This window comes from Bos javanicus, chromosome 2, assembly GCF_032452875.1.
Source record: "Bos javanicus breed banteng chromosome 2, ARS-OSU_banteng_1.0, whole genome shotgun sequence".
Taxonomy (NCBI): Eukaryota; Metazoa; Chordata; class Mammalia; order Artiodactyla; family Bovidae; genus Bos; species Bos javanicus.
Genome location: NC_083869.1, coordinates 5804802 through 6381517, shown reverse-complemented (window position 1 = coordinate 6381517; position 576716 = coordinate 5804802). Strand labels below are relative to the sequence as shown.

At 40.4% G+C, this 576716-nt stretch overlaps 7 protein-coding genes and 1 non-coding gene across 32 annotated transcripts; 5 read left to right on the top strand and 3 right to left on the bottom strand.

Annotated features, from left to right (window-relative positions):
• Positions 1-63525: 63525 nt before the first annotated feature.
• Positions 63526-70219, bottom strand: MSTN (myostatin). The gene is made up of 3 exons (XM_061432883.1): positions 69653-70219; positions 67437-67810; positions 63526-65416 (listed from the first exon to the last, which is right to left on the bottom strand). The coding sequence occupies exons 1-3, from the start codon at positions 70023-70025 to the stop codon at positions 65036-65038; spliced, it is 1128 nt and encodes a 375-aa protein (XP_061288867.1). The 5' UTR covers positions 70026-70219; the 3' UTR covers positions 63526-65035.
• A 99349-nt stretch (positions 70220-169568) lies between these two features.
• On the top strand, positions 169569-249014 carry C2H2orf88 (chromosome 2 C2orf88 homolog). Of its 7 annotated transcripts, XR_009739471.1 has the most exons (3): positions 173848-174107; positions 241502-241560; positions 245249-245815. XR_009739471.1 is itself a non-coding variant. In XM_061432834.1 (2 exons), the coding sequence occupies exon 2, from the start codon at positions 245419-245421 to the stop codon at positions 245704-245706; it is 288 nt and encodes a 95-aa protein (XP_061288818.1). In that variant the 5' UTR covers positions 169569-169637; positions 245249-245418; the 3' UTR covers positions 245707-249014. The 7 variants fall into 7 exon arrangements, 3 of the variants coding, with proteins under 3 accessions (XP_061288818.1, XP_061288827.1, XP_061288837.1); XM_061432834.1 differs by lacking the exons at positions 173848-174107; positions 241502-241560 and adding an exon at positions 169569-169637 and having other exon boundaries at positions 245249-249014; XR_009739468.1 differs by lacking the exon at positions 241502-241560 and having other exon boundaries at positions 173838-174107.
• On the top strand, positions 180830-181502 carry LOC133235356 (protein kish-A-like). The gene has a single exon (XM_061396807.1). The coding sequence runs from the start codon at positions 180889-180891 to the stop codon at positions 181069-181071; it is 183 nt and encodes a 60-aa protein (XP_061252791.1). The 5' UTR covers positions 180830-180888; the 3' UTR covers positions 181072-181502.
• Positions 214921-366830, bottom strand: HIBCH (3-hydroxyisobutyryl-CoA hydrolase). 7 transcript variants are annotated; one of them, XR_009739448.1, is made up of 15 exons: positions 366622-366772; positions 354598-354640; positions 337861-338001; positions 335980-336064; positions 332131-332211; positions 320735-320787; positions 293201-293279; positions 281095-281240; positions 275411-275497; positions 270646-270704; positions 269857-269938; positions 259403-259522; positions 254846-254879; positions 219304-219423; positions 214921-215237 (listed from the first exon to the last, which is right to left on the bottom strand). XR_009739448.1 is itself a non-coding variant. In XM_061432790.1 (14 exons), exons 1-14 carry the CDS (start codon positions 366654-366656, stop codon positions 225372-225374), a joined length of 1125 nt encoding a protein of 374 aa, XP_061288774.1. In that variant the 5' UTR covers positions 366657-366776; the 3' UTR covers positions 224163-225371. The 7 variants fall into 7 exon arrangements, 6 of the variants coding, with proteins under 6 accessions (XP_061288774.1, XP_061288795.1, XP_061288765.1 ...); XM_061432790.1 differs by lacking the exons at positions 214921-215237; positions 219304-219423 and adding an exon at positions 224163-225451 and having other exon boundaries at positions 366622-366776; XM_061432811.1 differs by lacking the exons at positions 214921-215237; positions 219304-219423 and adding an exon at positions 241317-241688 and having other exon boundaries at positions 366622-366769.
• TRNAW-CCA (transfer RNA tryptophan (anticodon CCA)) lies at positions 359809-359880 on the top strand. The gene has a single exon. It is a non-coding gene; the product is annotated as a tRNA-Trp (tRNA).
• A 9961-nt stretch (positions 366831-376791) lies between the features above and the next one.
• Positions 376792-412882, top strand: INPP1 (inositol polyphosphate-1-phosphatase). Of its 7 annotated transcripts, none has more exons than XM_061432730.1 (6): positions 376792-377025; positions 402470-402733; positions 404932-404992; positions 407867-408067; positions 410588-410762; positions 412148-412882. In XM_061432730.1, the coding sequence occupies exons 2-6, from the start codon at positions 402530-402532 to the stop codon at positions 412707-412709; spliced, it is 1203 nt and encodes a 400-aa protein (XP_061288714.1). In that variant the 5' UTR covers positions 376792-377025; positions 402470-402529; the 3' UTR covers positions 412710-412882. The 7 variants fall into 7 exon arrangements, with proteins under 7 accessions (XP_061288714.1, XP_061288708.1, XP_061288752.1 ...); XM_061432724.1 differs by lacking the exon at positions 376792-377025 and adding an exon at positions 385891-386358; XM_061432745.1 differs by lacking the exon at positions 376792-377025 and adding an exon at positions 386177-386354.
• Positions 412883-457580: 44698 nt separating this feature from the next.
• MFSD6 (major facilitator superfamily domain containing 6) lies at positions 457581-528457 on the top strand. Of its 3 annotated transcripts, XM_061432642.1 has the most exons (8): positions 457584-457804; positions 465799-467407; positions 498074-498171; positions 521687-521848; positions 522687-522785; positions 524154-524434; positions 526161-526185; positions 526335-528457. In XM_061432642.1, exons 2-8 carry the CDS (start codon positions 465852-465854, stop codon positions 526343-526345), a joined length of 2232 nt encoding a protein of 743 aa, XP_061288626.1. In that variant the 5' UTR covers positions 457584-457804; positions 465799-465851; the 3' UTR covers positions 526346-528457. The 3 variants fall into 3 exon arrangements, with proteins under 3 accessions (XP_061288607.1, XP_061288626.1, XP_061288616.1); XM_061432623.1 differs by having other exon boundaries at positions 457581-457804; positions 526161-528457; XM_061432632.1 differs by lacking the exon at positions 526161-526185 and having other exon boundaries at positions 457588-457804.
• NEMP2 (nuclear envelope integral membrane protein 2) lies at positions 522686-560917 on the bottom strand. Of its 5 annotated transcripts, none has more exons than XM_061432689.1 (12): positions 560647-560917; positions 552215-552330; positions 546737-546968; positions 546513-546585; positions 545080-545173; positions 544149-544263; positions 542085-542313; positions 537135-537311; positions 535848-536434; positions 529417-530579; positions 527928-528062; positions 522686-526271 (listed from the first exon to the last, which is right to left on the bottom strand). In XM_061432689.1, exons 1-9 carry the CDS (start codon positions 560750-560752, stop codon positions 536293-536295), a joined length of 1284 nt encoding a protein of 427 aa, XP_061288673.1. In that variant the 5' UTR covers positions 560753-560917; the 3' UTR covers positions 522686-526271; positions 527928-528062; positions 529417-530579; positions 535848-536292. The 5 variants fall into 5 exon arrangements, with proteins under 5 accessions (XP_061288673.1, XP_061288665.1, XP_061288682.1 ...); XM_061432681.1 differs by having other exon boundaries at positions 529417-529540; XM_061432715.1 differs by lacking the exon at positions 522686-526271 and having other exon boundaries at positions 527063-528062; positions 529417-529540; positions 530426-530579.
• Positions 560918-576716: the final 15799 nt, after the last annotated feature.

Here is a 576716-nt window from a genome sequence, read left to right as displayed (position 1 = left end):
ACATGCTAGTAAAGTAATGCTCAAAATTTTCTAAGCCAGGCTTCAGCAATATGTGAACTGTGAACTTCCTGATGTTCAAGCTGGTTTTAGAAAAGGCAGAGGAACCAGAGATCAAATTTCCAACATCCACTGGATCATCGAAAAAGCAAGAGATTTCCAGAAAAACATCTATTTCTGCTTTATTGATATGCCAAAGACTTTGAGTGTGTGGATCACAATAAACTGTGAAAAATTCTGAAAGAGATGGGAATACCAGACCACCTGATCTGCCTCTTGAGAAATTTGTATGCAGGTCAGGAAGCAACAGTTAGAACTGGTTCCTAATAGGAACAGACTGGTTCCTAATAGGAAAAGGAGTACGTCAAGGCTGTATACTGTCACCCTGTTTATTTGCCTTATATTCAGAGTACATCATGAGAAACGCTAGACTGGAAGAAGCACAAGCTGGAACCAAGATTGCCGGGAGAAATATCAATAACCTCAGATATGCAGATGACACCACCCTAATGGCAGAAAGTGAAGAGGAACTAAAAAGCCTCTTGATGAAGGTGAAAGAGGACAGTGAAAAAGTTGGCTTAAAGCCCAACATTCAGAAAACGAAGATCATGGCATCCGGTCCCATCACTTCATGGGAAATAGATGGGGAAACAGTGGAAACAGTGTCAGACTTTATTTTTCTGGGCTCCAAAATCAATGCAGATGGTGACTGCAGCCATGAAATTAAAAGATGCTTGCTCCTTGGAAGGAAAGTTATGACCAACCTAGATAGCACATTCAAAAGCAGAGACATTACTTTGCCAACAAAGGTCCGTCTAGTCAAGGCTATGGTTTTTCCAGTGGTCATGTATGGATGTGAGAGTTGGGCTGTGAAGAAGGCTGAGCACCGAAGAATTGATGCTTTTGAACTGTGGTGTTGGAGAAGACTCTTGAGAGTCCCCTGGACTTGCAAGGAGATCCAACCACTCCATTCTGAAGGAGATCAGTCCTGGGATTTCTTTGGAAGGAATGATGCTAAAGCTGAAACTCCAGTACTTTGGCCACCTCACGCAAAGAGTTGACTCATTGGAAAAGACTCTGATCCTGGGAGGGATTGGGGGCAAGAGGAGAAGGGGACGACAGAGGATGAGATGGCTGGATGGCATCACTGACTCGATGGACATAAGTCTGCTTGAACTCCCATAGTTGGTGATGGACAGGGAGGCCTGGCGTGCTGCGATTCATGGGGTCGCAAAGAGTCGGACACGACTCAGCAACTGATCTGATCTGATACATTTTGGTCATTTTATAAGACTTTCATATATATATATATTGATTCATTCATTCTTCACAACAATCTATGGGATAGATTTGTTAATACTCTTTTACAGTTGAGGAAATTGATGCCCAAAAGCTGAATGACTTTCCCAGGGTCTAATTACTAATAAATAACTGGCAGAACTAAGATATATATAAGGTATCTGGATTCAGAACCTAACTCTTAACTACTTAGCTACACCATTTGTTTATTGGTTATGATGTTGAATGAATGAAGCCCACATGTGCATTGACATTATGAAAACATCGTCAGAGGTTTGATTGCATTATATAAAACAACTTAAATTACTTTAGAACATAAATTTTTATATCTTCTAAAAATCTGAGCAAAAGAGACACTGATGTATAGAACAGTCTTATGGACTCTGTGGGAGAGGGAGAGGGTGGGAAGATATAGGAGAATGGCATTGAAACATGTAAAATATCATGTAAGAAACGAGTTGCCAGTCCAGGTTCGATGCACGATACTGGATGCTTGGGGCTAGTGCACTGGGATGACCCAGAGGGATGGTATGGGGAGGGAGGAGGGAGGAGGGTTCAGGATGGGGAACACATGTATACCCGTGGCGGATTCATTTTGATATTTGGCAAAACTAATACAATTATGTAAAGTTTAAAAATAAAATAAAATAAATAAATAAATAAATAAAAATCTGAGAATTACTTTTTTATAAAATAATTATTTTCCCTCCTCTGGAATACTAACTGCATGTCATCTAGAAATGATCTCTACAGAATGAATTTTATAGGTAACCTTCATTATACTTTGAGGGTGTGGCTATTTCCACTGTAAGAATATTCTAAATAGTTAGACTTTAGCAGATAAACTTTTTCTTTGACAGTATTCTTAAATGCTCTTTTATTTGCTGAAATTTGTTTGACATAGAGAGATTTTGCAAATTTCTTATTAGCAGAGCCAAGCATGCTTCAAATAATTTAAAGAAAATAGAAATTGCCATTCTTAGAAACTGATGGTTTCAAAAGTAAATACTGTTATTGATACATTATTAGATTTTGCTGAGTAAAGCTGTTCCTGCACACAAACATCTTGGCCACCTGCAACTGTTTGTCAGTGGACTTTGAGAACACTAGTCGTAACTGTACACTTAGGAATGTGTGACAAGCTCACAGCCAGCTGTGCACATCCTGACTTCTTCCAGGTGTTAAAATAAATAGGACCATTTGGTTCACTTGTAACTCAACAAAAATATTTCATGATTCATTAACTTAAAAATCCATTTATAATTTTTTATTGGAGGGAGTAGATAATGTTATATTCATTTCAAATGAGAAAATACATCCCCAGAAATATTTGTGGTATCATTACTTGTATATTCAATGTTCTCTTCATAAAATGAAAAGAATCTTAATGTAACATTTGTGTAGTTTTTTTTCACATTCTTTTCACAGGAAGACACTACTGAGCCACTTCTGCCTACAGGCATCAAAAAGAATTTTTAAAAATGAAAGAAAATATGTTTTTGTATTCAGTCCGAGTTCACTTGCCTTGGCAGGACCCAGTTCAAGTTAGTCTCATATTAATTTTTATCTTTGATACATATAATATGTTTGATCATTACCTGATAATAACTACTCTTTATTGAATACCTGCTATTTGATGTTAGCTCAAGAGAACCACATGCCTAAATCTTTCTTGACTAAGACTACCCATTTTCATACGATTCCCGAGGGAAAATATACACATGAGAGTCAACTGCAAAGTGGAAAAATCCAAATCCATCTGTTATTAGATTATCTTGTATCTGTATATTATTAGATTATCTTGTATCTGATACTCCAAACCTGAGGCTAGGGTACTCAGATAAACTGGAGTAGAAGATACGGCCCCTCTACCTCGAGGAAATAAACAAACTCGGGAAGAACAAAGAGGTGGGGTGAGCAAAAAGCAGAAAGAGCTGATAGAGCTCCTGTACCCCTGCCTCCCTCCCAGCACACACACTTTTATTTCCAGTCTGTTAACCCAGTCATTGCTAGTTTTCAGTCTTAAAATAAAGCAAAAGAGGGACTCTACCCCTTGGAAGGGAAGAATCTTCCCTGCTTTTTTCTGGAGAGGAGTATAAATTAACATAATTGGTCAGATTCCTGAACACTAATTAAGCCTTAACCTCTGGCAGACTTTCACTATGTTTTTAAAAAGAAATGTGCTGATGCAGACAGCTTTTGAATTTTATTCAGTGAGACCTGTCATATGGCTAGCCAGAGGATATCAAGGTCAGGATAGTGAGGTTCCTGACCCCCCTTCTGTGGCTGATTCTTTGATATTTATTACTACTTTTAATAGAAGTATAGCAGGCCTACAGAGATGCCTTTTTTGATATCAGCCATAAGAAGTTATTAACTCCAACTCCTGACTAGATAAAAAATGTATGCCTTTTCTATTTTCTGTTCCAAATAATGCCCAGGTTTGCACTTCAGCCTATGTTAGATTTTAGAATACGACCCTGGTGTGTGGCCCAATCTTTGACCATTATTGTCTGGCCAGTGCTTTGAAATGCCCAAATTCTACCTCATGGGATTCAGAGGGAATAAAAAGCCAGGGAACAAATATGAATTCCTTCTCCTTCTAATCAGGTCCTCATACCAGTTGCAGCCTTATAAAGAAGAAGACAAGGGAGGGAGGGCCATACCCATGATCTTTGCACACACACATGCCCCAGTATTTGTTCTGGAATATGACTAATCAGGTTAACAGTTATTCCCTGGCTAGGAAACATATACCAACTCCCTCTCTTTCTCCTGGCCCTCCACACCTCATATAATCAATAGGTCAAAATCCTGATTTCACCTACCTCCTGGTGGATGGCATCATTACATCTTGTCAAGGTTCTTACATTTTAAAATGCTTTGTAACAAAGTATCATGCTCGAGTAGGCCATATTTAAAACTCTTTTGATACATACACAATGAAGTCTCATACAAATGGTTTGAACATTAATATTTTCATAGAAAATGTTACCAATCTAATGTAAACAATGAAAATTGCTGAAAACAGAATTAGAATACATGAATATGTAAATGTTACAAATATTAAATGTAGCAATTAAAGACACTACCTATTTTTTTCACTTTCAACATTTTTATAAAGGCAGAAGTGTAAGCAGGATTAATATTGGGGAAGAAACAGACTACTACAAGCAGGTAACATGATTTCTCACAAATGAAAAGTAATCAACTGAAAAACGTTTAGATCTGACCAGATCCAAGACACACATGTACTTTAAACTATTAATAGTAGTCACTTATGGGAAGAGAAAAGAGATGTTAGTGTTGAGGCATAAGGGTGGACATTTACTTTTTATAATGTACTGTACATTGTTATGCACTTTGATACCGTTTGAACTTTTACAGTAAGCATGTATATGCAATTTTAAAACTAAACTGAATTCTTTACAGGAAAATCTATTTTTAAAGATTTAACACTGTATCATGTAAGATGCTTCACTGTAAATCCTGGATATTTTTTACAGCATATAAGTTGGATCATTATAATACAGTGGTAGCAACCACATTTTACACTGCTTGGAAATAACCCAGATATGTTTCAGTGGGTGAATGGTTAAACAAACTTAACAGATCCATACCATACTATACTACTCAGCAATAAAAAGGAACTGTTGATACATACAACAACTTGGATAAATATCCAGGAAATTATACTGTGTGGCAAAAGAAATAGTTCCCAAAGGTTAAATACTGTATAATTGCATTTATATAACATTTAGGGCTCCCCAGGTGGCTCAGGGGTAAAGAAACCACCTGCAATACAGGAGATGCGGGTTTGATCCCTGGGTTGGGAGGGTCCCCTGGAGGAGGGCATGGCAGCCCACTCTAGTATCTTGCCTGGAGAATCCCATGAACACAGGAGCCTAGCAAACTATAGTCCATAGAGTCACAAAGGGTCAGGAACACCTGAAGCAACTGAGCACAAGCATATAACATTTTTAAATGACATTTTAGAAGTAGGGAACGAATTAGTGGTTGCCAGGAGTTAGGGGAAAAGGAGTACGTCAAGGCTATATATTGTCACCCTGCTTATTTAACTTATATGCAGAGTACATCATGAGAAACGCTGGACTGGAAGAAACACAAGCTGGAATCAAGATTGCTGGGAGAAATATCAATAACCTCAGATATGCAGATGACACCACCCTTATGGCAGAAAGTGAAGAGGCACTAAAAAGCCTCTTGATGAAAGTGAAAGTGGAGAATGAAAAAGTTGGCTTAAAGCTCAACATTCAGAAAACGAAGATCATGGCATCCGGTCCCATCACTTCATGGCAAATAGATGGGGAAACAGTGGAAACAGTGTCAGACTTTATTTTGGGGGGCTCCAAAATCACTGCAGATGGTGACTGCAGCCATGAAATTAAAAGGCGCTTACTCCTTGGAAGGAAAGTTATGACCAACCTAGATAGCATATTCAAAAGCAGAGACATTACTTTGCCAACAAAGGTCTGGCTAGTCAAGGCTGTGGTTTTTCCTGTGGTCATGTATGGATGTGAGAATTGGACTGTGAAGAAGGCTGAGCACCGAAGAATTGGGCTAGTCAAGGCTGTGGTTTTTCCTGTGGTCATGTATGGATGTGAGAGTTGGACTGTGAAGAAGGCTGAGCACCGAAGAATTGATGCTTTTGAACTGTGGTGTTGGAGAAGACTCTTGAGAGTCCCTTGGACTGAAAGGAGATCCAACCAGTCCATTCTGAAGGAGATCAGTCCTGGGATTTCTTTAGAAGGAATGATGCTAAAGCTGAAACTCCAGTACTTTGGCCACTTCATGTGAAGAGTTGACTCATTGGAAAAGACTCTGATGCTGGGAGGGATTGGGGGCAGGAAGAGAAGGGTATGACAGAGGATGAGATGGCTACATGGTATCATTGACTCCATGGACGTGAGTCTGAGTGAACTCCGGGAGTTGGTGATGGACAGGGAGGCCTGGCGTGCTGTAATTCATGGGGTCGCAAAGAGTCAGACACAACTGAGTGACTGAACTGAACTGAACTGAGGAGTTAGGGATGAGAGGGGGAAGGAGGAGGAAGATGAGAGTAGTTATAAAAGGGCAGCACTAAGAATTCTTGTGATAAAGGAACAGTTGTGTAGCTTGACTGTGGTGGTATATACACAGACCTACACACAAGTGATATACTGGGGAAATCTGTATAGATTAGTGGTTATATGTCTATATTTTGTTTTTGATATTGAATTATGGTTTTGTAAGATGTCACGTTTTTCCAGTGGTCATGTATGGATGTGAGAGTTGGACTGTGAAGAAAGCTGAGTGCCGAAGAATTGATGATTTTGAACTGTGGTGTTGGAGAAGACTCTTGAGAGTCCCTTGGACTGCAAGGAGATCCAACCAGTCCATCCTAAAGGAGATCGGTCCTGGGTGTTCTTTGGAAGGAATGATGCTAAAGCTGAAACTCCAGTACTTTGGCCACGTCATGCGAAGAGTTGACTCATTGGAAAAGACTCTGATGCTGGGAGGGATTGGGGGCAGGAGGAGAAGGGGACGACAGAGGATGAGATGGCTGGTTGGCATCACTGACTCGATGGACATGAGTCTGAGTGAACTCCGGGAGTTGGTGATGGACAGGGAGGCCTGGAGTGCTGCAATTCATTGGGTCGCAAAGAGTAGGACATAACTGAGTAACTGAACTGAACTGAACCATTAGTGGAAATTGGGTAGACATAGGGGATCTGGCTGTGTTATTTCTTACATTTTCATGTGAATTATCTCAAAAATTTCACATAAAATGAAGGATAGCTAAAAATCCCCAGAAATTATGAAAAATACTACAGTTCAACTAGCTCAGATAAGCCCAAGCAAAGTAAGTAAAGGAAATCTGTAAGTAGAGTGGTAAAGGACAACTTTACAAACTTGCAAATTCATTAATTTGCAGTTTCCCTCTCTTGCTTAGTAGTCAAGTACCAAGGACATGACTTTTCAACTACTCTATATTTTCCAATCTCCTGTATGGTCTGGTGTGACTTAATGCCTAATTTCTTGCGTGTATAATGTTTTCAGCTGGGAACCATAAGGAATAAACGGGCTACCTCTGTTTTCTTTCCCTTTTGTGTAAACCAAAGCAAGAATATGCCTGAGACCTGGTTTTGACTGTTGGAATGTCATTGAAACAAGGTGGAAGGAAGCTGGGTTCCTGAGTAACACTGTGGATGAGAGCCCACGGATCAGCCTGGGGTAGGCAGTCTAGATAGTCCCTGTCATTTTGAATGATTTTTTTTGGGGGGGAGGGGGAGAGGTTGGTTGACTTTATTAATGAACCATAAGATGTCATTGAACAATTTCACAGAAGTGTTATTATCTAATGTATGTCTTAAAATGTCCCTTGACTGCTATTCATTCTTTTTTTAAAAATTTTTTTATTATTATAATTTTTTTTACTTTACAATATTGAACGATTTTGTTTTTAGTTTTCCTCATTACACATCTTGTGCTTCCCTAAACTGATAACACACTTAGACATTATCACAGTGTAACTGCAGAACACCAAAAAGAAAAGACAAAGCACTTTTTTTAAAGGAGCTACTGTCATTAACAGAAACCAACTTTTCTCCAAAGGTTACCACTATATTGAATTTTATATTTATCATCCCCATATTTCTCTGAATACTTTTATTAAATATGTATCCTTAGCAGTATGGTATCTTGTTGCTTGTTTTTAACAATGGAGAAGGAAATGGCAACCCACTCTAGTATTCTTGCCTGGAGAATCCCGTGGACAATGGAGCCTGGTGGGCTCCAGTCCATGGAGTCGCAAAGAGTCGGACACAACTGAAGTGACTTTAGCACATAAACGGTATCACTATGAATTTTTCTGCAACTTGCCTTTCTTGCTCAATGTTGTGTTTTATCACTATATTTAAGTTGAAACAACTGTTTCATTCACTTTCACTGCTGAGTAATATTCCATTGTGTTGATATACTGCTTCAATTTATTAATCTATTCTTTGTTGATAGTCATTTAGGTTATCCACATGTTGCTATTTCAAACAATAGTTCTATGAATATTTTTCTACATATCTCTTATGTGAGAGTTTCTTTGAGTTTTGTGCTTATGAGTGGAAATACTGGTCATAAAATCTGCACATTTTCATAGGATACTGTCAAGTTACTTACCAAAATATTTATACCAATTTATACTCAGAGTGCCTGATGAACTACGGACGAAGGTTTGTGACATTGTACAGGAGACAGGGATCAAGACCATCCCCATGGAAAAGAAATGCAAAAAAGCAAAATGGCTGTCTGGGGAGGCCTTACAAATAGCTGTGAAAAGAAGAGAAGCCAAAAGCAAAGGAGAAAAGGAAAGATATAAGCATCTGAATGCAGAGTTCCAAAGAATAGCAAGAACAGGTAAGAAAGCCTTCTTCAGCGATCAGTGCAAAGAAATAGAGGAAAACAACAGAATGGGAAAGACTAGAGATCTCTTTAAGAAAACTAGAGATACCAAGGGCACATTTCATGCAAAAATGGGCTCAATAAAGGACAGAAATAGTATGGATAGTATGGACCTAACAGAACCAGAGTGGCAAGAATACACAGAAGAACTGTACAAAAAAATCTTCATGACCCAGATAATCATGATGGTGTGATCACTCACCTAGAGCCAGACATCCTGGACTGTGAAGTCAAGTGGGCCTTAGAAAGCATCACTACAAACAAAGCTAGTGGAGGTGATGGAATTCCACTTGAGCTATTTCAAATCCTGAAAGATGATGCTGTGAAAGTGCTGCACTCAATATGTCAGCAAATTTGGAAAACTCAGCAGTGGCCACAGGACTGGAAAAGGTCAGTTTTCATTCCAATCCCAAAGAAAGGCAATGCCAAAGAATGCTCAAACTACCACACAATTGCACTCATCTCACATGCTAGTAAAGTAATGCTCAAAATTCTCTAAGCCAGGCTTCAGCAATACATGAACTGTGAACTTCCAGATGTTCAAACTGGTTTTAGAAAAGGCAGAGGAATCAGAGATCAAATTGCCAACATCCGCTGGATCATGGAAAAAGCAAGAGAGTTCCAGGAAAGCATCTATTTCTGCTTTATTGACTATGCCAAAGCCTTTGACTGTGCGGATCACAATAAACTGTCGAAAATTCTTCAAGATATGGGAATACCAGGCCATCTGACCTGCCTCTTGAGAAACCTATATGCAGGTCAGGAAGCAACAGTTAGAACTGGACAGGGAACAACAGACTGGTTCCTAATAGGAAAAGGAGTACGTCAAGGCTGTATATTGTCACCCTGCTTATTTAACTTATATGCAGAGTACATCATGAGAAACTCTGGGCTGGAAGAAGCACAAGCTGGAATCAAGATTGCCAGGAGAAATATCAATAACCTCAGATACGCAGATGACAGCACCTCTATGGCAGAAAGTGAAGAGGCACTAAAAAGCCTCTTGATCAAAGTGAAAGAGGAGAGTGAAAAAGTTGGCTTAAAGCTTAACATTCAGAAAACGAAGATCATGGCATCCGGTCCCATCACTTCATGGCAAATAGATGGGGAAACAGTGGAAACAGTGTCAGACTTTATTTTTGGGGGCTCCAAAATCACTGCAGATGGTGATGGCAGCCATGAAATTAAAAGACACTTGCTCCTTGGAAGGAAAGTTATGACCAACCTAGATAACATATTGAAAAGCAGAGACATTACTTTGCCAACAAAGGTCCGTCTAGTCAAGGCTATAGTTTTTCCAGTGGTCAGGTATGGATGTGAGAATTGGACTGTGAAGAAGGCTGAGTGCCGAAGAATTGATGCTTTTGAACTGTGGTGTTGGAGAAGAATCCTGAGGGTCCCCTGGACTGCAAGGAGATCCAACCAGTCCATCCTAAAGGAGATCAGTCCTGGGTGTTCTTTGGAAGGAATGATGCTAAAGCTGAAACTCCAGTACTTTGGCCATCTCATGGGAAGAGTTGACTCATTGGAAAAGACTCTGATGCTGGGAGGAATTGTGGGCAGGTGGAGAAGGGGACAACAGAGGATGAGATTTGGGATGGCATCACCGACTCGATGGACATGAGTTTGAGTGAACTCTGGGAGTTGGTGATGGACAGGGAGGCTTGGCATGCTGCAATTCATGGGGTCGCAAAGAGTCGGACACAACTGAGCAACTGAACTGAACTGAACTGATACTCATTAGCATATAAAAGTTTGTTTCTACACATCCTCAGTATTGTCAAATATTTAAAAATTTGTAATAAAAAAATGAAATTATATCTCCCTATGGCTCTAACTCTGAGAGTCCCTTGGACTGCAAGAAGATCCACCAGTCCATTCTGAAGGAGACCAGCCCTGGGATTTCTTTGGAAGGAATGATGCTAAAGCTGAAACTCCAGTACTTTGGCCAGGTCTTGTGAAGAGTCAACTTTTTGGAAAAGGCTCTGATGCTGGGAATGATTATGGACAGGAGGAGAAGGGGACGACAGAGGATGAGATTTGGGATGGCATCACCTACTCAATGGACATGAGTTTGAGTGGACTCTGGGAGTTAGTGATGGACAGGGAGGCCTGACGTGCTGTGATTCATGGGGTCACAAAGAGTCGGACACGACTGAGTGACTGAACTGAACTGATGACTCTAACTTGCATTTTCTTAATGAGGTTGATCACTTTTCATATATTTATTGGCCATTTAGTTTTCTCCCTTCATGAATTGCCTTTCATTCTCCATTAGTTTTTACTACTCAAAAAATAGCCTGAGAGGCTAGTTCAGTTCAGTTCAGTCACTCAGTCGTGTCCAACCCTTTGCAACCCCATGATCCAAAGCACACCAGGCTTCCTTGTCCATCACCAACTCCAAGAGTCCACCCAAACCCATGTCCATTGAGTCAGTAATGTCATCTAACCATCTCATCCTCTGTCATCCCCCTCTCCTCCTGCCCTCAAACCTTCCTAGCATCAGGGTCTTTTCAAATGAGTCAGCTCTTCACATCAGGTGGCCAAAATATTGGAATTTCAGCTTCAACATCAGTTCTTCCAACGAACACCCCAGACTGATCTCCTTTAGGATGGACTGGTTGGATCTCCTTGAAGTCCAAAGGACTCTCAAGAGTCTTCTCCAACACCACAGTTCAAAAGCATCAATTCTTCGGTGCTCAGCTTTTTTTATGGTCCAACTCTCACATCCATACATGACCACTGGAAAAACCATAGCCTTGACTAGACAGACCTTTGTTGGCAAAGTAATGTCTCTGCTTTTCAATATGCTATCTAGGTTGGTCATAACTTTCCTTCCAAGGAGCAAGCGTCTTTTAATTTCATTTCTGCAATCACCATCTGCAGTGATTTTGGAGCCCACAAAATAAAGTCTGCCACTGTTTCCACTGTTTCCCCATCTATTTGCCATGAAGTGATGGGACCAGATGCCATGACCTTCGTTTTCTGAATGTTGAGCTTTAAGCCAAATTTTTCACTCTCTTCTTTCACTTTGATCAAGAGGCTTTTTAGTTCCTCTTCACTTTCTGCCATAAGGGTAGTGTCATCTGCGTATCTGAGGTTATTGATATTTCTCCCAGCAATCTTGATTCCAGCTTGTGCTTCCTCCAGCCCAGCATGTCTCATGATGTATTCTCCATATAAGTTAAATAAGCATGGTGACAATATACAGCCTTGACGTACTCCTTTTCCTATTTGGAACCAGTCTGTTGTTCCATGTCCAGTTCTAACCGTTGCTTCCTGACCTGCATACAGGTTTCTCAAGAGGCAAGTCAGGTGGTCTGGTATTCCCATCTCTTTCAGAATGTTCCACAGTTTATTGTGATCCACACAGTCAAAGGCTTTGGCATAGCCAATAAAGCAGAAATAGATGTTTTTCTGGAACTCTCTAGTACAAGTTTGCTTATTGAATATTTATCGAGAGTCTTCTATCATTGTGCTTGCTGCTGAATGTATAATAGTAAATAAGGTAGACCACTATCCTTGCCCTAATGGAGCTTACAAAGTGATTTTTTCCCCTTTTTCTGCTGATAGTGTATAATTCAGTGCTTTCCTTTGGACTCAGTTTGATAACTCTCATGTAAATATCTACTTTGAACTGAAGAAATCCAGAGATATTTCATGATTAAAGTTATCTCAGAAGGATGTTATAATTTCCAATATTGAATGCTGTTATTGAAAATGATGTTTGTCTAGAAAAATGGGTTATGCCTGTTAGCCATCTAAGTAGATAAGCATTAAGACACTCAAGTCTGGAGCTCCAAAGAGAAATCCAGGCTATAAATTTAACTTTTGTAGTCACCTATCATCATTTCATGGGAAATAGATGGGGAAACAGTGAAAACAGTATCAGACTTTATTTTTGGGGGCTCCAAAATCACTGCAGATGGTGATGGCAGCCATGAAATTAAAAGACGCTTACTCCTTGGAAGGAAAGTTATGACCAACCTAGATGCATATTGAAAAGCAGAGACATCACTTTGCCAACAAAGGTCCGTCTAGTCAAGGCTATGGTTTTTCCAGTGGTCACGTATGGATGTGAGAGTTGGACTGTGAAGAAAGCTGAGTGTCGAAGAATTGATGCTTTTGATCTGTGGTGTTGGAGAAGACTCCTGAGAGTCCCTTGGACTGCAAGGAGATCCAACCAGTCTATTCTGAAGGAGATCAGCCCTGGGATTTCTTTGGAAGGAATGATGCTAAAGCTGAAACTCCAGTACTTTGGCCACCTCATGCGAAGAGCTGACTCATTGGAAAAGACTCTGATGCTGAGAGGGATTGGGGGCAGGAGAGAAAGGGGATGACAGAGGATGAGACGGCTGGATGGCATCACCGACTCAATGGATGTGAGTCTGAGTGAACTCCGGGAGCTGTTGATGGACAGGGAGGCCTGGCATGCTGCGATTCATGGGGTCACAAAGAGTTGGACACGACTGAGTGACTGAACTGAACTGAACTGATCAATGATATTTAAAGCCATGAGAAAGGATAAATTATTGAAATGTGCTGTTGTGGTGGTGGTGTTGTTCAGTCACTTAGTCGAGTCCAACACTTTGCAAACCCATGGACTGCAGCAAACCAGGCTTCCCAGTCCTTCACTATCTCCCAGAGTTTGCTCAAACTCAAGTCCATTGAGTCAGCAATGCCATGCACTCATGCCAGAATGATTAGCATATAATCACCCCCTTCTTCTCTTGCCCTAAGTCTTTCCCAGCATCAGGGTCTTTTCCAATTAGTCAGCTCTTCACATCAGGTGACCAAAGTACTGGAGCTTCAGCTTCAGCTTCCAGTGAATATCGAGGGTTGATATCCTCTAGGGTGGACTGGTTGGATCTCCTTGCAGTCCAAGGGACTCTCAAGAGTCTTCTCCACCACCACAGTTCAAAATCATCAATTATTCAGCGCTCAGCCTTCTTTATGGTCCAACTGTCACATCCATACATAACTACTGGAAAAACCATAGCTTTCACTAGACGGACCTTTGGCAATGAAGTAATGTCTCCGCTTATTAATATGCTGTCTAAGTTGGTCATAGCTTTTCTTCCAAGGAGCAAGCATCTTTTAATTTCCTGACTACAGTCACCATCTGCACTGATTTTGGAGCCCAAGAAAATAAAGTCTGACACTGTTTCCATTTTTTCTTCATCTATTTGTCATGAAGTGATGGGACTGGATACCATGATCTTAGTTTTTTGAATGTTGAGTTTTAAGCCAACTTTTTTACTCTCCTCTTTCACCTTCATCAGGAGGCTCTATAGTTCTTCTTTACTTTCTACCATAAGGGTGGTGTCATCTGCATATCTGAGATTGTTGATATTTCTCCTAGCAGTCTAGATTCCAACTTGCGCTTCATCCAGCCCAGCATTTTGCATGATGTACTCTGCATATAAGTTAGATAAGCAGTTAAATTCATATGGGTGTCGATGGTAAATAAAAGAGGCTTTGGATGGAACCTTGGGACATTCTAGCATATTGAAGTTGTTGGAGATGTGAAAGAATCTCAGAGGAAAATGAGTAGTATTCAGTTAGGGAAAAAAAGGAGTTGCAGGGTCCTGGAAGCCTAACAAAGGCAATATTTCAAGGAGGGAGTGATAAGCTATCAATTACTGCTGTTATTTCAAATAAGATGATGTTTGAGAATTAATAAAATTGTACTAAAAATATCATGTCTGAGATAAGTATTATGAAGGGGTAGCCATAATACTATATAGTCATGTAGTGGAAAAATTTGAGTTAAAGACTTCCCCTAAAAGTCATAATTGTACTGAAAAGTGAAACAAGGATAATTGAACTGAGATGTCAAGAGTAGATGGAATAAACTAGCTGATATGAGAAGAAAAGAATCTTCCACTTAAGGATGAGGAAAAGGACCAATGCATCTGAATTAAACGGAGATGAAAGGAGAAAAAGTCAGAGACCTGAGAGGTGGACAGGAGCTAGATATACACAGCCTGAAGGTCATGTAATGGGCTTTTGTTCTGAAATTATCCTAGTGTTAATGGGAAACCAATGTTTTTGATGAGAAGTTCGATGATATTATCACTGTGGATGGTGACTGCAGCCATGAAGTCAGAAGACAGTTGCTTTTTGGCAGGAAAGCTATGACAAACCTAAACAGTGTATTAACATAAGTGAAGTCACTCAGTCGTGTCTGACTCTTTGCAACCCCATGGACTGTTGCCTACCAGGCTCCTCTGTCTATGGGATTTTCCAGGCAATAGTACTGGAGTGAATTGCCATTTCCTTCTCCAGCGGATCTTCCCGACCCAGGGATTGAACCTGGGTCTCCCACTTTGTAGACAGATGCTTTACCATCTGAGCCACCAGGGAAGTCAACCAGAGACAATACCCTGCTGACAGAGGTCTGTATAGTCAAGGCTATGATCTTCTCGTTGGTCACTCATGGTCATGGGAGCTGAACCATAAAGAAGGCAGAGTGCCAAAGAATTTGTTGCCTTCAAACTGTGGTGCTGGAGAAGACTCCTGGGAGTTCCTTGGACAGCAGGAAGATCAAACCTGTCAAGTTTGAAGGAAATCAACCCTGAATACTCATTGGGTGGACTGATGCTGAAACTGAAGCTCCAGTATTTTGGTCATCTGATGCAAACAGACAACTCATTGGAAAAGTCCCTGATGCTGGGAACGATTGAAGGCAGAAGGAAAGAGGGCATCAGAGGATGAGATGGCTGGATGGCATCACCAATGCAATGGACATGAACTTGGGTGAACTTTGGGAAATGGTGAGGGACAGGGAGGCCTGGCGTGCTGCAGTCCTTGGGGCTATAGAGTTGGACACGACTGGGCAACTGAACAACAACTGAAGACATTTTTATTATTGGTCCTTTTTGTGTTACTTGTTTCTCTCGGGGAGCTTCTGAGTCTGTCTTTGTGTTCCCAGTTTTCTAAAATTTTATGATGTTCCTTTTTCTAGATCTCCTGTCTTTAATTTTCATGGATATTCATTGTATACTTTCAGGCTTAAGACCTATATTCTTCAGTGCTTGGAAGTTTTAAAAGCTATTTCTTTGATGCTTTCCCCTCAATTTAATTTCTCTTCTTTTTCTGGAACCTCTTTAAAATGATGAAAAGATTCTCTTATTGTCTTTTTTTTCCCCACTCTTACAGTTTATATGTGATTTGCATATATTTTCTAACAGTCTCTGTCTTGTGTTATCATTCCCTGACAAATATTTTTCACTGAGCAGTTTTTAATTTTGACAAAATCTAATTAACTTATTTTTTATGGATTGTGCTTTTGGTATCATGTCTAAGAACTCTTTGCTTAATGTTAGGTCATGATTAGGTAAGATTTTCTCTTAGGTTTTCTTTTGAAAGTTTTATTGTTACACATTTGACATTTACATCCATGATCCATATTGTATTACTTTTTGTATAAGGTATGAGACTCAGGCTGAGTTCGTGAATATCTCTCTGTCTCTCTCTGCTTTGTTTGTCCCACAGGTAGTTGTCAAATTGTTCCAATATTATCTTTTCCCCATTGAATCACTTTTGCAGCTTTTTTGACGTGTTCAATTCTGTATGACAGTTTTTTTCCTTTCGGCGCTTTAAAAATATTGTGTCACTTTTTGTTTTCAGTTATGAAAAAAACATATAATGTGAGATTTATCCTCTGAAATGTTAAAGAATACAGTATTGTTTACAATTAGCACAGTGTTGGGCAGAGACCTCTAGAAGTTTTTCATCTTGCATATCAGAAACTTTACACACATTGAACAGCAGCTCCTCATTTGCCCTTCGTTCCAGTTTCTGCCAACTACCCCATTCTGTTTTGCACTTTGATGAATTTGACTACTTTAGATAACTCAAGTGAATTAAGTAAGTGGAATTGTTTACTATTTGTCTTTCTGTGACTGGCTTACTCCATTCAACATAATATCCTCAAATTTCATCCATGTTGTAACATATTACAGAATTCCTTTCTTTTTCATGACTAAAGATATTCTGTTATATGTATATGCCGTGTTGTCTTTATCATTCATCTTTTATGGACATTTAGCTTGTTTCTGCTTCTTGGCTATTGTGAGCAATGCTGCCGTAAATATGGGAGTACAGATATCTCCTTGATATCCTGATTTCAGTTTTTCTGGTAATACTTTGAAGTAAGCCACTGGGTCATATGGTAGTTCTGTGTTTTATGTTTTGTTTTATTTTATGGCACTTCTACATCATTCTCCATAGCAGTTGCACATGTTATATTCCCACCAACTGTTAAAAAGAATTCCAGTTTCTTCACATCCTTACCAATCATTATTTTCTGTGTGTGTGTGTGTGTGTTTTTAATGGCTGTCCTCACAGGTATGAAGTAATCACATTGTGGTTTTGATTTCCATTTCTCTGATGATTAGTGACTTTGAGCATCTTTTCCTATACCTGTCAGTCAGTTGTATATAACTCCTTGGAAGTCCGCTTTTTAATACAGTTATTAATTTTTCCTGCTGTTGGGTTGTAGAAGTTCCTTATATATTTTCAAAATTTGCCCTTTATCAGTTATATGCTTTGCAGGTATTTTCTCTCATTCCATAGGTTGTCTTTTCACTCTCTTGATTTCTTTCCTTTGCTGTACAAGAGCTTTTTAGTTTCATGTAGTCTTATTTTTTATTTCGCCTTTTTTTTTTTTTTTTTTCCTGTGCTTGTGGTAATCATTGTCAGGGTAATCACTGTCAAGACCAATGCCATGAAGCCTTACCCGCACCTGCCACCTCCTTCTAGCCTCTTGATTTCTTATGCAGAATCCACTCTTACTGGGCCCCTTCAGGTACTGTATTCTTTATCAATGGCTACTTTCAAGAGTTTTTCTTTGTTTTTACTTTGTCAGAAATGTGCGTATGGTATCTGAGCATCAGTTTCTTTGGGCTTATCCTACTTACTGATTTCTTTAGTGAGCTCACTAAGCTTCCTGAACCTATAAGTATATGTCTTCTGTCTTTCATCAGATTGGAGAAGTTTTCAACCATTACTTCTTCAAAAAGTTTTTCACCCCTGCATCCTTTTCCTTCTTGTAAAACTGCAGTAACATGGATAAGAGAGCTTTTGTTATTGTCCTAACTAGTCCCTGAGGTGCAGATCTTTTTAAAAATCTATTTTCTCACTTGCTTATGTTTGTTAGTTACTGTTGACTTTTCTAGTTTACTGACTCTTTTCCTGTCATCTCCATTCTTTCACTGAGTCCATCTAGTGATTTGTTTCAGCTTGGTTATTGTATTTTTCAGTTCTAAAATTTTCCTTTGGTTCTTCTTTATATCTTCCATTTCTTTTCTGAGATTTTCAGTTTTCCCACTTGTCTCAAGAGTGTTTGTAATTACGTCTTGGAGCATTTTTATGATAGCTCTTTAAAATCAATGTTTGAGAGGGAATTCCCTGCTGGTCCAGTGATTAGAACTTTGCATTTTCACTGCCAGGGGCCCAGGTTCAATCCCTTATTTAGGGAATTAAGATTCCACAAGCTGAACAATGCAACTGAAAAAAAAAGTCATTGTTTGATAATTCCAACAGCTCATATTATCTCATATGTATTGATTATTTTTCTCATTCAAGTTTAAATTTCCCTGTTTCTTGATGTGATATGTACTTTTGAATTGTATCTTGGATATTTTGAGTATTATGTTGTGAGAATATAGTTCTTATTTAAGTCCTCTCTTCTAGCAGACAGTCATCCTTTTTAGGTTCAGAACACACATCCCGACCCATTTTTTTGTTGACTGTGGCTTGAATGACAGTTTAGTTTCCAAAGCAATTGTAGTGCAAATCTGGCATGTGTCTTTACTGTCCGGAGGTCGGTTTGAAACCTGGTAATAGTCTGCATTATAGTTCAGTTTTTACAACTTTTACAGTGTTGATTCTTTTCTGTTTCATGCCAGGGCCACTTGGGGTTGTGCCCAGGGCTTTGTGGACATATTCGGGAGTCCCTTTCTCTACCTCTTCTCTCTTTGATCCTCCCTCCACCCCAGGTCTAGTTTGGGAGGAGATGGGATGCTGCTCTTTGCTCTTATGCTTAGTGCAAGACGGAAATGGTCAGCGGAGCTCCCTTCCCACAGTGCCTGGTATGGAGGAAGCGGGGCGCTGTTCCTTTCATGATGCTTGTCTGGAGTTGGGAGGATGTAATTAGATGGCATTCTACAAAACCATCCTTTTCCTAGTCCTTTGACACTAGAGAAAATGGGTTTTCCTTGGGGCTTTTGTTTTTGTTTTGTCTTGGTCTGTGCCCATTGCACATATAGGAGACAAGCAACAAACAGGAAAAAAAATCAGCATCTCACACAGGCGATTTCTCAGATTCCTTGGTACCTGGTCTGCCTTCTTTTCTCTCTTTCTCACCATCTTCTGATAATTGCCTTGTGTATTTCATCCATAGGTTTTTCACTATAATCAGCAAAAGAGGCAGGGTTGAATGTGCTGACTCCATCTTATCCAGAAGTGGGAGTTTCTCTGAGAATTTAAATATCATTTCTTATAAGTTTTCTTCTGCTCCTAACATTCTCTCAGTCTATTCTTGATTTGATTGCTTCTTTTTGCTATATTTTCACACTGCAGGCTAAATGTAAATTCATTTTTCATATTTAATAGTGAGGCACCAAAAATCAGATTTCAGGCTCCTATTTATCTGTGGGGCTTGATGACCAGCAGTTGTTATTATAAGGCAATCTGTAGCAAGCTGGCTTTTTTTACTGGATGCCACTCTTAAAGTACAACTTTCAAGAAGATTAAAAAACACAAGTCATATACATAAAAATGACAAGTACCAAAGAATTTATTTTATTCAGTAAGCTGTTATGACTGATTCAAAGAGCAGTTGAGAGTCTAGTATAACACACACATGCAGGTATTATATAGGTATACACACACAGGCGTATCTTCAGCGTATTGCAAAAGAGGAAGTCAAAGTGACACTATCTGTGTGATCTCAAAAACATGCATCCGTTCTGAGAACCGCCTGTGGGGCCATGTGGAAAAGAGCTGACAGTTGCCTATGTAAGAAAATGGGGACCTCAGTTGTACAACCCCAAGAAACTGAATTCTAGCAACAAAAGCGTGATCTTGGCAACGCAGTGCTCTGTGACAGCCCAGAGGGGTGGGGTGGGGTGGGGGTGGGAGGAAGATTCAAGAAGGAGGGGACATATGTATACTTATAGCTGATTCACACTGTGGTATGGCAGAAACCAACAGAACATTGTAAAGCAGTTATCCTCCAATTTTAAAAAAGTGAACTTGGAAGCCTTGGGCTCCAGCAATGAGCCCCAAAGCCTCCTTATGAGAACTGAGTCTAGCTGACAACCTCATATCAGCCTTGTGATATTTACAGCAAAGAACCCTCCTTGCCTTGTCAGACATCTGACTTACAGAACTGTGAGCTAATGAGTGAATGTTGTTTTAAGCCGCTAAGCTTCTGGTAATTCATTTTACAATAATAAGAAAACTGATACAATGCCAAAAAAAAAAGTGCAAATAAATTGGTAAACTTGTAAGTAAATCTAAACATATATGTGAAAAATAACAGTATTATCTCTTTGGGAGGGTCTTCAAGGATGACAAAAACAAAACTCTTAAGTGAAAGCATATCAACTGAAAGAGAGCTGGCTGTAGTTAAAATATTTTCAGAGCTGTATTTGAGAAGCAGAGATTTGTAGGTGTGGTATCCCTCCTAAGGGCTTCCCTGGTGGCTCAGAGGTTAAAGTGTCTGCCTGCAATGTGGGAGACCTGGGTTCGATCCCTGGGTTGGGAAGATCCCCTGAAGTAGGAAATGGCAACCCACTCCAGTATTCTTGCCTGGAGAATCCCATGGATGAAGGAGCCTGGTGGACTACAGTCCACAGGGTCGAAAAGAGTTGGACATGACTGAGCGACTTCACTTCACTTATCCCTCCTAAAAGGGGATCAGATTCTAAATCTCATCTCCTCTCCTTCTTTGGCACATGGCCATTTAATCAGACACCATACTTCCCTGACCCCCATACAGCCAGGTGGTCGTATGTTGAGTTCTCACCAATCTTATGTGAGTTGGAGTCAGGTATGCCCCTTTCATCTTGTTTTCTGAAAAGAATTTGTTATCCTTGAATTCTCTTCCTCCTTTCTGATGTTTGGACATGGAAAACATAGAGACCTAGCTTTGAACATACAAATACAGACACAAGGGACAGTGGAACAACAGAATGGAATCATCTGGGTCCCTGAATGACTGAGTAGAGCAGAGTCATACAGCTAACCTGACTCTTGTGACCATCACATGAGACAGAGATTTACATTACTTAACTCTTCATATTTTTAGATTTATTTCTTAGAGCAGCTTAAGCTTAACATTAACTAAATTGGTCCCTGCAGCTGGAGTGCAACAATCATAGGAACCTAAAATATGGGGCATTTGGCTTAGCAAAATTTAGGGCTTAGCAGTGAGGCAGTAGATCTTATGTTGTGTGGGGTACAGAAGCAGTTGGCTTTTCCAGCTTGTAAGGCTCAAATTTCTGGATTCTGTATCCCCTTCCTTCTCTGCTTGCAAATTGGCATATTCTTGCCTTAGCTCATCTTTTTCTTATAATACCTCGCTAAAAGCAACAAGAGTAGTGAACACATATTCCTTATTGCTTTTAGTAATGTATTATAAGAAATAGCATGAGATAAAACTGTAACTTGCAGCTTTTCCCTAAATCCTCATCAAAGAAAGACAGTCTTTTGACAGAGATCAGACTGCGGGTGTTGCCTTCCAACCTAAACCTATTGTTGAGATAGCTTCAAAGTAGCCATCACCAAAATGAGAAAGAGGGAGAGAGGGCAGCAAGACAAGCAAGAGCTGGCTTAGAAACTTTGCCTAGAAAAAGAACAAAACCCAAATTTTGATGGGATTTCTGGCATATAAACAAATAGGAAAAAAATAAAACCAAAGCCAAATAAGGTGTTTTGCAAATTACATTTCCAGCAAGTCTATAAGTAAGATCTTGTGAAAGACTGTGGTTGTTCAATCCTTGATGCAACCCTCAGGCTTCCAAACCTGCTCTAGCAATGAAGTGGGCTATAAAAACAGCACACTCCTGCATTCCTAATCCACCCTGCTACAGTCTCTCCAAAATCACATAGGACCACAGAAGATTACGAACAATGAAGCATGACTAGAACGCAAAGGCAGAGCCCATAGTTAATAGGGGAATTTTTCTAATAGATTAGAACCTGTATGTAACCAAGAAACCTTCTTTGCTACTAGGCCAAGGGGTTCTTTGTAATTCCAGCTCGGCATGATTTTTCTGCCTTCTGTGGGCAGGTGACTACTCTGTAGTTCTAGTTTTTCCTTTATCCAAAGGGTCTTCCATCATAGTGTAGTAGGGTTAAGGTTTGTATAATTTCTATTAGCATATTGTTCATAGGACTAAAAGGCACCTCATATGAGCTGAATGGAGACAATTTTGCAGCACCTGGATGTTTGCACTTTGGATTAGGTGGGATCTTGGATTGTGTTTCATAAAGAGGCAACAGACCTTTTCTATGTGTGGAAGAAAAGTAGGCATAGGCATTTAAATGGCCAGACTTCTGGTTGTCTCCAAAAGGTCTATTCTCCCTTTCTTCCTAGGTACTTGGTCTTAGCAGCAAGAGACTACATTCCCAGTCTGACTCGCAGATGGATATTGCCATGTGACTGACTACTTGCTTTTAGACAGGAACGCTGGGTAACTGCTGCCTCATTGGCTTGAAAGAAAATTGCTTGCACTGGATTTTTCCTCCGTTTCTCCTTCCTGTGTAACATAGATGTGGCAGCAGTCCAGTGTTGACCATGCAGACGAGGACAGCATCCCAGCAGATGATGGTGCAATGACATGGAAGAAGGCCAGAGCCCTGAGTGATATGGAACAGAGGTCCATATATCCTGGACTGCTTTTAACCTGGACTGCTCATGTCGAGATCAAATGGAGAAATTCTTTTTTGTTAAGGATCTGTATCTTTGAGTAGCTTATTAATTCAGAAAGTTAGGACAATGTCTTAAGATAGAATTTGTTAAGCACATATGACAAAATCTTAAGGGTAACCACAAATAAAAATATAATGCATAACTTCTAGTCTGCTACTGCTGCTGCTGCTAAGTCACTTCAGTCATGTCCAACTCTGTGCGACCCCATAGACGGCAGCCCACCAGGCTCCCCCGTCCCTGGGATTCTCCAGGCAAGAACACTGGAGTGGGTTGCGATTTCCTTCTCCAATGCATGAAAGTGAAAAGTGAAAGTGAAGTCGCTCAGTCATGTCCAACTCTTCGTGACCCCGTGGACTGCAGCCAACAGGCTCCTCCATCCATGGGATTTTCCAGGCACAAGTACTGGAGTGGAGTGCCATAGCCTTCTCCGAACTTCTAGTCTAAAAGTATTAATTCTCCTTCCTACTCAAAAGACAAGAAAGTAATAGCAGCAAAGGAGAAAAGCAGGACAAATAGCACAAAATAAGATTATAGTAACAAGCCCAGAAGTATAAATAATTGGAATAATGTACTGAACTAATAAATTCATCAATTAAAAGTCATCATAATATAGAAAGGTAAAAGTAAAAAGAATAGCAAAACTATATGAGGCAATACAGTAAGTCCCCTACTTACAAACATTCAAGTTGGAAGCTTTCAAAGATGCAAATGTGTGTTTGGATGAGGAGTCCAAAGAGGTCTTCAGCAACTCAGTGGCCTTCAGCGAGAAGCTAGGAAGAGATCTGCAAGAGAACGACTTCACTGAACTCCTTGCCAGGCAACACGAGGAGCTTACTAATGAAACCTGATGGAATTGGAGGCCCAGAGAAAGGACAAAGAGAGACCAGAGGAAGAAGTAACTGAAGAACCAGCGAGACCCAGGACGCAGGAGATGGCAGGGGAATATTCTTCATTGGAAGAGGCACTGTTAGCTTTTGAGGCACAGGACCCAAATGTAGAACGCTGCAGGAAGGTTGCAGCAGCTGTTCAGAACGCAGTCCAGTGCTACAGTGTCATCCATGATGAGAAAAAAAAGAGCCACCACACAGACATCACTGGATCTTTTTTCAGGAGGGTAGATAGAATTGAGTCCAGCAAGGAACCAGAACCATCAGGCGTGAGTGAAATTGCAGCTTGCCCTCTGTCTTCTATTGCTGACAATCCTTCAGCTCTGCCATCTCTCACCTCCTCTCCCCCCTGCAGTCAGTAACTCTTCTTCCCTGTCCACTCGATGCCAACTCTTATACTGTACTACTGTGCTTTTCAAGGTACTGTACTATAAGATTAAAAATGTTTATTTTTGAGTGTTTGTTTTGTATGTATCATTTGTGTGAAAAGAATTATAAACCTATTACAGTACAGTGCTATATAGGTGATTGTGTTACTTTGGTACCTGGGCTAACTTTGTTGGACTTACAGATGAAATTGGATTTATGAATGTGCCCTCAGAGCAAAACTTGTCTGTATGTAGAGGACTTACTATAATCAGAATAATATTGAGTTAGTCGGGAAGAGAAAAATACCATATATTAACGCATATGTATGAAATTTAGAAAAATGGTGCTGATGAACCTATTTACAGGGCAGGAATAGAGATGTGGAAGAGAACAGGCTTGTGGACACAGCAGGGTGAAGGAGAGGTGGGGGTGAATTGAGGAAGTAGCCATGACATATACCAATTACCTTGTGTGAAATAGATAGCTAGTGAGAAGCAGCTGTATAGCACAGAGAACTCTGCTCAGTGCTTCGTGATGACCTGAAGGGGTGGGATGGGGAGTGAGCTGGGAGGCAGTTCCAAGAAGGAAGTAATATATGCATGCTTACAGCTGATTCACAGAGTTGTACGGCAGAAACTAGCACAAATTGTAAACAGAGCTGTGGTATATATGGATATTGTTTTTAAAGATGTTGAAACTTATCTAGGAATGTCTCCTTGATTCTGGGTATAGAAAAATCTCAAGGCATTCTCAAAAAATTACTATAACTTCTAAATATGTAGAGCAGGGTAGCTCAGATAAATTTCAGAAAAGAGTAGCAATGCTTGTATACTAAACACTTCAAAACAATGCTGGGAGAAGTTAAAGATCTGCATTAGTAGAGAGAGATTTCATATTCATATATTGGAAAACTCAATATTGTCAAGATGACCTTCTGTCTAAATTGATCTACAAATTCAATTCAATTCTTATCAAAATCCTAGCAGATATTTTTTTTTGGGGGGTAGAAATGAACAAGCTGATCCTAAAAATTTATATAGAAATGCAGAAGGCCTAGAATAAACAAAAGAATTTGAAAAAGAAGACAATTTTACTTTTTTTTTTTTAAGAATTTGGATGCCCTTAACCTATTTTTGTTTCTCATGGCACTAACTTTCAGGACCTGTATTACAAAGGTGATATAAATGATAAAAGTAGACCTTTTTGCCTTTTTTTTTAGTTTTAGGGTAAAAGTATAAGTTTTTCACCGATACTTGTGATGTCAGCTATGAATTTTTTGCATATATTCTTTGAAGGATTAAGAATACTTTTTTTATTTTATTTTATTTTTAAACTTTACATAATTGTATTAGTTTTGCCAAATATCAAAATGAATCCACCACAGGTATACATGTGTTCCCCATCCTGAACCTTCCCCCCTCCTCCCTCCCCATACCATCCCTCTGGGTCGTCCCAGTGCACCAGCCCCAAGCATCCAGTATTGTGCATCGAACCTGGACTGGCGACTCGTTTCATACATGATATTATACATGTTTCAATGCCATTCTCCCAAATCTTCCCACCCTCTCCCTCTCCCACAGAGTCCATAAGACTGTTATATACATCAGTGTCTCTTTTGCTGTCTCGTACACAGGGTTATTGTTACCATCTTTCTAAATTTCATACATATGCGTTAGTATACTGTATTGGTGTTTTTCCTTCTGGCTTACTTCACTCTGTATAATAGGCTCCAGTTTCTGCACATCAAAGGAAACTATTAGCAAGGTGAAAAGACAGCCTTCAGAATGGGAGAAAATAATAGCAAATGAAGCAACTGACAAACAACTAATCTCAAAAATATACAAGCAACTCCTACAGCTCAACTCCAGAAAAATAAATGACCCAATCAAAAAATGGGCCAAAGAACTAAATAGACATTTCTCCAAAGAAGACATACAGATGGCTAACAAACACATGAAAAGATGCTCAACATCACTCATTATCAGAAAAATGCAAATCAAAACCACTATGAGGTACCATTTCACGCCAGTCAGAATGGCTGCGATCCAAAAGTCTACAAATAATAAATGCTGGAGAGGGTGTGGAGAAAAGGGAACCCTCTTACACTGTTGGTGGGAATGCAAACTAGTACAGCCACTATGGAGAACAGTGTGGAGATTCCTTAAAAAACTGGAAAGAGAACTGCCTTATGATCCAGCAATCCCACTGCTGGGCATACACACTGAGGAAACCAGAAGGGAAAGAGACGCGTGTACCCCAATGTTCATCGCAGCACTGTTTATTATAGCCAGGACATGGAAGCAACCTAGATGTCCATCAGCAGATGAATGGATAAGAAAGCTGTGGTACATATACACAATGGAGTATTACTCGGCCATTAAAAAGAATACATTTGAACCAGTTCTAATGAGATAGAAGAATACTTTCTTTATTCCTTAGTTGTTTAGAGTTTTTTGTTTTTGTCATTAATATTTGACTTTGTCAAATGTTTTTGGTGCATCAATTGAGATGATCATGTGGTTTTTGTCTTTTATTCTATAAATATAGTGTATGGTGCTAATTTATCTTCAAATGTTAAACCAAGCTTGCTTCCTCAGATAAATCTTAATGGGTCCTGGTGTTATAATCCTTTTTATGTGCTGGATTCCATTTGCTAATATTTTTAAGGATGTTTGTGGAGAAGGAAATAGCAACCCACTCCAGTACTCTTGCCTGGAGAATCCCAGGGATGGGGGAGCCTGGTGGGCTGCTGTCTATGGGGTCGAACAGAGTCGGACATGACTGAAGAGACTTAGCAGCAGCAGACTGAAGTGACTTAGCAGTAGCAGCTGCTGCTGCTGCTAAGTCTCTTCAGTCGTGTCCGACTCTGTGCGACCCCATGGACTGCAGCCTACCAGGCTCCTCCGTCCATGGGATTTTCCAGACAAGAGTACTGGAGTGGGGTAGTGTCTTATTTATGAAGAATATTTGTCTCTACCTTTCTTTTCTTTTCTTGTGATGTCTTAGTCTATCTTTGAAATCAGGATAATATTGATCTCATAGAATAAGTGGAAAATTATTTCTTCCCTTCTCTTTACTGAAAGAGTTTTTAAAGAAATAGGATTTGATTACTTCTTCTTTGTTTGATAGATTTCACCAGAGAAACCATCTGGACATGAGCTTTTCTTTATGAGAAAATTTGTAACTAACTCAGTCTCTTTTTTTGTTTTCAAATCTGATAGTGTTTTCAGAGTGATTTAAGGACAATCCATAAGAATACAGGTTGTCAGAGTAACTTCTTCAAACTCTGTGGGCCAATTGTCATCTTCCACTCAACTCTCTTCAAGTCTTATTTTCTGCATATCTTGACCTGCAAGCAACAAAAAATCTTTGCCCACTATGAAGCTTGTAAATGGTATCATACTGTTTATTTTCAGTTACCTTTCCTCACAAGTGTATTTGTCATTTATGAGGCTGCATTTACTTAGGAGTGTAGCTGAGGCTGGAACATCGAATATAAATCTTGGCTGAAACAAGAATAACCATCATCCTCATCCTCCAGGTCTTCTTTCCCCAAAGGCCTCAAATCTCTCGTTAGTGCAAGCTTGAATTTGTAGAGCATAAAAGCTGAATTTTAGGAGGGCTGAAAGAAAAGATGCTAGTCCTTTCAGTACCCGAGAACAGAAGACCTAAAACATCACTTCTGTCCCACATCGTTGTGAGAGTGACATCTGACATGACTTCATGAAGCAAGTCACAAAGCTAGTGCAGATTCAAGGGAAGGAAGAACAGACCCCATCTTTTCTTGATGTGAGGGCTGTGTGTGAGATAGATTTGGAAACTCTTAGACATGTAGATTTGTTCCTCAATTTTATATTCATATCAATTTTTCCATTCAGATTCTGCATTGTCTTGTTCTAACAATATTTGAGTTCTTGCTATATCAGACATCAGTCCATTATGTCAGCTGCAGTGAAAAAAATTTTTTTGCCTAAATGTCATATCTTTTAAGTTTGTTTATAATTTTTTATGCCATACATGTTTGTTTTTTTTAATTGTTATTTATTTTAATTGGAGGTTAATTACTTTACAATATTGTACTGGTTTTTGCCATACATTGACATGAATCAGCCATGGGTGTACATGTGTCTCCCATCCTGAACCCCCCCTCCCACCTCCCTCCCCATCACATCCCTCTGGGTCATCCCAGTGCACCAGCCCTGAGCACCCTGTCTCATGCATCGAACCTGGACTGGTGATCTGTTTCACATATGATAATACACACGTTTCAATGCTATTCTCTCAAATCATCCCACCCTCACCTTCTTCCACAGAGTCCAAAAGTCTTTTCTTTATATCTGTGTCTCTTTTGCTGTCTCACATATAGGGTCATCATTACCATCGTTTTAACTTAGTCAAACATGTTTTATGTATCATTTTTTACCTTTAACATTTTTACTTTTAGTTTTAAGTGTTTAATCAATCTAGAATTTAAGTTTGTATATGCTATGAGATCAGGGTCCAGGGTCCTGGCAGATGACTGGCTAACTGAGTCAGTATCATATATTACATATAGCATCTTTTCCCCAGTGAATTGAAATACTGCATTTGTCACATATACGCTCAGATTGGTTTCTGGATTACCTATTCTGTTTAACTAAATTGGGTGTTTTTTTAAAACCATTAAAAAAAAAAACCAATTTGGCCGTATTAAGTACATTTATATTATTGTGCGATCATCACCACCCATCTATCTCCAGAATCTTTTCATCTTTCCCAGTGAAGTTATGTACACATTAATCAGTCCCCACCCACCCACCCCCTTCTGGAAGCTACCATTCTATTTTCTGTCTCTGTGAATTTGACTATTCTAGGTACCAGACTTCACTGGTGGCTCAGATGGTAAACAATCCGCCTGCAATAAGAGAGACCTCAGTTTGATCCATGAGTTGGGAAGATCCCCTGGAGGAGGGCATGGCAACCCACTTCAGTATTCCTGCCTGGAGAATCCCCATGGACAGAGGAGCCTGGCAGGCTACAGTCCGTGGGGTTGCAAATAGTTGGATACGACTGAGCAACTAAGCACAGCACTTTCTAGATACCTCATATGAATGAAATCATGTAGGTTTATCTCTTATGACTGGCTTATTTCACTTAGGTTTATGTCCTCAAGGTTTATCCATGTTGTTGATGTCAAAATTTCCTTTCTTTTTAAGTCTGAATAATATTCTGTTGTGTGTATACTATATTTTGTTTATCCATTCATCCATCAGTGGACATTAAGCTTGCTTATACCATTGAGCTATGAACATGGATGTACAAATATCTCAAGTCCCTGCTTTCAATCACTGGGGTATGTGTCTAATAACTGATCTGTTTTATCTATTTCTATGCCATGCAGCTTCCCCAGGTGGTGGAAGAATCTGCTTGCAGGAGATGCAAGAGACCCAGGTTTGATCCCTTCCCTCCAGGAAGATTCCCTGGAGTTGTTGTTGTTGTTCTGTCACTCAGTTGTGTGCCAATCTTTGCAACCCACATGAACTGCAGCACACTGGGTTTCCCTGTCCTTCACCATCTCCCGAAGTTTGCTCAAACTCACGTCCATTGAGTCAGTGATGCCATCCAACCGTCTCATCCTCTGTCATCCCCTTCTCCTCCTGCCTTCAATCTTTCCCAGCATCAGGGTCTTTTCCAATGAGTCCCCTCTTCACATCAGGTGACCAAAGTATTGGAGCTTCAGCTTCGGCATCAGACCTTCCAATGAATATTCAGGGTTGATATCATTTAGTATTGACTGGTTTGATCTCCTTGCATCCAAGGGACTCTCAGATGTCTTCTCCAACTCCACAGTTCAAATGCATCAATTCTTCGGCACTCAACCTTCTTTATGGTCCAACACTCACATCCGTACATGACTACTAGAAAAACCATAGCTTTGACTAGACGGACCTTTGTTGGCAAAGTAATGTCTCTGCTCTTTAATACACTGTCTAGCTTTGTCATAGCTTTTCTTCCAAGGAACAAATGTCTTTTAATTTCATGGCTGAAGCCACCATCCGCAGTGATTTTGGAGCCCAAGAAAATAAAGTCTGTCACTGTTCCCATTGTTTCCCCATCTATTTTCCATGAAGTGATGGGACCAGATGCCATAATCTTAATTTTTTGAATGTTGAATTTTAAGCCAGCTTTTTCACGCTCCTCTTTCATGTTCACCAAAGGGCTGTTTAGTTCTTATTCACTTTTTGCCAGAAGGGTGGTATCATTTGCATATCTGAGGTTATTGATATTTCTCCGGGCAATCTTGATTTAAGCTTGAGCTTCCTCCAGCCCAGCGTTTATCATGATGTACTCTGCATATACGTTAAATAAGAAGGGTGACAACATGCAGCCTTGACATGCTCCTTTCCCAGTTGTGAACCAGTCTGCTGTTCCATGTTTGGTTCTAACTGTTGCTTCTTTACCTCCATACAGATTTCTCAGGAGGAAGGTAAGATGTTTTAGTATTCCCATCTCTTTAAAAAATTTCCACAATTTGTTGTGATCCACACAGTCAAAGACTTTAGAGTAGTCAATGAAGCAGAAGTAGATGTTTTTCTGGAATTCTCTCACTTTTTCTATGATCCAACAGATGTTGGCAATTTGATCCTCTGCCTTTTCTAAATCTAGCTTGAACACCTGGAAGTTCTCAGTTCACGTACTGTTGAAGCCTTGTTGTACAGTCACTCAGTTGTGTCCGACTCTTTTTGGCCCTATGGACTGCAGCACGCTAGGCTTCCCTGTGCCTCACTATCTCCCAGAGTTTGCTCAAACTCATGTCCATTGAATCAATGATGCCTTCCAAACATCTCATCCTCTGCCATCCCCTTCTCCTCCTGCCTGCAATCTTTCCCAACGTCAGGGTCTATTCCAATGATTTGTCTCTTCGAATCAGGTGGTCAAAGTATTGAAGCTTCAGTTTCAGCATCAGTTTTTCTAATGATTACTCAGGGCTGTTTTCTTTTGGGATTGACTGCTTTGATTTCCTTGCTATCCAAGGGACTGTCAAGAGTCTTCTCTAGTGCCACAGTTCGAAAGTGTCAATTCTTTGGTGCTCAGCCTTCTTTATGGTCCTACTCTCACATCCGTATGTGATTACTGGAACAACCATAGCTTTAACTATATGGATCTTTGTCAGCAAAGTGATGTCTGGATTATCACCCATACCTATAAATCTATACTGTTTTTGCCTTATAAAATCTATAATATCCTCCAGGGAGGTACTAGATACAATAATGAATGTATTTGATGTCATACTGTGTAAATGGCAGGTATGTGGAAGTCAAGAGATGGGAGAGAATCATCCTGTCGCCCATGGTGTTTTGCCTGGAGATGCTGTGATGGGACAACATCCTGGTAGATGCGGGCTTCCTAAAGGTGTGAGCCTCCATCAGGCAGTCAGTTGGCTGATACGCACTTGGAATCTGCAAAGTCTTTTTGAATGAGAAACCAAGATAAGATTTATGAGACTGGTTTTTATTAGTTTTTTAAGTTGCCCAGTTCTTTCTAATACTGTGTACAGGGGCACAAATAAAGCCATATTTATACATACCTTGTGTAACTGTAGACTGGGCACAAGTCTTACGCAATTCTGAACTGTACTAAGTATATCTATAGTGTTAAGAAAAAGTATGTTGAAGCATATTTAAAATTATGCCATTGAAGACCAGTGCACATGTGTAATTTGTTTAGGTCTTAATTTAGGCTTGAGAAACCTTCAGTGTGCACTCAAATTCACTCATACTGATTCTAGTGAAGTGAAGTCACTCAGTCGTGTCCAACTCTTAGTGACCCCATGGACTGCAGCCTACCAGGCTCCTCCATCCATGGGATTTTCCAGGCAAGAGTACTGGAGTGGGATGCCATTGCCTTCTCTGAAAGGAAATCTCTAAATACATTTATAATCAATTCAAAATTATTAATGTCTAGAGGAATTACAGTTATGTCTCCAAATCATGTATTAGCATTTGCAGTTGTGAAGAGTACATCAAGGCTGTATATTGTCACCCTGCTTATTTAACTTATATTCAGAGTACATCATGAGAAATTCTGGGCTGGAAGAAGCACAAGCTGGAATCAATATTGCTGTGAGAAATATCAATAACCTCAGATACATAGATGACCCCACCCTTATGGCAGAAAGTGAAGAGGAACTAAAAAGCCTCTTGATGAAAGTGAAAGAGGAGAGTGAAAAAGTTGGCTTAAAGCTCAACATTCAGAAAACTAAGATCATGGCATCCGGTCCCACCACTTCATGGCAAATAGATGGGGAAACAGTGTCAGACTTTATTTTGGAGGGCTCCAAAATCACTGCAGATGGTGACTGCAGCCATGAAATTAAAAGACGCTTACTCCTTGAAAGGAAAGTTATGACCAACACCTGGGTGTTCATTGGAAGGACTGATGCTGAAGCTGAAACTCCAATACTTTGGCCATCTCATGCAAAGGGTTGACTCATTGGAAAAGACCGTGATTCTGGGAGGGATTGGGGGCAGGAGGAGAAGGGGACGCCAGAGGATGAGATGGCTGGATGGCATCACCAACTCAATGGACATGAGTTTGAGTAAGCTCCAGGCATTGGTGATGGAAAGGGAGGCCTGGCATGCTGCAATCCAAGGGGTCACAAAGATTCGGACTGAGCGACTGAACTGAATTGAACTGATGGCAGAAAATGAAGGGGAACTAAAGAACCTCTTGATGAAGGTGAAAGAGGATATTGAAAAAGCTGGCTTAAAACTCAACATTTAAAAAACAAAGATCATGGCATCCGGTCCCATCTCTTCAGGCAAATAGATGGTAAAAACAGAAACCGTGAAAGACTTTATTTTCTTGGACTCCAAAATCACTGTGGAAGGTGACTGCAGCCATGAAATGAAAAGCTTGCTCCTTGGAAGAAAAGCTATGACAAACCTGGACAGCATATTAAAAAGCAAAGGCACCACTTGGCGGACAAAAGTCCATACAGTCAAAGCTATGGTTTTTCCACTGGTCATGTATGAATGTGAGAATTGGACCATAAAGAAGCCTGGGCACTGAAGAATTGATGCTTTTAAATTGTGGTGTTGGAGAAGACTCTTGAGACAGCAAGGAGATAGTTGAATGGCATCACTGATTCAATGGACATGAGTTTGAGCCAACTCTGGGAGATAGCGAAGGACAGAGGATCCTGGTATGCTGCAGTCCATGAGATTGCAAAGATTTGGACATGACTGAGCAACTGAACAACAACGTTTCTAATGGCCTTATTATACCTGGCTTTGTAACTGCTGGAAACAAAAAAATGGCTACTATCGAATTCCTACCTTCTGATTGTATGTGAGTGCCTCCAAATGGCAGAATCTAACTAGAATTCACTTGGCTATGGACTTTGGAAAATGTCATTTTCAAGCAACTAGTCCCAGTGATTCAAGCGATAATACAGAAGTGTGAATGTGTAGGAGATGAGTGTCAATGAAAAGTTCCTAGGACACTGGCCTGCTGTCTTGCGTAAAACATGTTCTTAGTAAAGGTTTATTGAATTAAATTGAAGGAACATTTTGGTCACTTAGTGTGCTAGGCACTTCACAGAATGCTTAAGTAATAAAACCATTTCTTGCTTTCAAGTAGTTTACAATCTACTACTTGTAAGCCAAGCCAGCAAGAAAGGCTGAAGTGTAGCAACTAACAATGCCTTGAGGTATAATGTAATAGTTGGTGAATAAAGATTACAGGTGAAGTCCTGAAAGAAATCAGGGCAAAGAATAAATTCAGCTTGGAGGACAGAAAGAAGATGGCTTCTTGGAGGAAATGGTTGATACTTTAGATATCGAAAAGGCTTTTGAAACTGAGTGGAGAAATTAAATTTAAAGGAAAAAGCAGGAGTCATAGCAACAAGATGTGAAAGCAAATGGCATTTTTTGGGGAGTCAGTACAGTGTAGCTATAACTTAATGAATTTTTTCATGTTAAAGTAATTACTTAAGTTTCTAAAAATAAGAGAAATTTTATTTTTCAACCAAACATATTAATTTACTTAAGTCTTTTATACATATATATTTCAACTATGAACTTAAGTGTAACCCAGGTCCAAAATTCCATGATTAGAATTTGGGAACAACTTTACTGCATGCACTGAAATATAAGTATTTAAATTGGCCCTTGGAAAGATTATACACCTTAGCATTAACTTTATACCCAACACCATTTGTTAAAAGAGTAATATTTCTTGCCCCCTAACCCTTGCCCTCACCCCACATGCCACATTATGTTCCAAATCCAAGCCTGGGACATGCGTGCACAATGCTGTACTCTTCGTAGAGTCAGTGGGGATCACGTGGTACTACGTACTCGAGATCAAACTTGGCTTGAGGTTTCAGCTAACTAATTTCTCTATCAGGTTTCACATGCTGCATATACCAATCTCTTTTTTCATAGCGGGGGGCGGGGGGCTACATATAAACACAGCCTCTTGGTAAATTTTGTTTTCATTTCCATTTAAGCAGGAGGAAATAGATTAGAATGAAGATTTAAACAACACTCTTTATTTTTAAATAAAGTGATGTTCATACGTCTGCCACAATTAGCACCCAAAATTCAGTGTGACCTTTATGGCAGCTGGTGATACTCTAATATTTCTGAGTAGTACATAAAAGGTGAAAGGGCATATCTCTTTACAGTGTGCATATGTAACTGCAATACGTATTAATAGGAGTTCATACTTGTGGATAATCTTGGAATGTATATTTATAATTAGGAATAGTTATGTGAATTTGATATAAATATCTGTCATCAGCGGTGTTTGATTATCAATTTCCCTTGTACATTTTGTAAGAACTATAAGGAGATGGTAGCCCACTCTTCGGTTTTATAAGAGGTAATGAAAGAATGTTCAGAATTCTTTAAATTCTTTCATGTGTAACAAGACTTGTTCAAAATCCTTAAATTTAAATGTGAGGATTTTTTTTGTTTTTTTGTTTTTTTGTTTTTTGTTTGCAAACCTATAGCAAATGATCAGACCAGGTATTGTCGAATTTCAATATGTAATTTTGTGTATAAAATTCAATTCTTAACTGTCTGTTTTCTGTAACCCCAGAAGAAACCTCAGGAGCAGAGGATGGTTGTTCTATTATATTCTGCTACTCTCTGCTCAGACTTGCCTTATTTTCTGGTTTCCCTTAGATTCCCTTTCTTTGCCTAGCTTTTTGATTACCCTCATTACCTGCCATATGCTTCAGACATGTACAGTAATTAGTGAAAAGTGGAAAGAAACATAAAAGTACTTTTGTGTAGAGTATTTCAGGTGGTTTTACTTTCTCCTTTATATTTTTTTCTGTGTTGTTTGGGGTATATAAGAATTAGAAAAATTAAAAAATTATTCTGACGGCAAAAAACTAGCACTGGACATTCTCAGAATTTTAAGAACTTAATCAGTAGGATTCTTAATGTGTAGGCTTTAGAGACAAGCCTAGTTTCCCATGATTAAGATTAATTTTCAAGTGAATTGATTTTACTTGTTCAGGATGTTGCTTTTCCTAGGAGATGTTTATGAAACAATTCACTGAATTTTAGGAATGGCTTTGCATTATATGTCAAACAAAATGATAACTCCTCTCTTTTATAAGACTGTGAAGGCAGGGACCATACCTCCTTTCCTTTTTATATGGAATATAGCTATAGGTCTTATGTCTTTAATGTTCAGTAGATATTTGTTAAGTTATGTAGCACATAGTACACTTACAAATCAGTTTAAGAAATGGTTCAACAGAAAAACTGGCAAGGTAAATAAATGAAGTACATTTTTATGTAAATATAAAGTAATGCAATCCATAATTCACAAAGAGGCATAAATGTCCAATAATCATAAAAGATATTTTCCCTTATAAGAATCAAACAAGACAAATGGTAACAGCTGATGTATCTTTTTTTTCAAAGACTCAAAATACTTGCTTATTCTCAGGATTGGCAAGGAAATAGAAAAAATGTACACTTTCGTTCTCTCCTGATAAGAATGAAAGTTATTTTGGTTCATTCTGGAAAGCATGTTGGAAAAAGTATATCAAATGTAAAATATAGAGAGCTTTTGACCCCACAATCCTATCTCCAGGAATTTATCTTAAGATAGTCACGTGTGCTAAGACGTCTGTGAAGGTTTTTGTGGCAGCATAGATTATAATATAGAAGAATTAGAACTCTAAATAGCCATCAACAGAAATTTATTATAGCTCCTTTATATAATGGAATTCCATGCAGCCATTAAAGTGATAATGTATATTGATTGATCAGTTAAAATATTAATGGTATGTTGAGTGAAAAACTAAGTTATAATACAATATATGTGTTATGATTCTGCATATCAAGGTTGTCAGAGTTTTCCTGTAAAAAGCCAGGTAGTAAGTAAGTTCTGTAGGTCATATAGTTTTTGTCATACTATTCAACTTTCCTTTTGTTGTACAGAAGTAGCCATGGATAATGTGTAGACTATGACCATGTCCAGCAAGTGACTATGGCTGTGTTCCAGTAAATCTTCATTTACAGAAACAGATGATCACCTTAGCTGCTGACCCCTACGACATATGTAAAAGAGTGTGTGTTGTTGGGAGAGGAAGAATATACATTTCTAGAAGCATGTGCACCCAAATGTTAACAGTATGGCTCTGTAGAGGGGATTCTAGATGATTTTTACTTGCTATTTTTTAGTTTTTATATTATTTGATTTTTATAGGCATCAGAAAAAGTTGTAAAAAATTATCTATTTCATTAAGAGACTTTTTGTTCTTGAGAAAAACAGGTTTGTAGGCTAATGTGCCTGAGAGTTCTAAGATCTTCTGTGTTACATATGTACATACCAAAACCAGTAATATTTAAATATAGTTCACCATTTTATTTGGTACAGAATCACCTCAAGCCAGCATTACTGTATTTGCTTCTTTAATGGTACCTTTGCCCCTAATTTTTACAGCCCTTTCTGTTCCCAGTATATGCACAAATGCCAGATTTACCTGAATATATATATTTAATCTAGAATTCTATTATCCTGGCCTTCTAGAATCTATCAGAATTAATCCAAGTTTGTAATAAAAATAAATACAAGCACACACACACTACTTTCTTGGCTCCACTCTTTCTCTTACTGCCAACTTTCTGGTTTCTCTTCCTATCCCCTTAATATAGGAGTTCCCCAAGTTTCTCCTAGTTCTCTTCTCTCAGTACGTTGTTTCCTGTGGCATCCTCGTGAGTTCAGATGCCACCTCCAGGGAGGTATCATTTGGACTTTTGTGAAAGTGACGGATAGCCAATTCTGTCTTGGGAACTTATTCAAACTCACACCCACTTAAAATAATCAGTCCCCCATAACTACTTTCAGCTCCTCATGTAGACTTAGGCTTTACATCAAACTCCTCCGATAGATGTGCTAAAATTTAGATTTACTATTAATAGCTCAACTTTAACATTTGACTCATCACAAAGTGCATAGATTGTGAACCTGGATTCCCAATATCAGTGTTAGAAGTGTACTCAGAGACTGAGAAGTGAACAAGCAGAAAGTCGTTCAGTCGTGTCCGACTCTTTGAGACCCCATGGACTATAGCCTACCGAGCTCCTCAGTCCATGGAATTTTCCAGGCAAGAGTACTGGAGTAGGTTGCCATTTCCTTCTCCAGGGGATCTTCCCAACCCAGGGATCAAACCCAGGTCTCCCACACTGCAGGCAGATGCTTTACCATCTGAGCCACCAGGGAACAAGCAGAGAAGCCAGCTAATCTTACCTGTAGTTGTCTAGGCAAGATATGATGGTGACTTTCACTAGTTAGATTGCAGAGGAAATGAAAAGAGGTAAATTGATTCTGGGATTTTAAAAATAGTAACAAGATTTAGTAATGGACTAGATTTGGAGCGGTAAAGGAGAATGTTATCAAGGATAACTCAGTTGTCTAACATGTACAAAAGGGGGACACTGAGTGCCCTTTTTCTCATGATGTATAAGGCTGTCATCATCTGCTAAAAAACAAAAGAAGTGAGGGATAAGAAGTTTGAGGATTTTCCAGGCAGAATGGGGATGGGTTTTTCAGGCAGAAGGAGTAATATTAACAAAGATTTGAAGGTATAGAAGTGATCAGTAATTCCTGGAAATTATGTACTCAAATATTCATTCAGTTGTATAAGGTGTGCATTAGGGAAGGTCACTAAAGAGAAGTAAAGTCTGGGAAAACAGCCAAAATCCTGATCGTGAAGGGTCTTGAATCCATGATAATTAGTCTTTACGGTATCCTTGTAAACCATCAGTCTTCAGATGTTTAAATTCAGACTATTAAAATTTCATATCTAATTTAAGAGACCAACAAGAATTGCCTGCTTTTGTTTTGCACAATAAAGCATTAAACCAATGATTAAAAAAAAAAACATTTTTCCTTTATGTTCTATGGCTTATAGTTTTCTGCGAAGGAGTTTTAAAAAACTGAACACTGGGTATTTTCTCACATTTCAAGAATAGTACTAGAACTGACATAACGCTAAATTACATTATAAAGGAAGCTAAAGAACATATAAATCATGCCAGAAATACTTAGGTTTGGGAGGACTGAATGCCTCAGGGAATTGGTAATTTGATCCAAAGCCTGTCACCTGTTAAAATTTATCCTGGGTCAGTAGTGACTGAAAATCATCACGACCTGACAGGTGTTCAGGATCGTGTGTAAAATGAAGTGGCAGACTCAGGATAGTTCCTATCTGACACGTGTATGCATTACTGAAACCACTGCAATATTAATTGATAACTATGCTGGCAATCTTGATTGAGGTGCCAAGGACTTACTGGCCTGAACTCTCTTCACCCCTACTAATGTGCGTTTTTAAATAGGCTCAAGTGTGCTTGTGTAATAGAAAAGTCTTTGGGTCTGCTCCTTTGACTAGATTAATTTACTCCTAAAATTGACCATATGCGTTTTTTCACAGTGGACTCCTTTATTATTGTATCTAAGTGTTTTTCCTTGGTGAAATGTTTTGTCTATCTTTTGAACCGTCAAATAATATAAAGCATTAAGTTCCTTCTTCTTATCACCCACAGGGATTAGTAGACTCATTCCTCTAATTTATTCCCTCCTTAGAATTTAATGTAGAGGTATCGATATGCTCTTAATTGTTTAAGAACTTGCATCACTAATAATTAAATATTACTGAAAGAATTGTCTTTCAGCGTCATTAATACTTGTCATTCAAAGACTGTGGCTTTATATACTATACAGTTGGAAACAAAAGCAGCCCACTCCGTATTCCCTAGCTGGTAGTGGGTGAAGAGGAGAAAGAAAAATGTCCATCTTCACTGGTATCATGTAGTAAAAATAATTCTTTTTCCTCAGTAAAGGAGCATAATGGTATGCAAGTCTATATACATGAATTTAATCTCAACCATGCCAACAACAGGATTTTAGTTAGGTGGAACAAAGAAGCTGATAAATATTTCAACACTAATCTGATAATTTTGTTAATTGCAAGTTTCTACTCTTACAATTATCTGCTTAAGAAGTGACTCAGTAGTGATCCTTGGTTATTGGTTACATAGTCTCTTAAATTTATTAATAACTAGCAAACTATTCTCTCCTACAACTTCTTCCAGAATGCTCAGGATAGGCTAAAAAGAACATATCTTAAATACATGTATTTGCAGACAAAAAACAATGACAGTATGAAGTTTACATTGGTTTTCCAATAGAGGCAATAAAAGCATATCCAGAGTCTGGCCTCAGGGTTAGTAACATACTTTATAGACTAGCTGACAAGAGTTGTTGACATATCTTAAGACCATCGGACAAAACCACTTTAGCTATTTGTGAAATAAATTCATGAATTCATTAGCAATATGCATTAGCAAATTGCACAGCTCATGGACCTGGCAGTAACAGATTGGGCTGATTATAAATGAATTATTCAGTTTTGCTTTACTGCTTCTCTGTTATTACTCCAGGCAGTCCCCAAATGTGCTTTGTGCGTCCGCCTGCATATCTCACTAGAATCTGCTCTTTTTCTTTCTTCCTTCTTCCCTTCCCTCACATCCACACCACTCTCCTGGCCCAGTAAACTTCCAACTCAAATTTCTAGGTTTAAAGAGTCTATAGATTCTTTTCTAGTCCTCTCACATCTCTCACCAACCACACCCACTCTGCATAGCAGGTACTGTTGATTTTTTTCCTCGTATGCAGCAGCTGTGTTGTAGCTGGTTTAATTTGTATTTGTGAGCTCCTTGACGCAGATATTATTATGTGTTTACATGTAGAAACTTGAGAGCTGTTTATTGAAGAATGATTGCATAAATAATTTTGCTTTATTCATTTTTGTTACACTTAAATAAATGTTTTGTGGGAATTCCCTGGTGGTCCAGCGATTAGGACTCAGTGCTTTCACTACCAAGGCCAGAATTCAATTCAGTTCACAGCCAGGGAACTAAGATCCTGCTAGCCATGTGGCTTGGCTAATAAATAAATAAATATTTTGTCTCATACTTAGATGAATCCTAAAAAAACACGTGGATAGGTTTAGATAGGCTTAAACCTACCTAGGGATGCAAAAGACCTGTACTCTGAAAACTAAGACACAGATGAGAGAAATTAAAGACCACACAAACAGATGGAAAGATATACTGTGTTCTTGGATTGGAAAAATCAATATTGTTAAAATGAACGTATACCCCAAGGGAAACTAAGATTCAGTAAAATCCCTATCAAATTACCAATGACATTTTCCACAGAGCTGGAGCAAAACATTTTTTAAATTTGTATTTTAACACAAAAGATCCCAAAGAGCCAAAGTATTGTTAAGAAAGAAGAACAGAGCTGGAGGAATCAGGCCCTGACTTCAGATATGCTAAAAATCTATACTAATCAAGAACAGTGTGGTGCTGACACAAAATCAGACATATAGATCAATGAAAAAGGATAGAGAACCCAGATAAAAACCCATGCACAATTAATTGAGAAGAAAGGAAGTACAAATATACAATGGAGAAAAGACAGTCTCTTTAATAAGTGATACTGGGAAAACCGCACAGCTTTATGTAAAAGAATGAAATTAGAACATTCTCTAATACCATATAAGAAACACATTAAACACGATTAAAAACCTAAATGTAAGACTGGATACTATAAAACTCCTGAGGAAAGCACAGGCAGGACACTCAACATTATAAATCACAACAATATTTTTTTGGACTCATCTCTTTGAGTAATGGAAACAAAAGCAAAAACAAATGGGACCTAATTAAACTTAAAAAGCTTTTGCACAGCAAAGGAAATGATTAACAAAACAGCCTATGGGATGGGAGAAAATATTTGAAAATGACGTGACTTTCCAAAATATGCAAACAGCTCATATAGCTCATTATCAAAACAAACAACCAACCCAATCAAAAAATGGACAGAAGACCTAAATGGTTACTTCTCCAAAGAAGACATCCAGATAGTCAACAGGCACAAGAAAAGATGTTCAACATCACTATTATTAGAGAAATGCAAATTAAAATCACAATGAGGTATCATTTCACATTGGCTAGAATAGCCATCATCAAAAAGTCTGCAGTTAATACATGCTGGAGAGGGTGTGGAGTAAAAGAAAACTCGTACACTGGTGGTGGGAATGTAAATTGGTGAAGCCACTGTGGATAACATTGTGGAGGTTCTTGAAAAAATCTAAAAGTAGAGCTACCATATGATACAGCAGTCCCACTCCTGGGCATATATCCAAAGAAAACTCTAACTCAAAAAGATATATGTACCCCAGTGTTCATAGCAGCAGTATTTAAAATAGCCCAGACTTGGAAATAACCTAAGTGTCCAATAGGTGAGTGAGTAAAGAAAGTGTGGTATATATACATACAATGGAGTATTACTCAGCCATCAAAATGATGTGATGCCATTTACAGCAACATGAATAGACCTAGAGATTACTATACTAAGTAAGGTACAGTAAATCAGAGAAAGACAAAAATCATATATCATTTATATGTGAAATCTAAAATAAATACAAATGTACTTATTTAAAATGATACAAATAAATTTATTCACAAAACAGAAATAGACTCACAGACATAGAAAACAAACTTATGGTTACCAAAAGGGAAAAGGAGGAGGGATAAATTTGAATTTTGAGATTAACAGATACTACTGTATACAAAATAGATAAGCAGGGACCTACTGTACAGCACAGGGAACTATTTTCAATATCTTATAATAACAGATAACAGAGAAGAATCTGAAAGAGAATACATATATGTATAACTGAATCGCTTTGCTGTATGCCTGAAACATTGTAAATCAACTACAATAAAATATAAAAATTAAAAAAAGAAATTGTCATTGTTGTTCAGTCACTAAGTCATATCTGAATGCTTGCCACCCCATGGACTGCAGCATACCAGACTCATCTGTCCTTCTCTGTCTTCCGGAGTTTGCTCAAATTCATGTTGAGTTGGTAATGCTATCTATCCATCTCATCCTCTGCCACCCCCTTCTCCTTTTGCCTTTGTCTAGAATGTCATATACCCTGGAGGAGGGCATGGCAACCCACTCCAGTATTCTTGCCTGGAGAATCCCAATGGACAGAGGAGCCTGACGGGCTACAGTCCACAGATTCGCAAAGAGTTGGACATGACTGAGCGACTAAGCACAGCACAGCACAGAATGTCATATGTTTATATATATTATATATGTTTTTATATTATATATATATGTGTGTTTATATATACATATATATATCATTCCTTCAGCACAGCATCACATATTGCATTGTGACTCTTTGTGACCCCATGGACTGTAGCCCTCCAGGCTCCTCTGTCCACGGAATTTTCCTGGCAAGAATACTGGAGTGGGTTGCCATTTCCTTCTCCAAGGGATCTCCCCAACCCAGGGACTGAACCCACACCTCTGGCACATCTCCTGCACTGGTAGGCAAATTCTTTACCACTAGCACCCCTGGGAAGCCCCATTTTATGGACATACCTAGGTTATCAGCAGGTGATAGACCTTGAGGTTGTTTCCTGTTTTAGGCTATTATGAGCAAAACAATTTTGAACATTCGCATTTGGGCGTTTCCATAGATATATGTATTTATTTCTCTTGGGTAAATACCTAACTGTGGAATTTCTAGGTCATACGATGACTATGTCAACTCTTATAAGAAATAGCCAAACTGCTTTCCAAAGCGGGCACACCATTGCAGTGAAAAATTCAGTGTATTTTGGTACAAAATTTTAAGTTAAGAAAACTATACAATTTTTTTTTGAGTTCTAATTTCTGTTACTAACAAATCTTCGATCTAAAGTGCTTGGTTATTTTTATTACTCCAAGCAGTAAGACTCACTGAAGCAACTATCAGGACTGCTTGATATTGCTGCTTACTGCTGGCAAGAGCCTGGCTAGAGTTGTCTTGGACAGAGCATGGTACCGCCTGGCCAACTATGTGCTCCCCAAATCGCAGTGTGGCTACGGGCCACGGTGCAGTACAGCTGACTTGATCTTTGTAACGTGTTTGGATTTAGGAAAGTCGGGGCTTAAATCAGCCTGTACCTTACAAGACTGCAGACGAGAAGATTCATTTTTGTGGTTAAATGAAGCTGCCACTAAAGAAATAAACCTTATTTGTAGAGTTAAAATAGGATCTTTTTATGTTAAGTATCATTTCCATTGGGTATTTTGCAAATAAAGTATAAATAGTGGCATCCTAGTATTAAAGCATTATCCTTTGCCCTGGTGAAATAATTTCATTGTCAAGCATTCCAGATTCTTGACAGAATTGCTTTTTTGTCATCAGAGTTTTGAAAGGTGTTGGAGTTAAAACTATGACCTATTTTCAATTTTATTAGAAAATTAAAAGTGCTTTATTAGTTATTGCTTTAGTATGGTATAGAATTGGAGAAGGCAATGACACCCCACTCCAGTACTCTTGCCTGGAAAATCCCATGGACAGAGGAGCCTGATAGGCTGCAGTCCATGGGGTCGCTAAGAGTCGGACATGACTGAGCGACTTCACTTTCACTTTTCACTTTCATGCATTGGAGAAGGAAGTGGCAACCCACTCCAGTGTTCTTGCCTGGAGAATCCCAGGGACGGGGGAACCTGGTGGGCTGCCATCTATGGGGTCGCACTGAGTTGGACACAACTAAAGTGACTTAGCAGCAGCATGGTATAGAATAGATTCAGATATATTATTATTGTTAACATTTTATTTTTAACTACCATTAATTGAGGAACCAGAGATCAAACTGCCAACATCCGCTGGATCATTGAAAAAGCAAGAGAGTTCCAGAAAAACATCTATTTCTGCCTTATTGACTGTGCCAAAGCCTTTGACTGTGTGGATCACAAGAAACTGTGGAAAATTCTGAAAGAGATGGGAATACCAGACCACCTGACCTGCCTCTTGAGAAACCTATATGCAGGTCAGGAAGCAACAGTTAGAACTCGACATGGAACAACAGACTGGTTCCAAATAGGAAAAGGACTACATCAAGGCTGTATATTGTCACCCTGCTTATTTAACTTATATGCAGAGTACATCATGAGAAACACTGGGCTGGAAGAAACACAAGCTGGAATCAAGATTGCCGGGAGAAATATCAATAACCTCAGATATGCAGATGACACCATCCTTATGGCAGAAAGTGAAGAGGAACTAAAGAGCCTCTTGATGAAAGTGAAAGTGGAGAGTGAAAAAGTTGGCTTAAAGCTCAACATTCAGAAAACGAAGATCATGGCATCTGGTCCCATCACTTCATGGCAAATAGATGGGGAAACAGTGGAAACAGTGTCAGACTTTATTTTGTGGGCTCCAAAATCACTGCAGACGATGACTGCAGCCGTGAAATTAAAAGACGCTTACTCCTTAGAAGGAAAGTTATGACCAACCTAGATAGCATATTGAAAAGCAGAGACACTACTTTGCCAACAAAGGTCCATCTAGTCAAGGCTATGGTTTTTCCTGTGGTCACGTATGGCTGTGAGAGTTGGACTGTGAAGAAGGCTGAACGCCAAAGAATTGATGCTTTTGAACTGTGGTGTTGGAGAAGACTCTTGAGAGTCCCTTGGACTGCAAGGAGATCCAACCAGTCCATTCTGATGGAGATCAGCCCTGGGATTTCTTTGGAAGGAATGATGCTAAAGCTGAAACTCCAGTACTTTTGGCCACCTCATGCGAAGAGTTGACTCACTGGAAAAGACTCTGATGCTGGGAGGGATTGGGGGCAGGAGGAGAAGGGGACGACAGAGGATGAGATGGCTGGTTGGCATCACTGACTCAATGGACATGAGTCTGAGTGAACTCTGGGAGTTGGTGATGGACAGGGAGGCCTGGCATGCTGCGATTCATGGGGTCACAAAGAGTCGGACACGACTGAGCAACTGAACTGAACTGACCTGAACTGAATTGAGTATTACCAACAGTAAAGCCCTATGCTAGATCTGTATCTAGTGTACCTTCTAAACATACCAGATAAAATTAAAACTGCTAGAACCACAAGGTGCAACCATTATTTAGTATGCAATATCAATGCACAGGAGTTACTCTATGTTATTAAATAAATTTGGGCAATTTATACAAGAATCATTTATATATTGTATCTATCTTTGAAATCCGTAGCACAACACAGCAGATGAACTGTCAACCAAGAAGGTATGAGGTCTCACTTTATTTTCAGGGAAGGCCAAATACCTTCTTGATAATGATATTGTTGATGATTCCTTGAACTGGGAGAAAGTTCCAGTGAGACCTGAAATAACTCAATCCCCAGGGAACAGACATCCCTTTTGAAGTCTACCCGCAGAGTAATCAGACTTGATTTCTTTTGGCTTTCTAAGACTTGATCTGATACTTTGCCATAGCTACCCAGACTGGAAGATGGACACGGTCCCACAATAATATTTATTTGCACCAAGTGCTGCAGTCATTCAGAACCTGTCTAGGATGCCCAAGATTTTAGACGCAGCCTACATCTGCAACACAGAATGATTGTAAATCCTAGAAATCCAAGCCAGCCTGAGGCCAGAGCCAGACACTTGAAGGGAAAAATGCTATGCGGAACTTGGACTTTTGCTTGGACTTTGAATTTTCAAAGCATTGAGATTTTTCAGGGGAGGTTTGGGGTAGTGGGTAGAGACAACTAAAGTCTTAAATGCTGGAGAATGAACTCCGAAGCCAGGGCAGAAGAAAAACCTACTGCTAGTACTGTGGGAGTTAAGTTTAAAAGGACTAAGAAAACCCTAGTGGAGCTATGTTAGCTTCACAAGAGGCATGACTCAGAGCTGACACTCACGCTGCTCCTGAGTGTGAGACTCTAGCTCCACAGTCTGATGAATCACTTTTCTTTCTTAGGTCCTGTGATGTGACTGGAGTTGTAATGGTCACAAACTGGGGTTGAAGAGATCTAGTTTTCTTTAACTGCTCTCACCTTGTTTTTAAACCCCCTCTCCTTCTAATGATGGAAAATGCTTGAGTTTGCCAATCAATGTTTCCAGTTTTCCAGGGAAATTTTTAGGCTTTTTCAAGGTAAGTACTGTATGATTCCACTTATATTCTGCTTATAGAAGGTACTCAAACTCATAGAAACAGAAAATAGTGTTGACCAAAGGCTGCAGGAGGGAGTGGTGAGGAGGGGGATCTGTTGCATAACATGTGAATATAGTTCAGATCAGTCGTTCACTCGTGTCCGGCTCTTTGCAACCCCATGAATCGCAGCACGGCAGGTCTCCCTGTCCATCAGCCACTCCCGGAGTTCACTCAGACTCACGTCCATCGAGTCAGCGATGCCATCCAGCCATCTCATCCTCTGTCGTCCCGTTCTCCTCTTGCCCCCAATCCCTCCCAGCATCAGAGTCTTTTCCAATGAGTCAACTCTTCGCATGAGGTGGCCAAAGTACTGGAGTTTCAGCTTTAGCATCATTCCTTCCAAAGAAATCCCAGGGCTGATCTCCTTCAGAATGGACTGGTTGGATCTCCTTGCAAGTCCAGGGGACTCTCAAGAGTCTTCTCCAACACCACAGTTCAAAAGCATCAATTCTTCGGTGCTCAGCCTTCTTCACAGTCCAACTCTCACATCCATACATGACCACTGGAAAAACCATAGCCTTGACTAGATGGACCTTTCTTGGCAAAGTAACGTCTCTGCTTTTCAATATGCTATCTAGGTTGGACATAACTTTCCTTTCAAGGAGTAAGCGTCTTTTAATTTTATGGCTGCAGTCTCCATCTGCAGTGATTTTGGAGCCCCCAAAAATAAAGTCTGACACTGTTTCCACTGTTTCCCCATCTATTTGCCATGAAGTGATGGGACCAGATGCCATGATCTTCGTTTTCTGAATGTTGAGCTTTAAGCCAACTTTTTCACTCTCCACTTTCACTTTCATCAAGAGGCTTTTTAGTTCCTCTTCACTTTCTGCCATAAGGGTGGTGTCATCTGCATATCTGAGGTTATTGATATTTCTCCCAGCAATCTTGATCCCAGCTTGTGTTTCTTCCAGTCCAGTGTTTCTCATGATGTACTCTGCATATAAGTTAAATAAGCAGGGTGACAATATACAGCCTTGACATACTCCTTTTCCTATTTGGAACCAGTCTGTTGTTCCATGTCCGGTTCTAACTGTTGCTTCCTGACCTGCATACAGGTTTCTCAAGAGGCAGGTCAGGTGGTCTGGTATTCCCATCTCTTTCAGAATTTTCCACAGTTTCTTGTGATCCACACAGTCAAAAGCTTTGGCATACATAGTCAATAAAGCATAAATAGATGTTTTTCTGGAAATCTCTTGCTTTTTCGATGATCCAGCGGATGTTGGCAATTTGATCTCTGGTTCCTCTGCCTTAACCTTAGCAAAATTCACATTTGAAAATGCTAAAACAGTAAATTTTATGTACAGGTTTCTTTTACCACAATTTAAAAAATAGAACTAAATTAAATATCAAAAACATTTAGAGTTTTTAGGGGGGGCCACTTTTTCAATATTTCTCACTGCAGGAAGGTTCTCCCCCTCCTCCTATTCTGCTTTTCTAAGTGAATCTGAGCAGCAAGGCTCACCCAGCTTCCTGTCTCTGCAGAAGGGTTTTCTAGTCCTCTTCCCAGCCTTCTTGACATGGTCTGTATTGCCTGGCCTCAAGGCCTTATCATCCCCTCTTGATGGGTCTGCAAGGCTCCCTGCTGACTGAGCATCCTCCCCTCTTGATGGGTCTGCAAGGCTCCCTGCTGACTGAGCACCCTGTGTGTAAGGCCGCTGATGTGCCGCTGATCTCACCTGGGTTTCGGAGCATTGTGCGGACAGGTGCTGCTGATGGCAACGCTACTGCCTTCAGTTAAGAGGTCTTTGTCATCCTCACCCATACCCAGCAGCCAATCCAGCAACACATTCAACTAACTGTCCTCTTTTGGAGACTGGGTGGCTCCTAGATACTCTCTCAGAAACAATCCGGAGAGTTCAGATCCATTGTGGATGCTCTTAGCTTAGGTACCTTCTTGGTCATTGCAGCTCAACTCCTGTAACATCACATCAGATACAGGACCATATCAAGCAGAACAATTCTCTTGAAGTTTTCTGACCTTCCATGCTACATAGGAGTCCGGGCACCAGCACCAGTATTCTTGGATTCACTCAGATTTGTCCGAATTTTTCTACTTTACTTACCTCTTACAGCCATGTTTGGACTTTCAAAATGGAGAAAGATTATTTGGATGTGATTTATCCTTTCTCACTCCCTTTCTGTCTCTTTCTTGGTCCAGAAAAAGTATCATATCTCAATTTCCTAGTTAGTATTTTCTTTACTTTTCTGGGGACAATAATTCTCACCCTCATGATTTACCCTTAATGACTAAATGAGGACAGGGAGGGAGGAATTGCCAAGAAGGACAGAACAGTGAGTGGCAAGTATTTTTACAGTATTGCCCCTTGACCTGCACTTCTCTGTAGATGCCCCTCTCTCCTGCTTCTCCATGTCCTGTCCACCCTATTCCCCACATGCATCTAGTATGTTTTTTACCACTGTTCCTACTGCCCCAGTAGTGGATAAGAGTGAGGTTCTGGAGTCACGCTATCCCAATTCAAAACCTAGTTCTGCTACTCACCAGCTGTGCAAACTGAATAAAGTTCCTTAACTCTCTGTGCTTCAGTCTCTTTGCTTGTAAAAATATAGGTTAATAACGGCCCTAATTCCGCAGATGAGATACCATATAAAGCACTTTGAACAGTACCCAGAATATAGTAATTGCTTGATTTTATTAGTATATTAGCTATTACTAGTCATACCATCATCACTTCTCCTCTAGACTAGTAAAACAGATTCCTAATTGAATTCATTGTCCCTATTTCCACCTTTAATTAATACAATTGTGTAGAATTCAGAAGATCTGAGAATTGGATTGGAAAAATCATGTTTATTTTTTTCTCACAAAATTAAAAATTGGCATTTCTTTCCATTTTGAATATAGGCTTGAAGGCACAAAACTATTCATAATATGTTACCACATCACCAACAAAAATCATGAATGTTTCATACCAAGTTGTAGCTTTTGCAATTATCTCATATATGCTCATGACTACTTTTGTTTATTTAACTTATTTTTGTTAAACTATAGTTGATTAATAATATATTAGCTTTAGGTGCACAGCATAGTGATTCAGTATTTTTGTAACTTATACTCTATTTATTATGAAATATTGGCTATATTCCCTGTCTGTGTAATATATCCTTGTAACATTTCTTTTACACGTAGTAGTTTGTACCTCTTAATCCCCTCCTTCTGTCTTTCCTGTCCACCCCACTACCACTGGTTCGTTCTCTATATCTGTGAGTCAATTTCTATTTTGTTATATTCATCTGTTTGTTTTGTTTTGTTTTTTAGACTCCACATTGTTGTTGCTGTTCAGTCATTAAGTTGTGTCCAAGTCTTTGAGATACCAAGCACTATAGCATGCCACACTCCTCTGTCCTTCACTATCTCCCAGAAGTTGCTCAAATTCATGTCCATTGAGTTGGTGATACCATCCAACCATCTCATTCTCTGCCTCCTCCTTCTCCTTTTGCCTTCCATCTTTCCCAGCATCGGGGTCTTTTCCAATGAGTCAGCTCTTTGCATCAGGTGGGCGAAGTTTTAGAGCTTCAGCTTCAGCATCACTCTTTCCAATGAATATTCAGGCTTGATTTTCTTTAGGAATGACTGGTTTGATCTGCTTGCAGTCCTCGAGACTCTCTCAAGATTCTTCTCTAGCACCACACTTCGAAAGCATCAATTCTTCGGTGCTCAGCCTTCTTTATGGTACAACTCTCAAATCTATACACAACCACTGGAAAAACCACATACGGACTTTTGTTGGCCAAGTGATGTCTCTGCTTTTTAATACACTGTCTAGGTTTGTCATTGAAGAAGGAAATGGCAACCCACTCTAGTATCCCTGCCTGGAAAATGCCATGGACAGAGGAACGTGGCAGGCCATGGTCCATGGGGTGGCAGAGAGTTGGCCACAACTGAGCACATCAGCACTAGGTTTGTCATAGCTTTTCTTCCAAGGAGTAATCGTCTTTTTATTTCATGATTGCAGTCACCATCCGCAGTGATTTGGAGCCCAAGGAAATAAAATCTGTCACCATTTCCTCTTTTTTGCCATCTATTTGCCACAAAGTGATGGAACCGGATGCCATGATCTTAGTTTTCTGAATGTTGAATTTTAACCCAGCTTTTTCACTCCCCTCTTTCACCCTCATCAGGAAGCTGTTTAGTTCCTCTTCTCTTTCTGCCATTAGAGTGGTATCATCTGCATATCTGGGGTTGTTGACATTTCTGCCAGCAATCTTAATTCCAGCTTGTGATTCATCCAGGCCTGCATTTTCTCATGATGTATTTTCCATGTAATTTAAAAAACCAGGGTGACACTATCCAGCCTTGTACTCTTTTCCCAGTTTTGAACCAGTCATTCCATGTCCAGTTCTAACTGTTGCTTCTTGACCCGCTTACAGGTTTCTGTAGACATGTGAGGTGGTCTGGTATTCCCATCTCTTTAAGAATTTTCCGTACTTTGTTGTGATCTACACAGTCAAAGGCTTTAGCCTTTAATAGTCAATGAAGCAGAAGTAGATATTTTTTCTGAAATTCCCTTGCTTTCTCTATGATCCAGTGAATGTTGGCAATTTGATCTATGGTTCCTCTGCATACAAGTGATAACAGACAGTATTTGTCTTTCTCTGTCTAACTTATTTCACTAAGCACAGTGCCCTCCAGATCCATTCATTCTGTTGCAAATAGCAACATTTTATTTTTTAAATAATTGAGCAATATTCCATTGTATCTATATATATTACATCGTCTTCATCCATTTATCGATCAGTGGACACTTAGGTTTCTTCCATATCTTCAGTTCAGTTCAGTTCAGTCACTCAGTCGTGTCCGACTCTTTGCGACCCCATGAATCAAAGCACGCCAGGCCTCCCTGTCCATCACCAACTCCCGGAGTTCACTCAAACTCATGTCTATCGAGTCGGTGATGCCATCCAGCCATCTCATCCTCTGTCATCCCCTTCTCCTCCTGCCCCCAATCCCTTCCAGCATCAGAGTCTTTTCCAATGAGTCAACTCTTCACATGAGGTGGCCAAAGTACTGGAGTTTCAGCTTTAGCATCACTCCTTCCAAAGAAATCCCAGGACTGATCTCCTTCAGAATGGACTGGTTGGATCTCCTTGCAGTCCAAGGGACTCTCAAGAGTCTTTTCCAACACCACAGTTCAAAAGCATCAATTCTTTGGTGCTCAGCTTTCTTCACAGTCCAACTCTCACATCCATACATGACCACAGGAAAAACCATAGCCTTGACTAGACGGACCTTTGTTGGCAAAGTAATGTCTCTGCTTTTGAATATGCTATCTAGGTTGGTCATAACTTTCCTTCCAAGGAGTAAGCGTCTTAGCAACTGTTAATAATGCTGCTATGAATTTTGGGGGTGCATGTATCTTCAAATTAGTGTTTTTATTTTCTCCACATATATACCCAGGAGTGGAATTGCTGTATCATTTGATAGATCCCTTTTTAGGTTCATAAGGAACCTCCATTCTGTTTTCCATAGTGACTGAACCAACGTGCACTTCCAACCAACAGTGTGGAAGGGTTCCCTTTTCTCCACATCCTCATTAGCATGTGTTGCTCATGGTCTTTTTTTTTTTTTTTTTGCTCATGGTCTTTTTGATGATAGCCATTCTGACAGGTGTGAGGTGATATCTCATTGTGGTTTAGATTTGCATTTCTCTGATGATTAGTGATATTGAGCATCTTTTCATGTACCTGTTCATCATCTGTGTATCTTCTTCACAAAATGTCTATTCAGGTCTTCTGCCCATTTTAAAAAATCAAGTTGTTTGTTTTTTTGGTAATGAAATACATGATCTGCTTATGTATTTTGGATATCAGCCCCTTTTGGTTATGTCACCACTTGTAAATTATGATGGATGCTCTACTACATCTACTTCTACTACTAGATGTTACTCATTTTAGTAAGTTTCTGAGCTATCAGATTTTATTATATGACACATTTAAATATTTTATAATTATGTATTTTAAACCATTTATTTAAACAAAAAAAAAATCTGAGAAGGGATAAAGAGGCTTGATCAGATATCAAAAGGGAGGTACTTGGCACAATAAAATTTTAAGTACATTGTTTAAAATGTTTTTTCTTTTCTCTCGCTATTGTTTTCCATGTTCTCAGAGTCCGTGAGTAGACAGACAAAGCTTCATAATTTTGGAGCAGATATGGGTCAAAAAATCATGGCATAGAGTGTGCTGAGTCCAGACAAGTGATATTGATACGCACATCCAAATTTGAAGAAAAAATGTATTTCTTTAGGTTTCGAACACCGTAATAGATTATAAAGCAAAAATAAAAACCTGTTGGAAAGTTCAAAAAAAGGTTGTTTTTTTTTTTTTTTTTTAACTTAACCTCTAACCATGTTGCTCCCTACTTAAAATGTTTCACTAGCTTTCATCACTGACAGCATCAAGTACAAGCTCCATAGAAAGACATACAAAGCACGTCCTGGTTCAGTCTTGTCTCTCTACCCCCAGAGCCTCATGGCTTGTCACTCACTGTCCAAGGCCCTCCCCCTCCAGCCGTTCTGAAATACTCGCAGGACCTGGCAGCCGTCATGTTCTCTCATGCCTGCATTCCCGTGTATATGTGTTGTGGGTGGGGACTTTGTTCTGGAATGCCCTTCCTTCTTTTTTCTCCTCATTTGTCTTTTTTCTCCTTACTCATCCGTCAAACTTTTATTCATTATTAAAGACATCTAACATCAACTTCTCCTTGTAAGTCTTCAGTGAACTCCCAGCATGGTGAGATGACGTTCCTCTTCTCTCCCCCGGCACCCTGGGTAAACCGTTTGTCACATTTTATTAAAGTTGACGGCGTGCTTTTCCGCTGTCACTCGCCTGTGCATTCCTGGAGAAAGAACCATGATTTACGCCTCTCCTCCTTCTACAGTTCCTGCAGTGGTATCTAGGATTCGGTGGATGGGTAAAACCTGATAGGCTATCACACAGATATGAACAGAATTAATATGTTATTTCAGAGAGAAAATACCAGAGACAATCATTTTCCTGCCCTCCTCTTCTGATGACACTGGAGGGACAATACTGCTCCTTCAGGAGGCTGAATGATTGAGAATATTTTTTTGTGACTGAAAGAGGAGGGAAGTGTCATTTTTTTCCTCTGGAGTTGTGGGAGAAAGGGATTTTGGCTTCAGTAGAGGTAAGGGACTTTGTCCTGGATGGATTTGGTTGTTATGGACTAGGTATGCCATACCTAAGGTGAAGCAGGAATTAAAATATGACAATAGTAGACTTAAATTTTTGACAGAATAAATGAAGTAATATGAATGTGCATAAATATATCTGGTCATTTCTGATTGGACAGAAACCGTGTTATCATCAATCATGCTACTGTTTTCACATTCATCTGAACTTGCTTGTAGTTTGATTTCAAGAAGGTGGCTGATTTGACAGTAGCATCGTGTATTATTGCTAAACTCTCTAAAGATGACTTTTTGGATCTATGGATCCATGTGGTCAGAACAAGTGTCCACTAAGCACCATTCCACATTCCAAATCACTAGGGGAAAGATAGTGTTATAAATGGTGACAAATGGATAGTCATCTGAAGAAAAATAAAGTGGATTCCTACCTCAGACTATGATGATAGCATTGAGCTGGATCAAAGATTTCAAAAGTAATTAGCAAGCCAAAAATGTGTTAGAAGAAATTATGACATTAAAAACTACAAATATACTGTAGAAGTCTCTGTATTACCAAGAGTTGGAAACCAGGGAATTCCCTGACAGTCCAGTGGTTAAGACTCGGCACTTTCATTGCCATGGCCCAAGTTCAATCCCTGGGTCAGGAAACTAACTAACATCCTGTTAGTTGCATAGAATGACCAAAAAGAAAATTAATGGAAATCAAAAAAAGACTAAAATATGTAGCATCATGCAAATATTTTGAATTCTATATTTAAAAAAACATGGAACCACAAGTCAAAAGACAAATGGCAATCTGTCTGAAAATCTATAGCTAATTTTTTTTTGACTGTACCCCATGGTCTTAACTACTGGACCACCAGGTAATTCCCCAGTTACGGCTAATTTCTTAAGTATGCAGGTTTTGTTTTAATACTCACAACCTAATAGAAAAAATAAGCAAAGGGTAAAAGCAAATAATTAACAGAAAAACAAAGTACAAATAATCCTTAAATATAAAAAGATTATTAACCAAACTCAAAATAAGAAAAAAATGCAATTAAAACCTTTTTTTACCTCTCATTTCAGAAATAAGAATGATGAGGGTGCAGGAAAATAGTAACATCATGCATTATTAATGGAAATATAAATTGGTTCAATCTCTGCTGCTGCTGCTGTTCAATCTCTACAGAGTAAAAAACTGGCAACATCTATTAAAATTAAAGATACCCACACATGCTATATATACATATTTATTTATTTGGAATCCTTTCAACTGTAAATAACAGAAACCCCAATTCAAATATGGCTTTAACAGTAGAAAAATCAGTTATATAAGTCCAGATGTAAGGCAGCTCTAGGTACAGTAAGATCAGTATCTCGGTAATATCGTGAAGACTTAGATTCTTTTTGTATCTCATTTTCATCCTCATGGTATTTGCTGTGTCCTCAGATTGTCTTTAAATTTTAATATACTAGTGTTACAAGCTTTCCAGGTGGTGCTAGTGATAAAGAAACTGTCTGCCAATTTGGGAGACAGAAGAGATGCGGGTTCAATTCCTGAGTCAGGAAGATCCACTCCAGTATTCTTGCCGGGAGAATCCCATAAACAGAGGAACCTGAGGGACTACGGTCCATGGGATCGCAAAGAGCTGGACATGACTGAAACGACTTACCATGCATACATGCTGTTGTCATCTATCATAATCAATGTAACCATTTCTTATTGTTGGAGACATAACTTCCAATTTTAAAAACAGTAAATAGCACTGTGATTTCATGTAAGTATTTTTATCTTTGTTTTCCTTGGATAAAATTTTACCAACTGAACCACTGGGGAAGCCCTGGATAAAATTTTAGAATTAGAATTATTCTGTAGAAACTTTAAGGATTTTATTAAATATTGGAAGGCAGCTGGCCAGGGCCTTTCTATGGGCAATGTTTAGAGTGTTTATTGCTGATCATCTTACTAATAACACTATATTTTAATATAAAAATTTAGTAGATTTGTAGGTGAAAGGATAGTATATAATTTTAATTTACATTTTTTATCATTAGAATGAATAGTATAATTTATTAAAAGGTTAAATTTTTATAGAAGGTACTTTTCAGATCAGAATCAAGAAAAAAAGTATTTAGAAAAATTTTAAGTTCAAGGGTCTAGGGTTCAGGTATGAAATATAAAGTACTAGTAAATAGATTCAAATAGCTAGAACCTATTCCTATATCCTCTCACATAAAGATCTCAAGAGCTTATGACGGAAATGAATTTGATGGAAAGAGAGAAGTTTTAGACAGTGATCTTTTTTGATGCCCTACTTCATAGGCTGAGCTAGACGTAGAGAAGAGAAACATGTTATAGTCATCCTCTAAATTTGGAGACTTGAGAGTAGGGGAGTATTGTTCATCATTTTCTGGGTGAGGTCTGTGGAGGTGAGAAGCATTATTAGAGCAGGTCCCATTGATATCACAGGGCCTCTATAGAGCAGAAATGGTGATATAGCACAGGAAGCTTGAGATAAAAGCTGATGTCAGTTTCACAATTAAAAAATTCTATTTTTTTACGTCTGAACTAATAGCTTTACATTTGAACTAATAGTTTCACATCTGAACTAATAACTTTACTTCTACATTTGGGAGGTTTTGGCTGTTTTACCTTTTTAACTGAAGTATAGTTGAATTACAGTATTGTGTTAGTTTCAGGTATAGGCACAGTGATTCAATTTATATATGTGTGTGTGTGTGTGTGTGTGTGCTCTTATAGCCAGAACCTATTCCTATATCCTCTCACATAAAGATCTCATGAGCTTATGATGGAAATGAATTTGATGGAAAGAGAGAGGTTTTAGACAGTGATCTTTTTTGATGCCCTACTTCATAGGCTGAGTTCTTTTATATATATATATATATATATTCCTTTTTTGGGGAAGGAAATAGCAGCCCGCTTCAGTATTCTTGCCTGGAGAAGAATGGACAGAGGAGCCTAGCAGGCTACAGTCCATGGGGTCACAGAGTCAAAGTGACTGAGTGACTGAGCACACATATTCCTTTTCATATTCTTTTGCTTAGATTATTGCAAGATATTGAATATAGTTCCTTGTGCTATTAATATGTGTCTTTTTACATTTATTTGCATAATAAGGAGAGTAGGTCCTTTTTTTTTAGTAGGTCCCTTTGTAATTTTTTTATTTAAGTATAGTTGATTTACAGTGTTGTATTAGTTCTGTATTTGTGTTTCTCTCATCATGTTTGCACCTGTCGTAGTCACTTGGTCACAAACATCTCTAAACCTCAACTTCCTCATTTTAAAAGTGGAGATACTAATATCTGTATAATGTACTTCTCCCTTGTAAATAAATGTGCATGCTTCCTGTCCAAGATTCCATGAGTAGTTTATTTCTTGCCAATCTGAACAGGATATATGAGGCCCAAGAATACTAACCAGGTAATGTACCTGGTTACCAGATACAGTGTGTCAACACAATACATGTTGTATCAACAGATATAAAGCCATATTCCAGCCTTTGGCACAAATTCTGCCTGAAATCACACTGCTGTCTTTGGCCAGTACCAGGACTGCTTGTTCAAACATCTGGTAAAAACAAGGTGGGGCTCACTAGTCACAGTCTACCCTCCCCTATCAGCAAAGGAGAGAGCTCTGCTGGCACTGCAGTGTAAGGTCTTCCCCCAGGAGAGTCCCAGTTGGTGCAAGTTATTTCAGTCATAGAGATGCATCCTGACCTGTGGGTAGATGGGAGCCCAGCTAGCTTCCCGTCAGTCCTATGCAACTTCCTTGGAATTTTGTATGACTCTGGAACTGTAAGGAACTATAATTCACTAATTCATAAGTTATAGGTCCTGATAGATTCTAGATTTTGGGACAGTTTTACTTGCTGCCAGGGAACATCTACAAGTAGGAACCAATACTCTAATTTGGTCTCTTTTGCGCTATCCCAGAGCACCTGGCCTGGTTCCAGAGCCCAAGATGGCCTCAGTAGATCCTTTACTCAGGGTGCAGGCAGCTACATAACTCAGGCCATTTCTTGAGCTGCTGAGAAGTATGCAGCTTTTCAGGAAGATATTCTTGGAGCTCAAGCCAAGCAGTTGCCTCAATGACTGCCCTATTGTTTCCATTTAACAGTTTGGGTTTTCTCCCACAGTCACTTCAGTCTGCTCAGTAAATTGTTTTATGCTTGATTTTCACTTTCAGAATCCTATCTCAGCATTTTGAAGATCTGATGTCGTGATGTAGGCGAACGTTCCTGTATTGACATGTTTTGTTTTTGGCTAGAGGAGAGGCGATGCCAACATTCTGAGTTCCATGGGAACAGAGCCAAGAGACGTTTGGCTTCTTCGAGTTAGTGTCCGTGGGAGCGGATATGGGAAAGTCCTCTGGAGGATCCATGGCCAAAACCGCATAATCAGATTTTGTTCTGAATAGGGTCCTTCATAAGATGTTAGGGGAAGTAAAAGAACATAACATTATAGGAAAAAAATTTTCTTAGTAGAATGGTCTTGAATGGTTAGGAAAACAAATTAAAGATAAGAATTAGTAGGTTAATCTCTTTATTATTTTGGTTTACCTAAAGCTTACCTTTAAGACTAATGGAATCAAATTTATCTGTTGGCCCTTCTTGGAAGAATGCTCCACAGATCTCCTTAAGATCAGAATCAGAAATATGTTTTAGATAAGTTAATTCCAGTGAATAGTGTTTTATCATAGTGATATGCAGAACTAATAAAAGAAAATATTAAAGTCAGTTTTTCAAGAAAGTCAATATATGTGTGTTTAATAAAAAATTACCTTTATTATACAACCTAAATAATAGCATTGTACTATTTAAAAAACTTTTCTATCTTGAAGTAATGCAAAATTGGAATCAGTGAAAAGACTAAGCATGTATTTTTTTTGTTGTTTCAGTGACAAAACTATGTATTTCTGTATCAGGAACATTTAGTGTAATGTTAAACAGTAGCTGAAGTGAACTGTTCAACCATTGTAATATTATTAGAGAGTTGTCTATCATTATTACATGTATATGTTATGCCTGTCAGATAAATTAGACAGCTTCATATATAAAGTCTTACATTCAAGAGCATTCTGTGTTGTTGACAGGATGTGACATTCATTGAGGTCTTTTGACAGGTAAGCTAGTAAAGTATTTGTAAATAATCTATCTAGTGTTTTAAATGGTAGCAAAGATAATCTTGCTGTAAATGAATGCTCTCTAATGAACATATATTAATTTTTAAAGACTATAAAATTCCATCTGGGCATGAATGAACTAAATTTACTACCACTTTGCATTGCTTGACACTGTACTCAGCAAGGACCAGAATCAGTATAGTTTACTTTGATGTGTTTTGCAATGTGTAAACTGGAACTGAATGGCCATGCAAATGACATTTCAACACTATATGTCATGTGCCAGGCAAGTCATGACTTGCATATCATATTTTAGCCTAAGGCTTAATTTCTTAGTTATATTACTGGGTAGTATTCGTGTGTCTTATTTTTTAAAGTGATCATGTGATATTTTAAATGGAATTTTGTTTGCGTGATTTTTTTAAATGTATTTATTTTTAATTGAAGGGTAATTACTTTACAATATTGGTTTCATGTCTGCCATACATCAACATGAATTAGCCATAGGTGTACATATGTCCCCTCCCTTTTGAACCTCCCTCTCACCTCCCACCCTTTCCCACCCCTCTAGGTTGTTACAGAGCCCAGGTTTGAGTTCCGTGAGTCATACAGCAAATTTCCTTAAATGAAATTTTTTATCAAGCTACATTTTTAATAAGTACTATTGGAATGAATGATCAAACAAATTTAACCCTTAGATTTCTGTTTCTTGTATAATTAATATACAAATATAAATGCTATATTTCCTTGGGCGGTTTGATTAATTTATTTGAACCTCAGTTCCCTCTATGAAATGGGCATAATAATAATACTTTAAGCATTATGAAGATGAAATTACATCATTAATGTGAGGGTACTTTGAAAGATATTGTTCATTTGTATTACTATGGAGAGTAAAGTAGTGGTTTTAATGACATACTGCCATAGATTTTGGCACCCCACTTCAGTGTTCTTGCCTGGAAAATTGCATGGATGGAGGAGCCTGGAAGGCTGCAGTCCACGGGGTTGCTGAGGGTCGGACACGACCGAGTGACTTCACTTTCACTTTTCACTTTCGTGCATTGGAGAAGGAAATGGCAACCCACTCCAGTGTTCTTGCCTGGAGAATCCCAGGGACGGGGGAGCCTGGTGGGCTGCCTTCCATGGGGTCGCACAGAGTCGGACACGACTGAAGCGACTTAGCAGCAGCAGCCATAGATTTCCTTCTGGAGTCTATTTGTCCAAGAAAATCTCCAGTTGATAAGAGATTTATTTAGATACATGTAAATCGTTTTCATCTTATGGATATTTAGTTAGTGCCCGGTATGGACATTACTCAGCCAGCATACGAAGACTCAGAGCCTGTTTTCATTGATAGCTCTCCTGCATTTTGCCTCTTGGAATCTTTCTTCTCACTCTGACCCACAACCCACTCTCCTCCAGCATTGCAGAACTCCTGTTTCAGTTTGTGAACCAGTTCAATTTATGACTTTGGGCATCTCTCTCTTTAGAGGGTTCTGTCATATTCTGTCATATTTAATTAGATGGTCTCTAAGGTCTCTTGCAGCTCTCACATCCTCTGACACTGATCCACTTCTGTCTCTGTATGTTGTTTCTTGGCTTTGCTAGTCACCTGCTCTTCTTCTACCTTCTCCTGATACTTATTAAAATACAGCCATACAACATGTGCAGAAACCAATGCTGAATATAGATAAGGATATATTACAAATTATAAACATTAAAAAATATAGCTTCACTTTGTCATTAGGAATTGGTGAAGAATTGTTGTAACTAGAGCAATGAATCATTATGTCAGATTTCTCTGAGTTCAAATCCAGACCAGCCACTGCGGCGCCTCCTGGTGTCTCACTTCCTCAGAGCTCTCTTTTGTGACGTGAGGACGGTAATGTCTCCTATACTGACCATGTGAGGAAGGTTCTGAGCACAGATGTGCAAAGGTGCTCAGCAAATATTGTCTCCTCATACCTGCCTAATTCTGATACTCAGACATCAAAACCTTGATGATTTATTTATTTTGTTTTTGACACAAATAAATAGTTTGGGTTCATAATTTGAAGTGCTTTTTATTCAGCTGTCTAGTTAAATCTGCCACAGACTTGCCAAATGATGATTGGATAATCTTTAAGAAACAGAATGTTTTTATAATTATCAAAGGTTTTAGTCAGGTTATAAAACATTCTGTGTTTCTTAAAGATCATCCAATCATTAATTGGCAATTAGAAAGGGTTTTAGTCATGTTGAGCCTTCCCTGATAGCTCAGCTGGTAAAGAATCCATCCGCAATGCAGGAGACCCCAGTTCGATTCCTGGGTTGGGAAGATGCTCTGGAGAAGGGATAGGCTACCCACTCCAGTATTCTTGGGCTTCCCTTCTGGCTCAGCTGGTAAAGAATCCTCCTGCAATGCGGGAGACCTGGGTTTGATTCCTGGATCGGGATGATCCCCTGGAGAAGGAAAAGGCTACCCACTCCAGTATTCTGGCCTGGAGAATTCCATGGACTGTATAGTCCACCGGGTCTCAAAGAGTCAGACACGACTGAGTGACTTTTACTTAGTCATGTTAAGACATCTAGGATGATTTGATATTCATTTTCCTCTTCAAACATTCAAATTAGTTAAGAATTAAAACTAATTAATTGGGAACTAGGTCCTTATAAATATGTTTTAATACTTCATAAACAATTTTTTACCTTAAGAAGGAAAACTTGATATCCCTCCTAAGGGTTTGTAAATTAGATTCTATGAATAAACTCTGCTGCTGCTGCTGCTGCTGCTGCTGCTAAGTCACTTCAGTCGTGTCCGATTCTGTGTGACCCCATAGACAGCAGCCTACCAGGCTCCCAAGTCCCTGGGATTCTCCATGCAAGAACACTGGAGTGGGTTGCCATTTCCTTCTCCGATACATTAAAGTGAAAAGTGAAAGTGAAGTCACTCAGTTGTGTCCGACTCTTAGAGACCCCATGGACTGCAGCCTACCAGGCTCCTCCATTCATGGGATTTTCCAGGCAAAGTACTGGAGTGGGGTGCCATTGCCTTCTCCATGAATAAACTCTAGGAAGACCCTAAACTTCCTGATATTATATGCAAAATTATGAGTTTTCTTTTTCCTGGTGAGTGTGTCCCTAGTTCTCAACAGACCCAACAGGGTCATAGATATTCTTCAATAAGTATATGGTATCTTAAAGTGAAGTAGATCTGTTTTTGTTTGGGGGAATAGGGTAACTGAGTTATAATTTATCTGCTGTCAGTGTCAAAATATTGCCTTTTTAGTTTAAGAAATTAAAGTTCTATACAAAAGTGCAAAAATAAATTTAAATACAAAGAGAACCATAGAGTTTGTAAGGGTTTTCTGTTTGTTTTTAATTTGTATTGTGCTTTTAAACCAATATAGATTTGTGGGAAGCATGAGAAGTATTACAAAACATTCAGAATATTAAAACAGATACATTACAGTGAACTTTACATGATATTTTCTGAAAATTTCAGGGATTAGTGTCACATGTCACAAGTGAATACTCTTGGGGTCCTGAAAATGAAAGTGATGTGCTCATAAACAGACTACCAAAGCACATTTGCCATTCCTATGACTTTGGCAAAATAGGGGGGGAAAATGCCTAGGTCTTGTCACAGAAGAAATTGGTCCTGATGCTTTCTTTCATGGTCTTATGGGTTTTGAAAAGGACTACCAAATGGAGAGATTGGTGATGTGATCCTGGGGACCCATGGGTAAGGCTGAGTATGAAGATTGAGGAGTCCTGTGACTGGGCCCTTGGAAACTGAGAGGGATACTTCCTCACATTTCTCACTGTAGAGGTCAAGGGCCCCAGTTATTTGTACTCCAGAGCCTAAGGTGCGTGGATGCACCTGCTGACCCAGACTTTTAGGTCATGTATACTCATGGCCCAGATAAAAGTAGGTTCTGATATGTGCAACCAAAAAGTGGCCTTAGCCCGTCACCACAGTTGGCTCCTTCCTGCCCCCGCACCCCCCCAGGAGCAACTCACGTATAGCTCCAGCCTTGTCAGTGTTAAATATTACCACAATTAGAAGAAGTAGTACATTTTGTTTGTATGAGTGTAAATTGCTGTAATATAGTTTAAAATTGTATTTATCATACTTATAAATTATTTATTTAAGACTCAGAACACCAGAGAGAATTAGTCACTGCTAATTAAACATAGTCACTTCTTTAGAGCTAAGTTATTAAACTGGCCAGGAGTGGAGAAGAGAGCTCACTTCAAAAACATGTATAAATAGTGTTGCACGTAAGGATTCTAGGCACTTCCTAATTATTTCTCAGTTCAATTTGAAAATGTATGCCCCCAAACTCAGATAAGCGTGTCAGTCTCATTAAGTGCTAGGGAAAAGATGCAGCCTCCCTGTGTCCCTGTGGCTTCAGTAGAACTTGTAACTCTAGGACCATATACCCTTGCCAACTGCAATGCATTTGGAAATTGAACCTAAGAAAACATATAAATAGTTTTCAGGTCAAGATAAAGAGAAATGAAACAGATGTAACTAGTCCTTGCTTTTGTATGTTTAAAGCAACTTGACCAGAACCAATTTAACAGGAATTTCACTCATGAGAAACTAGAGTAGCAGACCTAAAATTTCTAAACCAAACTTTTGTGCTCAGTCATTAAACTTTTATAATAAAGTTGGGAACCAGAAATCTAGAGTTAATCATTATAACATGAAACTGTTGTCTTTCAAAAGAGGTGAAAACACTTTAATATAACTTAAATTGTTTCTACACATTGGATGTAAGAAATAATTTCACTTAATCATAAGTACAATTTATTTGATTAACAAAATCCTGATTTACAAAATAGTAGTAAATATATGCAGAAATATATTCATTATCAAATTATAAAATAAAATTAACAATTTGTAAGATATCATCAGTTTATTATTCTGATTTCAGATAATAGAGTTAAATCATTTTGGTATGCTTAATATTTATAAGTATTAAAATAATGGAACGTTGAGATTTGAATACAATGACAGTAAACCATTGAAATTTCACATTCACATTATACAGCCATCATGAATCCATAAGTGAATGCTAATAATGTAAAAAAATATAAAATGATTGTAATATAACCATCTAACCATTAGCATATGGAGTTTTAAGACCACTATTTAATCAACTAATTTGCTCCGAAATATAAGCATTTGCTTTTATGTCCTACATGACATATCTTTGTGCCTTAATACTTAATTTGAAATGTCCTTACTGTAAAAATATACCAAAGTAAATAAAAAAGGAGACATTTATTTACAAAACAATATTGTATACATATTATATAAATGCAACTATTTCAAAATCTTTTTATACAATATTGATAGAATCAGTCATTTCCATTATTTCATCCTAAAAGCTGCAGTATTGCAAAGGCAGGCTATAATTTTGAAATTTTGACCAAAATGAATACTTTTTGACTGCCTTTTCAATGCAGCTTCTCCAAGTATGCTACAGAATTGAATGTAGACCTCTAGGAAAATGAGTTTTCTTTCTTTATAGAACATCCATTGCCCATAGGGAGGAGTGTGAAAATGCACCTGAAGAAAGGAGAAACTTATTACTTTCCTGAATGTTTTTTGCTTGATAAACCTGATAACATCAGCCATTCAGCCTATTGTATTAGCACCATTGGCAAACACTGTTAATGTACTGTATCAATCAGTATAGGAATGGTAACTTGTGTATGGTGTGCCATCCCTATTTTGTGGAATCTCATCTTACCAAGTATGCTATCATACAATATAAATTCAAGTGTTTAAGGATGTTTCAAATAATGGTATATAACAATACTGCATTTTACCAACACTGCATATAGATTTTTCTGTAAATATTAAGTGAAACTGTAAAGAAATAGATTTTAAAGCATACTCCTTTAATTCACCAGAAGACAAGGAGAATTGCTTTCATTCACCTGCATGTGTTGTAATATATTTGAACATAAATGGAATTTGATCTCCTAGTTCAAAAACTCTGGAAATCATAAAACTTTTTATTATACGATTTGTTTGGATGGTTAAATGCCAACCATTGCATATAGTCTCTCTTTTTAGCTCATATACTGTAGCTTGTGCTTAAGTGACTGTAGCATACTCGAGGCTTATAGCCTGTGGTACATAATTTCACAGTTTCAAAATTGTTGAGGGGAAGACCTTCCATGTTTGAGGAAGCTATGAACCAAATATAGACCTCATGAACACCCACAGCGATCTACTACCATGGCTGGAATCTTCCCGTATATTATTTGTCCTTCGCCATTAAAATATAGCATATTAATTGGAGACATCTTTGTAGGAGTACAGCAGGGGCCGGCTGAACCTCTGGGGTTTGCTTGGTGCACAAGATGGGTATGAGGATACTTTTGCAAAAATACAAATTCACATTCTCCAGAGCAGTAATTGGCCTTATATCTTTTAGGTGCAATAATCCAATCCCATCCAAAAGCTTCAAAATCCACAGTTAGAGGGTAACGACAGCATCGAGATTCTGTGGAGTGTTCATCACAATCAAGCCCAAAATCTCTCCTAGATCTTTTTGGTGTGTCTGTTACCTTGACTTCTAAAAAAGGAGTCTGTATGGAAAGGAAAGAAGAGTTAATAATAGATCCCAAAACACTCTCCTACCTCAAGGACTCATTATTAAAGAAAGAAACTAATCATTTTGCTTATGTCACATTTCTTTTTAAAAGGCACAGCATTAAGGAATTTTCATTTACACTAGGCTTGATTCTTCCTTTATGGCTCAAAAGTCTACAGTAGCCATAGGGATTCCCCTGTGGTCAGATCTTTGTCTTGTTTATTCTTGTTTTCCTCCGTTTGAGTATCTGAATGCCTGACACATAATAGATGCTCTGAAAATACTGATGGATGACAGTAAAGGGAGAGGGGGAAGAGAAGAGAAAGGAGCAGGGAGGAAAGAAGAGGGCAAGGCTAGCTTATGTCTTCCTGCTTATTGATTAAATATGGTGGCTAAATATGTCTGATGACTCCTGGAGGGATAGGTATACTCATTCATCCCCCATTCACTTGGTCTTATTCAGGGAAACTTGGATGTTAACACCGAAACACAATAGTTGCCACCCAGTACTGCACAGATGTAATGGGAAAAAGGAAGGTAGAGGGATGAAGATAGTGGTAAGTATATAGGGTTGGAAAGACTAACTCCAAGAGAGAGAGGCACAGATTCAGAAGAAGATACAATGATATTCCCTTTATTCTTTCACTAAAAAATGTTTCCATTCAGATATTTAAACTACAATTTGCTAATCCTCCTCCTGTACCAATCTTTTCATGAATTTGAGACATTTTTCCTTTTATATGGAAAAGTCTGAGGAATACATCTTATTAATCATCTGTTTAATAATACTTAAGACCTCTGTCACATCACCAACTTTGATCATTAAAATGCTACCTAGAAAAAAGAACACATTCTTTTTTATCCTACACTAAAACCAAAATAGACCTGGTAATTATTGGTATTTAAGATTATACAAAATAACATCATTTTGGGAGTCAATAACATTTTATGTAGTATATTTAAAGAAAAATTGATCACCTGGAAAATTTTATAATGTCTTAAAGAATATGTTTTCATTTAGGTATGATTTACTTTACATTTAGATATGATATTCACTACAAATAAGACCATTTAAAAACTATAAAGCTTGCAAGTATAATCTTTTGTTGTAAATTATATCAATAAATGGAAATAAAAGGTATGGTCACATTAAAAATTTTTTTGAAAACAGAAGTAAATACAAGCATAGATAAGCCAGAAGAGTGAGTAGCTCTAAACTTATACTAGATTTTAAAATGGTTTTTTATTAATTTTTATAATATATAAGGCATTATTTTCTGTTTGACTTTATATTAAATTAGTTGACATTACCTAAGTTAACTCCTGTTAAAGAACAGTAAGACAGTTCAGAAAATAGCTAAGTAGTACAAATTAACTAGCCTGAAATTTTTAATTTTACCAGGGGTAATTCACAAAGTAATCCACATATACATCAGTGCATCAATAGTCTATAAAACAAGGAACATATTTATCATGAGAGATCTTAAATATAGTATATTTAATAGTATATAAACCTGAACATATATCTAGTTAATTTCTATAAGTAAAAGCATTTTATTTTAATTATAACTTGTAGAGTTCATTTTTCTGCTTTATTAAGCAAAAGAATTTTAACAAATTGGTCACTCTTCTGCGGGAAAAAATGTGTTGTTGGGTGTGTACTAGAATCCACTGTGAAGACTTCATGTTTTTATTTATATAATCATGTAGCACATCAATGGAAAGCATTTTATATTTCATTCTCAATTCCAAAGAATTCCCTAAAAACTTAAGGACCATGGTATAACTTTTTTTCTTTTAAATCCTCATGCAAAGTCAAAGTATCAAGAGAGTGTTTCATAGGATGTGAAATGGGACACCTACTTTTATTGGATACAGGGCTACCACTGGGGTAAGGCACCTTTGTCTGGCTTATAAGCACAGGAAACTGGTAGTTATTTTTCACTACTATTCATTCACATTATGAATAAACACATAACAAGGTTTTTAGCATGTTATTTTCAGTAATCACTTACCAGTCCATCTTCTCCTGGTTCTGGGAAGGTTACAGCAAGATCATGGCCATTCTCATCTAAAGCTTTGATTTCAATGCCTAAGTTGGATTCAGGTTGTTTGAGCCAGTTCTGCAACACTGTCTTCACATCAATGCTCTGCCAAATACCAGTGCCTGGGTTCATGTCAAGTTTCAGAGATCGGATTCCAGTATACCTTGTACCGTCTTTCATGGGTTTGATGAGTCTCAGGATTTGCACAAACACTGTCGCAGGAGTCTTGACAGGCCTCAGATATATCCACAGTTGGGCCTTTACTAGTTTATTGTATTGTATCTTAGAGCTAAATTTAAAGAAGCAACATTTGGGTTTTCCTTCCACTTGCGTTAGAAGATCAGCTATAAATGAATAAGAAAAAAAGTTACTAAGATCATTTTTTGAAAAATGAACGAACACCTCCATATCAATCTATGAACATTTTTTAATTGGAATAATGTGTGCATATTTAGTCTTTTAAAATGGAAAAATATGTAGCATTTCATTCATAACAGCAAAATATCAAGTATAACAGTTATTACAGCTTTTCAGAATCTTTTAGGTATATGTTTTTTCAGCTGTTATGAGCAGCCTACTTCCTTTCCAGAGAACTGTGGACTAAGGAAAATTCTATTAAGGAATGAAAAGTGGATGAAATTTTAAAATGATGATGATTAGAGAGAACAAGAGACACTGTGGAAGAACATCCACTTAGAATTCTTTGGGAATCTGAGTAGTTACACTTACTGAGCAGCTGTACCAATCAGTCTGGAGGAAGGAACCCTTCCCCCAGGCCTGAATTACCTGGGGACAAGACACAGTGAGCAACTAACTGAGCCTCGGGAATTAGCAGAAAATATAGTGCATCTGTTATGTTAGGACGCTGGGACAGCCTTTTAAAGGAAAAAAATTAAAAAACTAGCAGGTAATTAGCACCAAAACTTAGATGTTGTATTCAAGCTGTTTCAAAACTTAGAAAACATTGTCTTTAGGGCCAGGCTGTCATTGTAAGCAGAAGCACTTAGCAATTTCTTGCCTTTTTGTTTTCTCAAGATTGTTTATAAGTAAGGCAAATCTATTCCAGGATTATCTGATAGCACAGTCTTAAAGGAAATTTATTTGTTGCCTTATAAACTAGTTACTTAATAAGAAAAAGCAGTATTTTGAAACTGTTTTGAGTCCAGTTTAAAGTGGGTAGAGCCCTGTATAAAGCAAGATCGCAGACACATGGCACAAAACTCTTTCTGGTCATGCCTTCTCTGTTGAGATGCCTGTCTCCCTTTCCTTGAGTATAGGTTTGAACTGACTGCAACAGAAATATATGAAACATATTATCTTTCAGAAACAACATAGGTACTACATATAGGTAATAGTTCTCCCTCCTATGAGGAATAAAATAATATTTTAGAAGGTTATTAAGCATGTGCCTCCTAGATATGTGCAGACCAGGTACTCTCAACAATAGTACCATGGTCAGGGTATAAGTGGAACTTTGTAAGCCATAACCTACTCAATTAAAATGTTTATTTCTTAGAATTTTCTGCTGATTAGCTCATGATTTTTCATTATGCTGTGTTTACTTCCTTATTGCTCTTACTAATACATTAAGTTTATTAAGAATATTCTTTTATCCTTTCCACTCTAATAGCTTTCAAAATTAGATAGTCTGTGAAGAACATAAAAACCCTATGAGAAATAGTTTTGAATAACAGAAGTCATTCTAAGTGTTCAGCAAATGCCCAAATAGGCTTCAACCTCTACAGATTTCTTCCTTTCTCTTTTATTAATGAAAAAAAAAAAAACCTGTTATTATAAATGCATATTTCAGGCAACCAAATGCAATTAGGAAATTTGATGTAAATTTTTCACATTGCTGATACTGTCTCCCAATCCTTTACCTTGGTAGCATTAAGCTGTGAAAACATAAACATGTTATAGTTGTCATACTAAACTATATAACATGAATGCTATGCAAGCATTTCATTTTTGATTTTTAGCTTTTTAGCTCTCTAAGGAAACAAATAAAGTAGCAGCTTTCAGTCTCATTGGTCTATTTCTCATGAAATCTTGAAAAAAGCTCTTTCCCCTCCTCCTTACATACAAGCCAGCAGCTTGTTAAAAGAGCCTGAAAATAGATCGGTTTCTCATGAACACTAGAACAGCAGTCAGCAGAGTCGTTGCTCTGCACCAGCAGGACTACTCACACTCCGTGGGCATGGTAATGACCGTTTCCGTCCTGGCGTGGTAGTCATCGTCTTCCAAGGAGCCGTCACTGCTGGCATCTCTCTGGACATCGAACTGATCAATCAGTTCCAGGAGTGGAGGAGCCTTGGGCAAAAGTTGTCTGATAGCATCTTTGCTGATGTTAGGAGCTGTTTCCAGGCGAAGTTTACTGAGTATTTGGATTTTTATGGCTTCTAGTCTTGAGGATGTAGTGTTTTCCCTCCACAAACATGCATTACACAGCCCCTCTTTTTCCACATTTTCCTTCTGCTCGCTGTTCTCATTCAGATCCACTGGGCCAGCAACAATCAGCATAAATAGGTAAATATAAACAGAGATTTGCAGTTTTTGCATGGTTTTAAAATCAATACAATCTTTTCCCTTGTTCTTACTTCTTCCTTTTACTTTTCTTTTGCTTTTGAGTAACGCCAAGCCAAACGTTAATGCCTGCCCAGTCTGAGAGACAACTTGCCACACCAGTGAATCTTTTATACTGTATTCCAAGTGGCTTTTTATATTCCAACTTTGATGAGACAAGTGTCGTCGGGATCTGTGATTGGCTCTTGCTCCACAATGAATCTCGCTGTCAGAGGTTAAAACCCTGTCTGTCACAAGTCACCAAACAGTATTTTGTTACAGTCAAGGGTGAGCTGATTCATTTGACTACTTCTTAAAAGGAATAAATCTATGAATAATAAAGGCTGTATGTGACATTCGAAAAATTAAAAACTTTATTAACAATAACATATACACTTAGATCTTATTCATCTTTATATGTGAAACTTTAAAAATTATAATTTAAGTGAATAAATCTTAATTTACACTTCATACTTAAAAAGTTGATATGCTTTTCCCTCAGAAAATAAAATGATTTTATACTATTTAAGTAAGCATTTGAAGTAAAAATAATTTTATTTGTTATATTAAATTATTTTTAGTCTTGTATAATTAGAAAATACAGATTTATTCAGGAAGACTTAAATGAAAAGACTGTGATACTAGTAAAAGATTTTCTGCTATAATTTGAGAAACTTGTTTCCCTGAATAAATTCTTAACACATAATGAAAATCCTACTTTAATATTAAATTGCTCATGGAATTACTTTTAAATAATATCTTTTATTCATATGAAAATTGTATTTCAGTTTCGATTGACTACTATTAAGTTACTTCCTATCCTAAAGTTGCAGATTAATATTGCTCAGAGGATGTGTTTTTTCATTGTTTATTACAAAGAGGACATTGTCAGCTATTTGATCTTAGAATAACATAGAATGACTTAGAAGATAGTGAATTTTATGATGGGTAACAAAGTTTTCCTCAGCTTTCCAGTGGTAAAAGAAAAAATGTAGTTATCTACCCTCTGTAAATTATATCGGAGCATTGTGAACACAGAAAAGGAAAGGAGCACCGTCACGAAGGGTGCCCATTTTTCTGCTTCTCAGTACTGCGCTAGTCCATTTTTCTACTTCCTAGTACTGTGCGACCTCCTAGTACTTCCTTTGCCAGTTTCTCATTTGACCGGAGGGCAGACACCTGGCAGGGATTTGGGGTAAGGTCTGGGAGCAGAGAATGGGGCTTTTTGTTCTCTAAATTGAAGTGGCCTCTGTAGGGATCAAACTCTCAACCTTAGCTTTGGGAGCTACAAGGTCTAATCAAATGAACTATTAAAAACCTAAACAAATATAGCCAGCAAGAAACAGAAGCTGTTTCCAGGCCACAGGAGATTTATTTTTCCTACTACTTTTGGGGAAGCTAAGGACTCCTAAGAGAGTTAATCCATTACTTTTTTCCCCAAGAGAGTGCAGTGGTTCATATCAAATATTTATTTTTTAGGTCACTACTTTCGCACATTGTACACTAATTTACTGCCTCAGTGCACTAAAATGCAACTCAGTAGCCTGAAAAGTTAATGCATTTTCATCAAATTCTTAAGAGGTATCTACATCTCTTGAGAAAAAATGGCCTTACATAATGCATTAGATTTGCCCATCATTAAAGATTAAGGAAAACCAGACACAAACCAGATGCCCTGAAGGATTTCAGATAGTCTTTGTTGCGGAGCAGTATTAGATCAGGCTTATAAAGTTTTATTTGTTTGGTAAATTTATTTTTCAACATATAAATCTTTGTAATGTTATAATTGTAACATATGCCCCTATACACTTCTGAGCAAATCAAATCCTTTTTCCCTTTTAACTTGATTAGAATTGTGTAGCAATTGGGATCTCAGGTCCTGGAGTTGGATAGACCTGAGTTCAGATCTCAGTTTGCCACTGTGTAATAATGAATGAGATACTTCTCTAACCTTCAGCTTCCTCATAGAGTGTTGGGGGCATGTAATTCAATAATACATGTAAATTGTTGAGTACAGTGCCTGTCATATAGTAAGTGACTGATAACTGGTACTTGAGTACTTAGTCTCTGTTTCATGCAGAGGGGGTTGAGATTATGGTTAAATTCATCCTCCACATGAACTAGAACTGCTTCAGTTTGTAATTGCCAGCTACCGACTGACATAGGCTAGCTCTCTAGTAAAATGGTGTAAGGCAGCCCTGTGAGCGCTTTCTCCTTACTGCCTGGAATAAAGGAAACAAAGATTATCATTTCCACATGGTCAGTGCTCGTTATTCATGGATCCCGTGTTTGCACATTTATGTCTTACTGAGATTTATCTTAACTTCATAATCAATCCTTACAGTGCTTTTATAAGCATTTGTGCGTATGCACAGAACAATGGAAAATTTGAGGCTTCCAACACACAGGATCCCAGCTGAGGTCAACCGAGTCAATTCTCTGCCTTGTTTCAGCCCTCATACTTAGTAAGCGCCCTTTTTGCAATCAATATGCCACCATGCTTTTTATATTTTTGTGTGCATTTGGTGGCGGTAGGGAGTGATCCTGTTGCTTACAGTGCCCCCCAAGCGTAGTGTTGAAGGGCTGTGTTCCTAGGCACAGGATGACTGTCATGGAAAGAAGGATGGTGGTGCCGGGGGGCTGGAGGAAGTGTGCGGTGTGATGGGGGAAAGCTACTGTGCAATAGATGCAGAGTTTTCAATTCGAGAAGATCAAAAAGTTCTGGAGATGGATGTTGATCATAGTTGCACAGCAAGGTAAGTGTACTTAATGCCACTGAATTGTACAGTTAAAATCAGTTAAATAATAGTCAGTTTCATGTTATGTATATTTTGCCCACAATTTTAAACAAGAAGCCTGTGGCAGGACTGAAGGAAAAATTTTTCCTCATAGAAAAACAATGTGTGTTATGTAAGCTTCATTCAGGCTTCAGTTATAGGGCTTTTGGTTGTGAACCAATGTTGAAGAATTAGCAGTACGTATTAAATAAGATATTTTAAAACAGAAATGCACACAAAACAAGGTTATTTATTGATTGGTTAACAAAAACGTGACCAGAGGCTGACGGGAATCTAACCTTGTAGTTCCCCTAGGGGCAGTGGTTCAGGAATCACTTATTCATGTTGGCAGTGATTGGGTAGAACATAACCACTGTAAATAATGAGAGTCAGCTCTATCCAATCTCCGGAGGTCAGCATTGAATGAATTAAGAGGTACTCAAGAAATTTCAAGAACGTGTTTTCCTTCTCCAGTGCCGGGATTTGCAACCTTCCTATGGCTTCGGAGCAGCAACTTCACCAGCAGTAGGAACCTTCACTGCCGTGTGGGTGCTGCGGGCCTAACTTCGGACAGGACTTTGTTGCTAGGATGAGGGCATAGAGAATTCCTCCCAGGTGACTGGGAGGGCGTGCCAACCACCGTGTTGGCCTTGTCTTAGCCTTCCCATCTTTGAAAGCAGTTTCTTCTCACAGGAGTCCAGTGCCCCTCCTCACAGGGCCTGAAGTTTGCGTTCCCCCTGTTCTTCTTTGTACTCAGGAGGCCTTACGTTTGTGTAACCATAAGTAAGGTAGCAAGCAAACTTCTCTCAACTGTCTTACAAACACCAGGCGGCGGGGGAGGGGGTGTGCGTTTCAAAACAACATTGAGAGTATAAAGCATATTTCCCAAAAAACATTAATGGTTTTACTGTTTGCATTCTGGAAGCTCCCAAATGTTATTAATGTAAAGTTTGCCAGGAGTTTGATGATGTGGCAAAAAAAGGAGGAGACACATGCTAGTAAGAGAGAGAGAGATCAGTCGCTCAGTCATGTCCGACTCTTTGCGACCCCATGAATCGCAGCACGCCAGGCCTCCCTGTCCATCACCAACTCCCAGAGTTCACACAGACTCACGTCCATCGAGTCAGTGATGCCATCCAGCCATCTCATCCTCTGTCGCCCCCTTCTCCTCCTGCCCCCAATCCCTCCCAGCATCAGAGTCTTTTCCAATGAGTCAGCTCTTCACATGAGGTGGCCAAAGTACTGGAGTTTCAGCTTTAGCATCATTCCTTCCAAAGAAATCCCAGGGCTGATCTTCAGAATGGACTGGTTGGATCTACTTGCAGTCCAAGGGACTCTCAAGAGTCTTCTCCAACACCACAGTTCAAAAGCATCAATTCTTCGGCGCTCAGCCTTCTTCACAGTCCAACTCTCACATCCATACATGACCACAGGAAAAACCATAGCCTTGACTAGACGGACCTTTGTTGGCAAAGTAATGTCTCTGCTTTTCAATATGCTATCTAGGTTGGTCATAACTTTCCTTCCAAGGAGTAAGCATCTTTTAATTTCATGGCTGCAGTCACCATCTGCAGTGATTTTGGAGCCCAGAAAAATAAATCCTGACACTGTTTCCACTGTTTCCCCATCTATTTCCCATGAAGTGATGGGACCGGATGCCATGATCTTTGTTTTCTGAATGTTGAGATTTAAGCCAACTTTTTCACTCTCCACTTTCACTTTCATCAAGAGGCTTTTTAGTTCCTCTTCACTTTCTGCCATAAGGGTGGTGTCATCTGCATATCTGAGGTGATTGATATTTCTCCCGGCAATCTTGATTCCAGCTTGTGTTTCTTCCAGTCCAGCGTTTCTCATGATGTACTCTGCATAGAAGTTAAATAAGCAGGGTGACAATATACAGCCTTGATGAACACCTTTTCCTATTTGGAACCAGTCTGTTGTTCCATGTCCACTTTTAATTGTTGCTTCCTGACCTGCATGCAAATTTCTCAAGAGGCAGATCAGGTGGTCTGGTATTCCCATCTCTTTCAGAATTTTCCACAGTTTATTGTGAAAAGTAATGCTAGTAAAGTAATGCTCTAAATTCTCCAAGCCAGGCTTCAGCAATACGTGAACCATGAACTTCCTGATGTTCAAGCTGGTTTTAGAAAAGGCAGAGGAACCAGAGATCAAATTGCCAACATCTGCTGGATCATCGAAAAAGCAAGAGAGTTCCAGAAAAACATCTATTTCTGCTTTATTGACTATGCCAAAGCCTTTGACTGTGTGGATCACAAGAAACTGTGGAAAATTCTGAAAGAGATGGGAATACCAGACCACCTGACCTGCCTCTTGAGAAACCTGTATGCAGGTCAGGAAGCAACAGTTAGAACCGGACATGGAACAACAGACTGGTTCCAAATAGGAAAAGGAGTATGTCAAGACTGTATATTGTCACCCTGCTTATTTAACTTCTATGCAGAGTACATCATGAGAAACGCTGGGCTGGAAGAAGCACAAGCTGGAATCAAGATTTCCGGGAGAAATATCAATAACCTCAGATATGCAGATGACACCACCCTTATGGCAGAAAGTGAAGAGGAACTCAAAAGCCTCTAAAGTGGAGAGTGAAAAAGTTGGCTTAAAGCTCAACATTCAGAAAACGAAGATCATGACATTCGGTCCCATCACTTCATAGAAAATAGATGGGGAAACAGTGGAAACAGTGTCAAACTTTATTTTGGGGGGCTTCAAAATCACTGCAGATGGTGACTGCAGCCATGAAATTAAAAGACGCTTACTCCTTGGAAGGAAAGTTAGGACCAACCTAGATAGCATATTGAAAAGCAGAGACATTACTTTGCCAACAAAGGTCCGTCTAGTCAAGGCTATGGTTTTTCCTGTGGTCATGTATGGATGTGAGAGTTGGACTGTGAAGAAGGCTGAGCGCCGAAGAATTGATGCTTTTGAACTGTGGTGTTGGAGAAGACTCTTGAGAGTCCCTTGGACTGCAAGTAGATCCAACCAGTCCATTCTGAAGGAGATCAGCCCTGGGATTTCTTTGGAAGGAATGATGCTAAAGCTGAAACTCCAGTACTTTGGCCACCTCATGTGAAATGTTGACTCATTGGAAAAGACTCTGATGCTGGGAGGGATTGGGGGCAGGAAGAGAAGGGGACGACAGAGGATGAGATGGCTGGATGGCATCACTGACTCGATGGACGTGAGTCTGTGTGAACTCTGGGAGTTGGTGATGGACAGGGAGGCCTGGCTTGCTGAGATTCATGGGGTGGCAAAGAGTCGGACATGACTGAAGGACTGAACTGAACTGAACTGAAGAATTCGAATAAAGATGAATCATGAAAAATTCGAGTCTGTTGTGGGAAAAGAGAGAAAGAGGCATTTTATCTGATCACTCTTGCCATTTCCTTGTGATGATAGCCCTTTGGTATAACACTGTTCTGATTACACTTAAAGCCAGAAACAAACTGGATAGTGCTCAATTCACATAACAGCACAAGAGGCTGTCATCCTACAGTGGCAACATCTGATTATCCGTGCTCTCAATAGATTACAGAACAAAAATGAACAAAAACAAAAGTACCCTTGACTCAGGGAGTAACAGTATAGGAACAGAGATCTGGAATATAGTTCTGGGTTTCTCGCTGATGTTTTATGTGACCTTGAGCAAGTCAGATGGCAAAGCTTTCATTTAGAGATGCATGTATGCATGTGTGTGTGTACTGTGGACCCTTGGAAAACGCAGGTTTGACCTGCATGGGTCCACTTACATGCACATTTTTCACTAAATGTGTACTGCAGTACTACACCATCTGAGGTTGGTTGAATCCTCAGATGCGGAACCTTGGATATGCATGTATCCAAGGCTGACCTTAGGATTATACGTGGATTTTCAACTTGGACGCGAGTTGGTACTTGTAACCCCTGTGCTGTTTGAGTTTCAGCTGTATTAATTCACTTATTATTTTATGAAATATTCTAATGTCTATAATGTGTCTTATAGAGGATGAGATCATTGGATGGTATCAGTGACTCAATGGACATGAGTTGGAGCAAACTCCAGGAGATAGTGAAAGACAGAGAAACCTGGCATGTTGCATGCAGTTCATGGGGTTGCAAAAAGTCAGAGATGACTTAGCAGCTGAACAACAACAAATTATGTGCCTGGCATCATGCTAAATTCTGAGGAGAAAGCAGACAGAAACAGTCACTGTCTTCATAAAGCCTGCACTCTTCAATTGTAGGTTCAGTCTTCTAGATTCTTCTGTATAGAGTGGAAATGTGATGAGGCGTGCTCTTTCACTTGAGGTGTATCCCCTAAAACAGTAATTCTCAAACCTGTCGGTCTCAAGATTCCTTTACTCTGAAAAGTTATTTAGGATCCTGAAAAGCTTTTGTTTATGTGGGTCATATCTATCAATATTTAATGAATTATAAATTAAAAATGAGAAATGTTAGAATATAGACATATGCAAACATGTATTCTATTTGCTGACAGAGTAATGATGATGTTACATAACATGGAACCTCTGGAAAACTCGACTATATACGTAAGAGAAAATGAGAATAGCTTGGAAATCTTAGCTTTGTTATGAAAACAGTTCTTACTCCACAGATTGTCTAAAAGGGTCTTCACTCCAGGGATCTCCAGACCACACTTTGCCCCAGAGTAATGCATTTTATACTGCTTCAATTGAATATTTTCCCATCTAACTTTAAGCCCTCTCATCTTAACATTTGTAACTTTCTTTTAACGAGACATCAAATATGGTGATTTTTTAGACAATGTATACTTTTTAACTGATACATAATTATTGCCAGGAGCAGAAATATACACTTTATTGTTTTATAATTACCGACTACTAACTTACAGGTTCTGTAGAGGACATTTGGCCAGTGTTTGTCAGCTCAAGGGGTAGACTGAAATCTGGTCTGGAGGGTTTTCTTTTTTTTTTCTCTCTCTCTCTCTTTTTCTTTTTTTTATTATTTTGGTTTTCAGGTCAGTCTTGAGATGATGACATTCATATTATGGCAACGTGTCATAATAATATCCCAGTTAACAAAACTTCTGCATTTCTCTGTATTAGTTCAGGAAAGCTGCAAAATGTGATTTCTCTTCTTCCTTTCTGAAATGGAAACTCCAGTGTATTAATTATACACTTGTAATACAAAGAATAAAAATTAAGTTATAATTTGGTTTCCTCTTCTTCTCCATTGAAAAAAGAGACTAGACTCAAAGACTTGGTACTTTGGCCACCTTGTGAGAAGAGTTGACTCATTGGGAAAGACTCTGATGCTGGGAGGGATTGGGGGCAGGAGGAGAAGGGGACAACAGAGGATGAGATGGCTGGATGGCATCACTGACTCGATGGACGTAAGTCTGAGTGAACGCCGGGAGTTGGTGACAGACAGGGAGGCCTGGCGTGCTGCGATTCATGGAGTCGCAAAGAGACACGACTGAGCGACTGAACTGAACTGAACTGATTCGATTTTTACAGTTCCCAAATGTGTTTACTGATAACTGAACCGATAAATGAATGACTGTCCCCTTGAATACAAAAAAGTTCAACTTTCTGATTTTTTGGTAGGTATATTTATACTTATATATTCATAATGTGTTGTTATGTTTATATTTACAGGCTTTCTGAGTGGCTCTGTGGCTCGCAGCATTTCTATCGGGTTCCCTCTTGCTCACCCCAGTAGAGAGTCCCAGCACTGGAGGGTCCTGTGTCCTTGCCTCCTCTCTCAGTTCTGTGAGAGCATGCATGGGACTCAAACATTGCACTGGACTTTTGCACTCAGTGATCTATGACTGCACAGAGAGACTCTGTAGCTAGTAATAAGACCTTGCTAGGGAGTGACTGTGCTTGCTCTGACACTACTTAAGACTGCCAAAGCCCTTACCCAGCACAGGTCCTATCTAGGTCAAACTGAGTCAAAAGTAGCCAAAGAGGAGGAAAGAAATCTCAAAATGGATGTGTCTGTGTGTGTCTGTGTGTGTTTAGGCAAGGCAAGGGGTGTGAATCAGTTTATACATATACACATATCTGCTCTTTTTGGATTCTATTCCCATAAATGTCATTACAGAGTATTGGGTAGAGTTCTGTGCGCTATACAGTAGGTTCGTATTAGTTACCTAGTGTATATATAGTAGAGTGTATGTGTCAATTCCTATCTCCCATTTTACCCTCCCCCCGTCCCCCTAGGTAACCGTATGTTTTCTACATCTGTGACTCTATTTCCCTTTTGTAAGTAAGTTCATTTGTATCATTTAAAAAACTTAGTTTTTGGTGCATATTGCATATTCTGGATCATCCAGGTCACCACTTTACATCTTCAGTGTCATTTATACAGTGTATAAAAATACAGTGTCTACAGTGTTATAAAAAATGTTTACAGCTGAATTTGTTTACTATAATCAAGTTGGCTTCAAGTGACATCTAAAGTGATAGATTTGACTTTTATCTATGAGTTCTCAAAAAAATTGTTTTTCCCTGAAAAGGAATCTTATTATTCAAGCATTGAGAACCAGGCTCAAACATTTCTTTATTCTACTAATAGCAAATAAGCATAGCTACTTAAGTCCTTTGCCCGAATCATTGACTGTTGTTTGGCAAAAGTCTGTGATTCACTATTTTAGCGCTTTTTACTGGACTTGAATTTTCTTTTTGTTCATGTTGAATGCACATATAGCAAGATAGCCTGTAGGGAGTTTCAGATTCTCTGATATAAGTTATAGCAGTCTCTAGTTGGGCTGTCATGGAGAAGGCAATGGCACCCCACTCCAGTACTCTTGACTCGAAAATCCCGTGGACGGAGAAGCCTGGAAGGCTGCAGTCCATGGGGTCGCTGAGGGTCAGACACGACTGAGCGACTTCACTTTCACTCTTCACTTTCATGCATTGGAGAAGGAAATGGCAACCCACTCCAGTGTTCTTGCCTGGAGAATCCCAGGGACGGGGGAGCCTGGTGGGCTGCCGTCTCTGGGGTCACACAGAGTCGGACACGACTGAAGTGACTTAGCAGCAGCAGCAGCAGTTGGGCTGTCATATTTGCTGCACCCACATCCTTACTTCTGGTCTAAACCCACACCATTGCCCACCTCTTTGGATTAAGAAGGCATAAAATTCCTGCTTGCAGCTATACATTGGTCCCCAGACTTAATGAAGTTAAATTTTTTAAGTTTACAAATGAGAAAAAACTGAGTGTAAGAGGTTCGTTTTCATTATTTTGATGGCTGATTTTCTTCATGATAGTTCAGTTTACTTTAGAACAAGCTCAGGGTTTCCAGAGCAGATGACAATATAGATTGAACTGACAAAAATAGATCTTTAGTTTTGAAGTCTTTACTCTTCCTTATTATTGAGTTAATAAGCCTTCCAGTAAACAAACACTTCCCAAGAGAAAATCTTGCAATTCTTGGGGTTTTGTTCTGGGGGGATCTTTGGTAACCATAGACTCAATACAGAGTATGTTTCTGCAGATTAAAAAATTTTTTTCTTAAAATTTTTTTAGATTTCAATTTTAAATTTAATTAAAAAATTTTTTAAACCCTTTAAAAAAAAATGACTCCTTCTTTACTCAGGTAGTGTTTTGGACGTGGTGATAGCCATAGAAGAATTCAGTTTTTTTCAAGAGTATTCAGAAAATGTTTTCTCATTTCCTTGAAATTGCCTAAAGCATTGTTTTTCATAATTCACGGAAGATTGGCTTTCAGAGGCATTCTGTTTCCAAATTCTTCTGTAAATTCCTAAAGAGGAACTCTCTAAAAATTATTTATTAATTTATTTGTTCATTTAACATTTCCTGAGCACCTGGTTTGTGCTAGAGACCATGCCAAGAACTAGAGACAGGAAAAAAAAATGATGCCTATTGTCTAAGAGAAAAAATTAACTTTTAGGAACATCAGAATTTTAAGATTATCATATCTGATCTACTCTTGAACAGATGGAGAAACTGAGGCCCTGAGAGAGGTTACATGACTTAAATTAGAATTAAATTTTAAAAGTTCATTTGATTTGCAAAGGCAATTTGCATTGAAATACATTTGAAGCACCAGGACTTTTTTATATTGAGTTAAGAATTTTTTTTTAATATTCTAAAATTAACAAATAAGGTCAGTGCTCAATTTCCTGGGTCAGTGCCACAGTGGTGCCCTTTATTCTTGGACTCGGTCCATGGCCTGGCTTGGCAACCAAAAGACCTAGTGACCTGAGTTTGGCAATTAGTGTAGGGGTTTTAGTGTCTACTGACTAAAACTACTTAGGCTTCCCATTTCCTCAGATACTGGGGGTTAGCCTTTTGTTACAGAACGTTACTACTTCTGTCAAACTCATTTTTTTTGATATTTATATATTTACATTCTTAAAATTTTTAATGAATAAGTCAGAAGTTTCTAGTAATTTTAAGTATAAAAAGTTCTATTGGTTTAAAAACAGATACAATCTTGAATTACAGTAAAAAACATTGTCATTTAACGTGAATGTTCATTAATATGAACATTCTGGCCCCTGCTGGGAACTCTAAGAACTACATCACCTGTACTGTTAATTTTTCTAAGGTCATAGGGACTTCAGGTTAAACTTTGAATTCAGTTTTATGTATCTACTCTCTTTTTTGTAACATATAGAAATGTATTGAATAAAACCCATAAATAAGGCACTACTATTAAGACTCAAAATCTGTGTTAAATAATGGACATTTTAACATGTCCATTATTGAGACAATGAATTTAAATCCACCGTAATACAATAAAATATTCTACCTAAATTTAAAATTAATAAATCATTCAGTTCAGTTCAGTCGCTCAGTCGTGTCCGACTCTTTGCAACCCCATGAATCGCAGCACGCCAGGCCTCCCTGTCCATCACCAACTCCCAGAGTTCACTCAGACTCACGTCCATCGAGTCAGTGATGCCATCCAGCCATCTCATCCTCTGTCGTCTCCTTCTCCTCCTGCCCCCAATCCCTCCCAGCATCAGAGTCTTTTCCAATGAGTCAACTCTTCACATGAGGTGGCCAAAGTACTGGAGTTTCAGCTTTAGCATCATTCCTTCCAAAGAAATCCCAGGGCTGATCTCCTTCAGAATGGACTGCTTGGATCTCCTTGCAGTCCAAGGGACTCTCAAGAGTCTTCTCCAACACCACAGTTCAAAGCATCAATTCTTTGGCGCTCAGCCTTCTTCACAGTCCAACTCTCACATCCATACATGACCACTGGAAAAACCATAGCCTTGACCAGACGGACCTTTGTTGGCAAAGTAATGTCTCTGCTTTTCAATATGCTATGAATAAATCTGACATTTTTCATCTTCACTCAGACTCAGAGGACAAAATCTGATGAGATAACAAGTGAAATTTAAATACTTGATGAAATGTGGTAAAGACCCTAGTTAGAATTTCATCTCGACAAATTTATTTAACACTCACTGGTTGTGGTTGGCATTGAGTATACTTATGTACAACATTGCCCTACACCTAAAGAGAAGTGGGTCATAGTTATAAAACAGTACTTGAGCAAGTGCAAGGTTATGGAATGGAGTATGGCCTATGGGACAGACCAACAGCTTCTTGGTGAAATGGTAGGTACCTGGGATACTCACAATACTGAGTAGAGTATCAATAGGTGACTAAAAACAAGATTATGGAACCTCCCCTCTCCAAAACCTGTGAATAAAGAAACACATTTGCCAGTTAGTGCCTATGAGCTCTCAGACTTTGGATAAATTAGGAAACCTTCATTTCCTCATCTGTAAAATGGAAATGTTAGTCAAGTTGTGAGGACTACATGAGATAATAATGTTTAAGTACCAAGAACAATGCCTGTTGTCAAGTAAGTGCTTAATAAATATTAAATATTAAAGTCACTATCACTATCTAATAAAAATATCAGTAATACCTAACAGTAATACCTAAATATTAATAGGTAATACCTAATAGTAATACCTAAATAAAATACCTAAATATTAATAGGTAATACCTAATAGTAATACCTAAATAAAATACCTAAATATTAATAGGTAATACCTAATAGTAATACCTAAATAAAAATATCAGTAATACCTAAATATTAATAGGTAATACCTAATAGTAATACCTAAATATTAATAGGTAATACCTAATAGTAATACCTAAATAAAATACCTAAATATTAATAGGTAATACCTAATAGTAATACCTAAATAAAATACCTAAATATTAATAGGTAATACCTAATAGTAATACCTAAATAAAATACCTAAATATTAATAGGTAATACCTAACAGTAATACCTAAAAATTAATAGGTAATACCTAACAGTAATACCTAAATATTAATAGGTAATACCTAATAGTAATACCTAAATAAAATACCTAAATATTAATAGGTAATCCCTAATAGTAATACCTAAATAAAAATATCAGTAATACCTAAATACCTAAATAAAATACCTAAATATTAATAGGTAATACCTAATAGTAATACCTAAATAAAATACCTAAATATTAATAGGTAATACCTAATAGTAATACCTAAATAAAAATATCAGTAATACCTAACACCCACACAAGTAAGTGCTTAATAAATATTAAATATTAAAGTCACTATCACTATCTAATAAAAATATCAGTAATACCTAACAGTAATACCTAACTAATACCTAACAGTAATACCTAATAACAGTAATACCTAATAATTAGTATTAGGTATTACTAATACTAATTTGTGCTAGAAATATTTTTTAAATTGAAAATATATAAATTTAATTTTTGTAACAATTGCACTCATCGCACACACTAGTAAAGTAATGCTTAAAATTCTCCAAGCCAGGCTTCAGCAGTACGTGAACCGTGAACTTCCAGATGTTCAAGCTGGTTTTAGAAAAGGCAGAGGGACCAGAAATCAAATTGCCAACATCTGCTGGATCATCGAAAAAGCAAGAGAGTTCCAGAAAAACATCTATTTCTGCTTTATTGACTATGCCAAAGCCTTTGACTGTGTGGATCACAAGAAACTGTGGAAAATTCTGAAAGAGATGGGAATACCAGACCACCTGACCTGCCTCTTGAGAAACCTGTATGCAGGTCAGGAAGCAACAATTAGAACTGGACATGGAACAACAGACTGGTTCCAAATAGGAAAAGGAGTACGTCAAGGCTGTATATTGTCACCCTGTTTATTTAACTTATATGCAGAGTACATCATGAGAAATGCTGGGCTGGAGGAAGCACAAGCTGGAATCAAGATTGCTGGGAGAAATATCAATAACCTCAGATATGCAGATGACACCACCCTTATGGCAGAAAGTGAAGAGGAACTCAAAAGCCTCTTGATGAAAGTGAAAGTGGAGAGTGAAAAAGTTGGCTTAAAGCTCAACATTCAGAAAACGAAGATCATGGCATCTGGTCCCATCACTTCATGGGAAATAGATGGGGAAACAGTGGAAACAGTGTCAGACTTTATTTTGGGGGGCTCCAAAATCACTGCAGATGATGATTGCAGCCAAAATTAAAAGACGCTTGCTCCTTGGAAGGAAAGTTATGACCAACCTAGATAGCATATTCAAAAACAGAGATATTACTTTGCCAACAAAGGTCCGTCTAGTCAAAGCTATGGTTTTTCCAGTGGTCACGTATGGATGTCAGAGTTGGACTGTGAAGAAAGCTGAGTGCCAAAGAATTGATGCTTTTGAACTGTGGTGTTGGAGAAGACTCTTGAGAGTCCCTTGGACAGCAAGGAGATCCAACCAGTCTATACTAAAGGAGATCAGTCCTGCGTGTTCATTGGAAGGACTGATGCTGAAGCTGAAACTCCAATACTTTGGCCACCTCATGCGAAGAGTTGACTCACTGGAAAAGACTCTGATGGTGGGAGGGATTGGGGGCAGGAGGAGAAGGGGATGACAGAGGATGAGATGGCTGGATGGCATCATCGACTCGATGGACGAGTTTGAGTGAACTCCAGGAGTTGGTGATGGACAGGGAGGCCTGGTGTGCTGTGATTTGTGGGGTTGCAAAGAGTCAGACATGACTGAGCAACTGAACTGAACTGAACTGAACTGAAAGTGAGGGATTGGTATACATGATAAGCACAGAGGAAGATCTAAAGCAAAATGACTAGAAAACTAGAAAGAAAAAAGTGGGGAAAGATCTGCCAGGCAAATGCTAGCAAAGAGAAAGTTGGGGTCATGATATTAGTCAGACAGGATGATATTTAAGGCAGAAAGTACAATACAAGATGAAGGGGGAAATTTTATGATGGTAAAGGATCTACAGAAAAGATATGCCTTTCATAAATCTTAAAAGGATAAATAATATACAGTAAAAGTACATAAAGAAAAACTGCAGAACTATGAGGAAACATAATCAGAAACAAAATCACAGTAGCCTGCTTTAATTCACTTCCTGGATCAAGATGTCAGTAGTTAGTTATTTTGAACAGTGAAGTCAGTGGGTTTGATGAAATAGATTTGGTTGATAAAATAATATCACACTAGGACCACAGCCTTGTCTAACTCAATGAAACTAAGCCATGCCTGTGGGGCAACCCAAGATGGGCGGGTCATGGTGGAGAGATCTGACAGAATGTGGTCCACTGGAGAAGGGAATGGCAAACCACTTCAGTATTCTTGCCTTGAGAACCCCATGAACAGTATGAAAAGGCAAAATGATAGGATACTGAAAGAGAAACTCTCCAGTCAGTAGGTGCCCAATATGCTACTGGAGATCAGTGGAGAAATTACTCCAGAAGATGCTAAAGCTGAAACTCAGTACTTTGGCCACCTCATGCGAAGAGTTGACTCATTGGAAAAGACTCTGATGCTGGGAGGGATTAGGGGCAAGAGGAGAAGGGGACAACAGAGGATAAGATGGCTGGATGGCATCACTGACTCGATGGACGTGAGTCTGAGTGAACTCCGGGAGTTGGTGATGGACAGGGAGGCCTGGCGTGCTGCGATTCATGGGGTTGCAAAGAGTCGGACACGACTGAGCGACTGATTTGATCTGATAAAATAATAGATGAAACGGATATCCTGTTAACTGAAAATCAACCTTAATTTTAAAAGCTCATGAAACATTTACAAAATTGACGATATGTTGGCCTGCACATATGTGCATGCACACACACGCACACATACACACACCCAGATCTCTCAATTAATTCCCAAAATTAGAAGTAATCCAGACCACATTCTCTGAAAACAATGCAATTCAACAAAAAGTGAATGACCAAAATAAAAATGAACATCTCAACTACTTGGAAATATGAAAACAATTTAAAGCAACCTTGGTAAAAAAGAAAGAAAGAAAACTGATACTCCAGAATGCATACAAACAGTAATTAAAACAGTATACACCCAAAGCTGTAGAGTACAACTTCTGTGTTCAGCAGATAGTCATGGTTTCAAACACAAACACAAGAAAATAACATACTATTTAAGTTAAAAAAAAAACAGAAAATGAACTACAAAATAGACTACAAATTAAACCTTAAAAAGCAGAAAAGAAATAAAAAGGTAAAATGAGAAACAGCAAAGCAGTAGAATTGATAATATAAATCTATAGCCTGTTTCCTTAAGGAGAAAAAAAACAAGAATATACTAGGTTAAGTCAGTCAATTTTAGAAATTCCAAAGAAGGCACTAATATTCTAAATAAGAAAGGACAGAGAGAAGTGATTTACAGACTCTGTGAGAGAGTTAAAGAATTAGAGTATACTGCGGAGAAGACAATGGCACCCCACTCCAGTACTCTTGCCTGGAAAATCCCATGGGCAGAGGAGCCTTGTAGGCTGCAGTCCATGGGGTCCTGAAGAGTTGGACACCACTGAGCGACTTCACTTTCACTTTTTACTTTCATGCATTGGAGAAGGAAATGGCAACCCACTCCAGTGTTCTTGCCTGGAGAATCCTGGGGACGGGGGAGCCGGGTGGGCTGCCATCTATGGGGTGGCACAGAGTTGGACACAACTGAAGCAACTTAGCAGCAGCAGCAAAATTATTATGCAAATAAATTTTAAGACCTATGTGACATTAAGAATATATAGATTGTCTAGGAAAAAAAAAAAAAAACACAAGAAAGAAAATGGAATAATTACCAGAGAGCTACTTTCTGAAAAAAGCACCAGTTTATAGATGGTTCTTCCAAATCCTCAAATAACATACAGTATTTTTCAAAATAGTGTTTTGAGATGAGCATTTCTTTATGCTGATAGAATAGTATAAAGTCAAACTCATGGGACAAGTACTATTATTTGAAACATTTGTTACAATGCATGTATTTATGTCAAGTCCCCTTTTAAAGGTATATTTCTTACTCTGAGTGACAATCAAAATACTCTGAAAGCCACTGTTCTAGAATTTTTGGAAAGTAAAGAATAAAAATAAATTAATACAGAAAGCTTACCAAAAAATTTAAGCTACCACAATACTGCTAACACCTGTCAGTGAAAGCAAGAAAAAAAATTAACCCAAAATTTTAAATTAAATATTAGCAAATAGAATTATGCAGTACACAGAAAAGAACAATATACTGTAATGAAGCCAAGTCACTCCAGCAGCACAAACACGGTTCAACATCTGAAACCTATTAATATTTTTCAACATATTATTAGGTAGAAGAGGGAGAAAAGATACAATCATCTTAATTTATTCCTGTGAAACACTTGATAGAATTTAGGAGTCCTTTAGTTAGGACCATTCCTTATTAAAAAACCTTTAAGATGGATATTTTCTTGAAGTGATAAGCCAGCATTATGCTTAATGGTGAAACACTATACATAGTCTCATTAAAATCAGAAATATGTCAAAGATACCATAACTATTACTTGTTACTTTGCTGGAATTATTAGCCAACACAAATAGACAAGATAGTGGAATAAGGCATAAGTATAGGACAAGAAAAGGCAGAGTTGTCATTATTTTTGTAGGTAGTATAATTTAATACCTATAAAATATAAATAATTGACTGAAAATATGTATATTAAGTAAATTCAATAGGTGGCAAGTTACAAAAATAATACATTCTGAAATCCTGGATTTTCTTTATGCAGAAAGTAATCAATTAGAAAATAATAATGAACAAAACAGACACCATTCAAAATAACAGCCCAAACTAAGCCAAAACAAGTAAAAACACCTAAGGAGAACTCAACAAGTATGCAGGCCAGCTTTGCTAGTTCTTGACCCTGACTGTGGAAAATTCTGAACGAGATGGGCATACCAGACCACCTGATCTGCCTCTTGAGAAATTTGTATGCAGGTCAGGAAGCAACAGTTAGAACTGGACATGGAACAACAGACTGGTTCCAAATAGGAAAAGGAGTACGTCAAGGCTGTATATTGTCACCCTGTTTATTTAACTTATATGCAGAGTACATTATGAGAAACGCTGGACTGGAAGAAACATAAGATGGAGTCAAGCTTGCCGGGAGAAATGTCAATAACCTCAGATATGCAGATGATACACCACCCTGATGGCAGAAAGTGAAGAGGAACTCAAAAGCCTCTTGATGAAAGTGAAAGTGGAGAGTGAAAAAGTTGGCTTAAAGCTCAACATTCAGAAAATGAACATCATGGCATCCGGTCCCATCACTTCATGGGAAATAGATGGGGAAACAGTGGAAACAGTGTCAGGATTTATTTTTCTGGGCTCCAAAATCAATGGTGATTTCAGCCATGAAATTAAAAGACATTTACTCCTTGGAAGGAAAGTTATGACCAACCTAGATAGCATATTCAAAAACAGAGATATTACTTTGCCAACAAAGGTCCGTCTAGTCAAGGCTATGGTTTTTCCTGTGGTCATGTATGGATGTAAGAGTTGAACTGTGAAGAAGGCTGAGCGCCGAAGAATTGATGCTTTTGAGCTGTGGTGTCAGAGAAGACTCTTGAGAGTCCCTTGGACTGCAAGGAGATCCAACCAGTCCATTCTGAAGGAGATCAGCCCTGGGATTTCTTTGGAAGAAATGATGCTGAAGCTGAAACTCCAGTACTTTGGCCACCTCATGCGAAGAGTTGACTCATTGGAAAAGACTCTGATGCTGGGAGGGATTGGGGGCAAGAGGAGAAGGGGACGACAGAGGATGAGATGGCTGGATGGCATCACTGACTCGATGGACGTGAGTCTGAGTGAACTCCAGGGGTTGGTGATGGACAGGGAGGCCTGGCGTGCTGTGATTCATGGGGTCGCAAAGAGTCGGACATGACTGAGCGATTGATCTGATCTGATCTGATCTGAACCCTGACTAGCAAAGCCGGCCTGCATACTTATTGAGTTCTCCTTAGGAAAATCCCATGGACGGAGGAGCCTGGTAGGCTGCAGTCCATGGGGTTGCTGAGAGTCAGACACGACTGAGCAACTTCACTTTCACCTTTCCGTTTCATGCATTGGAGAAGGAAATGGCAACCCACTCCAGTGTTCTTGCCTGGAGAATCCCATGGACAGAGAAGCCTGGTAGGCTGCAATCCATGGGGTCGCATGGAGTCGGACACGACTGAAGTGACTTAGCAGCAGCGGCGGCAGCAACCCTGACTAGGGTTAAGCTCTTAATACACAACTCCTGTGCTCTACACCAAAACCAGTTAAGCCTTTGGTGTTGGGGCCTAAACATCTGTATTTTTTTTAACTGTCTAAAGTGATTATGGCTTCCCTAATAGCTCAGTTCAGATGGTGATTGCAGCCATGAAACTAAAAGATGCTTACTCCTTGGAAGGGAAGTTATGACCACCCTAGATAGCATATTCAAAAGCAGAGACATTACTTTGCCAACAAAGGTCCGTCTAGTCAAAGCTATGGTTTTTCCAGTGGTCATGTATGGATATGAGAGTTGGACTGTGAAGAAAGCTGAGCACCGAAGATTTGATGCTTTTGAACTGTGGTGTTGGAGAAGACTCTTGAGAGTCCCTTGGACTGCAAAGAGATCCAACCAGTCCATTCTAAAGGAGATCAGTCCTGGGTGTTCTTTGGAGGGAATGATGCTGAAGCTGAGACTCCAGTACTTTGACCACCTCATGCGAAGAGTTGACTCATTGGAAAAGACTCTGATGCTGGGAGGGATTGAGGGCAGGAGGAGAAGGGGACGACAGACGATGAGATGGCTGGATGGCATCACTGACTCGATGGACGTGAGTCTGAGTGAAATCTGGGAGTTGGTGATGGACAGGGAGGCCTGTCGTGCTACAATTCATGGGGTCGCAAAGAGTCAGACACGACTGAGCAAATGAACTGAACTGAACTGAAATGAACTGATAGCTCAGTTGGTAAAGAATCCATCCACAATGCAGGAGACCCTAGTCAGATTCCTGAGTTGGGAAGATCCACTGGAGAAGGGATAGGCTACTCAGTCCAGTATTCTTGGTCTTTCCTTGTGGCTCAACTGGTAAAGAATCCATCTGCCATACAGGAAACCTGGGTTCTATCCCTGAGTTCGGAAGATACCCTGGAGAAGGGAAAGTCTACCCACTCCAGTATTCTGGCCTAGAGAATTCCATGGACTATATAGTCCATGGGGTTGCAAAGAATGGGACACATCTGAGTGACTTTCACTTTCATTTTCAAAGTGATTATAGTATACAACCAGGGTAAAAAGCCACTGCTTCATATGAAGAAAATACTAAAACTCAAAGGGAAAGACATACCTTGTTCTTGAATAGGAAGACTCAGTGATTTATAATATAAATGTCATTCTCTTTAGTCTATAAATACAAAGCAGTTCCATTTAAAACATGAATCAATTGTATAAACATAACAAATATTTCTGAATAGGTAGGTAAATTTTGGTAAGGAAGAAGAATGAAAGGGGACTAGCATTAATGGATATGAAAACATTTTAAGGACTGGTAATTTAACATAGCAGGGTATTTATGGAAAAAATAAAAAGAGATGTGAAACAGAAAAAAAAAGAATGAAAAATAGACACAAGCATGTAAGGAAAATAATGTACATTATTACATTTAATGCATACATGCTCAGTCATGTCTGACTCTTCATGACCCCATGGACAGTAGCCCACCAGGCACCGCTCTCCATGGGATTCTCCAGGCAAAAATACTGAAGTGGGTTGCCATTTCCTACTCCAGGGGATCTTCCCAACCCAGGGATCAAACTCATATCTCCTGCATCTCCTGCATTGCAGGCAGATTCTTTACTACTTCGCCACCTGGGAAGCCCCAAGAAAACTGCATAAGAGATAAATAGTGTCATTTGAAGTTAGGCCGTTAAATAGCTGGATTATGTATTGGCACTGGGGCAGATATAGCCAGATAGACCTCTGGCTACTAGACTATAACCTCCATGAAGACAGGCACAGTTCCATATTCATCAGAAATTTAAATCTCAAAAATGAAACAGTATGAGAGTAAAATGTGAGTGGTTTTTAAATACCATGATGTAAATTTTGGATTGGGTATCATATAGACTAAGCACATATACATTCATGAATTAGTTTGAGGTTTTCTTTGTTATGATGAAATTTAAAATTAACTTGGCCCATTTATCAATCTTTTCTATTGTAGCTTAATAGATGTGCCCAGATTTTAAAAAAATTTAAATTTCAGCATGGTAAAGAAAACAAAGTTGTGCACAATACAAAATATTTTCTAATTCTTCTTATGATTATTTCTTTGACCTTTTAACTATTTACAAGTATGTTGTTTAGTTTCCAAATATTTGAAAGTTTTCTAGATATATTTTTGTTACTGATTTCTAGTTTAATTCTATTCTAATCAGATAACATTCTGTATAATTTCAGTCCTTTTGCATTCATTGCAGCTGGCTTTATGGCCCAGCAGATGGTCTATCTGTGCGAATGTTTCAGGAGCACTTGAAAAGAAGGTGTATCCTGTTGTTGTTGAATGTATGATTCAAGGTGTCAATTAGTCGGGTAGGGTTGTTTAAGTTATATATAGCCTTACCTATTTTCTATCTATTTAGTCTATCAGTTACTAGGAGAGGAGTGTTGAAGTTCAGTCAGTTTTTGCTTCAAGTATTTTGAAGCTCTGTAATTGGATGTATGGGCTTCCCAGATGGCTTAATGGTAAAGAATCCACCTGCCTATCCAGAAGATTCAGGTTTGATCCCTAGGTTGGGAAGATACCCTGGAGAAGGGAATGCAACTCACTCCAGTATTCTTGCCTTTAAAATCCCATAGACAGTGCAACTTGGTGGGCTACAAGTCCATGCAGTGGCAAAGAGTCAGACACAACTGAGCGGCTAAGCACACACATACCCACAGTTGGATGTATACATGCCTACAATTGTTATGTTTTTGTGATGAATTAAATTGATTATTTTTGTGGTTATGAAATGCCCCTCTGATATCTGGTAATATTCCTGTCCTTTAAATTGTGTTTGTCTGGTATTAATATAACACATCAGGTTTCTTAGCCACTGGGCTGCCAGGGAATTCCTAACTCCAGATTCCTTAGGATTAGTGTTTGCATGGTATATCTTTTCCCATCCATTTACTTCCAACCTGTCTGGGTCTCTATTTTTTTTTTTTTTTTTGGTCTCTATTTTTAAAGTGGGCTTCTTGGGAGTTCCCTGATTATCTAGTGGTTAGGATTTGGTACTTTTACTGCCATGGCCTGAGTTCAATTCCTGGGCGGGGAATTGAAATCCTATAAGCCACACAGTGTGGCTCAAAAAAATAATAATAATAAGGAAAAAGAAAAATATTTAAGAAATAAAGTAGGTTTCTTATAGACCAGATATACTTTGGTCTTGCTTTTTTTATCTTGCAACCTCAGCTTTCTATTGGGAATGTTTGGATTATTTACATTTAATTCATGCATCCTCAGTCATGTCCAACTCTCTGTGACCACCAGGCACCAGTCTCCATGGAATTTTCCAGGCAAGAATACTGGAGTTGATTGCATTTCCTACTCCAGGGGATCTTCCAACCCAAGGATCAAACCTGAGTCTTCTGTGTCTCCTGCATTGCAGAGAGATTCTTTACCACTGTGCCACCTGGGAAGCCCTTACATTTACTGCAGCTATCAGTGTGACTTGGTTTTAGTCTGCTGCTGCTGCTGCTGCTAAGTCGCTTCAGTTGTGTCCGACTCTGTGTGACCCCATAGACGGCGGCCCACCAGGCTCCCCAGTCCCTGGGATTCTCCAGGCAAAAACACTGGAGTGGGTTGCCATTTCCTTCTCCAATGCATGAAAGCGAAAGGTGAAAGTGAAGTCGCTCAGTCGTGTCCGACTCTTAGTGACCCCATGGACTGCAGCCCACCAGGCTCCTCCCTCCATGGGATTTTCCAGGCAAGAGTACTGGAGTGGGGTGCCATTGCCTTCTCCGTGGTTTTAGTCTAGCATGTTTTATTTGTTTTCTATTTGTCCCACCTGTTTGGTTTTTTTCCATTTTTCTTCTTTTTCCATCTTCTTTCAAATTGAGTATTTTTTAGGGCTTTATTCACTGCATCTGATTGTTTCATTTATGTAGTGGTTACCCTAGAGTTATAATATGCATCTCTAACTTATCACAGTCTACTTTCCAGTAATATTTTACTGCTTTTATTTATAATCTGAGAACTTCCTAATAATATGCTTCCATTTCTTCTGTCCCATCCATTGTGCAGTTGCTGTCACACATTTTATCTCTCCCTGTGTTATAAATTTCCTAATACATTGTTATTAATTTTGCCTCAAACAATTACACCCCTATGCATATATTTATTAATTCCAATGCTCCTCATTCACTGTACAGATCAGGATTTCTCACACTCCGCACAGTCGACGCTTCAGGCTGGATAACTCTGTTGTAGGACGCTGTCCTGTACACCGTGGGATGTTTAGCAGCATCCCTGGATCTGTTTATTAGATGCCAGTAACAACTCTCCCCCAAGTCATGCTAACCAAAAATGTCTCCAGACACTGCCAGATGTTTCTCCCGGGGACAGAACTATCAACAGTCGAGAATCACTGGGAGAGCTCAATGTTTCTATGTGAAATCATCTTCCTTCAGCCTAAAAGCAATTCTTGAGCATTTAGTTTACCTGAGGATTGTTGGTGAAACGGTCTCTCGGGTTTTGTCTGTCTAAAAAAACGGCATTTTTCACTTTTGTTTCTGAGGGATATTTTCACTGGGTGTGAAATTCTTTGTCCCCATTGTTTTCCTAGATTTTAAAGATGCCATTTCATTGTCCTCTACATTGCATTGTTTCTGAGAGACATCAGTGGTAATACTTATCATTGTTCTTGTATTAGTCTGCCTTTTTCTTTGACTACTTTTAAGACTATTATTAGTTCTCAGCAGTTTTAATATGATGTGCCTTGATGTGGTTTTCTCTCTGTTAATTCTCCTTGTGCTTGTGGTTCATTTGCTTTTCTGAATTTGGGGGTTTGGAGCTTTCATCAGTTTTGAAAAAGTTGAACCATTATTATTCAAATGTTTTCCTTATTCCTTTCTGGGACTGAAATTGCACGTGTATTAAGTAGACAATGTGATGTTGCCCCACAGGTCATAGAGGTACTATTCATATTGTTTTTCTTTCTCTTTTTCTCTGTGTGCTTCAGTTTTGACAACTTTTAGCTGTTTTTCTGGTTCATTGAGGTTTTTTTTCCTGCAATGTCTAATCTGCTAGTCTCCTCAAATGAAATTTTAATATCAGATATCATATTTCATCCCCCAAAATCCATTTGGTTCCTTTCTATACCTTCCCTTTCTTTCCTTATTATGTTCATTAATTTTCTTTTAAACTTTGAGCATATTTATAATGACTTTTAAAATCTTTGTCTGAAAATTCCATCATCAGTGTCTTTCCTCTGTGTCTATTATATTGACTGTTGTTTTTTCTCTTTATTTTGAGTCACATTTTCTTGCTCATTTGTATGTTTGCTATTTTTTATTAGGTGTACAGAATTGTAAATGCTGTGTTATAGAGGGTCTAAATTGTCTTTCTCTAATGAGTGTTCAAGTTGGTTTAGACAAGCAGATAAGTTACTTGTAGATCAGTTTGATGTTTTTGAGGCTGATTTTCAGGCTTGCTACGGTGGGTATACAGTAGCCTTTACTCCGGGCCTCGTTTAATCTAACTAGGAACATACAAACTTTCTGAGGTTGTTTAATGCCCTGGATATTCAGCAAGTCTTTCTCTCTGGCTAATCAGAACTTGGAGCCCTTTGTGACCTTGAAGAAGTACCCAACTTACAGTTCCCTGGTTATTCTTTGCCTGGCCCATGAAGTTTTACTCTATTCATTTGCAGCCTGTTTCAGTTTCAAGGGGACTCCATGCAGATTTCTGGAGTCTTCCTTTGAATAGCTCCCTCTCTTCAGCACGCCACCCCATAATATCCAGTGCCCTTGACCTCCCCCATTTCTGATCTCTGTTTCCCCAGCTTAGCAAGATTATTGTACTCTGCTTGGCTTTCACTTCTCTGCGCTGTGATCCAAAATGTTTGTCCAGTGCAATTCTACGGATCAATCGTTTCCCTTCTCTTAAAGACCACAGTCTTATTCTGTCTGTCTCTATTCATTCCATGAGGCCAACATCACCCTGATACCAAAACCATAGAAAGATACACAAAAAAAGAGAACTACAGGCCAATATCACTGATACACATAGATGTAAAAATCCTTAACAAAATACTATTAACAGCAATCCAAATGCAACAATACATGAAAATATTATACACCATGGTCAACTGGGCTTCTTCCCAAGGATGCAAGGATTTTTTGGTATCCACAAATCAATCAATGTGATACATCACATCAACAAATTAAAGAATAAACCCATAGGATCATCTCAATAGATACCGAAAAAGCTTTTGACAAAATTCAGCACCCATTTATATTTATTCTGTCTGTATCCAGTTTCTGAAACAGTTGTGGGGTTTTTTGTGTGTGTGTGTGTGTGTGTGTGTACTTTATCCTGTTTTCTAATCGTTTACAACAGGAAGGCAAGTACAGTACCAGATAACAAATGTGACCAGGGATAGAAGTCCCTGAGAAGACAAACATTAGAAAGGGGGAAATGAAACACTTATGAGAGGGAAAAGACTACATTTCTCTTACCTTCAGTTACCCTTAAGAATAAGGAAAAAAGTTAACAACCCAGTAGGAAAATAACAAAAGAGAAATACATATTTCCAATAAATCTGAAAAGATGTTCAACATCACTCACAAATAAGAATATCATTAAAATGTCAGTGAAATACCATCTCTCATTCAAGTGGTAGAATAAGCATTGGAAAATAGTGCCCTCTTTCCCTCTTAGTAGAAGTGTAAATTTTAATTTTTATCCACTTTGTAGAGCATTTTGGCATTCTCTTTCAAAATTTTAAATATGCCAGGCACTTTGACCTGGAAATCTGTTTTTTAGAACTTTCCCCTCAGATCAACATGTACAAACTATTAAAAATATTTGTGGAGTTAATTATATTGAAATGTTGAAAATATCCTACATGTCCAATAATTAGAAATAAATTAAACTAAATTGATTTTAGCATGTCCAGGTAAATCTAGGTGTATGCAGTGACATAGAAAGATGAATATCACATGCTAAGTAGAAAAAACAAATTTTAGAACAGATTCTATAACTATGAAAAGAAGAAAAGTTACATTTAATATGTATGTATGTTTTCTCCATAGATATTTCATCCAAGCCTATGACTTTAGTATTAAATATTTGCTGATGTTTTCTCCAGACTCATATTCAACAGACTGCGTTAATCCCTTTTGGATAGTTAATACGAATTTCTAATTTAACATGGCTAGTTACTCATCCTCTCCTTCCCACTCAGACCTCTCGTTTTCAATACATGGCACCATCATTCAACCACTTGTTCATGTCAAGCATCTGGGACTCAAGGAATTTTTCTTGAGAAGTTCCCAGCTCCATGCTGTTCAATGCAATAAAGGAATCAGAAAGCTGGAAGGTTAATAGAGTATTTTCTGGTTGCAGGATAATAAAATAGCTGCTGCTGCTAAGTTACTTCAGTCGTGTCCAACTCTGTGCGACCCCATAGACAGCAGCCCACCAGGCTCTGCCATCCCTGGGGTTCTCCAGGCAAGAACACTGGAGTGGGTTGCCATTTCCTTCTCCAAGGCATGAAAGTGAAAAGTGAAAGTGAAGTTGCTCAGTCGTGTCCGACTCCTAGTGGCCCCATGGCTACCACTCCTTTTTTGGTAGCAATAAGTTAGTCACTGTACCAGACACTTCATATATGTTATCTCATTTAATCCTCACTCAATGTGCAAAGCAAGTGTTATTTCTCCATTTTATAACTGGAGTTTAAGTTTTCAGGTGATAATGCTTTAGTGAAAAATGAGGGGTGTGTATGTGTTAGCGTGTTTATTACATAAATCCGCTCATGTTTCTCTTTGTTGCAGCCTGTAGGTCCTGCCAGGAGACAGTGGCCGGGTACTGTAGATATCCTGAGAACTCCAGTTGGGTCCCTAGGTAGGTGCCAGTGGAAGTACGTCAGGCACTTCCTGTGAGGTGCTCATTCTCACAGCTGATGCGTGCAGTGAGGCCTCGGATCTCACTCTTCACTAGTTCAGACTCTGTGGTGCAGGATTCACTCTTCCTTAGTTATATGAAAGTTGTCCTTCCTCGGTTATATAAAGATGTTAGCTGGCTTGATGTGTAGAAAGATGCCATTTTTGAAATAAATATATTCAACATGACATTAGTCAGAAGAATTGCAAACAAGTTTTGAAAATTAACTGCCTCAGATGCTGTGCTAAGTACCAGTAACAAAAAAAGTAATAAAGACATGATGCCCCTGATGACCTCTCACTCCAGTGGGGGACAGACTTGTAAACAGATATGTTAAAGTAGAAGGTGGTAAGTGCCCTTCTGAAGACTGAGCAAAGAGCTGTCAGTGCAAAAGCACAGAGGGCTGTGCCTCAGGGAATCAAGGGGTTTAACAGAATAGGTGACATTTGAGCTAGATCTTGAAGGATGGGCAAGGGTTTGCCAGATGAATGAGATGATCTCTATATAAAGTGCCTAGGACAGGGCCAGGCAGTTGGTAGGACCCTGTAAATGTTAACACGCAGTTCCATCAGAAAAGTGTCCCGGGCAGAGGACACGGGTCAATTCAATTCAAGGAACACTTATCGAGTGCCTTGTATATGTCAGGCACTGTTCCAGATTGCTTAGCCCTTTGTGCCAGGCACATCCTGTGAAGGCAGATAATGACACAAGGGTCTGGTGTGAGCCATGTCCAGATCTCCTATTTATAGACTCTGCCCTCCAGATGGAGCAGGGACGTTTGCTTTAACACTGCTGACACATTCTGTCTCGATGGCAGCCCCTGCGCAGCAGGGACTGCGTCGAGACTGAAGCGGCTAAAGACTCTTCTGGACTCAGTTTCATGATGGCAGCCGTGACGGCTAGCCTGGCTCCCCGCTGCGTTCTGGGCCACTTTGATCTGCGCTTGGCTCAGGGACAGGCCACCTCTCTTCTCAGAGCATGGATGGAAGAACCCAGACGCCTGCATTTCTTGTTCCAGCCCATTGACCCAATGGGCTCCACCTGTACTGTCTTCAATAAGCCCCTTTATCATACCCAATCATCAAGTCTCTATGCTTTTATTCTGTAGCAGAATACGGAATAGTATAGAATAAATAGAATCCACACTGTCCTTTGAATCTGTTATACTAAACAAAAAAACCTGTACATTTCCACATCTAAAACATAACATTTCTAAATATAAGGAACATTCTATAACTGTTTTCAATGACTGTTTTACTAACATAGATTACAAACAATAGGAGGAATATGCCAGGTTTTTCACAAACATTTTCACAATTTTGATTAAAAATTATCACAATTCTATGAGATAGGAATTGTTATAACTGTTATACAAACTAAGAAACAAAGCCACAGAATATTTAACTTACAAAAATCTAAAAATACTAACACTGGGATTTGAAATCAGGTCCATCTAACTACAGCCCCACTTACTTTTCATTATACCACTCTCCAGTTTTAATGCTAACAGTTATAATAATAACATTTATTATTTATTTCTACTACTTGCCAGACATGGTGTGAGATGCTCAAATACATTGCCTGTGACCAGCATGAATTTTTTTAATATGACTCTAGGTACCTTGCTAAAACAGCCAGCATAATATAGCTGTCAACTTCAAGCCTAGGTCTGATACTCAAACACCAGCGGTTCTCAACCCTGGGAATATACTGGAATCATATGTGGAACTTTGAAAAAAAAAAGCCCTGTCTAATTTAGTTGGTTGGTCTGGAGTAGAGCCCAGATGATTTTAAAGTGCTGTCAGCTTTGAGACCATAGCTCTCAAAAGTGAATAGAAAGCTTTGAGGCAAGGCATGCTTTCATTTATCAGGATAACTCAGTGGGAAATGTGGACTATTTTTAAAAGTGACTGTATTTTCTAGAAAGTACTAAAGTACATAGAGGAAGGAATGTGGTCTTTGGAGGAAGAGAGTGCTAAGTCACTTCAATTGTGTCTGAATCTTTGGGACCCCATGGACTGTAGCCCGCCAGGGTCCTCTGTCCATGAAATTCTCCAGGCAAGAATACTAGAGTGGGTTGAAAACTTAGTCTGCTACTCTTGCTGAGTGACCTTGGCAAAGTTATTTTGTCAGGTACTAATTTTGAAAGAAGTAAAAGGTGTCTTTGAGGGAAGGATTCTATCTTGGAACGTATGGAGTGAATGCTGCTTCTGGTGGCCTGGTCGGGAGGGTGCAGTCTGCATGTAGTGCCTTGGGAAAGCCCTCTCTGCCCACCACGCCTGCCGCCACATGCTTCCCAAGCCAGCAGGGATGATTCCTTAATTGTCAGACCACATGGAGTCACTGAGAGGTGACCAGGACAGGAGGGTTCCCTTTCGGCCTCTGATGCCAGAGTTGGTCTGTATGCTTAGGTGAGAGGGAAAAGGTAAGAACATTTTCAATGTCGTATAGTAGATGTGAAGTATATTTTATAATAGAAACAATGTCTGGATAGTAATTAGGCTTCCTGGTTATTCACTTAAAGATTATTTATAATTTTGCCAGAAATTGACTGTTTTATATACAAATAGCATTGCATTTCAGTAACTTTTAGGGTTCAATCGTCTTTGAAGAATGTGTATAAAAAGAACCATCATTTATAACATTATTTCAATGAAAAATATGGGGGGACTCAAGAAACTTCTTCTTTCCTCTCTCACTCAGCTTAACAAATATAGCACCCACTGGTCATCTAGAGAAAAGGGAATGGAGCAGCTCAAAGAATGGTGTTTGCTTTCCAGAGTTTAGGAGAACTCTTTTAGCTACCAAGTATAAGATCACAACATATTTGAGGTCAGGGCCCATTTCTTTTCTTCATTTGTATCCCTTTCTTCCCAAGCAGCCTAGCACATAATATGAGCATATAGTGGACATTAACATGTACATAGGTCACATTTGAAATCAGTAGTGATCTGTCAGTGGAAAACAAGACACTGGTAGTGAAAAAACCCGCCTGCCAATGCAGGAGACATAAGAAATGGAGGTTCGATCCCTGGGTCGGGAAGATCCTCTGGAGGAGGGCATGGCAACCCACTCCAGCATTCTTACCTGGAGAATTCCATGGACAGAGGAGCCTCGTGGGCCCTGGTCCATGGTGTCACACAGAGTCAGACACTCCAGAAGCGAGTTAGCGTGCACAGGCAGTGGCTGTTACAGTAAAATTACCACGGTGGAAATTATGCGAGCTGTGGGGTGTGGTTCTAATTGCATTAGAAAGCTTACCTAAATGACAAAGTCAGAGATTTACATTTTTAATTCAGGGCACTGTCAGAATCAGAAAGCTTCCTTGACTACCTAAAAAAATGTCTTATTTCTTGAACCAGTGGGATTGAAGTACCTAAAAAATAAACCAAAGTTTGATTCTGCAGCTTTGTGCATTGCCATGCAGGTCTTCTAGGCATTAATTAGGAGAGTGGGATCCTGAGAATGGAAATCCTTGGGTAGTTTCTGATGAATCTAGCCACCTTGAATCCCCAAATCCCACCGAGTCTTAGGGACATGTGTGCCCATTCGTGTCTGACTCCTTGCAACCCCATGGACTGTAGCCCACCAGGCTACATGGAATTTTCCAGGCAAGAAATACTGAAGTGGGTTGCCATTCTCCAGGGGATCTGCAAGACCCAGGATCAAACCGGCATCTCTTGCATCTCCTGCATTGACAGGTGGATTCTTTACCACTTGCACCACCTTCCCAGAAGCAACCCTTGGTCCTCTGTCTGATAATCTTAGTATCTCTGCCTGGTACCCTGTTTTATTTATTTATTTATTTTGCCATACCTTGTGGCATGTGGGACCTTAGTTCTGCTACCAGGAATTAAACCTGCAACACTTGCATTGGGATTGCTGAGTCTTAGTGTGTGTATGTGTGTGTGTGTGTGTGCGTGTGTGTAGGTGGTGAAGGAAGGTACAGCATTTATTGACAGGTTGCCAGGCACCTGGTGGAAGCACTGAGTCTTAACCACTGGACTACTAGGGAAGTCACATGATAACCTGTTTTAGTATCACCCAAGATAGTTGATTTGTCAGAGGATAAGGAATCTCCTCAAAGTCAAACCCATTGCTTCTCATTGCTTCCAGACACAGGCCTAGTCCATAATTAGATTCGGATACTGATAGACCTCAGGGAAGCAAATGAAAATGAAAAAAAAAAAAGAAAATATACATGATGATTACAGTCCTTATTTCTACACAGTTTATGGGCCATTGTTGGTATTTGCAAGTCCCTTCTTGTACAAGCTTTCCACTGTTCTCTTTGTCTTCAGATAATACTCTCACCAGTTGTGATTGTCAGTTAGGGTAGCCTAAACTTCCACCCCTGAAAGAGCTGAACCATACATGGTTCCTGCTTGGCTATGGTTACTCTAATCCTCCAGAGATGTTACATGGATCTTGGAGTATGAAGAGTTGCCCAAAAAAATCCCTGGGCTTCCAGACACAGTCCTGCCTCCCTTCACGGTGTAGTACTAACCCTGTTCTTATTTCCTAATTATGATCAAGTTCCCCAGTCAGTACAGGAGTCAGTGCCCTTCTTTGCTTGCTGGTTCAGCGGCATGAAGAACTCAAGTGGCTATGTGGCAGTCTCAGCTCCTATTCCGTGAAACCCTTCTGGTGTTTCCTAGAGGACATATTCCTCCCTGGAAGCTATGAGGTAACATCGAGATGAGATGAGAGTTACGCGATTAGGTCGTTAGCAATTATAATGAAGGGACCACTGCTTATTATAATTCTGTATTATAAATATTCTGGCTCTGGGAGAAATAGCATTATATACTGGTTGCTGGCTCAGAGAATTCAGTATAGCTTGTGGGGCAACTCCCCAGCCCGACAAGAGGCAATATACATGTGTTATTAATAGATCATTCCACCATTCTATCAAGGCAGATTTTCCCTCTGGACATGAAGCCATGTCTTCAATTCTTATTCTTTTAATGGAGTTCCTTAGTCAAAATTTTCATGGGGTTCCAGGAGAGTAAACAGAACAGCCCCTAAGTCCGTGAATAGTGGTGCTAACAGAAACATTATAGGCAAAAAGACAAATCCAAATCCAGAGTATGTTTTTCCTCTGTGATGACGGAGGTTCAGTGTAACCAACCTGCCATTAGGTGACTGACAAGTCCTGGAACTGATGCCATTTGGGGAGTTCAGTGTGATTTCCGATATTGATTAGATAAGTACTATCAGGGCAAGTAGCCGGATCGGCCTGGATGAAAGGGAGCCTATATTCCTAAGCCCGCATTCTTGCCGGGCCCACTGTCAGGCACCAGGGTGACTGGGGAAAATAGTTAACTGACATTCACAAAATGGGTCATATCACTTACTTGATTACTGAGGATCTTTTTCAATGGATACCTTTTAGTAAACTTCTGTATAGGATACAAATATCCTCAGTCTGCCCACTCTGAGAGGCCCATCCACATAAGTCTGCATCAGACCTCCTTTTAATCAGCCCTCTAATCCTTTCCTTCAAGCCCCTGACTCCTTGGTCAAATAGCACTTGCCCATGAGCTGATGTAGATCTCCACTTCTCTCTGTCTCTCTGCAAGCAGAGCAGACAGTCAGGTTTTAATATCTCTGTTATGAAGTCTTCTATCTGGAGGTCTTGCTACCTGCCTCAGGGGCAACCTCAGGCTGTGCAGTACGAAAGCAATAAATCTCTATAACCTTTCTAGTCTAAGCGGGACCGACTTCCATCTTGTTCTCATTGCCTATGTCTCTCCTCTTCCTTCCTTCTCCAAGGGTTCCTAGCATAATCTTTTCTATAAAAGATAAGAGGAAATTTTTAAACCTCAGATAGCTTAAGTTCTCCCTGTGCAAAAAAATTCCACCAGCAAAAAAAAAAAAAAAAAAAAAAAAGAGAGAGAGAGAGAGAAAAGAATCTGGCTACCTGCTTGAATAATAGTTGGAGAGGAAACAAATTACAAAGAAAATGATAAAAATAATATCTCAGAAATTATCCTATCCAAAATTCATTCTGTTCTTCAAATCTCTTGCAAATACTTCATCTTATTTGAACCTCACTAAACACTGTGAGTCACTGAACTGAATTGAACTGAAACACTGTGAAGTAAATGCAGCCAATATTGTATTCATTTAAATGTCACAGAACTGAAAATGTGGAAGAAGAAAAGTGGCTTTGCCAAAATTTTCATAGCTACCTATGAATATAAGCAGGGACCGGGATCTTGCCTCCCTGGTACAGTGAGAGGAGAAGAAACGCACAAACCCCAGGGTCATCCTGTGTCTTGGGAACTCTGATTTAAGGATTGGAGAAGGAGAGATGTTGAGTGAAGAGAGAAAGATGAAAAAGCAGAGCACTCAGGAACGGGCGACCTCAGGGCCCTGAGTAGAGGGGAAGAATTAGAGTCAGGCTTTCCAGAAAATTCTGATATGAGAACAATTCCCATATGTGTTATTTCCCTTTCATCCTTTTTCTCAATACAGTGTCAGGAGATTTTTACAGGTAGACAGTGGGGAAGGACATAAAAAGCATACTCAAGCCCAAAGAAATATTTTAAAAGGGTCAAAACAGCAGAGGTAGGGAACATAGGTAACTCAGTGAAGGACAGAAATTAACATTCCAAAAATACACTTAGTTCTGATATGACATTGTGTAAGCTCATAAAGGCCAAAGAGGAAAGAAAGAAAAATAAATGTCATGTTAGTGTGGATTAGAAATTTGTCTTTTCAGCAAAACTGAGTCTTCACTAACCAAATCCACTAAATAGTGTATTTTAAAATAAGCTTAATTCCTGATATGTTGCTTGGCCTCTTCATTTTGTGAGTTACAGATACTTTTATTTATTGTGACACAAAACTCCACCTGTATAAACAGGCCCACAAACTGGGCAGATGTCTTTTTTCCCCTGGTAATCCAGTTCTGTGAACTAAAGCGAGTCATTTTAAACTCTGTGGGCTAAAGACCCATTTCATCAGTTATGAAATAATGCTGCCGCCGCTGCTGCTGCTGCTAAGTCGCTTCAGTCGTGTCCGACTCTGTGCAACCCCAGAGACGGCAGCCCACCAGGCTCCCCCATCCCTGGGACTCTCCAGGCAAGAACACTGGAGTGGGTTGCCATTTCCTTCTCCAGTGCATGAAAGTGAAAAGTGAAAGTGAAGTCGCTCAGTCGTGTCTGACACTTAGCGACCCCATGGACTGCAGCCTGCTAGGCTTCTCCATCCATGGGATTCTCCAGGCAAGAGTGCTGGAGTGGGTTGCCATTGCCTTCTCCGATGAAATAATGAGGGGATGCTAAATGCTCTCTAAGCCTTTACCCAACTTTCTAACTCAACTACTCTGTAGAAGTTATAATTATCTTTACACAGGCCCTGACTTCAGTTCTCAAATTTAAAAATAAAAAGATAGGCTCCAGCAGGGGTCACTATAGTCCCATCGAGCCCTAATCCTGTAACTGTGCATCCCTCTACCCTGTGTCTGGAGTTCTGTTTGAGACCACACAGACCTATCTGCACCCAGCTGTTACCTGAATTCATCTTCAGGTATTTTGTTATTCTGTTTCTTTTCCTTTATTTTATTTATTTATTTTTCCAGTCACAGGTGATGTTTCCCCTCCATTGACTTGGAGATTTTTCAGGAGAATTTATTTTAATAAGCTATGTCATATTTTTCACCTCTTAAAATTGTGGTAAATTTAAAATAGTGTGTATTTCTTTAAAAATATGAGATTATATTAAAACATAAAACAAAATTCAATCTTCTTTTCTTAATCTATGAACACTGGAAAAAAAAAAAAAAAAGCCTTCACTTCCTTTAGAACCCATCCATCCTTGAGAATTCTAGAATTCTGTTAATTGCTTATACTTCCCAATAGCTACTTTGCTTTTCATATAAAAGGACAAGTTCATATATCTAAGAGTTGGGTAAGGATTTCAAAGATAGCTCTAATTTCCAATAACCCTGTCCATTGCCAAATTATACCATATGTTTTTGTTCTGAAGACATTGTGACCGTACATATCACGCAGACAGCTGGAGATCACTGTGCCTGTGATGCTGAAAGGCAGACATCTTGCAATATCAGTGTTCAGTTCAGTTCAGTTCAGTCACTCAGTCACGTCCGACTCTTTGCGACCCCATGAATCGCAGCACGCCAGGCCTCCCTGTCCATCACCAACTCCCGGAGTTCACTCAAACTCACGTCCATCGAGTCAGTGATGCCATCCAGCCATCCCATCCAGTGTCGTCCCCTTCTCCTCCTGCCCCCAATCCCTCCCAGCATCAGAGTCTTTTCCAATGAGTCAACTCTTCGCATGAGGTGGCCAAAGTACTGGAGTTTCAGCTTCAGCATCATTCCTTCCAAAGAACACCCAGGGTTGATCTCCTTTAGAATGGACTGGTTGGATCTCCTTGCAGTCCAAGGGACTCTCAAGAGTCTTCTCCAACACCACAGTTCAAAAGCATCAATTCTTCAGCCCTCAGCTTTCTTCACAGTCCAACTCTCACATCCATACATGACCACTGGGAAAACCATAGCCTTGACTAGACGGACCTTTGTTAGCAAAGTATTGTCTCTGCTTTTGAATATGCTATCTAGGTTGGTCATAACTTTCCTTCCAAGGAGTAAGTGTCTTTTAATTTCATGGCTGCAGTCACCATCTGCAGTGATTTTGGAGCCCCCAAAAAATAAAGTCGGAGACTGTTTCCACTGTTTCCCCAGCTATTTCCCATGAAGTGATGGGACCAGATGCCATGATCTTCATTTTCTGAATGTTGAGCTTTAAGCCAACTTTCTCACTCTCCTCTTTCACTTTCATCAGGAGGCTCTTTAGTTCCTCTTCACTTTCTGCCATAAGGGTGGTGTCATCTGCATATCTGAGGTTATTGATATTTCTCCCGGCAATCTTGATTCCAGCTTGTGTTTCTTCCAGTCCAGCGTTTCTCTTGATGTACTCTGCATATAAGTTAAATAAGCAAGGTGACAACATACAGCCTTGACATACTTCTTTTCCTATTTGGAACCAGTCTGTTGTTCCATGTCGAGTTCTAACTGTTGCTTCCTGACCTGCATAGGTTTCTCAAGAGGCAGATCAGGTGGTCTGGTATTCCCATCTCTTTCAGAATTTTCCACAGTTTCTTGTGATCCACACAGTCAAAGGCTTTGGCATAGTCAATAAAGCAGAAATAGATGTTTTTCTGCAACTCTCTTGCTTTTTCAATGATCCAGCAGATGTTGGCAATTTGATCTCTGGTTCCTCTGCCTTTTCTAAAACCAGCTTGAACATCTGGAAGTTCACGGTTCATGTATTGCTGAAGCCTGGCTTGGAGAATTTTGAGCAATACTTTACTAGCATGTGAGATGAGTGCAATTGTGCAGTAGTTTGAGCATTCTTTGGCATTGCCTTTCTTTGGGATTGGAATGAAAACTGACCTTGTCCGGTCCTATGGCCACTGCTGAGTTTTCCAAATTTGCTGGCATGTTGAGTGCAACACTTTTACAGCATTATCTTTCAGGATTTGAAATAGCTCAACTGGAATTCCATCACCTCCACTAGCTTTGTTCGTAGTGATGCTTTCTAAAGCCCACTTGACTTCACATTCCAGGATGTGAAGATGTGCTTTCTAAGGCCCACTTGACTTCACATCCAGGATAGAGCCAGGATATCTGGCTCTAGGTGAGTGATCACACCATCGTGATTATCTTGGTAGTGAAGATCCTTTTTATACAGTTCTTCTGTGTATTCTTGCCACCTCTTCTTAATATCTTCTTCTTCTGTTAGGTCCATAACATGCCTGTCCTTTATCGAGCTCATGTTTGCATGAAATGTTCCGTTGGTATCTCTAATTTTCTTGAAGAGATCTCTAGTCTTTCCCATTCTGTTGTTTTCCTCTATTTTTTTTGCACTGATCACTGAGCAAGGATTTCTTATCTCTCCTTTTTATTCTTTATAACTCTGCATTCAGATGCTTATATCTTTCCTTTTCTCCTTTGCTTTTCACTTTTCTTCTTTTCACAGCTATTTGTAAGGCCTCCTCAGACAGCCATTTTGCTTTTTTGCATTTCTTTTCCATGGTGATGGCCTTGATCCCTGTCTCCTGTACAATGTCACGAACCTCCATCCATAGTTCATCAGGCACTCTGTCTATCAGATCTAGTCCCTTAAATCTATTTCTCACTTCCACTGTATAATCATAAGGGATTTACTCCCAAAAATTCATGGGACTCCCTAGAGTTCTAAATTTGGGGATTAAGTCCTGAGTCTTGAATCCTAAATCTTAGGACTCTTTAGAGCTACGATTCCATTTAGGACTACTCTGAAGAGGTTCTGTCTGCCCTAAAACCTTTCCCCAGACTCCATGTGCTCATGCAAAAGCTAACACTGGCTCCATCACGCCAGGAACCAAAGAGAGCTGACTTTTTATACAGTGAAGCTCTGTGTCTCTGGTCCTTCGGCACGATGTATATGGCACCCCATTATGACACTGCTTAGCCCAAAACAGTTCTTATAAATGTAAGCGAATGGTAGACACATTAAGCTTATCTTCCATTTCCCTTCTTATACATACCTGCCTCCCCTTGGACAAAGATTGATATTGCCCATCTCAGGGGCTGCTGCCATTTCCAATAGTATTATTTTAAAGTCCTAGTCTAGCAGATCATTGGGTTTCTTTTTACTGTTAATAAGGAAGGACTCAATGGACATGAGTTTGAGTAAACTCTAGGAGTTGGAATGGACAGGGAGGCCTGGCGTGCTGCAGTCCAGGGGTTTGCAAAGAGTGGGACACAACTGAACTGAACTGAACTGAAGTAAGGAAAGCCTCCCACAGTGAATCGGGGTGGCCTGGTGATTCACAGCAAAAGTCTGTGATCTCTGCGACAAGGTCGTAGGAAGTATTCTTCTGCCTGGGTCTCCTGGGTTGCTTACTTTGGGAAAAGCCAGCTGCCATCCTTCAAGGAGGGCTGTAGAGAGGAAACGAAGTCCCCTGACAGCAGCCAGCACCAGTGTGCCAACCACATTCGTGAGCCATCTTGGAAGCAGTTCTTCCCAAGTGAGCTGAATCCACTCTCCTCACCAGGCTTCTGCAGGGCAGGCTTCTTTTCTCCACTCGTTTATGTCTCAAACCACCACCTTGGTTCTATTGTCTAATTCTAACCTATGTGAATAGAATTTCACTTGTATTGGGCTTATTGGTAGAAGCAGAAGAAAACACAGCAGAAAGGCTGTGTTGTCAATTTTCATTTTTCAGACTATGTCTCTATTTTTGAACTTCATGCTCTTCTCAATCCCATATCTACAGAAACCTCAAATCATAGGTAGAAAAGTTTATCAATAGTACAGATAGGCATGTGCTAAGGCATTCAGTCACGTCAGACTCTTTGAGACCCCATGGACTATAGCCCACCAGGCTCCTCTGTCCATGGAATTCTCCAGGAAAGGATCCTGGAGTGGGTAGCCATTCCTTTCTCCGGGGCATCTTCCTGACCCAGGGATTGAACCTGCATCTCCTGCATTGTGGGCCAATTCTTTACCTTCTGGAGCCACCAGGGAAGCCACCGCAAACATGCATATGAGGGCAAAAGATGAATGTTTACAGCTTTTAAAAAGTCATTAACTATTCGAGGTTTTCTGTATTTCCATACAAATTGTGAAATTATTTGTTCTAGCTCTGTGAAGAATACTGTTGGTAGCTTAATAGAGATTGCATTGAATCTAAATTGCTTTGGGTAGTATACTCATTTTCACTATATTGATTCTTCAGATCCATGAACATGGTATATTTCTCCATCTATTAGTGTCCTCTTTGATTTCTTTCACCAGTGTTTTATAGTTTTCTATATATAGGTCTTTAATTTCTTTAGGTAGATATATTCCTAAGTATTTTATTCTTTTTGTTGTAATGGTGAATGGAATTGTTTCCTTAATTTCTCTTTCTATTTTTTCATTATTAGTGTATAGGAATGCAAGGGATTTCTTTTTTTTTTTTTTTAACTTTACAATATTGTATTAGTTTTGCCAAATATCGAAATGAATCCACCACAGGTATACATGTGTTCCCCATCCTGAACTCTCCTCCCTCCTCCCTCCCCATACCATCGCTCTGGGTCGTCCCAGTGCACCAGCCCCAAGCATCCAGTATTGTGCATCGAACCTGGACTGGCGACTCGTTTCATACATGATATTATACATGTTTCAGTGCCATTCTCCCAAATCTTCCCACCCTCTCCCTCTCCCACAGAGTCCATAAGACTGTTCTATACATCAGTGTCTCTTTTGCTGTCTCGTACACAGGGTTATTGTTACCATCTTTCTAAATTCCATATATATGCGTTCGTATACTGTATTGGTGTTTTTCCTTCTGGCTTACTTCACTCTGTGTAATAGGCTCCAGTTTCATCCACCTCATTAGAACTGATTCAAATGTATTCTTTTTAATGGCCGAGTAATACTCCATTGTGTATATGTACCATAGCTTTCTTATCCATTCGTCTGCTGATGGACATCTAGGTTGCTTCCATGTCCTGGCTATTATAAACAGTGCTGCAATGAACAATGGGGTACACATGTCTCTTTCACTTCTGGTTTCCTCAGTGTGTATGCCCAGCAGTGGGATTGCTGGATCATAAGGCAGTTCTATTTCCAGTTTTTTAAGGAATCTCCACACTGTTCTCCATAGTGGCTGTACTAGTTTGCATTCCCACCAACAGTGTAAGAGGGTTCCCTTTTCTCCACACCCTCTCCACCATTTATTGCTTGTAGACTTTTGGATTGCAGCCATTCTGACTGGCGTGAAATGGTACCTCATAGTGGTTTTGATTTGCATTTCTCTGACAATGAGTGATGTTGAGCATCTTTTCATATGTTTGTTAGCCATCTGTATGTCTTCTTTGGAGAAATGTCTATTTAGTTCTTTGGCCCATTTTTTGATTGGGTCATTTATTTTTCTGGAATTGAGCTGTAGGAGTTGCTTGTATATTTTTGAGATTAGTTGTTTGTCAGTTGCTTCATTGGCTATTATTTTCTCCCATTCTGAAGGCTGTCTTTTCACCTTGCTTATAGTTTCCTTTGTTGTGCAGAAGCTTTTAAGTTTAATTAGGTCCCATTTGTTTATTTTTGCTTTTATTTCCAATATTCTGGGAGGTGGGTCATAGAGGATCCTGCTGTGATGTATGTCGGAGAGTGTTTTGCCTATGTTCTCCTCTAGGAGTTTTATAGTTTCTGGTCTTACATTGAGATCTTTAATCCATTTTGAGTTTATTTTTGTGTATGGTGTTAGAAAGTGTTCTAGTTTCATTCTTTTACGAGTGGTTGACCAGTTTTCCCAGCACCACTTGTTAAAGAGATTGTCTTTAATCCATTGTATATTCTTGCCTCCTTTGTCAAAGATAAGGTGTCCATATGTGCGTGGATTTATCTCTGGGCTTTCTATTTTGTTCCATTGATCTATATTTCTGTCTTTGTGCCAGTACCATACTGTCTTGATAACTGTGGCTTTGTAGTAGAGCCTGAAGTCAGGTAGGTTGATTCCTCCAGTTCCATTCTTCTTTCTCAAGATCGCTTTGGCTATTTGAGGTTTTTTGTATTTCCATACAAATTGTGAAATTATTTGTTCTAGCTCTGTGAAGAATACTGTTGGTAGCTTGACAGGGATTGCATTGAATCTATAAATTGCTTTGGGTAGTATACTCATTTTCACTATATTGATTCTTCAGATCCATGAACATGGTATATTTCTCCATCTATTAGTGTCCTCTTTGATTTCTTTCACCAGTGTTTTATAGTTTTCTATATATAGGTCTTTAGTTTCTTTAGGTAGATAAATTCCTAAGTATTTTATTCTTTTCGTTGCAATGGTGAATGGAATTGTTTCCTTAATTTCTTTTCTGTTTTCTCATTATTAGTGTATAGGAATGCAAGGGATTTCTGTGTGTTGATTTTATGTCCTGCAACTTTACTATATTCATTGATTAGTTCTAGTAATTTTCTGGTGGAGTCTTTAGGGTTTTCTATGTAGAGGATCATGTCATCTGCAAACATTGAGAGTTTTACTTCTTATCTTCCAATTTGGATTCCTTTCATTTCTTTTTCTGCTCTGATTGCTGTGGCCAAAACTTCCAAACCTATGTTGAATAGTAATAGTGAAAGTGGGCACCCTTGTCTTGTTCCTGACTTTAGGGGAAATGCTTTCAATTTTTCACCATTGAGGATAATGTTTGCTGTGGGTTTGTCATATATAGCTTTTATTATATTGAGGTATGTTCCTTCTATGCCTGCTTTCTGGAGGGTTTTTATCATAAATGGATGTTGAATTTTGTCAAAGGCTTTCTCTGCATCTATTGAGATAATCATATGGGAAAACTGGTCAACCACTTGTAAAAGAATGAAACTAGAACACTTTTTAATCTTTTCCACAATCCTATGAGTTTGGTACTATTACTGCCATTTTGTAGATAAGAAAATTTGGCTTCTGAAAGTTAAATCATTGGCTTAAACTCACAGAGCTGCAGAGTGCCAGAACCATGGTTTCAACCCAGGACTATCTGACTATCATATCTCCCACTCTTTCCAGGCTGCTTAAGTTTTGTTTCAAAGCAGGCCCAGGGAGGGGAATTATAAGTTTGTGGTGTTTGTTCTTATGTTTCTGGCTGTAGGTGCAGGATTACTTCATTTTTTATTTTGAACTATGTTTTCCAGCAATCAAAGGATTGATTACAGGATGTTTTCCTGCCAGCAAAGTCTGTTGAGCTGAATCACAAACATTGCCTTGCCTTCTGTCACTATTCATAATTTATTCATGGATCACTGGTTCCTTATTAGCAGTATATCTGTTGTGTATTTTGAACAATCCTTTCAAGGCTTTTTGGAGGGTGTTAGAGGAGGCGTGAGGGGAGGCGTTTTAAAGGTAGCTTTAAGTAGAAAACAAATGATTACTTTATCTGAATGAGTTGTTCATGTTCTACTGATCCAAGAAAAATAGTATTCAGAAAAAGTGAGGGATAATTTAAAAGAGTAAATGACCAGAATAATAATCCATGAGCAGCACTAAATATAACTCCTACAAATCACAGAAATTGGAAAGAATTTTTGGTTATATCAAAAACAAATATGATGGAGACCAAAGGTTCGGAGGAGCAGGACATATGTATACACATCAGTTCAGTTAAGTTGCTCAGTCATGTCCAGCTCTTTGTGACCCCATGGACTGCAGCACGCCAGACCTTCCTGTCCGTCACCAACTCCCAGAGCCTCCTCAAACTCATGTCCATCGAATCGGTGATGCCATCCAACCATCTCATCCTCTGTCATCCCCTTCTCCTCCTGCCTCCTGTATATATACACATTATCTTAAAGTATAGTTGATTTGCAATATTGTGTTAGTTTCAGATGTACAGCAAAGTGATTCAATTATATTTTTTTCTTTTTTTGGTTGTTTTCCATTATAGGTTATTATAAAATATTGAATATAGTTCCTTGTGCTATACAGTAAATCCTTGTTTTATTTTATATATAGTAGTGTGTATCTATTGATCCCATATTCCTAATTTATCCCCCACTCCTTTCCCCTTTGGTAACCATAAGTTTGTTTTCTATGTCTGTGACACTGTTTCTCTTTTGTGAATAAATTAATTTGCATTATTCTTCAGATTCCACATATAAGTGATATAATATTTGTCTTTGTCTGACTTACTTCATTCAGTATGATAATCTCTAGGTTCATCCATGTTGCTGCAAATGTCAATAATGCATTCATTTTATGGCTGAATAATATTCCATTGTATAGATTATACCACTTTTTTATGCATTTATCTGTTGATGGACACTTGGTTGTTCCCATGCCTTGGCTTTTGTAAACAGTGTTGCTATGGACATTGGGGTGAGTGTATCTTTTCAGTTTAGAGTTTTCATCTTTTCTGGACATATGCCCAAGAGTGGGATTGCTGGGTCATATGGCAACTCTCTTTTTAGTTTAGTTTTTTTTTTTTTTTTTTGAGGGACCTCTATAGCGCTTTCCATAGTCACTGCATAATTTACATTCCCACCAACAGTATAGGAGAGTTCCCTTTTTTCCATACCTTCCCTAGTGTTTATTATTGGTCATTCTGACTGGTGTGAGGTAATTCCTCACTGTAGTTTTGATTTGCATTTCTCTAATAATTAGCAATGTTAAGCATATTTTTGTGTGCCTGTTGGCCTTCTGTCATATACATTCTCTTATATTCACGGAGAAGGAAATGGCAACCCACTCCAGGATTCTTGCCTGGAGAATCCCATTAACAGAGGAGCCTGGCAGGCTACAGTCCATGGGGTCACAAAGAGTCAGACATGACTGAATAACTAACACACACACACACACATCATATTCAAGCTATTTATTACAGTAATTTGATTTTGTGTAATGGGGAGCTGGTTAAGCAGTCTCTGAAAAGCTATTATATTCACATCTAAACTGGGAGTTTGAAGTCCACAGCAGGCAGATGGGAAAGAAAGATGGATATAACGTAGGAGGAAGCAAGCAGCAGCCAGAACCCAGTTTGAGGTGGAGCTGACAGGACGCACCTGTGTCAGTTCTTATTACAGCGCTCGTGGTGGGGTGGGCTATCCTGCAGCAGGAAAGGAATACAAAGGCAGGGCTTTCTTCAGGGAGCTAAACACCCACACCTGGAGCAGGGTTTGGAGAAGAAGGAAGCTCCAGGGGAAAGTGAGACAGTTTCGGCAGCATCAAGTGACCCCACAGCCGAGCTGCACTTTCCTTTCTGCCCTCCACATCACCCACAAGGACCTCTCTTGGGGGCACTCCCTGGTGGCCAGCGGTTAAGACTCCAGCTTCCACTGCAGGGGGCAGGGTTTGTATCCCTGGTGGGGAACTAAGGTTTCATGTGCTGCCCCATGCCCACCCCACCTCCACAAAAAAAAAAAAAATCTCTCTTGGGGCTCACCCCAACCTACAGGAAAGGAAAACCAAGAACTCTAGTTCAGGCTAGCCAGGTTACCATTACAAAATCACCACACTAAACAAAAACAATATTATGGTATAGCACTGGAAAAGAGAACAAAATACCTGTGGCCAAAATAAAACAAACTCTTCCTGAGGCTAATTAAGGTGCCATTTTCAGTGGGGGTCTGCTGTCTCCCCACATGGTGCCAGGTTTGAAGCTCGGGTCGTAATGCCACTTCAGGGAGCCTGCCGCCTGCCTCTGTGCTCCGTGGGGGAGCCGCATCCTGGGCTTCTCTCTCTGCTGTTAGCTCCGTGTTGGGTTTGTGCCTCTGCTTGGGCACTGCTTGACCGTCCCTCCCCCTGGGTAATTCCCTCTTTAAACTTGCAGCTCTCGAAACTGTGCCTGTGCCCTTCGTATTAGTTCCCTACTGCAGCTGTAGCACATTACGGCACTAATTTATCCTAGAATTCAGAAGTTTGACGTGAGCCTCACTGGGCTGAAATGAGGGTGTTGGCAGAGCTTTGTGCCCTCGGGGGGCTTTAGGGGAGAATGCTCTTCTTTTCCTTTTCCTTCTAAAACTGGCCCACATTCCTTGGTTCATGGCCCCCTTCCATCTCCAAAGCCATTGCTGGCCAGTCAGGTGTTTCATGCTGCATAAGCCTGACACTGACTCTTTTGCCACCCTCTTCCATATTCAGAGATCCTTGTGTTACATTTAAGTCTCCTTAATTTAATGTCAGATGTTTAGTATCTTCATCCGCAATCTTATTTCCCCCTTGCCGGCTAGCCTACCACATTCACAGGTTCCAGAGATTAGGACATGGACGTCTCTAGGGGAGCCATTGTTCTGGCTATGACACCTTTCCATTCTTGGCATAGGCTGGCCTATTGGTACACTCAAACTTAGGAGCATGTTTCAGAGCCTTTGCTTTCCACCTTGCCACAACGCTTACCTTGAGGCAAGGAGCACAACCAGCTCTTTATAGGGGCAAACACAATAGGGAGAAAGAAATCCAAGGGAACACATCAATTTCTGTTCAGAAATAATTTCCTACCACACAACAGCATTCTGTGTTTCTGAAGATCAGCTGGATGGTGGTTCTAATCTCTCTACAAGACTTTAGTGAGCAATAGTCCAGATTCCCAGGCAGTCTAATGGAATGGCTAGATTCCTGTTGCCCAGGTGATAAATTTCTTTATCGTTTTCTCTTGGGCACTTTCTTCTCCACCCAGGAGAAAATTCCACTCTTCTTTAAGACTCACCATCCAGCTCTCTTCTCATTGCTGTCATTTACCAACTAGCATCTGCCCACCCCTTCACTGAAGGCCATACCACCTCATTCAGTTTTCCTTTCTACCACACTCCAGCAGCTCATCAAAGATGACATTCTGTAATCACTTTATTTTTAATCATCTACTTCATCCATCTCAGCTGCTGTGGAGAGACATTTATTCCTCACTAAATATCCTTGTGCTCTTTTAAATTCTTGCCCCACTGCAAATGGGCACCGCAGATGGGGCCATGGGACTACTTCTGGACAAAGGACTGTTAGTCAAAGTGACATGTTTTGCTTCCAGAACAAAGCATCTAAGAACTCAGTACGGTCTTTTCATCTCCTGCCATAGAAACCTGAAGGCTATGTGTTGAAATGGCAGCATGCCAAAATAAAACAGCTTGAGTGATAAGTAAAGCTTTGTTTTATTTGAGATTTTATCTAAGATTGGAATCAATCTTTTAATGCAGAATAGCTTATATTTTCCTGACTAGTACAGCTACCATTCCCAGATTCAAACTCTAGAACTCATCACTGGAAAGTTCCACCTTTGAAACCATTTCTAGAAACTTCACATTCTTAGTTTATAGACACTGAGCTTTTTGGCTTGCTCACTTGGATCTACCACTACTTCAGTTAAAAACTTTCAGTTCATTGCCCATTCATCTTGGTCTGTTAGGGTTATTGTAACAAAATACCACAGACTGGGTAGCCTATAAATAAAAATTTATTTCCTAGAGTTCTACAGGATAAAAGTCTGAGATTAAGGTGCCAGCATAGTTGGGGGAGAGCCTTTTCCTGGGTTCATAGCCAGCACCTCCTCTCTGTGTGCTCACAAGGTGGGAAAAAGGGAGCTAGGGAACTCTCTAGAGTTTCTTGTATTATACAAGGGCACTAATTCTATCCATGAGGATCCCATCCTTATGACTTAAGCACACCCCTCACCCCCAAAACCCTACTTCCTAATACCAGCATCTTTGGAGGTTAGAATTTCAACGTGTGAATTTTGACGGGATACAAACGTTCAGACCCTAGCACCACTCTACTATCTTCATCTCATCATCTCCTTCCTGTATTTAGTTCCCTCCCTCATCCAGTGTATATTCTACAAGCCGTCATTTTCACCGGTTTCCTGTCAGTATTCTAATTGGCCTTGCCTCATTGTCTTTTTGTAGCACCTGTCAAAGCCCCAAACTGATAAAGCCCATGCTGGATGAATCCAGCTACCCATCTTCTCTATACGTGTACCCAGGCTGAAGAACACTAATAAATCCTATTAAAAAGCAAATTTCTGAGCTGTCAACATTCCCTGGAAATCCCACTGTGTCTTTACAGCCAGTTCAGTCTTAAACTTCCTCAAGCCTCTGTCCTTCTGCCTATGCTATTACATGGAACAGGCGAACTCACCATCAGCTTTACGCAGAAAGTAACACACTATCAGAGAACTACCATGGCTTTTCAAAAATCAACTCTATGAAGCTGTCTGCATCTGTCCCCATCCTGCCTTCCTTCCCTCCTGTTTCAGCATTTTGTCCCCGTCAAAGAACAGTCCTCTACCTCTGCCCTTAATTCCTATCCTCTTCCGGATTCTCAGGTCTTTCCTCTGTATAGTGACTTCAGCCTTCTCCTTGATGTGCTTCCTGTCATCAAATGTCCTCCATCTATTCCATCTTAAGGAGAAAAAATCACCCTTGATATAACATTCCCTTCCAGCAGTTCTTTTCTTGGCTTTTCTTTACCTCTACCAAAACATTAGGTGATGGAATTCCTCAAGGTGAATAACAAACCCTCTTCTCTTTTCAGTCTATACTCTTTCTTTTAAACTAGCTTATTTGTTTATTTCTTTAATTGAAGTATATTTGATTTATTAGTTTCAAGTATACATGTATATATAGTGATCCAGTATTTTTACAAATTATATGCCATTAAAAGTTATTACAAGATAATGGCCATAATTCCCTGTGCTATACAATGTATCCTGTTGCTTATGTATTTTTTACATAGTGGTTTGTATCTCTTAATTCCACACCGTTAAATTAATATACCTCTCTTCCATTACCTCTCCTCTCTAGTAAGACTAGTTTTCTTTATCTATGAGTCTTTCTGTTTTGCTGTACATTCATTTGTGTTTTTTGATTTCACTTATAAGTGATAACGTGAAATATTTGTCTTTATCTGATTTATTTAACTAAGAATATTGTTTTCTAGTTCCTTCAATGTTACTGCGAATTATAGATTTTCATTCTTTTCAATGGGTAACATTTCATTTTGTATACACACACACACACTCACACACACACACTCACACACACACACACACACACACACATGTACATCTTTTAGTATTCATTTGTCTGTTGACGGACATTTAGGTTGCTCCCATATCTTATCTACAGTAAATAGAGCTGCTATGAAAATTGGGGTGCGTGTATCTTTTGAATTAGTGTGTTCATTGTTTTAGATATATATCAAGGAGTGAAATTGCTGGATCTTATGGTAGTTCTTGAAATTTGCTCTTGGAGTACAAAATGAAGCAGGGCAAAGACTAATAGAGTTTTGCCAGGAGAATGCATTGGTCACAGCAAACATCCTCTCCCAACAACACAAGAGAAGACTCCACACATGGACATACCAGATGGTCAATACCGAAATCAGATTGATTATATTCTTTGCAGCCAAAGATGGAGAAGCTGTATACAGTCAGCAAAAACAAGACCAGGAGCTGAGTGTGGCTCAGATCATGAACTCTTTATTGCCAAATTTAGACTTAAATGGAAGAAAGTATGGAAAACACTAGATCATTCAGGTATGACCTAAATCAAATCCCTTACAATTATACAGTGGAAGTAAGATATAGATTCAAGGGATTAGATCTAATAGAGTGCCTGAAGAACTATGGATGGAGATTCGTGACATTGTACAGGAGGCAGTGATCAAGACTGCCTCTTTCTTGGGGCAGTGATCCCCAAGAAAAAGAAATGCAACAAGGCAAAATGGCTGTCTGAGGAGGCCTTACAAATAGCTGAGAAAAGAAGAGAAGCAAAAGGCAAAGGAGAAAAGGAAAGATATACCCTTTTGAATGCAGAGTTCCAAAGAATAGCAAGGCGAGAAAAGAAAGCCTTCCTCATGATCAGTGCAAAGAAATAAAGGCAAACAATAGAATGGGAAAGAATAGAGATTTCTTCAAGAAAATTAGAGATACCAAGGGAACATTTCATGCAAAAATGGGCACAATAAAGGACAAAAACAGTATGGAACTAACAGAAGCAGAAGACATTAAGAAGACATGACAAGAATACACAGAAGAACTATACAAAAAAGATCTTAATAACCCAGATAACCACGATGGTGTGATCACTCACCTAAAGCCAGATATCCTGGAATGCAAAGTCAAGTAGGCCTTAAGAAGAATCACTGTGAACAAAGCTAGTGGAGGTGATGATATTCCAGTTGAGCTATTTCAAATCCTAAAAGGTAATGCTATGAAAGTGCTACACTCAATATGCCAGCAAATTTGGAAAATTCAGCAGTGGCCACAGGTCTGGAATAGGTCAGTTTTCATTCCAATCCCAAAGAAAGGCAATGCCAAAAAATGCTCAAACTACCACACTATTGCACTCATCTCACATGCTAGTAAAATAATGCTCAAAATTCTCTAAGCCAGGCTTCAGCAGTATGTGAACTATGAAATTCTAGATGTTCAAGCTGGATTTAGAAAAGGTAGAGAAACCAGAGATCAAGTTGCCAACATCCGTTGAATCATCAAAAAAGCAAGACAGTTCCAGAAAAACATCTATTTCTGCTTTATCGACTATGCCAAAGCCTTTGACTGTGTGGATCATGACAAACTGTGGAAAATTCTTGAATAAATGGGAATACCACACCACCTGACCTGCCTCCTGAGAAATCTGTATGCAAGTCAGGAAACAACAGTTAGAATTGGACATGGAAGAATAGACAGGTTCCAAATTGGAAAAGGAGTACATCAAGGCTATATATTGTCACCCTGCTTATTTAACTTATATGCAGAGTACATCATGAGAAATCCTGGACCAGTTGAAGCACAAGCTGGAATCAAGACTGCCAGGAGAAATATCAATAACCTCAGATATGCGGATGACACCCTCCTTATGGCAGAAAGTGAAGAGAAACTGAAGAGCTTCTTGATGAAAGTCAAAAAGAGTGAAAAGTTGGCTTAAAATTCAACATTCAGAAAACTAAGATCATGGAATCTGGTCCCATCACTTCATGGCAATACATGGGGAAACAGTGGAAACAGTGACAGACTATTTTCTTGGGCTCCAAAATCACTGCAGATGGTGATTGCAGCCATGAAATTCAAAGATGCTTGCTCCTTGGAAGAAAAGTTATAACTAACCTATATAGCATATTAAAAAGCAGAGACATTACTTTGCCAACAAAGGTCCATCTAATCAAAGCTATGGTTTTTCCAGTAGTCATATATGGATGTGAGAGTTGGACTATAAAGAAAGCTGAGTGCTGAAGAGTTAATGCTTTTGAACTGTGATGTTGGAGAAGACTCTTGAGAGTCCTTTGGACTGCAAGGAGATCCAACAAGTCCATCCTAAAGGAAATCAGTCCTGAATATTCACTTGAAGGACTGATGTTGAAGCTGAAACTCCAATACTTTGGCCACCTGATGTGAAAAACTGACTCATTGGAAAAGACCCTGATGCTAGGAAAGATTGAAGGTGGGAGGAGAAGGAGATGACAGAGGATGAGATCCTTGGATGGCATCACCAACTCAATGGACATGAGTTTGATTACACTCTGGGAGCTGGTGATGGACAGGGAGGCCTGGCGTGCTGCAGTCCGTGGGGTTGCAAAGAGTCAGACCAGCTGAATGGCTGAACTGAGCTGATGGTAGTTCTGTTTGGTGTTTTTAGTTCCCCATTGTTTTCCATAGTGGCTGTACCAATTTGCATTCCTACCAACAGTATACATAGGTTCCCTTTTCTCAGACTTACTTGGCAGCCCAATGGTTAAGACTCTGTAATTACATTGCAGGGGGCACGAGTTTGACCTGTGGTCAGGGAGAATCCCACATGCTGTATGATGAGGTAAAAAAAAAAAGTTCCCTTTTGTCTACATCTTTGCCAACATTTGTTATTTGGACACCTTTTGACTATAACCATTCTGGTAAGTGTGAAGTGATATCTCATTTGATTTTGATTTGCATTTCTTTAATTATTAGTGATGTTGAGCTTTTTTTATGTGCCTGTTGGCCATCTGTAAGTCATCTTTGGAAAAATGCTTATTCAGGTTTTCTGCCCATTTGTTGATTGGTTGTTTGGATTTTTTGATACTGATTCATAGGAACTGTTTATATCATTTTGATATAAATGATATCAAATAACCTTTGTTGGTTATATAATGTACAAATATTTTCTTCCATTCCATAACATGTCTTTTCCTTTAGTCAGTGGTTTCCTTTGTTGTGAAAAAGCTTTTAAGTTTAATTAGGTCCCATTTGTTTATTTTTGCTTTTATTTCTTTTGCCTTGGAAGAGCAATCCAAAAAATATTGCTGTGATTTACCTCAATGAATGCTCTGCCTGTGTTCTCTTCTAGGAGTTTTATGGTCTTGCATTTAGATCATTAATCCACTTTGAGTTTATTTTTTTTTAATAAAATACAAAAAGGTGAGGAAATGTTCTAATCTCATCATTGTACATGGAGCTGTCCAATTTTCCTAGTGGCCTTACTGAAGAAACTGTCTTTTCTCCACTGTATATTCTTGCCTCCTTGTCATAGATTAACTGACCATAGGTGCATGGGTTTATTTCTGGGCTTTCTCTCCTGTTCCATTGACCTATATGTCTGTTTTCGTGCCAGTACCAAACTGTTTTGATGACAGTAGCTCTGTGGCTTTGTCTGAAGCCTGGAAGGATGGCACTGCCAGCTTTGTTCTTTTTTCTCAGAATTGCTTTGGGAATTCAGAGTCTTCTGTGGTTCCATGTGAATTTTAGGATCACTCTACCCTCTCTCTTCAGGAAACCTCATCTACTCCACAAAATCCCATTTTCATCTCCGTCTTAGACTTAGGCTCTGAGTCTCCAGTCCAAATAGCCTACTGCTTACTTGATATTACCCTGATATCATTGTGATATCACATGATATCTGGTTCCTTAAATTCAACATGCCCCAAACTGAACCTGAGATAGTTTCCATTAAGTTTGTTCCTTATCATTGTACTCTCTCTGTCATTAAATGCCATTAACAACACTCAGATACTCAAACCAAGCACCTAAGATTGGCATTTGACTCATCTCTCTTTCCCAATTAAGTCCATAAGCAAGTATTACTAAATTATTTACCTGAATACCTCTTAAGTACCTTCCCTTTTATCTGTCCTCACTCTCCAGTTCAAGCCACTGTCATCACTTACTGGATGACTGAACACTTCTCCCACATCTATTCTTTTGGGGCTCTAATCCGTTTCTCCTCTGCATTTTAAAAATGCAAACTTGTTTTAAAATCTTTCAGTAGCTGCTCTTTTGCTCTCAAGAAAAATCCAGACTGTTAACATGTTTTGCACAACTATCTCATTCTTGATATAATGCCCCTCTTCCCGCACTTTCTACCTTTGAGTCCTGTAATCCTTAGAACATCACAGGTGCCCCATGAATATGTTTTGGATGAATGAATACTTTTTTAAAACAGTTTATAAAATGTACCATATTATAACATAAGCTGTTACAAAATAATTATTTTCTGCTCTAAACACAGAATAAAATATGGCTACAACTTTAAGTATGTGGCTCACTTGAAACCAAGAGAGCCCCTCCATATGTCAGAATTAAAGAGGGAATGTCAAATCAGAGTGCTAAGCAGACTCTTGTGCCCAAACAGCTCATAGAATTGTTGGAACCAGATATAGGCCTTAGATGCTGAAAATGGTTCCAACAACTAACTTCCCTGGAAGGAGAGCGCAAGCTCCAGGCCCTTGGAGGAAACCTGGAACTGAGCTATTTCAATAAATCTGGGAGTCACAAAGGATTGTGGAGACTTTGAAATGAAACTTAGGAAACTCTTCCCAACAGCCCATATAAACAACAAGAAGGTTTATAATATCCCAGGATCACAAATGAGAAAACCTCACCTACAAGAAATCAAAACTCCAGATCTGTGCCACATGCAGATGGAGAGTCTAAAATCACATTCCTTGTGTGCAGGGACCTGAAGCTGGGAAATCAACCTGAACAGAAATCTGGTTGTTTTGCTCAAGTTGAGAAGAACAGTACCCTGTAGACTATTTCCCCAGAGGGAACTCTCTTCTAATGACAGTCACAAATGATAAATTATACCTTAAAACAAACCACTATCTGTAAGAGTCAGCAGATGAAAGAAAGAGAAGCCAATGCTTGAAAGAGAAGAATAACCAGAATAAAATGTTTACAATATATGTTTTAAATGTTCAAAGCAATGAAGGAAGGAGTATAAAACATAAGGGGAAAAAACAACAAGAAAAAATGATACGGATTTTTATAAAGCCAATGGAATTTAGAAATCAAATATAATGTTCTTTTCCACCTGAAGACCTTTAGTAAATATTCTTCCCTCTGCCTGTGCAGTCATGTCTCACTTCTCCACCTTCAAAATCCTACTCATCTTTGCAATCTCAGCAAAGGGGATCCTTTGCTGACCTGTGAGAAGATGTTGGTTCCCTCTGTAATAAATTCTCATGGCTCCTTCATTTCCCTTTTTAGCAACATTCATCACTGTAATAATGTCTTGTTCAATGTTTGTCATTCCTAGATGACTATGATGACAGGTGAGATTTCTGCCTCGTTTTCTATCTTATCCCTAGTAACTAGCACAGTGTCTATCTAATATGTGGATTACAGGGAGGCCTGGCATGCTGCGATTCATGGGGTCACAGAGAGTCGGACACGACTGAGTGACTGAACTGAACTGAACTGAACGCTATCCTAGGGACATTCCAGTTTACATCTGCTGCCTGGAATAATGATTAATAATTTATTTCACTTCCTCTCACTGTTTGAGCAATAAAACTTGTATGAATACCCTGATTGTGGGCTGATTGGTTTATTGAACCTAAATGCCTAATTCGCCGTCTCCCTCTTTCCTGGCCCTTAAAATCTCATTGAGACCTCTGGTTTCTTTGATCCTCCTCCTTTTCTATTTATCTGCAAACTCACCTAACCTCTTTTAGCTTACTCTCTTGCCTAGCTACTTCAGTCTGAGCTCTTTTCGTGAAAAGTATTAATACCCCATATCTCTTGATCCTTTTTTTTTTCCTGTTCAACAATCCTTACAAATCTCTAGATCTACCATAAATCCACTTGGTTTCTTTGCTTTTTTTTTTTTTGACCTAGTCTGATATATTTTGGGATTTTTCTATAGCAGCAGAGTGAGTTGATCCCACTGCATATTCACTGTCTCCATTCTTAGTGGACCCTCAAGGCTTCCTAGCAATGTTTCCCTGCTACTCCTGTCTCTAAAATCCCAGCAAACCTCAGGCATACCTCTGCCCTAGCATTGTCACACTGTACTGGGGTTATGTGATTGTGAATCTAGTTATCCTGCCGAATAGAATTCCTTGGCCGTGGGGCCCTTCTCTTACTCATCTCTTCCTCTAGCATCTAGCAGATTTCCTGGCACAGAGAAAGTGCCGGAAATACATACTTGAACAATGAATGAATGAGGATGAGAATGAAATGACAAAGAACTGATACAAGAAGCATAAGTGGGACAATGGAGCGTAGTCTCAGTATTCATGTGGTGTGACAAGATTAGCACCTAATTTATAAACTTTTTAAACCATGAAAAAAAAGACAAGACTATATTATGTTTCTTCATTTGCCCCAAGGTGAACGGACCTAGAGGTTCTCAAACTAAGTGAAGTAAGTCAGACAGAGAAAGACAAATATCATATGATATTGCTTACATGTGGAATTAAAAAAAAAATTATACAAATGAACTTGTTTATAAAACAGACATAGAGAACAAACTATAGTTACCAAAGGGGAAAAGGGGGGATAATTAGGAGTTTGGGATTAAAATATACACATGACTATGTATAAAATAAATAACAATAAGTACCTCCTCTCTCCACCTCCTGAGAAATCTGCAGGTCAAAAAGCAACAGTTAGAACAGGACATGGAACAACAGACTGATTCCAAATTGGAAAAGGAGTACATCAAGGCTGTATATTGTCACCCTGCTTATTTAACTTATATGCAGACATCATGTGAAATGCCGGGCTGGATGAAGCACAAGGTGGAATCAAGATTGCTGGGAGAAATATCAATAACCTCAGATATGCAGATGACACCACCCTTATGGCAGAAAGTGAAGAGAAACTTAGCCTCTTGATGAAATTCAAATATGAGAATGAAAAATCTTGCTTAAAACTCAACATTCAAAAAACTAAGATCATGGTATTTAGTCCCATCACTTCATGGCAAATAGATGGGGAAACAGTGGAAACAGTAACAGACTATTTTCTTGGGCTCCAAAATCAATGCAGATGGTGACTGAAGCCATGAAATTAAAAGACACTTGCTCCTTGGAAGAAGACCTACGACCAAGCTAGACAGCATATTAAAAAGCAGAGATATTACTTTGCCAACAAAGGTCTGTATAGTCAAAGCTATGGTTTTTCCAGTAGTCACATATGGATGTGAGAGTCTGACCATAAAGAAAGCTGAGCACTGAAGAATTGATGCTTTTGGACTGTGATGTTGGAGAAGACTCTTGAGAATCCCTTGGACTGCGAGGAGATCCAACCAGTCCATCCTAAAGGAAATCAGTCCTGAATATTCATTGGAAGGACTGATGCTGAAGCTGAAGCTCCAATACTTTGATCACCTGATTCGAAGAACTGACTCATTGGAAAAGACCCTGATACTGGGAAAGATTGAGGGCAGGTGGAAAAGGGGATGACAAAGGATGAGATGGTTGGATGGCATCACTGGCTCAGTGGACCTGAGTTTGAGCAGGCTCTGGGAGTTGGTGATGGACAGGGAAGCCTGCTGTGCTACAGTCCACGGGGTCACAAAGAGTTGGACACGACTGAGCAATTGAACTGAATGGAACTGAACCTATTGTATGGGCTTCCCAAGTGGCTCAGTGGTAAAGAATCCACCTTTCTTGACTTGGGAAGATCCCAGGAGGAGGAAATCGCAACTCACTCCAGTATTCTTGCTGGCACAATCCCATGGACAAAGGATGCTGGTGAGCTACAGTCCATGGGGTCGCAAAAAGTCAGATATGACTGAGCATGCACACACCTACTGAAGCACTAGGAACTATATTCAAAATCTTATAATAGCCTATAATGGAAAGAATCTAGAAAAGAATATAGCTACACATATATGTGTGTGAGTGTATATATACATACATATATATATGAATCACTTTGCTGTACACTTCAAACTAACACAGCATAAAAATTTAAGAGTGTTTTTTTCTTATTTATGTTATGTAATATGAGGTAGCATAATAATTAAAGCTGTAGATACATCATACTAGGATTTAATTGTATTTTTATGCTTACATCTAACTGACCTTATCGGAGAAGGCAATAGCACCCCACTCCAGTACTCTTGCCTGGAAAATCCCATGGATGGAGGAGCCTGGTAGGGTGCAGTCCATGGAGTCGCTAAGAGTCGGACACTACTGAGCTACTTCACTTTCACTTTTCCCTTTCAGGCATTGGAGAAGGAAGTGGCAACCCGCTCCAGCATTCTTGCCTGGAGAATCCCAGGGACGGGGGAGCCTAGTGGGCTGCTGTCTGTGGAGTCGCACAGAGTCCGACATGACTGAAGTGACTTAGTAGCAGCAGCAACTGACCTTATATTCCTCTGTGTTGTCTGTTCTGAGGCGCCAAATGACACTGAGATCAAGGATATCTGAAAATTCTGTCACTGGAGGTTGCCAGTTGATATATTTCCAAATACACTCTCAGTCTTATAAAATGTTTTCAGTTTTGCTGAGTTGCTATAGCTCCTACCCTAGGGAAAGCTCCTTCCAAATTTCCAACCATCTGTGCCATCATCTGGAAGTTCTCATCCTAGTCCTTACTCTGGTTGTCCAGTATCTGTTCATCCTGTTCTATCTCTGCTGAAGTCTCTGTTCCTAATTGTTGTCTAGCTCTTGAACATTGGTAATTTGACATTTTCCTAGCCTCTCTCCTTATCACCTGTTTTCTGTACTCATGGATGATTCTGAATTTGACAGTCATAAGGTCTTTATCACTTGGATGCAGATTAATTCTTATCTGAGCAAATCCTAACCATAATCCAAATAAAGTATCTTAAAGCAATCAGCCTCATCCTAAATTGCCAAGAAATGAGACCAATTCAAAAAATGTCTTTAAGTGACTGTATTCTTTGTCTCTGTCTCAAAAAGAGGTGCTAATTGTTCATTAAAACATATTCCCTCATTAGGATTTAGGTTAAACAATTGTATAGCAACTCAAGCGGTATGTTTTTTGTTGTGGTAATGTTAAGTGGTGACCATCACTGAGGAACAGCTTAAATTCACCCAACTGAGGAGATTCTATTCCTAGACCCTACTATTCTGCCAGCAAGAAACATAAGCTGGAGAGAGAAGAGGTGAAATTAGAGACTGCTAAGTAATCTTTGGCAACTGTGTGGGCCACATCTAGGTGTACTGAAGAGAAGGGCCATATTATGTGGAATATAGGACTTTTTACTCAAATATCTGTGCTGTCACATGTTTATTAGTCAGTACTTAAAACATGAGAGACAGGGTGATATAGTTGGGAGAGCATTCAAATTGACCTGGATTCTAGTTGATTCTGCCTTTCCTTATGTGTGACCTTTGACAAGTCACCAAATTTCACTGAGACCTTGTCTTCATCTGTAAAATGGGAAGAATAATAGTTACTTCACTGGGTTCTTAATACAGTAAATTTTAAAAAAGATATTTAAAAGTATCTGAACATCTGGCATGAAAGAGGCAATTATTTAAAACAAGTTTTCGTTAAAATTTCATTTTGTCTTATTATTCATCTACATGATCTTGGTCTCAGGACTCCAAGTTGGAGAAGGAAATGAAGTGGGTTTTTATTTCAGTTTGAGAAATATGGAACTGGGCTGGTTTGCCAGTAGGAGTAGGCTATTTAGATGAGTCTATTTGATTTCAGGATGTTGTCCAGCCTCATCCTTCACCAGCCTGAGTACTGCTTGTTCCAGAAATGCATTGCTGAAAGAGTGGAGTCATACAAAGTCAGGCATGGGTGTCTCAGGAAAGCAACGCCAGGACACAGTTTTGGAAACACAGTCTGATAGTCATCCAGTAACACTTATTATTTTTCTGTGCATAGAAACAGCTAGACAAGGTAAGGTGATGCAACAGAACACATCAAATTGAATTTTACAGCATAAAAATTTTTTTCTGGAGTTGACCTTAATTACTGTTAAATATTGCTAAAGATCAGAGTCTACTTCCTTCATTTTATAGATGAAGAAATGATAGGCTGGAAAAGTAACTTGGCCACTTTACTGATAATCCAGTATATTTGCCACTACACTCTCTGGTGGTACAATTTCTGTTTCATGTAGAAATAAAGAAGTTGTTCAAATTTTACATACAGACAACTCAAAAAGATCTATTAACCAATGTAATCACTTCTAGTTACATAAAGAAAACTAAATCTTGTTACTATATTAAAAAAAAAAAAAAAAACCTTTCTCTGGAAACGTTATTGGAAATTCCCTCTGATTTAACTAGGAATTATTCTTGGTGCTTATATGGCAACTTCTCCCTGTAGAATGTGGCCATCCCCTGAACAAATGCTGAAGTTATAGAAATGACTGGATTCAGGGGGCACAAATCAAGGAATATCTTAGGCAAGATGTTTCTCTGGGCAGCCTGGATATCAAACCCATAAGACATGTGTAGGAAGAGTCTGTTGGGATCAGGAAGAAAATGGGAGTTTGTGATGTTTAGAGAGAATAGAAAGCATGTGATGAGCAAGTAATAAACACTGTGTTACCCATCCGTGTTTGTTTTTCTTGACTCCTTAGGATTCTCAATAAAATTTCACAAAGGCCTCATTTCAAGATAGAGGATAAAATATTTCCTTCTAAAATCTTTTAAACATAAATTTCAGACTCTCAAGCAAAAGTCAAAGAGGCCTAAAAGGTTGACTGGACTCTAACTAAAATTTGCCTCACTTACTCAAATTCTTACTGGCAAAAGGCAAAGGCTAGCTAGCTCTCTCAACATTCCTATGTGGGGTTTCTGTTTTCTTTACTTTCTGATTACTTCTCAAGTGCTGGTTTATAATATTGTAGGAGGTATGGAGGAATAATCTGTCTTAATAAGATATGTTTTTACAACACCTTTGAATTACTTGTGAAATTGTATTTCCTGCCTTTCAAATCTCATTGATTTATAGCCAGGGCTAAGGGGGAAAGGTATGCATATTGTGAGATATAAGAAAAGCAGGCAGGCAGTGTTAGAATCAGAGGTCAGCAAACAAGAAGTGAAGGAGTTTGTAGTATCGAGGCCATGCAGCAGGTGTGAATGCATGCCCAGGGATGAATGCGTGTCCAGGTATCTTCAGCCAGTTGGTGTAATCTTCATTTGTTTTACCAACATGACGTTGCCTATGGCATCCATCCTGCCTTTAGCCTCTACACTATTTTCTCAGGTTTTATCTGACAGTGTCCCCAAAACTGTCACACAGGCTCCTTAACAGGCCTGCATGCCACCTTCTGCTGACAGTCTCACAAGATCCCTCTGCTGGATGGACAATGCCTTTTCCAGGACTCCAGTTAATCCTCTGCTGGGATGTGAACCCACAACATCCCATCTGCTGGGGAGGCACTCGTCTCCGCTTGGCCACTCTGTCCTAGGAGGAACAGACACCCCTCTTCCTAAGGCCCATGTAACCATCAGACTAGAGAGGGGAAATAATCCCCACAAACCTGAGAACTAGGGTATCCTCCTAAATGCCTATTACCTATCCCAGGATTTGCTTCTTTTCTAGAGTTCTCAAAATAGGACTGTTATTTTCTTTCTAAAGAAACTGTAACCTCAAGCTGTGGACTTGCCCTCTAAGCCCCAGGACATTGATTAAAAAAAATGCAATTGCCTGGCTTAAGAAAATTTGATTCCTTTAACCCTCTCTGGTGCTACCATGGATGCTGCATATTGAGGGTATAATTGACCTATGATAGTGGCTTTCAGACTTAAGCAAGCATCAAGATTACCTAAAGTTTCTCTTGAAAGAGATTACTGGACACAAACTCCAGAGTTTCCAATTCAGTTGGTCTGGTGTAGTGCCTGATAATTTGAATTTTCAGGTTCTCATGTGATCCCGATGCTGTTGGCCCAGGAATCACAGTTTGCAAACCACTGGCCTGGTGTATGGTGAGATCTAGACAAAACCACAACAAAATACAGTGGCCCAACATCAGAATGGCCTGGACCACTCACTCATACCTGCTGCTCCCATAAATATCATATAATGAGGGTATATTTGGCAAAAAAATGTTAAGCTATTTTTCAGTAAGATAAAAATATTTTAAACTGACAACATTCAGACAGAATATCACACTGGAAGACAATAAATCACTAAGAAAGCTGCCAAGCATCACCATGGCATCATTATATTCAAATGCTCACCGAGAATAAAGTGCATTGTTTTCCAGACTCATACAAAACAATGGTCCTCACATCCTGCTGTGCACTATTTTCCCTTTGATATCAAGGGGAAAAAATGAGTATTTTTTTCTTTAAAGGTCGTTTACTTCTTTTAAATCCTGAATTTAGCCCAGACTCTGCTTAGAGGTAAGCTTAAATCAAAAGAAAGTTGACATTATAAGGTAGACAAATATAGTAGAATCAGCAGAATAGCAAGATTATTTCCTTCTCTTATATAGGATGACTCTGTAATGTAAATAGCATTACTATTTTTTTACCGTAGATTCACCTGGTCTTAAAAATGATCTAGAAGTTGTGATCTGTGATATTCAGGAAGGTAAACCGGGGAAGGAAACTCTTCTGGCCATGTCTTACAGCTGTTAATGGATGCTGGCCCCCGATGCGGCTACGTTTACCGTCGCTGAGAACCAGTCTTATCCTCTGTCACACACATCAGCCTGCCTGAAGAGACTAAGCACGTGGAGCACACCCATCGAGGCAAGGGGCTTCCGCGGTGTCCCAGGATCTAACTCTCAGAGCATTTAGAAGCTCAAAGACAGGCTGCACGATCACAACCGTGTCTTTATGACTCCTAATCTTTCCAAAGACAAGTGGTCAAGAACTGGAAAGCAGTGATTCTAATTCTGTGGGAAGAGCAGATGACTTAGGCCTCCAGGAGAGGAGAGAACCCCTCAGAGTGCAGGGAAGGGTCTGTTCTGCGTGTGGACAGGGCAGGGAGATTGCAAATTGAGCCAGGCCTCAGAGCTGCCAGCTGACCCGGATACCTCGTCAAAACGCCCACTTTGAAAACAAAACGCAACCTGAGTTGGAATGTTTCTGTTACTTCGCTTCTTTCCATCCCAGAAATGAAATCAGATTCCTTCTCATGGCTGAGTCCCATTTCTGGTCATCGAATTACTGAGTGGGACATCATCTCAAATAGGAGACTGAGCCCCAGCGTGCCCAGGATCCATTAGCCATCACGTGGAGTGCATTAATAAACCCAGGCAGAGGTATGATATTACACTGAAAATGCCTCTGGAGGATTTTTACCATCATTCTAACTTTGTGAGTGTGCCAGCAACATCTCTTTCAACTCGAAGTAAACTAAGCTAGGTATTTAGAGAGATTAAGTCTTTCAGGCCCAGACTACGTCACCCCTTGAAGGCACTTGTGCAGGGAGAAATAAGCCTCTATGGGTCTTTAATGTTCATCCTTCAAATAGAATATATGGATATATGTAAAAACACATCATGATAAAGAAATAGGGTTCATACCGGGAATGTATATGTGTTCGTGTGTATGTATGTGGAAATGAGCCGTACTTATTCTTAAATATACATAGTTTAGTCCTTGGTTTATAAATTTTACATAAATTGTACAAATTCACTTATTTTTTCACTCAACATTATGTTTTTAGTTTAGAATAACATTTTTCCTTCTCACTTCTGCCTGAGTCATGATTCTAGTAATAAATGTAGTATTAATATATACTTCCAATTATTCAGATCTTATAAAATTAATAAAATTTTGTGGTCTTATGTTTAACTTTTAGAGGATTTTCTAGACTTTCCTTATGTATGCATTGTTGATTTATGTAGAGTCTTCTTAGTTTTTTTGTTTGTTTGTTTGTTACTATTGTGATTTCTTACCTTCTACTTGTTGGAAAGTAGAACACCACAAATTTTGATATGCTCATTTTCTAATCTATTTCTTATTTCTTTTTAATTATGTTCTTTTGAACTTTTATTGGCCAGGACCCACAGTGTTCTGTTACAGTGATAAAGAGAATATTCATCTTGTTCCTGAATGTAAAGGGAACACTTTTTAAGTTTTTCCATTAATATGATTCTTCCTAAAGGTTTTTTGATAATTTTATCAAAGTAAGGGTCTTCCTTCCCATTTCTAGTTTTATTAAGAGCTTTTTAACATATGTAGATTTTAGATGTAATCAGATTATTTTTCTGCATCTATTCCTTGAAAGAAAAGCTATGACCAACCTAGACAGCATAATAAAAAGCAGAGACATTACTTTGCCGACAAAGATCCATCTAGTCAAAGCTATGGTTTTTCCAGTAGTCATGTATGGATGCAAGATTGGACCATAAAGAAAGTTGAGCACCAAAGAATTGATGCTTCTGAACTGTGGTGTTGGAGAAGACTTTTGAGAGTCCCTTGGACTGCAAGGAGATCCAACCAGTCCATCCTAAAGGAAATCAGTCCTGAATATTCATTGGAAGAACTGATGCTGAAGCTGAAACTCCAGTAATTTGGCCACCTGATTTGAAGAACTGACTAATTGGAAAAGACCCTGATGCTGGGCAAGATTGAAGACAGGAGGAAAAGGAGATGACAGAGGATGAGATGGTTGGATGGCATCACCAATTCAATGGACATGAGTTTGACCAGGCTCCAGGAGTTGGTGATGGACAGGGAATCCTGGCATGCTGCAGTCCATGGGGTCACAAAGAGTCAGAGACGACTGAGCAACTGAACTGATTGAGTTGGTCATATGCCTTCCCTCCTTAGACTTTACCTTCCTGGCATGAACTCTGCTTGATTGTGATGTTTTATTGCTCTTCTTGTCCTTGTTATTATTATTTATGGCACACTGGGTTCTATTATTTGATACCTTATTTAGTATTTTTGCATCAATGTTATATATATAATTGCCCATAATTTCCTTTGCTTCTCCCATCCTTATTATATTTTGTATGAAGAGAATACTATTGTTATAAAATTAATTGAGTAGCTTTCCCAGTAACTGGAAATTATGGGCTTTAGCCAGTTTTTACATTTAAAAAAAAAATGATTGATTAAATTTTCTTAGTACTTATTGATCTATTTAAGTTTTCTTTCACTTGGCCAATTTTAAAATTTTATCTTCAGTATTTTCATTTCATTAATTTTTCAAGTTCACTAATTCATTTATGGTATTCTTTCATAATTTAAAAAAATCCGTTATCCTTTTGAATACTTTAACTTTTTTGTTCCATATATTGTTATTTACATCTTCCTCCCCTTTTCTCTTAATAAGCCTTCATTCATTTCTAAATATTTTGAGATTTTCTTCCTGATGTTTCTTTTCATTATTTCCATTACTGAGAGAGGGACAACTCAATAGAGTGAACAAGAGTTTCACTAAAAGACACTCAACATCGTTACATGCATATATGTGTGTACACATATGCCTGTATATGCATACATAGATAAGCATGTATGTGTATGTATATACATATATGTGTGGATATAATACATGAAGGCAGCACTTTTTATGGAAGTTAGTTGAAAATGTTTAATAACAGAATAGATTTTTTATCAACATTAGTATCTATTTACATAATTAAGTGAGCCATTAAAAATATTTTACTTAGGCTAGGTGACCTTTTTTACCACCAGTTTTTTAAAAATTTATTTTATTGTGGTAAAAACACCCAATGAGATCTACACACAATAAATTTTAAATGCATAATAAAGTAGTGTTGTCTGAAGTTAGTGTTGTTCAGCAGATCTCTAGAGCTTATTCATCTTGCTTAGCTGAAACTTTATGCCTGTTGATTAGTAACTCATTTCCCCCTCCCCCAACCCCTGGCAACCAGTGTTCCACTCTTTGACTTTATGAATTTGACTATTTTAGGTATCTCATATAAGTGGAATCATGCTGTATTTGTCTTTCTGTGACTGGCTTATTTCACTTTACATGGTGCCCTCAAGGTTCATCCATGTTGTTATATATTGCAGAATTTCCTTCTTTGTAAAGATGAATAGCATTCCACTGTGTGTGTATATATATATATATATATACCACATTTTTCATCCACTCATCTGTCAATGTACATTTAGATTGTACCCATGTCTTTGTTGTTGTGAATAGTGCCATGATGAATTTATTGTTGTTTAGTCACTAAGTCCTGTCTGACTCTTTTGTGACCCCATGGACTGCAGCCCACCAGGCTTCTCTGTAGATGGGATTTCCCAGGCAAGAAAAATGGAGTGGGGTGCCATTTCCTTCTCCAGAAGATATCACTTTTCTATCGAAAAGAAGTTATGTAAATGCAGTCAATTTTATTTATAATTTATTTAATTTGTTGTTGTTCAGTCGCTCAGTCATGTCCGACCCCCTGCTGCCCGATAGACTGCAGCACACCAGGCTGCTGTCCTTCATTACTATCTCCCAGAGTTTGCTCAGACTCGTGTCCATTGAGTTGATGATACCACGCAACCATCTTATCCTCTGTCTCCCTCTTCTCCTCCTGCCCTCAATCTTTCCCAGCATCAAGATCTTTTCCAGTGAGTCAGTTCTTTGGATCAGGTGGCCAAAATATTGGAGCTTCAGGTTCAGCATCAGTCCTTCCAATGTGTATTCAGGGTTGATTTCCTTTAGAACTAACTAGTTTGATCTCCTTGCTGTCTAAGGGACTCTCAAGAGTCTTCTCCAACACCACAGTTTGAAAGCATCATATCTTTGGCACTCAGCCTTCTTTATGGTCAACAGTCACATCTGTACATGACTACTGGAAAAACCTTAACCTTGACTATTCAGATCTTTTTCACCAAAGTGATGTCACTGCTTTCTAATATGCTGTCTAGGTTTGTCATAGCTTTTCTTTAAAGGAGCTAGCATCTTTGAATTTCATGGCTGAGGTCACTGTCCTCAGTGATTTTGAAGCCCAAGGAAATAAAGTCTGTCACTCTTTCCACTTTTTCCAATCTTTTTGCCATGAAGTGATGGGACTGGATGCCATGATCTTCAGACTTCATTCTCCCCATTTTCTCCTATACCCCAAGCCTCCATATGGCATCATTTTTCTTCCACATTTAGAATGGGTCTTTTGGTGCCTGGTTCTCTCAGCTTTATCTGAAAATGTCCTTGTTTAATGTTTATTTTTAATTGGTTATGGAATTTTTTTCCAGCCCTTCAAACCTATCATTCCATTGTCTTCTGGCTTTTTTTTTTATGTTTTAAATTCAGCTATGAATTATATTTGTGTGTGTGTGTGTGGGGTGGTGAAAGTGAAAGGGTTAACCCCTCAGTCATGTCCGACTCTTTGTGACACCATGGACTGTAGCCCACCAGGCTCCTCTCTCCATGGGATTCTCCAGGCAGGAATGGAGTTGGTTGCAATTCCTTTCTCTAGGGGATATTCCTGACCCAGAGATTGAACCTGGGTTGCCTGCATTTCAGATGGTTTTTTCACCTTCTGAACCACTAGGGAAGCCCCTTGTGTGTGGCAGTGGGTGGGGCAGGTAATCTGTTTTTAAGACTTTTTCCTCTTTCTACTTGTTTCAGCAGTTTTACAGTTATATTCCTTAGTATTTTCCCTCTGTGTTTATTCTCCTTTGTTTATCATTCTTTTGAATCTGTAGCTTGTTACTGTTTTTGAAAAATTATCAGTCACCATCTCTTCAAGCGTTTGTGTCCCATTTTCTTTCTTTTTGGAATATCAATTACATGTAGTATCAGACTGTCCCACTGCAATTTCTGTCTTTTACATTGCTTTCTCTACTTTCCATTCTTGTCTCTGTCCTTCAGTTTGGACATTTGCTTGTGGTCTATATTCTAGGTCATCGATCCTTTCTTAAGCTGTCTGTAATTTGCCTTTGAAAACAATCCATTGCTTTACTATTGTACTTCTCAGTTCTAGAATTTCTATTCAGCTATTTTGTATAGTTTTTAGTTCTCTGTCAAAATTCTAAATCCTGTTTGTACTTCCTTGAAAATATCGTGTTATTTTAAAAACAGTACCATATCTGATAGTATCTGTATATTAGTGCATCTTTCTCTAATTTCTGTAATTTCAGCACGTTTTCTAGTATGCCTAGTTTTCTAGATTGAGTGCATGAATTGATTCTGAAAAATTGTAGAAAATTTTGAGGCCAGACCGTTGCTGTTTTTCTTCCAAAGGAGACTTACCCTTGCAGGCAAGTGTCCAGGGGTACAAGTGATCTCAGATTATTTTAACTCAATCTAGTCTTTTGGTGATTTGAAGCTGGCTTTTATATTTTAGTTCACTTATCCCTCAAGTGTAGCATTTGGGGATGCCACCTGAAGCGGAGGTGTTACTAGCCCCATTTACCACTCAACTGGTCTTGAGCTTCAGTCTTTATGCTGCTGACCCTATGAGTCTATGAAAAGCTCATTTTCGCTTTTGGCCTAATTAGCTGATTCTTCAGTAATTAATAGATATTCCTAATAGCAGGCTTCCTATCTGTATTTCTTCTCCTGGGCCTTGGCACTGTGATTCTCCATGGGCTCTCTGATGCCAGTTTTCTAGTTGTTCTCAGAGGGTGCATTGATTGGAATCACCAGGTTCACCACTACAGGAAAAATACATAATTTTTAAACCTTGCAAGACATTATTACTACTGTTTTATATTACTCATCATTTATATAGGTTTACCTACATATTCATCATTTTATTCATCTATAGATGCTTTGAATTTTCTTTACTGTGAGTGTATTTTGACAAATGCTTTCATTTTAGTCACAAAATGACTATTTTGCCTTTATTCTTAAAAAATATTGTTGCCGAATCTAGTTTGACTATTATTTTTCAGCACAACAAAGATGCCATTCTACTTCCTTTTAGCTTCCATTGTTGCTGTAAAAATCAGCTGTAAGTTTTCTTGTTGGTTGTTTCTTGAATATATAAAAAGGTGTCTTTCATAAATTCTATACATGGCTTGGTTGCTATCTTTGAAAATATTGATCAGTCTCTTCTTTCATCTGAGACTCCAGTTGATTGTTAGACCCTGTCCTTTAACTATATTACCCTCTCTTTTATGTATTCTATCTTTTTATCTCCCAGGGCTGCATTCTGTATATTCTCTCCCTTACACCAATTCTCTCTTCAGCTGTTTGTAATCTACTCTTTTACCTATCCACTGAGTTCTTAATCTGGTTCATTGTAGTTTTCAGTGCTAGAGCTTTTGGTTTCTTTTGGATATAATCCATCAGTTTTTAGGTTCTTCTTCCTTGCAAACGTTTCCCTCCATATTTGTCTTATTTATTTAAACATAGTTGTTTTATAGTCTATGACTGATAATTCTGGTATCTGAAGGTTTATAGATCTGTTTCGTTTGTCTGCTGTTTTTTTCAGTTCTTGTTTGTTGTGTTCTATTTATTATCTTTGGCTGCTTTATAGCCATTGTACTTAAAAAAATATTACAGAAAATTCTGAGATCTAGAATAAATTAACTTTTTTCCAGAGAAAATTTAAATTGGCTCCTATCAGATACTGAGGAACATTAATTGTATCACTATAATGTGCCACCCTGAGGCAAGTTCAAGACTTAAGGTTCCTCGGTCTGCTGCAATTATGGAAATATATATTATTATATATATATGTGCTGATTTGTTTCCAGTTAACCCCAGTCTCAGAGTCTTTGAGATCCCAGCTTATCATGAGAAATCTCTAGCATTAGATTCCTCACCTGGTCTGACACTGAGCCTTTTTTCTGATCTTCTCATTCAAATGAAGTCATCAAAATGAAAGTTCAAATTTACTGCGACTGGCCTTCAGGTCAAAACAGGACCCTGTATGAGCTTACCTCTTTACCTTCCTCTGTGCCCTTCAGGCTTTGCCTAGTAATTTCTTACAATCTTGTCAATTCTTCGTTAATTTAAAGACATCTTTAAAAATCGTATACTCAGTATATTTAGATTTTTTCAATAGAAGGGTTCATCCAGTAATATAGTTTGCTATAACCAAAAACAGAGGAGGAGGACAACCTTGTGAATATTTTGAATGATTTTCCTTCTAATTTCACTGCATTAGAGTCAGAATATACATTGTGTCAAGTCGCTCAGTCGTGTCTGACTCCTCATGACCCCATGGACTGCACCACACCAGGCTTCCCTGTCCTTCAGCATCTCCCAGCTTGCTCAAACTCATGTCCATTGAGTTGGTGATGCCATCCAACCATCTTGTGCCGGTCGTCCCCTTCTCCTCCTGTCTTCAATCTTTCCCAGTATTGGGTCTTTTCCAATGAGTCACTTCTTCCCATCGGATGGCCAAAGTATTGGAGCTTCAGCTTCAGCATCAGTCCTTCCAATGAACATTCAGGACTCATTTCCTTTAGGATTGACTGGTTTGATTTTCTTGCAGTCCAACAGACTCTTGAGAGTCTTCTCCAACTCCACAGTTCAAAAGCATCAATTCTTTGGCACTTAGCTTTCTTTATAGTCCAATCTCACATCCATACTTAACTACTGGAAAAACCATAGCTTTGACTAGACAGAACTTTGTCGGCAAAGTAACGTCTCTGCTTTTGAATATGCTGTATAGGTTGGTCATAGCTTTTCTTCCAAGAAGCAAGTATCTTTTAACATCATGGCTGAAGTCACCATCTAGAGTGATTTTGGAACCCAAGAAAATAAAGTTTGTTTCCATTGTTTCCCCATCTATTTGCCATGACATGATGGGACCGATGCCATGATCTTCATTTTTTGAATATTGAATTTTAAGCCAGGTTTTTCAATCTCCACTTTCACCTTCATCAAGAGGCTCTTTAGTTCCCTTTTGTTTTCTGGAATAAGAGTGATGTCATTTTCATTTCTGAGGTTACTGATATTTCTCCTGGCAAAATCTTGATTCCAGCTTGTGCTTCATCCAGCCCAGCATTTCCAATGGTGTACTCTGAATATAAGTTAAATAAACAAGGTGACAATATACAGCCTTGATGTACTCCTTTCCCAATTTGGAACCAGTCTGTTGTTTCATGTCCCGTTCTAACTGTTGCTTCTTGACCTGCATAAAGGTTTCTCAGGAGGCAGGTCAGGTGGTTCAGTATTCCCATTTCTTTGATAATATTTCACAGTTTGTTGTGATCCACACAGTCAAAGGCTTTAACATAGTCAATGAAGCAGTTGTTTTTTCTGGAGTTCTCTTTCTTTTTCCATGATCAAATAGATGTTGGTAATTTGATCTCTTGCCGGGGACCAGCCCCGGCTGATCCAGGGTATTCGAAGGAGAAACGGCATAGGCGAGGATCAGGATACAATAGCTTCAATTAGATATTAATTAAAGATATAAAGAGTAATAGAATAAGGATAGCTCAGTAGGAAAATTCAGTGGAGAAAAGAGGCTGAGTGGCTTGATTTACACGGGAGACCAATAAAACTTCAAGACAAGAAGTTTGCACCACTTACGTAGGCCGCAGGCGTCCTTCCGTTCTCCCGAAGGAGAGGAGACACTGAGGCCTCCCCGGTCGGATCTTAGAAGCCCAGGCATAATTAGTAAGCATGGTGGGTTCCGCGCTCCAGATGGAGACTCAACCAGAGTGAGAGAGAGCGCGACATGGGGAGACCAGTATTTCGAGAAACTGATCCCAATTCTTTATTTTCCAGAGTCTGTTTTTATACACTAAGATGTTATACAAAAGTCATGTGGGGACAGCAGTCCTGACTTTTATTAAAGTCAGGTGCTTCACACAAATGTATACAGAGGTCTTAGGGGTGTTACATCATCTTCTGGCCAGGGGGGCCTGCTGACAATTTACGACCCTCTCCTTGTGACAGCGGTCAGTCAATCAGGACACTTATTTCTCCAGGGCTGATTATTCTCAAAACAGACGCCACCCAAATAAAGTTACATTCCTACAGGGTGAGGGTGTAGTGGGTTTTAGTTAAGGAAAGAATTTACTTAGCCTAAGGTCTAACGTGATTAATATCAAAGGTTAATTCTATATATTCATTAATGTGTGTAAGGGCAGGGGATGTGGAGACTTAGCAACAAACGTTGGCTCAACAAACGAAAAACCCTTCACCAACACAATTTCTAATCAGCCCATTATACTTATACTAATAGTTTTCTAACTTTTCTAAGGAACCTGTTTTTAGAAGGTTTAAAGCATCTTGTGCCTCTCACGGTTGGGAGGCTGTGAGCGATCACATGTGGCCGGACAAGCCTGTCAGGCAGGCCAGAGAACCTTCAGAGGAGTTTGTAGGTTAAAACACTCTTATCACGCCCAGGAATTATTATAAACTGGAGCTCTAAGTTAACTCCTTCTCCAAAAGAGGTGGTGGGGGACAGCCCCCCGTAAAGTCAGAGGTGTAGGTGAGCACAAAGTAGTAAAGTAGGCAGGCTCTGGTTATGGGGGTAGATGCTCAAGGAGTTCCAGGGGGACTCCTGAGGCTCTATCCCACCTTTGCGTATGTCGAGCCTCCTTCCTCATGACCTTTGTCACAGGCAGAGTACCTCACTCTGGCCCCCAACAATCTCTGGTTCCTTTGCCTTTTCTGAATCAGCTTGAACATTAGGAAGTTCTCAGTTCCTGTACGATTGAAGCCTGGCTTGAAGAATTTTCAGCATTACTTTGCTAGCATGTGAAATGAGTGCAACTGTGTGATAGTTTGAATGTTCTTTGGCATTGTCCTTCTTTGGGATTGGAATGAAAACTGACCTTTCCAGTCCTGTGGCCTCTACTGAGTTTTCCAAATTTGCTGGCATATTGAGTGCAGCACTTTCACAGGATCATCTTTTAGAATTTGAAATAAGTCAACTGGAATATCATCACCTCCACTAGCTTTGTTCGTAGAGATACTTCCTAAAGCCTACTTGACTTCACACTCCAGGATATCTGGCTCTAGGTGACACACCATCATGGTTGTCTGGGTCATTAAGATCTTTTTTGTATAGTTCTTCTGTGTATTCTTGCCACCTCTTCTTAATGTCTTCTGCTTCTGTTAGGTCTATACTGTTTTTGTCTTTTTTTGTGCCCATCTTTGCATGAGATGTTTCCTTGGTATCTCTAATTCTCTTGAAGAAATTTCTAGTCTTTCCCATTCTATTTTTTTCTTCTATTTCTTTGCATTGACCATTGAGAAAGGCTTTTTTTTCTCTCCTTGTTATTCTTTGGAACTCTGCATTCAGACAGATATATCTTTCCTTTTCTCCTTTGCCTTTCGCTTCTATTCTTTTCTCAGCTATTTGTAAGGCCTCCTCAGACAATCATTTTGCCTTTTTGCATTTTCTGGGATAGTTTTGATCACTTCCTCCTGTACACTGTTACAAAACTCCATCCATAGTTCTTGAGGCACTGTGTCTACCAGATCTAATCCCTTGAATCTATTTCTCACTTCCACTGTATAATCATAAGGGATTTGATTTAGGTCATACCTGAATGCTCTAGTGGTTTTCCCTACTTTCTTCAATTTAAGTCTGAATTTTGCAATAAGGAGTTCATGATCTGAGCCACACTAAGCTGCTGGTCTTGTTTTTGCTGACTGTATAGAGCTTCTCCATCATTGGCTGCAAAGAATATAATCAATCTGATTTCAGTATCAACCATCTGGAGATGTCCATGTGTAGAGTCTTCTCTTGTGTTGTTGGAAGAGGGTGTCTGCTATAACCAGTGTGTTCTCTTGGCAAAACTCTGTTAGCCTTTGCCCTGCTTCATTGTGTACTCCAAGGCCAAACTTGCCTGTTACTCCTGGTATCTTTCAACTTCCTACTTTTACATTCCAGTCCCTATGGTGAAAAGGACATCTTTTTTTGGTGTCAGTTCTAAAAGGTCTTGTGGGTCTTCATAGAACTGTTCAACTTCAGCTTCTCTGGCATTAGTACTGTGAGCATAGACTTGGATTACTGTTATACTGAATGGTTTGCCTTTGGAACAAACAGAGATTATTCTATCATTTTTAAGATTGTATTTCCGACTTTTTTGTTGACTATGCAGGCTACTCCATTTCTTCTAAGGGATTCTTGCCCACTGTAGTAGATATAAAGATCATCTGAATTAAATTCGCTCATTCCGTCCATTTTAGTTCACTGATTCCTAAAATCTCAATGTTCGCTCTTGCCATCTCCTGTTTGACCACTTCCAATTTACCCTGATTCATGGACCTGACATTCCAGGTTGCTATGCAGTATTGTTCTTTACATCATTGGACTTTACTTTCACCACTAGACACATTCACAGCTGGGCATTGTTTCTGCTCTGGCTCATTCTCTTCATTCCTTCTGGAGCTTTTTCTCAGCTCTTCTCCAGTAGCATATTGGGCACCTACTGATCTGGGGAGTTCATCTTTCAGTATCATATCTTTTTGCCTTTTCATACTGTTCATGGTATTCTCCAGGCAAGAATACTGAAGTGGTTTGTCATTTCCTTCTCCAGTGGACCACATTTTGTCAGAACTCTCCACCATGACCTGTCTTGTCTTGGGCAGCCTTACACAATGTGGCTCATTGTTTCATTGAAGTAGACAAGGCTGTGATCCAAGTGATCAGTTTTGTTGGTTTTATGTGATTGTGGTTTTCATTCTTTCTCCCCTCTGATGGATGAGGATAAGAGGCTCATGGAAGCTTCCTGATGGGAGGGACTGGCTGTGGAGAAAACTGGGTCTTGCTCTGGTGGGCAAGGCCATGCTCATTAAATCCTGTGTTCCCTCCCTGTATTTTTCTGGTAATTACCCTTAAGGTACTGAATCAAGGGCATTTACCTGAAGTTTATCAATATCTCAGTCTTTACCACAAGCAAACCAGTAATCTTAACTTGTTCTTTTTTAAAAACTAACTTTTATTGATTTATCTATTTTTGGCTGCACTGGGTCTTCGTTGCTATGCACGGGCTTTGTCTAGTTGGGGCGAGTGGGGGCTACTGTCTCACTGTGGTGCATGGGCTTTTCATTGCTTGGCTTCTCTTGTTGTGGAACACGGGTTCTAGGTGTGTGGGCTTCGATGGTTGTGGCTCAGGGACTCCAGAGCTCAAGGTCTCAGTAGTTGTGGTGCGTGGGCTCACTTGCCTCAAGGCATGTGGAATCTTCCCAGACCAGGGACTGGGAAGTCCCTGTGCCCTGCATTGGCAGGCAGATTCCACTGGACCACCAGGGAAGTCCTGTTAATTGGTTCTTAACACACTTTGACCTATACAACCACTAACTCCTATTTGTATCATTTAGTTTTTAAATCCCGGATTCATATTGATCAAGTGGGTTTATTTGTACTAATTGCTGATTTAAACAATAATAAATTACTCAATGCTTTAGTCTTTCACACATTTCTCACTGCCTGCTCCTGGGCTCTTAGATCTTTTACCTGGAGTAAGGCCTATGATAGTTATTTCAAAAAGGATAGATGGTAAACTTTCTGTAATATTTATTTTGTCCTTGCATTTACAGTTTAGCTGGAAATAAGATTCTAGGTCTAAATTTTTTCTTTCCAAATTTTGAAAGTATAATTCCAATGTTGTCTTCTAACCAATATTACTGTTGAAAAGTTTAATGCATGATTCTTGTTTTTACAATGTATTTTTTAATTTCCTTTTTTATTATTGTTTTTCTTTTTACTTTTGAAGCCTTTAGAATTTTCTCTGGCTTTGGATTTTTTTAAAATATTTTATTTATCTGGCTGCAGTTTGGTTGTGGCATGTGGTCCAAGTTGTGGTCTTAGTTGTGGGATTTTCAATCTTCACTGCATCCTGCAGGATCTTTTTTTCAATTGTGGCATTGTTGCAGAAAGGGGGACCCCTTCCAGGGCCTGAAACTGGGTTCTTGTCTAACACTCTGAAATGAGTTGTCCAAGGAGACACATGTGCTGACAAAGCAAGAGATTTTATTGGGAAACGGCACCCGGGTGGAGAGCAGTAGGGTAAGGGAACCCAGGAGAACAGCTGTCACATGGCTTGCAGTCTCGGGTTTTATGGTGATGGGATTAGTTTCTGGGCTGTCTTTAGCCAATCATTCTGACTCAGTCCTTTCAGCCAAGATGGATGCCAGAGAGAAGGATTCTGGGAGGTGGTTGGTCATGTGGTGTCTCCTTTTGACCTTTCCTGAGCTCTTCTGGTTGGTGGAGGCTTATTAGTTCCATGTTCCTTATCAGGACCTCCTGTCATAAAACAACTCATGCAAATGGTTGCTATGGTGCCTGGTCAGGGTGGGCGGTTTCAGTCAGTGTGCTTCCCCTAACAACTCCCCTCAAGAGACTTCATACTAAAGATATTTCTTGGGGTGGAGGTCTCTTTCTTCTGTAACTTCTTCCAGCTGTGCATGGGCGTAGGCCTCCCTAGCAGAGCAGAAGTCTCTCTCTACCTGATCTAAGTCAAGGTATTTTTTTTACCTGAAACCAGCATTCACCCTTGTAATAACAGCACTTTAGTTTGAAATTGTTGGCTCCTCTCAGAGATGACATAGACAGGGGCCAAACAGGAGACCTAACAGGATGGTCATCACTGGTCCCCAGAAACAGGAGGCAACATTTGGGGTGAGGGCTGCAGGGTTTGTGACTTTTTTTTTTTTTGATTGGTTGGTGGTGAGGCAACAGAGCTGTGCTCTGGGAATCTTGCGTTTTGTCTGAAATTACCATCCTCCACTTGGGTGGGGGCTCCAGTTCTGTAGAAGAACTCAAAGACATTGTTGTGCATATTTCTTTGAGTAGGAACCAGGACCCTGTCTGGAGGCTGTACCAACCTTTGATTGTTTCTCCTGTGTTTCTATATTCCCTCCCTTCCCTGATTAGCAATTGTTTGAATCCACCCTTTGGAATTCAGTGAAGATCAAGGAGGCTGAATGAAGCCTATATCTTACAGACAAGAAATGGAGAGCACAGAAGAGATCTGTACTCCAGAGCCCCACAGAGTCCTGCTCAGTTTTAATTTAGGGAACAGGGCAACTATGACTGTGATAACTTCCTGTCAAAATGGGGCATAGGACTGCCTCAGTTTGGAAAAGAGATACTGAATTGGATGTGTTCTTGAGTTCCAAGTCCTTGATCTGAGCCTTGTATGATTAAAATTTCAATCCCTTGGTCTGCCATTTTGTTGTAATGGACCGGAGGTGGGATAACTGGAATTTTAATAGGCAAAATAGATCTCATTTCTTTTTAGAAGAATAGACCTGAAACCCAGTCTGGACCTGGCACTTTGGGGAGACTTGTAGCCAGGTAGCCAGTTGCCTAGTTTTATAAAAAGTAAGGTAGCAGTTACTAGCTTCCAGCAGACATTGTTTTGAGAATGGTGGCAATTAAGCCTGACACGGCTCAGAAAACTCAAGTGTTTAGCAATAGAATGTATAATCTGAAATTACACCCATAGTATTACCTAGTTATTTCCCAGGATGTCTGAACCATAGCCACTCTATTTTGACTTTTAATGTAAAATTTTCCATAATAGCCAAAGCAGATGTCACCATTAATGATGTCAGTGCTTCTCTAAGTATGAGAAGATGCAAGAATTGGGACTCATTAATTCTTCTCCTGAAAAGATCTAACTATCTGAAGGCTTGTTCTGCCAGTTTTTTCCCAGAGCACAGAGTGCCTCATTCCTGATTTTCACCCTGAACTCCTTTCAGGGGTGTTGAAAGTCAGCAGTTGCAGTGGCCATGATTTAATCTTTGTAGACGTAGATGGCAAGTATCAGTTTTCAGTTGACAGAGCCCCTTTTTGTTCATAAACTTGACCGTGATTTTGATGGGGGCATTTCATAACCATTTTATCCCATGGTGCTGAGAATGTCCGTTCTCAGGTTTGGCAAAGATTTTGTTGACAGGTCACTCAATGTGCTGTTACTGGACTAGGCCATAAAACAGTATCCAAAATTCTCTGGACCACCTGTCTTACTAGCTCTTGGTCCAGGAAAACATTCCCTCTTGTTGCTTCTTTCCATATCTAGTTACACTGTTACCATTATTGATCTCATATGGAACTATATATTATTTTATCAGAGGCCTCAGTCACATATTTGGCAGTGTAAGAACAGCAATTTTGTAAAACAGGTGAAATACAAATAACATAGCTAGAAGTATTTTTTTAATTTATTTATTTTAATTGGAGGCTAATTACTTTACAATATTGTAGTGGTTTTGCCATACATTGACATGAATCAGCCATGGGTGTACATGGGTTCCCCATCCTGAACCCCTCTCCCACCTCCCTCCCCATCCCATCCTTCAGGGTCATCCCAGTGCACCAGCCCTGAGCACCCTGTCTCATGCATCAAACCTGGACTGGCAATCTGTTTCGCATATGATAGTATACATGTTTCAATAATATTCTTACAAATCATCCCACCCTCACCTTCTCCCACAGAGTCCAAAAGACTTTTCTATACATCTGTATCTCTTTTGCCATCTTCATATAGGGTTATCGTTACCATCTTTCTAAATTCCATATATATGCGTTAGTATACTGTATTGTTTTTCTTTTTGACTTACTTCACTCTGTATAATAGGCTCCAGTCTCATTCACCTCATTAGAACTGATTCAAATGTATTCTTTTTAATGGCTGAGTAATATTCCATTGTGTATATGTACCACAGCTTTCTTATCCATTCGTCTGCTGATGGACATTTAGGTTGCTTCCATGTCCTGGCTATTATAAACAGTGCTGCGATGAACATTGGGGTACACGTGTCTCTTTCACTTCTGGTTTCCTCAGTGTGTATGCCCAGCAGTGGGATTGCTGGGTCGTAAGGCAGTTCTATTTCCAGTTTTTTTTTAAGGAATCTCCACACTGTTCTCCATAGTGGCTGTACTAGTTTGCATTCCCATCAACAGTGTAAGAGGGTTCCCTTTTCTCTGCACCCTCTCCAGCATTTATTGCTTGTAAACTTTTTGATAGCAACAATTCTGACTGGCGTGAAATGGTACCTCACTGTGGTTTTGATTTGTATTTCTCTGATAATGAGTGATGTATTTGTATTTCTCTGATAATGAGCATCTTTTCATGTGTTTGTTAGCCATCTGTATGTCTTCTTTGGGGAAATGTCTGTTTAGTTCTTTGGCCCATTTTTTCTTCGGGTCGTTTATTTTTCTGGAATTGAGCGGCAGGAGTTGCTTGTATATTTTTTAGATTAATTCTTTGTCAGTTGCTTCATTTGCTATTATTTTCTCCCATTCTGAAGGCTGTCTTTTCACCTTGCTTATAGTTTCCTTCGTTGTGCAAAAGCTTTTGAGTTTAATTAGGTCCCTTTTATTTATTTTTGCTTTTATTTCCATTACTCTGGGAGGTGGGTCATAGAGGATCCTGCTGTGATTTATGTCAGAAAGTGTTTTGCCTATGTTTTTCTCTAGGAGTTTTATAGTTTCTGGTCTTATATTTAGATCTTTAATCCATTTTGAGTTTATTTTTGTGTATGGTGTTAGAAAGTGCTCTAGTTTCATTCTTTTACAAGTGGTTGACCAGTTTTCCCAACACCACTTGTTAAAGAGGTTGTCTTTTCTCCATGTATATTCTTGCCTCCTTTGTCAAAGATAAGGTGTCCACAGGTGTGTGGATTTATCTCTGGACTTTCTATTTTGTTCCATTGATCTATATTTCTGTCTTTGTGCCAGTACCATACTGTCTTGATGACTGTAGCTTTGTAGTAGAGCCTGAAGTCAGGCAGGTTGATTCCTCCAGTTCCATTCTTCTTTCTCAAGATTGCTTTGGCTATTTGAGGTTTTTTGTATTTCCATACAGATTGTGAAATTATTTGTTCTAGTTCTGTGAAAAACACCATTGATAGCTTGATAAAGAAAGTCAAAATGAAGTCACTCAGTCATGTCCGACTCTTTGTGACCCCACGGACTATAGCCTACCAGGCTTCTCAGTCCACAGGATTTTCCAGACAAGAGTACTGGAGTGGGTTGCCATTGCCTTCTCCAGGGGATCTTCCGGACCCAAGGATTGAACCTGGCTCTCCCGCATTGTAGGCAGATGCTTTACCCTCTGAGCCACCAGGGAAGCCTGATAGGGATTGCATTGAATCTATAGATTGCTTTGGGTAGTATACTGATTTTCACTATATTGATTCTTCAGATCCATGAACATGGTATATTTCTCCATCTATTTGAGTCCTCTTTGATTTCTTACATCAGTGTTTTATAGTTTTCTACATATAGTCCTTTGTTTCTTTAGGTAGATCTATTCCTAAGTATTTTATTCTTTTCATTGCAGTGGTGAATGGAATTGTTTCCTTAATTTCTCTTTCTGTTTTCTCATTGTTAGTGTATGGGAATGCAAGCGATTTCTGAGTGTTAATTTTATATCCTGCAACTTTACTATATTCATTGATTAGTTCTAGTAATTTTCTGGTGGAGTCTTTAGGGTTTTCTATGTAGAGGATCATGTCATCTGCAAACAGTGAGAGTTTTACTTCTTCTTTTCCAATCTGGATTCCTTTTATTTCTTTTTCTTCTCTGATTGCTGTGGCTAAAACTTCCAAAACTATGTTGAATAGTAGTAGTGAAAGTGGGCACCCTTGCCTTGTTCCTGACTTTAGGGGAAATGCTTTCAATTTTTCACCATTGAGGATAATGTTTGCTCTGGGTTTGTCATATATAGCTTTTATTATGTTGAGGTATGTTCCTTCTATGCCTGCTTTCTGGACGGTTTTTATCATAAATGGATGTTGAATTTTGTCAAAGGCTTTCTCTGCATCTATTGAGATAATCATATGGTTTTTATCTTTCAATTTGTTAATGTGGTGTATTATGTTGATTGATTTGCACATATTGAAGAATCCTTGCATCCCTGGGATAAAGCCCACTTGGTCATGATGTATGATCTTTTTAATATGTTGTTGGATTCTGTTTGCTAGAATTTTGTTAAGGATTTTTGCATCTATGTTCATCAGTGATATTGGCCTATAGTTTTCTTTTTTTGTGGCATCTTTGTCTGGTTTTGGTATTAGGGTGATGGTGGAATGAGTTTGGAAGTTTACCTTCCTCTGCAATTTTCTGGAAGAGTTTAAGTAGGATAGGTGTTAGCTCTTCTCTAAATTTTTTGTAGAATTCAGCTATGAAGATGTCTGGTCCTGGGCTTTTGTTTGCTGGAAGATTTCTGATAACAGTTTTTATTTCCATGCTTGTGATGTGTCTGTTAAGATTTTCTATTTCTTCCTGGTTCAGTTTTGGAAAGTTATACTCTTCTAACAATTTGTCCATTTCTTCCAAGTCGTCCATTTTATTGGCATATCATTGCTGATAGTAGTCTCTTATGATCCTTTGTATTTCTGTGTTGTCTGTTGTGATTTCTCCATTTTCATTTCTAATTTTGTTGATTTGATTATTCTCCCTTTGTTTCTTGATGAGTCTGGCTAATGTTTGTCAATTTTATTTACCTTCTCAAAGAACCAGCCTTTAGCTTTGTTGATTTTTGCTATGGTCACTTTTGTTTCTTTTGCATTTATTTCTGCCCTAATTTTTAAGATTTCTTTCCTTCTACTAACCCTGGAGTTCTTTATTTCTTCCTTTTCTAGTTGCTTTAGATGTAGAGGTCAGTTATTTATTTGACTTTTTTCTTGTTTCTTGAGGTATGCCTGTATTGCTATGAACCTTCCCCTTAGCATTGCTTTTACAGTGCCCCATAGGTTTTGCATTGGAGAAGGCGATGGCACCCCACTCCAGTACTCTTGCCTGGAAAATCCCATGGACGGAGGAGCCTGGTGGGCTGCAGTCCATGGGGTCGCACAGAGTCGGACACGACTGAAGCGACTTAGCAGCAGCAGCAGCATAGGTTTTGCATAGTTTTGTTTTCATTTTCATTCATTTCTATGCATATTTTGATTTCTTTTTTGATTTCTTCTGTGATCTGTTGGTTTTTCAGAAGCTTGTTGTTCAGCCTCCATATGTTGGAATTTTTAATAGGTTTTGTTTTTTTTTTTCCCCTGTAATTGACATGTAATCTTACTGTATTGTAGTCAGAAAAGATGCTTGGAATGATTTCAATTTTTTTGAATTTACCAAGGCTAGATTTATGGCCCAGGATGTGATCTATTCTGGAGAAGGTTCCATGTACACTTGAGAAAAAGGTGAAATTCATTGTTTGGGGGTAAAATGTCCTATAGATATCAATTAGATCTAACTGATCCATTTTATCATTTAAAGTTTGTGTTTCCTTGTTAATTTCCTGATTAGTTGATCTATCTATATGTGTGAGTGGGATATTAAAGTCTCCCACTATTATTGTGCTATTGTTAATTTCCCCTTTCATACTTGTTAGCATTTGCTTTACATATTGCGGTGCTCCTATGTTGGGTGCATATATATTTATAATTGTTATATCTTCTTCTTGGATTGATTCTTTGATCATTATGTAGTGTCCTTCTTTGTCTCTTTCCACAGCCTTTATTTCAAAGTCTATTTTATCTGATATGAGTGTTGCTACTCCTGCTTTCTTTTGGTCTCCATTTGCATGAAATATCTTTTTCCAGCCCTTCACTTTCAGTCTGTATGTGTCCCTTGTTTTGAGATGGGTCTCTTGTAGACAGCATATATAGGGGTCTTGTTTTTGTATCCATTCAGCCAGTCTTTGTCTTTTGGTTGGGACATTCAACCCATTTACATTTAAGGTAATTATTGATAAGTATGATCCCATTGCCATTTACTTTCTTGTTTTGGGTTTGAGTTTATACACCCTTTCTGTGTTTCCTATCTAGAGAAGATCCTTTAGTATTTGTTGAAGAGCTGGTTTGGTGGTGCTGAATCCTCTCAGCTTTTGTTTGTCTGTAAAGCTTTTGATTTCTCCTTCATATTTGAAGGAGATTCTTGCTGGGTACAGTAATCTGGGTTGTAGATTTTTCTCTTTCATCACTTTAAGTCTGTCCTGCCATTCCCTTCTGACCTGAAGAGTTTCTATTGAACTCTTATAAGCTGTTATCCTTATAGGAATCCCCTTGTGTATTATTTGTTGTTTTTCCCTTGCTGTTTTTAATATTTGTTCTTTGTGTTTGATCTTTGTCAATTTGATTATAATGTGTCTTGGGGTGTTCTGCCTTGGGTTTATCTTATTTGGGACCCTCTGCGTTTCTTGGACTTGTGAGACTATTTCCTTCCCCATTTTAGGGAAGTTTTCAACTATTATCTCCTCAAGTATTTTCTCATGGCCTTTCTTTTTGTCTTCTTCTGGGACTCCTATGATTCAAATGTTGGGGCGTTTAACATTGTCCCAGAGTCTCTGAGGTTATGCTCATTTCTTTTAATTTTTTTTTTCTTTTTTCCTCTCTGCTTCATTTATTTCTACCATTTTATATTCTACCTCACTTATCCTATCTTCTGCCTCTGTTATTCTACTATCGGCTCCCTCCAGAGTGCTTTTGATCTCATTTATTGCATTATCCATTATTGATTGACTCTTTTTTATTTCTTCTAGGTCCTTGTTAAACATTTCTTGCATCTTCTCAATCCCTGTCTCCAGGCTATTTATCTGTAACTCCATTTTGTTTTCAAGATTTTGGATCATTTTTACTATCATTATTCTGAATTCTTTTTCAGGTAGACTCCCTATCTCCTCCTCTTTTGTTTGGTTTGGTGGGCATTAATCATGTTCCTTTACCTGCTGAGTATTTATCTGCCTTTTCATCTTGTTTATATTGCTGTGTTTGGGGTGGCCTTTCTGTGTTCTGGCAGTTTGTGGTTCCTCTTTATTGTGTAGGTTTCTCCCTGTGGGTGGGGTTGAATGAGTGGCTTGTCAAGGTTTCCTGGTTAGGAAAGCTTGTCGGTGTTCTGGTGGGTGGAGCTGGATTTCTTCTCTCTGGAGTGCAATGAAGTGTCCAGTAGTGAGTTTTGAAATGTCTATGGGTTTGGTGTGACTTTGGGAAGCGTGTATATTGAAGCTCCAGGCTATGATGCTGAGTTGCTGGAGAATTTGCATGGTATGTCTTGCTCCAGAACTTGTTGGCTCTTGGGGGGTGCTTGGTTTCAGTGTAGGTATAGAGGCTTTTGGATGAGCTCTTATTGATTAATGTTCCCTGGAGTCAGGAGTTCTCTGGTGTTCTCAGGTTTTGGACTTAACCCTCCTGCCTCTGGTCTTCAGTCTTATTCTTACAGTACCCTCAAGACTTCTCCATCCATACAGCACCAATGATTATTACTCTGTTTATTTTGGCTTCTTCTGTTTGCAGATCTCTTCAGTGTCTAATTTCCACCCTGACACAAGGGGGCGAAGGTGGTCACTTATTTAGGCTCACTTGTTCAGTCGTGCTGTGGGGAGGGAGAAACACTGCAAACAAATATCACTGGTGTGTGTGGGGAGTTCTCACAGTGTCTGGGCCACACTGGGTTTGCCCCTGCTCACAGCATGTGTGCTTTCCCGGTCTACATTGCTCAGGCTCCAGGTTGCTCTGCAGGGGAGCTGCCTAAAGCGACCCTGGGTTGTGTACATTTCCTAGGTCTAGGCCACTCGGGTTCAGGTCCCCAGGTACTCCACAAAGGCGCAGACTCGGTTGGGCCGGGTTTTGTGCCCTTCCCAGGTCCGAGCAGCTCAGGTGACCAGGTGCTTGGTGAGCGCACTCTCCCAGGTTGGGGGGTGCCTCTTATCACCTCCCCCATCCCAGCCATTCTGTTATCTGGGTGCACAGTGGGAGCACCATCTCAGGTGTGCCGTGTGTCTCTTCTGGGGAGCTGATCTCTGGCCACGACCCTCCTGGCAGATGTCAGCCATCCAGAATCCCAGGAAGTCTTGGTTAGCAACTGGGAGCCTGCTTGCAGTTTGGTAGAGGATGCCATCTCTGGGGCCGAGTTTGCCCCTTTCTGGCTCTGGCTGCCACCTGCCTACCTCCCTGCCTCCAGTGGGGGATGGGCCAGTCCACAGCCCACTAGCTCTCCTCTGGTATTTGCTCAGTCCTTTGTTCTGTGAGCAGGCCTGGCAGTGCCTTAGGTTAGGGCTTTTTGTCAGATAGTTTTCTCTCTCTCTCTCTTTTTTTCTCTCCCTGGCTATCCACAGTTTGGGTTGCTATCTCACATTAGCTCCCTCAGATTGCCCTCAGGGCATTCAGGCCAGGTCCTTACCCTAAGCAATGCAGCCAGTGCCTCCTTGTTCAGCCACTGCTTGCTACTGGCGGATGTGAGCATCCAGGCTGCTTCTCCACTGGGAGTTGCTGTTAGGCACATAATCTATGGGTTTTATTTATTTATTTATTTTTCCTCCCAGTTATGTTGCCCTCTGAGATTCCAAAACTCCCCACAGACCTGCTGGTGAGAGGGTTTCCTGGTGTTTGGAAACTTCTCCTCTTTTAAGGCTCCCTTCCCAGGATGGGTCTCCATCCTTAATTCTTTTGTCTCTCTTTTTATTTTTTATATTTTGTCCTATCTCCTTTCAAAGACAATGGGCTGCCTTTCTGGGTGCCTGATGTCCTCTGCCAGTGTTCAGAAGTTGTTTTGTGGAATTTCCAGTGTTCAAATGTTCTTTCGATGAATTTGTAGGGGAGAAAGTGGTCTCCCTGTCCTATTCCTCCACCATCTTAGGACCACCCCTCAGATACCAATATTAGTAAAGTCACAAGTAAGACTTAAGTTGCTGCTGCTGCTACTGCTAAGTCGCTTCAGTCGTGTCTGACTCTGTGCAACCCCATAGATGGCAGCCCACCAGGCTCCCCTGTCCCTGGGATTCTCCAGGCAAGAACACTGGAGTGGGTTGCCATTTCCTTCTCCAATGCATGAGAGTGAAAAGTGAAAGTGAAGTCACTCAGTCGTGTCCGACTCTTTGCGACCCCATGGACTACAGCCTACCAGGCTCCTCTGTCCATGGGATTTTCCAGGCAAGAGTACTGGAGTGGGGTGCCATTGCCTTCTCCAGAAGACTTAAGTTAAGAGCTTCCATTAGATGTAGCCCAGTATATCCTAGGTCATCTGACTTAGTCTACTCTGTACGAATCTTTATTTTCCAGGAAAATTATATATTGACACTGTCCATAAGGCACATAGCCGAGTTTCTAGTGTTACTAGACTGATTATTCTTAGTATGATTTAATTGTTTCCAACATAGAGGAGACTTTAAACCTAAATTACCATGCTGCTGCTGCAACTAAGTCACTTCAGTCGTGTCCAACTCTGTGCGACCCCGTAGACGGCAGCCCACCAGGCTCCCCCATCCCTGGGATTCTCATAGCATGGTGTTATCTATATAAATCCATCCCATAATTATGGGAGATTCTTCCTCCTTTGCTGAAACTTTGCTTGTTGCTCTGATTGAACTTGAGTAATAGAAGAAAGCTCAAATTTATGGCCAGAGTCAGAGGAGGCATTATTAATTGGCCCAATGAGGGGATCCCATCTAATAATATCAATAGTGACCTGAATATGACTTTAATTTTTTAAATAAATTTTCTCAGGGCCAACCAGTTACAGCCTTGTAGTAGAGAAATTTATCAAGGCAACCCAGAACTAGACACAGGTAACTGGCCACAAACCCAACAATTGGATTGATTTCTAAAACTAGCATAGGATCAGGCCTATGCTAGAAAAGTGTTTGATTTATATACAACGGTCTAAGAAGTCAAGAAAACATTATAAATGATCATATGAATCAGGTCCAGCATCTTGGGCAAGCTGTCTACCTCTGATGTCATTGTCTTCTCATCCTGGTGTAGTGTAGTTTCTCCTCTCTTTGAGCATCATTTTAAGGTGAGATCAGGTCAGCTGTCTTCTCTGTAGACCAGTCCAGTGTAGGGGCCTTTGGAAGTGGGGATTAATCTGAGTTAATTTCCCTTCAGTTTCATTGTACATGAGCTAGTTAAGAGTACCTGATAAAAAAAGCCCTTCCATCTAGGTTGGAGATAGTCCCTTAAATTATGTCTTTTTCCAGTCCTGGTTGCAGGTCATGAGGCATCTGATCTTCATCCAAAGATAGATTACTGAGATAAGCTTCAGAAACAAACAGGGTGTTCTTTAAGAATTCAATTAAATTTTACATTAATATCACGTAACAGCAAAGAAATGAGTCTTACTAGATGCAGACCTCCATTAACAAACTGGAATTTAACATTTATTGAAACATCCTTTTCTCCCTAAAATTGCCCTCATTTTTATCAAATATAACCAAATTAAGCCTAGGTTGTTTGCAAAATAGATCTACTCTCACTAATTTTGACCTGATGATTTATATAACCATAATTGATCATAGACTTTTTATTTTGCTGAAACGTTTATAGAGTCTCAGATTGAACTTTTAAAATAAAATAAGCCTGGGAAACTCACACCAAAGGCTTATCACAGATTTAGCTTAACAAATCTAGGTGAATTCTTCCCTTTTTAAGATCTCAAAAATTCCTTGAGATTTTTATCCCTGTTAATGAGATAACCTTCCTAACTCATTTGATAAACTTACTGGAAACCTAAGAGTTTCCAATTTCTGGAGGAGTCAGATAGAGAGAAAATATAATTGTTTTGTTTATAATGTATAATTTTACCAAATTATTGTCATAATTAGTTTTAGAGGAAGGTTTTCCCTACTCCCAGAAAACACAAGGTTCAAACCCGTAATTTTTCAGACAGAAACATAAAAGTTATAAGCATATTTGCTGGTTCATTCAGTCCTTTGTTAATTTTTGTGAGGTCATCAGGTTTTTCATTAGAATACCAGGACATATCAGAATGTTAAGAGCTCCATATAATTTCTAGGATATCTATATTAGTAATATTTACCATACATTCTAACATGAGAGGATTTATGACTCATTTGATAATATTTTTCATGTAATTTAACCAACCAAATAGACACAGTTTAATCTCTCTCTTTGGGATGTTTCAGGGGCCCTCTGAAGCACTCCAAAGTTAGCTAGAGGTCAAAGTAACTTCAAAAGAATTCGATTTAGGAGGTTTTGTCAAAAAAATCAGTTAAAAGGATTTAGAACATTTGGTGAGATTTAGTCAATGTTGATGGGTGTATCATTTAGCTTGTTGATATGTCATGAAGGGGATATATACCAAGGCTGAAGTTCTAGTGAAAGTCGACTCAGCCATCTTGGACCTAACCAGTTTTGGCTCTAACCAGTTTTCCTATGGCTGTGTTATTCCTAACAAAATCCATTTATCTAACCAATTGTAATCCAATTTTTTAAAAATCCTGATCATGCATAACTCTTTTTAGTATTTTTTCATACTTTTTTTTTTTTTTTTACTGAAAACACACTTCCCTTTAGCAATCAAGAACTTTTATATTAGCATTTTATAGACTGATGAGCATAAATACCAGTGATAATTTCTAAAACCCTTGCTTTCTTAAAACATTTTAGGATGGCACCAAACACTGTTCATTTATAGTCCCAAATCTCTTTAGTTTTTCTGTAAAAGGAAATCACTGTTTAGTAGTAAATGTTTCCAAATCTTATTTTATTTGGAAATGACCTAACTATTCAATAGACTTCCAACACTTAGTTTAGCACAACCCTTAGAAATTCAAGTTACCCCAATCTGGAGAGACTATTTTAGACAGATATTCCTAAAGCATAATTATTCATGATAGAGCTTATCTAAAAGCTCATATCTCATTTACATTTTTTAAAGACGTTTCTTCACTCAAGGTAATGTCCTTGTTGACAAACTTGTAACAGATACAATAATATTTAACTTATATTAATCCTAGGTACAACAAAAATATTCTACTTAATGTTAATTACTCTAAGACATGTCTATATTAGGTCAACAAACAAACATTAATATCAGGTATTTAATACTGAATATTTACCAGTTCACATGAACCTGGAATTTCTTGTTTAATTTAGAATTATTTGATTTGTAAGTGTTTACTTTTCTTTAAGCCAACTAAATAGAGCTCATTTGCAAATTAACCTCAAAAATATTGCCCAGAGACAAAGACATACGAAGACATATTTAGACAGACACAGTGCAAGATCTAACTTCATTTTCTAAGTTTAGTCATGAATTAGATATTACAATATAAAATTTAATAGTTTATAAAAAACAGTTGGAATAAATAAAATTTTTAAAGGCTTTTTCCCATTTTTCCTCAGTCTCAGGAGTTAGAGATGGTCTAGATAAGTGTTCCTGAGAGCCCTGGTCTCAAGGCACAGGGAAAGAAAATCAAGTTCTAACAAAATGGCATCAGGTGTAAACCAAATGGTGGCCAGACAAAGCAAAATGGCCTTCAAAAATCACAACACAGAACACAGAGCTAAAACACACATATAAACCTGGCAGTCCTCATCAGACACTCCCTTAAATATAAGAATACAGTCTCTCTATAAGGTTTTCTCTATAAGAAAACCTATAGAGACACAAAACTTCAGATCCAAGTACTAACAGAATAAAGGAAAATATCTCAGGTCTTCAAAGATTTCAAAGGGAGGAAAGGAAGCCCTTCCTTACAGACGTTTCCTGCCACCTGCAGATACCCAGGCATTATGAGACTTTACCCTGGGCCTCCAGAGAAGGGAGGACTGGAACTCGGCCCTACCAGAAACCAGAATTCAAATTAGAATTCGAGTTCTCTGCCAAGAGGGGGTGATCAGTCTCCAATCCTCAGCTCAGGCCAAGGCCCTTCGACCAGATTCCTGCATCCAGGACCGGGGGACTAGAAAAACGGGGAAGGATAGGAAGGATTAAGGAGAGGAAAGAGAAAGGGAAGGGGAAGAGAGGTCAATAAAGTCTCTTGCTCCTTACTGGTCGGGGCACTCTGGCCAGTTGTCCGCATCATGAGGAGACCAGGGACAAAAGGGTCCCAGTTGTGGCCGCTGGGTCTGGTCCATTGGCAGGCAAGCTGCCCCCTGAGTACCCTGAGTGGTCAGGATGTCAGTCTCAGCAAAAAAGGGTCCCCACCAGAGTTGCCATTTGTTGCAGGAAGGGGGACCCCTTCCAGGGCCCGAAACTGGGCTCTTGTCTAACACTCAGGAATGAGCTGTCCAAGGAGACACATGTGCTGACAAAGCAAAAGATTTTATTGGGAAAGGGGACCCGGGTGGAGAGAAATAGGTAAGGGAACCCAGGAGAACAGCTCTGTCACATGGCTTGCAGTCTTGGGTTTTATGGAGATGGGATTAGTTTCTGGGTTGTCTTTAGCCAATCATTCTGACTCAGTCCTTTCTGGTGGTGCACACCTTGTTCAGCCAAGATGGATGCCAGAGAAGATTCTAGGAGGTGGTCGGACATGTGGTGTCTCCTTTTGACCTTTTCCAAACTCTTCTGGTTGGTGGAGGCTTATTAGTTCCTTGTTCCTTAGCTCCCATTAGTTCCTATTAGCTATTAGCTCCTGTCGTAAAACAACTCATGCAGACGGTTGCTATGGTGCCTGGCCAGGGTGGGCGGTTTCAGTCAGTGTGCTTTCCCTAACAGCATGCAAACTCTTAGTTGCCACATATGGGATCTAGTTCCCTAACCAGGGATTGAACCCTATCCCCCTGCAATGGGAGTGTGGAGTCTTGGGCACTAGACCACAGTGAGGGAAGTCCCTCGCTGTCTTTGATATTGTTAAATTTTGTTGTAATTTGTTTGGGTTTGTTATCTTTGTTTCAAAATGCTTGTGTTCCTCAGAGATTACTTATTTCTCTCTTTAAGCTCATCTTTATTTTTTGGCACAATGTATTGCCTTGGTTTTTTTACTTTGAACAAAAGCCTAAGCCTTGGCTTATGTTTCTCAAAGGGATTGTGTGTATGTGTGTGTGCACACATACTTTTGCATGAGAAAGGGATGGGGGAAGGGAAGGAGAGTGGAGAGAACAGAGGAGAGGAGAGATGCTTGTGCTCATTAATCTGAGCTTCCTTGTGGCTCAGTTGGTAAAGAGTCTGCCTGCAATGTGGGAGACCCAGGTTTGATCCCTGGGTCAGGAAGATCCTCTAGAGAAGGATATGGCAACCCACTCCAGTATTCTTGCCTAGAAAATCCCATGGATGGAGGAGCTTGGTGGTCTACAGTCCATGGGGTCACAAACAGTTGGACCCCACTCAGCGACTCCATTTAATGAGTTCTATTATTTCCTGCTTTCTCTTCAACAGTCCACTTCTCCCTTGGGGTATTCTCAACCCCTCCACTAGAGGCACTGTTTGTGTCTCAAAGCAAATGGCTTTGTTTTTTGCTTCCTTTCCTCGTCAGGGAGTGAGGGACAGGGGAAATAAGCAACAGTGGGTACTACTTCCTCTGGCTTTCCACTTGGCAAGGTCCAGGCTCTGCCCTATATCCACATGGCTGCTCCCAGTTGATCCTGTTGTTTTCCGTCTCTGTGAGATCAACATAATGGGCACCGTTCTGAGTCTGGGAAATTTGTGCTCATGCAACACATTTGTGCATCTGTGTGTGTGTGTGTGTGAATGCACACCCAGTGCCCTGTTTTGCAGAATTCTACACAAGTCTGAAAGCCTTTAATGTTGGTCAAACTTGGAACGTTAATCAGAGGATGTGTATTATCGTTCTGATCCCAGTTTAGCTGACCATGATTGCAACTCCGGTTTTAGGTTCCTACAGGAGGAGACTCTCGAGAGTCCCTTGGACAGCAAGGAAATTCAACCAGTCCATCCTAAGGAAATCAATCCTAAATATTCATTGGAAGGACTGATGCTGAAGCTGAAACTCCAGTAGTTTGGCTACCTGATGCAAAGAACTAACTCTTTTGAAAAGACACTGATGCTGGGAAACATTGAAGATGGGAAGAGAAGGGGACGACAGAGGATGAGATGGTTGGATGGCATCACCAACTCAATGGACATGAGTTTGAGTAAACTCTGGGAGTTGGTGATGGACTGGGATGCCTGGCGTGCTGCAGGCTACGGGATCACAAAGAGTTGGATGTGACTAAACTGAACTGAACAGGAGAATGAGAGGGAAAGAATTTAACATGAGCATGCTCCACATCTATGCATACCCCGGTTGTAGCCCTATGGCCCTTCCCTCCATCCTCATCACCATTTGTTCTCTCCATTGTGACTTTCTGATTCCAAAGGACCACTAATAAGGCTTGTTTCCATTGCTGAGCCTGACTCTGGGTTCATAAACTTCTTCCTCCCTCTTGTGGCCTGCCCAGACTTGAGTATAAGGTGAAAACGATCAGCCTGGACTCAGTTCCCCCATCTGACAGAACTGGGCTTCCTTTATTCTTCAACTCTCATGTGGTTCTCTAACTTTTCACGAGTGTATGTAGGCAGATTAACTTTTTTCCCAAGATGCCTGACCTAGTCTACTACAAAGAAATTCCAAAACTAGTTTACTATGGTAATAACACCTTAAGCTGGAGAGGCAGGATAGCATAGTGATTAAGAGTGTGGAGCATGGGGTCAGGTGACCAAGGCTCAAACCTCAGCTCTTGAGGTAAACTGATGCTTTTTGACTGAATAAGTTCCTTCAGCCCACTGTATCTCAGTTTCCTAATCTCCAAGGTATAGCTGGCTAAGGCACATCTTTTTCCCCATGATTTTTCTTTACCAGATAAGTTCTATCACTGACCTTACATTTAATGTAGGTGGCAGCCAGGTGGCCAAGGATAGTGAAGCTGAAATCCAGCAGCCTTTTTGAAGAAAACAATATGAAATTAGATACAGGGCCTTGGAAGGGGCTATACAAGTGAGGACCCCTAAATTTTTTTTTTAATTTTTTAAAATTAATTTTTATATGAGTATAGTAGCTTTACAATGTTGTGTTATTTTCTGCTGTACAGAAAAGTGAATCCACTGTATGTACATGTATATCCCCTCTTTTGTAGATTTCCTTCCTATTTAGGTCACCATAGAGTGCTGAGTCGAGTTCCTGTGCTATGCAGCAGGTTCTCACTAGTGATCTATTTTATGCATAGTAGTATATATATGAGCTTCCCTGATGGCTCAGATGATGAAGAAGCTGTCTGCAATGGAGGAGACCCAGGTTTGATCCCTGAGTCAGGAAGATCCCCTGGAGAACAGAATCACAACCAGTATTGTTGCCTCAGGAATTCTATGGACAGAATAGTCTGTGGGCTACAGCCCATGGGATCACAAAGAGTCGGATACAACTGAGTGACTAACACACACACAGAACATATGTCAATCCCAATCTCCCAATCCATCCCACCTCCCTTTCTCCCCTTGATTTTCACATGTTTGTTCTCTACAATGTGTTTCTTTCTGTTTTGCAAATGAGCTCACCTGTACCATTTTTCTAGATCCCACATATATGCGTTAATGTACAATATTTGTTTTTCTGACTTACTTCATTCTGTATGACAGTCCCTAAGTCCATCCATGTCTCTGCAAACAGCACAATTTCATTCCTTTTTATGGCTGAGTAATATTCAATTATATATGTGCCACATCTTCTTTATTCATTCCTTCACTGAATGATGGACATTTTTAGTTGTTTCCATGGAGGACCCCCAAGTCTTAAGTCTTCACTTCATTGCATATCCACTGCTACAATGGTAATGGAATCTACATTCCTGTTATTCTATTCTCTATTCTATTTAAGTGTTCTTAATACAGTCCCTGGAAGATAATAAGTGCACAATCAGGGTTAGCTTTTATTATTTTTGGAGGGGAAAATAGGGATCTGTGTTGAAATAAGTGTGGAAATGCTATACAGCCTTTCACTCTTGGAAATTTACAATGCATGTTAACATAATTCAAATGTACAGATAGCTTGTAGCTTCTTCACTTTGTAGCTGATCTGGTCTTCTTCCCATGCTCACCATTCTCTGCTTAGAAAAACAAACAATAAAACAAAAAAATGTCCAATCCAGTTAAAAGTCCTATCCAATATTTTAAATAATTCTTCTGGGTAGTGCTTGGGTTTTCTTGCATGAGACGTCAAGTCTCTTATCTATCTTCTTTCCTTCTCCAGGAAGGCCAGATACCTGGGAGAGAGGTATGTGGCTTACATGATCTTAAGACACAAGGGCAAGACAGGCTCCTGGGACCCCAGGACTCTCCCTTGGCTGCCTCCTCTCCATGAGGAGGAGTGGCTGAAGAAGACTGCTGATCCTTCTCAACTTGGGCAAAGCCTCCTGTGGGCCTCACTGACAGACTCAGCCTCACTTTTAGGCTTCCAATGGCTATGGACCAGGGCTTCTCAAGCTTTAACATGAATCAGTCATCTGTAGAGCTTATCAAAATGCAGATTCCTTGATTTTAAGAGAATCAATTCCTAGGCAGGTTGATAAGAAGTCCGGGGACCCCGAGGAGAAGAAAGGGGTCTGGGGCGGTCAAAATGGAGATGGGGTCTGGAATTCTCAAGGAGGAGTGAAAAACAAACATCTTTTTTTTTTTTTTCCTTCTCTACATTCCTTAGCCTTAGTCACATAAAACATTTTTTTCTTTAAACTCGGAACTGATGCTTTCAGAACAATCAACTCAGTTTAAACTCTGTACTGTACTAAGGATTATATAACAACAATGTATCCTGCTTGAGGACAGTTTCTCCTTCCTGAAAACCTTCTGGCTAATCCTGTTATCTTAAAATGTAAATTATGGGAGTAGGTCTAGTAAGATCTTTATAATCTTGAGACATTCTTTTGATTTATTGTAACAACCCATTAAAAATGTATATAACTCCCTTGCTTAGACTAGCAAGGGGGGCACTCTCCATCCCCCTTCTGATGTCTATGCCAGAAGCTTTCTCAGTCCCTTTCTCACTTTAATAAAACTCTGCTACACAAAAGCTCTTGAGTGATCAAGCTTGGTGTCTGGTCCCGAAGCTAAATCTTTTTCTTCGGAGATCACGAATCCAACATCGTTCATAGTAAGCTATAAGTTTCAACCCCAGATATTCTAATTAAGTAGATTTAGGTTAGGGCCTAGGGCTTCCCTTGTAGCTCAGTTGGTAAAGAATCTGCCTGCAATGCAGGAGACCCGGATTCGATTCCTGGGTTGGGAAGACCCCCTGGAGAAGGGAATGACAACCCACTCCAGTATTCTTGCCTAGAGAATCTCATAGACAGTGGAGCCTGTCAGGCTACAGTCCATGGGGTCACAAGAGTTGGACATGATTTAGCAACTAAACCACCAAAACCAGGGAAGGGCCTAAGAATTTAAATTTCTAACAAGCTCTAAGCCAGTGGTGATGCTGACACTGCCCAATATGGGGGCACACTTTGAGTGAGCAAGCTCCCCTCTGAAAATTGTGGCTGCCATTTAGTCCTGCCTGAGAAAGCCAGCTTCTGAGGATGGTCATCTTCCCTGCCCATGGCTACCATCTGATAAGTTTCTCAACCCAGAAAGCTAACCTCTTAGCTTCTGTCTGTCTGCCCAAGCTTGGCGAGGGTGGGGGCTGGCAGGGGGGCCGTGCAGAGAGAACTTGTTTCCAGAAAATGGGGGTAGAAAAGAGCTGTTTTCCCTGCCCTGCCTTTGGCATTTTCTTGCTTACTGAACACTCTTCCCATTTCCAGGCCAAAGCCAGGAAAACAGAAACAGGTTCACCTAAAGGCTTTTTCTCAGTATTTTCTCCAGAAAAGTTTGTGATAGCTATTTCCTCCACCCTAAAACACCCACAGAACTGAGTCATTTGTGGAATACATTTACAGGCACTTCCATTAGAAAATATTCAAAAGAATTCAAATGCATTACAAATAATAAATTATTGTTTTGCTTCCCTGTTTTATTTCTGGATTTTCTCTTTTAAAATGAGAAGTGTCATATTCCTTTAAAAATACGCCTTTAGGGATTAAAGAATGAATATTACCTGAAGTTTTTTGGGGAAAATACTAGTGCAAGTGCTGACAGCAATTACCGACAGGTGGACTTTTCAAAGGAGTCAACCTCCATGGCCTTACATGAAGATCTCAAGACCCAGTATAAGCAATGGAACAAAGAGGAGGATAGTTATGTACTTGTTATTTAACCATTTGTTCTACATTGAAACTAGAGGCTTAAAGTACCCAAGGAATGATATGGGGAGCTACATGATTATCCGCTTGTAATTGAACAAAGTTCTTAAGGAGGCTGCCTGCTGATGAGTGGGAACATTTTGACAGGCAATATGTGAGTTTTGATGCTCTTGAAAAACACTCTGCATGGCATTTGGATGGGCCAGTGAACTGATTGTTAAACTGAATGTGTCTTGTGTCAGCTTTTGTCACAAGAGAAAAATAATATGTGTTAAACCACTAAATGGTTAACTGCTTATGAATGGATTATTTTTTGAGCTGTAATTGATGTGCAGCATTATATGTTTCAGGTGTGCAACATAGTAAGTCACAGCGTTTAAAGCTTATATTCCATTTATAGTTACTATAAAATATTGATTGTATTCTCTGTGTTGTACGATATATCCTTGTAGTTTATTTATTTTATGCACAATAATTTGTTCTCAAAGGAGGGGTTGAGCCAAGACTGCAGCCTAGTGGTGAGTCTGTTATTGTAAGAAGTGGCTGGGCCATTGATGAATGCTGCCTTTGAATTCAGAGTGGGAACACACACACAGACAAGTGTCCTGGTGCCTTTCTTGTGTAGACTGACCTTCAAATTATGTTGTAAGTGGGCTAGAAACAGAGAAAGGATGACTTTAATCAGATTCCTGAAGCTGTTCACTGGATGTAGCATTTTCTACAGGGTCTGAAGCTTCTGATTACATTACACTTTGTGTCTTTAAAGATGCAGGAACACAACATTGTAAATCAAATATACTCCAGTAAAAAAAAAAAAAGAAAGAAAGAAAGAAAGAATAAATCTAAAGAAAAGTTTAAATAAAAAAAATTTTAAGCTGGAAAAAAATAATTTTAAAAAAGAGGCAGTAACAGGACCAGTGGACTAATTTCTCCTATTTGCTTGTTTAATCAGTTCTACTTTACAGCAGACTTTTAGTTGCTTTTATCTTTGTGATTGAAGAGATTACACTATCTGTAATCCAAATAAAATTTTCATGTAACACGATACTAGATATCATTCTCATGATAATGTTCCGCTTTTTGCAGCCCTGGGGTTTTCACTGTTGATGATTTGGCTGTGTCACGTGGCTTTCAGGATCTTAGTTCCCTGAACAGGGATGGAACCCAGCTCATCTGTAGTGGAAGCTTGGAGTCTTAATCACTAGAATACCAGGGAAGTCCCTTAACGTTCCTTTTATATAGATTTATTTTACCTGCAAAACTGTAGCTATGATTCTTTTTTCTTTGTTTGCTCCTCCAAAATCTTTTTCTGAAAAACTTCATATTTGGGTGTGAAGTCTGCTTATTCCTCATGTTATAAATCAGTCTTGTGCTTTTGTAAAGGTTATCAAGAGATAATATCATTAGCTTTTAAATTCTTTCTTCACCTCAAGTCTTCCACATTTAATTCAAGTGTATTTTTAGAAGATGTCTTAATTCTTTCAAATTTATATTCTCCTAAGTTTGGAATATATGACTCTGTAGCATTGCCAAAAGCAGATAGCTCACAATTACAAAACTTAGTGAAGTATGTTGAGTACACGAAGCCCCTCTGTCAGTGAAATGATGTCCTCCACATAATTCAAAGGGTTTTTTTTTTGGTCTCCAAAGCCACCTTAATGAAATGGTGTTAGATTCTCTTGTGCTCTTTAACACAGCTGACAAGGACTTGACTTAAACGGGGGGTGGGGGATGGTGAAGCAAGAAATCAGCCTCTGTACTTGATGCAGGAATCAGTGCTGGAATAGTGAGTTATCCGAGAGAGCTTTCTCTTTTCCTACTCCTTTTTTGGGATATATGTTGAGAAGTCTGTTACACAAAGAACACAGTGCCTGACATGGCACTCTAAAGGCAATCTGCTATTAATGAAAGTTAATGGGACTTGCAACAACATGAATGGAACTGGAGGATGTTATGCTTAGTGAAATAAGTCAGACAGAGAGAGATAAGTACTGTATGCTATCACTTAATGTAGAATCTAAAAAATAAACTAGAGAATATCATAAAAATAAACAGACTCAAAGATATAGATGACAAACTAGTGGTTCCCAGTGGGGAGAGAGTAGGGGAGAAGAGCAAGATAGGGGTGGGAGATTAAGAGGCACAAACTAAATAAGACACAAGGATATATTGTACAGCACAGAGAATATAGCCAATATTTTATAATAGCTATAAATGGAGTATAATCCATAAAAATTTTGACTCTGTTACATTGTACACTTGACACTAATATATTATCGCAGATCAATTGTATCTTAATTTTAAAAAGTTTATGGGTAAAACATCTTTCTGTAAACTAATTAATGAAATATTGAGGGCAAAAAAATAAGTCTCCCCTCCCCAAGACACTTAATTATACTGTGGAATGAGGAGGCAAGTTAATAAAATAGCACAACAGGTTTCAAAGCTATTTATTTTCAATAAATACTTACAGAAAGCTATGTAAAATGTATGACATGAGACAGTTTTACCCTCAAAATCTTTTTTAAAGCCATGTCTTTAATAATTCATGTTTATTAATTGTTCTTGAAGTAATGTATTAAAAATGAGGATACATTGTATACTGCAAAGTGTGATTATATAAATTTTTATTAACAAAAAATCATGTTGTGTTAAATATGTGTAAGCTACAGTGATCTGAAAGCACCTTAATGGTATCCTTTTTTTAAAAAAAGAAATGCTTATCCTTGAATAATGCCCTAATTCTCATATATAAGCAAAATCTACACGGTTTATTTTTCAGCTCTCAAAGAACTATTTTATGTGGGATTCTAAATGTATCAAAAATAAATATAAGGAGTATTGTGCTATTTTATTTCCTTCTCTAACAACAAAATCTTCACTTGGTGGTTAATGTTACTTTAGATCCATAGGAAAAGCTCCTGGATATGGAATTGTTTACATGCATATTAGAAGTTACAGAATTAGGAGTTTAGATAAAGAAAGACAAAGCTAACAAATTTTGACCCACAAAATCATAAATTTGGGAAGGACAAAAGTTGTAAGAAAAAGGGGTGGAGTAGGTAATTTTTATTTAAATAATAGACATATACAAATACAAATAAATAAATAAATAATAGACATATATAAATGACATGAAAAGAATTGGCATGCTCCTCTTTTTTACTTTATGGATTTAAATAGATGATTTCCAGGCAAGAATACTGGAGTGGGTAGCTATTCCCTTCCTCCAGGGGATCTTCCCAACTCAGGAATCAAACCTGCATTGCAGGCAGATTCTTTACCATCTAAGCCAACAGTTGTTCAGTTGCCAAGTCATGCCCAACTCTTCACAACCCCAAGGACTGCAGCATGCCAGGCCTCCCTGTCCTTTGCCATCTCCCAGAGTTTGCCCAAGTTCATGTCCATTATATCAGTGATGCCATCCAGCCATCTCATCCTCTGTCACCCTCTTCTCCTTCTGCCTTCAATCTTGCCCAGCATCAGGATCTTTTCCGATGAGTCAGCTGTTCACATCAAGTAACCAAAGTATCGCTTCAGCATCAGTCCTTCAAGTGAGTATTCAGGATTGATCTCCTTGCTGTCCAGGGGATTCTCAAGGGTCTTCTCCAACAGTTCAAAAGCACCAATTTTTCAGTGTTATGTCTTCTTTATTGATTGTCTAGCTCTCACAGCTGTACAGGACTACTGGAAAGACCATAACCTTGCTTATACGGACTTTTCTTGCAAAATGATGTCTTTCCTTTTTAACACACTATCTAGGTTTGTCATAGCTTTCTTGCCAAGAAGCAATCATCTTCTGATTTCATGGCTTCAGTCACCATCTGCAGTGATTTTAGACTCCAAGAAGAGGAAATCTGTCGCTATTTCTACCTTTTCCCCTTCTATTTGCCATTGATGGGACCAGATGGCATGATCTTAGTTTTTAATATTTAGTTTTAAGCTGGCTCTTTCACTCTCCTCCATCACTCTCATCAAGGGGCTTTTTAGTTCCTCTTCACTTTCTGCCATTAGAGTGGTATCATCCACATACCAAAGGTTATTGATGTTTCTCCTGCCTATCTTGATTCCAGCTTGTAACTCATCCAGCCCAGCATTTCTCAAAATGTGCTCTGCATATTAGTTAAATAAATTAGAGCCACCAGGGAAGCCCCTAAATAGTAATAGATGGCTAGAAAGAGAACACACACACTCTCCTCCAGTTCTGACATATTTGTGTATTTGGCTAAGGTCACACACACTTAATGGAAACCAGCTGGCCACATTTCCTGGCTTACCTCAGTGCAGCTTCTCTTGGCCACCAGAGCTCCTGAAAAGAGGGATTTACAACTGCTAACACCAGCTGCACGAGGCAAGTCTTTCCAGATCTGGAAAGCTTAATTTTGTCTTGTGCTTTGTATACCAAGGGCATATATCACTATTTAGGAAGCCCTTAGGAAATATATGGGCTTCCCTGAAAGCTCAGTTGGTAAAGAATTCGCCTGCAATGCAGGAGACCCCAGTTCAATTCCTGGGTTAAGAAGATCCATTGGAGAAAGGATAGGCTGCCCATTCCAGTATTCTTAGGCTTCCCTTGTGGCTCAGCTGGTAAAGAATCTGCCCACAATGCAGGAGACCTGGGTTCAATCCCTGGGTTAGGAAGATCGCCTGGAGAAGGGAAGGGTTACCCACTCCAGTATTCTGGCCTGGAAAATTCCATGGACTGTATAGTCCATGGGGTCGCAAAGAGTCAGACATGACTGAGCGACTTTCACTTTTCTTTAGGAAATATATACCCCATTGTAAAAAAAAAAAAAAAAAAATTGACATCTGGGACTCTGGTTTTCTAGTCTAACTCGGTGATGAACTCATTCAGAGGAAAAACTAGACTGAATGCCCAAATATTCACAAGTGGTGTCCAGACTCCAGCTTTCTGGTATCTTGGAGAGCTTGTTTTCCTACCACATACTCTTTCCGCCTTCAATCCCATATCCCCAAGGCACTACCCAGAGCAACAAATCAATGGGATAGAGAAATGAATAGTAAATGTATAGATGATAAATCTTGGACAAGCTCAGTGCTCAGGCAGATCTGAGAGAACCGGTAAAGCTTTGCCCTGTGTAAATGTACTTTGTAAAAAAAATTAATTTATTTGATTATGTTGGGTCTTAGTTGTGGCATGATCTTTCATTGTGGTGCACAGGCTTAGTTGCACCGTGGCGTGTGGGGTCTTAGTTCCCTGACCAGGGATTGAACTCATGTCCCTTGCATTGCAAGGTGGATTCTTAACCACTGGACCACAAGCAAAGTCCCTAAATGTATTTTTTATACTACTACAAAATTAAAATGTATGTGGAAAAAAGCATCATAAACTGTACTTTGCCTTTCATGATCAGCAAGAAGATGATTGAAAACGAAGAAAAATTTGTCCCAGTAAATTCTCTTAGTCACATTTTTCTTCCTCCTTAACTATTAGCATAATGTTTGGGATAAGAGTGAAGGGAATAAGTCAAAACTGAGTTCCAGTCTCAGCTTACATTTCTCTTTGTTCTTGTCACTTGGTGTGAAATACATGGACCAGTGAAGTCAGCATCATGGGGGGACTTGTTAAAAATGTATAATCGCAGTCTACATCTTATATCAACTAAATTAGAATCTGCATTTTAAAAGACCCATAGGTGATTCACAGCATATTCAGTTTTGATAAACACTGCTTTATGTAACTTTTTGTAACTGAATATCTCTCCTCCTTTGTTTCTCTTTGATCAGATGATGAGGGTGATCTAGATATTGTATAGGAATTTTTGAACTGAAGGAAACCTGTAGTAAGGGTTAGTGGTTTAGGGCATATGGACTATGGAACCATTGTGTCTGGATTTGTTTCCCAATTCTGCCACTTACTAAGTGGGCAGATTATACAGCCTCTTTGTGCCCCAATTTCCTCACTTGAAAATAGGAATTTTAATAGTTTCTTCTTCAAAAAGTTGATGTTTATAACTGAGTTTATTATAGATAAAGTAGATTGGCACTTGAGACAGAATAAGCACTATGTAAGTATCAGCTCTCATTATGAGTTAAGATTCTTGACTGATAACATTCTAGAACATATGGTGGTGCCAACTGACTTGAAAGTTACGAGTGAGTATATGTGAAATCTAAAATACAACACAAATGAACTTACTTACAAAACAGACTCACAGACAGGGAACAGACATGTGATTGCCAAGACAGAGGGGGAAGAGGGAGTGTTGGAGTGGGACTTTGAGACTAGCGGATGCAGACTGGTGTATATAGCGTGGATAAACAACAAGATTTTACTGTATAGCACAGGGAACTATATTTAATATCTGTGATAAACCATAATTGAAGAGGACAGATGTACTATATGTATATAATATCCTATATATATATAATACATATATAGCCAATGTGTATTATATCTTCCATAATGGAAAAAGATACATACATGTATTAATATAACTGAATCACTGCTGTGATTCAGCAGAAATCACTGCCCTGTACAGCAGAAATTAGCACATTGTAAATCAATTATACTTCAATTAAAAAAAACTTACGTTACTAATTGAGGGTGTTCTATTAGTGGAGTGTGAAAAATTGAGGAGGCTTTATGGAGGAATGGGAATTCAGAATAGTTTTATGGGATAACTAAATTCGGAAATGATTAGAGACAAAAACCTTATGAGTTTTTCAGGTAAAACAAACTTAGAGGCAGTAATGAAGGTTTGAAGAGGGACAGAGAAAATCAAGGATCACATCTGTTAGGTGCCAGGAGCTTTGAGGAGGGAATAGGGTGACTAGGGCAGAGGCTTGTTGGACAGTTGAAAGGCTAAGATTCAGTTCAGTTCAGTCACTCAGTCATGTCCGAGACTTTGCAACCCCATGAACCGCAGCACGCCAGGCCTCCCTGTCCATCACCAACTCCTGGAGTCCACCCAAACCCATGTCCATCGAGTCAGTGATGCCATCCAGCTATCTCATCTTCTGTCGTCCCCTTCTCCTCCTGCCCTCAATCTTTCGCAGCATCAGGGTCTTTTCAAATGAGTCAGCTCTTTGCATCAGGTGGCCAAAGTATTGCAGTTTCAGCTTCAACATCAGTCCTTCCAATGAACACCCAGGACTGATCACCTTTAGGATGGACTGGTTGAATCTCCTTGCAGTCCAAGGGACCCCCAGAGGCTTCTCCAACACCACAGTTCAAAAGCATCAACTCTTCAGTGCTCAGCCTTCTTCACAGTCCAACTCTCACATCCATACATGACCACTGGGAAAACTATCACCTTGACTAGACGGACCTTTGTTGGCAAAGTAATGTCTCTGCTTTTTTAATATGCTATCTAGGTTGGTCATAACTTTCCTTCCAAGGAGTAAGCATTGTTTTAATTTCATGGCTGCAATCACCATCTGCAGTGATTTTGGAGCCCAAAAAATAAAGTCTGACACTGTTTCCACTGTTTCCGCATCTATTTCCCATGAAGTGATGGGACCGGATGCCATGATCTTAGTTTTCTGAATGTTGAGCTTTAAGCCAACTTTTTCACTCTCCACTTTCACTTTCATCAAGAGGCTCTTTAGTCCTTCACTTTCTGCCATAAGGGTGGTGTCATCTGCATATCTGAGGTTATTGATATTTTTCCCAGCAATCTTGATTCCAGCTTGTGCTTCCTCTAGCCCAGCATTTCTCATGATGTACTCTGCATTTAAGTTAAGTAAGCAGGGTGACAATATACAGCCCTGATGTACTCCTTTTCCTATTTGGAACCAGTCTGTTGTTCCATGTCCAGTTCTAACTGTTGCTTCCTGACCTGCATACAGGTTTCTCAAGAGGCAGGTCAGGTGGTCTGGTATTCCCATCTCTTTCAGAATTTTCACAGTTTATTGTGATACACACAGTCAAGGGCTTTGACATAGTCAATAAAGCAGAAATAAATGTTTTTCTAGAACTCTCCTGCTTTTTTGATGATCAAGTGGATGTTGGCAATTTGATCTCTGGTTCCTCTGCCTTTTCTAAATCCATCTCGAACATTTGGAAGTTCACGGTTGATGTATTGCTGAAGCCTGGCTTGGAGAATTTTGAGCATTACTTTACTAGCGTGTGAGATGAGTGCAATTGTGCAGTAGTTTGAGCATTCTTTGGCATTGCCTTTCTTAGGGATTGGAATGAAAACTGACCTTTTCCAGTCCTTGGGCCACTGCTGAGTTTTCCAAATTTGCTGGCATATTGAGTGCAGCACTTTCACAGCATCATGTTTCAGTATTTAAAATAGCTCAACTGGAATTCCATCACCTCCACTAGCTTTGTTCATAGTGATGCTTTCTAAGGCCCACTTGTCTTCACATTCCAGGATGTCTGGCTGTAGGTGAGTGTGAGTGACCACACTATCATGAGTATCTGGGTCATGAAAAATCTTTTTGTACAGTTCTTCTGTGTATTCTTGCCACCTCTTCTTAATATCTTCTGCTTCTGTTAGGTCCATACCATTTCTGCCCTTAATTTAGCCCATCTTTGCATGAAATGTTCCCTTGGCATCTCTAATCTTCTTGAAGAGATCTCTAGTCTTTCCCATTCTATTGTTTTCCTCTATTTCTGCACTGATCACGGAGGAAGGCTTTCTTACTTATATAAAGCTATGTAAAATATATGACGAGATATTTTTACCCTCAAAATCATTTTGAAAACAATGTCTTTAATTGTTGAGGTTTATTAATTGTTCCAGATGTAATGTATTAAAAATGAAGATACGTTGTATACTGGAAAGTAGCATTATGTAAATTTTTATTAACAAAAAAGCATGTTGTGTTAAATATGTATAAACTACAGTGATCTGAAAGCACCTTAATAATATCCTTAAAAAAATGCTTATCTATGATTAGTGCCCTAGTTCACAGATAAGAGAAACCTACAAGGAGCTGTTTTATGTGGCATTCTACATATATCTAAAATAAATATAAGGAGTATTGTTCTATTTTATTTCCTTCTGTAACAACAACAAAAATCTTCACTTGGTGGTTAATGTTACTTTAGATCCTAGGGAAAACCCCTGGATATGAAATTGTTTACATGCATATTCAAATAAGTTACAGAATTAGGACTTTAGGTAAAGAAAGACAAAATAAACAAATTTTGACCCACAAAATCATAGATTTGGGGAAAGTAAAAGTGGTAAGAAAAAGGGGGTGGAGTAGGTAGTTTTTATTTAAATAATAGACATATATAAATGACATGAAAAGAATTGGCATGCTCCTTTATTTTTGCTTTATGGTTTTAAATAGATGATTTCCAGGCAAGAATACTGGAGTGGGTAGCCATTCCCTTCTCCAGGGGATCTTTCCTTCCTTCAGGGGATCAGTCGTGTCCGACTCTGTGCAACCCTATGAATCATAGCCCTCTAGGCTCCTCTGTCCATGGGATTCTCCAGGAAAGACTATCAGAGTGGATTGCAGGGCTTTCCTCCAGGGAATCAGACCTAGGGATCGAACCAGTGTCTCTTACATCTCCTGCATTGACAGGCGGGAACTATAACAGACTGAATTATGGGAAGACAGACAACATAGCCTGCTGTTATATAACTTACCGTTGTCAATCGGCCTTAAGGTATGCCCATTTCCATTCCCTTTCACTGACTGACTGTGGGCACAAGCCCTACTTTGCACCAGGCATAACCAAGAGGAGGAGACTGGAAGGATAACAGGGGGAGCCAAGCGGGATCGATAGGAAGGATGACCTATTGAAGGATGATCGATAGGAAGACTCCTTTGGGAGTGTCTGATTAATAAAAGATTTGTCTGCTTGAGCTGAACTGAGCTTCAACTTGTCTGTTGGTCTGCACCTTTTAGTCTCACTCCAAATTATTGTTGCAGTGAGACAAGAACTGATGAAGAGAAATAAACCAACCTCACAAAAACAAAGCCAATAATGCTTTTTCCTCTTATTGTATTACTGAGCACTTCACTAGCATCTTACAAAGGTAAAACCTTAAAATTCTAGAATGGAAACATCTTTGTTTTCTTTACATAGTTCAAATTCTTGTGTCTTTCCCATTAATCTAAATGAGTTGCTTTTAGATTAATTATTAATCTGTATTAATAATTAATTAATTATTAGCTTATTTATGAATCAACAAAAGAACTTGAAAGAAAAATGAGTCTCAGATCCTTTATCCCGTCATTTTGTTCCCTGGACAGCATTTGTACTCAGACTCAAAGAAATTTAAGAACAAATGAATCAGGTAGCTTTCAGACTTTTCTACATCCTCCTAGGAGGCAAAAATAATGTTTTTGTCCAGGAAACAGCCCAGCACAATTCAGTATCCATGAGACTATTAACCATCACCAATACTATTTATCAGTCTCTTGCCTTTAATGAAACAGGAGCAGAGAAATTGAGTGGGAGGGGGTATGTGTGTTATCATAATACTGATCCTTGGGTAAAAAGTGCATTTATGAGCAAATCTAGTACTGCCTAGCAACTGTCTCTAGGCGAAAGGTGGCTGGGAGTCGGCCGCGGCTGCCGCCTTTCAGGAGCCATCAGCCTGCCTCTACACACCTCCTGGGATATCTGTTTTGGATGATCTGAATTCCAGTTTTAAGGTAGAATTTTTCTTAGCCACTCTTAATATTAAATATTTTGCTTTTTAGTGACTGGTACAATAAATGTACAATTATTACTTTTAATCCACCTCTGAATATAATGTAAACATGTAGATCTTCTAAACTACACTATAATATGTCTGAAGTCAGGAGCTTCAGTGATTTTTTTAAAATGTTCCTATCTGTTCCTTTTAGGCTTGACACATTCTTCAGTGGTCTAGGATAATAACCCAGATTTACACCCACTTCCAAGAGCATAAGATATGGTGTTAAACATACCCCAGGAACTTTCAGCTCCTCCTGAAAAACCCATCCCTGGCCCCCTTTTATTTCTACATTTCTACTCCTGCTACTGACTGGGATTTATTTTCTTGCTTCTGGCCCTTGCAGCAGGATACAGCTCAGCTAAGAGCAGTGAAGCAGGAGTTTCCAGAGGAACCAAGGGTTACGCCAGAACTTGATGAGGGACAGACAGGCCATCTTAGTGGAGAAGTCTGTCCAGGGAGAAGGATGGTAGTGAATACTGTAGCCTCACACTGCCTGAGTACTTCCTGATACTCCTGGTCGGTCAGTCCCTCCAACCATGTCCAAGCTGCTTATTTCAAGTCCCCATGTGCTTCGTTAAGTACTCACGGCATTCAGTGAAACATCCGTCTGTTCTTCGATCCCTGTGGATACTTGGAAGTCTCACCCTCTTTCCTAGCCCATTTTCTTACTGCTGCCCAGTCTCCAAATTCAGTTCCACAGGGTCCTCTGAAAGCCCTATTCCTTTGCAAATGCACTTTGCTCTACCTGTTTAGAGTATATTCCATGGCATCTTTATTTCAGACCTTATTCATGTTTCAGCCCCCTCAAACAGAGCCTGCTCTTTGTGCATAACCTTAACCTCATAAACCAGAGCCAGGGGGCAGGTTGTCATTCACTTTAACCGCCTAGGCCACTTCCAGACTTTTCTTACTTTCATGAGAAGCCCTTCTTCATTTGGGAGACAATGTATATAGCATTTAGGATCATGGGATTTGGATTTGAACCCATATTTTGAGATGTTGAGTAGATCACATTACATTCCTGAGTCTCAATTTCCACATCTGAAAAAGGGGAGTTGTGTTTGCAAGGCTATGGAGATTAAATGTACTCATCCTTTTCACAAATCGTTGCTACTTACCCTGTGCTGGGCATTTTTTTCTGAGTACTCAACAAAACAAATCCTTCCCTCATAAAGCTTGTAGTTTCATGAGGCAAGAAAGTTGACTATACACTGATAATTACAAAATCTAATATGGGAGAAAATATAGGGTGTGGTAACAAAGGTTTATTTATAGGTATAACTTAGACGGTGGAGAGGTGGTCAGGCGGAAAGGCCTGAGGATTTAAAGTGAGATTTAAAGGATTTAAAGCATTTAAAGTGAGAGGAGCAAGACAGGTAGGATATAGGCAGTGGAGCAAAGGAAGGAGAGAGGTTTGTAGGCAGAGGGGACCTTACAGGCGTTTGCAAGAGAGAGTGTGTGTCACAGGGCATGGTTAGAGATGCAGGCAGGGCACACCGTTTGTGGGACCCGAATGTGAAGGCCAGATGAAGGAGTTTCAATTTCATTTTAAATGTAATGAGAAGCAATGATTTTACATAAGGGTGTAACACGACTTATGCAGGTAAAAATTGTCTCTGAGGGCAGCATTTAGAATAGTACCTATTCAGTAATTGCAGTTACATTCACGTAGGCTTTGCTCTGTAGTATTTATTGAGTGCAGTCTCCTTGGGTCACAGTTTTTCTCTCTAACCCAGACTCCTGCTGTCTTCTGTTGATAAGCTCAGCTTATTCTCCTATTTCAGAGCGCCTGACATCCTCAACTCCAGGGGCTCCCCTACAGGAGACATATGCCAGTAAACTCCTGACTACAATTTCTGACTTTCCAATTCCTGCCACACTTACCCATGTCCAGGGCTCCAGGATGGTAGGAGATAAGGAAAGAAAGATAGGCCAGAGCCAGCTTGGGAAGGGTTGCTTTGAAGCTAAGGAACTTGAGATTTATCCTACAAGCATAACAACGCAGCTCTGATGCTGGGACTTGCTGCTGCCTGTGCTTGCTCTTCCAGGGCCTTCTTCAAGCTCCTAGTCATGCTTTAGAGTCTGGCTTGTGGCTCAGACGGTAAAGAGTCTGCCTGCAAAGAAGGAGAACGAGATTCGATTCCTGGGGTGGGAAGATCCTCTGGAGAAGGGAATGGCTACCCAGTCCAGTATTCTTGCCTGGGAAATACCCTGACAGAGGAACCTGGTGCAGGCTGTAGCCCACAGAGTCTGAACATGATTGAGCTACTAACACTTTCGTTTCACTTTTGGCTTTTGTCTCTTCTAAGAAAACTGCCTTGGCAAAGAAGTAGTTAATCATGTTACATGTTGCATATAGTTTTTGGTGCTCTTACACTGCATAATTGGAGAAGGCAATGGCACCCCACTCCAGTACTCTTGCCTGGAAAATCCCATGGATGGAGTAGCATGGTAGGCTGCAGGCCATGGGGTCGCTAAGGGTCGGACACGACTGAGCAACTTCACTTTCACTTTTCACTTTCATGCATTGGAGAAGGAAATGGCAACCCACTCCAGTGTTCTTGCCTGGAGAATCCCAGGGACGGGGGAGCCTGGTGGGCTGCCGTCTATGGGGTTGCACAGAGTCGGACACGACTGAAGCGACTTACCAGCAGCAACACTGCATAATCAATGCTTTTTTGTGTGTGGTCTTCCCTATAAGACCACCAACTCCTTGAGAGCAAGAACTTGTATTCTTATTGCATCCTCAGTACCTGACATAAATGATTTCATTAAAATTTGATTTTGTCAAGTTTTTTGAGTTTTCAGTTTCCACTAAAAAGGAAAATACCCTAATAAAAGATTGGCACATTGAAAGTAAAGATTGGTAATTTCCTCATATAATTCTCTAAAACTGTGTTACTTTGCTAAAGTTTATCCAGATATCTTTGCTCTAAAAATTGGCAGGAAGTTTTAAGGAAACTTTATATTTTTATTTATTTTAATTTGATTCAGTCAGTTCAGTTGCTAAGTCATATATGACTCTTTGCAACCCCATGGACTGCAGCCCACCAGGCTTCTCTGTCCATGGGATTTCCCAGGCAAGAATATTGGAGTGGGTTTCCATTTCCTTCTCCAGGAAATAACAGTTTTCTATTGAAAAGAAGTTATGTAAATGCAGTCAATTTTATTTATAATTTATTTAATTTGTTGTTGTTCAGTCACTCAGTCATGTCTGACTCCCTGCTGCCCAATGGACTGCAGCACACCAGGCTGCTGTCTTCATTACTATCTCCCAGAGTTTGCTCAGATTCATGTCCATTGAGTTGATGATACTATGCCAAGGAATTGGAACTTCAGCTTCAGCATCAGTCTTTCAGTGGATATTCAGGACTGATCTCCTTTAGGATGGACTGGTTGGATCTCCTTGCAGTCCAAGGGACTCTCAAGAGTCTTCTCCAACACCACAGTTCAAAAGCATCAATTCTTCAGCGCTCAGTTTTCTTTATATGAAAGTTTTCTCAACTCTCACATCCATACATGACTACAGGAAAAACCATAGCTTTAACTAGATGGACCTTTGTCAGCAAGGTAATGTCTCTGCTTTTTAATATACTGTCTGGGTCTGTCATAGCTTTTCTTCCAAGGAGCAAGCATCTTTTAATTTCATGACTGCAGTCACCATCTGCAGCAGTTTTGGAGGCTCAGAAAATAAAGTCTGTCACTGTTTCCAGTATTTCTCTATCTATTTGCCATGAAATGATGGGACCAGATACCATGATCTTAGTTTTTTGAATGTTGAGTAAGCCAGCTTTTTCACTCTCCTCTCTCATCTTCATCAAGAGGCTCTTTAGTTCCTCTTTGCTTTCTGCCATAAGGGTGGTGTCATCTGCATATCTGAGGTTATTGCTATTTCTCCTGGCAATCTGGATTCCACCTTGTCCTTCATCCAGCCTGGCATTTCACATGATGTATTCTGCATATAAGTTAAATTAAATAAGCAGGGTGAAAGTACACACCCTTAACGTACTCCTTTCCCAAGTTGGAGCCAATCTGTTCCATGTCTGTGTCTAGCTGTTGCTTCTTGACCTCTATACAGATTTCTCAGGAGGCAGATAAGGTAATCTGGTATTCCCATCTCTTGAAGAATTTTCCACAGTTTGTTGTGACCCACACAGTCAAAAGTTTTAGTGTAGTCAGTGAAGCAGAAGTAGATGTTTTTCTGGAACTCTCTTGCTTTTTTGATGATCCAATAGATGTTAACAATTTGATCTCTGGTTCCTCAGCTTTTTCTAAATCCAGCTTGAACTTCTGGAAGTTCTCGGTTCATGTACTGTTGAAAGCTAGCTTGGAAATCTTGAGCATTATTTTGCTAGTGTGTGAGATGAGTACAATTGTGTGTTTGAACATTCTTTGGCTTTGCCCTTCTTTGGGATTGGAATGAAAACTGACCTTTTCCAGTCCCGTGGCCACTGCTGAGTTTTCCAAATTTATCGGTGTATCAAGTGCAGCACTTTCACAGCATCATCTTTTAGGATTTGAAGTAGCTCAGCTGGAATTCCATCACCTCCACTAGTTTTGTTCGTAGTGATGCTTCCTAAGGCCTACTTGACTTTGGACTCCAGGACATCTGGCTCTAGTTGAGTGATCACACCATCGTGGTTTTCTGGGTCATTAAGATCCTTTTTGTATAGTTCTTTTGTGTATTCTTACCACCTCTTCTTAATATCTTCTACTTCTGTTAGGTCCATACCATTTCTGTTTTTTATTGTGCCCATCTTTGCATGAAAATTTCCCTTGGTATCTCTAATTTTCTTAGAGATTTCTAGTCTTTCCCATTCTATTATTTTCCTCTATTTCTTTGCATTGATCACCAGGAAGGCTTTCTTATCTCTGCTTGTTATTCTTTGGAACTCTGCATTCAGATGGATATATCTTTCCTTTCCTCCTTTGTGTTCTGCTTCTCTTATTTTCTCATCTATTTATAAGGCCTCCTCAGACAACCATTTTGCCTTTTTGCATTTCTTCTTCTTGGGGATGATTTTGATCACTGCCTCCTGTACAATGTTACAAACGCCTGTCCATGGTTCTCCAGGCAGTCTGTCTATCAGATCTAATCCCTTGAATTTACCTGTCACTTCCACCATATAATCATAAGGGTGTATTGATTTCGATCATACCTGAATGGTCTAGCGGTTTTCCCTACTTTCTTCAATTTACGTCTGAATTTAAAATATCAGTTTATTGAAGTCTCATTCCTACCTATGCCATCTCACCTTTTTCCTCCAGCTACACTGGATTGCCTTTTTTATTAGTTTACCTGTTGTGCTTTCAGTATTTCTTTATGCAAAAACAAGCGAATATGAATGTATTTTTATATAAAGATTGTCTTGTGCTCTTTCACTCATTGGTATCTGACTCTTGGTGACCCCCGTGGACTGCAGCCTGCCAGGCTCCTCTGTCCATGGAGGTTTCCAGGTCAAGGATACTAGAGTGGGTTGCCATTTCCTCCTCCGGGATCTTCCTGACCCAAGGATCGAACCTGCCTCTCCTGTGTTTCCTTCACTACATAGCCTAAAATATACACACACTTTAATTCTTCACTTTTTTTAACATGAAAATTTATCCTAGAGATATTTCCAAGTCAGTAGTTGATACAGATATTCCTTAGTCATTCTTGTGGGTGCAGAATTTTTTATATACCATGATTTATTCAGGTAGTCCCATACTGCTGGATGCTGCATTCTAGTCTTTTGCTTTTACAAACAATTCTGCGAAAAATAAACCGTCATTTCAAATTAGCACAGATATATAGTTAGGCACACATGTGTATAAATTTGTATGTGTATGCATGTTACATACAATATCTGTATCTTCCTATGTTATGTGCACACACACACACACATACACGGGCTTCCCAGGCGGTACAGTGGTAAAGAATCTGCCTGCCAATGCTGGAGACTCAGGAGATGTGGGTTTGATCCCTGGGTTGGGAAGATCCTCTCAAGAAGGAAATGGCTACCCACTTCAGAATCCTTCCCTGGAGAATCCTGTGGACAGAGGAGGCTGGCAAGCAATAGTCCATGGGGTTGCAGAGAGTCAGACATGACAGAGAACACGCAGCAGCAAAATAAATCTCTTATACATATGTATGAGATTCTTAATATTTAGACAGTTACATCAAGAGTAAATGCATCTGAGATTTTGATTGATAATTCCAGAAATTCTTTCCTAATGGTTATTTCTGCACCTACTAACAATATTTGAGTGTCCATTTCTCCATAACCTCCTCTCCAACAGCATGTTATAACATTTTTGCATTTTGCCAATCTGATGGTTAAGCAGTTATATCTCAGAGTAATATTAATTCGCATTTTTACTAGTGAAGTTAGCACCATTTTAGATGCTATTGATTTAGTGGCTATGCTATTGGTTTTTTTTCTGTGACTTGTCCATTCATAACTTTTGGTTATTTTTCTATAAAGTTAGTCATTTTCTTCTCTATTCCTAAAAGTTTTTAATGTATATTGAGAATGTAAGCATTTGGTCTGTGCTATGAGTTGGAGATATCTTGCCTATTTTGTTATGTTTGTTTTTAACTCTGCTAATGGTGTATTTTTGACATGCAGAAGTGTTGATTTCACTTATATTTACTTTTAACTGTTAGCTTTTCCAAAATTTGAGTCACAGTTAAATAGTTATGATAGGCCCTGGGCCCAGAAGGGTGATGCGGCTGGGGCTTTGCCGGCCTCACTATGTCTGCCATTTTCAATTTTCAGAGTCTGTTGGCTGTAATCTTGCTGTTTCTATGTACCTATGCTTATATCCAATTCTTGGCACCCAGCCTCCTGGACAGAAATAAAACTGGGTTGTTGGGTATATTTTGGAAGTGTGCCAGAATTGGTGAACGGAAGAGTCCTTATGTTGCAGTGTGCTGATCGTGATGGCCTTCAACATCCTTTTCATACAGTAGCTTGGAAAAATGCCAGAATTCTTCAGTCGCCATCAAATTTAAATATGACAAAAAAGAACTGATCTGCCGAAAATAGTGGAAAGAATGGTTAACCCTTTTATCTCTGAACATTGAATGAGCTACACTTTCAGCTGCTGTTCTCTATTTTTGTTATTGGACCAATGTTCTATATAAATAATTAGGATGTAACATTTAATACTCAGAGTTGAAATGTGTCTGTAACAATCAACCTCAGTAATGTCGCTACAATATTACATTCTGCGCACGTCATTCTGTTGTGCTAGATACCAGTTTTTAGTGAGGTATCTTTAAGGCCCATAGTAGAAAACAAAATTGGTAAATTATTCAAGTTCCTTTCACTGTGATTTAGAAATGATAAATCTTTATAGAATGAGACCTTTAAAAAAAAAAAAGAATGAGACCTTTAAAAAAAAAAAAAGAATGAGACCTTTTTTCGGACTAGCTTTTTTATTGGGGGAAAAAAAAGGTTCAATTTGTGTTGGTAAGGATTGCATTCATATTTATAAGGATTGCGTTCATATTTAATAATGCTGGCTTTCCTCTGGCCATACCATTTTGAGCATTAACCAGAGTACCTCTACTTTTAGCAATCTGTAGTTTATTACAGGTGTTTAAACTATTTAAAACAAGCTTATGTAGTTCTTAAGGAAGAAGATAGATGTGACTTAAGAGAAAATGTTAAGACTATTGAGAAAATGCTCCTATTTAACATAAAATAATTCAGAATACCTGACTGGTGTTATTATCTCTGAAACCTCTGGTTAAGTATGGATAAATGTCTTAAGCAAAAATTTGACCAGCTGTCATTCTCCAAATAAGACTACATACTTGGAGTAAAAAGAGCTAAGCAGAACAATTACAGAATGATAATCTTGGATGTGTTTTTCATTCTTTTTAGTGTTAGGTCTGTACATTTTTAATTACCCCAAAATACAAACTGTATTTTTGTTTTTTTAATAAAAATAAATAATAGTTATGATAAAATACTTTCCCAAGGTTATAATAAAAACCACCTTTGCTGTTTTCTAATACTTCTAAATTTCATTTTGTTACATTTAAATCTTTGATCCATTTGGATCTATTTGTTTAACTTGATACATAGCATCAGTATGGAATCTGCCTTATTTATTCCAACTTGCTACCCAGGTTTCCCAATACTGTTTATTAAAAAGTCTTTCTTTACTGTTTGATTTGATGTGCAGTGTTCACAGTTCACTAAATTCCCATAGGTATTCACGTCTGTCTCTGGACTTTCTTTCCTATTTGATTAGTCTGTCTTTTCATGAGCCAATCCTATAATTTAATGATTGATGCATTATAGTATTTTTACACTGGTAGGAGTTAGTACCTTTATTGCTCATCATCAGAATTTTCCAGATCATTCTTTTTGATCATTTATTTTTTCCTGTGCACTTTAAAATTGGTTTATCTAGTTCCAGAAAATAATCCATATTTTTACTGTTTGTTCTTTGATAATTTAAAAATATCACACATTGCTTTATGATATTGTCTTCCCATTAAAGAACACAATGCATCTTTACATTAATCTAAGTTAAATTGTCTTCACTGCAATATAATTGACACATAAAATTTAGTTAATAGTTTCAGGTGTACAACATAATAATTTGATATAGTTGCTTGGCCAAAAAGTTCGTTCAGGATTTTCCCATAAGATGGCTTTAGTAGCACTTAGTCTTCAGCTTCATTCAAAACATTTTGTTAGATTGTATTATGACAACTGTCATATTGGCATGCATTTAAAAAAAAAAAAAATTGGCAAACTTTTTGTAGCTGTTTTATTATTGACAATGGAAGAAAAGCAAAATTTTTAGCATATTATGCTTTGTTATTTCAAGAAAGGTAAAAACACAACTAAAACACACAAAAAAACGATTTCTGCAGTGTATGGAGAAGGTTCTCTGAGTGACCAAATATGTCAAAAGTGGTTTGTGAAGTTTCATGCTGGAAATTTTCACTGGATGATGCTCCACAGTCAGGTAGACCAATTGAAGTTGATAGCGATCAGATTGACACATTAATCGAGAACAATCAACATTATACCATGTAGGAGATAGCCAACATACTCAACATATCCAAGCCTTGATAATCGTTTGTACCAGCTTGGTTATGTTAATTGCTTCCGTGTTTGGGTTCCACATAAGTTAAGCAAAAAAAACTGAACTGAACATATAAGTAAGATGATTCAATATTTGTCTTTCTCTCATTATTTTATTTTGTCTTTCTCTCATTATTTCGCTCGGTATAGCACTCTCAAGGCCCAAATGACAGGATTTCCTTCTGTTTATGGCTAAATTATCATAAATATTTATTCGACATCTGCCTTGTCCATTCATCCATCAGCAGTAGACACCTCAATTACTTCCATATCCATATCTTGGCTCTTGTGAATAATGCTGCAGTAAACATGAGCATGTCTTTTCAAGTTAATGTTTTTGTTTCCTTCAGAAAAGCACCCAGAAGTGGAATTGCTAGATCATATGATAGTTCTATTTTCAAGTTTTATTTTTATGTTTATTTTATACTGGAGTATAGTTGATTTACAGTGTGTGTTTCAGGTGTGCAGCAAAGGGATTCCATTATATGTATTCATATATCTATTCTTTCTATTCCTTTTCAGATTTTTTTACCCTTTAGGTTATTACAGAATATTGACTAGAATTCTCTGTGCTATCCAGTAGGTCCTTGTTGATTATTTAATATACAGTAGTTTGTACATGTAAATCCCAAACTCCTAATTTATCCCACCCCCCCCTTCAACCTTTCCCCTTTGATACCTATAAATTTTTTTCTAAGATCTATGAGTCTGTTTCTGTTTTGTAAATAAGTTCATTTGTATCATTTTTTAGCATCTACATATAAGTGATATCATATCATACGATATTTGCCTTTCTCTCTGACATATTTCACTTAGTATGATGATCTCTAGGTCCATCCATGTTGCTTCAAATGCACTGTTTCACTCTTTTTTATGGCTGAGTAATATTCCACTGTGTATGTGCACCACATCTTCTTATGCATTTTTCTGTCATTGGACATTTAGATTGTTTTAATGTCTTGGCTATTGTAAATAGTGCTGCAGAGAACTTTGGGGTTTATGTATCTTTCTGAATTTTATGGTTTTCTCCAGGTAGAGGCCTAGGAGTGGAATCACTGAACCATATGGTAGTTCTATTTTTAAGTTTTTCGTGAACCTCCATACTGTTTTCCATAACAGCTACACCAGTTTACATTCGCACCAACAATGCACAAGGGTTCTTTTTCTCCACATCCTCCCAAGTGAAGTTTCATATTCTTTGTATTAGAAAGATTCTCCTTTGGGTTCTGGGTATTTCTTAAGCCCTGAATATTTCATCTTTTGTTGTTATTGAAAGGGAGTCTACTTAACACATTATTTCGTCGTTGTTATTTTAATAGATTAATTTCTGTATAATAATCATTTTATATCAGACTACTTTGAATTCTCTTTAGTTGTCCATTTCATTTGCTGTCTCTTGGACTTTTTCAGGTATATGATCATACCATCTGCAAAATGGAGATAATTTAATTTTTTTCCAATTTTTGTACCTTTAACTTTCTATAGTTTTTGAGGTATTAGGCAATTAATTAGACAGTGTTCATTTGTATCCAATGTAGTGGATTATTGTAGTGATTATTGTAGAAGTTTGATAGTTTGATAATGACAGTTTATCTAGTTTCTGACTTTAGGAGAAATATCTTAGATGTTTCTCCATTAAGAAATATGTTTGCCTTAGGACTGAGATACAATATGTCCAATCATACAAGTGAAGTTTTCATCAACTCTTATTCTGAGTGCTTTTTTTTTTTGTAAATCAAGGGTAGATTTATTTTTAGCAAATTTATTTTCTGTGCCTATGTGCATGCATGCTAAGTCGCTTCGGTCGTGTCCGAGGCTTTGCCATCCCATGGACTGGTGCCTGCAAGACTCCTCTGTCCATGGACTTCTCCAGGCAAGAATACTGAAGTGGGCTGCCATGCTCTACTCCAGGGTATCTTCCCTTCTATGATTATATATAAATGAAATTTTTCCATGGATTTATTAATATGCTAAAATACAGGACTAAACGTTGTACTATTGAACTATTCAGACGTTCTTATACAGGAGGTGGGGAGGAACCTAATTTGATTATGACAATAATTCTCTTACTGTACTGTTTATTAATATTTTATTGTCTTTTTGAAGTGATATTCATAAATATAATTCATCTTTTTGCATTCTATCAGTTTTAGTATCAATGATTTATGAGATAATTTTTAAGTTTTCATTATTCTGAGAACTGAGACATTTTTCTGAGATCTGAGATAGTTTAAATAATGTTAGAATTACCTATTCTCTAAAGACTTCTCTGTGAAACTAGAAAATAGTACTTTTGGAGGGGTGGAGTAGATATTTGCAATACATATAACCAGCAATTAAGCTAGTTTGCAACCACTTCTGTCAGATTTCCCTCAATTCCGATACACAACTTCAGTATCTTACAGTGTTTAACCTTGATACTCTTAACTGTACTTTAGCTACTACAGCCTAAGTTATAAGTTTCAACAGAAATCGAGCTCAATAGAATTCCTAAACCTGCTGAGCTAAGTTTTGGTTGAATACTTTTTCCTGGGAATTTATCTATTTCTTTACTTATTTTTCATAGAGTTGTACAAAATAGTTCTATAATCCCTTTTGTTTTTGTGATTATTTCCATTTATTTTGTATCATTTTTTGACTGATATTTTTGGATTGGGAAGTAAATTAAAGTATCCTGTTTGTAGTGTATTTCTGTTTCTCCTTGTATAGTCTATGGGTTTTTACTTCATGAAAGTTAGATATTACCAAGTCACTTATTTGGTACCTAGGTATTCATTTCTTATATTCCTTTTGAATTCTTACCCTTAGCATTAAAAAAGAAGTCTTTTAAAATTGCTTTTTTATTTCAGTTCTGTATTCACTGATACCAAAATCACTGCCATGCTTTCTTTTTGTTAGTATTTGTTCATCCTTTTGTTTTTCTCTTTACTGAATTGCATCCACAACACAGTAGTGGATGGGACTGGTGATAGAAGCAAGGCCTGATGCTGTAAAAGCAATATTTCGTAGGAACCTGAATGTTAGGTCCATGAATCAAGGCAAATTGGAAGTGGTCAAACAGGAAATGACAAGAGTGAACGTTGACATTCTAGGAATCAGCGAACTAAGATGGATTGCAATGGGTGAATTTAATTCAGATGACCATTATATCTACTACTGTGGACAGGAATCCCTTAGAAGAAATGGAGTAGCCATCATAGTCAACAAAAGAGTCCGAAATGCAGTGCTTGGATGCAGTCTCAAAAATGACAGAATGATCTCTGTTCATTTCCAAGGCAAACCATTTAATATCACAGTAATCCAAGTCTATGCCCCTACCAGTAACCCTGAAGAAGCTGAAGTTGAACAGTTCTATGAAACCTACAAGACCTTCTAGAACTAACACCACAAATAGATGTCCTTTTCATTATAGGGGACTGAATGCAAAAGTAGGAAGTCAAGAAACATCTAGAGTAACAGGCAAATTTGGCCTTGGAGTACAGAATGAAGCAGGGCAAAGGCTAACAGAGTTCTGCCAAGAGAACACACTGGTCATAGCAAACACCCTCTTCCAACAACACAAGAGAAGACTCTACACATGGACATCACCAGATGGTTGACACCAAAATCAGATTGATTATATTCTTTGCAGCCAAAGATGGAGAAGCTGTATACAGTCAGCAAAAACAAGACCAGGAGCTGACTGTGGCTCAGATCATGAACCCCTTATTGCCAAATTCAGACTGAAATTGAAGGTGGAGAAAACCACTAGACCATTAAGGTATGATCTAAATCAAATCCCTTATTACTATACAATGGAAGTGAGAAATAGATTTAAGGGACTAGATCTGATAGACAGAGTGCCTGATGAACTATGGACAGAGGTTTGTGACATTGTACAGAAGACAGGGATAAAGACCATCCCCCAAAAAAAGAAATGCAAAAAGCAAAATGACTGTCTGAGGAGGCCTTACAAATAGCTGTGAAAAGAAGAGAAGCAAAAAGCGAAGGAGAAAAGGAAAGATATTCCCATTTGAATGCAGACTTCCAAAGAATAGCAAGGAGAAGTAAGAAAGCCTTCCTCAGCGACCAATGCAAAGAAATATAGGAAAACAACAGAATAGGAAAGACTAGAGGTCTCTTCAAGAGAAGTAGAGATACCAAGGGAACATTTCATGCAAAGATGGGCTCGATAAAGGACAGAAATGGTATGGACCTAACAGAAGTAGAAGATATTAAGAAGAGGTGGCAAGAACACACAAAAGAACTGTACAAAAAAGATCTTCAAGACCCAGATAATCATGATGGTGTGATCATTCACCTAGAGCCAGACATCTTGGAATGGGAAGTCAAATGGCCTTAAGAAGCATCACTATGAACAAAGCTAGTGGAAGTTATGGAATTCCAATTGGACTATTTCAAGTCCTGAAAGATGATGCTGTGAAAGTGCTACACTCAATATGTCAGCAAATTTGGAAAACTCAGCAGTGGCCAAAGGACTGGAAAAGGTCAGTTTTCATTCCAATCCCAAAGAAAGGCAATGCAAGAATGCTCAAACTACCACACAATTGCACTCATCTCACACCTAGTGAAGTAATGCTTAAAATTCTCCAAGCCAGGCTTCAGCAATACGTGAACCATGAAATTCCAGATGTTCAAGCTGGTTTTAGAAAAGGCAGAGGAACCAGAGACCAAATTGCCAACATCTGCTGGATCATTGAAAAAGCAAGAGAGTTCCAGAAGAACATCTATTTATGCTTTATTGACTATGCCAAAGCCTTTGACTGTGTGGATCATAAGAAACTGTGGAAAATTCTGAAAGAGATGGGAATATCAGACCACCTGACCTGCCTCTTGAGAAACCTATATGCAGGTCAGGAAGCAACAGTTAGAAGTGGACATGGAACAACAGACTGGTTCCAAATAGGAAAAGAAGTACGTCAAGGCTGTATATTGTCACCCTGCTTATTTAACTTCTATGCAGAGTACATCATGAGAAACGCTGGGCTGAAGAAGCACAAGCTGAAATCAAGATTTCCGGGAGAAATATCAATAACCTCAGATATGCAGATGACACCATCCTTATGGCAGAAAGTGAAGAGGAACTAAAGAGCCTCTTGATGAAAGTGAAAGAGGAGAATGAAAAAGTGGCTTAAAGCTCAACATTCAGAAACTAAGATCATGGCATCTGGTCCCATCACTTCATGACAAACAGATGGGGAAACAGTGGTTGACTTTATTTTCTGGGCTCCAAAATTACTGCAGATGGTGATTGCAGCCATGAAATTAAAGACGCTTACTCCTTGAAGGAAAGTTATGACCAACCTAGATAGCATATTAAAAAGCAGAGATATTACTATGCCAACAAGGGTCCGTCTAGTCAAGGCTATGGTTTTTCCACTGGTAATATATGGATGTGAAAGTTGGACTATAAAGAAAGCTGAGCGCCAAAGAATTGATGCTTTTGAACTGTGGTGTTGGAGAAGACTCTTGGGAGTCCCTTGGACTGCAAGGAGATCCAACCAATCCATCCTAAGGAGATCAGTCCTGAGTGTTTATTGGTAGGACTGATGTTGAAGCTGAAACTCCAATACTTTGGCCACCTGATGCAAAGTGCTGACTCATTTGAAAAGACTCTGATGCTGGGAAAGATTGAGGGCAGGAGGAGAAGGGGACAACAGAGGATGAGATGGTTGGATAGCATTACCAACTCGATGGACATGGGTTTGGGTGGACTCAGGGAGTTGGTGATGGACAGGGAGGCCTGGTGTGCAGCAGTTCATGGGGTCACAAAGAGTCGGACACAACTGAGTGACTGAACTGAATTGCATTACTTCTGGAGTGCCTTTTGTTTACAGCGTAGGGCTCAGTTTTGCTTTACAATAGAAGTATGCCTTATAGCTTGCATACAAACCCCAAAAGTCACATTCTCTTATGTTCCACTGGCCAAAGCAAATTTCATGGCTGAGTCCAGATTCAAAGGGTTGGAAAGTTAACTCCATTCTTAGAGAGAAGTTGCAAAATATTGTTACTGTTTGGCCAAAGAATGGGATCTACTCCAGGCAATGAGGTGGACTGCCTGTGTGGGAATTAACTGGGGAGTGGAGAGAAATGCATGCCTGTAGGCTGATCTCCCTCTGAAGAAACTATGCTGGAAAGAGATGTTTTTTGAACCTTATCTAAGAATCTGTGTGGGCTTCCCTTGTAGCTCAGTCAGTAAAGACCCTGCCTGCGGTGCAGGAGAGACATGGGTTAGATCCATGGGTTGGGAAGATCCCCTGGAGAAGGAAATGGAAACCCAGCTCTGTATCCTTGCCTGGAAAATCTCACGGACAGAGAAGCCTGGTGGGCTGCAGTCAATGGGGTCGCAAAGAGTCAAGTACTACTGAGTGACTAACACTTAAGTATCCATGTGTGGACTGGGTAAAAAAAAAAACTCTAATGTGACAGTTGTGAGTTCAGTTTTATTTGGAGTTTAGTGAGGACTACAGCCTGGGAGACAGCCTCTCAAATAGTCCTGAGGAACTGCTTTGAAAAGGTAGGGAGCTGAGGAGAGTCAGCATGTGATTTTGGTGAAGGGAGTCTGTGTAGACAAGCACACATCTTGGTAGAAGGTTACTGCAAATCACAAGGCACAGATATCTTAGTTAATGATTTTAGTGCTTTTCTAAGAGATCCAACCAGTCCATTCTGAAGGAAATCAGCCCTGGGATTTCTTTGGAAGGAATGATGCTAAAGCTGAAACTCCAGTACTTTGGCCAGCTCATGCGAAGTGTTGACTCATTGCAAAAGACTGATGCTGGGAGGGATTGGGGGCAGGAGGAGAAGGGGACGACAGAGGATGAGATCGCTGGATGGCATCACTGACTTGATGGACATGAGTCTGGGTGAACTCTGGGAGTTGGTGATGGACAGGGAGGCCTGTGTGTTGCAATTCATGGGGTCACAAGAGTTGGACACGACTGAGCGACTTGAACTGAACTGAACTGAAACATGAGAAGTTACAAGAAATTGGGATTCATAAAATTTTCTCCCAAAAATAACTATCTGACATTTGTTCCTTGCCCTTTCTTCTCACTCTAAGCAACAGAGCATAGCTTTGGCCTAAGTTAAATAAGAGAAGAGCTGACCATCAGAATGATGTTTCTGGTGGTTGGAAATGGCTGCATGACTGTACAATCTAGCCAAGGGAATCAAAGGAGCCTCTCCACAACAGAAAGGGGAGTTTAACAGAGCACAAAGACTGAAAAAGAGAAAGAAGAAGCAGAGGTGGAAGACACAAGAGTGAAGGGGGCATAACTAATGGAGCAAGGTACTCAAGGAAGTTGAAAGGGTTGGAGTCAATAAAGCCTGGATTTGAAGAGAAGGAAACAAATTTCATCCTTCAGAAACAGAGGAAAGGTGTTAAGAATGGGTTTGAACATAGGTGATTGTACACGGAGGAGTCTGGAAAGCTGATAACCTTAGTTTTTTTTAAATGAAGTAAAATGAAGTAGGAGCAAGTGTGTCTGGTGAGAACGAGGACGGCGTGAACAGTGAGGAAGGTTTAGAATGTTCATTGAAATACTAAAGTTGAATTTGACTCAAGATAAAAATAAATTACCTTTTTCTGTACTAGCAGCAAGTTGTAAAAGAAAAAAATAACAATGGGTCAGCTGAAAAACTTTATACAAAGACATTAAACAGTATCTGTTTTTAGACAGAAAGATTTAATATCATAAAAACATGAATTCTCCTGAAATTAAGCAAATGTAATACAATTCTGATTTAAATGTGAATAAGATGGGTGGATAAAGTGATCTTAAGGGTTATTGAAATCCTGTAAATAAGACTAGGAAAGAATTACTTGCTTCATATGACTGAAGCATATTATGACCTCCTTTTTGGCTCTGGTTTGAGCTTAGAAAGAGACCAGCCAGAAAACAGATTAAAAGGTCAGAAATAGATCTCAGTACACGCAGATATTTGACATAAAACAAAAATGGTATTTCAGTAGCAAGGGAATAGATGGGTTATTTTTACAATGGTGCTAACTCAACAACCTAGTCATCTGGAAAAAAGTATATCAGATAACTTCCAGATTGAGTAAAGAAAAGAAAGAAGAAAATAATAGATTTTATGTTCTTTTAATTTTTTTTAATTTAAATTTATTTATTTTAATTGAGGCTAATTACTTTACAATAGTGTACTGGTTCTGCCACATGTCAACATGAATCCGCCATGGGCATACACATGTTCCCCATCCTGAACCCCCCTCCGACCTCCCTCCCCTGTACCATCCCTCCAGGTCATCCCAGTGCACCAGCCCCAAGGATCCTGTATCGAACCTGGACTGGCGATTCATTTCTTATATGATATTATACATGTTTCCATGACATTCCCCAAATCATCCCACCCTCTCCCTCTCCCACAGAGTCCAAGAGACTGTTCTAGACATCTGTGTCTCTTTTGCTATCTCACATACAGGGTTATCATTACCATCTTTCTAAATTCCATATATATGCGTTAGTATACTGTATTGGTGTTTTTCTTCTGACTTACTTCACTCTGTATAATAGGCTCCAGTTTCATTCACCAAATGGATTAAAGATCTAAATATAAGACCAGAAATTATAAAACTCTTAGAGGAGAACATAGGCAAACACTCTCCGACATACATCACAGCAGGATCCTCTATGACTCACCTCCCAGAATATTGGAAATAAAAGCAAAAATAAACAAATGGGACCTAATTAAAATTAAAAGCTTCTGCGCAACAAGGGAAACTATAAGCAAGGTGAAAAGACAGCCTTCAGAATGGGAGAAAATAATAGCAAATGAAGCAACTGACAAACAACTAATCTCAAAATATACAAGCAACTCCTGCAACTCAATTCCAGAAAAATAAACGACCCAATCAAAACATGGGCCAAAGAATTAAACAGACATTTCTCCAAAGAAGGCATACAGATGGCTAACAAACACTCATATCACTCATTATCAGAGAAATGCAAATCAAAACCACAATAAGGTACCATTTCACACCAGTCAGAATGGCTGCGATCCAAAAGTCTACAAGAATAAATGCTGGAGAGGGTGTGGAGAAAAGGGAACCCTCTTCACTGTTGGTGGGAATGCAAACTAGTACAGCCATTATGGAGAACAGTGTGGAGGTTCCTTAAAAAAACTGGAAATAGAACTGCATTATGGCCCAGCAATCCCACTGCTGGGCATACACACAAAGGAAACCAGAATTGAAAGAGACATGTGTACCCCAATGTTCATCACAGCACTGTTTATAATAGCCAGGACATGGAAGCAACCTAGATGTCCATCAGCAGATGAATGGATAAGAAAGCTGTGGTACATATACACAATGGAGTATTACTCAGCCATTAAAAAGAATACATTTGAATCAATTCTAATGAGGTGGATGAAACTGGAGCCTATTATAGAGTGAAATAATAGATTTTATATACATGCAAGTATCACTTAGGTTATAGATCAACTAGGAAGCTGTAAAGGAAAAGATACTCATTTTAAAATTTAATCTATTTACAAAAGATTAAATGTAAATTAGAAAGAAATGAATGATGTGCTTCAATAAACTTTAAAGAAGAGAATAATAACTTAAGGGAAATTATTTGATATACATAGTAGAGAAGATCTAAACTATACAAGATTGCAGGGAGAAATATCAATAACCTCAGATATGCAGGTGACACCACCCTTATGGCAGAAAGTGAAGAGGAACTAAAGAGCCTGTTGGTGAAAGTGAAAGAGGAGAGTGAAAACTCTGGCTGAAAATGCAACATTCAAAAAACTAAGATCATGGCATCTGGTCCCATCACTTCATGACAAACAGATGGGGAAATGATGGAAACAGTGACAGACTATTTTCTTAGGCTCCAAAATCACCAGAGATGGTGACTGCAGCCATGAAATTAAAAGACACTTGCTCTTTGGAAGAAAAGCTATGACCAACCTAGACAGCATATTAAAAAGCAGAGACATTACTTTGCCAACAAAGCTCCACCTAGTCAAAGCTGTGGTTTTTCCAGTGGTCATGTATGGATGTGAGAGTTGGACTATAAAGAAAGCTGAGTACTGAAGAACTGATGCTTTTGAACCGTGTTGTGGGAAAAGACTCTTGAGAGTCCCTTGGACTGCAAGGAGATCAAATCAGTCCATTCTAAAGGAAATCAGTCCTGAATATCATTGGAAGGGCTGATTCTGAAGCTGAAGCTCCAATACTTTGGCCACCTGATGAGAGGAACTAACTCCTTAGAAAAGACCCTGATGCTGGGCAAGATTGAAGGCAGGAGGAGGAGGGGGTGACAGAGGATGAGATTGTTGGATGGCTTCATGACTTGATAGACATGAGTTTGAGCAAGCTCTGGGAGTTGGTGATGGACAGGGAAGCCTGGCGTGCTGCAGCCCATGGGGTCACAAAGAGTCAAACACAACTGAGCGACTGAACTGAACTGAAACTGTACAAAAGTGCTCACCAATGAAGAATAACGTAAATAACCACAAAGGAAAATGGGCAAATGAGATTTGGAGAAAACAAATCCAAGTGGCCAGTGAATGTGAGCTCTTGTTCAACCTTGCTAGGAGTTAGGGAAATAAACAATGACATAGCCCCTCAAAGCCATTAGATGACCAAAAGCTGAGAGTGAAAATACCTGTTGTGAAGAAAGCTGGGTACTCTAATGTATGTGGAAATGGCCATTGTTTCAGCCGTTTTGAAAAGAAATATGTTATTAGCCATTGAAGTTGATAACACATTTACTTACACCACTCTTAGGAATCTACTCCATGGGAATAAAATCACTAGATTAGGTATATATGAGATTATGTTTATTGTACACTGTACTAGTCAGACTGAAAACAAAGTGAATGACCCTCAGGAGGTAAATGATTTAAGTATTTATGGCATAACCATATCAGGTATTATGCAGCCGTTGAAAGAAAGAAATTGGGTTCTTATGAAGCATTTCCCCTGGTAGGCTCTCAGGCTCACAACAACGTGATGAAGTAGGTAGTAATGCTGTTACAGGTTACAATGTTACAAAGTTACCCAAGGCCTCAGTGAACCCTGTTCAATACTCTGTATTTTCTCTTTATGCCAGTTGACTTGGAGAGATTTTCATAATATTGTTCAGTATGAAAATCTTCAGTTCAGTTCAGTTGCTCAGTCGTGTCTGACTCTTTGCAACCCCATGGACTGCAGCATGCCAGGCTTCCCTGTCCATCACTAATTCCTGGAGCCTGCTCAAACTCATGTCCATCAAATTGGTGATGCCATCCAACCATCTCATCCTCTGTCGTCCGCTTCTCCTCCTGCCCTCAATCTTTCCCAGCATCAGGGTCTGACAGTGGAGGTTCATTTTCAACGTTAGGAACTTTTTAAGGACAGTCAGGAACCAGTTGATATTTTCATGGACCTAGTTTTGATGTGACTTTCAACCTCAAGTTACTTTGATCTTTTTGGTTTATGTTTCTTAAATTAAGTTGCTTTGAAAACAACTACATATTTAGAGCCTAGGAGTGGGCTGATGATGTCGTCATTTATGAACTGCCCTTGAACATTGGTCTGTTATCCCCACACTCTCCTCCAGTTTTTCCTTCCTGCCTTGATGGGACTAGTCCTAGAAAAAGGCTTTTTTAAGCCATAGTCCTAGACTTATCAGTCCATGTTCCTCTTTGGGGATCTCCCACCTCAAAATATGAACCCTTAAATACTAGTTTCTTAACCTTTTATTTATAGTTTGTGTGAGAGTTGAATAGTTTCCCATATCCTGGGCTAAAAGCATACACTTTGAAACGTGTTTTCTCCCATGATATCCACAAAATATAATTAAACTTGTGTGTTAACTCATGGAATGGGAGACAAATTGGAATTTTAGGATATACTTCTTTCTCCTTTAATGCAGATATTGTGCTTGCCTTACACTATCCAGTTAAAGTGACATTAAGACAAAGTGTTTTATATACTTAGCTCTTTTTATTCATTTAGGATATTTTAAGAGGAATAGGCTTTGAAAATTATAGATATTAAATAATAACCACAAAAGACTTCAGCATGAGGGATGATTAATGCTTGAGAGATTCCAAGACAGGTAAGTATATTATCCCATGGATAACTAACTTTTATTTCTTAATATAACAGTAACATTTCTTAATGATGCTACATGTTCATTTTTAGTTACATAAAAGTCTAGTCACACTTGCTTTAAATCAGAAAGAAATATATTCCAGATAGTCTCCCTAAGGGAAAATATGGTTTCATTCAGTTAAATACTATAAATATAGTCAAGAATTACAGAAAAGTCAATACTATTTAATGTTATTTGAAATAAAAGTCATATTATGGAACTATACTTAAATAAGAAGCACTATACAAAATATAATTTTAGATATTTACTATAAAATATATATTTACTATATTTACTATAAAATATTATTTTTACTATATTTACTATAAAATATTTACTATATTTACTATAAAATATATAAAAAATTGAAAGGAAATATATCAAAATATTGAAAGATTTTATCTTTGAAAAACATGCTGATTTTTTTTTCTGCTTAATCTTAAAATAACTAATAGTAGAATTAGTTTAATTTCTGGTTTATCACTTACAGTCTTAAGTGAAAGTAAAGTTAATAAAATACTGACCTATGAAGAATATTAAAATTTAACTTTTAGTTGCTTTTAGATGATTCATTAGAAAAACCTATAGAGCAAACAGTCTCTAAGAGACAAATATTTTTAAAGCTTCTCAGTTACCTAGGGACAAAACTGGGGCTTTAATTCAGTTCCCTTGATTAGTACATTTATAATTAAATTAAGCTTTCTTCTTAAAAATATACATGGTGTGTTCAGGCAGGATGCATACAGAGACATACAGAATCTGAGTAATTCTACAGGATAAATAAATAATTCAGTCTTTTCATCACAGGAAAAGCAAAGAAAAGGGGAGTGGCTATTATAGATTTTAAAAGGATTAAATTATATTTCAGTTAGTACTCTGTAAGATACTTATTTGGATTCTAATAAAAAGTCAAAGCCAGAGATTTGGGTCAGACAGGTACATTGGACATGGATGTTTCCATGTGCCATTAGGGAATAATTGTAATTTTTGTTAGTTATTAATATAATGGTGATTTTGGTTATTTTTTAAGGCCCTATTTGTTATAGTTTATTGTATATTATTGTGTGTGTGGAGGAAGTAACTTCCTTGGGTTTATGCATAAAGTTGTACGGTATCTATAATACAGTTTGACTGCAAAAAAATGAAAAAATGTGAGCAAATATGAGAGAAGAAAACAATTTATCAATTGTCAATTATTTCTGATTTCTCAAACCATCTTCAGTTTATAGTGAGGATCATTTTCTGATGCTGCAGCTTATTCCAAAGGATAATTCTAAAATAGGACTCATACCTCGCTTTTCTCCTTGCTGAAGTTGTTGAGGGAACAGCTGATGTCCAAAGTGGGCCACCGTGAGGGAGTAACTGAATTTTAGCTGCTCTTGAAGAGAGGTTTCCACTAATTTCAGTGAAGGTGCTGCCACTTGAAGGTAGACCTTACCTCCAGAAATGATCAATGACACTTCTTATGGTGACATACTTATTAACTAGTCATTTGTTTGCCTTTAATCAGCCCCACAGGAAATGGTCTAATATGGTTGAACCCAGAATGTAGTTTATACCAGCCTTTATAAGGCATTTCTTTAACCAAATGGTAAACTATTCCCTTAATAGGCATTCCATCTAAAATTATAGATTTGTTTTCCATGGACTTCCGAGCCCTACATTCCAAGAACGTGGCCGTGGACTCCAGGCATGACTACTCCATTCTTTTATTATTGTTATGTTGTCTTGTGAAGAGATCTGTTGGACTCACTGTGAAGCAGATTATTAGTTTATTATTTTTCTGATTTTTTTTTATCTTTCATCAGCCTTTGACTCCTGGGGTGGGAATCAGTTATGAGATAAAATGCAGCGCCTGTTACAGATGTTTGTGCGGAAACAGGGGTTGAGCAGTGGAAATAGTCTCTTGTGGCCTAAGAAAAAATTTGGGACTGCATAGGAAATAGGAATGTGTTTCAGACTTTTCTGGATAAATGGGTTACATTTTTTTCTCAGCCTCAAAAAAGAAAAGACCTCTATTCAGATGATATACTGAGTTTGTTATCAGGAACCAGGAGTGACCTTAGAAGACTCTTGGTTCTACTCTCTGATCTCTTTCAGAAAAAAAAAGAAAATGACTTCAGATCAATGATTCCAAAACTAAAGTCATTAACCTAGTTGGTAGCTGAAAGTGAAGTCGCTCAGTCGTGTCCGACTCTTCACGACCCCATGGACTGCAGCCTACCAGGCTCCTCCATCCATGGGATTTCCCAGGCAAGAGTACTGGAGTGGGGTGCCATAGCCTTCTCCACGAGTTGGTAGCTGACAGCCCTGTAATCAGCTTTCCTCAAATGCATTGCTGCCTAGGATGCTCCCTTCTGGGACAGAGGATGTGAGATTTACGCCCAGAGACTCTTCAGATCAGGATGGCTAACTGAGCACACGTGGCTACTCCCCAAAGCCCCACCTTCACCTCCAGGATGCTCCCTGGTGGGGTGGAGATTGATTGGGACAGGTGGTAGGAAATAGAGAACTTATGTTCTTTGAAAATCTGAGTAGTAATATGAGTTAACTTTTATTCTAATACAATAACTTTTTAGCAATTTGGTTATGCATGTATTGGTCCTAGCAAAGTAGTGCTCAAAATTCTCCAAGTCAGGCTTCAACAGTATGTGAACTGTGAACTTCTACATGCTCAAGTTGGATTTAGAAAAGGCAGAGGAACCAGATATCAAATTGCCAACATCTGCTGGATCATCAAAAAAGCAAGAGAGTTCCAGAGAAACATCTATTTCTGCTTTATTGACTATGCCAAAGCCTTTGACTGTGTGGATCACAACAAACTGGAAAATTCTTCAAGAGATAGGAATACCAGACCACCTTACCTGCCTCCTGAGAAATCTGTATGCAGATCAGGAAGCAACAGTTAGAACTGGACATAGAAAACAGACTGGTTCCAAATGGGAAAGGAGTATGTCAAGGCTGTATATTGTCACCCTGCTTATTTAAATTATATGCAGAGTGCATCATGAGAAATTCTGGGCTGGATGAAGCACAAGCTGGAATCAAGATTGCTGGGAGAAATATCAATAACCTCAGATATGCAGATGACACCACCCTTATGGCAGAACTAAAGAGCCTCTTGATGAAAGTGAAAGAGGAGAGTGAAAAAGTTGGCTTAAAACTCAACATTCAGAAAACTAAGATCATGGCATCTGGTCCCATCACTTCATGGCAAATAGATGGAGAAATACTGGAAAAAGTGACAGACTTTATTTTGGGGGGTTCCAAAATCACTGCAGATCGCAACTTCAGCCATGAAATTAAAAGACGCTTGCTCCTTGGAAGAAGAGCTATGACCAACCTAGACAGCATATTAAAAATCAGAGATATTACTTTGCCAACAAAGGTCCATCTAGTCAAAGATATGGTTTTTCCAGTAGTCATTTATGAGAGTTGGACTATAAAGAAAGCTGAGCACAGAAGAACTGATGATTTTGAACTGTGGTGTTGGAGAAGACTCTTGAGAGTCCCTTGGACTGCAAAGAGATCGAACCAGTCCATCCTAAAGGAAATCAGTCCTGAATATTCATTGGAAGGACTGATGCTGAAGCTGAAACTCCAGTACTTTGGCCACCTCATGCGAAGAGTTGACTCATTGGAAAAGACTCTGATGCTGGGAGGGACTGAAGGTGGGAGAAGAAAGGGATGACCAAGGATAAGATGTTTGGATGGCATCACCGACTCAACAGACATGAGTTTGGGTGATCTCCAAGAGTTGGTGATGGACAGGAAGGCCTGGCGTGCTATAGTCCATGGGGTTGCAAAGAGTCAGACATGACTGACAATTGAACTGAACTGAACTGAACCGATGCTGGTCCCATGATAGCTTTCTGTTTAAGCAGAATATTCTTCTCAACCACCCTAGGCAATGAATTAGTTGGGAAAAAATGGAGTGAAAGTCTCGTGAAGAAAAAGAAGCCATAAATGTGGAATATATACAGAAGAAACAATTATAATTTAAACTTTATGAATCTTTATGAATTAAACTTTATGAATAAAGTTTAAATCTTTATGAACTAAACTTTATGAATAAAGAAGCCTTGGAAAAGAAAATAGAATTGCTAATAGAGCCACAAAGGCAACACCTGAGAGAAACATGTTGGACAGTAATCTCTCTCCCATTTAGACCTGCAGTAAGGCAGGAGGGCTTTATGCCTTTTGATTTCTCCATCAGTAAAATTGAAAGGATCATGTCCCCATGATCACTTAACAAAATACCAGGGAAATAATTATTTAAGTCTTGTTTAAGGTTTATTGGTAATAAACACAATCCAAACTTAAATTCTGATGGACATATCTGAGGAATGCTATGGATTTTTCTTGCTTAAGATGTTGGGCTCATGGGAGCAATTTCTAAGGAAACATTTTAATGAAAATTTCTTATCTGGAATACAATGATGATAGATTTATCATTTTAAGTAGTCACCTATTTATCTAGATATTTGAGAGTAAATTTTTCTATTTCACTAGAAATAAAAGAATAAAAGTTCTTAGACAAGCAAATAGAACGTAAGCAGAAGAGTGCATTATATTAAATATGAGCCAGACTGTCCCAATGTTGAAACAGATTACTGTATCATGTTGAGATAGACATCATCCAACTGCTGTGTTTTTTAACTTTAGGATTTGGTTCCTGTTAGGTCACCCAGGGGATATCAAGTTCTACAAAGTTTTGTCTTGCCCTGTGATTTACAAATCTGAGACCTTGACTAGAGAGAATTCACAATTGTCTCTAGTGTATTTATAACTTCCTTTGGTTTTCATCCATTTGGCACATCTTAAGTTCCCATTAGGCACTAGGTACTCAGCTAGCAATTGGGCATGCTAATGAAAAGACATCATTTTTTTTTTAACTTTTCTATTGGAGTACAGTAAATTAACAATATGGTGTTCATTTCAGATGTACAGCAAATTAAGTCAGTATACATATAAATGTTTCTATTTTTCAAATTCTTTTCCCAAGTATGTTGTTACATTGAGCAGAATTACCTGTGCTATACAGCACATCCTTGTTGGTTATCTATTTTATATATAGCAGTGTGTACATGTCCATCTCAAACTTGCTAACTAAAACATCACTTCTGTCATTTGAGTGAGAACACATAAATGCAAACCATTCATTACAACTAAGTGTATCTTATTAGGGACACATACATAAAATGTAATGGGAGGATAGGGGAAAGTGCTCCTAAATCAGTCATGTAGATTATGACTAGTTCCTTGGCCACTAATTGTGTATCCTTGGTTTCGCATTTTCAGAAAGAATATGTAGGAATTTTAACAAATCATATTTACCAAGCTCCAGTATGTATGTCTGGAGAAGGCAACAGCACCCCACTCCAGTACTCTTGCCTGGAAAATCCTATGGATGGAGGAGCCTGGTGGGCTGCAGTCCATGGGGTCGCTAGGAATAGGACATGACTGAACGACTTCACTTTCACTTTTCACTTTCATGCATTGGAGAAGGAAATGGCAACCCACTCCAGTGTTCTTGCCTGGAGAATCCCAGGGACAGAGGAGCCTGGTGGGCTGCCATCTATGGGGTCGCACAGAGTCGGACACGACTGAAAAGACTTAGCAGTATGTGTGTGTATATATTTTGTGTGTGTATATATTTTTTAAACCAATCATTCTTAGGATTAGGATTGCACCTTGTGAATCTTTTTCAGCCATCATTGAGAAAAGGTAGCATGAGAGGTCTTGAAAAAACAAGACTCTAGTATCTATGGAGGAACCATTCAGTTGGGCTCACAGCTACTGATGGAGACTGGTAATAGTTTAGTGAACCTGATAACTTCAGGTTATTTTTTCCTGAATAAAAAACCCTGAAGTTATCTGATCCACTTGGCCACAGTTAGTAACCAAGATGTTAACTAATGATTTATAGTGAAGTAACAATGTTTTTCTTTTCTTTGCAAGATATTTACTTTAAAAACTTAGTTCTGCATTTCAACAGAGAGATGAATCTTTGTTCCAGTGTCATAAGAGGATGCCTCTTAAATTGAATCTAATTTATGCCTTATGTTGGAATTCTGGTACTTGAAAGAAAAAAACTCAATGATTAAATTTATTATAAATTTTAACACTTCTTGAGGTAGTAATTATTTTATTTAGGTACTTCCAATTACTATATTTAATTAGATATTTCTGAGCAGATGTTTTTGGTTCTCAGCTAGGCAGATTTTTTAGAATGTACAATATAATGGAAAGACTTTCATAGGCTAAAAAGATAATAAAACTTCTATTCATTGAGTGCACACCAATTAACAGATGTGGTTCTAATAGTGATGAGCATTTCTAGTTTTGGAGCTATCATAAATAGTGATGCTGTAAATATTCTTGTCTCTTGGTACACATGCACATAAATTTTTGTTATGAATGTGATTTCCATATCTTATGATAGGAAAATATTTAGCTCTAGGTAATAGCACCGAACATCTTTCAAAATGATTGCACCAATTTTCCTCCCACTTGTAGCATATGAGAGTTCCAGTTGTGCATTATCCTAACCAATATTTGGTGTTCTCCCAAGTCTGGTGGGTGTCTAGTGGTATCTTATTTTGATCTTAATTTGCACTTCATAATGACTGGTAATGATGAGCATATTTGCATATATTTATAAATCCTCTTTTGTAAAAGGCCCACTTAGATATCCTCTTTTGTAAATTGCCCATTAAAATTTTTAGCATTTTAAAAATTGGGTTATCTTTTTCTTGTGGAAGTTATTTTTATGTGTGAGTCCTGTTTAAGATATCTGTATTGCAATTACCTTTTCCTATGATATGTTTCACATCTTCATTCTTAGTATCATTTCATGAAAAGAAGGTCTTTCTTTTAATTTGATACTATTACTTAGTCTTATTTATGGATATCCTTTTTGTGTTCTGTTTAAGAAATATTTGCCTATACAGGGTTATGAAAACATACAAATATTGGCAGGTTTTATTAAATACTTTGATGTTGTTTCTATTGCCTTTTAGCTTTCATCAATTCTTTTCAAAGGCAGTTGTAAATACGATTGATCTTTTGAGGATGATTTATAATCTCTTTTCCTCTGCTGTTCTGAGATCTTCTGTTTGGTTTTCAGCAGTTTTACCAATAGGTGCTTAGATGTGATTTTATTGGGCTTTATCTAGCTTGGTATTCATGGAGGATCTTGAATCTGTGGCTTGATGATTTTCATCAGTTTTGGAAAATCCTCTATTGTCTATTCAAATATCACTTATGCCCTATTGTCTATATCTTCTCCTGAAACTCTTAATTTCACCTATAATAGATATTTTCCTCTTATAAGCCTGTTACATTTTTCATCTTTGTAAGATTTGAAGATTTAGTCTGGATATTTTTTGTGGTCCAGTCTTTCTCTTCACTATTCCTCTTATTGTTGTTGTGGTTTAGTTGCTAAATTGTATCTCTTTTGCAACCCCATGGACTAGACCCCACCAGGCTCGTCTGTCCACAGGATTTCCCAGGCAAGAATTACTGGAGTGGGTTGCCATTCCCTTCTCCAGGGGATCTTCCTGGACCAGGGATCAAACCCACATCTCCTGCATTGGCAGGCAGACTACCATTGAGCCACCAGGGAAGCCATTCCTCTTATTATTTGTGTCTAATCTGCATTCAGTCTATCTGAGTTCTTAATTTTAGTTATTGCCTTTTTCAGTTCTAAAGTTTCTATAGGATTTAAAACAAAGATTCTGTGTGGATTTCTATTTTTTACCTTATTAATCAGAGTTATTTTATAACCTGTGTCTGGAACTCTTGTAGATCAACTTATTTTTCCCATTTTTCTCTTAGTCTTTGGTCTTTGTCTTCAGAATATGTGTGGCAGTAATTAATCAAATCTCCGACATTGTGATTTGAACATTTTAGGAGTAATTCGAGACTCTAGATGGTGCTTTTGCAGTCTGCTAGACTAGGCAATGGCACCCCAATCCAGTACTCTTGCCTGGAAAATCCTATGGATGGAGGAGCCTGGTGGGCTGCAGTCCATGGAGTCGCTAAGAGTCGGACACGACTGAGCGACTTCACTTTCACTTTTCACTTTCATGCATTAGAGAAGGAAATGGCAACCCACTCCAGTATTCTTGCCTGGAGAATCCCAGGGACGGGGGAGCCTGGTGGGCTGCCGTCTATGGGGTCGCACAGAGTCAGACACGACTGAAGCGACTTAGCAACAGCAGCAGCAGCAGACTAGGAAAGACTACATAATGTTTTGAGCTAATCAAGACTAGGTTTAGTCTTTGTGAGAGCTGATTTACTTTCACTTTATTTATGATTTATTCTGGTTATTCCTGCAATGTAGCACTTCAGCAGTTCCAACTCCCAAACTCTGTGAAATGAATGAAAGTTTCTCAGCCTCTTGGCTGTTGCTTACAAATTGGCAAAGGCCTCAAAGTGGACATGCTGCACAAAACATGGGGTTCACTTCTTAGCATTTATATTCAAATAAGGATCTTGGTCCCTTGAGTCTTGACTGCCTTGATAGTTTTTGGATACTTCTGGTCAATTTTTTAAGATTTTATCCAAATTTTATACTTATTTTCACGGGGAAAGTTGATGTAATATAAATTAGTTTCCTATAATTGGAAGTGGAAATAGCTTGTTGTTATTTGCTCAAGAAGTATTAATATTTTTAGCGCCTACTGTATCCCAGGTACTATTATCCTAGGCACTGGTAAATAATGGGGGTTTTCTTTGTTTTTTTAAGTTATTTATTTATTTTGGCTGCACTGGGCCTTTCTCACTGTGCATGGGCTTTCTCTAGTCATGGCCAGTAGGGCGGTATGCGGGCTTCTCATTGTGGTGGCTTCTCTTGTTTGCGAGCACAGGCTCTAGGGACACAGGCTCAGTAGTTGTGCACATGGGCTTAGCTGCTCTGTGTCATATGGATCTTCCTGCACCAGGGATCAAATACGTGTCCCCTGAGTTGGCAGGCGGATTCTTTTCCACTGTACCATCAGGGAAGTCCAATAATGTTTAAGTGCTATTAAAAGTTACTCTTTTCATGGATCTCAAATTCTAGAGAAGACAGGTAAAATCAAAACAAATAAGGTAATTTCAAGTAGTGATACAGGCTATGAAGGAAATACACAGTGTGATGTATAAAAGAGTGGCTGGTTATAGAGAGAAGGCTGCTTTAGGAGACAGTCATGAGAGTCATCTCCAAAGAGGGGACACTTGAACTGAGATGTGCAAGATGTGAAGGAGACAGCCAAGCGAAAAAGTAGGAAAAGCAGAGGAAACGGGAGGTGAGAGGGGCCCTGAAGTGCACAGGTAAGTGTGACTAGGACTTAGTGAGAAAACGAATCACCTGTGCAAGGTAAAATTGAAGAGGAGGTAATCTAAGTAACAGCTAGCAAACTGTATATAATGGGAGGAGAGAGAATACAAGTAGGAGAACTGAAAATGACTCCTAAGTGTGATTTTATTAACAGCCACTAGTTCTGAAGTGACTTAGCATAGCATAGCATAGTTACCATTTACTGAGTTGAAGAAGACCAGAGGAGGAACTTATTTGGAGAATAGGTGTCAAGAGTCCTGTTGTTGACATGTTAAAGTTGAGGTGCCTGTTAGGCCTCCAAGGCAGAGCATGTACATTTGGGATACTGGCAGGAGGATGATATGAGAGCAGTGCAAATGGATAAGCTCCTCTGAAGAATGAGTGCAGAGAAAGAAGAGAAGCTGCACCAGACCCTGGGTGACAACAGTATTTAGATTCATCAGAAGACTAGGAGCAGTTAGAGACACAGGAGGGAAACCAGCGTCATATAATAGTGTTTCAGTTCTTATGAATGCACTAAAAATTAAGGCCTAAGAAATGTCCCTTGAATTTGATGATGCAGGAAACATTGGTGACTGGCAGGAACAGGCATCTTAAGAGTGGCAGGAATATCCCTGTAATAGAAGCCAGGCTGGAGTTATGCTGAAGAGCAAAGGGGGCCTCCAATTCTAGCAAAAGGAGGACTGAACTGATACGTGACTCATCACTCTCTAAACACACAGCCATGAAAAAAAAACCAAAACTGCCATATACTAATGCAGAGGTGGACCACCAATGACCCAAAGGCCAAATCTGGCTAGTGACCTATTTAGTGTGTTTCAGGAGATAGCAATGTTTGCTACATTAAAAAAAAAAAAAAAAAAACACACACACACACACAGCCATGCTAAATTCAAATAACAAATTGAAATGTAGAGTGGCCTCACAAGAAAGGTACCTCACCTGGTACCTCCCTCCAAAGAAGCAACTGAAAGCTAGAGTTGTATGCAGAGCGGCTGACATCAAGAAGGGGTGGGTACAAGTGGGGCAAGAAGGGTGGGGTCATCTCAGCCAGAAAGAGACCCTAAGCTTAGTAGCTCAGGCTGTGATTCACTCACATTAATAGGAGTGTTGGTCTTATGCACTGGAGGAAATGGGAGCTGAGGTCCATGCATAAAACTGAGATAATGCAGTTGTTGTATTGATGTTTCTACTTTACCCGAGGTAGATTCACTCTTTTCTGGTCTCTTTAGACTTGTAGAGTTGATCTCAGTTGTTAGATCAGGCTGGAATCAGGTTAGGAATCTGTAATGTTGACTGTAGATTATGTGTGTTGAACTTCCCTGTCCATAAAGACTGAGTAATCCTACATCTGAATAAGTAGTAGTGTCCCAGAAATTGAACTCTTTCTGGAACTGAGCTAGGCATTCTCCTGGGAAATAATTGATGGGCCCCCAGTAACTGCTTTTAATTAGAAGCTGATCCTTTAAAAGGAGATGATCAATTTAGCTCAATTGCAAGTAGTACATTAGGTGGAGGAGGGATCATAGGAGGAACTCTGGGAAGCCAATGAAATGATTTAAAGCATCTAGCTCCTTTGGTTTACGTCATAGGTTATCCATAAATTGCCTCTTGCATGAATAATTCTAATTCTCTATTACAACATGTAAATTAAAAAAATTTTAAAGGTAAACAGTAAAAATACTGTCCAAAATATTTTACTGAAGGTCAAGCAAGGCCTGATAAAGAAGCTAAAACTGTACTAGCTAAAACATTATTAAAACTAGTAGCTAATTTCTAAACAAGGATCCCGTAACATGATCATGGTTTCTTCAGATCAGATCAGATCAGTCACTCAGTCATGTCCGACTCTGCAACTCCATGAATCGCAGCACGCCAGGCCTCCCTGTCCATCACCAACTCCCGGAGTTCACTCAGACTCACATCCATCGAGTCAGTGATGCCATCCAGCCATCTCATCCTCTGTTGTCCCCTTCTCCTCCTGCCCCCAATCCCTCCCAGCATCAGAGTCTTTTCCAATGAGTCAACTCTTCGCATGAGGTGGCCAAAGTACTGGAGTTTCAGCTTTAGCATCATTCCTTCCAAAGAAATCCCAGGGCTGATCTCCTTCAGAATGGACTGCTTGGATCTCCTTGCAGTCCAAGGGACTCTCAAGAGTCTTCTCCAACACCACAGTTCAAGAGCATCAATTCTTTGGCACTCAGCTTTCTTCACAGTCCAACTCTCACATCCATACATGACCACAGGAAAAACCATAGCCTTGACTAGACCAACCTTTGTTGGCAAAGTAACGTCTCTGCTTTTGAATATGCTATCTAGGTTGGTCATAACTTTCCTTCCAAGGAGTAAGCGTCTTTTAATTTCATGGCTGCAGTCACCATCTGTAGTGATTTTGGAGCCCAGAAAAATAAAGTCTGACACTGTTTTCACTGTTTCCCCATCTATTTCCCATGAAGTGGTGGGACCGGATGCCATGATCTTCGTTTTCTGAATGTTGAGCTTTAAACCCACTGTTTCACTCTCCACTTTCACTTTCATCAAGAGGCTTTTGAGTTCCTCTTTACTTTCTGCCATAAGGGTGGTGTCATCTGCATATCTGAGGTTATTGATATTTCTTCCGGCAATCTTGATTCCAGCTTGTGCTTCCTCCAGCCCAGCATTTCTCGTGATGTACTCTGCATATAAGTTAAATAAACAGGGTGACAATATATAGCCTTGACAAACTCCTTTTCTTATTTGGAACCAGTCTGTTGTTCCATGTCCAATTCTAACTGTTGCTTCCTGACCTGTATACAAATTTCTCAATACCAGATCAGGTGGTCTGGTATTCCCATCTCTTAAAGAATTTTCCATAGTTTATTGTGATCCACACAGTCAAAGGCTTTGGCATAGTCAATAAAGCAGAAATAGATGTTTTTCTGGAACTCTCTTGCCTCTTCTATGATCCAGCATATGTTGGCAATTTGATCTCTGGTTCCTCTACCTTTTCTAAAACCAGCTTGAACATCAGGAAGTTCATGGTTCACATATTGCTGAAGCCTGGCTTGGAGAATTTTGAGCATTAGAGGTGGCCTAAAACTATTCAACTTTTCTTTTCAAAATGTAAACTGTCTTACTGGGTTTTTTTCTGACTCCAAATGTAATCAGTGTTCATTACAAAAAGGTTAAGTTCTCAAAACAAAAGCCTTTCTCAAATTCCAGCAATTTCAGACTAAGCTAATAACTGTCTTATTTTTACTGAGCAAACTGAGTGATTTCTTCAACTCCACTCTAGAAATAGGTACTTGGTAGATACTTTTTATTGCCTGAGCAAATTTCTTATTACTTGAAATATTTAAAACTCAGTGTATACTTAAGTAATACTTAAACTCCAGTAAGCTTTAAGTGTTTCAGATCTCAGTAGTTCAGATCTTGTCAAGAATAACCACAGATAAAGTTTATGAAGAGAACATAACAAAGCATCTTCTATGAGTATTTTTTCATTCTCAGGCATTATAGTAGGCCAGATCATGATATTTTTCCATCTGGATTTCTGCAGAATGATTGGCTTGTGCTACGAATCTCTACCTAATTCCTTAGAGTTGCCAAATTAATCCTAAATCTATTCTAGTCGAGGACAATTTTTATTACATCACTTTATAATTTAAGAACTTTCAGTGGCTGATTTATTTCTCTAAACAAATCACCCTAGTTTGACATCAGTGGCCCCCGGGCCTTGCTGTTTCTCATGGATTCATTTTCTTCCCATTCATATGTGTTCCAGGCTCACTGCCACCCCTGTGGATATAGCATCAACTACACATCTTCTGGCAACAATTAAAATTCTATGCTGGTCTCATGACCCTAATCAAAACTTACTCACTTTTCACTGACCTCTTATGATTTACATTTTACAGTATGTTCTGTCTTCTATCCACTGGTATATACTTACTGGCTGGTTTGCTGATATCTCTTCTTTAGTTGGAGAAGACTCTTGAGAGTCCCTTGGACTGCAAGGAGATCCAACCAGCCCATCCTAAAGGAGATCAGTCCTGGGTGTTCATTGGAAGGACTGATGTTGAAGCTGAAACTCCAATACTTTGGCCACGTGGTGCAAAGAGCTGACTCATTTGAAAAGACTCTGATGCTGGGAAAGATTGAAAGTGGGAGGAGGAGAAGGGGACGACAGAGGATGAGATGGTTAGATGGCATCACCAACTCAATGAACATGGGTTTGGGTAAACTCCAGGAGTTGGTGATGGACAGGGAGGCCTGGCGTGCTGCGGTTCATGGGGTCGCAAAGAGTCGGACATGACTGAGCGACTGAACTGAACTGAACTTCTGCAGTTATTTCATGACTATTGTATCTCTGTGGCTGGCTTTATGGAGGTATTGTGTGCACCTTGAGCACATCATGAACTAACACTGATCTCTCAGTGTGGAACCCAGACGTCTCTTACGGATCCCTGCAGCACAAAGTTGGTAAAGGCTTTGGTGAAGAGGGAGGGCAAGCAGTGACACCTTCAGGGAAGAATCAGGCCTAATTGTGGAACCTTGCATTTGATCCTAATTATTTAGCATGATATGCTGTAAGTATATAGAACTAAATACTTGTTTCATCTTAGTGTAGTCAACTGGTATACATTAGAAATTAATACTGAGCAGACAAATCAATTAATATGAGTATTTCATATTCTAAAATTGTCAGAATGTGACTACTCCAATTCCATCAATATTATGCTGAAGGAAAATTGTATTCCTGAGCTACTGTCTTTGTGTATAAAAGTTACTTTAGTTAATTTAAGCATTATAATAAGTAGGAATGTTTGATTCATTTAAAGTCTAAAAAAGTCTGAACTATTTAGATTTTGTATGATTTATGCTTCTCCACCACTCTGCAATCTAGGCATATTCTTTACTATACCCCTAGAGAGCTAACCTTCATGTTAATCTACAGATTGTGAGCTGTGTGGGTTCCAGCCTTTCTTTTTCACATTTAGTTTTGCCACTGGACTCGGGGCCTCTGTCCTCACCTGTTATGTAAAGAAGTCAGGTGAAGTTATCACCAAAGCCTCTTCAAGCGTGAGTTTTGCATGATTAATCCGTTGTAGAACATAACTAAAATAAGGGTTCTTCTGTAATTCTTTTGGGGCTTTTATTGTTGCTAGGAATCACGCTGGAAAGATAAAGGCATCACAGCGAATGTGCACGGAAACACCACTGAATTATGTCCATGTTTTGAGATAGAGACTTAAGCACCAAAAAGAGCTAGTAAAGGATGTTTTGTTCAGTTCAGTTCAGTCGCTCAGTCCTGTCCAACTCTTTGCGACCCCATGAATCACAGCACGCCAAGCCTCCCTGTCCATCACCAACTCCCGGAGTTCACTCAGACTCATGTCCATTGAGTAGGTCATGCCATCCAGCCATCTCATCCTCTGTCGTCCCCTTCTCCTCCTGCCCCCAATCCCTCCCAGCATCAGACTCTTTTCCAATGAGTCAACTCTTCGCATGAGGTGGCCAAAGTACTGGACTTTCAGCTTTAGCATCATTCCTTCCAAAGAAATCCCAGGGCTGATATCTTCTAGAATGGACTGGATGGCTCTCCTTGCAGTCCAAGGGACTCTAGAGAGTCTTCTCCACCACCACAGTTCAAAAGCATCAATTCTTCAGCGCTCAGCTTTCTTCACAGTCCAACTCTCACATCCATACATGACCACTGAAAAAACCATAGCCTTGACTAGACGGACCTTTGTTGGCAAAGTAATTTCTCTGCTTTTCAATATGCTATCTAGATTGGTCATAACTTTTCTTCCAAGGAGTAAGCGTCTTTTAATTTCATGGCTGCAATCACCATCTTCAGTGATGTTTTGTTAGTAGTATTTTAAGGAGAAACATGCTTGGAAAATGTTGAGTATTTCTGGATAGAGAAGTACCAGATGGATGTGTCCTTTTAAATGTTTAATGACGTCAAGCACTTTTGCTCCTTTTACTCAGTGTGCACGCTAGTTAGGAAGGGCAGAGTCCCCGACCTAGGCTTGCAGGGTGTGAGGGTCTGAGGTCAAAGTGGATTTGGCTTCTCAGCCTGGACCGGGGCGCCGGAACCCTTAGCTGGGAAGACCTCGGTGAGGCTGCTGCGTTTGTGCACGTGGGCTCCTGTTCTCCCCACAGCCCCACAAGGGACCAACCCCTCTTCTCACCTTGGCAGAGCAGAGTGTTAGCAGCCCTGGTGGCTCGAATCAGGGGGCCAGGCAGTAAAGTGACTTGCTCGTTTATGTTGTCTTTGAAATTTGGGGCTCTCATTCCTGCTGGGGTCGGGGACAGCTGCAGTCCGGATAGTGTATAGAGGGTGGGCGCAAGGGCGGTGGCCGGAGCCGCTAGCCTCACGGCCCAACTCCGCCCTTGCCGCCACCAGCGCCTGAGGACGCGATCCCGGCTGCCCAGGCCGCCCCGCCGGGCGCTGGAGTGCCGCCCGCAGAGGGCGTGCCCTGGAGCCGAGCGCGCCCCTCCGCCGCCACCTGCGGGGCCGGCCAGACGGGTGCTGGGCACAAACCCTTCTGGAGCGCGCGGCGGGCGCGGCGGCGGCGGCGGCGGCGGCGGCAGCGAGAGGAGGAGCCCGGAGCGTGGCCGAAGGGCACCCCGTCCTCCAAACGCTGCCACTTGACTGAGCCGGCCGCTGGCGAGAAGGCGGCGCCACTGCCCGCACAGCTGGACCGCACTTCGCTCCGGGCCGGGCCTCAGCTCCCCCCGCCCTGACGCCCACCCGCCTCGGATGCCTGCTCCCTCCCCGCCGCCAGCCAGACGCCTCAGAGGCGAGCGCCTGCCCGCGGTCCTGTCGTGTAAGTGAACTCCTGGGACGACCTGTCCGTCGGCCTCTGCTCCTCCGTTTTGCCTTTTTGATTTTGAGTGACAGAAATCTGAGTTCCAGGAGGCTTTGATTAAACCGGACCTTTCTGGGCCAGCTGCTTGCTAGAGCCTCGTGTCTCCGGCTCCTAATTAAGAACTTAGCCCCCGCCCCATCCCCCTTGTTCTCAGCCCCCAAATTTAAAGCTTTGTACTAATGAATTGCAGTTTCACCTTCTTCCCTCCTTCTTACCTGAAGAGTGAAGAAGATTTTCAGGTAAAAGATTTGCCTATGAACGTTTAATTTGTATGCCAAGCTGTGAGGCTTGTGCTCCGAATGGCATGTCAAGAGCAAAACGTGAGCTCCCGTTGGAGCTGTGGGAGGCTGAATCTGGAGGTGAATTATATTGCAAATGGGAAATGAAGCAGAGCTGACGGTAAGATCCTTTGACTGTTAGCGAAGGGGTCTGGGAAGCAGAGCGGAACAATTAGAGTTTGTTTCTCTCCTGTGTCCCGTCTGCCCGCTCCCCATCTCTTATGGAAATAGTAAACATTTTCATCAAAGACCCCATCGTTTTCGGATCGGAGATTTACGGTGTTTATCGTAGGGAATATTTTAGTTAAGAATTCAGAGGAATAAAGGGTGTATTTTTATTATGACAGTGTATAAATCACATCAGGATCAACAGTTGAATATACCTTTAATATTTGGATGAGGTAGTTTTCAAATACTTGATACAGATACCTATATAAGTGGGAAATAACTAATGTTTAGGTATTCAGCAGAATAGTCTGTTAAAACCATAACTTCAGTTTTTAACTTCTTTGTTTTGCCATCAAACAAAAATTACTCATTAGGCCCACGGTCTTAAAACAAAAGGATACTTTAAAATCATTGACCAACGTCCGGTCCATTTTAACATTCCCTCTATTGCTCTCCTGACAGACTGGCCACACTCTGCGGGGGGCACTTCAGTGACAGGAAGCTCACTGCGTTGTGAGTGTCCCTCCTTTCTGTTATTGTCAGCAAGGCCTTGTTGACACTGAGCTGACAACTGCTTCCTTGGACCAGCTTCTCATTAATCCTGCTTTTGCCAGTAGCCCTCTAGCTTGTGAAATTATATGTAGAATTTTTCAGCAGAGATCTAAGACTTTAATCCATCTGAAAAAGTTTGTGACCAAAAAATTGTTAAGAAATGGAAAGTCTAAAACGGTTTAGAGTAAGACTTTTGTCTCCTTTACTTGACAGCTTTGGCTTCCTCATCTGTAAAATAGGAATGATAATATACTCTGTCTACCTATAGGGTTTTTGTGAGAATTAAATTAGATAATATTCATAAAGTACCTATCAAAGTTGCCTAGAAGTTAGTAAATGTTTGTTATCGTCACTAAATAATATTCATTTTGTTTCCCCTTACTTAAGACCTTTCTCTGTGCTAAAGATCCTTAGTCCCAAATTGAATTCAAAAATGCAGTCTAGTCTGAACAGTACAGACTGCAAAAAGTTCCTGTCTTCAAACAAAATCATTGGATTTTTAATCAGCTTTTGTAGCAAATACAACAAAGTTGACTAAAAAACTTACCACCACCACTATCCACCCCACCCCCCGCCCCACCCCCCCAACACACACACTTTGCTGTCTAGGTAGGCTTTATTCATTTTTAAATTATGCAATTAATGTCTTGAATATGAACACTTTTTCTCTTATCGTCTATTACTTTAAGTCTCCAATTTCCAGCTTGTTGTTGTTGTTCAGTTATTAAGCCCTGTCTGACTTTTTGGAACCACATGAACTGCAGCACACCAGGCTTCTCTGTCCTTCACCATCTCCCAGAGCTTGCTCAGACTCATGTCCATTGAGTCGGTGATACCATCCAACCGTCTCATCCTCTGTCGCCTCCTTCTCCTCTTGCCCTCAATCTTTCCCAGCATCAGGGTCTTTTCCAATTATGTGTTTTAATCCTGATTGTGGCTTTCATCATATTCATTCTGCCTCTGGTTTTGTGTTACCTGCACATGTGGTGAGTTTGTTCACTAGACATTTATATCACTAATAATACATGGGACAGGTCCTTTTGGCATGTGGCCTCTATAGAAGCCTGCGGCACATAGAAAGATGTGGACTTTTGGATCCTGGTTTTGGAGCCTGGCTACTAGCTTTGTGACCATGAGAAACTTCTTTTCCATATCAATAAATTGAGGTTAGGCATTTCTGCCTTTCAGGTAATTATTAGAACTCAAAGTAATGTGCTGAAAGTGACAACTACAGTACTGGTTGGGAAGATGTATTTGGCCCTCACTAGGTATTGCTGAGACTAATTAATCCACTGAACTTAGCACTGCCCTTCAGATTAAACTCTTCCAGCCCACAGATCAGTCTTCTTCATACAGACATTATGAGAATAGTTTTAATCAAATGCTTTGCTAGAATTAAAGATCCTGCATATTCTCTTACCTATCACAAAAGTTAATGATGTTAGCTTAAAAATGATTGATTCTCAGTAAAGTCCTACTTCTTTGAAACCCTCAGTATTTTTCCTCCTGTTTTCTGATTAAATCTTGAATTTTGCTGGAGATTGGTATTAAATTAACTGGTTTGCCTAGGAATTCTAATTCTTTCCTTCAGTTTTGAATTCTTTTTTAATTAGGGGAGAAAAAGTGTGTTTCAATCTCTAGTCTCTTGAGACTTCCTTCCTTCTCCATGTTTTTCTGAGGTTGTCGGAATATTTTTGTGCTTACATCTGCCAATTCTCTCTGGAATGTGATTCACCAGATTTTGAAGACATGAATTCTTTTAAAGTGACCTCTTCTGCTTGTGCGTTTGTTCTCTCTTAATGAGGTTTCTTCTGTACTTTGCAGCTTAAAGATCATTTGCTTTTAAGAAAGCAAAACAATTGCTGAGCAGTTCTGTTTCCTTTCCCTAATTAGTTAATATACCATCTGCCTTGGATTGGGGATTTCTTTTTTTTATTAAACTGGAGCCTATTTTCCATAGTAAGACTGATACGAACAGAATGGTGGTGGAGAAATATTACATTATCATGTTGAAAGTTTAGGGGGTAATAAATTACTAGTCAATATATGATATAGAAAGAGCTTGTACTTTAAGAATTTATTACTTATAAATTAAGAGCTGTGAAATAAAGGATGTTTCACAAGGGGCTTTGAGGGTAACATAAACGAGTGAAGCTGGATGGGTTCCAGACATAAGAGAGTGACGAGAGTCCTGCAAACTGGAGAGTGAACGCCCAGCTTAGAGCTATTCTAATTCAGAGCTGTTGGAACATTACACTGCTCAAAGGAAACACTGGCTGTGAGTGTGTGGCTTCTGCTCGCTGCAAGTGTCCTGAAAGAGGTAGAACTACATGGAGTTTCACTGTTTTATCCCCAGTATCTAACACTCCGTGAAGCACATGGGTGTTTGATAAGCAGCCAAACTTTAATTAGCATTCATTAAGTGCCTCTAGGGAGAGAACTGTTCTCTGCCAAATAACAAAAGGAGAAGTTGCTCCTGCTCTTGAGGAATGTTTGGTCTCATTTGAGGAGGCAGCACTTATAAATTAATAGTCTGGACACAAGTTCAAGAAGAATTCTGGGTAATGGTCTGAGGAATTCCAGGAGGTCTGCATGAAGGAGATGGCATTTCCTCTGGCGTTAAAGATGGCACAGATTTGGTTTACGCGGGGAAGAGGGAAAGGGTGCTGGAGATACAGGGCAGGTGGTGTTTTTCAACCTAAGAGAAAGTCGGAAGGAGAAAATGAGGATATGTGTGTGTTTGTGGTAAAGATAATATCTTGATGGGGGAGGAAGTGTCCTTGGATTAGTGAGGAATTAAATCCAATAGGTAAAAAGAAGATTTTTTAGAAATGTTTAAATGTACCTCTGCCGTACCTTACCTCCAGCCCCCATCCTGAAATACTGTACCATCAGCTACAGAGACTAGGGTATAATCACTCTATAATCACACTTCTCAGTAGTGTGGTATATGTATCATGAGAACATTATAAAAATTTAAATAGCAAAGCTTTCAGAATTCTTGGTCATTTGACCTAGAGTCCAAGTGGATTTGGATACCATGTTTTTCTCATGTCTCTACCCAAGAATAATGGTTCTTTTAGTTATTCAAAATTATGTGTACTGCTGCCTGGAATTTAATTCCGTGCTTAGCACTTAACACTCATTATTTATGCCTCCTACTTGTTCTAAAATATTTGAGGTGGCTTCACTACATAACATAAGGACGAACTTATTTTGACAATGTAGGGAAGAAAAAAGATCATATACTCTCTTAGGGTCATTGGCTGGGCCTGCAAATCAGAATGGTTAACAGGAGAAAGGAATTAATTGCCTCTGTATGCATGGGAGTTCACAAAAAAACATGTTTCAAGGGGATGGTTAAAATTGCAGACTTACATACCATCTTAACAAAGGATGATAAAGTGTGGAAAGAGGCTAGACTAAAGAAAAGGGCATGACAATGGGTTCTGTGAAGGTGGCTAGGAAATATATGATAAATAGGGTTGTTTGTTCTGCAGAGAAGAATTGTCTCCAGAGTGGCACTCTTCTTGGTCAAGGAGAGTGAGACACCTTTACAAAGGTGCTTTTGCCCTGCTTTTGGACAAAAAGTTGGAGGGCAGAGGCCTAATTGGCTTTGGCTCAAAACAAGGCTTGGGCAGTGTGCATATTTTGGGGTGACAAACTCTAATCCCTCTCAAATTCCTTAATGACAATTGAGATAAATAAAATGTAATGGCTCCGAAAAAAATGTCAGTTAAGATTATTTGATCAATTAAAATGATTACGATTTAGGTATTTTGGACCAGCCTTGATTAGACACTACATATTAAGGTTCAGGCTTGACTAAGGAAAAGTGTTTACCCTCCGTAAATTCATAGATTTGTGAAAGAGACTGACAGACCCACCATCCATCCCACTAGAATGGGATATGCAGTCACAGTGAAATGTAATTCCACAAGGATCAACATTTTACAATTGTTTTGGAGTATATGGCTTCCACCTTTAAGGGAAGTTTTGAGGTTGAGGTATCTGATGTGTTTCTTATGGGTAGATTTTTGTGGAGATTGGAAGAACTGTTCAGGACCAGGAAATGTGAATTACTCAACATAATCTACTCAACAGTCATCTTTCCCTTCCTTTTCACAGTGTTTTCCTCCTTTTTACCTCCTTATCAGTTTAGTAATAATAATAGCAAAATAACTGCTGCATTTCTATGGTACTTTCTGTTTTTCCTTATCACTATTCCCGATGAATTTGGTGCAGGCATTATTACATTTAGTATAAAGATGAGGAAGCAGAGTCTCAAAGAAGAAAAGAAAAATTCCTGTGGTTGCACTGCTAATTAAATTCCTCTACCTTTTTTTAGGCAGAAGTCATGTCAAGAGCTCTCTAGTTAGAATCTATTGGTTTTTCTGACTTTTCTGAGTACAGAATGACACATGTTTGCTGTGCATGAAAAATTTCTCTCCTTAAGCTCATGATGTTCAAAGAAAACTGTGAGAAAAAGATTTTATGCATTGATTTTGAGGGTAAAGTCATTTTGTTTAGTGGAGCCTTTTAGGTTTGCTATTTTGTAATATCAAAGTGTCATTTTTCAAAAGAACTTCGTCTGGGTCTTGGATGAATGACCTGTCTGCACTCAGAGAAGTGAGAAATGGCTCGACAAAAAATTAATTTTACCAAGTCCTAAAATCTGAAACAACTTTCCCCTTCTCCCTATAGGTAAAGCTTTAATAGAAAACACACTTTATACTGTACATAGAAAAAATCCTCAAAGTTGATATGGGCTAGAATGTAAGATTCAAGCATATTTGGGTAAATCATGCTGCTGCTGCTAAGTTGATTCAGTCGTGTCTGACTCTGTGAGACCCCATAGACGGCAGCCCACCAGGCTCCTCTGTCCCTGGGATTCTCCAGGCCAGAATACTGGAGTGGGTTGCCATTTCCTTCTCCAATGCGTGCGTGCATGCTAAGTCGCTTCAGTTGTGTCCGACTCTGTATGACCCCATGGAGAGCAGCCACCAGGCTTCTCTGTCCACAGGATTCTCTAGGCTGGAGTGGGTTGCCATGTCCTTCTCCGAGTAAATCATAGGTGATAAATATTGAGTTTATAGGAGATACAGGAGTTGCTCGGCTCTCTGATGTTCTAATTTATTAGTAAACCCTGAACTTCTGGACCAGTACCATGGAGCACATCTGTCAAATCCCCTCACAAACTCATTCCTGCTTCTGAACCCTGCATTAATTTAACTCTCATCTGATTCTCAGCATCAAAGCTACTTACTCATCTTTTTTTTAAAAAAGAAATTTAGATATACTATATTACTAACTTTTACCTGCTAATTGCGTGCTATCCCCTAAATCTTGATATGTAGTGTAGTGAAGCTGCTCAATTGTGTCCAACTCTTTGCGACCCCATGGGCTGTGGCCTACCAGGCCCCTTCGTCCATGGGATTTTCCAGGCAAGAGTACTGGAGTAGGGTGCCATTTCCTTCTCCAGGGGATCTTCCCAACCCAGGGAATGAACCCAGGTCTCCTGCGTTATAGGCAGACACTTAACCGTCTGAGCTACTAGGGAAGTCACATCTTGTATGGGTTCAGTGCTATTATTATTCTCTCTTCACAAAATGATTGAGTCTTTTATTCACATTAAATCTTGGTTTGAAGCAGCTAAAATGTGTTGCATCAAATTATCAGTTTGACTTTCTTAAAAAAGATATATTTGATGATAAAAAATAATATATGCATTTGAAAAATTGAGAAGCAGAAAAAAATGCAAAGAAGAAATTTAAATTACCTATAATTCCACCATCCAAAGAGAAACACTTGTTGTTTTCTATTTTTTAAAAAATCCTTCATGGAATTGAGTCCATCTTTTAAAATTTTATTTATTTACTGGCTGTGCTGGTCTTTGTTGCTACATGGGCTTTTCTTTAGTTGTGGCAAGTGGGCCCTGCTCTCCAGGTGCAGTGCTCAGGCTTCTCACTGCTGTGGCTTCTTTGTTGTGGAACACAGGCTCTAGGGCACAGGCTCGGCAGTAGTTGTGGCACATGGGCTTAGCTGCCCCACAGCATGTGGGATCTTCCTGGACCAGGAATCCAACCCACATCACCTGCATTGGCAGATGGATTCTCTACCACTGAGCCACCGGGGAAGGCCTGTTTTCTATTCTTTTAAAACCATATATATTTTAAAAATTAGAATCATACATGTATATTATAGTCTTCTGCTTTTAAAAATTAACTATGAATTCTAGAGACTTGGAAGAATCTTCTAATCTCTGCAAATTTTTTATTTATTTTAGACTGTAATATCTTAAATGTTTGGTGTCATTTCTTTAGCTAAATGCTAATTACAGGTAAGATTATATGATATTACAAGGTCGACTTATAACAGTCTTGAAAATATTTTCAACAAATAGAAATATTGTAGGAAATTATTAGTTCAAATAACAAATATGTGAGTGCACAGTCTGTTTTTAAGCAATATTTTTGTTATTTACAGCCTGAGTTTTTTCATTGTTTTGCTATGGATATATAACCATTTGACCAGTAATTTAAAAAATGAACATATGAACATTTTCTCATGTTACTAAATATTTTTAAAGTTATTTTCATATAATGAATTACCCTATAACTTAATTGCTTAAAATGGCAAACATATATTTATTTCACAGTTTCTGTGGATCAGGAATCTGGATACAGCTTAGATGAGTACCTCTGCTTCAAAGTCTCTCAAAATCAAGTTGTCGGTTGGGGCTATAGTCTTATCTGAAGGCTTACCTGGGGGAGAGTTCTTTAGAAGAATAGGTTTATAAAATAAATTGTTCCATAATTAGGCAATTTATTTGAATTAGCATGTCATGAAATGTGAAAGGAAAGCACTGTCATATAGCAAGATCCCTGAAATTAGAATCAAAAGATATGGATGTTAGAACAGGCATTGCATTTGATTTATCATACAGTATCATCAAGGTCACATGCTTCCCAAGGTAGGATAGTTAAGCTGCTTACTTACAGAGTTATACATCAATGTGTTTTGTAAAATGAGGAAAAACAATCCCTTTCTGTTGTATAAATTCACTTATAAGATACCAGGAAAAGAAGAAAAGAGAAAATGCAAGTGAAATAATGCTCAACAGAAATAGTAGAGATAGATGGGTAATTTACTCTGAAAAGCTCCAGATACTTGGTTATCATTTGTAACTCAGGACTATACATACTCTGTTGCTAAGAGTATTGGACTTTTATTTAAAATATCTAAACTTAAATTATTTACATCAATTATGGACGCCCCTCACTGTGCTAGGCATATAAGAGTGAGATACAGAGATGAACAATTACTTATTGCCCATCTTATTTCACAGAGAATTTAAGAAGGCTGTTTGTCTGCCTTCAAGAGTCTAGCACACTTATAAACAAGCAGAATGAGAAAAGTACAGTGACAAAGATAACTATGTTATGGAAACTACCTGATAGAGTACTATCAGGTAGTGAGAAGGCCTTTACACTAGAAGTGTACTTGGGATGGACACTTAAGAATGGGTCTATCTGGAGGATTTCCCTGGCGGTCCAGTGGTTTGGACTCTGTGCTATCACTGCCAAAGGTGCAGGTTCAGTCTGTGGGTGGGGAACTAAGATCCCACAAGCCACAAAAGACCTTTATATAGGAAACTATAAAACACTGATGAAAGAAATCAAAGGTGACACAAATAGATGGAGAAATATACCATGTCCATGGATTGGAAGAATCAATATAGTGAAAATGAGTATACTACCCAAAGCAATCTATAGAGTCAATGCAATCCCTATCAAGCTACCAACGGCATTTTTCACAGAGCTAGAACAAATAATTTCACAATTTGTATGGAAATACAAAAAACCTCGAATAGCCAAAGCAATCTTGAGAAAGAAGAATGGAACTGGAGGAATCAACCTACCTGACTTCAGGCTCTACTACAAAGCCACAGTCATCAAGACAGTATGGTACTGGCACAAAGACAGAAATATAGATCAATGGAACAAAATAGAAAGCCCAGAAATAAATCCACACACCTATGGACACCTTATCTTTGACAAAGGAGGCAAGAATATACAATGGAGAAAAGACAACCTCTTTAACAAGTGGTGCTGGGAAAATTGGTCAGCCACCTGTAAAAGAATGAAACTAGAACACTTTCTAACACCATACACAAAAATAAACTCAAAATGGATTAAAGATCTAAACATAAGACCAGAAACTATAAAAATCCTAGAGGAAAACGCAGGCAAAACACTCTCCGACATAAATCACAGCAGAATCCTCTATACCCACCTCCCAGAGTAATGGAAATAAAAGCAAAAATAAACAAATGGGACCTAATTAAACTTAAATGCTTTTGCACAACGAAGGAAACTATAAGCAAGGTGAAAAGACAGCCTTCAGAATGGGGGGAAAATAATAGCAAATGAAGCAACTGACAAAGAATTAATCTAAAAAATATACAAGCAGCTCCTGCAGCTCAATTCCAGAAAAATAAACGACCCAATTTTTGGCCCCAAAAAATGGGCCAAAGAACTAAATAGACATTTCTCCAAAGAAGACTTACAGATGGCTAACAAACACATGAAAAAGATGCTCAATATCACTCATTATCAGAGAAATGCAAATCAAAACCACAATGAGGTACCATCTCACGCTGGTCAGAATGGCTGCTATCTAAAAGTCTACAAGGATAAATGCTGGAGAGGGTGCATAGAAAAGGAAACCCTCTTAACATTGTTGGTGGGAATGAAAACTAGTACAGCCATTATGGAGAACAGTGTGGAGATTCCTTAAAAAACTGGAAATAGAACTGCCATACAACCCAGCAATCCCACTGCTGGGCATACACACTGAGGAAACCAGAATTGAAAGAGACACATGTACCCCAATGTTCATCACAGCGCTGTTTATAATAGCCAGGACATGGAAGCAACCTAGATGTCCACAGGCAGATGAATGGATAAGAAAGCTGTGGTACATATACACAATGGAATATTACTCAGCTATTAAAAAGAATGCATTTGAATCAGTTCTAATGAGGTGGATGAAACTGGAGCCTATTATAGAGAGTGAAGTAAGTCAGGAAGAAAAACACCAATACAGAATATTAATGCATATCCATGGAATTTAGAAAGATGGTAATGAGGACCCTATATGCAAGATAGCAAAAGAGTCACAGATGTAAAGAACAGACTTTTGGACTCTGTGGGAAATGGCAAGGGTGGGATGATTTGAGAGAATAGCATTGAAACATGTATATTATCATATGTGAAATAGATTGCCAGTCCAGGTTCGATGCATGAGACAGGGTGCTCAGGGCTGGTGCACTGGGATGACCCTAAGGGATGAGATGGGGAGGGAGGTGGAGGGGGGTTCAGGATGGGGAACACATGTACACCCATGGCTGATTCATGTGAATTTATGGCAAAAACCACCACAATATTGTAAAGTAATTAGCCTCCAATTAAAATAAATAAATTAAAAAAAAAGAAAGTTGTGGTACATATACACAATAGAATATTACTCAGCTATTTAAAAGAATGCATTTGAATCAGTTCTAATGAGGTGGATGAAACTGGAACCTATTATACAGAGTGAAGTAAGTCAGAAAGAAAAACACCAATACAGTATATTAATGTATATATATGGAATTTAGAAAGATGGTAACAATGACCCTGTATGTGAGATAGCAAAAGAGACACAGATATAAAGAATGGACTTTTGGACTCTGTGGGAGAAGGTAAGGGTGGGATGGTTTGAGAGAATAGCATTGAAACATATGTATTACCATATATGAAATAGATGACCAGTCCCAGTTCAGTGCATGAAATAAGGCACTCAAAGCCGGTGCACTGGGACAACCCTGGGGGATGGGATGGGGAGGGAGGGGAGAGGGGGTTCAGGATGGGGGACACATGTATACCCGTGGCTGATTCATGTCAATATATGGCAAAAACCACTACAATATTGTAATTAGCCTGCAATTAAAATATTAATTTTTTAAAAAATCAGTCACTCTGTAAAGAGAAAAGATCCATGTGAATTAGAAGAGGAAAAAATAAGAAAGCCCTTTTAGAACAGAAAACATTTTACAAATGTGATATAGGAGTCTATGGAGTCAGTAATTGGCTTAGTACATAAGAATGAGTGGATCATGATTTTCAGATTGCAGTTTATTGAGGACTGAACATTCATTTTTGTGTTTTGTGTTTTATTAGTTTCATGTTCTGATTTGGGCTCAGATTCTTAATTTCAATTACAAGGTCTAAATAATAATCCAGTTGTAACAAACAACAATATTCTGACATTGTTACCTAGTACCCACCACTCCCCACCTCCATTTAGCAACAGTTGCCTAAGGAACTGGCTTAAGAATTTTACAGAACTTAATTCATGTGTCATTAGTACAGTTGTGCCGTTGAGTTAGAACATGATATGCCTGAGAAATGAGTACAGAATATAAAATTTAAATGTTTTACCATCTTGGTGATTATCTAGATCAGGTATTCTTCAACTAGTTGATCGGGAGCTACCTGTCATTTTCTACAGGGGTTTAGATTATAGGGCTGGAGACTGAAGTTCAATATTTATAGTCGTAAATAGGCATGGTGAGGTGAAGCAGACTTGTACCCAGAACAAAGCCTGTTTCCTGTCGCCACCTGGAGGACCTGGTAATTGACACCTGACATAGTTCGGTCACCTGATAACTCTTTTAATATCCCAAAGGACTGTCAGCATTCTTGGGTTATAATTCTCTTTCCTAATTGTAATTCTGAAACATGACCCTATATGTGAGACAGCAAAAGAGACACAGATATTGTCTTTCTTATCCATTCGTCTAAAGCACTTAAAATAGTTAATAATTTGATTTTAGTAGATTTAGGAGACAATCTAAGAGAGAGAAGGGAAAGAAATCTTACTGAACACCTTCCCTGTTCCAAGGCAGTTCTAGATGCTTTAAGTGTAGAAGCGCACGTAATTTTTATGAAGAACATCCGAGGGAGATTCCCACTTTACAGAAAAAGACACCACACGGCTCTACTCAGGTTTATTAGACTCTCAGATATCATCCTTCCACTTCTCAATGTTGTTTTTTCTGCCTACCCATTGAGAAGAGTTGGCCCCACGTGTGACGTCATGAAGAGCCCCTGTGACAGCCTGCTCAAGACCAGCTGCACACAGTGTGTGTTCTGTGTGTCTGAGGACGAAACCAGCTACTCAGTTTCCAAGACTGTACGGTAGTGCCCTCTAGGTGACCTTGAGACGGACCAAAATCACACCTGCTAGCTTTTCTAGCCTTTACTTTTTCATGAGAGTATTACATCTGAGTTCGCGTCTGTTTGCCAGTTTAGCTGGTGTCATTGGATCCGGTTAAGAATTTACAGTCAGATTTACCAATACAGAGTCCTCTGCTAAGTCTCTGATTTTCATGGACCTCTACAAGAAGGGAAATATACTCTTAGTGTCCATTATTACAGAACAAACAATGACAAACGTGCTGCTAGGAACTTTGTTATTTTTTTAATGAACTTTATATTTTTAAAGAATTGGCATTTCAATTAACTGCATTAAACTTTGTTTTTATTTATTTTTTTAAATTTTATTTTATTTTTAAACTTTACAATATTGTATTAGTTTTGCCAAATATCGAAATGAATCCGCCACAGGTATACCCGCGTTCCCCATCCTGAACCCTCCACCCTTCTCCTTCCCCTCCCCTCCCTCTGGGTCGTCCCAGTGCACCAGCCCCAAGCATCCAGTACCGTGCATCGAAGCTGGACTGGTGACTCGTTTCATACATGATATTATACATGTTTCAATGCTATTTTCCCAAATATCCCCACCCTCTCCCTCTCCCACAGAGTCCATAAGACTGATCTATATATCGGTGTCTCTTTTGCTGTCTCGTACACAGGGTTATTGTTTCCATCTTTCTAAAGTCCATATATATGCGTTAGTATACTGTATTGGTGTTTTTCTTTCTGGCTTACTTCACTCTGTATAATAGGCTCCAGTTTCATCCACCTCATTAGAACTGATTCAAATGTATTCTTTTTAATGGCTGAGTAATACTCCATTGTGTATATGTACCACAGCTTTCTTATCCATTCATCTGCTGATGGGCATCTAGGTTGCTTCCATGTCCTGGCTGATAGACAGTATATTCATTCAGCTTTTAAAGACTACAGTGTGGTTTTTATTATATAGATATTTGCATTAATTCAGGGCTAGGGCCCATTTAAAGCTATATCTTGAGATATGAAACCTTAAAACCTGTTTAAAGGCTTAGAATATGAAATAAACTCGACAACAGTAATAACCATTTCTGTTAATCTAGTATTTAAGAAAGACTCTCAAGGATTTAGCAGCCTGTTCATTCCCAGAGCAGATTTTGGAAGTTTTTGTGTTTTTTCTTTGATAGAGCTGTGTGTATTGGCTCCACTCATGGTCAAGTTGGGGATTCCCAGGTGGCTCAGACAGTAGAGTCTGCCTGCAGTGACCTGCAAGACCTGGGTTCAACCCCTGGGTCAGGAAGATCCCCTGGAGAAGGAAACGGCAACCCACTCCAGTATTCTTGCTGGAAAAATTCCATGAATGGAGGAGCCTGGCAGGCTACAGTCCGTGGGGTCACAAAGAGTTGGACATGACTGAGTGACTTCACTTTCACTTCACTTTCATATTCAAGTTACAGCTTTTGGGTGAACCTTCCCTGACGTATTCCCAAGGAGCTTACTCACCAGGCTCAATCTGATGACATTGAATCCAGGATGGAGGGCCACAGCTTCAGGATGAAATATACAGAATGAGCTGCTGTAAACTGCATCTTCTATTTGAAGGATGTAAGATCCTCTAGAGAAGGGCAGTGTTCTTGCCTGGAGAATCCCATGGGCAGAGGAGCCTGGTGGGCTACAGTCCATAGGATTTCAAACAGTAGGACATGACTGAACGACTAACATTACATTACATTAGCATGGAGGGAACCAAGTAAAAGGGGCTTTCTTTTCTTTACGTGTGACTCTGATGTATGTGTGTGTGTATATGTATAAGTGTTGGGATTTGGGGAAGGAATGGTGGGGGAAAAGACATCTTTGTATTTTATTTTTGCTGGCAGTGGCATGAATAAATGGCCACTTCACATATTGGGACAAAGATAATGCTAAAGATCCCTTCTGGGCATTTGCACTAATTATAGCCTGAATGAGCTGTCATCTCATTCTCACTCTATCTCCCTTTGATTTTATTTTGTTAAGTACATTTTGAAAGCACTTATATTGATGGATATTGGTCCTGAAGACACAGAAACTCATTAAATACTGGCTAGATGGTTGAAGAATGTTCTCATTGACAACTCTTTATGTATCTTAAAATGTTAAACTATAGTATAAAAGAAATTGATATTCAGTATTTTTGAAAAGTGTATTTTAAAAAACATTTCATACTTATACTTCTATATCAGCCAGTGACAAGACAGCCAAAAAACTTTTCTTTGCTAACATCCAGCATTAAATATATCATACCTTTAACTGATAGCTGTGGTAACTTTCTAACCTGCCAGATGAATAATACAGTCTAAGAATTAACTTAGGAGAGCTCATCCTAAGGCCAATCCTTAGAAGGCCAAACATATCTGCCCAACTATTGGCATGCATTAATAGTGAACACTGTTGAAACTATTGCTTCATTATGAATCAACTGTCTTATTAGAGGAGACTGAAATTATATAAAGCTTATTCTTCAGTGACATACAGGTTGGGATTTTGTTGCCTTTAAGGTAATTTTATTCACATTTCTTTATTCACATCTATAATTTTATTTATTTTTGTTCATGACACACAGCTTGGGGGATCTCAGTTCCCCAACCAGGGACGGAATCTAGGCCACAGTGGTGAAAGCACCAAATCTTAGCACTACCAGAGACCAACAGAGAGGGCTTCCCTGGTGGCTCAGTGATAAAGAATCCACCTGCAATGCAGGAGACAAGAGTTCGATCCCTGGGTTGGGAAGATCCCCTGGAGAAGGAAATGGCAGCCTATTCCAGTATTCTTGCCTGGGAAATCTCATGGATAGAGGAGCCGGGAGGGCCACAGTACACACAGTCACAGAGTCGGACGTGACTTAGCAACCAAACAACAGCAAGACCACCAGGAAACTCTCTGTTTTTGCCTTTTATCATGTCTGTCAAGTGTTTGAACAGCTGTTACCATGAACAGAAGTAGCATAAACTTTTTGTTTTCAGCTCCAGTTTTCCTTTAAGGATCACTCTTCCAGAAAACCACAGAATTACAATCTGATGAACAAAGATATGGGATTACCAATCCTGTTCTATCAGGGCAAGTACATCTTTTCTAAGCATGTGACGATAAGAAATTCCATTATACAGTTACTGGACCAGTTGATTAACCAATGACATGAATGTATCAGTGTCATTTTATCCAAGAGAGGCCCTGAAGACCAGAGTTGACAGCTAGTCCTACATAGTGGTCTCTGGGAGCCTGGGAAGCTCTGAGTTATAATGTCCCTGCTGCTGGAGACCAGATCAGACACTAGGCCAGTGACCAGAGAGTAACAGGAGAGCCTTGGAAGGAGCTGTATTGGTCTTTGTCAGAATTAACTTCAAAGCTAGAGGTGGGGAGGGAGGCTCTGTAAATTCAAGAGGGGGAGGATGTTTAACACTTAAAACCTGTAAGTGTTAAACACTAAAAAATTATAAGATAAAGTATTATTGGAGCAACTGTTATTCTCAGAAGAACCTGTAATTAGGAATGGGAGCTCACACTGGCAAGTGTGACCTCTCTGGGTCAGTTTCCTCTGCAAGTGGAAATATCCAGGCCTGTCTGCTTTTTGGTTCTATTAGTTGGAAAGAAGCAGATGGTAAACATGATATAAATTAATAAACTGAAATGATAACTATAGAATATTCTATCCATGATAGAAGCAGTGTCGCTAAACCTAGTTGGTGGCATAAATATTTTATCACTTAGATATTTTGCAGTCCTGTAGATAATCAAGATAATGTACTCAAACTAAAGACTGTACTGTAGGGAATGGTGTATCACTAATCCATTTCTTTAGAAAGGCTGTCTATCCCTCTTCCCACTCCACTCCCATTAGCTACAAGTTCAGGAACAATACTGTTTAGGACAAAGGACCATCATATCCAATTTGTAAACTGATTTCTCTTTTATCGACATTATTTCAAATCAAAGCATTTGACATTTCCATCAAGATATAAAACATTTCCGTAACCTATACATTTCTTTCATGCCTCCTTCCAAGCAGTCCTTACCAACTCCCACTCAAAAGAACTGCTCTTATGATTTCCATTCATAGGATTAGTACTGTTCATTCATATAAATATGACCAATCTTTTGTATCTGACCCAACATATTTCTCAGATTCATCCATGTTGCTGCATGGATTGTACTGACAAGTGGTATTCCATTTTATGGATATCCCAGTTTACTCATCCATTCACCTATTGATAGACATTTGTTTTCAGCTTTCAGTATTATGAATAAAGCTGCTATGAACATTGGAATAAAGGTTTTTTTGCAGACATGTTTGCATTTGTCATAAATAAATACCTAGAAATAAAATGGTGAGTTCAGTTCTTTCAAGTGGTTGTACTGTTTTCCACTCACACCACAATATATGCATTCCACATCCTCACCAGCACTAGGCACTGCTAGGTTTTTTAATTTTAGAAGTCCTAATGAGTGTATAGTGGTGGTATTGTTCTGAAAACAGCTTTTTAATTTTTACTTTACATACAGCAAAGCTGACATTATTTTGGTGAGCAGTTCTATGAGTTTTGATATATGTATAGATTCATATACCACTATGACAATCAGGATACATAACAGTTCTCAGTTCAGTTGCTCAGTTATGTCCGACTCTTTGCGACTGCATGCACTGCAGCATGCTAGGCTTCCCTGTCCATCACCAACTCCTGGAGCCTGCCCAAACTCATGTCTATTGAGTTGGTGATGCCATCCAACCATCTCATCCTCTGTCATCCCCTTCTCTTCCTGCCTTCAATTTTTCCCAGCATCAGGGTCTTTTCAGAGGAGTCAGTTCTTTGCATCAGGTGGCCATAGTATTGGAGTTTCAGCTTCAGCATCAGTCCTTCCAATGAATTTTCAGGACTGATTTCCTTTAAGATGGACTGGTTGGATCTTCTTGCTGTCCAACAGACTCTGTAGTGTTCTCCAACACCACAGTTCAAAAGCATCAATTCAACACTCAGCTTTCTATATGGTCCAACTCTCACATCCATACATTACTACTGGAAAACCATAACTTTGACTAGATGGAACTTTGTTGGCAAAGTAATGTCTCTTCTCTTTAATACACTATCTAGGTTTGTCACAGCTTTTCTTCCAAGGAGCAAGTGTTTTAATTTCATGCCTGCAGTCACCATCTGCAGTGATTTTGGAGCCCAAGAAAATAAAGTCTGTCACTGTTTCCATTGTTTCCCCATCTATTTGCCATGAAGTGACGGGACCAGATACCATGATCTTCATTGTTTGAATGTTGAGTTTTAAGCCAGCTTTTTCACTCTCCTCTTTCACTTTCATCTTTGCTTTCTGCCCTAAGGTGGTGTCATCTGCATATCTGAGGTTATTGATCTTCCAGCATCTTGTTTCCAGCTTGTGCTTCATCTAGCCCAGCATTTCTCATGATGTGCTCTGCATATAAGTTAAGTAAGCGTAACAGTTCTAACACCGCAAAAAAGTTCCCTTTTGCTGCCTCTTTGTAGTCACATTCTCCTCTTACCCTGACCCCCAAAAACCACATCTGTTGTCTGTTCCAATAGTTTTGCCTTTTCCAGAATCATGCACTATGCAATAAATAAAATCATGCAACATAAAACCTTTTAAGACTGGGATCTTTCAATCAGCATAATGCCTTTAAGAGTCATCCATATTGGTATCAGTACCTTTGCTACTTTCAATTTTTGGCAGTCATGGATAAACTGTGATAAATAACTACATAAAGCTTTTTATGTGAACACAAATTTCATTTCTCTAAATACCTAGGTGTGTTGAAATCCCTTATGATTATACAGTGGAAGTGAGAAATAGATTTAAGGGCCTGGATCTGATAGATAGAGTGCCTGATGAACTATGGATGAGGTTCGTGACATTGTATAGGACACAGGGATCAAGACCATCCCCATGGAAAAGAAATGCAAAAAAAGCAAAATGGCTGTCTGGGGAGGCCTTACAAATAGCTGTGAAAAGAAGAGAAGCAAAAAGCAAAGGAGAAAAGGAAAGATATAAACATCTGAATGCAGAGTTCCAAAGAATAGCAAGAAAAGATAAGAAAGCCTTCTTCAGCGATCAATGCAAAGAAATAGAGGAAAACAACAGAATGGGAAAGACTAGGGGTCTTTTCAAGAAAATGAGATACCAAAGGAATATTTCATGCAAAGATGGGCTCGATAAAGTACAGAAATGGTATGGACCTAACAGAAGCAGAAGATATTAAGAAGAGATGGCAAGAATACACAGAAGAACTGTACAAAAAAGATCTTCATGACCCAGATAATCACGATGGTGTGATCACTGACCTAGAGCCAGACATCCTGGAATGTGAAGTCAAGTGGGCCTTAGAAAGCATCACCATGAACAAAGCTAGTGGAGGTGATGGAATTCCAGTTGAGCTGTTCCAAATCCTGAAAGATGATGCTGTGAAAGTGCTGCACTCAATATGCCAGCAAATTTGGAAAACTCAGCAGTGGCCACAGGACTGGAAAAGGTCAGTTTTCATTCCAATCCCAAAGAAAGGCAATGCCAAAGAATGCTCAAACTACTGCACAATTGCACTCATCTCACACTCTAGTAAAGTAATGCTCAAAATTCTCCAAGCCAGGCTTCGGCAATATGTGAACCGTGAACTTCCTGATGTTCAAGCTGGTTTTAGAAAAGGCAGAGGAACCAGAGATCAAATTGCCAACATCCGCTGGATCATGGAAAAAGCAAGAGAATTCCAGAAGAACATCTATTTCTGCTTTATTGACTATGCCAAAGCCTTTGACTGTGTGGATCACAATAAACTGTGGGAAATTCTGAAAGAGATGGGAATACCAGACCACCTGACCTGCCTCTTGAGAAATTTGTATGCAGGTCAGGAAGCAACAGTTAGAACTGGACATGGAACAACAGACTGGTTCCAAATAGGAAAAGGAGTTCGTCAAGTCTGTATATTGTCACCCTGTTTATTTAACTTACATGCAGAGTACATCATGAGAAATGCTGGACTGGAAGAAACACAAGCTGGAATCAAGATTTCCGGGAGAAATATCAATAACCTCAGATATGCAGATGACACCACCCTTCTGGCAGAAAGTGAAGAGGAACTAAAGAGCCTCTTGATGAAAGTGAAAGTGGAGAGTGAAAAAGTGGGCTTAAAGCTCAACATTCAGAAAACGAAGATCATGGCATCCGGTCCCATCGCTTCATGGGAAATAGATGGGAAAACAGTGGAAACAGTGTCAGACTTTATTTTTGGGGGGCCCCAAAATCACTACAGATGGTGACTGCAGCCATGAAATTAAAAGACGCTTACTCCTTGGAAGGAAAGTTATGACCAACCTAGATAGCATATTCAAAAGCAGAGACATTACTTTGCCAACAAAGGTTGGTCTAGTCAAGGCTATGGTTTTTCCTGTGGTCATGTATGGATGTGAGAGTTGGACTGTGAAGAAGGCTGAGCGCCAAAGAATTGATGCTTTTGAACTGTGGTGTTGGAGAAGACTCTTGAGAGTCCCTTGGACTGCAAGGAGATCCAACCAGTCCATTCTGAAGGAGATCAGCCCTGGGATTTCTTTGGAAGGAATGATGCTGAAGCTGAAACTCCAGTACTTTGGCCACCTCATGCGAAGAGTTGACTCATTGGAAAAGACTCTGATGCTGGGAGGGATTGGGAGCAAGAGGAGAAGGCGATGACAGGATGAGATGGCTGGATGGCATCACTGACTCAATGGACGTGAGTTTCAGTGAACTCTGGGAGTTGGTGATGGACAGGGAGGCCTGGCTTGCTGCGATTCATGGGGTCGCAAAGAGTCGGACACGACTGAGCAACTGATCTGATCTGTTATATGATAAGTAGTTGTTCCAACTTTATAAGAAAATGCTAAGCTGTTTCCCAGAGTAGCTGTGCCATTTTGCATTCCCACTAGCAATTATGAAAGTTTCAATTGCTCTGCATACTTACCAGCAGTTGGTATTGCATATTTTTAATTTTACCCATTTTAATAGATGTACAGATGTATCATACCATGGTTTTCATTCTTCAAATGGCCAGTATTGTTGAGCATGTACTGGTAGGCTGCAGTCCATGGGGTCGCAAAGAGTCGGACACGACTGAGCAACTTCACTTTCATTTCATGTACTTACTTGCCATCCATAGATGATGTCTTGCATGAAAATTCTGTTACACATCCTTTAAAAATTGGATTGTTTTCTTACTGTTGACTTTTGGTATTTGACCATTCTAGATTGAATTCATTTGTTGGGCAAATGACATGCAAATATTTTTTTCTCCATCTGGGGCTCATCTTTTTACTTCCTTAACTGTGTTCTACTCAGAACAAAAGTTTTCAATTTTTCTTTAGTCAAGTGTATCAGTTTTTTTTTTTATGGTTCATGCTTTCGGTGTCATATCTAGAAGCTCTTTGTCAAACCCAAGATCATGAATGTTTTCTGTAATGTCTTGTGAAAGTCTTATATTTTACATTTAGATTTATGACTCCCTTTGAGTTAATTTTCTATATAAAGGGTAAGGTATAGATCTCTGAGGGGGTGGATATGACTGTCCAGTTGTTCTAGTTCCAGTCATTGAAAAAATGAGCCTTTTTGCACTGAATTATTTTTGCACAGTTGTCAAAACTCAATTGACCGTACTCCTGTGGGTTTATTTCTGGACTCTTCTGTTCCAAAAATTTGTGTGTCTGGCCTTTCATCAATATAGAACTGTCTTGATTATTGTAGCCTTTTAATCATTCTTAAAAGTGGGTAATGTGAGTATTCCAAATTTGATCTTTCTCAAAATTGTTTTGGCTATTCTAGTTTCTTTCTTTGCATTTCCATAGTGAGCTTAGACTTGGTGTGTTTATAACAAATCCTGCTGGGATTTTGAATGGAATTTTAGAATCAGTTTGTCAGTGTCTACAAAAAAGCCTCCTGGAATAGTGCTTATATGTAAATTTATATATATATAAATTGGGGGAGAACTGACATCTTAACAATATTATCTTTGAGATCATGAACACTTTATCTATTTAGTTTACAATTTATATTATTTACATATGGCATATACAGTGTAGTTTTTCATATATTTTGTTAAATATACCCCTAGCTGTTCAGTTTTTATATATTGCAAATGGCACTAATTTCATCTTTCAATTACTAAGTATACTGAAGTACAGTTAATTTTTCTATAACTTTGTACCATGAGACTTTGCTAAAATCATTTATTCTATTAATTTTTTCATATATATTCCTTTGGATTTTTTACATACATATACAAGTCATGTCATCTGCAATTAAAGGCAGGTTTTTTTTTCTGACAGACTGTATGCTTTGTATTTCTTCCCTCTAGTACAATATTAAGTAAAAATTGCAAAATAAATAGAAATTGTGAGAATAAACACTGTTGCCTTGTTCCCATCATGGCTAAAGTTATTCAGTCTTTCACTGTTATATATTTGTTTGAGGAAGACTCTCCTATTTCTAGTTTGCTAAGAATTTTTATCGTGAATGGTTGTTTTATCAAATGCTTTTACTGCATCTATTGAGATCATCTGGCTGTTTTCTATATTAACACAATGAATTATGTTCATTGACTTTTGAATGTTACAATCAAAATTTACATCGTGTTCTGGTATAAATCCCACTTGGGTCATGATGTAGCAACCATACTCTATATATGCTGGATTCAATTTGCCATTAAAAAAGTGTTATGTGAGTCTGTATTCATGACGGATATTGACTTGCAGAGTGTTCTTTTCTTGAACTGTCTTTACTTGTGGTAGCAGGGGGATCCTGACTTCTTACAGAATGCATATGGAATCCTCTCCCTCTATTTTCTGGAGTTTGGGCAAGATTGGTATTATTTCTTTCTGAAACATTTGAAAGAATTTAGAACTTCAGAGTTGCCATTTGAGCCCAGAGATTTCTTCCCGGGAAGGTTTAAGTTATAAATATGATTTCTTTCATTTATATAGGGATGTCAGACTCTGTTTTCTCTTGTGCCAGTTTTGGTGGTTTGGTGTGTACAGAGTTGCTCATAATATTCCCTTCTTTGTCTTTTAATGAGTAAGGAGTATACAGTAATGTCCTTTCCCCATCGCTTCTTGGTTATGTGTGTCCTCTCACTTTCTTGATCAGACTAGATACAGACTTAGCTATTTTATGAGATGTTCTTTTAAGCACCACTGTTGGTTCCATTTCCTTTTTTTCTGCTTTCATCTATACTATTTCCTTCCTACTGTTTACTTTGGGTTTAATTTACTTTTCCTTTTCTAGCTTTTTAAGGTGAAAACTTAGATCACTGACTTAATGCTTTCTTTTCTGTTACAAGGATTCAAGTCTATCAGTTTCCCTTTAAACTTTCAAAAGTGCATTTAAAAATTTTTGATATGTTGTGGCTATTACTTGGTTGAAAATATGTTAATTTCCTTATGATTTCTTCTTTGTCCCATGGGTTTTTGTTTAGTTTCCAAGTATCTGGGACTTTCCTGGATATTTTATTATTTATTAATTCTGTGATGGTTGGAAAATATACTCTAAGATTCCAAGCTTTTGAAATCTGTAGAGACTATCATGTAGTCTCTCTCGGTGATTGTTCTATACTCATCTTATAAGAGTGTATCCTACCGTTGTTGGGTATAATTTTCTATAAATGTCAGTTAAGTCCAGCAGAATTATAGTGTTGTTAAAAAATTGAATTCCTTATTTTTTTCCTTTGGGTATTCTTATCAGTTACTGAGAGAATACTGTTTCTGCCTTTAATTATCAGTTTTTCTTAATGTGTTTTGAAGCTTTGTTATTAGTTACCTATACACTTATGATTATAATGTCTTCTCATTGACACATAAAATGTCCCTCTTAATTTCTGTAATACTACTGGTTCTTTGAGGTCTGATTTGTCTGATATTCATATAGCCACAGCAGCTTTTTTATACTTCTTGTTTGCATTGTATATCCTTTCTCACCTTCTCGATGCAACCAGTATATTTGTATGTAAGGTGTATCTCTTATAATTAGCATATAGTTGGAGTTTTTAAATAGACTTCCTTTTTTAGAGCAGTTTTAGGTTCACAGCAAAGTTGAGCAGGAAATAGTTACCTTCTTCCCATTCCCCTCACCTGCTCCAACACACACAGCCTCACCCACTGTCAACACTCCAATCTGAGAGTTACAGTGAATCTACATTGACATATGACCTCTCCAAGTCTTTACCGGACGTTAGGTTTCATTCTTGGTGCTGTACATTATGTGGGCTTGACAACTGGCACATTATCCATCATTATAGTAGCACACAGATAACTACCCTAAAAATTCTCTGTGCTCCACCTAGTCAATCTTCCCTCCTCTCTACGTGCTGTCAACCCCTGGGCTTTTTACTGTCTCCATAATTTTCACTTTTTCAGACTGTCATACAGTTGGAAAGATTGTCTTCTTTAGAGCTTAGTAATACACATTTAAGGTTTTTCAGCTACTTTTCATGACTTAATAACATAATTTCTTTTTAACACTGAATAATACTCCATTGTCTGGATATACCACTGTTCACCCATTCACCTACTGAAGGACATCCTGGTTGCTTCCAGTTTCTGCAATTTTAAATAAAACCGCTATAAACATCCATGTATGAGGTTTTGTGTCGACATAATTTTTCAACTCATTTGGGTAAATTCCAAAGAGTGTAATTGATGGATCATATGGAAAGAATATATTTAATTTTGTAAGAAACTGCCAAACTGTTTTCCGCAGAGGCTGTGCAACTTTGCTTTCTGTTTCTCCACATCTTCAATAGTGTTTTGTGCTGTCAGTGTTCTGGATTTTTGCCATTCATATAGATTGTACTGATATCACAATGTTTTAAAATGCAACTCCCTAATGATATATGATGTTAAATACTCCTTCACATGCTTATTTCCCTTTTGTCTTCTCTGGGAAGGTATGTTTGTTCAGATCTAGTGTCCATTTTTAAGTCAACCTGTTTTCTTATTAAGTTTTAAAGAGTTCTTGTATATTTTGGATAAACAATCCTTTATCAGATATGTTTTTGCAAATACTTTCCCCCAGTCTGTGACTTGTCTCCTCATTTTCTGGGCAGTGTGCTGCACAGAAATCTTTACTTTTAACAAAGTCCAACTTATCACTCCTTTCTTTCGTGAATCATGCCTCTGATATTGTATCTGAAAGGTCATTGCCAAACCCAAGGTCATTTAGATTTCTCTACATTTAACTCCTGGATTTTATCTTTTAAGTTTTACAGTTTGCTTTATATTTAGACCGTGGCTCACTTTGAGTTAACTTTTGTGAAAGGTGTTAGGTCTAAACTTTTTTTTTTTTTTTTTTTACAATGACTGTCCAGTTGTTTCAGTACATATTGAAAAGACTGTCTTTGCTCTATTACCTTTGCTCCTTTGTCAAAGATTAGTTGATTACATGTGGATCTTATTTACCTAGTCTGCCTTTTAATTCAAATTTTTAGTTCATTAAGTAATTTCTGATATCTATGGTCAGCAACTTTGCTGTTTGTTTTCTATTTGTCCCATTATTTTTTTCCTCCTATATTCATCCTTTCCTGCCTTCTTCTAGGTTAAATATATCTAATGTCTCATTGTTTTTAAGCCATATTTACGTTATCTTTTTAGTGGTTTCTCTGTTCAGTTTTTTAAAATCTTCCCTCCCCCCCGCCTTTTCAGATTGGCTGTATCTCTGGATTTATATTCAAGCTTACTAATCTTTCTTCTCCGATGCCCAATAGCCCATATAATGAGTTTTTCATTTGCTCTTGAATTTACTTCTTGTGTGTTTTGTTACAATTCCTATTTCTCTGCTGAGATACTCTATTTGCTCACTCAATGATCATTTTTCCTTTATGTCCTTGTGTGTGTATGTTAGTTGCTCAGTTGTGTCTGACTATTTGTGATCCCATGGCTTGGCTCCTCTGCCCATGGAATTCTCCAGGAAATGATACTGCAGTGAGTTGCCATTCCCTTCTCCAGGGTATCTTCCCACCCCAGGGATTGAACCTGGGTCTTCTGCATTGCAGGCAGGTTCTTTACCATCTGAGCCTTGAAATTATTTACATTGCTGTTTAAAGTTCTATTAAGTTCTGTTAATTACCAAGTGCTTGGTCATCTGTGGATCTGTTTCTAGTAAATTTTATTTCTTGAATAGGCACATTTTCCTGCTTCTTTGCATTATTAGTAATATTTTATTATGTGGTAGACATTGTGGATAATTTGTAGGAATTTGGATTATGCCATCTTCCTTTAAACAGTATTGAATTTTATCCTTTGTTCAAATGGAACTGTTTGTGCAAACTTAGTCCAGTACAGCCCATTGGACTGGCTGCCTGTTTTTAAAAAATTAAGTTTTATTGGAACTTACTCCTTGCCCGTCTGTTTACAAATTATCTGTGGCTGCCTCTGCACTACAATAGTAGGCCTGAGTAGGGTAACATGGGCCATGTGGCTCACAAAACTAAATTATACACAGTAAGTCCCCTATATGTGAACATTCAAGTTGCGAACTTTCAAAGATACAAACGTGTCTTGTCACTTAAGTTAGTTTCCATATCTGGCCTACATGTGTAATCTTCTGCAAGTGATTCTGCTTTTGCATATTTTACTGCACAGTACAGTATCTTTATTTCAAGTTTAGGATGTCCAGAAGCAAGCATAAAAGCAGCAGTGATGTAACTGGTACAGTTAAGAAGCACCAGCTATTGTTACTGTAGTATTGTACTTTTCAAGTAAAAATGTTTTATTTAAAAAAATATATATATTTTATTGAAGTATAGTTGACTCATAATGTTTCAGGTTCACAGCAAAATGATTCAGTTATACAAATACACATATATTATTTTGAAATTATTTTCCATCATAATTATAAGATATGGATATAGTTCCCTATGCTCTACTGTAAATCTTTGTTGCTTGTTGTATATCTATTTTTAATTAGAAATCAAAGTTATATTCATATTAAATAAAACAGAATCAAAATGTCATAATTAGGCAAAAATTCATAAGTTTTCTAATATATATTTTACACATTTGTGTATATATATATATACGTATATATATACACACACACATATATATATATACACACACACACAAAAGCTTTCCTACTACACTTGTTAAAGGCTTGAGAAAGAACATCAAATAAAAAGAGAAGGAGAAATTGGAGAACATAAACTAAATGAAATGGGAATACTGAATATGAAATAGAAAAAGTAAAACAAACTAGATAAAAATAAAAGATCATCATATAGTCCAGTTGTTTTTAAACATGACTGCTCTTTAGAAACATAATATCTGGAGCTCTGGAGAAAAGCAATACCTGAGCATTTGTATTTTTCAAAAAATTTCAAGATAATTATGATATGCATCTGGATTTTAAAAACTGACTACAGGTTTTTCTATTAGATCCCAGCTTTGGTAATATAAAGCTCTAATATTTTTCTGTTGACCAATCATGATACAGTGGTATTAAGTGAGTAATAGTTACATAATCACAATAGTAAAAGATGTTTATCAGTTTTCACAATCAATAGCCAGACAAAAAATAGAAGATAATTATAACTAAGTCATAGTGGGAACATGATTAAGTTAACAATATAAAATAGTTACATATAATTGCGGGGGGGGGTCAAGCAGAGTGATGTGGTAAGTTGAACTGCATACATGCACATGTTTTCATCGACTAGTCAAAGTCTTTTGCTTGATGCATTTAATCCATTTATTTTAAGGTAATTACCAATATGTATGATCCTATTCAGAGAAGGCAATGGAACCCCACTCCAGTACTCTTACCTGGAAAATCCCATGGATGGCGGAACCTGGTAGGCTGCAGTCCATGGGGTCGCTAAGAGTCGGACACGACTGAGTGACTTCCCTTTCACTTTTCACTTTCACGCACTGGAGAAGGAAATGGCAACCCACTCCAGTGTTCTTGCCTGGAGAATCCCAGGGACGGTGGAGCCTGGTGGGCTGCTGTCTGTGGGGTCGCACAGAGTTGGACACAACTGAAGCGACTTAGCAGCAGTAGCAGCATTATCCTATTACCATATTCTTAATTGTTTTGGGTTTATTTTCGTAGGTCTCTTCCTTCTCTTGGGTTTTTTGCCTAGATAAGTTCCTTTAGCTTTGATTGTAAAGCTGGTTTGGTGGTGCTGAATTCTCTTAACTTTTGCTTGTCTGGAAAGCTTTTGATTTCTCCATCAAATCTGAAGGAGTCTTGCTGGGTAGAGTATTCTTGGTTCTAGGTTCTTCCCTTTCATCACTTTAAATATGCCATGCCATTCCCTTCTGGCTTGTATCATTTCTGTTGAGAATCAGCTGATAGCTTGATGGGAGTTCCCTTGTTGCTTTTAATATTTTATCCCTGTCTTTAGTCTTTGTCAGTTTGATTACTGTGTGTCTCAGTATGTTCTTCCTTGGGTTTATCCTTCCTGGGACTCTCTGTGCTACCTGGACTTGGCTGACTATTTCCTTTCCCATGTTAGGGAAGTCTTCAGCCATTATCTATTCAAATATTTTCTCAGGTCCTCTCTTTTCCTTTTGGGACCCTTATAATGTGAATGTTGATGTGTTTAATGTTGTCCCAGAGGTCTCTTAGGCTGTATTCATTTCTTTTCATTCTTTTTTCTATGTTCTGTCCTGTGGCAGTGATTCTCACCATTCTGTCCTCCCAGTCATTTATCTTTTCTTCTGCCTCAGTTATTCTGCTGTTGATTCCTTCTAGTGTATTATTCATCTGTTTGTGTGTTCTTTAGTTCTTCTAGGTCTTTGGTAAACATTTCTTGCATCTTCTCAATCTTTGCCTCCATTCTTTTCCTGAGATCCTGGATCATCTTTACTATCATTATTCTGAATTCTTTTTCTGTAAGATTGCCTATCTCCACTTCATTTAGTTGTTTTTCTGGGATTTTATCTTGTCCATTCATCTAGGACATAACTTTCTGCTTTTTCATCGTGATTAGCTTTCTGTAATATGGTTTTTGTTTCAGCAGCTGTGAGACTGTGCTTCTTGCTTCTTCTCTCTGTCCTCTGATGGATGAGGCTAAGAGGTTTGTGTAAGCTTCTTGATTGGAAGGACTGGCATGGGAAAACTAGGTCTTGCTCTGGTGGCCAGGGCCTTGCTCAGTAAAGCTTTAATCTAATTGTCTGCTGATGGGTGGGGTTGCACTCCCTCCCTGGTAGTTGTTTGGCCTGAGGGGTCTACAGGCTCTATGGTAGGGTTAGTGGTGAATTCCAAGAGGGTTTACACCCAGGGGGACCTTCCAGTGCCCCGTCCCTGTGGTGAGCCCCTGCCAACCCATGCTCCACAGGAGGCCCTCCAACACTGGCAGGTGGTGTTCAGTCTCCTGTGGGGTCACTGGTCCTCTCCTGTGGGTCTTGGTGCATGCAAAATTTTGTTTGTGCCCTCCAAGACTAGAGTGTCTGTTCCCCTCAGTCCTCTGGAAGGCCTATAATCAAATCCCGCTGGCCCTGAAGGCCAGATTCCCTGAGGAATCCCAGTCCCTTTGTTGGATGCCCAGGCTGGGAAGCTTGACTTGGGGTTCAGAACCTTCACAATAGTGCAAGAACTTGTTTGGTATTATTGTTCTCCAGTCTGTAGGTCACCCACCCAGCAGGTATGAGATTTAATTTTATTGTGATTGCATCCCTCCTACCAACTTGCTGCAGCTTCTTAGTCTTTGGACGTGGGGTTTCTTTTTGTGGTAGGTTTCAGCGTCCTCCTATCAATGGTTGTTCAACAGCTATTTGCAATTTTGGTGCTCTCACAAGAGGAGATGAGTACATGTCCTTCTACTCTGCCATTTTCAAAAATGTTTTATTTTTATACACTATTTGTGTGAAAAGTATTATAAACGTATTACATACAGTACTACATAGCTGATTGTGTTAATTGGGTACCTAGGCTAACTTTGTTGGGCTTAGGAACAAACTGGACTTACAAATGTGCTCTCAGAATGGAATCTGTTGGTATGCAGGGGACTTAATATATTATCTAGCCCTTTAGTGAAAAGTTTCATTAAACTCTGCTCTAGGGTTCACTCCTAAAGTGTCACATAAAGTAGTAGCTAAATGCCTCAAGTGTTCAGTGAGGTTTCTTCACTTTGGCTGGTGTGGAACTTCAGGAATTCCCTAGCACTATTGAAAGTATAGCATCACTGTTCAATTCTAAGTCCCAGAGCAGGTATTCATTTGCTAAGTCTTGCAAATGTTTTCTGTATATACACACCCCAGCCCTCAACCAAACCAGATTTAGGTCTGCTTTTCTGATGCATATCAAAGCTAAGCAACTGACACCAGGTTGTGGTGAAGGACAGCAGTTTTATTGCAAGATGCCTAGTGTGGGGCCAAGCAAGGAGAATAAACAGATCGTGGTCAAAATCCCTGAACTCCTTGATGGCTTTAGTCAAGGGGTTTTTGTTTTTAAGAAGCTTTATTACCCATGTTCAGATTAATTAAGGATGCTGTAGTGACAAACATACAGAAACACTGTTTAAAACATAGTCATTAAATAGAAAAGTATCAAATTTATTTTTTATCACTGGACATTTTGTCTTTAAGTTTTTATTTTACATTGGGGTAAAGTTAATTAACAATATGTTATTTTCAGGTTATAGTGAAGTGATAAAGTGATTCAATTATACATATACAGGTATATATTTTTCAAGTTTTTTTTTTTTTTTTTTTTTAAGGCAGGGTGAGGGAGACGGTCTCGGGATGTGTGATCACCTCATGGACATCCTTCTAATTGGTTAGTGGTGAGGTAACTAGGTGGCACTTTGGAGTTAATATCATCAACCTTCTGGTTCCACCCAGTCTGGGGTCTGCATGCTGGTGGTCAGCAGACAGTTAACGTCCTTCACCTGGTGGTTTTAGTATCTGCAAAGCAAGAATATGGCTCAAGGTATTATCTATAGCACTTGAAGAGGAACTAAAGATCCTTGACTTTTTTTCACGGCTATTATTATTTTGTCTTGCTTGACTGTTTTCCTTTGTTTCTGCATTTGTTCTTTGGAACTCAGAGAAGGGCTTAGAAAAGGCAGAGGACCCACGGGTCTCTCCCGAGGAAGGCCCTGCAGGGTCCTGCTTGGTTTTAGTGAGACCTCATGCAAATTTCTTCCTCCCTCCAAACTCCTTTTTCTCTTGAATTCTCTTGTAATTTCATCTGCTTCAGTAATTCAGTCTCTGCCTCTGTAACACAGCAGAATTGCCACTCTGCTTGGACTCAACCTTCTAGTGTTAAATGCTGGAAGATGCCCCAGGCAGAATCTCAAGATGATCCCTTTTTTTCTTGGTGAACCTGGCTGAAGGTTTATCAATTTTATATTTTCAGGAAGCCAGCTTTTTTTTTTTGATTGATTTTTTCTTTTTTTGGTCTCTTTCATTTATCTCTGCTCTGGTTTTTATGATTTCTACTAACTGGGTTTTGTTTGTTCTTTCTCTAGTTGCTCTAGGTGTAAGGTTAGGTTTGTTTCCTGATGTAAAATTGTATGGCTATAAACTTCCTCTTAGAACTGCTTTTCCTGCATCCCATAGGCTTTGGGTCATTGTGGCTTTTGTTTTCATTTGTCTCTAGGTATTTTCTCTGATTTCTTCAGTGATCTATTGATTTTTTAGTAGCATACTGTTTAGCCTCCACGTGTTTGTGTTTTTTACAAGTTTTTTCTTGTAGTTGATTTCTAATCTCATAGTGTTGTGGTCAGAAAAGCTGCTTAATATGATTTCCATTTTCCTAAACAAGTTTGCTTTGTGGCCCAGCATGTGATCAATCCTGGAGAATGCTCCATGTGCACTTAAAAAGAGTGTGTATTCTGCTTTTGAATAGAATGCTCTTTAAATATCAATTATCTCCATCTAGTCTGATATGTCACTTAAGGCCTGTGTTTCCCTATTGATTTTCTGTCTGGTCTGTTGATGAAAGTGGGCCATTAAAATCTCCCACTATTATCGTTACTGGCAATTTCTACTTTTATAGCTGTTAGGAGCACCTGAATATATAAGGCAAATACTATTTTGGGTGCATGTGTTTATACTTGTTATATCTCCTTTGATTGATCCCTTTATCATTATGTAGTGTCCTTTGTCTCTTGTAACAGTCTTTCTAGTCTATTTTATCTGACAAGTATTGCTCCTTCAGCTTTCTTTTGATTTCTATTTGCATGGAATATCTTTTTCCCTCCCCTCACTTACAGACTGTATGTGTCCCTAAATCTGAAGTGAGATTCCTGTAGACAGCATATATAAAGGTCCTGCTTTTTTTAATCCATTCAGCCAATATAGTTCTTTTAGTTGGAATGTTTGATCCATTTACATTTAGGTAATTATCAATATATATGGTTCTTATGGCCATTTTGTTAATTGTGGTGGATTTTTTTTTTTTCCCTCCCCTTCCTCTTGTTCTTTTCTCTTGTGACTTTTAGTACTGTATTTGGATTCCTTTGTGTGTGTGTGAGTGAATTTATTGTAGATATTTGGTTTGCAGTTATCATGAGGTTTTGATATAGCACTCTATATATAAACAAGATTGTCTTAAGTTACTGGTCTTTTAATTTCAAATACATTTCCAGTATCCTGCATTTGTACCCTCTTCACAATTGCTAGTTGTGATACTGTATTTGTGTCGGATGATTTCCTACCTTTACTGTATGTTCGCCTTTACCAATGAGCTTTTCCATTCATAGTATTCTCGTTTCTAGTTGTGGCCTTTTTTTCTTTCCTGCTTAAAGAAGTTCCTTTAGTGTGTTACAAATCTGGTTTGATAGTGTCAAATTCTTTTTGCTTTTGTTTGTCCGTAAAACTTTTTTGATTTCTCTGTCAAATCTGAATGGAGAGACTTTCTGGGTAGAATATTCTTGGTTGAAGGTTCTTCCCTTTCATCACTGTAAATCTATCGTGCCATGCCCTTCTGGCCTGCAAGGTTTCTGCTGAAAAACTTTATGGGAATTGCCTTGTATATTATTTGTTGCTTTTCCCTTGTTTTAGTATTTTCTTTCTTTGATTCCCACCATTCTGTCTTCCAACTCACACTTATCCATTTTTCTGCCCATTTATTCTGATGATTTATTCTCATGTATTTTCAGTTATTGTCATTGTTCATCTCTTTAGATCTTCTAGCTCTTTATTAAACATGTATGTATCTTCTTGTACTGTGCCTCCATTCTTTTCCTGAGACTTCGGATCATCTGTACTGTCATTACTCTGAATTCTTTATTTGCGGGTAGACTACCTAGCTTTACTTCCCTTGGTTGTTGTTTAGGGCTTTTATCTTGTTCATTGTCTGTGACGTATTCCTGTGCCATCTCCATTGTGTCTGACTTTCTGCGATTGCCCTTTCCATTTCACAAGCTGCAGGGCTGTAGTTCCTCTTGCTCCTGCTGTCTGCCTCCTGGGGCACGAGGCCAGTCTAAGAGCTTGTGCAGGCTTCCTGGTGGGAGGGACTAGTTCCTGTCCATTGGTGGGCAGGGCTATTTCCAAGGGTGTGTTTAGCTGGCAGTTATGGGCTCATGAAGACTTTAGGCAGCCTGTCTGCTGATGAGTGGGTCTGTGTTCCCACCCTGTTGGTTGTCTGCCTTGAGGGTTCCCAGTACTGGAGCCTATAGGGTCTGGGGTGGGGCCAGGTTTTGGGGAGAAAATGGCCACCTCTGAACTTCCCTCATGGCTCAGCCAGTAAGGAGTCTGTCTGCAATGCAGGAGACCTGGGTTCGATCCCTGGGTTGGGATGATTCCCTGGAGAAGGAAATGGCAACCCACTCTAATATTCTTGCCTGGAAAATCCCATGGACAGAGGAGTCTGGCAGGCAGCAGTTCATTGGGTCACAAAGAGTCAGACACGACTGAACAACTTCACTTCTCTTCTTCACTTCTCTCTATGGCCACCTCCAGGAGAGCTCATTGTTGTTCTTCAATCATTCAGTTGTGTCCAACTCTTTGCGACCCCATGGACTGCAGCATTCCAGGCTTCCCTGTCCTTCACTATCTTCTGGAGTTTGCTAAAACTCATACCTATTGAGTCGGTGATGCCATCCAAACATCTCATCCTCTGTTGTCTCCTTCTCCTCTTGCCTTCAATCTTTCTCAGCATCTCACCTGGCCAAAGGAGCTCATACCAGTGAGTTTTCCCCAGGATTATGCCCACCAGTGTTCTTGTCCCTGCGGTGAACTACAACCAAAGGCTATATATCGTTTGCTGAACCCTGGTGTACATAAAAAAAAACTAAGGTAACAACAGTTTGACTCTTTTCAGTTTTATAAAAGTTTCATGATCTTGAAAAAATGTTTCCTATTTCTTAATTGCCAGTTTTGAATGATTATCTTTTCTATTGATAAGATAAAGCTGTTGATACCTTAGTAAAGTAGTAAAGATTTGTTTCTACTTGCTACCTAATTGGGCAGAATTTGCATTATATGACTTCAAAATGAAATTTACCTTCTCTTGACAGATAAAACACTACATGTGAAGATTGGTGAAAGGGAATATTGATTTCTGAAGTGTCCTGGAGAGGAAAAACACTGGTCAGTATCAAGTGGACAATGCTTGGTGTTTTCCAAAGATGCTATTGAAGTAGTCTTTGCTACTGCTTCCCTTCACTCAGTCAGAGCTCTTCATAACATGGGCTGCATGAAATCAAAACAAACTTTCCCATTTCCCACCACACTTGAGAGTGAGAAGAGGCATGTGAGTGAAGAAAACTTTATGCCTGAAGAGAAATTTCTACCCAGGATACCTTCTCTAGTTAATGTCAAAGAGGAAGTGAAGGAACCCCCAGGGCCTCAAATTGTGGTCTTCGAATTTGCACAGCACCTGTCCCAGGAAATCTTGAGTGATGCCTTGCAGCAGTGGGCAGGCAACAACCTCAAGTACTATGACATCCCATATATTGAGAGTGAAGGGCCTTGATTCTATGTGTAGGATGACAACACTTTCTTGAACTGTGGATAAAGTTGGTGCTAGTTTAAATACATGAAACAATAGCAGAAACTGGTGTGAATAAATACAAATAACTTCATCTGGGTGTAAAGAAAAATATTACAATAGCTTCAAGAGTCTAATACCTAAAATGAAGTGTTTTAAGCAGTTCTACATTAACAGCAGTTTCTCTCTGCTTGGTCTTGGATTTGAGTCATTAAAGGTTTAAATGTAAGTCCTCTGGAGCCACAGGAATCAATCAGCTGTGTGTCACACCACTTCCTTCCAGAGGCAGTAATGCCATCACTAAAGAAGTAAGAATTTTAAAAGCACCCTGGGTTTACAAAATAACTGTCAATTTAAACAAAACCCGCAAGGTACGAAAGGATTTTTCTTGAAATGCCTGGGTAAGGGAATGGCACTCAAGCCAGAGTGGTTAACGATGGGTTTGTTTGTCAAAACCTTTTGGGTCAAGGTTTGGATCCCTCCTTAACACAAATGGTCAAACATAAGAAAGCAACCCATGTGGAAGAGGTCTACCATGAACCCTGTCCTTAATTAAATATTTACTTTTGTAGATGAAAAGCATAACTATCACCTGGATAGTTAGTCAGGGCCCTAACTAATCACAGCTGTTATTGGATGATTCAGACTTTGCATATAAGCATCTTAACGAGATACAATTTATAGAAGTCATGACAATGTTTACTGCACTGAATTAGGTAGCCCAGTGATATTACTATATTCGAAAACAAGCATGCATAGCTTTTATAAACAGCAATCCAAAAAACTAAAGTAACAGAAACCCTAGCTGGTGAGGTAGGAAGAAGAACCCGGTCTCAGTGCTGCATGTGTGTTAAGTTTTACTGTCTCACAGATATAAGGGATTGGTACATGGACAGGCACCATTCAGATTACTATTCAGATTATGCATGAGATTTATAGTTATTACAAAAGATCAAATACTCCTCTAAAGGAAATATTCACATGTATATTTTTACTGGTAAAAAAGCCCATGGGGGCATTTACAGCCATATACTATACTATTTTCATAAATTTGGCTTTTTGGGGAAGTTTTCTGAAAAAAAAATTAGTTTAAGATAGTGACAGAAAATTCAGGAAAGCAGAAAGAAGATACCAAGAAGACATAACTTGCAAGAAAACTGATACATTATAAGATCCTTTTACTAAGATACAGTAGACCCTTATAATCAAAAATAAAGAAAGGCAGAAAAAAGCTTGTGACCTCTAATGACATAAATGTATATGACCTTATGAGCAAGCAGAATTGTGACCTCTAGTTTTAGCATTATACTTTGAAGCCCACAGTCAAACAGACTAAATTCTCCAAGGTAAATGGGCAAAGAAAACTTTTCAAAGTGACAGGCGTGTCATCTTTCGTTGCATTTGTACAACTGGTCATTTAACCTTCACCTGCTCCCAGGGTTTGTACTGTACTGTTGTACTTATAATCTAGCAACAGAAACAGAAGAACCACCACCCTGTTCATACAAAGATCTGAAGTCACAAGGCTAAGAATAGAAAGTTCCCAAAACATGGAAAACATTTCCAGCTCATGAAGAAAAATTTAGTTTTATGAGTGTTTATACTAATAACTCAGACAAAAGCCTAGATGTCATTTTTCATTCATTTTATATCTCACATCATATACTTTCACTACAAGGTCATTGCTGTTTAAAAGATATAATTAAGTATATAAGATAATACATATTATGGTGAGAACACAAAGCCATATGAAAGTGCATTACACTAGATTTTTCAGCATACATAGGGATATAGACTAGTAGGCTTTGATTACACCTAAATATTTTAACCTCAGGTTCCTCCTTTGCCCTGGCCTTTACTTTCTAGGGGAGTAATACAACGATGTCTGCCAGATCGTAATCTAGCTAGAAGCCTAATCTCTGTTGCCACCCTCTCTGATTCTATGGCTTTGTCACTGAGCACCACCTCCTCGCTCCCAACTCATTTTAACAGAGTTATAGTAGCTTGTGACACAGAGACTTAAAGCTTGTATAATCAGTGAGTTAGTGGATAAACCATGTTGGGGGCAGGCAGGAAACAGCTAGATCAAATGTACTGCATATGACTGTTATCAAGATATAGTTTGGTGTGATGGCAAAATAAACGAGAACATCTTCGACAGGATAATTCCATTTCTAACCTGCCTTAATATTTAAATATCAGATTTCCTCCATTTGAAGGTCTTTCATGAACAAAGTAGAAAGGCTGTTTGAAAAGGAAGGAGACAGACATTAAGAAGACAAGACTGAAAGAATTATTAGCTACTGGACCTGAAAACATTTGTTCAAACTTAGATCACAAACACAAAGAAATAAGAACAGTGACCAAACTATAAGGGAAAGAAAAGCGGGGGAAAGAGGGACCAAGAAACAACACTCCCATCAGGCTCTAAAAACAAGCTTCCAGTATTGCTATTTGAGGGCAAGACCTGCCCCCGCTCCCACACCACTCCATTGGTTACCACATGACACGTGCAAAACCATTCAATCTTTTACCTCAAAAACACCCGGTGGAGGGGGAGATGAATGCCAGCAGATGACAGAGTACCTGCAGGGGCAGCTGTAGAAGCAGCAGATGAGCGGAGAAGAGGCACCAGTTCCTCACTTAAAGCCCACACACCCACAGACGCACTCTCACCGCTCCCTTCCCCATGCAGCCTCTCTTCAGTGCTAGTCACCACCTTTTATGCCCAGGCCTTTGATCCGAGACCTCTCCACTTTGTTGCCTTATCGGTTCTTTGCAAACCACCTATGGTTATTAGCACTTAAAGCACAATTCTGAAGGGGATAAATGTGATCTTAGTCCCAAAGGAATCGTTTGTGTCAAACTGCCTTATTAGTATTAAAGAGAGACATGCTGAATGAATCAAGTAGCATGACACGTGTATAGCCCACTCGGTATCATTGGCATTTTATGAGATAGGGGAACTATACTTTTGTAATTATATATTTTTAGAAATCAGAAGTTAAGAGACAAATTATAATATCAAGGAACAGTAATTTAAAAACAAAGTTCTAACAAATAAATGGCTTGCTTAATCATAATTCCCTCATCCTGTATCTTTGTGACCAAACTGGACATGTCTTCCCTGCAGCAGTGGACACGAGCTCAAACGTACTCCCTACATCTTGAAATGACATTTGTTAGCAAATTCTCTTCACTGTAAGACTTACCTATGAAATGGTATATTTTTTCCAATTATTTTTGTGAAAACACTTTTCCTAACTGTACAATAAAAGTCCAGTTGCAATTAACTAGTTATGAGTTCTTGTTTAATTGATGCAAGCAAGTGCTTTTTCCCATTGTGTGATTTAAAATTTTTTTAACATAAAGGACTTAACATTTTTTGCATTTCTAGCAAATACAAAGAAAATAAAGATCCATTTATACAAAATATTTTCCTAGATCATTTGCATCCACATTTAGGAGCTTTAAAAATATAAATGTAGGACTTCGCTTGTGGTCCAGTGGCTAAGAATCCATGCGTCAACTGCAGAGGGCATGGGTTTGATCCCTGGTGGGGGAAGAGCCCTCATGCAGTGGTGGGCAGCCAAAACAAACAAAAAGAATATAAATGTAAACATGTTCATTCATTACTATGGCATCTTTTTTCCAAATATGTTCCTAATTTTGGGGGAGGGGAGTGATGATTCATGTTAAATATATTGAGAACAGAAAATGTAAGGCAAATCCTTCTGGACTGCAATTTTCTCATCTATGAAAAGAGTGCTGGATATAATCTTTGTCTTTTTCAGTTCTGCCTGCTTTTCAGTTTTCAAAACTAAAGTTCTCTTAGTTTCTGAAGGGTTTGGAATGAAGGAAAAACTGAACCAAGTTATAAAATAAATTATAAGCTAATCTTTAAAAATGATTCTTACCTAGACATTAACGTCCCAAGTCTGGGACATCCACAATTGTGTTGTTCACTCAGTCGTGTCCAATTCTTTGTGACCCCATGGACAGCAGCATGCCAGGCTTCCCTGTCCTTCACCATATCCTGGAGTCTTCTCAAACTCAGGACCATTGAGTCAATGATGCCATCTGACCATCGCACCCTCCATCGCCCCCTTTTCCTCCTGTCCTCAGTCTTTCCAAGCATCAGGGTCTTTTCATATAAGTCGGCTTTTCACAACAGGTGGCCAAAGTATTGGAGCTTTAGCTTCAGCATCAGTCCTTCCAATGAATATTCAGGGTTGATTTCGTTTAGACTGACTGGTTTGATCTCCTTACTGTCCAAGGGACTCTCAAGAGTCTTTTCCAGCACCACAGTTCAAAAGCATTAGTTCTTTGGCACTCAGACTTCTTTATGGTCCAACTCTCACATCCATACATAACTACTGAAAAAACCTTAGCTTTGACAGTTGTGTACCTTAAACTCATTTTGTCAACAGTAGCAATTACTGAAGGTATTTCACAGAACAAAAGGGTTTCAAGTATTTTCTTGAAACCAGAAGGTTTTCAAGTTTTTTCTCCTGATTTGAACTACTGTAAGGATAAATTACTGTTATCACACCAAAGTCTGATGTAAATTGCAGAGTGTCTATCTTAAGAGATAAGAATTTTCTAATACCTCATTCTGCCAGATTAGCAAATATTGCAAGCAACAAGAAATAATGCTTTTACTTTCACCATAGGAAGGGATTCTGATTAACTTCAGGGAAGGCCAAGGCTGAGTTAATAATGAAGAGACAATCTCATAATAACCTTTTTCTCTCTGCTTGAGATTTCTAATGTTATAAAAGGAACACTTTAGCTACAGTAACTCGGAATTCTTTAAAATAGATTTTTATACTATGAAATTCTACGAAGTGTTAACAAAGTATCCAAAAAACATTTTATAACCTACATATAAGTTTACTTAACATTAAACTTAACATTAAAAGCTTACTCCTTGGAAGGAAAGTTATGACCAACCTAGACAGCATATTAAAAAGCAGAGACATTACTTTGCCAACAAAGGTCCGTCTAGTCAAGTCTATGGTTTTCCTAGTGGTCATGTATGGATGTGAGAGTTGGACTATAAAGAAACCTGAGCGCCGAAGAATTGATGCTTTTGAACTGTGGTGTTGGAGAAGACTCTTGAGAGTCCCTTGGACTGCAAGGAGATCCAGCCAGTCCATCCTAAAGGAAATCAGTCCTGAATATTCATTGGAAGGACTGATGCTAAAGCTGAAAACTCCAATACTTTGGCCACTTGATGTGAAGAGCTGACTCATTGGAAAAGACCCTGATGCCAGGAAAGACTGAGGGCAGGAGGAGAAGGGGATGACAGAGGATGAGATGGCTGGATGGCATCACCGACAATGGACGTGAGTATGGCTAAACTCCGGGAGTTGGTGATGGACAGGGAGGCCTGCCGTGTCCATAACATAAAATTCCCATTTCAGTTAGATATGCTAACTCAGGAATCTCTAAAGACCTTCAAATTTTTCCATCTTTTAAAATAGAGGTTGGCAAACTTCTTGTGAAAAGGACGAGACTTAAGTAAATATTTTAGGCTTTGCAGGCCTTACAATCTCTACTGCAACTACTCAAAACAGATAGATATGTAAACAGATGAGTAAAACCATGTTCCAATAAAGTTTTATTTATAGACAATGATATTTGAATTTCATGTAATTTTCACATGCCATGCTATATTGGTCTTTGATTTCTTTTCTCCCAAATTTAAAAATGCAAAAACCATTCTTAGCTGAGCGATATAAAAAAAAACAGGCAGGAGGTTGGCTTTGGCCCATGTGCCATAGTTTGGCAACCTCTGCTCCAAAATAATATTTTAAAAATCCAATCATTTCAAAATTTCAAATCATTACTTCCCAGAGATTTGAAGTAATCATTCAAATCTTCATCAGTAACTTCTTTTAGGTCAGCTGGTTTCCACTTTGGACTCTGGTCTTTATCTATTAAAACTGTCAAGTAGAGACATAAGAAATGTTAATATTTATTTTTTTCTGGTATTACCAGAATTTAATTACTGAATTGACACAAACTACCTTGGACTAGGCATATTTTTCTACAGCACTTCTTTTTCTGCAAAGTTGAAATTTTTGTATATGTTCCTTCCCCTACTCCCCTTAAATTAAGCCCCCACAGAATGTGGATGATGACCTAACATGCTAAGCCTGATGCTTCTAACTTGAATACAGCCTACTGAACTAATCCAGTGATTTAAGCCTTCGAACTTTTTCTAATAAAATCATAAATGAAATCTCTGCTGTAAAAGAGCTAAAACCAGAGTTGGTGTGGTTTGAAGGGAAGGCAGGGGAGGGTGGAGGGCCCAGATCTGTCTTCTAACCTCTACACTGAACTGAGAAGAAAATTACTTAAGGTACAGGGAAAGAGACTTTATGCATAATTAATATGCATACTGCTGTTTTGCTGAATCATCTAGCTCACACTGAATTAAAACACCAGACCACCTCAGGTTATCACGAGAAGCTCTACTTCTCTTATTTCAAGTATAGTCATCACTTAGCATAGCCACACAGAATCCCCACAGGATTTTAAGTATGAAGCAATCCATAACCTCCTTCTAAAAGGGAGGAAAATGTCAGTTTCCTGGTTGTGATCACATACTACAGTTATACAAATGTTACCATTTGGGAAACTGGGTGGAGGGTATGGAGGACCTCTCCATATTATTTCTCACAACTACATGTAAATCTACAATTATCTCAAATATTAAAAAAAAGAGAATGAGCTGTGGTAGGGAATTTCAACCACGCTTAGATTGTGCATAATTCTTGTGAGGAATGAAAATTAAATTTAAACATACAAGGCCAACCAGCCAACATTAAAAAATGAGTTTATCACTAAAAGGCTAAATAATTAAAGAAGCAATCTGTGGCGGATTCATTTTGATATTTGGCAAAACTAATACAATTATGTAAAGTTTAAAAATAAAATAAAATTAGAAAAAAAAAAAAAAAAGAAGCAATCTGGGAACCAAAGGCAGCAGGCTGCCTCAGGAGATAGAGGGAAGGGGGATTTATGCATAATTAAATGTGGATACTGGAGGGTTCCAAGGTTTGGCTGCCTGACTACAGGATTCCAGTATCTGATCAGTGGTGATACTGAACACTGATGCTATGATCCCAGCCAATTTGAAAGTTTTACATTCCCTGGACAGAGTAAATAAAAACAATCCTGGAACATTCTTTCTACAACAATCTCTTTTAAGCTCTCAAGTCAATGCTATATACCTTCTTAACAGTCTACTGAAGGACAAAAGCAAAGAGAATATTCATCAAATCTTCAATGTTACTTAATTTTAAACTAACAACATTTTTAATCCAGCACAGATAAAACATTCTTGCCATGTAGGAAACAGGTTTTTCAGAAGGTTTCATGAGGTACCCACTCAAAACTCTAGTTGGTAACTCTCCAGCAAATCTGAGTTAATCCTTTTAAAATTCTTTTCTGTAAGTTCTAAAGGAAGAAGTTTATTCTAGATGTTAAGAGCATTTCTGACAACCATTCCTCTAATTTGGTAGTTTAATTAATCTGCTAACATACTTTATAATTAGCAAATTGTAACAAACATTTGGTTATGCAAGAACATTTTAACAGTTTTACTCAGAATAGATACTGCTTTCTGAATAAAGAGGTTATGCTTAAAGATGAGGGTGCATACTTACTCTTCATTAAAAAGTAGCTTGATAAGTCCCTACCCTGTGAATTAGAACTTTGATGTCACTTGGTTTCAGTCCTTTTTCCTTAAAATATCTAACGGTATACCTAAAAATAATACCTTTCTTTTTTAAGTTAAGAAGGGCTTCTATTAACATACATTGAATACTTTAGCAGCATAACCCAAGTAGCACACTGCTGCTGCTGCTGCTAAGTCGCTTCAGTTGTGTCCGACTCTGTGTGACACCACAGACGGCAGGCCACCAGGCTCCCCCGTCCCTGAGATTCTCCAGGCAAGAACACTGGGGTGGATTGCCATTTCCTTCTCCAATGCAGGAAAGTCAAAAGTGAAAGGGAAGTCGCTCAGTCGTGTCTGACTCTTCGAGACCCCATGGACTGCAGCCCACCAGGCTCCTCTGCCCTTGGGATTTTCCAGGCAAGAGTACTGGAGTGGGGTGCCATTGCCTTCTCCGAAGTAGCACACAGGTCCTCCTCAAATCAGAGGTCTAAGCTCTGATCCACATGCAGCAAGAATTTGCAGGGAATCAGTGGAATGAATGTATGTTTTCTATAAAACATATAACCATCTCCTCTGATTCAGCTCCATGTGTTCTCTAAAAGGATTTTTTATTTCTTATACTATATCATGCCAGAAATGAAGAGAATTCTACCATAGTGACCAGTGTTTACTGAAGCTTACCGCTCAAAGAATATAACCTTTTATTCAGATAAAGTATATCCAGAGTCTGTACTATATTAAAGTGATAAATAAAAACACAAGAAAGGTAGATATGTGAAATACATGCAGAGGGAAATAACTCATTTTATACAACATAAATGACAGCTATTATTTATAGGGATATGAGCTCATACATAAAAAAATGACTGCAAATTTGCTAGAACAAAAATCAATTGCTTGTTTTTTCTTAATATTCTGATTGAAGATGACAAGCAAAAATAGGAATTAATACCATTTGCAGATGCTGTGAATTATGTCATGCAGTTTTTTCTCAAGGCAACGTTGAGCTGCTAGGTACAGGCAAAGTGGTAGATGGCAGGGTTCACCATGGCCAGGGTTTCACCAAGGCGGGACAAAAGAAGAGCAGGGACCTCAGGGCTTTTTGCAAGAGAACAAAGGCACCTTTCAAAGGCTTCAGCTGCAGAATGAGTTGACAAACCCACACTGCACTCAGCCAAGGTAGTCCGTGTGACTGCTAGGAGCAGGATTACTTCTTACATATAAATTAGGGAGCAGTGACAAGGCTACTGGAATTTTTAAAACAATTTTGGTTTCAAAGATTGATCTTCCCTCATATGCCAGTTGGTAATATTAAAATTTTTTTTCAATCTTTACAAAAGTTTGATTTTCACTAATAAAACAACTGTCTTTTTTAAACAATATATGCTCAAAAATCCCGTTTCCATAATAGCCAGGAAGGAAACAAGTGTCACTTACCTGCCCTAACGCCTTCATGAAAGTCATGGCCTTTCTGAAAGAAAATCAAGATTCAAAGAGGAATTTCTGGGCATCCTCCTTCCTGATGAGCCCTGCTCTTCCACCCTCTTTAGTCCCCACTCTCGTGGCCACACCCTGAGCCACGACATTCAGAGACTGGACCACCTCTGATCACCTCCTCCTATTCTTATTTTGCTAAGTATCTCCACTGCTTCAAATCCCCGATCTTACTGAGCTCCAGTGACCTATGACTTTCTTACCATTTGTTCTGGCTTCACTTTGCTCTTCATCCAGCCCGGTTTCCCCAGTTATTTAATGCAGTCATTTTTTTCTTGAAAATGCCCTCATCTCCCTCAAGCCCTTTTCTCCCATTTAGTCTATCCTGCCAAAATCTCCACACCAGTTAAACCCTACCATTTATCTCTGCCTGCATTCACACAGCTAAATCTCACTGCAGAAGAACCATACAGCTGTGACTGGCTGCGTAAAAGTCATGATCACAAATCTCAAAGGCACAGAAAACTGCCTCACAATCCATGCTCTCTTTCCCACTGCTGGATATGACTTCCACTGTCTTCGTCCTCTCAACGTCTACCCCTAGGCAAGTTCTACTCTCTACACTAGATTCTCAACTAATGATTTAACCGCCTATATTCTCAGTTAATGACTTAACCTTTATTTTTAAAAAAGAAAGAGAAGCCCTAAGACATGAACATTCTCTTCTTCCCACTATCGAAAAACCTGCAGTCCAACTACAGCCATCTGCACCACGCCTTCCAAGTCCCAACTAAGGCAGAAGGGACCCTCCCCTGCCAAAGGCCAGTCCTCCCCTGCCTTCCCATTCATCTGCCCTCTTCTCAAGGGCTATGCCTGAGAAGGTCTCTCTCTCTCTTTTCCTGGCATGGTCAAGGTACACAGTATAACTCAGTGGTTAAGTACATACACTTCAAATATCTGGGCTCATCTCCTGGTAACTACGTGACCCTGGGCCAGTAATTTCTCTACTTCCCAGTTTCCTTATATGAAATGATAATACCTCCATCCTGCTGCTAAGCTGCTAAGTCACTTCAGTTGTGTCCGACTCTGTGCGACCTCATAGATGGCAGCCCACCAGGCTCCCCCATCCCTGGGATTCTCCAGGTAAGAACACTGGAGTGGGTTACCATTTCCTTCTCCAATCCATGAGAGTGAAAAGTTAAAGTGAAGTCACTCAGTCGTGTCAGACTCCCAGCGACCCCACGGACTGCAGCCTACCAGGCTCCTCCGCCCATGGGATTCTCCAGGCAAGAGTACTGGAGTGGGGTGCCATTGCCTTCTCCACGATTATTTTAATCAACATCTCAACACAACGTCTGACAGACAGTAAGTGCTCGGTAAATGTTAACTATTATTAGTAGCATCAACATAATCCTTTTCCCCTGTTGGATCATTCCCAATCATTTACAAACATGTTCTAGTAACTTCCACCTTTCAAAATAAAAAAGGAATCTCACTTGATTTCACAGCCTCAGCTTCTACCCTGTTTCTCTTTCAAGAAGAAAAGGCTGTGAACACAGTCTTTGCTTCTTCGCATCCCATTTACTCATTTCCCCTCCTCTCCCCAACTTAGCACCCTGTAACTTTTGCCTCAACACACCCCTGAAATGGCTTGCCAAAATCACCTGTATCTTCAGTGCTGCCATTGCATAGTATGCCTTTATTCTTGTCTACCAGAGGCTTCGGCAGCAGTCCTCCTCCTTGGGGCACTCCTCTCCTGCTTTCGTGACACCATGCTCTCCTGGTCCTCCCACCTCTGTCCTCCTCCTCTTCCACTGCTCATTTTCCTTCTATACGATCTTGTTGTCATTCAGTCGCTAAGTCATGTCTGACTCTTTGTGACCTCAGGGACTGCAGCACGCCAGGCTCCTCTGTCCTACACTCTCTCCTGGAGTTGGCTCAAATTCATGTCCATTGAATCAGTGATGCTATCTAACCATCTCATCCTCTGTTGCCCCCTTCTCCTTTGACCTTCAGTCTTTCCCAGCATCAGGATATGATCTTATCCACTCTAAACTCAACACAGCAGCGCCTAAGTAATCAATTCTGTTAAAATATAAGATTCTGGCCCTCCACTGCTCCAAGAACATCCAGTGCCTTCCCATTTTACTCAGAACAAAAGCAAGCAGTTGCCAGAGCTAAAACAGATGACTACTGTACAGGAAATGTTCAGGGAGGATTACTACCCTACCTACAGCCACATGTTGAAAAATGAAAAGGAGAGAAAACCGATTAAGTCTTTTACGAATTTAACTTCAGCTTTGCAGGAACTCATTCTTCTGCCCTGGGTACTGTATGGACATGATCCCATAAAATGCCATGACAGCAATCCTACTCCACATTCCTGCCTTTCTGGTTGCACGCCATGAGAACTACGGCACCCCTGCAGCAATCTTAGAAAGTCTAATAAAGACCTCCCAGGCTCCTATGCTCTGCACTGCCACTCCCTACCCTGTCAGCTCTGATCTTTCTCTCTCACCCACTGACCACCCCGCCCCACTCTATCCACAAGGCCTACCTGCTTTCCCAGAACAGGAAGGCCGCCCTCACCCAGCTCAGAGCCCTGTGCTCAGGTGCCGTCCAGGTGTGCGCTTGACTCACTAGCACACTTCTGGGTTTTCACTCAAAGATCACCATCTCAGTGAGGTCTTCTCTGTCATCCTATCTACAAGTTCAACTTCTATCCTCCTTATTCCACACCCTTCTTCCCAATTTACTTTTTCTCCTTAGTATTCATAATAATATACTACATATTTAACACATTTATCTATTTATAGTTTATCTGCCCCACTATAAAGTAAGTTCCACGAGAGGAGGGATATGTCTGTTTTGTTAACCTATGTATTCATGCCGAGCACATGGTAATAAGCACTTTTATTTGTTAAGTAAATAAGCAAATCTCCAAAGTTTTGTTTGTTTGTTTTTAAACTGGTGCTGTCTTTCAGACTTAAATTTCTAACCCACACCTGTAAACTCCAGCTCCTAAATGTGTTCTGTCCTTCATACCCATCAAGGCCTATCTATCTCCTACATCTGTCTCAAATCCAATTACTCCTCACCACTGTGACCTCTTGTGTCTAAGCCACTACTATTCTGCACCTGGATTACTGCAGTAAACTCATATCTGATCTTCACCCCCGCTCTGAAACCCCTCCAACCCCGTCATCACTCAGCAGGAATAATTACCTTCTTGAAACAAATCAAACCAAATCACCCCCTGCTGAAACCCACAAGGCTTTTCAACACGCTCATGTCTCACCCTTCAGGTCACAGGTGAGCTAACATCTCAAGATGTTTTCCTGGACCTACTTATCTAAAGGTTCCCCCATTCCCTCTTTTCCCCACATCATTCTATCACCAACCTTATAGGTTGGTGATTATTTTACTTATTTTATTTGTTTTTTATAGTCTCAGGAAACAATAAATTACACAAGAACAAGGACATACCACAACGTAATACCCAGCACAGTGCCTGGCATATGGCTAGTGTATTTGCTGGGAGAATGAAGGGAGGAAGGAACCAATCCATCCAGCCAGGGCGCTAAATGTACGGTGGAAAACAGGGCCTGGGTGAGATATACTGGGTGGTGGTCAAGACTTTGGCCACCGGGCTTCACCTGCCATCTCTGTGCCACTTAATAGCTGTATCACCTGAGGCAGGTTACTCTTCTATGCCACTGTTTCCTCATCTGCAAAGTGGAAACAATAACAATACCTGCTTTCTAGAGACGGTGTAATATTTAATGGAGAGAATACATATAAAGTACAAACACAGTACTGACTTATAATAAAAGACCTCACTGCAATTTACATACTATGGAATAACCTCAAGATATGACTAATAGAGCTTAATTTATAGTTATATGAACTATTTTGAGTATCTTCACAATAATATTCCAGGACATGGAAGTCCATTAGGTATATCTGCTTTCTAGATATTAAACATAATATTTCCTTTAGGCAATGAGTTTATTAATGCAAAGGTTCTCTGCACATAACACAAAAGAGATAATTTTGCTTTAAAAGAATTTATCTGGAAGAAGAAATCACTATGACTAAAATATTTCATGAAATCAATAATATTCTATGTGATTATTGCCTATTTTAAGTGTATCCATAATGGTATTTTAATGCTAGTCTATTAACTGAAACATGTAACTGACTAATAACTTCCCTTTGTGCATTTTATATATATTTAGATTTAGAGAATTTATGCTTCTTGCCTATGCCTGAAAATGGCATATAATTTCTGAAAATGGTTATAATTTCTATTTGAATTTCAAGAAAGGTCAGAGTCCTTCTTACAATTACATGCAAATGTAACTGCTATTTCATAAAGGCTTAACAATCTAGTATTTCCACACACCTTAAGCTAATTGGCCCACTGTATTTTCACAGAGTAAATTTACAGACAGTTTCAATTTTCTTGTTTATAAATTTTCTATATTTATTATGTTCTATAATGAACATATATGACTTTCACAACTAGAAAATGAAAATACTTTAAAGAAAAATTCTTACCATACAAGCTTGACTCAGCCGATATTCCATAATTAATACTTCTGGCAAGGTCTTTGAAGACCCCTCCATGAGTTGCCTTAGTGTGATCTTTAGTGAAGTTGGAGACATTTTATTAATTACCTATTAAAGAAAAAAAAATTTTTTTACTAGCTTTAGCCCAATACTTCCTTTACTTTTAAATAATAAACTAGCTGAGCTTTGATATAAATCACATTAAAATTTGCTCCTTAACAATACCTTCATACAACAAAATCTCACAAAAGTAAGATTATGCCTTAGCCTAATCGTGGCAAAGCACCAAACAAAAGTTTTTAGTCCAGTACCAGGAAGATCATTTTTTCTTTACTAAAAAAAAATGTATAACGTTCTCTAAAGTTTAAATTCTGTGAGATTTAATCTCAAAAGAAGGAACACTAACAGAAAGAAATTCAAGTAAATTTAGATCATTTTACTCTTTAAAAATGCATTAAAAAATGGAGCTGATACTGACATTAAATAGAGAGTAAAGACAATGAACAGGAACTGAGAGCTTAAGAAGCTAATTAAAGGCAACAAACTGGCTTATTCTTCATCTAACTCAAAAGAATATATAAAGGTATAGGAAAAAATATAAATGCATATAATTCTGCTCTCTTCTGATGAAAGACTACAGAATATTCCCAATCTATTAGTATACTATGAGATGAACTTTCTAATCCTTCCATTAAAAAACCAAAATCACTACTTTTTAAAGACTGTCTTTGGGGCCTCCCTAGTGGCTCAGTGCTAAAGAATCTGCCTGCCAATGCAGGAGACACAGGGTTGATCCCTGATCCGGGAAGATCCCACGTGCTGCGGAGCAGCTAAGTCCGTCTGCCACAAATGCTGAGCCTGTGCTCTGGAGGCCGGAAGCCACAACTGCGGAGCCCACGTGCAGCATCTACGGAGCCTGCGCACCCTGGAGCCTGCGCACCCTGGAGCCTGCGCACCCTGGAGCCTGCGCACCCTGGAGCCTGCGCACCCTGGAGCCTGCGCACCCTGGAGCCTGCGCACCCTGGAGCCTGCGCACCCTGGAGCCTGCGCACCCTGGAGCCTGCGCTCTGCAACGAGAACAGGCGCCGCTACGAGACGCCCGCGCACCACAACCAGAGCAGTCCCTGTTTGCCACAGAGAAAAGCCCCTGTGGCAACGAAGACCTAGCACGGCCAAAAATAACAAATAAAAAATAAATAATTATACAAAAGAAGAAAATTAGCTTAAAAATAAATTAATTAAAAAAATAAAAACTTTCTTTGAACTGTTAAAAATGCCATGGAGAAAAGTTTCCCTAAGTCACAGGCAATATTCACTTAAGAACTATTCAATGTAATTTTCAAATTACAGAGGTCAGAGAAGAAGAAGAAATCATTTGTTCATACAACAGAAATTATTTAATTATTTAATTTGAATAGCAGATATTTTAAAATACTTGCAAGGCACAAGAGAAATAAATCAGTGCTAAACAGGTCAAAACAAATGATTTGAAAAAGTATAGAAACCATTTTGAGTAGAAGTAATGTTTTCTACAAGGGGAAATGACACTTAGAAAATAAAAAAGTAAGGAATACTAATTAGAGACACTGTATATAGTTGGATTTTTAATTTTTTTAAAACCACAAAATAACAAACTCCTATCCTACATTACAGTTGATTAATGTAAAGAGTCTTTAATGAAATCTCCCATTTATGGGTCTGCCCCAAATCTTCAGGAAACCTTCTTCACACATTTTGAACAGAAATAAATGCCACCATTAAGAGAGAAAAAAGGCAAGTAACAGATAGGAGAAAGATGTATGTAGCTTATGTACTGGATAAAGGACTTAATATGGATAGAAATATCCACATACATAGAAATAACTCCTATATATTAACAGTAATAATAAAAGATTTAACGGACACTTTACAAGAAAAGATACCATACTGTCAATAAAGGTATGAATTAATACTCAACCTCATTAGTCATCATGGGAAATGCAAATTAAAATCATTATGCAATGCTATTTTACATATACCAAAGTGACTAAAATGAAAAACATAAGTAATCTCAGGCATTGGTGAGAATGTAGAGCAACTTACTATGCAATGTAAATTGGTACAACCATATTGGAAAACTTCCTGACAGTAACCAACATAAATGTACATACTGTTAAATTAAAGAGGCCATCCAACTGAAGTGCCCTTAATGCTTTAGTAGCCTGTAAGCAAACCAAAATCTAAGCCTGTAATGTCTCAAGTTTAAAAGTCAAAACTTAAGGACAACCAATCATAAACAGCCAATTTAGGCTTTCCCAAATAAAGCTACTGCTTAAGCTATAGCCAAACAAATAAGCTTTGCTTCCACCTCCTTTCCATAAAAGACTTTGCCCAATTTGGATCAATTTTTGCTCAAATAAACTCTTAAAAATTTTAATATGCCTCAGTGTATCTTTTAACAACACACATGATTCTGCAGAACTCCTTCTAGGTGTATACAGAAATGTGTATCTTTCTTACCCAAAGACATAGACCAAATTGTTCACAGCAGCATTATTTCTAACAGTAAAAAACTACAAATAACCTCAAATGTCCTAGAAAAAGCAAAACTGCAGCAAATTTAATGCCCACTTCTATAGCACAAACTTTAAAACATAATTTGGCATATCATTTTATTTTTTAAATAATTAGCTTTACTGAAGTATAATTTACATATGATAAAATTCACTCATTTTACGTGAATTTAGGTCTACAAATTTTGATGTATACAGTTGTACAACTACCTCCACAATAAGGATGTAGAACATTTCCATCACCCCAAAGAGTTCTACTTCCCTCAATTCTACCATGGAGAAACAGTTCTGGCTTTTCTAGAATTTCATAAAAATACAGTCATACATTAAGTAATCCTCTGTGTCTGCCTTCTTTCACTTGGCATAATGCTTCTGAAATTCATCCAAGCTTTTGATGTACCAACTCATCCCTTCTTATAGTTGAGTATAATATTCCACTGTATGAATTTATTACAATCTGTTTACTCATTCAACACCGCCAGGTATTGGATTGTTTCCAGTTTGGGGCAACTATAAAGTTACTATGAACATGTAAGTACAAGCACCTGTGTAGACATATGTTTATATTTTTCTTTGGTAAATCCTTAGAAGCAGGATTGTTGGATTTTCCCAGTAAATGTACATTTAACTCCATCAGAAACTGCCAAACTGCTTTCCTGCCGGAAATATGTGAGAGATAGGTGCTCCACATCTTTACCAACACTAAGTGTTGGTACTATCAACCTTTTAAATCTTAGCCATTCTAACAGATGCTCAGCTGCATCTCGTCATGGCTTTAATCTGCATATTCCTAAAGATTAAAGATCTTGAGTGACTACCCTCGTGGTTCAGTGGCTAAGGTTCCATGCTCCCAATGCAGGGGGCCTGGGTTCAATCCCTGGTCAGGGAACTAAGAATCCATCAAGCTGAAACTAAAACCTAGCACAGATATATTTTTTAAATAACAACAATAATAATAAAGATGCCGAGCATTTTTTCATGTGCTTCCTATCCATTTGAGTATCTTCTTTGGTGAAATGTCCACATTTCCCATTTTTAGTTGTGTTTACATTCTTATGTCATGAGTTCTTCATATATGGTGGATTTAAGTCTTGTTATCAGATACATGTCTTACAAATATTTCCTCCCAAAGAGGAAAAGTGTTTGACTGTAATAAAGATTTATAATTCTTTTTTCTTTTGCAATTCCAGCTTTTCACATTAAAAGAAAATCTTATCTAACCCAAAGTCACCAAGATTTTCTCCTACGCTTTCCTTTAGAGTGGTACAGTTTTAGCACTTACATTTAGGTTTGTAATCCAACATTTTGAACTGCATCTGGTGTGAAGGAGCTCCAAGCATGTTACCCCAAGATATGCTACCTTGGCATACTGATTATTTTGAGTTTGAGGCTTTGGGAAACAATAGGTATAAGAAGGGCACTCTGACCCTCCTTTTCTTTTGAAATCAGGAGCTGCAATCCCTATGTAAAAGGTACCCTCCCTGTGCCAGGAGGAAGGAAGACATCCTGATCACCAGAAACAGGGAATCTGGGGCCAATGTGTGTGTGCTAAGTCGCTTCAGTCATATCTGACTATTTGCGACCCCATGGACTATAGCCCGTTAGGCACTTCTGTCCATGGGATTCTCCAGGCATGAATACTGGAGTGGGTTGCCATTTCCTTCTACACTGGGGCCAATAAATCCGTACAAATAAGCATTGTTTACTTCTTTACCATGTACTACTCCTAACCAAAAGTTCTTTGTCTTGTCAATTCTTCACAAATTTATTGTCTGTTTTATCTAAAAGTTATGAAAACTTCCTGCTCTGGTCATCTTTCACATCTTCATTCTCTTGTACAGACATCCATGTACCTGTAAAAATTTAATAAAATCTGTATATTCTTTTCCCATTGATCTGTCTTATGTGATTCTCATAAGTGTGATTCTCAGACCAGCCGGAGAACCTAAGAGGATAGAGAATTTTTTCCTCCCTACAAGAGCAAAGTAAGAGCCAGTAACCTTTTTTTCCCTGCATATGGATATCCATTTGTTTCAGAGCCATCTGTTGAAAAGGCTTTCTTCTCCCCACTGAATTATCCTGGGAGTTCAGAGCAAGTTTCAATCTAGTATTAATTTATCCCCACTGCTCAAGTGTAAACTTTCTGGCTCATGGCAGGTGAACACTTCCCAGACCTGTGTGAGCCTTGCTAACTATTCAAACTATTGTTTTCCTGTGACTCTTTCCCTGGTCTTGTGTAGTTTTACCCATAACGTTTACAGATCAATATCCTGGAAATTCCTCTGAGAAGAAAGCTGAATCAATCTTAGGGCTCTCTTGTTTGTTTCCCTTCTCTCAGGAACCATACGTGCTGCCTGCTTTGTCCAATGTTTATAAACACTTGTTTCATACATTTTGTCCAGGTCTCCAGTTGTTTACAGGAGAACAATTCCTATAACAAATTTTCTGAATACAGGTCATTTTATTCTTATATAGTACAGTGTACAGGTAATTCTCAAAGCTTACAGAAAGATTAGTAACCTTTTCAGTTCAGTTCAGTCGCTCAGTCGTGTCTGACTCTTTGCGACCCCATGAATCGCAGCACGCCAGGCCTCCCCGTCCATCACCAACCCCCAGGGTTCATTCAGACTCACGTCCATTGAGTCAGTGATGCCATCCAGCCATCTCATCCTCTGTCGTCCCCTTCTCCTCCTGCCCCCAATCCCTCCCAGCATCACAGTCTTTTCCAATGAGTCAACTCTTGGCATGAGGTGGCCAAAGTACTGGAGTTTCAGCTTCAGCATCATTCCATCCAAAGAAATCCCAGGGCTGATCTCCTTCAGAATGGACTGACTGGATCTCCTTTCAGTCCAAGGGACTCTCAAGAGTCTTCTCCAACACCACAGTTCAAAAGCATCAATTCTTCGGCGCTCAGCTTTCTTCACAGTCCAACTCTCACATCCATACATGACCACAGGAAAAACCATAGCCTTGACTAGATGGACCTTTGTTGGCAAAGTAATGTTTCTGCTTTTGAATATGCTATCTAGGTTGGTCATAACTTTCCTTCCAAGGAGCAAGCGTCTTTTAATTTCATGGCTGCAGTCACCATCTGTAGTGATTTTGGAGCCCCCAAAAATAAAGTCTGCCACTGTTTCCACTGTTTCCCCATCTATTTCCCATGAAGTGATGGGACCAGATGCCATGATCTTCGTTTTCTGAATGTTGAGCTTTAAGCCAACTTTTTCACTCTCCTCTTTCACCTTCATCAAGAGGCTCTTTAGTTCCTCTTCACTTTCTGCCATAAGGGTGGTGTCATCTGCATATTTGAGTAATCTTTTAAGTTGCTCTTTTTAATACTTTGCTACTACTCTTTCTTAAAATCTATACCCTGGTTAATGTTCTCAGTTTTCCTATTTTTCCTCCAATTTTTCAGTGCACAAATTATATACAGAGGCTTGTCATATTGGTGTATGTTATCTTCTTCAAGTAAAAACAGTTTCATTTCATTCTTCATGAAATGAGCATTGTAAAATAAAAACACACATAAATCTCACATTGGTGATTAAAGAGAAGAAATACCTAAGAATCTAATAAATTTTGTAGTACTGGAAAAAGAAAGTACATGCCCTCTCTAGGCCTGTAACACAGCAGGCTGTCCGACATCAATAACCAGAAAACACCCAAAGGACAAGTCAAAAGCAACACTGGATTCCCTGGTCCTTTGCTCAGGACCACCTTCCTGGACACTAATCTGACTCACTGCTCCCTGCTCTTGTCTCTCTGCCTCTCTTGGCCGTTAGTATGTCATTCCTCAGTGCTCCTAAGGGCTGGTGACTCATTTAAATTCCTTCCTTGGCTTAGTGTTCTTGCTGAGAATTGAGGTGAGGCAGGTAGTCTCAACCTCTTCTACTTATGATTCCTTTGATTCCTGACATCACTTGTAATCCTGGAAAAGAAATACTTCTCTGATTGGCCCCCAAGAACCTTCTTTACTTTGGCAAGCCTGCATGTCTCGGTAACAGAAAAGGGAGATTGAAACAGGAGAGCACAACCTACAACTGAACACCAAGAAAACAAACAGCTGATTTTAAAATGACCAAAGAATGTAAACATTTCACCAAAGAAAATACAAATGGTCAATACGCATAGGAAAAGATGTTCCATATCACCAACCACAATGATACATCACCGCCCAGTCATTAGGATGGTTCTGAGGGAAAAAAAAGGACAAAATAACAAGTGTTGGCAAGGATGCAGAAAAATTGAAACCTCTGTGTACTGTTGTCTGTGGGGCACCTGCTATGGGAAGGAGTACAGAGGTCCTCAACACATTAAAACAGAATTACCATGTGATGCAGCAATTCTACTTCTGGGTATATCTACAAACAATTAAAAGCAGATATTTGTACACCCACGTTCATAGCAGCATTATTCACAAGAACTAAAAGGCAGAAGTAACTCAAATGCTTCCAGATGGATGGATAAATAAACTGTGGCATAAACATATAAGAGAATATTATTAAGCCTTAAAAAGGAATGAAATTCTGGTACCAGCTACAACATGGATGAACCTTGCTTTTTCATCAAGGTAAGTGACATAAGTGAATTATTTCATCATGGTAAGTGAAATAAACCTGTCACAAAAGGAAAAAACGCTGCATGATTCCACTTACGCAAGGTGTCCAGTGTAGTCGAATTCACAGAAAAGGAAAGTAGAACGGTTGTTGCCAGGGACTGGGAGGAGAGGGAAATGAGGAGTTATGGTTTAATGGGTATAATGCTTCAGTTTTGCAAGCTGAAAATATTCTGGAGGTTGGCGGCACGACACCGTGAATATACTCAATGCTAAACTGTACACTCAAAAGCGGCTCAGAAGGCACTTCCCTGGCAGTCCAGGGAGTCGGCCTTGCAATGCAGGGCTCACCGGTTCGACCCCTGGTAGGGGAACTAGGATCCCATATACTGTGGAGTAACGGGGCCGTTATGCTGCAACTACTGAGCCCGTGCACTCTAGAGCCCGTGTGGCACAACCAGAGAGTCCACAAAAAAGTCTCACGTGATGCAGTAAGGATCCCGCATGTCACAACCGACACAGCCAAATAAGTTTGCTTGGCACCGTGAACAATGTACCCCATAAGCAGGACAGGAGATTTTATGAATTCCAACCTTAAGCATTATTTAAATAATGGAAAATGGTATACTGGAACTTAAGAGGAAAGTCTAAGAAAGCACATTAGAAGCCATAAAATAGGTATGATAAAAATTCCATCAGCTGTAAAGAATTTACAACTTCCCTATTTATCGTTTTTGAAGTCCACATGTTATCCTATAGTGAAAGTGAAAGTCGCTCAGTTGTGTCCGACTCTTTGCGACCCCATGGACTATACTGTCCGTGGAATTCTCCAGGCCAGAATACTGCAGTGGGTAGCCTTGCCCTTCTCCAGAGGATCTTCCCAACCCAGGGAGTGAACCCATGTCTCCCTCATTGCAGGTGGATTCTTTACCAGCTGAGCCACAAGGGAAGCCCAACAGTGATCAGTAGTTAAAAATCTAAAGAAAGGATTAAAGAAAAACCTTATGTTACTTAATGATAAGCAAGTATGTTGAAATGAATCCTGTCCTTCCTCATGGACAGTCCTGGAGAGAAAAGAAGCCCTAAGACAGAGCAGATGTTTGCAACTTCCAACATCAACACAGACTAGATCACTAGGGCTTGCAGAAGAAAGACAGGAATCCCTGAAGAGCCCACAGGGTTAGGAGCAATCTTTGAGGTTTAATGACACAGAGGTAGAATCTTCTTTAAAATTTGTTCAAATACATGCTCTGCAAACCTGTCACTGAAGCACTAACAACTATCTCCTCCCTCGGGGTTGTTCTCTGGTATGTGTCCCGGTTGACATAATTAAAAAGAGCCCTATATCTAAACTCTGTCAGGGAAGCCTCAGTGGGAATTTTTGATCCCTATAGCATGTTATGCCCAGCAGATACTAATATGTGGAGCCACATTCATTCACCAGAGCAGGTCAACTGAACAAAAATGAACATCAGTCTTTCCAGTGAGAGTGGTCAGTGCTGACCCTAGCTATGAAAGGTGACTTGCCAAGTAGCCTCCTCTGAATGCAGAATAAACATACTGCCAGAGGAATGGGAGGAAAACTGATCTGAGTTCCATTCTTCAGTTTTGGGGTAGGCCAATGGTTTTAAAATAATATGGCTAGCTGCTTTTCTGTACTGCCTTAAAGTGATGCTATATAGCTTATGAGAGAATATGCTGCCTGGTGACTGCTTTCAAATGAAACTGCCGAGTACATACTTAACGCTATTGCAGGGGGGCAGGGGAAGGCAGGGCCAGGAAGGCTGGCTTCTGTGTTGCTCTGAAACCAAGAGAATCAAATTCCAAGTCAGAATCCTTGAAATATAAAATGATTACCTACATTTATGCAAACATTCTTGAGAGTTGTTAATGGTAACATTACTTTTGTGAATTGGGGAGAAGGCAATGGCACCCCACTCCAGTACTCTTGCCTGGAAAATCCCATGGGCAGAGGAGCCTGGTAGGCTGCAGTCCATGGGGTCACAAAGAGTCGGACATGACTGAGCGACTTCACTTTCACTTTTCACTTTCATGCATTGGAGAAGGAAATGGCAACCCACTCCAGTGTTCTTGCCTGGAGAACCCCAGGGACGGGGGAGCCTGGTGGGCTGCCGTCTGGGGGGCCGCACAGAGTCGGACACAACTCAAGTGACTTAGCATGGCTGTTTTGGGCTTCCCTTGTGGTTCAGCTGATAAAGAATCCACCTGTAATGTGGGAGACCTGGGTTCAACCCCTGGGTTGGGAAGATCCCCTGGAGAAGGGAAAGGCTACCCACTCCAGTACTCTTGCCTGGAAAATTCCATGGATGGAGGAGCCTGCTGGGCTACAGTCCATGGGGTCACAAAGAGTCTCACACGACTGAGCAACTTCACTTTGAAAGTTAATAAAATCCCCATAATAAATAAGATCCTAAGTGAGAAATTAACATTCCCTCAAGAATGAGGCAATGTTTTCATCTTTACAGGTAAGACTTAACTTAAATTTTTGTCAATACGTTATCTGACAACTGAAATGCTATACCTATATATTGAAAAATACTATCAGATAATGAGAAACCACCATTTCTTTTCAGGGTAAGGAAACATACTTTTTCTTTCCTTTGTCTGGAAGTCTAAAATAAACCAAGTTTAACAGTCACATGACAGTTCCACAAATGTCAGTATCCAATGTGCACTCATTTACACAGAAACAGCTTTTCTCCTGCTGTCACGAGGTGAGTCATGTTGAAGAAAGACCAAAGCGTACTAACACTGGGGAACACCACTTAGCGCTCAGCTATGGCTGAAGATGGAGCCTCTTGCTGGTTTAAAAGGGATGACTTTCTTATTAAACTTCCTGCTAAAAAGACCATATCCTCCCCAATACAATATTGTAAAGTTAAAAAACAAAAGAAAAGAAAAAGAAAAGACCATATCCTGACGCGCTGCAAGTTTAACAGAACTTACATTTTAATGTCACAACTGCAATAAATTATAAGGTGACTGTTGTCCATCAATCTAGCCCTTCTAATAAAAATGTCCCTGAACATTTCTCCCTCAAGACAAAAAGGACTACTGGAGATGAAGCATGCTTATGAAGTCTTTCTCTGTTCCATTCAAAGAACCTAAAAACAGCTTAGCTTTGCTGTCACTATCCAGTGGGTAGACAGGGCATCTGAGTTTAGGTAAAGGCTCTGTGGAACTACTCTCTGATGCTCAATGGAGCTCAGAAAGAATGCTGTGCAGTGGGCCACGCCCCCAGCACAGAGCTCTGACACCCCCAGAGGCTGCTCTGTCACGAGTTCACCACACTCCAGGCAGAGACAGTCTATTACCTTCAGCTGCTCCAGGGCAAAAGATGAGCCGTCTTGCTGTAAATTGTCAACAATCTGTTCCACAGTATTAGCTGAGAACCAACTATTAAAAAAAGGAAACATATGACTTCAACAATATGCAAGCGATTTCTTCTTTCCATGATAGCAACAAATCTAAACATAGATTTCCCTTAAACCTTATTTCAAAAATGAAAAAATTTCCAACCTATACGACAGGATGATGAAATAAAATGCTGCCTCTCTGGGTATGTGTTTGCAATCTACCTTCACTAATATGAATATAGCCTAAATTTTCTCTTCTGCTTTCTTGAATCTGTTATATACACATAAATGATGTCTGAACTATTAAAAAAAACTCATGCTTCTAAAGTATAAAGATAGTTGCCTTCTATTCCAGTGGTGTTTTCCTCGTCTTACATTTCAGTCAGTCAGTCTCTCAAACACTGCACAAAACTTTTTGCTGAACAGCTTGATAAGACCTTCAGAAAAGATGACTTCACGAAGATAAAAGATAAGTTGTTATTTTCTAGCCTCTCTTCCCCATTAAAGAAAAAGAAAGATGTTTTGTGATAAAATGAAACAACGTGATAGATTACTTAAATATAATGAATTTATTTCCCCCTGAAAGAGTGGGCACAAAGCCACTTTCAAAGGTAAGTGAAAATAAAAACACTATGTTACCTGATCTCAGAATTCGGTGCATTGTCAAACAGCACAATTACAGTGTCAGTAAATTCAATTTCATATAGTCTTTCCAAAGGAACAGATATAATTGAGATCTCTAAGTACCTGTTTATTTTGTCCATGTGTTCCTCGAGTATAAAAGGCTTGTCTTGATCAGTCTTTGACTGTTTGAAAAGAAAACCTTTAATTAATTTGAAGTAATACAAATCTTTGTAAAACCTTTAAAATTTTCACCATATTTAATGATATATTTTGAGGGAAATTATAACTTTCGGTCAAAATTACATCCAGTCTCATAAATAACTACCACCGTATGTTCAAAAGTCAGACTAGGTATTATTCTGGACTAATACTTGATAAAAGTATCAACAGCAAAAATAATGTTCTTGTATTTTTATTTGTAGGCATTATACATGATGATGTCATCAAAGTGTGTCAGTGAATTTAAGGATTGCAAGGGACCTGAGAAGTCATCCTGCCCCAATTTCTGATACAGAAATTCCTACCACATCTCTGATATCCCCACAGCATTGACCGCCAGGGGAAAAAACACTACCTCAGAAAGGAACTCAGGAGTGCGTGAAAAACTATAATTAGCATTAAAAAAAAATTCTGGACCAAAAATCCACCCTCTCCTGTTTATAGTTCTAGTTAATGCCCCTGAGTTGCTCTTCTTGCACAGTGCAGTTTTGAGTCCCTTACAATCCAGAGCTGCCTATGTACAAGTTCCAGTTTATTCTCCAAGTGTGGTACAGTACCTTAGCTGCAGGTGTGGCTGAATCATAGCACAGTACAACAAGGCTCTGCACACCCTTGCTTGTTTTGGAAACAACGCTTTATGTAACAGGACTAACTGTTAGGGGAAGCGCGCTGACTGGAACCGCCCACCCTGCCTAGGCGCCATAGTAACCATGTGCGTGAGATGTTTTAGGACAGGAGGTCCTAGTAAGGAACACAGAACTAGTAAGTTACTACCAACCAGAAGAGATCACAAGGAGATGCCATGTGTCCTACCATCCCCCAGAAGCCTGCTCACTGGCATCCACCTTGGCTGAGCGATGTGCACACCACCAGGAAGGACTCTGAATCAGAGAGTCTGACCAAAGACAACCCAGAAACTAGTCCCATACCATAAGACCAAGACTGCAAGCCATGAGGCAGAGCCGTTCTGGGTTCCTTTACCCTACTGCTCTCTGTCTGGGCACCCCTTGCCAGTAAAATCTCTTGCTTTGTCACCACGTGCGTCTCCTCAGAAATTCATTTCTGAGTGTTAGACAAGAGCCCACTCTCAGGCCCTGGAAGGGGTCCCCCTTCCTGCAACAACTCTGGCTTAGTTTAGGGGCAGTCTTATTACGCTACTGGTTTCCACTGAACAGTTAAGACTTTTTTTAAACTGGTGCTGTTGTAGGCTACATTTCTTCCATCCTATACTTATGAATTTGGTACCCTGGACTGATATTCAATTAACTCTATTGTGACATTGTGATTTAAAATAAAAAACATGTATCTGGTCTTCACCCATATATTTGGGCATTTGTTCCAGGCTCACAGTTCCCAAAACCCATGGAAATCCCTAAGTGGAGAATCTTTCGTCCTCCGTTCCTGACATGAAGGTGAAACGGGTGTCTTCTGTTATTCACAAGCCCTTTTCAATCATACCTCTGTTTATGTTCCTGAGGAAAGCCCCCAGGTGCCAGGGAAACCGACCAAGGGAACTCTGAGTCTCATCGCTCACTGTCCACTCTCTCCCACACCTCCCCCTTCTCCACCTCCAGTGAAGGGAAAGGGGCTGGAAATTGAGTTTGATCACTAGTGGGCAATGATTTAATCAACTGTCCGTACATAGTGAAGCCTCCGAAAAACTCCAAAGGACGGGGTCTGGAAAGCTTCCACAGTGATGAACACGCAGGGAGAGTGGTTCACCCCAGCTTCATGGGGATAGAGCTCCTGGGCGTGGGGCCCTTCCGGATCTCACCCAATGCATCTGTCCACTGAGCTGTGCATTCATACCCTTCACTGTGTGCTTTATAATAAACCAAAAAATGTTATGTGTGTCCCTGAATTCTATGAGTCACTCTAGCAAATTCTCAAAGCCGAGGAGGGGGTCATGAGCACCCCAGTTTGCTGCCAGTCAGTGATAGGTACAGGTGACAACCTGAGATTTGTAACTGGAGTCTGAAGGACGGCCCATCGTGTGGGTCCAGGCCCATGAGTTGTGTGATCTGACGGTAATCTCAGGTGGGTAGCATTGGCACTGCAATGAGTCATAAGATGCCCCGCTGGTGTTGTGGAGGACCGCCTAATATGTGGAAAGCAAACACATCTGCGTCAGTGTGTCGTGAACACGCAGTGGTGAGAGAATAGAGGGAACACACGGGATGTTCCCCACCCACTGATCAAATTTCATATTTTTACTATTAAACATATTACTCTGAACTGGAAGTATTTTTTTTTTCCGCCCACATGTTTACCTAACTTATTTTCTTAGTTTCAAATCAATCTGATCAAAATGCCATCAACATTCTTATCCAAACAACTGAAAAAAAAACAAAAAAACAAAACAAAACACTGAATAAGGCCAAGATGACTTTACTTACAGACCAACAGCTACACACTTATCAGAACTCTCTGGTAAGGCCCTTCAGCCTCCACACACTATGATCCATCCCTCATTTATCCAACTTGACAACATAAGAGACTGTCAAATGCTTTGACAAACTCCGATGAAACCCTCACATGCTTGCATTCATATTCACAGCATTAAGTGTTCAAGGCCCTGAATCTCTACTCATGTTTTTCAGTTCTGGGTAATTTTAGGGTGCTGCTGCTGCTGCTAAGTCACTTCAGTCGTGTCTGACTCTGTGCGACCCCACAGACGGCAGCCCACCAGGTTCCCCCGTCCCTGGGATTCTCCAGGCAAGTACACTGGAGTGGGTTGCCATTTCCTTCTCCAATGCATGAAAGTGAAAAGTGAAAGTGAAGTCGCTCAGTCGTGCTGGACTCTTCACGACCCCATGGACTGCAGCCTACCAGGCTCCTCTGCCCATGGGATTTTCCAGGCAAGAGTACTGGAGTGGGGTGCCATTGCCTTCTATTTCTCTAAATATTTCCTATCCTCTATTACAAATTCCTGACAGTTAAGATATTGGACCTCCTGGAATAATTTTCCTTTCTCTTCATTTTTCATCTTATTATCCTCTTAGAGTTTTCCTCATCTACCAATTTTAGTCTAATCGATTGTGGGTTTTTTTCCTCCCTTTCACTGTCATATTTTAAATATCTTTTTTATTCTTTAACTATTTCTCTTAGTAACAACTGTTCTTATTTCACAGATAAAATATTTTCCTCTTATCTGAAGATCAAAAAAAAAAAAAACACAGCCAAATCTGTAATTGTTTAGTTTCCTTCTCCTTGCACTGTCTACTCCCTTCGAGTACCTTTTTTGGCCAATCTCTGGTTTTTAATGCCTGACAATCCTTGTTTTTCTGTGTGAAGTACTAAAATTTAGAAGCTCTGTAATGTCAATTGCAATTATAGAAGTGTCAATTATCTATACATTATGAGATGATCACACAAAGGCCTGAATGTTTCTTTCATTAGAGGGGTCCTCGAATGTCAATAGCTACACGTTTTCTTTTCCTTCTAATGAAATGCTTGGGAGCGGGATGGTGCTATGGACTAAATGTTTGTGTCCCCACTAAATTCACATTGAAACCCTAACTCCAATGTGATGGTATTTGGGGGGTGAGGCCTATGGGAGGTATCTAAGTCAAGAGGATGGAGCCCTCGGGATGGGATTAGTGCCCTTATACACAGAGCCCTCAGAGAGCTCACTCTCTCTCTGCTGTGTGAGGATACAGCAGGAAGGCATTCATCTGCAGAACAGGAAGAGGGCCCTCACCAGGAACCTGATCAGCTGGCACCTTGATCATGGACTTGCCAACCCCCAAAACCCTGAGAAACTTCTATCGTTTAAGCCACAGGTCTACAGCAATTTTGTTATGGCTGCCCAAACTAAGATAGATGGTATGTAAGAATTCTAGGAGCCAACCAGGAAAAAAGGCCAGCATTCTTCCCATTTAATATGTTCTTCATCTTTTCAGTAGAATACCTCATCTACCCTGCCCTTAGCCAGCGAGGCCCTGTCAGAGGCCCTGATACCTACAAAGAGTATACAGCAAGAACTGGTTTGCTTATTGGCTTCCCGCATTGAAGGATAAGTAGCTGCCCTCATCCTTCCACTTTCAAGCTTCCAGAATAGTGACATCTCATACCTGCCACTGTCTCCTCTTCTGTTCTCCTTCTCTTTGTGGATTCCTGCCTTTTCTATTCCTTTATTATAATTTTAGTGGGGTTCAGGAGAGAGCATATATTCAATCTTTTGATATCATTTTTAACTAGAAGTCATGTAGCACGTTTATAGATTCTGAGCACTCAAAAGAAAACTTAAGGTAGACTACATAAGCAATTAAAAGAAAACACTGCAATGTACTGCATTATTATATTCAGACGGATACCAGAGTTTCACTTTAGCAGCTCCACAAGTAGTATCTACATTGAACCTACATTATAGAAAAGTCACAGTATGTTGTAAAAAGCCCTTCCTTGCAAGGGCCAGTCACGAGGCTATGCCCCGAAATTCACCAGCAACGAGAAAACAAGCCATGTAGCTGCAGGTAAAGAAGTCATTTTCTCAGATGGCCATCCTAACAACTGTGAAACACTGACACTCCCATCAGGTTTTACAGTAAATAAATCCCAATGTGTTTATTTATATTCACAAACTATAATATTCATCAACTTCTAATTTTTCAGTCACTTCCCCTTTCCCATGAATTAAAATCTGAGGTTAGAATACTGTTAAGATTACCTTTGCATGGTAAGTTTCTAAGACATCTGCAATATTTTCTTTTGAAGGAGATTTCAGGGCTAACAAATCTTCTTCTAGCATGCCCAACTACAGGTGGAAAAAAAGGAAAACATTTAAAAACCCATAGAAACACAATTTTTTTAAAGAAATCTTATTCTTTAATAAAAATCCTTGTCTTAAAATTATGACACTCGCTTTTCCACTGAGTCAATGAAGGCAATTTTCATTGAAGTTGCATGCACACACATTCCCACAAAGCAAATGCTGCCTTGCAAGGAATGGATAAAGATGAACAGAACTGAAGAGGAGAAATAGAGACATTCATCTTTGTTTCCCTCTGGCTATTGAGCACTGCTACTGCAAACCAACGATCTGAACTATAAATTTTACTTTAACCAAATTTAATTAAAAACTGCCACTTGTGACTAACAGTTACTGTAGTCAATGCACAGCTCTATAATATAGCCACACTTAACTCTTGGACAGCTGTTAACATAACTGATGCCATCTTGTGCCCACACAGGTTCTTCTGCTCTTCCACTGACCCTACCAAGACTGTGCTGTGCAGTAACCCTTCTCTATCAAGTGCTCTGTGGTTAACAGACCTCATTTAATAATCATTGAGGCCAGGTGGTCTCCATGCTCTGTTAAGTCCCCAGACGATGATAAAGACTCTGGCTAACATATCCCCAGTGCCCAAGAGATGCCATCGAATTCCTGTGTGTGTGCTAAGTTGCTCCAGTCGTGTCTGACTCTTTGTGACCCAATGGACTGTAGTCTTCCAGGTTCCTCTGTCCATGGAATTCTCCAGGCAAGAATACTGCAGTGGGCTGCCATGCCTTCCAAGGGATCTTCCCAACCCAGGGATGGAACCCACGTCTTACATCCCCTTCAATGGCAAGCAGGTGCTTTACCAGCAGCACCATCCGGGAAGCCCACCATGGAATTTCCCAGCAAGAACACTAGAGTGGGCAGACGTTTCCTTCTCCAAGGGATCTTTCCAACCCAAGGATAGGACCTGTGTCTCCTGCATGGCAGGCAGATTCTTTAACATCTAAGCCACCAGGGAAGCCCAGAAATGAGTTAACCATTCATAAATCCTGATTTAGGAATGCACGTCCTGTTCCAAGCACACACCCCCATACCCAGAGGTCAACTATAAAACTGTCCCAGTGGCCCCTCAGCTGTGAATGCTGCCAGATCACTGTCTGCCCAATCCCACCCTGAGAATACATTACCCTATATAAACTGATCCAGTGATTATATGGAGACACCTGCCTCATTTTTTTGGTCTCAAGATACTGTCCCAGTTTGGTGGGTACTTTTGTTCCCTCTATCTTCCAACAGCTCTCCATCTATATCCCTCACATACCTATTCCTAAGCTCAGCCAAATGGACTTTTTCAGATCAGATCAGATCAGATCAGTCGCTCAGTCGTGTCTGACTCTTTGCGACCCCATGAATCGCATCACCCCAGGGCTCCCTGTCCATCACCAACTCCCGGAGTTTACTGAGACTGACGTCCATCGAGTCAGTGATGCCATCCAGCCATCTCATCCTCTGTCGTCCCCTTCTCCTCCTGCCCCCAATCCCTCCCAGCATCAGACTCTTTTCCAATGAGTCAACTCTTCGCATGAGGTGGCCAAAGGACTGGAGTTTCAGCTTCAGCATCATTCCTTCCAAAGAAATCCCAGGGCTGATCTCCTTCAGAATGGACTGGTTGGATCTCCTTGCAGTCCAAGGGACTCTCAAGTGTCTTCTCCAACACTACAGTTCAAAAGCATCAATTCTTCGGCGCTCAGCCTTCTTCACAATCCAACTCTCACATCCATACATGACCACAGGAAAAACCATAGCCTTGACTAGACTAACCTTTGTTGACAAAGTAATGTCTCTGCTTTTGAATATGCTATCTAGGTTGGTCATAACTTTCCTTTCAAGGAGTAAGCGTCTTTTAATTTCATGGCTGCAGTCACCATCTGCAGTGATTTTGGAGCCCCCCAAAATGAAGTCTGACACTGTTTCCCCATCTATTTCACATGAAGCGATGGGACCGGATGCCATGATCTTCATTTTCTGAATGTTGGGCTTTAAGCCAACTTTTTCACTCTCCACTTTCACTTTCATCAAGAGGCTCTTTAGTTCCTCTTCACTTTCTGCCATAAGGGTGGTGTCATCTGCATATCTGAGGTTATTGATATTTCTCCCGGCAATCTTGATTCCAGCTTGTGTTTCTTCCAGTCCAGCGTTTCTCTTAATGTACTCTGCATATAAGTTAAATAAGCAGGGTGACAATATACAGCCTTGACGAACTCCTTTTCCTATTTGGAACCAGTCTGTTGTTTCATGTCCAGTTCTAACTGTTGCTTCCTGACCTGCATACAGGTTTCTCAAGAGGCAGGTCAGGTGGTCTGGTATTCCCATCTCTTTCAGAATTTTCCACAGCTTACTGTGATCCACACAGTCAAAGGCTTTGGCATAGTCAATAAAGCAGAAATAGATGTTTTTCTGGAACTCTCTTGCTTTTTCCATGATCCAGCAGATGTTGGCAATTTGATCTCTGGTTCCTCTGCCTTTTCTAACACCAGCTTGAACATCAGGAAGTTCACAGTTCACATATTGCTGAAGCCTGGCCTGGAGAATTTTGAGCATTACTTTACAAGCGTGTGAGATGAGTGCAATCGTGCGGTAGTTTGAGCATTCTTTGGCATTGCCTTTCTTTGGGATTGGAATGAAAACTGACCTTGTCCAGTCCTGTGGCCACTGCTGAATTTTCCAAATTTGCTGGCATATTGAGTGCAGCACTTTCACAGCATCATCTTTCAGGATTTGAAAGAGCTCCACTGGAATTCCATCACCTCCACTTGCTTTGTTCGTAGTGATGCTTTCTAAGGCCCACTTGACTTCACATTCCAGGATGTCTGGCTCTAGGTCAGTGATCACACCATTGTGATTATCTGGGTCGTGAAGATCTTTTTGTACAGTTCTTCTGTGTATTCTTGCCATCTCTTCTTAATATCTTCTGCCTCTGTTAGGTCCATACCATTTCTGTCCTTTATCGAGCCCATCTTTGCATGAAATGTTCCTTTGGTATCTCTGATTTTCTTGAAGAGATCTCTAGTCTTTCCCATTCTGTTGTTTTCCTCTATTTCTTTGCATTGATCGCTGAAGAAGGCTTTCTTATCTCTTCTTGCTATTCTTTGGAACTCTGCATTCAGATGTTTATATCTTTCCTTTTCTCCTTTGCTTTTTGCTTCTCTTCTTTTCACAGCTATTTGCAAGGCCTTCCCAGACAGCCACTTTGCTTTTTTGCATTTCTTTTCCATGGGGATGGTCTTGATCCCTGTCTCCTGTACAATGTCACGAACCTCATTCCATAGTTCATCAGGCCCTCTATCTATCAGATCCAGGCCCTTAAATCTATTTCTCACTTTCACTGTATAATCATAAGGGATTTGATTTAGGTCATACCTGAATCTAGTGGTTTTCCCTACTTTCTTCAATTTAAGTCTGAATTTGGCAATAAGGAGTTCATGATCTGAGCCACAGTCAGCTCCTGGTCTTGTTTTTGCTGACTGTATAGAGCTTCTCCATCTTTGGCTGCAAAGAATATAATCAATCTGATTTCTGTGTTGACCATCTGATGATGTCCATGTATAGAGTCTTCTCTTGTGTTGTTGGAAGAGAGTGTTTGTTATGACCAGTGCATTTTCTTGGCAAAACTCTTATTAGTCTTTACCCTGCTTCATTCCATATTCCAAGGTTTCTAAAACAAAGCTAATGCTTTTCTACCCTACAAGCTTGCTCACTACAGCTTCCTCTATCCAGAAAACCTTCTCCTGTCTTAAGGCCCAGTTGACCTGTTAAGATTCAAGTTGAACTGCAACCTATAGGAGAAAACTTTCAGTCCTTTTTTATAAAGCTTTTGATTTCTCCTTCATATTTGAATGAGATCCTTGCTGGGTACAATAATCTGGGCTGTAGGTTATTTTCTTTCATCACTTTAAGTATGTCTTGCCATTCCCTTCTGGCTTGAAGAGTTTCTATTGAAAGATCAGCTGTTATCCTTATGGGAATTCCCTTGTGTGTTATTTGTTGTTTTTCCCTTGCTGCTTTTAATATTTGTTCTTTGTGTTTGATCTTTGTTAATTTGATTAATATGTGTCTTGGAGTGTTTCGCTTTGGGTTTATCCTGTTTGGGACTCTCTGGGTTTCTTGGACTTGAGTGATTATTTCCTTCCCCATTTTAGGGAAGTTTTGAACTATTATCTCCTCAAGTATTTTCTTGCGGTCTTTTTTTTTGTCTTCTTCTTCTGGGACTCCTATGATTCGAATGTTGGAGCGTTTAATATTGTCCTGGAGGTCTCTGAGATTGTCCTCATTTCTTTTAATTCATTTTTCTTTTTTCCTCTCTGATTCATTTATTTCTACCATTCTATCTTCTAATTCACTAATCCTATTTTCTGCCTCTGTTATTCTATTTGTTGCCTCCAGAATGTTTTTGATCTCATTTATTGCATTATTCATTATATATTGACTCTTTTTTTATTTCTTCTAGGTCCTTGTTAAACCTTTCTTGCATCTTCTCAATCCTTTTTTGTAAGTAAGCTCTTCCTCCTTTCAGTCCATTGAATCCTTTCTTTGTATTCTGTTTGTAGACTTATCATACTTTACTCTGTCAGATGATACAGGTGGTTTTTTCTCTCTTTTACCTCTAGCTCCATTCTCAATGGGTACTACTCATTTCTATTAACTGTTTCAGGCCCTGTAAATGGTAGCCTATGCACTGCAGAGATTACTGGGCAGACTGACAAAAAAAGGAAGGGTTGTGGATCAGTTCCCCCCACCAGCCTTAACCAAATTCCACTATAATCAAGAGTGTCCCTCCAGAGTAGGTAACAGAGTGCCCCTGTTTGCTCCCTGTTATAGCTCAGGGAAGAATGAGACAGCCACCTACTCAATGTGACTGAAGATGCCCATAAAGATCTGAAAATTCAGGCAAATGTGATGAAAGGCCCTCATGTCAGTGTTACAGGGACAACCTTCAACTTTGTATACTTTCATACATTTTAATAACATTCCCTCCCCTATCCCCTAACATCCTGCCCTCAAGATCAGAAATCCTTTTCCTCCTGCCCTCAATCTTTCCCAGCATCAGGATCTTTTCCAATGAGTTGGCTCTTCATATCAGGTGGCCAAAGTATTGGAGCTTCAGCTTTAGCATCAATCCTTCCAATGAATATTCAGGGTTGATTTCCTTTAGGACTGCCTTGTTTGATCTCCTTGTTATCCAAGGAACTCTCAAGAGTCTTCTCCAGTATCACAGTTCAAAAGCATCAATTCTTCAGCATTTAGCCTTCTTCTTCTATAAATTCAGATTTTATATATTAGACTTTCTTAAAATATTACTTTTTTTTTTCACACAGACTATAATTATTCATTAAAAGATACTCACTGGAGGTACCAGGCAAAACAGCCCTGGATCTAGATATAATTATCTCTATTTTGCATATGAGAAAACTGAGGATTGAAGAGCTTAAGCACCTTCCCCAAGGTCACACAGCTTTAAGGGCAGATGCAGGACTCAGACCCACATTTGCCAAAAGCCTGTTATCCCAAACACTTATACCCCATGGAATATGAGTTATTCCGACAACACAAAGTGCAGCCATCCAAGTAATTACCTTTTCAAAATCTACGAAGTGTGTAGCAATTCCTGCTGTGTACACATCTCTTCCTTTCAGCCTGAATCCTGTTAATGCAAGGAAGTACCCAAGTTTTCCTTGAAGTCGTGGCAAGAAATAACCTCCACCCACATCAGGGAATAGCCCTGTAATTAAAAACAAGAAGAGATAATGATTCAAATGAAAGAGATAACTGCAGCTCTCTTACTTTATATCAAAGAGCCATTCTTCTCTGGAGTCTGAATCTATATTTAAAAATATTATTACTATACCATGGTACTATAACGTAACACATACAACACAACCAATATCACAAAAGACTTGCTATAAATTGTGCTAACTTAATTGGGATATCTTTCAAAATTTTCATGTTTCATTTCTATAGAAGACAATAAAGGGTTTGATGACACAGTATTTACATGTAAGTACTTGATAACTATTACCTAAATTTCTTATCTCAACTACTACTTTTTAAGAATCTCCAATATAGGTAAACACTGAAAACAAATATTTCCTGTCCAAATGATTTAGCACAGAAAAAAATGTAATCTGTGGCTATTATGTGATAAATTATTATTACCATTTAATCAATTTCTAAACAGTCAAATATCTAATATTCAAGATACTTAAAGTGATGTGATAACCATTAGTTCTAATAAATGAACACGTTTATACCTAATCAACAGAAATTGCACCTATTCTTTTCTTAACCATGAGTATTTTAAAAATTCCCTTATTCTCTCTACTGGCAACAACTAAAAACAGCAGATATGCAAATACTTGTCAATGTACTACTTTTTGGTGTTTAAGAGCTTCCTAAACAAGTTTGACTCTCTAGGTTTAAAAGCTATTTCAAAATCGCTTCAATTAGTTAAGTTGAGATAAAAATACAAGCATTCAAATTCCTTTCAGGTCCACTTGCCAAAAAGTTCCTAGACTTGAAAGAATCAGTGGCATGTTACTGTAAATAGAAATATCTCTTAACATCTCAAACAACATAGGTCTAAAGTTGAATTCATAACCCCTGCCTACCCCACCAACACCGTCATCCAGGATCACCCACCCCAATAAAGGGTACAACTACCCAGACACAGATCTCCTCCTGTACCACCCCCTCAACCCTCCACCAACAACTATGATCTGTTGTTTCCTCCTCTAGACAGTTCTCTGCACAACAGCCAGTGATCTTTTTAATAACACAAATCTTTTTTTAATGCTCTTGTCTGATTGAATTTTTTAAATTATCTTAATAACACAAATTTTGATGAGTCTTGTATTCTATTGCTTAAAAGTCTTCCATGACTGCCCATTTCTTTTAGATTAAAACTAACACCTTTATCAGTCTTCAACACCCCTTATCACTTTCTCAGTTATATCTCTTACCACTCACTCACTAACCCCCAGGCACTTTGGTCATCTTTCTGTTCCTCAATGTTCATTCCTACTTACCCCCGAACTTCAGGAGCACTCTGTCCAAGCAAAAACACCTCTATCCTGAAGCACTTTCATCTGGTCCAGAGCCCACGTTCTCCCTTCACCCCTTGCCTCAGTGGCTGCTTCCTTCTAGTGCCTCTGCTGGCTTTCCTTCCCTTGGGCCTGCACATGCTGCTGTACCTCGGCCTCATCTTAGACTATCCGATCCCCACTACAAACGTTTCCTTAGCTCTGACAGCTTTAGACAACATTGATGTGATGGACTGAATTGTATCCCAAACTGTGTCCCATAATATTAAGCTGACGTCCTAGCATCACAATGTGACAATATGGAGAAGGGGACTCTAAAGAGGTAACTAAGATTAAAGAATGCTCAAACTACCGCACAATTGCACTCATCTCACACGCTAGTAAAGTAATGCTTAAAACTCTCCAAGCCAGGCTTCAGCAATACGTGAACCATGAACTTCCAGATGTTCAAGCTGGTTTTAGAAAAGGCAGAGGAACCAGAGATCAAATAGCCAACATCTGCTGGATCATCAAAAAAGCAAGAGAGTTCCAGAAAAACATATATTTCTGTTTTATTGACTATGCCAAAGCCTTTGACTGTGTGGATCACAAGAAACTGTGGAAAATTCTGAAAGAGATGGGAATACCAGACCACCTGACCTGCCTCTTGAGAAACCTGTATGCAGGTCAGGAAGCAACTGTTAGAACTGGACATGGAACAACAGACTGGCTCCAAATAGGAAAAGGAGTACATCAAGGCTGTATATTGTCACCCTGCTTATTTAACTTCTATGCAGAGTACATCATGAGAAACGCTGGGCTATAGGAAGCACAAGCTGGAATCAAGATTGCCGGGAGAAATATCAATAACCTCAAATATGCAGATGACACTACCCTTATGGCAGAAAGTGAGGAGGAACTAAAAAGCCTCTTGATGAAAGTGAAAGTGGAGAGTGAAAGAGTTGGCTTAAAGCTCAACATTCAAAAAACGAAAATCATGGCATCTGGTCCCATTACTTCATGGGAAATAGATGGGGAAACAGTGGAAACAGTGGCAGACTTCATTTTTGGGGGCTCCAAAATCACTGCAGATAGTGATTGCAGCCATGAAATTAAAAGACACTTACTCCTTGGAATGAAAGTTATGACCAACCTAGATAGCATATTCAAAAGCGGAGACATTACTTTGCCGACAAAGGTCCATCTAGTCAAGGCTATGGTTTTTCCTGTGGTCATGTATGGATGTGAGAGTTGGACTGTGAAGAAAGCTGAGTGCCGAAGAATTGATGCTTTTGAACGGTGGTGTTGGAGAAGACTCTTGAGAGTCCCTTGGACTGCAAGGAGATCCAACCAGTCCATTCTGAAGGAGATCAGCCCTGGGATTTCTTTGGAGGGAATGATGCTGAAGCTGAAACTCCAGTCCTTTGGCCACCTCACGCGAAGAGTTGACTCATTGGAAAAGACTGATGCTGGGAGGGATTGGGGGCAGGAGGAGAAGGGGACGACAGAGGATGAGATGGCTGGATGGCATCACCAGCTCAATGAACGTGAGTCTGAGTGAACTCCGGGAGTTAGAGATGGACAGGGAGGCCTGGCGTGCTGCAATTCATGGGGTCGCAAAGAGTCGGACATGACTGAGCAACTGAACTGAACTGAAGATTAAATGAGGTTTTAAGGGTGAGGCCTTATCTAACAGGACTGGTGTCTTTATAAGAAGAGGAAAGACTCTAAGACAAAGGGCCATGTGAGGACACAGAGAAAGACAGCTCTCTACAAGTTTAGGAGAGAGGCCTTGGGTGAAACCAAATCTGCCAATACTTTGATATAGGACTTCCCGCTTCCAGCGGGAGGAATAAGTGGGAGAAATAAATGTTGTTTAAGCTACCCAGTCTTGGTATTTTGCTTTGGCAGCTCAATAAAGACCCAAATCTATCTATCTAGTTATGGTTTTTTCTCCTGGATATGAACTCTCATATCTGCATTTAACCACACAGATAATAAACATCCCAGATATAACATGGCAAACACAAGCCTTGAGTCACGTTCCTCCAACCACACTGCTCCTTCTCTAGTGGCCTTATAGCCATCTAGCAGCACTAGCTAAATACCTTGAAGTTATTCCTGATTCACTACATCACAAGTTAACTCCAAACATTTTCCAAATATATCCTCTCTATTCCAACTTTAGTGCTTCTTATCACTCCAAGCCTAAAATTATCTCTCTCTAGACTTGTGCTGTTCAATAGAATTTTCTCTGATGGTAAAAATGTTCTGTAATCTATGCTGCCACTAGATATGGCTATTAAACTCTTGAAATGTGGCTGGTGCAACTGAGGAACTGAATTTATTTAAATTAAACAGTCATATGTGATTAGTGGTTACAGAATTAGATAACAGAGCTCTAGATTAATGTAATAACCTTCTAACAAGCCTCTCTGCCATTACTCTTGCACACATACAATCCATTTTCCTTAAAGCAGTCAGAGTGGTATCAGAATGTATACCAGACCACGTCACTCTCTGCTTTAAACTCTCCCACAGTTTCCCGTAACATTTACGTTTAAATCCAAACTCTTCACCTGAGTTGCCTGTGTAGCTCTGGAAGACCACAGTGTATCACTCTGCCCCCGATTCAGAGAGCAGACACTATTTGGTTCCTTGAACAAATAAAGTAAGGCTTCATTCTTGCTTTAGACTAACTTTCCTTAATGCAAAGTGTTCTCTTATAAAAGATATTAATATAGCTGCTTGCTTCCTGTCATTCAAATCTCAGCTTAAAGACATCTCCGTGGACAACTTCTTTAATCATCTAAGCTAAAATAGACCATTTGGTTATGACCTAAAACAAATCCTTTATGATTATACAGTGGAAGTAACGAATAGATTCAAGGGATTAGATCTGATAGACAGAGTGTCTGAAGAACTATGGATGGAGGTTTGTGACCCTGTACAGGAGGCAGTGATCAAGATCATTCCCAAGAAAAAGAAATGCAAAAAGGTAAAATGGTTGTCTGAGGAGGCCTTACAAAAGGCTGAGAAAAGAAAAGATGCAAAAGGTAAAGAAGAAAAGGAAAGATATATCCATCTGAAGGCAAAGTTTCAAAGAATAGCAAGGAGAGATAAGAAAGCCTTCCTCAGTGATCAGTGCAAAAAAATAGAGGAAAACAATACAATGGGAAAGACTAGAGATTTCTTCAAGAAAATTACAGATACTAAGGGAACATTTCATGCAAAGATGGGCACAATAAAGGACAGAAGTGGTTACGTACCTAACAGAAGCAGAATAGAAGAGGTACCAAGAATATACAGAAGAACTATACAAAAAAGATTTTCACAACCCAGATAACCAGGATCACTCACCTAGAGCCAGACATCCTGGAATGTGAAGTCAAGTGAGCCTTAGAAAGCATCACTACGAACAAAGCTAGTGGAGGTGATGGAATTCCAAATGAGATACTTCAAATCCTAAAAGATGATGCAGTGAAAGTGCTGCATTCAATATGCCAGCAAATTTGGAAAACTCAGCAGTGGCCACAGGACTGGAAAAGGTCTGTTTTCATTCCAATCCCAAAGAAAGGCAATGCCAAAAAATGCTCAAATTACCACACAATTGCACTCGCAACCCACTCCAGTGTTCTCGCCTTGAAAATCCCAGGGACAGGGGAGCCTGGTGGGCTGCCGTGTATGGGGTCGCACAGAGTCGGATACGACTGAAGCAACTTAGCAGCAGCAGCAGCAGCAGCACACACTAGCAAAGTAATGCTCAAAATTCTCCAAGCCAAGTTTCAACAGTACATGAACTGTAAACTTCCAGATGTTCAAGCTGGATTTAGAAAAAGCAGGGGAACCAGAGATCAAATTGCCAACACTCGTTGGATCATCAAAAAAGCAAGAGAATTCCAGAAAAACATCTACTTCTGCTTTATTGACTATGCCAAAGCCTTTGACTGTGTGGATCACAATAAACTGGAAATTTCTGAAAGAGATGGGAATATCAGACCACCTGACCTGCCTCCTGAGAAATCTGTATGCAGGTCAGGAAGCAACAGTTAGAACTGGACATGGAACAATAGACTGGTTCCAAACAGGAAAAGGAGTATGTCAAGGCTGTATGTTCTGACCCTGCTTATTTAACTTATACAAAGAGTACATCATGAGAAATGCTGGGCTATAGGAAGCACAAGCTGGAATCAAGATTGCCAGGAGAAATATCAATAACCTCAGATATGCAGATAACACCACCCTTATGGTACAAAGTCAAGAAGAACTAAAAAGCCTCTTGATGAAAGTGAAAGAGGAGAGGGAAAAACTTGGCTTAAAACTCAACATTCAGAAAACTAAGATCATGGCATCCAGTCCCAACACTTTGTGGCAAAGAGATGGGAAATAACAGAAGCAGTGAGAGACTTTATTTTCTTGGGCTCTAAAATTACTGCAGATGGTGACTGCAGCCATGAAAATAAAAGACTCTTGCTCCTTGGAAGATATGTTATGACAAACCTAGACAACATATTAAAAAGCAGAGACATTACTTTGCCAACTAAGGTCTGTCTAGTCAAAGCTATGGTTTTTCCATAGCTATGGTAGTCATGTATGGATGTGAGAGTTGGGCTATAAAGAATGCTGAGTGCCGAAAAATTGATGCTTTTGAACTGTGGTGTTGGAGAAGACTCGAGAATAACTTGGATTGCAAGGAGATCCAACCAGTCCATCCTAAAGGAAATCAGTCCTGAATATTCATTGGAAGGACTGATGTTGAAGATGAAACTCCAATACTTTGGCCATCTGAGGGGAAGAACTGACTCATTTGAAAAGACCCTGATGCTGGGAAAGATTGAGGGCAGGAGGAGAAGGGGACGACAGAAGATGACATGGTTGGATGGCATCACCGACTCTATGGACATGAGTTTGAGTAAGCTCCAGGAGTTGGTGATGGACAGAGAAGCCTGGCGTGCTGCAGTCTATGGCATGCTGCAAAGGGTCAGACAGAATTCAGTGACTGTACTGAACTGAAATGAAGCTAAAAATAGCCATCCAGGAGAATTACACTTTGAGTAAGATGGAGTAAGAAGGACAGAATTTACTCTTCACCTGAAATAAGTATAGAAAAACAACTGCAGTATGTGAAATAAGTTTTCAACATACTGGACCACCAAGCAGTAAAGGAAAGTGATGTCTGAATATCTGAAAACAAATGAAGTAAACCCTACTTAAAAGCTTCCTTGGTAGCTCAGTAGTAAAGAACCCACCTGTTAATGCAGGAGACACGGGTTTGATCCCTGGGTCTGGAAGATCTCCTAGAGAAGGAAATGGTAACCCATTCCAGTATTCCTGCCTGGGAAATCCCATGGACAGAGGAGCCTGGTGGGCTATAGTCCATAGGGTCTCAGAGAGTCAGACACAATGAAGAGACTAAACAACAAGCCCTACAAAAGCTCCATCTTAATGCCTGGAGATACTGTCCAGGCCCAAAACAGTCCTAGATTTGAGGGGAATTAAGCTAAACATTCAGGGAGAAAGAATTCCCAGAACAGAGTACCAGAGAGGAGAGAGCTACACAGAGAGAAAACACTGGAGATCTGCAGAGTGTCTCCCTTAAATCCCCAGCTTGGTACTGATAAATACGTGTGTTCAATGAAGAAACTGTGAAGCTAAGGAAAGAACCACAAGGAATGATTACAGAGAACGGTACTGGGAATCTATACAGGGCTGAGAATAGTACCTGTTCCCACCAACCAGACCATGAAAGCTCAGGATTCATGGAGGTACCGAGTAGAATGCAAAGAAGGGTCTTGCTTCAGTAGTAGGAAATAATTAGCCCTAGTCTGAACACTGCTCCAATCCTACATTAAAAACAAACAAACAAACAAAAAACCTAAAAGACCTGAACAAACTATTTCCAAGTAACTTAACCTCATCCTAGAAGCAAAGTAAAGAACATTTACAAGAATGCAGATCTTCCTCAACTTACATTGGGGTTGTGTGTAGGGGTCACATTCTGATAAATCCATCATAAACTGAAAATACCGTAAGTCAAAAATGCATTTAATACACCTAATCTATCAAAAAATCATAGCTTAGCCTCAGTTCAGTTCAGTTCAGATCAGTCGCTCAGTCATGTCAGACTCTTTGCGACCCCATGAATTGCAGCACTCCAGGCCTCCCTGTCCATCACCATCTCCCAGAGTTCACTCAAACTCACGTCCATCGAGTCAGTGATACCATCCAGCCATCTCATCCTCTGTCGTCCCCTTTTCCTCCTGCCCCCAATCCCTCCCAGCATCAAAGTCTTTTCCAATGAGTCAACTCTTTGCATGAGGTGGCCAAAGTACTGGAGCTTAGCCTAGCCTACCTTAAATGTGCTCAGAACACTTACATTAGCCTACAGTTGGGCAAAATCATCTAACACAAGGCTTATTTTTTAATAAAATATTGAATACCTCAGAGGATGAGATGGCTAGATGGCATCACCGACTCAATGCACGTGAGTTTGGGTGAACTCTGGAATTTGGTGATGGACAGGGAGGCCTGGCATGCTGCGATTCATGGGGGCCGCAACGAGTTGGACATGACTGAGCGACTGAACTGAACTGATGGAATATCTCATATAATTTATTGAATATTACACTAAAAGTGAAAAACAAAATGGTTCCAAGTACCAGATATTTATCTTAGTGATTAGATGACTGCCTAAGACGAATGACTCACTGCTACTGCCCAGCATCACAGGAGTATGATACCAGATATGGCCAGCCAAGGAAAAGGTCAAAATTCAAAGAACAGTTTCTACTACATGTTTATTGCTTTTGCACCATTGTAAAGTCATAAGTCAGACCATCATAAGTTAGGAATCATCTATACAAAAGTAGCCAGCACCCAACAAAGTAAAGCTTACAATGTCTAGGATCCAATAAGAAAATACCAGGTATCTAAAACCAGGAAGATGCTACCCATAATGACATGATATAACAATCAAAATTGACTCAGAACTGACATATACATGAGAATTAGCAAACAAGGAGATCAACACAGTTATAATATACACGTACCTTATGTTCAAAAAGCTAAAAACAAAAAAGATATTTTTAAAAAACACCCACATGATAGTACTACAGACGAAAACTAAGATGAATGTATAAGCTAAAAAAATACCTAAATGGGACTAAGAGCAATTTTAACTTTGTAAAAGAAAGGATTAGTGAACTTGAAGATATAGGAAGAGCAAGTATCACGACTTAGCGAATGAACAGCAACAAGGTGAAAAGAAGAAAATTTTTAAAAATGAATAATGCATGAGTGATTTATAATAAATGCATGAGTGATTTATAATAAAAGTTTAAATGGAGTTCCTGTAAAGGAAACAGTGGAACACAAAAATATTTGAAGAAATAATGTCAAAATTTCCAAATCTGACAAAAACTATAAACATAACTAGACAAGCACAACCATTAAAAAATATACACGCACAAACATAAGAAACATGAAGAAAGCTACACAAAGGTACATCATAATCAAATGATCAACAGAAAGTTTTAAGAGCAGCCATAGAAAGTAAAAAAAAAAAAAAAACCAAAAAAACCCCACAGAGGAACCAAGATAAGGGTAAGATCACATTTAAACATCAGAACAGAATTCTATACCTGACCTCAGGTTTAACCTTAGGGGACTAGAGAAAGAGGTGAAACTGAAAGTAGAAAGGAGTAATAAATATCAGAGCAGAAATCAATAAAATAGAAAATAAATAAAACCAAAAAAAATGTTGAGATCAATAAAATTAACAAAATGCTAATTCGATTGATCAGAAAAAAAACAGAAGACAGTTACTAATATCAAGAATGAGAGACCCGGATACTGGTTCTACAGATACTGAAAAGCTAATAAGGAAATTAACTTTATGCTAGTAAATGGACAAACTTTTTAAAAGACTCAAATGACCAAATCTTGTGCAAGAAGAAATAGACAACTTGAAAATTCTACATCGATTAAAGATTTTAATTTGTAGCTAAAAAACTTACCAGGCCTAGAAAAGGAAACTCCAAGCCTAGATGGTTTCACTGGTGAATTCTACCAAACCAGTGGGGAAAAAAAAAATAAAAAGAACCAATTCTACAAAAACTTTTCAAGAAATGAAGCCAGCATTATCCTGCATCAAAATGAAGCAAGGATATTACTAGAAAACTACAGACCAATACACCTCATGAACACAGATGCAGAAATTCCAAATAAAATTTCAGTGAACCAAACCCAACAACATATAAAAAGTAGAACACAACATACTAGAGTGAGATTTATTCCAGCATGCAGAGTTAGTTTAATGTTGAAAAAACAATCAAGTAATTCACCTTTAACAATAAACTAAAAAAGAAAAACTAAAAAAGAAAAGAAAAGAAAAAAAAACAGCGGTCATATGAACAGATGCAGGGGAAAAAAGACAAAGTCTAAAATCCGTTCCTAATAAAATCCCCCAGAAATCAAGCAATAGAAGGAAAGTTCCTCATCCTCATAAAGGGCATCTATGAAAAACCTATATCTAACATTATACTTAATTGGTGAAGACTGAATGTTTGAAGGTCCATTCTCAACATATCTGTTCAACACTGTATTAGAGGTTCTACCCAGCAGAATTAGACAAGAAAAAATAAAAAGTATCCAGATGGGAAAGAAAAAAAGTAAAACATACTTTACTTGTAAAGAACATAACTATATTTAGAAAATCCAATTCAATCTACAAAACATCTACTAGAACTAATAAGTGAATCTATCACTGCAGGATATGAAGTGGTAGTGGTGGTGTAGTCACTAAGTCGTATCTGACTCTTGCGGCCTCATGGACTGGAGCCTTCCAGGCGCCTCTGTCCATGGAGATACTCTAGACAAGAATACTGGAGTGGGCTGCCTTTTCCTTCTCCCAGGATACAAACTACAAAAGTCATTTTCTACATATTGATAACTAACAATCACAACTAGATTTTTTAAATATCATTTATAATATCATTGAACAATATTAAATTCTTAAGGAAAAAATCTGACAAAGGATGTATACAAAATTAAAAACTACAAAATTTGGCTTCAAGAAATTAAAGAAGATCTAAATAAATGGAAAGATATACCTTGCTCACAAGTTTAAAGACTCAATATTGTTAAGATGTCAATTCTCCCTAAATTGATAGATCCTAGACAAGCCAATGGATGGAGGAGCCTGGTGGGCTGCAGTCCATGGGGTCGCTAAGAGTCAGACATGACTGAGCGACTTCCCTTTCACTTTTCACTTTCATGCATTGGAGAAGGAAATGGCGACCCACTCCAGTGTTCTTGCCTGGAGAATCCCAGGGACGGGGGAGCCTGGTGGGCTGCCGTCTATGGGGTCACACAGGGTCGGACACAACTGAAGCAACTTAGCAGCAGCAGCAGCAGACAAGCCAAATAAAAATTCTAATAGGTTTTCTTGTTCAAACTTACAAAATCATTCTGTTAGGTAGTTAGAATAGGAAACAGGAGTCCAAAATGGAGGTGGCTAAAAGACAAGGAAGGGAAAAGCCCACGAAAATAGAACAAAGGAAGGTCAAAGGAAGGTCCGAGGACCAGAGTGAGGGCCTCAGGTAGAACAAACAGCACTCCTGGCTAGCCCAATTTACATAGGGTAGGCCCAGGGGGAGGAAAAAACATATAAAAGGAGGAGCCAAAGGGTTAGGTCTCTCTCTCTCTCTCTCCCCCGAGCACTGACGCATTCCCCAACTCTTTTCTCTTCGTGTCTTCCGGTCGGCATGCCCTCACGCCTCGAGGATGGATTTTCCTGCTATTTTCTAAATAAAATAGAGCTGTAACACGGAGCTATAACACTGATCTGTCCAAGAGCAATAACACAGTCTGTTCAAGACCCAAGAGCTGTGACATGCCGAGGGCTTTAATGTCCATCACTCCAAATCTTTGTTGTGATGAGACAGAACCAAGGAGAATACACTTGCCTGACAACTCTAAAATTCATACAGAAATACAAATGATCTGTATAGCCAAAACAATTTGGGAGGGGAAAAAACAGAACAAAATTACAGGATTATCATTACTTGATCAGGACTTACTGTAAAGCAACAGTAATCAAAACAGCAGGGCATTAGCACCATGATTGGCACTTACAAAGGCATAACGGCAATCAGCGGAGAAACAGCAGCTTTTTCCAAAAAATAATGTGGGAATGATTTAATCTCCATAAGCAAATATAAACTTTGATCTATACCTTTGACCTAAACTTTGATCTATACCTTTGACCCACACCTCACACCACATAAAAAGTTAATTTCAAATTAAGACTAGATCTGAATGCAAGAATATTTCCTCTAATAATTTTTTATCTAAAATTAAATATATGTACAGCAGAACTTAGCACAGCATTGTAAATCAAGTACACTTCAATAAGAATAAATAAATCAACTACAATGTGCTAGTGTTTCCAGTTAAATATGCTTGCTTTTCTGTTTTCAGATAAACCTGTGAGCTAATATAAACTCTCAGGTATCTTCCTATAATAATTTTGTTTTAAAAGTTCTTTCTTTGCTGTAGCTCACACAAAATTCCATCGATTCTTTCAATAACAATGTAATTTGAAAAGTATCAAAATCTGATCATTCTAAAAGTAATTATTGTGGTGGTTTTTGTTTTAGTTTACCTATTGCTGTTTCTGGCATCGCAAAAACAGACTTTTCAGTAGCCACTCGGAATTGCCCATGAACTGAGACACCGACTCCCTAGGAAAAAGGCAAAAAATCACTTAAAAATAATGTGGGGGTAAAAAAAAATTAAACTTTCACATTTATAAACATTAAAAGCCAAGTAAATTATCCATATATATTATATATAAAGACATACATAATATGCATTATCTATAACACCTCATAAAGCATATCTTTAAAGGAAATTTCAGGAGACAGATGAGAGGGAAAACCTAAACCGCACAATTTCAGAACTTACTAAGCAAAAAGATACATGGGTATCCCTGATATATGGAACAGATTTGTTTTAGCAGCAAGCCACCTTTCATCAGTGTCCTGTGTTCTACTTCATATCCTCTGCCCCAATTCCTTCTCATTTCAAACCAGACTCAGCATTACAGAGTACTGACTATTCGCAGAACCACTGGCTGTTCTCAGTGGGACGAATCACCAAAAAAGCATAACCAAGCTCTTCTAGCAAATTTCAGTGGCCTTAAATAGAATATTCACACATTTTATTTATTCACATTATTCCATCAAATAAAATTAGCAACATTCTTCTCAGACATACCACTTAGGAACTGTTTAACTCTTAAAACTGATTAGTATGCAAAAGTTTTACAAAATAAAAAGATTTGGCTGAAATTCTTTTCTGATTTGATAAACACACTGAAAAGGACAAACTTAAGAGACATCTCTGGAATAAACAGACATATTTGAATAAAATAAGAGGTACACATGTGATTACAAAGAATTCAAGTTTGTATCAATGCTCACATTGTGACATACATCTCCTATGTTATGTTCTTTTCACAATACTCAAAACATCTACTTATTCTTAATCCTTCTGAACCAGTGAATTCTATCTTTGGCTTCCCTGGTGGCTCAGATGGTAAAGTATCTGCCTGCAGTGTGGGAGACCTGGGTTCGATCCCCAGGTTGGGAAATGCCCCGAAGGAAGGGAACAGCTACCCACTCCAGTATTCTGGCCTGGAGAACTCCATGGAGAGTGGAGCCTGGCAGGCTACGGTTCATGGGGTCACAAAGAGTGGGACATGAGTGAAACGAATTGGCACGCACACATGCATGAGTTTTATTAATAATTTTTTGTATTATTGTAAGAACGCTTGCCTCACATTCTACTCTGCAATTTTGTTTATTACAATGTTTTCGTTGTCATTCGGTCACTCAGTCGTGTCCAACTCTTTGCAACCCCATGGACTGCAGCACGTCAGGCTTCCCTGTCCTTCACTATCTCACAGGATTTGTTCAGACTCATGTTCATTAAGCTGATGATGCCATCCAACCATCTCATCTTCTGTCATCCCGTTCTCCTCTGCCCTCAATCTTTCCCAGCACCAGGGTCTTTTCCAATGAGTCGGCTCTTTGCATCAGGTGACCAAAGTGTTGGAGCTTCAGCTTCAGCATCAGTCCTCCCAATGAATATTCAGGACTGATTTCCTTTAGGATTTACTGGTTTGATCTCCTTGCTGTCCAAGGGATTTTCAAGAGTCTTCTCCAGCACCACAGTTTGAAAGCATCAATTCTTCAGCGCTCAGCTTTCTTTATGGTCCAACTCTCACATCCATACATGACTACTGGAAAAAACACAGCTTTGACTATACAGACCTTTGTCGACAAAGTGAACTCTCTGCTTTTCAATATGCTGTCTAGGTTTGTCATAGCTTTTCTTCCAAGGAGCAAGCATCTTTTAATTTCATGGCTGTAGTCACCATCTGCAGTGATTCTGGAGCCCAAGAAAATAAAGTCTGTCACTATTTCCATTCTTTCCCCATCTATTTGCCATGAAGTGATGGAACTAGATGCCATGACCTTAGTTTTCTGAATACTGAGTTTTAAGCCAGGTTTTTCACTCTCCTCTTTCACCCTCATAAAGGGGCTCTTTAGTTCCTCTTAACTTTCTGCCATGAAGGTGATATCATCTGCATACCTGAGGTTATTCATATTTCTCCCCACAATCCTGACTCCAGCTTGTGAGTCATTCAGCCCAGCATTTCGTATGATGTACTCTGCATATAAGTTAAATAATCAGGGTGACAGTATACAGCCTTGACATTCTCTTTCCCCAATTTTGAACCAGTTCGTTGTTTCACGTCTGGTTCTAACTGTTGCTTTTTGACCTGCATACAGATTCCTTAGGAGGCAGGTAAGGTGCTCCAGTATTCCAATCTCTTTAAGAATTTTCCACAGTTTGTTGTGATCCACACAGTCAAAGGCTTTGGCATAGTCAATAAAGCAAAGGAGATGTTTTTCTGGAATTCTCCTGCTTTTCCGATGATCCCACAGACGTTGACAATTTGATCTCTGGTTCCTCTGCCTTTTCTAAATCCAGCTTGAACATCTGGAAGTTCTCTGTTCATGTATTATTGAAACCTAGATTGGAGAATTTTGAGCATTACTTTACGAGTATGTGAGATGAGTCCAATTGTGTGGTAGTTTGAACATTCTTTGGCATTGCCTTTCTTTGGGATTGGAATGAAAACTGACCTTTTCCAGTCCTGTGGCCACTGCTGAGTTTTCCAAATTTGCTGGCATATTGAGTGCACTTTCACAGCATCATTTTTTAGGATCTGAAATAGCTCAGCTGGAATTCCACCACCTCCACTAGCTTTGTTCATAGCAATGCTTCCTAAGGCCCACTTAGGGCTTGTTCTTGCCTGCAGAATTCTATGGACAGAGGAGCCTGGTGAGCTATAGTCTAAGGGGTTGCAAAGAGTCTTACGTAACTGAGAGACTAATACTTTCACTTGTTATTGAAAACTAGCTTAATTCCTTTGGGGCCAGAGAACAGCCTGTCAGATTAAGCCTTTGAAATATACTGAGACTAATTCTAGGGCCAATTTTGGTAAATGCTCCATGCACACATGAAATGAACATGAAAGTTATTGAATACATATTAACTGGATCAAGTTCACTGAACAATGTTCAAATCATGTGCTTGCATGTAAAATGATCGTATACACATATATATATACTGTTTATGTCTGTTTCATCTGTTATTGAAATTAGTATATTCAAAACTTCTCCTAGGATTGTGATTTTGTCTATTTCTCCCTTAAGGACTTTCCAATTTTTTGAAAGACCACACATTTTTAAATGTTTGAAAATATCACACCACTAGAGTTATCTTAAGAGGCAGAGGCTTGTTCCCACTGTTTCTCAGAGTCATATGTTACAAAACTCATTAAGTAATTCTGTTCTGCTTCATTGCTAGAAACAGTTTTACACAATATTTATAAAATATCTTTCTATAGTTGATTATAATCAATAAGATTACTTTCAGAATGTGATCTCACTGATCTTAAGGAGAAAGGCTGAACAATTTTCAATGAACTGAACTAAGTCCTACCTGCTGAGAGAACAAGAACTGAAATTTAGGGCTTGCTGAATTGAGCCCCCAAATGTTACACATTATGAGTTACAGTGGCCTGGATTCAAATAATCCTTCACATGAAGTGAAGATCAGCTTCAAAGCCTCTCATTCCTGACTGAATTGAGATGATCTGGGATGCTAGAGCCCTTAGCCTAAATACTACTAGATACAAAGGTCAGGAGATTATATCTTAGGGCTCAAATAATACTGAAGTAGAAATAAGTCAATCATAAATAACCAGCACTTGATTAGAAATAATCCAACATAAGACCACATGACTAAAGCCTAATAGAAAAAATACACAATAGAAAGATTCACAGGACATACAAATTTAGATTTGTTATACCTATTTTTATAACTGTGAAATGTCCTTCTAAACCAAGTACAAGTTTTTGCCATAAAATGTACCTTATTTGGGGCTTCCCAGGTGGCACTAGTGGTAAAGAACCCATTTGCCAATAAAGGACACAAAAGAGACGTGGGTTCGATCCCTGGGTGAGGAAGATCCCCTGGAGGAGGGCATGGCAACCCACTCCAGTATTCTTGCCTGGAGAATTCCATGAACTGGGGAGCCTGGCAGGCTACAGTCCATGGGGTGGCAAATAGTCAGACACAACAGAAGCGACTTAGCACACATGCAAGCACATCCCTTATTTGATATAAAAATAACCATTAGCTTTATTCTGTATTGGTATGGTATCTTTTTCTATTATTTTACATTTAATCTTTCTGGGTCTTATAATTATGATATTGCAAGCATTCTGACATTGCTTTTTAGTTGGATTATTATTAAATAATTTTAACTGAAATACTGTATGAGCATGTGCAGATAAAATGAGTCTGATCCATATTTATAATCTCATATAGAGAATACGAATGTGGATAAGCATGAATAACTGAATATATGAATGTAGGCAAACTTGTAACCTACTTTAAGTTTCACATTCTTAAAGGCAAAACTTAGGCAATCTAAAACTTTTTTTAAATTAAGAGACGTAGCCAGGTGAGTTTCCAGACTGTTTAATGACAGGAAAGGCTGGTATAGCTTTAGGGCTTTTAAAGAAGATCTCATTATAATTACTTTAAAAAGCAAAATTTTGTTGTTGTTTAATCACTAAGTTGTGTCCAACTCTTTTGCAATCAACTCTTTTGCAACCCCATGGACTATAGCCCGCCAGGCTCCTGTGTCCTTTGATTTTCTGTGCAGGAATACTGGATTGCCATTTCCTTCTCCAGGGTATCTTCTCAATCCAGGGATCAAACATGCATCTCTCACATTGGCAGGTGGATTCTTTACCAACTGAGCCACCACGGAAGCCCCAAATTAAAGCCTTCAAAATGCAAATCTGTTTATCTGATGCTTTAGAAATAAGCATCACTTCAGTATTTCAATATTGTTATTCTAGACAAAAAAGCAACATTAATTTTTAAAAACTGAAAATTATACAGGTATTTAAAGTTAATTTAATATAGTCAATTGTTCCATGATTTCCACTAAAGACAAGATTAATCTCCCAACACAAAACAAACAAACCACACGTAGAACAATTTAGTTTGGTAGCTGAAAAAGAAATGTTCCAGATATTTCGGTATTAAATTTCCTGATTTTGGTGTCCTCATTCCAAGGCAATACATAATGAATAATTTAGAAACAGAGGATTATCATGTCTCCAACATTCTCCCAAATGGTTCAGAAACTAGACACATTTCGGAGAGAAGAGAAAATAAAGCAAATGTGGAAATAACAAGAAATGTGGATGAAAGATACATCAGAGTTCTCTGTACTACTTTTGCAACTTTTCTGTAAGTTTACACAATAAACTTACAGAAATAAATAATAATAACAGTAAATATAAATAATAAATAAATTTTACTTATTTATATAAATAATAAATATAAATATTATATATAATATATATAAATATATATATATATAATAAATATAATAATAATCACAATAAAACAGTCCTTTTAACCAAAATGAGAATAAAAATAAATGTTCCAGAGTAACCAGCACCAACAACCACAATAAAGAAAACAACAAAGTCAGAAAGGCAGACAATGGGGTGATGTGACTAATGCTCACACACAGACTCATGAATTTAAATTATAATCACAGAGAATGAGTAAGCGCCTGTCCAGAACAAACAGTGCATCACAGTATCAGAGAGTATGTGAGGAAGTCTTCTATCACCATCATTCATGATTATAAATGGTGTTTTGAAATTAGATATTTTTGTTAGAAATTCAAATAGATTTTTCATCACACATAATCTCACTATGGTATGTAATATTATAAGTATCATAAGTTTCATAATGCATCTCAGGTCCACATGCTTTAAATTAGCAGCCTACACGGTAAAAACAATGACATTTTATTGTGTGTCACTTCTCACATTAATATTAATGTGTGACACTTCTCACATTAACAGGCTAATACTGCATATTAGTGGTATTAACATAATGACGATGTAACATTAATGTATACTGATAGACTACAGAGATTAGCACCAGACACATTTTTTTATTCTGCTTTGGATGCACATAGTTCATGCTATGTTTAGACAAAACATATTCAATAGAAACAAATAATTGAGGTAGAAATATTTAACTTATTTATGAATTAACAGTCTAACATCCTTGAAGGTACAGTTCTGCTTTAAACGAAAAACAGAGATGTGAAAGTTGCTAAGAGAATAAATCTTAAAAGTCTTCATCATAAGAAAAAAACATTTTTTTCAAGTATGTGCAGTGATGAGTATTAACATTGTTTTACAACATATACATACATCAAACTATTATGTTGTACACCTAAAACTAATTATACATCAATTATGTCACAATAAAAAAGCCAGTGAGTAAAATATGAATTTTGGTACATCATACTTTAAAACATAAATTAGAAATAACTCTTACACACACCTCCTAAATTCATACTCAAGGTTTTTACCTCAATAATCACATTCTCCCAATATAACATTATCACATATTATATTTAAACATCTGTATTTGTGACTGCATGGACTGTAGCCTGCAAGGCTCCTCTGTCCATGGGATTCTCCAGGCAAGAATACTGGAGTGGGTTGCCATTTCCTCCTCCAGAGGATCTTTTCCACCCAGGGGTCAAACTCAGGTCTCCTGCATTCCAGGGAGATTCTTCATTGTCTGAGCCACCAGAGAAGCCCCTATATATTTAATAGATGCTTAAAAAGAGAGGCTCTAAGAAACCACTGCCTTATATCATATATTCAAACAAGAAGGGTTATTATAATAGAGGAACTCTTAATAGACCTCAGATTTACCAAAGATTTCTATTAACTCCATAAAACATTAACTAATATCCATATTAATTAGCATCCTGAAAGCTACTCTCTGATATGCCTGATACAGGGCTTCCCTGATAGCTCAGTCGGTAAACAATCTGCATGTAATGCATGAGACCTGGGTTCAATTCCTGGGTTGGGAAGATCCCCTAGAGAAGGGATAAGGCTACTCACTCCGGTATTCTTGGGCTTCCCTTGTGGCTCAGCTGGTAAAGAATCCACCCACAATGCGGGAGACCTGCATTCGATCCCTAGGTTGGGAAGATCCCTTGGAGAAGAAGGGAAAAGTAACTCCAGTATTCTGGCCTGGAGAATTCCATGGACTATATAATCCATGGGGTCGCAAAGAGTTGGACATGACTGAGCGACTTTCACCTCTCTGATCTTTTGAGTTCAGAGTTTACCAAATAACAGTCATAAATAAATAATTGTTTCATGAGAATCAAATACTCTGGGAAAATATGAAAAAGCTAAGTTACTAAAATAAATTGGTATAGGGCAAAGATAGCAATTATCTCAAGTGACTATTCTTCATAATAATGTTGCTATTGTTATTCTGAAACTATTACACACATTAGGACAAAGCAAATTTGTCACAATGTTATTTTTACTTTTTATTTTATATTGGGAGTATAGCTGGCTAACCATGTTGTGACAGTTTCAGGTGCACAGCCATATAAATGTTACTTTTTTAAAAAACAAGATATTCAACATATATGGGAAGAAAGATACAAATATCAAAGGAATAAGAATCTAAATTTGCATAGGAAGTATTCAATTTAGGATCTGTTTTCTCTTAAAAACAAAACACATTCTAAGTTCTCTTCAAAAAAGCCTAGAAAACAGTTACAAACTTAACGAGTGCCAGGCTATTACTGGGGCCAGCGTGGTGGCTCAGTGGTAAAGAATCTGCCTGTAATGCAGGGTATCTTCCTGGAGAAGGACATGGCAACCCACTCCAGTATTTGTGCCTGGGAAATCCCAGGGCACAGGAGCCTGGCAGGCTGCAGTCCATGGGGTTGCAAAAGAGCTGGACGTGACTTGGTGACTAAACACCAACGAAGAATATTATGGCTATCCATCCTCGGAAAAACAGCTGATTTCTAAGTCTGGTGAATGAAATTTACCAAATGAACCTGGAATATGGTTCTCTACCACAAAGCACATTATCAAAGGTTTCTGGGGGTACAGAAACCAACATGAAGGTTTCCAGGACAAGTCCATCCTTCTGGTTTGCCCCAATCTTCTGGGCTCCCTTTTTTCAATGTCTTTTATAGGCTCCTTGTTTTGCCTCTGGCCAATAAACTTTTGTATTCCATTCTGGACTTATTTTGGCTCTCACTCTATTTCGTCACATTTCCTTGCACAATCTTTTCTACTGACAAATTTTCAATACAAGTATCTCTGCTATAAGTTCCTGAAAAAATCCTCAGGCTCTACAAAACTGGACAGATCTTATAAGAAAAGTAGTTTCAGCAGTCTGCCCAAAACCTATGCAGCTTTGTAATCTGAGTGCTAATAGAAAGTCTAAATGGTCCCAGGGACTTGATTAGGACTGCCAGCTCAATATGAATAAAGAATGCCACAGCAAAATTTAAAATGCACAAAAATTAAGTAGAAAGAATGACAATACTTTAATCAGAGCGGGCCCAGAAGATACTGTGACACTGGTTGAAGCGTAGCTATGAGCCAGTGGGACTGCCATTAAACACCAAGTGCCAGAAGTTGGGAGTTCGTCTAATGGAGGAGGTCCCCCCCGCCCCCAGCTACAGGCATTTGTTTCTGTGGGTTTTTTTTTTTAATTTTCTTAAAATACAGACAAGAAAACTTATATTCACAGTGTAACGACTGAGCTACTTAAGTGCTCTTTTCCTGTCTGAAATGAAGTGTTGGTTGCTAAGTCATGTCCGACTCTTTGAGACCCTATGGACTGTAGCCCACCAGGCTCCTCTGTCTGTGGAATTCTCCAGGCAAGACTATTGCAATGGGTTGCCACTTCCTTCTCCAGGGGATCTTCCCTGCCCCAGGGATCAAACCCGGGTCTCCCGCATTGCAGACAGGTTCTTTACCATCTAAACCACCAGGGAAGCTCCACTAGAGGATCATATATCTACTGCCATATCCTATCTCTCCTTGCCTAGGAAAAAAAAAAGAAAATTGCACTTGAACCAATCTAATTTTTGCATTATCCTATGGGAAATAGATGGGGAAACAGTGGAAACAGTGGCTCACTTTATTTTTTGGGGCTCCAAAATCACTGCAGATGGTGACTGCAGCCATGAACTTAAAAGCCATGAACTTTCCTTGGGAGGAAAGTTATGACCAACCTAGATGGCATATTAAAAAGCAGAGACATTGCTTTCCCAATAAAGGTCCATCTAGTCAAGGCTATGGTTTTTCCAGTGGTCATGTATGGATGTGAGAATGGACTGTGAAGAAAGCTGAGGGCCAAAGAATTGATGCTTTTGAACTGTGGTGTTGGAGAAGACTCTTGAGAGTCCCTTGGACTGAAGGAGATCCAACCAGTCCATCCTAAAGGAGATCAGTCCTGGGTGTTCATTGGAAGGACTGATGTTGAAGCTGAAACTCCAATACTTTGGCCACCTAATGTGAAGAGTTAACTCATTGGAAAAGACCCTGATGCTGGGAGGGTTTGGGAGCAGGAGGAGAAGGGGACGACAGAGGATGAGATGGCTGGATGGCATCACCGACTCAATGGACATGAGTTTGAGTAAACTCCAGGAGTTGGTGATTGGACAGGGAGGCCTGGCATGCTGCGATTCGTGGGGTCGCAGAGAGTCGGACACGACTGAGCAACTGAACTGAACTGAATATCATTTTCCCATTACCAATCACTTATGACTTAATTCACATTGCAGAAGCATACATCATGAAGCATACTGTGCCTGAATCCTCAAGTTACACTTCCTACCTAGGCAGCACCCTGAGCTCCAGACCTGCAGAACTGAGGAAACACTGCTGTTCAGACAACATACTCCCACACGGATAAGCCCACAGGCATTTCACCCTGAGCTCCAGACCTACAGAACTGAGGAAACACTGCTGTTCAGACAACATACTCCAACATGGATAAGCCCACAGGCATTTCACACCTAACAAGGTCCAAATTAAATTCATCTCCCTTTACTCTCTCTCCAATCCACTCCCCTGCCATCAGATCAGATCAGTCACTCAGTCGTGTCCAACTCTTTGCAACCTCATGAATTGCAGCACACCAGGCCTCCCTATCCATCACCAACTCCCGGAGTTCACCCAGACTCACGTCCATCCAGTCAGTGATGCCATCCAGCCATCTCATCCTCTGTCGTCCCCTTCTCCTCCTGCCCCCAATCCCTCCCAGCATCAGAGTCTTTTCCAATGAGTAAACTCTTCTCATGAGGTGGCCGAAGTACTGGAGTTTCAGCTTTAGCATCATTCCTTCCAAAGAACACCCAGGGCTGATCTCCTTCAGAATGGACTGGTTGGATCTCCTTGCAGTCCAAGGGACTCTCAAGAGTCTTCTCCAACACCACAGTTCAAATGCATCAATTCTTCAGTGCTCAGCCTTCTTCACAGTCCAACTCTCACATCCATACATGACCACTGGAAAAACCATAGCGTTGACTAGACGAACCCTTGTTGGCAAAGTAATGTCTCTGCTTTTCAATATGCTGTCTAGGTTGGTCATAACTTTCCTTCCAAGGAGTAAGCGTCTTTTAATTTCATGGCTGCAGTCACCATCTGCAGTGATTTTGGAGCCCCAAAAATAAAGTCTGACACTGTTTCCCCATCTATTTCCCATGAATGATGGGACCGGATGCCATGATCTTCGTTTTCTGAATGTTGAGCTTTAAGCCAACTTTTTCACTCTCCACTTTCACTTTCATCAAGAGGCTTTTTAGTTCCTCTGCACTTTCTGCCATAAGGGTGGTGTCATCTGTATATCTGAGGTTATTGATATTTCTCCTGGCAATCTTGATTCCAGCTTGTGTTTCTTCCAGTCCACCATTTCTCATGATGTACTTCTGCATATAAGTTAAATAAGCAGGGTGACAATATACAGCCTTGACGAACTCCTTTTCCTAATTGCAACCAGTCTGTCGTTCCATGTCCAGTTCTAACTGTTGCTTCCTGACCTGCATACAGGTTTCTCAAGAGGCAGATAAGGTGGTCTGGTATTCCCATCTCTTTCAGAATTTTCCACAGTTTCTTGTGATCCACACAGTCAAAGGTTTTGGCATAGTCAATAAAGCAGAAATAGATATTTTTCTGGAACTCTCTTGCTTTTTCCATGATCCAGCAGATGTTGGCAATTTGATCTCTGGTTCCTCTGCCTTTTCTAAAACCAGCTTGAACATCAGGAAGTTCACAGTTCACATATTGCTGAAGCCTGGCTTGGAGAATTTTGAGCATTACTTTACTAGCATGTGAGATGAGTGCAATCGTGCGGTAGTTTGAGCATTCTTTGGCATTGCCTTTCTTTGGGATTGGAATGAAAACTGACCTTTTCCAGTCCTGTGGCCACTGCTGAGTTTTCTAAATTTGCTGGCATATTGAGTGCAGCACTTTCACAGCATCATCTTTCAGGATTTGGAACAGCTCCACTGGAATTCCATCACCTCCACTAGCTTTGTTCGTAGTGATGCTTTCTAAGGCCCACTTGACTTCACATTCCAGGATGTCTGGCTCTAGGTCAGTGATCACACCATCGTGATTATCTGGGTCATGAAGATCTTTTCTGTACAGTTCTTCTGTGTATTCTTGCCACCTCCTCCTAATATCTTCTGCTTCTGTTAGGTCCATACCATTTCTGTCCTTTATCGAGCCCATCTTTACATGAAATGTTCCCTTGGTATCTCTAATTTCCTTGAAGAGATCTCTAGTCTTTCCCATTCTGTTGTTTTCCTCTATTTTTATGCATTGATCACTGAAGAAGGCTTTCTTATCTCTTCTTGCTATTCTTTGGAACTCTGCATTCAGATGCTTATGTCTTTCCTTTTCTCCTTTGCTTTTCACTTCTCTTCTTTTCATAGCCATACTTCCTCCCACATCTTAAATAGTCCATTGTTCATCCCACTGCCCAGTCTAAAAATCTGGGATTAATCCTTGCCTCTATCTTTCCGTTATCTCTCACACCTAATACATCACTGAATCCCACAAGTCTCCTCCTAAGTATCTCCCTTAAACCTAATTTTCTCCCCCTTCATTATCTCTTCCTTAGCTCAACATCACCACAATCACTTACCTGGATCCCTGCAATAGCTTCCTGAATAATCTCTTTACATCCGAACCTACCCATGCCCCCTACACCTGTTCTTCCCACAAGAAATAAAAATGGCTTTCCCTCTTGATATCAGGATAAACAACTTAATATATCTTATATAAGAGGACTGACCTGGCTTCTTGCTTTCCTCTCTAACCAAAGATCTGAACCACTTTCTCCTTCACAATCTCAAATCTAGGCACATTTAACTTTTCCCAAACATGAATCTTCTCAGCTTCACATATACTATTAATCTTGTCTTCTCACACAGTATCTTCTATACTCCATCAACCTCTTTAACGCACCTGCAACAACTATATCACATTTGTCCACTATCCCAACTTGTTTGTTCCTGGTTGGTTTTTCTTTAAGTCTCAGCTTAAATAAAACTTCCTCCAGTATCCTTTCCCTACACCATCCCCATTACTAAAGTGCTTGCACATACATACACAGTTAAGGCTGGGACTCATGTATTTCCAGACCACCGTATACTCGCCTCACAAGACAGTAATCTCCATAAGGAAAGAAAACAGGTTTATCCTGCTCACTATCTTATCCCCAGAGCCTCACCAGTACATCCAGTAACTTTTGCTAGTTGTTGAAACAGCTGAGAGCAACCTCATATTATGGCTAAAATCAAAATGAACCTCTAGTTAGTCTTAAACCTCTTGTGTGCATATATCAGGAGAATGAGCTCGTTTTATGGGCAAGTGGAGCTCCCCTACCCCTTTCTTCTCTGTGAAATAATCTGAAGCATCAATAAGGCACAAAGCCCTCTAGACCACAAATCATCCAACTCAGCACAGTGGGGGTAAAATAGAGGCAGGATGAGAATGGCACAGACCAAGACCTTGTATGCCACTTGACCAAGAACCTAGTATGCTTCCCTGATGGCTCAGATGGAAAAGAGTCTGCCCACAATGTGAGAGAACAGGGTTCGATCCCTGGGTCAGGAAGATCCCCTGGAGAAAGGGAATGGCAATTCACTGTAGTATTCTTGCCTGGAGAGTCCCATGGACAGAGGATCCTGGCAGGCTACAGTCCATGGTGTCGCAAAGAGTCGGACACGACTAAGTGACTAACACTTTCACAGTTAAAAAGGAAATGAACCAAAATCCTGACCAGTAGGACCACAGGAAACGGCCAAGGAAAAAGGAAAAGAATTCTCTGTAGATCTGAGAATCTGCAAGTCTATGAAAGTTGCCAAGAATACCCACACTCTTGGAAAGTTAAAAGTCCTACTTCCCAGAAATCAATACCTAAAAGTGAGGATAGGGATTGAGCAGAGGGCAAGCAGTAAAGCCAAGTTCCTGCTTAGTAAATGGAAGCACTCCCCAATTCTGTACTAGATACCTCTGGGCTAAAAGCTAGGATGAAAACAGTAGAGGGAAGGACAGGCTAAAAGGCCCTATCTAATAAGACAGACAATGGGTGACATGGGGTTAAATGTTGGAGAAACATTTGTTAGAGGGTAATCCATCATATCTTGAAAAACAGAACCCCATGCTTACCTATGAAAAAGGTTTGCCGAGAAATGAGATAACCCTAAAAATCTATTATAAGAAATTCTGCAAATAAAAGCAATCTTTACTCTTTCCTCAAAGAGCAGAACAAAATATAAGTAGATAGAATGCTATGGGGGAAGGGTAGGAACCTAACCCTCTCTATGAAGAAAAAGATCTCCACCCCTTTGAAAAAATTTCATTAGTGAACACAAATGAAAATGAATGTATAATTTATTCTAAACACTTAGAAATCCAACGAAAATTTCCTCTCTATTCTTCCTTTTATAGATCCTGCCATGTTACCAATCTTTATTCTTTAAAGAGGCTCTTTTTCTCTTTTTTTGGCCATGCCATGCAGCTTGTGGGATCTTAGTTCCCTGAGCAGGGATCAAACACGGGTCCTGGCAGTGAATGCACCTAGTCTTAACCACTGGACCAGGAGGGAATTCCCCATATCCTTTTTTGTCTGATTATTCTCCCTCTCTTAATATACTTTATTGTTTTCTCTATAAGACAACTTTGCCTGTCAATACAGTTCTTTTTACTTCCCAGGGCAACTGCACTGCAATACCTTCCTTTAGCCTCTGACTGATCCCTTTATCCTTGCACATTCAAGTCTAGTTCCATCATACCAGAGTTCAATGCATACTTGTCTCAGATTCATGTTCTGAGATCAGGTAACCTTGATCCACACAAACAGGCTTAGCAATAAAAATGTCTATCATTCTTATTAGACGAAAACACTATAAGAAAAGAAAATTACAGAACAATATTCCTGATGAACACACATGTGAAAAACAAAATATCAGGAAACCAAATTCAACAATAAAAGAACCATATACAATGATCAAGTAGGATTTATTCCCGAGATGCAAGAATGGCTCAACATATGCAATCAACGGGATGTACAACATTAACAAAATGAAGGATAAAAATCACATGATCATCTCAATAGTTGCAGAAAAAGCATTTGATAAAATTTGACATTCTTTTACAATAAAAACCCTCAACAAGTTAAATGTAGATGAAATGTACCTCAACATAATAAAGTCCAGATATGACAAGCCCACAGCTAATATCATACTCAACAGTGAAAAGCTGAGAGCTTTTCCTCTAATGATCAGGAGTAAGATAAGGATGCCCACTCTCACCACTTTTATTCACCATAGAAAGTCTAGTCCAAGCAATTAGTCAAGATGAAACTAAGCCATGCCCATGGGGCAACCCAAGACGGGCGGGTCATGGTGGAGAGATCTGACAAAATGTGGTCCACTGGAGAAGGGAATGGCAAACCACTTCAGTATTCTTGCCTTGAGAACCCCATGAACAGCATGAAAAGGCAAAATGATAGGATACTGAAAGAGAAACTCCCCAGGTCAGTAGGTGCCCAATATGCTACTGGAGATCAGTGAGAAATAACTCCAGAAAGAATGAAGGGATGGAGCCAAAGCAAAAAGAATACCCAGCTGTGGATGTGACTGGTGATAGAAGCAAGGTCCGATGCTGTAAAGAGCAATATTGCATAGGAACCTGGAATGTCAGGTTCATGAATCAAGGCAAATTGGAAGTGGTCAAACAAGAGATGGTGAGAGTGAATGTCGACATTCTAGGAATCAGCAAACTGAAATGGACTGGAATGGGTGAATTTAACTCAGATGACCATTATATCTACTACTGCGGGCAGGAATCCCTCAGAAGAAATGGAGTAGCCATTATGGTCAACAAGAGTCTGAAATGCAGTACTTGGATGCAATCTCAAAAATGACAGAATGATCTCTTTCATTTCCAAGGCAAACCATTCAATACCATAGTAATCCAAGTCTATGCCCCAACCAGTAACGCTGAAGAAGCTGAAGTTGAACGGTTCTATGAAGACCTACAAGACCTTTTAGAACTAACACCTAAAAAAGATGTCCTTTTCATTATAGGGGACTGGAATGCAAAAGTAGGAAGTCAAGAAACACCTGGAGTAACAGGCACATTTGGCCTTGGAATATGGAATGAAGCAGGGCAAAGACTAATAGAGTTTTGCCAAGAAAATGCACTGGTCATAACAAACACCCTCTTCCAACAACACAAGAGAAGACTCTATACATGGACATCATCAGATGGTCAATATCAAAATCAGATTGATTTTATTCTTTGCAGCCAAAGATGGAGAAGCTCTATACAGTCAGCAAAAACAAGACCAGGAGCTGACTATGGCTCAGACCATGAACTCCTTATTGCCAAATTCAGACTTAAATTGAAGAAAGTAGGGAAAACCACTAGACCATTCAGGTATGACCTAAATCAAATCCCTTATAATTATACAGTGGAAGTGAGAAATAGATTTAAGGGCCTAGATCTGATAGATAGAGTGCCTGATGAACTATGGAATGAGGTTCGTGACATTGTACAGGAGACAGGGATCAAGACCATCCCCATGGAAAAGAAATGCAAAAAAGCAAAATGGCTGTCTGGGGAGGTCTTACATATAGCTGTGAAAAGAAGAGAAGCGAAAAGTAAAGGAGAAAAGTTAAGATATAAACATCTGAATGCAGAGTTCCAAAGAATAGCAAGAAAAAGAAATAAAAGGATCTAAAGCAGAAAGGAAGTAAAACTATCTCTGAAGATGACATGATCTTATATATAGAAAATCCTAAAGATGCCACCAAAAAACTGTTTAAACTAGTAAATAAATTCAGAATACAAAATCAATACACAAAAGTCAGTTGTGTTTCTGTACACAAATAACTTTCAGAAAAAGAACCTAAAAACACTCCCATTTACAACTGCATCAACAAAAAAAAATACCTAAGAATAAATTTAACCAAGGAGGTGAAAGAGCTGCATATGCACAACTATAAGACACTGATGAAGGAAACTGCAGAAGACACATATTATGGAAAGATATTCTGTGCTCATGAATTGAAAATTGGCATTTTTCACAGAAATAGAATAATCTTAAAAATTGTATGAAACCACAAAAGACCCCAAACAGCCAAAGCAATCTTGAGAAAGAAAAACAAAAGCTGGAAGGATGATACTTTCTGACTTCAAATCATATTACAAAGCTACAGTCATCCAAACACTATGGTATTGGCATAAAAAATCAATGGAAACCCACTCAAAAAAAAAAAAAAAAACTAAAGTGAGCCTATAAATATTAATAAAGCCACACAATATATGAAAACTGGAATGGGAAAAAATGAAACTAGCCACATGAGAAAAAATGAAACTAAATCCCTCACACCATACATAAAAATCAGCTTAAAATGGATTAAAGACTAGAATGGAGACCTGAAATCATCTACCATCTGAAATGGGAGAAATGTCATATAACTGATAAGGGGTTAATATCCAGAATACACTTAACTCTCCAAACCTGCAGATTCAACCAACTGAATTGAAAATATCTGGAAGGAAAATTTTCAAAAATTTCCAAAAACCAAAATTTGAATTTTGCTGTACAACAGCAACTATTTACATTGTATTTACACAGCATTTACATCATATTAGGTATAAGTAACCTATGCTATGCTAAGTCACTTCAGTCGTGTCCAACTCTGTGCAACCCCATAGACAGCAGCCCACCAGGCTCCCCTGTCCCTGGGATTCTCCAGGCAAGAACACTGGAGTGGGTTGCCATTTCTTTCTCCAATGCATGAAAGTGAAAAGGGAAAGTGAAGTCGCTCAGTCGTGTCTGACTCTTAGCGACCCCATAGATTGCAGCCTAACAGGCTTCTCCATCCATGGGATTTTCCAGGCAAGAGTACTGGAGTGGGGTGCCATTGCCTTCTCCGATAAGTAACCTAGAGATAATTTAAAGTTTATAAGAACATATGCATAGGTTATATGCAAATACTATGCCATTTATGTGAGGGACTAGCCACTCAGTTGTGACCCTCTGTGATCCCACAGACTGTAGCCCACCAGGCTCCTCTGTCCATGGAATTCTCCAGACAAGCATACTGAAGTGGGTTTCCATTCCCTTCTCTAGGGGATCTTCCCAACCCAGGGATCGAAACTGGGTCTCCTACACTGAAGGCAGATTCATTACCATCTGAGCCATCAGGGAACCCAAAGGGTACACTGAAGCTGCATGGGCTGGGAATCAAACCCAGGCCCCCCCATGTGGCAAGCAAGAATTCTACCACTGAACCACCTATGCATCAGTGAGCATCCATAGATTTTAGTATCCATAGCACAGGGGAGGGGGCATTGTCTTGGAAACAATCCCCTGTGGATACAAAGGGGCAACTGTATACAAAAAATTCACACAACTCAATAGCAAAAAAAAAACAATCCAATTGAAAAGTGGGCACAAGACCTGAACATTACTCCAAAGAAGGTATATAAAATAGCCAACAGGTACATGAAAAGGTATTCAACATCTGTTAATAATACCACAATGAGGTTTCACCTCACATCTGTTAGGATGTCTATCATTAAAGAGACAAATGATGAACACTAGCAAGAATGTGGAGAAAAGGGAACACTTGTACTGTTGGTGGGAATGAAAAATGGTACAGCCCCTTTGTAATATAGTATGGAGGTTCTTCAAGAAATTAAAAGCAGGGTGGACTCCGGGAGTTGGTGATGGACAGGGAGGCCTGGCATGCTGCGGTTCATGGGGTCGCAAAGAGTCAGACCCGACTGAGCAACTGAACTGAACTGAACCATATTATCTAGAAATTCCACTTCTGGGTATATACCTAAAGAAAATGAAGTTATTGTCTTGAAGAGTTATCTGTACTCCCATGTTCGCTGCAGCATTATTCACAATAGTCAAGACATGAAACAACCTATGTGTCTGTCCATAGATAAATGGATAAAGAAAATGTGGTGTGTGTGTGTATATTCACACACATATATAATATGAATATATAGCATATTATATACAGTAATTATGTAATATACACACAGTATAAATTACATATATATAAAATACAGAATATCATTCAATCTTAAAAAAGGAAATCCTGCCATTTGCAGGATACATACAGATGAACCTGGAGGGTGTTATGCTAAGTGAAATAATCCAGAGGGGAAAGACAAATACTGGATAATATCACTTATTTTGTGGAATAACTAAAACAAAAAGTATGATTCAGAGCCTTGAATATAAAGTATACTCAGAGCCTTGAATTGAGGTTGCCAGGACTCAGCAGTGGGGAAAATATGAAGACATTGTTTAAAATACACAACCAAAAAAGACAAAAGTTATAAGATGAATAAAATCAGAGGATCCTTTCGTAATATATTCCTTTCACAATGTATTTATATATCATCAAGTTACATACTTGAGTTGCAACTTACCTATCAATCACACCTCATTCTAGTTGTAAGAATTATTATGATTTTTATTTCACTGGAGGAAGGTTGGTCACTCTAAACTCTTTTTTTGTAACATGGCTAGGCCTCTCAGTTAGTCTTCAAACAAAACATCACTAATGAATGGTGTGCAGGAGCAAATACACGATTGATTTTCTATGCATAGCCCTTTCTATCTTTATTGCATGAAAAAGAACATTCTTTGGTTGGTGGACTACAACCTTCACAATGAAAGTCTCAAGCATAAACAACTGAAATGGCTAAAATGTAAATTTAGGGTATTTTCCAGGCTGTGTTAGTGACTTAATATCTGATCTTTTGAAAGCTTCTTGGATGGTTTCTCATTTAAAAGTGGCATGGCCTGTGAAAGTCTCACTGGTCTCATCATACTACAATGTACTCTTTAATGTGTATTAAAGAGTATTACAATAATGTTTTTTAATCAAGATATTTAAATGGCATGGGGGGAGAGGTGTACCAAAGTTAAAAGCTTCTTTAAAAATCTTCTTTAACATAGTTAATAAAGAAGACATACAGATGGCTAACAAACACATGAAAAGATGCTCAACATCACTTATTATCAGAGAAATGCAAATCAAAACCACAATGAGGTACCATCTCACACTGGTTAGAATGGCTGCTATCAAAAAGTTCTCAAACAATAAATGCTGGAGAGGGTGTGTAGAAAAAGGAACCCTCCTACACTGTTGGTAGGAATACAAACTAGTACAGCCACTATGGAGAACAGGGGACATTCCTTAAAAACCTGGAAACAGAACTGCCATACAACCCAGCAATCCCACTGCTGGGCATACACACCAAGGAAACCAGAACTGAAAGAGACACGTGTACCCCAATGTTCATCGCAGCACTGTTTATAATAGCCAGGACATGGAAGCAACCCAGATGTCCATCAGCAGACAAATGGATAAGAAAGCTGTGGTACATATACACAATGGAATATTACTCAGCCATTAAAAAGAATACATTTCAATCAGTTCCAATGAGGCAGATGAAACTGGAGCCTATTATACAGAGTGAAGTAAGTCAGAAAGAAAAACACCAATATAGTATATTAATGCATATATATGGAATTTAGAAAGATGATAACAATGACCCTATACATGAGACAGCAAAAGAGACACAGATATAAAGAACAGACTTTTGGACTCTGTGGGAGAGGGCGAGGGTGGGATGATTTGGGAGAATGGCATTGAAACATGTATATTATCATACGTGCAATGAATCGCCAGTCCAGGTTCAATGCATGAGACAGGGTGCTCAGGGCTGGTGCACTGGGATGACCCTGAGGGATGAGATGAAGAGGGAGGTGGGAGGGAGGTTCAGGATGGGGAACACATGTACACCCATGGCTGATTCATGTCAATGTATGGCAAAACCTCCAATGTAATTAACCTGCAATTAAAATAAATTTATTTTTTTTTAAAGCAATGCAAGAAGAAATAAATAAATAAAACAGAACAAAGATGTCTTATGTCTTACAGACCCTTGCAGTACATCAAGCTAATTCAGTCTGTGAGACTATTCATTCTTTTCACAAGAACATGTCTCAATGACATTAATCAGTGGCTCAACTTAATCTGACTCAGCAGGTCCCACTTAACTGAGCACTAGTCAGTTTTCCATGCGTCTGGTTTGTGGCCCAGAAAGTCTTTCGGAGACTGTATATGCTTAGTGCTTCCAACCCAGTTCCCACTTCTTGTCTATTCATCAGAATATGCCCCTTCTAAAGTATGCCTTGAAATCTTAATTTTCCATTTATATTGATCACAAACCCTTCTGCTGGCAGCATCTGTAGGACACTTTGAGAAACACAAAAACAATACCATATTGTATACATATTTTGAGTTGGTGCATTGGTGGGAAGAGAAAAGGGAGGAAGGGAGAAAGGGACAAAGAAAGGAAAGAATCAAAAGTTCTTTATATTCAATTCAGTTGGGAAGGAAATGCAGGTAGTACTACATATACAAAATAAAAATGATTTTTTTTCTCTTCTATATAAATACTTAAATCCCAGGGACAGAGGAGCCTGGTAGGAGGCTGTCTATGGGGTCGCACAGAGTCGAACACGACTGAAGCAACTTAGCAGCAGCAGCAGCAGTAGCATAGAACTGGTGGAGAAGGAAATGGCAACCCACTCCAGTATTCTTGCCTAGAGAATCCCAGGGACAGAGGAGCCTGGTGGGCTGCCGTCTATGGGGTCACACAGAGTTGGACATGACTGAAGCGACTTAGCATACATGCATATATACTTAAAATTAATTTTAATTTTAAAGCAAGTTTGCCTTCCTGTTATATATTAACTTAAGAAAATATGACTTTAGATATTTAAAATAAAAGGTAAAGGAACTTAAAATTCTTTCTTCCTGGAAACAGAATATTCTTTCAAATTGCTATTCAGAATAATTTGGTATATTTCAGAAACACTGTAAAGACATAATCTTACATAGTTTTGATTAACCAAGCGGAAAACCACTCAGAAACATTTTATTTTACTGCATATCAAAATATCAAATAAACATTTGAATTTCTGAAAGCTGAAACATAATAGAATTTAGTCATCCCTTCCACATAGCGCATCCCCTCTACTCTTTATGGTAAACATTAAGAGACTGTAAAACTGTCATTCTCCTTACTGAAAAAAAAAAAATTTTTTTTCTACAGTAAAAAGAAAAAAATAAAAATCAAGCACTATGGAGCCATCTTTTGGACTGTTCAAGTTTTTATAATTTGTTCTTATAGGAAACAATTTATTGATCAGAATCAAGATAAAGACAGAGACAAAACTATTTAGCCACTTTTCTTTTTTTTTTTAGCCACCTTTTTTTCAAAGCTACATTTTCCCTATCTTATTCTCATGCTTTTACATTAGGATTTAAAACATATCCATAAAACAACTACATATAATACTAACATTCTACTAAAAATTCTGAAAATAAAAAGGCCTTTTGCATAAAAACTATGAGCTCTCAACACTTTAAGGCAGCAGCTCCAAAAGTGAGGCACGCTCCCTGTCACCAGCAGCAGCGTCTGGGACTTCTAGAAATGCAAATTCTCAGCCCATCCTTCAAACTGACTAAACTGGAATTTGGAATGGGAGACCTACCTTTTAACAAGTCCTTGGGTTTTGATTCAAGTGGTAAAGAATCCACCTGCCAGAAGACCTAAACAGACATTTCTCCAAAGAAGACAAACAGATGGCTTATAAACACATGAAAAGATGCTCAACATCAGTCATTACTAGAGAAATGCAAGTCAAACTACAATAAGGTTTCACCTCACACAGTCAGAATAGCCATCATCAAAAAATCAACAATAAACGCTGGAGAAGGTGAGGAGGAACACTCTTGTATTGTTGGTGGGAATGCAAATCTAGAAAGACGGTACTGATGAACCTATCTGCAGGGCAGCAATAGAGATACAGACATAGAGAACAAACTTGTGGACACAGAAGGGAAGGAGAGGGTGGGATGAACTCAAAGAGTAGCACTGAAACATATACATTGCCATATGTAAAATTAGACAGCCAGTGTAAATTTGCTATATGACACAGGGAGCTCAAATCTGGTGCTCTGTGACAACCTGGGAGGGTGGGGAGATGGGGCAGGACGTGGGAGAGAGGTTCAAGAAGGAGGAGACAAATATATATCCATGACTGATTCATGTTGATATATGGCAGAAACCAAAAGAATATTGTAAAGCAATTATCGTCCAGTCAAAAATAAATAAATTTAAAAAAAAAAAAAGAAGAATCTGCCTGCCAGTGCAAGAGACAAGGGTTCAATCCCTGGGTCGAGAAGATCCCCTAGAGAAGGAAATGGCAACCCACTCCAGTATTCTTGCCTGGAAATTCCTATGGACAGAGGAGCCTGGTGGGCTACAGTCCATGGGGTTGCAAAAGAGTTGGACAGCACTGAGCAACTAAACAGCAACAGCAGCAACTTGTAAGAACCACTGGCTTCGGGGAATTTTGAAAAGGGTCCACAGCTAACACTGGACTACTAGTTAGGAATCACTAGTAGATCAGCAGTTCATTACCTTATGCTTCACGTTGGAATTACCAGAGAGCTTTAAAAATGCCTCAGACCTGCTCCAATATCTGATTAATGGTTCTGGGAGGTAAGTAAAGCCTGGGCACTGGGATTTCTGAAAATCTCTCAGGTGATTCTAAAAGGCAGCCAAAGTTGAGAGCCACAGATCTAGGGGGTTACATTTTCAAAAGTTAAAGTTCACTGAGTCTTAGGTTAAGCAATGTTTGTAAATGAGACATGAAAAGTTAGCCTTCAAGAAAAAGCATAGCCAGAAGGAACAACAGAAAAACAAGAGTCCTCAACCAGCTTTCAGATTCCATCTCAGAATTCAGCTAGCCAGAAAGATCCTCAGAAAGATGCAGAGACCAGAACAGACGGAGAACACTGCACGCGCGTTTGGTTCAGTGCAGGTCAGGCAGCAGGCAGGGTGCCAATGACCTTTTTATCACTAACTGATGGAAAAGTGGACCACAGAGCAAGGCTTTCAGCTTCATATTTCTCTGGGTATACAAACACGATGTCTGATGTTAGTAAGCCATGTAGTACCAGAGTAAGGACCCCCACCAGTCAGTTACAGGTAAGCTCCAAAGTGTGACCAGGCTGGAGGGCTTCTAATGTAATTTTATTTTGAGAACACTGCCATGTTAAGAATAACAGAATGTCCTTTCAATGCAACTTTTCATACCTAGTTTATTTCCTTGGCATGATTTTAACTCTGTGTGTATTATTATTTTCAACCAAAATCAAAGATTAAATAATTTGACATTATTTGAAATGTGAAAAAATACAACAGTTAGCTTTCAAAACCAAGATACATACAAAATCCTATTACAAGAACTGCTTTGTGTCCAGTCTGTAAATTTTACTCTTTCAAAGGCTACAAGATGTTTATTATCTAAAGCAGAATTTTCAATAAATAATTTGTTAAATACTTACTGTGCATTCACTAGTTGCTATGGAAACGTTAAAAAGTAGTTGTTGCCTTTATAAACCATCTAACATACTTAAGCACATTTCATAATAACTGACAACAAGAATAAATGCCATATTTGCAGTAAAGTTTGAATGCACCAAGTCAATGAAGAAAGAAATCACATCAAACCATAGTGGTATTTAAGACTTTAAAAATATAGGGTAGACCTTCAGTCTTTATTAAGGATGAATTATATGTAGAGTACATATGGGGCACTGTAGTTGGCGAACTGATGGAAGAAAAGACATGATTTTGTTAGTTTGTCTTAAAGGCGCAGGGCTGACAATATGTTGCTGTTGTTCAGCTGCTAAGTTATGTTCAACTCTTTGCAAACCCATGGACAGCAGCACGCCAGGCTTTCTTGTCCTTCACTATCTCCCGGAGTTTGCTCAAAACTCATGTCCACTGACTCAGTAATGCCATCCAATCGTCTTGTCCTCTGTCGTCCCCTTCTCCTCTCTTCAGTCTTTCCCAGTATCAGGGTCTTTTCCAGTGAGATGGCTCTTTCCATCAGGTAGCCTAAACATTGAAGCTTCAGCTTCAGTCCTTCCAGTGAGTATTTAGGGTTGATTTCCTTTAGGATTGACTGGTTTGATCACCTTGCTATCCAAGGAATTCTCAAGAAACTTCTCCAGCACCACAGTTTGAAGACATCAGTTCTTAGAAACTTGGCCTTCTGTATGGTCCAACTCTCACCTCTACATATGACTACTGGAAAAACCATAGCTTTGACTATACAGACCTTTGTTAGCAAAGTGATATCTCTGCTTTTTAATATGCTGTCTAGGCTTGTCATACCTTTTCTTCCAAGGAGCCAAGTGTCTTTTAACTTTGTGGCTGCAGTCACGGTCTGCAGTGATTTTGGAGCCCAAGAAAATCAAAACTGTCACTGTTTCCACTTTCCCCCATCTATTTGCCATGAAGTAATAGGACTGGTTGCCATGATCTTCGTTTTTTGAATATTGAGTTTTAAGCCAGCTTTTTCACTCTCCTTTTTCACCTTCATCAGGAAGATCTTTAGATCCTCTTCACTTTCTGCCATTACAGTGGTATCATCTGCATATCTGAGGTTATTGATATTTCTCCCCACAATCTTGATTCCAGCTTGTGATTCATCCTGCCCAGCATTTCACATGATGTACTCTGCAAGGAGATCCAACCAGTCCATTCTGAAGGAGATCAGCCCAGGGATTTCTTTGGAAGGAATGATGCTAAAGCTGAAATTCCAGTACTTTGGCCACCTCACGTGAAGAGTTGACTCATTGGAAAAGACTCTGATGCTGGGAGGGATTGGGGGCAGGAGGAGAAGGGGACGACAGAGGATGAGATGGCTGGATGGCATCACTGACTCGATGGACGTGAGTCTGAGTGAACTCCGGGAGTTGGTGATGGACAGGGAGGCCTGGCGTGCTGTGATTCATGGGGTCGCAAAGAGTCGGACACGACTGAGTGACTGAACTGAACTGATACACTAAGAACCCAGGCATCAGCAGCAGTGTTTGGCCTGAACACCTGCACTGTTTCCTAAAGTATACAATTCTAAAAACCTTACCTGAGTTTTTATCTACATGTGGATCTCTTTTCACAGGTTTTTTTTTTTTTTTTAACCTGAAGCTGTTTTTCTTTGATTATACATATCTTAGGTTTAAGAGGGGTTTGCTGTTGTTTTTGATTATGGTAAAGAAAGTAATCTTTAATTATATATGACCATTTGTTGGATTTACTTTCCACTGAATAGTTGTCATTTCTTTGTTGGGTTCCCAGTATCTTTCTTTCATTTTCATTACCTCACAACATTTGGTCTCATCATTCTTATCCTTGTCCTTTCTTGGTGAGAGCTTGTTAAGTTTGTCCTCCACAGACACAACTTCATATCTGTAATGTTAAATTCGACTCCTAATCTATGGCCTTCAAAGTGGAGTGTCAGGTTCTGCTATTGTGTCTTAGTTTCCAGTCAGCCTTCCTTATGTTAGCTGTTCCCCTGTGTAAACTGCTGCCCTTGCATCTGAGCCTGTTGTCTCCTTACAGACTATCTTTCCTATTTTATTGAAGCCACATCATTTTACACGTTATTAAGTATGCCCAATGGTGTTTTGTTTGTTTTCATTTTTTCCTAGTTCATTTCACATTCACAGGGGGCTCTTTCTTCAGTGCTTCCAATTAAGCTCCTTCCCCTTGTTCTGCAGAATTCTTTCAGAGACTTCTCATTTTTCCCATGGTAACACTTCATTGACAAAAAAGGCACAATCAACTCAGGCTTAATACCCACCACTAACAAAGATGTAGAAGCCCTTTTCCAAAATCATGTGCAGAATCTAAGCAATTCCAATGGATAGGGAGTTTGTAACTAGCAGATGCAAACTATTACATGCAGAATGGATATACAAAAAGGTTCTACTGTATAGCACAGTAACTATACTCAACATCCTGTGATAAACCATAATGGAAAAGAACATGAAAAAGAATGTACATATATGTGTAACTGAATCACTCTGCTGTACAGCAGAAATTAACACAGTACACTTCAACTATGCTTCAAAAAAAATATTTTTTTTTTTTTAAATCTAAGCAATTCCAAGTGCCCAAGAGACCTCATCTAGGGTGTGGTCTTCCTAGAAGAAGGGAGACTTTTCTCACTGACAAAATCTTTGAAACACTTAACAAGTTCAAACACTGAAATTTCACCCTTCAGCTTCCTACTACCTTCTTAAATCCTATCTTTTCCTGCCATAAAGACCCACTGTGATCTCTCACTTTAAAAGTTTGTCTTTGTCAGTGTCATACATTTGAACAGTTCTTCTGTAATTATTTCATGTTTTCTCCAACTCCTTATAAAGTTGTTCAAGGCTAGTGACATCTAAGACTTATTTATTTTGCATCTGTGTTATTACAAGGTTTTTCGATTGACAGAAATGTACTTTCAGAGAACTTTACAGAGTATCCACACACTTTCACTAAGGTGAAATTTTGTGCAGTACATATAATTTAGGTAACCACATCCTATACAGAGTCTAAAAAGACCTCAATATTCCAGTTTCTTTCATGAAACTGGTGAAAGCAATCAGTTCACTTGTAAGTAGAAAAAGGGCTCTACAAAAGAAAAAAGACTCAGTCATTTTTGTCAGCTAAAGTGAAGTGAAAGTTACTCAGCTGTGTCCCATTCTTTGCGACCCCATGGACTATACAGTCCATAGAATTCTCTAGGCCAGAATTCTGGAGTGGACAGCCTTTCCCTTCTCCAAGGGATCTTCCCAAACCAGGGATCGAACCCAGGTCTCCCACATTGCAGGTGGACCCTTTACCAGCTGAGCCACAAGGGAAGCTCAAGAATACTGGAGTGGGTAGCCCATCCCTTCTCCAGTGGATCTTCCTGACCCAAGAATCAAACAGGGGTCTCCTGCATTGCAGGTAGATTCTTTACCAAATGAGCTATCAGGGAAGCCCATTTGTTAGCTTAAAAAACTTACTAATTGATGAAGCAGAAATAGCATATAACACAGTCTTCTGAGAAAAGCAAATATTACACCCCAAACCTGCAAGGCTCCAAATATGATTTTGTTTCAACAAGTCCTATTTTATTACATTCATCATCTCACTTCTATTTAATAATCAACTTTTTTTTATACCACTCACACAACAATGATGAGAGTGAGCAGGCTACTTACCCCACCCATTGTAATTCCATGAATAAGTGCAATATATGGTTTCTGGCAAGAATCTAAAAGAAATGGAGTTGTAATTAGTCACAATGTTTAAAACACATTTGCTTTTTCCAAAAATCACAAGTTACATGAACTGTGAAATATCAAGTAGACTAAATATACAGCTTATAATACAAACATGTTTTTTAAAACATCAATTCAGAGTATACTACCCAAAGCAATTTATAGATTCAATGCAATCCCTATCAAGCTACCAATGGTATTCTTCACAGAGCTAGAACAAATAATTTCACAATTTGTATGGAAATACAAAAAACCTCGAATAGCCAAAGCTATCTTGAGAAAGAAGAATGGAACTGGAGGAATCAACCTACCTGACTTCAGGCTCTATTACAAAGCCACAGTTATCAAGACAGTATGGTACTGGCACAAAGACAGAAATATTGATCAATGGAACAAAATAGAAAGCCCACAGATAAATCCACGCACATATGGACACCTTATCTTTGGCAAAGGAGGCAAGAACATACAATGGATTAAAGACAATCTCTTTAACAAGTGGTGCTGGGAAAACTGGTCAACCACTTGTAAAAGAATGAAACTAGAACACTTTCTAACACCATACACAAAAATAAACTCAAAATGGATTAAAGATCTCAACGTAAGACCAGAAACTATAAAACTCCTAGAGGAGAACATAGGCAAAACACTCTCCGACATACATCACAGCAGGATCCTCTATGACCCACCTCCCAGAATATTGGGAAAAAAAGCAAAAATAAACAAATGGGACCTAATTAAACTTAAAAGCTTCTGCACAACAAAGGAAACTATTATCAAGGTGAAAAGGCAGCCTTCAGAATGGGAGAAATTAATAGCAAATGAAGCAACAGACAAACAACTAATCTCAAAAATATACAAGCAACTCCTACAGCTCAACTCCAGAAAAATAAATGACCCAATCAAAAAATGGGCCAAAGAACTAAATAGACATTTCTTCAAAGAAGACATACAGATGGCTAACAAACACATGAAAAGATGCTCAACATCACTTATTATCAGAGAAATGCAAATCAAAACCACTATGAGGTACCATTTCACGCCAGTCAGAATGGCTGCAATCCAAAAGTCTACAAGCAATAAATGTGGAGAAAAGGGAACTCTCTTACACTGTTGGTGGGAATGCAAACTAGTACAGCCACTATGGAGAACAGTGTGGAGATTCCTTAAAAAACTGGAAATAGAACTGCCTTATGATCCAGCAATCCCACTGCTGGGCATACACACTGAGGAAACCAGAAGGGAAAGAGACACATGTACCCCAATGTTCACTGCAGCACTGTTTATAATAGCCAGGACATGGAAGCAACCTAGATGCCCATCAGCAGATGAATGGATAAGAGAGCTGTGGTACATATACACAATGGAGTATTACTCAGCTATTAAAAAGAATACATTTGAATCAGTTCTAATGAGGTGGATGAAACTGGAACCTATTATACAGAGTGAAGTAAGCCAGAAAGAAAAACATCAATACAGTATACTAACGCATATATATGGAATTTAGAAAGATGGTAACAATAACCCTGTGTACGAGACAGCAAAAGAGACACTGATGTACAGATCAGTCTTATGGACCCTGTGGGAGAGGGAGAGGGTGGGGAGATTTGGGAGAATGGCATTGAAACATGTATAATATCATGTATGAAACGAGTCGCCAGTCCAGGTTCGATGCATGATACTGGATGCTTGGGGCTGGTGCACTGGGATGACCCAGAGGGAGGGTACTGGGGAGGGAGGAGGGAGGAGGGTTCAGGATGGGGAACACAGGTATACCTGTGGCAGATTCATTTCGATATTTGGCAAAACTAATACAATATTGTAATGTTTAAAAATAAAATAAAATTTAAAAATAAATAAACAAAACATCAATTCATATACAATCCTAACCAGCTATTCATTGTTATTAAATAACTCAATACCTCAATTTGAAACAAATGAAAGACCATATAATTCAGCTACTGAGAAAAACAATGTTTCCCTTGTAAGTCATGAATGTTTATCTAACACAGCTGTATTTTAAAGAACATAATTTGTTTTTTATGCATCTAAAGAAGCATCTGGATATAAAGAGAAGTGCAGCATACAGGAAAAAGCATGGACTGAGAGTGAGAAGACCCAAATTGCAGTCTCTGCTTTGTCATTAACTGGCAATTCAACCATATTCAATATATATGTTGCTGCTGTTGTTCAGTCACTAAGTCATGTCCAACTCTAGCAACCCCACGAACTGCAGCATGCCAGGCTTCCCTGTCCTTCATTGTCTCCCAGAGTTTGCTCAAACTCATGTACATTGATTTAATGATGTTATCTAACCATCTCTCCAGTGACAAAATGTGGTCTACTGAAGAAGGGAATGGCAAACCATTTCAGTCTTCTTGCCTTGAGAACCCCAAAAGCAGTATGAAAAGGCAAAAATATGACACTGGAAGATGAACTATGGGCAAGAATCCCTTAAAATACATGGAGTAGCCCTCATAGTCAACAAAGGAGACCAAAATTTAGTGTTTGGGTGCAATCTAAAAAATGACAGAATGATCTCTGTTTCTAAGCCAAACCATTCAATATCACAGTAATCCAAGTCTATGCCCCAACCACTAATGCTGAAGAAGCTGAAGCTGAACAGTTCTATGCAGACCTACAAGACCTTCTAGAACTAACACCAAAAAAAGATGTCCTATTCATCATAGGGAACTGGAATACAAAAGTAGGCAGTCAAGAGATACCTGGAGCAACAGGCAAGTGGTCCTTTTCATCACAGGGGACTGGAATGCAAAAGTAGGTGGTCAAGAGATACCTGGAGCAGCAGGCAAGTTTGGCCTTGGAGTACAAAATGAAGCTGGGCAAAGGCTAACAGAGTTTTGCTAGGAGAACGCACTAGTCATAGCAAATGCCTTCTTCCATACACAAGAGACAACTCTACATATGGACATCACCAGATGGTGAATACCAAAACCAGATTGATTATATTCTTTGCAGCCAAGATGGAGAAGCTCTATACAGTCAGCAAAAACAAGACTGGGAGCTGACTGTGGCTCAGATCATAAACTCCTTATTGCAAAATTCAGATTTAAATTGAAGAAAGTAGGGAAAACTACTAGGCCATTCAGGTATGACCTAAATCAAATCCCTTATGATTATACAGTGGAAGTGACAAATAGATTCAAGGGATTAGATCTGATAGACAGAGTGCCTGAAGAACTATGGAGAGAGGTTCATGACATTGTACAGGAGGCTGTGATCAAAACCATCACCAAGAAAAAGAAATGCAAAAAGGCAAAATGGTTATCTGAAGAGGCCTTACAAATAGCTAAGAAAAGAAGACAAGCAAAAGGCAAAGGAGTAAAGGAAAGATACATTCATCTGAATGCAGAGTTTCAAAGAATAGGAAGGAAAGATAAGAAAGCCTTCCTCAGTGATCAATGCATAAAAATAGAGGAAAACAACAGAATGGGAAAGACTAGAGATCTCTTCAAGAAAATTACAGATAAGATACCAAGGGCACATTTCACGCAAAGATGGGCTCAATAAAAGACAGAAACAGCATGGACCAAACAGAAGCAGAAGATATTAAGAAGAGGTGGCAAGAATACACAGAAGAACTATACAAAAAAACATCTTAATGACACAGATAACCATGATGGTATGATGACTCACCTAGAGCCAGACATCCTGGAGTGCGAGCTCAAGTGGGCCTTAGGAAGCATCACTATGAATAAAGCTAGTGGAAGTGATGGAATTCCAGCTGAGTTATTTCAAGTCCTAAAAGATGATGCTGTTAAAGTGCTGCACTCAATATGCCAGCAAATTTGGAAAACTCAGCAGTGGCCACAGGACTGCAAAAGGCTAGTTTTCATTCCAATCCCAAAGGAGGGAAAGGCCAAAGAATGCTCAAACTAGCACTCAGTTGTACTCATCTCATACGCTAGCAAAATAATGCTAAAAATTCTCCAAGCTAGGCTTCGACAGTACGTGAACCAAGAACTTCCAGATGTTCAAGCTGGATTTAGAAAAGGCAGAGGAACCAGAGACCAAATTGCCAACATCTGTTGGATCACTGAAAAAGCAAGAGAATTCCAGAAAAACATCTACTTCTGCCTCATTGACTAAGCTAGAGCCTTTGACTGTGTGGATCACAACAAACTGGAAAATTCTTCAAAAGATAGGAATACCAGACCACCTTATCTGCCTCCTGAGAAATCTGTATGCAGGTCAATAAGCAACAGTTAGAACCAGAAATGGAACTGGTTCCAATTAGTAAAGGAGTATGTTAAGTCTGTATATTGTCACCCTGATTATTTAACTTATATGCAGAGAACATCATACAAAATGCTGTGCTGGATTAAGCACAAGCTGGAATCAAGATGCCAGGAGAAATATCAATAACCTCAGATATGCGGATGACACCACCCTTATGGCAGAAAGCAAAAAGGAACTAAAGAGCCTTTTCATGAAAGTGAGAGAGTGAAAAAGCTGGCTTAAAACTCAACATCCAAAAAACAAAGATGACGGCATCCAGTCCCATCACTTCATGGCAAATAGATGGGAAACAAGGGAAACAATGAGAGACTTTATTTTCTTGGGCTCCAAAATCACTGCAGATAGTGACTACATCCATGAAATTAAAAGATGCTTGATTCTTGGAAGAAAAGCTATGACCAACCTATACAGCATACTAAAAAGCAGAGACATTACTTTGCCAACAAAGGTCTGCCTAGTCAAGGCTATGGTTTTCCCAGTAGTCATGTACAGATGTGAGAGTTGGACCCCAAGAAAGCTGAGCACTGAAGACTTGATGCTTTTGAACTGTGGTGTTGGAGGAGACTCTCAAGAGTCCCTTGGACTGCAAGGAGATCCAACCAGTCCATCCTAAAGGAAATCAGTCCTGAATATTCATTGGAAGGACTGATGCTGAAGCTCCAATACTCTGGCCACCTGATGTGAAGAACTGACTCTTTGGAAAAGACCCTGATGCTGGGAAAGATGGAAGGTAGGAGGAGAAGGGGACGACAGAGGATGGGATGGTTGGATGGCATCACCAATTGAATGGACGTGAGTTTGAGCAAGCTCTGGAAGTTGGTGATGGACAGGGAAGCTTGGCAAGTTGCAGTCCATGGGGTCACAAAGAGTCAGACATGACTGAGTGACTGAAATGAACCATCTCATCCTCTGCCACCCCGTTCTCCTTCTCTCAATCTTTCCCAGAATCAGGGTCTTTTCCAGTGAGTTGGCTCTTCACATCAGGTGGCTTCAGCTTCAACATCAGTCCTTCCAATGAACATTCAGGATTGATTTCCTTTAGGATAGACTGGTTTGATCTCTTCCTGTCCAAGGGACTCTCAAGAGTCTTCCAGCACCATAGTTTGAAAGCATCAATTCTTCAGCTAATGGCACCCCACTCCAGTATTCTTGCCTAGAAAATCCCATGGGCAGAGGAGCCTGGTAGGCTGCCGTCTATGGGGTCACTAAGAGTCGGACACGACTGAGCAACTTCACTTTCACTTTTCACTTTCATGCATTGGGGAAGGAAATGGCAACCCACTCCAGTGTTCTTGCTTGGAGACTCCCAGGGATGGGGGAGCCTGGTGGGCTGCCATCTATGGGGTCGCACCGAGTCAGACACGACTGAAGTGACTTGGCAGCAGCAGGAGCAGGAGCCTTCTTTATGGTCCAGCTCTCATATTCATACATGACTACTGGAAAAACCATAGCTTTGACTATACGGGCCTTTGTTGGCAAGGTGATGTCTCTACTTATATACTGGCATTTCCATATATGTACACATTTGTATACATACACACACATAAGCTATATGTATATATGCCTATCATACATGTCCATATCATGTATATGACACATAGATACATTTTCTCATCTATTAAATGAGACTTGCCTCAGAAGTTCCTTCCAGCTCAAAAATTCTGCAAACTTTTACTCTGCTCCTTTCCCTCTTTTGTTTTTCCTTCCTCTGAGAGAGGGAGTCACCCACAACATAAACATATCCATCACTGTACTTCTACTACAGTTTGTTGCCAATATAACTTCCTTACCAAAGACCAATATAAAATTTCAGTTTTGATCCATCTAGCAATTCTGTAAATATTCCCAACCTGCCAAATAAACCACCAAAGTACAGTTTTAATTTCACATACACAAGCATGTCCACACCCCTCAATTTTTAACTATAATCCCCTAGAAACAATAGAAACTAATGTCTCTATTGATAGGGGTGGCTACTGCTACTGCTAAGTCGCTTCAGTCGTGTCCGACTCTGTGCGACCCCATAGACGGCAGCCCACCAGGCTCCCACATCCCTGGGATTCTCCAGGCAAAAACACTGGAGTGGGTTGCCATTTCCTTCTCCAATGCATGAAAGTGAAAAGTGAAAGTGAAGTCGCTCAATCGTGATAGGGGTGGAGATACATACAAATTCACCATTTCAGCTACAGATGCATATATTTTAGTTATAAAGTATTAAAAGCTAACTGATGCAGGACACAAGGCCAAAATTTGTCAAATTCCTTCATGATTAAGATAGGTCATTATAATGTACAGAAATTATGCCTGGAAGGCTTCTCTTGTATATTAATATTTTACCAAACTCTTTTCTTCTTTTTTTTTTTTTCCCCAAACTCTTTTAAAACTAGAGGTTTTATCCCCTCTTTTATTTAGTATAGCAGCAGCAGCACTAATATACCAGCCAACAGCCAAATATAGTTAGATTAATTACAATTAAACAAAGGTAAAATTAGGCTTATTGATCACAAGTAGCCCCATTCCAAGTGCTTGTTAGTCACGTGTAACTAGCAGTGGCCATATTACTCAGCACAGAAGCAGAATATTTTCATCATTCCAGGAAGTACTGTTGGACAGTGCTGGTAAGAATTTTTAGAATGAATAAAACATTCTAAGTGAATCTGATCTGTATAATTTTACAGATTATGAAAGAAATGTGAGCTCTCCACTGAAAGTGGCTCACTTAAATTGGGAAACAGCCTCTTTTCCCCACTGCTACTTCAAAGACACTGAAATTCTAGAAAATAAATTTTTTTCAATATATATCCAAGTTCAAAGCCAAACAAGGGAAATCCCCAAGTGCCAGAAACATACAAGAAAACTCAAAGTTAATAGCTGTATGGAAGCTACAGCCAAAGATTATGAGCGAGGGTGTGTGTATCTGTTCTGAATCAGGAAGAAATTCTAGGCCACAGAGAACATGCAATGAGCTACCTACATAAAGCCTTATAGTAATAAGAGCTATGTGGTTTGTGAAACATAGCTAGGAAAACTCTACCTGCTGATGCTGGGACTCAGTAAGTCCCTGCCCAGGAGAGAAGAGGAAGAAGTCAGAAAAAGTGGATGCTCAAGTACTGGACCATTGCAACTGAACAAACAAAAGAAAGTACCCCGAACAACTTTGGAATAGAAATAATGTCTGTAACTTGGTAAAAAAGCGTCTACAAAAAGATTATACTAAAGAATGAAATTTTAAAAGCTTTCCCATGTACATCAGAAATAAGACAACACTACAATCATTCAGTATTATAACAGAGGTTCTAACCAAATGTAACAAGAAAAGTCATAAATATAAGGACTGGAAAGAGACGGGGAAAAGTCATGTGCAGAGGGTAGAATTACCTATATAGAAAAGCCAAGATAATCTACAGAAACATCTTTAGAACTAACAACAAATTTCAGCAGGGTTGCTGGTTATAAAAACAAAATACTAAAATCAAAAATATTTCTATAGGCTAGAAATAGTCAATTAGGAAATGTAACAAGTAACAAAACAAACTATTTAAGAATAACACTTAAAAAATACTTTTATCAGCAAGATCTTTATAGAGAAAATCACAAAACATGAAAGGACATGAAAGTCAATCTGATGAAAATGTGCTAAAACTGGTTTATGGTGATGTCTGCATAAGTTTACTAAACGTCGAAATAATTTTAAGATCCTTTTGGAAAATCAAGTCCAAGAGTAGCCAAGACAATCCTGAAAGAAGGGTAACTTTTCCTACCACATATAGACATATCTTAAAGCCATACTAATTTTAACACTATAGTTTCATCATAAGTACAAACAGACCAGTGAATAAAGTTGTCCGGAAACAGATCTGATCACAAAGAACTTGATATACGATAGAAGTATCATTAAAACCAGTGAGGAAGACAAAGCCTTTTCAGTCAAAGACATTACACATCTAGTTTTCTAAAAAGAAAATAAAAGATGTCACATGCAAAAAAAATCCAAGTACATTGGATTTAGAGTATAAAAAACAAACTATTAAAAGAAGATATAAAAGAACATCTTAAATACTCCTATGTTATTTATTTTTTTTTTTAGTGCAAAAGAACACAAATCATAAAGGAAAAGAATGCATTCATTTCATCTCAAACAAAAACTTGTATATATGAAAAGATAAAGTAGCAGACTGAGAGAAGTGTGTTTACATAAAGACCTATAAAATCAATTAAGAAAAAAATGATCCATAAGAAAGAAAAACAAAGGATGAAACTGAAAAGAAAATCTAAATGATTAACATAAAACACCTTCTACCTCATGCACTTACAATGAAGCACAAATTAAACCACAGTAAGATATCAAGCTAACAAAGTTTAAAAACAAACAAATGACAGCAATGACATGCAGAAAATAAAGTCTTGTACTTTGGAGATGAATATGGAAACACACTGAAGAGGTATAAACTATGACCCATCCATTTGGCTTCTATTATTTCTAGAAACTTCTGCACATGGGCACCAAGGATTTACATATAAAGATGTAACAATCTGTATTAATAAAAATTTGAAATAATCTAAAATATCCATTAATGTCAAATAGGTAAGTAATACTGGGTAGCTGAATAACATAGAACAGTTACATTCCATGCTATTAAAAAACAACTTTTGGCATATGCAGTAAGAAAGTACTTATGAAAATTTCAAAACCATGAAATAATACTACTTTTGTTCATAAATATATAGTAAAAATATAACGTACAGCCTAATCAGATGTGCTAAAAATTAATGACAATGGTTTCTTCTGAGGAGGGATCAGGCTGCTTCTGGAGAAAGAAATGGCACTGAAGCGAGCAACAAAGTAGACTGGACAGTAAAAATTTTAAAAATTCATAGTATTCTATTTAATTTAAATAAGTTTCAAAACATCAAACAGAAATAAAATACAGAGGTCTGTTCATTGTGAGCTGGTGGATATACAAGTATTCACTATATTATCCACTGTAATTTAACACTTGAAACACATGCTTGATAAAAGTAACTACTACTTCACTTCCAATGAAATCCGGAATGATGACTATAAAGAAATTTCATCCCAGAGTTTCTCAGGAATTAGGAAACGATACTTCATTTTATAGAGAAAACTGGGACCCTATTTTTTTGTTTTCCAAGAAACCCAACCATATGATGAGAATCCATGATTCCATGTTGATTATAGGGCAAACAGTAGTTAAACCTGACTGTAGTCCACCAGGCTCCTCTGTCCATGGAATTCACCAGGCAAGAATACTGAAGTGGGTAGCCATTCCCTTCTCCAGGGGATCTTTCTAAACTAGGGACAGAACCTGAGTCTCCATCATTGCAAGCAGATTCTTCACCATCTGAGCCACCAGGGAAGCCATTTAATAAAAAAGTGTGAATTGTTCTGGAATGAGCAGTCAGACTTTGTCAGCAAAGTAATGTCTCTGCTTTTTAATATGCTGTCTAGGTTGGTCACAGCCTTCTTCCAAGGAGCAATGCTTGCTTCCAAGGAGAAAGCATTAAAAGACATTTCATGGCTAGAGTAACTAACTGCAGTGATTTTGGAACCCCCAAAAATAAAGTCTCTCACTGTTTCCACTGTTTACCCATCTATTTCCCATGAAGTGATGGGACCAGATGCCATGATCTTAGTTTTCTGAATGTTGAGTTTTAAGCCAGTTTTTTCACTCTTCTCTTTCACTTTCATAAAGAAGCTCTTTAGTTCCTTTTTGCTTTCTGCCATAAGGGGGGTGTCATCTGCATATCTGAGGTTATTGATTTTTCTCCCGGCAATCTTGATTCCAGCTTGTGCTTCATTCAGCCCAGCATTTTGCATGATGTACTCTGCAAATAAAAGTTAAATAAGCAGGGTGACAATATATAGCCTTGATGTACTCCTTTCCCAATTTGGAACCAGTCTGTTGTTCCATGTCCGGTTCTAACTGTTGCTTATTGACCTGCATACAGATTGCTCAGGAGGCAGATAAGGTGGTCTGGTATTCCCATCTCTTTCAGAATTTTCCACAGTTTGTTGTGATCTACATACACAGTCAAAGGCTTTGGCATAATCATTAAAGCAGAAGTAGATGTTTTTCTGGAATTCTCTTGCTTTTTCAATAATCCAACAGATGTTGGCAATTTGATCTTTGGCTCCTCTGCCTTTTCTAAATCCAGCTTGAACATCTGGAAGTTCACAGTTCACACAACATTGAAGCCTACCTTAGAGAATTTTGAGCATTACTTTGCTAGTGTGTGAGATGAGTGTATTTGTGCAGTAGTTTGAGCATTCTTTGGCATTGCCTGTCTTTTAGATTGGAATGAAAACTGATCTTTTCCAGTCGTGTGGCCACTGCCGACTTTCCAAATTTGCTGGCATATTGAGTGCAACACTTTAACAGCATCGTCTTTTAGGATCTGAAATAGCTCATCTGGAATTCCATCACCTCCACTAGCTTTGTTCGTGATTACTTTGCCAAGAAAGGCCCATCTAGTCAAAGCTATGGTTTTTCCAGTAGTCATGTACGGATATGAGAGTTGGATCATAAAGAAAGCTGAGTGCTGAAGAACTGATGCTTTTGAACTGTGAAGTTGGATAAGACTCTTGAGAGTCCGTTGGACTGCAAGGAGATCAAACCAGTCAATCCTAAAGGAAATCAACCCTGAATATTCACTGGAGGGCCTGATGCTGAAGCTGAGCCTGCAATACGTCGACTACCTGATGCAAAGAACTGGCTCCATGGAAAAGACCCTGATGCTGAGAAAGACTGAAAGCAGGAAGAGAAGGGGATGACAGAGGATGAGATGGTTAGACGGCATCACCGACTCAATGGACATGAGTTTGAGCAAGCTCCGAGAGTTGGTGATGGACAGGGAAGCCTGGCGTGATGCAGTCTACACGGTCTCAAAGAGTCGGACACAACTGAGTGACTGAACTGAGCAGTCAGGCTAATTGAGTTCATTTCTGTCACAAAGTATATAAAAGACTAAATAAAGCATGTTGACTACATTTTAATAACTCATTCTATGCAGCTTTTGTCTTCATTCCATTTTCAAAGCTCTCAGCAGGGCACACATACCAATGGCATTGTTCAGAATATATTCCTCTCGGAATAAATCTTGAAGCATTTTCTGGTTTGTATTTCTAGCTTCTGAGAGTGCTAAAATACGAGAAAAGGGAAAAAAAAAAAAAAGGATTACAAATATAAAAAAGTGTTTTCCAGTCAATACAGTCAGATAAATTTAAAATACTGTGACAGAAAGTACCAAAGGGAAAGTCTAGAATGGTTTCTTAAGGTTCTGAAGTCGCCCATACCACAGACATCTTATAGTCAGCCCCAAATCCATAGTCCAATGTCAAAACTTCAAGACAAAAATTCTTATTTAGAACAACTTACAAGGTGCTATAAATTGTAAGTTATATATTGGTACCAAATGCATATTATTTTGACTATTTTCTATACCACCTGAATAAACATTTGCTGTATACATGTTTTCTTTGACAACGTATCTTAACACAAATACGTTATACAGGGAATTCCCTGGCAGTCCAGTGGTTAGGACTCACACTTCCACTGCAGGGGGCACGGTTCCTGGTGGCGGAACTAAGATCCCACAAGCTGTGCAGCACAGCCAAAAAAAAGTACATTATATGCATACACACAAAGAAATAAATACACACATTGGGCATGCACACACAGAGTTCTATATATTCTAACTAGTTAAATACGTCTGTCATATTCATCTCATGGAACGTTTGCTGAGCATCTACTAGATACCATGCACTATTTTCAGTGCTGTTATAAGACAGCTGCCTGGAGTTCAGACTAGTAAGACAGACTATTAAAATATACTCCCTGTGCCATGCCCACTCTAGGGTTGGGATGCGACAGAAATGGAAGCAGAAGAGATAATGATTAAAAGAAGGCTTTCCAGAAGAGAGACATCTGAGCCAAATGTGAACGATAGGTGAGGGTTTCCTAGAAAATGATGGCAGTTGGGGGTTGGGGGCTCTGAGTAGACAAAGGAGTACCTACAATGGCAAACAGGCAAGAAAGAATAAAATCAAGAAATAAGTAAAGAAAAAGAAGTAGTTTTAAAAGACTAAAGGAGAATGGTAAAAGGTGAGGCTCGAGAGGTAAATGACATAGTAATATTCTTATTATATTTTCATGGATATTAATAAATAAGGATGTTAAAATCAAATGGTTTCATTTCTGTTGCAATTTTCTGTTATCCAGAATTCACATCCACTACACTCTTACTATGGTCAATGTCAAAACTGCCGTCAAAACTCTCTTCCATATACTACCAAGTGTATACGCTTTTCCTGTCTTTAAGTCCTATGAAAATTACCTGCTGCTGCTAAGTTGCTCAGTCGTGTCCGACTCTGTGTGACCCCATAGACGGCAGCCCACCAGGCTCCTCTGTCTCTGGGATTCTCCAGGCAAGAATACTGGAGTGGGTTGCCATTTCCTTCTCCAACACACGAATGCATTCTAAGTCGCTTCAGTTGTGTCCAACTCTGTGCAACCCTATGGACAGCAGCCCACCAGGCTCCTCTGTCCACAGGATTCTCTAGGCAAGAATACTGGAGTGGGTTGCCATTTCCTTCTCCATGAAAATTACCTACTAAAATATAAACTAAATATATATACATGTTTCTTCTTTTATGAGAAACAGCTGCATAAAAATTGGTGACTATTAGATTTTTAGACAAACTTCAGAACTGATACAGCTTCCTTCAAAATGTTCTAACCAAATATTGACTTCTTTTCCTGTTGTTTTTTTTTTTTAAAAAGATTGGGAACTCCCTGCTGGTCCAGTGATTAGGAGTCAGAGTTCACTGTCATGGCCCAGGTCCAATCCCTGGTCAGGGAACTACCCACAGGCCATGCGGTGCAGCCGAATTAATTAATCGTTGAAAGTGAAATTAAAAAGATAAAAATTTTTAAAAAGGTTTGCTATTGAGCCTCATTCTGAGGCTTTCACTGATAAAATCCCTAAAACTCTTATCCATTATCTTTTTTCATTTCTCACCAATTCTAAAAGAAAAGGAGTACAAATTGTATTGCTGGTGAAATAAATCTCTTTTACTTCAGAAATCCTCTGAGATTGCCTTCTAATCTTATTCTAATCAATTATTAATAGTTCCATATAAATTAAATGATGTTTTAGTAATATCATTAAAAATTTTTTTCAGAGTGCTCACTTACTGTCTCGGACTATGATGTTTAAAGAAACTAAATTTCTTGGAATTGAGATCTTAATACTTAATACATGTAAATGAGAATAATTCTAGAATTTGTAAATGTATTTCCAAACAGCAATATAAAGTTAAAACTCATACGCACAAATAGAAGATGCTAAAATCAACACATAAGGCTCTGCTCATTTGTAAACTGACAGGATCAAAGGCCCAACTCTAGAGCAAAAGTTAATTCTAGGCTGAAAAACAGTGTTTTAAAAATATTTAAGTTGTAGGCAAAACAATAAATTCAAAAACAATTCAGTTAACAAGTCATTCTAGGGCTTCTTTGATGGCTCAGACAGTAAAGAATCTGCCTACAGTGTAGGAGAGACCTAGGCTCTATCCCTGGGTGAGGAAGATCCCCTGGAGAAGGGAATGGCTATCCACTCCAGTATTCTTGCCTGGAGAATTCTACAGACAGAGGAGCCTGGTGGGCTACAGTCCACAGGGTCACAAAGAGTCAGACATGACTGAGCAACTAACACTTTCACTATGCAAAGGACATCAGTTTGATTTCTGGTCTGGGAAGATCGCATATGCAGTGGGACAACTAAGCCAGTGTGCTCTAGAGCCCAAGAACCGCAATTTCTGAGCCCATGTGCAGCAACTACTGAAGCCCGCATGCCCTAGTGCTCATGCTCTGCAACAACAGAAGCCACCGCAATAAGAAGCCCAAGCACCACAACTAGAGTAGACCCTGCTCACCGCAACTAGAGAGAGCTCACAGCAAGAAAGACCCAGCACAGCCAAAAACAGTCTAAGCAGCTGAAAATTTCAAAGTGAGATTTCAAGATTCAGTTCCTTTAATAGATATTCGAAATTATGTCCTGAATTGAGCTTGTTTCTTTCTATTCCAAATGTAATGGTTTACCTAAAATTATAAATTTAGCAAACAGAATAACCCTAACACCATCTTAACACAATACAAAAAAATCAAATATAAAAAATAAAACACTAAAAAAAAAAATCCCAGGAGCCTACAAACTCAACATTTCTTCTCTCTTTTGTCTTTAACTGTTAAATGTGTACAGACTGACGTAAATAATTAGCAAGATAAGGAAAATTAATCTTTTTGACTATCTCAACATGTGTATTTAAACATAAAAACATTGATAATATAAACAGGATAAATACTATATTAAGTGCATTCTTGCTTTGGGATCATGAACAGTGGGAAAGCACAAAGTCATAGATATATGTAAGAGTACGTTATATCTGGAGAATGGCAAGTACTCAACATAGCCAGATTGTCAGGCCTATGAGTGTTTAGGGAGAGGAAGCTGAGTTATAACCAGGAAGCATTTCTGATAAACTGCCTAAACAAAGGGCTTCCCAGGTGGCTCAGTGGTAAAGAACCTGCCTTCCAATGCAGGAGATGTGGGTTCAGTCCCTGGGTGGGGAAGATCCCCTGGAGGAGGGCATGGCAATCCAATCCAGTATTCTTGCCTGGAGAATCCCATGGACAGAGGAGCTTGGTGAGCTACAGTCCATGGGGTCGCAAAGAGTTAGACACAACTGAGCGACTGAGCATGCATGCATGCCTGCCTGTGATAAACTGAGCTGCTTAATAACAGCTATTTAAAAATAAAAAGTGAATTCACGTATCATAAATTAGACATTTTGTTCAAGATGATTAGGGGAAATAAAGTATTTGGGTGAAAGGGAGCAATGTTTTTACCTCTGATATCACCTCCAGCACAGAAAGCCTTTTCACCAGCTCCCTTTATGATGATCAGGAAAGTTTTCGGATCTTGTTCCCACTTCTAGTCAAATGTAAAAGAAGATGGTATAAGCATATTATAAATACAAACTCATGACCTGTGGCTGATTCACATTGAGGTTTGAGGTTTTTTCTGCTTTACAGAAAAAATTCTGTAAAGCAATTATTCATCAATTAAAAAAATAAATTACAAAAATGAATGAGATATATCCATATACACAAAAACACATATGTGTATATATAGACATATATGGATATATGCAAAGCATAAGCTTTATAAAGCATATCCAGAAGAATGGATTCTAACTTCATTTTCTTTTCTGACATAAATTAGAAGCTATTTCAAAGTTGCTAAATGAGTACATTTTGTGATCCGTATTTGATAATGACAACTTTGATACCAAGGTGAAAAAAATATGGGCCTAATAATGTTATGTTACATAAGCTTATAAATCTGATAAACAAATCAGCCCAGAGATTGCAGATAAACAGCAGTAATCTTTCTACTGTGGTGATAAAGGCTCTGTCCTACTGACAAATTTGTAAATAACAGAGTGGAAACACTTTTCCTGATCAAATCTGGAAGTGTTTTGGGGTTGGTAAGGACAGCTAATAAATAAGCAGGATGAAAGAATCAAGAGCCAATGGATATTGAAAAGGCTAGAACAATGGACTAAATAAAAAATTAGTTTACCAGAGTCAGAAGAATTAACCGGGGTTCCATGAATTCTACACTAGAGAATAAAAATATACAAGATAAAGAAGAGATGTACCTGGGAAGAGGTGGTTGTCCAACAGGTTAATGCAATACTGGATTACACTAATGGAAATATGGTATTCTAACATGGAAGTTTCTACTTTTCTTCCACTTTAACCTGGAACACCTGGTTTATTCCTCTATATCACACTTAAGCTCATATTATAAGGTGGCCCAAACAGATAAAGAATGGAAGACTCATCAAATGAAGAATTAAGGAACCGGTGAGCAGGGGAGAACTCATCTTTAACCCCTATGTGGCCAAGTGTATCAGGTATACTATTTCACTTCATCTTTACAACAATTCTATGAATTACCATCCCTGTTTCACAGCCGAGGAAAATGGAGTAACAGAGAGAATAACATTTCCAATCTATACAGCTAATAAACAGAAATTCAAAATTTCAAACCCAGGTAGTGTGACTGAGTCATGTTTTTCCACTACACCATGCAGTTTTCTTAGAATAGGAAAGCTTAAGGCCTTCTCCAAGAAAAGGCTGCACAAGTACTTCAAAAACAGTCATCTTCCAACCAAAAAAGCTGTCATGTAGAAGCAGACTATATGTGTATACTCATGACCCAAGAGGCAGAGCCAATATTACTGGTCAAAACGTTGGAAAAATGAAGAGCGGCAGAATGTACGAAGAAACTTGTGGTGTGCTTAGTCGCTCAGTCGTGTCTCTTTGTGACCCATGGAGTGTAGCCCACCAGGCTCCTCTGTCCATGGAGACGCTCCAGGCCAGAATACTGGAGTGGGTTGCCATGCCCTCCTCCAGGGGATCTTCCCAGCCCAGGGACCGAACTCAGGTCTTCCACATTGCAGGCAGATTCTTCACCATCTGAGCCACCACATCCTGGAGCCATGCTAAAGTGGAATGGCGTGTCTTATGCAGCAATGAACTCCCCGTCACTAGGGACGCTCCAGGACAACCACTAAGGAAAGAACCGAGGACTCCAGAAGCAATGGGGTTTGGGCACTGCGCCGATACACTGAAGCGATTCTGCGGGAGAAAACACTAGGAAAGTTCTATAAAGACAACTTTTAAAAGGATCCATATGACTGCTTTAAGGAAATGACAAACCTTTAGCTGTGCGTAAATCTGCCGAATCATACCAAGAGTCAGGGTATTCAGAAACCTTGGTCTGTTTAGTGTTATCACTCCTGCACAACCTTTTCTTTCCAACAGGACTTCTGCTGCTGCATCTGTGTGATTAGACATTTTCTGTGTAAACAAAGAATAACTTCAGGATAAAATTCATTACGTTTTTGTCACAAGTCAACATCAACATCACACATTAAATGCACATCTTTCATACAATGTTAAGAGCAGCTAATCAAACGGACAACTTGGTACATCTGACAAAGTGTCCTAAAGTTCTTTACACAGTGTAGATAAACAATTCCAAAAAAGATATATATCTCTTAAATCTCTTAATTTTGTGAATTGATTAGAACTCAGTCCTAAAATTTCTTAGACTATGAAATACTCTTAAATCTTTATTACTGTATACCAAGCAATATGTTACTACTACTACTACTAAGTTGCTTCAGTCATGTCCGACTCTGTGCGACCCCATAGACGGCAGCCCACTAGGCTCCCCCGTCCCTGGGACTCTCCAGGCAAGAACACTGGAGTGGGTTGCCATTTCCTTCTCCAATGCATGAAAGTGAAAAGTGAAAGTGAAGTCGCTCAGTCATGTCCGACTCTTTACAACCCCATGGACTGCAGCCTACCAGGCTCCTCCATCCATGGGATTTTCCAGGCAAGAGTACTGGAGTGGGGTGCCACTGCCTTCTCTGAAGCAATATGTTAGGTACTTGAAAATCAAAGATGAACACAGAGGGCAAATAATTCTGACTATAGTAGCTACCAACAACTTGGAAAAAAGAAAAAACAATGATATTTGAGCTGGACCTTGATGTACTCTAGGAAAAAAAGGAGTGAAAATCCTGGAGAGTAGCACATTGCTAAAACATGAATGACTATCTGAAAATATTAAGTTGTTAAACAGGAGTGGAATAAAGGCTGCTTGAGAAAATGACAGGAAAGTAGGCAGAAAAAGTGCTTTAAGGCCAGATTATAAAATGGGATTACAAAATCATATTCAGTAGTAGTGAAGAACATGCCTAATACAGAAGTTCTTAGGGCCTCACCCAGGCTTCCCAGGCAGTTCAGTGGTGAAGAATCCATCTGCCAACGCAGGAGACTCGGGTTCGATCCCTGGATTGGGACAATCCCCTGGAGGAGGAAATGGCAACCCACTCCAGTATTCTTGCCTGGGAAATCCCATAGACAGAGGAGCCTGATGGACTATATATAGTCCATGGGGTCATAAAGAGTCAGACACGACCAAGTGACTAAGCAACAACAAGAAGGGCCTCACGCACCACGCTGAGTGAGGCAAGTGGCACGTCTTGGGGTGGCGTATTTTGCTCCCCTTCAATACTCAGTGGTTCTACTTCCTTGATTAAACCCTCACTCAGACAAAAAAACAGATGATAGACCAAAAAAGTTGCAGTTTTCAGATACCTACATCATTCTAAATTTTAAAATAATACAGATAAAAGTTTCATATTATACAACATGCTACATACAAGTATTAATAAACTTTCATCTCTCTTCACACTAAATTTCTTTTTTTACTTAAACCAAGTCAGACTTGCCAGTCAGAAAAAAAAAAGTTTCACTGAACAACAACATAAATTACCACCTAATATCAAAGACAATCTTAAGACTGTTATTTGGTTTCAGCTCAGAGATGCTGAGACTGAAAAGATGCACCTCCTGACCTTCTAACAAGAAAAAAGGGTGAAGAGACTGCAAATTAATGGCTTTTGATGAACTCAATCAGATACAGGAGGTCAGAGGGCAAACAGTCCCATAATAAAGTCTGGAGAGAGAGGTGCCTTCAGGGAGGTGCAGGACCAGTATATTTGCTTACCTCAGGCAGAAGCCCTAAGGCAGATTAACTAGAATGTTTAATGACTTGCTAGAGGTCAAGTCAACCAACTCAATGGACATAGTTTGAGCAAGCTCCAGGAGTTGGTAATGGACAGGGAACCCTGGCATGCTGCAGTCCACGGGGTTGCAAAGAGTCGGATACGACTGAGCAACTGAACTGAACTGAGAGGTCAAACGTGGGCAAATTGATAGTATGAAGTTCCTGGTTGGGGGTGGGGGAGTCACAATCATAGGGGAGGTCCTACTCTTGCTGGCTTTTCCTCCTGGAAACCAATCAGATTCTCCCAGGGAAGACTAGAGAAAGCTCCCCCGTGTGGTGGTGGCTGGGGGAGGGAAACATCAGGCACAGCTAAATCCCTTCCCCTTATCTTACAAACAGAGCAAAAGGCTAAGTCTGCAGGAGAGAGAGAAAGGACTTCAAAACCCTGTTCCAGGGGAGCCCTTCCACAGTGGGGAAATAGGATGGAGATTTACAAAATAAGAATCTTAATCCAAAGGGAGAAGCATTTCAAAATCACAGCCTCCTGACCTTAGTGTTTACCACCCAGAGTTGGAGAAAAGGAACAGGAGTCAAAGGAAAAGTGAGTGAAAGGCAGCCCATCCCCAGAGAAGGGACAGGAGCACTTATAAGGACCACACACTTGGTCTATGACTCACAGTGCTTTCCAAACATTAATGGTTAATGGGCTACAACATTAAAAGCGTGATACACAAAACAATATACTGATAAAAAGAACCGATAAAAAGATACTTCACAAAGTACTGCAGTTTCAGCTTAAGCATCATTCCTCCAATGAATATTCAGGACCGATTTCCTTTAGAATGGACTGGCTGCATCTCCTTGCAGTCCAAGGGACTCTCAAGAGTCTTCTCCAACTTCACAGTTCAAAAGCATCAATTCTTTGGCACTCAGCTTTCTTTATAGTCCAACTCTCACATCCATACATGACTTCTGGAAAAACCACAGCTTTGACTAGATGGACCTTTGTTGGCAAAGTAATGTCTCTGCTTTTTAATATGCTGCTAGGTTGGTCATAGCTTTTCTTTCAAGGAGCAAGTGTCTTTTAATTTCATGGAGGTAGTCATTATCTGCAGTGATTTTGGAGCCCCCAAAAATAGTCTGTCACTGTTTCCATTGTTTTCCCATCTATTTCCCATGAAGTGATGGGACCAGATGCCATGGTCTTAGTTTTTTGAATGTTGAGTTTTAAGCCAGCTTTTTCACTCTCTTTCACTTTCATCAAGAGGCTCTTTAGTTCCTTTTTGTTTTCTGCCATAAGGGTGGTGTCATCTTCATATATGAGGTTATTGATATTTCTCCCAGCAATCTTGATCCCAGCTTGTGCTTCATCCAGCCTGGCATTTTGCATGATTTACTCTGTATATAAGCTAAATAAGCAGGGTGAGAATATACAGCCTTGATGTACTCCTTTCGCAATTTGGAACCAGTCTGTTGTTCCATGTCCAGTTCTAACTGTTGCTTCCTGACCTGCATACAGATTTCTCAAGAGGCAGGTCAGGTGGTCTGCTATTCCCTTCTCTTGAAGAATTTTCCACAGTTTGTTGTGATCCACACAGTCAAAGGCTTTGGCATAGTCAATAAAGCAAAGGAGATGTTTTTCTGGAATTCTCTTGCTTTTTCGATGATCCAACGGATGTTGGCAATTTGATCTTTGGTTCCTCTGCCTTTTCTAAATCCAGCTTGAACATCTGGAAATTCATGGTTCACATACTGTTGAAGCCTGGCTTGGAGAATTTTGAGCATTACTTTACTAGCGTGTGAGATGAGTGCAATTGTGTGGTAGTTTGAGCATTCTTTGGCATTGCTTTTCTTTGGGAATGGAATGAAAACTGACCTTTTGGCATTGCTTTTCTTTGGGATTGGAATGAAAACTGACCTTTTCCAGTTCTGTGGCCCCTGCTGGGTTTTCCAAATTTGCTGGCATATTGAGTGCAGCACTTTCACAGCATCGTCTTTTAGGATTTGAAAGAGCTAACTGGAAATTCTACACCTCCACGAGCTTTGTTTGTTGATGCTTCCTAAGGCCCACTTGACTTCTCATTCCAGGATGTCTGGCTCTAGTTGAGTGATCACACCATCATGGCTGGCTGAGTCATTAAGATCTTTTTTGTATAGTTCTTCTGTGTATTCTTGCCACTTCTTCTTAATATCTTCTGCTTCTATTAGGTCCATACCATTCCTGGGAAAGACTAGAGATCTCTTGAAGAAAATTAGAGATACCAAGGGAACATTTCTTGCAAAGCTGGTTAGGGAACTAGATACTAACTGCTGCAATTAAGAGTTCACAAGCTGCAACTAAAAATCTGGCATGCCACAGTGAAGATCAAAGAGCCTGTGGACCACGGCTGAAGACCCCATGCAGCCAAATAAAAATGGAATAAATATTTTTTAAAAAAATCAATGGGAGAGATGAGATGATCTCACCCACAGAAGAATTTAAATAATTTATGGAAATCCCCCTTCCAGAAGGTAAAGCGTAGCCCCCCTCACCTTCTGAGTGTGGGCTGAACTTACTGACATGCTTCCAAAACACAGAGTAGAAAAGGGAAAAAAACGGTAACTTCAGGGAGCAGCGAAAGTTGCTCAGTTGTGTCCGACTCTTTGTGATTTCATAGACTATACAGTCCGTGGAATTCTCCAGGCTAGAATACTAGAGGGGGTAGCCTTTCCCTTCTCCAGAGGATCTTCCCAACCCAGGGATTGAACACAGGTCTTCCACATTGCAGGTGGATTCTTTACCAGCTGAGCCACCAAGGAAGCCCAAGAATACTGGAATGGGTAGCCTATCCCTTCTCCAGCGGATCTTCCTGACCCAGGAATCGAACCGGGGTCTCTGGCATTGCAGGTGGATTCTTTACCAGCTGAGCTACTGACAAATACCATGTTCGCTACATGATAAAGGTCAGCATCACCAGCTGTCATAAGGATGTCATGCACTCCCTGAGGCATATGTCAAAACCCTCGGATAGTCCCTGATATGTGATGAGAAGGGGGCTTTCCTTTGTAATATTCTTTCCAAAAACTTTTAACTGTAGTCTAGTTATTAAAAAACAAACAGCAACAATAGATGCAAGCCAAGATTAGAGACTATTCTACAGGCTACCAGACAGTGTTCCTCCTAACTGCCATGGTCATGAAAAATAAGGAAATACTGATAAAGCGCACAAATTGGAAGACTAAGAAGACACGACAAAGAAAAGCCAGGTGATATCCTGGACTGGGTTCTGCAATAGAAAATTAACGGAAAAACTGGTGAAATCCAAACAAAGTCCAAAATTAATACTAACACTAATATTGCAATGTTCTTAATTTTGACAAGTGTAACATAGTAACTATATTCCTTTACTAGGGCTGTTGTAACAAAGCACCACAGACTAAGTCTAGGCTTAAACAGAAATTTACTGTGTGGAGGCTAGAAGGCTGAGATCAAGCTGTCAGCAGGACCAAACCTCCTCTGAAGTCACTAGGGAAGGACCTGTTCTAGGCCTCTCTCCTAGCTTCTGAGCATTCCTTGGCTTGTCACAGCATAACTCACATATTCACATGGCATTCTCCTGTGTGTATCTCCACATTTCCCCTTTATATAAGGACAAGTGGAGGACAGAGGAGCCTGGCGTGCTGCAGTCCACGGGGTCACAAAGAGTCGGACATGACTTAGCGCCTGGACAACAACGAGGACAATGTAAGGATGAGCGATACTGAATTACTCCAGTGATTCCTACTCCATATGACCTCATTTTAACTAATTACACCTGCAGTGACCTGACTGGATGTTGGGAGAAGCCATCCACCGCGGGTCCTGAGGTTTCCCTGTACTTTAGTGCTGTATGTCATGTATCCAAGGGCCTGACTGCTCTGCTCAGAGTTGTATTTGCTGTGAGAAAAACTGAAGAAAAGGTAAAGTGTCCCACTGGGACAGACAGTAGCTTGGTTACAGCATGCTACAGACTGGCAGTTTCCCCCAAACTCAGTACCACTGTCTTGTAATGCAACTCACTGCATATGAACTCATTCATTTGGGCCTTTTGCCACCCCATGGGGCTTGGGGCAAGGGGAACTGGAACTAACCTGAAGCTCAACGCTGCTCGCTGGGTCACTAATACTGATGTTCTCTATCTCTAACTCAAGAGTTTCATATCTTTTCCCAGCATCCATGGAACTTTAATGGGCTAACTACTAGTTACCAGACTAAAACCTAACCCAAACTCGGTTATCTAGCCAGCTTCACTTGCCCCAGCCCGATCAGAGACTCCTCCTTCCCCTCAAAAGTAACAACTGCCTTGGTTTTCACGATAAACACAAAATATACATCCATAAACGTCATCTGTTCATTTTTTAAAAGTGGGTGTATCTTTTGAGTCTTAAAATCTCAGGTTCAGCCTCCATCCCTTTGTTTTCTCTACAGTTTGTTGCGGGGGAGGGAGAAGAGCATTTAACCTACGCTATTTCCTAGTATGCATTTTGCCAATTGCACACTCATGCTACCCACTTATTTTTAACAGTTGTTCATTCTCAATTATGGTTTAGTCAGTCCCCTACTGATCAGCACTGTGTCTAACTGTTTACTGTTGCTATTACAGTGATGTAGGAATATCTTTAAACATGGACTTTCCAGCACTTAGGTGAAGTATTTTTGCAGGACATTTACAAAGAGGGTCAAACTTTAAACAAAGAATATTACAAAATCTTCTGTTAAAAGCCACTAGTATGATAAAATTATTAAAGGATCCTTTTTCCTATCTGAAAAGTTCATGGCCTTCTTAAAACCTGAAAACAACTACTGGTGCATTAATCAAAAACATTCATGCAAAAGGGAAGAAGAGGAAAAGATGAAGTCCTCAGTATTAGTGTCTTTTATGTATGTTAATTCTGCAGAAAACAGCTCTTTTCCAAAAATATCATTAACTTTTAGTTAAAACCTAGAAAAGTTTTCTATGAAGAAAAATTTCTCATACTAGGAAAGATTACAGAGAAGGAGAGTCAGAAATGAAATTCACATACAACCCAAACCTGGGGCTGGGGAGGACGACAGCAGGGATAAGGAGAACATCCATTCAATGGAGAAATGAGAAGGAAACTTCTTAAAATGTATGGACACCATCAACACACAGCCCTATGCTGATCTGAGTGCGTAAAGCCTGTCAAAATAAAATTCCTGAGACAAAAATAACTTAGAATATTCTCTGCTGGAACGTGGAACTATTCTGGCAAAATCCACAGTAGCAACATTTCCCAAAGTGTGCAAAAAGATGATTATTGCTGCTATGTGGAAGGAGAAAATGACCCATGGGCAAATAAGTTTGAGAAAACCTTAAACCAATGTAAAGTTTAATTGCTATAAGATTTTTAGTCTTTAATATGTGAATACAATGTAAACTTTTAAAATACAATAAGCAGATATTTCTCACTTGATTAAAGAACTTTTACATTTTCATGGAAAAGCTCTCTTGGGACTCGTATTTTACAGGTTACATTTTGGAAAATGCTGTAGAGACTTCATAAACATTGAGAGAAACAAGCCTTTCCTTTGAGGAAGACAGAGTGTCTGACACTCAGCACGTCTCCCACAAATGTTTAATAAGCTGAATGAATAATCCATCATTATATGGACGCAGTCCTACTATAACACAACAAATCTCAAATTTCAACCACATACCTTTCACTATATATAATATCCTCCGGCAGTGAACTAAGTTGCACTCAAAGACATACCCAGGGAGATAGCCTACCTTTGCAGAATATGATTTATTCTGACATTTAATCAATTTCCAGCCAATACTGAAGAATGTAATTTAAATTAATGTAACAAAATATGACACCAAAGCACATACAACTGAAAGCATCAAAAAACACTGGCTAAAGGATTACTCAAGTTTCACTCAATCCTTCCTGCCTTCAAACTGCATCAAGTAAATTCCTCCATATGGAAACAGTTTAGAGAATCTTTCAAACTGTCCTCAGCTGTGCTCTATTCTCTCACCTTTTGTGATATCATCTACTTCCCATCTTCAATTATTACCTCTAAGCAGCTGACTCAAACCTACATCTGTATCTTTACTTTTCCAGAGCCCCAGCCCTTTATTCCAAATGCCTGCTACAATTACAGAGGTACCTACTCTGCACCCCAAACTCAACTTGTTAGAAACCACATTTACCAAGAAATATCTCTGTGACAAATCTGTCTCTCCTCCTCTGTTTCCTCTATCAGGTAATGGTAACACCATTTTTTCAGTTATACAAGCACACAATGCTAGTGTTATCTTTGATTCCTAAATGTTCTCTTCCTCTCTCTGCCAATAACTTGAAGCAGTTACCAAATACTAGAGAAACTATTTCTAAAATGATTCTGTCTATCCATTACGTTCTATTCTCATTACCCTAGCCATACAGCAGTATTATAACTTTCCTTTTTGGCAGACTTTCAGAATTTTTGCCAGATGGTTTATTTGTCACACTGCATTCAGAGAATTTTGCCAAAGCACAGTTCTATCTTGTTACTCCCATGCAGAAATGTTCCATGACTCAGGCCATTAATTTCAAAAACATCCAAATTAATGACCTGGCCTTCAAGTCTCTCCACATGTGATTCCAGGAAAATTCACCAGCCCACAGCACTCCTTACCAAGGATACATAGAAAGCCCTGAGTGTAATCTCCACTCTCCTATCTCACAGTTCTTTGCACAGGAATAAATATATTGTGTAACAGAAAGAAAACAGATTTTGGAGTCAGATGACCTCAAACATTAGTTTCGCCACTCACGACTAATACACCCTCAGACAAGCTCATCTCAGAACCTCAATTTCTGCGTTTGTAATAGAAATCACCTTACGATAGAGAACAGAATCATCTCTTAGTGTTACTCTGTGAACTCCCACCACTTCCCATCTTGAAACCCTAACCACGCTTGAAGGCTCAGATCAAATAAATGGTTTCTCTCCAGTAAGCTTTCACTGGACATAAAGCCAATATCAGTCTATCCCATTTTTGTTCACACCTCTAATTCATCTGGCCTTTTTACAATACATTATTAGTACATATTTCTACCTCTTTCATTATTCGTTTCTGAAGTCAGGAATTGTCTTTTTCATAATAATGTTCTTAACCGCTTAGTCAAGTTCTTTATATACACAAAGCAAACATTTAATGTATGTCTTTTCAAAAGGCATAGATTATAAATTGGTTGATACTGATTCTAGATCATCTGGACATACAGAATACAAACATGATTGCTGTCATGAAAGTGATATATGCAGTATCAGTTCATGCAGTCCAACCAGCATGCCTTCATACTGAAAAGAACTACTTTCTGAAGGAAAAAAGTTTTTTCCATGTCCAGGTCAAACTTATGTGGGAAAAAAAATGAGCTTCTGCATTTTAAATTAAATGCTGTATATGAGTTTTAAATATAACATTAGAACATTCATTCAGCCTATGAATATAAATAAGACCTCATTAATAGGTCCCACCAGGTTACATTAGCTTGACAAACCCGCAGAACTTTGACCTCCTTTCCAGGTTCAGTTCAGTTGCTCAGTCGTATCTGACTCTTTGTGACCCCATGGACTGCAGCACACCAGACTTCCCTGTCCATCAACAACTTCCGGGGCTTGCTCAAATTCATGTCCATCGAGCCAGTGTTGCCATCCAATCATCTCATCCTCTGTCATCCCCTTCTCTTCCTACCTTCAATCTTTCCCAGCATCAAGGTCTTTTCAAATGAGTCAGTTCTTCACATCAGGTGGCCAAAGTATTGGAGCTGTGCATCAGTCCTTCCAATGAATATTCAGGACTGATTTCCTTTAGGATTGACTGGTTTGATTTCCTTGCAGTCCAAGGGACTCTCAAGAGTCTCCTCCAACACCACAGTTCAAAAGTATCAATTCTTCAGCACTCAGCTTTCTTTGTGGTCCAACTCTCATGTCCATACATGACGACTGGAAAAACCTTTGTCAGCAAAGTAATGTCTCTGCTTTGCTGTCTAGGTTGGTCATAGCTTTTTTCCCAAGGATCATGCATCTTTTAATTTCATGGCTGCAGTCACCATCTGCAGTGATTCTGGAGCCTAAGAAAATAAAATCTGTGACTGTTTCCATTGTTTCCCCATCTATTTGCCAGGAAGTGATGGGACCAGATGTCATGATCTTTGTTTTTTGAGTGTTGAGTTTTAAGCCAGCTTTTTCACTGTCCTCTTTCACTTTCATCAAGAGACTCTTTAGTTCTTCTTCACTTTCTGCCATAAGGGTGGTGTCATCTGCATATCTGAGGTTATTAATATTTCTCCTCACATTCTGATTCCAGCTTGTGCTTCTTCCAACCCAGCGTTTCTCATGATGTACTCTGCATATAAGTTAAATAAGCAGGGTAACAGTATACAGCCTTGACATAGTCCTTTTCCTATTTGGAACCAGTCTGTTGTCCCATGTCCAATTCTAACTGTTGCTTCTTGACCTTTATACAGATTTCTCAGGAGGCAGGTAAGGTCCATCTAATATCTCTGAAGGGTCTAAAGGAATGTCACACTACTATCGCAAGTCAGTTCTATCCATTTCTCATAACTCTGCCTAAAGTTCTGCCATCAATGACATATTTCCATCATTCCGCTATGAAGTCAAAAGGGCTCTCACTCCTGGAGTCATTAGCTCTCTTAGAAGGGTCATAGAAGGACTTCTTGGGATACAGCTTCCCTATTTCTGTGTGCATTATGTGCTCAGTCATATGTGCATATGTGAACTCTGCGACTCCATGGGCAACAGCCTACGAGACTCCTCTGTCCACAGAATTTTCCAGGCAAGAATGCTGGAGTGGTTGCCATTTCCTTCTCCAGGGGATCTTTCCGACCCAGAGATCAAACTCATGTCTCCTGCATTGGCAGGCAGATTCTTTACCACTGTGCCACCTGGGAAGCTCCTCTCCCCCCAGATCTGAGGACATGTAAAAACCAACACTGGTACCTAGAACCATTCAGCCCTCAGGCCTTGATGAGAGTCCAATTTACATTCCTTTGCTCAAAGTGGTTTATACCCCAGGTCACACAATCCTATGAAATTTGGATTGTCATGTCTTTGTATTCCACTTGTGGTGGTGGTTTAGTTACTAAGTCGTGTCTGACTCTTGCAACCTCCTGGACTGTAGCCCGCCAGACTCCTCTGTCCATGGAATTCCCCAGGCAAGAATATTCTTGGAATACCACTGGAAGTGGGTATTCCACTTCTGTGTGTATCTAAATATGAATCTAAATATGAAAAATAACATTGTTCTAAGTTCTTTTTCCAGGGAACTCCTCAGCCTCTGTGTAAATCAGCTGACTAAAATAAACAAGGGTAAGACATTTCAGTTTTCATATGCCCATCTCCACTTAGGCTGGACGGAGAAACATGCTGCAGTGGTTAAACTCAGTGCCCATTGTGCCACAGGCCACAGAGTGCAGTAGGCAGTTATGGAGCCAGACAGCCTGGATTCAAACCCCACCTCCTACTTCTGCGGCAGGGACACTGGGGCACACTACTTAGCCTCTGATGCTGACCCACTAAACAGAGATAAGACCACAGTGTTTATCAAAACTTCTTGCGCCCAGATACATTTCAAAATTCAGAAAATTTTCTAGACTTTGGAAAGGTAAAAGAACATATCACATCCAGTCTTGGTCAGTACACTGTAACCAAATGCTTTACTACTTCTGCACCGAACCATGAATATGTACACTAGTTAGGATAAAGACAGTTCTAATGAGGTGGACGAAACTGGAGGCTATTATACAGAGGGAAGTAAGCCAGAAAGAAAAACACCAATACAGTATACTAACGCATGTATATGGGATTTTGAAAGATGGTAATGATAACCCTGTATGCGAGACAGCAAAAGAGACACAGATGTATAGAACAGTCTTTTGGACTCTGTGGGAGAGGGAGAGGGTGAGATGATTTGGGAGAATGGCATTGAAAATGTATATTATCATATGTGAAATGAATCGCCAGTCCAGGTCCAATGCATGAGACAGGGTGCTCGGGGCTGGTGCACTGGGATGACCCAGAGGGATGGTACGGGGAGGGAGGTGGGAGGGGGTTTCAGGATGGGGAACACGTGTACACCCATGGTGGATTCATGTCAATGTATGGCAAAACCAATACAATGTTGTAAAGTAATTAGCCTCCATTAAAATAAATTAATATTTTTTTTAAAAAAAGGATAAAGACAAAAAGAGTTTCAAAAGTATGTTCCAGTCATATTTTGCCACGGTGGGGAAACTAACAAGATGGCCCCAATCAGGCTTTCTCACCCGCTGCTCTTACCCCATCTCGCCCCATGTTCTGTAAACAATGACCTTACGTGGTTGTGTAACGGCTGAGATCACTTATAGCCCTGTGCATGCACGTCACAAGGTACTCACTTGGTTGTGGGCTAGCGTGTGCGGTACACCCGTATGAGTTTCACCATGAAAGCCCTGCCTGCTGCTGCCCTGGGGCTACACTGGAGCAACGTCTTGATCATGTTATGTGAGTCTGTTATGGTTACATTACGGTTATGTTGTGGCTGCTACGGCTGCTGCATCAGCCAGGAGAGAGGCTGTGTTATGGCTGCTGTGCCAGCCGGGGAAAATAAACATGTCTGCAGTTCCTACAGCTCCTTGAGTCTCCCTCCAGCCTCTTAGCTCATGCCTTGCCTACCCTGGGTTCAGCGAACAGTGAGGACAGTGTGAACAGCAAGACAACTGGTGTCAGGAACAGGATGAAGAGCAATACAACTGGTGTAGTTGGCAGAATACCCAGCAGGGAGAGGAGCCTGAGGCTCCACATAAGAAGAGGTGGCGGGATACCCAGAAGGGAGAAGAGCCTGAGGCTCCACCGGATGGGGGAGACAGTGGCCATCTCATAGCATGTGGTACTGTGTGGCTGCGATCCTCTTGGTGTGGGCTCCAGTGGAAGACCGCGAAGTGGTGGACAGTTCACTGGACAGCACTGAAAAGGCGTACCAGGCGGTGAGTTCCCGTCTGCTGCGCAAGGGGCACGGACTGCCACTGGCACCATGCAGTAGACCTTCCTGGCTGCCTTGAAGGCGAACATGGAGAGTGCTCTCCATGATGCCACACCAGTGTGCAACATGCAAAGATGATTGGAAGAAGTGTATTGGCATTGGAGCAAGAACCCCGTGGCCCCGGGGAACCCAGCATCTCTGACAGCGAGGCGGTAAGTGACAGTGGTGATGAACGCTCTGAGACTGCGGGTCTCCACTTGGCAGTGAGGCCCGTCGTGCAGCAGAAAGTGAAGCATAAGCGGTCTATGACCTGGGGTGGGGGCATCCTCAAGCAGGCTCCAATGTGACTGAGTTAATGAGGCATCCACCGTATACTCAGGTCAAGCTAGCTGACTTGGGTACGCAGTTTCAGCAAACGCACAGGGAACCCTTGGCAGTATGGATGCTTTTGCAACTCTGGGATACCAGGGTAGACGGTATCTTGTGCTCCGGGCACAAGGTAGAACAGCTGGCATCTATAACCACTCACTTCTCGTTGAGACAAAGGCCACAGAAGGCTAGGTGGCTCATGCAGGGTGCACCTAACCAAGCACACACCCTGATGGAATGGACTAACGCTGCCATCTGCACCATGTGGTCAAACACGGGAGAGCTCCCGGATACTCTAAGAGGCATACCTATGCCGAGTTTACCCAAGTGGTGAGAGAACCGGGCATGAAGCAGTAGATATCTAACCCTAATGCTGAGGCCTAGATGATGAGCATTTTACTGGTGGCATTCAAGATACTATTTTGAACAATGCCCCATCTACCACTTTGGATCCCTGACTGCTATTCTTGCACCCTATGTGGGATGTCCCATCTATGCAGTGATCTCGATGGTGGCTAGCTTGGGAGAAATAGAGGGATGGCCACAAGCACAGGGGATTAGAAGTGTGAGGACCCTGAAGGGGGCCCAAACTGATAACAGCCCCACCCAGGTGATGAGACTGCAAATGTGGGCTGATTTGCTGGCAGCAGGAGTTTGCAGAAATAAAGTTGAGAGCCCAGAGCTCTGCTCCTAGAGAGCTATGGAGGCAACAGACTGAAGGAGCAGTTTACCAAGTTCAGGAAGCACCCACAGCAAGAGATGTAGGTGGTTCCGTTAGAAGATTACATGCACCCAAGATATTCCTTTAGATGACACCCTTTTTCACTTTGAATACGGCTCAGATCAAGGCACCCTCCTGAGCCCAAACAGGGACTGGAGGCCCCATGTAGAACTTGCAATTCACTGGTCACTAGCCAGTGTACAAAGAGTAATGGCCCTGGGTGACACTGGTGCTGAATGCAGCCTTGTTTATGGCAAGCCAGAGCAGTTTCCCATTCCTAGTGCATACACTGATGGCTATGGTGGCCAAATGATGTAGATTTAGAACAGTGTACCACAAAGGCCGCGTCCTGTGATACAGATCGTACCGCAAAGGCTGTGTCCTATGATGTAGATTTAGTAGAATAGTGTACTGTAAAGGCTGTGTCCTGTGATGTAGATCGTACTGCAAAGGCTGTGTCCTGTGATATAGATTTAGTAGAACAGTGTACTGTAAAGGCTGTGTCCTGTGATATAGATTTAGTAGAACAGTGTACTGCAAAGGCTGTGTCCTGTGATATAGATTGTACTGCAAAGGCTGTGTCCTATGATGTAGATTTAGTAGAACAGTGTACTGCAAAGGCTGTGTCCTGTGATGTGCTACTAACCTCTAATTCTCTTGCATATTTAGAACAGTGTGAAAACATTTGGAATCATGTGGGTTGTCCCTGAATACCACAAAAAGAATCCCCTCCTAGAAGGGGTTGGGCCTGGAGCCTATGGGGGTGGGGGGGGTGGGGGGGGTTGTGGATCCTTAATAAAAAACACACCAGCAGGGGTGGAGTTGCTCCTGTGAAGGCTTTCCTGAAATCTCACAAGGACAGATGGGGGACTGGACTTGGTCAAGGAAGAAAAAGGCACTCCACATGCAGTAGGTGGCTCTTCTAGCCCCATGAGGGCAAGGACTGCAACATGAGTTCCAGGTGATACCTGGCACTGGATTTTCTATGTTTTGGGGGATGTAACTGTTGTTATAGCTACTGCTTTTGGGAGATCTAAATTCAAAGATCAGCATTACTTGCCAAGGGAATATTGTGGACGATGGACTGTGCATAGATTGTGAGGTGAGAGACCCTGAAGGGGTGAATGTGGTTTAGTCTCTAAGTCATGTCCAACTCTTGCGACCCCATGGACTATAGCCTGAAGGGGTGGAATGTGGAGAAATCAACAAGACGGCACGAGTCAGGCCCTCTCACCCCGTGTTCTGTAGACAATGACTGTGCACGGTATGTAACAGCTGAGATTGCTTATGGTACTGCGCATGCGCATCACGAGGTACTCACTTGGTCGCAGGCTAGTGTGCGCAGTACACCTGTATGAGCTTCACCATGAAAGCCCCAGTTGCTGCTGCTGCTGCATCAGGGCTATACTGGAGTGACATCATGGTTATGTTATGTGAGGTTATGCTATGAATATGTCACAGCTGCGTTCTGGTTATGTTACGGCTGCTGCTATGGCTGCTGCATCAGCCAGAAGAGAGGCTGTGTTATGGCTGCCGTGCCAGCCGGGAGAGAATAAATGTGTCTGCAGTTCCTGTGGCTTCCTGAGTCTCCTTCCAGTCTCTTAGCTTGTGCCTTGTATACCCTGGGTTCAGCGATCACTGCAAGACAGCCACCAAATGCATTTACCACAAACATCCTCAAACGTTTGATTTTGAGGTTTCAGAACTACAGATGAAAGATCGGTAGTATCTATCCCATAAGACTACGAGAATCAACTGAACTATTAATAAGTATCAGTACTTTGAATAGCACCTGGCATGCCGTAAGTGCTACATCAGAGGGACTTGTCATTTTTATGTGCAAGGTGCTTGTCAGATTGTATGAGAGGGTGTCTTAGCCCATTCAGGCTGCTATAACTAAAACACCATAGACTGCATAGCTTATACAGCATTTGATTCTCACAGTTCTGGAGGCTGGGAAGTCAAGATCGAGACGCCTGCAGATTCAGTGTCTGGTGAGGTCTCACTTCCCAGTTCATACATCGATGGCTGTCTTCTCGCTACATCCTTCCTCAGAAGGCAGAAGAGGGGAGGGAGCTCTCTGGTGTTTCCTTTATAAAGGTACTGATTCACTCATGAGAGCTCTGCCTTCCTGACCTAATCACCTCTTAAGGGCCCCATCTCCAAATATCAACACACTGGCAATTAGATTTCAACATATGAATTTGGGGGGACAGATTCAGTCGATAGTGGAGATATACAAAAATGAATAAAAATCATTTCTTCCTTACAACTTGATAAACTAAGACCATCTAAGCTCTGGAAGGGTACTATTACAATAGTAGTAGTAACATGTATTAAATGACCATTATATGCCAAGCACTATATCAGATTTTTAAATGAATTATTTATTATTCATAAGCACTCTAAGGTGAATACTAATATCCCCCTTTTTAAAATATCAATAAAGGAGGCTGAGAGAGAGCAAGTAATCTGCCCAAGATTAAGTAGTAGATTCGTTATTTAAACCTAAGCATTCTGACTTGAAGATTCATCCTCTTACCTATAACCTTATGCCACCTCCTACAAGTTATATGTGTCAAACTTGACACTATAAAATTGGAAATCACAGTGTACCACAGTCAACAAAATCTGCCAGTATTTCTCTACTTCCCTAACAACATTTTAAATTACCCATCAGAATTTATAATATGATGGGTAATTTATGATGGAAAAATAATTTATTATGGAAAAATAAATAAATATGCCAGAAAAACAAAATCCAAACTTACCAAATGCTGCAGTATGATATTAGTCCTTTTATATGAATTAAACCTGAAACAAATGTAGAATACAATGAACACAGTAATGTGGATAGTCATGTTTCAATGTATAAATACAACATTCCCTTTTGTTTGCTTTAGCTTCTTTGAACAGTTATTAGAATAAAAAATTTTAAAAAAAAGTTTAATTCATTCATTGTGGTATGAACACAAAACAATACAGCCACTTTCAAAGAAATTTTGGTAGTTTCTTAAAAAACTAAACATACTCTTATCATATGACCCAGCTATTGCACTCCTTGGTATTTATCCAAATGAGCTAAAAACTTATGTCCACCTACACGTAAATGTTGATGATAGCTTTATTCATATTAGCCAAAATGTGGATGTAACCAAGAGGTCCTTCAATAGCTGAATGGATAAACAAACTGTGGTGTATATATATACAATGAAATACTACTCAGCAATAAAAAGAAACAACACTATTCCATTAAAAAAACAAAAAAACAGAGGAACCTTAAATGCACACTGCTAAGCAAAAGCAGTCAATCTGAAAAGGCTATATATTGTGATCCCAAGCATAGGACATTCTGAAAACTATGGAAGGATACAGACATATTGTGTGTCCTAACATAACAAAATAGGACACGTATTTTGTTTGAAGCTCCTCCTATATGATTCCAAAGTGCAGACAAGTTATCATTAAAATCAATAAATCTGAAGTGATAGATTCTAGCTTATTTAGGAGCATTTCTAAAATAAATTTCATACAGACTTTTAAAATCTGAATTATACTTACCCTAAAGCACCATTTCTAAAACTTATTTCAACTTAACTCAAAACCTTCCAGAAAGAAAAATTAAGTATCAAAAAAGTTAAGTGCTAATTTCTTTTTTTTTTTTAGATCCAGAATAACACTGAACTTTTTTTTTTTTTTTAATATTTATTTGACTATGCCGGTTCTTAGTTGAGGCATGTGGAAGCTAGTTTCCTGATTAGGGATCAAATCCAGGAGTTTGATCCTAGGTTTGATTGGGAACACAGGAGTCTTAGCCACTAGACCACAGGGAAGTCCCCCAGAATAACTGTGATGAACTTATTGACAAAACAGAAATAGAGTTATAGATGTAAGAACATTATGGTTACAGCAGAGACAGGGGGACAAATTCAGAGACTGGGAGTGACATATACACTACTATATATAAAACAGGTAACTAATGAGAACCTACTATTTAGCACAGGGAACTCTACTCAATGATCTGTGGTGACCTGATGACACCACCCTTATGCCAGAAAGCGAAAAGGAACTAAAAAGCCTCTTGATGAAAGTGAAAGAGGAGAGTGAAAAAGTTGGCTTAAAGCTCAACATTCAGAAAACTAAGATCATGGCATCTGGTCCCATCACTTCATGGGAAATAGATGGGGAAACAGTGGAAACAGTGACAGACTTTATTTTTTTGGGCTCCAAAATCACTGCAGATGGTGACTGCAGCCATGAAATTAAAAGACACTTACTCCTTGAAAGAAAAGTTATGGCCAACCTAGATAGCATATTCAAAAGCAGAGACATTACTTTGCCAACAGAGGTCCGTCTAGTCAAGGCTATGGTTTTTCCTGTGGTCATGTATGGATGTGAGAGTTGGACTGTGAAGAAGGCTGAGCGCTGAAGAATTGATGCTTTTGAACTGTGGTGTTGGAGAAGACTCTTGAGAGTCCCTTGGACTGCAAGGAGATCCAACCAGTCCATTCTGAAGGAGATCAGCCCTGGGATTTCTTTGGAAGGAATGATGCTAAAGCTGAAACTCCAGTACTTTGGCCACCTCATGAGAAGAGTTGACTCATTGGAAAAGACTCTGATGCTGGGAGGGATTGCGGGCAGGAGGAGAAGGGGATGACACAGGATGAGATGGCTGCATGGCATCACTGACTGGATGGACGTGAGTCTGAGTGAACTCCGGGAGTTGGTGATGGACAGGGAGGCCTGGCATGCTGCGATTCATGGGGTCGCGAAGAGTCGGACACAACTGAGCGACTGAACTGAACTGAACATGGGAAGGAAATCTAAAAAAGAGTAGATATATGTGTATGTATAAATAATGTACTTTGCTGTGTAGCAGAAACTGACACAACATTGTAAAGCAGCTATATTCCAATAAAAAATTTTTTTAAAAAGAAACTACCCCAAATTTGTTCCACCATTCCAGTAGTGAAAATTCAAGTCCACAATAAAGGGGAAAAGGTGAATAAATCAATGAGCACAAAAAAAATTTTATTTCATTTGAGGAAAGTTAATATAAAACTATAAAACATCAGTTCAAACCACTATGTATCACCTTTACAGGTCAAAAAATCTCTGGACCAATTACTATAAAGCAAATAGAAAATAAACTTAAGTACAACTAAGTTTCCTGCCAGATTCTATATAATCTATTAGTTCTATATATTCCAATTTATACTCAACTATTATTTTTAAACTGGTATTAACTTTTATAACTCAAAAATGTATCTGCATGTTCAGAGTCTCCTAGTAATTCTGAATTTATGATCTTCATATTCCTTCCTATTGGCTCCCAGAGTGCCATCTGGTGGAAGGGAAGAGGCATGCACATCCCAGCGACTGCTAATTTACTAATTCTCTTTATAAGGCTTACTTTCTTCACATGATGGTCAACTCTACTGCCAGCAGCAGTTGTTCCAAAAGTGGCCCCTGGCCCTACATCATCAGTTTACCTGGGAACATGGTAGAAATGCAAATATCTGACCCCATCCACACCTACTGAATCAGACACTGTGCGGTAAGGCTCAGAAATCTATGTTTAACAAACCCTCCAGGTAATCCTGATACATGCTAAGGTTAAAAACAACTAAGAAGAATGAGAACCTTATCATTTATGAAATTTTTGATTATACACACACACACACACACACACACACAGGCTTACAAAATTAACTTTCAGTGAACCTGTTTAAGATGACAATATAATAAAAACAGTGCTTAATGAAGATTATTACAGCAGAAATAGGCAAAGTAGAATATGAATAGAATAGAAGATCAAGTCCAAGGCCAAGTAATTCAGACATGAACTGATGAAAAGCAATTGTGGAAACAAAAGCATGATTTACAGAGTTATTATCAAGTAAAAACTCAACGGAAAAGAAAAAGAATTATGCCAAAAATGATCCCAAGATTTCAAGCCAAGAGAATCAGGAGAAATAGGTACTGAAAAGGTTGGAAAGGAAACTAGCTAGTTTGTAGAATGAAATATGAATTCCATTTTTAATTTCTTGAATTTGTAATGGTATAAGTAAAAATACTCAACAGTGAGTGGAGAAGAGACTGGAGTTTGAAAGAAAAGTTAGCTAAAGACTTGTCAACAAGTCACATGCATAGACAATCACTGAGGCATACACACCTCTCAGTTCTCTATGGGGAATAAATTAGAAAGTTGCAGCTAAGAACCGTGGCCTGAAGGCTTCCTGTGCTGACAAACATGTTGTATAGTTAGCAGGATTTTAAAATTATGAAGATTTAAAAAATCAAGAGATTTCACTTAAAAATGGAGTTTTCCAGTCTTTCCAGAAATATTGATAGTTATGGAAACACTGGGACTAGGTTTCACAATGGCAACAATGCCCAAGGCAGAAAAGCTGCCTCCTTGAGACAGAGGGCTCTTTATTGCTCACTTGTTCAGTCGCTAAGTCACGTCTGACCTTTTGCAGCCCCATGGACTGTAGCCCACCAGGCTCCTCTGTCCGAGAGATTTCCCAGGCAAGAATACTGGAGTGGACTGCCATTTCTTTCTCCAGGGGATCTTCCCAACCCAGGATCGAATCCAAGTCTCCTGCACTGGCAGGCAGATTCCTTACTACTGAGCCACCAGGGAAGCCCCCTCGATTGCTCACCGGTTCCCTGCTCATCCCCACCAGCTAGCACCACTCAATGCTCCCATCTGAGCATCTGCATATGAGTTTGGGACTCTTTGAACAGAAAGGAGCTGCAGTCCATGGGGTCCTTCCTTCATTGGAAGGATGATGTTGAAGCTCCAATACTTTGGCCACCTGATTCAAAGAGCTGACTCACTGGAAAAGACCCTGATGCTGGGAAAGACTGACGGCACGAGGAGAAGGGGACGACAGAGGATGAGACGGTTGGATGGCATCACCAACTCAATAGACTTGAGTTTGAGCAAACTCCAGGAGTCCGACATAACTGAGTGACTAACTCTCACTTTCAGCATAGGAAAACAAAATTGAATCAAGTATTGAGTCTTCAGAAACAACTACATAAGAGTAGAGAGAGGCAGACCAAGAACCAAACCAAAAGAATACAGTTCAGCAAACCACAGAGAAGATGAAGGGAATGAGTGTTACTAACAACTTAAAAGAGATCAATCCCTTTGAAGAGGCTCCCTGATCTCTCACTTCCTTCTAAACCTGGTTCTCTTTTCCTTTAACACACTTACCAGAGCTGATAAATATTACTTCTATTTAAATATCTGTTTCTCATCTGATCCCCCTGGATTTCAAGGACCTGAAGTAAGAAACAATAAGAACAAGTAGTCTAGTTTGGCCACAGGATAAGAGAAGCGCCTAGAATACTATCTCCCAGGAGCTGTTAACAGAAGAGTAAGTACCATTGAATTCATGAGGTAAACTGGGGTCAAATCGTTGAAACCAAGGCTGGGAAGTTTTTATTTAATTCCATAGCTAAGTTCAGTTCAGTTGAGTTGCTCAGTCATGTCCGACTCTTTGCAACCCCATGGACTGTAGCACACCAGGCCTCCATGTCCATCACCAACTCCCAGAGTTTACTCAAACTCATGTCCATTGAGATGGTGATGCCATCCAACCATCTCATCTTCTGTCATCCCCTTCTCCTCCCGCCTTCAATCTTGCCCAGCATCAGGGTCTTTTCCAATGAGTCAGTTCTTCCCATCAGGTGGTCAAAGTGTTGAAGTTTCAGCTTCAGCATCAGTCTTTCCAATGAATATTCAGCACTGATTTCCTTTAGATTGGCCTGGTTCAGTCCAAGGGACTCTGAAGAGTCTTCTCCAACACCACAGTTCAAAAGCATCAATTCTTCGGCACTCAGGTTTTTTTTATAGCCCAACTCTCACATTCATATATGACTACTGGAAAAACCACTCTGTTGAAGAGACAGACCTGTGTTGGCAAAATAATGTCTCTGCTTTTTAATATACTGTCTAGGTCGATAGGGCTTCCCTGGTGGCTCAGAGGTTAAAGCGTCTGCCTCCAATGCGGTAGACCCGGGTTCGATCCCTGGGTAGGGAAGATCCCCTGGAGAACGAAACGGTAACCCACTCCAGTATTCTTGCCTGGAGAATCTCATGGATGGAGAAGCCTGGTAGGCTACATAGTCCACAGGGTCGCAAAGAGTCGGACATGACTGAGCGACTTCACCTAGGTCAGTCATATCTTTTCTTCCAAGGAGCAAGCGTCTTTTAATTTCATGCCTACAGTCACCATCTGCAGTGATTTTGGAGCCCCCCAAAAATAAAGTCTGTCACTGTTTCCACTGTTTCCCCATCTATTTGCCATGAAGTGATGGGACCAGAAACCATGATCTTATGGTTTCTGACTGCTGAGTTTTAAGCCAACTTTTTCATCCTTCTCTTTCACTTTCATCAAAAGGCTTTGTTCTTCACCTTCTGCCATAAGGGTGGTGTCATCTGCATATCTGAGGTTATTGATAATTCTCCCGGCAATCTTGATTGCAGCTTGTGCTTCATCCAGCCTGGCATTTTGCATGATATACTCTGCATATAAGTTAAATCAGAGCAGATCAGATCAGTCACTCAGTCATGTCCAACTCTTTGCAACCCCATGAACTGCAGCACGCCAGTCCTCCCTGTCCATCACCAACTCCCAGAGTTCACTCAGACTCACGTCCATCAAGTCAGTGATGCCATCCAGCCATCTCATCCTCTGTCATCCCCTTCTCCTCTTGCCCCCAATCCCTCCCAGCATCAGAGTCTTTTCCAATGAGTCAACTCTTCGCAGGAAGTGGCCAAAGTACTGGAGTTTCAGCTTTAGCATCATTCCCTCCAAAGAAATCCCAGGGCTGATCTCCTTCAGAATGGACTGCTTGGATCTCCTTGCAGTCCAAGGGACTCTCAAGAGTCTTCTCCAACACCACAGTTCAAATGCATCAATTCTTCGGTGCTCAGCTTTCTTCACAGTCCAACTCTCATATCCATACATGACCACTGGAAAAACCATAGCCTTGACTAGACGGACCTTTGTTGGCAAAGTAATGTCTCTGCTTTTCAATATGCTATCTAGGTTGGTCATAACTTTCCTTCCAAGGAGTAAGCATCTTTTAATTTCATGGCTGCAGTCACCATCTGTAGTGATTTTGGAGCCCAGAAAAATAAAGTCTGACACTGTTTCCACTGTTTCCCCATCTATTTCCCATGCAGTGATGGGACCGGATGCCATGATCTTAGTTTTCTGAATGTTGAGCTTTAAGCCAACTTTTTCAATCTCCTCTTTCACTTTCATCAAGAGGCTTTTTAGTTCCTCTGCACTTTCTGCCATAAGGGTGGTGTCATCTGCATATCTGAGGTTATTGTTAAGTTAAATAAGTAGGGTGAAAATATACAGCCTTGACATACTGCTTTTCCTATTTGGAACCAGTCTGGTGTTCCATGTCCAGTTCTAACTGTTGCTTCCTGACCTGCATACAGATTTCTCAGGAGGCAGGTCAGAAGGTCTGCTATTTCCATCTCTTGAAGAATTTTCCAGTTTGTTGTGATCCACACAGTTAAAGGCTTTGGCATAGTCAATAAAACAGAAGTAGATGTTTTTCTGGAACTCTCTTGCTTTTTCAATAATCCAACGGATGTTAGCAATTTGATGTCTGGTTCCTCTGCCTTTTCTAAATCCTGCTTGAACATCTGGAAGTTCACGGTTCACGTCCTGTTGAAGCCTGGCTTGGAGAATTTTGACCATTACTTTATTAGTGTGTGAGATGGGTGCACTTGTGCAGTAGTTTGAGCATTCTTTGGCATTGCTTTTCTTTGGGATTGGAATGAAAACTGACCCTTTCCAGTCCTGTGGCCACTGTTGAGTTTTCCAAATTTGCTGACATATTGAGTGCAGCACTTTCACAGCATCATCTTTTAGGATTTGAAATAGCTCAACTGGAATTCCATCACCTCCACTAGCTTTGTTCATAGTGATGCTTCCTAAGGCCCACTTGACTTCACATTCCAGGATGTCTGGCTCTAGGTGAGTGAGCATACCATCATGATTATCTGGGTCATGAAGATCTCTTTTGTTTAGTTCTTCTGTGTATTCTTGCCACCTCTTCTTAATATCTTCTGCTTCTGTTAGGTCCATACCATTTCTGTCCTTTATTGAGCCCATCTTTGCATAAAATGTTCACTGGGTATCTCTAATTTTCATGAAGAGATCATTAGTCTTTCCCATTCTATTGTTTTCCTCTACTTCTTTGCACTGATCTCTGAGGAAGGCTTTCTTTTCTCTCCTTGCTATTCTTTGGAACTGTGCGTTCAAATAAGTATATCTTTCCTTTTCTCTTTTGCTTTTCACTTCTCTTCTTTTCATGGCTATTTGAAAGGCTTCCTCATACAGCCATTCTGCTTTTTTGCTTTTCTTTTTCTTGAGGATGTTCTTGATCCCTGTCTCCTGTACAATGTCACGAACCTCATTCCATAGTTCATCAGGCACTGTCTACCAGATCTAATCCCCCGAATCTATTTCTCACTTCCACTGTATAATCGTAAGGGATTTGATTTAGGTCATACTTAAATGGTCTAGTGGTTTTCCCTACTTTCTTCAATTTAAGTCTGAATTTGGCAATAAGGAGTTCATGATCTGAGCGACACTCAGCTCCTGGTCTTGTTTTTGCTGACTGTATAGAGCTTCTCCATCTTTGCCTGCAAAGAATATAATCAATCTGATTTCAGTATTGACCATCTGGAGATGTCCATGTGTAGAGTCTTCTCTTGTGTTGTTGGAAGAGGGTGTTTGCTATGACCAGTGAGTTCTCTTGGCAAAACTCTATTACCCTTTGCCCTGCTTCATTCTGTACTCCAAGGCCAAATTTGCCTGTTACTCCAGGTGTTTCTTGACTTCCTACTTTTGCATTCCAGTCCCCTATAATGAAAACGACATCTTTTTTGGGTGTTAGTTCTAAAAGGTCTTGAAGGTCTTCATAGAACCATTCAACTTCAGCTTCTTCAGCATTACTCGTTGGGACATAGACTTGGATTACCATGATATTGAATGGTTTGCCTTGGAAACGAACAGAGATCATTCTGTCGTTTTTGAGACTGCATCCAAGCACTGCATTTCAGACTCTTGTTGACTATGATGGCTACTCCATTTCTTCTAAGGGATTCTTGCCCACAGTAGTAGATATAATGGTCATCTGAGTTAAATTCACCCATTCCAGTCCATTTTAGTTCACTGATTCCTAAAATGTCAACATTCATTCTTGCCATTAACCCCACCATAGAGCTGCCAGAACTTACACAGGACTGGGAAAAAGATTCTTGGAGGGCACAAACAGAACCTTTGGTGCACCAGGACCCAGAAGAAAGGAGCAATGACCCCACATGAGACTGACCCAGACTTGCTGAGGAGTGTCCAGGAGTCTCCAGTGGAGGCATGGGTCGGTGGCGGCCTGCTGCAGGGGTGGGGGCAGTGAATGTAGCAGTACATGCACGGGATCTTTTGAAGGAGGTTGCCATAGCTAAGAGGACACCTCTAAAAGCTTCTGAGCAGAGAAATGGATGGCACTGAAGTAAACTTTCACAAGATTAACATGGCAGTCATGTGCAGAAACTATTCAAATTGCAAAGAGATAAGAGATAAATCAGCAGTCATGTACAGATGTGAGAGTTGTATCATAAAGAAGGCTGAGCGCCAAAGAATTGATGCTTTTGATCTGTAGTGCTGGATAAGACTCTTGAGAGTCCCCTGGACAGCAAGGATGTTTGGAGGTGCAATGCAAAATAGCCTTGAAGGAGAAGGTCCTCGGGGAAATGGTGAAGGGCCAGAAGTACCCAGGCATTGTGTATTGATAGCTGAAAAACATTTCCTGCCTTTGGCTATGCTCGGCGCCAAAATTTAGCAATTAAACATTAAAGACATTGCTTGAGAAAATGGGTCATGGATAAACACATGGGTCGTTAAGAACACGCTGTTCCTTGAAGTATCTTTTACTGATTATATCTTAGCCTTGTACATGCTCTGCTGGCCGTATGCTCTAAGCTCTTTGTTCCTTGCTCCTATAAAAAGGCTTGACTGCAGAAATAAAATTGTCAGTCCTTGCAGAGACTGTCCAAGTGTTATTCTTTCAGGTTCACTGTTTCCAAGTCCCGGGAAGAAAATTCCCACAAAGGAGATCAAACCAGTCCATCCTAAAGGAAATCAGTCCTGAATATTCATTGGAAGGACTCATACTGAAGCTGAAACTCCAATACTTTGGCCACCTGATTCAAAGAGCTGACTCACTGGAAAAGATCCTGATGCTGGGAAAGACTGAAGGCAGGAGGAGAAGGGGACAACAGAGGATTAGATGGTTGGATGGCATCACCAACTCAATGGACATGAGTTTGAGTAAACTCAGGGAGATGGTGAAGGGCAGTGAAGTCTGAAGAGCTGCAGACCATGGGGTCACAAAAAGCTGGACACAGCTTGGCGACTGAACAAGAGATAAATCAAGTTTCCACAAAGTGAACATAAGAAGTGTGTTCAAATTCAAATGAGCAGGAAGAGATAAGGATTGAGCGCGTGGGAGAACTTAGATAACTTTAGGAATCTAAAAGGATGGACAGTACTAAGAAGTTGAAAGTGCAGAGGTGGAAAAAGGGTTGCAGTTACGTCCAAATGTACATTTGAGGTGCAAAGAAGACATTCAGGTGTTTGTGAATAGTACTGGAGCTCAGGACAAATTAGGGTTAGTCATACAAACCTGAGAGTTATCTTCAGAGAGAGGTACTTTATTGGGGAATAATGACGACAAATTCCAAGGGCTGTATTGGCACCAGGGCAAGATAAGTAGTGGACAGTGGTAGTAGGAAAGCAAGACATTGGCCGAACAGCCAAGGGTAGCCGGACTTCAAGGACTGGACAACAATGTCAACCACAGCACAGAGACCCTACTTCCTCTCAGAAAACTGTGGCACCCTATTACTTAGTACATTTGTAGACTACATGGTTATAGACTGGATGATACTGGCCTCCGTGCTCTGCTTTGCTAGGCTAACACCCACACCAGGCCTACTCCTGGAAAAATGCATCTCTGATCAAAACCCCCAAATGGGTCCAGGATTTGCCTAATTAGTGCACCTTGCAATACTGGAAGGAACAAAGCCAGCCTGAACTCTGGGAATAACAAAGTCTTTCCCAAGTCATTTAATTTTGTTAACAAATATGCCTTCCCAGTTTGTTTCTCAAACAATCTGGTATTTGTTCACAGCTTCAAAAAAGCAGCAGCAGTGATTGTTCTTTATACCTGCCAAGTCTCTCTGTGAGCTAGTTAGAGCCACAGGGACAACTAATTTCAAGGTATAAAAATAAACAAGTAAATAAATTTTTTAAAAAATAACCACACAGAGAGAACAAAAGCAACTCTTCTATTTTTTTTTTTTTTCCCCAAATACTGAACACCAGGTCCTCGGTGTCCATTCATGCTGTCCCTTCAGTTGTGTCCGACTTTTTGCTACCCTGTGGACTATAAGCCCATCAGGCTCCTCTGCCCAGGAGATTCTCCAGGCAAGAATACTGGAGTGGGTTGCCATGTCCTCCTCCAGAGGATCTTCCAGACCCAGGGATCAAACTCACTTCTCTTATGTCTCCTGCACTGGCAGGCGGATTCTTTACCACTAGCGCACATGGGAAGCCCCCAGGCCCATGGATACAAAGTTAAGACAAGACACATTGCTCTAAAGCTGTGCATGCTAAGTCGCTTTAGTCGTGTCCGACTCTTTGCGCCCCTATGGACTATAACCCGCCAGTCTTCTCTGTCCATGGGATTCTCCAGGCAAGAACACTGTAGTGGGTTGCCATTTCCTCCTCCAGGAGTTCTTCCCCACCCAGGGATCGAACCCATGGTCTCTTCTGTCTCCTGCACAGGCAAATGGGTTTCTGACCACTAGCGCCACCTGGGAAGCCCCCTCTAAAGCCCTGAAAATGAAGTGAAGCCGCTCAGTCCTATCCGACTCTTGGCGACTCCATGGACTACAGCCCACCAGGCCCCTCATCCATGGAATTTTCAAGGCAAGGATACTGGAGTGGGTTGCCATTTCAACTATCCTTAAATGAAAAAACCACTCCCATCTCTTATCCCCAAGGCAAAAGCCAAGGTTAAAAACCCCAGGAATTTCAGCTGTCAGGCCAATTAGCGGTTCTCTTTCAAGTGGTCCCATCTGCTACCTGGTAATGCACGGGGGGCAGGCAAACGGTCTCAGGACTGCTGCAGCCTGCCTGCCTGCCTACAGTGATAGCTATCAGATTTTCTCAGCTGAGCTCCAGTGGCATTAAGCAGCACTTTCAAAAGTTAAACATCTTTGCACACACACTTCCCCAAGGCAAGCTGTGTGTGCGCAACACACGGCTCAAAGTTTCAGACACCTATACCAACGCTGGAATCATGCGACACCTAGCACACCAATCACACCACGAGCACAGAGACACCTAGCAAAGCACGAATGTTTGTTAGCAGCACCAAAAATGCCACAAAATTCCTCCAAGTGGAAACTCTGCGTGTCCCCCAAACTTACTCAACTAAAGAAGGAAAGGAACGGGGGTCAAGGCTGCCTAAGAGCCAGAGAGGCAGAAAACGAAGGCGATGCTGAGAAGACGGTGCTAGAAGGAGTAAGGCGAGGAGGTGGGTGGAGGGATGACCCGCGCGAGTCGGGTCTGAGAGCTGAGTCTCCAAAGGCGATGAGAAACTTCAAGGCCAGACAGTCCCCACTCCCGACCTTTTTCATCCGGGCAAGCGCAACTGACGAGGCTGTCCTTAGCCGCTCGCTTACTCACCTCGACATGAGTCTGCACAACCCCTGCAACCCCATTGCCAAAACACGCGAGCTAAATCAGCGCTGACTGAGCAGCCCCCTCGGCGTGGCTTTTCACGTCAGGCCCGCCTACTGCCGCCGGAAGCCTCCGGAAACAGACGGCAAGTCCTCCAGAGAGCTAGAGAGGCCTAGAGCAGGCCTTTTCCGCTGCGCCTCGCTAAGGGGCAGGGCGGGAACAACTGCTGAGGAAATGGACTGAGAGAGAAAGGAGGTGGGCTGGGCCCGGCGGAGCGAGGCCGGGGGGCGGAGCGGGGCGGGGCCGGGGGCGGAGCGGGGCCGGGGGGCGGAGCGGGGCCGGGGGGCGGAGCGGGGCCGGGGGGCGGAGCGGGGCCGGGGGGCGGAGCGGGGCCGGGGGGCGGAGCGGGGCCGGGGGGCGGAGCGGGGCCGGGGGGCGGAGCGGGGCCGGGGGGCGGAGCGGGGCCGGGTGAAGGCGGAGGTCGAGGTGGGGGTGAAGACGCGGTTAGAGAGCAGAGGCGGGCTGATAGGGAGCGTGGGAGGAGATTGCTCGCTAGGGGCTCTGTTGGGAAAAGCCCAAGCGGTCTAGGTAGCTTACTTTGACTATCGAAGAGTGATAGAAGAGACTTTTCTGGAGCTTTAAGGCCTTTTTTAAAATTAAAAATGTAAGCTTAGGACTTCGTTAGCTGTCCAGTGGTTAAAACTGTGCAGCCAGCCACTTCAGAGGACATAAATTTTATCCCTGATTTGAGAACTAAGATCCCGCATGCCTGGCGGTGGGGTAAAAAAAATTTTGTTTTTAATTTTAAAAAATATAAACTTACTCTCTATTCTGAGAATCAAATGGATGAAATATATGTGATAAGAAGACATTTATGTAATCTTTTGCTAGCCTAACAGCAGAATATTAGTATTGAGATATTAATATTTCCTGTTTTTTGGAAAAATTATAAATTCCCCAGTCTTAATGACAGACAAGAATTATCTCCTTAAGAGATGATAGATATGTCTTCAACTGAACTAAGTTACTGTTATCAGTGAAGGCATAATTGCACTTAGAAAGTAGCCTACTCTTCAATGAAACCAAAATTTAACTCATCCACTGGTATCCACTATTACATAGATACAGAAGATTGGTCCTCTGCCACCTGATACACCCAGATGTCCCTCAGCAAACATTTCATCACCACTGAAGCACTGATAGATTTATCAAGAAGGTGGAACTCAGGGAAGAATTTCAGAGAGAGGGAATTTGAAGGAGTTAGTCTCAGCAATTTGACATCTGTGGATATACCGTCAAGGCTTTGGTCCAAAATTACCTTTCTACTTACCTCAAATATAATTACCAAATAACCATTGAACAGAGGACAAACAGGGCGACAGAAAGAACTCCTGACTTCCAATTCAGTTTTTAATCAGTTGTGGGAAATTGCTATTTGACATCACCCTCTGACATCACCTTCTTTGGGACTGAAGAAAGGCAACGCCAAAGAATGCTCAAACTATGGCACAAATGCACTCATCTCACATGCTAGCAAAATAATGCTCAAAATTCCCCAAGCCAGGCTTCAACAGTACTTGAACCGCAAACTTCCACATGTTCAAGCTGGATTTAGAAAGGGCAGAGGAACCAGAGATCAAATTGCCAACATCCACTGGATCATCAAAAAAGCAAGAGAGTTCCAGAAAAATACCTACTCGTGTTTTATTGACTATGCTAAATTCTTTGACTATGTGGATCACAACAAACTGTGGAACATTCTTCAAGAGATGGGAATACCAGACCACCTGACCTGCCTCCTGAGAAATCTGTATGCAGGTCGAGAAGCAACAGTTAGAACTGGACATGGAACACCAGACTGGTTCCAGATTGGGAAAGGAGTATGTCAAGGCTGTATATTGTCACCCTGCTTATTTAACTTATATGCAGAGTATATCATGAGAAATGCCGGGCTGGGTGAAGCATAAGCTGGAATCAAGACTGCCGGGAGAAAGCGAAGAAGAACTAAAGAGCCTCTTGATGAAGGTGAAAGAGAAGAGTGAAAATTTTGGCTTAAAGCTCAACATTCAGAAAACTAAGATCATGGCATCTGGTCCCATCACTTCATGGGAAATAGATGGGGAAACAGTGGAAACAGTGTCAGACTTTGTTTTTTGGGGCTCCAAAATCACTGCAGATGGTGGCTGCAGAAATTGAAAGACGCTTGCTCCTTGGAAGAAGAGCTATGACCAACCTAGACAGCATATTAAAAACCAGAGACATTACTTTGTCAACAAAAGTCCATCTAGTCAAAGCTATGGTTTTTCCAGGAGTCATGTATGGATGTGACAGTTGGACTATAAAGCTGAGCACTGAAGAATTGATGCTTTTGAACTGTGGTGTTGGAGGAGACTCTTGAGAGTCCCTTGGACTACAAGGAGATCCAGCCAGTCAGTCCTAAAGGAAATCAGTCCTGAATATTCATTGGAAGGACTGATGCTGAGGCTGAAACTCCAATACTTTGACCACCTGATGTGAAGAACTGATTCACTTGAAAAGACCCTGATGCTGGGAAAGATTGAAGGCAGAAGGAAAAGGGAACAACAGAGGATGAGATGGTTGGATGGCATAATAAACTCAATGGACATGAGTTCGAGTAAATTCCGGGAGTTGATGATGGACAGGGAAGACTTTCATGCTGCAGTCCATGGGGTTGCAAAGTCGGACACTACTGAGTGACTGAACTGAACTCTGACATCACCGTCAGTTAGTGTGCACAAAAAATGAACAATCATCAGCATGGTTTACTTTGAAAAGCATGGGCTTTCCCATGATAAGTCCAAAATTCAAATCTTCCCTATGCCCCAGCCTCATGTGTGTGTAATCTGTGGCTCACAGGGCCCCATGCTTAGAAGGACTGTGCCTTTGCTTTATTGCTATTCTTTTAATAATTTTTGAACAAAGGAATCTGCATTTTCATTTTGCACTAAGCTCCACAAATTATGTATTCAGTCCTGACCTGCCTCTAACACACTAAGAATTTAGTGACCTTGGGCAAATTATGTAACCTAAAATCTTTTTCAGTGTTTTTATTATTTTAGATTAAGAATTCTAGTTGCTGACAATCCACAGAATGGTAAACAAATTTGCAAATGATATATATGGTAAGGAGGTGGTATCTACAATGTGTAAAGAACTGTAACAACTCAACAGTAAAAAATGACAAATAGCCCAATTTTTTAGATGGACAGCAGATTGAAAAAACAGTTCTCTAAAGAAGTTGTTGTTGTTGTTTAGTCACTAAGTCATGTTCAATTCTTTGCTACCCAGTGGATTGTAGCCCACCAGGCTCCTCTGTTCACGGGATTTCCCAGGCAAGAATACTGGAGTGGATTGCCATTTCCTTCTCCAGGGGATCTTCCCGACCCAGGGATGGAACCCAGGTTTCTTGCACTGCAGATAGATTCTTTACTGTTTAAGCCACCATGGAAGATCAAAGAGGATGTACAAATGATCAATAATCATATGACAAGGTGCTCAATATGATTGGCCATCAAGGAAATTCAAATCAAAACCATGATGAGATGTGACTTCACACCTATTAGGATGGCTATAATCAAAAAGACAGATAATAACAGGTGTTGGTGGAGAAATTGGAATCCTGAATACTGGTGGGAATGTAAAATGCCATGGCCATTTCAGAAAAGAAGTCTGACAGTCCCTTAAATGGTTAAACACAGAGTTACCACAAGACCTAGCAATTCCACTTCTGGATATACACCCAAGAGAAATGAAAACATAGTCCACACAAATCTTTATGAAAGCATTATTTATAATCATGAAAAAGTTGGCCTAACTGGTGGATTTTTAAGTGATATAAGCACACAATAAAATATTATTTGACAATAAAAAGAAATGAACTGTTGATACATGCTACCACGTAAATGAACCTTGAAAACACTGCAACGTGAAGAAGCCAGTCACAATAGATGACATTTTTTATGATTCCAGTGATATGAGTGTCTAGAACAAGCAAATATATAGAGACTGAAAGTAGACTAGTGGCTGCCTAGGGCTTGGGAGGAGTGGTGGGACAACTGGAGGGTGACAGCTAAGTCATATGAGTTTCTTTTTGGTGTAATAAAAATATTCCAAAATATGTTCTGATTTTTTGTTGTTGTTGTTTAGTTGCTAAGTCATGTCTGACTCTTCTGTGAACCCATGGACTGTAACCTGCCAGCCTCCTCTGTTCATGGGATTTCTCAGGCAAGAGTACTGGAGTGGGTTGCCATTTCCTTCTCCAGGGGCTCTTCCCAACCCAGGGATCAAACCCGAGTCTCCTGCATCTCCTGCATTGGCAGGTGGATTTTTTACCACTGAGTTACCATGGAAGGCCATTGTGATGGTTGCACTAAACTAAAAACTATTGGATTACATAATTGATAAATCTGTATTATACATGAATTATGTCTCAAACCTAAAAAAAAAAAAACAGAATTGTGTTTGCTCCACATCCTTATCAATATTTTGTGCTGTCAGTCTTTTTAATTTTAGTCTACTGGTGTGTGTATAGTATTGTCTCATTGTGGTTTTCAGTTACATTTCCCTTGTAGCTAATGATATTGAGCACTTTTTCATATACTTTTTATCTTTTTCTGTAAAGTAGCAGTTTTAACTCTCTTGCTCATTTTTAAATTAGATTATCTTTTTATTAGTGTTTGATGCAATAATTATCAGTTGCTGATACAAATTACCCCAGAGTTTAGCAACTTAAAACAACAAATATTTATTATGTCTCTGATTCTGAGGCTCAGAAATCAGAGAGAGGCTTAGGTGGATGGTTCTGGCTCAGAATCTTCGCTGAGATTGCAGTCAATTCGTTAGCTGGGACAATGGTCATTTGAGTGCTCTCCTGGGGCAGAAGAGCCCACTTCCAAACTCACTCACATGCCTGTTGGCAGCCTTCAATTCTAGCCTCAAGGTCCTCTCTTTAGGGTTTCTTGCAAAGTAGCAGCTAGCTTCTTCCAGACCAAGTGATCCAAAAGAGAGCCACCAAGACAGAAGCCACCATATCTCTTATAACCTAATCTTGGGAATGAGGTACCATCACTATGCCCTATTCTATGGGTCACACAGACCACGCCTGGTACAGTGTGGGAGGGGACTCCACCAGGGCGTGATTACTGGGAGGTCATCGAGGGCTGTTTGGAGGCTGGCTACCATTCTTGAATAGTTTTTTCTTCTCTCGTTGCCAATCAGTCATCCAGGCATACCAGTGATTTCTTTGCAACCTATCTCAGATTTGCCCACTCCTAACACCTCACTGCTACTGTCCTAGTACCCATATTCATGTTCATTCCAGATGTAACTTCTCTCTTATCTCTCAACCATCACATCCTTTACTGATTTTACTGAAAACAAGCCTTCCTAGGATACCTTTTGACTTATTATTTAATTGCTAAAAAATCTCCCAGTCATCTATTACTATGCTGTTCAAGCTTCCCAGGTGGTGCTGGTGGTAAAGAACCTGCCTGCCAGTGCATCTCCTGATGTAAGAGAGGAGGGTTCGATCCCTGGGTTGGGAAGATCCCCTGGAGCAGGGCATGGCAACCCACTCCAGTATTCTTGCCCAGAGAATTCCATGGACAGAGGAGCCTAGCAGGCTACAGTCCATGGGGTCCCACAGAGTTGGGCATGACTGAAGCGACTTAACATACACACATGTTGTTCAACACCAGACACAAATGATACTGAACACTTGAAAGGTGTCTAGTGCAACTGAGGAAATGAATTATTTTTAATTTAAATTTAACAATTGAACCAGTGACTAAAACATTTCTTAATATTGCTTACCTTTGAGCCACATTTCTGAGTGCCCTTTCTTTTCAACTTCCTCTCTCTGGCCACATGGAATTTCATACACACTTGTGGTATATCTGCCTCTCTCTTGGTGCTTTGTCTAGTCACTGAGGGCCTCTAACGATCCAGATGCTGAGTTAGGTGTTAGGCCCTGCAGCCTTGGAGTTTACATGGTGCAATGGGAGCACAGAGTAGGGCCACTTGTCATAGTCTAGGAATCAGAAAAGGCTACTCAGAAGAATTCAGGTTGTTCTGTTTTTTATCCATTTGGCTGCTTTGGATCTCAGTTGCAACACATAGAATCCTCATTACATCATGTGAGGTCTTTCATTGTGGCCCACGGACTCTCTAATTGTGGTTCACAGGCTCAGGAGTTGTGGCACGGGCTTAACTGCTTTGTGGCATATGGGATCTTTGTTCCCCAACCAGGGATCAAACCCACCTCCCATGCATTGAAAGGCAGATTCTTAACCACTGGACCACCAGGGAAGTCCCTGGTTTAACTGTTTTGAGCTATAAATTGGTCACCTTAGATCCAGAGATCATGAGATTTAACCATCTGTTTGGATACTGGGGATGTTCATGAGTTCCAGCATTATGTGGATTTGGTAGGCAATGATGGTTTGTTTCTCAGATCATCAGCCAGTATCATGCTCAGTGTATTGATTCAAACAGCAGCTGATAAAGTTAGGAGCATGAATAAAATAGGAAATTTCAAAAACAAAGATGGTTTCTGTTAGAAAAAAAAATCTGTGTATATATGCACAGAAACACTAGAAGAATATATACCCAAAATGTTAGCAGCAGTCATCCTTGGGTGGTAGTAGAAACAGGGGTGACTCTCTACTTCGCTATTACAATTTATATTTTTTATTGTTTCTCTTGAGAGTAAATAATTGTTTTGCAACAAAAAGTGGTTTTTAAGGACATAAAAAACATTACACAAGACCTACCACGTTTTCTTTGTAGGTGATTCCCCAAATACTTTTTGGATGAATTTGCGATGTGCACTAGGTTTCTAGTAAATTGCCACCAGGTGGTGATTACATCACATCAAAGATGGAAAGACATGTTTTTTTCTTAAGGTAGTGCCTCCAAATCAGATTCCTTATGTAAGAGCTTTCATTTATTGCTTATTTTGATATAGTGCATGCACAATTGTGTCCTTAATAATTAAAATAATAATACATGCATAACTCTTATATATACAGCCCAAGATATAACACTGACATTATGAAGCACTGTATTTTCAAAAAACATAAGCCTTGTACATGATAATAGTACAAACGTCTATTTGCATATTTCTAATAATGGGCATATTTCTAATATGTAATGTCAAATTAGCATCATTATTTTGAAATATGCATACTATATACAGTCTTGAGGATTTCAGTTTAGCAATAAATATTTTATATTACCACTATAACATCCCCAAATTAATAAATGTGTAAATTGACCTGTCCTACCAAGTTTGATAAGTAGAGTTACAAATACTGTGATGTTAGCAAGGTCAACTGGAAACTATGTAATCAGGAAAACATTTTGTGATAATTATAGCTTTTAAACTCTTCTAGGTTTCCCTAGAATTGTATGCATCTGTACAATGGGCTTCCCTGGTGGCTCAGCAGTAAAGAATCCTCCTGCAATGCAGGAGCCACAGAAGACGGGAGTTCCATCCCTGGGTTGGGAAGATCCCCTGCAGGAGGGCATGGCAACCCACCCCAGTACTCTTGCTTAGAGAATTCCTCATACAGGAAGCCTGGTGGGCTGCAGTCCATAGGGTCGCAAAGAGTCAGACACAATTGAAGCAACTATACACACATGCATACATAGCAATAATAATATGTAGGAAGACTAAAATTTATCTTAAAGTATGCATATACTTAGCTCTTATGAACTTTGGATTTCTTAATATTTGCTATTTCTTTGGAGGAGGAGAAATAAAATCAAATGACTGTCAAAATCATATGTTTTTCCACTTACATGAGAAGACTTCGAGTCCTTTTCAGAGTCATATTTTTATTGTTCTGGTGTTTGGTTGGTGAGGTTTGTTACTATTAATGCTACATTCACTTTCCCAAAGATAAAAAGGTAACAAACGAGAAACGTGAATATCAGTATTCTGTGCAGCCTCAATGCTCAGAAACCCTCCTTTGAGACCCTTGCCTCCAAATCTTAAATTAAAAAAACCAAGATAATGCATCCCATGTTATTAGTGGTAAGATCAATCAAAATTTGTAAAATTTCTGCCTGTATTTAGGAGCAAAATTGTCACTTAAAACAAAAAGATAGTGGAAGGCAAGATCACAATATTTGTTTGGTGTGTGTTTTTAAGATTCAGAGTGGGGACTTCACTGGTGATCCAATGGTTAAGAATCTGCCTGCCAATGTAGGAGACACAGGTTCGATACTTTGTCTGGGAAGATTCCACATGCCACAGGGCAACAAAACCTGTGTGCCACAACTATTAAACCAACGTCTTTTCCTCAAACTGCAGTGAAGACCCAGCACAGCCTAAATAAATAAATGAAATTTAAAAAAAAACCTTCCTGCCACAGAGTGGATAAGGTAGGAAATAATATGCAGCTGATGAAAAACTTGTGATAAATCATAACATCAAAGATTTCTTTTTGGGGAAAACACTTTTCCCCAAGTTTTAAGTTATGACTTCAACAACAACAAATTAGAGATAGCTGCAGCTCTACTCTCATCTCCTCCTAGACCCTGGAGTATGTTGAGGACAAAACCTCCATAATCACCCAGAAGATAAGACTATCTAAAGCGAAGACAGGGGCTTCCCTGGTCGCTCAGTGGTAAAGAATTCACCTGCCAATGCAGGAGCCACTGGTTCAATCCCTGATGTGGCGGAAGATGCGCCGGAGCACCTAAGCTCGTGTGCAACAACTACTGAACCTGCGCTCTAGAGCGCAGGAGCCACAGCTACTGAAATCCACGTGCCCCAGAGCCTGTGCTCCACAGCAAGAGAAGCCGCTGCCATGAGAAGCCTGTGCAGTGCAATTCAAGAGTAGCCTCTGCACCAACAACTAAAGAAAAGCCTGCACACCAGTGAAGACCCAGCATGGCCAAAATTAAATAATTTTTTTTTTTTTTAAAGGGAAGATGAGCAAGAGACCAGAAATGGCAGTGGGGACATAGATGGTGACTGGGAATTAGCGTCCTTTTCCTCATCTTGGTGTCAAGCAATAGTCTGCAACTTTCATTAACTCACTGGTGCTCACAGAAGCATCTGCTGAACCACATTTGTTGCTGTTTCCAAGGTAAAATTTAACTGTATATTCAGGTAATATATTTAACTTGTGAAAAAAAAAAAAAGAGGAAAAATGTTTGATCCCTGGTCAGGGAACTAGATCCCACACGCATGTTGCAACAAAGACCCAAGATCCAGAGTATCTCAACTAAGACCAAGTGCAGCCTAAGACAGAAACAAACAAATATTAAAAAATAAAGCTGTGTGAACAATAACAGCCAAAACAGGAGTTCAGTATATGTTCTTTCTAATCTTCCAATGCGTTCTTTCGAAACTTCCTTTGTAGAAATTTGAGACTGATCACACTAAGCAAACATTTCAGTAAACATTTCAGTGTCAGCATATCCTGTAGGGAAAAAACACTTTTCTTTTCATGAAAAGCACTTAGGATAAAAAGTTCAGTAACTGTAAAGACATTTGAAAGCTAAAATTATTTTTAAGTTCTTAAGTGTTAGGATTATATACTTGTTTCCTAATATTACCTAAGTAATGATGAACTTTATGGATCATAGGAGGAAGTCACTAAACAAAAGAGATCACAGTATAATTTGCATATGAAAGATCTACTTGTTTCCACTGGCCTTTCCAGTCTCTTGGCTTAAGGTTTTACCAGAATAAGTAGGTAACATGAGGTATGGAGGGTGTGGTTTGGGGAAAGAATTGGATTCTGCATATTAGACATCTTAAACAAGCTTCTTAAAGTTCTATTTTTGAATGCCTAAGAAGTTTAAAGAATTTTAATGCACCTTTCCCTATGAAATTAGTATCATACTCATGTTTGCCATGTAATATCCAAAAGGTAGATTATAAAATTAACAGTTCTAAAAAAAAATGCTGGGCAAATGTATTTCAAAGCAAAAATCAAAAAAGGAAAAAGCAATGAAGATATAAATATTAGAAATATAAGCTAAAGAGTATCAAGGGGTCTCCAACAAAAGTTGATTTTAGGACTTTACATGGATAGCTAAAGTAAACAAGGAAATATTGAGGAATATTTAACAATTGGAGGAAATGACTCATTGATAATATGCTTGCTCCAGAGGTTAACCTTTGTACTTGAACAACAGAGAATTCTACACCTAATCAGCAGGGACTGAGCTGGGCAGTTAATTTAAAAAGTGTTCAGATGAAGCAAGGCTATCCAGTGTCCCTGCCCTGAATATTTTGCTCTCAGTTTCCAGCTTTTAATTCCCTTGAGACAGAGGAGAGCTCAGATCCTAAGTATCCATATGTAATACTTCAAGGCTTTGACGTTTATTCTGTTTCACATCTTGGAATTCAGTAATCAGCCCTTCTACGGAAAGGTAAGTGAAAAAAAGATAATTCCCATTTTATGAAGTTTAATGCATGTATGTGTTTGGGTTTTGTTTGTGTGTATAGAGTGTGAGAGAGTAAAGATACACTCAGGCCTGGTGAGACTGATAGAGATAAGCCTATGTTCCCATATACTGGGAAGTGCCTATAAATATATCTGCATGACTTGTTCTAGAAATTAACCCTTTGCTTTTGTGGGATTTCAGCTATGTGTAGCCCTCAATACCACACTCAAAGCTCCCTACTTTATATAGTTTAGTTAATTTCACTGTAATTTAAGAAAAATTCAAGGAGTTTTAAATATTCTATCAAAAACGTTAAGGATTCTTCTTCCCCTAAATTCTTCCATAAACCATGGATATGCTTTATTTTCATGAGTTGTTCCATCTTTTCTAAGGCGAGTATAAACGATTTGTATTAATTAATGAATTTTTTTTTTCGCTGAGTCTTCGTTACAGCACACTGGCTACTGAGTTGTGGCTCGAGGGCTCCAGAGTACAGGCTCAGGAGGTGTGGCACACCCACTTCATTGCTCCACCACAAGTGGAGTCTTCACAGAGCTGGGGTTGACCTCCTGTCCTCTGCACTGGCAAGTGGATTCTTATCCACTCCACCACCAGGGAAGTCCTATCAGTTAATGATTTTTAAAGGAAAACAAAAATAAGATTGTGCGATACGGTGCTAGAAATCTCATAACTAAATCAATTCAAGTTTAGTTCTTGTTTGAATAACCTACATTTCTGCCTATTTGTTAGCTACCTAACATCCTATGGTTGAGTCATTTTTACAGATGCCTAACAGATAAGATATAGGTGCAAATGCTCCAAAACCCATTACAATCCAGCAGATTACAGTCAACACCGATTTCAAGTTTGCAACAGCTGATTTCAAGCTCTGAAGTGTGACAGTGACAGGCATGTAACACTGATCCATGTGACAACAACTGGTGACCTCAGTGCTAGCTTGATATGACTGAGTGAAGGATATGACTGAGTCTAGGAGGCTGTGAGCACTCCCTGCTGACACTACTATATTGACCCTTATGCTAGAGGTCTTGGCTAATATGTCATTAAAAATCATATTTCAAAGGAATATTTAATGATATGGTGAAATGCTCATAAATGATTATTAAAGGGCAGTTTACAAAACAGTATGTTTGGTAATATTTGTGGAAATAATATATATATATATATATATATATATATATACACACACACACACACACACACAGAAAAGATGGAAAGTTATACTCCAAAATGTTAACAGTCACAGAATTTGGGATGCGTTTTGTTTCATTCTTTACATTTTCCATATTTTCTCAAAGTTTCTACAACTTGTCTTCATAATGCATTGTTTTTATAACCAGAAAAGTGGTTAATAAATTTCATCTAAAAACAAATATTTTGAATATTTGGAAGGAATTTTGATGAAGAGTTACCCAGTTCGCTATTAAAAAGCTATGCCAGGAACTTCCCTGGTGGTGCAATGGTTAAGAATCTGCCTTGCAATGCAAGGGTCACGGGTTCAATTTCTGGTCTGGGAACTAAGATCCCACAAGACGAGGAACAACTAAACCCACATACTGCAATTACTTAGTCTGAGTGCTGCAACTAAGACGTGATGCAGCCAAATAAATAAATACAATAAATAAAAAGCTATGACTTTGGCACAGCAATTCAGAGGTGGATGAAAATGAACAAAAACAAATAGAGGATCCAGAAATATAGCCTAGAGCATAAAAGAATTTAATACACGATCTATTTGTCATCAGAGATTAGTAGGAAAAGGATGTCTGTTCAATAATGATGTCAGGAAAACTGGCTAGATTTTTGAGCCGGGGAAATCAATTTAGAGCGTCCCAAAATAACCTCTAGGGACTTCCCTGGCAGTCCAGTGGTTAAGACTTTGCCTTCCAATGCAGGTTGGATCCCTGGTCAGGGAGCTAAGAGCCACATGCCTCCCGGCCAAAAAAAAAAAAAGACAAAACAGGAGCAATATTGAAACAAATTCAATAAAGACTTAAAAAACTTACAGATTATTAAAGACTTAAATCTAAAATATCAAATAGTGAAAAATAGCAGGAGAAATAAAAGTGAATATTGATCTGATCTTTGGTTGTAAAAGGATTTTCTAGGCATAAATACAAAGACTCATAGATTTGACTACACACAAAAAAATTTTAATTTGTAATAATAAAAATTCATCATAACAAATTACTCACAACAAATGTGACAAAGAGTTGCCATATGCACTATATTATTAATTGAATTAAACAGGGTAAATAGTAAGACTACAATATTACTAGTTTGTGAGCTCCATTAGGGCAGAGGCATAATTGTATTGTTTATCATTTATATCCATTAGCAGAATACCTAGATACAAGGAATTATATGTGGAAGCTGCTGTATAACACAGGGTCGTCTTGTGTTGGAGTGGATGGAAGACGAGAGGGGCGTCTCAAAAACGAGGGGATATACATATATATGGGCTTCCCTGCTGGCTCAGACAGTAAAGAATCTGCCTGCAATGCAGGAGACCCAGGTTTGATCCCTGGGTTGGAAAGATCCCCTGGAGAAGGGAATGGCAACCCACTCCAGTATTCTTGCCTGGAGAAACCCATGGACGTAGATGCCTGGTAAGCTAGAGTCTATGGGGTCACAAAAGAGCAACTAACACTTTCACTTATGACTCATTCACATTGTTGTACAACAGAAACCAGCACATTGCAAAACAATTATCCTCCTTATATACAATAACTAAAAAAAAAATATGTATTGAATAGATAAAAAATGGTCAAACATGAAAATGCAGCTAAAAACAGGTGGGAAGGAAGAGGATAAAAGGAAATATAAATGGCTAATAGACAAGGGAAATAAATTCACTAATAATAAAAATGTGATTAAAATTGTGATGAGAAACTAGGAAATGTTGGGGGGGGTGGTTTGTATTTCATAATAGATGCAATAACGAGAAAAGCAAGATCATTCACAGTGAGGAGGGTTTTGAAGGGCAATGGGCAAAATCATATGGTTGACCGTGTGATTCTAGGAATCTAACCTAGAGACATATACTAGACACTTGATATTTATGAAGGATATATCTTCCAGACTCTTGTACTCTCCAAATCTGTATTTTTAAACTGTGTTCCAAGGAGCCCTGGGATTCTGCAGGCATGTCCTAAGGTCTGGTTCAAAGATGAGAAAGAAGCTTCTCTCAAATCTATATATGACTTTTGTCTCATTTATATGGTATACCTGATATTTAAGAATATTTCCTTAAAGATTCCATGGAAAACATCAAATTTTAACACCACCATATTGTAGTGGATGATGTCTTCAATAAAATGCAACTGAGTGTTTCTTGTCAAAAAACGTATGGAGAAGTGGAGAACAATAGTCAGAGGGTTACATTCCCAAGCACTGGCCTCAGAGTAATTCAAATTCCTGTTTCAGGAAACTTGTAAATCATTCTACAATTACCTTGCCAATACCTGAAAGCTCAGATGTAAAATATGATGCATACAAAATAAAAGATTTGTGTTTTACGGTGTTCACCAACGTGCCTTCCCTGGTGGCTCAGATGGTAAAGCGTCTGCCTACAATGAGGGATACCCGGGTTCAATCCCTGGGTCGGGAAGGTCTCCTGGAGAAGGAAATGGCAACCCACTCCAGTATTCTTGCCTGGAAAATCCCATGGATGGAAGAGCTTGGTAGGCTACAGTCCATGGGATCGCAAAGAGTCGGACACAACTGAGCGATTTTCTTTCATTTTCACTTTCAGTGTTCTTTAATCCATCATTCTGTCTTAATGGGAACCAACTTCCACTTAGATGCTGCAACAGAAGAGATTTTATTGAGCTGACTATTTACAGAAACTTAGGGTTAGGTTTGGAGAAGGCAATGGCACCCCACTCCAGTACTCTTGCCTGGAAAATCCCATGGACAGAGGAGCCTGGTAGGCTGCAGTCCATGGGGTCGCTAGGAGTCGGACACGACTGAATGACTTCACTTTCACTTTTCACTTTTATGCATTGGAGAAGGAAATGGCAAACCACTCCAGTATTCTTGCCTGGACAATCCCAGGGATGGGGGAGCCTAGTGGGCTGCCGTCTGTGGGGTCGCGCAGAGCTGGACATGACTGAAGCGATTTAGCTGCAGCAGCAGCAGGGGCTGCCTTGCAGGAACCCTAGAGGCCCAAAACATCAAAAAAAAAAAAAAAGAGGTGGGGGGAAAAAATCCCCCAACCTTCCTCCTTTTTCCTTTTGCTACTCTCCAATCTACTGTTGGGCTCCCTGAGAGCTTAGTAAAGAATCCGCCTGCAATGCAGGAGACCCCAGTTTGATTCATGGGTTGGGAAAATCCCCAGGAGAAGGGATAGGCTACCCATTCCAGTTTTCCTGGGCTTCCCTTGTGACTCAGCTGGTAAAGAATCCGCCTACAATGCGGGAGGCCTGGGTCTGATCCCTGGGTTGGGAAGATCCCCTGGAGAAGGGAAAGGATACCCACTCCAGTATTCTGGCCTGGAGAATTCCATGGACTGTATAGTCCATGGGGTCTCAAAGAGTTGGACACGACTGAGCAACTTTCACTTTCAATCTACTGTTGGTTCACCCACTGCCCAATCCTCAGAGGAAGCCAGCTGGCAACAGAGCCCAAAGAAAATAGTCTCTGAAAGTTCTGCCTTTTGAGGACAGAGTACGGCAAAGAAGGAAGGAAACAGGATCTGGCAAGCAGCAAGTAGGAAATAACCAGCATACTTACAACAGGGCATACTGGGAACCCAGATGTCCAATAACAGCGGAATGCATAGCTAAATAAAGGTACTGACCATTCTCCAGTGAAATAAATAATGGTACTCAAAAGATCATTGTGTATTCAGGGAGTACACAGAGAGAGGGAAAGTGAATTTGGGGGAACTTTTCTCAAACCATCAACTAAAGGCCTTGTTGTTGCTCAAGCAAAGTTTCTATTTTTACTTATTTCAAAAACAATTACATATTCACTATTGGAAGCATATACATACAACAAAAAGCCCCAGATAGCTACAATCTCACCCCTATCCCAAGGTCACTATCAACATCTTATAATATCGACAGCTTGTATTTTTCCAGTTCTTTTTCTATGCATATATACACATAATTGGGCTTCCCTGGTAGCTCAGTCAGAAAAGAATCTGCCTGCGGTGCAGGAGACCCAGGTTCCATCTGCGGGTCAGGAAGATCCTTTGGAGAAGGAAATGACAACCCACTCCCGTATTCTTGCCTGGAAAATCCCATGGACAGAGGAACCTAGTGGGCTACAGTCTATGGGGTTGCAAGAGTTGGACATGATTTATCAACTACACCACCACCACCATACACATAATTATGTTGAATTTGGTATAACATAGTGTTCTTGCCTGGAGAAGCCCAGGGAAGGGGGAGCCTGGTGGGCTGCCATCTATGGGGTCGCACAGAGTTGGACACGACTGAAGCTACTTAGCAGCAGCAGCAGCAGCAGATATTCTTTGGTAAACTGTATTTTTCCATTTAACAAACCATGAATACTATATCATGCAACAAATATCATTCTGAAAATTTTTTAAACATTTAAAAACTTAAAAAAAAACTTGTTTCACACTTGGTTGGAATGAATTTCTATCCTCAGACATTTAGTTGCTTTCTTTTTGACTATTACCAAATTCACCATGATCAACTTTCTTGCAGTCAACTCTTTGCACGCATTACTGATCTCAGGCCAATTTCAGGCCACAACCAGTTTTTCTACAACATTCAAGCTAATGGCGCTCATATTTTTGCAGAGTTAAAAAAAAAAAAAACACACAGACAAAGAAGAAAAGCAGGAGAGACGTATGTGGCCAGCAAAGCCTAAAGTATTTACTGTCTGGATTTTTATAGAAAATATTTGTCAATCCCTGCATTATGAATTCCCAGAAATGTAATTTTTGAGTCCAAGGGTGTGAACATTTTTGAGGCTTTGATTGCATTCTGCCAAACTGCCCTCCAGAAACACTGAGGTAAGTTATGCTTTTCTCAGCAGATGAGCTTGCTCATTTGCCATACATCCTGTCTCAAGGGTCGGTGGCCCGAATTGTTAGCTCTATTCCCTCACTCCCTTGAAGGTGCATTTTCTTCATTTCTACATTTTCACTTCTCTTAAAAATACTTTGGCCATTTGCATTTGACTTTCATGATTTAACTAATTTATATTTTGCCCATTTTTAAAAACAAGATATTTTATTTTTAAGATCTTATTAAATGAGGACGTTACGTTCATCTTTCATATATAATGCACATTTTTAAAAGATTTTTTTAATGTAGACCATTTTTAAAGTTTTTATTGAATTTGTTGCAACATTGCTCCTGGGTTTTTTTGGGGGGCCACATCACATGGCATGTGAAGTGTTTGATCAGGGATTGAACCTAAGCCTGCTGCAGTGGAAGCGTGGAGTATTAATCACTGGACTACGGGAAGTGCTGCTTGCTGCTTCTGTTTTACGGTTTGGTTTTTTGGCCACAAGGTATGTGGAATCTTAGCTCCTCAACCAGGGATGGAACCCACAGTCCCTACACTGGAAGGGGAGGTCTCAACCACTGGACCACCAGGGAAGTTCCTATATTGTATATTTTGGAGTAATTTTTACTTTTACCGTATGGGTTTCTTTGATGAAAGAAGTTAAAAATTCCATAGTCAGATCTGTCACTTTCCTTTGTAATTTTATCCTTTGTTCCACACTTACTTTGAGATGAAAAGCAATTCACTTATATTTTCTCTTTGCACTTTTAAGATTTTTTTTTTCACTTTTAAGATTTTTTAAAAACTTTAAATCCTGCTCAAATTTAGTGTCTGAGAATTTTTTAAAAGTATGAACAGGTAAAATAATGTGAGTCCCGGAGTCATACTGCTGAGTTCAAACGTGGTCTCACCACTCTGGGCTTCCCAGGTAGGGCTAGTGGTAAAGAACCTGCTTGCCAAGGCAGGAGACATAAGAGACTTGGGTTCAGTCCCTGGGTTGAGAAGATCCCCCGGAAGAGGGCATGGAATCCACTCTATTCTTGCCTGGAGAATCCCATGCACAGACAGTCCATAGGGTCCCAAAGAGTTGGACATGACTGAAGCGACTTACCACACATGCATGCTACATAGTTGAATAAATTGGTTAACCTCTCTAAGTCACAGTTTTGTTTATTAAATTGAGATTAACAGTAATCCTAACCATAGGATTGATATAGGAATGAATAGCTATAAAAGACAAAAGCACTTAGCCATTAGCTATTATCATAGCAGCAGAGAATACTTCAGGCAAAATAAATAACATGTATAAAGGCACAAAGGAATGAAACAAATTTATGCGTTTAGGAAACTAGATGTGGTGTGGTAAAACGGGGTGTCAAGTGTGAGGGGGCAGGGTTGACAGACTGGAGGGGGAGAGAAGCTTTGCCTAGAAGCTTGCTCTCCATAGGACGACCGGGGTAGCGGGAGCCAGTGAAGGCTTTTAAGCAAGCAACCCACTGAGACGTGCAATGTAGGGTGAGCTCTGTGGTAGCAAAGTGGAAAGTGGAATAGATTCAGTTGCAGATGAACACAGCTTTGTCACAAAAACATCCTGCTCCACCCTTCACTCCCCCAGTTCCTCCTCCCTCGGGGCAAATTCTTTGCTCTCTCTATTCTGGTATTTGCTTCTTTACTTCCAAAGATCATGTTCAAACTATTTCTTGACCTTTGTCCATCAAAGATAGAAATGGGATAATGATAAATAAACAATAACAAAGGAAATGGACCTAACGAGCCCTAAGGGGATGGATCTAAAAAATGAATCTGGAGAGACAAGAAAGAATGAATCAGCTGGACTTGCTAGTGAGTGAAAGCCGGGTAATGGAGTTGGGGTGGGAAGGAGGAGAAGTTGTCTCAGTCAGACATCACAGAAGCAGGCTGGGAGCAAATCTGTCTGGGAGACTAACCTTTCAAGCATCATTTCCTGGACTATGACAAGTTGAGCATTACACCAGACCCATCTTGGTGGTTTCCCACTGCTGTGAGGACCAGGTCTTGATAACTCAGGAGGTTTGGGGAAATGGGGATCAGAAAATCTGGTAGCTAGAACACTAAAACAGAGCACTGTAATTTCATGCCAGGGAATGAGTATATAGACAGTGGTCTCCTCTGCCCTCCAAGGCGGAAGGGCCCAGTTCCTCCTACATGAGCCTGTTTGTCATTTGGGGTCCTGCAGACGTGATCATTTCTTAGGTGTGCCATGAAGTGATAGGATGTGTGAAGGGCTTTAGAAGGCCCAGGGTTCTCACTAACCACATCCAGCCTGCTGGGCCGCCGGCCAGCCCCCTTCTATTCAAAACTCTGTAGCCCTTTAAAAATGTCTACCCTTCTCCCTGTCACCACTCATTCCTATCTCCACCCAGCATTCAAAACCATCCTTAAGGTATGCTGAATCCCACAGTTTAAAGCGTTTAAGAGAGAAGAGTTTCCTACCCACGGTGTGCTTCCGGTCAAGGTGGCCTTAAGCCCACACCGTGTAAGTCAAGCGCCCAGGAGAGGCTGCGCGGGTTTGCCGAACAACCCGCACGCTTGACATTTCTAGTAGAACAATGGGACCCCATTGTCACCCTCAGGAAGTCCATCTTCACAGCTGCCAACCCGTTCGTCAAACCCATAATCCTCAAAAAAAAAAAGGTGGGGGGGGGGACGGAAGAATGGAAGAGGACGATACTAAAACCGAATTTGTGGGCGATTGCAAGAGCAAAACAACAGTGGATTAGGTGACCCTGGAGCCCTTCTCTTCCTGGCACTTCCCTCTGAACCATCACGCTCCACTTGTGACGTTGCAGACTCGGGCAGACAGGCGTGGGATGCCCGCTTCGCCCCGGGAGCCTCGAGGCGTCACCGCGGCTTTCCACGCCGCGGTCCCGGGGGACGCGAGGGGGCGGCGGCTTGGCGGATGCTGCGGTCTGCGATCCCGGGCCGAGCGAGGCCGCGAGCTGCCCGGCTGCGCCTCGCTTTCGGACGACCACCGCCGCGCTCCCCGCCCCTCGCCCTGGAGCTGCGCCGGCGGCCGTACGCCCGGCGCCCCTCGCTAGCCTCGCACTCCGGGCCACCTCCTCCTCCGCATTTTCCGCCTCCTCCTCCCCCGCCTCTTCCGTTTCTGGAGGGAAAGGCTGCAGCCTCCTTCTGGGCTCCGCATCCCGGCTTAGGTAATACGTTTTCCTCTTTACGCGCCCCTCGCCCCGGCGCCACAACCTCCCTTCCTGCTCGGATCTGGGTCTCCCCGCTGGGCGAACAGCACGCACTCATCGCCTCTCCGCACGGTAGGTGAGTAAACCTGGGTCGGGAGGGCGCCTTGCCTCTCCGCCCGGCCTGTGATGACCTCTGTCCACTGCAGCGAGCCCGCCACCCAGCCCGGCCTCGCTGCTGCTACCAGCCGGGCGGAGGAGCTCTCGCGTCCTCTGGCTCCCTCAGCTACGCAGAAACTGCCCGAAAGAAATAGACGGAAGGAAGAAAGACTGGCAAACAACTTTTTTTTTTTTTAACTCGATCATTAGCATTTTTAAGTCGTAGAAGCTCATCTGACTGTAGCCGAGCGCCGTGGTCCAGGTTCAACAGGTAGATGGCGTAGCTGTCAAGCGCCCCCTCGTTTTGCTTTGAGAGATGCTTCCAAGTGTCCACCGCTGTTGGCTGACGCTAGTGACCTAAGATGAATGTAAAATAAACATGAAGGGACTATATTTAGAAGCCTTTGCCTTCTTGCATTTAATCCCCTGCATTTTGAAAGGCTGTTTTGTGAGATGTGCATAGTTATTTGGTGTGACCAGAGTAGAGGGGAAAATAGTTCACATGGGTTTGGCCGAATTAAGTATATTGTTAAGATACAAAGAGCGTGAAAAAAAATTCCCTAGATTATTTATTACACTCATGAAGAATACATAGAAACGATTAGAGTATTTGGGGGATTTTTCCGTTTTAAAGCTACTTTTAAAGTGTTGAATAAGCAGAAGTTTGCCCGCTGTGTGAATGCGTTCACTTTCACAGAACAGTGGGTTAAGGCTGTGTGGATAGACCTCTTGAGTGCATCCCACATGTTGAATAAAACCTTTTTTGTTACTTTTTTCCTGTGACTCCTAGCTTTAAAAATCAAAGAAATTGATAAGGATCAGCCGTACTCAGCCTGATAATAGTCTAATAATGAAAATAATCTACCGAACCACTATTGACTGATGACTTAGCTAAGTGACCTAATGTTTTACTTTTTAAAATAGGGAATATTAAGGGGAGAAAGGTAATAGAATAGTTCGTTTTTTCGAGGCAGATATTTGTATTCTTAGAATCTACTTTTAAGCTCTTGTGGATTTTTAAACTACTCTTGAAGTTAGTTCTTACTCATAGTCATGAAGAAGATTACGTAAAATGCATAAAGTTACAATTTATTTTTTCATAGAATAAGCTACCATTTCTTTTCAAGCTTTTGGACTAAATTACCACTTGGTTGGAAATTGCAGCTTGGACTCATACTACTTAATGTGAAATGTCTTATTATAGATTTAAATTACAGCTATACTAGTGGTAGTTCTGAAAAAAAAATCATGTCTAATTTGAAATATAAGGCCTGTTAGGGCGTCTGTGGGGTCGCACAGAGTCGGACACGACTAAAGCGACTTAGCAGCAGCAGCAGAGGCAAACAAAAGCTTTACAGTATTCATTATACATTTATTTCTGCTTTTATTTCTGTCTCTGATACCAATTAGAATATGTCTTAATCCATTTCATTTTGTAGACAAATTGCCTGAGATAATGGTGATAATAAAACCATGTGTCTTCATTTATTAAGAGTGAGGATGCTATATTTATGAAATTTTTCTCGATATGTGTCCTCAATAAATGTCCTTGTTAAAACATTTTGAATCTTAAGCATTAATTGCTTAAGCATTAATAATTGCTTAAATTAATGAAGCAAATACAACTCTCTAGATTGATGTTTTTGTTTGATTTGGAGTTTAGAGATGAAGGAAGAGCTGAGGGTACTTTGTTTCTCATCTCTCATGATTGGTGAGTAGCAGTCCCCAAACTTGTCTAATTTTTAAAATTACCCAGGGACTAAAGAGCACATGAGAGGAGGGGAGGACAGCATTGGTTCTAAAAGACTTCCAGTTTGCTACCTGGGATTTTCTGAATCAGAATTTCTAAGGGAAAGAAGATACTTAAAATAGGTCAAAATGATAAAAATTTCAAAGGGCAAACCAGAACAAACACAAAAGGCAAGATTGGAAATCACAGATAGGCAATAACTGTTGCTGATATAATCTTTTCCCATTCCTGAAGATAACATGTTCATAAATGGAAACTGTGGTTTTGCTAATGTGATAATGTCACACATTGAGGAAATCTGAAACTTTTATATCATTCTTAGTCAAGCCTTCCAGGGTGATTGAATTTAGCAAAGATTTTTACATATTCAGTCTCTTTTTTGTGGTAGGCAATCTTAATTTAAGTTCTTTAATGTTATAAGAGCATTTTATTAATGGATATTTAGTGCAGGTTCTGCTTTGTTGACTATGCCAAAGCCTTTGACTGTGTGGACCACAATAAACTGTGGAAAATTCTGAAAGAGATGGAAATAGCAGACCACCTGATCTACCTCTTGAGAAATTTGTATGCAGGTCAGGAAGCAACAGTTAGAACTGGACATGGAACAATAGACTGGTTCCAGATAGGAAAAGGAGTACGTCAAGGCTGTATAATGTCACCCTGCTTATTTAACTTCTATGCAGAGTACATCATGAGAAACACTGGGCTGGAAGAAGCACAAGCTGGAATCAAGATTGCCAGGAGAAATATCAATAACCTCAGATATGCAGATGACACCACCCTTATGGCAGAAAGTGAAGAGGAACTAAAAAGCCTCTTGATGAAAGTGAAAGTGGAGAGTGAGAAAGTTGGCTTAAAGCTCAACATTCAGAAAACTAAGATCATGGCATCCGGTCCCACCACTTCATGGGAAATAGATGGGGAAACAGTGGAAACAGTGTCAGACTTTATTTTTCTGGGCTCCAAAATCACTACAGATGGTGACTGCAGCCATGAAATTAAAAGATGCTTACTCCTTGGAAGGAAAGTTATGACCAACCTAGACAGCATATTGAAAAGCAGAGACATTACTTTGCCAACAAAGGTCCGTCTAGTCAAGGCTATGGTTTTTCCAGTGGTCATGTATGGATGTGAGAGTTGGACTGTGAAGAAGGCTGAGCACCAAAGAATTGATGCTTTTGACCTGTGGTGTTGGAGAAGACTCTTGAGAGTCCCTTGGACTGCAAGGAGATCCAACCAGTCCATCCTAAAGGAGATCAGTTCTGGGTGTTCATTGGAAGGACTTATGCTGAAGCTGAAACTCCAGTACTTTGGCCACCTCATGTGAAGAGTTGACTCACTGGAAAAGACCCTGATGCTGGGAGGGATTGGGGGCAGGAGGAGAAGGGGACGACAGAGGATGAGATGGCTGGATGGCATCACCGCCTCGATGGACATGGGTTTGAGTGAACTCTGGGAGTTGGTGATGGACAGGGAGGCCTGGTGTGCTGCGATTCATGGGGTCACAAAGAGTCGGACACGACTGAGTGACTGAACTAACTAACTGTGAAAGTAATCTACAGCAAAACATTGTACCTGATCATTTTTCTTTCATATAACAGCCTTATTTGTTACTTCAGGGAGGACCAGCATGCAAATTTTAGTATCTTATTTATAACTTTTATTAAAATGACCCAACAGCATCTAAAAAAAGAAAAAAACAAAACAAAACTTGGGCATAAAATTGGTTAATTATATATGAAAACGAATTAACAAAGTAAAATATTAATTATCTATAAAAAATTCATTCAGATGAATTACCACATGGAAAGTATTTGTTTCTTTCTGTCTCTATTCCTTTGGCACTCTGTCTTTTTTTTTTTTTCTTTTTGAAAGGTGGAAAAGGGTTCCTTGCTTTCTTGTTTTCATTTTAATCAACTCAGTATTTAACATCTTTTAACTTAATTATCCAAGTTTAAATTAATGTAAGTATTTGCTAACTTTATCAATAGATACTTACATTTGTCCTTTTCTTTACAGAGTGATGATGGTAGGTTTCCCTTGATACTAATGAGAGCTGTAATAAATAGCAAAGGATTAAATTCAAATGACTAAAGGAAAATGGCTAAGGTAATCCTAATGTACTTAAACTTAAAAAAAAAAAAATCAGAGAAGGCGATGGCACCCCACTCCAGTACTCTTGCCTGGAAAATCCCATGGATGGAGGAGCCTGGTAGGCTGCAGTCCATGGGGTCACATAGAGTCGGACACGACTGAAGTGACTTAGCAGCAGTTTGAAAAATAGGATCTCATCTCCCAAGTTCTAGAAAACCCCTCTAGCTAACTCCTTGGAGTTTGCCACAATGACATATAACCCCATATAATCTCAGTTTGATTTGGGAATCATGAAAGATCTGTTTTTAAAATATGGCTGACTGTAAGCTTCCATGAATAGCAAAAAATGAGGGAAATAAAAATGGAAAAATGAGATCAAGAAGATAAATATTAACCAGCTTAGACAATTACCTGTGGTTTCAGGATTAACAAGAATGCAAGCGCATTTAGTATATTAATGTATTGGAGTGGCTTTAATGAACCTTTTATATCTTTTTAGTATTTTGACCTTTTCAAGTAAAAGGTACTATTTCTTTGTGTTCCTTAAATATCTGTTAAAAATAAACATTCACCTCTACAAAATGGAAGTAGAATGATAAGATATAGGCTGCCAGAAATCCAGTCTGCCAAAATGACATATAATGTGATCTGTGATCTTTGCTTTCTTGCTATAATATTCAGAGAATATATTTTAGGTCATGTAATTTATCACTGCAGAAATAAATAATAATAACCATCTTCTAAAATGTTGTGTTAAGAACTCCTTTGAATCATGTTTCCTCACAATTATAATCCTAAAATTTACATAATGAATAAACCCTTACAGATTAATCTTAGTGCAGTAAAATCCTTTTAAACATATTTATCTCAAATGGAATGATATCAGTCAGTTAAATTACAGAATTCCCACTGTGTATCATGAGGGGATAAAAAATTGTGTGTCCTGTTCTCAAGGAACTTAAAACCTCTTAGAGAGAGAACAATTAGAATTGGGGTCAGGGGCTTAGGCCTTCTTCACAAGGTTCACTAACCCAAACCACTGTAACCCGGAAACACAATTTAAGTATAAAAACCAGTGTGAATACTTTCCTGGCAGTCCAGTGGTTAAGATAAATATTAACAAGCAAGGTTAAGACTTCTTGCTCCCAATGCAGGGGGTATGAGTTCAATCTCTGGTTGGGGAATTAAGGTTCTGTATGCCACACAACACAGCCAAAACAATAAAACCAGTGTGATTGCAGTGTAAAATCAAATACAAGGTAAAGAGCCTAGTGCTGTTTTTCAACTTAATTTTCATGACTTCTTCCCAACCTTGTTTTTTTTTTTTCATTCAACCAACAATATTTATTATGCCATTCCTTATTAGGTTGATGATAAACATCAAAAGCTTTTGAAATGTACATTTTTTTGAACTTGTAATTTTGTGTTTTACTCTTTAAAAATCATAGTTAAATACATATAACATAAAATTACCATTTTAACCAATTTCAAGTATGCATTGCTCTTGCATTAAGTACATTTCCACTGTTATACAACCATCATCACTATCCATCTCCAGAACTTTCCTATCATCCCAAATTGAAACTCTGGATCCCTTAAACAATAACTCCCCATTGCCAGCTTCTCCCAGCCCTGGTAATCACCATTCTACTTTCTGTCTCTATGAATTTAACTATTCTGGGTTCCTCATATAAGTGGAATCATACAATACTTGTTTTTTTAAGCCTGGCTTCTTATAATTAGGATAATGTTTCCAAGGTTCATGCATATTGAGGCATATGCGAGAAAATGTCATTCCTTTTTAAGGCTGAATAATATTCCCCAATCTCTTTTATCTGGAAAATGGATAATTAAAAAGTCAGAAAATTTGGAACTGGAACAGACCATAGAAATCATCTCCTCCAATCTCCCTGTCCTTTCTTTCTTTTCCTTTTTTATGTTTGCAAAAATGAGGAAAACAAGTCCCTGAGAGCTTACCCATGTGGCTAAGGTTTTACACCTGGTTGGTTAAAGTCCAGGCAGAGCCTAAGAACCAGCTCTCCTGTGGCCTAAACATGGCTCCTATAGACCATAAAAAGCAAGTGTTAAGTGAGTTGGTGCCAGAAGTAAGTGTTTCAAAGTTCAGAAGAAAAGATAAAATGACTAAAAATGTTACATTCAAAAGGAAACATTAAAAATGGATTTGAGGATTAATAAGATTAATGATACTCATGGAGAAAGCAACCTTAGATATGCAGATGATACCACTCTAATGGCAGAAAGTGGAGAACTAAAGAGCCTCTTGATGAAGGTGAAAGAGCAGAGTGAAAAAGCTGACTTTAAAGCTCAACATTCAAAAAACTAAGATCATGGCATATAATCCCATCACTTCATGGCAAGTAAAAGGGGGAAAAGTGGGAATAGTGACAGATTTTATTTTCCTGTGCTCCTAAATCACTGTGGATGTTGACTACAGCTATGAAATTAAAAGACCTTATTCCCTGAAAGGAAAGCTATGACAAACCTAGAGAGCAAAGACATCACTTTGCTGACAAAGGTCCATACAGTCAAAGCTATGGTCTTTCCAGTAGTCGTGTATGGATGTGAGAGTTGTACCATAAACAAGGCTGGGTGCCAAAGAGTTGATGCTTTTGAACTGTGGTGCTAGAGAAGAATCTCGAGAGTATTCTGAATATTCATTAGAAGGACTGATGCTGAAGCTGAAGTTCCAATACTTTGGCCACCTGATGCGAAGAGCCAACTCACTGGAAAAGACCCTGATACTGGCAATGATTGAAAGCAAAAGGAGAAGGGATTGATAGCAGATGAGACAGTTAGATAGCATCACTAACTCAATGGAAATGAATTTGAGCAAACTCTGGGAGATAATTGAGGACAGAAGGACCCTGGTGTGCTAGTGCATGAGGTTGCAAAGAGTCAGACACGACTTAGCTACTGAAAAACAACAAGATTAATAATAGGATTAACAGCTACCAGACTGATATTCTGCTGGAAAAGATTCTTTCTACAAGCCATACTTCTTGTGTCTTTTCTTTTTGTCTTGAATTAGGCATTAAATTTTAAAATATTTTATTTTTTCCCACAATTAAGATAGCTACACTGAATCTACTTTTTTTTTTTTTAATATTCTATATGATTTCAGGTTTCATTTCTGACACTTCGGTGGTATGCTAAAAACATCTTTTAGCATACAGAAGTTTAAGTGTGTAGTTGGAAGGCAGCGGATAGAAAAGAGCTTATAGTTAGTGAAAATGTTTCTAACTCTGGAGGAGAGGATAAAAAGGAGTCACTATCAAATTTAAAAGTATTTCTAAATGGAATATTTTTTCATACTTTTCAAATGCATTCTGAGAAGATACTGAAGTCTATATTTCAATGGCAATATTATACTAATGTGAAATACTTATTATGTAGATCAACTTTTTTTTTCCAGCACTTAATTTTTGTTACAAAAAAAGTCAATATAGTTGACCCTTAGCCAACCAAGGCAGTTGCAGTAGCTAATAGCGTTTCCCTGTTCTGCTCCTGAATACCCAGTGAGAGACATCGCTGATGGTTGAACCTGGTGTTTCCTTAAATTGTCGAATAAAAATAGCTGAGTGACATTCCCTGTCCTCAACCCAGATCTCCTGGATCAATATCTCCAGGGGAAGTCTAAAACTCTATATTTTTAATGAATGTTTCAATTAATTCTTGATCTTACGCATTTGGAAAACACTACTTTAGCACAAGCTCTCACTTAAAAGCTACCTGAATAACATTTGAGGATAGAGGCTGTCTTTGTGCTCTATTGCTTTGAGCCCCATCAGTGAGCAAAAATGTGGGCTAATGTGGTCCAAGAGCAGCCTCAGTAGGGCTAGGGTGAGGTAGACTGATCAGCCTAGAGACAGGCTTGTATGTCAACATTGTTTGAAGGATGGGAAGAAGGGAGAGAGAAATGTGAAGGTTAAATAGATGAATTTACATATCCCCTAGTTAATGTCTTCTCTAACGAAGCCAAATTAAACTTACCATTTTGGGCCATTTAATCAATGAAATTAATCAAGATAGGTCACTGCCAGATGACAGAGCATGATATCAGAATCTTCTTTGGTGCTCAGAAATGTAGTTCAGTTGCTAATCATCCAGATACAGCTTTGCTTTGTTTTTGTAAATGAATGTAGGATGTATGTAGTGGTGGTGGTGGTTTAGTCCCTAAGTTGTGTCAGACTCTTGCAACCCCATGGACCTTCTCTGTCTGTGGAATTCTCCAGGTAAGAATACTGGAGTGGGTTGCCATTTCCTTCTCCAGTGGATCTTCCTGACCCAGGGATCAAACCCTGGTCTCCTGTGTTGCGGGGGGATTCTTTACTGACTAAGCTACCAAGGAAGCCCTGATTATACATAGGCTTTGATATAAATAAATATGGGCCCATGTGCCTAATGGCACCTGTGAAATGGCACTTGGGTATAAAACCAGGTGTAATAAACAATATGACAAAGGTGAATTTTGTGTTTACAAAGCTAAGAGGAAATTCTTCAGCCAACACTTATTGAACACCTCTGAGGTATGTGCTCAGAGTCATAAGAAACCACACACATTTAAATCTCCTGCCAGACAGAGCACAGAGAAGCAAACCAGTGTACAGTGTGTTGGAGGGCTGGGAAAGAAATTTGGCATGCCTGCATTCTCCCATGGCCCTGGTACAAAAGATGGAGGGTCAGGTGTTGCTCCTGGAGGAGCCAACTGTCACACGGACTCTCCTCGCTACACACACACCCTTTTAAAAACTTTTATTCAATTAGAAAAGTATGCAAGGCCCGAGTGTGTAGCTTGATGCACTTACACAAAGCCAATCCGCCCACATAACCATCACTCAAATCCAGAACATTCCGAATGCCTAAAGGCCCCGTCATTTACCCCCATCAGTAAGTAATTCCTTCTCCTTTTCCAAGGGTAACCCCCATTGCAACTTCTAACACCATAAGTTAGTTTTACCTTCTCTTGAACATCAACTAAATTAAATTGCTCAGTGTATTTATTTTTTTGGTGTCTGACTTCTTTCACTCAGCAGTATGCCTTTGTGAGATGAATCCATGTTATTGCCCAAAGCAGTAATTCAGTAATTCTCACTGTTGTATAGTATTTTCTTCTGTAAGTCTGCCTCAGTTTATTTCATTTTATTGTTCATAGTCACTTGAGTTATTTCTACTGTTCAGTTCAGTTCAGTTGCTCAGTTGTGTCTGACTCTTTGCAGCCCCATGGATTGCAGCATGCCAGGCTTCCTAGTCCATCACCAACTCCCAGGGTTTACTCAAAATTGTGTCCATTGAGTCAGTGATGCCATCCAACCATCTCATCCTCTGTCATCCCCTTCTCCTCCCACCTTCAATCTTTCCCAGCATCAGGGTATTTTCTAACAAGTCAGTTCTTCGCATCAGGTGGCCAAAGTTATTGGAGTTTCAGCTTCAGCATCAGTCCTTCCAATGAATATTCAGGACTGATTTTCTTTAGGATGGACTGGTTGGATCTCCTTGCAGTCCAAGGGACTCTCTCAAGAGTCTCCTCCAACAAAAAGCATCAATTCTTCAGCACTCATATTTCTTTATAGTCCAACTGTCACATCCATACATGACTACTGGAAAAACCATAGACTTGACTAGACGGACCTTTGTTGGCAAAGTAATATCTCTGCTTTTTAATATGCTGTCTAGATTGGTCATAACTTTTCTTCCAAGGAGCAAGCATCTTTTAATTTCATGGCTGCAGTCACCATCTGCAGTGATTTTTAAATTATGCTGCTCATAAATATTGTATATGTCTTTTAATATACATGAGCAGGAATTTCTGTTGAGGACAAGACTACAAGAGAAACTGCTGGGTCACAGGTTATGCTTATAGTCAACAAATTCTAGTTTTCCAACATGGTTGTACCAATTTCATTCACAGTGGAAGAGGCTCATTGCTTCACATCCTCAGCAAACCTTGACATTTTCAATCTTTACTTTTAGCTATTTGGTCAGACATGCAGTGGTACCCTGTAGTGATTTTTAAGTTGCATTTTCCTGATAATTATTAACATTATCTTTTATTATATTAATAATTATTATCTTTTCATATATTTATTGGCCAGCTGAATAGCCCCTTTGATGAAGCATCTGTTCAAGTTTCTTGTCCTTGAATAGATTCTGAGAAGGCGAATAGACATCAGGCATACAGGCAGGAGGGAACAGCATGTGCAAATGAATGATCTGCCCAGAGCGTGGGAGTGAACGGACCGAGAGTGGGAGAGCAGCCCCTGAAGTGCCGGGCTTAGTCAGAGCCTGTGAAGTGCTGACAGTAGGATCGCAGAGATCAAAGTAGAGCGACACAAAAGAAGCACAGGCTGTCCCGTGCTGTCCCACTCAGTGGGTTTCGAGAAACATGTAATGACCAAGTCTCTGAAAGCTGAACAAAGCTTATACACTGGAAAGACAACTCAACTTCCAATGAGCTGAAAGGTACAGTTTATAAATCCCTATTAGTGCTTGTGGCACGGTCTTCCTTCTGGCCTATGTGACCGGGTGGGCAGATGAGCGTCTCCTAGGGATGTCAGGGGAGGCTGCTGTTAGCAAATTGCACATTCGCCATCATCGGTTGATCCAGTTGAGCCCGTCTGTGTGGGCTCACTTCTGTACACCATCCTTTCTGCTTGAGCAGCTTCCATTCTCTAAACTACTCCCTGAAGCAGCCCTAAACTGGAAGGGGATGAGGAACAAGGTCTCTGTTCCCCCTACAAGAGCAATGTGAGCTAAAGAGGGTTTTGGCCAGCCTCAGCATGTGCCCGCCCAGGGTGAGTCCTGGACAGCTGCGCCCTGTGAGAGGTCACCAAAAACACTTCTAGTGAAACACCCAGGTATCTCTGGAAGTTGAGCTGTTTTCCCCAACAGCAATAGCAGTCAGTCACGGCCACCACACAGTCATTGCAAATTGCCAGTCCTCCAGGGATGAGTGAAAGAGTGAATTCAAGTCATGAATGGTGGGAATGGGGTGGAATTGTCTGATGGGCAAGAATGTGGGCTCTATAAAAGGAGTGGATTATCTGCAGGAAGGAATGACTGTCACCAGAAATGCTCTGACCTACTTGCCTACTCATTAGCGAGCATTTCTGTTTTGTTGATGCCCCCGTCTGTTTTGTCCCACTTCCATCCTCACAAACAACACAAGGACACGGCCAGCTTCCGGTACAACCAGGCCCCTCCCACAAGAACAGACACCATTGGCCTTAGAATCTCTATAGATTTCCTGACAAAATGACCCCTTGACAGAATAATGACCCTCTGGAGCCATCTGTAGGTAGTCTACCGTGAAGCCAGAGTAGTCTTCAACATCCAGGAGCCAGAGTTTCTACCCAGACACCCAGAAACCGAAGCAATCAGATCTGGCCTTCATAAAGGAACTTTTTTCTGGGTCATTCGAATAATCGCAAGTAGATTCCAGCCTTTTGGATTTAATAGAGTAGTAAATTTTCAGAAAAGATTTCGGTGACCCGTAACAAAGCTGCCAACCTCTTATTTTTCAAGTAAGGACTGTGGTTGTGAGTTCTGTAAAACTGTATTTAATAGTAGTTGCTGTCATTTGTTACGGGCTTCCCAGGTGGCGCTAGTGGTAAAGAGCCCACCTGCCAATGCAGGAGACTTAGAGACACGTCTTTGGTCCCTAGGCTGGGAAGATCCCCTCTACTGTATGTAAGGCTCTGTGCTTAATCTTTAAGCATGTATGGTTTCTTATGACTCTGGGAGCATGTTCCACAGATAAGTATTGTCTTCATATGGCAGATGAAGAAAGAGGGTAGGTAAATTACCTAATGCCACACAGCTAATTCGGAGAAGGCAGTGGCACCCCACTCCAGTACTCTTGCCTGGAGAATCCCGTGGGCGGAGGAGCCTGGTGGGCTGCAGTCCATGGGGTCACGAAGAGTCGGACACGACTGAGCGACTTCACTTTCACTTTTCACTTTGCTGCATTGGAAAAGGAAATGGCAGCCCACTCCAGTGTTCTTGCCTGGAGAATCCCAGGGATGGGGGAGCCTGGTGGGCTGCCGTCTATGGGGTCGAATAGACTCGGACATGACTGAATCGACTTAGCAGCAGCAGTAGTACCTTATAATAATAGTTTAGTGATTATTGATCCCATGATTGCTCATTTCTTCCCTTAGTTAACAACTAACAATTTATGAAGATTTTATTGGCTAGAGCATTGGCTTAGCCAATAAAGTTTGCTACCAGTTTGCTTGGGCTTGAATCTTGTCCTAGCCACTTCCCACCTGTGTGGTTTTGGGCAAATTACTTAACCCTCTTGTGCCTCAGTTTCTTTATCAGTTAAAATATAGATAATAGTATTTTCTTCGTAGGGTTGTATGAGAATTAGAGTTAACAATATGTAGAGTGCTTAGAAGGATACCTGCCATAAAGCACCTACTGCATACTGGCTGTTATTATTTTAGCCTGGATCTGTGTCTGTGCATGGATAACTGAGAGCGCATGGTCCCACAGAGATGCCTGAGCCCCACGGAGATTACCAGCACAGTATTGAAGGATGAACAGCCTTAAGAACAGTGGCCATTACATCTCAGTGCTGAGCGTCATCTAGGAAGCTGACAAACATACAAATTCCTGGGACCTGTCTCCAGAGGTTCTGACTCGCTAACTTGAGATGGAACCCAGAAATCTGTCTTGTAATAGACACCTTAGGTACTTCTAACGTGGTTCTCAGAACACCCATTAACCACTAATCCCAAGGAATTTCTTCCATATTCAAGGCTATTAAATTATGGTAAATGCAATAGCTTACTTATCTGCTGCTGCTGCTGCTGCTGCTGCTGCTAAGTCACTTCAGGCATGTCCGACTCTGTTCGAGATCTGGAAGCAGTTAACGGAGAGAAGCACAGAGGACGGGGCCTCATTCATTGGGACAAAACAGTCCAGTCAGCCAGAAAGCAGCCGGCTAGCTGTGCAAATTAATTAGGAAGTCTTGCATGTAGATGATGATGGCTGGGAGAGATTTTTTTTTTAAGGGGGCTTGGACCCTGGAGCTAAAGAAATTCTGGGGGTGGCTTACAGAAAGCCTCGTCCTGAGCTGAAACTGGGTGTTCAGCCTGGAGCTTGACAAGATACCCTAGTGTTTCCAGGTTCAGAAGAAAGGGTGGTTAAGGTTGAGCGCTGGGATAACCTTGGAACTGAAAAACCTGGTTTACTGTGTTACGATGAATTCTGAACATCTGTGCCCCTGTTAATTATGGGACTGAAGTTTAGAGCTGAATTTTTTCCCCTGTTGGTCAAGTTGCTCTGCTCAGGTGACGTGAGAATACTCATTATTGAGGAAATAAAGATCAGGTTCTCAGGTTCAAAGGGGAGACATACCAGATCTCTCGGCTGCTGTATAGAAACTTATCAGGACTAGGTTGGTGAGTTTTCTGTGTGAAGAGAAGGGTGGTGGTGGTGCCTGGAGCTTGTACCCTGTGTAACTCACCTGAATGAGTTCTCAGGACATCATGGGGGAGATTTTTGGTTATTCAACGGTGTGGTGGTACGGTGTTCCTTTTAAAAAAGGTAATCGGTTTTAACAAAGTGGAGTAAAATAGACAGTACTGGTATTTTTTAATAATATCCATTAGATGGAAGCTTTTATTTCTTTTGGCTGTACTGTGTGGCTTGTGGACTTTTTGTTCCCTGACCATGGATTGAACCTGGGCCCTCAGCAGTGAGAGCCTGGAGTCCTAATCACTGGACCACCCGGGAATTCCCTACTGGTATTATTAATCTAGGGGTAAAGAATCTGCCTGCCAATGCAGGAGACATAAGAGATGTGGGTTCTATCCTGGGTGAGGAAGATCTCATAGTGGAGGAAATGGCAACCCACTCCAGTATTCTTGCCTGGGAAGTTCCATGGACAGAGGAGCGTGGTGGGCTACAGTCCGTGGAGTCACAGAGAGTCAGACGTGACTGAGCACGCGCACACGCACACACACACTGACTGTTAATCTAGAAAGTTTTCTAATTGGACTCCTTAAAATCTTCATGCTGTTTTTAAGATAACAAGTTACTTAGATACTATTAGTTCATTAATTCTTTTCCCTTATAATAATTAGATAATGCATCCTAAGAAATAAAAATTATTGAATTTATATACTTGGAACTTAATGTATTCTACTGATATATATGTATCCATGCATGTATATATTATATAAAACTTATAATTAATAGCATATAGATGCCATAAGTTATTTCTAAGATGCCTCAGCTATATTAATATAATTATTTTTCTTAATGTTGAAGTTTGTTGACCAAAGTGATTTTTTTTAATGTATTTATTCCTTGGGGGGGAAGCTAAGGTAGGCAGGTGTTTCTAATTTCTAACTCTATCGTCTGTGTCATCTGGATTTGTGCTGTTGCCATAGCACCTCTTTGTTTAGACAGATATCTTCACGACTTGCAGTCCTTTGTGCTTAATTGTCCTAAAGCATTTTAACATATCCTTTATTATTATAAAAACAGTATTATTTACTGTAGAATATTTGGTAATTACAGAAAAGCATAATGAGAAAAATCCTCCACAATTCTAGTATGCAGTGATAACCACCATTAAACATTTAACTACCATTAGAACATCATCTAGTCTTTCAAACTCTCTCTCCATATGTATAAACAGAGTGTATGTGTGTATTAAACACAAATTAGGAACATACTGTGATACTATATATACTTAACATTATAGCATTTTAACATATTCCTATTAAATTTCTTCAAAAATATTGTTTAATAACTATATAATAGTTTAATCTACATTCCACCAGTATTTAAGATGTTTTTAACTTTTTGCTACAGTCAATAATACTAATCCTTCTTGTGCAGAAATATTTAAAATGTTAAATATAACTTTCTTAAAAAAATATACCTTCCTTAATTCAAAATAAGGCCAACTGGAATTAGTGGCTGAAGGTAATAGCATCTCTAGGGATTTTGATCCATTTTTCTCAGATTTTCCTCTACAAACCCACATTTTTACGTGCCCATTAGCAGAATATCAGCATCTGTTTCCACACCTGGAAGAATGAATGTTAACAGTTTTGCCCATCTAATCGTGAAGTAGGATGTCTCATTGTTTTATTCACTTGCCATTTATTACTGTTGAGGTTGGACATATTTTCTGATGATGGTTGGCCCATTATCTTAAGAAAATAGCATGTGATTTTTAAAGCAGACTTGCTTAAGACAACACAGTGATGACAGTTGACAGTTAACTCCACTGCATTGACATCTTAACTGTTGTACTGTCAGCCTCCCACAGTCCATTAAGGGATTTTTTTTTTTTTCAAGAAGTAAAGTATTTGTTACAATAATAAAGAGCGTGAGCTTGTGTGTACGACGGAGTCTGAGCCCTGCCGTTTAGTCTTATGTAACCTAAACGAGTTGCTTAACTTCTCCAAGCTGCAGTTTCCTTGACTATAGATAAGGCTGATAATCCTCACAGTAATTCTCATAATAATGAGATAAGAATTATTAAAGCATTCAGTAAAATGCAGCTACTGTTGAAACAGAGAAATGTTTCTCTGCTATTTACCCAAGAGGTATGTCAAGGCATTGTAGCATGCCTCTTAGAAGCCAGGACTTTTCCAATCCCAACAAGTTGCATGTTTTACTTCATTTTATTATTTAAATTTGCTGTAAGCAGCACAGCTAGTGGGACATTTTAAATAGAAAAAAAAGCAGGGGGTCGGGGGGGAGCCGGTTGGTACATCACCTGGGCTGCTAGCTCGTGTGTGGTCTCAAGAGTCTTGCAGGACACTGAGATGTCTGCCGGGGTGGTGCTTGGTACTTTAGGAAGTTGCTCCCAGACTGATAGGATAAACCCACTTTCACTTCTTCCTTCTCCCAAAGGGTGAAGGAAAGAGCACTACTTTAATAGTGTTGCCAAGCTCATGTGCTCATTTGAAGGTCATTTCATGAACTTGGCTTTTCCTTCTAACATTGTGCTCGTGTATCCACCTGCCTATTGGTCTAGAGTTTGGTAAATATAGTGTAGACTCTCTCTTTCACCGAAAAGTCAGTTTTTTGCCTAATGGATTTGAGACTATAAGTATGTTGATCTTGAAAGATAAGTTTCAAGTTTTAGATGAAGCTTCCACTGAGGTTGTGACTGTGATCTCTACTAGCCACTCAGCCATGCTCACAGGTTGACTCACACTCTCTGAACTGCTTTCTGTTTCACATTCTTGTACTTTCCCAGCTGACAGCTCAGCGGGTGGGTGCCTGTTCCACCAGCTGCTGCAACCAGCCAGGTTCAGAAATGTCAGATATCCTCCAAGAGCTGCTCCGAGTCTCTGAGAAAGCTGCCAACATTGCCCGGGCGTGCAGGCAGCAGGAAACCCTCTTCCAGCTGCTGATAGAAGAAAAGAAAGAGGGAGAAAAGAACAAGAAGTTTGCAGTTGATTTCAAGACCCTGGCTGATGTACTGGTACAGGAAGTTATCAAAGAGAATATGGAGAACAAGGTAAGGAATGTCACAGCCAAGGTAATTGCAAATTATTTGCCCCTGTGGTTTCCACCCCTCCCCGCCCCCCCGTAAAACAGCTCGCCTCCTCCTCCCCACAACCCGCCCCCCAGCACCATGGATTCTAATAAACAAATAGGTTTTCCCCCCTTATTTTGACTGCAGTATTACTAAAATGTGTGTTACAGGAAAAACTTAAATGTTGAAAAATAATCCTCCTAATTCTATCACTAGAGAAAACCACAACTGTTTTGCTAAATATTAGAATGTTTTCCTTCTATGTGTGCATGGCAGGTTTAACTTAACTCTAAAGAAATGAGAACATACTGTTTTATAACTTTTTTTTTAACTTGATAATATTAAGTCTCACCTTTTGACATAGTCATTTACCTAATGGTTGCCTCAGTGATAGCCTCATAGGGTTCTGGAGACTTAGAGTCTCTCTTTATTTTAGTAGGAAAACGTTGTTTGTAACTAACAATGATTGTAATTCTAGGTATTTTAAGCTGACTAGGGTAAATAAACTATATTCATAAGCAGTTATAGCAAACAATAACATTAGCAGGCACTTGTAAATGCTTACTATGAGCCAAGTACTTATCTAAGGGCTTTAAATATATTAGTTTAACAAATAACAATTTTATGAGGTAAGAACTATTTCAATGTAATGGAAGAGAAAAGGGAGACACAGAGGTTAAATAACTTGCCTAGGGTTGCACAGCAAATGAATGGAAGAGCTGGTTTTTGAACATGGGCTGACCAACTCCAGAGTCTATGCTGTTTGTGATACTATATTACCTATTATGTAATAATCGAATTACTTTTCTTTTAGATTTGGGAGGATAGAATTTTATGTCAGAAAGCCCTACAAAATATTGGAATTGTTTCTATGAAATTCTCAAAATGTTAGGGATTGTTTAGAATAATTTAAGTGAGTCCTTGACCACAGGTAGGAAGAGAGAATAAATGACCCCTTGAAATTTCTACAAACTGTTCTTTTTCATGCCCTATACAATCTGGATCCAGTGGAAGGAAATTTATTTTTGTTACTGATCAAGAGAGCTGGGTAGAAGGGGTGGTTGAGCAACTGGATTAGAAGTGTAAGTTTTGTGGGCTAATATTTGCCTCAGAGCATTATAACAAGTTCAGGCAGTTGTTCATTCACGAAGTATCTGCCAGGATTTATGAACACATAAATGACACTCACTTTTGGTTTGTATAAAGTGTCACGACTCTTACGTACTACAGCCTCAGAAAGGGTCTCTAGGCAAACTGGGGGGCTGGAGCTTCAGCCTTTGATGACTTCATCGAGAGGTTCAGTGCCAGTATGTGGTGACTTTCATTGTTCTTCAAAAGAGTTAAAAATAACAAGTAGTTGTGGGCACTGTTACATCCATTGGCCATCTGTGAATAATTGAGCTCAAACATTTGAAGCATTTCCTTGCTTTCATTGCCTGAGAATTGTACTCTTACCATAATTCAGCACATATTTTGAGAGAAATTATCTTTACTACAGAGAAAATCAGAAGCAAAATGTGTCCAAAAGCTTCCTGGTCATACAAAGATGAGAGAAGCTTCCTATTTAGCTTGTTTCTTTTTGTTTGTTTCTTCATTCCATCAAAATATTGATGCATAAGTTGTTGGCAAGTAAAATATTTCCCCTTTTTTGCTACATGGCCTTCCTAGCCTGATGGTTAAGGATACCTTAACATGTGCAGAAAACAAAATTAAATGTTATCCTCTGTTCCTTTCTATCCGGGTTCAAGTAATCATCTTAGGTACTTGTCAGTAACATTAACTTGTGCAAGTTACTTGGGTACTTTGTAGGAGCAGCAGTTAAAACATCTCCTTTGTAAGCATTCTAGCTCATGGCCCTTAACTAGAAGGATGAAGTTCTAGAAGTACTTCTGCAGACTCAACAGAACATAAAGAAACCAGACTTCTACCATGATTTGGACTTTCTAAAGGGGCAAAGGAGCAGGGAAGTATAGAAAACTACTGATATTAGAAAAGTGCGGAACCAATCTGACTTCACTTATTATACTTGGATTGATTTCTGGAATTGTAAACTCTCAAATTTCTGACCTATTGTGCTATTTAGTTTGAAATATAAAGTGGAAATCTGTTCAGAATTGAGCATGAATGTGGGATTTTTTTTGTTGCTGTTTTGCATTCTTGTCATATTCTGAATCATTCAGTTTCCAGGCTTGGGGAAAAAAATTTTTGGAGAAGAATCCAATGAATTTACTAATGATTTGGGTAAGTACAAGAATCTTAATATAATTTTATAACTTAATTATCATATGGTATTTTTATTTTCAACTTACATCATGAAATGAATGTTTGGAGGCCTTTCATGTAGATAACACATTTGAATGTTAAACTTCATTCAGCACTTCAGGATAACCTGCCACGTAAGACAGAGATGCGGCATCTTAGAATTATTTAGCAAGTTCACATGTATTCTAGCTGTAACTCTGTAGCATTGAACAATAATTTAACCTTTGGGAAAGTTGCACGGCCCTTTGAGAATCTGATGGAAGTTATAGATGCCCCGCAAAGGATGCAGATCTACACAGATGTGCAGACAATCTCACGTCCAAGTAGACCCATTTGTGGACCTCCTGGAGAGCCCATGGGCTTCCCCGGTGGGTCAGCAGTAAAGAATGCACCTGCAATTCAGGAGACCCAGGTTCCATCCCTGGATCAGGAAGATCCCCTGCAGAAGGGAACGGCAACCCACTCCAGTATTCTTGTCTGGAGAATCCCATGAACAGAGAAGCCTGGTGGGCCACAGTCCATGGGGTCACACAGAGTCGGGTAGGACTGAGTGACTGACACTTTGGGTAGTCCACAGACCTAGGCTGAGCATGTGCAGAAGCCCCTGTCCCTGAATGATCTCTGCTTCTCTGGTCTCAGAACCTCTGTAAAGAGAGCGGGACAACCTAAAAGGTTCCTTTTAGCACCAAGTTTTAACTCTAATTGGTTTCCTGTGAGCCAAATTCTCCTTTGATGGACCCCCGTGTTCCCTTGTGGTAGAGAGAAAAATACAACATCTCTGACCCTTTTTTAGAGAAGCAAGCGGTTTTTAGTTTGCCTGGGTTTTGTTTGTTTTATGGTAGAACATTAAAATAGTGAACTTTAAACAGATCATGTGACAAATAGTTAAACATCTAGAGGCATATTTACAAAGGAAACTAATTTCTGGATTAACTCTGGAAAAAATTTGTCATTTCATGGGATGCGTATTAAGATAGTTCTGTGACACTCAGTAAGAAGAAAGAGAAATGTCAGTTAAACTTAAGGTTAAAAAAAATCACCTGTGACTTACCCCCATAAGAAATCCTACACTGAAAAACCTATATTTGGCTACAGCATAAACAGTTATTGTAATATTTATCTAGAATGATAGAGGCAAAAATGCATTCCACATACATTTTCCTGAGAACTGAAGGAAAGGATGGTTTTAGTTTATTAGAGGGCAGAGACCTATGGTAGAGGAGGAGCTGGTGGATGAGGTGAGATAAGATCATGGAAGTTCAAAGGAAGGAGTTTCCTTAAGTATGATGAGAATTCAGCGGCAAACTTTAAGCCGTGGAGTAAGGTGATACGATTTGCTCCTTTGAGTGAACCCATGACTTTTCCCGAGCCTAGAGTAGCTGCTCAACAAGTGGTGGTGATTAACATTATTCCCCAACTTTAACAATCTCATGTAATTTGAATTAAACTTAATTGACTGATTCTTGCTGTTTCAGAATCGTCACTGTCATAGATTCACAGTGTGCTTCCCAAACTCGAACAGTCACAGGAGTCACCGGGGGATCCTGTCAGACCTCAGCAGGTCTGGGATGGGGACTGAAGTTCTGAATGTCTAACAGGCGCTCCAGTGATGGCGCCGCTGCTGGTTCTCGGGATGGCTAGGATAGCTAGGAGTGTTTGTCGAGATACCTCAGGAGCCCCAAAGTGCCATGTTTTCTTAATTTTTAGAAATTTATATTCTGCATTGCTGTCGCTTTTTGTTGGTAAAAGTCCTAGGAGAGCCTCTCTTCTCATTTGTGCTTGGGGGGTTGGAAACCAGATGAAGCAGGGGTCTAAGAAGTATCTTTAAAGTGATGGCGAATACATGGACTTGGTAACGTGGGGTTCCAATTGCAGAAGCAGCTTTGCTTACATCCTGATTCCCAGTGGTTTCACAGAGGAGAGCTATTCTACATATGTGATTTAGAGTCCTACAGCTTTACCACATTTAAAGACGAATGTATGTCATCTTATATTTACGGAGCATAGACAGTTTTTAGTTAAAAGCAGCATCATAGAGGGAGGTAGAAGCCTTTCTGTGTACTTATTAAAAACTCTTTTCTTTTCAATCAACATATTCAAACGTGAACAGGGTGACCTCCAGGATATTAAAAGCCACAAGGTAAAAGACACAGAAGATTGTTTATCAAAGACTCAGGGTTCAGGATTCTTAGCATGAGCTGCCTTAAACTGGATACAAAAACTGTGCATGTGCCCATGTGGGAACTTTTTTTGGAGAGAAGGCCCTTTGGTGCCTGGATTTCATTGCTCACTGTGAGGTGGTTGAGTGACTACTGAATCAGCTTTGACTTTATGAAGCCCACTGGGGAGATTCTGGCGGTTAGCCAGATTAGGAGACACTAGACTGGATATCTTTGTGTGTGTGTGTGTGTGTGTTGGTCGCTCAGTTGTGTCCAATTCTTTGTGACCCCATGGACTGTAGCCCACCAGGGTCCTCTGTCCATGGGATTCTCCAGTTTTGAATAGTGGAGTTGGGCTATATTTAAAATGGATAACCAACAGAAACCTATTGTATAGCACAGGGAACTCTGCTCAATATTTTGTGCCAGCCTGGATGGGAAGAGAGTTTCAGGGAGGATGGATACATGTGTATGTATGGCTGAGTCCCCTCACTGTTCACCTGGAACTATCACAGCATTGTTAATTGGCTGGACCCCAATACAAAATGTTTTGGTGTTAAGGAAAAAGGAAAAATGAACAGTGGAATGGGCTAGATGTGTTATCCTCACCTAATCTGAGGTGCTTCTCCCAATCCCCTGTTCTTTCTCCTCTGAAACTTGAGATGTAATGGTCTTCAGTTTGTCTTGACTCTAGGGGAAAAGATTATCATGAGACTGGGTCCTACAGAGGAAGAAACAGTAGCTCTTCTCAGCAAAGTCCTTAATGGTAACAAGCTGGCATCTGAGGCCTTAGCCAAGGTTGTGCACCAGGACGTTTTCTTCAGTGACCCAGCTCTGGATTCAGTAGAGATCAACATTCCACAGGACATCTTGGGAATCTGGGTGGATCCTATAGGTAAGCAGGGGAGAGTGTTTGCTTTTGTCTCTTTGCTCTTCTTAGTAATCCTTTTTTTGTGAGGGGGTAGTGTTGGAAAAATGAAAATTGAGGATATGGTTTAACTCTCCTAGAAGAGAGTTAAATTTTAAATTTTTGAAGTTTTAAAATGATAAATGACTCTCACTGCTGTAACCTGGGTTCAATCCCTGGTTGGGGAACTGAGACCCCACAAGCTACACACTGGGGCCTAAATAAATAAATGAAGAGTTGAGGTGTGTATTATATACATATACACATATTTATAACACACGTGTGTGTATACACACACACACATATAAAGGCACATATACAAAACTGAATTAACTCATTTTTGAAAGACCTCAGGGGCCAGACTGCTAAATATGAGAGAAGAATGAAATGATGGCAGCTATAACTAATTGAACACACATGCATCTTGAGAACATTCAGCTCCGGCAGATTATTACCATCTGGAAGTACAGTGCAGATCTTCAGATTTAAAAATAATAAAAACGCAAATCCAGGTTTTTAAATGAACTCTCACAATTCAACTCCTGGTTCCTAACTCACTTAAGTAAGTAAACAAGCAGAACCGCTGGACAGATCAGGCAAAACACAACTGAATGTGACTCCTAGCAGTCAGTTTGTGAGTCCTGTGTATACCTCGCCATTATTTTTTTGGTCATGATTATGGTAGAACCATAATCTATAGTTCATGGTTTTAAAACTGTAGGCCTATCTCAATGATGCCGTTAATATAATGCCCTCGGTCTAAGTCCCACTTTTCCCCCAGCTTCCTGGCATAGTGTACCCAACACAACTGGGACCAATCATTAAGCTGAGTAGGCAGACTCCCCTCACCTTCTCCCCTACACCTTCTCCCCTACGTGATAGACATGCCTTTAATCACAGCAGTAGAGCATTCAGTCAGTGGATTGTTATGTAGACTATGAATGTTTTCCAGGATCTTTTATCGCCTAAAGGTAAATCGGCCTCAGTTATGGTTTTTGAGGAACTGAAACCTTGTTTTGTTTTTGTCCTGAATTGATTCTGTTAGCTAGCTCTCTGGATCTTGTGCCTGGCACATCCTTAACTGGCTATTAATTCACTAGATGCTGGCAGTCAGCTGCTGGCAGGTACATCTTTTAAGCAGAAACCTCACTCCTTAGCTTCTTTTTCCCAGGTTCTTTGCGACCCCATGGACGGTAGCCTACCAGGCTCCTTAGTCCATGGGATTTTCCAGGCAAGAGTACTGGAATGGGTTGCCATTTCCTTCTCCAGGGGATCTTCCCGACCCAGGGATTGAACCCGGGTCTCCCGCATTGTAGGCAGACGCTTTACTGTCTGAGCTTCTTCCTCTTGTGACACCATTGTCTCTTTCCTCCTAATTTGAGGGACAAAACAAACAAGTAAAAAGGCAATTCCATCCCTGATGGAATTCAAATGAAATGGAATTCAGATTCCTGGAAGGAGACTTTCCCGCCCACCTTGGTTGGACCTGTCCTCTGATTAGTAAGACCTCAAAGGAACCCCCATACCTTTTAAATGATTTTGACATGGTGATGAATATTTGAGTGCTTCTTACCATTTGCAAGGTGTTATGCCCTGGAGAAGCGAATGGCTCCCTACTCTAGTATTCCCACCTGGAGAACTCCATGGACAGAGGAGCCTGGTGGCTCCAGTCCTATGGGGTCACAAAGAGTTGTTCATGACTGAGCAATTAACAACACAAAAAGGAAGGAAGACATGCTAGCTGCCATAGGAATTGTAGACATGTCCCCTTTGTCCAAGAATTTATGTATGGTTGGGAAAATGAAACACAAGCAGCTTAAAAGTGAAGTACAAAAGGTCAAATAATAATTCCATATAAGTGGCACCCAGAGGTAAAACGTGATTGGTTATTATCTTAGTCCATTTGGGCTGCTATAACAAGATACCATGGACTAGGTAGCTTTTAAACAAGATAAATTTATTTCTGACAGTTTCAGAGGCTGAGAAGTCCAGTATCAAAGTGCCAGCATGATTAGGTGAGGGTCTTCTTCCTGATTCATAATTGGCATCTTTTCACTGTGTACTCGGACAGTAAAGAATCTGCCTGCAATACAGGAGACCCGGGTTTGATCCCTGGATCAGGAAAATCCCCCGAGAAGGGGATGGCAACCCTCTCCAGTAATCTTGGCTGCAGAATCCCATGGACAGAGGAGCCTGGCCAGCTACATTCCATGGGGTTGCAAAAGAGTCAGACACGACTGAGCGACTAACACTCACACTGTACTCATAAAGTGGAAGAGACTAAGAATATCGTTAATCCCATTCATTTGGGAGGACTGAAGTACCTCCCAAAGGCCCTACTTACTAATACCATCAACTTCTGAGGGTTAGAATTTTGGGGGGCACAAACATTTAGACCATAGCTGTTACCAAATTAGAAATGATCTAGGACAGGTTTTATAGGTGTCTTCATCATTATCTTCTAAATAATCATTACCTGAATCCTAACAGATTTGCTTCATTTTTCAGATTCAACTTACCAGTATATAAAAGGTTCTGCTGACATTACACCCAACCAAGGAATCTTCCCCAGTGGACTTCAGTGCGTCACTGTTTTGATTGGTGTCTATGACATACAGACAGGGGTGCCTCTCATGGGAGTCATCAACCAACCTTTTGTATCACAAGACCTACACACCCGCAGGTAAAAATTGAATATTTTCGGCATATTATGGTTTTCAGAATTTACAACCTCAGCTTTGTTTATTGTCAGGATTATCTCTCCATGTGACATTCCCATGACTCGATACATTGGGCATTCCTACTAAAAATCTCCATGTTTGAATGAATGGTCCTTTAATTTTCAATCCTGGGTTTCACAACAAAATGTGAAAATGATCTAACGAAAAGATAAGTAGGTATGGCCAGGATTAGAACCTCTCCCTATAAAAACAAACAAAAAAAACTGTCAGTATCACTTTCTTATCTGCTTCCACCTTCCTCACACTCCCGTGGACTGTTCGCAGAGCATAGAGGGTGGCCAAGCCTTTGGTTACCCTGATCCGCGGCCTACGGATCAGAGTATGACAGGGTTGACTCCAGAGCATGGCAGGGTTCAAGTAGAAGCAGCTTTTCTCCTGTGGTTTTAGCTTTTTACTGAAATAAATGACATTTTTTTCCACTCATGTAGAACTATATATTTTTTAATTAAATTTTGACTTGCTTCAAGTAACCTAAGAATTGTTTGTTCTTTAATAGTCTTAAACTATACCTCTGCAGTGTTGATATTTTTCCTCTTCCCTGCCTTCTTCCAAACTGAAAGTGTTTGTTATCTTTAAAGGGTCGTTATCTTTAAAGGGTCGTCAAGAAGTTAAAAATAAGTGGGACTGGATGTTGACATAATCATGACCTAGAAATGGTTGACAAAGTAGTTGGCACAAATCCTGGGTTTGATAGCAGATTCTACCACTGATTTACATTCTTAAACACTTACATTCTCTAAGCCTCAGTCTCCTTCTCTGGAAAGAAACTATCCAGCGTATATAGTAAGTTAAACATTGAGAAATGTTAGATGGTATTTTTGTTGTTGCCCACCACCCCCCCCCCACCAAAAAAAAGAGTCCATCTTTCTTGATGTTAAAGCCAAAGTGGAGCTAGTGAATTGGAAGATGAAAAGGCGTTACCGGTTGAAAAAAATTCAGCATTGTGAAAGATTTGCAGATTGAAAATCTTATTTATCTGTTCATCTTTATCCCCATTAGACTTTAAATGCAAAAAGAGGCAGTGAAACTTCGCTGTGTTCCCAGAGGCTAGAAATCCCACAAATATTTTAGCACTGTCCTAGATGAATGTGATAATGCAAAAAAAAAAAAAAAACTGAACGCATTCCTAACTGGCAACAACACAGGCAGCAACATGCACAGGGAGTAACTTTTAGAAATGAATTAGCCATTTGATTACTATCTCTAGGCTTAAGGGCCTTGAGACTCACTATGTTATATATTTTCCCCATCAAGTTGGGAAGCCACAGGAGCAATGAAAAACCAGTGTGATAACTTGCTGCCACAAACTGAACGTTCTCTTCCATAGGTGGAGAGGACAGTGCTACTGGGGCCTTTCTTACCTGGGGACCAATATCCATTCCCTTCTGCCTCCCATCTCTACAAGAAGCAACAGTGAAACGCAGAGCCAAGGGACCCAAAACCCCAGCTCCGAAGGCTCCTGCCCGTTCTCAGTGGTCATTAGTACCAGTGAAAAGGAGACCATCAAGGGCGCATTGTCGCGTGTGTGTGGAGAGCGCATCTTCCGGGCTGCTGGGGCTGGTTACAAGAGCCTCTGTGTGATCCTCGGCCTCGCTGACATTTACATCTTCTCAGAAGATACCACGTTCAAGTGGGACTCCTGTGCTGCCCACGCCATCCTCAGGGCCATGGGTGGGGGGATGGTGGACTTAAAAGAATGCCTGGAAAGAAATCCTGACACGGGCCTTGACTTGCCACAGCTGGTGTATCACGTGGGAAACGAAGGCGCTGCCGGAGTAGATCAGTGGGCCAACAAGGGAGGACTCATCGCATACAGATCAGAGAAGCAGCTGGAGACGTTCTTGAGCCACCTCCTCCAGCACCTTGCCCCTGTGGCTACACACACGTAGATGAACTCCATCCTCATGGGCTCCACAGCCTAACTGTGGACCTAATTTCCACATCTCTTGTCTTTTGAAGATGACTTTGTCCTATTGACAGTCAACATTCACCTTCCTCTTTGGGGGAGCATTTTTCCATTATGTGTTCATAATGCTAATAAATGAATGATATTCATGCAGCAGTTAAATGTGTGAGATTCTTTATAGAGGATTTTGTGCAATTATTGCTGCTTGAAATGCTTCAATAAAATATTGAAGACAGGAAAAATTCCTGCTCAATTAATAAAGCTCTTTAGAACATGAGTTTAGAGATGATAAGTTAAGGTCACTGAAATATTAGGGAGAGCAAAGGGGGTTGTGTGTTTCCTGTCTGGAACAAAAATCTTCAGCTTTAGCCTTTGGCAGAACATTTAGAACTGTGAATCTAAAGCATAATTTGGCCATGTTCATGCGCTTTCAGTGACACTGTTTCTTACAAGAATTAAAGCCCAGAACCCTGATGGCACCATCCTACTCATGAACTCTCACACTCACACGCATCCACACTCAGACACACATTCTGAAACTTTCTCTCAAATCTATATTCTTATTCTCTCATTCTAATTCTCTGATTCTGCCACTAATTATGTCTCTAGTTCTCTCTAATACTCTCACTTAACATACTCTTCTGTCAGTAAGACAGGAGAGGATAAAGACATTTCTGTAGTTTTTGCATAGTATTTATTACACTTCAAAAACCAGAGGTAGAGTTAAATACATACAGTCGTTGGTCTGCTAGAATCCCATGTTGAATGTCCTCTGAGGTGGGTGAGACCTCTTTTTCCTATCTCTTTAGCAGCCCTAGTGAGGAGAGATTTCCACCATCTGGAGATACCAAACTCTCAGCTATCTCCTTTCTGCCCTACGCCCTCTTGAGGCCAAAAGATTTTCTGCAGCATCCTCTGTTTATCTGCAATTACAAAGGAATCACAGTATGTCAAACTTTTAGTTTATTTTTTTTAATTTATTTATTTTAATTGGAGGCTATTTAAAGGTATCTCATTGCACACAGAAGATTCAACGACTTATTTAGTGAAAAAGTTACATAGCTTTTAAAAGTCTGTACATGCTTTGTGATTGATGGTGGGTCCTTGAGCTGTATATTCTAATTTTAAAGGTTGATTTTTAAGTCAAAGTGAGTTCATTCTTCACAAAACACATTAGAAACCAAACCCCAGAAACTAGTTGTGCTGCCTGATAGTCATCCGAATGGAAAAATAGAATATAGTTCAAGAAAAAGCATGTTGTGCACATAAACATTTTTAGAATATGTAAATTATCAATAACAACGCAGTGAAAACAGTCATCTTCAATGTGATCTATTTATTTATGTGATCTATCAATGCGCCATTTTATTGGGGGGAAACTGGATAGAACGGAGAATCCAGTACATTCTGTAAACATCTATTGCACACATCTGTCCATTGTCAATCTTTGCCAGAAAGCTAAGGCCCTTCCTTAAGCATGTGTGTGCCGGTCTTGCATTAACCACACGTATGGGAGTGTGATCTGTAGCTCTGATTTCTTTCTTTTTGGCTGCACAGTGTGACTTACTGGATCTTAGTTCCCCCACCAGAAACTGAACCTGACCTGGCAGTGGAAGTACCTATTCCTAATCACTGTTCCACCAGGGAATTCTCAGGCTCTGATTTCTTTAGAGGAAGAAGTTAAAAAATATTTGCCATATAGTCTGACAACATAATCATTCTGGATTTTAATTTTTTCCCCTCTATCTTTACAATTGTCTCATACTCAGTAAGTTTTTAAGACTCATTTCTATCAATACTTTAAAAGCCTTAAATTCTTTGTTTTCAAATTCATTTTACATTATACTTGATCTATTATTAAAGATGCCATTGAAATATGATTTTTGAATGAAGTCAATCAGTCTAAGCAAACACAGAACTCAGTTGATGGAGTGGGAGTTAGGGGTTGGGTGCTTCAAAGAGTAGCCTGTTGGTCGCCAAGATCGAGCGTCTTGTGCATCAGCCAGGGGTTTTTTTTGCAGGAGGCTGGCAGACAGATGAATCTGCCAGGTTGCTTAAATAGAGGATGATAAAAAGAGAGCCCCCTGCACATTAGTAAGAGCAGTCCCTGGGAAGCCAGGTCAGTGTTGGTTCCTCTCTTGCTCCTACAGCCCACATCCAATCACTCAGGAGTTCGATCCTCTTGGCTCAACCTTCCAAATATACCTGTTACTCTCTACACTAGCCACATGCTTCCACTTAACCATCACGCCAGTCTCAATTCAACTGCTCCTGAGGACTGGCAGCCATGTTGAGTAGGGTTCTAATGGTTATTTCCTTTTAATGCACTTTATGTATTGCTAATTTTTTGCTGTGGCCTCTTAAGCCCCTAGTTATAGGCTCTCTGAATGAGATTTTGACATGCCAAGGGGTACATATTGTATAAAGGGCTTTCTGCTGTGTTATAATGATGGGAGTATGAAAAAGCAGATCTTTGAGTCTGAGTGTAAAGTCCTATAAGATAGCCTTTCTGTCTAGAAGAAGTGCAGCCAGGATAAGTTTGCAGTAGCATTAGGTTTAACTGTGAGTGGCAAAATGCCAAAATAATAATGGCTTAAATAAGATCAAAAGTATTTGGTGAGCAGTCCAGAGCTGAAAGGAGGCTCCACCCCAAAGTCCTCGGGGAGTCACACTCCTTCCATCTCACTGCTCTCCCAACCCCAGACCATGACCCTCCTTCTCAGGTCTAAGACAACAGAATCTGCATTTTAGGCAGCAAGACAGAGGAGAAGACAAAGAAGGGAAGGGCAGTTTTTCACGTCACTGACCAGAACCTAGCCACATGACTGCACGTAGGAAGTCTCCATTTGCAGCAACCATGGGCTCAACTGAAAACCAGGCTTTTTATCACCCTGGGAGTTAGGAGCCGGGCATTAGAGGACATCTAGCAATCTCCATCACCTGGGCCAAATGAGTCGTCCAGGCTTCTGTCTTCATCTGACCTCTGATCACACACCTTTTGTTCTATTCACTAAGGTCTCGTGACATTTAAGAGCGGATGTTTTCAACGCTTAGCTACACTCATCTACTTTTGACGTACTTATCCACTTCATCCCCCAAAGAATGAAGAGTGCATAAATACATTTGTCAAGATGGTAAGGCTTCCCTGGTGGCTCAGCGCTAAAGAATGTGCCGGCCAATGCAGAAGACGTGGGTTCGATCCCCGGGTTGGGAAGATCCCCTGGAGAAGGAAATGGCACCCCACTCCAGTATTCTTGCCTGGAGAATTGCATGGACTGAGGACCCTACCCCCTACCCTCTGTGCATGGGGTCACAGAGTCAAACACGACCGAGTGACTAACACGCACACACAGTAATTATGCAGGCGCCCCCAGGGGTTCAGTGGCAAAGAACCCGCCTGCCAATGCAGGAGACGTAAGAGATATGGGTTCTATCCCTGGGTCGGGAAGATCCCCTGGAGAAGGAAATAGCAACTCACTCCAGTATTCTTGCCTGGGAAGTCCCATGGACAAAGGAGCCTGGCAGGCTACAATCCATGGGGTTGTAAAAGGGTTGGACATGACTGAGCGACTGACCGCGCACCGCACACTCGGCACAGAAACAGCCCTGCCCACTCCATGGCAGAAAAGGTCAAACATACATTCCGAAAAGGAGGAAAAAGCAGACAAAAGTGTCTGAGAGTTTCCTTCTTGTGCTTCAGTTTTGTTTTTATTTTATTTTTTCTGTAAGTGCTAAATGCAAAGGAAGAGTAGAAACGGTAAGTCATAACCTTTCACATCCATAGTTAAGACCTTTCATTGTGCCAGGCTTGGTACTGATATTGTAACACATATCCATAAAGCACGCCTAAGGGACTGTGACTGTCCCCTCAGAGTGGCAGGGAACTCAATTAAAAGCTGGTGTGTATACAAATGGATCTTTGAAACTGGTCCAGAGGAAGTAGCTGTGCTAAGCACTGACATCTTTCTTAAAAGGTTTATATGCTTATAATTTCTGTTTGATAATCAGCCTAGCCAACATTGTGACTACTTTGTAACAAAATGTCTGTAATTTTAAATATGATTTTCCTTTTCTAGGCTGTATTTTCAATGCTCCTGATCCTCAGGGAGCCATTATCATATAGGATTAAGAGCTTTCTCCCTTTCTCCATTAAAAGAAAAAAAGACCATCCTTAGGCTGGCTTCATGGGCTTGTGACTTGTGCGGGTGCAGAAGGCTTCTCACGGGACCATGCCTGGTTCTGCAAATGCTGTCTTGAAATTCTCAAACATTTTGTCTTTGAACTTGTAAATTAAGTTTCTAGGAGAGTGGAGCATGCGTGTGAACAGAGATGTGATGTACAAATGTGTTTGCCTCTTCCCCCTAACCCCACTCCATTCATGTAGTGTTCACAGTGCCGTGTGAGCACAGAATTCCTACAGACCCCTGATGTATAGGGGTTCAGTGAGACTTAAAGCAAGTACAAGGTAAGTGAATTACATTTATTATAACTAATTAGGTGGGGATGGCAAATTTGGAAAACTCAGCAGTGGCCACAGGACTAGAAAAGGTCAGCTTTCATTCCAATCCCAAAGAAGGGCAATGCCAAAGAATGCTCAAACTACTGCACAATTGCACTCATCTCACACGCTAGTAAAGTAATGCTCAAAATTCTCCAAGCTAGGCTTCAGCAATATGTGAACTGTGAACTTCCAGATGTTCAAGCTGGTTTTAGAAAAGGCAGAGGAACCAGAGATCAAATTGCCAATATCCGCTGGATCATCGAAAAAGCAAGAGAGTTCCAGAAAAACATCTATTTCTGCTTTATTGACTACGCCAAAGCCTTTGACTATGTGGATCACAAGAAACTGTGGAAAATTCTGAAAGAGATGGGAATACCCGACCAACTGACCTGCCTCTTGAGAAACCTATACGCAGGTCAGGAAGCAACAGTTAGAACTGGACATGGAACAACAGCCTGGTTCCAAATAGGAAAAGGAGTATGTCAAGGCTGTATATTGTCACCCTGTTTATTTAACTTCTGTGCAGAGTACATCATGAGAAACACTGGGCTGGAAGAAGCACAAGCTGGAATCAAGATTGCCAGGAGAAATATCAATAACCTCAGATATGCAGATGACACCACCCTTATGGCAGAAAGTGAAGAGGAACTAAAGAGCCTTTTAATGAAAGTGAAAGAGGAGAGTGAAAAAGTGGGCTTAAAGCTCAACATTCAGAAAACGAAGATCATGGCATCTGGTCCCATCACTTCATGGGAAATAGATGGGGAAACAATGGAAACAGTGTCAGACTTTATTTTTTCCCAAATCACTGCAGATGGTGACTGCAGCCATGAAATTAAAAGACGCTTACTCCTTGGAAGGAAAGTTATGACCAACCTAGATAGCATATTCAAAAGCAGAGACAATACTTCGGCAACAAAGGTCCTTCTAGTCAAGGCTATGGTTTTTCCTGTGGTCATGTATGGATGTGAGAGTTGGACTGTGAAGAAGGCTGAGCGCCGAAGAATTGATGCTTTTGAACTGTGGTGCTGGAGAAGACTCTTGAGAGTCCCTTGAACTGCAAGGAAATCCAACCAGTCCATTCTAAAGGAGATCAGTCCTGGGATTTCTTTGGAAGGAATGATGCTAAAGCTGAAACTCCAGTACTTTGGCTACCTCATGTGAAGAGTTGACTCATTGGAAAAGACTCTGATGCTGGGAGGGATTGGGGGCAGGAGGAGAAGGGGATGACAGAGGATGAGATGGCTGGATGGCATCATTGTCTCGATGGACGTGAGTTTGAGTGGACTCCGGGAGTTGGTGATGGACAGGGAGGCCTGGCGTGCTGCGACTCATGGGGTCACAAAGAGTTGGACACGACTGAGCGACTGAACTGAACAGCCCCCTAGAACTAGAATTTGCTTGGAATGCCAAAAGATGGTACTGGCATTCTCAGAAACATAAAAAGACCAAGGAAATCTATTATGCCCTTTAGTATTTTTTTTCCCTGTATAATTACACCAAATCACGTAGGATGAAAATGATGGCATGGAAAGAAAGGGAAAGTTAGGGCCACCTAGGGACTTCCTGGCGGTCGAGTGGCTAAGCCTGTGCATTCCCAATGCAGGGGCCCAGGTTTGTTCCCTGATCGGGGAACTGGATCCTGCATGCCTCAACTGAGACCCAGTGCAGCCAAATAAATAAGTAAATATTTTTTTAAAAGATAGGGCCACCCATAATTCCTTTTCTTCTTGTTTTTCCTTGCCAGAAAACTGAAGGTAGAAAGAGTTAGCAGGATGTGTACATATCAAGAATTGAACTAAAAACCAGCTGAGTTACTTTTCTGCATTCTTTCTACTTTTGTAGTGAGGATAATATATGTATCCATGGGCTTCCCTGGTGGCTTAAACAGTAAAGAATCTACCTGCAATGCAAGAGACATGGGTTCAGTCCCTGGGTCGGGAAAATCCCATGGAGGAGGGCATGGCAACCCACTCCAGTATTCTTGTCTGGAGAATCCCAGGGACAGAGGAACCTGGCAGGCTACAGTCCATGGGGTCCCAAAGAGTCAACACGACTGAAGTGGCTCAGCGCACACGCACAAGCTATGAAAAATGAAACGTGTAATTTTGGTGATTGCACATATGAGTTACACTCTTATACTTAAAACTGGCATTGTGCTATATAAATACAAATGGTAAAATTCAAGCTAACAATTTAAATTTAAGAATTTTCTTATTGACATTAAATAGCAAATAATAGCATGACAGGTTGAAAGAGAGAATAGAAGAAAGGAAAACCTTTTAACTTTAGTATCTTTAATGTCAACATTTTCTCCTGCTTTCTGTAAGGGAGCCCCACTATTTCATCTTTCCAGGGTGCTACCAACTATGTATCCAGCTGTGAACTGGCCCCATTTCTACTCCTAACCTCACTGTCTTTTGTTTGCTCTGGATTTTTATCATATTTGTTGGTCAGGTCCAAACTCAGCCCATTGGTGAGCTAGGTCTACCCAAACCTGGGAGTAGCAGAATCTTTTCAGTTATTTGGAAGCTGAGATGATAAGAGAACCAAAATATGTTTTACAAACATTTCTCCCCTGGTAAGTAAGCTGGCCCTCCCTGCTCTAACTTCTCAAGCAATTTGAGCACATTGGAACATTTGCTGTAAACTTTACAACACTCTCCACCAGGTGTCTCTAGCAGATTTGCATAGGCACGTATGTAACAGTGAAGGAAAATTGTAGCAAAGTTCCTGTCCACACTAACCACTTCCGATGGGTCGCCTTTAAAATACATCATCATGTTTTAAAGGCTTCCCAAGTGGTGCAGTGATAAAGAATCTGCCTGCCAATGCAGGAGACACAAAAGGCGTGGGTTCAATCCATGGGTCGAGAAGATCCCCAGAGGAGGAAATGGCAACCCACTCCAGTATTCTTGCTTGGAAAATTCCACGGACAGAGGAGCCTGATGGGTCAAACACGACTGAGTCAGACATGACTAAGCACGTGTGCACACACACATGCATACAGATACACACATCATGTTTTCAATATGCTGTTTTTCTTTAAAAACTCATTTCTTTCATTGTGTTTTAAATTATTCTTCATTACATGCTTCTTAAAGAACTACAAAATATGAAAAAGTAGAAAGAAGGAAAAACTAACTTCCAGACAAAACTACTGTTGGCATTTTAGTCAACTTTCCTAGAGTTGTTTTCTTTCTCTGCATAGAAGAATGAAAACATAAGCCACAGCGTAGGAGAGATATTTGTAACATATACCTAGCAAAAGATCTATATCCTGTAGATATAAAAGACTCCTATAAATCAGCGAGAAAAATATACGAAGTCCAATTGAAAAGTGGCCACAAAACCCTTTACAAAAGAGAGTAAATGGCTGATAAGCATATCAAAAGCATAAATATCACTAATCATCAGGAAAATGCATTTTAACACCGTAGAGCCACTACATCCACCACAATAATTAAAGCTTAACAATCAGTGTCAAATATTAGTGAGAATTTGAAACAACTAAGTCTCTTACATATACTCACTGGTGGAATTACAATTTGTACAAAAATATTTGGCAATATTTAATAAAGCTGAACATGTACTTATTCTATGACCCTTCTCTTGGTACATACCCAACAGAAATGCATGCAAATAATCATCAAAAGACATGTATAAGAATGTCCATATCAGCAGTATTCATAATAGCCCAAACCAGAAAACTAAGCCAATGCTCAACTATCATAGAATGAATAAATATAGTATGGTACACAGAAATGGAATGAAACAGCACGTATTTCACATACATAATGTGAAATGACAGAGGCAACACACAAAAGTATATGCTGGGTGATACTCTAATCTTCAAAACCAAGCCGCCCTCATGGAATACACCCTCAAGGTCCCCCTTCAGGAAGTCTTCTTAGGAAGTGCCTCAGGTGAAGAGAGCTATTTGACCTCCAATTATATCCCCAATTATGGAGCTGGCTATAAAGGCCCTCACTCAACCTGGGAAAACTCTGAACAGCTGTCCCAGGTTCAGAGTGCCCTGTAGAGTTAGCTGAAGACTTTGTTGAGGCTGTAATTCAGCCACTTTTACTTCTGCCCAATCATGTTTCTTCCCTCTCTTTCCTTTTTCCTCTGGACCCCTGGCCTTCTACCACCTTCTCTCCCATAAGTACTGGTCCCAGCTGTACAGTAATGTCAGTATCTGCTTCCCTGGGAACTTGATCTTCAACCTGAGAGTAATGATTCCCTTTGGGAAGGCAGTGATGGCGGGAGAAGGCAATGGCACCCCACTCTAGTGTTCTTGCCTGGAGAGCCCCAGGGACGGCAGAGCCTGGTGGGCTGCTGTCTATGGGATCGCACAGAGTCGGACACGACTGAGCAACTTAGCAGCAGCAGCAGTGATGGGGAAACACCAGTAATGGTCTACACCTCGATGGCAAACACATAGGTGTGTTCACTTTGTAAAAATTCATTGCCCTATAGACTTAAGTTTAGTCATTTCACTGTATTTACAGGGCTTCCCAGGTGCTGCAGTGGTAAATAATCCACCTGCCAATGCAGTACATGCAGGAGCCACAGGTTCGATTCCTAGGTTGGAAAGATCTCCTGGAGGAGGAAATGGTGACCCACTCTAGTATGCTTGCCTGGAGAATCCTATGGACAGAGGAGCCTGGCAGGCCACAGTCCATGGGGTCGCAAAAGAGTCAGGTAAAACTGAGCACACACACTATATTAACACTTAATTAAAACATTTACCAGGAAAGAAAAAAGCCAACAGATATGCTTGATGAATGTGTATATCTGCTGCTGCTGCTGCTGCTGCTAAGTCACTTCAGTCGTGTCCGACTCTGTGCGACCTCATAGACGGCAGCCCACCAGGCTCCCCGTCCCTGGGATTCTCCAGGCAAGAACACTGGAGTGGGTTGCCATCTCTTTCTCCAATGCATGAAAGTGAAAAGTGAAAGGGAGGTAGCTCAGTCGTGTCCGACTCTTATCGACCCCATGGACTGCAGCCCACCAGGCTCCTCCATCCATGGGATTTTCCAGGCACTCTCTAATTATTTCATTTAGATAAATTCCTAGAAGTGGAACTGCTAGATCAAAAATGGACATTTTAGGGACTTTCCTGGTGGTCCAGTGGTTAACACTGTTTGCTCTCAATGCAGAAGGCACAGGTTTGATTCCTGATCAGGGAACTAGCGGAGAAGGCAATGGCACCCAACTCCAGTACTCTTGCCTGGAAAATCCCATGGACGGAGGAGCCTGGTAGGCTGCGGTCCATGGGGTCGGTCGCTAAGAGTCGGATACGACTGAGCTACTTCCCTTTCACTTTTCACTTTCATGCGTTGGAGAAGGAAATGGCAACCCACTCCAGTGTTCTTGCCTGGAGAATCCCAGGGACGGCAGAGCCTGGTGGGCTGCCATCTATGGGGTTACACAGAGTCGGACATGACTGAAGCGACTTAGCAGCAGCGGCAGGGAACTAGATTCCACTTGCAGCATGGCATGGCAAAAAATAAAATAAAAATGGACATTTTAAATTTCGGTGCCTAGTGACAAAGTATCCTCCAGAAAAGGTGTACCAATAGAAATATCATCAACAAAGGATCAGAATATTCATTTGCCAAAACAAGATAGCGTCAATCTTTCAAATCTAATAGGTGAGAAAAGTAGATCAGGTTGTTTTAATATTCCATTGCTCATCTTTAAAACTAATTATATGCTGATGATTAGTTGGCCAGTTGTAAGCATTAGTGTAGTCCTTGAATTATACAGTTTTACTGTGGAAAGAAGATAAAAGTGTAAATACTTATATTACAGAACCAATGAGCAAAGATTATAGGGAAGCAAGTTTGAACTCAATACATGAGGCTTTCAAAGAATTTGAAGTTTCCAGCCATGAAATGAATTGTGTTCTAACTACCATTAATTTTAAAGTCATTAATCAGGTTCAAGTAGAATCTATACTTTTCTGGGATTCTAACCATGACATGTAGTTTTCATAATAAATCAGATTATCTCTATTGTGGCTTTTGGGGTGGGAGTGGAGTAAAATCGTAATAATACCATGCTTAGAAATTCTTTTCTTTATGTACTTATCCACTTAAAGATCTCATCGATATTTACAACTTTATATCACCTATATACTTGATTCCCAAATTTGTAAAAGATGGAAAAGAATAAAGGAATGAATGGATTAGAATGAGGAGAAAACCCCAATCTCTCTTTTAAACTCCAGACCCATATATCTAATAACCTGCTGACCGTTCTGCCTCCACATCTTGCCAGTTGGTGAAACTCAACAGTTCCGAAAGTAATCATGGTTCCCATCCTGCCCACCCCCTTCTTCATAGACTCCTCCAGCCTTTTAGTTTTCTGATTCTAGCTCTTCTTTCTCATATCCTTCCCTGAGGGAAGCTCTGGGGTCCTGTTCTTATCCTTGAGCTCTTCCTCCCTGATGTCTCCCCATACCCTGGGCTCCAACATCCTTTCATCCTTCAAACTTCCAAGTCACCATGTTTGGCCAGCCCTCCCCTTGCCCCTGACTCCCCTTGCACACACACTGCCAATATGGCTTTGAGGCACCTGCAGTAGTTCAGGAAAACCTAGACTAGGGGTAGTGGCCTTGGCTCAGCTGCTGTGAGTGATCTGTGACCATGGGTGGACACAGCTGTCTGTGCTACACTGTCCTCATTGGAAGGACACTCACCAGAGGCTCTTCCAATGCCTACATCATGAAACTGAGTTTCAGTCAGGTCCTCCATTCCCTAAAACCCTCTGGTGACTTTCTCCTAGTTCCTGGGCTTTAGCTTGGCATTCAAGCCTTTCTTACAGCCCGCTTCCCACCCCTGTTCCCCACCACACATACACACACACAGGAAATTAAGAAAAACAGGTGAGACTGTCAAAATTTCATCTTAGATTTTGAGTCTCTTTGCACGTAGCAGCTCTTTGCTGAGTTTCTCAGCCTTTTACCCCGCATTTGTACAATTTAGAATTTGGAAAAGCCCTGGAAGGAAACTGCAGTCAAAGCATCTGTCTCACTGCTGTATATTCCTCTTTCCTCTGGGATCTTAAGCCCTTAGATAATGGCTGTTAAAGTCCCTAACTCCGATTTCTATCTTCCCAGCCCAGGAAGGCAGCTGCCAGTGGGGGCTCTCTGTCTCTCAGCCCTACAGTGTGTGTTTAAAATACCATGGGCTGGGCAAAGATTTCTTAAACAAAACACTGAAAGTACTAGTTATCATGGAAAAACTGGAAATCACCTCCAAGATCATAAATGGAAGAATGGTTAAAATAAATTGCAGCCTATATATGATGTGAAGAACTGACTCATTAGAAAAGACCCTGATGCTGGGAAAGATTGAAGGCAGGAGGAGAAGGGGACGACAGAGGATGAGATGGTTAGATGGCATCACTGACTCGAGGGATATGAGTTTGAGCAAATTCCAGGAGTTGGTGATGGGCAGGGAAGCCTGGCGTGCTGCAGTCCACGGGGTCGCAAAGAGTCAGACATGACTGAGTGACTGAACTGAATTGATAGGATGGTATATTGTGCAAGAAAAAGGAAGAGTTACATCTAAAGGCACTATATGAAAACAAACTCATGGTACACTGTTGGTAAGTGAAAAAAAAAACATTTCATAGAAAAGCAGTACAGTTTGTAAGTTAAAAATAATTTTTTACACTCTGTATAAAGACTCTGATGCTGGGAGGGATTGGGGGCAGGAGGAGAAGGGGACGACAGAGGATGAGATGGCTGGATGGCATCACCGACTCAATGGACATGAGTTTGAGTGAACTCCGGGGGTGGGTGATGGACAGGGAGGCCTGGCGTGCTGCGATTCATGGGGTCGCAAAGAGTTGGACACGACTGAGTGACTGAACTGAACTGAAGTATATATATCAAACTATTCATGGTAATTATGCCAACCTGTGGGATTACAAAAGAATCTTCCTTTTCTGTATCATCTTTTTTGTTGTTTCCAATAAACAAGAATTACTTTCTATAACTCGGGGAAAACAGTGAAACAAAACTTGATACTACCTTTCTTTAAGAAAAAACTAACATTTGGGCTACAACTTATATTTTCCCTCTAGAATATAAGCTTGATGGGAATAGGGATTTTGTTATTCGGCTCTGTTCCTAGCACCTAGAACAGTGTGGGGCACAAAGTAAGTGCTTAGATTAGATTAAAGTCGTTCAGTCATGTCCGACTCTTTGCGACCCCATGGACCATGGAATTCTCCAGGCCAGAATACTGGAGTGGGTAGCCTTTCCCTTCTCCAGGGGAACTTCCCAACCCAGGGATCGAACCCAGGTCTCCTGCATTGCAGGCAGGTTCTTTACCAGCTGAGCAACAAGGGAAGCGCAAGAATACTGGAGTGGGTAGCCTATCCCTTCTCCAGCAGATGTTCCCAACCCAGGAACTGAACTGGGGTCTCCTGCATTGCAGGTGGATTCTTTACCACTGAGCTATCAGGGAAGCACAAGTGCTTAGTAAATATTGGTTGAATGAATGAAAAATTGAATCAATATGCCCCCAAATATGTGACATGAGTGTTAAAACACTGGAGCTGGTTTCCAATATCTAATTATCTACAAAGGAGTGTTACCCATAGTATTATGGAGGATTAAGTATTAAGGAGTATTAAGGAGGATCACTTGAATATAGTCAAGTATTTTTCCTCAAATACAGTTCACCCTTGAACAATGAAGAGGGTTCAGGGTGCTGTCCACTTGTGCAGTTGAAAATCCATGGACTGTTATCTCTGCCTCAAAAATAAAGGAATTGACAAATGACTCACCAAGAGGGCAGGAACAACATTTTGGATAGAATTAGTGCTCTTGCCTGGAGGATCCCATGGTCAGAGGAGCCTGGTGGGCTGCAGTCCATGGGATTGCTGGGAGTCAGGCAAGACTGAGCGACTTCCCTTTCACTTCTCATTTTCATGCATTGGAGAAGGAAATGGCAACCCACTCCAGTATTCTTGCCTGGAGAATCCCAGGGATGGGGGAGCCTGGTGGGCTGCCGTCCACGGGGTCGCACAGAGTCGGACACGACTGAAGCGAATTAGCAGCAGCAGCAGGGCTCAAATCCAGAGAAGGCAATGGCACCCCACTCCAGTACTCTTGCCTGGAGGATCCCATGGATGGAGGAGCCTGGAAGGCTGCAGTCCATGGGGTTGCTAAGAGTCTGCACGACTGAGCAACTTCACTTTCACTTTTCACTTTCTTGTATTGGAGAAGGAAATGGCAACCCACTCAAGTGTTCTTGCCTGGAGAATCCCAGGGACGGCAGAGCCTGGTGGGCCGCCATCTATGGGGTCGCACAGAGTCGGACATGACTGAAGTGACTTAGCAGCAGCAGCAGGGCTCAAATACTAGGTTTTTTTGATTCCACATTTCAGGATCTTTAATCAAATACAAGCTTTTCCTCACAGTTAAAGATCTATAAAATGAAAACACAGATAGTATATTTATTGGTATTGGTATTCTCCTGAGAAATCTGTATGCAGGTCAAGAAGCAACAGTTAGAACTGGACATGGAACAACAGACTGGTTCCAAATCAGGAAAGGAGTATATCAAATCTGTATACTGTCACCATGCTTATTTAAGTTATATGCAGAGTACATCATGCAAAATATCAGGCTGTATGAAGCACAAGCTGGAATCAAGATTGCAGGGAGAAATATTAATAACCTCAAATATGCAGAAGACACTGCCCTTATGGCAGAAAGCAAAGCACTAAAGAGCCTCTTGATGAAAGTGAAAGAGGAGAGTGAATAAGTTGGCTTAAAACTCAAGATTCAGAAAACTAAGATCAGGGCATCTGGTCCCATCACTTCATGGCAAATAGATAGGAAAACAGTGGAAACAGGGAGAGACTTTATTTTCTTGGGCTCCAAAATCACTGCAGATGGTGACTGCAGCCATGAAATTAAAAGACGCTTGCTCTTTGAAAGAAAATGTATGACCAACCATGACAGCATATTAAAAAGCAGAGACATTACTTTGCCAACAGAGGTCCATCTAGTCAAAGCATGGTTTTTCCAGTGGTCATGTATGGATGTGAGAGTTGGACTATAAAGAAAGCTGAGCACCAAAGAATTTGCTTTTGAATTGTGGTGTTGGAGAAGACTCTTGAGAGTCCTTTGGACTGCAAGGAGATCCAACCAGTCCATTCTGAAGGAGATCAGTCCTGGGTGTTCATTGCAAGGACTGATGCTGAAGCTGAAACTCCAATACTTTGACCACCTGATGCAAAGAACTGACTCATTGGAAAAGACCCTGATGCTGGGAAAGATTGAAGGTGGGAGGAGAAGGGGACGACAGAGGATGAGATGGTTGGATGGCATCACTGACTCGACGGACATGAGTTTGGGTGGACTCTGCGAGTTGGTGATGGACGGAGGCCTGGTGTATTGCGGTTCATGGGGTCACAAAGAGTCGGACACGACTGAGTGAACTGAACTGAACTGATATTTATTGGAAGAAAACCCACATAAACGGCCTCACACAATGCTGTTCGAGGGTCAGCTGTGACGTGCTCTTCGCCGGGACAGCCGGGACCTTCATGTCATGCTTGTTCTGTCTGCGCTCTGTATTACTTCATTTCAGGAAGGACTTTACCAGGACTTTCAGTGCCTAACCAACAGTATTTGAATAATCACTAAGTTACTTACATACTGTCAATAGTAAAATAATGACCTGGTATTAAGAATGTAAAAGTCATTCCCATTTATTTTGGCAATATTAAATTTAACAGAGACTCAACTTTGAATCTAGTTAAGTGATGATAGATAGAATTATGGTTCCTTTTACATTCCCCATGTACCATATAATAACATTTTAAAAATAGGTTACAAGACGAATATTAATATTACAAACAAATGTACAGCAGTAGCAACACAAAGGAAAGTACATGGCTTCTGACTTTACAAGACCAGTGCTCTAACTCCTGACCTATGGAGCTGCTTTTGGCTTTAAAGGGAAACATTTACTGCATAATATTTTAAAAGCAAGACGAAGATGAAAATGCTTGAGATGTACAGAATGCAATTACAAAAATTTTTAGCTAAAGAGGCCTTAAAGATAACCAATTCTCAGTTCATTAATTTTATAGGAGACTCTCATATCTAGAAAGTTTCACACAGTTGAGGGAACTCAGTCCTTCAGAATTCAGGGTCCCACAGTGAACAGTTGGGGTATTTAATAATAAAACCTATTTGGTTTTAAATTACCAAAAATATTTTAATTGTTTCATACTTTGAGATATATTTAAAATGCCATGTAGAAAAAGTAGTAAATTCTATTTGCACAAGTTGGTGAGTATACAAGTATTTGCTTTCATTGTTGTTTAACTAAATCTATAATTACTGCTTCCCTGGTGGCTTAGAGGTTAAAGCCTCTGCCTGCGATGTGGGAGACCTGAGTTCGATCCCTGGATCGGGAAGATCCCCTGGAGAAGGAAATGGCAACCTGCTCCAGTATTCCTGCCTGGAGAATCCCATGGAAGGAGGAGCCTGGTGGGCTACAGTCCATGGGGTCGCAAAGAGTCAGACACGACTGAACGACTTCACTTTCATAATTACAAATATGTTGCTTTACCTACACAGCTCTCCTGAATTAAGTGAGTCTATCATCATATAGAAAAATAACCAGTATAAAAAAATTCCGTATTTACATTTTGTGCAAATCAGTTGATTAGTAAATTCCCAGATACCGAAATGATAGGACAGAGCCTGCCATGGCTGTGGCAGGCAGAATACTGAACGAGGTAGAAACCGAGGCTTTACACTGAATCCAGGGGAAATGATGCCACTTTGGATACCACAGTGATAGCTTTTCCAGAAAGGCATAAGGACCATTTTAGTTGATTCCTTCCCCCAAATAAAACACTTGAAGAAGGATGCAGAAGCTTTAGAAAATGTTCAGAAGAAGTGATCAGGATGGAGAAAATGTTGTCTGAATGGAGTCATTTTCCTCCCCATACTATAGTGTTAGTTTTTAAAGTGCTATTTGGGAAATACTGATTCCTGTATATTAATTTTGTACCTTATCATATTACACAAGCCTATTATTAATTCTAATAATTCTTCAATTTGATTCTCCCAAATTTTCTAGGTATACAATCAAACAGTATAAATATTATGATTTTGTTTCTTCCTTTTCCACATGTATAACCCATCTTTAATTTTCATATTGCATTGACTAGAACTTCTGGAAGAATGTTTCAGCAAGCATGTGGAAGATGGGTATAATTAGGTGTACTTTTCTGGCTCCTTAACATGTGTGGATTATCCTTATTAGTAACAGTTTATTATTAAACAGTAATTTTATATAGCAAGGGAGGGAAATTTCCTCATCTGCTGTATAATATCTTGGGTCCTTTGGACCCAAGTATAGGGTGCCTGTCAGTATAGGTCACTCCTACCAGGCAGAGTGTTAGCAGTCAAGAATACTCAGAGGTACTGATTGCCTTTCACTCCAGTACTGCAGAGTTGCGTTTGGCTTTTGGAATAAGATGTGGTCCAGGACGGAAGGGATGATTTTACTCACTAAGAGCAACATGAGCTGCAACCTCCAGGCCTCCTAAGCTTTGCTGAGTTATAACTGACATACGAGCTGCTGCACCTATTGAAAGCCTATACTTTGATAAGGGCTTCCCTGGTGGCTCAGCTGGTAAAGAATCTGCCTGCAACGCAGGAGACCTGGGTTTGATCCCTGAGTTGGGAAGATCCCCCAGAGAAGGGAATGGCCACTCACTCCAGTATTTTGGCCTGGAGAATTCCATGGTCCGTATAGTCCATGGGGTCGCAAAGAGTCGGACACGACGGAGCAACTTTCACTTTCACACGTTGATAAGCGTTTATAAATCATCTTGAAACAGTCACCACAGTCAAGGTAAAGAGCGTATTAATCATCCTCTAAAATGTCCTCACACCCTTTTATAATTATGCCCTCTCTCCCCTCCCTTCTCCACCCAGCTCCATTCCCAGGCAGTCAGCTATCTGCTTTCTGTTCCTATGGATCAGTTTGCATTTTTAAGAGTTTTATAAAAGGAATTATAAAACATTTTTTATAGGTGGCTGTTTACCTTCTTTCCTCGATAATTATTTTTTATATTCATCCATGTATGTTTACATATTCATCAATGCATGCATCTCTAGTCTGTTTCTTTTAGTTGCTGAGTAGTAATCCCACTGCACGCAAAAACCACAATCTGCTTATCCGTTCGCAAAATGGTGGACATTTACGTTGTTTCCAGGTCTCGGCTATTACAAATAAAGCTGCTGCGTACATTCATGTGTAAGACTTTATGTGAACGTATGCCTTCATTTCTCTTAGGGAAGTACCTAGGAGTGGAATAACTGTGGGTAACTTTATGATTGACTTTTTAAGAAACTGCCAAATTATTTCCCAAAGTATTATAATGATTTTATATTCCCAGCAGATTTGTATGAGGTTCTAGTTTCTCCACATACTCTACAACAGTTAGTATGCTCATTTTTAATGTTACTTATTTGCCTATTCAACAACATGTATTGTGCTTCTCTAAAGCAGGATTCGGAGAAGGCAATGGCACCCCACTCCAGTACTCTTGCCTGGAAAATCCCATGGACGGAGGAGTCTGGTAGGCTGCAGTCCATGGTGTCTCCAAGGGTCGGACACGACTGAGCGACTTCACTTTCACTTGTCACTTTGATGCATTGGAGAAGGAAATGGCAACCCACTCCAGTGTTCTTGCCTGGAGAATCCCAGGGACAGGGGAGCCTGGTGGGCTGCCGTCTATGGGGTCGAACAGAGTCCGACACGACTGAAGCGACTTAGCAGCAGCAGCAGCAGCAGCAGCAAAGCAGGATTTTTCAACCTTATTAGTAATGACGTGTATGTGTGTTTGCTAAGTTGCTTCAGTCATGTCTGACTCTGCGATTCGATGGACCATAGCCTGCCAATCTCCTCCGTCCACAGGATTCTCCAGGCAAGAATACTGGAGTGGGGGCCCATTTCCTTCTCCAGGTCATCTTCCGTACTCTGGGGTAAAACCCGAGTTTCTTACATCTCGTGCATTGGCAGGCAAGTTCTTTATCACTAGCGCCACCTGCTGCTGCTAAGTCACTTCAGTCATGTCCAACTCTGTGCGACCCCATAGACGGCAGCCCACCTGGCTCCCCCGTCCCTGGGATTCTCCAGGCAAGAACACTGGAGTGGGTTGCCATTGCCTTCTCCAATGCATCAAAGTGAAAAGTGAAAGTGAAGTCGCTCAGTCGTGTCCGACCCTTCGCGACCCCATGGCCTGCAGCCTACCAGGCTCCTCCGTCCATGGGATTTTCCAGGCAAGAGTACTGGAATGGGGTGCAGCGCCACCTAGGAAGCCCCATTTACTATTGACATTTTGGACCAAACAACTCTTTGTGTTGGGGGCTGCGCTGTGCATTGCAGGAACTTTAGGGGGCATCCCTGGCCTCTACTCACTCCATGCCAGTAGTACTTCCCACCTCAGTTGTGACAATCAAACGTGTCTCCATATATTGCCAAATGTCTTTGGTGTGTAGGAGCAAAACTGCCCCCAACTAAAAGCATTGCTATAATGACTAGCGATATTGGCCATCTTTTCATGGGCTTATTTGCCCTTGATATACCTTCTTAGCAAAGTATCTTTTGAAAACTTTTGTCTATTTTAAAGTTGAGTTATTTGTCTTATTATTGAGTTGTGAGAATTCTTAAATATTCTAGATGCAAGTCATTTGTTGGATATACGGTTGAAAGTAATTTTTCCCATTCTATATCTTGTATTTCCATTTGTAGAGCATTGTGTTTGGAAAAGCAAAGTTCCTAATTTTGATGAAGTCTAATTTATTGATTATTTTCTTTATAGTTTGTATTTTTTTGTATTCTGTTTAATAAAACTTGCCAAATTAAATGTAACTATAGTTTTCTCCCATTTTCTTCTTGAAGTTTTATGTTTTATCTATATGATTAATTTTGAGTTAATTTTTATGTATGGTAAGAGGTAAGTCAAGGTTCACTTAAAATTATTTTAATTTATTTTTAATTATCAATGTTTAAATTAAATTAGTTTAATTTAATTAATCATTTTAATTGCTTTATAATGTTGTGTTGGTTTCTGTCATACATCAACATGAATCAAGGTTCACTTCTTAAATATGGAGAGCCAATTGTTCCAGCACCTATTTTGAAAAGACTATTCTTTTTCTACTGAATTGTTGAAAATGAGTTGTATATGCCTGTGAATTTACTTCTGGGCTCTCCATTCTGTTCCATTGGTCCCTGTATCTTTATACCGATACCTCAATGTCTTGATTACCATAGGTTTATAGTAAGTGTAGAAATTAAATACTGTAAATCCTTCAATTGTGCTTTTTTTCAACATTGTTCTACATGCTAGATCTGTTATTACTGTGATGTTCTAATGGAGATTTTCTATTTTCCTCATTACTTCATTTATGAATTGGAATTTTTGAACAAAAATGTTTTCCTTCTTCCTCACTTGTTTATTCATTTATTTATATTAGTGTTGACTCAGGGATATTTATTTTATTCTTTCACTTAAAATTCAATATTATTATGTATTTTATTTCTCATATTGTTCTATATTTTGCCATTACATATTCTTTCAGGTTGATTTCTGTGGTTTTTTTTTTTTTTTTTCTTTCAGGGTGGAATTTGAGTATAATTTATAATATCAGCAGAATCTAAAATGTATAAACAGGATAATTTTGCCATGAAGTTTGCCAACATATCTTCTAAAATCAATTCTCATATTAGTTGCTTCATAAACTCACTTTTTAAAATTATGGCAAAAAATATTACATGAAATTTACCACTTTAATAACTTTTAATTGTATATATGTTTGTTTCAGCCATGCCATGTGACTTGCAGGATCTCAGTTCCCTGACCAGGGATTGAACCCAGGCCATGACAGTGAAAGCCTGGAATCCTGACCATGAGGCCATCAGGGAACTCCCCCAAATAAGTATATTTTTAAAAATCACATAACTGAGATCCATTTTAGCTGCTTTGGTTCGTACTGGATTGATGTGCAAGGATGGAAAAAGCAAAGTCATTATTGAGACTGTTGCGTTAGGGCCTTGGAGTACTGTGTGTACAGATGGATAAGATGAAACATATTAGCAAAATACCAAGGAGATAAAATTGGCAAGACTTAGCATTTGATTGAAAGTAGTTAAAGATTGAAACTTAATGCAATAGGCCAGAAATAATGAAAGTGATGTTTTTAAAAAGATAATCTGTGTACCACTCATAGCATATGCTACCTTCTATTATAATCAATCTACTTATAGCCAGGTCTTTGCTAGTAAATTCACAAGCCTCTGATGGAAGGGACCGGATTTTATATTTCCTTCTGTCACCAGAGTTTAACTCTGCTCCACTGCAATAGATGTATTACCATTTATAGTAAGATGACCACAATTAGTAGACCTTCCTCCTACTTCTATGGCTAATCCTTCTTGGCTCCTCTTCCTATATTGTTGTTGAATTGTTTAGTCACTAAGTTGTGTCCCACTCTTTGAGACCCCATGGACTGCAGCCCGCCAAGCTCCTCTGTCCATGGGATTTCCCAGGCAAGAATACAAGAGTGGGTTGCAATTTCCTTCTCCAGGGGATCTTCCCGACCCAGGGATCGAACCTCCATCTCCTGCTTGGCAGGTGGATTCTTAACCACTGAGCCACCTGGGAAGCCCTTCCTCCTCTTATACCAACTGGTAAATGTTGGCCTTTCTCAGGGTTCTGTTAGTATATGGTGACCCCTTCATTCCTGTGATCGTAAATAGCACATCGATTTTGATAACTGCCAGGTCCAACCCTCTCTTCTGAGTTTTGTAAACACAGACTTAACTGACTACTTCACAGCTCCACTGGCAAGTCTCACAGGCTCCTCCAACTTATGCCAAAATGTGAGCTCTTCCTTTCTCCCCTCCAACCTGCTCCTCCCACGGTCTTCTCCCTCTCTGTAAAGGTTGTCACCATCCACCCAGCTGCTCGAGCCAGAAACTTGTGAGTCATTCTTACACCTCCTTTCCCTTGCCTCCCACACCCAGTACATCGCCAAGTGTGCTGAGACACTTTCCAACACACTCTCTCGAATCCATCCACTTCTCTTCATCCCACTGCTCATCACCCTGCCCCCAAAACACTGCTAATCTCTCTCCTCACCACTAACTCCTTTCCAACTGAGTCTCACTTCCACTTCTGCCCTCTCCATACCATTCTCCATGTAGCAGCTGCAGTGATTTAAAGACACAAGTCAGATCTCCTAAGCATTCTTCAATAGATCTCACTGAATGTGAATTAAAATTCAAGATGCTTGCTGTGATGCCCATCACATGAAGGTTGTTGTCTGACCTGGTTCTTGCCTACTTCTCCAACCTCATCTCTTGACATTTCCCTTTAGGCCACCACTCCCTCTGCTCCAGTTACCTAAGCTGCCTCAAGTCAGCTCCTTCTTAGGGGAAAAATCTTCCCAGAGCTCTCCACCTGGTCATCTCCAACTTATGCCTCAGGTCCAGTTTACTCTTACTTCCTCAAAGGGTCCTCCCTATCTTCCAATCTAAGTTACCTTCTTTCATTTTTCCCTTGTGTGACACTGTTTTCTCTCCTGTGGAAAACTGCTCCTTGACTCCCGGAATCCATTCTCCCTTTCTTTCGTAGCAATGGAGTTCAGCTGGGTCTTTGGCCGCGTAGCTAAAACTCTTTCCCTCCTTTGCACTCAGCTATGGACATGCAACTGTCTCAGCCAAGGTGATACGTATGGACATGATGTGTGCAAGTGTGAGAGTTTGAGGGCTTCCCTTTAAGTGCCAGAGCTTATCCTCTCCCTGGCCCATGTGCTGCTGCTGGAAATGGTCAACCTGGACCAAGCATGGAATCCGTGTTGTGTGGATGGTGGGGTCATACTATCAATCGTGGATTACCTACTTGTGGATTGCTACATGAGAAAAAAAAATTATAATCCTATTTAACTACTGGACTTTTGAATCTCTTTGTTACAGTAAAGGAGGCCTTGGATGGATGGTGTATTTATTTATTTATTTATTTTGCTGAGCTAGACTGCTTATGGGATCTCAGGATTTTTAGTTCCCCTGACCAGGGTTCCTGGGTCCTGGCAGTGAAAACGTAAAGTCCTAACCACTTGGATGGGTTTTAAGTAGAGAATTAAGGTCTGCTGGTAGCCCATCCAGGAGGCACAACACAGTATGTACGGTAGGTACCCCATGGTGTTGGGCAACCCTGAGGGGCTGCAAATAAATGACACTGTCTCGTGTTCTTAAGGATTACTTTGGTTGAAATAAGGAAGATTGATTGGGGTGAGAAAACACTCTGAGGCAGAGAGGCCAGAGAAGTGACTGTCATAAGGCAGAGGAGAGAGTACCTCATGCATGAGCACAGCACAGGAATACAGAGAAGAGGTCAAATTCCAGGAATATTTTGAAAGGTGGACTCCACAGGGCTTGGTGTTTACTGGGTGTGATAGGCAGAATCATGGCCTCCTAGAGATGTCCATGTCCAAATCCCAGGAGCCTGCAACTCTGTTACCTTCATTGCCAGAAGGACTTTGGATATATGATCAAGTCAGGGTTCATGAGAGGAAGAGATGACCCTGGACCAGGAAGGTGAGCCCAGTGTAATCAAAAGGGATCTTATAAGAGGGAGGCAGGAGGGTCAGAAGAGGCAGTGTGGCTGCTGAAGCAGAGGTCAGAGTGATGTATATACTGTGAAGAAGAGAGAAAGGGGCTAGGAGCCAAGAAGCCTCTAGAAGGTGGAGAAGTCCAAAAAGTGGATTCTCCCCCAAAGCCTACAGGTGGAATGCAGCCCTGCAGACACATTGGTTCTAGCCTGGAGAAACCCACTTTGGATTTCCAACTTACAGACATGTAAGATAGTAAATTTCTGCTGTTTTACTTCACTGCATTCATGGTAGCTTGTGAGAGCAGCATAGGAAATTAACATGCTGGGTGTGGGGGTTAGGGTGAAGGGAGAGGTAAGTACAACGCTTTGCACAACCAGGTGGGGATGATGGTTTAAAGTGAAAGTGTCAATCACACAGATGTATCGGACTCTTTGCGACCTCACAGACTGTAACCCGCCTGGTTCCTCTGTCCATGGAATTCTCCAAGCAAGAATACTGGAGTGGATCCCTTCTCCAAGGGATCTTCCTAACCTGGGGATCAAACCCAGGTCTCCTGCACTGCAGACAGATTCTTTACCATCTAAGCCACCAGAGAAGCCCAGGGCGGTTTGGGAACCCAGAAGTAAAAGCCAGTGGGGGAGGGGTGGTAGATGGGCACCTGTGAAACAAACACCCTGTGGAATTGGCCACATGTGTCCGGCACCAGGAGAGGAGCTGCCCTGGAGAGAGGGGTTGGGGGCATCCTTAAATATTCCGGGATTAAAGCCAAGGGAGGGGGTGAGAGCAATCACAGAAAAAAAGGAGGAAAGAGAGGCCAAGAACAAAACTGAAGTGGAACCTGAAGTGGCCCGAGAGGAATTGCAAAACCCAAGGCTGTCCGTCACAGAAGTCAGAGGAAGGGAGAGTTTCAAGGTGAGCTGCGGGTCCATCGTGTCCCATGTTGCTGAGAGAAAACTGGATGACATCATTTGGCTTAAAATAAAATCCCCCAAGCTGCCATATGTGAATATTCATGTTTGTAAGGGTTTGCATATGCTAGGAAGAGGGACTGATTAAGAGCCTGGGCCCTGGAGCTGGACTACCGAGGTGCGATTCTACCTAGATGCAGATTCTATCACTGACAAGTGGTTTGAGTTTGGTAGTCACTCCACATTTATATGCACCGATTTCCTCTTTTGTAAAATGAGGTGATAACAGTATCTACGTGTATGTGACTGTCGTGAGGCTTAAATCAATAAATACTTAAAAAGGGCTTTGAACAGTACCTGGCACAGGTAAGTTCTATGTAAGTGTGAGCTATTTTTTCTCACTATTACCTATTGTAATATGTTTGCTTTGTTATTTAAGAAGTCAATTCTGCCAAAGGAAAGAAGAGAAACATACACGATAAGGAGAAGAAATTAAATAAAAGCAAGTAGTTTGTAAGACTAAGTAGTGCATATATCAGCTGAACGTAGAGAGGAAATGTCCGAAAGTCCAAGTAGGCACCAAATATTCTTGGAACAGTAAATATTCATGAAGCTTACTAGCACTCAATATTCAGGCAGGCTTCAAATGACCACCCACTGGTGACAGCTACACAGACTCCATTTGTTCTCTGCCTGAGAAATGCCGATAAAATCCCACAGCTGCTCATCAGGCTAATTGGAGAGCTGGAACTGGCCAGCCATCCTCACTTCTTATCTCTCAGTAGAGAAAATATGTGCTTCCTCTGGCCCCAGGTACCCTCTGACTGCCAGGATCGACCTCAACTCTGATCCTTATAATCCCATGATCAGCACAGGAAAACTGACACAGGAGATAAAGGCACAGGTTCTCTGCATATTTCATAAAATAAACCATCTGCTTATACCCTAGTCTGTGTGTTAATCTATCTCCTGATCTCTTCTTCTGCGTTTTAAATTGATTCAATTAGCCACGTGATTTCAACACCCTAATTTTGTCTTTGAGCCTTTCTGGGCAATGATCTCTAGGACAGCTTGCCTTGTAGTGTAGTTGAAAGCTAATTTCCCAATCCACACCCACTAGTCACTTCACCAGGAGTAGGGAGATGTGGGAGGAGAAGCAGGTCACTTTTTGTTTCTGCATATTTTCATCTTCTCCTTAGTTATACTGAAAAGGGAAGGGGCTATCAGGAAAAACTTGGAGTAGGAAATGGTAACCCACTCTAGTATTCTTGCCTGGAGAATTCCATAGACAGAGGAACCTGGTGGACTACAGTCTCTGGGGTCGCAAAAAATCAGACATGACTGAGCACACACACATACACCAGGAAAAAAATCCTGCCCTAAAAATGCCAATTAAAACAACATTTTGTGCTCTGCTGACCCTTGAGGGCACCCTTCCTATCTGAAACCAGCTTCAACTTCTAGAATGATTTCGCTTCACTTGTCAACATGGAACCACCTCTGGGCAGCTCTAGATTAAGAACAATCCCCCACACCCCACCCAGGTCCTTCCTGCCTTCCTTTCATACACAGGAGAGAAACTGAATCATGTTAGACCTGGAGTTTGTTCACTTTCTTCCTTTTCTTTTTCCAAAGGTTGCTTGTTTAATATTGGGACAGATAAGAAGCATGATAATTCTGTTATGACAGCTACCAACTGGTTGTAGTTCTTCAGTTCCCAATTCTGCGTGGGAAGCCATCTATAGGCCACACCAGACCAAAGCCTGTCCTTTTCAGAGTCCGATCACCACCTCCATCTCCTTCATGAGGCTTTAACACCCAGTGCCTTTCGTTGTTTCGCTTTTATCTGTATTGCAAGTGGGTTCATCATGAGGCTAATGGAGCATAAGCTTCAGGTACCCAGTCCCAGATTCCAGGAGGGGCCACGGTGACTGCATAACTTTGTTTTATTCTAAAGCTCTAGGCCTCTGACCCTAAAGCTTCGTGGCCTATAAAATTCTCATCAGTACGATTTCGTGGTTAAGAGCTAAAACTCTAGACATGAACGGCTTCTCACCTTTTACTATTTAAGTCATTTTAGGTAGGTCACATTCAGTTTCAGCCTTGGTGTCCTCAGTTGTAAGATGGGAATAATAGTACCTATATTTTTAGGATTACGGTAAAACTTAAACAGTACTTAAACAGAGCTTCCTATATGAGAAACATTCATCCATGTTAGCTGTCATTATTATTGTCGTTATTGCCAGAACAAGACATAAGCTCCCTGAGAGCAGGATCTGGTACCCCAAAAGCCCATCACAGGCGCCCCAAAAATTCCTTCTGCTGAAGGAATACCTATTATAGCCAAAAATGCCTGCTGAAGGAATACCTTTTACAGCCAACACCACTCTCCCCACCCTCTCTGCATGTCTAGCCAGAAATACAACTCTAATTACATTTCTGATGCAACACACATCGTTATCTCTTCAGCGAGATACTCGGGTAGCACCTTCTCAGTTTGAAAGCCTGCTTCAGTCTCGGCCCTTCCCTGGTGAGTCCTGCCACCCTGGTTATTTGTCTCCTGCCCAGCTCCTCTCTCCCGGGTCACCTGAGGACTGTTGGCCAGGCCACGGTCGGTCTAGAGACGCAGAACGAACGCGTTAATACTGTCGGCATTCTGCTTGGCACTTAATAGACGCTCAATAAACGATGGCTATGATTGTTGCTGATATTTACAATTCCCAACCAGCCTTCCGTTCGCTCTCCGCCCCATCCCCCCGGAGCTAGGCCCGCATCGTTCGCTTGTCTCAGCCGGGTTCGGGGGACCCGAGGATCGACCCTCGCGTCTCCTCTCCACCAGCTCGGCGCGATTCCCGGGCAGGGCTGAGGCCGCGGGTCCCCCGGGGCCGCCCAGGCGGGCGGGAAGCCGGGAGGAGCTGCCGCCGACGCAGCCGCCGCCGCCGCCGCCGCAGGAGGCGGAGCGCTGCACCTGGCGGCGGCTGCTCAGCGCTCGGCCCTGAAACGGGTCCAGCCGGTAGCGAGCGGCGGAGGCCGGGCGGGAGGAGGAGGCAGGAGAGGAGAGAGAGAGGAGGTCGGGCCGGCCGGTGCGCTCGGCTCGCCGCTCCTGGTCTCCCCACCGGCTCGCATTCCCCCGCCGCAGCCCCGGAGGAGCCGGCTACCCGCCCGAGATGGTGCGCGCCGCCCCGACAGCCGCCGCCCGGGCGCCCAGAGCCGCCGCCCCGCGCCGGGGGGAGATGGTGCCCCGCGCCCCGCGCAGCTGAGCGCCGCCGCCGCCGCAGGTGAGTCGGGGCCCGGAGCGCCGGGGGCCGAGCCAAGGGCGGGGAGCCCCCCCCGCGGCGCGCACACCTGCTGTGCGGAGGGGGGGCGGCTGGCGAGGACGGGTCCAGAGCCCGGGCGTCGGGGCGAGGGGTGTCACCGCTCTCAGCCCCGATCACCCGCTGCTGTCTCCCTCCCCTTGGATTCCCCAGTCGTTTGTCATCTTTTGGGGTGCTAGGGCCGGCTATAGCCGGCACCCCGGCGCGGGCAGCACTTCCGCAAACGTAACTGGAGTCAGGAAAACAAAGGCGCTGCCCAAGGGAGCCCTCGCCCGGCGCCGGCAGCAGCCGGGGTGCGGGGTGAGGTTGGGCCCCAGTGTCCAGGCCCTTTTTGGCCCAGCCCCACTCGCGCCCTTGCCATAAACATCGTTGGCGAAAACCAGCACGCAGCCAACGAACAGATACATAGACGCTTGTGTGGCTAGAGGAGGAAATTGACAGCGTCTGCTTCCCCCAGGTGAACAAATAGGGGGAAAAAACCCCCAAAAGCCCTCTTTCCCTTGCCTACTACCATCCTAGAAGAAATACACCACCTCTGTGCTTCTTTTTACTTCAACTTGGCCTAACGTGTCCCTAGAGCCATTTTGAGGTAACAGTAGGGGTTTCTAGGCCTTTGGGGTCCAGTTTATCTTCTACACAGCCCCCTACAAATTTAAGTAGGATGGTGAAAAATCCCAGATGCAACTTTCCCCTTCATTTATCCACCCCCACGTGAAGAGGCAGGTGGATTGATTACCCTTAAGGCCAGGACACGGTGTGGTTTCTCCTCTCCCACACACTCGCAACCAAGAAGGTTTCCTTTCATCCGAAAATATTCAGTAAACATTTGACAGAGCTACTGGAACAGATAAAACCATACCTGTCAGTAATAGGAATGAACCTTAGAGAGCTGAGGTTTTAATCCCAACTGGTGTCTAGATTATTTGTATGTCGTCAGACGGGTCACATCTTGAGCCTCCGTTTTCTCACCTGTCAAAGGAGATGGTTGAACAGTATAGTGGACAAGCTTCTCTCTAATTGTTCTAGAAGTTTAGGATTTTGTGGAAGTCTAACCTCTTCAAAAGTAAATGAATGCAAAAGGTGTGGTGGATGTCCGGTTGACCAAGGAGGTGATAAAAGCAGGCCCCTGGTGTCTGCAGGGCATTTCTTTCCCTGAGACGTGGCCACTGGTCTGCCACAGGTGTACGTGTGCATCATTGATGGCCTTGGCAAGTGAAAGGGGAGGCCAGGAGGCAGCTTCACTGGAAAGGTCAGCTTTTGACACTTGAAGCTGCTGGGCATCAGCAGACATGAGAGGTATTTTCAGTGATTTTGTGGTACTCAGATGACTTGCGTTTGTCACAAGTTGTAAGCAAAACTTAGGATTGCTTTAAGGAGGAGGCTTGGAAATTGCTACTGAGCCCAGAGCAAGATACCCTGGGGGACTAGGAGGAGAAAGGATCATATTTCGATAATGCATTACAGCTACTAGGCATGTTTACAGTAATTTATTTCTAAGACATTTTCTGTGTCTGTATGAATAAAATTAATATAAAAACATGAAGCCAAACCAAAACACAAAGATAAACAAAATAGCAGGGTTTGCAGGTATTTGGTGATATGAGGTATCAGGTCACCAGGTCTAGAATATATAGTTTCTGGATTATTAACGGTAATAAGGCACTTTTTGAGCACTTAGAATGTTCAAGGCACCATCTTAAACACTTAAATTCTAAAACTCTGTAAGATAAATCTTTTCCCATTTTACAGATGATGAAAAGGAAGCTCAAATGGTTAAGAGACATACAAAAACCACAAAATCTGTAGGAGGTGGGGTTAAATTTGACCCTGTGTCTCTGCCTCCAAAGCCCAGGAAGTTTCCACACGGTGTCCTCCCTATTCAAGACCCAGAAGCCTCACCACTTACATGGGTGCCTTCCTTTGCTTCTTGCCTTTGAAAATTAATTTCATTTCAATATACATACATTACTATGTTAACATTTATCTGTGTAAGATAATCTACATACTTATAGTGCATATGTATTTATGCATGCACATTCACCTGTTTCTTTTCACCATTTGTATGTTGAAGGCAAGTGTAAAAATGATCATAACCAGATATGTTAGTATTAGACCGAGAGGTTTTTTGTTTTACTTCTTTTGCTATTCAGTAAATCTTGATTTAGCAGTCTCATTGTAGGGAAAGGAAGTGCACTACATGTAAATGTGTCTGTTAACTGCTTTGGCACATTATCTTAGGAAAAAAATCATGATATGGTAAGTGAAAAAAGGAAACTGCAGAAGATCTTTATATACAGACCTGCATACAAGCACACATATACCTTGTCTCTTCAGGTGGCTTCCTGAAGGAAGTGGGTTCAGATGATAAAGAGAGGAGGGCACTTTTCCTTTTTACCTTATAAAGTTATTTTGGGCTTACTAAACATTTTTTTTTTTTTTTTGCAACAGGCACTTGTTCTTTTATTATATAAACTAAATAGAGAAATAAAAAGAGTAGAATTGATTCACTTAATAACAGAAAATAAGGAAAAAAGTGAATGTGCCTAAACTCTGTAATATTAGAGGAGTGAAACATGGGACTCAGGATGTCAAAGAGGAAGGTGGTATTCTGGAATTTGCAGGTAAGGGAGCAAAGGGTGATGAATCTTGGATGACTAAGTTTTATCTTTTCTAATAATACCTATAGCATATTCTATAGTATGCCCGATTTTCCTCCATAATAAGAATGCTTTGGTACACACACCCCAATTTTTAAAAATTTTATTTATTTTTTGGCTGTGCTGGGTCTTTGCTGCTTGCAGTTTTCTCTAGTTGCAGCGAGCGAGGGCTGCTGTCTAGTTGCAGTGCACAGGCTTCTCCCCGCAGCAGCTTCTCTTCGTGGGGAGCAGGGCTCTAGGGTACGCAGGCCCCAGAGGCAGTTCCCAGGCTCTAGAGCACAGGCTCAGTAGTTGTGGCTCGTGGGCTTAGTTGCTCTGTGGCATGTGGGATCTTCCTGGACCAGGGATCAGACCCATGTCTCCTGCATTGGCAGGTAGATTCTTTACCACTGAGCCACCAGGGAAGCCCACACCCACCCCAGGCTATCTGCTGGAGAGGGTGGTAAGGATTTCTTCCTGCTCTTGCTAGTGGTGGCTATCTGTGGAAGCATAATTGGTCTTTATGTGGAAGGTAGGAGTGCGTGCATTGTGCGCTCAGTCGTGTCTGACTCTGCAACCCAGTGGACTATAGCCTGCTAGGCTCCTCTGTCCATGGGATTTCCCCAGCAAGCATACTGGAGTGGGTTGCCATTTCCTCCTCCAGGGGATCTTCTCAACCCAGGGATCAAATTTGTGTCTCCTCCCTTGGCAAGCAAATTCTTTACCACTGAGCCACTTGGGAAGCCCAGAAGTTAGGAGTAGGAGATATAAATTTACCTGCTGTGTCATGTCTATGAAATGACTTCACAGGTGTAATTATTTTTAGTAACATAATTTCACGAGCAGGAAGCTATTATCAAGTTAATCTGATGCATACATATATATATATCCATACACATATAGTTTAGAAACATACATATGTGTATATATAGATAATCTTGTCTGATGGGTATATATACAATCCCACAATTTGGCTTAGTTTTATATAATACTAATAAAAAACACTGCTTAGAATTCTTAAAAATTAATACATTTCCCTGCTCAGACTTAGAAATCCAGAATCAAATGCATTCACGGTTTTCAGAATCAAGGAAACACGTTCTTCCTTGTGTTTTTTACATGAAGGAAAAGTGAATAAGATTGGTTCATTGTAAATGTAATAGGCAATCCTGAGAAAAGGGTAACTGTAAAATTATTTTGCATAAGAGATATTCTGACAATTTTAGGTGACATCCAACATTTCGTGTAGGGTTCTAATTCTGTTTTGGTCTGAGGGAAGTCTCAGTCTTTTGATTTAGGAAACTTTGTTGCTCAGTAGGTCCTCTTTAAACCCACAAATTAAGTGCAAAATCCTACCCTAGTGTAAAGCCAGTTTGGGTAAAACCTTTTCCCCAGAGCAAAATGAATGTGTTATTTTCCAGGACACAGCATTTTGGATTCTTGGGAAATGCAGACATATATATCTGCTGTGAATTCTGCATGGGGCAAAGAAAACATCCTAATGTCTCCATCCAGAACATTCCACTTGGATATGATTCTTCCACAGTTAATTACCCAACAGTAGCTGTCTGTGGCCATTATTATACTTTACTGGCATTTTGGAGGGTGAGAAGGCCCGTGTCAGCTTGATTTATTGTCCTAAATCCTGAATGACATGTTATCCAGTACTTAGCCCTATTGTTGGGTTTCAGTAACATTTGCTTTGTAGCTGGTTTTCCTTCTTTGTATTTATAAGATACTTATTTGCTACTTTGTATAATGGTATCATTTAAGTTAGTTGGCTGGGCACTTTTGAAAACTGTGAGAGTCATTTGCTAAGGTAATGATTTATGGGCCCTCAGCCCAAATAGAAAACTAAACCAAACCAAATAAAAAATGTGGAACACCTAAGCTGTGAACCTGTATATTAATATATGTCTATATTATGCTATAGCTATTGCAACTCTGGTTGCTAGTCTGTGGCTTTAAATAGCATAGGTGAACAGACACACATACACTCCCCTACCTCAGCACCAACAAAAAAATATCCCAAATGTTGTGTAATAAAAGTAGCTTTCATGACTTCGCGGGAGGTCCAGTGGTTATGACCATGTGCTTCTGCTGTAGTGGGTGCAGGTTCTGTTCCTGGTCAGGAACTAGGATGCCACATGCCTTGAGGCCTGGCAAGAAAAAAAGAAAAAAGTGAAAGTAGCTTTCATCTGCCTTTATCCCTTTGTCCGTTACATTGAAGAGATGTTAAGGTTTGGAAATGTGAATGACTGGCCTGTATTACCATGGAACCTGGTGGTCCCGCTGAATATTAAGAATAGGAAAGGATGGGGGCAAAGATAGGAAGAATACTAGGCTCTTAGAAAAACCATATTCCAGAGATATAAAAGAAGATTGAGGAAAGCAGGGCTGAGACATCTTTTCTGACATTTGTCCTGGCCTGTGTTTGAGTAGGGGAGACAGATTCAGAGAATGTGCAGAAAACAGGGAAGTCCAAGTCTGAATGACTCTTTTCTCAACTGTGAATGAGGAAATGTTTTGATCTGAGACCAAGAGTGGAACTTGGGGGAGAGAAAGAGATGGGACGCCGTGAATCAGCGGTGGCCGAGAGAGCTCTGGTGTGGCTTTGCGGGGGATAAAAGAAGAACTGGAAAGAGGAACTGGTGTTGTCTCAACAAGTCTGATTTATGGATGAATTGTGTCCAGTGAAAGTGAGCAAAAAGCCTAGGCTGGCATCCTAGCCCCAAGTGGTTCCGTAGAGTGGGGCAGGTGCTCCTACCCCACTTCCCACATGGCCACCATGGAGTGAAGATTGGAGACGGGGCCAGCAGAGCTCAGGACTCCCAGAGGAGGAGGACTGCATCCCTGTGAGCCACATGCTCAATTCTTATAACTGCTCTGGGCATTTTTAGGGACAAGGTTAAGGTAGAATACCCTTGGCCCAAGGTAACCAAGGCCTTTCACAGCAGAGCCAAGCCCAAAGCCCCCACACTAAACACTTAAAGCAGAACCATACAAAGTGACACACTAACTCTCTATGACTTTTACAGAAATGCACTGATCCAATCCAGCATAGCCCAGCTTCTGTAGCTATTGTGGTGTGCCTTCTTCTGTTTGAAAATGATTCCTGGGAAATTGTGTTTAATGAACAGATAGAACCCAAACTCACCTTTATGAGAGAGTTTGAATAAAAGAGTTTCAAAAGTGTAAAAATGATATCCATTTACCTTTTATTTCCTATAAATGAGGTTCCCCTATTTTGAAGATGTTTTATCTTTTAAGAGCATCTCAAAGCTCTTATAACTGGCCCTTTCAGTTGTTCCTGCAGGATCCCACACAGTGATAGGCAGACTTCAATTGAGCAAGTCCCAGTGACCTTTCCGGGACTGCAGGATCAAAGGTGTCCCAGTTATCACTCAGATGCTTTGTATTTCAAATGATTCCTTTTAAATATGTATTTTCAAAGTGATACTTGTTGGGAAAAAAAATTCAGTAAACTAAAAGAAAAAAAATTAAAGTAACTCCTAATTTTACTTTTAGAGTGACATTTTGATATTATTTTCAAATCTTTTTCTAAAGTATATTTTGTATAAAGGACAAAATTTACAAATGTAAACTCTTACATACAGGTTTGTGTCTTGCTTTTTCTCCACTTAATGCTTTTTTTTTTCATGAACATTTATCTATTAATTTTAAGTTCTGTTAAGTTCAGTTTTCCATCCTGTGGGTATAAGTTTCTTTTTTTTCTCTTATGTTCAGATACATAATTCAACTGCTTCCATTGCTGATCACTGACTTTGTTTCAGTTCTCATCATTATGATAAACATCCATACACTTAAATCCTTGCCTTCTAGAAAGACTTTTCTTCTACTCTCAGTTAATGAGAGTGCCTATTAATATTTATCTTTACCAGCATTGAATATTTTCATTTTCAAAAGTATTAGTATGGTATGTTTATTGAAGTGCCTTATTTAATGGGCTAGGTAATAAATCTGAAAGAAACTGATAGCACTTGGTAGCTCTGAATTCAACAGAGTCCTAACAGCATAAAAAGCAGGACAAATTAGATTACATATGCTGGAATGTGCTTAGTATATAAAATTTTGTTTTAAACTATAGTGTAGAGGGTATAAGGAAAAGTCATTGGTGGTAGCTACATGTCTATGGAAGAATGTATTTTAAACTGTGAGATCTGTATTTTGATCTAGATTGTAAACTCATAAAAGACATGTTTGAGAAAGAAGCAACTATAAATTTTTGTTTAGAATGCCATGTCTTATGTATAGACTGTACACTCTTTAAGCCTCATAACTTTCTCAGTGACTAATAATGCCAGAATAGCCAAGTAAGTCTTTTCTTGACTAAGCCAGTCTTTTATTGAATAAGCATTTATCAAGCACCCGTTATAAATATAGCATTATTTTACACAATGGACACATGTGCTGATGTCCTAACCCAGTGTTATAGAACTAATACCTGGAGTTGTCTCTTTATTTCTCAGTATAATTCTTATTTTTCCACAGTCTAATTTTCTTATGTTTCTAGTATTTAGTATTTCCTGTATTTCTAGATTTTAGACTCATAGTCCTATAATAATTGTATTTGCTCAGGTCAGTCCTTTTCTGAACAGATTTGAAAAAAAAAATGAATGTGTGTGTATATAAAACAAGCATTCACATAGGTTTAAAAATAAAAAACCTTTTAAAAGTCAAAAAGCATTTTAATAGAATTGAAATTCCTTTTATAATCATATATATTCTGTATAAATTGCTTCTGAAGTATACAGTGGTACTTTACAGAGAAGACTCTAAATAATTCAACTTTCATTATCAACCTTTTAAAAATTCTTTGTTTTATGCTTTGAAAAAATAAGAAAAGAGAAACAAAAAGGTAAGATTTTTCTGTGTTAACTTCTTGGCAAAGAAACAAAGATTGTGTTTACAATCATTAAAATAGTAAATAATTTGATAATCGAGGCTCCCACTATAACTGGGCTTGTGCTCGTGTTGACCAGGTTTCATACTTTCCTTTTCCTCTCCTCTTCTAATGCAGTACCTGTTCTATTACCTCCAAGGTGTTTGCAGACACCATGGTTCTCGGGCTCCGACTTGACGCTAATTGCCCTTGTAGGGGCCCCTGTCTGAGAAACCGCATAATGTCAGAAAGCTAATCGGAATTGCATAAACATTTATTAGAGAAGAAGATAATATGATGGTAGCATCAACATACATTTGAAAATGAGTAGAACATGTATGTATGACGCATTTATTCAGTGGTTTCTAAGATCACTGGCAGGAACGCCACAGTTTCATAGAACTGTTGCCCTGGAGGAAGCAAGTGGCTGGTGGCTCCATGCCCACTTCCGTGGCTCCTGGATGGAGGAGAGTGGATGGGGAACCTCTGAGTGGGCTTGTCTTTCATGACATGTTGCTTACATTACAGGTTGAAAAGTATTAAGAAAGAATTTCCCCTTGTTGGAAAAGACTCTGATGCTGGGAGGGATTGGGGGCAGGAGGAGAAGGGGACGACAGAGGATGAGATGGCTGGATGGCATCACTGACTCGATGGATGTGAGTCTTGGTGAACTCTGGGAGTTGGTGATGGACAGGGAGGCCTGGCGTGCTGCGATTCATGGGGTCACAAAGAGTCGGACACGACTGAGCGACTGAACTGAAAAGTTATGCACGTTGTAACTTTTAGCACTGTTGGTTCCATCATCTGAGTTCCACCACTATTTGTAATATTATTTCAGTGGGGAAAAGGTTTCTAAGCTTCAGCTATGGAAGTTCAGTGAATATTGGAAACCCAGCCTATTCAGGAGCTTGGTTATTCTAAACAGTTTCATTGATGCATCTGGCTATTGATCTTGGTTTAGAGAGAGATGACTCTGCACTGATTCTAATTTTTACAAACCTGTGACCCCCTTAAATCCTTATATTGTTTCTCTTCTTGACAAATAATGCAGGGCGTCACTAACAGCATGTCCAGTAAATTTCACTTCCTATTTTGAACACTTTGTGGAAAATTCTGAAAGAGATGGGAATACCAGACCACCTGATCTGCCTCTTGAGAAATTTGTATGCAGGTCAGGAAGCAACAGTTGGAACTGGACATGGAACAACAGACTGGTTCCAAATAGGAAAAGGAGTTTGTCAAGGCTGTATATTGTCACCCTGTTTATTTAACTTATATGCAGAGTACATCATGAGAAATGCTGGACTGGAAGAAACACAAGCTGGAATCAAGATTGCCAGGAGAAATATCAATAACCTCAGATATACAGATGACACCACCCTTATGGCAGAAAGTGAAGAGGAACTCAAAAGCCTTTTGATGAAAGTGAAAGTGGAGAGTGAAAAAGTTGGCTTAAAGCTCAACATTCAGAAAATGAAGATCATGACATCCGGTCCCATCACTTCATGGGAAATAGATGGGGAAACAGTGGAAACAGTGTCAGACTTTATTTTTCTGGGCTCCAAAATCACTACAGATGGTGACTGCAGCCATGAAATTAAAAGACGCTTACTCCTTGGGAGGAAAGTTATGACCAACCTAGATAACATATTCAAAAGCAGAGACATTACTTTGCCGACAAAAGTCCATCTAGTCAAGGCTATGGTTTTTCCAGTTGTCATATATGGCTGTGAGAGTTGGACTGTGAAGAAGGCTGAGCACCAAAGAATTGATGCTTTTGAACTGTGGTGTTGGAGAAGACTCTTGAGAGTCCCTTGGACTGCAAGGAGATCCAAGCAGTCCATTCTGAAGGAGATCAGCCCTGGGATTTCTTTGGAAGGAATGATGCTAAAGCTGAAACTCCAGTACTTTGGCCACCTCATGTGAAGAGTTGACTAATTGGAAAAGACTCTTATACTGGGAGGGATTGGGGGCAAGAGGAGAAGGGGATGACAGATGCTGCGATTCATGGGGTCGCAAAGAGTTGGACACGACTGAGCGACTGATCTGATCTGATCTGATTGGATTTTTTTGGTTTGGATAAATTCACAAGATAATAAAAAAAATTTTAAACACTTTTTTTCCATGCTATACTATGAACCATTGCTTGTACCTCACACTGGGCTTGTTTTAAGACAGGAGGTTTATTTGAGAGAGAGAAGGAAATGAGGTTCTGGGCCTTGCTTCAAATTTATACTGTAACCTCTTGACACAATATTTAACCAAAAGCCTTAAAGGAATTAATAGAAATCTGTTTCTATGATAGCTGATAACGTCTGAGAATCTAAATTACAGTTTTTAAAATTGATATTTAAGTGTGTCTTTCACAAAGTAGAAGTGAAAATCCACTTGGCTTTAATCACTAAAACCTTATTTAAGGTTAAAGTCTATTCTGCCTCTCCTCTTCTTGAGATGAAAATAATTTGTTCTTTTCACCATCTTAGCAAGTGAAGGAAAATATGTTAGAGATAGTTTCATCTCCTTTCTTTCACATTTACTATGTTACAAATATAATTAAAATGTTCCTAAGGGGGCTGTATTTTAAATGGGTAGTTATTTCTTGCCTGGTTTACTTAATTATTCTAGTTCATAATCCAACAATGTATCCTCTAATGAGCCTGGGCACCTCCTCCCCACTCTGCAGCTAGGCTGTAGTCATGGGAATGGTTATGGATGTAAATTCATGAGCAATGATGGATAAAATACTAGCTGGGTGCCGGGGTTCAAGGGTGGTGCCAGAGATTACCACGAGAACACTCGGGAAGAATGCTTTTGGAGTAATGGCAAAATAAGACCCAGAGTTGTAATGAAATATCATACCCTGGAATAAGATCACAGCCACCACCACCGAATTTTCCTATGTTGCTTTTGAGTTAGAAAAATTGCTTTTTCATACATTATTTCATTTAAGCCCTAGAATCCCTCTGAGAGTTAGTTGACTTGGGTTTGTGTTTTCAGTCTCCATTTTATACTGAGGAAAGGGAGGCTGAAAGAGGCACTGCTATGTCAAAGCCAAGAGAGCAACTGGGACTTCTCTCTGCACTTCCTAAAATAAATGTCTGCCATTTTAAGCCTTAGTAAAACCTTTAGAATCTTGCCATCAGGTGTTTGTAAAAGATAACCAATATTTATTGAGAGCTTAAGAGTAAAGGTGGGGAAAGCAATGGCACCCCACTCCAGTACTCTTGCCTGGAAAATCCCATGGATGGAGAAGCCTGATAGGCTGCAGTCCATGGGGTCGCTAAGAGTTGGAGACAACGGAGCAACTTCCCTTTCACTTTTCACTTTCATGCATTGGAGAAGGCAGTGGCAACCCACTCCAGTGTTCTTGCCTGGAGAATCCCAGGGACGGGGGAGCCTGGTGGGCTGCCATCTATGGGGTTGCACAGAGTCGGACACGACTGAAGCGACTTAGCAGTAAGAGTAAAGGGCAATATACTAAGTCCTGAATTCTTCCCTCAAGGTGTTTATGATCTAGTTGGGGCACACAGGAAATATCTATTAAAATAGCAGTAAAATCACCCCTAAATCATGCAACAGCTCAGGTGTGAGAGCAACCTCCAGAAGTTGAGGAAGGAGTCAGGAAAATACTGCCAGTTTATTTGATTTCCAGACATTGTAAAAGATCGCATTAGATTCATAAAGTTCTGCTACAATGGTTCCATCACAGGATATTAGTATTTGCAATTAGTGTTAAGTGCAGTTGTTGTTGTTTAGTCGCTTAATCATGTCTGACTCTTTGTGACCCCATAAACTGTAGCCCACCAGGCTCCTCTGTCCATGGGATTTCCCAGGTGAGAATACCGGAGTTGGGGGATCTTCATGACTCAGGGGTCAAACCCACATCTCCTGCATTGGCTGGCAGGTTTTTTACCATTGAGCCACAGTACAAGAAAAGATCAAATGTTAGGAAATCCTTAGTAGAGGTTGCAGTAGCAGAATGCTGCCGATCTGCTTTCCATACTGAACCTCTGACGATCATTGCAAAATACAGATGTGGTCATTCTGCCCTCCTCTTCTCTTTCGTGGCTCTCCATTATGCTCAAAATAAATAACATGCATACATTCTTACAGATTGGGCGCCGTGCTAAGAGTTCAACAGGCATCATCTTTTTTTTCATCCTCACGGCTACCCTAATGGAAAAATATCCATGTATTCCACATGTTGTAGATGAGGAAGAATAAGACTTGGAGAAGCTGGAAGCCTTCCCAAAGCTACAGAGCTTGACGGTAGCAGAGGGAGGCTCTCAGTCTCTGCCCGTCTCACTTCCCACTCAGGAACGCCTTGGCATCGTGCTCAGCCCCTCCCCTGCGCCTCCTCTGTGGGTGTCTCTTACTCATCCTTTAAGACTCCCACTCTGTTAAGACCCACCCCAGAGACTCCTGTGTTGCCCGCACTTGCCCCTGCCCTTGGCTCACCACTGGATTCAATAGCAGGGCAGCAGGTTCTTCACTGTTTGAATTGTTGCTCACCAAGCATGCATCCCATCTAATAGTTGATGCTAGATTTATATTTGTGGGGTTAAAAAAAAGAATGTCTTCATTGCTGTTGTTTAGTCACTAAATTGTGTCCAATTCCTTTGCGATCCCGTGGAGTATAACCTACCAGGCTCCTCCCTGTCCTTAGGATTTCCTGAGAATACTGGAGTGGGTTGCCATTTCCTTTTCCAGGGGTCTTGCCAACCCAGGGAGCAAACCCGCATCTTCTGCATTGGCAGGCGGATTCTTTACCACTGAGCCACCAGGGAAGCCTTTTATCTTCATTATCAGTCCCTAATGTAGTATTTTGTATTCTGTCCATTCATCCCATAGCTTACTACTTGAGGCCTCCTGTAAGCTATTACTGTCTGCTCGCCTCATCAGCCCCAGGGTTAACCTTGTAAGGAAGTCTTGCTGTCTTTTCTTTCCCTCATCCCAGAGTAGTTTTCTCATCCTCTTTGCCTAAAGCCTAACCCTGCACATCTGTCAAGGGTCAGGTTAAGTCCTTCATCCTCTTGACAGCTCCCATCTGGAATCTGGGCTCTCTTCTCTGAACTCCGGAAGCACGCCTGTTGTCAGTAACATTTTTTGATTTTGCAGTGTTCTGTGGCTTCTGTTATTCTTCTGACTTGTCATTTAAACCTTCCTTGTGCTTTGGGCTCACCTTTTAACTATGAAGTCTTTGAGACCCAAGACCAGGTCTTTGGCTCCCTGTCTAGTAGCTGCCCTGCGTGTCAAGAGGCAGTGGCTGCTAAGAGAAGAGACTTCACAATTTGAATCCCAGATCTGCCACTTATTCCCTTGGGGTAATTGTTTACCTTCTTTCTTTCTCAATTTCCTCATCTGAAACATGGGGAAAGTAATCATATTGCCCCAGAGAACTGTTGTGAGGAATAATGAGTTAGTCCATTTTAAGTCCACAGCAAGTGCTGTTTAAGTGTTGTGTTTTATTTAGTAATAATAGTGAGAATAATATAGCCCACTAAGCTCCTATTAAAATACAAAAGCATTGTCTAAAGTGGGCAGCCGCAGGCTATGAATTAACCACCACTTGGATCAGTTTGTCCCCTAGCAGACGCGTTTTGCTACAAGCTTGGGAAAGGTCCACCATGAATAACAAGAAATGGCAGGTTCTGGGTTCTGGGAAGGGTTGTGCGGAGTCTGTGGGTAGCACTGAGTACCTGCAGGGCTCCAGTTGGACCCTGGAGAATCAGACAGGGTTGACAAGACTAGAACTGCTTCGGTTCTTTCACAATTTCATGCAGCCATAAAGGAGTCATGTCAAAATGCTCGCAGAGGAAAAGGCAGATTCCACAACAGGCATTCACCTTTGCGTACCTTAGTGGCCCTGCAGCATGTGGGACTGTTATAAAACCGACCTTATATTTCTTTTTCATGACATTGGCTCAGTGTGTAGCAGATGCTAAAGCAGTCCTTATTGAAAAAAAGGTCTGTTGGAATTGACATTGAGTGCTGTGCCTTTAAGGAAAACTCTATTCTGGAAAACACTGGGGGTTGAACTGAACGGTTCACAGTGCACTGTGTGAATACCAGGATGCTAAGGCTCCCTGGTGGCTCAGACAGTAAAAGCGTCTGCCTGCAGTGTGGGAGGCCTGGGTTCGATCCCTGGGTTGAGAAGATGCCCTGGAGAAGGAAATGGCAACCCACTCCAGTACTGCTAACTGCTGCTGCTAAGTCGCTTCAGTCGTGTCCGACTCTGTGCGACCCCAGAGACAGCCCACCCGTCCCTGGGATTCTCCAGGCAAGAACACTGGAATGGGTTGCCATTTCCTTCTTCAATGCATGAAAGTGAAAAGTGAAAGTGACGTTGCTCAGTCGTGTCTGACTCTAGCGACCCCATGGACTGCAGCCCACCAGGCTCCTCCGTCCATGGGATTTTCCAGGCAGGAGTACTGGAGTGGGGTGCCATTGCCTTCTCCACACTCCAGTACTCTTGCCTGGAAAATTCCATGGACGGAAGAGCCTGGTGGGCTGCAGTCCATGGGGTCGTAAGGAGTCGGACACGACTGAGCCACTTCACTTAAGGCTCATTTACAGCGGTTTTTCCATGTCTGTGTTGGGAATAAATTGCAGCCATAGTTAAAGTTCTGCTCTATGATCTGAGTTGCTCAGAAGCCTAGTGAGTGGCCCATAAGAGCTGACAGGGTAGCTCTTCCCCACCTGCAGCCTCAGTTCTGATCTCTGGGCAGCAGTGCGTTAAGAGAGCAATGTTGCCAGGAGGGAATGTCTCCCTTCTGGGTAAGCCAAGGGTTGTTTCCTCTCTGTCACCGATGGTTATGTCACTGCTACAGTAAAGCACACATCATCATAGTGTGTTGGTAGATCTGACCTTAGGCATTTGTTGTTCCAAGTAATATATTCAGGTTTAAGATTTTTTTCTTCAAAAGTTGAATCTGCTTCCATACTCATCTACTTGTGGGTAACTCAATATATATTTTAGCAGTTTGAATTTAAATATTTAATGAAGAAAGCTATCAATTTTAACAAGAATGATTTCATCACCTCTCATCAATAATTCAGAAATACCTGCTATTTTTTAATGACTTGGTGTAGATACTAGTTGAATGCCTTTCCAGGTTTTCACAGTAATGATGTTGATTACGATCATTAGAGAGTGCCAGGTGAGAAAATTTTTCTGATTTTCTGAAAAACAAAAGGCCCCCTGCCCTCTTCATCCAAGTAGGATTAACTGCAAACCTATCGGAGAAGGCAATGGCACCCAACTCCAATACTCTTGCCTGGAAAATCCCATGGATGGAGGAGCCTGGTAGGCTGCAGTCCATGGGGTCGCTAAGAGTCGGACACGACTGAGCAACTTCACTTTCACTTTTCACTTTCATGCACTGGAGAAGGAAATGGGAACCCACTCCAGTGTTCTTGCCTAGAGAACCCCAGGGACTGCGGGGCCTGGTGGGCTGCCGTCTATGGGGTCACACAGAGTCGGACACGACTGAAGTGACTTAGCAGCAGCAGCAGCAAACCTATATAAAGATTTTCCAGAGAAGTTCATCGATTCGTTTCTGCTTATAATTTAAAATGTTCCAAGTAGGATTAACTGCAAACCTATAATAAAGATTTTCCAGAGAAGTTCATAGATTTGTTTCTGCTTATAATTTAAAATGTCTTCTCTCTTTTTAAAAGTTTGTTTTAAAAAATCTTTAAGATTCAGAAGTTTAAAACAAAATATTAGCTTAATGGGTTCAAGTTGATGGACTGTAAATAAACAAAATCTCTCCTAGGTTTGCAAACAGAGTAAGTACTTCATCCAACATATAAATATTCTTACTATTCCCTATACTTATTCTGTTGATCCTTATGGCAAATTAAATGTAATCTAAGTCAGCCAAAGCATGTCCTGCTTTGGGACCCGTTTTAATTTTATTAAAACACAGAGGTTTTGGTGGAGTTCATTTGTTTCTTTTTTGTTCCTGATCTTTTAATTACACAGATGGCTATCAGTTAGGTTCAGATGCTCAGTCTTGTCCAACTCTTTGCTACCCCATGGACTGCAGCATGCCAGGCCTCCCTGTCCATCACCAACTCCCGGGCTTACTCAAACTCATGTCCATTGAGTTGGTGATACCATCCAACCAGCTCATCCTCTGTCGTCCCCTTCTCCTCCCACCTTCAATCTTTCCCAGCATCAGGGTCTTTTCCAATTAGTCAGTTCTTTGCATCAGGTGGCCAAAGTATTGGAGTTTCAGCTTCATCATCAGTCCTTCCAAGGAATATTCAGGACTGATATTCTTTAGGATGGACTGGTTGGACTTTAGGATGGACTCCTTGCAGTCCAAGGGACTCTCAAGAGTCTTCTCCAACACCACAGTTCAAAAGCATCACTTCAGGGCTCAGCTTTCTTTATAGTCCAACTCTCAAATGCATACATGACTACTGGAAAAACCATAGCTTTGACTAGATGAACCTTTGTTGGCAAAGTAATATCTCTGCTTTTTAATATGCTGTTGGTCATAAGTTTCCTTCCAAGTAGCAAGCGTCTTTTCATTTCATGGCTGCAGTCACCACCTGAAGTGATTTTGGAGCCCAAGAAAATAAAGTCTCTCACTGTTTCCATTGTTCCCCCATCTGTTTGCCATGAAGTGATGGGACCAGATGCCGTGATCTTAGTTTCCTGAATCTTGAGTTTTAAGCCAACTTTTTCACTCTCCTCTTTCACTTTCATCAAGAGGCTCTTTAGTTCTTCTTCACTTTCTGCCATAAGGGTGGTGTCATCTGCATATCTGAGGTTATTGATATTTCTCCCGGCAATCTTGATTCCAGCTTGTGCTTCATCCAGCCCAGCATTTCTCATGATGTACTCTGCATATAAGTTAAATAAGCAGGGTGACAATATACAGCCTTGACCTACTCCTTTCCCAATTTGGAACCAGTTTGGAACCAGTCTACAGATGGCTATAGTTATACTTTATTTTGTTTCTGTATTCACAATGTGGATTATCTCAGTTCCTTTTCTTCAGTATCTAAGGATGACCTGAAAATTTTAGTGTCTAAACACTAATATCCTGAGTTGAAACAAAAAGTTTTTGTTTGTATTTTTAGATTTGAAGTTCATATAAAAAAGTTACTGAATGTGACATTCATATAACAGGTACTGAATGTCATATTACATGAACATTTTCTTCACTACTTTGCATTGGTTGATACTCTGAGAACTACTTAACACCTGGACTCAAGTACCAAGAGAAACCTTTCATAACCTTATGATAATCAAAAATCATTTGAATTTGATGGAGAGGAAAGAATGGTTTAGGGGAAAGCCACTCATCAAGGTTTAAATCAACCTCCTAATGTAAGATATTTTGCAACTTTGAATTACTATTTGGGCATTAGTTCTTCATCATCCCTTGAACAATTTAGAAATTACGCTTTTTAAAGGCAACTTTGTGTCCTTCTCTGACCCACTTGTTATAGAATCAGCAGTTGATTTATGGAGAATAATTAAATAAAGGCCACCTGGCTAGAATTCGTGCAGTTAGAATTTGATCTGTACAAATCTGAAAACTCTTTTTAGTCTGTGATGGAAGGATACTAGTAACTGCTTTTGATTGTTATCTTTCAAAAAAACATAGCTCTTACAACTGCATAATTATTTTTTAGCTTTGATTTTTATTTTTAAAATGAGTTATGTATATACAAAGCTTTTTTAAAAAACTGAGCAAGTTTGCAAGGCTTTTTTTTTTTTTTTTAATTAGACTTTTTACACCATCTTGCCTCATTTCTTCTCTCAGAGGCAAATATTAATACATTTTCTGCTTTTAAGGGGAGAAGGCAAAGGCACCCCACTCCAGTACTCTTGCCTGGAAAATCCCATGGGCGGAGGAGCCTGGTAGGCTGCTGTCCATGGGGTTGCTAAAAGCCGGACATGACTGAACAGCTTCACTTTCACTTTCTGCTTTTAAGGTGATTATTCTGATATTTACCAGTGTGTTTTGAAATAAAAAGCTGGTATTCTGAGTTCGTGGTTTTTAAATGAGGGCATTATCTATTGTTTTCCCACAGTGGAAGATACAGAGCTAAGTGTCCATCCTGCCTCGGCTCTCCATGCGCATTCAGCCTTCTCATTTCCCTGTTTTCTTCATATAGGTACGTGGCAATTTTGAATAGTTTACTACTCACTGCTTACATTACTGTGACCATGTAGCTGAGACATGTATGAATAGCGAAGTATGATTATTTGTCTTTTCCTATGCAACTTTTTGTTTTCTTATAGGGTTTTATTTACTTTTCTCTACACTTACCAGTAATTAATCCCTAAACTCTCAGCAATGGTCTAACCTTAGGACATTCAGAGGTACTGGTATCCTGGCGATGTCACTTTGCTGACAAAGCATCTGCTTGGTGCCTACAGACCTGCCCCAGTGACACCTGCCCTTTGCGCCAGCCTAGGACCTCTAGTCACCAGCACACCATCTTTCCTTTGCCTCTCTCCTGTGTTAGTTCTCTTACTTTCTAAATTCCGTGTCTTACTCTCTCTTGTTTTATTCCCTTGTTTTGGCGGTGCTCAACCTAAGAAAGGATATACGAGAGGTGCATTTGTTTTTTGAGAAATTGCGTATGTAAAGTGTCTTTTTCCCCCTATAAACTTGAGTGATAATTTGGTTGGGAATAGCTTCCAGGGTTATTGCTGGGACTCCTGAAGCCATTCTGGTTCCTGGTCCTTAGTATGTGACACATTTTATCCTCTAAGAGTTTGTAGGACTATCCGGTTGTTCTCAAGTTCTGAGAGCTTGCTCATGTGCTTTGGCTTGGGTCTGCTTTATCCACTATGTCAAGTACTCCATGGTCATTTCAGACAGCTCATATGTTTCAGTTCTGAGAAATTTTCTTGAACTAAAGAATTCCCATCTCTTCATTTTCTCTGTTTTGTCTCAGAGTTGCAGTTTTTTAGATACCTGTCTTTCTGGGTGATCCTATAATTGTCTTTTCTCTTGTACTTTCATCTCTTTTCTTTTTATATTTCAAGTCTTTAAGTTCATTTTTGTTTCTGTGCTTCACTTTATTTTTTTAATTTTATTTTTAATTGGAGGATAATTGCTTTACAATGTTGTGCTGGTTCTGCCATACAAAAATGTGAATTAGCCTTGAGTATATGTGTGTGTATGTGTGTATATATATCCCCTCCCTCTTGAACCCCCTTCCCACCCCACCCCCCCCAAGTTAATTTTCTGTTGAAAAATAATATAGTTCACTGACTTCTTACAAAGTGAACACTTCCATTTAATAAAAGATCCAGATTAAAAAAGAAAACAATTATCAGGACCCCAGACCTTCTTCTAGCTACTACCTCACCCCAGGGTAACTGCTATCTTGAGTTTTTAAAATTAACCTGTTTTATTCTGAGATAATTGTAGATTCATATGCAATTATAGGAAATAATACAGAGAGAGCCCATTGATCCAGTACCCACTTTTCCCCAGTGGTAACATCTTGCAAAACCATTAGAATAGCTGACATTGATACAGTCGAGATGCAGAGCACTTTCAGGGCACCAGAGCCCTCCTGTCACACTTTTGCAGCCACCTCCTCCCCCTCCCACACCACTCCTGGTGAGCCCCGGCAGTCTCTCTTGTGTTCTCCACACCAGTACTTCTGTTACTCCTAGGATGGTCTGTGAATGGAATCATGGAGTACATCATCTTTTGAGATTGGCTTTTTTCTCTCTTTTTAATTCTCTGGAGATTTATTCAGGTTACTGTGTCAGTCATTTATTCCCTTTTATTGCTGAACAGTTTTCAGTGGTATTGAGGTGCCACAGTTTGTTTAACTATTCATCCGCAATGGACACCTAAGCTGTTTCCAGGTTTTGGCTATTACAAATAAAGCCGCTTTATTTGTGAACAGGTGTTTGTGTGAAAATAAGCTTTCACTTTTCTGGGATAAATGCCCAAAAGTGAAATTGCTGGGTCACTAGTCACTGTTTAAATTTATAAGAAATTGCCAAACTGCTTTGCAGAGTGGTTGTACCATTTAACATCCCTAACAGCAATGTATGAATGATCTAATTTCTCTTTATTGATGTTAGAATTTGGTGTTGTTACTATTTTTTATTTTATCCATTCTTATAGATACGTAGTGGTATATCATGTTTTTAAGTTATGTCCTAATGGTTAGTGACAATGAACATTTTTTCACAAGTTTATTTGCATCTGTATATCCTATATATTCTCTTTGATGAAATGTCTCTTCATGTCTTGTCTGTTTTTTAATTGGATTGTTTGGTATATTTTCTGTTGAGTTTTGAGAATTCTTTACATATTCTAGATACTACTAGCCCTTTGTTGAATATGTGGCTTGCAAATATTTTCTCCCAGTCTACAGCTTGTCTTGTCTTGTCTTTTTTGGCTGTGATGAGTCTTCGTGTGGTGTATGGGCTTAGCTGCCCCTCAGCATATGGAATCTTCCTGGACCAGGGATTGAAACCACTTTTCCGGCACTGGAAGGCAGATTCTTTACCACTGGGCCACCAGGAAAAGTCCTCTTTTCATTCTTTTAATAGAGTCTTTCCCAGAGCAAAAGTTTTTAATTTTTAAAAAATCAATTTATTTTTAATTGGAGAATAACTGCTTTACAATATTGTGTTGGTTTCGGCCAAAAGTTTTTAATTTTGATAACGTCTAATTTATCAATTTTTCCTTTTATGAGTCATGCTGTTGGTATTAAGTCTAAGAACTGTTTGCCTAGCACTAGAATCTAGGGGTCTTTTTCCCCTAAAAGTTTTATAGTTTTTCATTCAAATCCATGATGTGTTTTGAGTGAGTGTTCATATAACGTATGAGCCGTTTATTTTTTGCCTACTGATGTCTAATTGCACCAGCACTGTTTGTTGAAAAGGTCATCATCTTTCTCTCACCAAATTGTTTTTGCATCTTTGTCAGATATCACTTGGACATGTTTGCATAGATTTATTCTCGGGCTCTCTGCTCTGTCCCACTCATCTATGTGTCTGTTCTTCTGCCAGCATCACACAGCCTGATTAGTATGTGGCTAGGTGATAAATCTTTTTCAATGTTGCTTCCCTGGTGGCTCAGATGGTAAAAGCATCTGCCTGCAATACGGGAGACCTGGGTTCGATCCCTGGGTCGGGAAGATCTCCTGGAAAAGGAAATGGCAACCCACTCCAGTATTCCTGCCTGGAGAATCCCAGGGACGGAGGAGCCTGGCAGGCTACAGTCCATGGGGTCCCAAAGAGTCAGATACGACTGAGCGACTTCACTTCAGGTGATAAATCTTTTTCAATGTTGCTTTAAAGTGAAGTGAAGTCGCTCAGTCGTGTCCGACTCTTTGCGACCCCATGGATTGTAGCCTATCAGGCTCCTCCGTCCATGGCATTTTCCAGTCAAGAGTGCTGGAGTGGATTGCCATTTCCTTCTCCAGGGGATCTTCCTGACCCAGGAGTCGAACCCGGGTCTCCCGCACTGCAGGCAGACTCTTTACCGTCTGAGACACCAGCTTTAGCTATTCTAATTCCTTTTCCTGTTCAGACAAATTTTAGAGTGATCTCACCCAAATTCCCAGAAAGCCTTCCTGAGATTTTGATAGGGACTGTGTTAAACTTGTATATAAATTTGAGAATAATTGAAGTCTTTACTGTGTTGAGTGTTGCAGCCCATGAACATGATATAGCTCTCCATTTCTTCAGATTTCTTTCTTTTACTGGCATTTTGTAGTTTTTCAGCTTATAGTCCTGTATATGTTTTGTTAATTTATACTGAAATATTTCTTCTTTCTAGAAGCTTTTTATATTTCTTGGGATTTCCTGCATGGACAATCATGCCACTGTAAACAGAGACAGTTTCTTCCTTTTTGATCTATATACTTTTTGTTTCCTGTTTTTCCCTGTATTGCACTGGCTAGAACTTCCACCACGACGTTGCCTAAGAGTGATGAGAACATCTTCCCTTCTTCCCTATCTTAGAGAAAAAGCATTCAGTCTTCCACCATTAAAAGTAATGCTACCTGTGGGGTTTTGTAGGAGATCTTTATTGAGTTGAAGAAGATCCCTTTTATTCCAATTTTTTGAGACTTTTCAGGAATGAGTGTTTAATTTCGTCACACGCTTCTTCTGCATCAGTTGTTAGGACCATGATACCTTTTTTTTTCCTTTGCTTGTTTATATGGTGGATTATATGGATTGAATTTCAAGTACTGCAGCAGCCTTGCATCCTTGGAATAAATCCCACAGGGTCATAATGCACAATTCTTCTTGCTAAATTTTCTAATATTTTGTTAAGGATTTTCATGTCTGTGTTCATAAGGGATACTGGTCCATAGTTTCCTGGGTTTTGGACTGTCTTTTTTTCTGGATACTGGATTCTTGCTTGACAATTTTTCTCTTTCAGCATTTAAAAAATATTGTATTTCTTCTTGGGTCCGGTTTTAAAGAAACAAACATTCTATCATTTGAATGGTTTTTCCCCTGTTGGTAAGTTGTGATTTCTGTCTCTGCCCTCAAGATTTTTTGTGTGTTTGGTTTTTACAGTTTGACTATGTTGTGTCTTGGTGTGGGTTTCACTTGTTCAGAGTTCATTCAGCTTCTTAAATCTGTAGGTTCATGTCTCTTGCCACTTTTGAGATGTTTTCAGCCTTTGTTTCTCTGAATACTTCAGCGCTGCTCTTTTTCTCTTCTCCTTTAAGGACTCTGATGTCATTAATGTTCAATCTTTTGTTATAGTCCCACAGGTCTTTGAAGCCCTGTTAATTTTTTTTCAATCTATTTTTTTTCTGTTGTTAAGATTGTATAATTTCTATTATACTTGCAGTTCACTGATTCTTCCCTCTCCTCCATTCTGCTGTTGAGTCCATCCATAGAGTTTTTGTGTTTTGGTTATTGTATTTTCCAGTTCTAACATTTCCATTTTGTTTTTCTTTATATATATATTTCTTACACTGCTGAGACTTTCTATTATTTCTGTTCTTCAACTTTCTATTTTTTTTTTATTTGTTTCAAGCATGTTTGTAGCATGTATGTATCTTATTTATGAAAATATTAATGTTATATTTAAGAACTATTTTCCTCCTCATAGAACTTCTGTTTTCTCCATATTGATTTTTTTTCCTGTCTGTTTTGATTCCCTCTTTCCTGTAAGAGCCATTTGTTAAATGTCTTAGAATTCTTGGTGACTGCTCACATTTAGTGACAGGGCTTGTTAAGACCCTGAGCTCCTGTGTGGAGTGATTTGGTTGGATAGTTTAGTTGGGGAGGTTTCAATATCATGATTGAGAGGTCATTTCTCTTGGGTTGGTCAAATTCTCCAGGGAAGACCCTTCCAGCCTCTGAGAACCTAGTGTGGCAAATGGGATAGGGCTTGGGGTCCAGGCCAGGGCTTGAATCTCGGATGTGTATGTTCACTCAGCGGCCCCCTCTTTTCAGTATGGTGCCGTAATCTCAGCTGTTACTGGTCCTCTATGACTCAAGAACTCCGTTTTATCCTCTCCAGAGGGATATCCTCTAGTTGATTGGCTAGCTAGGTGGAGAGGGGAAGGGGACTGAGCCTTCTGCGTTGGGGTCCAGACTTTCCATTAATTCTGTTGTTAGCAGCAACCCCCACTTAAACACATACCCTCTTACTTGCAGATAAACCTCATATGGCCAACCTGTGAGCCTTTGAGGGACTCTGAGGAATGAATTGTAATTTATTGTTCTTGGCTTTCCCCACTGTCAACCAGGGTTCCAGTTTTCTCAGATTCACCATTATTTACCAGTTGTCTATGTTTTGGCTTCCAGAATTTTATTTTATTGCTATTATGTACCTTTTAATTTTCACAGCTTGGATTATGACTTTAAAAGCGTGGGTGTTTGTTGGTGTTGCCGTTTGAGTCAGGTTTAGGGATGCAGTAAAACAGATGTGCTCAATCTGCCATTTTTACCAGAAGTGTCGTGTGATTTTTATACATTTTAAAAATGACAAATATTTCTTTGAAGTTTGAACTCAAACTTAAATTAATTTAGAAAATAAGTCCAAAGGAGAATGACTGTGTTTTTCAGGTGATGAAATAGAATTGGAGGTGCTGACTTGAGTAGGTGGAGGCACTAATGATGAAAGAAAAATAATAGAGAACAGTGAGGAAAATCTTTTAGCCTGGCAGCAGAAGGTTGGATTTTGCTTTTCCTTCAAGTTTTGTGGGAGATGAAAAAAGTTTTCCATGATTAAGAAAACTGTGATTTGGGAACTAGAGAGAGGTGATGGCTGTACAACATTGTGAAAGTGCTACATTCCACTGAATCATTCACTTTACCTGTGGCAGATTCATTTCGATATTTGGCAAAACTAATACAATATTGTAAAGTTTAAAAATAAAATAAAATTAAAAAAAATAATAAAAAAAATAAAAATCTGAAAAAAAAATAAAAGAAAAAAAATAAAATGGCTCATTTTTTGTTACATGAATTTAATTTTGTTACATGAATTTTAATTTTTACCTCAGATTAAAAAAAAAAACTTAACCAAAAAAAAAGAGAAATATATGAACATTTTCAAAGCTAGAACTATGTTGACACCTGGCTTTTGGTGGTAAAAGATAATTTGACTTATTTGACTTATTACACAGGCCTCATTACGTTATGTTTCTACTGTCTGCCTGGAGCTAGGTAGAGATTTTTAAATGTTTACAAGCATGATTTTGGAAGATCTTCAGAAATTTACTTCTCATTTTGGGAAAAGGGAGAGCAAAATGTACTTCAAAGGGTGGAGTTATTTCTCTCTAGTAAAGAAGATGAAAGGAATTAATAGATATTTAATATGTACACCTCCTACATACAAATATACTCATTGCACCTTGACAAATCTTGATGTAAGCAAGACCTTTTGACTCTTTAATCATTTGTATAATAGAAGAAAAGGACATTCCGGGGAATGTGGCATTGTTCCGATAAGTTTATCCCTTTGTTATATTGCTTATCTTTCATATGAAACACCCTGTCTCATAAAAAGATTTAATAGCACTTTATTATTCAAAATGTGATATTTGGCAGTTTAGTGTGCTATACTAGAGTATATGTCCTAAAGCCATAATGTCGTTGTTTTAGTTGCTAAGTCATGTCCGACTCTTTTGTGACCCCATGGACTGTAGCTTCCCAAGCTCCTCTGTCCATGGGATTTCCCAGGCAAGAATACTGAAGTGGATTGCCATTTCCTTCTCCAGGGCATCTTCCTGATCCAGGGATTGAACCTGCATCTCCTGCATTGGCAGGTGGATTCTTTATCACTGAGCCATATGGGAAGCCTAAAATAATAATATTGGAGTTCAGATCCTTGTTGTGCACATGTGAGTTATTTAAACTCACTACGCCTCATTTTTTCTCATCTGTAAAATGGAGGAGACAGTAGAGATATTGTGATGAATGTGAATTAACACATTTAAAGGCCTTTCAGTGTTGTCTGGTGCAGAGTACGTGCTCAGTAAATGCTATCTGCTGTTTTTCTGACATTTTCTTAAATTACAGTCTATAAAAGCACATCTGGAAAATGTATGTAAAAAAAAAAAGAAAATGTATGTGATATAAGCAACATAAGGACCACTTCCTTATCAGGATATTGTTGTTATGGCTGTAGTGACCAACTACAGATGCAAATGTGCGATTGGGTCCCTTTTTCTCATCACATTTGTAGTCGTGGTTAAGGGCTTATTTCTGTTTTTTTTTTTTCCCTAGAAACTGAAATGGTTTTAGCTGCCTTTATTTTCTAAGCATTCTAGACTTCATAGTGCAATGGGTTTGTTTGAAAAGTAAACTCGAGAAACTGTAAATACTGTTTACCCACTCTTTGGTTTAGATGTAATCCCTATTATTTGTACATTTTCCCTAGGAATCAGTGAAAAGATTGAGAATGAACCTGAAGAATGAACCATTAGAAGATGTACTTATAGCCAGTCAGTGGCCACAGTGAGAGCACTTGATTTTTGTAAAGTTATTTTTCCTTATCATTATTGTATGGCTGCAAGTGAATGGTGATAGTTCTCTCTCACAATTATTATTTTTAGCTGTAGTTTGAAACTCCTCTGTTTCCTACAAGGTGAAACTCTTATGTTTAAATGTTATCATTTTCATACTAAGCCTTCTTTTAAATTTTGCTTTACAGATCAACAGCCAAAATTTTGAAGGTCGTCAGCTTTCTAATGGTGGTGATAAGCCATGGCGACAGATGATAAAGTTGCCATCTTAACCGATGATGAAGAGGAACAGAAGAGGAAATACGTGCTTGCTGATCCTTTTAATGGTATTTCCAGGGAACCAGAACCACCTTCAAATGAAACGCCGTCCCCCTCTGAAACAGCTGCTATTCCCGAGGAGGAAATAGACTGGATAGAGAAACACTGCGTTAAGATAAACAATGATCTTCTCATTTCCAAGGTCTTTTATTTTTTCTTTTACTCTGCATATGGCTCTCTCTACCCCCTTTTGCCTGTGTATTACAAGCAGCTGGGAATGTCACCCAGCCAGAGTGGACTGCTGGTAGGTATTCGATACTTCATTGAATTCTGCAGTGCCCCCTTTTGGGGTGTAGTTGCAGATCGCTTTAAAAAAGGCAAAATCGTCCTCCTCTTTTCTCTTTTGTGTTGGGTTTTATTCAACCTGGGCATTGGATTTGTCAAACCCGCTACCTTGCGATGTGTACCAAAGATCCCCCCGACAGTTCATCCCACCAATTCAAGTCACCCATTCACTATCCTGCCGACGAATTCCTCCATTGTCTCTTTCATCACCACCTCCCCAAGAATTCGTGACAAAAGGCACCTGCTTCCTTATGGTGGGCCAGTGATGTCAGAAGTGGGGCCCAATGTCACAGAAACTGTCATCTTCTCGACAGCTCCAAACAAGACCAGTGCACCCACTCTGCAGACTCAGACTGATGAAATTATTGACCATATTGTGACCTTGAACTCAAGCACTGCAACCTCCTCTACCCCTCCAGGAAATGCAGCCAGGGAGACAACCACTTCTATGGTCACCACCACCAAGTCTGTACCTTCTGACCGAGTCACTCTTGTTTATGATCAACAAGAAGTGGAGGCCATCTTCTTGGTGGTCTTGGTAGTTGTTGTAATAGGAGAGTTTTTCAGTGCCTCCTCCGTCACAATCGTGGACACAGTAACACTCCAGTACCTGGGGAAGCACAGAGACCGCTATGGCCTGCAGCGCATGTGGGGGTCCCTGGGCTGGGGCCTGGCCATGCTGTCTGTGGGCATCGGCATCGACTACACCCACGTAGACGTGCTCATCGAAGGGAAGGGCTGTAAGCCGCCCGAGTACCGGAACTACCAGATCGTCTTCTTCGTCTTTGGGGTTCTCATGACCATGGCCTTGATTGTTGCTACTCAGTTCCGGTTCCGCTACAGCCACTTCAAAAACAGTGAAAGTAAAGGGAAAGAGGTAGAGATCCCTCAGGTGGAGCGGAACAGCTCCACGGAGTCCTCTGAGGAGACACCGACCGCCACCAGCCACTCGCAGGCCTTCAGCTTCTGGGACTTGATCAGGCTGCTTTGCAGTGTGCAGTACGGCTCCGTGTTGTTCGTGGCTTGGTTTATGGGTTTCGGATATGGCTTCGTGTTCACCTTTCTCTACTGGCATTTGGAGGACCTGAATGGAACAACAACTCTCTTTGGGGTCTGTTCAGTCCTGAGCCATGTGTCTGAGCTGACAGCTTATTTTTTTAGTCACAAGCTTATTGAACTGATTGGCCACATCAGGTAAGAGTATGCCTACTGTTGCTGCCCCTCGCAGTTGAACTCTATCTTTTCATAGTTTATAAGATCCTTTGAGCACATTTATAATTTGTGTTGGGGGTAAGGTTTAGGTGGGAGTGGCAATTTCGGTTGCTCTTTCTCTTTAAAATAGAATCAAAAGGAAGGAAATGATGAACCTAGTTGAATTATCTCAATATATGATGTTTCCCCTCTGTATGCTAAGGGACTCTTACATTAAACGTTTTCAAGTATATAAGCACCAATTTAGTCGACTCTGTTACTCTATGGACCTTGAAGGGTCCAGCTGTCTAAGACATTTATGAAGAAGGGTTTAAGTAGATAAAGAGGATTATGTTTTTTCAGCCTTCAGTTATTCTCAGCTACTTGCTGATGCAGAAACACCTTGAACATTTGGTGTATTGAAGATGTCCATTATATTTAATAAGGCTGTGATGTGACCCACCAAAATCATTAATCCATGATATTACATGGAAGAGCATCTTATATAATTTTTTCTGATTATTACATGGGTCTCTGCATTTTTATCTGCCATGAAAGCATGGGATACTTAAAAATCTTTCTTCTACCTAAAATTTCCCATGTAATCCTTTTAAGCAGAAAAATCTATAAATACCTAGTATTTTTTATGTGAAGTTTCTTACCACTAATGTTTGTCTGAAGTTGTGTGAATAGTACCTTGCTCTTTATGTCTTTCTGCTTTGCTCTTGGCTCTAAAGTGTGGAGCCAGATACACTTAAACCTCACAGAAAGGCATGGCATGTCTGTCCCTAAAATTTGAAGTTGCTGTAATTAAAAGCAACCATGTGTGTTTGTGTGTATGTGGTAATCTTTAAATCTACTGTTTCTATGAGAAATTACGAAGGAGAAATAGATGCTGGCAAGATCTGAGAAACATTGATCTTTTTTCCTTTAATATTCCTTTGACTAACTGAAGAAAATATTTTCTATTGTCAGGTTTCAACCTAGAATCTTTCTTTTCCCAATGCAATTGTGGCTATTTTTCCTTGTTGGATTTTGCTTTGGGAAGCTGTGTCCCGTTCCTTCTCCGTCTCAAATCTTTGACCCCTTTGTTGTCACAAACAAAGTCAGGCACTGTATGGACAGCCACCAGAGACACAGGGTCCCTGAGGCACACTCAGTGGGGCCAGTCGGCAAAGAGCCTTGTGATATTATGGTCTGGGGTTGTCCTTTAACCTTGTCCAGGTCATGTTTATGTTGTCTGCGCTGTAATGAATTAGACTCACGGTGATGAATTTCTTCAGCTTGGTTGGGTTGTATGAGCAGGATCTCCTCTCACCTAATAGTGTGTTTAAAAACCACAGCCATTTATTCCCAGAAAGGTACCTTGTTAGGTCTTACTCATGAGTGGCTTTCCTAGACATCATGATTTAATCACTCAATAATGTTAATTGAATGTCGACCCAGTACAGAGTGTGCATGTAGGTTTTATTTTCACAGAAATTGTTAAGGTCTTCTCATATGCTACGAAAAGTAATGTCTCTTCTACCTTTGGCTTTTGTCTAAAGTATATAGCTTTTTTTTTTTTTTAGTGTACAGCTTTATGATAGAATCCTAGTGGGTTTACTATTAGGTTTGGTAATTACATAAACTTCACACTTGTGTTTTCTTTTTATAAGAGAGAACTCATTACATAAAAACTCATTACATGAATGCTAATATCTCATTATGTAAAAACTAATGACTCACTTAACCTTAATTTTCTAGTTTTACATACAAAAGCATCTTTTTTTCCTTAAATGATGTAATGGAAGAAGAAAGCTGTTGTGGTCACTTTGTTGTTCCCAGAAGCCTACTGGGATTCCATCAGTTTGTGGTCATTTACTGCTTTTGGATTTTTATCCTGTTGATTCTGATAGCTGTGGTGAGATTATGCCCACGTGTTTAGGTAGAATGGATATGTTTCTTTTGGTGAGAATTTTTGGAGCCCGGTTAGTGGTGGTTGAGATTTGAGGGCTTAAAAATATAGTGATGACAGTTTCACTTTTTAATTGGAAGAATATCATGTATTTGCTGATAAACAGAAATCATCTTTCTGTGAATAGCCTTTATGTTTTCCTTGTAGGATCATAAGGAGAGATCTGTCTGGCCTGCATATATGCACTCATGTTTTCCAGTGTTCTGTGACCATCTTATGGGGGTTTGTTTATAGGAGGCAGCATAATCACAAAAATTGTAACTATCCTAATGTAGTCAAAAGTTGATGTATGGCAGAAACCAATACAATATTGTAATTTTTCTTCAATTAAAAATAAATTAAGAAAACAGCAACAAAAAGAATTTTTAAAAAGTAGATTTTCGTAAGTTTATATAGGTTCGTAGTGAAGAAACCATCATACCAGAAAACAATGTTTAAAACAGCATGTCCAATTTTGAACCACTTACTATTGTAACAGTTCTGCAGTTTGGGCCCCATTTTTCATTGACTAACGTATCTATCAGTCTAAACACACACAGAGTAAATGGTTTCTGATTTCAATCTTGGATTTTGTCCCCACTGGAAAGTGGCTATCTCAGGTAAATAGGATAATGCTTCCTATTTCCACTAAAAAAGTAAATTTCTTTTGATTCAAACCCACAAAACTTTGGTATTTACAGCAAGTACATTTCTAGGCTAATTTATGTAATGACAATGACTAGATTTCTTTATCTAGAAATATAAATGTATTTTAAGGCTATATTCACCTTGTTGAATGTTTCAGCAACCATGAGTAGAGTTGTGATCAAAATACATTTCAATTAATCATTTGTTTGAGCAAACCCCAGGAGATAGTGAAGGACAGGAAAGCCTGGCATGCTGAAGTCCATAGGGTCACAAAAAGTCACACATGACTGAGTGACTAAGAAGAACAACAAAAATCATTACCATTTAATATTAGGCCATCACCTATGTTATGCGATTCAAATTGATTTACATTTTAAGGGACACACAAAAATCTACTCAAGCAATTCTGACTTTGACCTGAAATTCTTGTACTCAGTCAGTTTTGTCATGCAAATACTGTCTGGAAGCGATAATATATTAACCATCATTAGCCATTAATTACTACTAAATAGTTGCCAAGTATCCAAATGAGTTGGCTGGTCATTTAGGGAGGAGAGAGGGAAATACATGATGCTGCTAGCAGGAGAAGGAACACAGACATTCCTGGTGGGTGCCGCAGAGAGAGCCAGAGCAGAGAGCGGGACGCCGGCCCACAGCTGAGGACGCGTGTGGCAGTGTTAGCAGCCTGGCACTGGAGGGATAGCCGGCAGCATCAGAAGAGGGCGGAAACCGCAGCTGGTGAGGTCGGGGGAGCTGACCTGGAGCTGGAGATTTAGGGCTGTGTTTATGACTTTCTTGCTTCGTATCCTCTCCCTTGCTTCTACCTGCCTCTTCGGCCTCATTGTTGATCCTGGCCCCCTTGGCTCTTGGGGCCTCTCCGCACCTCGCGGGGCACGGTGCAGGCTTCCACAAGCTGCTTCTCCCAGCCCCTGGTCTGCTGGGTCCACTGCTGCAGTGGTGCTCAGATGGTAGACTCACACTGGGAGAGCTTTTAAAACTCCTAATGCTCCAGCTACATGTAGACCAATTGCCTTAAGCTGTCTGGGGGTGTGTACCTAGGTATTCCAGCCAGGGTGGTAACTGCCAGGCTGGTGAGAGGCCCAGGTGGAGAATGAGAGGGTGTGAAGAAAGGGAAAAACCTTCCCTCTTTCATCTTGGGTGAACTTTGGAGATTGTTCCCTGTAATCCTTTCACGTGGTTCTTGCCCCGGCTTCGGTGATTTGCTCAGATGCAGGTGTTGACCAGTACTCAGCTGGAGACTGAGGGCCGCCCTCTGCAGGCCTCACTCGATGTGCTCAGAGTTCCCCGCTTTGCGGCTCAGCCCTGCTCCCAGACTCAGCCCTGCCTCCTGTCAACCCGAGTCCTCCATGCCCTGTCAAGTCACTGCTCACCTGTGGCTCTGTGCGCTGTGACCTTGAGCTCTGGTAACGCGGCTCTCACCCCCATCCTTCAGACCTAGGCCTTGCGGAGGCTGTCTGCAGCTTTCTCCAGGTTCTCTGGCTTCTCAGCTCTTCCGGTGTCTGTCTAACCACCCTGAATTAAGTTTGGTGCCTGTTTCCCTCATCATATCCTGACATCCACAGTCCTTAACTGCTTCGAACTTATACTGGCAATCGCCACAATGAAGGGAAACAATGGAAATAGAATAATTCAATTCTTGATTTAAAAAATAAAACAACAACAGAGGATGGACCTGAACATTTTTTCCTTCTCTTTTCTTAGTGGAATGTTATTTTTTATTTACAAAATGACTTTACCACAATAGAAAAAAAATGATAAGGCTTATTTCTCACGTTGTCATTGTTATTCAGTCACCGAGTCGTATCCGACTCTTTGCCACCCCATGGACTGCAGCACTCCAGGCCTCCCTGTCCTTCACCATCTTCTGGAGCTAGCTCAAAGTCATGTCCATTGAGTTGGTGATGCCATTCAACCATCTCGTTTGAAATTAAACATGATCTAAAGGAGTAACTATTACTCTATCATTTAAAAATCAAAACTCTGCATACTTGTTTAGTTTAATTGAAGAGTTTATTTAGGCCTGGACAACCTAGATTAATAGGATGCAAGGATGAACACTAAAAGGAAGGGGGTTGGAAAAGATGGGGGGAGAGAAGGCCAGATGGGAGCTGGGATTAGAAAAGGAGCTTTATCCTGGGTGCAGTAGGGCAGTGTGGCAAGGTTTGGAGCCAAGGAGAGCCACCGGTGTTGATTTATTTGCAGCGCAGTGGGGAACTTGGAAGCAGAAGCTCACTGAGAAGTTTCTTAAAACAGTCTAAGTGAGAGATGATTAGGCCTGGAATACAGCAGTAGCAGCAGAGGTTCAGAGATGGAGTGTGCGTGGGAGGTAGAATCAGTGGAACGGCTTGATGTGAGAAGTGATGGAGAGACCTTCGGGTTTCAGTTTGGGTGCAGTGGTTCTGCCAGACCCAGGAGGAAATCTGAGAAGATACAGAACAGAGGAGAGGGTGGAAGTTCGTCAGAATCCAGTCATGGGTTTGTTTACCTTAAAATTGAAACATCTCTGTGGGAGTGTCTAACAGACAGTTGACTGTTATAAAAGCCCAAAAAGAGGTTAGGGTTGGGAATACAGATTTGGGATAGTTAAAACCAGAAACATGAGCAAAGTGAGCAAGGAAGCCTTGTTGTTGAAGAAGAGAAATGGGCTGAGGAAAATCAGTTATGCTTGTCTCCAAGATTCTGTTCTGAGTTTCTGATCTTACTGAAATGTTGGTCTCTTTCATGGTTTAAAGTAGGTATCCTTGTATCCTCATGTTTATGGGGAACTATATGATACTGTAACCTGCTTCCACATCTTGCTTCAGGAGCAAGTGCCTTTCTGAGCACCCCTCCAATGCCATCACCTGAGCCATGGTCTTCTAGACATGTTTACAAGTGGACCAAGGGAGACGTGAGTAAGGGAGAGGGAAAAATAAAGGGACAAGGAATGAAAGGAACAGGGATCAAGAGTAAGAAAATGGAGAAAGGAAATAGCTGCAGTCTCCAGGGAAAGGTCTCTTCCCATCCTTATTCGTGAAAGGCAGTGTCCACAGTGCTTACAAGCATGGACTGGGGGCGTGTTGCTGGTGTAGAACTTGACTGTGCCTCTTGGAACCATGTGGCCTTGGAGAAGTTATATAACTTTTTGTATGTCTGTTTTGTCATCTGTAAGTAGGAATATCATTAGTATTAACCTCTTTTTCATGAAAATTAAATGAGATAAAGCACATTAATTGCTTAGAACAGTGACTTGCATATATTAATTCTCTTGATTTTTTTATTATTATTTAGCCAATCTTCTGGTAGATTATGTTGCTTGATAACCACTGTGGAGACCAATTCAGCAGTCCATGGTAATGTACAAGTTGGACATTTCCTATGGCTTGATAATTGCATTTTAAGATACTTACCTGCCTAGAGAAACTTTTGCTGTGTGCGGTGCTTATTTGCTCAGTCGTATCCGACTCTGTGACCCCATGGACTATAGTCTGCCAGGCTCCTCTGTCCATGGGAATTCTCCAAGCAAGAATAATGGAGTGGGTTGCCATGCCCTCCTCCAGGGGATCTTCCCAACCTAGGAATCAAACCCAGGTCTCCCATGTTGCAGGCAGATTCTTTACCGTATGAGCCATCAGAGAAACTTTTACACACGTGCAGAGAGACATGTACAAAGATGCTGCTTGCTTACTGCAGCTTTCTAACAGTGAGAAAGAGAACTGGTCTAAATATTCATCAGTTGGGGAATAGGTGCATTCAGAGTAGGATAGTCGTAAGATGGAATAGTATGCAGGAAAGGAATGCACTATATCAGTATGTCAACATAGAAAGCTCTCCAACCATGATGTTGAATGGGGGAGAAAGCAAAATAATACACAGTTTGGTGCACTTATGCAAATTTTAGCAATACGTTTCAAAAGTTATACATACTTTTATGGATATGCCTAATTGTATAGGAAAAAAACACTTAAATTTATGGAGGGAAAATGCATCCTGAGTTCATATAGCCCTAGCTTTCTAGACAGGACATAAAAAGAAGGGGACTGGTTGGGGAAGAAAGAGGGCAGGGGAAGCCCTCCGTTTATCTGTAACATTTTGTTTCTTTAAGGAAGTACAGCAAAATATTCAAAGTTTCCATTCTTGGTGCTAGATATATGTATTCTCTCCCTTTTTTGGTATTTTCGATTGGAAAAGAGCTTGAAGCTTAGGTCTGTTTATAGTGAATCAATATAATTATCTTCCCATAAAGGAGCCAGATATGTGTGTGAGAGAGAGTGAGAGAGAGTTTATGTTTGTTTAAAGCTGTATATGTTCTAAGGAGACATATTGTATCTTTATATATCAGGTAAAATAAACACTGAGATTTTGTGCCGCTACCCCACTCCAGTACTCTTGCCTGAAAACCCCATGGATGGAGGAGCCTGGTGGGCTGCAGTCCATGGGGTCCCTAGGAGTTGGACACGACTGAGTGACTTCACTTTCCCTTTTCACTTTCATGCATTGGAGAAGGAAATGGCAACCCACTCCAGTGTTCTTGCCTGGAGAATCCCAGGGACGGGGGAGCCTGGTGGGCTGCCATCTATGGGGTTGCACAGAGTCTGACACGACTGAAGTGACTTAGCAGAGCAGCAGCAGCAGTTGGGTCCAACGCTTTCTGACCCCATGGACTGTAGCCCACCAGGCTCCTCTGTCCATGGAATTTTCCAGTCAAGAGTACTGAAGTGGGTTGCCATTTCCTACTCCAGGGGATCTTCCTGACCCAGGGATTGCACCCTCATCTCCTGCATCGGCAGGACTCTTTACCATTGAGCACCTGGCTCTCCCGTATAGCTTTCCCTAAGTAGCACACATTTAATGATTAGAAGTCTACTTTTACATAGTTATCATGGCTTCAGGTCTTACTTCTTTTTCTTTAAAATGAAATCAGGTGGAAATTTATAGTACCTCATTAAGAATTAATATCAAAATGTATCAAATAACCCTGACTTGGGCAGTAATTATAATATTTCTTTATATATTAAGAGATCAAGGTACTAAAAAGTCAAGTCAAGTGATATCCCAGAGATCATGCATTTTATTGCTGACGTGAGTCCAAGTATGAGTGTTTGCACCAGCTGTTTAATTATCTTGAGTCATACAGTGTCAATTACTGCCTTTTTTGTGCAAGTCAAAAGCCTAAGCAGTGTGGCTAACTTATTTCTACTTATTCTTGTGATGCTTGGTAGATTTTAATTATATAATTTCAATAGGATACTTTGAATAGTAGATAAGAATTTTTCTTCAAGCTTCCTTCATAGCATATCCCTCCAAAACCTTTCCAACTGGAAGAATCGCACCCCATTCTTATTTCTCAAGTATTAATCATCTCTTCTTCACCTTTGGTCTGCTGTCACCAACATCTTCGAATCGTAGTCTGGAGGCTGACAAACAGTAGCTTGTTAACTTTTTCTTTCCTTTAAAAAGATAACACATGGAAGGAAGCTCAGACATTTTCAGGAAAAATCAGTGTCGAGTTACATTCGTCTGGGGACCGTAGTTTTGGACTGTGAGGCTGTGTGGTGTGGTTGACTGCTGAGTGCAGCGAGGTCACCTCAGCAATGGAGGATTGGCATGGTCCTTGGTAATAACTGTGGATGTTGGCCAGGCTTTCACTCCACTTAGGAGAATGAACAGGAGCAGAAAGTAAATTGGCCCAGGGTTGACCCTAGTCATCTTCCCAAACCCTGGTAGGAGTGTTGGGTCGTCTAGTAGTTCTTCTGTCTCCTTGTGTTCTTCTTTTTGCTGGTTCACCTGTAAAAAGTACACATGTGTGCATGTGTGTGTTTGACCTGGGTTCAAATCCCACACTTACTATAGTATCTAACTTCATACCGTTGTTAAGATTAATAAGGTAATGCATAGCAATATAATAAGTGCTCAACTGTATCTGACCTTGGATAAGCCAGCAATTTAGCTTTGTTAAGCCTCAGGTTCCTCATTTGTGACATGGTGGTAATAATTGTATCTGACTTGATACCATTGTTAAGATTAATAAGATAATGCATAGCATATAGTAAGTGCTCAGCTGTAAACAACAGGTGGTGTTATTCCTGTTGTTATTAATTCACTCCTTCAACACGTGTTTCTTAAACATGCCCTATGTGACAGGCGCTTTTGTAGGTCTTGGGGATATTTGGAATGTGTGATGAGATAGACAAAGGCCAGTCCTCATAGGACGAGCCTTCTATTGGGGTAGACAGTGAACAGTACACAGATTATCTCATTTCTGATCATGATGAATGACGACGTGGCAAAATTCATGCAGGACTCAGGTTCCCAGAGTGACTGAGAAGAGGCGACTTTTCCGCTTGAGCTTACAGAGAGGCTTTCTCTAAGGAAGGGACATCTGAGCAGAGTGGTGTTTGCACAGAAGCCGCCCAGGGAAGATGAGGGAACCAACCACAAGTGTGCATGTCGCCTGAACGAGGAGTGAGGAGTGATAAAGTCAGCAAGGTGGGCAGGGCTCGTGCAAGGGCTCCGGGTCCCACTGAGAGAGAGTGTGTTTCCCTGAGAGAAATGGGAAGTCATTGGTGAGTCTGAGCAAGAGGTGACATGAACAGATGTCTGCCTTGATGTTTCTTTAAAACACTTCTATTGCAGGAAGGGGGGACCCCTTCCAGGGCCCCAGAGGGGATCTAACACTTGGAAGTGAATTGTCCAGGGAGACACGGCTGACAGAGCGTGAGACTTTACTGGGAAGGGCGGACAGCAACAGGCTAAAGGAAGCCAGGAGGACTCTGCTGCATGGCTCGCTGTCTCGGGTTTTATGGTTTGTCAGCTGTGTCTCCTTGGACCATTCGTTTCCGGACAATTCCTTTCTGAATGTTAGACAAGAGCCCGCTCTCAGGTCCTGGAAGGGGTTCCCTTTCTGCAACACTTCTCTGGGTGGAGCATTTATTATTGTTTATTCTGCCCTACTTTAGAGAAGTCCCATTTTACTTTGTTCTCTGAGTTTCAGATAAATAATGAGTTGTCCTTTCTTGCTTGAGTCACAAGCTGGTGACTCATGCATGACCTTTGTTGATGTGCCTTCCACCAATCCCAGATAAAATTTTTTTTTTTTTTTAGCAACTTCAAAATTGCAGAATAGCAAATTTTTTAAATTAAAAAATTTAAATTTTATTAAAAAATAAAAATTTTAAATTAAGAAATCTCCAAACTTAACAAACATTATAATTATAGTATAATATTGAGAAAATAATAATAGTTGTTAACACTGTCATTTCAACACTTACTACATCCAAGTGCCCTCCAAGGCACTGTGTGAAATGTTTTGTCTTCAAGCCCCCGTTTATCCTTGTGAGTTAGGCACTGCTATGTCCATCATAGAGTGGGGAACTTCAAGGTGCAAAGGTAAGTTGCCCACAGTCATACAGCTAGTAACTAGCAGAGGTAGAATTCAAACCAACCACACAGACTCCAAAGCCTGTGTTCTCAGCTGCCTTGTAGGTTCGTAGGCACCGTCTTAGACTGGAGAGTATTTTGCCCCTTTATGCAGCCGAGCCTCACATCTCAGACTGCTCTCAGTGAGCAGTGTCCGATACAACTTTTTCACCTGTTCCAACCACCCTCTTTTGTCTTCCTGGTAAGCTCTCCATTCCTCTAAAATACCCCATTCTCTCAAATTATTTTTTTTTACCCCCAGTGAAATTGTCATTCCTCCGGATTAACTACCCTCAAGAAGTGTTAGGAAGAGAGTAATGTGATTAAACCAATTCACACTGAATATAAGTGGCAAAACTGTTTTTAATGATGACTAGGTATCATACAGAAATGTATGTATGATGACCAGCCATCAGACATGACTAGGTATCATACGTCATTAACAGAGCTAATTCACAGTTCAATATTACGTTCTCTCAGTATTTCTTTAAAGAAGTCTTTATTAAGTGGCCAGGTTCTATTCTATGAATGCAGTGCTGAACAAGACAGATAAGGTTCCTCTCTCAAGGAGTTTACTGTCTGGTAGGGGGTGGAGGACCATAACATAAAAGGAAAATACTAGGTGTTACAGAAGTGTTAACTTAGGTACCTGAGACACTGGGAGTTGGAAAAGAGTAAAGCAAGTAAAATCAAGAGTTTTGGGGGGGCAGGGCCTACTGTAGGTGGAGTGAGAAGAGTCATCTTGTGAATTGGATACCAAATGGCTGGTGATGCCACTCACCAAGCAAGGAAACCCAGGGAAGGGGTATCAGTTCTGAAGAATGGGACTTGTGGAGGTCCTATTAGATGAGAAAGATGCCTAATGGGGAGTTGTGTTTATGAGTCTAGATCTCAGGAGAGAGAATGAAGCTAGAGATGTTTGTGGGAAACCTTGGCACAACAGCTAACTTCAGCCCGGGATTTCTGTAACCATCCTCCTCCTCCGCTCTCCTGCCTTCCCTTCAGCTAGTAAAGCTATTGGGGGCAATCACCTACCTCAAACAAGACACATGACGCTATCAGCGTTACTTCTGGAAGCTGTGCCATGGAACAGGACTTTCGGGAAGAGACAAGTTCAGTGCTTGTAAGGGGAAGAAAATTATATTCTAAAGTCAGGACATGAAGTTGTGGCTGTATCTTTAATGCTCTTTTGGTGTTATTAACTCATAACTCAAGGACTTCATTCCAGAGTGGATTTCTGCCTGGAGAAACGCAATGCCAGAGGGAATATGATGCCCCAAACGACCTAATGGCTTAAGGGTTATCTTCTGTGGCTACTGTTTATCTGTTGAAAGTGAAAGTGAAGTCGCTCAGTCGTGTCGGACTCTTTGTGACACCATGGACTGTAGCCTACCAGGCCCCTCCCTCCATGGGATTCTCCAGGCAAGAGTACTGGAGTGGGTTGCCATTTCCTTCCCCAGGGGATCTTCTGACCCAGGGATCGAACCTGGGTCTCCTGAATTCTAGGCAGACGCTTTAACCTCTGAGCCACCAGGGAAGCCCCAGTGTTTATCTGTTAGGTGCAATTAAACTGGGAAAGAAAACAAACCAAGACTAGACCAGCAAACACATCAATTATTATTATTATTATTTAACACAAATGCCCGAGTGTAGGATTGATTTTTATTACCCTACCTCAGGAATGCTACTAATAGCTGTAATATACTTTATTCCACAAAGAAGATTCTTGTAGTTTTTATAGGGGAACAGTTTTATGCTCAGTTTCCTAATTAGGCTAAATCAGAAAATCATTGTTTCCATTTCCAATTTCTAGATCACTAATAGAAATGAATCTATGATATTTTTGTAGGCATTACAATTTGAATGTGTGTGCACGCTTAGCGGCTCAGTTGTGTGTGGCTCTGTGACCCCATGGGCCATAGCCCACCAGGCTCCTCTGTCCTTGGGGTTCTCCAGGCAAGAACACGGGCATGGCTTGCCATTTCTTCCTCCAGGGGATCTGCCCAACCCAGGGATGGAACCTGGGTCCCCTGCGTTGCAGGTGGATTCTTTCCTGCTGAGCCGCCAGGCAATCCCTTCTGCTCCTTACCCAACCCAAACCATGCAGTCAACTTCTGATTATTTGACTTAGAAGTCTGCTTGCTGGAGGCAGCCCTTTTCCAGCCCGTGGGTGGAGGCAGAAATGCTGGTTCACCCTGTGTCCTACCACAGCACTGGTACTTGAGGTCTCTGGTTCTGCATCAGTAGAAAGGGTCTTTTGAGCCATTCCATCTAGGATCCCAAAATTTTGTTTCTGGGTGAATGTTTCTTTTGTGATCCAGGATATTGGGCAGCTGTTGAGTGGCCTTTGTTTTTCTACTTTCCTCTTCCCTCATTCCTACTGACTCATCAAAGTTTAAAATCTTCAGTCAGTCCAGTTCAGTCACTCAGTCTCTTTGCAACCCCATGAATCTCAGCACGCCAGGCCTCCCCATCCATCACCAACTCCTGGAGTTCACTCAAACTCACGTCCATCGAGTCAGTGATGCCATCCAGCCAACCATCTTCTAAAGTCAACCTAAACATATACCCAACTTCCTGAATCCAATTCAGAGATGTTTCTTCAAGCCTGTGTGTAGGTTTGACTTTACGCAGGGGCCTTGCAGTAGGAGCAGAGCACTTTGTTACCGGCCTAAGAGCCACAGAGCAGAGGGCCCTTGGCCTTCCACTGGCCTACTAATGGTGGCCCTCTCCTGCCTCTCTGGACCTGCATTTTCTTGTCTCTGTGAAACAAGGGGGTTGGATTTGATGTTGTGTCTTTGTTGATGCTAATGATCTAATTTTTTTACTTTGCTTGGTTTCTCTATGTGAAAAACCACACGTCAGATCTCACTCCTCCCTGGCCACCCCACCAGGGACTTAGGTGTTCGTGGTTTTTGCTGATAAGTCAGAAATGTACACAGAGCCATTCATGCCAACTCATCCAGGCCATGCCGTGACACCAGGCCGTGATAGGGGAGGTGATTGATGACAGCAGTCACTGGGATCTGTATGGAGAATGTTCTTTCTCCAGCACCTGCTGACTTCAGTGGATGTTAGAATCCTAAACCTTAAACATTTCTCCATGTGCTGGCTCAGATGGAATTTGTAAAAGACTTGGCTGCTCTTGCTGAGATATGTGCATTGTACCTAATGGGAGTTTACACATTTGCGCACTGTTTTGTGTTTTTCTTAACATGCTTATTTGATCTTTTCAAAATGCCTGTAGTATGACCCAGAACCACTCCTGAGAAAAGTCCCCTTCCTGTTGTGTGTGCCCTGGATGCCACCGCTTCAGCCCGGGTGCAGCAGGCGCCCTGTCGCACTGCCCCTTGTGAAAATGTGTTAATTAGCGCTGTTTGTCAAAGCCTTTCATTTTACATCAGCTCTGGAAGAGTAAACAGCAATGCCCTAGATAACATAAATGAGTAAATACAGTAGATTGGGTTGTACAAAATGCTAACACTCCTCCTCTGAGGGTGCGGACTCACTTTGACTTTAGAGGCCCAGGGAAGCTGCCTCTGCTTGCACAGGCTCTGTTTCTGATCCACGGAGCAGATGGCTTTTTCTTACAGTCACACTTGCCAAGTGTGTGTATTTTTTCTGTTTAGCTGCGCTGGGTCTTTGTTGTTACGTGCAGGCTTCTCGAGTTGCAAGGCGCGGGGGCTGCTCTCCAGTTGCCATGTGTGGGCTCCTCCCTGCGCTGACTTCTCGCTGTGGAGCACAGGCTCTGGGGTCCTCGGGCTTGGGTAGTTATGGTGCATGGGCTTAGTTGCCCCAGGACATGTGGGCTCTTCTGGAGCAGGGATCAAGTCCGGGTCCCCTGCATTGGCAGGCAGATTCTTAACCACCGGACCACAGGGGAGTCCTAGATGGCTTTTGAGCAAAACAAATTAGGACTTTTTACTCAACTTTCTTTCATGTTGGAGTTGTAAGTAGGCTTAGAGGTCATTTTTGAGCTGAATTGTGGCCCTTGAAATTCACCTGTTAAAGTCCTAATCCCCAACACTCCAGAATGTGACTGCATTAGGAGATGTGGTCCTTAGAGAGGTAAATTAAAGTGAGGCTATTAGGGAAAGACTAGAAATCTCTTCAAGAAAATGAGAGATACCAAGGGAACATTTATGCAAAGATGGGCTCAATAAAGGACAGAAATGGTATGGACCTAACAGAAGCAGAAGATATTAAGAAGAGGTGGCAAGAATACAGAGAAGAACTGTACAAAAAAGATCTTCCTGACCCAGATAATCACAATGGTGTGATCACTCACTTAGAGACAGACATCCTGGAATGGGAAGTCAAGTGGGCCTTAGGAAGCATCACTACGAACAAAGCTAGTGGAGGTGATGGAATTCCAGTTGAGCTATTTCAAATCCTAAAAGATGATGCTGTGAAAGTGCTGCATTCAATATGTCAGCAAATTTGGAAAACTCAGCAGTGGCCACAGGACTGGAAAAGGTCAGTTTTCATGCCAATCCCAAAGAAAGGCAATGCCAAAGAATGCTCAAACTACTGCACAATTGCACTCATCTCACACGCTAGTAAAGTAATGCTCAAAATTCTCCAAGCCAGGCTTCAGCAATACATGAACCATGAACTTCCAGACGTTCAAGCTGGTTTTAGAAAAGGCAGAGGAACCAGAGATCAAATTGCCAACATCTGCTGGATCATCGAAAAAGCAAGAGAGTTCTAGAAAAATATCTATTTCTGCTTTATTGACTATGCCAAAGCCTTTGACTGTGTGGATCACAACAAAATGTGGAAGATTCTGAAAGAGATGGAAATACCAGACCACCTGACCTGCCTCTTGAGAAACCTGTATGCAGGTCAGGAAGCAACAGTTGGCACTGGACATGGAACAACAGACTGGTTCCAAATAGGAAAAGGAGTAGGTCAAGGCTGTATATTGTCACCCTGCTTATTTAACTTTTGTGCAGAGTACATCATGAGAAACACTGGGCTGGAAGAAGCACAAGCTGGAATCAAGATTGCCGGGAGAAATATCAATAACCTCAGATATGCAGATGACGCCACCCTTACAGCAGAAAGTGAAGAACTAAAGAGTCTCTTGATGAAAGTGAAAGAGGAGAGTGAAAAAGTTGGCTTAAATCTCAACATTCAGAAAACGAAGATTATGGCATCCAGTCCCATCACTTCATGGAAGATAGATGGGGGAAAAAATGGAAACGGTGTCAGACTTTATTTTTCTGGGCTCCAAAATCACTCCAGATGGTGATTGGAGCCATGAAATTAAAAGACGCTTACTCCTTGGAAGGAAAGTTATGACCAACCTAGACAGCATGTTAAAAAGCAGAGACATTACTTTGCCAACAAAGGTCCGTCTAGTCAAGGCTATGGTTTTTCCAGTGGTCATGTATGGATGTGAAAGTTGGACTGTGAAGAAAGCTGAGTGCTGAAGAATTGATGCTTTTGACCTGTGGTGTTGGAGAAGACTCTTGAGAGTCCCTTGGATTGCAAGGAGATCCAACCAGTCCATTCTAAAGGACATCAGTCCTGGGTGTTCATTGGAAGGACCGATGCTGAAGCTGAAACTCCAGTACCTTGGCCACCTCATGAGAAGAGTTGACTCATTGGAAAAGACTCTGATGCTGGGAGGGATTGTGGGCAGGAGGAAAAGGGGACGACAGAGGATGAGATGGCTTGATGGCATCACTGACTCGATGGACAGGGAGGCCTCACGTGCTGCGATTCATAGGGTTGCAAAGAGTCAGACGCGACTGAGTGACTGAACTGACTGATTAGGGTGGCCCCTAATCGAATGTGACTGCTGTCTTTTGAGAAGAGGAGATTGGGGCACAGACACATGCAGAGGGGACCACGTGAGGACACAAGCAAAGGGTAGTCATCTACACGCCAAAGAGAGAGGCCTCAGAAGACCCAAATCCTGCCGACACCATGGTCGTAGACCTAGAGCCTCCAGAAAGAGAAGAGAATAAATTTAAGCTGCCCAGTCTGTGGTATTTGTTATGGTGCCCTTTGCTTAGTCCCTGTGTTGTGTCTGACTCTTCATGACCCCATGGACTGTAGCCCACCAGGCTCCTCTGTCCTTGGGATTTTCCAGGCAAGAATACTGGAATGGGTTGCCATTTCCTCCTCCAGAGGATATTCCTGAGCCAAGGATCAAACCCACATCTCCTTCATCTCCCACACTGGCAGGTGAATTCTTTAGCACTGTACCACCTGGGAAGCCCATTTGTTATGGTAGCCCCAGCAAAATAACAGGGGCCTAAGTTCAGCCCAGTTGGCTTCTCTCCCCCTAATCCTTGGTAGATGGTTACTTAGCCTTTGTTTGGACCCTTCTAATCATGTGGAACTTGCTACCTCACAAGGCAGCTAAGATCCTGGGTCACTTAGGACTCTTTGACTTGAGGTGGCAGAAAACCTTACCCAGGGTATTTAAACAAAACAAGGAGGGTATTGTCTAACTGAACAGTCCAGCAGATGGCCTTAGGTGTGGCTGTAACTGGGTCTCAAAAGGTGTGACCAGAGCTTGCTGTCTCCTATTGGGTATATTCCAGGCTTTCACCAGAGGTCCCAGGCAGGTCCACATCTTTCCAGGATCAAATGCAGCTGAAAGGACAAAGTGCTGCATTCCCTTTGTTTCTGCTTAGCAGCTGAAACAACATGCCTGTTTGGCTGACTGCTCACAGGTATGACTCTGGGCCCACACAGCCCACTCCCTGTTCAGCAGAAAAGCCCCTCACATGTCTGAATGTGCCTCCTACAGCTTTGCTTCTCCAGTTCCCTCAGGGATTTTCCACAGAACATCTTATCCTAGACTCTCCTCTTTTTATCTTCCCCCTCATTCAGACTCCTTTTTTTTCTTTTTTTTTTTTTGGTCAGTGATCTCCTAATTGTAACCACTTCCTGCTATGGTCTGGCCAAAGTCAAGAACAGTAGGATTATTATGTCCTTTTGGTTTGGTCATCCTTCAGCCTGAATTTTGATGGACTTGTTTACAGCATAGGGTCAACTAAAACTCCTGAGGCCTTTTTCAAATTAATTGCTATGACGGATGTCAGTGGTTCCTGTCTGGAAATTACAGAGTTTGTATTTTATGTATACTTCAGGCCATCTTACGGAAAGTTTTTAAACAAAATCGTGGTGTGTGGGGATGTATATGTATGTGTATGTATATGTATGTGCATTTGGTCATGTGGTTTTTGCCCAGATGGAAAGTAGAACAACAAAACAGCATATTGTATCTTTCAGCTGGTTGGGCTCCATTAATCAGGGGTATATTTTGTTTTTGTTTTTTTCTATTTTATTTTAAACGTCCTTATTTTTCTACCTAGAGATATACACAAGCTGAGAAAAAGCAGATTGATAAAAACTAAAAGAGCAATGGAGAAATGTACAAATGGCCAGGAACCAGCACCTTGACCTGGCTGATGGTTACCACTGTCATTCTCTTAGCTTAGCTTGTTGGTCATTTGGAGAAGAAAGATTTGAAGGCAGCAAATAAAGAATGACTTAAGACCAGCAGAGACTAAGACTTCAGTTTTACCTTTTCTTTTTCTAGCAGAAAAAATAGAAGGAAATATTAGTAGCTGTAGAAAACATACACAGCTAAATGGATATTCTTCCCCCCTCCCCAATTTACTCTTCTGACATATGGTATGAGTCTTATGCTGTGTTCTACAAAGATGGGCTAGTGGCCAGCTGTATTTGGCGATAGAAGTTTGATGTCTTCCAGAGTCCCTGTTGGTGATCCCTTTGGCTGTGCTGTGGTTGGCATGGCAGCACCACTGACTGACTCTTTGAGCTTTGTGGCTTATATGCTAATTCTCACCCTGATGAGATAGGCCTGTGGGTACCCAAGAGCCTTGTTATCTGCTTGTGCACATGTGCTGGGGATCCATTGAATAGTACTTCAGGATGCCCCCCCAAAATACAAACTGCAGTCAACTATTCATTGAACTATTGTTTGTTCGTAAATGACTGGATATTTATCTTCAAGCGTAGCCTGTTAACATTAATCAAGAATACTGCCAAATGTGGACATCCACTGTTTTAATCAGCCTAGTTGTAGGCCTCTTTTATAAGACAGTTTATTCTTTCACGTGAAAAGAAAAAGAAAGACCTTCAGCCTTTGACTAAGTACACATATTTTCAGTCATTCAATCATGTCTGAGTCTTTGCGACCCCATAGACTGTAGCCCACCAGGCTCCTCTGCCCATGGGATTTTGCAGGCAAGAATACTGGAGTAGGTTGCCTTCCTTTTCCAGGAGATCTTCCAGACCCAGGGATAGAACCCATGTCTCTTGGATCTCCTGAATTGGTAGGCAGATTCTCTACCACTGGCACCACTTGGAAAACCCACATACCCATCACTTATTCCTATACCATGATCAAGTATCTTATTATATTATACATATGTATATAATTACAAGTATGCATATATAATTACCAATATAATGGGTGCCTGTGTGTTGCAAAAGAGTCAGACATACTCTTTTGCAGCCCTAAAGACTGTGGCCTGCCAGGCTCCTCTGTCCTTGGAATTCTACAGACAAGAATACTGGAGTGGATAGCCATTCCCTTCTGCAGGGGATCTTCCCAAACCAGGGATCGAACCCAGGTCTCCTGCATTGCAGGTGGATTCTTTACCAGCTGAGCCCAGCAGAGAAGCCCAGTAGGTGCCTACATATACATACAATTAGAAGGATAGTTTGTGCAGAGTTTACATTTATACCTTGTTCACTGCCCTACACCTGGCACTTAGCACAGATTATGTTCAATAAATATTTGTTGTGTAATGTTCTATTTAAAGTATTGATATTTTCCCACTAGTCCATGAGTATTTGTTGAGTGTGTACTATGTGTCAAGCAGAGTGGATAAATCTACATCAACATAATATTAAATAGACATCACCCTGCATGGAGCATACAGTCAAGTTGTCAGTGTACAGTTACAACTCAGAAAAGGGTTATGAGGAGAAGCACATGATACTGTGATCACATGTAAGGAGCTGAATGAGCTCTGGAGGAGGAGTGGGACATCAGGGCACAGGTAGGAATGGGTGGGGACAGTGGCCCAGTGGGTCCCTTGGGAATTCATGCGGCTAGAGGACAGAGAGCTAGGCAGAGCACTGTGTCATAAAGGCTACTGAAAAAAGAAGCTTTATAATAGAAACTTTTTCGTTAGCAGTTTTGATTCCGAGTTCCCTATTGTATTACATATAATACTTTCAGATGATCCAGGTGGCTCTTGAGGCAAATGAATACTTTCTTAAGTTTATCTCTACAGAATACCAATTTTCTTTGTCCAGAAGGAACCAATCATGGCAATACTGAGTATTTCATGTGCCTTTCTTAACTATTTGTATGACTATTTGACTTAATTAATTAAGTTAGGAGGTTGTATTGTTTTTTCATTTAAGCGTTTGATTTTCTGTTGAAGTACAGCCGATTAACAATCTTATGATGGTATCAGGTGAACAGTGAAGGCACTCAGCTGTACATACACATGGATCCATTCTTCCAGGACGTTGTATTGTTTTTAAACCAAAATAGGAATCTAGATAATTATTCCTTCTGGTAGGAGAGCCCTGGGTCAGACATCATACATCACTTACTGTGTCTGCTTACAGCTACATGAAACATAATTGATCCCTATTCTTTGAGAAAGTAGATATACACAAGGCGTTTCCCAGGTGGTGCTAGTGGTGAAGAATCTGCCTGCCAGTGCAGGAGACACAGAGATGCAGGTTTGATCCCTGGGTCAGGAAGATCCCCTGGGGAAGGAAATAGCAACCCACTCCAGTATTCTTGCTTGGAAAATCCCATGGACAGAGAAGCCTGGTGGGCTACAGTCCATGCAATTGCAAAGAGTCAGACTTGATTGAATGACTGAGCACACACATACACGAGAGCACTGAAAGATAACCAGTAAAGTCTGTCTCTCCCACCCTTGGGACAGCCCCTCAGCCCCCCTACCCTGTCCCCCGGAGCCCCTTAGTGACATGAGGGCTAGCATCTTCTTCTAGAGATATTCTCTTCATGTGTAAGTGCACACATGTGTATGTAACTCTCTTCCTCTGACGTGAGGATTAGAATGCTGTATTTGCTATTCAGCAGTTCCAAAGAATAGCAAGGAGAGATAAGAAAGCCTTCCTCAGTGATCAATGCAAAGAAATAAGGAAAACAATAGATAATGAGTGATGTTGAGCATCTTTTCATGTGTTTGTTAGCCATCTGTATGTCTTCTTTGGAGAAATGTCTATTTAGTTCTTTGGCCCATTTTTTGATTGGGTCGTTTATTTTTCTGGAGTTGAGCTGTAGGAGTTGCTTGTATATTTTTGAGATTAGTTGTTTGTCGGTTGCTTCATTTGCTATTATTTTCTCCCATTCTGAAGGCTGTCTTTTCACCTTGCTAATAGTTTCCTTTGATTTGCAGAAGCTTTTAAGGTTAATTAGGTCCCATTTGTTTATTTTTGCTTTTATTTCCAATATTCTGGGAGGTGGGTCATAGAGGATCCTGCTGTGATGTATGTCAGAGAGTGTTTTGCCTATGTTCTCCTCTAGGAGTTTTATAGTTTCTGGTCTTATGTTTAGATCTTTAATCCATTTTGAGTTTATTTTTGTGTATGGTGTTAGAATATGAAATACAAATCAAAACCACTATGAGGTACCATTTCACACCAGTCAGAATGGCTGCGATCCAAAAGTCTACAAATAATAAATGCTGGAGAGGGTGTGGAGAAAAGGGAACCCTCTTACACTGTTGGTGGGAATGCAAACTAGTACAGCCACTATGGAGAACAGTGTGGAGATTCCTTAAAAAACTGGAAATAGAACTGCCTTATGATCCAGCAATCCCATTGCTGGGCATACACACTGAGGAAACCAGAAGGGAAAGAGACACGTGTACCCCATTGTTCATCGCAGCACTGTTTATAATAGCCAGGACATGGAAGCAACCTAGTTGTCCATCAGCAGATGAATGGATAAGAAAGCTGTGGTACATATACACAATGGAGTATTACTCAGCCATTAAAAAGAATACATGTGAATCAGTTCTAATGAGGTGGATGAAACTGGAGCCTATTATACATTCTCCAAGCCAGGCTTCAACAGTACATGAACCATGAACTTCTGGATGTTTAAGCTGGATTTAGAAAAGGCAAAGGAACCAGAGACCAAAGTAATGCTCAAAATTCTCCAAGCCAGGCTTCAACAGTATATGAACCATGAACTTCTGGATGTTTAAGCTGGATTTAGAAAAGGCAGAGGAACCAGAGATCAAATTCAATGATCCACTGGATCATTGAAAAAGCAAGAGAGTTCCATAAAAACATCTACTTCTGCTTTATTGACTATGCCAAAGCCTTAGACTGTGTGGATCACAACAAACTGTGGAAAATTCTTAAATTGGTGGTGGGAATACCAGACCACCTGACCTGCTCTTCAGAAATTTGTATGCAGGTCAGGAAGCAACAGTTAGAACTGGACATGAAACAACAGACTGGTTCCAAATCGGGAAAGGAGTATGTCAAGGCTATATATTGTCACCCTGCTTATTTTAGTTCTGTGCAGAGTACATCATGAGAAACGCTGGGCTGGATGAAGCACAAGCTGGAATCAAGATTGCTGGGAGAAATATCAATAACCTCAGATATGCAGATGACTGTTACGGCAGAAAGTGAAGAAGAACTAAAGAGCCTCTTGATGAAAGTGAAAGAGGAGAGTGAAAAAGTTGGCTTAAAGCTCAACTCAATTCAGAAAACTAAGATCATGGCATCCAGTCCCATCACTTCATGGCAAATAGAAGGGTAAACAATGGAAACAGTGGCTGGCTTCATTTTTTTTTTGGCTCCAAAATCACTTCAGATGGTGACTGCAGCCATAAAATTAAAAGATGCTGCTCCTTGGAAGAAAAGTAATGACCAACCTAGACAGCATATTAAAAAGCAGAGACATTACTTGGCCAACACAGATCCATCTAGTCAAAGCTATGGTTTTTCCAGTGGTCATGTATGGATGTGAGAGTTGGACTGTGAAGAGAGCTGAGTGCTGAAGAATTGATGCTTTTGAACTGTGGTGTTGGGGAACTCTTGAGAGTCCCTTGGACAGCAAGGAGATCCAACCAGTCCATCCTAAAGGAAATAAGCCCTGAATATTCATTGGAAGGACTGATGCTGAAGCTGAAACTCCAATACTTTGGCCACCTGATGTGAAGAACTGACTCATTTGAAAAGACCTTGATGCTGGGAAAGATTGAAGGTGGGAGTAGAAGGGGACGCCAGAGGATGAAATGGTTGGATGGCATCACCGACTCAATGGACATGAGTCTGAGTAAACTCCAGGAGTTGGTGATGGACAGGGAGGCCTGGCGTGCTGTGGTCCATGGGGTCACAAAGAGTTGGACATGACTGAGCGACTGAACTGAGTGACTTTTAGCTTGCTTTAGGTGACAGCATCAGATCCAGATGGTTAGTGGCTGGTGGATTATTGATGAAATGTGATATATTCACAAGTTAAGCATTTTAAAACACAAAAATATAAAAACATTTGCTAATCTTTGAATGTAGGGTGAAATCTTTTCCTTGAAAACGATTCTGTTATTGGGGTTTATGATTTCCATTGGTTTTGGTTTCTTTAGTGTAGAACACAGATGTAAAGATACTTTTAAGACCGTCTGAATATGGAATTCTACTAGTCTTTCTATTATTTTAACCTAGGTTTTTAATGGTTGCTTTCCTATGCCTAATTGTATAGTTTTTCCCATCTTTTAAATCTTAATTTTTATATGATTATCAAAAAGTACATAACCCACTATACAGACTCTAATCTACAGAAATGCACTCCTTAGACAGTGAATGATCTATTATCACAAATCTCTAAGATAACCATCGGTCATGTTTTAGTGTCTGTGTCTTGCAGATTTTTTTATGTACTGATATAACTTGAATATGGAGACACACACTCAGCATTATAACACAGTGACCAGGAGGCCTTTGTTTCAGAGAGATCTTTCTAATAGTTCCCAAAAGGAGGTTTAGAAGTGTATGTGTGTCAGGGGTGGAGGGGAGAGCATTTTAGTTTTTCCAGAGATTGACATTTAGTGCCCAAGCGCCAGGATCCTAAACATCCCCCAGTGAATGGGTGTGTCCCGTATGATAAAAAATTATGCCATCCAAAATGAGAGCGTCGCATCCTGAAATACTGTTTTCCTGAGAATAGTGCTGGTTTTTGTCCTCAGGTGTTACCCATCTACATCGGTTTTATTAAGTTACTATGATTCACAGAGCGCGTGAGCAGAGGGGCTCCTTTTGAGAACAAGGTGACCCAGACCCAGTCCTCGCCTCCCAGGAACGCTCAGTCATCTGTGTGCAGCACGTGTAGGCTGTGACGAGCACTCGATGGAAACAGAGTCTAACAGAAGAACAGGGCGAGAGGGGATCAGTTACCCCTGGGGACATTTGAGAAGGTTCCTTAGAAGAGATCAGCCCTTTCAAGGATCAGACTCTCACAGTCAGAGATACTAGCCCCCAAGGTCGTGTCTTGGAAGCAGGAAGCGGTGGTGTGTCAGCGGCTCGCCGCTGCTGGGCGAGCGCCGGGCGTGGGCGTGGCCGCTGCTGCCGCACGTTGCTGGGCCCCTGCCTCTCGGCCACACCTCCACGGCCTGTCTGGTTGTGTTTGCTACCACTGTAGCATGAGAACTGCCCATGACGGGAGCTCAGGTGGGAATTCCCAGGAATGCCAGCCAGGGTCCACTCAAGCCAGCCAGCCCTGGGTATGGGACAAGAAAGGGGAGGCAGGACAAGAGGCTGCAGACGGTGACAGTGAACCCCTTTCTACTAGACGGGGCAGAGAACCCCTCTGAGCACACCCACAGTGAGGGTCCCTCGTGGAGGCTGGATGGGAGGAGGGGGGTGGATATGAGGAAACAGGAATTCTCTAGCTAAAATTTAACTCTTCGGGGCTTAAATCTTCTATTTTAGTTGTCTTCTAAAAAGTCTGTATATGTTTTCCTACCTTTTAGAGCTGACAGTCGGGAACATCATCTTACTATAAGGTTGTCAGTATGAACTGGTAATTACACTGGAAATAAGCTTCATTCTTCATTCACTGTTTACACTGAATGCTGACTTTAATTAGCAGCTGGTGTCTGCCTGCTCTAGAAAGACATCTGTAATGGTGTCTGAAGGAATTTGCTTGTTTGTTTTTCTGACAAGTTTATATAGACCAGAAAAGAACGACCCGGGAATAACGGAACCCAGCCTAAAAGGTGAGCCCATGTACTGTTCACCCTTCAGCAAACCTAAGCTGACTCAGGCCTGAGGCAAACCGCAGACAGTACTCCAAGCGTCTGGTACTTAGGACCGCTTCTTCCCCATTAGCAGTTGGTATTCCTGTGAAGCTCCAGCCAGGTGTAGCTGAGGACATTGCATAGTGCTCTGTGACCTGCCACAATGTTACTTTCTGAATCTTGGTTTGTTCCAGTCCTGGAGCAACACTTGTGTGCGTGGGAATACTGTGTCTTTGTGGAAGGACTTGAACCACAGGTTGAGCGCATGTTCAGTCACCATCTGCAAATACCTCATGTCTGGTTGATAAAAAACATCTTTACCCAGGGTATTTTGTTTTCATCCAGTGTTTTTTAAAATTTAAAAAAAAAACAAAAAACACTTTTCTTTTTGGTTGCGCTGGGTCTTTATTGCTGCACTTGGGCTGTCTCTAGTTGCAGTGCGCAGGCTTCTCATTGTAGCAGCTTCTCTTGTTGCGGAGCACAGGCTCTAGAGTGTGTGGGCTCAGTAACTGTGGTGCATGGGCTCAGTTGCTCCACGGCATGTGGGGTCTTCCTGGACCAGGGATCAAACCTGTGTCCTCTGCATTGGCAGGTAGACTCTTAACCACTAGACCAACAGGAAAGTCCCCTCCCATGGTTTTTCTTTTATGAGAAACTTTTCTGTTTGTCCCTTAGAGGCTTGGCAACATGCTTGCTGCCAGTTACTCATTCAGCTGAGAATGGGTTCTCTCCCTGTGGTATTGCTCTTTTGTCTCATTCGTTTGAGAGCATTGTAGTATAATCCTTCTTCAGTCTTTCTCTGCTGCTCATAACCTGTATTGTCTCTGGAACAGAGGATAATTTTCAGAGTGGATCTGGACTGGAGAGGTTCACTCATCTCTTCATAAATCCTGAGACTTTGATCCTTCTTATATCTTTCAAACACCCTATCTACATATACATGCTTGAGGTCTCATGGTTAACCTTCTACTCTTCCCTCTGCCTGTGATGCTCAGCCCTCCCTCTTTGTCCATTTGCTTCTAACCCGGGTGCCTTGTGGAGAAGGTGATGGCACCCCACTCCAGTACTCTTGCCTGGAAAATCCCATGGATGGAGGAGCCTGGTAGGCTGCAGTCCATGGGGTCGCTAAGAGTCAGGCATGACTGAGCGGCTTCGCTTTCACTTTTCACTTTCATGCGTTGGAGAAGGCAATGGCAACCCACTCCAGTGTTCTTGCCTGGAGAATCCCAGGGACGAGGGAGCCTGGTGGGCTGCCATCTATGGGGTTGCACAGAGTCAGACATGACTGAAGCGACTTAGCAGCAGCAGCAGCAGATGTCTTGGAATGTCTCCTTTGTCACAGACCTCCTGGAGTATTGTATTTAACTTAACTTGCTTCTGTGTCTGTCTCCCCACTAGACTAAGTTACTTGAAGGCGTGGAGGATTTCTCCATTTTTTAAGAAACATTTTTTAAATGTTTATTTTTGCTCATTTATTCATCTGCGCTGGGCCTTAGTAATGGCATGAAGGACCATCGACCTTTGTTGCAGCATGTAGGACCCTTTCATCGCAGCAACAGGGGACCTAGTTTCCTGACCAGGGATTGAACTTGGGCTCCCTGAGTTGCGAGCGTGGAGTGTTAGTCCTGGATCACTAGGGAAATCCCAATTTCACTTCATTTTTTAAAATTCCCCTTTAGTCCAGCATAGTGTATAGCACAGAGTGTTACCTCGTTAATGTTTATTGAGCAAAGTTCATGTTCTCTGTGGTTTAGAAATGTTCTCAGGGGGCATTCAGCCATGTTATAGATGGTTTGAACTACAAAAGTAGGGCATCATAATTAACCCAAACTGTGTTAGGAATTGCAGGATGACTCACAATTAATTATATCTGTATCTTGAATACTGTCTTTCTGGGGGAAAAAAAAAGTACCCGTTTTATTATAAGATAATCACCAATCAACTTATCTTGTTAATACTGTGGGTTGTAGTTTTGTAAGAAATTAGAATCTCGAGAGTACTTTTCTCCCACCGTTATATTTTGCTCAAGTATCAAATCAAGGAGTTTGACGTGTGATTTGAGTTTTCCATGGTGTGGCATTTTCTGCTGAATCATCTGCACCTTACCAACTGCGTTCTTTACGGTTAATTTATCTATGCCACCAGTTCTAAAACTGTCTTTATTTCTTGTCTACTTTTATACTTACCGACTTCCAGCTGTGAAACAGGAAAGCACTGATATTGTTTCTGAGCTGTTTCACTATAGGTGCTTGGTAGGTCTCCATATTTCACTGAGAGGCCTTTTTCAGACTCTTCTGTATTTCCAGACCTCTTAGTGCCCAGGAAAAGTTCTGGACCTCAAACGTGTGCTCTCTATGCGGTATAATGAATTTGATGGTCCAGAAGATGATTTAGTAAAACATATTGTAAATTCCTTTTTATTAGCAAGTCTTAATTCCACGAGTGTGCATGTATTCATTGGCTAGAGCTGTCACCCCACAAAGCAGAAGTGTTATTTCCTCACAGTTCTGGAAGCTGAAAGTCCCAGGCCACAGTGCTGGCAGGATGCATGTCTTCTGAGGACTTCTTTCCCTGGCTGGCCTTCCACTGTCCTCACCTGGTCCCTCCTCTGTGTCTGTCGCTACCCTATCTTATCAGGTCACCAGTCACGTGGGATTAGGGCCCACCCATGTTACATCACTTCCTGGCAAATAGATGGGGAAACAATGGAAACAGTGACAGACTTTATTTTCGGGGGCTCTAAAATCACTGCAGACAGTGACTGCAGCCATGAGATTAAGAGACGCTTGCTACTTGGAAGAAAAGTTATGACCGACCTAGACAGCATAATTAAAAAGCAGAGACATTACTTTGCCAACAAAGGTCCGTCTAGTCAAGGCTATGGTTTTTCCAGTGGTCATGTACGGATGTGAGAGTTTGACTGTGAAGAAAGCTGAGCGCAGAAGAATTGATGCTTTTGAACTGTGGTGTTGGAGAAGACTCCTGAGAGTCCCTTGGATTGCAAGGAGATCCAACCAGTCAGTCCTAAAGGAGATCTGTCAGTCCTGAGTATTCATTGGAAGGACTGATGCTGAAGCTGAAACTCCAATACTCTGGCCACTTGATGTGAAGAACTGACTCATTTGAAAAGACCCTGATGCTAGGAAAGATTGAGGGAGGGAGGAGAAGGGGACAACAGAGAATGAAATGGTTGGATGGCATCACCGACTCAATGGACATGGGTTTGAGCAAGCTCTGGGAGTTGGTGATGGACAGGGAAGCCTGGTGTGCTGCAGTCTGTGGGGTTGCAAAGAGTCGGACACGACTGAGAGACTGAACTGATGTTACATCATCTTACCTTAATTACCTCTTTAAAGGTCCTTCTTTCATATCCATACTCTGAGATCCTAGGGTTTAGAACTTAGAATTTCAACATATGCATTTTAGAGATGACACAATCAGCACAAAAGTCAGTGAATAATGTCTCAGTTTAAATATCCCATTCAGATAGTAGAGAGATTCTTAGCTTGCTGCAGTACTTTTCACTGATTATTCAATAAATATGTATCTATTACTTTCTCTTTTCATAGACCAAAATGCCATCTTCCTTTCTGCTTATCCTTTTACCTTTGATGATTTTTTGAAGCCATTGGCTTCCCCAGAATGGTTGGTAAGGAAGGAAAGCTCCACACTCTCTTTTGGAATTCTGGGATCAAAGTTTTATCAGAAAAATAGATACTTGGATACTATTCTTTAATAAGACTAGTAATAATAACACCTTTTACTGAGTGCTTATCATGGGCAACTCACTGTGTTGTAATGATCACAATGAGCCTGCAAAGCTGATGTTACTGTCTACTTGATATATGAGGAAACTGAGTCTCTGAGACATGAAGTAACTTGCCCTGGATACTTACTTTGTGTTTTTCCTTTAAGGCACATGTTTGGTCCTGAAGGACTATCAGTTATGAGATTAGCAGTGTGGAAAAGAAGGATGTATCAACTTGTATCCCCTGGGTTTGTTGGTGGTAATCTGAGACCTAAGGCTCCCAAAAGTTACAGATTCGACTGAATTCCACATGGGCAGAGGTTTGAAGTATAGCACAGTCTGCCTTTCAAACTGGGCCAGTCAATTCTGGGTTACTTGGAGCCAAGATCTATGGACCGTGGCCTGGATTGAATAGTGGTTGTCGTGGTAACTGATTCAAAAGTGGGCTCAAAAGAAAGCTTCAGGACAGGCAATATGACATAAGAGACACAGGTTCAATCCCTGGGTCAGAAAGATCCCCTGGAGAAGGAAATGGCAGCCCACTCCAGGATCCTTGCCTGGAGAATCCCATGCACAGAGGAGCCTGGTGGGCTACAGTCCATGGGGTCACAAAGAGTCAGAACTGAAGCAAGTTACCAAGCACAGGCAATAAGAACACGAGGAAGATGTATTGCCCAATATTTCATGATGGGATTATGGGCAAGAATTACTGGGAGCTGCCTGGAAAGGGCTAGATCAGTGGTTCTCCATCTTTGGCTCAGTATCTGAATAACCTGGGGAGCTTTTAAAAGCACAGAGCCTGAGTTCAGCCTAATTGAGAGTGGTATGGGCCTTGACGTCTGTAGTTGTTAACACCTGCCCAAGTAGCTCTGATGTACAAAGTTAATCAGAACTAATGAGCTAGGTCAGAGGTTGGCTAGCTGTGACCCAGGGGCCAGATCTGGCCTGCTGCCTATTTGGTAGGGTCCAGGAACTAAGAATTGTTTCTACCCTTTCAGATGGTTGAAAAAAAAAAAAAAACCTCTATTTTGCAATACATGAAAATGACATGAAATTTAAATTTCAGTGTTCCTAATTTAATCTGTACTGGAACACAGCCATCCATGCTCATTCATTTACGTTTTGTCTATGGTTGCTTTCACGCCACAAAGGCAGAGTTGAGTAGTTGCAGAAGATCTGGAAGCGTGTTTACTGTATGGCCCTTTATAGAGCATGTTTGCTGAGCGTGAGTGAGGTGAAGCTGATGTCCACATCAGGGCTGCCTTAGAACCTGGAAGGAAACATTTGTGTACCTTGTTTTTTGTATAGTGCACTTTACATTTTAATCGCCTGTGGATTTTTTGTTATTTCCTAGCAGAAGGGCCCTGGTTGACGGATTTATAGCAAGTTTGCTCGGCTGACTTTTTATCAAACAGGTTTGAAACATACTTTTTCCCTCAAAGCATACAAATAAGAAGAACACAGAATCCAAAGGTTATGATAACCCGGCCAGTTCACTGTTGAAGATCTCCCAAATCGTGCCTGATACCCGTTTCCTAGCCCCTGCCACCACCTCAGCCCTTTTGTTGCCTTCCCCCATCTTCTGCACATATTTGCCGTTAACGCCAGCTGGATAGCTCCGAGCATTTCCTTTCCTTAATCCAGTGTTGGAAAAAGAGAACATTGTTTATAGGAATGATTTTGGTATAAAAACACAGTCGAGCAAAATTAGGAAAATAACTGCTGACCGTCAGATTGGTTTCCTTCTTTTACCTTCTACTTTTCATTCACTTGGATTTAGAAAACAAGAAAAGTATTAAGCTTGGAAATTACCCAAGAAATGGAAAACAACCAAGAGAAGGAAACCCCCCAGGCTGTATTCTGTAGAGAGAAGAAGCCACCGTTTGCGTCTAAACCAGCCCAACTGGCTCAGAAGAGAGGGATCGGAAACTTGTGCTTGGATTCACCACTTGAGGCTTTTGTTCATTGTGTTTGGTGGCGGTGATTGTGAGGGTGAAAGCTAGAGGCTGATATACATTTATCAATTTCATAAGCATGCGATATCATGGATTTTTTAAAAATAATGAACTTGTATCAATTGAACTCATAGGAAAAAAGTATTTGATTTCCAAGTAGTTTATTATTCATCATTGGAGGATAGTTTTCAATGACCTTGAGAATCTCCTTGTGAAGCTACTCGGTGTCTTGTGTATTGCAAGTGAGGCCACATGTTCATACGTTCTCATTTTTATCCTGTCCTTCCCCATCATAGTGAGGTAGTTACAATCCTAGGCATATTTACCCTACAGCCACCTGGAAGGAAGCCAGCAATGTCATTACAGATGGCAGTGTGCCCAGACTATCTTAAAAAAGCATCATCTCTGTGACTAATTAAGTTTCAGGAAGGGCGACGTTTGCTTTTATATTAACAAGCATTTTGAAAAGGCTGAGAGCAGATATGTTAGAAGCAGTCTTCTTATTCCTAAGAGTTCATGGTTGCATTTAATTGTCCTTTAGTTTCTCCACTCCTGAATTTGGAAAGCCATCTGTTGGATCAGGGATATTCTGGGCAGGGGGAAAAGGAGTTGATGTTTGCATGTTTTGTATTTCTACTAGTGACTCATTTTTCTTTTTTTTTTTTTTAGGGTTCTGTACATTGGTCTGGCCTGTAATACAGCTCGCTATATTTATATTTCCTACCTGGAAAATGCCTGGACTGTTCTGCCCATGGAAGTTCTTCAAGGTAAGTTAATAGTTGGAGTTAGGATTATTTTTCTACCTGAGTTATGACTGCATGAAAGTTCAGTGGCCTTCAGCATCTGACTCTACAGAGGAAGGACAGACACACTGTTTTATATGAGTTTGAAATGGTTGTGAAGGAAGAGGTGACATCAGCGGGACTGGCTCTTCAGTTCCTCTGAGTGTTCTGTGTTTGTCAAGCCAAACAAAGCTGGACTATTTCCCACACCCTGTGATTCAACAAAGAAAGAGGAACTCTGCAATAAACTCTTACATACAATTGTGAGGTGTGCACATCCAAAGGTGGTTTTAAATATAAGAGGATTTATGTTTTAAAGATTTTGGTGTTTTTGTCGGTTAACTAATTGATAAAAATGTTTGCCATAATTATTTTATTTCTTCAGTTACTTTGATCAGAGCTAGTGATTTGTAACTAAAGCTTTACAGTCAGACTGTTGTTTTCCTGTGAACCTTTAAAATCTTTGCTCAAATATCCTGACCTAAGCTCTTCTCTTTGCTTCACTGGACTGTTTCCCTGAAACATGTAACTTTGAAAAAAATTTCTTGCCATATGGTTTAAGAACAGTGAAAACATAGATTTCTATTCATTAGCTCTATATAATCCAGACTGTATCCTGAGAAGCTCTGTTAGCAGCTTGGCTGTTCCATTTGGTGATTGGTATTATGATTAAAATAAAGGTTCAGGACAACATCATTGGAATTTAGGTCTTCTGGGACCACCCAGGCTCCTAAATCATTAATTGTACCAAATAATCTGTGACTATATACAATTTCATTAGCTTTATTGATTGCTGTTATCATTTTCCATAACCCTGAAGATACAAATATAGTACCATCAACGTAATTCTCTATCATAATATAGAAGATGAAAGATTCACAATTATATATCTAACTGAAATGTACAAAATGCAAGGTCATTCATCAAATGCCATCGTTTCAAGAAAAAAAAATTATCCTAATTGAAAGGAGACATAATTTATAGTCATATGATAATTATAAAATTCAAGTATGTACACACTTTAAAGATGTTTTTCGCAGGTCTGATGCAGTGGTATAAATGATGAAAACAGATTCTATTTATAAATATATATATATATATATAATGGAAATTTGGTCTTATGGTAAGAAATTGTTTGTAATCATGAGAACTCTTGAAGAGTCTTAAGGTGGAGCAGACATCTCAGTGTTCTGTCATATAAGAAAAAGCACAAAATATGAAATGCAGGAAAGAAATGTGCAATGATAACAAGATATATGCAACACAGTTCTTAGGAATTCCACCTCTAATTCCTACTCTGTTCAATGATGAGGATGCTCACCTGATTTAACTACTTTATTTATTGGTATGATATCAGGTGCAGACCCTTATCTAAGAAATGAAACAAACAAACAAAAAAACCCAGTATACCTGTCATAATAATACACGCATGTACTTTTTTCTCTCCTTTTAATTTAATATGAATTAGATGAAAAAAGATGGTTTGCATTAGTGACTTAAGAAAATAGAGCTAATGAGAGAAGTTTTTTTTTTTATGATTAAAGAAGATATTTATAACAAGAATTTTGTAAGAGGGAAGAAAACAAATGCTGTTGTGAATCGAGACACTTTTTCTCCTGTTAATTTATCAAAGAAATGTTTAACAGCCACCACAAGTCAAGCAGGATGCCGGGTGCTAGGAATGGAATTAAAAAACAATGTATTAACTTAGCCCTCAAGGTCTCGCCGACTGTTCTGGAAGGCAGATGTGTAAACACATGCCTGCTACCCTGTGTGTTAGATGGAATCAGGAGCAATGTGCCAGGTACCAGAGATGCTGCAGAGAGGGAATGATCAGCTTTGTGAAGCAGAGAGTGGGAGGATGGAGATATTATTAAAAGATTCCCCAAGGAGATCATAGGTGAGCAGGATTTTGACGGGGGACTAGGACTCCAGCCAGGGACCTAAAGAGAAGTGGAGATGCTGGCTTAGAGCAGAGCCCCCTGCCGAAGCAGTCTGTGCGGAGCAGACTAGCCTCCCGGGAACCCGAGCGGGAGACCCTGGCGAGGGCTCGGTGGGTTTGTCGTCCTCAGCTGCTGACCCAGGACGTGGTTTTATAAATTGTACATACGTGCCTCTCCGGGCAGTCACCCCTGCCTCCTGTGGCAGGCTGCAGTTTATACCTCTGTGTTTGATTTTATTTCACCTTGTGCCAGCAGAGACCTAGTTACTGATCTGAAGTAAGTAAAAAGGGGGAATCTGTAAATACAAAGAGCCTCCTCGTCTAACAGGGCTCTGGGACTGGCTCCACAGTGCCCTCTGTGTCTAAGCCTGGAGGGGACGGGTCCATCCCCTGGCGGAAGTGAGGCCCGAGTGTTTTGGCTGTACACCACAGTCTCCCTTGCCTTTGTTTGGCCCGTGCCTGCCACGGAAAACAGTGGATTATCTATGTGGAGTAAATCCTGCGTTTTAGGAACACACTTCTGAGTGAACAGGGTTGTTTTCCAGTCTGGATTCTTGCATATTTGCAAGGCTTGTCCAAATGACTGTCAAGTCCTGGTGCTTTAGGCAGCTCTAATGGTGATGCAGTCAGACAAGAAATGATGACAAAGCAGGAACGATTTAATTACAGGCCAAGCCCGCTGTCACGATAGATGCCCCGTAACCCCGTGGCAGGAACTGCTACCTGACAGTTTCCAAAGACCCGGCCATAGGAGGGGAGGGTGGGTGGGGGAGGTTGGCTTTCACCCTAATGCTCACGACAGCACTTGCACTCTTTAATTCTTCCCCCGCGCCACACGAGAGGGTCTTCTTAAAAAAAAAAGAGGCGAGGGCTGGCTCCTCATCGTCCCTCTCACCCCTTGCCTCGTTCCCCAAACACCATGAGAACCAGCACCCTCTGAGCAACCAAAGGGGCAGAGACAAGGGGTATGCTTGAACCCATATCTCGGGCTGCTCCTCTCTTCCTTTTTGGGGCTGCCTGTAACTGATGGAGGATGCCTTGTTATTCCACATTCCTGGAAGCTGTTTATCATCATCTTAGCATTTGGTTCCTCAGGCCATGCTGGTAATAATTGGCAGATGGGATGGGGATAAAGCATATTTCTTCTCCTCTAGGCCCCTAGGAAAGAGGCCATGTGGGTAACTATTTGGGGATAGAGGTAAGACTGTTGGACACTGTTGGGGATCACGAGCATGTTTCTTTTCCCTGCTCTTTCTTACATTTAGTAGCCAGTGTCTCTTGCAGCAAATGTGTTGTTCAGTAGGCAACTGGTGCTACTATGTAAAGAAGCAGAAAGATACATTTTCTACTCATAAAGAGCCTGTGGTGGTTTAGTAGCTAAGTCATGTTAGACTCTCTGACCCCATGGACTGTCGCCCACCAGGCTCCTCTGTCCATGGGATTCTCCAGGCAAGAATACTGGAGTGGGTTGCCATTTCTTTCTCAAGGGGACTCTTCCTGACCCAGGGATGGAACCCAGGTCTCCTGCATTGCAGGCCGATTCTTTACCGACTGGTAGTCGGTAGTAAGGAGCCTGTAATTTAATTTAAAAAGAGATGGTGAGTCTAAGTGCCTCAGAGCATTGCTGGTTGCAGTGGAAGGGGTGGGATAGTTTATATTTATTTAAAGATCTCATTTTCAAAACCCATAGGTTTTTCTCCTTCTGTATGAGAAGCATTTAAATATATTCTTGATTGTGAGCAGGAGTATACACTTTTGATAAAAATCAAGGTCAGATTTGTTATGCTCATTTTTATGTGGGTGTTAGTTATAAACCCTTGTAAGACTTAGAGATGCATGTGATCCAAATTATTCTTGCTATTAAAATGTATTTAAGGAGAAGAAGGCCAGACCAGGACTGCTGTAACTGAAGAGGTCCTTCTGTGGTGCTCACCTTAATGGCTCAAGCACTGAACTGTGAAAATGAGGTCTGTGTTGGTTCCTCGTCTGCAGGACGCTTGATCAGTAAGATGTGGGTTAAGATTTTGATAGAAGATAGTTTTTTAATGTCACCAGTAGGAAGGCTTGAACTGACATTCATGAAGCTTTACCTTCTTGTTTAGTATGCCTGCTCAGCCAAGTGAGAATCACGTTTCCCCTCCTCTCATGTTCTGGTAGAGTGCGGAATTATGAAATATTAGCTATGTGGTCCTTATCTGACAGTGGAAATTCTAGCTGTGATTCTAGGCTGCTATCATCCATATTGGAAATTTTCTGTCTGACTTAACTCTTGAAACACAAGTAGCTTGTCACATGAATACATAATATATACAGAATGCTCTTGATATTTCAGTGGGTAGACTGACATACGGAGGTCATTGATGTTACTGTGAATTTTTAATCAGAAGAATCTTATAAATTGTAACAGAGCAGTTTTATTCTTTATCGTTCCCATGCTTTACAGTTACTGAAAGTTCTTATTAATACATAGCATCTTCAAAATAGACATTATTTTGTCCCTTTAGAATTTAAATATCTCCTGCCCCAAGAATGCTTTGCTGGCAAATTGCATCTGACATTTAGCTCTTCCTTTTCTGAACTGTTCTCAAACTTAGGGACTGTGTTACAGTTTAGCACTTACTTGTTACCCAGTTATTTTATGGAACAAATATTACTTCCTGACTTGGTTTTAACCCTTAAGAGCAAAGACCACATCTTATGCTTTTTGAATTCTTCAAAGAGACATGGTCATAGGAAGACATACTATAAATGCTTTTTTTCTGGTTTCACAGTCCCCTGAGAGATGAAATGTAGTTGATGTTTTCTAATTATTAAAGCTTTTGAATAATACAGGAGGTTCTGTCTCAGAGACTTACAAATATGGGAAGAAAAGCTGAAAACTAAATTTAAAAGTTGAATCTTTAATATGATAGCTTTTCCCCTAGGATGACATCCTGCCATCCACTGCGTCTTTCTAAAAACATCAGTGCGTCTTAATTATTTACTTATTTATGCTCCTACATTGTCCTGTATATTATTTGAGACAGCATACCAAAATATGCAATAATCTGGAAACCATACAGTGCTTAGCCTTGAATTAGATCATCTTGCCAGCTCCCCTACCTTTAGGTCTGTGTCCTTTACACAAACTGCTTAATCACTCACTCTAAGCCTCTTAGACTTTTGTGCCACAGATCAGGCTGAAATGAGTGTTAAATAAATTAATTTATGCAAAGTATTTAGCATATTACCTGGCACATAGTTAGCTTTCAATAAATGTTAAATAATATGCAATAAAGTAAAACAAAGAATTATCATAAAAATTAGGACCAGGAGAAATATAATTTAGAAAATCCTACTCTAAAAAGTTAAATTGCGACTATGCATTAAAGCCTTGCCATAAGTGACTAGTCAGTGAACAGGTTTTTAAAGTTATCTTCGGGGAAGTGAAATGTTTACAAGCTCTGCAATAAAGAAGTTCTTCTGGGAGGCTGCTATGAGGAGACACTGAACAACTGGGACATAGTGCTTTTCAGTCTCGACCTTACACACAGCAGTGTGTGCTGGCAGGCTTCTCAAACTTGTTTCAAGATATGCCAAGCGTGAAAAGAAGAGAAGTGAAAAGCAAAGGAGAAAAGGAAAGACATACCCATCTGAATGCAGACTTCCAAAGAATAGCAAGGAGAGATAAGAAAGCCTTCCTCAGTGATCCATGCAAAGAAATACAGGAAAACAATAAAACAAGAAAGACTAGAGATTATCAGCAGATGAATGGTAAGAAAGCTATGGTACATATACACAATGGAGTATTACTCAGCCATTAAAAAGAATACATTTGAATCGGTTCTAATGAGATGAATGGAACTGGAGCCTATTATACAGAGTGAAGTAAGCCAGAAAGAAAAACACCAATACAGTATACTAACACATATATATGGAATTTAGAAAGATGGTAACAATAACCCTGTGTACGAGACAGCAAAAGAGACCCTGATATATAGATCAGTCTTGTGGACTCTGGGAGAGGGAGAGGGTGGGGAGATTTGGGAGAATGGCATTGAAACATGTATAATATCATGTATGAAATGAGTCGCCAGTCCAGGTTCGATGCACGATACTGGATGCTTGGGGCTGGTGCACTGGGACGACCCAGAGGGAAGGTATGGGGAGGGAGGAGGGTTCAGGATGGGGAACACATGTATACCTGTGGCGGATTCATTTTGATATTTGGCAAAACTAATACAATATTGTAAAGTTTAAAAATAAAATTAAAAATTTTTTAAATTAAAAAAAATTATTAAAAAAATTAAAAAATAAGAAAATCAGAGATACTAGGAAACATTTAAGGCAAAGATGGGCTCAATAAAGGACAGAAATGGTATGGACCTGTCAGAAGCAGAAGATATCAAGAAGAGGTGGCAAGAATACACAGAAGAACTGTACAAAAAAGATCTTCATGACCCAGTTAATCACGATGGTGTGATCACTCACCTAGAGCCAGACATCCTGGAATGTGAAGTCAAGTGGGCCTTAGAAAGCATCACTACGAACAAAGCTAGTGGAGGTGATGGAATTCCAGTTGAGCTATTTCAAATCCTAAAAGATGATGCTGTGAAAGTGCTGCACTCAATATGTCAGCAAATTTGGAAAACTCAGCAGTGGCCACAGGACTGGAAAAGGTCAGTTTTCTTTCCAATCCCAAAGAAAGGCAATGCCAAAGAATGCTCAAACTACCACACAGTTGCACTCATCTCACACGCTGGTAAAGTAATGTTCAAAATTCTCCAAGCCAGGCTTCAGCAATACATGAACCATGAACTTCCAGATGTTCAAGCTGGTGTTAGAAAAGGCAGAGGAACCAGAGATCAAATTGCCAACATCCACTGGATCATGGAAAAAGCAAGAGAGTTCCAGAAAAACATCTATTTCTGCTTTATTGACTATGCCAAAGCCTTTGACTGTGTGGATCACAATAAACTATGGAACATTCTTCAAGAGATGGGAATACCAGACCACCTGACCTGCCTCTTGAGAAACCTATATGCAGGTCCGGAAGCAACAGTTAGAACTGGACATGGAACAACAGACTGGTTCCAAATAGGAAAAGGAGTATGTCAAGGCTGTATGTTGTCACCCTGCTTATTCAACTTATATGCAGAGTACATCATGAGAAATGCTGGGCTGGAAGAAGCACAAGCTGGAATCAAGATTGCCAGGAGAAATATCAATAACCTCAGATATGCAGATGACACCACCCTTATGGCAGAAAGTGAAGAGGAACTAAAGAGCCTCTTGATGAAAGTGAAAGAGGAGAGTAAAATGTTGGCTTAAAGCTCAACATTCAGAAAACTAAGATCATGGCATCTGGTCCCAATCACTTCATGGCAAATAGATGGGGAAACAGTGGCAATAGTGGCTGACTTTATTTTTGGGGCTCTAAAATCACTGCAGATGGTGACTGCAGCCATGAAATTAAAAGACGCTTACTCCTTGGAAGGAAAGTTATGACCAACCTAGACAGCATATTAAAAAGCAGAGACATTACTTTGCCGACAGAGGTCCGTCTAGTCAAGGCTATGGTTTTTCCAGTCGTCACTTATGGATGTGACAGTTGGACTATAAAGAAAGCTGAGCACCAAAGAATTGATGCTTTTGAACTGTGGTGTTGGAGAAGACTCTTGAGAGTTCCTTGGACTGCAAGGAGATCCAACCAGTTCATCCTAAAGGAGATCGGTCCTGGGTATTCATTGGAAGGACTGATGCTGAGCTGAAACTCCAATACTTTGGCCACCTGATGCAAAGAGCTGACTCATTTGAAACAACCCTGATGCTGGGAGGGATTGAGAGCAGGAGGAGAAGGGGATGACAGAGGGTGAGATGATAGGATGGCATCACAGACTCAATGTACATGAGTTTGGGTAAACTCTGGCAGTTGGTGATGGACAGGGAGGCCTGGCGTGCTGTGGTTCATGGGGTCGCAAAGAGTCGGACATGACTGAGCGACTGAACTGATCTGAGCTGAAGGGTATAATAACTTCCCAGGTGGCGCTAGTGATTTAGAACCCGCTTGCCAATGCAGGAAAGGTAAGAGACTCGAGTTTGATTCCTGGGTCATGAAGATCCCCTGGAGAAGGGCATGCTATCCCACTCCAGTACTCTTGCCCGGAGAATCCTATGGACAGAGGAGCCTGGTGGGCTATAGTGCGTGGGGTCACCAAGAATCGGACATGACTGAAGCAACTTAGCACACACGCAAGGTTATTATGCCAGCATGTAAAATTCACAAAGGCCCCCAAAACATTGGTGTATTAACTACAGACCTTTTTTTTTTTTTATTTAAAAAAAGCAACTTATAAGTCTTTTTTTTTTTTTTTTGCAAAGTGAAGTTTATAGAAGCTTCATTTTCCACTTTCACTCACACATGGGAGTTAGTTTTCTCCATCTTTACCCAGGGTACCTTTTTTCCACAAATGCTTTTTCCTCACATCCCAGCCCGCAGGCCACTGCCTGCTGAGTTTCATTCCAGCTCTTTGGCTCAGTTGCCAGTATCTGTGAAGCCCTGAGCCAGGCCCTAGCCTGTTCATTCTCCTCAGGGAGCTCGGTCAGCTCCTCCTTCAAGTGCATCCTATCCCCTTCCATCCTCGAGACTGTAAGCTCTGTAGTGCTTAGAGATATGTTCTGTGTATCGCCACAGTCTCAGTGCAGAGCAGGGCCTCTGGCACCTAGTCTGGCTGCTCGGTAAGTGCTCGTGAAGGAATAAATGAAGCAGATTCTTGCAGCGGTTTCTTAAGTATGTTGGTGGGCTTGGGAGCATCGATTGTCGCCTGCCATTCATAAAGTTACCTTCATGTAAGACGCAGAAGGTTCTTGAAGCTTCTGCTAGGACCACTGTTCTTGGTGGGGTCCTCTTCTCTCTTTGGAAGGTCCCTTGCTGTTGGTGGCCCTGACTTCGGCAGAGAGACTGGCTTGCTGTTTACCTGCTGTGTCCCTTTCTTCATAGACACATGCTGGACTCTACCTGCCTGTCTCCGTGGCAGTTAGGTATGAGCAGATGACTGACTGGTAGTAAGCAGGAATGACGTGTCGCTTGTAAACCCCCTCTAAAGGCTTCCCCGTGTCATCTTCTCCTCCCTCCTCCACCGGGCACTGCTGCCCAGGTGCCCCTGTGTGGAGCGCAGCAGTGAGCCCGCCTCGGGGCCCTGAGGGGCTCCTTGCCCACTGGACTTGACGTGAGCAAGGCAAGAAACCGCGCAGTGGGTGAGACCACTAAGGCTCCGAGGCCTGTCTCTCACCACAGCAGCACGACCGTAACCAGTACTGACTCCTTTTTTTATTGCCTGCCCAACGGTGGTTCTGTTTGGTTTTTCTTTTTCTTGTGTTGTTTTTTGAAGAAGAGTCTCTTACTGATTTTCACCACGTTGATCTCTCAGAAACGTCTTTTAATCTCAACATTTGAATGGTCCAGTGAACTAATTGAAATGTCTGCTTTGGTCCATGCATGGAAAAGGTTTGTCACAGGTGATCTAGTGTGCCAGTGCTAAAGGGATGTGTCTGTTTTGTTGAGTAAGCGCATGTCAGTGACAGAGCAAGAAAAACAAAACCACCCTAGTTCCCCAGTGCTTTGTCAGTTCTCACCCCTCCCTGCCATTATGATGTGATTTCCCCAAGCCAAGCAGCATTGTACAAAGAGCAGCTGTCTACTTGGGAAGAAGGATTTTTTTCTTGTTCATACCTGCCATGTATTGTAATAGAGCATGTTTGTGAGCCAAGACTGAACAATCTTGAACTTCATGTGGCAGAATCAGGTGGGAATGTTGAGATTATAAGGTATGGAGTTCTCTGGAGCAGATAAAAAACTCGATATTATGTGTGGTCTGAGCACTTTTAGAAGGGAAGAGAGGAAGGTAGTGAGAATATACTTGAAAAAAATTGATAGGTTGTTGGGCATGTTTGATATTATCAATAAAACCTCTCAAATTAGATGATTACCTTTATTATAGAATGATAAAGAGAAGGAAATGGCAACCCACTCCAATATTCTTGCCTGGAAAACCCCATGGACAGAGGAGTCTGGCGGGGTCCAGTCCATAGGGTCACGAAGAGTTGGACACGACTGAGCGGCTAACACACACTATTATGGAATATTTTCAATAGTTATGAGAAGGTACAGTTTATTTCTTAAGCACTGAAGTGCTTCAAATTCTGTTCCACTACCCTGATGTCTGTATCACTTTGGAGAAGGCACTTTAATCTCTGTCCCTTGGTTTCCCTTTTGGAAAATGAAGAAAAAAATGGTACCTGTTACTAAGAACAACAGATGAGATAATGCTATATAAAATACTTAGCACAGTTCTGGTAGAGTAAGCTGCTGTAATAACATTAATGGAAATTATTGTTGTTGTTGTTTAGTCACTAAGTCATGTCCGACTCTTTTTGTGATCCCATGGATGTAGCCCGCCAGGCTCCTCTGTCCGTGGGACTTCCCAGGCAAGAATACTGGAGTGGATTGCCATTTCCTTCTCCAGGGAGTCTTCCCGACCCAGGGATTGAACCCACGTCTCTTGCATTGGCAGGCAGGTTCTTTACCACTAAGCCACCACAGACTTAAAAATTATCATTATTAATGGGAAAAGTTAAACATTCATCTTAATTCTTTCCAGTGGTTCAAGGTTACTGAAATGTAGTGTATTCACAAACAGCTAAGGTCCTGGCAGCAGGTGGTGTGAAAGTATCTCTAAATTTCTGTTAGCCTTGAAGGTGATCCTGAGGGACCCAGGGAAGGGAAAAAGGCTGAGAAGCTAAGTTTCCATGACCTGTGTGATCTTGGAGAATCACTAGTTGTCAGTTAACCTATGGTGTTGAATTGCCAAACACCTTTATTAAGCACCTGTTATGTGAGTTGGTGTTGAATTGCCACTCAAAATTACCAGTGGTTTGATGACAAGTTGTCAAGGAAGAGTAATACATATTGCAAGGAGAATCAGTTCATGTGCCTTTGTTACTATTATCAGTCAGGGAGGTAACATCTTTTAATTTGTCCTGTTTGATCCACCAACTTAGTTATCTCATACTACAAGGTTTAAAAATGGGTAACTCTAGTATAAACATATTTACCCATGCCACTGAATACATTAGCTTATTTCATTATGTAGAGAATAATCATCTATTCCTTTTCATAGTTATCTAATAAAAAGGCAAGCACATAAGAAACCTTTTCTTTTTCCTGCTTATGATATCTCTTACCCTTTAAATTTTAAAGGAAAGTTTTTTTATACCTAAAATACAATTTTACAAATATGGAAAATGGATTCCTTTTTTAGATTTTTAGATTGCTTTATGATTCAAAGTTAGAGGACTAGAACACAAGTGTAGTAAAAATATTGGCAAGTGTTTCAGATTATTAATAGAATTACTAGAAGTCTGCATTAGTTTAAGAACAAGAACTACAACTCCACAATAGTCTTTTGTATACAAGGTGTTGTTATCAACCGAATGCTCTCTTGTGGATTTAGATTTGCTAGTTCTTGGAAGTAATATGGATTCTTCCACTTACATGATATTTTGAAATAAGGTATTTCAGATGAACCAATTTTAATTCTACATCTACCTTGGAAAATGTTGGAGCATATAGACAGAATTGCTTTCATTCTTCTGCTTTTAGTACCAGAGAAAATTTTTTCTCTAAATGCTTTACTATTTTTCCCTTCAGTTAAAGCCCTGAGTTGCTTTAAAGAATGTAGTTTCCAATTATCTAATCAGTCCCCAAAAGCAATAAGGAAACTCTAGAATTCTAACTATAGAGAGTTTTTTATAACTGCCACTTAATACCAGCCAACAAATTTAGTTTAAAAGTATCCTAATTTTCAGTCATCCTGCTGGAAAATGCTTTAATTATCCTAAAAGACTCAAAGTTTTAGAAAGCCCTTGCTACTGCTGCTGCTAAGTCACTTCAGTCGTGTCCGACTCTGTGCGACCCCATAGACGGCAGCCCACCAGGCTCTCCCATCCTTGGGATTCTCCAGGCAAGAACACCGGAGTGGGTTGCCATTTCCTTCTCCAATGCATGAAAGTGAAAAGTGAAAGTGAAGTTGCTCAGTCATGTCTGACTCTTCGTGACCCCATGGACTGCCACCTACCGGGCTCCTCCGCCCATGGGATTTTCCAGGCAAGAGTACTGGAGTGGGGTGCCATTGCCTTAGGACTGGAAAAAAAAGAAAGAAAACAAACTCTTTATTATTGAAAGATTTTGTGTGTGTCCAAGCCTTCACATTTAAGAGAATAACTGCTAGAATTATATTTGATATAGAATTATAGCAAAAATACATTTGTTACCATTTGGTAACATAAAGGGCTTCCCTGATGGCTTAGATGGTAAAGAATCCGCCTGCAATGTGGGAGACCTGGGTTTGATCCCTGGGTTGGGAAGATCCCCTGGAGGAGAGCATGGCAACCCACTCCACTGTTTTTGCCAGGAGAATCCCCATGGACAGAGGAGCTTGGCCGGCTAGTCTTTGAAGTTGCAAAGAGTCAGACACACTGAGCATCATATAAATACGTAGACCCATCTGTGTCTCCTTGTAAATCCTGTAATTGATTGCTGAAACACAGACATAACAATCGAGTTGGCATCACCATTAAAATTAATTTAAAACCATCTCATGTGGTTTCAGGTCTTTGATGATTCATCTTTAAGAAATGACTTCCAAAACCTATGCTGGTTATTAATTAGAATTGATTTTGAATGAATTTCATTTTATTTATTGGAATAGTTTTGAGGTTTTTCCCTAAGTGCTAATGAAAAAATAGTCATATCTGAAAAGTTAGCGTTAGCAGCATCTTTAAAAATTATTGTTTAAATAGATACATATATATATAATAATATTTAAATTGTATACTACTGTCAACATTTATAATCAAGATTCTATCCAGGCATTGTTCAATTTGGAGAAGGCTGGCATTATCTAAGGTACTGTAGTTGTTAAGCCCGATAAAGCAAATATTTCATTTGAATTCTGTTGAAATTAATTAAGTATGCCTCTAATCATCTAGCTCATCTTTCTAGTTAAAAAACAACCTACTTTAAATGATTACTGAAACATACATAAGAAAAATTATTGTGGTATTTCTCAAGGCATATAATCTAATGTACCCAGTGAAAATAATGTTTATTCTATTATGGTCAACCGCTGATGCTGAAGAAGCTAAAGTTGACCAGTTCTATAGAGACCTACTGTATAATCATAAAGGATTTCATTTAGGTCATACCTGAATGGTCTAGAGGTTTTTCCCTACTTTCTTCAATTTAACTCTTAATTTTGCAATAAGGAGTTCATGATCTGAGGCACAGTCAACTCCAGGCCTTGTTTTTGCTGACTGTCTAGAGCTTACGATTACAAAGTAGAAGTGACAAATAGACCCAAGGCTTTAGATCTGATAGGTTGCCTGAAGAACTATGGATAGAGGTTCGTGACATTGTACAGGAGGCAGTGATCAAGACCATCCCCAAGAAAAAGAAATTCAGAAAGGCAAAATGGTTGTCTGAGGAGGCCTTACAAATAGCTGAGAAAAGAAGAGAAGCTAAAGGCAAAGAAGAAAAGGAAAGATAAACCCATCTGAATGCAGAGTTCCAAAGAATAGCAAGGAGAGATAAGAAAGCCTTCCTCCGTGATCAGTGCAAAGAAATAGAGGAAAACAGTAGAATGAGAAAGACCTGAGATCTCTTCAAGAAAATTAGAGATACCAAGGGAACATTTCATGCAAAGATAGGCAGAGTAAAGGACAGAAATGGTATGGACCTTACAGAAGCAGAAGATATTAAGAGGTAGCAAGAATACACAGAACTGTACAAAAAAGATCTTCATGACCCAGATAACCACGATGGTGTGATCACTCACCTAGAGCCAGACACCCTGGAATGTGAAGTCAAGTGGGCCTTAGGAAGCATCACTACGAACAAAGCTAGTGGAGGTGATGGAATTCCAGTTGAGCTATTTCAAATCCTGAAAGATGATGCTGTGAAAGTGCTGCACTCAATATGCCAGCAAATTTGGAAAACTCTGCAGTGGCCACAGGACTGAAAAAGGTCAGTTTTCATTCCAATTTCAAAGAAAGACAATGCCATAGAACATTCAAACTACCATACAACTGCACTCATCTCACATGCTAGCAAAGTAATGCTCAAAATTCTCCAAGCCAGACTTCAATAGTACATGAACTGTGAACTTCCAGATGTTCAAGCTAGATTTAGAAAAGACAGAGGAACCAGAAATCAAATTGCCAACATTGAAAATGGATCATCAAAAAAACAAGAGAGTTCCATATAAACATCTATTTCTGCTTTATTGACTATGCCAAAGCCTTTGACTGTGTGGATCACAACATAATGTGGAAAATTCTTCAAGAGATGGGAATATAAGACTACCTTACCTGCCTCCTGAGAAACCTGTATGCAGGTCAAGAAGCAACTTAAAACTGGACATGGAACAACAGAACTGGACATGGAACTGGTTCCAAATTGGGAAAGGAGTACATCAAGGCTGTATATTATCACCCTGTTTATTTAGTTTATATGCAGAGTACATCATGCAAAATGCCAAGTTGGATGAAGCATAAGCTACAATCAAGATTGCTGGGAGAAATATCAATAACCTCAGATATGCAGATGACACCATCCTTATGGCAGAAAGTGAAGAAGAACTAAAGAACCTCTTGATGAAAGTGAAAGAGGAAAATGAAAAAGTTGGCTTAAAACTCAACATTCAAAGAAGAAGAGGATGACAGAGGATGAGATGGTTGGATGGCATCAGTGACTAGATGGACATGAGTTTGAGCAAACTATGGGAAATGGTGAAGAACAGCCGGGAGTGCTGCAGTCCATCCATGGGGTCGCACAGAATCAGACATGACTGAGCAACTGAACTGATGAAGACCTACAAAAACTAAGATCATGGCATCTGGTCCCATCACTTCATGGCAAACAGATGGGGAAACAATGGAAATAGTGACAGACTTTATTTTCTTGGGCTCCAAAATCACTGCAGAAGGTGACTGCAGCCATGAAATTAAAAGATGCTTGCTACTTAGAAGAAAAGCTGTGACCAACCTAGACAGCATAATTAAAAAGCAGAGACATTACTTTGCCAACAAAGGTCCGTCTAGTCAAACCTATGTTTTTTCCAGTAGTTATGTATGGATGTGAGAGTTGGACTATAAAGAATGCTGAGCACTGAAGAAATGATACTTGAACTGTGGTGTTGGAGAAGACTCCTGAGAGTCCCTTAGACTGCAAGGAGATCCAACCAGTCCATCCTAAAGGAAATCGGTCCTGAATATTCATTGGAAGGACTGATGTTGAAGCTGAAACTCCAATACTTTGGCCACCTGATGTGAAGAACTGATTCATTGCAAAAGATCCTGATGGTGGGAAAGATTGAAGGCGGGAGGAGAAGGGGACGACAGAAGATGAGATGGTTGGATTGTGTCACCGACTTGATGGACATAAGTTTGAGCAAGCTCCAGGAGTTGGTGATGGACAGGGAAGCCTGCTGTGCTGTAGTCCATGGGGTCTCAAAGAGTCGGACATGACTGAGCTACAGAACTGATGAAGACCTACAACATCTTCTAGAACTGACACCCAAAAAAGAGGTCATTTTCATCATAGGGGACTGGAGTGTAAAAGTAGAAAGTCAAGAGTTACCAGGAATAACAAGCAGGTTTGGTGTTGGAGTACAAAATGAATCAGGGCAAAGGCTAACAGAGTTTTGTCAAAAGAACATGGTGGTCTTAGCAAACACCCTTTCCCAACAACCCAAGAGATGCCTCTGTACATGGACATCACCAGATGGTCAGTACCAAAATCAGATGGATTCTATTCTCTGCAGCTGAAGATGGAGAGCCTCTGTACTGTAGTCAGCAAAAACAAAACCTGAACCTGACCAGCTCAGATCATGAGCACCTTATTGCAGACTTCAGACTTAAATTGAGGAAAGTATGGAAAACCACTAGGCCATTCAGGTACGACCGAAATCAAATCCCTTATGATTATACAGTGGAAGTACAAGTAGATTCAAGGGATTAGATCTGATATTCAGAGTGCCTGAAGAACTATGGATGGAGGTTCATAACATTGTACAGGAAGCAGTGACCAAAACCATCCCACAGAAAAAGAAATGCAAAAAAGCAAAGTGGTTATCTGAGGAGGCTTTACAAAAAGCTGACGAAAGAAGAGAAGGCAAAGGCAAAGGAGAAAGAGTAGTATATCCAACTGAATACAGACTTCCAGAGAATAGCAAGGGGAGGTAAGAAGGCCTTCTTAAATCAACAATGCAAAGAAATTGAAGAAAACAGTAGAATGGGAAGGACTAGCGATCTCTTCAGGAAATACCAAGGGAACATTTCATGCAAGAATGGGCATGATAAAGGACAGAAGTGGTAAGGACCTAATAGAAGCATAAGAGATAAAGAAGAGGTGACAAGATACACAGAACTATATAGAAAAGGTCCTAATGACCCGGATAACCATGATGATGAGGTCACTCACCTAGAGCCAGACATCCTGGAGTGTGAAGTCAAGTGGGCCTTAAGAAGTATTACTATGAACAATGCTAGTGGAGGTAACAGAATTCCAGCTGAGCTATCTAAAATCCTAAAAAGATGATGCCATTAAAGTGCTGCACTCAATATGCCAGTAAATGTGGAAAACTCAGTAGTGGCCACAGGACTGGAAATGGTCAGTTTTCATTCCAATCCCCAAGAAGGGCAATGCCAAAGAATGTTTCAACTACCATGCAGTTGCTCTCATTTCACCTGCTGCTGCTGCTACTAAGTCGCTTCAGTCGTGTCCAACTCTGTGCAACTCCATAGATGGCAGCCCACCAGGCTCTGCTAGCAATGCTCAAAATCTTTCAAGCTAGGCTTCAGCAGTATGTGAGCCAAGAACTTCCAGATGTACAAGCTGGGTTTAGAAAAGGCAGAGGAACCAGAGATCAAATTGCCAATGTCCATTGGATAATAAAAAAAAGCAAGTGAATTCCAGAAAAAAATCTGCTTCATTGACTACGCTAAAGCTTTTGACTGTGTGGGTCACAACAAACTGGAAAATTCTTAGAGATGGGAATACCAGACCACCTTACATGTCTCCTGAGAAACCTGTATGTGGTCAAGAAGTAACATTTATTAGATTGGTGCAATGTAATTGCAGTTTCGGACCGTGAACTTGAAATCGTTTTAACTAGGCTTAAAACATCTTTATTAATAAAAATAATAATGATTACAGTCAACACATTTTTGCCAATGAGAAATAAATCTGTTTATTCCTGTAGCATAAAAACCCTCTCTTCAGGATTCAGTTAACTCTTGGAAAGCATTTTCTGCTTCCTGCTGGTTGTGGAAGGCTTTTACCTGCCAAAAGTTGTCGAGATGCTTGAAGAAAGGGTAGTCGGTTGATGCAGGTTGATGTCAGGTGAATCTGGCTACTGAGGCAAAACTTCAGAGCCCAATTTGTTCAACTCTTGAACCGTTGATTATGCGGCATGCTGTTGGGCGTTGTCACGGGGAAGAACTGGGCCCCTTCTGTTGACCAATGCCAACTGCAGTCATTGCAGTTTTTACTGCATCTCATCAATTTGCTGAGCATACTTCTCAAAGGTAATGGTTTCACCAGGATTCAGAAAGCTGTAGTGGATCCGACTGGCAGCAGACCACCAGTGACCATGATCTTTTTGGTGCAAGTTTGGGGCTTTGGGAAGTGCTTTGGAGCTTCTCGGTCAAGCCTTGAGATGGCCATCACCAGCTGTCATATAAAATCCACTTTTTGTCACAATCTGATGGAGAAACGGCTTGCTATTTTGCAGAATATGAGATGACACTTCAGAACGATTTTTTAAAATTTTTGGTCAGCTCATGAGGCAACCACTTATGGAGCTTTTTCACCTTTCCAATTTGCTTCAATACTAAATGACCACAGAATGGTCAACGTGGAGTTCTTTCACAACCTCGATGACGGTTCTTGGTTGCTGTCAGCCGCCTATGGCAGGCCATTGCACTCCTCATCTTGTGAGGCTTTTGTCTCCTTTGTAAAACTTGAACCGCCACGGCACTGTATATTCGTTAGTTTCTGAGCCAAATGCATTGGTGATGTGAGTGTCTCTGCTGTTTTATGACTCATTTTGAACTTGAATCAAGAAACTGATAAAATCTGCTTTTTGTCTAACATCATTTCCCTAAGTATAAACAGCAAATAATGTCATTAGCAAGAAAATGAAGCGAGAAACACCCATTAAAATGATGTATAACATAACCACATATATTTAAGAATGTATTCTAATATCAAATGGTAAAGTTCTACAGTGCAGAACTGCAGTTACTTTTGCACCAACCTAACAGAACCAGACATGGAACAACTCACTGGTTCAACACTGTGAAAGCGGTATGACAAGGCTATCTATTGTCACCCTGTTAATTTAACTTATATGAATTGTACAACATGTGAAATTCTGGGCTGGATGAATCACAAGCTGGAATCGATTGCTGGGAGAAATATCAAAAGCCTCAGATATGCAGATGATATCACTATAATGGCAGAAAGTGAAGAGAAACTAAAGAGCTTCATAATAAAGGTGAAAGAGGAGAGTGAAAAAGCTAGCCTATAATTGAATATTCAAAAACTAAGATCATGGTATCTGGTCCCATCACTTCATGGCAAATAGAAGGGGAAAAAATGAAAGCAGTAAAGACTTTATTTTTTTTGGTCTCCAAAATCACTGCAGATGGTGACTGCAGCCATGAAATTAAAAGACGCTGCTCCTTGGAAGGAAAGCTATGACAAACCCAGACAGTGTATTAAAAAGCAGAGACATCACTTTGCCGACAAAGGTCCATATAGTCACAGCTTTGGTTTTTCCAGTAGTCATGTACAGATGCGAGTTGGACCATAAAGAAGGCTGAGCACCAAAGAATTGATCCTTTCAAATTGTGCTGGAGAAGACTCTTGAGAGTCTAGTCAAAGCTATGGTTTTTCCAGTGGTTGTGTATGGATGTGAGAGTTGGACTGTGAAGAAAGCTGAGCGCCGAAGAATTGTTGCTTTTGAACTGTGGTGTTGGAGAAGACTTGAGAGTCCCTCGGACAGCCAACCAGTCCATCCTAAAGGAGATCAGTCCTGGCTGTTCATTGGAAGGTCTGATGCTGAAGCTGAAACTCCAATACTTTGGCCACTTGATGCAACGAGCTGACTCATTGGAAAATACCCTGATGCTGTGAAGGATTGAAGGCAAAAGGAGAAGGCGACAACAAAGGATGAAACGGTTAGACAGCATTATCGACTCAATGGACGTGAATATGAGCAAACTCTGGGAGATAGTGGAGGACAGAGGAGCTTGGTGTGCCGCAGTCCATGGGGTGTCAGAGGCCTACACAACTTAGCAACTGAATAGCAATGTATTTGATTACATGCTCAACACTGTGAATTTTACCTTAGGTGCTGAATATTTTTGCTTTCCTACAAATATTCTTGAGCTTTGTTCTGGAACATACCTAAACTTAGAAAGAGTATGACCCTCTTGAGTCTTGCTTTTAAACATTACTTAGATGGGACCAGAACGTTGTTTAAACTAGGGCTCTTTCGTAATACTAACACACGACCTTTTGTTTGTTTGTTTTTATCCTCAGTGTCTTTTAAAAACCTTATTTTGCATTAGAGTGCAGCTGATTAACAGCAATTGTGAGAGTTTCAGGTGGACAGCAAAGGTACTCAGCCACATACATGCATGCACCCGTTCTCCCCGAACTCCCCTCCCATCCTCGCTGCCGTGGAACAGTAAGCAGAGCTCCCTGTGCTGTACAGAAGGTCCCTGTTGGTTGTCCTAAAACAAGACCCTTCTGAATCTAGCAGTCCCAGGAATCACGAGTTTTTCCAGTTTGGCTGGTAGAAACAGGTACTATTCCCAGCCCTGGATGGGCTCTGAGGAGTGTTTTTTGTATTGTCTTGGGCATTTCTTTACCTGGCTTTGGATGGTTTCTAACACATGCACCTGTTAATCAGCACTCTGCTGGACACTTGAGGGAAGCCATCTGCGGGCCTCTGGAGTTCCTGTGGTGCGCTCTCTCTGGCTCTCTGACCGGGAGTCCCGGCTGCCCCGTCTTCCCAGACTGTCTGCCCCATCTCCTCAGTTTGCTGGCCCCCTCTGTGCCTTGCGGCTGTCGGACTCTGGCCCAGTGCACTGGGCCCCTCACTGTTTCCCGTCTCTCAGAGATCACTGCCCTTATTGCTGACGTCCAGTGTCTTAGGAACTATTGTTTCATATATTTTGTCCAGTTTTTGGTTGTTTCAAGAAGGAAGTAAATCCAGTACCTGTTATTCCAGTTTGGCCAGAAGCAGATTGTCAGATTAAATCTTAAATGAATATTACTCTTTCAGTTTAATTTTCCAAAACATGGGTTAAAACTTTCTGATGATGTTATCTCCAAGCGAGATTAGTTTTCAGGAGCAAGCCCATATCTTAATGTAAGCAGTACCAGATGACTTCTTAATCCTTTGCGGCTGTTTATAAACCTGCTGTGATGGTATCTTCCTGTTCCATGTAAAGCTGTGTTCTAATAAAGACTTAAATTCATTTAGTGTGTAGATGCTGTACCTTAATGATCAATTTTTTTCCAACCTGTTATCTTTATCCTCCTCTCCCTGCCAACCAATGGTGAAGATATAATGAAACTGGTGATGAGGCATTGTAAATAGTCCCTGCAGTCTTTTGGAAAACAAACTGAACTATATATTAAAAGGCAAAAAAGAAAAAAATGATTATATCCTTCGAGTCATTAATCCCACTTATAGAATTATAGCCAATGTAAATAAGATACATAAAAGGTATCTCTCTGAAAATGTTAATCATAGTGCTAATATACTGGAAAAATTGGAAATAATTTTTAAAAATCGTACTTGATTTACTTCATTATTTTCAGATGTACAGCAAAGTGATTTTTTTAGATTATATTTCATTACAAGTTATTACAAGATACTGAATTTCCTGTTATACCGTAAATCCTTATTGCTTATCTGCTTTTTGTATAGTAGTTTTATCTGTTAATTCCATATTCCTAATTTGTACCCCCTCTTCCCTCCCTCTCCCCTTTGATAACTATATGTTTGTTTTCTATGGCTGTGAGCCTGTTTCTGGTTTGTATATGGATTCATTTGTATTATTTTTTACATCCCACATATAAGTGATATCATATAGTAACTGTCTTTATCTGCCTGACTTCGTTATAACACTTCTAGGCCCATGCCTGTTGCTGTCAATGGGAATGTTTCATTTTTTTGGCTGAGTTATATCCCACTGTGCATCTGTGTGCCACATCTTTTGAGCCAGTCATGCACTGACGGGCATTTGGTTGCTTCTCTGTCTTGCTATTGTAAATGGTGCTGCTGTGAACATTAGGGTACACATATCTTTTCAAATTAGAATTTTTGCCTTTTCCAGATAATTATCCAGGAGTTGGATTACTGGGTCACATGCTAGCTCTATTTTAGCATTTTAAGGAACCTCCAAACCTCTTTTACCATAGTGGCTGCACAAGTTTACATTCCCCCCAAAGAGTAGGAGAGCTCTCTTTTCTCAACACCCTCTCCAGCATTTTCAGACTTTTTAAATGATGATCATTTTGAATAGTGTGAGGTGATACCTTTCTGTGGTTTTGACTTGCATTTCTCTAATGATGAGCAATGATGAGCATCTTTTCATGTGTATGTTGGCCATTTGTATGTCTTCTTTGGAAAAATGTCTGTAGGATTTCTGCCCATTCTTTGATTGTTTTTACAATATTGAGTTTTATGAGCTGTTTGGAGATTCTGGATAGTAACTCCTCGTTGGCCACATCACTTGCAAGTATTTTCTTCCATTCCTTAGGTTGTCTTTTTATTTTGTTGATGATTTCTGTGCAAAATCTTTTTAAGTTTGATCAAGTCCCATTTATTATTGCTTTTATTTCTTTATTGCTTTGGGAGACTGATCTAAGAAAATATTTCTACAATTTATGTCAGAGAATGTTTTACCTATGTTCTCCTCTAGGAATTTTATGGTGCCATGTCTTACATTTAGGTCTTCAAACCATTTTGAGTTTATTTTGTATATGGTATGTGGGAGTGTCCTAATTTCATTGATTTACATGTAGCTGTTCATGTTTTCCAACACCACACGGTAAAGACGCTGCCTTTTCTCCACTGTATATTCTTACCTCCTTTGTTGTAGACTAATCGACTATATGTGCATGGGTTTATTTCTGAGGTCTATTCTGTTCCATTGATCTATGTATCTGTTCTTAATGTCAAAATAGGTACCCAATAAAAGGTTTTAATATCCAAAATATATTTAAAAACGACTACAACAGCAAAGAAACCCAAACAGCCCAATTTGAAAATGAGCAAAGACTTGCATAGATTTTCTCCAAGAAGATTTATAGATGGCTAATAAATGAAAAACATTCAGTATCAGTAGCTATTAGGGAATGCAAATCAAAACCACAGTGCGATACCACTTCATACCCGTTGTGCTAAGTCGCTTCAGTTATGTCTGACAGTACGCAACCGTGTGCACTCTAGCTTGCTAGGCTTCTCTGTCCATGGGGATTCCCCGGGCAAGAATACTGGAGTGGGTTGCCGTGCCCGCCTCCAGGGGCTTTTCCCGACCTAGGGATTGAACCTGCATCTCTTCATGTCTCCTGCATTGGTAGGCGGGTTCTTTACCACTAGTGCCACCTGGGAAGCCCTAATAACCATTAGTATCGTTATTATAAAGACACAGAAGATAACATCTGGTAAGATATGGAAAAACTGAAATTCTTGAGTGGGAATTTCTAGTGGGCATTTCTGGGAATGTGAAAGGGTGCAGCTACTGTGGAAAACAGACCCTCAAAGTGTTAAATATATTACCATGTAACCCAGTAATTCCACTTTAAGGTATATACCCCCAAAGAACTGACATGGGGACTCAGACACTTGCACTTCAGTGTTCACAGCAGCAGCATTCGCAACAGCCAAAAGGTGGAAACAACCCAAATATCCCTCAAGAGATCAATGGATAAACAGTGTTGCAAGGCTACATATCCATAAGCCATAAAAAGGAAGGAAATTCTGGCACATGTAACATGGACGAACTCTGAAGGCTTTATGCTAAGTGAAAGAAGCTAGACACCAAAGAACCAAGCCTGTATGAGCCCACTTGTATGAGGTACCCAAGCAGTCATACTCACATAGAGAATAAACGGTGGTTCTCAAGGCCTGGAGATGGTGTTGTTTAACAGGTGCAGAATTTCAGTTTGTGCTGAAAATAAATTCTGGAGATGGATGGCAGTGATGGGTGCACAAAACTGGAATTGTACTTAAAGCCGCCGAACCATACACTTAAAAATGGTTAAATGACGAATTTTGTTACGTGTATTTTACCACAAAAAAGTATACATCTTTGTTAGATGTGTATATATGTGTGTATGTGTACACGTGTATGTACCTCATTAGTAACTCACATTCCAAAAAAGAGTAGCCTGAGGAGTGCTGATCAGCCATCCCGCCTGCTCCCCTCTCTCCCCAGGAGTGACACACGCGGCCATCTGGGCGGCCTGCATTTCTTATCTCAGTGCCGCGGTTCCCCCTGAGCTGAGGACGTCTGCTCAGGGCATCCTGCAAGGCCTGCATCTGGGTTTGGGGAGAGGCTGTGGTGCCATGATTGGAGGCGTGTTAGTCAACTTTTTTGGTAAGAATGGCTTGCTTTCTTTCCCTTTCTTCTTTGATGAAACCTTAAAAACTTTCAGCAACCCCTCCGTAAACGCTCAGGTTATTACTGAAGATCGCCAGAAGCTAGACTCTCGTTTTCATATTCTTTTTCTAGCTTTCACAGTAGTCAGAACTGCAGTGCAGTGTGCTTCAGTAGTTAAGAGGATTAGAGCAGACAGACAGTTAACCGCAGTGCAACACAGGTACCTCAGAGGAGCCAAACAAAGGAATACGCCCACGTGCTTTTGGTGTGAAGTGCCCTAAACCTGTTGATGAAAATGCTGGAGAAAAGATAATCATCACTGTTTCTCCATCTGGCTTTGGTGACCTCCCTGCGCCTGTGGTAACAGTCTGTCTGCTCCATCAGCTCCCCCTTACTGGAAATACAGGGACCGAGGTGCAGGTGGGATTCTTCTGCTCCAGGATCTTGGACTACTCAGTCATCTATAGAAGGTGGGCTCAGAGATGTCTGAATTTGTAGCACCTATTGAGCTTGGCTGTTTTAACTACAGATTAATAGGACTGTTTATAACAGGTAGATGGGCTTTATGAAGAAGAGAGCCCACTGCATTTTAAAAAGGCACTCAGAGACAGTCCCTTTATTTTATAAATGCAGTCTGATCAATGACAGATATGCAATACCAGCTCTTGGGTCTCTTGACAACTACCCAGACTTGTTTTTCCTTCGGTATGAAGCTAACGGCCACTTGCCATTCTCTGCTCTGCTGCCTTTGTCAGCTTTAGAACATCCACAGGCCTGGGTGAGGGCTACCCGCCTTTCCAGGAACTACTCTCTAGAGCGCCACTTGTTTTCACAGGGGCTGCTGCAACCTTCCGAGGAATTGGCATGGCCTGCCTGGTGATCCTCCTGCTCTTTGCCCTGATCCAGTGGCTGGCAGTACCAGATGAGGAAGAAGGTAGACATGTTCATTGATCCTTAATGGTTCTAAAGGCTGAAGCCAAGGGGAGTTCTGCACATACCCCTGAGAAACCCAGAGGTGGTAACAATGTGCCACAGACCTGCGTGGCTCTGAGCTCGTGTGCACCACGGCTGGAGAGATGCCACTTGCTGTGTTGAAAAGAATACTGGTTGTTTAAATAAAACGGGGTTTTCTTCCTTTTGTCTTATGGTACAAGGTACTGGGGAAAGTATTGGTTTTAAATTTCTCTGGTATTCTAAAGAGATTTAAATTTTAAATACATAAAGGACTGTACAGTCATTTTACTATTAGGGACAGGAAGTGGTATTCATCTCTGTGCCTTAACTTCATCTGAAAAAAAAAAAAAGCCTAAACGTTAATTTGAAGTCTTCCCTTAATTAGGCATGAGAGTGAAAATGGTAGCTGCTTAGTCGTGTCCGACTCTTTGTGACCCCATGGACTGTGGCCCACCAGGCTCCTTGGTCCATGGGATTCTCCAGGCAAGAGTCCTAGAGTGGGTTGCCATTCCCTTCTCCAGGGGATCTTCCCAACCCAGGGATTGAACCAAGGTCTCCAGCATTGCAGGCAGATTAGATATGGACTTCATTAAAATTACTATACACTAAGGTTATATCCAATATAATATGTGGATGAAAACAAGTTCTCAACTTATTTGGGCGGTGAACTTTTTGTTTTTGAATGAAGAAGGCCAACCATTAAAACAAATATTCTTTCTCAGCTCCTGAGTCCTGAAACAGGCTCATCTTCTATGGTGTCTTGTCCTTTGAGGAGCATTTGCCTCAAGTACTCAAAGTGCTTCTATTAAGAGAAAAAGTAACTTGTTACAGAAACCCCAGAGACAAATTTTAATGCCAACAAGTTACTCAGTCAGAAAGACCAATGCTGACTTTTCTCAGTCTTGTTCTACCATAATCCTAACCACATCATATCTCCTACATAGCTTGGTCCATGTCTTCAGTAGAAGTCTGATAAAAGCATCTGTCATGTGATTTTCCCATTTTGATGCTTATCTTTACAATTTCAGTTACTTTAAGTGGGCTGAAGCTATAACCTATGCCCCACAAATATGATATACTGATACATTAACAATACGTTTCATAAATATGTTCATGTCTGTTAGGCTCTGTAAGACCTGGAAGGCAGACATCACATTCATTTGCTCAGTAATCTCCACCAGGTAGAGAAGCCTCCCTTGCTGCACTGCAACTTGCTGACATTCCCAAGCACACTAGAATGGGCTTATCAAGGTTGTCTGTTTATTTTTTACTGTTTATATATACTTACATGCATCTGTTTAAATATGTAGAAAACTGACAAATGATTTAAACACGATTTTTTCTCCAGACAAGACGATGTTGGCAGAAAGGATTCCTGTTCCTTCTAGCCCTGTTCCCATAGCAACCATCGACTTGGTCCAGCAACAGACAGAAGATGTTATGCCACGCACTGAGCCCAGACTTCCCCCCAAGAAAACCAAGCACCAGGAAGAACAGGAGGATGTGAACAAGCCAGCCTGGGGGGTCAGTTCCTCTCCCTGGGTGACCTTTGCCTACGCACTCTACCAGATCAAAGAGTTGATGCAGCTCACGAGGGACAGCCGTGCTTCTGAGATACAGCCTCTCCAGGTAAAGGTCCTCTGCCCCACCTTACACGGGCCTGGTTGTTCCAGATGTTCGTTCAGCGAAACTTCTGGGAGGTCTGACGGGGGAAATAAACATGCAGACAGGTAATTTCAGTACTTTCGTGACAAGTGTGTTACAGAGGTGTATACAAGGTCTCATAGGGAAAACTCTGCCTTACACAGTTCAGAAAGGCCTCCAGAGAAGACAGTACTTCTTGAAAGAAGTTCATTCTGATTTTCTATATTTCTTTAAAATGTCTGTGTTGATGGACACTAGTTACTGTGTGGATATATGGTTCTTGCCTTGGTGGATTATATATATATTAATCTCTAATTTAAAAATTCTAGTGGGGACTTTCTATATAGTAGTATGTCAATAAATATCTGATGAATTAGTTAGTACTCTGAGCCACTGTAGGCATCTTATAGGATACCCAACTGAGTGGAGTGTGGATTTGCTGGTGGGCTCACCTCAAAGATAAAAAGTGTGGTTTTTCTTATCCTTAGAGTTGTGGTCTCTCCTGAGTAGAGTCGAATCGCATGGATAAAACATTGTAGGTAATTGTCACTGAAGCTATATTAATACTTTTGGAAAATGATTAAGTGTGACTTCGTTTAGCCAAAGTAACGAGTTTAACGTCCCTGTGTTCTTTTAATCAAATCATTCTCTTTCATGGGATGAATCGTCAGTTTTATATCTAGAGCAGTTTCAGAGGACATAGGAGGAAAAAAAATAAAGGAGAAAGACTTAAAGAGTACTTTGATAATTTCTTTAATTTGAAATACATTAATTTATCACAATTTTGTAAACTAACATAGTATTTCTATAGCTTAAACCAAATCTGATTCTTTGCTGGTAACGTCTAGTCCATGTATGATCTTACTGGTCTATCAAGATAAACTCATGCAAATCCTCTGCTCACAAGTCAAGAGGGACGATAAGAGGGTGGAAGACCATATGAAGGAGGTGAAGCAGGAGAAAAAAATGAGGTCTTCTGCCCAAACGGCAGTGTTTTCATACTTCGGACACTTATCCTCATTTTCACAGAAGCCTATGAAGCTTAAGTATCATGAAACATTTTTTTCTGGTATGTTAAGATTAATTAAAACTAGCTGGTATAACTTATAAAGAAGTCATCATACGATTTTTTCTTTCACATTTTAGAATCAATTACAGAAATAAAACTTTTTTTTGGTGCTCAGCTATTTGAAGTGATGGGTATTAGTTCGGAGGGCAATCCATTAAAGAAAAACAAAAACATATTTTTTGATTTTCAGAAATCAGGAATGTGGTATTTTACAGACATGGTGTAGGTGATGTTCTGGAGTGATAGGTACTCCTTCAAACCAGCTGGTCACATAGGGGCTCATTTACTTTTTTTTTTTACATGGATGTTCCACCTTATTTGTTTAGTTAAATACACATCAGGATTCTTCATTTCAGGACCTGTCTTTTCCTGGTCCCATCTCCAAGGCCAAGAACGCCTTCCTCACTCCCTGTTAGACAAGGTGCCTTCCAGCCTTGAATGCTCTGGCCTCAGCAAGCGGCATGAGTTTCCATTCCATGCTGCTCACCCAGCGACTTGCCACAATGGCCAGTGGGGGCCCAGGAAGCATCTGCTGATGTAGACTGTTTTCCTCAGAGTAACAGGCATTTTGGTAGTAATGTATCCTTTATCCACAAGGTACATCTGCTTACAGTGTTTATGTTTTTCATGCGGCTTTGGCAGTTGCACGTAGGAAAGGAGATGAAAGGTAAGCCGTTCCACCCTTATTCCTCTATTACTTGTTTCCTGAAGTCGCTGCTTCAGGATGCTCTCCCCATGCTGCCTCTGTCTTACCTGAAAGCATATAAAAAGTTTGCTAGCACTGACCATGGGGCATATCCTATCTTTACCTTCCAGGGGACCAGTGAGAATCAGAAAACTTCTGCAGCTGGTGGAGCCCAGCCTGGACCATGTGAGGCTCCCCCTGACCCACCTAGAAGCCAGCCATCCCCTCCAGCAGCCGCATCTCAGACGCAGAGCAGCCCTGCTCACCCCAGTGTGGACCCGCGCGCAGAGGACAGTGAGGACCACCAGGCTCCGCCTGCCGCTGGGGGACACTGAGGCGTCCCGCTCACCTCACACCCTGCATGGAGCTGGGCTCCTCTGCCAGGACGGAGGGAGAGGCGCCTGAACCCAGGACACGCCTCACTTGAGGAGCATAGCGCCACATACGCTTGTAAACACCTGAACTCATCACCATAGAGACACTCACACACACAGGAGCTGCAGTACATATTGGCAGAAGCAGGCCACCTCCCCCAGCCCCACCGGAGTCACGGGGGAAAACGGAGTCAGTGAGGGCTTTCGGTTCTGGGTTTGTAGGTTAAGGACCACAGGACTTCTCTGCCAGGGCAGTAAGAGTTGGAGCCAGCAGTTACACTGAATGGGTGGAGGGGAAGAAAGTGTTTCAAGGTGAATGCTGATGTAAGTTCCCTCTTCTGATTATTTATTCTAATTATTTGGTTCTTAATGCAAATGGGGAAGAAACAGAATACATCTATAATTTTGTTTCTTTTAAAAAGAACCATTTAAAAATTATAAGACTTATTTTAAAAGTAACCAGATAAAAGTTGGTAGCATCTATGTTTTTGTTTAATACGAAAGAAAAAAAAAAAAGGAAAAAGTTTCGTTAGAAACTCGGGATATCTCTAGGAAATATATTTTTATATGTGTATGGTATATAATGAAAATAGTCAATTCTTGGAGCAGCAAAAGCTGTTACTGACCACTGCAAGCTAAGCTGAGCTTTAAAATGCCTTCTGTTTTAAATGGGCTTTAAGACCAGAGGAAGGAATATTTGAAATAAACCAACCAACTCAGTATGCTGTGGCTTGATAGACAAAGGTTTACTAAATATATTGATACTGTAAATAGCCTCTATCACTATTTACAGCTTTCTAGTGATTTGGGCTCTAATTAGCTGATGGAATAAAACAAACACAAAATCAATGAATTCCTAAGGGTTTCTTTTAATTAAGCAGTACTACCTACAAATAACAGTATAAGATTTAAGTGCCTGGGGAGGGATACAATTTTTTAAAATTACATAATGGCTCAGTTTTTGTTTTGTTTTTGGTGAGGGGAAAAGGTGGTGACAGGAAGCCAGGAACGGGAAAGACAGAAATAAGAAGTTAAGTACACTTTCCAATGACCTAAGACACAAATATCAGTACATTCTTTCCCATGAAGACACAGTCAGACACTGGACAGTTCAGGTATGAGCACACTACTGGGATACTGCAGCTACAGTCAGGACAGTGGCCAGGTGACTCCTGCGTAGAGCTTGCTGCTAAAAATGAACGCTGAGGTTACAGGAAGCCTTGGGGGAGGGCTGTGGACAAGGGAACACGGCTTCAGCTGAAGGAAGGTCAGTTACACAGTGTCTACGATACTGTGGATGAGCACAGAGGAGAGGAAAGAAAAGAACAGAGTTAAAAATGCAAAACTCACCTTCCTCTCTGACCCCGACTAGGCAGGACCAACTGTAAAGTAAGGGCTTCCTCACAACACCGCACTTCTGCCCACAACAGCATCTGGGAGAAGGCACTCTACACTTGGATATCTAGCTTCACCACAGCACACAGCCTAAAAATAAAATAATGGGAAGGAACAGAATTAAGCAAATAGTTATTTTTGCACTTGACTGAAATGTACTGTAATGTAAATTATCATAACTCATTTTAAGTGACCTTTAAAAATCAGATGTATTTATTATGCTTATGTAATTATAGAAATAGAGAGACGGGTGAAGGCTGAACCTCACCTATGAATATACAGTACGTGGATTTGTGAAACTGACTGTAGGAAGTCAAAAAACTTCTACTGTGTCTTGTGTTTACAGTTCTGATTTATTCCTCTGAAAAGCCTGCTGTTTTGGAAATGCACAGTTGACATGTTCAAATAAACGTAACCATTTTTAAATATTTCCTAAATGATAATGATGTGACCAAACAAATAAAAGTCCCTTGCTCTGTAATGAATGAGATCAAATTCTACAGGTCTTTATTATGAGACATTTACTGTGAGAGCTGATTCAACAATGCAGTAATTTCCAACCTTTCAGAACAGACACCTTCATGGGTTTGTAGACTTTGTGACTTCTGTCCTTAAAGTGCCATTAAAAAATAGAGTGCAAATTAAATTTTGATTTGATAATTTTATAATCCCTTTTGAGAACCCCTGGAAATACCTAGGGAAGTCACAAAGCCCAGGCTGGCAATCAGTGCGTTAATGACCTGTTTCATATTTTTCCCTTAATTGTAGAAAAAGTAAATCAGGCAAAGCACTGAGCGCATGTGGTATCTGAAGAGGTTAGTTGCGAATTAGTAAACTATTGCTCAGAGCCTTCAGTAGATAACAGATGACCCTAACACACATACCTCCACCTACCAAAAAAACCTCATGAAAAGTATAAGGAATTCACAGGAAGAACATCACAGCCTTACTGGCTTATTCATCTTGTCATGGGCCACAGGAAGCAGAATGCTGGTGAAGTGCTTCCCTCTGATGGCAGTTCCTCCAAAACTGCCAGGGTGGAGGCTGCCATGGCGCTGGGACCATTATTTAAGCAGTATTCCTTGCAGTGGATCTGGAGTTAGGCAGCGATTCTGGGAGGTTAGCTACTCACAGGAAGCCACACCCATTGTTACCGGGCGCTTGCAGTGTGCTGATGACCTTGTTCTTCTGCCTTACAACCACCCGCTGTGATACGTATCACTGTCCCCACGTTAAGTATGAGAATTCTGCAGCTAACTCAGCTTATGTTATGGGGCCCAGGTCACAAAGCCAGGATTCAAAACTCAAACCCACCTAATGTCCACCCAGGACTTTCCCTGACCCCAGGAGGCGGGGAGGCCTTCCCTGCTTCTGTTGTGGTAAAACAAGCCTGAAGAAAAGCCCTGGTCATTCTGAATCCCCCCCTCACGTGCCTGGTACTCACAGGGCACGGTTGTAGCTCCATTTAGGATCCCTAGATATTCCAGATACGTGGAAGTCCAGCACCTTCAAACTCCAGCTGTTAGTCGTGAGTGCCACCCTGGGGGTAACTTGGAAGGTTTGGCAACCTGCAGAGAAAACTTGGAGGTCAGCGGGGATTCTGAAGACCAATGCCATGGAGTCAGGAAGGGCCAGCTGACACATCCACTGCTCAATGTCCTGAGGCGACAGCCTTGTAGAAGAGTGCCCTCTAGTGTGGCAGCCATAAGCCACAGGCAGTTCTTAAGTGGTTGCCATGTGGCTAGTACATCCGAGGAATTCAATTTCTCTTGCTGTTTAAACAGCCACATGTGGCTCCTGGCTATTATGCTGGACATGCAGAAACAGAGGAAGAAACCACCTTTGGGAGATCTCTGGGTCTTAGTTTTCTCATTTTCACTGTGAACAGCTGGACCCTAAAATTAACATTATTTTGTGAAGAGGCATTACGTTACACCACCTCATGTGGTTTTAAGGACAAAATGACAAGGTTATCAGCACACAACAAGCGCCCCGTAACAATGGGTGTGGCTTCCTGTGAGTGACTAACCTAGAATCACTGCCTAACTCCACATCGACTCTTAGGTTGTGACAGAGCTGAATGTAGGGAAGCAAAAGATGGTTTTCTCTTCAGAAATTCTTCTGTTCCTGGGTGCGAGAAATGGAGAAAGCTACTTCTGAAGCCCCAGAGCAGTCCTGTGAACCCCTGGCTCAAGAATCCCAAATCACCAGGCAGACGGGAGAAAGGCTGGTGTCTGGACAGACAGAGAATAAAGGGGGAAGGGGAAGTGGGCTCTCAAATCACAAAGCAACTTACCTTACGCAAGGACAAACTGTGGTTTAAAGTAAGACTTTAAACCAGTAAGCCAGAAACTTGGTGATGTCCAGAGGGGGAAGATATGAGCCTGACCAGGTGAGTACCTTATTCTCACTCAGCTCCCATCTCCTTCAGGTGTGAATGCAGGACCACTTACCCCACTGTGGCTCCAGGGAGGTCCCCACTTTCTGACGGCAACCCAAGGACCTCTAGAGTGCTGGCCATGGAGCCCCACTGTGTGGATGTGCATCTCACTGCTGCCAGTGGGGACTTACACCTGGAAGTAACCTGTGTGGCATCAGGGACCTCCTCTGTAAAGTCAAGGTCATCAAGCATCGGCCTTCTGATGTCTAAATGACATACCTTACACACAGTACGCACTCCATAATACTGCCAGCATTCTTGTGTGGCAGACAGACACAAATGCTGTCTCATTTCTCCAATCAAGTTCCAGCTCTGAGTATTTTGTGACATTTGAATCCACTGCATGCTGGATTATGCATGCATAATCTATAGTACCATAGATTAGTATTATCTATCTATAGTACTATAGATATAGTACTATAGTACTATGTTACATGCTTACCTATACCCAGTAAGCTGTCTAATAAGGCATTCCATTATTAGTTCCATTGGAACTTATTCTAATAAGTTCCAACATGAACTGTAAACATTAAGTGATCAGAGATATTAGTTAAAGGATAAAATTAATCAAAACACAAGTTGAAGAGGATGGGGGGATAAATGACAAGTAATGTTATATGCCAACAAACTGGGCAACCTAGAAGAAACAAATTTCTAGAAACATACAGCCTGCCAAGACTGAGTCAAGAAAAAACAAGCAATTTGAACAGATCGATCACTAGAAAAGATAGAATCTGAAATAATAAAACTCCCTGCAAACCAAACTCCAGGACCAGATGGCTTCATTGGGGAATTCTACCAAACATATAAAGAGGAATTTATACCTATCCTTCTCAAAAAAGATTTCAAAAAAATCAAAGACAAAGGAACACTCTCAAATTCATTCTGTAAGGCCATTACCCTGATACCAAAACCAGACAAAGACAACACAAAGAAAACTACAGGCCAATATCACTGATGAACATAGATGCAAAAATCCTCAACAAAATTTTAGCAAACAGAATTCAGCAACACATCAAAAAGCTAATACACCATGATCAAGTTGGGATTATTCCAGCAATGCAAGGATTCTTCAATAAACACAAATCAATGTGATACACCATATTAACAAACTGATAGATTAAAACCATATGATAATCTCAATAGATGCAGGAAAAACCTTTGACAAAATTCAGTACCCATTTATGATTAAAACTCTTCAAAAAATGGGCACAGAAGGAACTTACCTCAACAGAATAAAGGCCATATATAAGCCTACAGCAAACATGAGTCTCAATGGTGAAAAACTGAAAGCATTCCCCCTAAGATCAGGAGTGTCCACTTTCACCACTGTTATTCAACATAGTTCTGGAAGTCCTAGCTACAGCAATCAGAGAAGAAAAATAATAAAAGGAATCCAGATCAGAAAAGAAGTAAAACTCTCACTGTTTGCAGATGACACAATACTGCACATAGAAAACCCTAAAAACAGTATCAGAAAATTACTAATCAGTGAATTTAGCAAAGTTGCAGCATACAAAATCAATACATAGAAATCACTTGCATTCTACATACTAACAATGAAAAATCAGAAAGCAATTAAGGAATCAACCCCATTTACCACTGCAACAAAAAGAAATATCTGGGAATAAACTTACCTAAGGAGACAAAAGAACTGTACACAGAAAATTATAAGACACTGATGAAAGAAATCATAGACAACATAAACAGATGAAGAGCTATTCCATGTTCCTAGGTAGGAAGAATCAATATTGTGAAAATGACTACACTACCAAATGCAATCTACAGATTCAATGTGATCCCTATCAAATTACCAATGACATTTTTCACAGAACTAGAACAAAAAATTTCACAATTCATATGGAAACAAAAGACCCCAAATAGCCAAAGCAGCCTTGAGAAAGAAGAATGGAGCTGGAGGAATCAACCTTCCTGACTTCAGATTATATTACAAAGCTACAGTATGGGACTGGCATAAAAACAGAAATATAGACCAATAGAACAAGGTAGAAAACCCAGAAATGAACCCATGCACCTACGGGTACCTTATTTTTGACAAAGGAGGCAAGAATATACACAATGGGGCAAAGACAGCCTCTTCAATAAATGGTGCTGGGAAAACTGGACAGCTACATGTAAAAGAATGAAATTAGAACACTTCCTAACACCATACACAAAGATAAACTCAAAATGGATTAAAGACCTAAATGTAAGACCAGAAACTATAAAACTCTTAGAGGAAAACACAGGCAGAATGCTCGATGACATAAATCAAAGCAAGATCCTCATTACTTCCTAGAGTAATGGAAATAAAAACAAAAGTAAACAAGTGGGGCCTGATTAAACTTAAAAGCGTTTGCACAGCAAAGGAAACTATAAGCAAGGTGAAAAGACAATCCTCAGAATGGGAGAAAACAATAGCAAATGAAACAACTGACAAAGGATTAATTTCCAAACTATACAAGCAGCTCGTACAACTCAATACCAGAAAAACAAAACAACCCAATCAAAACGTGGGGAAAATATTTAAATAGACGTTTCTTCAAAGAAGACATACTGAAAAGATGCTCAACATCGCTCATTACTAGAGAAATGCAAATCAAAACTACAATGAGATATCACCTCACACCAGTCAGAATGGCCATCACCAAAAAGTCCACAAACAATAAATGCTGGAGAGGATGTGGAGAAAAGGGAACACTCTTGCACTGTTGAATGTAAATTGGTACAGCCACTATGGAAGATGGTATGGAGATTCTTTAAAAAACAAGAATAAAACCACCCATATGACCTAGCAATCCCACTCCTAAGCATATACCCTGAGGAAATAAAAATTGAAAAAGACACAGGTATCCCATTGTTCACTCCAGCTCTATTTACAATAGCTAGAACATGGAAGCGACCTAGATGCCCACTGACAGATGAATGGATACAGAAGTTGTGGTACATACACACAATGGAACATTACTCAGCCATAAAAAGGAATGCATTTGAGTCTGTTCTAATGACGTGGATGAACCTAGAACCTATTATACAGAGTGAGGTAAGCCAGGAAGAGCTAGATAAACATCGTATTCTGACGCATATATATGGAATCTAGAAAAATGGTACCGAAGAATGGGCAGCAATGGAGAAACAGACACAGAGAATAGACTTACGGACATGGGGAGAGGGGAGGAGAGGCTGAGATGTATGGAGAGAGTAACATGGAAACTTACATTACCATATGTCAAATAGATAGCCAACGGGAATGTGCTGTATGGCTCAGGAAACTCAAACAGGGGCTCTGTACCAACCTAGAGGGGAGGCATGGGGCGGCAGATGGGAGGGAGGTTCAAAAAGGAGGGGATATATGTATACCTATGGCTGATTCATGTTGAGGTTTGACAGAAAACAACAAAATTCCGTAAAGCAATTATCCTTCAATTAAAAAATAAATAAGTTAAAAAAAATATTATACTAAATGAAAAATGCCAGAAACCAAAGGCTACAAATTGTATGAGGCTATTGACTGAAGCTGCAGAGCAGCATGCATGCACTGATATGAAATGTTCAGAATATGCACATACAGAGAGGTGGAGAGGAGACTGCTAGGTGCTGTGGCTCCAGGAAAGAAGACTGGGGCCAAGCAGTGAGTGACTGCTGACGGGCACAGTGGTTTTTTTCAGAGTGACAGAAATGTTCTAAAATTGATTATGGCAATGGTTGTACAACTCTGAATATATTAAGAATCATGAACTGTTCACTCTAAATAGATGTGTATATAAATTATATCTCAATAAGTTATTTAAAATATTTTTAATATTTAATATTACATATTAAAAATATGTAAAAGAGGAAATAAAAAAAATACAGAAAGCATCTGGCTCTTAGGGTCAGCTAAAAATACCTGTCTTACTGCAGGAGTCTTCAAAATTCCACATCCATTATGTTATTTTTGCACAGGATCCTTCTTTCAGTTGGACCAAAAAAAAAGTGATTTAAACATTGTACTTCTCTAAACTCTGGAGTAATAATCACATACAAAAAAATATAAGATCCTTTGTCTTTTCTTGATGCCATTCTGGGGGTCTTAACTCTTTCACATGTTTAGATATCAACTATTCCAAACCTCTTAAAATCTAGAATTTCTTAAATTTCTTGATTAAAAAAAAAAAAGTCATGAATTCAAATACTGTCCTAAATGTCAGATGGACACTCTCTTGTAATTCAGCCCTAAGTATTACGGGCAAACTAAACAACTAGTTCACAAAGCAATTTTTGTGATATATGTTGTAAAACCTTTAAAGAATAATATAGAATGATACGATTATTTAAACATGGCCACCTACACTACCTCTCACCCACATATGCTGGTGTCCAACAGTCCAATTTGCTAGCAACGGTGAGCTTTTACGAGGCAGCCTGTGGAAGCAGGAACACAACGAAGGTTCCCTTGTGCTCCCCAGCTACACGCCCACGGTGGCATGAGGCACAGAGCCCGTGCCAACCACCTGAGGAGGGCAGAACCCCTTTACTCAATGCAGACGAGAGACGGGAGATGTCTTGTCCTTTATGCTGCTACTCAAGGCCCCCCCAATAGCAGAAGAGTCCATGTTTGATTCTTAAGAAGAATCAATTCAACAACATCTTAACCCCTGGGTTGCTGTGCCACATTCAGATCTTTCCTCACACCTACGTTTTGGCCTCTTTTCCTCAGGGTCAAAGCTCACCATCAGTCTCTCACTTCATTCCAGAATTAACATCATGGATCAAGAAAAAGAAAGATCTGTTCTCTATAAGGAAGAACACAAATCTGTTTTGTAGGAAATTGTTATATATAATTACACAATTTTAAAAAACAGGCCAGTAAACTTGAGGTTAAATTTCAACATACAAAGAAATACAAAAAGTAGTTCAACAATTTCAACGCACACACAAAGATTTAGAAAAGTAATTCTAACTTCTAATCTTTAATGTATGTCTATAAAAGTCTTGTCAAAACTTTAAAATATAACCTTAGGAAATGTTTCTCTTTACTGAAGGTATCAGTTACTTGGGTATTATTAAAAAGTAAAAAAATACGTCACCAATACTGTAAGACCCAAGGCTGTGGAGAGACGGCCCCTCAGCTTGCTTCTAAAAGTCTCTTCTACCTGAATCATAGGAAGCAGTAGGGCTGGAGTTCTAGTCCCAGGGCTGCCTCTAAAAATCTCTGTAGTCTTGGATAAGTTATTTAACTTTTCCAAGTCTCCATTCCTTCACCATCAGCATTTTCTAAACATTCTGTCCAAGGAATATTAATCTCATAAAGAAGGGTTCTGTTTTCAAATTAAGTCAGAGACTGCTACACACCATTTCTCCTCTTCAGGAGGTTCACACAACATGCATTAGCATTACTGAAGGCTCTGAGAAGTCCTGCAGCATCCATCCTGGTTGACCTCAGGATCCCTTACCTGCTAACACTGCAGCATCCTGTGGACTACACTTTGGAAAACACTGGTCCAGCATATCCCAGGTCTCTTCCAGCCCTTACACTGATAACAGGCAGGAAGAGCAGTGCACTACTTTGTTGCAGGTTCTGAGGTTTAAGAGAGGCTTTAATGCCCTGGAGTTGACAAGGAACTTATTCACATTAACTGGACCTTTGAAGATCAACACGATTCCCTTGTTCCTAACGAGAGTCTTCATTCAAGGAAAGTGATAATGATCGTCACACAATCTCAGTGGCCGCCTACAGGACAACACACAGAACTGACCAAGAAGGATCAGTTATCTTCAATGAAGTTTAGCTTTCCTTTCCGGTATGGTTTGATGTTTCTCTGTGGCGAGCGCTTTGGCCACTGTTCCTTGGACAGTTCTGCCCGCCCGCCCATGCCCACTTCCTTGTCCAGGATGAAGTCACTGTGCAGGCAGACTGTCAGGAGTCCTCAGGTTAAAGAGCTGATCTTCCAAGAAGGCACCCCCAAGGCCATACTGTTCTTCATGGAGCCTCACTTCTTCAGGCGACAAGTGGCTTCCTCCCAGAACGAAGTCTGCAAACCTAGTATTTGTTTTAAAAATAAAGTTAATGTTATCACAGAAAGCTTTATTTGGAAGATAACATGTTCCCTGGCTACTTATCCCCCTTAATGAAATTTGGCTTTGCATCAGTACAGGATGGCATTTGCACAGTGGGTGTGAGAACAGGAATGGCTGTGTGCTCCTCCAGACGTTCAGGAAAGGATCAGGAAGCAGGCAGACTTGGAAGCCCAGGTGCTGCGAAACAGACCCACTCCAGTTTTCTAATTCCTTTTCTCTCTTATTAAATGTATTATTTACTATTTTAGTGTCTTTCCCCCTTCGATTTTTAATTTGAGAGCACTGCTGTTTGGATAAAGCAATGAAGAAGGAAAAACAGTAAAGAAAAGAGGCTGGGGCAGAGCTTTCTTTCTTGGTGAACTTTATAAATGAGTTTCCAGCCCTAAAGCATGAGAAGCAGATGACGCATCCCATTCTGTCTCCCTTCTCCTATGAGTGGTCTTTATGGCCTTCCCTATATAATACATCAGATCAACATTTACTCCGACCCTGGCAGTTCTACGGTGCAATGCAGAGCACTGAAGCAAAAGAAGCTCGATAGCTTCCATGTCATGTTACCCGGGAAGCTGTGTTTCTAGCCTTAAGTACCTGGTCCAAACTGCCATGTTATTTCCGGGGTAACGCCAACCCAGCTGTGGTGTGGGCAGCGGGGCAAGGCTTACTTTTTCGGCTCCTGGAGCCTGGAGACCGCCAGCCAGGACGGGAAGCCGGGGCTGCGGCAGGCCTGGCGGAGCTCCTCCAGGGCGCAGGTTGTGGCGGCATCAGCTTGTTCCCTGTACTCATCTTCAGTAAGAAACTTCACCGCCGGCTTCTCTGATGTAAACCATTTCTTCATTTTCCTAAAACAGGCAGCATTTGGTTGCTAGATTCCTGGCCATATCTCGTTGCTCAATTCAACTCTTAAGATTTATAAAAATACATGTCTTAGAAAGTAATAATTCTTAACTTCCTCTATATCATACTATACTTATTTCTCTTGTTATCCCAATTGAAGTTTAAAGAACGTGTAATTTGGGCCTAACTGCACACTCCCCCTCTTCCTGGGCCAGCTTAAATAATGTCCTAAGGCACCGAGGATTCTTTTTCTCTTTTTTGGGCTGAGGCATCTTCACTGCGGCCCATGGGATCTTTAGCTGCGGCATGCAGACTTAGTTGTGGCACGTGGGATCTAGTTCCCCAACCAGGGACTGAGCCTGGGCCTCCTGCATTGGAAGTGTAAAGCCTTAGCCAACTGGATCACCAAGAAGTCCTGAGCATCAATTTCTGATAGAGACATAATTGTATTTTTCTTCCTCGGTGCTTTCAAATCAGGCAATTAAAAACCTGGCTTCTTTTTGCCTGCCCTGCTGATTTTCTTGGGCACCAACAGCAGCAAACCTTTGAGATGACCTTTTATGGAGACCCAGCAGAATCACTTGCCACTGAGTCTCAACAGAGAAGCTGGGAAGATGTGCGGGGTATGGCCTCCACCTAGTGGTGCAGACATTGACTAACCTCAGAGGAAGTAAATACACTTCCCCCGAGTACAAGGGTCCTGTACACACAGTAATTCATAATATTAAAATCATTATTCTTTTGCTACATATGGAAGGGCTCACAAATGGAACTTTTTTCCAACCAAAACAGTCCTAGAAGAATCTCATAAGGAATGGTAATGATGAAGAGGTTTTAACACATATATTTATCAGTGAGTTTTAAAAAAATGTTTTAGGTGGTTTAAAATTTAACCAAAGATTCCCAAATACAAATGAGCAACAAAATCACCAGGAGGTGTTTTAACGTATGTTTGCTTCCTTGAGGTTTGGGGCCTGAACATCTGTAAACTTTTACAGCTCGTCTGCTGGTTGATAAACTGGATTAGGGAACCACTGACATTATTTCCTCCTCCTATTCTGAGCACTGAACACCTAGCCTGGTCTCCATGGAGGAAAACGCCCGGGCTTGGAGCACAAGAAGGGGCACGCTTTCAGCTGTGAGGTTTACCCACTGTGTGAGCTGGGCAGCTCCTTCACAGTTCTGAGCCTCACTTTGCTCACACGGAAGAAAAGTGAAAGCAACATCCGTCTACCTCAGGAGGTCACTGGACAGATGAAAACCATTACTTTGTGTCAAATGCTTAGCACAGTAAGTGTTCGACAGAGACAAAATAGTAACACCATATATTATCAAAATGTATTCAAACAGCTCTTTGTAAACTAGAAAGTACTGTACGATCAAAGTATTATTTCTTTGGCTTATTGTTTACCCTATGAGTTCCTATTTTATTTCCTAATCCTTCACATAATCACTCACCAGCAATATGAAAAGTTGACGAAGTTACAGTCCATTTGGATCGTTAGGTCTGTGTTAAAGAGAATGCACAGCAAATGCATAAGAGGATCACTGTGCAGATAAGAGAACACACTCGGCTCTTGGCAGGGTAGTGGATGTTGACAAGGAAAGTGGAAGGAATTCTCCTGGGTTCCTCAGGCCACAAGCCAGACAAGGGACGAGAGGCCTAAAGGGTGTGCAGTGGCCAGTCCCCTCCTGGCAGAGGCATCTCCACGAGCCCCAGTCAGCGTCTGCCTCTGAGACAGGGCAGAGAGAAGCAGTTGGCAGCAGCCTTGCCAGCATCCTCTGCAGAGGCCCTGCCCTGCCTCTGGTGCCTCTTTAACCCTGTGACATCACCCCGTGGAATCAGCAGATACATAAACTATCAGCTGGCACAGAGTCTCCTCCTCACAGTCAAGTTTACCTCGTAAACATTCACTAACTCCCTCTTCTAGCCTTGCTCTCACTGCCCTGCTCCAGGCCCTGCTCACCTCTTGCCTGGACCCCCGTGACGTCTGATGACTGGTCTCCTGCCCCCATACCTGCCCTTAACCTCCACCCTCTGCACCCAAAGACAGATGGGCCCCATCGCACTGCCCAACGAGTGACTGTGGCTTCTGCTTGGATTCTGGCTTGTTGATTGTGTTTTTATTTTCATATTAGTTCAGTTCAGTTCAGTCACTCAGTCGTGTCTGACTCTTTGGGACCCCATGAATCGCAGCACGCCAGGCCTCCCTGTCCATCACCAACTCCCGGAGTTCACCGAGACTCACGTCCATCGAGTCAGTGATGCCATCCAGCCATCTCATCCTCTGTCGTCCCCTTCTCCTCCTGCCCCCAATCCCTCCCAGCATCAGAGTCCCTTCCAATGAGTCAACTCTTGGCAGGAGGTGGCCAAAGTACTGAAGTTTCAGCTTCAGCATCATTCCTTCCAAAGAAATCCCAGGGCTGATCTCCTTCAGAATGGACTGGTTGGATCTCCTCGCAGTCCAAGGGACTCTCAAGAGTCTTCTCCAACACCACAGTTCAAAAGCATCAATTCTTCAGCGCTCAGCCTTCTTCACAGTCCAACTCTCACATCCATACATGACCACAGGAAAAACCACAGCTTTGACCAGACGGGCCTTTGTTGGCAAAGTAATGTTTCTGCTTTTGAATATGCTATCTAGGCTGGTCATAACTTTCCTTCCACGGAGCAAGCGTCTTTTAATTTCATGGCTGCAATTGCCAATTGCAGTGATTTTGGAGCCCAGAAAAATAAAGTGACACTGTCTCCACTGTTTCGCCATCTATTTGCCACGAAGTGATGGGACCAGATGCCATGATCTTCGTTTTCTGAATGTTGAGCTCTAAGCCAACTTTTTAACTCTCCACTTTGACTTTCATCAAGAGGCTTTTGAGTTCCTCTTCACTTTCTGCCATAATGGTGGTGTCATCTGCATATCTGAGGTTATTGATATTTCTCCCAGCAATCTTGATTCCAGCTTGTGTTTCTTCCAGTCCAGCGTTTCTCATGATGTCCTCTGCATATAAGTTAAATAAGCAGGGTGATAATATACAGCCTTGACGTACTCCTTTTCCTATTTGGAACCAGGCTGTTATTCCACGTCCAGTTCTAACTGTTGCTTCCTGACCTGCATACAGATTTCTCAAGAGGCAGGTTGAGTGGTCTGGTATTCCCATCTCTTTCAGAATTTTCCACAGTTTATTGCGATCCACACAGTCAAAGGCTTTGGCATAGTTGATAAAGCAGAAATAGATGTTTTTCTGGAACTCTCTTGCTTTTTTCATGATCTAGCGGATGTTGGCGATTTGATCTCTGGTTCATCTGCCTTTTCTAAAACCAGCTTGAACATCAGGAAATTCACGGTTCACGTATTGCTGAAGCCTGGCTTGGAGAATCTTGAGCATTACCTTACTAGCGTGTGAGATGAGTGCAATTGTGTGGTAGTTTGAGCATTCTTTGGCATTGCCTTTCTTTAGTTGCCACCATTTAAAAATCGTAAGACTTGACATTCAATCCACGTTCCCAGCTTTTCTAGAAAACGAGGTGATCTGGCAAGGCCCGTATTCCCAAATGGCAATCATCAGCTCCAACTGCGTGGTAACTGACCCCATTTCTCTGGGGCAGTTGCAGAACTTTGTACAGTCTCACCTCTGCCTTGCCTCTGCTAGGAATCCTTCACTCGGTACCTTCTGGGGCCCCAAGCATTTGATTTCTAACTCCTGTCTGGGCAGCAGTTAGAGTGCATGGCCTGACATGCAGAAAGGGCAGTGCCTCCACCATGTACAGGATCAGATTAGATTCTCCAGCACTGCCTGAGAGGCCTCCACATCCACTTCACTCGCCTGCTCTGGGATGGTAGCAAACGGGGCTTTCTCCCTATCAGGAAGGCCTTTCCTACATTTATTCATCTGGCTGTTTTGATTCATTAGGATTCAGCCCATTAGTCTCTTTTCCAGAAACTTTCCTGAACTTTTTCTACATGCTACACTTTCTGGGTGGGTTTCCTCAATGGCTCAGTGGTAAAGAATCTGCCTGCGTCACAGGAGACCTGGGTTCAATTCCTGGGTCGGGAAGATCCCCTGGAGGAGGAAATGGCGACCCACTCCAGTATTCTTGCCTGGAGAATCCCCATGAAGAGAGAAGCCTGGCAGGCTACAGTCCATAGGATCGCAAAGAGTTGGACACAACCGAGTGACTAAGCAGGCGTACTTCAGATGGGCAGGCCTATCTGCACACTTGCTCTAGCACCAATACGCCTATGTCTCCACGAGTACACCTCCAGGGTAGGGGCCACTCCTTTACCTGTGTACCTGGCACAGGACAGGTGCTCAGACTCCATGGCTGAAGGACATTTAAGCCTTATCTTAAAACCTAAGAAAAAAGAAAGTCCTGACTATATAAATTGTAACTGTCAACAATTTGTTCTTCAGTTCTGTTCCCTCGTATCTTGTAAGCACAAGTAGCCCCAAAGCAGTCCTTGGGCCCAAAAGAAAGGAAATGTAAACTGTTAGGTGACGCCACGCCCAAGTAATTTGTCACGGATTTTAGTGAATTCTGGGTGAGCCGTCATTACCTGGTAATCGGGGGCTAACGACGGCTAGCAATGGAGTTTGGATCAGGCACTTACATTCTCTAACCTTACCCCCTTCTCAGAGGGAAATCTGAAATCTCCAGATGAAGTGGAGTGAATTGTGATATCAAATAAGACGTGTCCAAAAAATTCCCCCAAAGAATAAATAAAACCAGAGCTCAAAACATCAAACTTATGATGGAGGAAAGAAAAGAGGCCACATACCTCCCGACACAGGCGAGCACGCTCCGTGGATAGCACCGACTCCCAGATGACAGGAAGAGGAGCAGGGCGGCCGTGCAGGCGAACTGGGGCGCGGATACCCCCATGTACACCAGCAGCAGGGACAGGAGCCGCAGCAGCCATGCCAGGAGCACCACGCTCCTCTCCTCCACCAGGGGCCCGTGCTTGTAGCAAACAGCAAAGCTGACACAGCCAACTGTCAAGATGTAGCCTGTAAGAGCAGAAAGATGTACAAAACGTAATGCCAGATCTGCAAAGTTATGGGAAAAACCTGGCGGAGTCATGACTTAGAGCTAAGAACATATCAGAACACCTGCATTTTTCTTTCCCCAGTGAAGCTGAAAAATGCATTTAGGGCTAGTTATTCCTCCCCTGTGAGATACTAGGTGGACTCTGCAGTACTTAAGGATATATGCTGCTGCTACTGCTGCTAAGTTGCTTCAGTCATGTCCGACTCTGTGCGACCCCACAGACGGCAGCCCACCAGGCTGCCCTGTTCCTGGGATTCTCCAGGCAAGAACACTGGAGTGGGTTGCCATTTCCTTCTCCAATGCACGAAAGTGAAGAGTGAAAGTGAAGTCGCTCAGTCGTGTCCTACTCTTAGCGACCCCATGGACTGCAGCCTACCAGGCTCCTGCATCCATGGGATTTTCCAGGCAAGAGTACTGGAGTGGGGTGCCATTGCCTTCTCCAGAGGATGTATAATACTACTACATAAGTGTACCTTTTTTCTGGCCCAGAGTCATAGAGGACAGATGTTATCACAGCTGCTTTGGTCAGGAATAAGCCTTAGTGTACGTCATAGTCTGCCACAAAACCCATTTTTAATTTTCTAATCACTAAATCAAAGTGTGATTTTACAGTGACGGGATCAGCTATCACCCTTGCATTCTGGTGCTCAGCTTCTGTGCTATGAACAGAGGGACAAGTGGCGATCCAATGTCGAGAGCACATCACCTCTCAGGTATTCAGTGAGCATTTCATTTGTATCTAAGCAAGTCTCAAGACCCAATTTCCAGCTTATATAAGATACAGGAGAGAAACAAGTTAAATTAAACCACAAAGGAATAATCAGAGAAACCCAGAAAGTGGAACATGCTGTAAGGCAACTAACTTGGTCTCTTTAGCATATCACTGAGATGGGGGGGAAAAAGCCCAAACCAGAAACCTGTTATGGATTAAACGAGACTTAAGGGACACAATATATGCAAAATGTGATTCTGGACTATATCCTACCTTATAAAACCAAATATCAAGGATGTTTAGGAAAGCTGAACATGGCCTAGGTAACAGATAATCTTAGGTAACTATTAATTTTTAAAGATTTAGTTATTGAACTATAGAGGAAAATGTTCTTGCCTTATAGAAGTATTAAGTCAAGTATTTAAAGAAACACACCATAGCAGCAGTAATTTACTTTGAAAATGTGTTACTATAAAAAGAAAAATGGACTAAAAACATAAAAGCTTCAAGGGAAACAAAAATCGATTGCTTTTGCTTTGGGTGGGAGTACTTATATGAGAAATTCAGCACCAAGAGGTTAGGAGAAAATGGATTCTCCCATTCTCTGTTATTTCCCAATTAAAACACTCTAAAAAGTTGATATTTTTGTTCTTTTAAATGACAATAACAAGTCTGTCTCTAAAAGTCAAGTTTTCATTGGTCATTTACAATTTCTTACCTTTTGTAACAAATACATTAAGAAAAAGAAATAAAGAGTTGCATTTTAGAGCAATTTTTTCATTACAATTCAGAGGTGGTTATTAACTGCAATTTAAAAGCATGTGCAGTCAAAAAGGGCAAGTGCTGTTCTGCTCTTTTGATCATCAGAGTAGAAAACTAAGAAGAATGTCAAAGAGAAATAGTCTAAAATGATATCTAATGAACTGAAACCACCAACTGTGGGAATAAAATATTATTTTTAACAGTTCTTCTCCTTAGTTCAAAATGAAAATCTGAATGCTGGAGCGTATGTCAAGAAAGGGCCCCTGGCTGTACTTTTCAGCTTTACCAATAACAGACTGTATTTTTCAAATCTTTACCTACCTAATACACATATTCTGCCTTCATACCACAGTCTCTTCAGCTCTTCCATCAGTTGCCCCAGAATATAAACTGAAGCAAACCAACAACCAAGCATTAGAGCCCAAAAGGTGCTATACTGTGTGCGGAAGAAAATAAATCACATGGTTTTTGGTTCATTCACGCTCATAAAAGTAGAAGTAAACAAATAAAACCCTTTGTATTTGAAATCTGTATATCAAACTACACTGAAGTCAAGACAAGACACTCTTCTCAAGTCTCACTAAAGGTATGGTCCGTGCACCAGGAGCTTCAGTGTCATTAGGAATCTAGTGGCAACTAAGATTCTCAGGCCCACAGCAGACTCCTGAGTCAGAGACTGCACTTCAACAGGACTCCAGGTGACTTGCATGTACGTTACAGTTGGAGAAACATTGTTCTAAATAAATTTATCTCAAAATAATGCTGGTGTTATAGGCTTTCATCAGAGTAAACCCAACATTAGCATCATGAACTAATACATATGTATCCTCAACTAAGTGCAGGCCATTCTTTTATGGAAGATGTTTTGGGGGAACTAATAAGGATGAAGAAATCCCCAGGTGTTGCAACACTGTTATTCAAGGCCCTGATGGTTCAGCATCATGACATTCCTCAACTATGACAAGAGAAATTTTCATTCAGCATAGGATGAGTCCCCATCACTCATAAGAACTTTGCACTATCTAGAAAATAAAAGGGTCTCAAAAAAAGTATGGCCAAAATGTAATTCTGAAACCTATACATTGTAACAAATGAAAATAGAATCTCTTAAGAAAAGACACAATTTAAGCCAGTTTATACAATGTAGAAATTAGGAACTGTCATAATAAACATGAATTAACTTTAATCAATTTTTCATGTTTATAAGATAATGATTTCCATTTTTTAATTCATCTGTACCTGATATACCTACCTTAGGAATGAACTTTTTCACCAGCAACAGGACAAAGACTAATGTCATTAGAACACCTAGCACAGTCCCCGAAGAGTAAAAGAAAACAGGGCTTCTGTCAAGACAAGCAGAAAAAAGTCATTTAAATGCCAAGTCACACTTTCGGTATTAGAAACGTGGAATTTGACAGATGCAATAAAGAATACTAAGAGGAAAAACTAAGATGCCAGCTGTAATTATATCCTATACTCTTAAAAAGTGAAATCTCTACTTGAAATTTATGGTAAATAGCTTGCCACTGACTCAGAACAGAACGTCTGAGTTATCTCCTGTGTTCAGAATCTGGTCCAACAGTAATTACTGGAGCACCTATCATGTGGCAGGCACTTGTCTGAGAGCTTTACATGCATTCACAATAGCCCTGTATAGGAGCTACGTGTATGCTCAACTGCTCAGTCATGTCCAACTCTTTTGTGATCCCATGGACTGTAGCCTGCCAGGATTTTCCAGGCAAGAATACTAGAGTGGGGTGCCATTTCCTACTCCATGTGCAATAGCTATCCATGTCTCAGTTTTATGTGGGAGGAAACCCAGGCACCAAGAAGTTAAAGACCTTCCTCCAGTCAGTATCTGCCAGTTGGAAGGATTCAGGCTTACAGCCCAGCTCCTCTGAGTCCAAGCTTTACTCTTCAGGTTATGCAAGCAACATATAGTTAATTAAGACCATGGAGGACATTAAATACACACTGTGAAGCTCTAATGAAAAGCTCAAAAATAAACAATGTTCAGAATAGCAAGTCAAGAAGTAAAATATTACTGAAAAGAAATTTTTCCAAAAAGAAGTTATAAGAAAGAAAGCATCAGGATAATACATTAAATCCAACCTTCTGTATCAGAGTCACAAATCCGGGAGGTGGTACAAATGTAAGAGAGAGAGGCACGGCATCAGAAAACCTGAGTGTGAATCTCAGCCCTGGCAAGGCTAGTCTTGTGATGATGGATGCTGGTTTTCTCATCCATAAAATGAGAATCATCATCCAGAGCTCACACAGTTGTTAAGAGAAACAAATCAGTTAAAATAACGTATGCTGATCATGATACAAAATAATGCGTGTGAAAACACGGTGTAACCGGAACACGCCACGTTATACAAATAACTCTCACTGGTTTTAAAAACCTTTTCAAAACTATCTTGAGACCTGTTGTTGGCAAAACCTAAAGCAAGAACTACAACTAGTATGGAAACATTTAGCACAAGGTCAAAAGTGTCCTACTCTTTTTTTTTCCTTGCCGGCTATGCCCTGTGGCTTATGCCATCTCAGTTCTCTGACCAGGGACTGAGCCCGGGCCCTTGGCAGTGAAAGCCCAGAGTCCTAACCACTGGACCAGCAGGGAATCCTCCTGTTCTACCCTTTTTGACTCACAAAATTAAGAAAGTAAAAATGAATACTTACCGACTCAAGGTCTTTGCGTAAAAGAAGAGGAAGATGCCCACCACAAACACAAAGACGAGCTTGAAATCCACAACTGGAGCAAAAAAACAAACAAACAAACAAACACAGAAACACGACAAACAAGGATTCTGTGTCAATGCAGTCAGTGAAAGACAGGCAGCTTACTGAAATGTCACTCCAGAAAAGCTGAACCAGAAAGTCACGTATAATAAAAACAGACTTACTGTTTTGTTTCACACTTATCGTATAGATAAAGATCTTCCTGGCTGGCTTCACAGAGAAACACACAGTCTGTCCGTATGGATGGATGGTGATGGTTATATCATTAGACTCCTCTGGTGTCCAAAAGTTATGAATCATACATCTGATGATGGATAGAATGGTTTCTGGATACTGGCAATTATACCTTTCTGTGATATATACAACATTGAACAGGTCTGAACTGTTAATTTTCACCTATGAAACGAGAATCAACAAATTTACAAACAGAGAAGTTAAAACTTCTTAACAGCTTCTCAAAATTATGAGCAAATGAATAAAGAGAACCCAGAACTGGGTGAGTAAAGAACACTGAGTACTTGGTCACGTTCTGATCCCAGGGATGGACCTGGATTTCTGGTGCAGCCAACACACATGGGACCACAGACACTTCTGAGTGGATGCTTCTTCCCGAGTTGTGGCTGATTTTACGCCTTCTTCCAGCAGCTTACTGTGACCAAAGGCCACACGAAAACAGATGAGAGAAAATAACAGGCAGCAACTACTGGGTTATAAACCTCATGAGAAGAGGCTCTCTCTCTCTACTGTTTCCACTGTGACTGAGAAAAAAAACATTTCTGTCTTCCGGACCAGCTGAGCATGTGATTCAGGCTTCTGTCACCATGTCCTTTGAAGAGGGACCCAACCCCAGGTCCTACTCAACTCCCGCAGCAAAGCGCCATCTAGAACGCTGAGCAGAGGCCAACAGCCCAGGGACCATTAAACGACACTCTGCTGCTGCCTTTATCCCTCTCTTTCTTCCTTGTCCAAGGAGAGGGCGAGCCTGAGAAGGGGAGTGAGAGCAGCAGCCCTGAATCTCAGGCATCAGGTGGTACCACCCACAATCTGTCCACCTACACCTCAAACCTCTTGGGACTTCAGCTCCTGGCTCACCGTTGCTCTCCAAATACTACTTCCTGTTATACGTCTCTGGGACTAAATTCACACAATACACACATCCTGTCCTTCCAACATCCTGGCCTCTTGGTTCTCCGAACTTCTCCCCTCTTACAGCTCCTCTTCTCCATACACCTCAGGTAATCACTCTCGCGGCCACAGGCTAGATCCTGTCAGTCCCAAACTGCAGCCCCAAATACAGGCTGCATCAAATGCACCCCACTAGACAACCACCACCTGTCTTTCCAGCATGCCCCGCTGACTCCCGGCCGCCAGCAAGCATGGACCCCAGCACTGATCAAGCGTCTCTCCCCTCCTCCGCACCCTGGGTGGCCTCAGCCCCTTTTCTGCCCACTGAGTTCCATGATCAATCATCACGAAACATTCCCTCCATGAATCCTCGTCTGTACCCCTCGTGCTCTGTCACACTCACTCACAAAATTCAACCCTCCACCTTTCCCACTTCTGCATTTGCACCATTGTGCTGGAAAAACCAGCAGTGCTCTCTTCAAATCCGTGTGTGGGAACCTGAAGTGGGACCAGAGGGCTGCCTGCCATCACACCACACATTCCTGTCCAGTCACTCTTCCCTTCTCTTCAACCCTGACCTCACAGCTTCTCCGTCCTCAACACCCCAATAACTCCTCCCCTCCTCACTCTTGGCTGAGGATTCTTCCATCTTCACAGAGAACGGAAGAGATCGAAGAGAACCCGGACGGGCTCCTAACCCCATATCTCCCCACCTGTCAGCACCTGCAGGCACATGCTCTGCTTCCAGCTTGTGTATTTCGGAGGAAATTTCCACCACAAGGAGACTGACATGCTCCATTCTAAAGATAAGCTCCCAACCTGTGCCCTGGATCCGACCCACTCAGCTGCTCAAGGACATCCCACCAGAACTTCTTCTCACTTTTCTAGACTATTTCCATCAGCTTACAGACATGACAGTATTTTTCTCATAAAAAAAAAAAAAAACCACACACACACATGAAAACCTTCTACTGACTTCCTTTTACCCTCCAGCTATCACCCTTTTCCTCGCTTCCCACTGCAATAAAATTCTTCTGCATTCTCCAGTTCCTCTCCCCTATTTCTGTCTTTAGAACTTCAGTCAGGCTTTCGTTCCCAACAGGCTGCCCCTGACAAGGTCACCAGCGACCTTCATGTTGCTAAACCAAACGGTCAGTGCGTTCCCTGTCATCCTGTCTGACCCGTCCTCAGAGTCCGGCGCGGCTGGGCCCTCCCCCGCTCCTCCCTGTGGCACTTCCTGGGCTCCCAGGGTTCCTCCTCAACCTGCTCTTCCTTCTCTCTCTCCTCTGCTGCACATCCCCCACTTCAACCCCGATGTCTTAATAGCAAACTGACCCAGTCTCAGCCACTGATCCTTTCCTTTTCTCTATCTAAACTCACTGCTTAGCCTCATGGCTTTAAGTATGATCTATAAATATGCCTCACTGCTTCTTTTGCAAAAAGAAACACAGGAAAGATAACAAAACTGATTCCCTGCATGTATCCAATGGGAAAGGGTCAGAGGGATGAGATGGAGGGACACTTCTCTGAGAACATCTTTGTGTAGTTTTGACTTTGGGCCTTTAATATTGTACCCTTTTAATGTTGTACACACTAAAAAAAATAATGACAATAAAATCAACTAGAATGAGGAAGAACTCTGCAATGGTAACAAATAGGAACAAATGTATTCCAAATGAATAATATAACCAGATTTGAGGGAGATGGGTGGGAATGCATGAACCCAAGTAATTTTTGAACACAGTATTTAGATTTGTAACCCAATTAGTATTTAGATAGTGCAAACTATGAGGATGAAACGTTGTAAACAAATGCTGAGTTCTTGTTACTAGGTTTGCTTTTCACAACAGTATGGCTTAGCAACTCTGAAATTACTCTAGGAATAGGAAAATATATTGAAGATAATGGGAACCAGGTTTCTCACAATCCAAGAAGAGAGTTACAGAGATAGAAAGGATGAAGACTCTAGAATCCAGTGGTACTGGAGAGAGAAGAATGCATGGTTTTTGACAGACAGTAAGGAAGAAAGGAAGGAAGAACAGTTATGTGTACAGGAGTGTGGATGCGTATGTGTGTACAAACACATTTGACAATGATACCCAGTAGTGATGAACACACCTAACACTTAAGGCTCCTCAGAAAATGTGACTCCAGAGCCGGGTCTAAGAAATCACAGGGTAAGCCTGGGAACATCCTATTTGCCAGAAGGTAAAGAAGTGCTCAAATAATGATAAGCACAAGGTAAAAGTCATAGGAGCTAGTTTGAAGGGGCTCTTACTGGCCAAATCCAGGACAATATGAATATAAAAATAAATAACACAAGTAATCAACTGTAGTCCAGTGAATGAACTGGCAATCCATGAGACTATATGGATCTAAATAAAATTGGAGAGATAAACTCTTCCTTAAGGAAGAATGCCAACTGTAGAAGGAATAATGGAATTAGAAAATCACCATTTGATAAACACTGTGATGATGACTGATATAGGCAAGCATCATCAATGGATAATAAAACTAGCGGGTGAAAGTTTGATGAGCAACAGAATATATACCTAGCCTCAAATTATCCCCTCAAAATATTCTTTCACCACAGAAGTGAGGATAGTCATTTTGTAGTAGTAAAACTGCAAACTGATAGACACCTTCAGTTCAGTTCAGTCAGTTTAGTCACTCAGTCGTGTCCAACTCTTTGCGACCCCATGAATCGCAGCACGCCAGGCCTCCCTGTCCAGCACCAACTCCTGGAGTTCACTCAGACTCACGTCCATCGAGTCAGTGATGCCATCCAGCCATCTCATCCTCTGTCATCCTCTCCTCCTCCTGCCCCCAATCCCTCCCAGCATGAGAGTCTTTTCCAATGAGTCAACTCTTCACATGAGGTGGCCAAAGTACTGGAGTTTCAGCTTTAGCATCATTCCCTCCAAAGAAATCCCAGGGCTGATCTCCTTCAGAATGGACTGGTTGGATCTCCTTGCAGTCCAAGGGACTCTCAAGACTCTTCCAACACCACAGTTCAAAAGCATCAATTCTTCGGCGCTCAGCCTTCTTCACAGTCCAACTCTCACTTCCATACATGACCACAGGGAAAACCATAGCCTTGACTAGACGGACCTTTGTTGGCAAAGTAATGTCTCTGCTTTTGAATACGCTATCTAGGTTGGTCATAACTTTCCTTCCAAGGAGTAATCGTCTTTTTATCTCATGGCTGCAGTCTGCAGAGCCCAAAAAAATAAAGTCTGACACTGTTTCCACCGTTTCCCCATCTATTTCCCATGAAGTGATGGGACCAGATGCCATGATCTTCGTTTTCTGAATGTTGAGCTTTAAGCCAACTTTTTCACTCTCCACTTTCACTTTCATCAAGAGGCTCTTTAGTTCCTCTTCACTTTCTGCTATAAGGGTGGTGTCATCTGCATATCTGAGGTTATTGTTATTTCTCCCGGCAATCTTGATTCCAGCTTGTGTTTCTTCTAGTCCAGCGTTTCTCATGATGTACTCTGCATATAAGTTAAATGAGCAGGGTGACAATATACAGCCTTGACGTACTCCTTTTCCTAATTGGAACCAGTCTGTTGTTCCATGTCCAGTTCTAACTGTTGCTTCCGGACTTGCATACAGATTTCTCAAGAGGCAGGTCAGGTGGTCTGGTATTCCCATCTCTTTCAGAATTTTCCAGTTTCTTGTGATCCACACAGTCAAAGGCTTTGGCATAGTCAATAAAGCAGAAGTAGATGTTTTTATGGAACTCTCTTGCTTTTTTATGATCCAGTGGATATTGGCAATTTGATCTTTGTTTCCTCTGCCTTTTCTAAATCCAGATTGAACATCTGGAAGTTCATGGTTCATGTACTATTAAAGCCTGGCTTGGAGAACTTTGAGTATTACTTTACTAGCGTGTGAGATGAGTGCAATTGTGCGGTAGTTTGAGCATTTTTTGGCATTGCCTTTCTTTGGGATTAGAATTGAAACTGACCTTTTCTAGTTCCGTGGCTACTGCTGAGTTTTCCAAATTCACTGACATATTGAGTGCAGCACTTTCACAGCATCATCTTTTAGGATTTGAAAGAGCTCAACCGGAATTCCATCACCTCCACTAGCTTTGTTCATAGTGATGCTTCCTAAGGCCCACTTGACTTTGCACTCCAGGATGACTATCTTGACCATATGTGAGATCAGAGATAACTTCCGAATTTCTATAATATATATATAGAAAGGCCTGAGACAACAATGATTTTGGAAGTACATGAGAGGATGTTGCCCTGAGCCATGTCTCAACAGCAAGCACACTGCATCATATAGTATATTTACTTGGAGTGGATGAAGAAGGGCTGATGAAGACTATGGAGAGTTTATGTTTCTACCACATCCCTCTGCTTGAACTACCGTGTGATTCCCCAGGCAGCTTTCCTACTGGTAATAGCTCTAAGTCATATAAAAGCTCTATGTCTATTTCTACTCTTGAAATAGTACCTTTAAAGTCTCTGTTCCTAAGACATAATTTGAAAGTAAGCTCTTACCTGCACAGTTGACCATATATACTTCCATTTCACTTGGGAATTTTGATTGTAGCAGTAACAGCCTGACAGAGAAGCTTTAATTATCTTCATCTCCTTCAAAACTTGACACGTAGAAACTGAAAGATGGAAAAGAGAATATATTTCCTAAATATATAATTGCCCAAAATCTTTTTTATTCACAGGGTTAATGATGACTGCTTTTATACTTTATGAACATTAAATTATTCTAGGCAGTAATTATAGTCCTTCAGTCTTTCCAGCCTAGCAGGAGACAAAAAATATTACAGTCTAATAACAAAAGTCATATGGCAGATGGAAGGACGGTAAGAGCAAGGAGAACAGGCACATCTTCAATTTTGAAAGAGAGGGGAAGGACTGAGAGGCTTCCCGGAGAGGAGGAAATTTGAGTGGACCACTGACCACAGCTGGGGGCAGTGATCTAGAAGTCAGGGGGTGGGGGTGACAAGTGCGCAGAGATCCACAGAGATGAGGGAAACGATGGACGTGGTCTAGCCATTCACGAGGATGGCACACAGGGAATACACGAGGGCATTTTAACACTTGCAGCTAGAGAGCTAAGCAGCAATTATCGTTACAGTGAGTAACAAGGACTTCTGGCTGAAAGCAGAGCACTGAGGGATTTCAGGCAAACAAAGTTTCAGGAGGAAACTGCTGACATGCCAGAGGGTTTAACTGAGAAGAGTTCAGTGAAGACGTGGATGGGGGTTCCCAGGCACCGACAACAGCAGAAAGCCTTCAATCTTCCTAGGCCTGAGATGGCAAAGGGGGACCCGCTGTCACTGGAGGTGCCAGAGCTGAGAGGACAGCAAGCCAAGGGAACAGACACTGCCGGGACTCCAGGGGCAGCTCTCTCCTGCCCCCACCCCCTACCAGTCTCTCATCGGCCAAACCCAGTGGGAAGCCAGAGGGCGAAGAAGCCCGCAGAGGCCAGCTCCCTGGCACTGAGCAGGGGAGAGGAGGGCAAACGGACCTGCGGGAACAGAAAACACAGGCGTGTCTTGGAAAGAGCATTCTGGAAGCCATGTGAAACCCAGAGGGGAAGAGCATGGCACGCGGAGCTGTGGGGGCTCCCGAAGCAATCTGAGTAAGAAGTGAACCAAGCAGGAGGGAGAAAGAGCAGATCAAAGAACACCTAGCAAGTGGCATCAACAGACTTAGAGATTCAGAGGCAACCTGATGGTTCTGGTGAGCGGGGAGACGGTGAGGCCCTTTATCCACATACGGAATACCAGAGAAGAAGCAAGTCTGTCCAGTGAGAAGGGCATGAGTTCACTTCTAGATGTACTGAGTCTTGGTTGATGGGACTAGGTAAAGATGACAGGTCTGGAGCACAGGAGAAGTCTGGCTCAAAACAGATGTGTACATACATATGTGTGTGTGTTCTAGGTAATATGCAATATACAGTATGTAATATATAACACAGCAGAACACTGTGGAACAGAAGACAGGTGCTGCATTACAGGTGGTAAATGACTGTAGTGAATGCCACAACCAAATTATAAAGTAATGGGGTTCATTTTACTCTGCAGCTGCTGCTACTGAATTATAAATAAAGGGAGATGCAAGTCAAAAGCCAGTCCTGGACCCAGGACAGGGTACCACCACCACATCTGTCAAGCATGGAACACCAACAGGGCACACAGAGAAACCACAGGCCAACCCCTGACTCCCCTAAGGAGAGTGTGATCAGTTGTTTCTCCAGGAAAATCTGAAATGAAGCCAGAACCGCCTGCTACACCAAAGCTGGGGAAGGACGGGGTGACCCGTAATGACTCAGGAGGAACCGCGTGAAATCGGTCAGCCAGAGCGGAGATCTTTCTGCTGGGAGTCTCCAATAAAAGAGGGGATCCCTGCCTGTCACTGCGGAGGGAGCACATGCGGAGGCAGGGGAGAGGCAGGTGAAGAGCGGTCTGCAGACCCCAGCAGCCCAGACCATCATGAGAACATGAACCCCAGCTGTTCCTTCCTCAGGGTTGCTCCTCAAACTACGTGTGCCCACGGTAGGGGCTTTTCTTGCGGTCCTTCCAGGGTCCTTCCTCTCAGAGAGTCCCACGTCTACACAGGTCAAATCAGTTCACACAAGTATGGGAACTGATGGCTAGCGGGCTTGTTAGTGGGCAGAGGAAATGTGCTGTGGAGCCTGAGCGTCACAAGCAAACGTTACCTTCCACTGAGGCTTTTTTTCATTTTGGTCCTAAGACTGTCTCCTAAATCATTTGATATTTGTAACTCTTCAGCTACGAGCAAGATGATGCGATCTGGGTACAGTGCAATAGCTTGACTTTAGGAGTAAATGTTCCTGTCGTCCAGACAGGCTTCATGCACTTGGATGAATGTAAAGGACTGCGAGCTGGTCGGCTCCCAGAACCGCCTCAATTCCCCCCTCCACAACCTATCCTCTTTCCAGCACATGGACCTTTTAGAAACATCAATCAGAGCACATCGTTTACCTCTTCAACCACCCCCTCCCCAAACGACTTCTCAAAGCAAAACCTGCTCTCCTTTCCTGGGATCCAGGCACCTCTGGCCACATCGGTCAACCTGTCCTCAGGACACTGAGCTGCCCCCGCCTCAAGCTTTCCTGCAAGCGGTTTCCTCCGCTTGCAACTGCTTTCCCCAGATCCTGGCAGAGTTTCTCCTTCCAATAGATAACAATTTTGTGCTCAAACGTTCCCTTCTCAGCAAGGCCTTCTCCGACCCTGCTGTCTAAAACGGCACACTCCAACCCCTCCCTTCTTACTCTGCTTTCTTCTCTTCATATTACATACATATTTTTTAGTTGATACTCTCCCTTCATGAAGTTCAGGACACGGCATGTTCATTACTGTATCCCCACATTTAAGTATTCGTCTTTTACTCGTGTGCTGTAATTGCAGAGGACTGGTGGGTTATTTAGGACTTCCCTGGTGGCTCAGACGGTAAAAGCATCTGCCTATAATGCAGGGGACCCGGGTTCGATCCCTGGGTCAGGAAGATCCCCTGGAGAAGGAAATGGCAACCCACTCCAGTACTCTTGCCTGGAAAAATCCCATGGACGGAGGAGCCTGGTAGGCTTCAGTCCACAGGGTCGCAGAGTTGACCTAGTGAACGCAAGGCTGTCTCGCTGTATCTCACTGTGCGCGCTGTTTGATGAACCCATGGCAGGCAAGGCACAAGCAGGGAAGTTGGAAGAAACCTCGAGGAGCGATAGGAACTGCAGACACGCTGTCTTCTCTCCTCTCGTGGCTGACCCAGCAGACACAGACATAATGCAGCCACAACACAGCCACAAGGTCACTCCCAGGTGGAGCTTATATGTGCTTACAGAACAAAAGCAGCCCATGGTCAGCTGGGTACCTCGTGATGTGCACGTGCAGCACTTTAAGTGATCTCAGTGGTTACATCATCACCATCTACAAAACGTGGGGCAAGAGAGCCTGACGACGCCATTTTGGCCAATTTGTTCTTTCCCTGCAATGGCCAGTCTTCACAAGAGCCTGGCCAGTGCTGGCACCATAAGAGGGGGTGCTCTCCAGGCTCCCCTTGAAGCAACCTGATGCTCAGCACCTGTCCAGCCTGCACCATGGCCATCCCCACAACAGAACCTGCAGGCTCCACCGCCCCTTCCCTACCCCAGCATCCCTGTGCCCTGAACTACAGGGTGAGAGCGCTAACCCTTAACACCCCTTGAGCTGGGAACCATCTTCTCTCTCCTCACCAGGCAGAGGAGGGAGCGGGAGACAAGAGGCGGGAATCCGCTTGCTGCCGTTGTACTCGATACGGTACGTCAGTGCATTCTCTGTAAGGGACCTCCCAGCTGGAGGACGAGAACTAGCTCCGATGTCACCTGGTCTTCAACCAGATTAAGGAAAGCACAGATAGAGGCAGGCTGCCCTGATTTTTGACACCTACAGATCTACTACTAAGAGCATGTTGCCAACAGCATCTCCCCTGGAATTCTCCAGAGCAACGTCTGGCTTTGGAGGTGAGACTGACATTGAATTCACACAGGAGACATCACAGACGAGGCACTGGCATTTCATGATGTTCTCTGGCTGCTCTGTTACCACCTGTCTCCTGAGGTGACTGCATCTCAGTCAACCCACACAAGAATTCCTAACTACCTAAGGAACTAGAAACTCAAGCCACAAGAAAGCTCAACCCTAGCTCCAAGCGAATTCACTCCAAGGAATCTTAAGTCATGGACTAGTTGGGCCAGCGTAAGATAGTAACTTTGACAACCAAGGTTCTTAACACAGCTGGCCTATTGTCTTCCTAGAGGGAACCAGATCTTTTCATTTCGATGATTTATAAAGGTCATGTCTTTCCTAGGCCTCGCCTCCTTTCAGTTATCTTCTTCTAGAGACATTTCATTAGGCAGTTTCTACTTCCTCTACCTCCGCGGGAGGGGGGCAGACAAAAACTGTAGCCAGCTTGACTGACTGGCTGAATTTTGTCACCTGTTCAAGCCCTGACACTGAAGGCTATGAGGCTGCGGGCATGTCGGCAGGTGTCATTTATTCATGCAGCCTCGGTCTTTGCCCATTCAATCAGGTAACATTGGAACTTCCTGGTGGTAGATTGGGCAAAAGGACATATATCTCAATAATAGCAACATCCCCTTACAAGGCAATCCAGAAAACAAAAGGAAACTTTTAGGGATACATACAAATGTCAAAACAATCATTCACTGGGTCAGAAGAGACTAACACCTGCCCAGAAAGAGCCGCTGCTTCCCCGGAGCTGAAACACATCTCCTTCCCAGCGGGTGCCCCCCCACCCCCGTAACCTGGGTACTCACTTCCTCAACCCTGATTCAGGTCAGGAGAATGGTCTGCAAGTGTGGGCCGGCCCAGCTCTGCCTCAGTTCCCAAGCACCTCGGAGCATCTGCAGGACCGACCCCAAGTGCCATCCTTACTATGACGACCCAGCAAGGCCACCACCGAGCACAGCCCTCCTTAACCACCTGCAATCCTCGGCAGGCTCTCCTGAACCTGTCAATAACCCCGACTTCTAGAGAACAGTGGGTTTCTGGCCAGCTGTGCCCAAACTGCTATGACGAAGCTCAGTTCTTTACATGACCAAAGGATTTGAGTCAGGGTTCCCTTTACCACTGCGATCCCTTAGTTCATTTAAAACACCACTCGACTTGAAAACATTCAATCTAATGTTAGGACTACATATCATATATAAAAGAGACCGCTTCACATCACTTGCTTCAACCAATAAATTTAAAATTACTCTTCCGTACTACTTTTGTCATTTATTAGTTTTCCTACAGGTATAAGGATATAATTAAAGAGTTTAGTCATAAACTAAACTTACTTTTTAAGGTAAAAATATTCAGTCAAAACTTCAAAAAAGGGCAGGTAGTACTTAAACCTACTTATAGAATATGCTAAAAATAAAGAGCACAAACACTCTTCAGGTGTTTGCAGATTTTAAACAATCTCCAACGTAAAAATATTTCAGCAATGTTCCTTCTGAAAATTTAACCTTACATGCCCTTATGGGAAAAAATATCTTCAGATGAAATTATAATAGAATAATAAAATCACTTATTAAATCAGGCTCCCACTTTCCCCATCTGGCCTATATGACTGCTTTTCTTTAGGGATAAGGTAAGGCAGGGAGAAGAGTTAAAAAGCAATAAACTTGAACTCCTGAGAGTTCGCAGGGCGGGAGGATTTTTTTGGGTATTATTTTGTAAGTTCAAATTCAAACTAATTAGCAGGTAGTATCAAAGTTACAAAAGAACTTCTCTATTAACCGTACTTGTTGTTTTTCTAACCTGGCTTGAATATGAATCTTGATCTTCATTTCTCTTCATTGCATTCTCTATGCAAGAAGGTACATAGAGAATGAAACTGAAACTATCATATGCAAATGCACATTCTGGTCTGATTTTAACTTCAAGTATTGATTTTCTTCCCCATGGATGAATTTGAAAGCTGTGGTTTCAAATGGCCTATCACTATGGTTCAATCCTGGGAATTCATCGCAGTGGCCTGAATTTCATCTAAGGACCTTGCCCGCTGGTTCCAAACTCCTGGTTACTTTGGTTTGAAGGTTCTCTTCCTCTTAGCCAGACAACTATCTGCTCCTCCTGTATCAATTGCCTCTGACTTTCCTCCAAATGGGGAGCCAGAAAGCTGTTCTGGCCTCAGTCTGGATGTTCTCCATTCCATGGAAGGGTGTGTAAGGGTATGTGTGTGTCTAAGTGTGTGTGTTATTGGAAGACAGATTTCTAGAACAGGAAGTATCATCTAATCCAAGCATCTCACATTATAGCTGGGCCCTATTTTGAAAACAAAGTACCAGCTGAAACCTGAAAAACAAAGGGCTCATTGAGGCAAATAAAAGTAAAGAAAAGGTAGCGCACACAGTGTATGAGAGTCTGCCTGTCAATGAGGAGATGTGGGTTCAACCCCTGGTGCAGGAAGGTTCCACATGCCTCGGAGTAACTAAGCCTGTGCGCCACAGCCGCTGAGCCTGCGCGCTGGAGCCCGGGAGCCACAGCCGCTGGGCCTGCGCGCTGGAGCCCACGAGCCACAGCCGCTGGGCCTGCGCGCTGGAGCCCAGGAGCCACAGCCGCTGGGCCTGCGCGCTGGAGCCCAGGAGCCACAGCCGCTGGGCCTGCGCGCTGGAGCCCACGAGCCACAGCCGCTGGGCCTGCGCGCTGGAGCCCACGAGCCACAGCCGCTGGGCCTGCGCGCTGGAGCCCACGAGCCACAGCCGCTGGGCCTGCGCGCTGGAGCCCACGAGCCACAGCCGCTGGGCCTGCGCGCTGGAGCCCAGGAGCCACAGCCGCTGGGCCTGCGCGCTGGAGCCCACGAGCCACAACTACAGAAGCCTACGCATCCTGGAGTCCGCGCGCCACAAGAAAAGCCTTCACAATGAGAAGTCTGCACACCTCAACGAAGAGTAGCATCCACTCATCACAACTAGAGAAAAGCCTGAGCAGTAACAAAGATCCACCAAAGCCAAAAAAAAAAAAAAAAAAGATTCCCTTAAAAAGAGAAAAAGGTAAGGAAAATATTGGAGAACATTCAGCAACAGAAGATTTTTGTTTTACTGATGGGAAAACTATGGCCCTTAAAGATTATCTGCCTGGACCAAGATAATTCTACAAGTGAGTGGCTGAATGTAATGACCGAAGAAGAAATCAAAGTTCTGGATGCTGGTCCAGGCTACTTACAATGTTCTGGCTGCTGCCATGCCCCGAAACTCTTAGACAGATCTGTGCTTTATTTTTTTATCAGTATATACTGGTTACCTCTTTTACTACCAAGCCCTCTTCTGTAAAATACGTATTTAATGGTTCCTACCCTATAGGGCTACTATGGGTATTAAATAAGATAATGCAATCAAAGCACTTTTAACACTGCCCAGTAGAAAGTAAACACTTGACAAACTTCTATTCAATGAAAACTGATCTAGAATAGCCCCAAGTACCTCACTGTGAGATTACCAGGAGTTGGCAGCTCCAGCTGAAAATCTGGTAACTGCCTTCATTCATAGACAATCCGGATTTTAACAGGAGGCGGCAGCTTTCCCCACCTATAAGCCCACAGCTGGTTGCCTCCCTTGCAACCGAAGGTGGGCAAAAAGATGAAGGGAAGTTAGTGGACAGTGAGTCCAGGAAATCTTTTAAAGGATTTAATGGGGAAAATTAATGAAATAGAAATGTTAAGCTCATAGCAGAACTGAAGTTAGAACTCTTGCCCTGCCCGGAGTCAGGATCTTGAGAGCACGCCACAGATAGCCATACCACCAGAAGCAGCTACCATTTCCTGTTTCCTCTGGACCAGGGACTGCACACACGTTACACATCACGACAATCCTGTGAAATATTATTATCCGTGTTTTACACGCGACCGGTAGTGGCTTGACTGACTCAAGGTCACAGAACTAGTCAGGGTAGCAGAATTTCAGTGTAATTCTAAAGCTAAGCTTTTACCATCCCGAATGTTGAGTCCAAAGTTGCGGCTAGATAGGGAAAGAATATTTTTCGACCTAAATTGATAAATACAAATGTCCTGTGTTGAAAGTCTGGAGACAAGTATCATCTGTAACAATGACTTGTCCTCATGTCCTTGGACAAATCAAAACTTCTCTGGACTTTGGTTGCTTCTGTAAAACGTGGGAACTGGGCCAGAATGAACTTTGCAGCTGCTTCTAATCCTAAAATCCAGTCCCCGGCAGAGTCCAGGGAAGCCGAAGCAGGCGGTAAGGGCCGCGCTCGCGGAGGAAGCCTTAAATCTGGCAGGGAGACGCCGCCCGCGCCCGGCTCCGCGTCGCGGGGGCGGGGAGAGCCTGGGTCACCGCCGGGCCGGGGTGTTGGCGTGGGCGGGGACGAAGAGGGGGGAAGGGCGACAGGAGGCCGGAGAGGGAGGGGGAGCGCGCGCCCGCAGCCCGTGCCCGCGGTTACCTGAGACGGCTGCCGCCTCCTCCTCCCCGCGCTCGCCGCCCGCGGGCTGCGCGGCCAGAGACGGCAGCCAGAGCAGCAGCCAGCACGTCTCGGGGGGCAGCCTCATGCCGCTCGAGGGCCAGCCGCGCTCGGCCCTGGGCGGAGGGGTTCCTCGGGCGAGAGTAGCGGAAATGCCGCGGTGCGCAGGAGGAGAGCGGGGGGCGGCGCGGCCTGCACGCGGGAAGGGCGGACGTCCCGCCTCCCCCGGCGGAGGAAGGGTGCGGCCGCTGTCCAGCCCCCGCCCCGCCGGGCTCCGCCCCGTCTCCCCCTGGAGGCTCTTGGGCCTGCTCTAACCCCGGAGGGTGCGGGCCCGAAAGGACCGTCTGTGCAGAAACCTGCCCTGACCCCCGACTGCCGGGTTTTAGGGCTCAGTTTCCAGAGTTCCCTTGCGTGACATCCCAGGAAGGCTAGGGCCCTTCAGTTCAGTTCAGTCGCTCCGTCGTGTCCGAGACCCCATGGACTGCAGCGCGCCAGGCTTCCCTGTCCATCACCAACTCTTGGAGCTTGCTCAAACGCCTGTCCATCCAGTTGGTGATACTACCCAACCATCTCATCCTCTGCCGTCCCCGTCTGCCGTCAATCTTCAGCAACCCCCTTTACTTATAAAAAAATAAAAATAATTCATCTTTCATTTTCCTTTTTGTTTATAACAACAAATTTGCAATTTGGTTGCTTAAATAGACTGACTTCTCACATTTCAGTACAAAGAGCATGTAAAACAGTCTCTCGGAGAAGACTCTTGAGAGTCCCTTGGACTCCAAAGAGACCCAACCAGTCCGTTCTAAAGGAGAGCAGTCCTGGGTGTTCATTGGAAGGACTGATGTGGAAGCTGGAACTCCAATACTTTGGCCATTTGATGCGAAGAACTGACTTATTTGAAAAGACCCAGATGCTAGGAAAGATTGAAGGCAGGAGGAGAAGGGGACCACAGAGGATGAGATGGCTGGATGGCATCGCCGACTCAATGGATATGAGTTTGGGTAAACTCCGGGAGTTGGTGATGGACATGGAGGCTTGGCATGCTGCAGTCCATGGGGTCGCAAAGAGTCGGACACGACTGAGCGACTGAACTGAACTGAAAACATTCTCTCACCAATATAACATACCCCTTGAAACTAGCTTGTGTGTGTGTGTGTGTGTGTAAAAAGATACAGAGAACAGGTTGGTGGTTGCCGGAGAAGGGGTGGGGAGACGAGGAAACTGGGTGAAGGTGGTCAAAAGGTGGAAATTTCCATTTATAAGTTCTGAGGATGTAGTGGTGACTTAAGTTAACAATACTGTAACCTATATTTGAAAACTGCTGGCAGCAGATCTTAGAAGTTCTCATCATTTAAACAAAAGCGTGCAACTGTGAGGAAGTGGATGTTAAATAAATTGATTATATTTACAGTATATACATATATCAAATCCCTATGTTGTACCCCTAAAACAAGCACAATGTTATATGTCAGTATCTCAATAAAACTGGAAAAATATCTTGAGTGGTTTTAATAGCAATAATGAGTAGAGAACTCCTAGTCTGAAACACCGTTAAACTGTACTTTTTTTTTTTAAGGCACAGATCCTCTTCAGGCCTTGGAAACCCATTAATGTGATTCAGTATTTCACACTAAACATTCAGTAGAACAAGAGCTCATTTCCTCTTTTCTAATTTTGGGCTTCTGCGAAGATACTCCAGAGAACCCAATTGTGACAGAAATGATCCTCTAAAAATAGTTTAGCCTCATTTCCCCCAAAGGTCTGAGTAAAACCCACTAGACTTTCCCTGGCTTCAAAGTAAAGTTAAACCAACTGCCTTCAAACCCCTGGTGCCATGTGTACACCCAATTATTGCTTTCTGCAAATTCAGAAATCTTATAAAGAACTCTTAGAGTTCAGAAATCTCCTTGTAAGGGGCTCTTGGGGAGGATGATTTTTACAAACAAACTTATTATTTGAACTCCTATCTTGTCTGACCCTGAAGACTACCTCCAGAGAAATAGCAGAGACCCTAACCCCACTTGCCCCTTGCACAACACTTTTTTCTAACCATATTTATTTTGATTTAGTCTAATTTTGAATGGCATTATGAAATGTGGCTAAAAGAAACAGGTATATTCTCAAATGACAGAAATGTTTTCCTACACCTGTATCAAGTAGAGGAATAAAAGGAAACAAGTGTGTATTAAATTAATATTTTAAGTGCTATTCATGTAGAATATTCTTAATAAATATCTTTAGCTTATTAAGGAAGCTAAATCAAAACACCACATTCCGCTTTAAAGGATAGCAATAAATATTTTCCTAGAGATAACAGAATCTTAGAAGGTGACCATTTTATCACTGGGGGACTATGATGAAATTAAACTAAACCTCCCCAAAACTTTCTCTCTTATGAAAACCGCTCATATGAAAATAGATAAGCTTTGTGGTGACAGTGGCAATGAAGGGGGGAAAAAGATACTAAAGAACTGTGGAGAGAGAAATACAAGAAGACAGAGTAAGGAGAGTAAGATTAAGAGTAAGGAGAGTGGTCAGATTTAGGAAAACTCACGGGTTCTTTCACATCATTATGGAATACTGCTTCCTTTTCATGAGAAGCAGATGGGATTAACAATCTGTGATTAGTGCAGTCTATTGTGCTTAAATTACATTAGCATTTGTGGTGCCTTTCTAGAAGACAATGATACTGATTAAACAAACCAAACCAATACCAAATCCATATAAACAAGACTCCTGCAGAATCTTCTGTTCAAAGCTTTCTGGGATATTATACAGGTTTGCTTTCTATCTTTCTGTTAGAAAACAGAATATGTTGGCCTATTAGTGGATCAGTGAGGTAAGAAAGTTGTAATTGGGGGTTGCCATTATACTTGCCCAGGTGATATAAGACAATTAATTGTACCTAGATTTTAACACCAGCCAATACATTTCTACCCCAAAAGAGATGCTTGAAAAAGGACAAAACTCATTGTCTATTTGAAGAAGTTGCCCAATTGTATTGCCTACAGATTTCAGCTATGGATTTCCAGTAAACACTCTGTGGCAAACTCTAAGACAAACAAAGCACTGCCTGTCTGGAACTCATAGATGAGGAAGACGTTAGAACTCTCGGCAGAATGCTAGTGGTGTGGGTAATATTTAAATATTTAACGCTGTAAAGGCAGATTCCCAGGACATACCCTCCTGAGACTCAGTCCATTTGGCATAGAGACCCAAATGTCTCTTCTTAATATTTACCCCAAGTAATTAAAAAATATTAGGACTATGAGTTTTATAAGTTTCATGCTTGACTGGAAGTAGAATTTGGGGCAAGTTTGTAATCACAACTAAAATACCGTGTGTGCATTTTATGTAATTCATATTGCTAGAATATGACATCTACTTATTTTTTTCAAAAACCAATACATAATAAGTGACCCAAGTTCTTTAATTCCATTTGACTATTTTCACATAATGTGATAAAGACTGCAATTCAAATTTCAGCCTCTGCGTTTTTATTTCTGGAGTTCTTGCTCTTTGTAATTAATTTTCTGTAACTGTCACAGGGTTATAATCAGTCATTATGAATCAGAAGTAAAATTTAGTTCATGTCAGAAATTATTTAGGAACTTTCACTTGGTTTCTAGGTTGGTAGAAGGTTTAATTAAATGAATTAGAAGAAAACAGGCAAAGTTCTGTTACTTTGGATTCTTCCATAAAGGAAGATTTAGAAAGACTGTAATGATATCCAGCAATGCCACAAAGATTACAGAAGCTGTATGTCATCATTTATTTAACAATTCCCATTTTTAGAATTTTATACATCAAGAGAAAAAAAACAGGTTGTTCAAGATTTTCTCATAAAAGAATAGAAAGAGACACTGACTTGTTGGATCATGTTTTTTGTAGCATATTTCATCTAGAAAATACTTTGAAATTGACTTGCCATATCCTAGCTCAGTAACTTTAATAATTCACATCAGATAGGTAGCTTTTCAGTATGAATAAATGATGTTGGGAAGGATTAGAATAACCATAATTTATTAAGAAATACATCATATGTTCTCTAAATTGCTAAAGACCTTGATAAAACATAATTGGTCAAATGCAATCTTTCTGTTCAAATTGAGAGCTGTGGTATTCTTTAAAGTAGTGGTTCTCAGATTTTGGTATGGCTGAGTTGCATCTCCAAAGATCTTTATTTATTAGGTCCGTGCAATGACGTAGGAATCCACGTTTACAATTCTGAGGCAAATAGTCTTCGGACCATACTGTACAAGTCGTGGGGAAAAAATATTCAAGTGTTTGATGATTAGTTGACGATGGCTGGAAAACAGTTATCTATAGGAAACGATGTTCTTGGTTAATCTGAGAAAAAGAAGGTAGAAGAGTTGCAGTTTTCTAAGAGTTAACTGAAGGAACTAAGATATAGAAAAATAGTCACCAGTTATGTTATGTTTTCAAAGAAATGAGCAAAAAAGAAATAGGTTTAAATTGCAGTGAGTAAGCTTAAGATTGCATGTGTTAATAGATAGATTTTCCCAGCACTGGGATCCTAGTTTATCTCTTACATGGATACCATCCAATCCCACACTCCAGTTGACTTGTTCCTAAAGAATCTCTGCCAAAGCTTTCTTTTCTGCCAACTCACCCTTAGGAAACTTTTTTTCTTAATCAGCTATTCTCTACAATCTAGGTGAGCCGCCCCCCTCCACCCCTCTGGAGTAGTCACTATGAGAACAATTTAGAGTGAGATAACTAAATGTGAAAGGCTTTTCTTCTTTCAAGGAAAGCTTTAAACTGCAGATATCCTTTCAGATGGGCTTCCTTGGGTGGCACTAGTGGTAAAGAACCCACCTGTCCGTGCAGGAGACATGAGAGACCCAGGTTCGCTCTCTGGTCGCATTCCTGGAAGGGGATGGCATAGCAACCCACTCCAGTATTCCTGCCTGGGGAATCCCCATGGACAGAGGAGCCTGGCAGGCTACAGTCCATAAGGTTGAAAAGAGTCGGACATGACTGAAGTGACTTAGCCCACATGCACCCATCCTTTCAGTTAAGTTCTTTAACTGCCTTTATTAGTCATTTATTGACAATGTAGAAGATCTGTGTGTAATTTAAGGAGCATTGGTGGTATAGTAGTGAGCATAGCCGCCTTCCAAACAGTTGACCTGGGTTCGATTCCCAGCCAACGCAGCGGGCTGACCTTTATGACTTCTCTCGTGGCTCAGCCAGTAAGGAGTCTGCCTGCAGTGCAGGAGACCCAGGTTCAATCCCTGGGTTGGGAAGATCCCCTGGAGAAGGAAATGGCAATCCACTCCAGTAATCTTGCCTGGACAGAGGAGCCTGACAGGCTACAGTCCATGGGGTCTCAAAGAGTTGGACACGACTGAGCGACTTCACTTCAACTCAAACAGAGATTTTTCCTCTTGTGTTCAGTTTCCCACTAGGTACGTCAGAACTTCCCCCGTGGTCAAAGGCTACTCAGAAAAATCCTTCAATCAATATTCTTTCATGTGTTTTTGGAAAGAACTTAAATCTTTTGTAAAAAGAGTATGTGGAGCTGGGACATGGAGATAAATAGTCTCAGATTTTGTTCTTCTGCTGTTTGTCTCCCCTCTCCAAATCAGACCTTAAGAGCCTCCATTTCCAATATTACTGTCTGTTCGTATTCTGTATCTGGCTGGACCCAAGTGTATTATGGAATTGTTATACAGATTTTTGACTTCTTTATTTTCCCAGGATGTTATAGTGACCATGGGCGTGGAAAGACAGTGTAAACCACTGCTAGGAAGAAATTTATGTTTAATTTATAATAAAATAATACTTTATTTTTTGAAGAAAATTGACACAAGAAAGTCTATCTGTTCTGAGTAGTTTCTATAACAAAACCATAATTTCTAAATTGGTCACATTTCAATAGTTTGTGGAGAGTATAAATAATTCAACCAATATACTTCTGCTGCTGCTGCTGCTAAGTCGCTTCAGTCATGTCCAACTCTGTGCGACCCCATAGATGGCAGCCCACCAGGCTCCCCCACCCTTGGGATTCTCCAGGCAAGAACGTTGGAGTGGGTTGCCATTTCCTTCTCCAATGCGTGAAAGTGAAGTCGCTGAGTCGTGTCCGACTCCTTGCGACCCCATGGACCGCAGCCTACCAGGCTCCTCCGCCCATGGGATTTGCCAGGCAAGAGTACTGGAGTGGGTTACCATTGCCTTCTCCGTAAAAAAAAAAAAACAAAACCTGTTTAACATAAAGGATACCTATTACACAAAAAGGAGAATTTCAACATGATCCTCTCACATATATTATTCACACTGATAAAGTATCAAAAAGAATCTATAATATTTCCAGTGATTATTATATCTAGTAATGAGTAGATAGAGGGAAAAACAAGGAAAAGTCAATTAAGAACCAGGATAGATAGTGAAATGAAAGGCAAAGACAGTAACCTCTTAATCCTAAAACAGATTCTTACTGAAATTCTTTTTGTGTAATAGGTATCCTTTATGTTAAACAGGTTTTTTTTTTTACTTGTAATACTTAAATATCCACTGTAAAACAAAAGATTTAGAAAGCACTGCAAAATAAATGGATAGCCCAATGAGTTGTTATAAGGCCAGTACGCCTGTAGCCAAGAGTATTTCAGAAGTCCCCCATGTGCCTCATTCCAAATTCAAGTCACCTCCTGCCCCTCAAAGCATTCACCATCCTGATATTCACAGCGATCATTTCCTTTGTTTCCTTACAGTTTATGGCACCCAAATGCACATCCATAGACATTTTTACCCATTAAAAAGTTGTTTTGGATATGCCTTTTAAGTCTCTCTTGTACTGCTTCACTCTTCTATCCTTGGTATTTCCTGCAAACTGGCACCTGGGTTCAGAGACTTCCCTGGACTTGCTTTTATTCCTTTGGGTAAGACTAGAGGTGTGTTGTGTTCTTTCCTGAGGAGTCATACAATGTCTGGTTTATTCTTATTTTGTGATGCTTCTAACTATTGGTATCTAGATCCATTGGGGGTTACAGAATGGTGACATTCAAATTCCATCATTTCTTTTTCACTATTAGCTTATATATTTTGATAAGGAGACATTATCTCTCATCTACTATTTGGTTACCCAGTGATACATTTCACATGGAAAATGTAGGATAGGTGCTCAGGTTTTTTTCTCCACCAGTTTATTGTCCTCCTCTAAAGGTCACCAATTCTTTTGTTTTTAAAAATATTGTCATGAACTCATGGTTTCAACATATTTGATAAAATTTCAATCAATAGCAATTATTACTTATTATTATTATTATGTTTTTGCTCGTATTGTCCTATCTTTGGCCAGCAGGATTCTCTTCAGGTTGGCTTCTGAGTCCTTTCCATATGACTTGATTTGATAACTTCCTTGATTTTTAATAACAGATGTCTATGTTCATCTTATATGCATCCTGCGCCAGACAAGAACTCAGTCCTGTTTCCATAAGTCTTGATTTCTTCTATGATTTCTAGACCACAATCTGGGTGGTAATGCTTATTGCTCCTGAGTTGGCTACTTATTGCTATTTGGCCTTTTCAGTGGCAGAGTTAGGGAATCTATCTATTGATTAGTATACATATAGGTACAATTTTACAAATAAAATACTGATATTTCCAATTAAAAGTCAGTGCTGTGTTTAGTTGCTCAGTCGTGTCTGACTCTTTGCAGCCCCATGGATTGTAGCCCGCCAGGCTCCTCTGTCCATGGAAATTTCCAGGCAAGAGTACTGGAGCGAGTTGCCTTTTCCTACTCCAGGGGATCTTCGTGACCCAGGTATCGAACCTACATCTCTTGCATCTCCTGCATTGGCAGGCGGGTTCTTTACCACTAGCGCCACCTGGGAAGCCAAAAGTCAGTACTGTGAGATTTTAACCTAGTCAATTTTATACTTTTACTTCATCTGTCTCTCTCTTCCTCCATAAGAAGATTTCTAGTTCCCAAGGGTAGGGTAGATGGTGGAATTGTAATATCCCATAACACTCATTTGCAGTATCCCACACTGCATACAGAACAGGCTTAGAATAACTACACACATGTCACCACCACCAGTATAATTACAAAGGACAGCTCAGGACTTCGCTGGTGGTCCAGTGGTTAGGACTTTACCTTCCAATGTGGGAGACACTGGTTTGGTCCCTGGCTGGGGAGTTAAAATCTGACATGCCTTGCAGCCAAAAAAACAAAACATAAAATAGAAGCAATATTGTAACAAGTTCAATAAAGACTTTTAAAAATGGTCCGCATTAAAAAAAATCTTTTACATGTTTCAATGCCATTCTCCCAAATCTTCCCACCCTCTCCCTCTCCCACAGAGTCCATAAGCCTGTTCTATACATCAGTGTCTCTTTTGCTGTCTCGTATACAGGGTTATCGTTACCATCTTTCTAAATTCCATATATATGCGTTAGTATACTGTATTGGTGTTTGTCCTTCTGGCTTGTGAAATGTCATGTATGAAACGAGATGCCAGTCCAGGTTCAATGCACGATGCTGGATGCTTGGGGCTGGTGCACTGGGACGACCCAGAGGGATGGTATGGGGAGGGAGGAGGGAGGAGGGTTCAGAATGGGGAACACATGTATAATTTTTTTTTAATTAAAATTGAATAAAAAAAAAAACTTAAAAAAAAAAAAAAAAAATTTAAAAAATCTTTTAAATAAAACAATGGCTTAAATTTTTTTTCATATGCTCTCCTCACCCTCATCCTATTTTTATAGTTATACTATATCTACATTATGTGCAAATATAGCTTTTACATATTATACTCTTTTAATTCTCATTTAGCATTAGTTCTTCAGATAACTGTTTTTATGTCCACCACCAATTCTTCTACTAATGTCTATCTAATCATTTTGATTGTTTAAAACTCATCCTCCTCTAGATTCTTCAGGAAGGGCTAATGTGAACAATACTCTCTGAATCCTTGCATAATGATAACTGTTGTTCTGTGCCTTTTATAGTTGAAAGTCGGTTTTGCAGTATATAAAATCCTTGCTTTACATTTTATTCCTTGTGTCTCTTAAATACGTTATTCCATTTTTTCCTGGCATAAAGTATAGCTGTCAAAAAAACCTGATGATAATCTACATTTTTTCACCTTTTAAGTCACTTTTGGTTTTGATTGGATACTCAATGAAAGTTTTTTCTTTAAAGTTCATTCATTTTGCTAGAAATATGTCTTGGTGTTGATAATTCTGGGTCAACATTCTCAGCTACACAGTATGTTTTTTTTTTTAAATATATGACTTCATATAGTTTTTTATTAAAGAAAATTTCTCTTTAATTATAATTTTTAGTATTTGTTTTGTCCCCTTATTTTGTATTTCTTCTTCAAAAATTAGAGATATTATCCTGTTCATTGTTTCTCTTAGACATAACTTTGCAAGACATTTGGCCTCAATACTTATCTGTTCCTCATTTTTATGTAAAAATGGCTTTCCAGAACTTTTAGCAGGATACATGGCTTTGAGTGACTTTTCTAACTGCACAAACTCTTCTGTGGTTTTCAAGAAGTGTTACGAAGAGTCACCTTGCTTTATGAGGTTTCCAGATTCTGTTCCCTTCCACCACTTTTATCTGACCTCCTCTCTGTTGTTCTCTGCCCAGCTCAGTTCTGACTCCACTTTCAGCATTTCCCTTCAGCGTGACCCTCCGTCCTGGAAGGCAGGTCAGTCTCTAGGGCAGCTTAAGCGCCTTCAGTCTTTTAGCAGACCCCTTGCACTCACCACCTACTGGACTGGACAAAACGTGCCCACTCGCTTTCCAATAAACAGCCCTTGCTATCTAGGGATTCTCTTCTCAAGTCCACTAAAGTCCGTCAAACTTCACTGCTTCTTTCGGCTTTTCCTGCCCACGTGTTGAAAGGATTCAGGTTTTGCAGCTGTTGGTGGTCTGTCTGCCCTCACTCACATGTATTTTGAAGTTTGTATAGATGCCTTGTAGCCAAGCATCAGTATAAATGTTGTCCATGGGATTTTAAGTTTTGCTAAGTTGTTGTTCTCTATGATTTTATGTTAAGATTTAGATTAAAAATTACACTGCTGCTGCAGTCATCTCCCTAGAGCCCACCACATAAACTACTCTAAGTAAAGCCCAGATTTTCACAAGAATTAGGAACAAAAATTATTAATAACTTCCTAAGCTTTGATAATTTTATTATAACTTCAGCAGGGTTTAGAAAATGTATTCTCCATGTTATAAAATCCTAAGCACTTTGGAGCAATGTAATTTTTGTTTTACTTCTGGTGCAATTAAAGAGAGAACATTTCTTTGTTTCTGAACCGGTGCTCCATGTATTAATGGAAACCAACCTTATATAAACCTTTGGTATAAGGCAAGTATAAGCTGATGATCAAAGAAATGATAATTTTCATTGTAGTAAAAAAGGAGGTGTGTTTGCACAGTGTTTTCATGTATGTTATCTTATTTCATCCTCAAAATAACTCTCTTAGAGAGGTACTGTTATGAGTCCCATCTTTCAGAAGAAGCAGTTCAGCTTAGAGGACTTAAAAGACTTGTTTCAAGACACTGGCTTTGGGACTCTTAACCCGTCTACGTGTTTACTTGTCCTCTGAGGGCTCAGTTTGGGAGAGATCCCTGTGCAGCCACACGGGAGGAAGTGGAAACTGCCTGGCAAGCTCTATGGTCAAATACTTCTTGAGGACCCACAGGGTGACAGGTGCTGCAGGCAGATCTCCCTCACAGGCTGGCCAAGAGCCTTGTCTAGCCCCTTAGAGCCGTAGGAGACAGAGTGGCATTTGAACCTGAGTTTCTAAACTCCAGCGCCTGTGGTTTGTTTTAGCCTGCTAGCTAAGGTCAGTGCCAGAAGGCGCTTTGTGTGACCTGCAGCGCTTAGAGGGCTCCATGTGGCATCGCAACACCTGCATGTTGCTGGACATGAGTTGCTTCACTTCGTGGCAGATGTGAAAGGACAGGGTCAGCACTTCTGGAACTTGCAGCACAGCTCTTCCAGGGTTTACTTGGCATACTCTGAACGGCAGAGAAGAGAATCCTGTCCCAACCTCCAGGCAGCCTCTTATCGCATGCTAATCTCTTACCTTAAAATCCATGCACTTTTTATTATTATTTAAAAAATTTTGTTTGTGCTGGGTCTTCACTGCAGCACACAGGCTTTTCTAGTTGTGGCCCTTGGTCTTCTCTTGTTGCCCAGTACAGGATCTAGAGTCTGTGGGCTCAGGAGTTGCAGCGTGCTGGGGTTTAGTTGCCTCGGGGCATGTGGGATCTTAGCTCTCTGACCAGGGATCAAACCTGTGTCCCCTTTTAATAAATTACCCTAGGAGAGAAGGGGGCAGGCTGCAAGAGAGTGAATGGTCCTGAGGGGAGCAGAGAAAATCTGGCCCCAGGGAAAGGGCGTGCAAGCTCCCAGGAAAACAGTGGTAATGGGTCCTGGGAACCTCATTGCCTCATCGCCTGGAAGGCAGATTCTTAACCACTGGACCACTAGGGAAGCCCCTCGTGCAACTTTTAAATTCTACTTCACAATATATGTGTGCTATTGAATACAAAAAGCATATTTTCCATACACATCAGCAAGTAAAATTTTTGTTATAAGGAGGCACAGACTGTTCTCGGATGGCTCTTAGTATCTCCTGGCACATTACATACTCCTAAAGTGCTCCTCAGTTTGAAAGCATAAGATGAAATACAGACATGTAGACTGGGGCTCCATCTTGGGAGTTTGAAGGTTTTGCTGAATCTCTGGACTTTGTTCTGTAGACACTGAGGGTCTAATAAAGCATTTCAAGAAAGAAAGGGAACGGGTCAGTTTTGTCTTAGAGGAATGGTTCTGAATTTCCTTGAACACCATCTATAGTAAGAAATACATATTACATGCCAATTCATATGCATATTATATATTCAGTTCAGTTCAGTCACTCAGTCGTGTCCAACTCTTTGCAACCTCATGAACCGCAGCACACCAGGCCTCCCTGTCCATCACCAACTCCCGGAGTCCATCCAAACCCACATCCATCAAGTTGGTGATGCCATCCAACCATCTCATCCTCTGTCGTCCCCTTCTCCTCCTGCCCTCAATCTTTTCAGATGAGTCAATTCTTTGCATCAGGTGGCCAAAGTACTGGAGTTCCAGCTTCAACATGAGTCTTTCCAATGAACACCCAGGACTAATCTCCTTTAGGATGGACTGGTTGGATCTCCTTGCAGTCCAAGGGACTCTCAAGAGTCTTCTTCAACACCACAGTTCAAAAGCATCAGTTCTTCAGCGCTCAGCTTTCTTTATAGTCCAACTCTCACATCCATACATGACAACTGGAAAAACCATAGCCTTGACTAGACAGACCTTTGTTGGCAAAGTAATGTCTCTGCTTTTTAATATGCTGTCTAGGTTGGTCATAACTTTCCTTCCAAGGAATAAGCGTCTTTTAATTTCATGGCTGGATCACCATCTGCAGTGATTTTGGAGCCCAGAAAAATAAAGTCTGACACTGTTTCCACTGTTTCCCCATCTATTTCCCATGAAGTGATGGGACCAGATGCCATGATCTTCGTTTTCTGAATGTTGAGCTTTAAGCCAACTTTTTCACTCTCCTCTTTCACTTTCATCAAGAGGCTCTTTAGTTCTTCTTCACTTTCTGCCATAAGGGTGGTGTCATCTGCATAGCTGAGGTTATTGATATAAATAAAAATTTGATGAAACTTTACTTACCTTTATATTGTCCACCCTAACCTCGTTCATCTAGGAAAAGTTAATGCAATCCACTAAATTGGTTGCACAACCGCTACTGCACTGCACTTCAGGTAACCAGAGAATTTATATACTTCATTAATATTTCAAATGGAACAGAACTGTACTCATTCGGAAACACTTTAATGCTTCTTCCAGGAGGGTTAGAGAGCTTACTGGGAAGGAAGAGGCAATGAGGTTCCCAGGACCCATCAACCCATTACCACTGTTTCCTGGGAGCCTGCACGCCCTTTCCCTGGGGCCAGATTTTCTCTGCTCCCCTCAGGACCATTCATTCTCTTGCAGCCTGTCCCCTTCTCTCCTAGGATAATTTATTTCAAACAGAACCTTCTCCAATCATCCCACTTGAGAAGGCCCGATAAGTGGGAGAGAGTAATCTCTGTCTTGAACTTTCACCCTCCCCCAGATACAGAACACCTGAGGGCAGAACGTAGCACGTCGTGATCGGCAGTAGTTTGCTAAGCTGCCGAGACCAGGTGCTGGAGACCTGGTGATTCACACAACAGAAACTGATTTTCCCGCAGCTCTGCAGGCTACCATTCAAGATTAAGATGTCAGCAGGGTTGATTTCTTCTGAGGCCTCTCTCGTTTGCTTGTAGACGGCTAACCTCTCCCTGTGTCTTCATGGGATCTTCCTTCCGTGTGTGTCTCTGTGCTAATCTCTTATAAGGAGACCCAGTTGGACTGAATTAGGGCCCACTCATAAGTCATCAGACACGACTGAGCGACTTCACTTTCACTTTTCATGTTCATGCATTGGAGAAGGAAATGGCAACCCACTCCAGTGTTCTTGCCTGGAGAATCCCAGGGACGGGGGAGCCTTGTGGGCTGCGTCTATGGGGTGGCACAGAGTCGGACACAACTGAAGAGACTTAGCAGCAGCAGCAGCATAAGATGTCATGTGCACTTAATTACCTCTTTAAAGACCCAATTTCCAAATACAGTCACATTTTGAGGTACTCGCGTTTAGGACTTCAACATATGAAGGTGAGACAAAATTCAGCCTGTAAAAAATTAATGAAGAGAAATCTCAGTTAAGTAGAGTCGAGAGACCAGAAGGGGGAGCTCTCACGCCCTCGGATGAGCCCAATAGGAAGAAGAAAGACTTCTTCCCTGGTAAGAGCCCAGCCCATGACAGTCAGAACTCACCCGCTGAAAAGCCATGGACTCTCTGCTTACTATGCCTGCTTGCCCCCGCACTTCTTCCCCACCATAAGAGTTCTCTTCTCCATTTTTGTGGGGCACTTGCATGTGAGGCTCACCATGGTTGCACACTGTGAACTGCAACTCATTGTTAATACTAAATAAGCCCATTTTTGCTGCAGAAATAACTAGCAGTCTATTTGTTTTAGGTTAGTCCACAGCACCATTTATGTTTATTTTTTATAAAGGAATCAAATACAGTCATTTTTATGTTCTACAAAATAAATGCCAAAATACTAGCATTACAAACAACATCACAGCTATTCTCATAATATAATGAGTTCAGTTACTTAATTGTATTTTGGATAGATAGATTTTCCATTTTAGTGCCCCCCACCCCACCCCAGGAGAGTCTTGGAGGCTACCAACTTTACTTTTTAAGAATAAGAAGGTCTTAGTTTTTTATTTTACTTATAAAAAAAGTACTGTATACTTAACTGCTGCCCAACTGTTTCATCTTACCCTTGACTGGATGTCCTCAACACACACACACACACAAAATGCATGAAAAGCTGGTACATGTTAATTAAAAGATTTCAATAAAAGAGAAGAGAAAGACAAGAAATCTTTTATTTGGGATTCACTGGGCTGACTGAAAAGAAAAAAATCTGACAAGCCCTTTCTCTCTTTGGGAAGTTCAGCAAGAAGCAAGCCCAGCAGATTGGAATTAGCTCAGAGGAAAAACACAGGCTAAGAACAGTAGCAACGGGACATGAACTCTAGCTAAGCTCTGGTCTGATAAGGCCACTTCTCAGCCAGGAAGCTCCTGTGATTACAGATGGACTGGGTGTCTCCTCCCGGGCCTGTGGTCCACAGACGGGCCTGTAGCACCAGACGGGGCTCATCCTAGTCTGCATCCCGCAGCGCCAGTCCACAAGCCTCTCCTCCTGCCTCTTTCCTCTCTGTGGAGCTGCGAACACTCCCAGCTTCTGCCTCTGAGCTTCCCATTTAACATTTATTTCAGGAGGCTGCTGCGGGTGGGGGCCAGTGCCCTTGTTTCCAATTGGTTGACTGATTTATCAAACTCTCTAGACTCCCCACTCTATTCTTTGGCCGACTCCTTTTCAGCTCTCTGAATCTGTACTTCATTCTAGAGATGTGGTTGTTCATCAAGATGATCTCTATGATTCCTCTTCACCCTAATGTTATATGAATCTATTCTGCAGTTTCACACTTTCATGCAGATTAAAAAAAAAAAAAAACTCCCATGTACAATTACAAAAGAAACTCAATATAGATACCATTGCCTAACAGATAGGAGGAGAAAAGTACCACCTTTCTTCTTTAAGCTTATTTTAGGTAGAAAATTTAAGCATATCTCACGATTACCTGTGGGTCTTCAACTTGCTCCTTTGTTCTGCCTTGGGCCACTCATTTATAGTGGCAACTCTGAGAGAGTTCACTGCTGGAACTACATGTAACCTGAAACATTCTCCTTCAGTGACACTGGCAGGTTCACCACTAATTATCCAGCTAACTCAGTTCAGTTCACTCGCTCAGTCATGTCAGACTCTTTGCAACCCCATGGACAGCAGCATGCCAGACCTCCCTGTCCTTCACCATCTCCTGGAGCTTACTCAAACTCATGTCCATTGAATTGGTGATGCTGTCCAACTATCTCATCCTCTGTTGTCCCCTTCTCCTCCTGTCTTCAATCTTTCCCAGCATCAGGTTTTTTTCCAATGAGTCGGCTCTTCTCATCAGGTGCCCAAAGTATTAAAGCTTCAGCTTCATCATCAGTTCCTCCAATGAATATTTCCTTTGATTGATTGGTTTGATCTCCTTTAGGATTGACTGGTTTGATCTCCTTGCAGTCCAAGGGACTCTCAAGAGTCTTCTCCAGGACCACAGATCAAAAGCATCAATTCTTTGGCACTCAGCCTTCTTTATGGTCCAACTCTCACATCCATATGTGAGAAAAACCATAGCTTTGACTATACGGACCTTAGTTGGCAAAGTGATGTCTCTGCTTTTTAATATGCTGTCTAGGTTTGTCGTCGGGCTAACACACATATAATTCTGAAAAACGTCATCTAAAAAATTCAAAATGACTATCTGTGAGATGGCATTATCAGCAATGCTTTGTTTTTCAAAATTAGAATTGCTAATAAA

Bases quoted from the DNA above. Each gene is read 5' to 3' on its own strand.
- MSTN (XM_061432883.1), bottom strand. From the start codon at position 70,025: ATGCAAAAACTGCAAATCTCTGTTTATATTTACCTATTTATGCTGATT. The intron at 67,811-69,652 runs GTGAGTAGTCCT...ATTCATTTATAG, and splicing joins CATTACCATGCCCACGGAGT to CTGATCTTCTAACGCAAGTG. The intron at 65,417-67,436 runs GTAAGTGATTAC...CTTTCCATACAG, and splicing joins AACCAGGAGAAGATGGACTG to ACTCCTTTTTTAGAAGTCAA.
- NEMP2 (XM_061432689.1), bottom strand. From the start codon at position 560,752: ATGAGGCTGCCCCCCGAGACGTGCTGGCTGCTGCTCTGGCTGCCGTCT. The intron at 544,264-545,079 runs GTAGGTATATCA...TTCCGCACACAG, and splicing joins TGAAAAAGTTCATTCCTAAG to TATAGCACCTTTTGGGCTCT. The intron at 542,314-544,148 runs GTAGGTAAAGAT...CTGCTCTTACAG, and splicing joins AGGCAGAATATGTGTATTAG to GCTACATCTTGACAGTTGGC.
- INPP1 (XM_061432730.1), top strand. From the start codon at position 402,530: ATGTCAGATATCCTCCAAGAGCTGCTCCGAGTCTCTGAGAAAGCTGCC. The intron at 402,734-404,931 runs GTAAGGAATGTC...TGAATCATTCAG, and splicing joins AAGAGAATATGGAGAACAAG to TTTCCAGGCTTGGGGAAAAA. The intron at 410,763-412,147 runs GTAAAAATTGAA...TCTCTTCCATAG, and splicing joins CAAGACCTACACACCCGCAG to GTGGAGAGGACAGTGCTACT.
- LOC133235356 (XM_061396807.1), top strand. From the start codon at position 180,889: ATGTCTGCCATTTTCAATTTTCAGAGTCTGTTGGCTGTAATCTTGCTG.
- HIBCH (XM_061432781.1), bottom strand. From the start codon at position 366,656: ATGGGGTTGCAGGGGTTGTGCAGACTCATGTCGAG. The intron at 332,212-335,979 runs GTAAAAACATTG...CTCGTATTTTAG, and splicing joins TGCTGGAGGTGATATCAGAG to CACTCTCAGAAGCTAGAAAT. The intron at 270,705-275,410 runs GTAATCTTAACA...CTTTTCAAACAG, and splicing joins TAGAAACTTACCATGCAAAG to TCAAAGACTGATCAAGACAA.
- C2H2orf88 (XM_061432834.1), top strand. From the start codon at position 245,419: ATGGGCTGCATGAAATCAAAACAAACTTTCCCATTTCCCACCACACTT.
- MFSD6 (XM_061432623.1), top strand. From the start codon at position 465,852: ATGGCGACAGATGATAAAGTTGCCATCTTAACCGATGATGAAGAGGAA. The intron at 467,408-498,073 runs GTAAGAGTATGC...TTTTTTTTTTAG, and splicing joins GAACTGATTGGCCACATCAG to GGTTCTGTACATTGGTCTGG. The intron at 498,172-521,686 runs GTAAGTTAATAG...CTCTCTCCCCAG, and splicing joins GCCCATGGAAGTTCTTCAAG to GAGTGACACACGCGGCCATC.